The sequence below is a fragment of the Ambystoma mexicanum genome, chromosome 13 (genome assembly GCF_040938575.1).
Source record: "Ambystoma mexicanum isolate Mex_15411 chromosome 13, UKY_AmexF1_1, whole genome shotgun sequence".
NCBI classification, from domain to species: Eukaryota; Metazoa; Chordata; class Amphibia; order Caudata; family Ambystomatidae; genus Ambystoma; species Ambystoma mexicanum.
In genome coordinates this window covers 836,878,503-837,341,649 of record NC_090938.1, presented here as the reverse complement: position 1 = coordinate 837,341,649, position 463,147 = coordinate 836,878,503, and the positions used below count along the sequence as shown (strand labels likewise).

The window sequence follows — 463,147 nt, the reverse complement described above, 5'->3', positions numbered from 1 at the left end:
TAGTGACGTGTGTTGTACCCACAATCCCTCACGCGTCGAGGTCCCTCAGATTGTTTTTTTCCGCCCAGCTACTGGTCGCCTTTACGCGGAGCTCCTCGAGAGACATTGCAGATTTCATCTCCTCGACCTTTGGTCGTTTTTTTCTATATTAATATAGACATATCGATCCCCCCCTCGACGCTGTTGTGAAGCTGTCTCCGCCGAGCAAGATCTTCGACGGAGGGGGTGAGCGGAGGCGATCCTTCGGCGTTGCCGAACACGTGGCCTGGCCTCGCAGGCCAAATACAGTAGGGAGAGTGGGGGTCGTGGGACATCTCTAGTTCTTTTCTGAGAATGCCTTTCCTTTTCCCCTTCCTTTCCTTTGGGGTGGTTATCACGATTTATTGCCTCGGCTATGGAGAGGACACCCTTTAGGTTTTGCCCGCTTTGCAAGGGCAAGTTTACTTGGAAGGACAAGCATTCACGGTGTAACCGCTGCTTGCCCCTCGATCACAAAGAGGAAGGTTGCACGGCTTGTCGGCTTCTTAAGCCGAAAACTCTAAAAGACCGTAGGGTTAAGAGGTGGGCGGCCTACGCTATGTCGAAGGCCGACGCTCCACCCACCGTCGCTACCTCTGACAGTGACGAGGAACGTGATACCACGACCTCCGCTACGGAAGTCGAAAACCCCCCTAGAGAGCGCACACGCGCTTCGTCATCTGTCCCCGGCCCCGACGGGCTCGGCTCACGCCCTGCTTATGGGGATGAACACCCCGGCGACATGGACGCACACAAGACCACACATAAGCACACAACCCATGGCTCTTCTTCGTCGAAGGCGAAGAGAGCATCAGCGCCCAAGGAGACGCAGGTTTCACCGGCGGCCTTCTCGGACCGTTCGGGTTCGAAGCCCCTCTCGCAACCGCAGCCGCGACCAGCGACTGGGCTTTCGGCAAATAAGGGCGCCGCCCCCAAATCATCGGCCGGAGCGCATCAGCAGAAAGCGCATGCCGCCGTAGAGCGATCGACACCCATAACATCGAAACCACAGCCCTCCGCTGACAAACGAGTCGCTGAGAGCTTGGCAAGGATCGTGGTAGCCGACGCCCACAAGCGTACGCCGAAAGACTCGTCGAGCGCTACGCAAATGTCGAAAGACACGCCGAAAAGACAGGGACGATCTCCTTCAGTCGAAGGGATTCCCAACACACCTGAAGGCTTTTCGGAGGGCGACGGGACACTTTCCTCGACGTTGTGGGAGAGGTCGAGCCGTTTTCAGCTACAAGACACCAATTTTCCCCCGCTAGACCGCTCGGGAGTACCCCATGAAACCATGGAAAGGCTCCATCTCTGCATGGAAAGAATGGAGAGGTTTATGAATACCCAGAACCCTCCCACTCCCAAGAGAATAAGAGAAGGGCCTCAGGAGGACCCCAGGGGTAAAATTCCAAGACTAGTCAATCCCCACCAAGACACAGCCTCAGACTTCCATAGTGTGTATGACCTCACTGGGGAAGAACATTATTTTGAGGAAGAGGATGATTTTATAGACGAGGAAGAGGGACGGAACCAGGAGGAAGGTCTGGAAGACAGCCCAGACTTGGTAGGAGAAGGCTTCGGAGAAAATCCAGAAGGACCTTCTCACCCCTGGCAATCCCCATCAATATACTCCGACACTGATGTCCTGAACCTAAATCCTCCTGACAATTCATCTATTAGAAACACGTCTCCCATTGACGATCAGCCCACATTTAATGCCCTGTTGCGCAAAGCAGCAGCACACTTCGAACTGGACACTGGGGAGCTCTCCCCTGAATTAGACTTTGTGGAAAGAGTAATTAAGGAAAAACCCCCGGTCAGTCAGACCATTCCCCTCCTCGCTTCGGTGAAGAGAAGAATCATCCCTTCGCTGTCCACACCCGCACTAATCAGAGGGGTCAACCCTAGAATTGAAAAACTTTTCACTCCTTCACCCTCAGACCCGCTGTACATCAGGGGACATTCCATTCCGGATTCCCTGGTAGTAACCAACACAAGAAAGAGGGCAGGGGTACCACTTTCCACCAGTGAGGCACCACCTGACAAGGAGGGCAAGCGGTTATATGCCCTTGCAAAAAGAGTTACATCCTCGGCTGCCTTTTCGGAAAGAATTGCAAACAACAATTCTTTGCTCGCTAGCTATGCGGACGCGCAGTGGGCCAAACTGCGCAAAGATGCCGAAGAAACGCCGGAACCATTACGTACACGCCTGCTTACAACTATTGGCGAAGGAACCCAGGTCAACCAGAGTATTGTAAAGAGCTCTCTGGATGCGGCAGAAACTGCGGGACGTTCCCTAGTTCAGGAAATAATCCTAAAACGCCACGTATGGCTGCGCAACTCAGGGTTCAAACCGGAGACACAGGCGTCTTTAATAAATAAACCTGTTGAAGACTCAAACCTCTTCGGGAAAGCGGTGGATGAGGCTCTGGAGATGGCTAAAAAAGAGTTTGATACTATCAAAACTCTTGACCAAATCTCTAAGCCCTCTACCAGGCGCGGCTATGGCAACAAACGCTTTTTTCGTGGCCAACGCCAACAACAAAACCAGCAGCAACAGTACCCTGCCACCATTTTCCAGACCAATAGTGGCCAGTACAGCCAAAGAGGACAGCGCCGGGGCAAAGGAAGAGGGCGGGGGTCCACCCCCAGAGGCTCCCAAGCCCCTAACAACACCAAGTGACGCGAAGATTCGCGTCCCCTCCCATGCAACACCGGTCGGGGGCCGGATAACATCCTTTCTTCCAGCATGGGAGGGTATAACGTCAGACCGCTGGGTACTTTCCACCGTAGCCCACGGATACTGCATCGAATTCAACAGTTCCCCAACATACAAACCCTCGAGGGGACGACGCATGTCACCGGAACATCTTGCCATCCTTCTACAAGAAGTACAACAACTGCTGGAAAAAGGAGCCATAGAGGTCGTGCCTCTATCTCAGGTAACGGAAGGTATTTATTCAGTGTACTTCCTTGTACCCAAAAAGGATCTAACCATGCGCCCTGTATTAGATCTGCGCCCAGCGAACAAGTTCATCAAACCCCAAAAGTTTCGTATGGTGACCTTACAGGAAGTGATTCCACTGCTATCACAGGGAGATTACATGACAACATTGGACATGAAAGATGCATACTTTCATATTTTAATGTTGCCAGCGCACAGAAAATACCTCCGGTTCATTATAGAGGGCAAACACTACCAGTTCAGAGTGCTACCCTTCGGCATAGCATCAGCACCGAGGGTATTCACGAAGGTGCTGGCGGTGGCAGTGGCCCACCTGCGCAGGTTGTCCATCCCAGTTTACCCTTACCTCGACGACTGGCTCATAACAGGGGATTCTTACGAAACATGCTTCTCCAATACCCAAAAGACTGTAGACCTTCTGTTCCAGTTGGGCTTCTTCATCAACGAAAAGAAGTCCAGCCTAGACCCCAGCCAAATCAAACAATTCCTACGGGCTCTAATTCAAACAAAGGACGGCCTTGTCTTCCCCTCCAAAGAGAGGGTCCAAAACATGCTGTTTCAGATCCCTCAATATGTGACCGGTCGAGAGGTGACGGTACGCAAAGCAATGCGCTTGCTAGGCATGATGGCGTTGTGTATTTATTTGGTACCTCACGCGCGCCTGCGCATGCGCCCAATGCAAGAGTGGCTCAACAGCCAGTGGTGTCAGGCCAGCGGACTATGGGACGATCTAGTGGTGGTCTCGCAGGCCCTAGTTCTCTCGCTACGGTGGTGGACAAAGGAAAACCTGGAAAAAGGGAAACCCTTTGCCACACCCGCGGCGGAAGCCACTCTAACCACAGACGCATCCCTCACAGGATGGGGGGCTCACCTATCCCATCAGACTGCTCACGGAGAGTGGACTCCGAACGTAGCATCCAAACACATCAATCTTCTGGAGCTACTAGCGGTGTTCAAGGCGCTAAAAGCCTTCCAGGAACACCTACAAGGCAGGACAGTGATGGTCCTTACAGACAGCACCACAGCCATGTATTACATCAACAAGCAGGGGGGAACCCACTGTCCAAACTGGCCCAAAACATATGGAAGTGGGCTCTCAAACAGAATATGTTCCTTCTGTCACAACATGTACCAGGGGAACTCAATCTGCTGGCAGACAAACTCAGCAGGGATTTCCCCCTGCCCGAAGAGTACGAATGGCGACTGCACGAAGACATCGTCTTCGACGTCTTCACGCAATGGGGATTCCCAGAAATAGACCTGTTCGCAACCCTGGAGAACTCACAATGCCAAAGTTACGCCTCCAGGTACCCCCAGAACCAATCCAAGGGGAACGGTCTGTCGATTCAATGGTCAGGGAAATTTGTTTACGCTTTTCCCCCGACTCCCCTTCTCAACAAGGTGGTGCACAAGATGCACCAGGAACAAGTAACCATGATACTGGTGGCCCCAGTGTGGGCCCAACAGCCATGGTTCGCTCACTTGATGGAGATGTCTCTATCTCCCCCAGTGAAACTCCCCTGCCCGTACAACATGCTGTCACAAGACAGGGGCAGGACTCTGCATCCATGCCCCCAGAACATGAACTTAGCAGCCTGGCTCCTGAAATCATAGAATTTGGACATCTACAGCTCCCGCAGAGATGCATGGACATCCTCAGGGAAGCCAGAAAACCTAACACTCGCCACTGCTATTCTAGCAAATGGAAGAGATTTGTCATCTGGTGCAGAGGAAAGAGCATCAACCCAATTGACTGCTCTCCCACACATATTGTTCTATACCTGACCCATTTATTGGATTCAGGTCTAGTGTTCAATTCCATTAAAGTCCACCTAGCGGCACTTTCTGCATACACCACTTCCCAACTCAAAGTGTCGTGGTGGAAGATCCCTGTTATAAAAGCCTTCATGGAGGGAGTAAAGAGAATACACCCCCCGATAGATGACCCAGCTCCCGGATGGGACCTTAACGTGGTACTTACCAAACTCATGGGCTCACCATTTGAACCCATGCACAAAGCATCTCTTAAAGACCTCACTCTTAAGACTGCTTTTCTAATAGCTATCACCTCCATCAGGAGAGTAAGTGAACTACAGGCTCTTTCTGTTCTAGACCCCTTTGTTACAGTTCACAGAGATAAAGTGGTTCTACGCACTCACCCAAGGTTTGCTCCGAAATTCATCTCAAAATTCCACGTAAACCAGTCTATAGAACTACCAGCGTTCTTTCAAAATCCTTCCAACTTGGGAGAAAGGACTCTGCACACACTAGATGTCCGCAGAGCGGTCATGTTCTACATGGAAAGAACCAGACCACTGAGGAAGACTAATCAGTTCTTCGTCTCGGTGGCAGCAGGAAGAGAAGGGGATGCAGTTTCAAAGTCCACTATTTCTAGATGGATTGTTCAATGCATCACTCTCTGCTATACTCTTGCTAAGAGAGAACTGCCCTTTAGGCCAAGAGCACATTCTACTCGAGGCACGGGGGCGTCCATAGCATTCATTGCAAATGTTCCCCTTGAGTCCATCTGCAAAGCGGCTACCTGTAGTTCTGTGCACACCTTTACAAAACACTACTGTCTAGATGCACACTCTAGATCTGACTCCCAGGTGGGTCAGGCAGTATTAAGACATCTTTTCTCTACTGTTCCTTCTCATAACCCACCGCCAACTCCGGGTACTGCTCGCTAGTCTATGCACAGCATGTGATTCTAAGCAGATTAACAAACATCAGAAGACCATGCATTACTTACCGTAAAAGCATTTCTGATGGTTGTATCTGCTTAGATTCACATGCGCCCACCCTTCCTCCCTGCTTGGATGGAAGGAACATAGACATCCTTTTCTATATTTCTCTCTTTTCTGTACTCACTCACGTCTGGAAGGCTCCCTCAGGGCAGAAAAATACAAACGGAGGGACCTCGACGCGTGAGGGATTGTGGGTACAACACACGTCACTATAGGGATAGTGTTACAGACACGCCTTGTCGACGTCCCCTTTTCAACTACGAAAAACAAAATGCAATACTCTGCAGTGACCACTGGATGTCGGACCTATGCACAGCATGTGAATCTAAGCAGATACAACCATCAGAAATTCTTTTACGGTAAGTAATGCATTGTCATATATAATGAAAAGTCAATTTTTAGAAAAAAAAATGTCGAAAAAATATCAATTAGCACTATCAATAAATACATAAACAAGAAGAGTATCATTTACTAGGGGGGGTCCCCCGCACCACCCTCTCACCCCTCATACTCAACACATTTTAATTATATATATATTTATTTGTTTCGAAAAATTCGAAAAAATTCGACATTATTGGTTTTCGACATTGTTTTCAAATTTATTTTTTCGACATTTTGACTTTCGACATTATAGCATTCTACATTATGACTGACCACCTGCCTACCCTGGTGCCTGAGCCCTGCAGCCCTAGCAGTGAATTCATGGTCCCCGTGCCTACCCTGGTGCCTGAGCCCCTGGGCCCTGCAGCCCTAGCAGTGAATTAATGGTCCCCGTGCCTATCCTGGTGCCTGAGCCCTGCAGCCCTAGCAGTGAATTAATTGTCCCCGTGCCTACCCTGGTGCCTGAGCCCCTGGGCCCTGCAGCCCTAGCAGTGGAGTCATGTTTCCCTTTGCCTATCCTGGTGCCTGAGCCCTGCAGCCCTAGCAGTGGAGTCATGTTTCCCTTTGCCTATCCTGGTGCCTGAGCCCTGCAGCCCTAGCAGTGGAGTCATGTTTTCCTTTGCCTATCCTGCTGCCTGAACCCTGCAGCCCTAGCAGTAGAGTCATGTTTCCCTTTGCCTATCCTGGTGCCTGAGCCCTGCAGCCCTAGCAGTGGAGTCATGTTTCCCTTTGCCTATCCTGGTGCCTGAGCCCTGCAGCCCTAGCAGTGGAGTCATGTTTTCCTTTGCCTATCCTGCTGCCTGAACCCTGCAGCCCTAGCAGTGGAGTCATGTTTCCCTTTGCCTATCCTGGTGCCTGAGCCCTGCAGCCCTAGCAGTGGAGTCATGTTTCCCTTTGCTTATCCTGGTGTCCGAGCTCTGCAGCCCCAGCAGTGAATTAATGGTCCTGGTGCCTGAGCCCCTGGGCCCTGCAGCCCTAGCAGTGAATTAATGGTCCAGGTGCCTACCCTGGTGCCTGAGCCCCTGGGCCCTGCAGCCCTAGCAGTGAATTCATGTGTCCCTGTGATTGTGTAGGAACCCTGACCCTCAGGCCTAGTGATTGTGTAGGGAACTGTAATGAAAAGGGAATTTGCTCACCCAGGACCAGTCCTGATTGCAATAAAACACCCTATCACCCCCCCCCCCCCCATACAGGTCTGACTCTGCGCGACAGCCATGAACACGATGTTGGAGAGATGACACCTTCAGCATAAAACTTAGCATTTATTTGAAAGAAAGCACAATATAAAAGAACAGTAAATTTAGCAGCAATTTGGAAATAATAATATGCAAGTTAGAAAAATCACAAATACTCAGAACACAGCCTCACAGCCTCACGTTCCTTGTATCTATTAGCGCTGGAGGACCCTGGTCATCTTAAATGAACTGCCCCCATCCCCTGAGCCTCAGCCCTAGTGATTGTGTAGGGATCCCGGAGCCTCTACAGACCTAGTGATTGTGTAGGGAACCCTGAGCCTCAGTCCTAGTGATTGTGTAGGGATCCCGGAGCCTCTACAGACCTAGTGATTGTGTAGGGAACCCGGAGCCTCAGCCCTAGTGATTGTGTAGGGAACCCGGAGCCTCAGCCCTAGTGATTGTGTAGGGAACCCTGAGCCTCCACAGGCCTAGTGATTGTGTAGGGATCCCGGAGCCTCTACAGACCTAGTGATTGTGTAGGGAACCCGGAGCCTCAGCCCTAGTGATTGTGTAGGGATCCCGGAGCCTCCACAGACCTAGTGATTGTGTAGGGAACCCGGAGCCTCAGCCCTAGTGATTGTGTAGGGAACCCGGAGCCTCAGCCCTAGTGATTGTGTAGGGAACCCGGAGCATCAGCCCTAGTGATTGTGTAGGGAGCCCTGAGCCTCCACAGGCCTAGTGATTGTGTAGGGAGCCCTGAGCCTCCACAGGCCTAGTGATTGTGTAGGGATCCCGGAGCCTCTACAGACCTAGTGATTGTGTAGGGAACCCGGAGCCTCAGCCCTAGTGATTGTGTAGGGATCCCGGAGCCTCCACAGGCCTAGTGATTGTGTAGGGAGCCCTGAGCCTCCACAGGCCTAGTGATTGTGTAGGGAGCCCTAAGCCTCAGGCCTAGTGATTGTGCAGGGAACCCTAAGCCTGAGACCTAGTGATTGTATAGGGAACCCCGAGCCTCGGGTGTAATGTTTGTGTAGGGAACCCTGACCCTGAGGCCTGGTGATTGTGTTAGGAACCCTGAGCCTCCACAGGCCTAGTGATTGTACAGGGACTTTAAGGGGTTTGAAGGGTCCGAAATGAAAGCCGGACACAAAGTTGTCATGTTTTTGTTAAAGATTTTTATTAACATGAACTGGTTGGGAAAACGGCTCTCTGACTCTGCTGTAAGAGGAATGTCCCTGTCTGTGTCAGGATGTCGGAAATCAAAAACAGTCCTTGTGTCCAAACGTTCTATCCTGACCCTCTCACTATAAACAAAATAATAAAGTGAGAAGGGAAATGGATATCCTGGTGTTCGCAAAAAGTGTTCATAAATGAAATGTTGAATAGCTCCAACATAAAAGTACTCCAAGGTAAGAGATCCCTGGGTCCAGAAGGTGGCACCATTTGCCTGGATTCGTCAATGGGATGGCAGTGTCTCTTGGTCTAACAGTTCTGTGTGTCTTTTCTTGGCCCACAACAATCATGTTGGGTACAAAGCTGCTTAGTCTAATAATTCCTTCTTTGTTCAACAAACACATTTATCAAGAACAACAAGTCTTGGTTCCAGAGGCTTAGTCCCTTCCCCTGGATTCTTCTCCAGCATCAATGACTTGGTCTGACAGGTCTTTGCTCGCCAAACATGTTTCTTTCTCAGGACTGCCTATAGGCTGTACCACTGCCTGCTATACTGCTCTTAGTTTCACAATCTTTATTCAACAAACGCAGTCCTTTCTTTGGACTTTTTGTAGGTCTGCAATTTCCTGTAAAATGCGGCACTATTATACCAAAGACCAGAGGCCACGAGTTTAAAAGTCCAAATGTAAAAACATCGGACTTAGTGACAAGAGACTGACAATAAGGTGACGTATTTACATCTCACCCTCCAAGAGACCGACAATAAGGGGACGTATTTACATCTCACCCTCCAAGATTGGAGCAATTAATTCCCCAAACAATTAGTTGCCAACTCACAGTCCCCCGCCATGCAGAGATCAAGTGCTACATCAATTCTTCTGATACAAAACGGTTTAAAAAGCCTTATTTTTTTATTTTTTTTTTAAATTTGTTTTAATCAATAAGATTTTTACAAAAGAGGACATTTGGTTTTCAGTCTAACTGTGGCAGTATGAAGATAGAAGCCAAAAAGAAGACTGCAACAGGACGAGGGTAGGAGACTCAGCCGATGATGAATGGTAAATGGGAAAGACCCGGGAGCGTCGCGGGTCCTTTTGGGCACCATTAGACTGGCGTTGGCCTGCTAAGAAGTTCAGTGTTTATATAGTCCAACATTTTGTAGGTGGCCAGTTGCCACGAGGATCTATCACCGGCCATCAGTCTAGACGAACATACATCTTGGTCACTTAGTATGTGATCCGAAAAAGTTCTTGTCAGGTATACTGTTCTGATCCTGGCACTACTGGAGCATGTCAAAAGCAGGTGCCGGATTGTCTGTTACTTATGGTGCTTTGCAGAAGCGTCACTTGTTCGATGAAGAGAGCCCTCTGATTACCAAGATTTCATTTGTTCGAAGTAGGTTCAGTCGAGCTCTCATAATTAGGTCTCGGGCTTGTCTCGAAGGGAACTTTTTGATATATGGTTGTAACTCGTTGAATCTTCTAATGTTAGGCGGTAGGTGCTGTGTAAGTTTGTTCTTTGAGGCTGCCTCACTGGTTTGAATCCAGTCGATTTCTTTCAGTTTTTTTGGGATTTTTGTTGGGTTTTTGAAGAGTGTCTCTTCGTCACATTCTGTGGTCGCCAGTAGTGCCAGGTTTGCTTTTGTCCAGCGATTTAATATTTTGCTTTGGCCGTTGTCGCATTCATTCTTGATTAAGGTGAAGATGGAGACGTCTGACGCCATTCTGGACTTGCGATAGAGCATAAGCATGCTGGATTTCACTGCCCCCCCCAAGGGATAGGAGGCTAAGTTCTTTCCTTATTACGGTGATCAAGGTGGAGTTGGGCAGACCCAATGTCCCTCTCCAAAACAGTGCTTCCAAGCTCGGCCACAGAGTGATGGGTAGGTTCGGGAGTGCATCAGCACCGTGGGTCAAGGTGGGAATTACCTTTTTTTGTAGAAATCTAACACAGGAATAAGCGAAAAACGCCCACATTTCCTGTTAATAGCTTTGGCTTGAGCGGTCAGCTTTTTTGTTGTCGCTTTAAAATGAGCTTGCATTGCCAGGTCATTTCTGGAACAGTCAAGAATCACTCCAAGGTATTTGAATTCGGAGACTTTTTCGACCCGCTGCTTTCCCAGAAATAAAGCGGATTTTTCTAGCTTCTTTGATTTTGTGGACAAGATCATGAATTTGGTCTCTTTTTCATTAATCTCTAGTTTGTTGTCACTCATGTAGTCCGAAAGTTTCTGCATTTGACGGTGCAGACCCACAAGGGTGTGGTCCAGAAGAACCAGGTCGTCCGCATATAAGGTTCTGTTGACGTGAGTTTCCCAACTTCGGTGGGAAACAATGAACATCTTGAAACGTGGATTGCAAGTCTCCCAAGAAAGAGATGAATAGGGCCGGGGCAAGTGGACAACCCTGTTTCACCCCTCTGTCCGTAGGAATTGCTGGGGATAAGAGACCTTGTTGGTTGAGTCTCACTCGCATGGTAGTGCCATTGTACAGGGCTTTAATCGGTTCCAAAATCGGGGAGGGACATCCCCAGGCTTTGAGTTTTTGCCAGAGACGTGGACGCTCTACTTTGTCGAATGCCTGGGTTAGGTCGATGAAAGTAAGGTAGAGTCGAGGTCCACCCTCCAGCACCCTCCCTTTGAGCGCGCTCAGCAGCAGTATATTGGCTGCGGTGCCCAATCCTTTTTTGAAGCCTGTTTGGAGATAGTCGTGACAGCCTGCCGTTTTGACCCAGTTGTTAAATTCTCTCAACACGAGAGATCCAAACACTTTTCCAATACAATCGAGGAGGGCGATTGGCCTGTAGTTTTTTGGGTCTTCCTTATCGCCCTTCTTGTAAATTGGCACGACTATGGCCGTTTTCCAAGATGGTGGAATGGTATGCAAGTGGGCACATCTTTGGAAGATGTGACTGAGGAGAGGTGCCCACTCTTCCTTGCAGGACTTCAGGTAAACGTTCGTAATGCCATCTGGCCCTGGGGCTCGGGAATTTTTGAGTCTCAATTTGTTTTAAGATGTCCTCGATGTCATCCACTTTAACCCATGGGGCCGGTGCTTCTACCACTTTCTCGGTTTGCTCTTTTTCCAAATTTTGGAATAGGGAGCTGAAAAAGTTCACCCAGGTGGATTCGCCGATGTTTGAGATGAATGCAGGTTTCCCCTGAGCATTTGTTGAATTCGGGAGGCTCCAGAACTCACGGCTGTTATTGGTTATTGTTTTCAGGATTGCCTCCGAGTCCTGCTGGTATAAGGTCAGGCGGTAGTTTTTGAGCCAGTTTTTGTATTGTCGGCACCCCTCGACTGTCTCCGCTAGGGCTTCTTGGGTTCCTCTGACTTTCGCTTGCCGTTTGAGTCTTCTCATCTCCTTTCTTTTGGATGTCACAACCTTGTCGTATCTATGGTGCAAGCTGTTGTCGCAGACTCTGTTTTTGACCTTTACTTTGTATGTTGCCAGCAAGGGTAAGTAATCAATCTCCTCCCTTGTTCCCCGCTGTGTTTGGGCTTGGTATTTTGCTCCTAGCTCCTTTATGGATTTTGCCGATATTTTCAGTCTTGTTCGCTGGTTGTTCGGACTAAGGTGTGGCACGGCGTATTCCCTTTCCACCTGTGTTGTCGACCACACTGTCTCCAACAAGTTATGATCACTTGCTGGCGCGTTGATCACTTTGAAGGAACTTATCACGGACAGCAACGATGTAGACACAAATGTATAGTCTATAGTGGCGCTCGCTTCTCTCCTAGTCCATGTTGGCAGCCGTTTAGGGTCTACAAAGGCTGCGTCCAGATTATGAAGTTCGCAAGAGTTCATTAGTTTTAGCCACTCGGCTCCTCTCTTTGTACCTGGGGCATTCTTGGCCACTCTGCTGGTGAATTCGTCCGGTGAATGGCATGTGGCATTGATGTCTCCACAAATCAATAGGAAAGGAGTTGACTGGACCGCCAAAGCCTCGTCAATCGCTCTTTCCATTAGCTCCAGGTAAAATGTGTCGCTGATGCCTGCTGGGTTCCAGTAAGTATTTATAATTATCAGTGACTCTGATGGTTGGTTGGCTGGATGATCTTTGCACTTTGTCTGGACTACTTTAGTCATCAGGATTGATGGGCTGCTCACTAGCGTGGAGTCTAGTGAAAATCCGCAGCCTTGGCGGCATGCTGTCAGTATTCCTGAGGATGGCCGCCCGGTCTGACCTTTAGTTGCCGGGGCGAGGATGATTTCGTATCGCTCTAATGTCGGGGCCTCTGTAAGCCAGGTTTCCTGGAGGCAGAGAAAATCATAGTCTCTTAATGCAATGTTTCCTTGACGCATTAAATGGGAGTGTCCCCTGGTGTTCCATGAGCCTAGTCGAATGTTGGTTCTGTCAGCTTTCTTTGCGTTCGTTGAAGTTGGGCCAGGCTCATGCCGCTTGAATTGCTATTTCCTTGCTTCATTATGAAGTGCTTTTGATATCCACGACCCTGAGCCTGACGCAGGGTTGGTTCTAGCGTTGAACCTCTGGGCTTGAGTAGGGTCAACCCGGATCGTTTTTTTAAAAAGCCTTATTAGAAATCTTTTCCTAATATGAGAGTACTTGGGACAAAATAACATGCACTATACTTTCAATCTCATGTGGACAGAAAGGGCAAAATGCTGATGTACTCTTTTTCCAATAACCCGTGCATCCGTCCATTTTGGACCCATCACATAGCAATAGCTCATTCTCCTTTCCCCCTCAGAAATGTGTAGAATGAGTCTTGCTTTGTTTTTGGCATAAAAAGGCCGCAGATTTATTTTCCACAATATCATAAAAACCACACTGCACACATTAGTGGAAATAACTCGGAAGATAAGATGCGGCGACTGCTCCGTGTCCAAATCACCTGCTTCCCCCATCTTTCCGAAAGAGTCCAGCATAGGCCCAACTCTCCCAACACTTTGCGTCCGAGCCTCTCCTGCCCCTGCAGGTGTTCCTGGGTGGGGAGAGTGCCGTTTCCTTGGGGGAAGCTGAGCCCTTGTTCTCCCTCCCGCCCCCCAGACGCCCCTGCCGCTTAGGCTCCCAAGGGGCGCTGGTCTGAGAAGAGCGAAGACCCTTCCGGCTTTCTCCTGGCTCATCCGGAGTCTGTCTCTTGTGCTTGAAAGCCCAAACACCGCCACACCACAGGTGGGCTACCGCCCACCGTGGCTCCCCTCCTTACATTTCTAGGATTTTTGTGCATAGGTTCCAGTAAAACCGCTCCATCCCCATTGGTGACAAATGCACCCCATCCTTGAGAAAATACTCCGGGATTTTAAATTAATCAGGCCGTGCCTGATCTGCCCAAAGCCCCTGCAGAATCTTGCCATTGCACAATTTAGCTTTCGTCTGGAGCTCTCCACGGCTGCGTGATTATCCGCGCCCCTCCATTCTGGCCTTGGGATTATCTCTGACCATACGATTTCCGTTTCTCCGAGTTGACCTGCCAGCTCCTGTAATGAGAACATCATTTCCCGCGTTAGTGTCCCCTCCCAGACTTGTCAGGTCGTTCCCTCCCAGATGTATGAACAAGATGTCAGGTTTCTGCTGTTTCCCCAGCAATCTGCGCACCTGCCCCTGCAGCTGTGCCCATTTCATCCCTGGCACCCCGTGCCACCCAATTCGAAACTCGCCGGCCGTCAGTTCTTCCTGCTCCACCGTCCAGCTTGCCCCAGCCCTAGGCACAGATGAGTGTCCTATTACCTAGGTCGATCTCCTTTTCCTCCGGGCTAATGCTGGTGGGGAGAGAAGGTGGCATGTCAACTTTACATTTTTGCAGGCCTGATATACCTCTTAAAACACCCAGACCTCCATCTACCAATCTGCTTGATTGCTACTTCCCCCATGCCCCCGGCTGCGGCTGATGTGGTTGCCCCAATCCGAAATGAGTGTGTCCCGAACACTCCCTTTGTCTCCCCAATTTTCTCCAGAGCTAACTCCATAACCCTTCTGAATTGGAAGCGGCTCAGTGCTGACCCATCGTGGTGAATGAGCAGCGGAGCCTCCCCTCCCGAGGGAGGTCTCAGCCTGAGGAAGCTTGACACAGCTCTGACTGGACAGACCATGCTGCCTGTGATGGGTTGAAGAGTCACCATGCACCCTTTGCCTTCTTGATCAGTCTTTGATCTTTTTAACCACAAAGCCAGCTGTTCACCTGACCAATGCACATCTTGTAACTGTAGAAACCCCCTCCCTTTGGCCCCCTTGTTCTCTGGTACCAGTTCACTCACCCTGAATGCCCCAAAGAATGCCAGGGTGAAAGCTGCTTTGAACAGTGCTACTTCAAAACCCCCGTGGCACACTTCCTCCAAGCATGCTACTAGCTTTTGAAGCGTGACTATGTCTATGGGCCTTCTTTCGTCGCTCTTAGGTATTCCTTGCTTGGCCCAGCCCTTCATGGCCGTAACAATGTAGTGCTCCTTTGTAGGGTCACCTTTCCCTTCTAGTTTGTAATAATGAGCGATAGCGGCCAAGTGGTAGGCCATCCATGACCTGGTTTTCCCTTCATGCCAGCCCCAACCCACAAAGGCCCTCACAGGTAGCTCCTGCTGACGCCAATACCACCTGTTTGAAAGCCAAGTACCGCTCCCAGCATGCCTTATGCCTTGTATCTACTTGCCGTGCCTGGTGCTAGCGCCGTCTGGGGCAATCGGAGTTCCTTGATTCAATCATGTCCCACCACTGTGTTTCGAACGGGGACATCACCTTGTCTGCTCCCAGACAACTCCCTCGGAATTTTTCCCACTGCAAACGAGAGAGAGCATCAGCAGCCGTGTTTTGAACCCCAGGTATGTGTCTTGCTCTTACTTCGATATTGAGTTCTAGCATGCATCTGTTGAGCTTCCTTAGCAACCGCAAAACCTTTGTGTTGCTGGCAGAACCTTGATTTATGATCTTGACTACCGCTAGGTTGTCCGACCAGAGCATGACTTTGCTGTCCTTCAGCTGTTCCCCCCAGAGTTTAAAAGCTACCACAATGGGAAAGGGCTCCAACAGCGTGATATCCCTGGTGACCCCTTGCTGATGCCACGCCATGCCGCACCATTTGGTGTCCAAAATTGCCCCAAACCCCAGGGCCCCGGATGAATCTGAACAACCTGCACCTGTCCTTGGTGCTCCAGTCCCCTCTCCACATTAGTACCCCATTGAACTTGTCCAAGAATGTGTCCCACATGGCCAGGTCCTCCCGCACTTCCATCCCTAACCTGACATGCTGGCCTGCATGTTGCAACCCCACAGTTTTCAGCTCAACACTCCTTGCAAACACTTTACCCACTGGGATGACTTTTCCTGCGAAATTGAGGTTACCTGCAAGCGCTTGTAGCTCCCTCAAGGTTGCCTTATTCTTACCCCTTAAACCTTTGATGGTTTCCTTCAGTTTTCCTACCTTGTCCTGGGGGAGCCTGCAATCCCCCTTCACTGTGTCAATTTCAATCCCCAGGAAAGTCAGACCGGTCACTGGTCCTGCTGTTTTCTCCCCGGCTAGCGGGACCCCCATCACCTTCATCAACCTCTGAAATGTATCCATGAGGGCCTCGCACTCCTTGGACCCCTTTTTACTGATAAACAGAAAACCATCCAGGTAGTGTACTACCGCCCCCTCCTGACTTGTTTTACCGCAAACTCTAGAAAGATGCTAAAAACCTCAAAATATGCACAGGAGATGGCGCAACCCATCAGTAAACATTTAGCATAGTAGTACAGATCCTGCACCTTCAACACAAACAAATGTTGGCTTTCTTTGTGAATGGGCAACAACCGGAATGCAGACTCGATGTCTGCCTTCCCCATCAGGGCTCCCCTCCCGGCCGCCCTCACCACTTCCACTGCATCCTCAAAGGATGAATAATGCACTCTGCACAGTCCTTCGCTAATCCCATCGTTAACTGACTCCCCTTCGGGAAAGGGGAGGTGGTGAATCAGCCGGTACTGCCCCTCCTCTTTCTTAGGGACCAGCCCTAAAGGGGATACTGCCAGATTTGACATTGGTGGATTCTTGAATGGGCCTGCCACCCTGCCCAACTTGACCTCTTTGGCCACTTTCAATGCCACAACCCCCGGCATCCCTAGTGCTGACCGCAGGTTGAGCGCCTCTGTGCCCTTCTTTACCTTCGCACATGGGATTTTGAACCCCCACCTGAAACCCTCCCACAACAATCTAGCATCCCTACAGTTGTGATAAGTATTCAACCACGGAGTCATTGCTCGTAGTTTGACCGGGGTTGGCAGCCCAATTTTAATCACACTATTACACATCTGCTGTTGAGCTGAACTTGACATGTTGTTCTTAACCTCATTCCCTCTTGACCTTATCCTTTGCTTTGGGGCTGCCCCTATGTTTCCCTTTGCTGACTGAGGAGCTGCGGTCCCTGGACTCCCCCCCCCCCCCCCCGTGGGTGCTTGAAGCAGCATGTTTTGCCAAAGGGGCAACCCCCTTCTGAAATGACCCTCCAGCAGTCAGCTTGCTCCCCCTGGTAGCTGGCTCTGTTGTTCCAGGAGGAGTACCCATGAAAGGACGACCTTCCCCGCCTGGCGTACCCCCCCCCCCGCCCCTCCAGATCTGAGACTTCTCCCCTGGGGATTTCTCTCCCCCTTCTCCTGCCGGTACAAGTTTATCCAAAAAACCACCCACGTCCATTTCATCCCAAGACAAGGCTGGCCATACTTGCATTTTCAAACGGAAAACCCGATCATATTGCAACCATCCTTCACCCCCATGTTTCAAATATAGATCATGGATGTACTGTTCACACGCAATCATCGATAAAACATCCTGCGGGTACCTCTCTATCATTATCGACATGTACGCCTTGAAGGCCTTTAGCCAGTTATGTATGGATGCCTCGGTCTTGGGTTTCTCCCTGTCCCTCTTCTTCTCTTTCTCAGACAACTCCTTTATCCCATCTCCCAGAGGGTCCATCCCCACAAAATCTATGAATTCTTTCCTCCATACCCTCTCTTTGAGGGCCCCTGGTACGTGCCATGATAAGGAGTTCACTGCCACCCTGACTGGGCCAAACCCTGGCATTGCTCTCCCATAACGAGTCATCATAGGTCCCCACATCCCATCCTGCCCGACATTGGTATTGGGAACTGGGGCAAACCTGGTCCAGTAACCCCTTTCCCCCACCAAGAGGGTGCTTGTGCAGCCCCTGATGGTGCTACTCCCTCTTGGGTCGCTGGAATGGCCCCCTCATGGGGTTTGCATTGGCCACTGCAGTGGCCTGTTGTCCCTGGGAGAACTGTGCTGGGTCGACCCGGCCTACGGAGTTTACATTGGCCAATGTATTGGCCATTTGACCCTGGGCCAGCTGCGCCGCCCCTCCTGGAAATGCTGTTGAGCCATGCCCCCAGCCACTGGCTTACTTCTCCTGGCACCCCATTGCTGGTAGGTTTCCCCGCCTGGTAGCTCCCCCGAGCCCTGACCCCCTGGTCCCAGAGTCGCAACTCTCTCTGTTGCATTACTGCTGCCCCATTTCCCATTTGGTTAAAATCATTCACATTCCCACTCAGTACTTGCCCGTTACCCCCATTCCCCCATGCTTGCATACATTGCATTATCATACCTTTCACTGCCTCCAAGGACGCAGGCCCGTCTTCCCTCGCAGCCACCGGTCTGGTTGCAGGCGTGCTGGGTGAACCCTGGTTCCTTGGTGCCTCCGCAGGTGCCGGTACGGCTACAACCTCTTGTGTCCTTCCCTTATTCCTTGCCCCAGAATTCCTGGGTTTCTTGCCATTCGCAGCTTGTTCTTTGTTTGTCTTGGCCTTTTGCGTCATTGTTCTCTTCCTTTTTCCGGCAGGTTCCTCTTCTTCTTCCACCTGTTCTTCCTCCTCTTGCTCCTGATGTTCCTCATTGTCCGGGTACAGTAGTGGGGAGACCGGCCCCTGACTTTGTCCTGCCTGCTCCTCCCCAGGTTGAGGGATTAATGCCTCCATCCAGTTGGGCCCGTGTTTGGCCGCTGCCAACTTGGCCATCGCCATGAAGGCCTCCAAGTCCATTCTTGTGCCGCCGCTTGTTAGCAACCCCCTTTGTTCCTGCCGCTTCACGTGGCTTCCCCGGCTTCTGTTGCCAGAAGCTGTTGTATGATGCGAGGCCTGGGCTATGAGGGCCTTCCCCTGCCTTCAGGTGCCCACCCCGCATGAGGCGCGCTTTGCTCGCCCCGTGTCGGAGCCTTCCCCGCCCTTCCGCTACCTCCTCCGGGCCTTAGTTCTCCCGCTGTGCCCGCTCACTCCCACCTCTCGGAGCGCTTGGGCGGTGCGTCGGGCGGGGGACGAATGATCCGTCGGCCGTCTACCTCCGGCTTCTCCGGCCCCTTTGTTGCCTCCCCAGAGCGTTTCTGCAAAGTTTTTGTCCTGCTTTTTGAGGGAGCGCCAGTGCGGTGTGTGAGGCTGGGGGTGTTAGGGTCGTCAGCCGGCTCTCTCGGTTTGACCCCGTGAATTCTCACCAGCCTGCACCCCGTTGCCTGCTGCCCGCTCACCTGACGTACTCCTGAGCTCCGTGCCTCCGCGACGTCCGCACAGCTGTGCTACGCTTCCCTCTGCCGCCGCTGCACACCGCCGCAGAGATTCAGCTCCGATCCCTTTCCTGAAGTGGGTCCTGTAGCCGGCGTCTCCGCTGCTGTTCTCCGCTCCTCGTTGTCCGGTTCAACAGCTGCTGTCCCCGTTAGTCCTGCCTGTGCCTTCTTTGATCCGTGCTGCTGCCGCCACCTTCGGAGCCTCTCGCGCCAACTGTCCTCCTTTCCCCCACGGCTCCGACTTTCCTTCTGCGCACTTCTCCCCACAAACGAAGTCCGAAGTCCACCAAAACGAAGACCTCTTCCTGGTTGGCGGGCGGGTGTCCTACTGCCAAGGCTGGATGCTGCCTGCAGTGAGGAGCCCGCCCGTTAGAAAGGGGTAGCCCCTCCCCTTTCCATTGTTGCCCTTCGCGGGCTTTTCCTTACTTTCGCTGCGCTTTCTTGCCGGTGCCTCCCCTTCGCCCCGAGGAGGGGGGAGGACAGGAGGAGGACACCAACCGGGTTATCGGGGTGCCTCCTCCATTTTGTGTTGCTGTCATAGTCACTGGCATGATGCCTAACTTTAGCTAGGGGAAGAGTGCCAATGCACAGTTTCATATACAATGCTTTCATTGTGGGAGAGTTGGGCAGGAGTGGTCTGCTGTGGTCCCTGTGTGTCTGTGTGTGGTGTGTGGTGTGTGGTGTGTGGTGGAGGAGGAGAGCCCATTTCTATACTGACTGTCCAGAGTGGGATGCACCAAGTTTGTTAAATCCCTTACTAACAAGCAAAGTTCAGAGTGTGCGGCCGACACCCTCCCTCCCCGGGAAACCAAGATAAGTAGAGCAGAGCTGAGCATAACTAAACTCTTTGTGTGGCCCGAGTGAGGGAGAAGGACCCAGACCCTACAGGGAACCTGCAGTTTACTCATCCTGCCCCCACAAATAATACACAGCCACAGGGGAAACAGACCTGCAGTCCATATCGCTGTCGCAGCCAAACTCCTATGTGACCGGGAGGCTGTTTCTGGAAGCCACCACAAGCGCCTGACCCTTCTTGGCTCCCTCAAGCTTCTCCCATCACTGATCCGCCAGACGCCTGATATTGCCAGACTCTGCCTCTCCTATCACTGATCCGCCAGACGCCTGATATTGCCCGACGCTGCCTCTCCTATCACTGATCCGCCAGACGCCTGATATTGCCCGACGCTGCCTCTCCTATCACTGATCCGCCAGACGCCTGATATTGCCAGACGCTGCCTCTCCTATCACTGATCCGCCAGACGCCTGATATTGCCCGACGCTGCCTCTCCTATCACTGATCCGCCAGACGCCTGATATTGCCCGACGCTGCCTCTCCTATCACTGATCCGCCAGACGCCTGATATTGCCCGACGCTGCCTCTCCTATCACTGATCCGCCAGACGCCTGATATTGCCCGACGCTGCCTCTCCTATCACTGATCCGCCAGACGCCTGATATTGCCCGACGCTGCCTCTCCTATCATTGATCCGCCAGACACCTGATATTGCCCGACGCTGCCTCTCCTATCACTGATCCGCCAGACGCCTGATATTGCCAGACGCATCCGCCAGACGCCTGATATTGCCCGACGCTGCCTCTCCTATCACTGATCCGCCAGACGCCTGATATTGCCCGACGCTGCCTCAGTATATACTTTAGACTTGACTCTGCACAAGGATGCAGTGCGCGGCAGCACCTGGCACGCCGGTGGCTTTATACTTCTTGTATATTTCCTGGCCAGATATAAGTATTCGAGAACAAGCTGCCCAAAAATCTGTTAATCCTACAAACAGCTATTGTTCAGGGATGCCCACGTTCATCTGCTTCTTGGCATCTGGTTATTGAATTTTAAGGATTTGTAGGGTGGCCTGGGGGAGGGGGGAGAGACGGACTTTGGGTTTAGCTTTTCATTACACATAGTTTGTGCGAACAACCTATATACTACCCGCTCTGAAACCCAGAAGGGCATGACCTGCTGCACTGTAATCAGGAGCTCCCTAGTGCTCCCTTCACTGATGACAGCAAAGGGACTTCACCTTACATGCCTACACCCACCCTCCTGGGCTGTTCCTAAGTGGAGTTCAAAGAGCAGTTGATGCACTTTCTCCTCCTTCTTGGCGAACAACATTTTAAGTGTCTCTTTTTATCTTTCTTAAATGGTTTCATGCATATGTATTTTACGACTCGTCCACAAAGTTTTAGGAATTTTTTTATGAACTCACTGGCCAACTCTGTTGCAAGTTTTTATGAGTAACATTTTGTTAGTCCTTATTTATTTCCTTTCTGTTTATTTATCCTGAGTGTTTTTGTGTGTGTGTGGGGGAGTGCACATGAATGTAATTACATGGGAACGGGCCCACACATTTGAGTACCTCTATTTAGCATTTTAACACGCCCGCATTGTTTGGCAGGTATAGACTCCTCCCACTATGAGGTGGGCTCATATAACTGGCATATTTCTGTAAATATCCCTTATACATTGGTGCTGCCTACTAAAAATAGACTGACTTATGCTTGGGGAAAAAAGGAGGTACACTTTTTTGCACCTTTGCATAATTTGCACATCTGCATATTTTGCACGCTTTCATCATTTGCACACTTCCATTATTTGCACTCTTGCATTATTTGCACTCTTGCACTGTCTGCACTTTAGTGGATTTGGCTCACTCAGTGCTTCACCACGACCAAACTCAAAGCAAGAGACCTTCCCCAGCTGCAAACAAAACTAAAGAGTAAATCTATCCTGACAGGGCCTAAGTTGCTGGGAGCCCACATTTCCCATCAAAGCACTTTAAATGAATCCCTAAACCAAAGGGCAGGGAAAAACCGAGGAGCGGATCTTAAGCACAGAAAGGGCTATTGAAGTCGTATCCTCCCACACAAGGGAGCTGGAGGGTACATCACAACTGCCACCTTGCCCTAACACCAGCCAACTTAGCTCACACCGCGACCCAGCGGGGGTGACAACATCACACCGGCCGGATACGGCTGCGCTGGCCCTACTCTCCTCAATACAAAGTGTGTCAGAGGGGGGTATTGAGGGTGGAGACTCGCCCCAGCCATCTGTGGGACGGGGTGATGATTCTATGGACTCAGCATCCAGCGATTTCATAACCCCGGAAGAACTTCTGGATAAAACGTTAGCCCCCCGTCCTTCTCGGCATTGCATCATTGAAAGACTCTCTCAATGTCTCCCTGGCCATTTTGGATGGTTTAGTCGGGGGGATGAAGGAGGATGTCTGGTCGCTACCAATTGTGCAGTCACCATAGGGGATACAGCCCTGAACCCCAGCAATCGGAGCACATCTGACATCTCAGAATGAGGCCCGGAGGAATGGACATCCCGCACTCCCAACTATCCCTGTGTAAACCCACCGGAAAAGGATGGGAAGGAGCATGAGTGCCACGATAAGTGGCACAGGCCCAACGACAACTCCGCCCCCTAAACGTGCAACTCAACAGGGTGCCATGACACCGCAGCCGATCTTCTGCCCATAGTAGAAGGGGTGGCAGAAACTACGGTCTCCTTAATCAATAAAACATCCCAATGGATCAATACCCATTTACCCGGTATGAAGATCAACCCCAGGGCCCATACTGATGGCGAGAAGGGTCTCCTGGATAGGCAACCCCCCTAAACAGGGAGCGGGAGACTGTGTGACAGTCTCAGTAGTAGCTCTGGCTGTGCTGGACTACCTGCCCACCGCACTGAACCCTGCATGGCTGGACTACCTGCCCACCGCACTGAACCCTGCATGGCTGGACTACCTGCCCACCGCACTTAACCCTGCATGGCTGGACTATCTGCCCACCGCACTTAACCCTGCATGGCTGGACTATCTGCCCACCGCACTTAACCCTGCATGGCAGACTATGGAGAGTTCTGCTAATCCTAGCAGCTTCTTATCCACTGCACGCCGCTGGGTGGGAGGTGGTTAGGGGAAGGGGCAGGGCCAGTCCCCCACATAATGGGGGGCGCAGGAAGCAACAGGATGGGCAGTGGTGCAATTATCACCTCAAACTCCTTTAATGCCTTGGCGGGCTTTGAGGAATTGGACTGACTTCTGACTCCTGAGGCAGGGATTTTAAATCTCACAGGGTCGGAGGCAGGACTTTCAAGTCTGTCGGCATCTGGGGAGGCTAAGCCTCGCAGGACGACACAACCTGTGCACAGCCCAGACCATGTGGTCATCATTCTTAGCTGGAATATTGCAGGAGCAGCGGCAAAATGACGGAGAGGAGATATAGTCTCCTATATGGTGACATGCAATGTAGTATTTCTCCTGGACACCTGGGCCCCGGCTCCGGTCCCGGCTCCGGTGTGTCTGGACGGACATCTCATTTTCAAGCTCAGCGCGCAAGGCGCAAGACTAACAGGCCGCTGCTATGGGGGAATGGCAATCCTGATTAAATCCTCATTAAACTGCCATACTGAGGAAAGGGAACGGACTGTCTCCACCCTTCGATACGTTGTAGTGACACCTGAGCGGGGCTACAAACTACAGTTGGTTAATTTTTATAACAGTCCCCATGCCTCAGAAAAAAAACGGCTAAGGGTAATAAAAGATCTGTTTGATGTGGGAGAAGGTTTCACATATGGGATTGCTCGCCCGCAGATGTCTGATGATGGGATGTTTTCAAGGGGCTTGCAGTTAACCACGTGGCTCGTGGAGTGGGGATTCCGTTCCCTAAATGGCCGTGTACACTCGGATGTACCTGGTAAGAACACATTTGCAGGCACTCGGGGCACCTCTACTATCGATTATTTTTGCATGCACGTCCAACACTGCATCTAATTATGGAATCTGCGGTTGTGGATGAAATGGTTGGCGATAATTTCCCTCTGAAGCTGGTCTTAAGACATGAACACCCAGCTCTCTCCACTGTTGTCCACCCACACCTAGACTCGTGCAAAATAAACGTAGAGTAAGGTGGGCAAAGTGCGACCAGAAACTGGTCCAACACACTGCAGTGAATGAGTTTCGACTACAGTACAACTATCCTAGGTCATGATACTGAGCCAAACCAAATTATACTCTCTTCTGAAAAAGTTTGGAAGTCCCTGACAGATTTATTTCAGAGGGACTTCAAATCCAGCAAAGGAAACCTAGCCAGTGGGTTTGATGATAGATGCCGGGCCGCACAGAGCACACTGAAGGGAGTCTTACGCAATATGAATAGTACCAGGGTAGATATTTTCGGGGCAAGGGCAATTTACAAAAGGTCAGTAGAAAATAGGAAAATTCAGTTGGAGAATTCAGCATGGGAAGAATTTCTTCTGGCCGCCTCCAACAAGGACTCTAAGAAATTCTGCGACACAGACCACACGGATTTAATCGCCCACACACCAATATCCCAACAGCAGTTGATTGATGTGTACACCGAATTCATGTCGGAATTGAAGCCATCAGTGAACACTAGTAAATCAGCAGTGATGGCACGCTCCCGAAAGGGAGGCAACAAGATGAAAATGCACAATATGACAAGTAATCGAGCCATTATCCCACGGGTGACTGAATTTGACTACCGGGGCATTCGCTTTACTGAAAGTTGGCGGGGGCAATCTCACATACAGAAACAGAGTATGAAACTGAAACAAACTCTGGGGGGCATCTCGCGCTTTAGGTCAACCTGATCCTGGAAGTTAGCAAAGTCAAGCTGAAGCCGCGTCTAACTATGGAGCGGCACTTTGGGGCAATGAAAAAAATAACATGTATTGAGGTCACCGAGAATAACCTTTTTTTTTTTTTTTTTTTTTTTTAAACTATTGACCCTCCCTTGTTCTGCCCTGGATTACGCTGCACACGCAGAGTTGGGTATCACCCACATAGGGGATGACTGGTAAGTGCCACCGCTGCTGCATTGGCTAACATTATGGTCAAGCCCAAGAGCCAGCCTCTGCCATATTATCATTAAAGGTTTAATGAGGGGATCCTATTGGCGAAAAAAAACCATGGCTGAATTTTATTTCCAATTGCCTCTAACAGCTGAATGTTCCAAGTCTGCATTGCCCAGACTTAATGCTGTCCGCTGCTGAGTCTAACGAGCATAAGCAGGTGTTTCACACTTTAGTTCTTTCAAATCGGGAAACATCTGGGTTTCTGAACAATTCAAACAGAACACGCATGTTAATCACTCAACCAGATGTAGTTCAACCTTACGTATTGTCTAGCAACAAAGTGAAAGACTGGTGGGCACTGACCAGGGCACGTTTCAACCTTTTATGGCTCAGGGACAGTAGGAAGAATTGGCCGGGCCATGAGCGGGCTGCCAGGGCGGCAATGCAGATGGAGATCTGCTTCATTTTGTCTTATTGTGCCCATACTACCAAGATATTAGAAAGCAGACTATTGCCCCGTTACTGAGCGAAGTTAACTTCCATCGATGTCGACCTGCTCGGACTTTCTTGCTATGTGCTAATACAATCCCTGTTGCATCGGGGTGTCTGGAATTCTTAAGAAAGTCATGGAACAGAAGGAAACATCTGCTGCATGAATAATCTAACTTTTATTGCTTTTTATTGACGTCGCGGCTTATATAGTTTTAACACTTTGTTTTTATACATCTTGCTTGATACCATGTATTGTTTTATTATTTGTGATGTGGTTTATGGATTCTTTTAACCGAGTAAACTTTGATGGATGATGGTGATGATGATGTCATTCTGTCCAGATAATCTTCAAGGCCAGGATATTATTTCCTGGACAGATTAAGAGCCAGACTGGCCGACCTTGCAGGTTTTGCTCGGGTTTCACTCAACCATTTGCTTTCTACTAATATTTTAGAGTTCTCAGGAATTGTGTCCGGGCGAGACCAATAATTCTCCAGCCCCAAGGCGGTCAACTCTTTTTTGATGGCTGAGAACCACGGTAAATTAGCTCCACCTGGTTGAGACAAAACATATTTGACGGCATCTCTGTACTGGCTCCGGTTGTCGCTTGTCCAAAGTCTCGCCCAATAAGACACCGGCCTCGAGCAACATAAGAAGCCAATGCTTTGCAGGCCTAGCTCCCAGAACACTGGGGCATTGGGGTGTTTACCGGCAAGCCCAGGACAGCTTTAAAGAGTGTTTCCTCTATGACCCTGAGTGTGACTGAACTGTAGGCACCCCACAAAGCTCGGCCCCATAAAGGGCAGCCTGTCTGGCCTGGCACTTGTAAATCTGTCAAACAACACGGCCCGCATAAATCTAGACATAGCTCGGCTGTGCCTGGTCAGCTTCAATCCTGCCCTATTCACCTGATCCTTCCAAACACAGTTTGCAGTCAATCGAACCCCCAAATAATCGTACCTCGTAACCTGTTCTATTGCCCCGCTGTCCATGCTGATTGTTAACCTTGCGTTTTCATGGCTCTTTTTCAAATGAACACCATTATCCTGACATTTATTGAAAGACCTTTGCTTTCACAGAAGCTCTCGAATATGTTCAATTGCTTCTGCAGGCCTTTGGGCGTTAGAGCGAAAAGAACAGTATCATCGGCAAATAAAAGGATCGGGATGCGCTCAGCAGCCAACAATGCGGGCAATCGGCCATCTCGGCCAACAATAAATCAATAACCCCATTTATAAAAAGGCAAAACAGACTTGGTGCAAGGACGCAGCCCTGCCTGACTCCAACAACAATTTGGATTCCAGCAGTGGTTTGCCCCTTTCACCCATACCTGATTTTTGCCCCATTATTAAAATAGACAGATTGGATTGCTCTTAAAATGGCAAGCGGTACCCCCAGTCTAGTCAATACATTCCACAAGGTGCTTCTCGGCACACTGCCAAACACGGTTTGTGAATCAACGAAAACTGCATAGATGTTCGTGGCCCATAGTACAAACTATTTGTCCAGGATCACACGGAGCCTTAGCATTTGGTCCATGCCATATCATATATCATATCATATTATCATATCATGTACTCGGATATTGTTGGGGGTCGTGTTTGTACTCTGCCGTTTTGACTTGCAAACAATCTTCTTATTTTTTCTGTCTCTGCAGCTTTACAATGTTCAAACTATGTTTGGTGCGGTTGCTGAAACGCCCCGGGTGCCCACTTTGCTTGGACTCACTCACCAAGTCTGTGGCGTCCTTGGCCTCATTTGCGCTTACACGGCGTAGCTCTGTCGCCTGCTTTCCACTCTGCACTGCTCTGATGTGTCTCTGGCTTCTCTCGCGGCTCCCCTCCTGCCCGCCTACTTTCTTTCAGATCTCTGTGTGGGTAACGCAGCTTCCTCCGGCTGTCGAATGCCTAGGAATCTTCACATGGTTCCTGGTGTCTTCGCGGTACATCCTGCTTGCGCAACGTTACTTTACCTCTCTGATGACAAGCCTCTTTGCTCTGCCACAGTTACTCATGCCTCCAGCTTCCACACGCCTCCAAGGGAGATACGCCATCTATTCCTGAACAGCTGCCTACAATAGTTCGGTTTCCATCTTCAAATGTCCCGCTCACCAGTGCTTTCAGAAAACAACTAGCATGCTCATTGAGCTTGAGGCTCCTGCTCTGCATCGTTTCCTTCATCCTCCTCGTCCCAGTACTTAGGTGGTTGTGGCAGTTGGAGTCCATTGATGTCAACTGATGGACAGTACTTGGAAGATCTCTCTAAAATGTTCCATATGAAAAAACAGTTCTATATGAAGGAGAATTGGCACTGAAAAAGGTTTTCTTGGAGCTTTTACTTTTTAGACCAGGGACGGGAGTATGACCAAAAGGGTGTTGGGAAAAGGTTTCTCTATTTTCCTTAAAGGGTGGGAACAGATGCATGGGAATAGGCCACTAGGGTATTGAGTATTGGGGGTATTTTCCATGAGCAAATGGGGGATACCATGTCTCATCCAAGGAAGTCATGACATCTCCCCTGTAGTTGTTGGCTCCCATGTGATCCTCCCACATTCACCCGCCCCCAGGCTCAGGGTCAGGATCAGGTGCGGCTGCTGTCCCCTAGCCACATGGGAATAGGTCACCACCAGGCGATCAGTGATGACCCCATTGGATTCATCACAGGGGTCAAGAGTAAGATTGGGACCTAGTGGCATGTTAAGTTTTGGTTATAAACTTTTTTTATTGTCAAAATAATAAGAGGAGAATGGGGAAATCCTATCCATCCCTAACTCTGTGAGGGGTTTCCCAGCCTCAACAAAACGAAGGAACGTCTGTGTCAGGATGTTAAAGCGTCTTCAGTCATGTGTCCAAAGTCAAAGCAGACTCTTACACCCTGAACTACATACAAGGTGGCAATGGGGATTTCTCTGAGTCATAGACGTATTGCTTTCTCTTCAAATTTCAAACAGAAAGTGCTAAGGTGCAGAAAATAAATAGTGCCACTAGGAAAGGCGGCTCCCCCCCACCCTAGATTTCATCCAGTGGTTTTGATAATATTTATCACAGTTCCAAGTTTGTTCAAGGGGGGAAACTGTTCCCTTAAGCCTCCCAAAATGTTTACAATTCTCTTGAATCAAAGCACAGTTCTCTTGAGTCTTTAAAGGGCTATGAGTCTTCCCTTTTGACCCCTGTGTGTTCAGTCCTCATTCCTTTCCCTGGTATACTCTCCAGCAAGGGTGTTGTTCCTTGTTCCTGAAAAAGGGGTCTGAACCGTCCCTTTTTATCATTGATCTTCTTTCCCCTGGTTTGCTAGCCTACCATGGTACCGTCACTTTCTTGCTTGAGTGCGAGTCCCAGACTCACTGTCTGCCTGGTTCACTTACCTGCCAGGGCTTTTTCGTGCTCTGTTCAGTTTCTCTTTTATCTAGCTCACAACACTTCTCCAATATTGGGTCAGCGACCCTTATTTACTCCGCTGCCTTTGGCTAGGCTCTTTCTCTCAACATTGTTGGTATCAGTAATGATTTCACTGTCTTTACTTGGGCTCCCTCGCCTAGTATGCAGTGCACAGCATTCGCACAGAAGCCGCCCAGTAACCTGCTCACTATCCCTGGGCTTACCGGCTGTGTACAGCGTCTTCAGCGTTCCTCGTGTTTCACTGGCATCTGTGCTCCCGGTCCATTGGCTGGCAGTGCGCCTTGTGAGTTGTTTGCTTCCCACTTTGCCTTCCTCTCTTTGGCGGCTGTGCTTGCCCGAAACAGAGAAGCAGTGAACCTCTTCTGACCTGGCTCCTCTGCACACTGGCCCCCAGTTACGCTACTACATATATGGCATTTCTGGAGGTAGAATATATATTCAACAACGAACATTGGATGAGAAACCTTAAATGTTATTATCGTTCCATTGATGATATTTTTGGAATTTGGAGGGGAACGGTTGAAGAATTGGACGAATTCTATGAATCGGTAAACCAAATTACTCCAACAATTACATTTACTCAAAAACACAGACCTACTAGACTAGAATTCCTAGATGTTGAAGTGTATGTACAAAATGAAACAGTACAACCATCTTGCACATGAAAAGGTGATTACTTCCATATGTTCATTGACCAGGTGACCACTATTTTTTGCAATGTGATGTTCTGTTATTGTAACTTCTGTAGTGGATGAGCAGCTTCCATCGGAATCCACTCGTTTCTCACTACATCGGACCATATCCAATGGAATGTCGTCACGCTTGACTTTTCCTGTCATGCAGGCAACACACATCCACTTATGAACCGGAGAAGGTCTGGTATTGAATCCAACATTCTAAGTTGGACGCCAAATCAAAACCACTTGGCTGGTTTCCCTAGATGAGTCATGTGATCTCATGAATGTGAATGACATTTGAATGTCTTGTCGCTTAACTTTTTCTTTGCATTTATTAGCAGCATAACAGGCATCCATCCATTCACGAATCGTCGCGTTTTGAATTTTACATTTAAAGATGGGCGCCACATTAAAACCATTTGGCTCGTTGCCTTAATAATAATAATAATAATTTGCATTTATATAGCGCGACGAACCCTCGGGCATCTGACCGCTGCTTATTCCTACCCACGGTGTGTGGTGCTCATTTATCGACCTCTGAAGGATGAAAGGCTGAGTTTGGCCCCGCCGGGATTCGAACCTGCGTTAGCAGGCTCTGCACGCATGTCAAGGAGAGGGCGTGACCGGAGCGGCGCCTCGCATGCGTGCCGAGCACGTGCCCTGGTGAAACACACATATGGGTCGCCGCCTTCCGTCCCGCTCCAGCCCATCTGTTTGCAAAAAGCAGCTAAGCAGAAGAGTATTTAGCGTGTAATACCCAGTAGGCATGGAGTTAACTGACCTTGCCCTTGCATGCTACTAGTGCAGTATTATTCCGATCGCTCTGTTGGCGAGATAAAGCAGATAACATACCCACTGGAGTGCTTATACCGTTCGAATTGCCAGTTATTGATCTGGCACAATGAATGCAGGAACAGTGAGTCTTTGATCTTCTCAACATCTCTTGTTCTCATACCCGATTTGCTATTGTGATACAAGTTTTTTTAATCTAGCTGGTAACACCCCCCTTAGCTCTCCACTATATAGATTGCATACAGATGAGCACAGACAGCGCCTTTAGTGGTGTCACCAAACACGTACGTTTTAGACCTATTGAATTAATTAACTCTTTGCATTTCCATTGTTTCGGAACTCTTCGTTGAGCGTTACACTCATGAGTTCCTATCACGCGTTACACTCATGAGTTCCTATCACCCGAAGAAGGGAGTGATTCCCGAAACGCATAGTGTAAACAGGAAAACTCACCTACTACAGAATAACCAATAAGTTAGTCATTGTGCTAACTGTAGTGTTCACCCTGTAGGAACTTGTCCATGCGGACAATGTTGATTATTTCACTCCAAATATGGGCGTTGTGTACATTTTCTTTGAATTTCGGATAGTATGAATGAACTGGTTATGTTCAACTAATTATGTGTTACTTTAATGTTGCGTCAACATACACAGATGAGTGTTATGGATTCCTTTATCTAATACATTACTTTATGTTCATGAATTGTGACTGATTGTTCTCTTTGAATTAGGCTTTATTTACATTGGTGAAACATCAAATTGATCCAGGGAGATCGCCTATTGGAGTGCCTTGGTTCTTTCCTTGATTAGCATCGAGGAACCTTCTTTTGCCACTCCTCTGCACACCGTGCCCGTTGGCCTCTGCGCTGCGCTCTGCAGTCTGCTCGCCTTGGCATCCTCCACAGTGTCGGCATCCTTCAGGTGCCTCCCCATTCTGTCTCTCGTTCTGCTGAATTCGGTTCACCTGTGTCCTTTTTAAATGTCCCAGTCTTCCTCTGCAGTTTGCAATTACTAGAACGTGGCGTTGCCTTACCATATCCAATCATCCTCCTTACTCTGTCCTTCCTCGTCTCAGTACTAGAAATGTGGGGGAGAGGTGCGTAATCTTGTTGGCTAAGAAAGCCTGGGATTCAGCATCCACATTACAATACGCCATACAGGAGTGTGGTACAAGTCCTTGTGTGTTACGAGGTGTTAGGAAAGATTTCATAATTGTAGGTAATTTTCCTTCCATGTGGCAACCCCTACACTTTTTGCTGTTGTTTTTCACCTTGTTCTTGACTTTGCCAGAGAAGTGCAGCCTTCTGCCGCACTCCTCTGGGCTTTCGCTTCTTTTCTTACGGGGAAACTGACATGCCCTTAAAACAGTCAGTACCGGGGAACGCTGTTTCCCGTAGTTTCTTTTATCATGTTGCGGCTTTAGTGCAACATGACACAAGAGGGCACTGTAAGCTAAGTTACAGCTCTCTTGGGTCTCTAGCCTTCTACGGGCCCTAGATACTCGTTTAGGATTGTATTTGATCGGTGCAAGTCATTCAGGGATTGGAATGGTGGCAGCGATCGTTTTGTGTATTTTGAGCTCCTTTTGGCGTTCTGAGCGCATTTTTCGCGCTGAACCCAAAATGGTGGCCTGGCTCCCAAAATGGCCAGACCACGAGGCTCCTTTGTCCTGTCCACTGACCGTCTTGCTCCCTTCACCTTCCCCAGGCCGAGCGACCCGGGGCCTTCCTTATTTGTGCATGTACTTTCCCGCGAAACACGGATGCTTTCGCGGGCTTCTACATGTCTTTTGTGTGCCTCCAGGGTGTGGGCTGGGATGTCTGGTCCCAATACACATCCTGGGTGGCAGAGAGTCTAGGGTAGTGTGAATGCCTGGGACCACCGTGGTCTGTGATTGGTCCACGAATGGTGTGTGTGTTGATGAGCGGATCTCCCATTGGCTCCCCTCCGTTTTGGCACGAAGGGAACCGTGGATAAGAGGGGGCTGGAAACACCACTACCATGTCGATCTCCTGAGTTCTCACGAACGAAGGAATACAGGAGCCAAGTATCCTGCAACCAAGAGGCTGGACCGAGGAATCGCTGGTGACCCGCTGAAGGACTCCTCCTTTGCACTGCTGTCGTCCTGTGAAACCCTTTCCTCCTTTGATCGAACCAGAAGGCCTGTACTGGTGCTTCGACCTTGGGATTAGCAGGAACAGCTATTCTCGGCGACTTCATCATCTCCTGCCAGTAAGCCTTCGGAAGTGTCTCTGGGCCATCCAGTTGACTGACCAGCTTACAAGGGAGTCTTGCTCTGTAACCGCCGCCAGGTTGTGTTGTATTTCGAGTCCTTGTCACTCTCACACGCTTAGTACACTTGGCGTTCCCAAGTCTGAAGTGAGTAGTGTATATTTGGCTCAGATACACACGGCCGCTCCGTTGCCCTGCTGTGGTGACAAAACTGTGCAGGTTTCTTCGATTGGGACGTCTTTTTTTCTCTACACGACGACGAGGCATTCCCGGCTCTTCTGAACCTGCCAGCTGCTGAAACGGACGTGGAGAAGCCTGGGTCTGCTTGCATCGGGGACCGGTGAGTAGTATAGCTAGGATCTGGTCGCCTTCCTGCAGTAGCCCATTGCTTTTCCCCGCTGTGTAAAAACAGCACCCTTTTGTCCGTACTCGCGCTCTGCTTCTGTTCACTGTGGAGGCTGCGCTTGAGTCGCGGAACCTGTTCTTCTTCTATTGTGCACTACCCCGAACTGCCTGACTTCCTCCGAAGAGCTTCTCCTTTTGCCCGTTGGCACCAGCATGTGCAGCTACTTTTGAGCACAAGGCTCCACTCTTCGCAGGGCTCGGACTTCCATCTAGTTAGGTGCCTCTGAAGGCGAACTGAGTCTAAAGCGTTATCGCACTGCCTGTTTTCTTTCCCTTTCAGGTGGACTACACATTTCGTGCATATAACGCTTGCGACTGTCGTATTTGTATATATATTGTGTTGATATGGTATGTGTTGGCTTAATATTGTGATATTGTGATTTTCTCGCTACGGTCATTATTTTAAAGGCCTTAAAATAAATGTGTATATATTTTTGATATAACAACTGTTTGGAGTAGTTTGTAAGCGCTCTTGCTTTGTGTGCTCATTGCGGGCTTTCAGTCACCCTCACCCCTCTTGAGACCTAGTCTTGACCGCCGCGATCGCTACCTTGATTGGTCTGGCTCGTCCTGAGGTTACCCTGTTCCAAGTAATTAGGTTGGCCTTCTGAACTTCTGCGCCACCAGGACAGAGTTCAGAAATCCGTCTTAACACGAGGAGTTACCACTGAAGGGTTTTTTAAATGTAATATTCTCTTCTCTCCCTGGAGTTTGTCTTCCCCTACGTGGTCCTCCCACAGATAACCACCCCCATGGTAAGTGTCAAGCAGCTTCTGCCTTTCCCTGGCCATGCAGGAGAAGCTTCTCTCCAGAGAATCTGTGACGATGTTGCTATTGCGTGGGGAACCCTGAGCCTCCTCGGGTGTAGTGATTGTGTGGGTAACCCTGAGCCTCCTCGGGTGTAGTGGCTGTGTAGGGAACCCTGAGCCTCCTCGGGTGTAGTGATTGGGTAGGGAACCCTGAGCCTCCTCGGGTGTAGTGATTGTGTGGGGAACCCTAAGCCTCCTCGGGTGTAGTGATTGCGTGGGGAACCCTGAGCCTCCTCGGGTGTAGTGATTGCGTGGGGAACCCTGAGCCTCCTCGGGTGTAGTGATTGTGTGGGGAACCCTAAGCCTCCTCGGGTGTAGTGATTGCGTGGGGAACCCTGAGCCTCCTCGGGTGTAGTGATTGCGTGGGGAACCCTAAGCCTCCTCGGGTGTAGTGGCTGTGTGGGGAACCCTGAGCCTCCTCGGGTGTAGTGATTGCGTGGGGAACCCTGAGCCTCCTCGGGTGTAGTGGCTGTGTGGGGAACCCTGAGCCTCCTCGGGTGTAGTGATTGTGTGGGGAACCCTGAGCCTCCTCGGGTGTAGTGATTGCATGGGGAACCCTGAGCCTCCTCGGGTGTAGTGATTGCGTGGGGAACCCTGAGCCTCCTCGGGTGTAGTGATTGCGTGGGGAACCCTGAGCCTCCTCGGGTGTAGTGATTGTGTAGGGAACCCTGAGCCTCCTCGGGTGTAGTGATTGCGTGGGGAACCCTGAGCCTCCTCGGGTGTAGTGATTGCGTGGGGAACCCTGAGCCTCCTCGGGTGTAGTGATTGCGTGGGGAACCCTGAGCCTCCTCGGGTGTAGTGATTGTGTGGGGAACCCTAAGCCTCCTCGGGTGTAGTGATTGCGTGGGGAACCCTGAGCCTCCTCGGGTGTAGTGATTGCGTGGGGAACCCTGAGCCTCCTCGGGCGTAGTGGCTGGGTAGGGAACCCTGAGCCTCCTCGGGTGTAGTGATTGTGTGGGGAACCCTAAGCCTCCTCGGGTGTAGTGATTGCGTGGGGAACCCTGAGCCTCCTCGGGTGTAGTGATTGCGTGGGGAACCCTAAGCCTCCTCGGGTGTAGTGGCTGTGTGGGGAACCCTGAGCCTCCTCGGGTGTAGTGATTGCGTGGGGAACCCTGAGCCTCCTCGGGTGTAGTGGCTGTGTGGGGAACCCTGAGCCTCCTCGGGTGTAGTGATTGGGTAGGGAACCCTGAGCCTCCTCGGGTGTAGTGATTGCGTGGGGAACCCTGAGCCTCCTCGGGTGTAGTGATTGCGTGGGGAACCCTGAGCCTCCTCGGGTGTAGTGATTGTGTGGGGAACCCTGAGCCTCCTCGGGTGTAGTGATTGCGTGGGGAACCCTAAGCCTCCTCGGGTGTAGTGATTGCGTGGGGAACCCTGAGCCTCCTCGGGTGTAGTGATTGCGTGGGGAACCCTGAGCCTCCTCGGGTGTAGTGATTGCGTGGGGAACCCTGAGCCTCCTCGGGTGTAGTGATTGCGTGGGGAACCCTGAGCCTCCTCGGGTGTAGTGGCTGTGTGGGGAACCTTGAGCCTCCTCGGGTGTAGTGATTGCATGGGGAACCCTGAGCCTCCTCGGGTGTAGTGATTGCGTGGGGAACCCTGAGCCTCCTCGGGTGTAGTGATTGCGTGGGGAACCCTGAGCCTCCTCGGGTGTAGTGATTGTGTAGGGAACCCTGAGCCTCCTCGGGTGTAGTGATTGCGTGGGGAACCCTAAGCCTCCTCGGGTGTAGTGATTGCGTGGGGAACCCTGAGCCTCCTCGGGTGTAGTGATTGCGTGGGGAACCCTGAGCCTCCTCGGGTGTAGTGGCTGGGTAGGGAACCCTAAGCCTCCTCGGGTGTAGTGATTGCGTGGGGAACCCTGAGCCTCCTCGGGTGTAGTGATTGTGTAGGGAACCCTGAGCCTCCTCGGGTGTAGTGATTGCGTGGGGAACCCTGAGCCTCCTCGGGTGTAGTGATTGCGTGGGGAACCCTGAGCCTCCTCGGGTGTAGTGATTGCGTGGGGAACCCTGAGCCTCCTCGGGTGTAGTGATTGCGTGGGGAACCCTGAGCCTCCTCGGGTGTAGTGGCTGTGTGGGGAACCTTGAGCCTCCTCGGGTGTAGTGATTGCATGGGGAACCCTGAGCCTCCTCGGGTGTAGTGATTGCGTGGGGAACCCTGAGCCTCCTCGGGTGTAGTGATTGTGTGGGGAACCCTGAGCCTCCTCGGGTGTAGTGATTGCGTGGGGAACCCTGAGCCTCCTCGGGTGTAGTGATTGCGTGGGGAACCCTGAGCCTCATCGGGTGTAGTGATTGCGTGGGGAACCCTGAGCCTCCTCGGGTGTAGTGATTGCGTGGGGAACCCTGAGCCTCCTCGGGTGTAGTGATTGTGTAGGGAACCCTGAGCCTCCTCGGGTGTAGTGATTGCGTGGGGAACCCTAAGCCTCCTCGGGTGTAGTGATTGCGTGGGGAACCCTAAGCCTCCTCGGGTGTAGTGGCTGGGTAGGGAACCCTGAGCCTCCTCGGGTGTAGTGATTGTGTGGGGAACCCTGAGCCTCCTCGGGTGTAGTGATTGTGTGGGGAACCCTGAGCCTCCTCGGGTGTAGTGATTGCGTGGGGAACCCTGAGCCTCCTCGGGTGTAGTGATTGTGTGGGGAACCCTAAGCCTCCTCGGGTGTAGTGATTGCGTGGGGAACCCTGAGCCTCCTCGGGTGTAGTGATTGCGTGGGGAACCCTGAGCCTCCTCGGGTGTAGTGATTGCGTGGGGAACCCTGAGCCTCCTCGGGTGTAGTGATTGCGTGGGGAACCCTGAGCCTCCTCGGGTGTAGTGATTGTGTGGGGAACCCTGAGCCTCCTCGGGTGTAGTGATTGCGTGGGGAACCCTAAGCCTCCTCGGGTGTAGTGATTGCGTGGGGAACCCTGAGCCTCCTCGGGTGTAGTGATTGCGTGGGGAACCCTGAGCCTCCTCGGGCGTAGTGGCTGGGTAGGGAACCCTGAGCCTCCTCGGGTGTAGTGATTGCGTGGGGAACCCTGAGCCTCCTCGGGTGTAGTGATTGTGTAGGGAACCCTGAGCCTCCTCGGGTGTAGTGATTGCGTGGGGAACCCTGAGCCTCCTCGGGTGTAGTGATTGTGTGGGGAACCCTGAGCCTCCTCGGGTGTAGTGATTGCGTGGGGAACCCTGAGCCTCCTCGGGTGTAGTGATTGCGTGGGGAACCCTGAGCCTCCTCGGGCGTAGTGGCTGGGTAGGGAACCCTGAGCCTCCTCGGGTGTAGTGATTGCGTGGGGAACCCTGAGCCGCCTCTGGTGTAGTGGCTGGGTAGGGAACCCTGAGCCTCCTCGGGTGTAGTGATTGCGTGGGGAACCCTGAGCCTCCTCGGGTGTAGTGATTGCGTGGGGAACCCTGAGCCTCCTCGGGTGTAGTGATTGTGTAGGGAACCCTGAGCCTCCTCGGGTGTAGTGGCTGTGTGGGGAACCCTGAGCCTCCTCGGGTGTAGTGATTGCGTGGGGAACCCTAAGCCTCCTCGGGTGTAGTGATTGCGTGGGGAACCCTGAGCCTCCTCGGGTGTAGTGATTGCGTGGGGAACCCTGAGCCTCCTCGGGTGTAGTGATTGTGTAGGGAACCCTGAGCCTCCTCGGGTGTAGTGATTGTGTAGGGAACCCTGAGCCTCATCGGGTGTAGTGGCTGTGTGGGGAACCCTGAGCCTCCTCGGGTGTAGTGATTGTGTGGGGAACCCTGAGCCTCCTCTGGCGTAGTGGCTGGGTAGGGAACCCTGAGCCTCCTCTGGCGTAGTGGCTGGGTAGGGAACCCTGAGCCTCCTCGGGTGTAGTGATTGCGTGGGGAACCCTGAGCCGCCTCTGGTGTAGTGGCTGGGTAGGGAACCCTGAGCCTCCTCGGGTGTAGTGATTGCGTGGGGAACCCTGAGCCTCCTCGGGTGTAGTGATTGCGTGGGGAACCCTGAGCCTCCTCGGGTGTAGTGGCTGTGTGGGGAACCTTGAGCCTCCTCGGGTGTAGTGATTGCATGGGGAACCCTGAGCCTCCTCGGGTGTAGTGATTGCGTGGGGAACCCTGAGCCTCCTCGGGTGTAGTGGCTGTGTGGGGAACCCTGAGCCTCCTCGGGTGTAGTGATTGCGTGGGGAACCCTAAGCCTCCTCGGGTGTAGTGATTGCGTGGGGAACCCTAAGCCTCCTCGGGTGTAGTGGCTGGGTAGGGAACCCTGAGCCTCCTCGGGTGTAGTGATTGTGTAGGGAACCCTGAGCCTCCTCGGGTGTAGTGATTGTGTGGGGAACCCTGAGCCTCCTCGGGTGTAGTGATTGCGTGGGGAACCCTGAGCCTCCTCGGGTGTAGTGGCTGTGTGGGGAACCCTGAGCCTCCTCGGGTGTAGTGATTGCGTGGGGAACCCTGAGCCTCCTCGGGTGTAGTGATTGCGTGGGGAACCCTGAGCCTCCTCGGGTGTAGTGGCTGTGTGGGGAACCCTGAGCCTCCTCGGGTGTAGTGATTGCGTGGGGAACCCTGAGCCTCCTCGGGTGTAGTGATTGCGTGGGGAACCCTGAGCCTCCTCGGGTGTAGTGATTGTGTGGGGAACCCTGAGCCTCCTCGGGTGTAGTGATTGCGTGGGGAACCCTGAGCCTCCTCGGGTGTAGTGATTGCGTGGGGAACCCTGAGCCTCATCGGGTGTAGTGATTGCGTGGGGAACCCTGAGCCTCCTCGGGTGTAGTGATTGCGTGGGGAACCCTGAGCCTCCTCGGGTGTAGTGATTGTGTAGGGAACCCTGAGCCTCCTCGGGTGTAGTGGCTGTGTGGGGAACCCTGAGCCTCCTCGGGTGTAGTGATTGGGTAGGGAACCCTGAGCCTCCTCGGGTGTAGTGGCTGTGTGGGGAACCCTGAGCCTCCTCGGGTGTAGTGATTGGGTAGGGAACCCTGAGCCTCCTTGGGTGTAGTGATTGCGTGGGGAACCCTGAGCCTCCTCGGGTGTAGTGATTGGGTAGGGAACCCTGAGCCTCCTCGGGTGTAGTGATTGCGTGGGGAACCCTGAGCCTCCTCGGGTGTAGTGATTGCGTGGGGAACCCTGAGCCTCCTCGGGTGTAGTGATTGCGTGGGGAACCCTGAGCCTCCTCGGGTGTAGTGATTGCGTGGGGAACCCTGAGCCTCCTCGGGTGTAGTGATTGTGTGGGGAACCCTGAGCCTCCTCGGGTGTAGTGATTGCGTGGGGAACCCTGAGCCTCCTCGGGTGTAGTGATTGCGTGGGGAACCCTAAGCCTCCTCGGGTGTAGTGATTGCGTGGGGAACCCTAAGCCTCCTCGGGTGTAGTGATTGCGTGGGGAACCCTGAGCCTCCTCGGGTGTAGTGGCTGTGTGGGGAACCCTGAGCCGCCTCTGGTGTAGTGGCTGGGTAGGGAACCCTGAGCCTCCTCGGGTGTAGTGATTGCGTGGGGAACCCTGAGCCTCCTCGGGTGTAGTGATTGCGTGGGGAACCCTGAGCCTCCTCGGGTGTAGTGATTGCGTGGGGAACCCTAAGCCTCCTCGGGTGTAGTGATTGCGTGGGGAACCCTGAGCCTCCTCGGGTGTAGTGATTGCGTGGGGAACCCTGAGCCTCCTCGGGTGTAGTGATTGCGTGGGGAACCCTGAGCCTCCTCGGGTGTAGTGGCTGTGTGGGGAACCCTGAGCCGCCTCTGGTGTAGTGGCTGGGTAGGGAACCCCAAGCCTCTTCTGCCCTAATGAAGTTATGTGTTGTCTTGTATCTTGTCTGGAATAACTCAGTTTGGGGCAGATTGAGTTCGCTTACACCCTTCTTCACAACAGTAACTTTCCTTCTGGCTGTTTGAACTGCTATTGTGAAATCAGGGTAAATTGATCATTGAAAACCATGATTCTGATGTTTTGCCTTTCTCTCTGGAACTGCAAATAATTTGGTTGCGATCTCTTTAGTTTAACGGGCTTTCCGCTATTGGTGCCCAGGTTTTGGACAAGCAAGGGAGTAATGAGCTCTTTCTACAGAGAAATACGAGGAAAAGCGGAGTGCGTTATCGAAGATCTAATCCAGAAGGCCCACCACCCTATTGTTTTATTGATACCTTGCTTCTTACTCTTCACATCTGTTGCCATTGTATCCATTGTTATGTGAGCATCATTGCCTTGGTCTCATGGACCTCCTGAATGTCCGCTTGGTATGATACTGTCATGGTTTGATCCCACATATGAAAATCCAGTCTTGAGCTCCGCTGTAGGAGTCGCATCTGCCTGCGTTATCTCGCCTGGGTCTCGGCCTGTGGCAACCATACCTATGGTTTCAAGACCGCTGTCCTCAGTAGAATTTCTTTGTTGGACTGTGTGGGAAGAGTTGGAGCTTGTGGAAAACATTGGGTCTTCTGTCCTCTGCCCTGACTGTCTGCCAAACCCCTTGCCTGCCTCAATGGGCTGCTGGTGGGAGGTTTGCAGCATCTCTGCGCCTGTCAAAAAACATAATGACACAGGTGAATGGGTGACTGTGGACCTCCAGCTTCAAGCATCCCTTTCTCTGAACCAATGGGTCTTGCCTTCATAGCCCTTTGCAGGTAGCTCCTGGGTAATGTCTGGAGTTTACAGACGGCCCCTTTCCTTCATCTGCCAACTCTCAGATGCTTGTGTGATTGCTCATGCGATACAATGTATCTGTTTGTGATAGAGGAATTGCAAGGGAAAGCAAGACTCTCTAAATCAAGATTGACGGATCAAGACTCAAAATAATGTCGAGCAACTGAGTTCCCTCACAGTGGGACTAGAGCCAAAGGAAGAAGAAAGCATAATAAAATCGGAGCTGTGAGAAACCGTAAGGCGTCCTCACTTCTACTTACCTGGGTCCTCCAGTCAGGTGACCAGGGAAAGGCCATTGCTTTTGGATCCTGACCCTGGGGGTGGTGAAGCGAGGGAGGATCACCTGGGTAGAGGGTCCTTGGGGGGTGGGGGATGAGATGTTCTCAGGTGGGATGCGTTATCCCGCATTTCCAATTCAGGAGGAACCCTCTATCCCAGGTGCAGTTATGGGGTACTGCTAACCCTGTCCCACTGACCACGAAAATGGCAGGAGATATTACCACTCTAAAAGCACCAGAAAGAGGGTGAAGAAGAGAAGGTTAAAGGATGAGACAGGTGAGACATGGCATCCCCCTTCCGTCTGAGAACCAACCTAGCCCTCCCCTGGCCTTTATAGGCTACTGTAAAACCGCTCCCCTCAATTTTCCTCATTCAACCTACTACAGTACTGAGATGAGGAAGATGCGACTAGGAGTAGTGAACACCAGTAGATCATTTCACCACTCTAGTACTAAAACGAGGAAGATGCCTGCAGAGTACTATAAAAGTCGAGCATGTCACTGTCATTGTCGTCAGGCATTCTAATTGAAAACCCACACCTGCAACCTATCAAGTGGTTGCAGGTATATAGGAAGGGAGGAAACCAGCAACATTCAGACCAACAGGGAGGCCTCTGTTGGGAAAACCAACAGGGAGTCCTTTTTATGAGGAGGCAGCCGTGGTGGGCCCTGAAGGAAAGCAAGGATGGTGGCAGACGATCCAGAGGACCTGTGCAGCCCAGGGCAAGTTATCCCATTGGAATTCCACAGGTGTGGGAGCCTCCATGGTTGGAAACACACAGCTGGATCTGTGGCCAAAGGAGGACAGTCAGGGCCAGCATCTGGGAAAGGAAGTGGAGCTGCAGGCGTGCGTAGAGAAGCATCCGAAGTGCGAGCGGGGCTCGCTGTTACAGGCAAGCCAGCAGGCGGAGCAGAAGAGGGGTGACGCAGCTTCCCGAACAGAACGCTGAGGCCCGGTGAGTGAAGAAGAATGTCCCTCAAAGCCGGGGCGCCTCTGGGGGTTGCGTGGAAATGAGAAATGATGAGTGAGCCAAATGGAGCAAATAACATGTGCAGGTTAAAACCAACCTGAAGCCACGGGTTGAATGAGAATTTATTTTATGTTATTGGTCATTTGTAAGGCGCTTTATACAACAGAATTGTGTTTCAAAGCACCACAAGGCAAAGGGGAAGGGAGTAGGGGAAATGATGACAGTGGCAAGAAACAAAGGGCAACAGTGATGTATATACAGCCATGGGCCTACTAGGCCTTGTGACATTCAGTGATGCAAGTTCATTGATGAAAGGTGCAGGGGAGGGGGAAGGAAAGTGGAGCAGAGAAGTGGACAAGTGCTGGGGGAGGGCCCAAGAGGGAAGTGCTAGGGGAGCCAGGAGGAGAACCTCAGGTTAAGTGCTAGTACAGGTAGCTCTCAAGGGTGGTGTGTGGCGCCACCTGGCAGGCAATGCATTGGGAGGGTGGGTGGGTGCTCGTAATGACTGGCAGGAAGGGCTTGAGGGCCTGTGGTGGTTCATTAGGATTAGGCCACTAGTCTCAGCGGCTGTAGGGTGATTAGCAAGGAAAGGAGACAGGGAAAGAGGTAGAGAAGAGCAGAGTTTTGAGTAGTTTCCAGGACTTAAGGAGAACTGGCTCAAATCAGAGAGGGGCGGGGAGGCGGTTCCAAAGGGAGGCACCAGCCGTGGAGAAGGATCTGCCCCCCACTCTCTGCTTGGAGAAGCGTTTAACAGTCAGAGAGTTAGAATTAGAGGAGCATATGGCTTTGGCGAGGGTGTCTGAGTCGTTTTATGAGGATGGAATGGTAGACCGTGTCAAAGGCAGAGGAGAGATGGAGGAGAATGAGAACAGCAGGAGAGTTGAAGTCCGGATTTGCGAGCATGGTTTCACAGGTGTTCAGGAGAGTAGTTTCCGTGCCTCTTGATGCCCGGAATCCAGATTGGTGGTCGTGAAGGTAGCCAACAAGATCAGTGTGGCAGGTCAGTTGGGGGTGGGACAACTTTTCCAAGAGTTTACCCAGGAAGGACAATCATTAGCCGGGCAGGAGGGGTCCACAGATGGCTTTGTTAAGAGAGGGTGCACAAGGGAGTGCATGAGGGATAGAGGGGAAGGGCCAGAGTTCAAGGAGTGGTTACAGAAGTCTGCAAGGGCTCGGGCGAGAGGGGAGATGTTGTCCTTAATGGTTCTGGAGGATCATGGAACACCTGTTTGGAAGAGGCCTTCATAGAGCAGACCATTTTAGAGACTTTGTCCGATGTTATGGGCAGGAAGGAGGAGAGAGAAAGGGGTGGAAGAAGGGGGGCAGGGGAATAGGAGTGGGAGAGGAGATGGGGGCAGGGGGGGGTGGGGACAGGATGTCCTGAGTCTTGGATGTGAAGTGAGAGGCCAAGGCAGTGCAGAGGGCTTGAGAAGGAAGGAGATGGGCAAGTTACTTTCAGATTTTGAAAAGTTTGGCCGTGTTGTTAGAAGCTCCAGTGATGCGGGCTTGGATGTGGCCCCGCTTTTTGGAGTGGATAGAGAAGCGATATTGCTTTTGGAGCAGGCGGCAGGAAGTTTGCCAAAGGATGATGCCAAGGTCTGCCACTTAAGTTCAGAAACTCTACACTTGCGTTTCAGAGAGGCTAGCTCAGAGTCGTACCAGCTGTTCTTGGTGGCAGGTTTTAGACGGATCCTCATGGCAGGGGCAAGGAACTTGAGTGTTGGAGCTGGCAAGATGCATATTAGCAAGGACAGAGTCGGGGAGAGTCAGGAGTGAGGTTGGGAGGGGGTGGAAGGTGGAGGCATAAGCAGCAACTGACACTTGCTTTATAGGTTAAATGACGGTGAAGGAGGCTGGCAGTACAGGGGTGGCTGGGATGGAGGTCCAAGGGATCCAGGTAGGAGGAAAGGAGAGAGTTGTCCGACCAGGAGAGGGGACTGGTGACCGGATTAGAGATGGGGATGTCACCAGAGAGGAGTGAACCCGAGGGGCTCTTTAAGACGAGGTGGTGCTCTTATGGGAAGGATGGGGATGCAGAAATTACTCAAACATCAATATTAAGGTTGACTCAGGAAGTTGGCAAAAGGTACGCTGTTTTAATAACAATTATCTAAAACGGGGAGTACAACGGACATCTAGGGATGTCAACCGTATCAAGCTAAAATATTTTCATAAAAACAATTTTATACTAAAAACTCGTCATCATTGACGTCATGCTACGTGGAAAATTAAAAAAAACTTATGTGGGCCGGTGGTTGGGTAATGGGAAACATCTACGTGTATTTGGGGTTTCATGTCGTGATTGGGTCTCTATCATCAGGTGAGCAACTAAGCCCTCTAGTGCAAGTCATCTTGATCGTCACAACTTGGGCAAGGTTATGAATGTGAGTGGATGCCATGTGTGAAAGGGACTGAGAGTGTCGGACAGCCCCAGATCTGGACGGAGACGCAGAGATGCCCGCACACCTAACCTGGAAAGAATTTGTAAGTTTAGCGCTTTGCTTCCAGACAGCAATGCCAATTGACCAATCCACTAACAATTTCACCCCTCTGCATACACCTCTCAAACTCTATCCAAACACAACCACAAGCCTACAACACAACACTCCGCACAAACTTCACTACACTGCAACAACAAAACAAACAACACATAGACTCGCACAACAGCACACAACGACTACCAACCGTAAAACACCCCAAGCCCAGCCAACGGAGTTACCGGGCTGAGGCTGCCAACAGCACATCACTGCTCTCTTGCACTTTTCAAGCTTATTCCCACTAACTCACCCCCCCCTTCCCTTTTCAGAGCCACCAGAGCGCCAGGGGACCACTCCGGTGGTGATAGTGCGCAGTATAAATATCCTTTGATATTAACAAAATACACAGTGATCTATTGGTTAACAAACTATAGGGCTCTTTGCTACGTGATCCTCTATCATTGATTGGCACGCTTGTACCCTTCTGGAATATTCCACTCGCTAGCAGCGCACAAGCTGGTACTCCAGGTGCGGGTGGGTTGGTCTTGACCATACCTCACCACCCAATTAGCCCAACATCTATCATCGCTCAAACTGTCTGTCATAAAATTTACCTTTGAACTGGCTTCACAAACTCCTGCGAATAAAAAGGGAGTATGGGTATACTCGCATCTTCTCGCCTTGATGTCATCTGTTGACGTCTATTTCCATCTAGGTCACATGTCTGAAGACCACGATTCGAGCTTCAATTCAATATTAACGAATAAAACTTGGCACTCATTGTCTCTCAGCTGCATCTTGGCTGTGGCTTGGCTTGTCTCTTGTATTGATTGTATCCTTTGAATAGATAACCAGTTCTCGGCTGCACTGGCCTTCTTGACATTGGGCCAGACAAGCCTCCTTGATTCATTCTTGCTCGTCAACTAATATTTAACTGCAACACACTTCAGGCTTCTTGCTCATGAGATCCCAGTTTGCTAAAACACGATGTGGAATATCCAGATTTCGTATGCTTATATATATATATATACCTTGGCGGCACCGCCTGCAGTCTATTATACTACGTATAGATAGCTTCTATGATTACTTAGTCTACTTGCGTTGCTGGCTCTGTACATTTATAAAACGATTCTCATTTTCTTCTGTACTCTTCACACGTGCAATCTTAATTTTACATGTAACCAGTTACTAGATTCTTTACTTCGCCATCGGATTCTATATGTTCTCTTTACGTGCTTCACCATTCATTATCTCTTCTCAGTGCATCACGTTACATCATGTGACGTCACGAGTCTGCTCTTTCATTCATCTTCTCCTGCTTTTTTGGGATCTTCCCCAAGAGACTGTCAGCTCTTCGTGGATACATAAAGCATGGCTTTCTTAATGGGTACTTTGCTTCAAATGCTGCTTGTCATTGGCATCATTACTGGTGTCGTCTTTATCACTCTCTGGTTCCCAACATATAGGCAGGTTAGGGGCGGGACTTCTGGTAGAGGCTTTTGTCTCCTCCTTTACAAGAGCTTCAAGAGTGTGGCCGGCAGAGTGGGTCGGGCCAGAAGGGAGAATAGTGAGAGAGAGGGAGTTACAGAGGACCTGCAACAGAGAGGTGGAAGATTCAGGAGAATCGAGGTGGATGTTGACATCACCAAGAAGGAAGAGTTTGGAAGAAGAGGTTGAAAGAGATGAGGCAAGGTCGGCCCATTCAGAGAGTAAGAAGGAGATAGGGCCAGGGGGTCTATAGATAGTGGCGAGGGTGAGAGAGAAAGTGGGGGGTGACCCTCAGCCTACAGATGAGGAATTCAAAAGAGGGCAAGGATTGAGTAGGACTGATGGAAGCAGGAACCCACTCAGGGCAGATCAGGGCCACTCCACCTCCAGTCCTGTTGGGTCTGGGTTTGGAAAGCCTTTTGTAGCCCTCAGGAAGGAGAGAATCAAGAGCAGTGACAGAGCTGGCAGTGAACCACGTCACGGTAAGAGCAAGGACATCAAGGTCTTCGAGAAGGAGACAGATGTCGGAGGAGTGGTTGACAGCAGAGCAGGCATTCAGAGTAGCTACGTGAAGCTGGTTACCACCTTCAAAGGTTTTCTGAGGGGGTGTACAGGGGCGTGGTACTCCAATCGGTGGTGGTGGGGAGCTGAAGGGTGGGGAAACCAGGGTGGCAGAAGAAGGGAGAAAGTTTGATAGAAGGCAGGCTCCAGTCGATGAGAAGAGCAGGTTGACAGCCTTAGACCATAATAGTGCCATTTGAAACATTTAAAACATACCCCCACAGATAACAGCAGTATTAATATATTTGTGATCTATAGACCCCCTTCTCTATCCTCTGAATTCAATGAGGAAATTACACAACAACCTAACATCTTAAAAGGCACCAATACTGTCACCTTGGTGCTGGCGGACCTCAGTAGATGGCGAGGAAACTCCAAGGACAAGGAGGCTATCAACCTTGAAAAGGGGTTGAATAACATTGATTTCAAGGTCATGAACACAGAACCTATCATGGCAAATGGGAGCCAGCTAGACTGGGTTGTCACCCACAACCTGGAAACTAGCATGTATAAGCCTGCGCCGTGTATTTGGACAGATCACTTTAAAGTGTCTTTCACCATGTACATAAAATACCCCCCCGACAGAAAATGAGCAGAAGAGAATACAGAGCAGGAACTACAAGAAAATTGAGACTGCGCACTTAGAACAATGCATAAACACACTACTGAGTGAACACAAAGAGGATTATTCCTGGGACAAACTCATCTTAAATTACTTACCCCATGCACAAGAGCTGGTAGACCTGAGGGGGCCATTGGAGTCAAAACGTGTTAGACCAAACCGCAACCACCAAAAGTGGTTTAACTCCAAGTTAGTGGAACTGAAGAAAGGAAAAAGGAAGAGAGGGCAGATGGCAGAAGAAACCTTCACAGGAAAGCTGGAGAGAAATTGAGAAGACGTACAAGATGGGCATTTGCAAAGCTAAAGACAATTACTTTCATGATCAGATTAGGTCAGCCTCCAACTCCACAAGTAAGCTTTTTGAAATTCTCAAATCCATTGAAAAACCTGGAGCATTGTCCTGTTCACACCGTCTCAGGAAGACTGCGACAAGGTACAGGCCTATTTCTCAAATAAAATTAAAAAGGCAAGGGAACTGATAACAGACGCACAAACCACTCTTAAGGCCAAGATTGATCTGCCCACTACGACTAATCCACTGAACCGTCAGGAAAGCTTTAATTTCCACAAGATCACTATTGAGGACATGGTTAAAATGCTGTCCTCAATGAGACCAACATCCTGCGCCGAAAACGATCTCCCCCCTGAAAATTATTCTGGAGAACATAGATATCTTCGCCCTCTTGCTCGCTAAGATTGCCAATGCGTCATTCTTTGACAGTGTAGTGCCTATAAGCATTAAAACAGTAACCATCACTCCCATGGTGAAGAAACCAGGGCTAGACCAAAAGGAGCCGGGAAACTTGAGACCTATAACAAACTTCATTCTCAAGGTGATGGATAAGATTGCAACTGCTCAACTGCAATCTTATGTGGAAACAAATGACATCTTGCACAATCGACAGTCGGGTTTCCGTGCGGCTCATAGCACGGACACAGCAATGCTCGATTTGCAAACACATATGCTGAGCATCATAGATGAGGACAATGCGGGTCTACTCATACTCCTCGACCTAAATGCCGCTTTTGATTTGCTGGACCATGAACAGCTCCAATGGGCACTGGAGTAGGTGGCCAATTGCTCTAAAAAAGCCATCAGCTGGTTGGCATCTTTCTTAAAAGATAGGAAATCCAAGGTTCACTGGGGTGATACATTTTCCCAGGAGACCTCTATAGTCTGTGGTGTTCCTCAGGGTGCCAGTTTATCACCGCTCCTGTTCAATCTTTACTTCCGATTCCTCTGCGTAGTCTTGGATAACATCAGTGCGCATTTCACCAACTACGCAGATGATACCCAGCTGGTTATGGAGTTGAGTGGCAGCTACCCACAGGATGGCGCTAAAGTGACAGCACTATATAATACAATCGAGACATGGATGGATAACAACTGGTTGTGTCTTAATGGCAACAAAACGGAGCTGAAGGTCTTCGGCTCCCACCAAGCCCGGGCCAAGCTGGCAACTCAATATTTATTTTTATTTATTTGAATTTATAAAGTGTGCAGCGGCCCATAGACATTGGGCCTCATTACGAGGTTGCCGGTCCGGTAACAATGGTACCGGTAAGCTTGCCGGTACTGTTGTTACCAGAGTGGCAAACTGAGTTGTGCTCGCGGGTGCCTTTCGTTCCGCCAGGTCTGACCTGGCACAAAGGAATTCACCCACGAGCACAGCAAGCCTGTAGCACGGACACCCTTATGAACGGGGCCGGTGCTACAGGCATCCCCATTCCCATTGAGCCCTATGGGGCTGAAATGGGGATCTACTGGCACCCGCAAAAGGGCAATTACCGGGTCCGGCAAAGCCGGAATACCCCGGTAATTGGCCATTCGCGGGTGCCGGATTTTCATGCCAGTATGGAGGTAGCCTTGCCGGTAAAACCTTGTAATGAGGCCCATTGATTTCAGTGTTCAAGCAGTAATACAGCAGGAGTGTTCCATGGTTACAGGGGAACATCTTCAAGCACTGTTTAGTTGAAAAGCCTGTTTTTCAGAGCTTTTCTGAAGGCAGTGAGGGACGTTTCCTTTCTGAGTTTAAGCGGTAGTGAGTTCCAGTTTCTGGCTGCTAGTACCTGAAAGCCCGAGTCACCAGCTTTGACTCTTTTGAAGGTGGGGACCAGGAGTTGGTGAGAGTATTGGGGGCGTTTAGGTCTAAGTGCCGGTGCTTGATGGATTCATTCTGCCAGATAAGGAGGTGCAGACTGGAAGAGGTATCGGTGTGTGATGGTGAGGGCCTTGAAGAGTATGCGCTCTTTGACCGAGAGCCAGTGGAACTCTTGTCTAACCTGGGAAATATGCTCTCTTTTGGAGATACTTAGAGAGGCTCTGAGAGCATTGTTTTGCGTGACTTGCATTTTGTTCATGTTCTTGGCAGAAGTGTATAGGAGCAGGGCATTGCAGTAATCCAACTTGGCGCCAATGGTAGCTCGCTCTATGTTGAGGCAGTTTTCTAGCAGAGAAGTGGGGTTTTACTGCATTCATGATTTTGGTTGTGATAGCTGCAGACGATGAAATGGCACGGACTTGTCTTTTCATTGAGAGGGTGGAGTCAAGGTAGACAACCAGGGTTTTTACTGCGGCAGAGACTGTTATGACAGTATTCTCAATAGTGAAGGTGCTGTATTGGCTGTCTAGTTTATTGGGAATTTCTTTAGGGCCCACCAGTAGGATTTCGGTTTTGTCCCCATTGAGACAAAGGCCGTTGGCCACCATCCAAGCCTGGATGAGTACATCGGTCTCCTTGAGAGTGTTGAGGTCTTGCTTGTAGGAACCGGACAGTGGTAGGAGAATTTATGTATCATCAGGATAGTTGGTGAATGCTATGCCGTGTTCTTCTAGATCATTAAAGAGGGGTAGGGTGAAGAGATTGTGAGTTGTTTTGCATCAATGACTCTCCCATACAGGTGGTATGCAAAGTGAAAACATTGGGGAAATGTTTAGAAGCCTCTACGAGTGCATAAGCACAGGTTGAGTACGTGAGTAAAAACTGCTCGTACTACCTCCGACTCCTAAGAGCAATACAACCATTTCTGAGTGTGGAAAATTGTGCAATCATCGCCAGAGATACCATACTGTCCAGGCTGGACTATGCTAATGCGCTACTATTAGGGGCAAATAAGTGGTATATTGCAAAATGCCAAGTGATCCATAACAGTGCAGTTAGAATTGTGAAGAGGAAATCCAGGAAAGAACACATCAGTAATGACGAAGTAGCATTGGACTGGCTATCGGTGGAAGATAGGATCATGATTACATCCATGACTCTAGCCACAGACATCTGCACGGGAAAGCCCCAGCATATCTCAAGGAAAAGATAATCTGGTACGTTCCGGGGCAAACCTTGAGATCGGAAGCCCTGGGTCAGATCACTGTCACACCCCATAAGCGATCAAACGGCATGGGCAAAGCCTTCCCAGGAATGGCAGCAATCAAATGGAATAACTTGCCCCTCCAACTAAGACTTGAAGCAAAATACACGGTCTTTAGGAAAAACTTAAAACGTATCTTTTTCAGTGAAAGCCGTCATGATAGTATAGGTCATTTTAGGTAGTGCTTTTTCTATATTTTTGTCATGTGCACTGTCTATCCGTAAATTACCGTCTATGTCTCTGTGTTGGCACCCAGATGCCTGCAGGCTATCTGCGCGGTACAAGTAAATACATTTTTAAAAAAATAAAAAAAGAATTGTGATAGATATTAATTATGCACCTGGAGGATGAGAAGTATGCGAGGAGAGATTCCCACCTAGTGTCACCATTAATAGTTGAGAAGGAGAAAGAGTGGAGACCAGATTGGGGGGTTGATGGGTCCAGAGAGGGGACAGTGAAGAGGATATCCATGAAAGTCTGTCAAAGTAGCGTTGACGTTGGTGTCAGCGATGGGAAGGCCTTGCTTACAGTACAGGAGAGCTTTTTTCTTCCAGTCCTCGTGAGAGAGGTAGGACATGAGATAGCATAGCAGTTGGAAAAGATAGGAGAGATGGAGAGCGCCAGGAGAGTAGTGGGAGAAGAGAGAGGCAAGGGATCTGCACAGTGCACGCGAACTCACCAAGTAGCTTAACAGCCAGGCAGGCTCAGAGGAGGTGGTGTGCAAGGGAAGACAGCCAGTGCACAGATTGAAAAATCCTCGATTCGAATTTTCCCAAAAGGCACAAATACAGCACAAAATGAAGGATGCAACAATTTAAAAAGCCCACCTAGAATTGATTTTGCCAAAGAGCACTAATGCAACACAAAATGGAAGGTACAGGAGTGTAGGCGTCTTGTGGAGGAAATATGGATTTGGCACTAGTCAACAGCCAAAGTTAGGCTAACGGTGAGGGATACAGCAGAAGAAACAGGCTGAGTGGGAGGAGGATAGAGTTTACAATCAGGCTGTGAAACAAGGGAGGCAGGATTCAGCAGGCACCCAGATAGAGGGTTGTGGGCCAGGGGCGCGGGAGATCCGGCGTGCTTACCGGTGAAAAGTGGTGGTACATTTTCATCATTGTCCTGTTTGGTCTGTGGGTAGCATGGATTGATGAGGAGTTGCAGGGCTCCCTCCAGCTCCGGACAAGTCCAGACAGGTGCCTTTGTGTGAGCCTTTGTGATGGGGCCAGCTCTTTAACCTGCCTGCTTCCGGTAGGCCAGTTAGCAGCAGGGAAGGCCAATCATGAGGAATGTGACTTTGTTCCCATGGCAACCCTCTGAGGCAGCCATCATGTAGAATGAAAAAACAAAGTGAAGTTGGTGCTCCCGCCCTTTTGCAGTGAGAAAAAGTACAACATTGCAGCATGGTGGAAATTGAGATACAGCTGCAAATGTGTATGAACTTTCTAAAGGGGAAGCACCTCAACGTTTGATCCGATGTATCAAATGGCCCTAATTTAGGTAATGCGGTCTGGGCCGGCAAGAAAATTCAGGGCACACTGCTTGGTAGGAAAGGAGGAGGGGGAACCAAGCACCCTCGTGCTTCAGGTTGCATAAGAAATGGGCAGCGGCGGCAAAGTAAATAATCACGAATAATGAATACGAAGCTAGGATCTGATGAAAGATAAATGCGAAAGTGCCCATTTGAAAGCAACATACGAAATAAGAGAGCAAGTGTGTACTTTTTGAGGGCAAGGATAGGTTTTGGACACAGGCTTTTAAGTTGAAATTTCTGTCTCAAACTCTCCTTAGTTTTGTTCAGGTAGGGAAATTCCACCTTACCATAGGATAAGTTAGGCCTTCCACCATCCTGACATTTGAGCTAATAAACCATTTTATTTTGAACTATGAATTTGTTGTCTGTGTCTTGCTTCATGATGCCTTCACAGAGCACGGATTCAAAATGTATGTGCAAAACTATTTGATGAACAAGTTATTTGCAACAACAATAGTTAGAATGAAAAGAATTAACAGCCGCTGCATTGCTACTAACTCAGAGCTTGCAAAAAAATTGCAGTCGATCAAGGAACAAGCAAAGACAAAGCATGTGAAAGAACAATAAAGAACAAACACATGAATGTATCGGGAAACGATCTGCAGTGCATGTAGTTGGATAGAGAATTGTTTTACAAAACATAGTCCATATCAAAGGGACATTGCAAATGAACCAAGGACGATATTTAGACTTTAGACTGGCTGTGTGACCTCAACTGCGAAGTCAATATCTCAGTTATTTGCCCTTGCCCATGGTCTGACCACTTTGTAGTGATCTTCGCAATCACGATGCTCTAGGACAACCTGCAACCCTACGCCCCCCACATGGGCGAGAAGCTCATGTAAAATAACCAGAGATAGTAACTTGCCTCTCCTCATCAACCTCCAGCCTGACCACCTTGCTCAGTGGGCGAAGATCCAGTGGCGCTCGCAAACCACTTTGCTAAAACACTGGAAACTGCTGTGGACTTGGTCGCCCCACTGGGCCATCGCAAGGCAAAAGTAAGCACTCTCCCATGCCAACCCCTGATTTACGGAGAACCTCCAAAATCAAAGAGCCAAGAAACACCAGGCCAAAGCAGCATGGAAGAAACACCAAAATGATGCCCTCATGACCCTATTCAAATCCATTGCCAGATCCCACAAACCAGCCGTAACCAAGCTAAGGCCACTTCATACAATGACCGAATGGCAAATGCAAATTCGAATACAAGAGAGCTATCCTTCATACTTTAGGAACTGGAAGCCCCTACCCCACCCCCAGCCCTGACAGCCATCACCAAAGACGTAACATGGTGCTCAAACAAACAAGAGGCCTTCTTGAAGAAAATCAACAAACTACAAGACAACATTTCCGCAAAGCAATCCACCACCAAAATCCCGCTTCCAAAACCACCCCCAGCCGACCACGCTTAAGTCACCCCTTTCAACTTTCACCAAGTCTCAGAAAGGGAAGTAGCCTCCATCCTGGCCACCTTCAAACCATCCAGGTGCAAATGGGACGTCTGCCCCGCCCCTGTAATCAAAGAGTGCACAGAAGCCCCCACTCCATTCATCACCAGTTTCATCAATACCTCCTTCCACACTAGTACGGTCCCCACTGCACTGGAGGAATTGTGGATCCTCCCCTCCTAAAAAAGCCCTCCCTAGACCCAACCACACCCACCGACTATCGCCCCAGCATGACGGTCCCTTTCCCGCTCAAGATCCGTGATAGGGCTGCGCACATACAAATCCACCACTTTATAGAATCAAACCAAATCCTACGTCTCTGCCAATCAGCCTTCAGATGCAGTCACAGGGCCAAATCAGCCCTTCTTGACCTGAACAATCAACTGGACTCCTTCAGAGATGAAGGTAGGCCAGCCCTGCTACTCCTCCTGGACCTCTCTGCTGCATTTGACCTAGTGGACCATAACATTCTCGGAAGTCATCTAACCTCAGCAGCCAACTTCTCAGTGGAAGCCGCTGCCTGGCTAGCCTCTTTCCTAGCTGATAGATCTCTGAAGTCGCATCTGCCCCACCCTCCCCCCATCTCATGCGGAGTACCCCAAAGGTCCTGTGTCTCACCGACACTCTACAATATTTTTACCAAACCCCTCTTCGACCTACTGGACTCCATTGGCATTTCCTACACGAATTATGCCGATGAAATGCAAATTCTGCTACCCCCTCACCGGCACCTCAAAGACACCAACACTCTGAACACAACCTACCCCTTCATCCAAACCTGGATAGCAGCCAATGGCCTGTGCCTGAATGATGAAAAAACTGAGATCCTGCTGGTAGGGCCCCCTTCAGTGACAAAAAACCTCAGTCCCCAATATCTGAACTTTAACAGTGACAATCTGCAAATACCGGTCTCCACCTCGGTGAAGACTCCAGGCATCTACCTGGACTCTGCGCCCACTATGACACGCCAAGTAAACGCCATTGCGACATCAGCTGCCTACACCTCGAAGCTTATTAATGCTGCTAGACCATTCCTAGCCCCAGCCAACTGTCGCACAATCGCAAGAGCCATCATCGGAGCGAGACTGGATTATTGCAACCCCCTATTTGCGGGCCCTTCTGCATGTAACATTCACAGACTACAGGTGATCCAAAATAATGCCATTTGAGCGGCTCTCAACATTCCCAAAAGAGAGCACATCACTGAAGCGAGAAGACATGCCCATTGGCTCCCAATCAAGGAAAGGATCATTTTCAAAACACTCACAATCTCGCACTGATGCCTTTCTAACACCGCTCCCCCTACCTGTCTAAAAGCTTTGTGAAAGCTCAGTCCATCAGACCTACCAGGAGGGCTTATGCACATAGACTTGTCCTGCCCAAATCAAAGCGGCCCAAAAGTGGTGGCGTCAGCTCCCTCCACCCCCGTTGCCACCCGTCTTTGGAACGCACTCCCACCATATCTGAGGGAGGAACAATCGTACTTGGCATTCAGAAAGGCCTTGAAAACCTGCCTTTTTAACTAAGGACTTGAACTGAGACTACACTGTCTGCTTCTGTTCCCCTGACCTTTCTTCCCTTTGCAAGTTTAACTGGTTCTAACAGCGCCTTAATGCCTCAGGGTTTTGTGCACTTAACAAATGTAAAAATGAATAAATTATTCAATTTTCATGGCACTCTATATTCCAGTAAAGTTCATAAGGAGTTTGTCGACTCAAGCTACTTGAGTTTCACTTCCTGAATCACTGAAGATTAAAGGCACAGCCTTCATCAGAACAAGACATTTTTGAGGTAGCAACATATCTGGTGTTATCTGGTTTTCACATAAGGGTATATCAGAAAAAGGTGTTGTGTATGTGCTAATTCTTGAGTGTTTTTTCTTGGGGTTCGCACATAAAGGTACTTTAGGGCTCCCCAATAAGGGAATACGTGAAACAAAGGTTCCCATGTGTGGGTTGAGGCTGTTTGTGTCAAAGGTGTGGTTCTGGCCTTTACTCATTTCCTCGACACGGGGGAACCGTCAGCTGACAATAGGCCATTAAGGTCTTGGAGGTGAGCTGGTCTTCTTCATGGGGAAGGTGGGGTTACTGCGTCTTCTCCAATGGCGTCAAAACATCTCCCCGGTAGTTGTCCTCTCCCATATATCACCCCCAGGTTTAGGATCCGGTAGCGGCTGCCAACCCCCAGCCACATGGGAGAGGGTCACCACCGGGATCGCTGGCCTTTCACCCCCTGCAGTACCCTCTTTGCCCCTGACTGCGCAGTCATGCCCTGATGGCAGCCTGGGATGTGGATGTATGATGGGTTCGAGTCCAGTACTGCATTTGTCTTCTGTTGGTTAAACCTCAAGCCCCATCCCCCTCGCCTCCCCCCACCACTGCCCGGTCCCCTGTAGTCTTCCTACAACTCAAGCTGGGATGACTTGCCACTAGGCCCAACTCCATCCATCTTCAGTGGCACGAAGGTGATTTGGTGCCTGTGGCAATGCAGCCTATATGTAAATAGTCCTCACGCAAAGAGAGCCCAAGAAGGGTGCCTGTCCTGGTGTTCCAACCTGGTCTCGCCTCTACGAGGCGAGCAAAGCTGCCCCTTTAAAATGTAAAGCCGGGAAATCTATTTTGTTTCATTTTTGACTGATCCGATGTAACTACTTTAATTTAATGACAAACACACCCCCTTTGTAACATTTATTTAATATGTACATTGCTTAATTATATGATGGATTAGAAAACCACAAAAGAGAAGCAGCACACCCTTTTTCTTTCGATAAAAACTTTCCCATAGGTTTAAATCATTTTGAGCTATTAGCGGCTCGTCCGATCTTATCACTTTTTTACGGGTTCCGGGGAGAGAGAAAATGACTCTGGTATCAACAAGTCAACTATACACTGAAGAGAATGGAGTTCCTATTGATAATAGGAACTTCCGTCCCCTGCACACCTTTAGGTATTGGAATATATCCAAACAATGTTCTGTCAGTTTACTTAACTTGGCCCAACAAGGTTTCAAAGGTTAGTGTCTATGCACCATAATACTTCGTACTATTAATGTATTCATTTCCCAAATCCCAACCAAGAATGAAGGAAATTATAATTTCACAAGAAAAATTTAGTCAAAAAGAGAGAAATTTAACTCCAAAGAGATTTTTTATCGAAATTTATAAAAAAATATTTGCATAGCATACCGGAGTTATATTCACTCCTTATTCAACATATGCTTAATAGTAATACTTCACCATGAATGAAAACAAATTAATCAAATTATATATATGATGGCCCATCTGTTATGTTTTTATTTAGATTGTTTAATGACTGCCCCACTGGCATATTTCGCATGGGTCTGTGCGCCCTATTGGCTGCGTGAACACGGCGTGCCCACATGGGATCTGTGCAAAAGGAGCCATGCTGAAGCATTTTGCAATATGGTATGCAGTGTTTTGGCGCAGTGTTTTGCACGCCGGCCGTTTCGGCGCAGGTCCCTTTTAGGTGCGCCCTGTTGGCCGTCAGGGCGCAGGGACCTGCGCTCTGTGATGTTCCCGGTCCTCATGGGACATCGGTAGGAGTGGGCCTCACTCTTAATGAGGACGAGGACACAGGTTCGTCTGGTCCCGTCAGCTCTCTCACACTGGGGATCCTCCCGACCCCCTTCGTCACCTCATCTAGGCTCTGTCCTCATAATAAAGCTAATGGGCCACAACATGACACCCCCCCAGTTTCCAAATAATGAGTCCAACATTATCTCATCTCTTTGATCAGCCTTGGGGGGTTTTTGCTGGGTCCTTCGCGGACCCCCTCCCCGCCCCCCCAGTCCTCACCACCTGCCTGGTATGAATCTTCCGTCCTGTGTGCGCCCATCACTTGCTTGCAGGGTAGGCCCCTGCTGGCCCCTCTCTGCCTGGGCCTCTCCTGGCGTGGGATACACTTCATGGGGTTGTGCTTCGGGCCCTTGCCCTCTACTGGCAGGAGTCTTCTTTCCTATGCCCTGGTCGCACCCTCTATGCCTGCTTCTTTTGCCCCTCTGTGGGCATATGCCACCCTTTTCATCGTGTCTTGCTCTTCCCCACACTTCTTCCGGGCCTGCTGTTCCATGTCGCTCAGCTCTTTCCGTGCCCTCGCGATTATTCGACCAAACCAGAGGCCATCGTCCAGGTCTCCCATGGCTCCTATGGAAGCCTTGAAGTCGCGGATCCGTCTTCCCTTCGTGCTGCGAGGTTGCTGGTGTCTTTGAAGTAAAAATGCTGAGGGCAAGTGTGGAGAGAGTGCTGCCCCACTGGTGGTGGTCAAACTGCCCATGCACCTGTCGGCGGGCGGGCCCTGCCTGGTGCTGAGCTGTGGGGTCACCTGCTCGTCCTCACTAGTCTGATGCTCCCAATCCTCCCTAGCCTAGACATCCTTTGCCTCTTCTAGGCTCCGCCCTCATAAAACCGCCAAGAGGCCACAACATGACCTGCGCCAAGGTACTCATGGTTACTTAAATGTATTGTCGACCGAAGCGCGGGGGGGGGGAATGCAGGGCTTGGCTTCACAGTAAATTTAAGCAAACACAGTAACCCATCAGCACACGGAGCTGCCCTGTGAGTGCACACTCAGGTTGCGGTGTCCTGCGTGTTAGTCCCTGCAGGACACCGCAACCTTTTTCTGCATGGAGCGCGCACTCAGAGGTCAGCTCCACGGGCTGAGTGGCTCCTGTTTGCTTAAATTTACTGTGAAGCCAAGCCCTGCATTTTCCCGCGCTTTGGTCGACAATACATTTAATTGAGACGTGAAAATCTCTGGGCGTAGGTCCCTGTGACCTACTTCCCACGGTCAGCAGGGCGCGCCTAAAAGGGACCTGCGCCAAACGGGCGGCGCCCAAAGAGCTGCGCCAGAAGTTCCCTCTTCACTTGCTGTGTCATTGCTCTGATAATGTTTAGGGAGCAGCACCCTCTAGCGGCCACTCCTGGCTATTCCACGCTCATAAGCGTATATATAGGAAACAGAACTTCGACCCTGTGAAAGAAACCAGCCCCACTGTGACAAGACCACACAGCCCAAGCAGAACACAAACCCAGAGTACACCCTCAACCCGAGAGGATGGAGTAATGAGGCTGGAGCTTCGGCATCCAAAAATCACTGCTGATGGATAAACATCTATCAGGAAGAAGAAGAACACGCGCGCATTGGCCATGCCAGTGCTTTAGGCGTTTACCATTATTTGCATTTTGGATTCATAGGCCCCAGAGTACAAGGAGGGTGAGTGCAACGTTTTAAAAGTGGATGCAATAAGGGGTGCAGGTGTGCAGTGGAATGAGATGGTGTTAGGGGGAATTCTCCTTCTAGGGCTAATTTCCCTCACCTAGTGAGTCCCTCAGCAGCTTTGCTGGATTTTCTGGAGTTATCTTTTTCACTTGGTAAGAGTGTGAGCTTTTCCCCCACTCTTACCCATGGTTTGCCATGTGTATTTCATCTGTTTTTGTGATTGTGGACTCTGCAGTACACCACTTCAGTAGCCCCACTCTCTTGTGTGTTACACAGCACCTTCAGTGCAGTGACACAGGGTTGTCTTTTAGACTTCCCACCAACTCCATTTCTGGGGCTGACTACTGCCCCCCAGAAAAGGGTAAAGTTGCCATTAACTTTGCATAGTCATTTAACCACAGATCCACTACACCCCATCTTACATAGAGTACTGGAAAGGGTTAATTCTTAGCCCTTTTTATCTGCATCTCTTGGAGCATTGTTTCGCTCCCTTAACCTTAAGACTTGGCTGGTGGCAGTGGTATCTACCCTAATTTTCCTACCGCGATTATATTACATAACGTGGTTGTGTTTTAGGCTATTATAGTAGCCTCGAACTTTAAACCCGCTAGCCCAAATACTTTTTATTTTGGCTCCCAGTTGGGTTTAATCGCCATTTCTTTTTGTTAACCTCCTTCTTGGGGCTTTCTTTGCGTGGCAAACCAGGTTTGCCTCCTTTGTTCGCCGACCTTTGGCGAGCTTCTGACCAGAAGCCCTCCTTTGGCGTCTGGGTGGGCTGAATGTGAGGGAGGGGTGCAGTCACACCCTGCACAGGGTCTACTTGGAGACCCAAGTCACACTTTGTGTTGATTGGCTGAGGTGGTTGTCCGGGCTGGACAACCCCCCTGCTGAGTAATTGACAGCCAGGCTGTGTGAATGGGGGATTTTCGCATAAAAGGCAGGACTCTTGGGCTGGAAGTCAGTCATCACTGTTACTGCAAGAACTGAAGAGAAGTGTAGGAGAAGACGGCTGCTGCAACCCCGAGTCCCGGTGAAGCCCTGTTGCAGTCTTGAGCTATCTACCCTTCAACGACAAGAGAAGATCCAGTCTGGAGACTTCTTCCCCTGAGCCTGGTGGGATCAACCAGCTCGTCTTTTCTTCAGTCATAGAATCCTCTCCTGGGTCGAAATCACTGCTGTGGTGTAGTGGTCCGGATAGCCATCAGAAGAGCCCTCTCCTGATTTAAAGGAGCGCACCTTTTATTCATTGTTGTCTTTTTCACTGCTGCTGGTCACATCCCTGGGTAGTGCAGATTGCTCCAGATGTCCTCCTTCTTGTCCCCTCGATTGAAGCCGCAGGAACTGTGAGTCTGCAGGAACTACCAGGAACAACTGCCGTGGCACCAGCTTTTCACCAACGCAATAAGGTACTGTGCACATTTGGTCCGTCTTTTCGCCTGACCAGCCGGAATCGAGGTGAACCCTTTTCCTCCACGAAGATTTGTTCTTTCTTCCCTTCCTCTTAAAACTTTTCCTTCCATTTGACAGTCTTTTTGAACTCTTGGCATCTCGAATCTCGAACTGTTCAACGTGTGATCCTCGGCAACTGAGCATCTGCTCCATTGACATTGGCACAGGCCTATTGACTTTAATCTGTATCTTTGAATAAGTCCTCGAGTCTCCTTGCCTTGAAAAAGTATTGCCTATGATTTTTATCTACTTTTCCCTTGTTTGAAATTCTAAAGTACAAAGTGTGTTTTAACTTCGTGAGCATTTCTATTCGCGGGTACGCGTTAGCATCGTAACACCGGTCTGTCAAATCCTAATGTACTTACCTTGAATTTGCTGGAACAAGTGGAATTGGTTGCGTGTAGTGTATTTTACGTGTGGTTTCGAATATTTAGAAGTGAAGTGTTTTATAACAGATGGTTTAAAATAAATATACTTATATTTTTTTACCTGAAACCTTGAGCCAGTGTTTGCTTGAGTCACAGTAATTGTGGTCTTTTGTGTAATCTCTGCTACTGCTCATTTGCTCTTGAGATAAGTCTGGCTGTTCTGCTACTGCTACCACTTTAACAGTGTAGTACAGGCTTGCAGCAAAGGTGAACTTGTGGTAACACTTGTAGTCTTAACTGTGTGTAGTGGTCCCTAAGGCAGTGCACAGGATTCTGCCTAACAGACGGGGATAGAGCAACAGAGGAAGCCATTTATAGAGGGTGCCAATGATGAGCGGGAAAGGGTGAGAGAGTAAGAAAAAAGGTGAGTGTGAGAGAAAAGATGAGCGAAAAGGAGAGAGTTGGAGAGAGAAAGAGAGCACGATAGCATGCACGGAGAGAGGGAGTAACAGCACGCACGGAGAGGGAGAGAGTGACCGCGTGCACGGGGAGAGTGCGACAGCGCACACAGGGAAGAGAGATCGACAGCGCGCAGAGAGAGAAAGAGCGACAATGTGCAGCAAGAGCACAATTGTTATGAAAATAGGAGATGCCGCAGCAATAGAAGCCTTTGCGGCAGCAGCATCTAGGAGAGCGGCCTTCATTTTGACACTGAACGTAAACATGGGATAATGACAGGCTCTGAAAAGCAAAACATAGATTGCACCTCCCTAAATATCACCCCTTAACCCCAGACATCCCGACGTACAAGGCAGACATTTCCATAAGAGAAAAGGCAGCTATTGCTGGATGAATGGGAACCTACTTTTTGTTGTAGGGGAAGGCAGAAATAACAAACCCATCTACTGGGCTTAGACCATAGAAAACGCACACCTAAGAGCCAATACAATGGTAAGTGAGAAATCCATCACTGCTGGATGTGTACTTCGGCTTTAGTTAAGTGACTCAAATGAAATCAAATTAAGTGTGCAACGTTTGGGTGTGTGCTGCAGATCTGCTGGTAGGCGTAACTCACTTACATCTTTGAAGTAAGGGAACTTGTGGAGTAACATCGCAGGAAGTGACATCACAGGAAGTAAGGGTTACCTTTTTGTAAACTTAGTTCTTCATAATTGGAAAATTGGCTCAGTCTGTGCAGAGTTCGAAATTGAGGGGAGCTGGGAGCCATTTAGCTCCTGCTTAAGGCCTAAACTGGCCTGGTTAGCTTGGCACCAACAGCTTCCAGGATCTACTTTTGGCACCCCAGGCCAAGTGATGTCGAATAAACACAACTATGTGGATTGAACTATGTGCGTGGGATAATTCATAATTAGGACACATCTAAACGACATTCAAAGCATAAGAGGTCATACATAGTGATCTCCGTTTCCTCCTCCTGGCCCCCCGTCCACTCATTTCGCTGTTCTGTGTATTTGTTGCACCCTGATGCCTGTGGGCTTCATCGCATTGTAGCTAAATAAGTAAACGGGACAGACAAGAAGTTTAAGAACAGGACAACCCCCCTCCACTGCCATTTGTGCTATGCAAGGCCGCTGCAAAGATATTCAAAAGACACCCCCCCACTGCTCCACAACACTCCCTTTACTCACAAACACAAGCTACATAAGCTACTCCATGCACACTCCCTCTTTCGTTAAAAGGACAAGTACACCAGCCTGGCCCTGAATGGCAGGGGGCGTGGTGGCATGTGATGGCATTCACACACAGTCCCGTTGTACTTTAGAAGTCCACCTGGGTGACATGGCACCCCAAGAGTGTTACTCACCACTCCGGAATAGGCCGAAGATGCGGAGGAGTGACCTTGGAGATGATGGTGGTACAAGAATCGATTTTCAGCCTTCCATCCCAGCTCCCCTGAGTACAAGACTCAGGCTTCCTCAAAGAGGGGCTCTCTTCTACAATGTACCTCTCTGCTGTTTCAGTTGGGACAGACAGAGGTGTCAATTGAATAAAAGAGCGGGGAGAACACACACCGCCAATACCAATGCTGCAAAGGAATACCAAGATATTAAACAGTGTTGAGGTTAATGCAAATGATTAGAACAGTTGAATTAAATGGGCAACTACCTAGATAGGTATTGGAGTGGAGCTTCCCCGGGGTGGATCTACAAGGAACAATACACGAAATGAGTGGGAAAGGTTTAAAGAGCCTTTAAAGTATCAGTCCCAACTTATATATCGAATTGGAAAGAAACAACTAACCTGAATAAGGATAGTTTGAGGAAAGGAATCCAGGACACAGAAGACAACGAAAGGAGAAAATAACAAACAGGAATGTTAGTATAGGGAAGTAGCCCCGGACGGCACGAGGGTCGCACTAGTGCCGGGTTGGTGCAGTTTCAGCAGAGCGTTTATATGCACTTGAAGACAAGTTCACAGGATGGTCACTCAATGTCCCAGAATCCAACAGGAGACAAATATCCAAACAAGTCGTGGAGAAAACAGTAGTAGAAATGGGAATTTCCAATTAAGCATTGTTAGGCAGAAACCTGTGCAGTTCCCTTAGGGACCACTGCAAAAGATTTAAGACTACAGGTGCTGGCAGTAAACCCACTTGGTAGCAGTCTGTACCACCCAGATTTACCTGGTAGCTGTGGCTGAGCAGTCAGACTTCTCTCAAGAAGAGTTAGGCAGTATATAGAGTATACACAATAGGTACAGAGATACAGTAGCACAAGCAAACACTGACCAGAGCTTCTGTGTAAAAGTATATAATTATTTATTTAAAAACACACTGTTTGAAACACTCCAGCACTCTTATTGTAAAATCTTCTAAACACAGTTACTATTGTAATATATACACCCCTTTTTCCTTATCAGATAAGTCACAGTAAAACACCACTTATTTTCATGCAGAGGTGAACGCTTAACTAGATGGTACTCCAATAAGTTTGTGAGAAAGGGAGGGAAAAAGACAGAATATGGAAAGGTACACCACTCTAAGATTCAGGAATACTGTTAGCAAGGCAGAAGAGCAAAAGTCACTGGTGAGCCAAAGTCCAAAGGCTGGGCCCACTCTTAGAGAGAGTAGAGCACAAATGCGCCCAAGATCACACAGTTACACTAGGCTTTGAAAGTCTTGCAGAGGGTTCAAAAAGGAGTTTAGAGGGCTTAGGAAAGTTTAGCCAGGGTGTCCCAGGCTAACCCAGGTTCAAAAGCCGGGGGCTAAATCTACCCCGTACAGTCGGTGGCAAGGGAAGCCTGGCGGGACACGGTACCTTAAGTGGGAAGGACCCTCCAGCGGTGGCAGTTGTTCCTGGCAGTGGGTGCAAGTCACGTCGTCATCCAGGGGAAGAGAAGATCTCAACTTGGAGGAAAGATGAAGGTCGTTGCACTACCAGGGAAGAAACCAGCCGCAGAGTTTTCCGGTTAAAGGTGGTACCTTTGTTCGCGGTCGTGGTAAAACGTGGTATCCCGGTTGCCGGGGTGCTTGGCACAGGCAAGGCGGCCACGAGGTACGTCGGGAAGGTGAAAAGACGGTGAAACTTGTTATCCCCACCATTCGAAGGAAGAAGACTCTCCGGCGGGAGATCTCCTCTGTCGTTGGGAAAAGTGGTGAGACGGTCCAGCAGGGCTCTACCGGTGGTGGTGTCATGGCAGGTCAGCTCAGCTTCTCCCTCGTCGGATTCTTAGGTCCTGTGGCGACTTCTGCAGTTCCAGTTCCCAAAGCCCTGCTTTTATGCAGAAAACCCCCATTCACTCAGCCTAGCTGTCACTCAAACATGCTAAGTGGTGAGCCGGCCGGCTCACCACTTGGGCCAATCAGGACGGAGTGCGACATGAGTTGCCTAGGCAACTCAGTCCAGGGTGCCTAAATCCCCCTCCACCCCTCCTAAGTACCCCAGACAGAGTGGCACCACTTTGGAGGGCTTCTGTGGAGAAGCCCGCCAAAAAGTGGAACAAAGGGCTCGACTTGGGTTGGAGTCACAGAAGAGAACACAAATTTTAGAATCAAGTTTTGGCAAAAAATACCAACCGGAGAATTAATATTAATTAAATAAACCGGCGGTATGTTCGAGGCTACCGTAAATAATTAAATAAAGATAGTAGCCTAAAACAATGGGAAATCCCATAGGAAAATATTTGCGGTTGAATATAAAAAGTAGTATCCACTGCCACCAGCCAAAACTCGATCAGGTGGGACGGAGACGTGCCCCCTCGACTAACAGACCCTGGGGCAATCGAATTGCCCCAGCCAGTACGTCCACAATATGATGGTTTGTACTGGTTCTGTTCAGAATTTAAGACTAGTAAAGTCAATGGTGACTTTACATGCCCTGGGAGACAGTAGCCAGTCCCAGGGTATGGAGTCTATACTGGGGGGTCACTATGACACCCCTGTGTTACTGCACTGAGGGTGCTGTGTAACACACATCACAAAAACACATGAAGTCCTATGGGGTAAAAGACCCCATAGCCCATTAAACACATCTAGATTCAAAGAAACACACTCAAATCATGTCCAAGAGTGAGGGTAAAAGAGTCTCACTCTTGGCAGGAGAAGAAAATAAACCACAAAAATCCAGGAAAGCTGCTGGGGGACTCACTAGGTTAGGAAATTCAGCCTAAACAGAGAATTCTCCCTAACAAGCATGTACCTGAGCAAACATGTATCGAGAGTAGATGTAGAATAAGTTCTGGATAGTTGACAGCAAGTTCTCGGCTTTGGTTCCGTATGCAGAAGCGGCAACCTGGAATGAAGTACCGCAAGAGACAGAAGGGAGCCGGATCCAGTAACGTTCTGAGTCAAAAGCCAGACGAGCATGACAAGAATAAGGAGGAGACAAGCCAATCAAATAGTCAGGCAAGGGTCAAAACCAGGAGTTCAGATGAGGAATCGTGTGGGAAGACACGAAGAAGTAACGGACGTAACCGCAAGTAGCTTATAACGCTAATTAGCAGCAACGAGCCCCTTGGAAGACGGTGGTTTTATAGCCAGCTCTGGGTCAGTTGACGTCAGGGGGCGTGTCTAGCCGTACGTCTTCCACGTACAAGACGTGTCAGCTGACCCGGAGTCCGTCGTTGTTTGTACAAGCGTCATTGCAGCCTGTATCTGGTCCATAGAGGAGCTTGTAAAGAAGTCATATTCTGTAAGGAGGCCCGTGGGGAAGCCTGAAGTGTAACAAAGAGCATATCAAGGCCAAAACCTAAAAGCACCGATGGGAGGTGAAGTTAAGAGAGGACAGTTTTATAAAAAGGTAAGTATATGCCAGCCCTTGCTATCTAGGTCCAGTGCTAGGATTTTAGGGAAATGGGGGTTTTCGGAGTACCAGGGGTAGAGAGCCACGAAGACCCCAATCGGAGCTTTTATTAAAAACATGGCACATGGCTGAAATGGCTAAGTCCAATTTTGGAGCTGGGCGAGGGTACGACAGCAGAAAGCACCTAATGCCCCCTTCCCAAAGCCTAAGGGAGTGAGTTACTGCTGGACATACTTCACTGCTGCCTGGCCTCATTGAATAAGACCTGCAAGCCCACCCAAGCCCAGAGAATATCAGTCACAGAAGCCCCCAAAATATGGGCTCAACCGACCAAGGTTCGGGAACCCAGACAGACCCGCAAGACACAGGCAAGGGTCCTCACATGGACTGACGAGCTGGGAGTGTGCGGCTTCACCTCTGGAACTGATGCCACCTGAACCAAGACATTATCCAACTGTTTGTTCCTGTTGTTGCGAAAATAAAACCCCTTTTACTGCAATCCGACCTTGTGTCAGTCTCTTTGTGCATCCCACCTGGCTAACCTATCACATACTGCACATTGAACGGTGTGGCGCTGCACAATGAACGGTGTGGTGCTCCACAATGAACAGTGTGGTGCTGTACAATGAACAGTGTGGTGATGCACCGTGAACCGTGTGGTGCTGCACAATTGACAGTGTGGTGCTGCACATTGAACAGTGTGGTGCTGCACATTGAACAGTGTGGTGCTGTACAATGAACAGTATGTGGTGCTGCACATTGAACAGTGTGGTGCTGCACATTGAACAGTGTGGTGCTGTACAATGAACAGTATGTGGTGCTGCACAATGGACAGTGTGGTGCTTTACAATGAACCGTGTGGCGTTCATAAAAGTTGCCTTGCACAAATAAATGGTAAATTATGTTGTAAACCATCCAAAAATATTTTATATATAAACCAGAACATTTGCATGTCAGCCACGTGGAGATCCAGTTCTGTGCACAACAGGGCACCATTTTGTTACAGCTTTTATGTGGTCAGGATCATTTGCGGAGTAAACACGAAAGTAGGACACGTTCTCCCTGTTTTTGGAGTCCTTAAACCTCGCGGCCATCTTTTAATGGAAACATCATAAAGATATCTTGTACTTCATGTTTTTGATACTCCAGTCCCGCCCCCCCACCACCACCTGCAAATATTGTTTAGTGAATAGTGTGGTGCTGTACATTGGACAGCCGTGTGTCCTGCACACTGAACAGTGTGGTGTGTTGGGCCTGACTGAGAACGGATTACAGAAGCAGGGTGTGTGATGGGAGGGGGTGTTGGAAATGATCTAACGCTGCTTGGCCACTGGGGCATGAGCCCAATGATGGGCACTTCCAGCGTGGCAAGTGTGGAGTGTGTACGAATGCCCAAAAGACAACTGAGGTAGATTATGGGTATTTCTTTTTAACCTTTTATTTAATTTGCACAGCTTTACAACATCACACCTCTACATTGCTGGATAGTGCATGGTACAGGAGTCAATACAACAGCCCTCAGGCCTCAGCTGGGCAACCAAATTCAGAGAACGCTCACAGTACTACATTCCCGACACCTCTATTGGCCTGGTACTGGCGGAATCCTCCCCATATGTCTCTTGGTCGACTTGTGGGGGACAATAGACCGGAGCTCAACTCTTCCTTGTCGTTTGCCCAGGTCATATCACTTACCCATTGCTCAATCGTGGGGTGCTTTACTCTTCCACCGCATCAGTATAGCGTGCTTAGCCAACAGCAGTCCTGTATTTATGACTTTACGCTTCAATGGGTTCATTTTAAGCCCGGAGCCCAATATACACGACGTATGTTCCCACCTTACAGGCAGCTCCGCCGTTTCCTCTAGCGGATCACATACATCACATTTTCGGGATCTCCCCTCAGCTGTTATATACATTTTCTTAAGGCGGGCCGGGGTGAGGTGCACTCTATTCAGTATTTTGAAATGAATTAGCCTATAACGGGAGTTGAATGATATCTGTTTCGTCAGCCTGCACAATTGCAGCCAATGCACCCCTGTGAAAGTGATGCACAGGTCCTCCTCCCACTCCCCCTTGATGTCTGGTGTTTCGACCCTCCTTGTCGAGAGCCCCAATTTATATAACGCTGAAGCGGTTATCTTCGTCATGGCCGAGGAAGTGACGTAATTAAGACTTGGATGTGAGGGCGGTTCCTGCGGGAAGTCTAAAGTATTGCAGCTTCTATAGTGGGGTGTCTCCTACATACACCTTAATATCATTACAGGCCATAAATTGGCCATCCCGGTACAGGTCCCCGAAGTTCAGTATGCCCGCTCCCTGCCAGTGTTCTGCCAATGCTGCGTCTCTTGACGGGTCCAGATAGGGCGCGTCCCAGATCGGCATACCGGCGCTATTCATTATAGTATTCATGGGTTGTAGAACTAACCTTGACCGTGCCTGCTGTGTGACTATCTCTGGATCCAGCTGGTTACTGTTTCCTTGCCTTCTCATGACCACCCTATGCAGCAGAGTGGCCTTATTCTTCCCCTGCCTCTCCAGATCCATATATGATATATGTGACCAGTGTGTTGCATAGAATGCCTGAGCTGCCAGCTACTACAACTCATAATCCGGAGCCGTCAGGCCCCCGTACTGGTACGGTAGCGTGAGGTGCTTCCAGCTGGCCATCACATGCAGTGGTCGTAGTGTACGAAAAGAAGTAGTGGAACTATGTTCCCTGCTGGCCTTCTCTGCTCTCCACACACCCCATCGCTGCACCCCCTCCAACACACAATCCAAACCCCCAAACACACCCGCTATTTAAGGGAATGTTCAGTGCAGTGCACTGAAGTGCAAGCTTCAACTTCTTCCTACACTTTTATTTTAAAACTAAACCATTCCAGAACGATTTATTTCTAAAATAAAAGTATAGGAACGGTGAAACTTAAAAATAAAAAGTATAAGAGCACGGCTCCCAACCGGTCCCGCCCACTTCGACCTCTGATCACATGTCCCTTCCCCACGAACGTGGGGCACGCTCCTGTTATTTGGGTGAAAAAGGATCTTGCCAGCCACAGCGGAATAGTGCTAAAGAGATAAGAGCTAGGGCGGTATAATCATTTTCACTAGTGCCACTCGCCCCTTGAGTGAGATAGCGAGTTGGTTCCATCGTTCAGGTTTAGTGCACACTGCATTGAGCAATGTGTCGTAATTGAGAGAGCGAACCATTCTTGGCGAGCATGCCATTTCTACACCTAGATATTTCACCTGTTGGGGGGTCCATCTCAGACCGAGCAGGTTACTGGGCTCACCCGTTCTGTCAGTCTCTTCCTAAGTATCTTCCTTCTCGAGCCCTTTGCTCCTCCACATCCAACTCCATGCAGGTCAGACGCTTGTCCAAACAACGAGTTGGTTGTAGATCTCTTTCCTCTGCTGGGGCCTCCATCTGGAACAGCCTCCCTGCCTCTCTGAAACTTGAGGAGAACCATCTCCGGTTCCGGTATCACCTCAAAACCTTCCTCTTTGATTCTGCTTTCTCTCCTCTCCCCTGATGAATTCCTGGCTGATACTGAAGCTGCACTGGTCACCTGGCCACCTTCTGATCTCGGGCCCAGGTCCCCTCCCCTGCCAGTTGCACACCGGCCCTGCTTCCCTGGCAAACCCCGCACTTGCGGACTGTTTTCTGTATCCCTACAGTCCCCCTACCAGCACTTGACACCTGATGCCTGCACTTGCCCTTGCACTTGCCACCAGATGGCCATATTTTTTATTATTGTTTTATTTATTTCTATGTATCCTATGTACTTCACTGTCCCATCCCCCTTGCCTCCCGCACTTCTCCCCTTCCCCCTTCCCAAGCACTTGCGCAATCTGAATGACACCTGGCCTAGTAAGATCATTGTCTCTGTCTTCCATCTGTTCCCCTCCCTTGCGTCGTCGCGCCTTGAAACACTTGTGTATAGGCGCATTATAAATGCCATATCATATCATGGGAATGCTTTGGACTTGTTGCCATTCAACCGGAGGCCTGAGTATTTCCTGAATTCCTGAACCGCAGCTATTACCCTCTGCAGATATTCCCTGGGGTTCCTCACATACATCAAGATGTCGTCTGCGTATAGTGTAATCAATTCTACCCGCCCAGCTATAGTGATACCAGCCTGTGCGTAGCAAGCCCTCATAAGGTCTGCCAGAGGTTCTATCACCAACACGAATGGCAAAGGCGAAAGTGGGCATCCATGTCAGATGCCGCCCGCAAGTTTCAGTAACAAAGATAGCACCCCATTCACGGACACCCTGACGTACGGTTGCGTGTATAGAATTTGCACCCAGCGTATAAAGTTTGGGCCAAACTTCTGATTATGTAACACCCTGAACAAGAAAGGCCAATATATGTATCAAATGCTTTCTGCATGTCCAAGGATACTGCTACCCACTCAGTGTTCTGTGGTATCCTTGCCAATATATTATAGAACCTCTGTATATTTGATGCTGTCGATCTGCCCTGTATGAATCCCGCCTGATCTTCATGCACCATGTAGGCATTAGCGGATTAAGTCGGGTTGCCAATATCTTTGCGAATACCTTCACGTCCGTATTCATCAGAGACAGCGGTTGATGCAACCCACAGCCTTCTGGTGGCTTTCTGGGCTTCAATAGCAGAGTAATGACCGACTCCCGCATTGTCTCCGGCAGTATGCCAGATTCCAGTGCCTCCATCCACACTGACGGGAGATGAGGAGCCAGCATGTCCATGAATTCCCTGTAAACCGCTGCGCTCAACCCATCTGAACCTGGGGCTTTGCCTCTCGGTAAACTCTTAATCGCTTCCTTTATCTCACCCAGCGTAATTGGTATTTCCAATGCATTGCAAGCATCTGCCGACAGTGGGTATCTTGGCTAGGCATTCATCCATATGGCTGCTTGTAGCCACACTTTGAGGCAAATAGAGGCTCTCATAGAAACGGTAAAACACCTCACAGACCTCCTCCACCTTGTTAACCATCACTCCATCCTGTCTGGTTATACACGGATGTTCGAGTTACCGCTCTCATTGCGTACGGTCTGTGCTGTGCTAGAAGCTTCCCCAGCCTTTCCTGTTCCCCATATTTGGGAGCCGCCGCTGGCCTATTGAAATAACACTGCTCTCTGTCTGCTGCTTCTCGATATTCATCCAACTGTGTTTTAATTTCTCCGCTAATGTGTGGTGACGGGTTCCCTGCATATTCTGCTGGCAAGTTTCCTAGGGAACCCACTGACAAATTAAAAGTAAAGGCCTTCTGTGTCCCATGCAACGAGCACCACACATCCCTCAAGCCCAGATCTGTAGTGTGTGTGTTTGTGTATTGTGCGTGCCGCACTCATCAAGGGTCTGGGCGCAACAGAGGTGCAGTCTAGATCCGTGTTGAGTATAGTATTAAAGTCACCACCGCAGATCACCAACGCAGTGGGATATTTGGTACATTTTTTAAATACCCCCTCATAGAATTCTGAGTAATCTACATTGGGACCATATATGTTCATAAATAGAACTTCTGCGCTTCCTAGTTTCCCATGCACAATCACATATCTACCACATGCGTGAATGGCAGCGAGCTGTGGACTAGGATCATGACCCCGCGAGTTCTGGTTGAGTAAGAGGTGTAGTAGCAGTGTTCTCCCCATCCCGGGGTAACCCTGCGCGCCTGGTGTTCTAGTAGATGCGCCTCTTGTAAAAACAATATCTGAGCCCCTTGTCTGTTTACGTTATGCCATCACTTTGTGCATCTTCATAGGTATGACCAGGCCCCTCACATTCCAGTTTAGTAACTTCACCTCAGTCAGACCAGCTCTAGCCATCATCTCTCACTTGTCTCCGAGCAATCACCACAATCCTGGACCATCTCCCTCCTCGTCTGTAACATGTCGTAATCAACCTGTGCGTTTTTATAACTTTAACACCCCAACTTCCCCCGAGTTCCTCCTGCCCCTCCCTCATAGTACCCTGAACTTTGACTATGTTGTATACCATTCCCATTCCCACCCTCACCCTTCCTCCCCAACTCTAACAAAAATGTCCACTTGCATAGGGGACGACTGTTTCTGTGGTGACCTGAGTCCCCGTTATTACGTTATTTAAACCTTAGCTTGGCTTTCCCTCCACGAACATCCTAAACCAATGTTACCAGAACACATTATAAACTTACATTATATTGACAAGATTCAATACATTAGACATTTTGAGTACCCTTTCAGGAGTTCCACACAACTCATTATAGACATTGTACTCCCTCCAGACCAGGCATAGACCTCAATCTAACTTTTAAACAAACGTTTCCTAGAGCACATTCCAGATTGCGTATTCACTATCGTGAGGCTGGGCGCTCAGCGTGTTCAGTATCATCATAGGTCTACTATGCAAGCCTTCCTCAGTCACTGCCCTGCTTCCGGCGACTGCTTCTCCGGTAGGGGGCTATTGGCCTCAACAAATGATGCTGCCTCCTCTGGGGAAGTAAAAAAGTATGTTTTGTTATTATACTGCATGCGCAGCCTAGCTGGGTATAACATACCATAAGGTATTTGCGGCTCCTTCAGCAGTTATTTTACCCTGAAAAAAGTGTGTCTCTCCTGCTGTATGCTAGCATAAAGTCTTGGAAAATGCGAATCACGTTGGAGACCATCTTAAGTTCTTGCTTCTCCCGTGCGGCCTTCCAAACCTTGTCCCTGTCCCTGTTGTTCATTAGCCGTGCAATTATTGGCTGAGGGAACGCACCAGGTTTAGTCCTAGCTGGCAGTGTTCTGGGCACACTCTCTACTACAACCATTTGGGACCAACCCGGGTCCCCCAGCAGGTCTTTCAATAGTTCCTCCACAACTAACTCCATGGGGCCCTTGAAGGCGTCTTCTGGCACCCCTATGATGCAGACATTGTTCCGTCGCGATCTCACTTCTAGGTCCTCGCACTTTATCTTAATGCTGCCCAGGTCTTTTGCTTTGGTTGCCACTGTGCTTTGGAATGCCTCTATGGCGTTCTCAGCTGTGCCAATCCGTGTTTCTGTTTCAGTTATGTGCTGTGTAGCCTTTTCCAGCTGAGCCCGGATCGTGGTGACGTTGATGGTAATACCGTCACGCTTGTCGTTAATGGCAGCAAATCCTTGCTGCATGATGGTCATGACTCCCTGTAGATCAGCGGGAGGTGAGAGCAATGTTGCTGTTGACAATTCCTGAGCACTTGCCCCTTCGCTTTCTGTGTCCATTTGCTTAGCGGTTGGCTTAGCAAATTTGTCCATTGTTCTGCTCTTTTTAGGTGCTGCTCCTTTATGCATTATACTTTTCAGCTGGGCGCCTTCACTGTATTCAATACTATGTGCACTATGATGTACAATAGGCCTAGGTGAGCTTTCCTCTGTCTATCAGTAACCTTCCATTGCGGCCGGTAGACTCTCGTAAGAGGAGAGTGCCCTGGTCTGTCGGCGCAGATGTTCGATGAGCCCCATAGTGCCTCCACCATACCCTCCGCAAAAATGTCTCGCAAGTTGCTCAACTGTTCTCAAGTAGTGTGCTCAGCAGTCCGGCACAGCGAGTCAGTCCACTGTCTTCTTGCGGGTCAGAGAAGGGGCAGGGGTAAGAGCACAACCAACTGGGTCACCCAGTGCTCGAGCTGGTCCACATCATGAGGACCGGTTCACACATATGAAGAGCTGTACTTCCACCTTGAGAAGGGAAAGCTGTGCGACACTGACTCTAGGTGACAGTCTTCCAGCCTTTGTATAGACTGCAATGCCGCCAGCTCTCCGTACCGCAGTGTCACACCGCTTGACCTGCCTCAGAGATGCATCTGAAAGTGTTACTGGGTTTATCGTTTGTGGCTGCCCTCCTTCACCCAAGTCTGGAGAGAGTTCCCAGGTTGTTCCCTTTCTCTCCTGCCTGTGCCCACAGTCAAGGCTCAGGGCTGCTGAGTCAGATTTTGTGGTTATTTGTGGCAACTTGAAGGGGGGGGGCAAAGTATATATTATTGTACCGGCATGTTGGGTTTTTGGAAGTCAGCCGTTCTTCCTCGTTAATCTCGGGAGGGCTGTATGGCAGCCGGGCTCTTTGGCATCCACCTGCTGGCAAGCGCTGTGCGGGACCAGGCCTCAGCATTTGCTCTGTATGCTGTCTCCTCTGCAGCAATATAGTTGGGAGCCTCCACTCGCCCCCTCTCCACTGAGTCTCCCTGCATGCCGTGTTGTCCGCTTGTTATGTGTTTGCTGTGCTGGCAGACCGCTGCTGTCGGAGCAGCAGTATCTGTTTTCACGACTTGACCCGAGCTCCATGGGAATAGGGGCCGCCTTTTCCACGGATATCGGATACGCCCGTTGATGGCACGTTTTTGTCTCTCCCTATGCACTGCTTGGCACATAATGGGAGTCCGCGCTATCCAGGCACTGTCAGTGCGGTCCCTCACTCTGGCAAGATCCGGAATAATCTCAAGTGGATCCCCGCGCAAGGCCCAGGATATTGGATTCCAAGATGCTTCAAGTGGCAGAGTTCCGTCAGTATAACAGCCTGAGTTTTTGCCAGTGCTGTGATGTGTCTCTGTAAGCAAGGGCCGGCTTCAGCTACTTCTCCGGCCTCTGAAGTGCCCTCAGCGTGCAGGGTGCTGTGGGTGGCGGCCTCCTCCAGGAGTCGTCACGAACCGCGGTATATCCTCATCTGTGGCTTCTCTATTCTCGCGCTGTAGAGATGTCCTCTGTTCTTTTGCGGGTGGGGCCGCAGCCCTCTGTGTCCTCCTGCCTCGGCCTCGTTGCCGAAGGATCTAGCTATATCAGCTTGGTGAGAGCCAGTTCGCCGTTCCCCACAGCCGTGTTTGTTGTGTCACAGATGGTGTTTCATCAGCCCATGACGGGCTTGCAACCGCCTTCCTGAGTCTGGGATACTTGTGGGGTGGCGGGCACGGCCAATGGTCGCCGCTGTGTATTTGCTGCTGATGAGGCAGGCTTGTGATGCCCTCCACCTTGCTACTTTTACGGCATTATGCGGCACACTCTTGTGGTGCAAAGCCACAAACTCTTGATCTGGAGAACCCTGCAGGCGACTCTCCTGCCCAGTACTTGACGCCGCTGTTGCTTCCAGAGCACTTCGCAGCCCGGGGGAAAGCAGATGGTCCCTCCGCACAGTTGGAGTGATTGCCACTCATTGAGCATGAGCTCGGCTCACCACGGCGCTCCAGCTTCTCAGCGTCGCCTTATCGCTGTCACTCCATGGCGGTTCCCACTCACCGGATTCAATCTGCTTATCTTCTCCGGTAGTCTGCCGTGGATTCTTCTTTATCGGAGAAGGTCTCCGGTCGCCAAGCACTGTGATGCAGTGCTAGTCTGTTCCGTACAGGCCGTTGTGCTTCTCAGCCTCTTCCCTCAGCTGTCATGAAGGGAATCAGCTCACCACTTTAGTTTTATGTGCCCACACCTTTCCCATAGCTGCTTAAGGTGTTTCCATGTCAGTTCAGCCGTTGTTCCTGCTATATTTTTGCCGGGATCCTCGTAGCTCTCACGGAGCTCACACGGAGGCCGCCATCTTGCCGCTTGTGCAACAGCGCCTCCCCCTCCCCCCCTAGATTTGGGTTTCAACACTATGTGGAAATAGGTGTCACGCCAATTGTGAAAGCACTTATGTTATATACATGATCACTTGCCCATGGCATTGACATCATGGAACTCAAAAGTTGTTTAAAAAAACAGGATTGATAACGCCCCCATCGTCATACATATGCTAGAAAAGGATCACAAGTTCGACGACTCCAGTGGATCATATGAAATGAAATGAAATGAAATGATATTTTATTTATATCGCGATCGTACACAAGTGTTTCAGAGCGCGACCAGGCAGAAAGGGAGGGGAACAAACAAAAAACAGAAAACAGCGATCTTACTAGGCCCAGTGACATTTAAGAAAGCGCAAGTGCAAGGGAAAGGAAAATGGGGGAGAAATGCAGGGGATGGGGGGAGTGGAAAGTGCAAAGCAGAGGAGAGGAAACATAAATAAATATTAAATATAATACATAATAAATAAGGGCTTTAAACCATGCTAGTGCAGCCAGCAAGTGGCAGGTGAAAGTTAGTAAGAAAGGTATATCTGATAAGTGCAGAAGAAACGTGGGAGGGGGACTGTATGGGTACAGATACAGAACCCTAGTACAGATGGTGGCCTGGAGGCAGTGCAGGAGGGTGGCAGGGTGAGCAGATACCTGGGCCCGAAAGAACAGAGGGTGGCCAGGTGCACAATGCCATGAGAAGAAACAGATCAACAGGGGAGAAGGGGGGCAAAGAGGAAGGTCTTGAGAAGTTTCCGGAACCGAAGATGTTTTTCCTCAAGTTTCAAGGTGGCCGGGAGGCTGTTCCAAAGGGAGGCACCAGCTGAAGACAGAGATCTACCCCCAGCTCGTTTTTTTGCAAAACAACTAACCCTGAGGGAGTTTGAAGTAGAGAAGCAAAGGGCTTGAGAGGGGAGGTATTTCCGGAGGGATAGCTGAAGGTATTTTGGACCCAGGCCCCAGAAAGCCTTGTGGACAATGCAAAGGGTTTTAAATTTAATCCTTGCATCCACTGGGAGCCAATGAAGGGATTTCAAGGCTGGAGAGAGATAATCCCAGGGCTTGAGGCCAAGGACAAGTCTCGCAGTCCTGTTCTGGATTAGTTGTAGAGGGCAGAGAGTGGAGATAATCATTTCTAGATTGGATTTCAAAATGAAAAAGGAAATTAGCTAAATAGAAACTGATTTTCCTTACGCAAAGCCACACTGGGGGTCTTAACGAGACTATTGAATGAATTGTCCAAGGTTTCTAGGTCATTGTTTCACAAAGACAGTTTCAGCTCTTAGTAACGAGTTCCTAATAGGAGATGAGTTGCGTCTCTTTTGGTAACGCAAGATATGATACCGTGAGGGTGCATTGTCCTTGGTTTCCACCTCCACACATCTTCTGTGATAGTATTAATCAGTTAGTTTGTTTGCACTACTGTTGTGTTTACACTATCTTTAATTATTTGGACATACCATGAGTGGGTCCCCTTTTAATGAAGCCATACCAGTGCTATTTATTATAATCTAAATCTGGGACACGTTCATGGCTTCATTGCATTATGGTAATCCAAACGCCTCCTAGATAGCACACTGTTTAGTAAAGTATTATTAAACTATTATGCTTCCAAATCAAGAGGTGTGGGTATACTATTACGTAGGGGTCTGAACTTGATCCTAGAGAAAGTCGTTATGGATGAAGATGGGAGAGTGATTCTGATGGATGCTAAATATGATGGCAGAGTAATTACAATAAGATCCACCTACGGACCATGTGTGGGGGGGGGAACGGCTTCTTTACAAAGGTATTGTCACTTTTAACCGAAATGAATGGGGAATATACTATCCTGGGGGGAGATTTCAATTGTGTTTTTGATGGCAGGTTGGACCTCTCTGAGCGTTGTAGATACACGGCAGAGAATATGAGCAGAGCATTTAACGAGTTCCTACACAGCCTAGACTTGGTATACATATGGAGGTCTATGCATCCCGGTGAGAGAGAGTTTTCCTTCATCTCTTTTTTACATCCTAGGAGCAGGTGAGTGTGCAACCCCTTTCTGCTGCTTTTTTGTAATAGAAGTGCCCCCAGGCCCTGTGTCCACCGCGCTGCCCAGCCTCCCCTTCCTGGTCTGCCCTCGCCCTTCCGCCTCCCATCCAGCCCCCCATCCCTGATTGGCTGATTCCATTTGCGAGCGTTGGTGTATCGACCCGTTCGTTGCAACTGCTCCTATTTTACATCCTAGGAGCAGGTGAGTGATTGACCCCTTTCTGCTGCTTTTTTTGTAATAGAAGTGCCCCCAGGTTCCATGTCTTCAGCGCTGCCCAGCCTCCCCTTCCTGGTCTTCCCTCGCCCTCCCATCCCCCACCCCTGATTGGTCCCAACGAGAAGGACCCCCTCTCTTTGCTAGTCCACCCAGGGCAGCTATCTGCACGGCAGCCCATCGGCTAAGGACCAGAGGCAAAGGACGGCTCCTACAGAGACGGCACAAGATCGTATCTGCAGGTATCCGCAGGAGAAGCAAGAAGCCAACAATAAGTAAGTGTGGAAAGGGCGGGGCCAGAAGGAATTACTTTACGCCATAGTACCCCACCACTCATCTAACAAAGCATCACCACTGTAAATTCGTTATATCTGTAATATATTTGCATTTGGAAACTCTGTTCTATACGTGTGAAAGTTGAATTTAGAAGTGCGCCCAACAGCCTCTCTGTGAAAGCTGAATTTAGAAGTGCGCCCAATAGCTTTTATGTGAAAGTTGAATTTAGAAGTGCATTTAGAAGTTGAATTTAGAAGTGTGCCCAATAGCTTCTATGTGAAAGTCGAATTTAGAAGTGCATTTAGAAGTTAAATGTAGAAGTGTGCCCAATAGCTTCTATGTGAAAGTCGAATTTAGAAGTGGATTTAGAAGTAGAATTTAGAAGTGTGCCCAATAGCTTCTAGGTGAAAGTTGGATTTAGAAGTGCATTTAGAAGTTGAATTTAGAAGTGTGCCCAATAGCTTTTATGTGAAAGTTGGATTTAGAAGTGTGCCCAATAGCCGCTCATGGAAAGTTGAATCCAGAAATGTGCCAAATATCCCCTCTGTGAAAAGTTGAATCTAGAAATGCGCCCAATAGCCTCGTTGTGAAAAGTTGAATTTAGAAGTACATTTAGAAGTTGAAATTTAGAAGTTTGCCCAATAGCCTCTCTGTGAAAAGTTGAATTTAGAAGTCTGCGCAATAGACACTATGTGAAAGTTGAATTTAGAAGTGTGCCCAATAGCTTATATGTGAAAGTTGTATTTAGAAGTGTGCCCAATAGCCTCCTTGTGAAAGTTGAACTTAGAAGCGTGCCCAATAGCCTCCTTGTGAAAGTTGAATTTAGAAGCGTGCCCAATAGCCGCTCATGGAAAGTTGTATTTAAAAGTGTGCCCAATAGCCTCCTTGTGAAAGTTGAACTTAGAAGCGTGCCCAATAGCCTCTCTGCGAAAGTTGAATTTAGAAGTGTGCCCAATATCCTAATAGTCTAATACCATGCCTGGTTGAACCGACTAATCTCCCTAATAACCTCTCTGTGCAAAGTTGATTTTAGAATCATGCCTAATACCCTCCCTGTATAAAGTCGAATTGAGAGAGGTGTGCCTATTAGCGTGCCCGAATTGAACTGACTAGTGTCCAGAATAGTCTCTCTGCGCTTAGTTCAATTTAGAAGTGTACACAACAGCATTGAGGTTAGAAGCGTGCCTAAATATCCCTTCTGCGCAAAGTCTAAGTTAGAAGTATACCTAGTAGTATATCTGTGTAATGTAGAATCTAGAACTGTGCCTAATAGTCTAATATCCCCTCTATACAAAATTGAATCTAGAGGTAGACCTAACATCATCTCTGTGTACAGTTGAACTTGGAAGTGCGCCTAATAGTCTAATATCATCTCTGTGCAAATTGAACTTGGAAGTGTGCCTAATAGCGTGCCCCCACTGAATTTAGAACTACAATTAGAAAGCCCTCCTAAAATCCACCTAAAAGTCCAACTACAACCATACCTGGGGTGTTGCTACATTCAATTTCTCCTTAATAACTTACCTGTATTCCAGCTTACTAGAAGAAAGCCTACCCAACAGCGTAACTGTGCTGTAGCTACAACAAAATAGGCCGCCTAATTAGCATATCCTAAGGTCTAGCTACACTTCAAAACGGCCTAATATCTGCAAGCTAGTACAAATAGTACACTAAAGCCTAGAATAAGTGAATAATATCCCCGGCTTCGTGGAACCCTGAAATCAAGACTATTATCAGCCAGTGATATAGACGAACTTATAAAGTCCAATAAACTGTAAGTTGCACTTGAAACTACACCTAACAGCTTGTACCAAGCATGAGTGCACCCACTCCACCAGAGTTTGTCGGAAACAACCACCGTGGACTGCCCCCACTCCCCAAACTTCCTTCCCTCCCGTCCCCCCTTCCCAAATTATCACACCCTCCATTGCATTCCCTACCATTCCCTTCTCCAAACACCAAACCAGAGGGGCACGATGGCGAGCCAACCACCCTCAGACCACTCGTCCCCCGAACCCCACCACCGACCAGCCAATGTTAAACATGCCTGCTCCCCTCACGATCATAACTGGCACACCCCACCCTGCAATCATCTACCCCCCGCCTTGCCCACAAGCCCCCGCCACCTTCCCCCCCGACCGCACCCTTTCCCTTCCCTAAAAACTGCATGCCTAGCCCTAGCAAGAACCGAAGCCGCCTCCCTCTCCACCTCTGACCCCCCTACCCTCTCTCACACTCCAATCGCAACAAAGAAACTAAAGAGGAAACGTACCTGGTCCCCCTCAATCTCTCAGCACTCTTCGCCTCCCCTGTCTCGACCCACCACCTCATCCCCCCAATCACCTCCTTCTCCTGTGGCTTCACCCTTCCTGAAACCCCTACCCCTCGATTTCTCATCAACTGCAACTGAAACTCCTAACCGCTCACACCCCACCTTCAAATCCCCCAAGCCAAACCCGATCATCCTAACACACGCAGCCACCCAATCCCGCCCGAAGCCCACCAATTTTTCTGCTCGCCCACTATTCCCATCGATCATCACCCACCCTACCCCTCTCCCTCTACAGCTTCCACTCTCTCTGCCACCACCCCCTTCCGCTCCAGCTCCGAGACCCAACCTCGTCTGCCGATGTGAACTGCATCCTATTTAATGCCCAATCGTAGCAAAAAACAGACACTGCATCTTTGACCTCCTCACCTCTGACAAACCAGACCTGGTTTTCATCACCGAAACTTGGTTCTCTGACGACTTCGCCCCAATCGCTAATGAAGCTTTCCCCCCTGACTACTCCCTCATCCCACTGAACCGTCCCTCTAGAGGAGGGGGAGTAGCATTCGTCTTCAAGTCTCTCTTCCACGCCTCAATCATTGACAACCATTCCTTCCTGCAAATCTCTCCTCGTTAAACTATCCCTCTCCCCGTCGCTCTCACACAGCTTCCTAATAATCTACAGGCCCCCTGGCTACGATAGACAATTCGCAAACAACCTCTGCGACTCTATTGCCACCCTTCAACTAAACTATCCCAACCTCACCCTTCTTGGAGATTTCAACATATGGCTCGACATCCCCACCAACCCTATGACACACTCTCTGGTTGACGATTTAGACGCAATTAACCTCCAACCCCACATAAATGGCCTGACTCACTATAAAGGACACACTCTTGATGCCATCTTTAGCTCCAACACCCGGATTCATTTAAACCCCCCCACCCCTAACATCTGGTCCGATCACTTCATTCTTTCTTTCGCCATTCCTTCACCCGACCCCCTTCCCGTACTCGAATCTAAACCTCTGAATCTACACAAATACTGGAAAAAACTAATAATCATCCCAGACCTAGCCGACGTACTCCTCCAGTCTCCACCACCTACCTGTCAACTCAATAAACAACTAACCCGTGACGCCTTTGACTCATGGCTCAACGCATCTCTGATGCGGCTCACACCCCCTTGCAAACCATCAACCTGCCGTGGCCTCTTCCCCAGATGGTTCACTCCTGAGTTGAAGACCACTAAACAACTATATAAATACCTAGAACGCAAATGGCAGAAAGACAAAACCCAGGAGAGCAGGGCCACCTTGGCCCGACATCTTTATCAGTACAAGGCCGAAATCCGGAAAGCAAAACAAGCCCACTACAACTCCCGAATCCTAAACTGTAAAAATGCAAGCAAAGAACTCCACAAAATCATCTCCGAATTCACCAAACCGGCTTGCACCATGACCGTCCCGACCTCCTCACAATCACTGTGCGACTCACTCTCCCTCCACTTTTACACCACGGCTCTCGAAAGAACAAATACTCTAACCACCAAACTGGCTCTCTTACATCCACCAGGCAATACTCCCCCCATACCGGCCAGCCCACCAGCTGCGACCACTACGCTTCCAACGTTCGAATCCTTTAGTCCAATATCACCAGAGCAATTTCTCAAACTTCTATCTGCCCACAAACCATCTGGCTCTCCGTTGTCCCTTACCCAGCCACAACACTGAAAGAAATGTTCGCTTCCACCTGCGCAGGAGAACACGCAAGATCCATCATAAATGCCTCCTTATCCTCTGGTATCTTTCCTGACGCATTCAAAACGGTTCATGTCAAACCTCTAATTATAAAACCTTCCCTCGACCCTCTCGAGCCCAAAAACTACCGCCCCATCTCAAACACCAGGTTCCTTGCCAAACTCATTGACCGATCCGCCTACTCACAACTAAATGCCTTTTATCAAAGCCAACAATCTCCTAGACCCTGCACAATCAGGTTTTGGAGCCCGTCATGGAACTGAAACCACCCTAACCTCAATCTGGGATGACTTTAAAATGACGGCAGACTCCGCGGGATGCGGCGCACTAATCTTTCTTGACCTATCCGCCGCCTTTGACACAATCAATCACTCAATCCTCCTAGACCGCCTCCACTCCCTAGGAATTTGTGGAACCGCTCTTAAATGGATAGCTTAATTCCTCAAAGATAGGTAACAAACAACAACACTCTCCACCTATACCTCCCAAGCCCGACCAGTCGACACAGGAGTCCCACAAGGAGCATGCCTATCCGCTCTCCTGTTCAATCTCTACCTGATCACCCTCCCACCAGTAATTCGTTCACACAACATCCTGTGTTACAACTACGCCGACGACACTCAACTAATTCTAAAACTCCTGAACTCAAAACCCAATTCCCGACCTGACCTGGCCTCCTGCCTCCTTGACATAGAATTCTTGATGACCCAAAGCCACCTCTTGTTAAACCCCTCCAAAACGGAAATCATGGTATGTGGCAACTCCGAACTTCTTCCGCACCCACTACCCTGGCCATCCGCCATGGGCAACTCACCGACCCCCTCCAACTCAGTGAAAAATCTTGGATGCACCCTTGACTCTGACCTAACACTCTCGCGGCAAGTCAACAACGTCTCAAAGTCCTGCCACTACCACCTTAAAACCCTTAGGCGCATCTTTCCATATCTCTCCTTTCCCAACAGACTCTCCGCGGTCCAATCAATCGTTATATCAAGACTGGACTATGCAAACCCCCTATACCTCGGAGTCCACGCGTACCAACTGAATAAACTCCAAAGGGCACAAAACGCAACAGCCAAAATGCTACTTGTGCTCGGTCCAATAGACCACATCTCCCCAGCCCTTAAGATGCTGCACTGGCTTCCAGTAGCCCGAAGGGTGACTTTCAAAACCTTATGCATCTCCCATCGAGCTCTGCATAAAACCGGACCTCAATATCTTCAAGACAAGCTACCCCCCACGCACCCTAAGATCAAGCTCAGCCGGCTTCCTAGTCATACCTAAGACAAACTCAGTCAGGTTAGGCGGATCATCATTCTCAGCCTTGGCCCCCACGCTGTGGAACTCACTCCCACCCCACATCCGCCTAACTGAGGATTTAACGTCTTTCCGCAAACTGCTGAAAACCTGGCTCTTCCCCTAAAACCAACCCGTACCAAACTAACCCAAACAGACTAACAGCATCTCAATGACACCAATCCATCAAACCACCTGATACGAGAAACTGACAGCTAACAACCCCTAATATAAACTAGCAGGACAAACGGAATTAAACGAATAAAGTAGATCAAAGCAGTGAAGTGGTTAATAAGAATAAATCATATGGAAACAGTAAAGAGATTTAAACTCCTGAAATGGACATAATGCATGAGGAGTGAACAAAGTGAATGGCGTGGATGAAATAGTTAGAATGGATGAAGCGTGTGGAACAGATGAATGCGCTTAGTGGAGGAATGCATGAGTGGAAGAACAGATGACTATATAGTTCGAATGAGTGTATAGAATGGATGAACATGTTAAGCGGATGAGTGTGTAGAGCGGTTGGGTGTGTAGAGCGGACGAGCGTGTAGAATGGATGAGTGCGTAAATACAGAGAAGCGAATAGAACGCAGGAGTGCGTAGAACAGATGAATGTGCAGAACGGATGAGCGTAAACCAGGTGATTGTGTAGAACAGATGAGTATGTAGAGCGGATGAGTATGTAGAGCGCATGAGTGTGGATAGCGGATGAGTACGGAAGTGCGGAGAGTGTGTAGATCGCTGGAGCAGATGAATGTGCAGACCTGGCGAATGTATAGAGCGGATGAGTGCGCAGAGGGGATGAGTGCGCAGAGGGGATGAGTGCGCAGAGGGGATGAGTGCGCAGAGGGGATGAGTGCGCAGAGGGGATCAGTGCGCAAAACAGGTGAATGCATAGCAAATCGGGTGCCGTAGGTGGATGAATCGGGTGCCGTAGGTGGATGGATAGGGTGATGTAAGTGGATGAAAAGGATGAAGTATGAAGATGTTACGGGCAAAATATGTGGACGGAGTGCATAAAACAACTTAGAATACACGAAACAGATCGGAGTAAATAGAGCGCATTTGAGTGCGTGTGGCTGTCAGGAGTGCGTGTGGCTGTCAGGAGTGCGTGTGGCTGTCAGGAGTGCATGTGTGGGGCTGACAGGAGTGCATGCGTGGGGCTGACAGGAGTGCATGCGTGGGGCTGACAGGAGTGCATGCGTGGGGCTGACAGGAGTGCATGCGTGGGGCAGACAAGAGTGCATGCATGGGGCAGACTGGAGTACGCGGACTGGAGCATGCACGGCGGACTGGAGTGCATGAGTGCGTTGAGCAGACTGGTGTGCATGGAGTGGATAGGAGTGCATGGAATGGACTGGAGCGCATAGAATTGCGTGACGTATATAGTATGGTTTGGAATGCAGAGAATGTTTGAAAGAGCATATAACCCATCATATCACACCACCACACTTACTCTCTCCTTTACACCACCACTCAACTAGAACACAGAGATACTATGACACCATTCGGTATAACTGTTCTCATACCAACATCAAGTAAACACAAGTAAACACTGCTGGTTACACACCCTCCAGCCAGGCGTTCTCCTCAGGCCTAACGCAGCCACATTCGGTCTGGATAAATCCTGCCAGAACGAACACTTACTCCTGATCTCTCAAACACCACACCTACCGCTAAGAAGCAGCTATTACACGAATACCGCACCAGCTGCACACATACCCGGTGCTCACACGCTCCTTTGACTCTCTCTACTGATCTGAACTTCGGTTCCCAAGGGTGTTCAACCTACCAGCGCCTTCAGACCATACCAATGGTATATAAGGCGCTATATAAATGCAAAATAACATAACATAACATAATGTAACCACGTCACGTTGACGCTTCCGGGTGGAAAGACATAACTGTGTTGCGTGTGTATGCCTTCCACCATGGAAAGACTAATTCAATGGCATCTTGCAATGGGACTGCGACAGAGGCTGCTGTATTATTCGAAAGGAATGGATCAGAATTTAAGAAGAGTTCCTATCTTGAGGTACCTGTTGATTGTGTTTATTATTCAGTTGGGCGCATTCCCTGCATAGTGGTATAAACTATGAGTATAGTGCACTAATTTAGGATCATGAGTCTCATTTCGAGTTTGGCGGTGTGGGAAAAAAGTGGAGGTAATACAGTTTACCTCCATTTTTCCCGCACCGCCAACAAAATGTTTGATGGTATTACTTACGGCAGTATTACCAGATGGTAATACCAGTGTTTTTTTAATTAAGGTAACGTGGAGTTATCTACCACTGGAGGTAATACCAGCAAACATCTCCAATGGAGTGTTTTGGACTCCATTAAATTGGGATTTACACCGGCAAGCTGCCACTTGTAATCAGGGGCTGTTACCGCCGGAGGTAATACCGCTTGACCAAGTGGTGGTGTCAGTAATTCAACAAGTAATTTTGTTTGCCAGTATTCTGGTGGATTTACCACTGGAGTACTGGCAAACTCGTAACAAGCCTCAAAGTGTGGTCCTCATTTATCGAAGATGGCAGTATGTTGCCAACGATTTAAGGGCATTACAACAAGGAGTTTTGAAAACATTTAATCTTTAAGGGATTTTCTTGAAAATCACACTCAAGGTTTATTTTAATGTGTAATATATAGCTAAGAAGACAGCGTAGTTCCATGTCACAAAATATTTTAATACATATTTTCAGACAATCTGTTACCACACTGAATCCATAGTTTTATAAAGCCGCATCAGGAAGTGGTTGCCTTATTTGTCAGGAATATATGATGAAAGTTAATAACAACACTTTGATCCCTCTTTCAATCTTATTTATTGAATTTCGGATTTTTGTAGATTCTATGTATGAACATAACAATGACTTTGATAATCCCCTGAAGAAGGTCCAGCAGTCAATTGCCAATAAGACCGAAACATGCACATGTGGGGAAATAGGGGATCGCTGAATTCAGCGGCAGAACCCATCACACTGCGGAACACGCTTTTAATTACTTACTTTTGTACCTGACTGCTTCCATAGGTGTCACTTTACTATCCACACCAAATATGTTATCCCATATTAAGGCGCCCACTCATTGTATCCATCACGTTTCACCCACCTTGCATCACAGCCCTACTGTGCCTTTCTGAATGTAGCATTGATCGCTGCACATTTGAACTGTGTAATGCCTCTTGGTCGCTTTTCAGACCACATTTGAATTGTGTTGTGCCTTATGGTCGCTTTTCAGACCACACTTGAAATGTGTTGTGCCATATCGTCGCTTTTAGACCACATTTGAACTGTGTTGTGCTTTATGGTCGCTTTTCAGACCACACTTGAACTGTGTTGTGCCATATGGTCGCTTTTAGACCATATTTGAACTGTGTTGTGCCATATGGTCGCTTTTAGACCACTTTTCAATTGTGTTGTGCCATATGGTCGCTTTTAGACCACATTTGAACTGTGTTGTGCTTTATGGTCGCTTTTCAGACCACACTTGAATTGTGTTGTGCCATATGGTCGCTTTTAGACCACATTTGAATTGTGTTGTGCCTTATGGTCGCTTTTCAGACCACATTTGAACTGTGGTGTGCCATATGGTCGCTTTTAGACCACATTTGAATTGTATTGTACCTTATAGTCGCTCACTCCTGCCACCTCTGGCTAGGTCCACCCTACCTGACTGTGTCCTCCTCCTCACACAGCCCCGCCCAGCATACAATCATGCCCACAGTGTCCTGCAAGCCCACTGCTGCCACCACCACGCTGCTCTCTCCTCGCAACACTCACTGCTCCCCAACTCCATACTCCTACACATCCCCACATGCCCACAACACTAAGACCACTCCCCTACCCCATGCATCCTGCTACCCCGGATACCACACTAACCATGCCACCTCACACACCCTGTGTCACAATTATGCATAGACGAGAAAGGCTTAGAGCTCGCACACAAACCACAGAACTTAGCACACGACCCCTTCCCACAGAACACAGAAACTATAGACTGAGCTCCCGCACCACCTCCAAATGCTGCTCCCACATGGGATACCCACTCTCCCACAGTCCACCTCCCACTAACCTCGCCACACCTCACAATACCACCACACTCAACATATCAGCTACGACCACCCCTCACACTCCCACAAACAAACCAAACACACCGCACATCAAATGTGCCCTCCTCAATGTCCAATCACTCCCAGCTCATGCATCTGATATTCATGAACTCATAACCAACAATAACATTGACCTATTAGCCATCACAGAAACATAGTTACATGAAGCATCAGGCCCCGCCGCTGCACTTGCACTACCACCCGGCTTCACCATACTCAGACAAGACAGACCTGATCGTACAGGAGGCGGAGTAGCCCTCATCTATAAGGAGAGCCTCCAGCTCCGACCAGTCAGTCACTCCTCGACCAACAACTCTGATCTCTTATCGGCTAAACTCACACTGTCACCCAACAGCACAATCAACATTCACCTACTATACCGCCCCCCAGGCCTCACCCCAGACTCCCAGGATAACATCATTCACATCCTCAGCAATAACATCAAAAGCTCCACCAAAACCCTTCTACTAGGAGACCTCAATCTCGGATTCAACAATACTAAGGACAAATCTGCAGCCACTCTCTCCAAGGAACTTAGTGACCTGGGCTTCACCCAAAAAGTAGAAAATCCCACTCACATCAAAGGCCGTATCCTAGATTGGGTCGCAGACCATAATTGCCTCTCCACTATCACCTCGATCTCATCACTGCCATGGACCGACTACAACTGCATCGAATTCTCTATTCCCATCACCAAAAACCACAAAACTCTCACCCCGGCTATCGCTGCACAAGTCAGAAGCTCAAAAAAACTCAGAGGATAACCTGCGTCCTTACCTCAATACCCCCGAGCTAGCTCCCCCATTCGCTAATGATCCCAATGTTCTAGCAGACATCTACAAAGATGTCATCACCAAAGCTATCAATGAAATAGCACCACTTGAATGGAAAAAAGAAAAGAAATCTTTACACGCCTACTCTTGGTGTACTGAAGATCTGCAATCTTTGCGATCCGACAAAAGAGCAGCACTAAAAAACTGGCAATCTGACCCCTGCACCAGCACCAAAAACAATTTCAATCTAATCTCCCACCAATACAAGATAGCTATCACCAAGGCCAAAGCCAACGCTTTCAACACCCGAATCTCTAATGCCAAATCACACTCTAAAGAGATTTTTGCCATTTTTAATGAGCTTATCCCCCCCCCACCCCCAATACACCAGATGAAATAATCAAAGATGAAGCTTGGTGTTCTAGCATTCAAGCTGCCATGCTACACAAAATTGACCTCCTCCAAAAAAAAATCAAAGACCACTGCAAAGCACTTCCTCAACAGACAGAAACCAAACCTACCAACACCCCACCCACCTCGTCCAAGCCCACCATACCTGACTTCTCCTTCAGAGACGTCACTGTATCAGTAGTCCTCAACCTACTGAAAAATCTCAAACCTTCCCCGTGTAAAGGCGATATTTGCCCACCAAAACTGGTCAAAGACTGTGCAGACAGTTTTGCGCCGCTCTTCACGGCATTCATCAATGCGTCCTTTAAAACCGGCATCATCCCAGCTAACCTCAAAGAGGCCTGGGTCCGGCGCCTCCTAAAAAAACCTACTCTCGACCCCTTACAACCAAACCACTACAGACCAATAACCACAGTGCCATTCCTCCTGAAATTACTGGACAAAGCCGCACATTGCCAAATCCAACAATTCTTGGAAACCCACTCCATCCTCGGGACTAGGCAATCAGGCTTCCGAAAAGGACATGGCACAGAAACAGCCCTGGTGGATCTGAAGAGCCAGATCACCCAAATTATGGACACAGGCAAGCCTGCTCTTCTGCTCCTTCTAGATCTCTCAGCCGCTTTCGATGTGGTTGATCACAAGACTCTCACTTCACACCTCACACACTCAGCCAACTTCTCTAAAGAGTCAGCTCTCTGGATCACCTCCTTCCTAGAGGGAAGAGCCATGAAAGTCTCCTCGGATATCGCAAACCCACCCCTATGACAATCCACTGCAGGGTCCCTCAAGGATCATGCACTGCACCCACACTCTATAACTTATTCACCAAGCCCCTCTTTGACAAACTCGACTCTTACGGCATCACATACACGAACTACGCAGACGGCACACAAGTACTTCTACCTCTATCAGGATCATACAACAAAGACGCTAAGGCACTCCATACAATCTACTCCATCATCAAGGCATGGATGGCACTTAATGGCCTCTGCCTCAATGGAGACAAGACTGAAATCATGATATTAGGTCAACAGAACACCCTAGACAAACTTGACAAACTGTATGCCAACTTCTCCATAGACAACTCCATCATCCCCGTATCCACTACCGTAAAGACTCTGGGAGTATACCTTGACTCCTCACTATCTATGACTAGACAAGTCAGCGCAATCACTTCCTCATCTGCGCACACCAACAAACTCATAAATGCCATCAAGCCCTACCTCTCCAAACCCAACTGCCTCTCTATAGCGAGAGCAACCATTGGAGCCAAACTGGACTACTGTAATGCACTCCTAGCAGGCACATCAGCCAAAAACCTAAACAGACTACAAGTCACACAAAACAATGCTCTCCGGGCCACTCTCAGTATCCCAAGAAGAGAGCATATCACCCATGCCAGGCACTCAGTCCAATGGCTCCCGGTCAAAGAGCGGATCACTCTCAAAATCCTCACCCTCACTCACAAATGCCTCTCTCTCCGCCCCGTCCTATCTATCAGAAACCATCTTCAAACCATCCTCCTCCCGTCCCACCAGGACGCAATACTCCAACCTACTCTGCATCCCACGCATCAAAAAAGCCAAAGCCAGAGGTCTAAGCTTCCCCTATATCGCAGCCAAGACCTGGAATGCTTTTCCTGCAGACATTAGAGCGGAAAACTCACTCCCTGTTTTTCGCAGGAAACTGAAAACCTCATTCCTTGCAAAATAATAGGAAACTTTCAGGAATCCTTGTAAATATACTTCTCTGCTAATGTGTACATGTCTATTGTAAATATTGTAATTGTATGTAAATATTGTATCCTACGTAACTAAGACATTGTCTGTAACAAGCGCCACGATGCCCACGGGCTGACGTGCGCTCTACAAATCTGAATAAATAAATTAAAAAATAAACATACAATAGGGACATTTGTAGTCTTTGTATCGCTGTGTCATTGTGTTTGTACAATTTTGCACCTGGTCGAGTCTGTTTTTCGTATAGGTGTTTTGCTTCCTATTTATTATTGGATGTCCACTTTTCTGCATGGATTCAGTTTATTGCCATACATGTGTGCTATCACTTATCAGGGATCTTGTAGTTGCTGCTACATGCTTGCAATAAAATTAATATATTTGTGCATTTGGTGCACCACAGCTGTTTAGATGTGATATTTTATTTATATTGCGCCCATACACAAGTGTTTCAAGGCGAGATCTACATTGGTCTTTGTTAGGCAGATTCCTGTGCAGTTCCCTTAGGGAGCCCTACAGAAGATTAAGACTACAGGTGAGAGCAATAAATCCCCTTTGGTATCAGTCTGTACCACAAAGGTTTAGTTGGTAGCTGTGGCTGAGCAGTCAGACTTATCTCAGGAGGGAGATGAGCACTATTCAGGGTTTACACAATAGGGCTACAGCACTATGGCACAAGGAAACACTGACCAAAGCTTTGTATCAAAAAGAATATACATATTTATTTTACACACTTCTAGTTCAACACATTAATCACAGTTAATAAAGCAAGTTAAAATCGGTCAAGAAAAGTATACACAACTCCCCGGTTAAATTGTAGATAAGTTTGCGCAAGATTGAAAACTGAGCAAAACGGCACAGTGAAAACCAAACACAAATGAAACTCTATCAATTTCTCACAAGGGAGGGAAATAACAAGTTATACAGGAATATATTCTTAGGCACCCTAGCAACACTTCCCATATGTTTGTGAACAAGTTAGGCAAGGCAGTACTTTAGTATAGAGAATACCTAAATGAAAACCGAGCAAAATGGCACTTCACAAGTTTTAAAAGTGGGAAGGAAAGGGTGGTTATAAGAGTTAGGTGCACCAACATATTTCTAGTTGAGAAGCAATCTAGAGAAGGCAGTTGTAACAGATTTAGCCAGAGTCAGTAGGCCTGTGCCAGAGTCAGTTGTACAGGGCAAAGAGCCCAGGAGCAAAATGTTCTTGTAGCTGCAGTCAAGTCTTTGTTAAACGATTAAAAAAGGTGATTGCAGAAGGTGAAATACAATGTAAGACGATAGGTGCGGCCAACCCAACAGGTAGGTAAAGGATTTAAAACACCTTTAGAGCTACCACGCGAAAAGGGAGGCCTGGCGGAACAAAGTACCTTAATATGAAGAAGAGGCTCCTGCGGTGGCGGTTGTTTCTGGCAGTTCCTGCAGTTCGGGGGATCCGGCAGAGCAAGAGAGGCTCTTGTCGTGGAGGAAGGTCTGAGTTACTGCACTGCCCAGGGATGAAACCAGCCGCGGTGCTGCCAAACGAAAAAAAGGTATGCTCCTTTAAATCTCGGTCCGGGTGGACGGGTGCCTGGCTATCCGGTCTCCAAGGGTGGGGCACTGTCGATTCGACCAAGGCAGGTCCAGGAAGACGATTGGCAAACTGGTTGGCCCCACCAGCTCAAGGGAAGAAGGCTCTTGCAGATGAAGATCTTCTCTCGTCGTGTGGAGAAAAGTGGTGAGACGCTGCAGCAGGGCTTCACCGGTGGTTCAGTTGATGCAGATGTCTTTGGCTTCTCTCCCCTTCGGCTTCTTAGTTCCAGTGGCGACGTCTTGCTCTTCCAGTCCTCAGGACCCTGCTTTTATGCAAAAAGATCCCCATTCATACAGCCTAGCTGTCACTCACACAGTTGAGTGGTCATCCTGGCGCGAGACCTTCCAGCCTATCAGAGCAGAGTGCAACATGGTTTGCTGAGGCCTACTCCCCCTCCCACACAGTGGACCCACCCCAGACTCAAAGTCGCCGAAAGGAGGGCTTCTCGTCAGAAGCCCACCAAAAGGACGAACAAAGGACCCCCGACCTGGGTTAGGATCATAGAGAAAGACACGAGAAAGAATTTATATAAAAGCTCTGGCAAATAAAACCTACTGGAGTAAAGTTAATAAAAGAATAAATCGGCGGTATGTTAGAGGCTGTCAATAAATGTGGTAGCCTCGAACAATGGGAAAGTCCCATAGAGAAATATTTGCGGTCGAATATTTTTGGTAGTAACCACTGCCACCAGCCAGAAACTTTTGAGAGAGGGATTGTACTGTACCCTCTCGAAAATTAACATAAGGGAAAAACTATGAACCCTTGCCAGTACCTCCATAGATGGGTTGTACTGGTTTTGTTCATAAAGAGTGACTAGTAAAGTCATGGGGACTTTACATGCCCTGGGAGACAGTAGTCAGTCCTAGAGTATGGAGTCTATGTTTGGGGGTCGCTACGACACCCCTGTGTCACTGCACTGAGGGTGCTGTGTAACACATGTCAATAAAGATGGTTCCTATGGGTGAGAGAAAATCCCATAGGCATTAAACACAAAAATAGCCTAGAACACACATAGCAAAAATGCATAAGAGTGGGAAAAAGAGTCTCACTCTTAGCAGGTAAAAAGACACAAACCCTTCAAATCCAGCAAAGCTGCTGGGGAACTCTATAGGGAAGGGAAATTAGCCATAGAATGAGAATTCTCCCTAACAGTTTTGAAGTGATGTACTTTCTTTTCCTGCACTCCTTCTGGATTCCAGGGGAAGGTGAGACCCTGTATTCAGGACACACAGATGCTGGGCCGTAGATTAATGCACATCTGTGAAGAGAACATGGTTAAAATGTGACGCACGGGCACTTACAGTGATTTGCCCAGAATCACACAATGTGGATCCAAAGCCAAGCTTAGTCCCAGCCGTCGAGTTGTCAAGGTCCGCTACTTGCTGGTAAATATCTAATGACACAAATACACAATAAAACACATTAAAATCATAACAGAAATGTCAATCCCAAAACAAGCCAGGTCTTCTCATAAGCATAACAAGGATCCTACACACAAAAACCACACTCTACTTTCTGCTAATCCTTGCACCACATAAATCCAATTAATTGTCACCAGACACACTATCAGCAAAATGCCGCTCTCCGCCAGGTTGCCAAAGATGGTATCCTGCTTTGCCCCAGCCATGCACGCTTAAGCACAGTAACAGCCAACCTACGGTCAGAACCCACCTCTGCTAGTGTTCAGGGAGCTTACATGTTGATAGGTATGTGAAATATCCTCAAAGACATGCTTGTAGTGGACATTGTCCCAGGAGGCCAATGATTCTCGCTCAGAGACCCCCCTCTGCCACAAACATCCCAGAGAAGTCTTTCATTGCACGCTCTTCTCACGTGCATGGTATCTTGGGTGCAGAGCCTAGTGCCACACACAGGAGAATTGAGTGGTCATTGGTTAGCATAATAGTTGGACTCGCCGCCTGGCACCATGTGCATCTGCTGGTGGCATTGTCCACCTTCTCCAAATCGGGAAACCACACCCTTTCGCGAAGGCAGGCTTTGGTCTTGTTGGCCCCTTGACGGCTGACATGCGCCAGCATCAGGACCTGATCCTGTAGGCTGACAGGGATGACCAATTGAGTCCCACGCAGCAGGACTTGATCCTGACCAATGGACAGCTCATTCCTCACCTTCCAAAGCCCACGGAGGAACGCCTGTGCCTCCGGCATCTTGTGTTGAATTATGGACAGGAAACCTTCATATTGCTATGACTGCAGCTGATCCAGCCAATCCTGCATTCCTGTCTCCTGGCATGGCGCCTCAGCAATGGCGGCAACCAGGAAAGATCGGGGTACTGCAGCCTGAGTGACCATGGCCACCAACTCCTCCATATCATCCACTTCCAGAACATCCATGGGCCCTTCTGCCACAGGGTGGCGAGAGAGATAGTCCGCCGGATTGTTTGCGCCGGCTTTGATAACCAGGGTGATGCCGTACTCCTGCAGCTGCAGCAGCCACCTCTCGAGCTGAATCAGCAGACAGAGCGCTGAACCTCCCATGATGGGCACCAGCGGCTTGTGGTCTTGTGGTCTGTGACCACCGTGACCGGATTGCCATATGCGTAGATGTGAAAATGCTTGCACCCCCACAGGACCACCAGCGCCTCTCTCTTTATCTGGGAATACCGGCATTGGGTGGGGGTGAGCACCTTGCTGGCATAGGCCACGGGTCGTCATTCGCCGTGCTCTGAAACCTGCAGCAGGACCGCACCCAGGCCCACTGGGCTAGCATCAACCACAATTTCATTATCCTTCGTGGAGTTAAAGTATGCCATGGTGGTGTCTGCTCCAGTCCTGATCCATTTTAGTTATCAGACATAGAGGCTCCATCAGCATGCCACGGCTGGGGATGAATCATCCACAAAAATATACCATGCCCAAAAAGCTCCGAACCTCTGCTTGAGACGCTGGGGCCGGTGCATTCTTAATGTTGTCCTCCTTGCGTCCCCCCCTTCGTGGGTCCGGTGACAGTCCCCCATTGTGGAAAACAAATCTGGAAAAGTCAACTTTGGGTTCCATGAACCAGAATTTTTTCTGATTTAGAGTACACCCAAAACACTCTAGCACAGCTGCGAGCCTGGTCATGTGTTCCTTGGGTGATGGTGAACATACTAATACAGCATCACTCACATTGAGTACGCCAGGGAGGCCGACCAGCCAGCATAACCCTGATGGTGTGCTGGAACACCTCAGCCGCTGAGGACACACCAAAGCTCAGGCATTTACAACAGAACAGTTTGCCATGTGAGGAGGATGTGGTTCTTGCTCTGGACTTGACATGCAGGGGAATCTGGTGATTCCCTGCCTTGAGATCCATGGTGGAGAACAACTTGGCTCCCTGGAGGTTGGCCAGGATGTTGTCCAGGATAGGGGTTGGATGACGTTTCCATTGCATGGCCCTGTTGGGCAGCCTCATGTCAACGCAGATTCATACCTCCTCCAGGCCTTTGGCTTTGCTGGCCACCACTGGGGACGACACCCAAGGCGTAGGCCCATCCACACGCACAATGATGCCTGCGCTCTTGAGCTTGCAGGTCCTGTCCTCCACCTTTTTCCTCAAGTGGAAAGGTATTCTGCTGTGATGAAGACTCACGGGCTGGACAGAAGCGTCCACATGCAGACGGAATATGTGTCCCTTCAGGCACCCTATGCACTCGGACAGATTCTGAAACTCTGCTAAAAGTCAATGTCGTTTTGATACACCGGAAAAGCAAAATGTACTAGATCTTCTGCCGCAGAGCAGCTAAGCAGCGTGTCTTTTGCCACCGGGGTCACATAGAATGTCGCCTCTATCACTTCCCCTCATGGCGCCCCCTCATACTAAATGCCCATAGTTGCTATTAACCAATGGCCTGAAATACACCTGAAGTGCTCGCTTGGCTCCGCCATACGAGTCACCTTGGGGCTGCAACGTCTTCAAAATTTGACCTCACTGCACAAATCAGGAGCATGGCTTTCATGGCTCTGTCATCGGTTCCTTGGTGGTATCGAAAAACATTTCCAGTCTTTGGACCCACATGTCCCACCGGCGCCCCAAGGTTGCTGGTGAACCTGTGACCTCAAATTCCAGCACTGGGCACCCCATAAACCCTCACGCGATGGCCTGAGCATGCTTCTGCTCCTTCCCCCCTTCCCCACGGGTTGCGGACAGTGGGGTTGTTAGGGCTGCTGACGGCCACCCCATAATCATCAAGGTCCACGTCCACCATGTTGGCTGGGACCACCCGACACCCCTGGGCCTTTGGCACGAGGCTGCTGACATGCGCTTTCATTGTAAGCTCAGAATCCAGTATCAAACCCAATGTTTTGACTTTCGGGAGTGTTGTTAGGAGGCCGTCAGAGATTAAAAAGGTGGCATCCGCAGGATCAAATGTACACAGTTTGGAAGCGGTGCCTACCAACATAATCTCTGTCTTTCCATTGTTGAGAACCAGGCCATTAATATTCATCCATTGACGAATGCAATTGGAGCGATTAATAATGGCCTCTGAATCAAGCTCATGGTTGCCAGAGAGGAGAAAGAGACACTGAGTGTCATCCGGATAGTTGCATACCCAACGCCTTCCGCATCCAGGCAGCTGAAGAGAGGGAGAGTAAAAATGTTAGAGCGTTGGGGACGCACAGGAGCCTTGGGGCACCCCACGCTCCAGAACATAGCCCTCTGCCATAGAGTCTTCAAAAAAGACTCTCTCCATCCGATTGGAGAGAAAGGACAGGACCCCACTAGCTGCCTCGCTAGAGAAATGGGCAGTGTCTTGTAGCCTAGAGCCGGGAATGGTCTGATCAACAAGATCAAAGCCTGTGGTCAGATCTAATAGCATCAAAAGAGATGCTTTACCTTTGTCCGCATGCTGAAGAATGGACGTTTTCAGGTCTAGGACAGAGGTTTCTGTGCTGCGATTGCTTCTGAAACCATATTGGTTGAAGCCAAGGATGTTATGTAAATCTAGGCATTTATGAATTTCTTGATACGCCACGTTATCAAGAATTCTTTTAAAGAAAGTGTGAGTTAGTACTTGGGCGATAGTTGCTGGGTATGTTGGGATCCAGGCCTGTTTGAGGGAGCTTGGGACAGTATTTTCCCCAAAGGAGAGATTGATAGATTTTGTGTGATAAGAGGCCCCAACATCACTGCATATGATTTGACAATGGAAGCTGGACAGATGTCACCCTTGCAGATTGTAGGTTTAGTTTTCACCAGTAGTTCGAGGATGTTGGGTTCTGATATTTCACTGAACCTGAAGAGAGGTTGAGATGAGAGTGATTGTTCTGATCTGGCTATGGTGGGTGGATCATGGGTGACACAAGGCTCGATATTAGCAATCTTTTGCCTCAGGGAGTTCTGGAGATCACTGGCGAGATGACAGGGCATGGATCTTCCAGCTGGCTGAGAACTTTGAACAGCTCTTTGGAGCTTGACGCTGCGTCCGTGATTCTTCGTGCATAGAATCATTTCTTTGCCTCCTGAATTGCGGGTTTGTAGGATTTGGCTGCTTCAGAGTATCTAGCTTTATCCACCAGTGATGATGACGTTCTCCAGCTCTTGAGTGCAAGTTTTCTCTTGCACTTTAATGTTTGAATTTCTGGACTATACCACGGTTTTGAGGGCTGGGATTTAACCCGTCTTTTCTTTAATGGGGCTAGAGTGTTAACTGCCACTGTCATAATATCATCATAGACTGATACCAGCTCAGTGGACGACTCAAAGCTATCAAGGGCCTCGAGAATGGCTTCAAAGAAAGGATGCAAGGAGGCAGGGGGTAAGCATGTGCAGGTTACGGCACCTGGCTTTCTTGGGGGCCTCTCTACTTTTCTTCCCATGCAATGGTGGAGTTATTAGAAAATGTATGGATAGATTATATGACCATGGGCACGGTATGACCTCCACTTTCTCCGCTTGCATCCCATGCATAACTACCCAGTCCAGAATCCTGCCCGCATCATGTGTGGGCTTCAGAATGCTCTGAGTGAAGCCCAACCTTTGCATTGAAGTTTGGAAGGTTTTAGCATGTGGGTCAGACAGGTCATCAAAACCTAAGTTTAAGTCTCCTAGCAGAATACTCTTAGTACCTGGTTTCAAATCTAAAGACAGCCACTCACACAGCTGTGAGCAGAAATCTGGCATGTTATTGGGAGGACGATATATTAAGAATATGTTGCAGGTGTTATTGGGATCAATGTCCCACTTTACCTGCAGGAATTCAGTCAGAGATATTGTCAACATTCAAATGTCAAATATTGAGGAAGAAATGAAAAATTAGAGCAACCCCTCTACATTTGCAGCTAATATAGGAGGGCTTCCCGGGGCCAGGTCAGATGTGTATATAAGATGCTGAATGCGGCTTTCAGGCTTCATACCAGCGGAGTCAAGCAAAACAGTCGCCGTATGGCACAGAAAGATTAGTGAAAGTACACCGGGAGCTCTTATCAGCCTGACCCCTCACCCGCCGAGCCCGGACGGAAATGTCACTAGAAAGGGTAGAAATCTAGCTTCATAACAAACCAGGGAAAACAGATAACACAACACCTGGAAACTGGAGCTTGGGTATTCCTAATAGCAACCAACAACATCATTCTGTTACAATATGTGCACAATTTAAACATAAAAGGAGTGCTGCATGGGAGACTGGAGAACACAGAGGGCTCAACACGACACAAGAAACCTCTAAGAATGAGTGTCATGCTGAAAACAAGGAGCCTGAGAGCCAATGCATTGAACAGGGAACAGAGCCTGGATGCCAGAGCTTCCAGCTGAAAACAAGGAGCCTGCGAGCCAATGCATTGAACAGGGAACATAGCCTGTATGCCAGAGCTTCCAGCTGTAAAGAAGAAGCTTGCAAGCCAATGCATTGAACAAGGAACAGAGCCTGTATGTCACTGCTTACAGCTGTAAACAAGGAGCTTGCAAGCCAATGCATTGAACAGGGAACAGAGTCTGTATGCCAGAGCTTCCAGCTGTACACAAGGAGCCTGCAAGCCAATGCATTTAACAGGGAACAGAGCCTGTATGCCAGTGCTTCCAGCTGTAAACAAGGAGCTTGCAAGCCAATGCATTGAACAGGGAACAGAGTCTGTATGCCAGAGCTTCCAGCTGTACATAAGGAGCCTGCAAGCCAATGCATTCAACAGGGAACAGAGCCTGTATGCCAGTGCTTCCAGCTGTAAACAAGGAGCTTGCAAGCCAATGCATTGAACAGGGAACAGAGCCTGTATGCTAGAGCTTCCAGCTGTACACAAGGAGCCTGCAAGCCAATGCATTGAACAGGGAACATAGCCTGTATGCCAGAGCTTCCAGCTGTAAACAAGGAGCCTGCGAGCCAATGCATTGAACAGGGGACAGAGACTGTATGCCAGTGCTTCCAGCTGAAAACAAGGAGCCTGCGAGCCAATGCATTGAACAGGGAACAGAGCCTGGATGCCAGAGCTTCCAGCTGAAAACAAGGAGCCTGAGAGCCAATGCATTGAACAGGGAACAGAGCCTGGATGTCAGAGCTTCCAGCTGAAAACAAAGAGCCTGTGAGCCAATGCATTGAACAAGGAACATAGCCTATATGCCAGTGCTTACAGCTGTAAAGAAGAAGCTTGCAAGCCAATGCATTGAACAAGGAACAGAGCCTGTATGTCAGTGCTTACAGCTGTAAACAAGGAGCTTGCAAGCCAATGCATTGAACAGGGAACAGAGCCTGTATACCAGAGCTTCCAGCTGTACACAAGGAGCCTGCAAGCCAATGCATTGAACAGAGCCTGTATGCCAGTGGTTCCAGCTGTAGATTAAGGAGCTTGCAAGCAAATGCATTGAACAGGGAACTGTCATGATGCCTAACCCCGGGCATCCAGACCAAGTCCATCAGTCCCGGAAGCAAACATCCAGGTACCTAGTGAAATCCCAGCAACCCCGGCTAGGGGCTATCTGGGTACAGTTCTGGTGCCGTAGACGCCAGGCTCATATGCTTAAACTTACCTCATGCAGACCATGCTGCAAAGAATCCAAGCCAACGTGAGGCCTGGAAGGAACTACTTTACTTCAGGGACTATTTTTTACTCGGGTGTGGTTTGGGGGAACTTCTTACCTGGGACTACTTTGGAGGCTATTTAAACCACGCCCGAAAAGCAGCACACGCTTCGCGTTATTCTGCATCCTGCAGCGTAACGCTCACCGTGCCTGCAAGTCAGCATCCAGCCTTCTGCCACGCCCGCCTCGAGTCTGGAGCTCCTAGAAAGAAGGGAAAGAAGAAGGAAAGGTTAGAACAAGAACATTACCTTTACTCTTCACCTGTTCCCGGATCCATCGCGCCTTCGAACAAGGAAAAAGACGTTATTTTTATACACGTTGCATCGCCAGCTGCAGCGCCGCGCTATACTCACCAGTCTTCACAGCATCTCTACGATCCGGCGCAGTCTCCATCACTTCTTCGCCGAACTTCGGCACCTAAGGGGACAAAGAAACAACAAGGTGAGCCGAGAGAACCAACAAAGACAATCTCTTTTACCACCATAGACTTACCTGATTTTACCGCCGGAGGAATTATTCTTCAGCACACCACATCTTCTTACGCCGCACCTGTAAGAAGAGAGAAAGCAACAGGTTAAGCAGTGGCATCATTTTACCAGACAGTGTTGGGTAATACAGACTCTTACCTGAACGCTATCAGCTGCCACAAGACAATCTTCTCTTGGGTCAAAGCTGCAAGACAAGAAAGGAATCGGAAAGAGTGAATATCAGACATTTTGAACTCTTAAGAACTATATACTTACGGCTCCTCGCCAGGAACTTCGGAGTCAATATTCGTCTGGAACTCTCCCAAGTCCTTCAGACCAGTGAAGTAACTGCTTATCTACGCGCCCCTGCATTCCACGCAGGATGGAGAGCTCATCATTTAAAACTATAAGGTGAGACTAATGAAAGGGAATATCGGAGGTGATTAGTGGGAATGCAGTGAGGTGTTCTCACTCAAATCCACGGGTGGCTAATTCCCTTTCTCCACTTTTAGGAGAATACTTCTACGGGTCAAGCAGACGAAATTAGGTGGGCCAGTCCAGTCAGTCATCTCTGCACTATGCGTCACGTAGGTGGAGACCGCAGCTGTCCAGTTCCGTTTGACGCCCCTATGGGAGCCAGGTAAGCGTAACAGAACGCGAAACCTTCCTACAAATTCCCACCCGGCGTTATGGAGACCTCAGAAACTGACCAATTGGCCCAATTATTAGGGGAACTTAGGGCAGAAGTACATTCCGCCCGCCAAGAAACTAATGCCCTCAGGAGAGAACTGATTGTGTCCAAGGAACGCACTGATGACCTTGCTAGACAACTGCTGCAAAACCAAGCTGGGCAAACACCCTTACCTGGATTCGGGGGGAACCCAACTCCTGTTTCATCAAGCAACCCCGTGCAAGTAATTTTTCCAGGAACTATTCCTTTAGCTCCACCCGAACGCTTTGCTGGGGACCCAAAAAGGTTTGCCGTGTTTATGAACCAATGCCGCTTGCACTTTTTATGTAGACCTAGAGCCTTTCCAAATGATCAAGCCAAAGTAGCCTTTGTACTATCATATCTCGGTGGCAGCGCAGCTGATTGGTCAATTCCACTAGTCAACCAGGATGACCCTCTTCTTCGGGATTTTCAGGGTTTTCAAATGAGTATGGAAAGACTATTTGCCCGACATTCACAAGAACAGGCCCTGGATAACAAACTTTTGTCCCTACGATAGGGTAACCAGGATCTGCTTAACTACATTGCAACCTTCAATAGGTTGGTGGTGGAAACTGGATGGCCCGAGGTAAAACTAATTACGTTATTTCATCGTGGACTCTGAGGAGAACTCAAAGATGTTTTAGTTCAAGTGAACCCACATCAAGTGAACCCACATCAGGACTGCGCTGAATATATAGACTTGGTGGTCCAGTTAGATCACAGACTTCAGAATAGAAAGGCTGACCGAGCTAAGTTCGAGAATCGGGTATTGGTTAAACCCAACGTTACCCCCAAAGGAACAGATGCATCAGAGCCCATGCAGATCGGGGGGGTTAAAGGACCTTTGACTCAAAAGGAAAGAGAAAAGAGACGGCAAATGCAATTGTGTCTGTACTGTGGAACCTCGGGACATTTTCTACGGGATTGCCCTGTAAAACCACCCAGGAAGGTGGTAGGAGCTGCTGATAAAAGCCATATAGAGTCTGATTCGGGAAACGACCACGCCCGACAAGCATAGAGGTCCGCTTGCCGAGTTTAAAGAAGGGCACTCAGACCTCGCACCTAATCATACCAATGGTCCTTATTGACCCAAGCCAGACATCACGTATGCATGCAGTAAGAGCATACATTGATCGTGGGGCCGTAGGAAACTACATGGACCACGAATTGGCTTCAAGGATGAACCTACCTCTTTGCAAAAAGACCACAACAGATGTCATCATCACCGTCGATGGAACTGAAATTGCCTCTGGGCCTGTAACTCACTCCACTACAGAGGTGACGCTGTTGGGTCAAGATGGGCATCGAGAAAGCATTGTGTTTGACTTAATCAAGGCCCTGCAGTTCCAAATAATTCTGGGAATGCCATGCTTAGAAACACATAATCCTTGTATTGAATGGCGAGAGGAGAGAATGACCTTCCCGGATTGTGCACACACCTGTTAACCGGAAAAAACCTTGAATAAGGGCTTGGCCACAGTCATTAATCCAATCGCGCAGTTACCTCAGGAATATCAAGAATTTCAGGATGTTTTTCAGAAAGAACAGGCAAACACCTTACCACCTCACAGATCATATGATTGTCAGATTGATCTCTTACCCGGTGCACAACCTCCATGCAGTAGGATCTACGCCCTTACAGAGCCTGAAAAGCTTCATCTACGACAATACTTGGATCAATACCTTGCTAATGGCTTCATTCCTCCATCCAAGTCTCCAGCATCCTCAGCTTTATTCTTTGTGCCTAAAAAGGAAGGTGACCTTAGAACGTGCATAGATTACCATGCATTAAACCAAACTACGGTAAAAAAAACGATACCCCTTGCCTCTGATCCCCGAATTACTGGACCAAGTAAAGAATGCTTGTATCTACACTAAGTTAGACCTCCGAGGGGCGTATCATCTGGTACGTGTAAAGAAAGGCGATGAATGGAAGACTGCCTTTCGCACTAAGTATGGATTGTTCGAATATCAGGTGATGCCTTTCGGGTTGTGCAATGCACCGGCAGCCTTCCAGTATTTTATGAACGATGTCCTTCGTGAACTCATTGACGTCTGTGTTGTCGTATACATAGACGATATTCTAGTGTACTCCTCCGCAGAATCAGACCATGTTAAGCACGTTCGTGCAGTCCTTGAGAAACTACGCCAGCATAAGTTATATGCAAAACTGGAAAAATGTGTTTTTCACTCTACAGAAGTCGAATTCCTTGGATTTATTCTGACCCCAAAAGGAGTTCGAATGGACTCTCGAAAGGTGGACGCAATCCTCAAGTGGCCATCACCCAGTTCAGTTAAAGGAGTACAAAGCATGCTTGGATTTGCTAATTTCTAACGCAGATTTATTCCTGAATTCTCACATATTGTATACCCCATCACTGCACTCCTGCGAAAGAACAAATGCTTCCTGTGCACTGAAGAGGCTGAAAGGGCCTTCCAAGATCTAAAATTAAAATTCACGTCTGCACCTGTTTTAAAGCACCCACGCCCCGAACTTCCATACGTAGTTGAAACTGATGCATCCAGTTTAGCCATGGGAGCTGTTCTTTCCCAGAAGGATCCTGAAACCGGCCGACTTCATCCAGTAGCATTCTGGTCAAGAAACTTTTCGGCACCCGAACTAAACTATGCAGTTACCGATAAGGAGTTATGGGCCAACAAATCTGCCTCCAAGGCTTGGCGGCATTATCTTCTCGGTGCCAAGCATACCATCACTGTAATCACCGATCACAGGAATATGCAATATTTGAAGACAGCCAAGGCCAATCATCACGGTGGGCATTATTCTTTGCGGAATTCGATTTCGTGATCACTTATCGACCAGGTTGTAAAAATGGCAAAGCAGATGCCTTATCCCGTATAGGAATGGGAGAAACATATTCAAACCCAGAACCGGTGCCTATAATTTCGGAAAAAAGAATTCTTGGCATAACCACCCTACAAACTCTAGAAGACATTCATTTAAAAATCCAACAACTTTTCGATCCAGCAGTCCTGCAGGATTGGGTAAAGAAAGGCCAAGATTATTCAGTCATCAATGACCTACCTTACTATCAAGGTCGTCTATTTCTACCACACAAGGAACTACAAGAACTAGTTATCTCCAATTATCACAATGCTCTGATTGAAGGACACCCAGGAATCGCAAAGACAGAGGCTAAAATCAAAAGACAATTCTGGTGGCCCACCTGGCGAAAGGACGTAAAATCATTTGTGCTAGCTTGTGGTATCTGTGCCCAAAACAAAAGCCTGAAGAAGAAAACAGCTGGTCTTTTACAACCTTTGGATATTCCGCCTACACCATGGCACACTTTGTCCCTAGACTTCATTACTGATCTGCCCCCATGTAGTGGATTTAACACCATTCTAGTTATAGTGGATCTTTTTTCCAAAATGGCCCACTTTAGTCCTTTAAAGGGGTTACCTTCCGCTTTGACTTTGGCAAAGGAATTTCTTGAAAACATTGTTCGAATACATGGATTTCCTTCCGTATTGGTCTCTGACCGAGTCAGCCAGTTTATTTCACAGTTTTGGAGGAAATGCTGTCAATTGGCGCAAATCGACGTGAGGTTATCAACCAGTCATCATCCCCAGACCGATGGTCAGACGGAGAGGACCAACCAGACTCTTGAGCAATACCTACGTTGCATGTTACACCAAACCGAAGGCAATTGGAAGGATATTTTATGGATTTCCGAATACGCATACAACAACTCAGGAACCGGACAAAGCCCCTTTTATACCATATATGGGCATCATCCTCGAACCTCAGAACTCGACTCGCCCCAACACTTAGAAATGCCTGCAGTGAACCACCTGCACGCTACTATTACACAAGCCTTTAAGGAGGCAGCTGAACATTTGAAACAAGCGAAAGAAAAATACAAGACAAAATGCTGATCAACATAGAAGTGAGGCTCCACAATACCAGATTGGGGATCAAGTTTGGCTGGCTACAAAACACATACCTCTAAAAGGAACTCGGACCTTTAACCTTAGATATTTGGGACCTTACACTATTAAGGCCATTATCAACCCGGTGGCCGTCAAATTGGAATTACCTTCTAATATGCGAATTCACCCCGTCTTTCACATTTCACTTTTGAAGCCAGTTCAACCCGGAACAAGATTAACCAAACCACCTGACCCCATCCTTATAGACGGGGAACCCAAATTTGAAGTTAATAATATCTTGGACTCTAAGATGGTTAAATCAAGACTTTTTTATTTAATCGACTGGAAGGGTTACGGGCCACAAGAAAGGTCATGGGAGCATAGTGAGCACGTTCATGCACCTCGATTGGTGAAAAGATTCCATCGGAATTTCCCAGACAAACCAGGACCAAGGGGAAGAACGACTTTAGGAGGGGCCTTGGGGGGTGTGCTGTCATGATGCCTATCCCCGGGCATCCAGACCAAGTCCATCAGTCTCGGGAGCAGGCATCCAGGTACCTAATGAAAGCCCAGCAACCCCGGCTAGGGGCTATCTGGGTACAGTCCTTGGAGGAACTTCTTACCTGGGACTACTATGGAGGCTATTTAAACCACGCCCGAAGAGCAGCACCCGCTTTGCGTTATTCTGCATCCTGCAGCGTAACGCTCACCGTGCCTGCAAGTCAGCATCCCGCCTTCTGCCACGCCCGCCTCGAGTCCGGAGCTCCTAGAAAGAAGGGAAAGAAGAAGGAAAGGTTTGAACAAGAAGATTACCTTTACTCTTCGCCTGTTCCCGGATCCATTGCGCCTTCGAACAAGGAAAAAAGACGTTATTTTTATATGCGTCGCATCGCCAGCTGCAGCACCGCGCTATACTCACCAGTCTTCACAGCATCTCTATGATCCGGCGCAGTCTCCATCACTTCTTTGCCGAACTTCGGCACCTAAGGGGACAAAGAAACAACAAGGTGAGCCGAGAGAACCAACAAAGACAATCTCTTTTACCACCATAGACTTACCTGATTTTACCGCCGGAGGCATTATTCTTCAGCACGCCACATCTTCTTACGCCACACCTGTAAGAAGAGAGAAAGCAACAGGTTAAGCACTGTCATCATTTTACTGGACAGTGTTGGGTAATACAGACTCTTACCTGAACGCTATCAGCTGCCACAAGACCATCTTCTCTTGAGTCAAAGCTGCAAGACAAGAAAGGAATCGGACAAGAGTGAATATCAGACATTTTGAACTCTTAAGAACTATATACTTACGGCTCCTCGCCAGGAACTTCAGAGTCAATATTCATCTGGAACTCTCCCAATTCCTTCGGACCAGTGAAGTAACTAGTTATCTACGTGCCCCTGCATTCCACGCAGGATGGAGAGCTCATCATTTAAAACTATAAGGTGAGACTAATGAAAGGGAATATCGGAGGTGATTAGTGGGAATGCAGTGAGGTGTTATCACTCAAATCCACGGGTGGCTAATTCCCTTTCTCCACTTTTAGGAGAATACTTCTACGGGTCAAGCAGACGAAATTAGGCGGGCCAGTCCAGTCAGTCATCTCTGTACTACGCGTCACGTAGGTGGAGACCGCAGCTGTCTAGTTCCGTTCGACGACCCTGTGGGAGCCAGGTGAGCGTAACAGGAACAGAGCCTGTATGCCAGTGCTTCCATCTGTAAATAAGGAGCTTGCAAGCCAATGCATTGAACAATGAACAGAGCCTGTATGCCAGAGCTTCCAGCTGTACACAAGGAGATTGCAAGCCAATGCATTTAACAGGGAACAGAGCCTGTATGTCAGTGCTTCCAGCTGAAAACAAGGAGCCTGTGAGCCAAAACATTGAACAAGGGACGGAGCCTGTATGCCAGATATTCCAGCTGTAAATAAGGAGCTTGCAAGCCAATGCATTGAACAAGGAACAGAGCCTGTATGCCAGTGCTTCCATCTGTAAATAAGGAGCTTGCAAGCCCATGCATTGAACAGGGTACAGAGCCTGTATGCCAGGGCTTCCAGCTGTAAATAAGGAGCTTGCAAGCCAATGCATTGATCAGGTAACAGTGCCTGTATGCCAGTGCTTCCAGCTGTAAACAAGAAGCTTGCAACCCAACGCATTGAACAGGGAACAGTGCCTGTATGCCAGAGCTTCCAGCTGTACAAAAGGAGATTGCAAGCCAATGCATTTAACAGGGAACAGAGCCTGTATGCCAATGCTTCCAGCTGAAAACAAGGAGCATGTGAGTTAATGCGTCGAACAGGGGTCAGAGCCTGTATGCCAAAGCTTCGAGCTGTAAACAAGGAGCCTGCAAGCTAATTCATTGAACAGGGGACAGAGCATATATTCCAGAGCTTCCAGCTGTAAATAAGGAGCCTGCGAGCCAATGCATTGAACAGGGGGCAGAGCCTGTATTCCAGAGCTTCCAGCTGTTAATAAGGAGCCTGCGAGCCAATGCATTGAACAGGGGACAGAGCCTGTATGCCAAAGCTTCGAGCTGTAAACAAGGAGCTGCAAGACAATGCATTGAACAGGGAACAGAGCCTGTATGCCAGAGCTTCCAGCTGTAAATAAGGCGATTTCAAGCCAATGCTTTGGACAGGGAACACCGCCAGTATGCCAGTGCTTTCAGCTGTAAACAAAGAGCTTGCAAGCCAATGCATTGAACAGGGAACAGTGTCTGTATGCCAGGGCTTCTAGCTGTAAACAGGGAGTTTTCAAGCCAATGCATTGAACAGGGGACAGAGCATGTATGCCAGAGCTTCCAGCTGTAAACAAGGAGCTAGCTTGCAAGACAATGCTTTGGACAGGGAACAGCGCCTGTATGCCAGTGCTTCCAGCTGTAAACAAAGAACCTGCAAGCCAATGCATTGAACAGGGAACAGAGCCTGTATTCCAGAGCTTCCAGCTGTTAATAAGGAGCCTGCGAGTCAATGCATTGAACAGGGGACAGAGCCTGTATGCCAATGCTTCCAGCTGAAAACAAGGAGCATGTGAGTTAATGCATTGAACAGGGCACAGAGCCTATATGCCAGTGCTTCCAGCTGCTGTAAACAAGGAGCCTCCGAACCAATGCATTGAACAGGGGACAGAGCATGTATGCCAGAGCTTCCAGCTGTAAACAAAGAGCTTGCAAGCCAATGCATTGAGAAGGGAACAGAGCCTGTATTCCAGAGCTTCCCGCTGTAAATAAGGAGCCTGCAAGTCAATGCATTGAACAGGGGACAGAGCCTGTATGCCAAAGCTTCGAGCTGTAAACAAGGAGCCTGCAAGCTAATTCATTGAACAGGGGACAGAGCATATATTCCAGAGCTTCCAGCTGTAAATAAGGAGCCTGCGAGCCAATGCATTGAACAGGGGGCAGAGCCTGTATTCCAGAGCCTCCAGCTGTAAATAAGGAGCCTGCGAGCCAATGCATTGAACAGGGGACAGAGCCTGTATGCCAAAGCTTCGAGCTGTAAACAAGGAGCCTGCAAGCTAATGCATTGAACAGGGAACAGAGCATGTATGCCAGAGCTTCCAGCTGTAAACAAGGAGCTGCAAGACAATGCATTGAACAGGGAACAGAGCCTGTATGCCAGAGCTTCCAGCTGTAAACAAAGAGCTTGCAAGCCAATGCATTGAACAGGGAACAGTGTCTGTATGCCAGGGCTTCTAGCTGTAAACAAGGAGTTTGCAAGCCAATACATTGAACAGGGTACAGAGCATGTATGCCAAGGCTTCCAGCTGTAAATGAGGACCTTGCAAGCCAATGCATTGAACAGGGGACAGAGCCTGTATTCCAGAGCTTCTAGCTGAAAACAAGGAGCCTGCAATCCAAACGCATTGAACAGGGAACAGTGCCTGTATGCCAGTGCTTCCAGTGGTGAACAAGGAGATTGCAAGCCAATGCATTGAACAGGGAACAGAGACTGTATGCCAATGCTTCCAGAGTAAATAAGGAGCCCACGAGCCAATGCATTGAACAGGGGACAGAGCCTGGATGCCAAAGCTTCGAGCTGTAAACAAGGAGCCTGCAAGCTAATGCATTGAACAGGGTACATAGCATGTATTCCCGAGCTAGCTTGCAGCTGTAAATAAGGAGCTTGCCATCCAATGGATTGAACAGGGGACAGAGCCTTTATGCCAGGGCTTCTAGCTGTAAACAAGGAGCCTGCAAACCAGTGCATTGAACAGGGGACAGTGCCTGTATGCCAGAGCTTCCAGCTGTAAATAAGGAGTTTGCAAGCCAATGCATTGAACAGGGACAGAGACTGTATGCCAGAGCTTCCAGCTGTAAACAAGGAGCCTGCAAGCCAATGCATTTGACAGGGAACAGAGCCTGTATGCCAGAGCTTCCAGCTGTAAACAAGGAGCCTGCGAGCCAATGCATTGAACAGGGGACAGAGCCTGTATGCCAGAGCTTCCAGCTGTAAATAAAGACCTTGCAAGCCAATGCATTGAACAGGGGACAGAGCCTGTATTCCTGAGCTTCTAGCTGAAAACAAGGAGCCTGCGAGCCAATACATTGAACAGGGTACAGAGCATTTATGCCAGAGCTTCCAGCTGGAAACAAGGAGCTTGCTTGCAAGACAATGCTTTGGACAGGGAACAGCGCCTGTATGCCAGTGATTCCTGCTGTAAACAAAGAGCTTGCAAGCCAATGCATTGAACAGGGAACAGATCCTGTATTCCAGAGCTTCCAGCTGTAAATAAGGAGCCTACGAGCCAATGCATTGAACAGGGGACAGAGCCTGTATGCCAAAGCTTCGAGCTGTAACCAAGGAGCCTGCAAGCGAATGCATTGAACAGGGTACAGAGCATGTATTCCAGAGCTAGCTTCCAGCTGTGAATAAGGAACTTGCAAGCCAATGGGTTGAACAGGGGACAGAGCCTTTATGCCAGGGCTTCTAGCTGTAAACAAGGAGCCTGCAAACCAGTGCATTGAACAGGGGACAGTGCCTGTATGCCAGAGCTTCCAGCTGTAAATAAGGAGTTTGCAAGCCAATGCATTGAACAGGGGCAGAGACTGTATGCCAGAGCTTCCAGCTGTAAACAAGGAGCCTGCAAGCCAATGCATTTGACAGGGAACAGAGCCTGTATGCCAGAGCTTCCAGCTGTAAACAAGGAGCCTGCGAGCCAATGCATTGAACAGGGGACAGAGCCTGTATGCCAGAGCTTCCAGCTGTAAATAAAGACCTTGCAAGCCAATGCATTGAACAGGGGACAGAGCCTGTATTCCTGAGCTTCTAGCTGAAAACAAGGAGCCTGCGAGCCAATACATTGAACAGGGTACAGAGCATTTATGCCAGAGCTTCCAGCTGGAAACAAGGAGCTTGCTTGCAAGACAATGCTTTGGACAGGGAACAGCGCCTGTATGCCAGTGATTCCTGCTGTAAACAAAGAGCTTGCAAGCCAATGCATTGAACAGGGAACAGATCCTGTATTCCAGAGCTTCCAGCTGTAAATAAGGAGCCTACGAGCCAATGCATTGAACAGGGGACAGAGCCTGTATGCCAAAGCTTCGAGCTGTAACCAAGGAGCCTGCAAGCGAATGCATTGAACAGGGTACAGAGCATGTATTCCAGAGCTAGCTTCCAGCTGTGAATAAGGAACTTGCAAGCCAATGGGTTGAACAGGGGACAGAGCCTTTATGCCAGGGCTTCTAACTGTAAACAAGGAGCCTGTGAGACAATGCATTGAACAGGTCACAGAGCCTGTATGCCAAAGCTTCCAGCGGTAAACAAGGAACCTGCGAGCCAATGCATTGAACAGGGGGCAGAGCCTGTATGCCAAAGCTTTCAGCTGTAAATAAGGAGCCTGCGAGCTGATGCATTGAACAGGGAACTGAGCATGTATGCCAGTGCTTCCAGCTGTAAATAATGAGCCTGCGAGCCAATGCATTGAACAGGGGACAGAGCCTGTATGCCAGAGCTTCCATCTGTAACTAAGGAGCTTGCGAGCCAATGCATAGAACAGGGGACAGAGCCTGTATGCCAAAGCTTCCAGCTGTAAATAAGGAGTTTGCAAGCCAATGCATTGAACAGGGGACAGAGACTGTATGCCAGAGCTTCCAGCTGTAAACAAGGAGCCTGCATGCCAATGCATTGAACAGGGCACAGTGCCTGTATGCCAGAGCTTCCAGCTGTGAATAAGGAGTTTGCAAGCCAATGCATTGAACAGGGGACAGAGACTGTATGCCAGAGCTTCCAGCTGTAAACAAGGAGCCTGGAAGCCAAAGCATTGAACAGGGAACAGAGCCTGTATTCCAGAGCTTCCAGCTGTAAACAAGGAGCCTGCGAGCCAATGCATTGAACAGGGGACAGAGCCTGTATGCCAAAGCTTCCAGCTGTAAATAAGGAGTTTGCAAGCCCATGCATTGAACAGGAAACAGAGCCTGTATTCCAGAGCTTCCAGCTGTAAACAAGGAGCCTGCGAGCCAATGCATTCAACAGGGGACAGAGCCTGTATTCCAGAGCTTCCAGCTACAAACAAGGAGCCTGCGAGCTAATGCATTGAACAGGGGAAAGTGTCTGTATGCATGAGCTTCCAGCTGTAAATATGGAGTTTGCAAACCCATGCATTGAACAGGAATCAGAGCCTGCATGCCAGTGCTTCCAGCTGTAAGAAAGGAGCTTGCAAGCCAATGCACTGATCAGGGAACAGTGCCTGTATGCCAGTGCTTCCAGCGGTAAACAAGGAGATTGCAAGCCCATGCATTGAACAGGAAACAGAGCCTGTATTCCAGAGCTTGCAGCTGCAAACAAGGAGCCTGCGAGCCAATGCATTGAACAGGGGAAAGTGTCTGTATGCCAGTGCTTCCAGCGGTAAACAAGGAGATTGTGGAACCTACTTGGACAATATGTCTGTGCACAGCAATAACTGGTCGGAGCACTAAGAACATCTGTATACCATTGCCCGTGCCATCCGGCAAGCAGGCTTAAAGACTAATCCAAGAAAATGTCATTGAGCCCAATCGGCCGTCACATGTCTGTTTACTTTGTCAGAAATGGCCTTAACCAACACCAGGCCAGTAATTGGCCACCGCTATACATGTGCTCGAGCCGCTTCCCCATAGCCGGAGTGCACAGGGTTAATAAACCTCTGCCCTGATCTTGGCTCTCACTTCTCCTGTTCTGGGTATTTTTGGCCTCCAGTCCCAGCCTCCAGGCCCATGTCAAACCGGTTCCTCTTCCCTCCCAGATCTGTGGGCTAACCTTCCTCCAAAGGCACCAGGGCCAGAGCTCACACTCCTGCTTTCTGAGACTAAGCTCTGCACCTGCCCTACCAGGGGGGTCGAGTACGCGGGCACCCCCCAGGAAAATGAATCTACCTGCAGGTGTAAGCAGCTGTTCTGTGCCTAGAAGCAAGATGAGCTTCCATGGAGCACTTCTGCCAGCGAGGAGAGAGGGTGGGCTCTGCGCCGCTCACTCATTCCTCAGCCCTGGACCCCCAGCCCTGGCTGTGAGCCTCCCCCACAGGTGAGAGACCAACTCTTTACTAAAAATGAACATTTTATTTCCATTCTGAGTTATTATTCCAGAATAAAGTGTGCTTTAAAAGGGGCGATTCTCCCTGAGTCCCCCCACCCCCCCAGCCCCCCCAATCCCCAGGGGAATAGGAAGCAGGGGATGGGGGGTGGAGGCAGGGTGATAAATACCCCTTACAATTTTAAGCGGGGGCATACAATATGATTTACCCCCCAAACACACACACACACCTGCAGCAAGTGAACCTTGGAAAAAGTAAGGCACGTTTCTAAAAACATGGCCGTGCTCCCCAATTTGAGAAATAAACAGAGCATACTTTCCTTCCTTTGAATGGGCCATTAAGGTCATTGTCCTAGTAGAGTAAGGGCTGAGTGGGTGCAGTGCTGGATGCCGTTGCACCCCCTCCCACCTCCCTGGGCAGTATACACAAACATCACACTTTACAAAGAGAGTACCACTGGCTAAGACCACGAATACGTTACTCCCACCATCTCCCTAAACGCAAGAAAGCGGGGAAGCGGGCGAGGGGTCAGCAGTTACCCAGCACCGGGCCAAGATGCAAACGAGCCTCGCCGTGCAGAGCCTGCACGGAACATTCAGACCGCCAAGGTCCAAACCAGCTAACACACGGGGAGGGGGGTGCTGCCCATGCCAGGAACAGCAAGCACAGAAGGGGTACGTAATCCACACAACTTCCACCCCCACACACACACACCAAACAACCAGCTTTGCAATCCCTATCCAACCAGTCAATCCCAACAAGGGTAACAAACATATGCACCCTTTCATCAGACATCACCAACGGAAACATGTGCACCCTTTCATCAGACATCACCAGCGAAAACATGTGCACCCTTTCATCAGACATCACCAACGTAAACATGTGCAGCCTTTCATCAGACATCACCAGCGTAAACATGTGCAGCTTTTCATCGGACATCACCAGCGGAAACATGTGCACCCTTTCATCGGACATCACCAGCGGAAACATGTGCACCCTTTCATCAGACATCACCAGCGAAAACATGTGCACCCTTTCATCAGACATCACCAACGTAAACATGTGCAGCCTTTCATCAGACATCACCAGCGTAAACATGTGCAGCCTTTCATCGGACATCACCAGCGGAAACATGTGCACCCTTTCATCGGACATCACCAGCGGAAACATGTGCACCCTTTCATCAGACATCACCAACGTAAACATGTGCAGCCTTTCATCGGACATCACCAGCGGAAACGTGCACCCTTTCATCAGACATCACCAACGGATACATATACACCCTTTCATCAGACATCACCAACGGAAACATGTGCACCCTTTCATCAGACACCACCAGCGAAAACATGTGCACCCTTTCATCAGACATCACCAACGTAAACATGTGCAGCCTTTCATCAGACATCACCAGCGAAAACATGTGCACCCTTTCATCAGACATCACCAACGTAAACATGTGCAGCCTTTCATCAGACATCACCAGCGTAAACATGTGCAGCCTTTCATCGGACATCACCAGCGGAAACATGTGCACCCTTTCATCGGACATCACCAGCGGAAACATGTGCACCCTTTCATCAGACATCACCAACGTAAACATGTGCACCCTTTCATCAGACATCACCAACGGAAACATATACACCCTTTCATCAGACATCACCAACGGAAACATGTTCACCCTTTCATCAGACATCACCAACGTAAACATGTGCACCCTTTCATCAGACATCACCAACGTAAACATGTGCACCCTTTCATCAGACAACGGAAACATGTGCACCCTTTCATCGGGCATCACCAACGGAAACATGTGCACCCTTTCATCAGACATCACCAACGTAAACATGTGCACCCTTTCATCAGACATCACCAACGTAAACATGTGCACCCTTTCATCAGACATCACCAACGGAAACATGTGCACCCTTTCATCAGACATCACCAACGGAAACATATGCACCCTTTCATCAGACATCACCAGCAGAAACATGTGCACCCTTTCATCAGACAACGGAAACATGTGCACCCTTTCATCGGGCATCACCAACGGAAACATGTGCACCCTTTCATCAGACATCACCAGCAGAAACATGTGCACCCTTTCATCAGACAATGGAAACATGTGCACCCTTTCATCGGGCATCACCAACGGAAACATGTGCACCCTTTCATCAGACATCACCAACGGAAACATATACATCCTTTCATCAGACATCACCAACGGAAACATGTGCAGCCTTTCATCAGACATCACCAACGGAAACATGTGCAGCCTTTCATCAGACATCACCCTTTCATCAGACATCACCAACGGAAACATGTGCAGCCTTTCATCAGACATCACCAACGGAAACATGTGCAGCCTTTCATCAGACATCACCAGCGGAAACATGTGCACCCTTTCATCAGACATCACCAACGGAAACATGTGCACCCTTTCATCAGACATCACCAGCGAAAACATGTGCACCCTTTCATCAGACATCACCACCGTAAACATGTGCAGCCTTTCATCAGACATCACCAGCGAAAACATGTGCACCCTTTCATCAGACATCACCAACGTAAACATGTGCAGCCTTTCATCAGACATCACCAGCGTAAACATGTGCAGCCTTTCATCGGACATCACCAGCGGAAACATGTGCACCCTTTCATCGGACATCACCAGCGGAAACATGTGCACCCTTTCATCGGACATCACCAACGTAAACATGTGCAGCCTTTCATCGGACATCACCAGCGGAAACATGTGCACCCTTTCATCGGACATCACCAACGTAAACATGTGCAGCCTTTCATCGGACATCACCAGCGGAAACATGTGCACCCTTTCATCAGACATCACCAACGGAAATATATACACCCTTTCATCAGACATCACCAACGGAAACATGTGCACCCTTTCATCAGACATCACCAGCGAAAACAGTGCACCCTTTCATCAGACATCACCAACGTATACATGTGCAGCCTTTCATCAGACATCACCAGCGAAAACATGTGCACCCTTTCATCAGACATCACCAACGTAAACATGTGCAGCCTTTCATCAGACATCACCAGCGTAAACATGTGCAGCCTTTCATCAGACATCACCAACGTAAACATGTGCAGCCTTTCATCAGACATCACCAGCGTAAACATGTGCAGCCTTTCATCACACATCACCAGCGTAAACATGTGCAGCCTTTCATCGGACATCACCAGCGAAAACATGTGCACCCTTTCATCGGACATCACCAGCGGAAACATGTGCACCCTTTCATCAGACATCACCAACGTAAACATGTTCAGCCTTTCATCGGACATCACCAGCGGAAACATGTGCACCCTTTCATCAGACATCACCAACGGAAACATGTGCAGCCTTTCATCAGACATCACCAGCGAAAACATGTGCACCCTTTCATCAGACATCACCAGCGTAAACATGTGCAGCTTTTCATCAGACATCACCAGCGGAAACATGTGCACCCTTTCATCAGACATCACCAACGTAAACATGTGCAGCCTTTCATCAGACATCACCAGCGGAAACATGTGCACCCTTTCATCGGGCATGAACCAACGCACACAAATGCATTCATGTACACAACAATGCCACCCCCACATATACATTGGACAGGGGGTGCTCCGGCAGTACCACATTGGAACTAAATAGAGCACTAAGTCCTAAACGTTGTGGTCTACAGAGATAAACTATTGCCCAACATTAGTCACGTAGCTACATCGAGGATACAACACCTTAGATCCTCTAGTAACGGCCATTTTCTGTGCATCCATATACATTATTCATGGTGCGTAACATGTTCCCAATGGTCCTGTGATGCGCACGCTTACTACAACCTTTAAGCACTTCTTGTAACATTTCCTAACAGGACCCCCATTTCTTGGATGCTTTATACTTTATCCCTTCCTCCTACGAGGGATAATATTCACCCTTTTTCTATAACGCACCTCTACTTCCCAACTTGAGGACTCTACGAGGCTCTATCCCAATGCTCCAAAACTGGGCAGTCACCCCTTTTAGCTATCACCTGGTGCAATTCTCATCCCTGTGGAGTAACTCATCACCAGTAACTTCAACAGATGCATTTCCAAACAAGGAGGTGCTGGGTATCCGACGACGCCATGTCATCCAACATGTGTTATGTGAGCCAACATTTTCATGCAATCCACATTGTGCGGCCACAACATATAACGTCACATGACAAGACAACGGCCCAAAACACCGCGTAACATCATCCCTTAATACTACACATGAAATTCCTTACACAGTCATATGAAACATGACCCCAGGTCACATTCTGTGGACAGCGCTCAACTAACCGTTCACACACACATGGAGCCCAATTCAAATTCCGTATCATTTGTGTTACCCGCACTTCTGCCTAGCTTCCTCCGTTCGCAGGTCACCCGTCCTCTCACGCCCAGCGATCTCTCAGAGTTTGCCCAGTCCCTGCCCACCTCTTCATCCTTGCTTATTTCCCAGGGCTGACAGCCCTTAGGACATTGCTCAGTACTCCCAGGGCTCCCGCCCTGCTACACCATACCCAGTTACCCAAGCCCCCCAGCCTCTTACGCACGGCTAGGTTTCCTGTCTCTAGCCCTCTTACCTAAGTCACCAAGACTCCTGGGAATAACGAAAGAAGCACCTCTGGGTGCAAGTAGCCGGCCGGGGGCTGGATAACACCCCCCCCCCCCCACCCCACACAGTCAGAACAAAGCCCAGGGCCAGCCCCTGGGACCAGTATAAGGAGCTGCATTTGCAGTAGGAAAGCAGAATCCAGTTTGGGAACCTGCACAGGGACCCAAACAATGAGTACTTTGCTTACGCAGAATACTGTTTTTCTTTTCCCAAAACCCTCCCAACCGAGAAAAAAGGGAGAGGAGAAGGAAGAGAAGAGAGGGCACCGTACGGGCCCACACTGTCTGGGACAAGGCAGGTGGCATGGGCCAGAGGGCGCAGCCTCAGGACCCTGTGCCCAAAAGTGCACATTATGTTCGGGTTATTATGATTGTGACTGTTTGGTGTATTATCACATAACGATGTGCAATAGTAGCCCACAGCCTTTTTATTGCCAAACCCTCACCCAATGTCTCGTGTGATCCATTGGGGGGATTTTTGTTTCTTATCTGTCTGCCTCTGGGTCCACCGGTTGCTAGGCAGCCAGGCAAACCACCTCTCCAATATGCAAAACGCAAAAGGGAGGATCACATAAAACAAACCCTGCGCTACGTAGCACGGCTCCGGGACAAGAACAAAGCTTAACTAGCATTAAAGAATTAAACCCCCGCTACGTTATTTTATTTTTTGTTTTATTTTATTTTACATTTATAAAGCGCTCACACAGCCCGCAGGCATCGAGGCGCTGTTACAGGAATTGGTTGTTTTTCTTAGTTGCGTATTTTTTTGTCTTAGTTACGTATTTATAATGCGCTTAAACACCCAGAGGTTTCTAAGCGCGGGCCCGGGGATCGAACCTGTTGTTGCTTCGGGGATTGAACCTGTTGTTGCTTCGTGTCGTCCTGCTTCCAAGACGCGCACGCTGCCGCTGAGCTATCCTCCCGGGACGTTAACCGTCCAAGGCAGACATACAGCAAAGAAACCTCCCTACAAACCCGCAGGCGTTAGCGCTTGTTTTGGGCGATTTCAGTGTTTACATTCGCACACAACACTGCTTGGACACAACACATTGGTTTTGAGCAGCACACTTTCACCTGAAACACAGCAAACCATGAGTTTGTTGCTCTAGAATTCTGCCACATATAATGAACGCCTCGGACAGCAAACCGGCACAAACAACCCCCCACTCCACTATCGGGACATCAAAACTTTGCCCCCACCAGCAATATCAAACCTAACAACCAATATCACCAACTGACACTCCCCACCCTTTCCCAACAAAAATACATTTACTCCATATTGACCTCCAGAGATGGCACTGCTCCCACCTCCTCGAACAAAACTCCTTCCTCAAACAGCGGGATAGCCTTCCTTTCTTTTGACCTGTGGGGAGCAGGACCAAGAGAGCGCACCCTCCGCCTGTCTTCTTCTTGCTGATAGATTTTATCCATCAGCGGTGATTTTTGGATACCGAGGCTTGAGCCTCATTACTCCATCTTCTCGGGTTGAGGGTGTAGTCGTGGGTTTGTATTCTTCTTGGTCTGTGTGGTCTTGTCACAGTGGGGCTGGCTTCACAGGGTCTTCGCAGTGATGGGCCGCGGGTAGCGGTCAAAGGGGTTTGCAGTGGTGGCAGTGAGTCTTCTGATCAGAGGGACCGGGTTCCGATCCAGTCCTTGGCAGAAGATTTTACTCAGCTTTGCTAGATGTTGTCCAACATCTCAAGGTCCAGTTCTCTGTGAAGTTCTGCTATCCTTGTGAAGAGTGGACCTCCAGACGATATCTTCAGGGCCTTGTTCTGGACTATCGGAAGACACTTCCGGTGTCACCCATGGCAGGTCATCCATGCTGGGGAGGCATACATCAGGGTAGGTCTGATGATCGCCTTGTAGACATTAATCTTTGTCCAGAGGGGCATGGACTTGGTCTTCAGGAGTGGGTACAGTGCTGCCATCTTTCCTGTTGTCTTCTGCTGAGTATTCTCGATGTGGCTTTCCCAGGTGAGTTTGCTGTCCAGGTTCACACCGAGGCAGCAGCTGCTGCTCTCCCCCTTGATGGTCTCCCCGTTGAGGCTGATGTGCAGGTGCTCCTTGATCTTCTTTCTGGTGAACAGCATTGCAGTTGTCTTGCTGGTGTTGAGTTCTATCCGCCAGTCGCTGTACCACTTCGCAATGGTATCCAATGAAGCTTGCAGGTTCTTCGCCACTTCCTTCTCGCTGAATGACTGGGAGATGACTGTAACATCATCTGCATACCAGGTCGGTCTTGTGGAGATCTGTCGGGATGTCATTGGTGAAGAGGTTGAACAGGAAGGGTCCGAGGTTCGATCCCTGTGCCACGCCTGCTCGGATGGGATGGGATGAGGACATCTCAGACCGCATGGCGACATGGAAGGTGTGGCCTCCCAGGTAGCTTGCAATCGTCTTCACCAGGTAGTTCGGAAATCCCAGGCCAATCATCTTGTGCAGCAGTCCCTTGTGCCAGACTCGGTCGAATGCTTTGGCGACATCCAAGAAGACGATTCCCGTGGACTTGTTGATGTTCAATCCATGGCTGATGGTGTCCACCACTCTCAGCAGCTGATGGGTTGTTGCATGCTCCTTTCCAAATCCAAACTGTTCCTTTGCTAGTAGATTTCTTTCTCGAGGCGAAGTTGCTGAGTCGGGCGAGAAGGACCTTCTCCGGGAGCTTGGATAATATAGAGAGCAGGCTGATGGGGTGGTAGTTTGCAGGATCCCTCAGTGGTTTGCCGGCCTTTGGGAAAATGATGACCCTTGCTTCCTTTCAGGATCTCGGGAAGTGCTGGAGCTTCATGCATGCATTGAAGATCTCTGTGAGGTGTTCCATTGATGCCGGCTGGAGATTCTTAATTGCCAGGTTGGTTATTCCATCGCTCGGTGGTGTCTTGCTGTTCGCCAGCTTCAGCCTGCAAGTCCTGCTACCTCAGAGCTTGTGCACTCCTTGATATCTTCTGCTCTGATCCCAGTTCGGTCTTCTGCGAGATGCTTCTCAACTTCTTCCTCCACTCCGTCTGAGAGACTGCTTGCCTTGTTTGGGGTGAACAAAGCCTCCAGTGTCTCAGCGAGGACCTCTGCCTTGTCCTTGTTGCTGCATACAAGGTGGGTTCATCCCTGGATTGGTGGGCTTGGCTCCTTCTTCCCAGTCAGGCGACGAGTCATTTTCCATACTTAGTTGTCTGCCTCCTTCAGCTTGGCTGTTGCGGCCTCCCACTTCTCTCCACAGTGCTGTCCGATTTGCTCCCGCAGGAGTCTTGTGGGTGTGTTGTACTTCTGCAGGAGATCAGGGGTGCAGAACTTCTGCCACTGGTGTCGGGCCCGGATCTTGTCAGCGATTGACTGTTGGATGCCGCTTGTCACCCAAGGTGTCCTGCTGCCTTTTTAAGACAAAGTACACAGGATGTAGTGCAGCCAAGGGAAAATCTCCAAAAACACTTTGGCTTAGACTATCTCGCTCCCGAGCTTACAGGATGCAAAGTCAGTTACGTATGCAACACTGCATGCCGCGGTCTGGCGTAGGAATGTGCCTCAACGCTGCAAGTGACGCTAAGGTTAGCGGCAGGACACCTTACTTTGATTCCCTTTGGGCACTACCTGTCCCGTGGCGACCGACAGCAGATATGTGTAGTGGAGAGTTTTCCCGTACCGGTCTTGAGACGCTGTTTTGGCCTGCCCTCTACCTATATAGGCAGGACAGATTCATCCTCCTATTCCCACTTATCCATTGAAGTTGCGAGCCCCCACAAGTACCAGACAAGGTGCTATGAGACTGACCCAGATCAAGTCTGTGATTCTATAGGAACTAGGTTTTTCGTTGTAACTATTTTCTCCTGATGAATGTTCGTTATTTGTGTTTGTGAACAGAAACATGTCGAGACAGCTCTCTGGATTGAAAAAAGAGACGTGAGAATATGATATACTAATCCAAATGGAGTTTGGTACACAGCAGTTTGTCCTAGATGTACTCTGTTTTTTCTTGAATTTGTTTTAGCTAGCATTTAGTGCCTATTACGTATTCATATGTTTTTTTGAGAAGTTTTGTATTGTGGACCACTGAATTTAATCATGTTTTTTTTTAACTTTTCTGACCTATTATTAAAAATGATATTGTAATTTTTTAGATGTGTCTGGTCCCCCCTTCCTTTTAGATGTTTTGAGATTAGTACCTGTATCGCTAGCTCTATCTTCTATTATATTTTGATTGTGACTTGCTACACCTGGGTAGTGCATGGGCTCACAAAGGCCACACTAAGGCCTGTTGGGTGCCCGTGCCTCCGCACTCCAAATCATCTGCCCAGGGAAGAGGGCAGGAGCCCTCTCCCCCGCCCCGAAGCAGCCAGCAGCACAGACGAGGCCCACAGAGACCGCCTGACTAGGTCTGAGAGGCCTGCCTGACCTCTCCATGCCGGGCGCAGCGCGGCGCCAAAACGAGGCTGAGACCGCCTCTTAGCTCGAACGAGCATCCGCCAGCAGGCGGATTCGCCGGCCCTCACAAAGGCCACACTAAGGCCTGTTGGGTGCCCGTGCCTCCGCACTCCACATCATCTGCCCAGGGAAGAGGGCAGGAGCCCTCTCCCCCGCCCCGAAGCAGCCAGCAGCACAGACGAGGCCCACAGAGACCGCCTGACTAGGTCTGAGAGGCCTGCCTGACCTCTCCATGCCGGGCGCAGCGCGGCGCCAAAACGAGGCTGAGACCGCCTCTTAGCTCGAACGAGCATCCGCCGGCAGGCGGATTCGCCGGCCCTCACAAAGGCCACACTAAGGCCTGTTGGGTGCCTGTTCGGAGCCTAAGGAGCCAGGGACCAGGAACTCTGCCCCTACCACTCCAGAGCCACCATGAGCAGGAGCTCCTTCCATCTACTGCTGGAGCAGTAGCCAGCCCTGCCTGACACCAGGTATGTCACGAGTCCCTAGCCGCAGCACGAGCGTGCGTCTTGAAGGCAACACGCGGCGGATTATTTAATATTATCCGCGCCGCTCAAGCGTTGCCCAGTGTGGCCTTCTCCAGCCAGGATCTGCCCCATTATTGCACTCAGAGTGCATCCAGCCACCAATTGAAGCCCCTAGGTCCACACCATTTAAAGATGGCTGACCGTCGCATCTTCAGCCCTCCACCCGGCCCCGCAACCCTGCAAACATCGTGATTGGCCCCTCTCCTCTACTGGGAGCCAACCACAAGCCAGCAGGCTTCGAACCGGCCCACCTCGAAGGCACTGTACACTGTGCCTATCTCTAGCCTGTATACGCCATCGAGCATAGGGCTAGATCCCCTGCCCATCTCCTCTGGGGCAAGCATACTGCCCCTTACAGCAACCTTTTTTCCACTGCTCCAGCCAGCAACCTGAACTGCTTCAAGCCTTCACTGAACCCTGTTTTTGCAGTACGGTCTAACACAAACTACTTTCACATTGTGTTGTGCCTTATGGTCGCTTAGACCACTGTGACATTGTGTTGTGCCTTAGGGTCGCTTAGAGACCACTGTGACATTGTGTTGTGCCTTATGGTCGCTTAGAGACCACTGTGACATTGTGTTGTGCCTTAGGGTCGCTTAGAGACCACTGTGACATTGTGTTGTGCCTTAGGGTCGCTTAGAGACCACTGTGACATTGTGCTGTGCCTTATGGTCGCTTAGAGACCACTGTGACATTGTGTTGTGCCTTAGGGTCGCTTAGAGACCACTGTGACATTGTGTTGTGCCTCAGGGTCGCTTAGAGACCACTGTGACATAGTGTTATGCCTTAGGGTCGCTTAGAGACCACTGTGACATTGTGTTGTGCCTTATGGTCGCTTAGAGACCACTGTGACATAGTGTTGTGCCTTATGGTCGCTTAGAGACCACTGTGACATTGTGTAGTGCCTTATGGTCGCTTAGAGTACACTGTGTATTAGCACTGCGTATTAGCACTGTGTACTAGCATTTCTCTGATTCTCTGCGTTAGTACCCTCACTGCAGCACCATTGTGCACTAACATTGCGTACTAGCTTCTCTCTGATGATTTTGTGCGCCAGTTCCCTCTAAATTCAGATATGATAACCTGGACCTTCCTCATTATGTTCCCATTCTGCCTGATCCCCCATGACACCCCTTGTACAGGGCCACACTTTCGCTTACACCCCAATGGCCTCAGCAGACTAGCCTGCCCCAGACATTATCCCATACCCTGCCCCACCCCCTTCCTACCCAACATCAACCCCTTCCAGCCTACCTCCTCCATCGACTCTCATCGCACATCAGACACCTCCAGCCCCCAAGAAGCATCACAAACTACTCCCATCGGCCAATCCACTATCACGAACCTCACTACCAGCAAATCCTATCCCTGCTCAGGCTTATCGAGACTCACCCGACTCAGATCCAGAACACACACACCCGTATCCTTCCTCAATCTAGGCAACAAACAAAATATAACCTTAACCAAATCTGCCCCTCCCTGCACACGCCCTACACTTCCGTCAGACCAGATATCACACGGCCTGAACGCACCCTCCCCCCGCACCCACATCAAAAAATCATGCATCACCACCGAAACCATCAAAGGTGCACTCATCAATGCGAGATCTGTAGTCGCCCATGCCCTAGACATAGCCAACATTATTTCCTTCAATGATCTCGACTTCATAGCTATTACAGAGACCTGGCTCCACCCAGCGTCTGGCCCCTCTCTATCACTTGCTATACCCAATGACTATACCATCTACCGTGCAGACAGACAAACAGCTAAAGGTGGTGGAGTAGCCATTATTGCAAAAAGCTCCATCAACATAAGACACATACAAAACCAATCACTGCCATCAGCGGAACTACTCACCCTCAAACTATACACAACGCACACAAGCACTATCACCATCCACCTCATTTACAGACCGCCAGGCCCTATACTATCCTTTAATGACGACATAGCCCTTTTACTCTCTGACAATATCAAACCTAACTCTCGACTACTCATCCTAGGAGACTTTAATCTAGGTCTCAATGATGAGAAAGATGACAAAGCTCACACTGTCGCCAACACAATTTCAGAATTAGGACTCACCCACCATATCACACAACCCACACACAACAAAGGCCGCATCCTTGACTGGATAGCTGACCTCAACTGCAACACTACCATCCTTTCCAACACTCCATGCGCTTGGACTGATCACCACCTTATTACCTTCACCATCAACAAAGGCACTCAAACACCAGGGCCTTCCTCCAATGCCCCACCCACACTCACAAGAAACAACAAAAATATCACACTAGAGAAACTCCTCCCGTTACTCCAACCCATCATCGACTTCTCACCCACCATGACCAACCCTACTGAACTAGTAGAGTTATACAACACAACTATCCTTAAGGCCATAAACACCATAGCACCACTCAAGCTTCGGAAAGCCAAACCACGAGCACACCTCAATTCTTGGTTCACCCCCAAACTAAAAACACTCCGCAAATCCAAAAGACAAGCTGAATTAGCTTGGAAACAGTCACCATCCACTATTAATAAGACATCTTACGCACTGGCATCGAACATCTATAAATCAGCCATCATCCAGTCTAAAAAAAACATGTACAATGAAAGAATCAGCAACGCCAAATCTAATACCAAAGAGCTCTTCAATATCCTGAGAGAACTCGAATCACCCTCCCCCACTCCAGACACTTGTAACAAAGACATCCACTGGTGCACGAGCATCCAGGAAGCACTCCTAGGCAAAATTGCCACACTACAAGCCAAAATCCTGACAAAGAAAGAAAGCCTCACACTCACTGATAACATCACCCCCTCTACACACACCCACACCACCCCCCAAAATGATGACAATAACCTCTTTTGAGTTTTCCACCATAACCATTAAAGAGGTTGAAGAAATAATCTACTCTCTTAAACCGTCCAAATGCCAAGGCGATACTTGCCCAGCCCCAGTCATTAAAGATGCAGCCAAACAACTTGCTCCCTTCATCACTTCCCTCATCAACTCATCTTTCACCTCCAACATAGTGCCCAACAACCTCAAGGACTCCTGGGTTCTTCCTTTACTTAAGAAGCCCACCCTTGACCCTAATGTCCCCACCAACTACAGACCCATTACGACCGTACCCTTCCTACTAAAAATCCTCGACAGAGCTGCCTATCTTCAGATACAGAACCACCTTGAGAAAAATAACTTACTAGGACTCAGACAATCAGGATTCCGCCCCAAACACGGCACTGAGACCGCCCTGATTGACCTTAAGATACAGATGGACAACATTAAAGACAATGATAAACTAGCCATCCTTCTCCTTCTTGACTTATCGGCCGCCTTCGACCTGGTCAACCACGACATCCTCTGCAAACACCTATCCTCAGCAGCCAAATTTTCAGATAACGCCAATGCATGGATCCATTCCTTCCTTAACAACAGATCCATGAGAGTCTTCGCACCCACAGCCTCTGCCATCCCAGCCCCAGTCACTTGCGGTGTCCCCCAGGGCTCCTGCGTCTCCCCCACTCTATATAATGTGTTCACGAAACCCCTCTTTGACATATTGGACCGCTTGGGTGTCATCTACACCAACTACGCAGATGACACCCAAATACTGATCCCTTTAACAGGCGACTACTCCACCGACCTCACTGCTCTCAACAACATTTATTCCATTATCCAAGAATGGATGGCCAAGCATGGCCTATGCCTCAATGACAACAAGACCGAGCTTCTTCTCCTAGGTTCCCAACCCAGACTTAATAAACTCGACAAACGCTATCAAGCATTCACTATAGACGGCAATAACATCATCGTCTCTAACAGCGTCAAAACCCTAGGAATCTACCTCGACTCCTCCCTCACACTGACAAGACAGATCAATTCCATCTCATCAGCCACTGCTTACTCCTGTAAACTCATCAATGCCAGCAGACCTTACCTCTCACCATCCAACTGCATCACCTTAGCCAGAGCACTAGTCCTCTCCAAAGTTGACTACTGCAATGCGTTATATTTGGGAACCAGTCAGAAAAACATCAACAAACTACAAGTCATACAAAACAACGCCTTGCATGCAGCCCTGAACATACCCAAACATGAACACATTTCGGACGCCAGACGCACCTGCCATTGGCTATCCATACCACAAAGAATTGAATATAAAACCATCTCACTCACACACAAATGCCTAGCTAACCAAGCACCCAGATACCTATCCGACAATCTCAATCACCACACCCCAGCACGCCCTACCAGATCAGCTCAAACACATTGCTTAAATATCCCAAGATTTAAGCTCCAAAAAGCAGGTGGCTCCAGCTTCCCCGTGCTTGCCTCCAAACTTTGGAATTCACTTCCACTCGAGCTGAGATCAGAACCTTCCTTTCACAGATTTAGACACAACACCAAAACTTGGCTTCTATCCAAAGAAACGTAAACTGCCTAGCCCTACCTTACTAGCATGCACCAAGACTGTAAATTTGTAAATATGTAATCGGTTTGTATATCTCTGTTGTATTATTCTTGTTGTATTCATCGCAAGCGCCTGGATGCCCTAGGGCCAGGCGGCGCTATACATATACAAATAAACTAAACTCAGTCGGACCTGCAACAACAGTCATTGTTCCTGGAGTGAGCCAGCAGTGTCCGTCCCCTCTGGTTGGCAGGCCTAGAGCTCCAGCATCGATGTTTGGCATTGAAGTCTCCTCCGGTGATTGTCAGAACTGTTGAATCCAGCAAAGCATCCAGGTCTCCAAGGTCCAGCTTTGCTTTCGGAGGGCAGTAAGTTGCGATCAGCTGAAGTGGTCCTGTTGCAGTCTTGACTTGCACTCCGCTGGCTTCAATGCTTCTGAGGCGTGGGAGTGCAATCTCATGGTGGTCCATCGTTGTCTTCACTATCACTGCTGTCCCCCCTCCCTTGGCTGCTGCAGGTCATCGGTTCGGTACACTCTGTTAGGGAGAATTCTCATTCTATGGCTAATTTCCCTTACCTATAGAGTCCCCCAGCAGCTTTGCTGGATTTGAAGGGTTTGTTTCTTTTTACCTGCTAAGAGCGAGACTCTTTTTCCCACTCTTAGGCATTTTTGCTTTGTGTGTTCTAGGATATTTTTTGTGTTTAATGCCTGTGGGATTTTCTCTCACCCATAGGAACCATCTTTATGCACATGTGTTACACAGCACCCTCCGTGCCGTGACACAGGGGTGTCGTAGCGACCCCCAAACATAGACTCCATACCCTGGGACTGAATACTGTCTCCTAGGGCATGTAAAGTCCCCATTGACTTTACTAGTCAATCTCTATGAACTAAATCAGTACAACCCATCTTAATATGGAAGTACTGGAAGGGGTTAATAGTTTTTCCCCTATGTTTATTTTTGAGAGGGTACCTTAAAGTCCCCCTCTACAAAGTTTCTGGCTGGTGGCAGTGGTTACTACCTTAAATATTTGACCGCGAATATTTCCCTATGGGATTGTCCCATTGTTGGAGGCTACCACTTTTACTGACAGCCTCTAACATACCGCCGGTTTATTTTTTTAATTTACTTTACTCTGGTTCGGTTTATTTGCCAGAACTTTGATATAAATTCTTTCTCGTGTCTTACTCTAACTCCAACCCAGGTTGGGGATCCTTTGTTCGCTATTTTGGCGTGCTTCTGCCAAGAAGCCCTCCTTTCGGCGCCTCTGAGTCTGGGGTGGGTCTGTTGTTTGGTAGGGGGAGTAGAACCCTTGGACAGAGTTGCCGCAGCAACTCAGGTCGCACTCAAACCTGATAGGCTGGAGAGCCTCCGCCAAGAAGACCACTCCACTGTATGAGTGACAGCTAGGCTGTGTGAATGGGTCTCTTTCTGCATAAAAGCAGGGTCCTGAGGACTGGAAGAGCAAGACGTCGCCACTGGAACTACGGAACCAAAAGGGAGAGAAGCCACAGACATCTTCAGCATCTACACCACCGGTGAAGCCCTGCCGGATCGTCTCACCACTTTTCTTCCACACGACGAGAGGAGATCTTCAGAGAAAGAGTCTTCTTCCCTTGAGCTGGTGGGCATAACCAGTTCACCCATCCCATCCTCGGACCTGCCCTCGAATCGACAGTGCGCAGCACTTGGAGACCGGATAGCCAGGCAGCTATCGACCCAGACTGTGATTAAAAGGAGTGTACCTTTTAAACTTCGTTTGGCAGCACCACGGCTGGTTTCATCCCTGGGTAGTGCAGTCACTCGAACCTTCCTCCACGCCGAGAGCCTCTGTTCCTCTGCTGGACCCCTCGAACTGCAGGAACTACCAGGAACAACCGTCACCGCAGGAGCCTCTTCTTCACGTTTAAGGTACATTGTTCCGCCAGGCCTCCCTTTCTCCGTGATAGCCAATAAGGTGTTTTAAATCCTTTTGGCTACTGGCTGGGTTGGCCGCCCTCTCTTTTAACATTGTCTTTCGCCTTGCATCTACCTCTTCAATATTTTTCTACTAAAGACTTGACTGCAGCTACAAGACCATTTTTGCTCCTAAGCTCTTGGTCCTGTATCACTGACTCTGGCTCAGGCCTATTGACTTTGGCTGATTTGTTAGATCTGCTCTCACTAGATTGGTTTTCAATGAGAAATGTGTTGATGCACCTAAATCTTCTAAACCCCTCTTCCTTCCTACTATTTTAACCTTTGGAGTGCCATTTTGCTCAGTTTTCATTCACCTATCTTTTGGCTAAAGTGTCACTGTGCATTACTTGTCCACAAAACTTCAGGGAAGTGTTGCTGGGGGGTGTCTGAAGATATTTCTGTTTAACTTGTACTTTCCCTCCCTTTCGTTAAATTGATAGAGTGCCATTTGTAGTTGGTTTTCACTGTGCCGTTTTGCTCAGTTTTCACTTTATTGCAGACTTGTCTACAATTGAATATGGAGTTGTGTATATCTTTTTGTGGCTTTATTTAACTTACTTGACAACTGTGATACATGTGTTTTGACAAGAGGTGTATAAAATAAATATATATTTACTTTTGAAATACAAAGCTTTGGTCAGTGTTTCCTTGTTCCATAGCCTGGTCTGCCTAATGTGTAAACCCTGAATACTGCTCATCTCCCTCTTGAGATAAGTCTGACTGCTTAGCCAAATCTACCAACTAAATCTTTGTGGTACAGACTGATACCAAAGGGGATTTATTGCTCTCACCTGTAGCCCTAATCTGGTGTAGTGCTCCCTAAGGGAACTGCACAGGATTCTGCCTAACACTGGTGTACAGCGGTGAGGATAAAAGTATTGGATTTACATTTTAGAGTTTTGCTAGTTCTTGGTTCAACAACCACAAGGCTAACTATCACAACATGTTAATTTTAAACAAATCATGGAAAGTTACAGCCCGGAGACCCTCCTTACTAATACTGCTGATTATTTAAGGGATCTGTGCAGACAGAAAGGTCTTCCTGTCAAAGGCAAGAAACAAGAAATTATTGATAGACTGTTAGAGAAACAAAGTCTGGATAGTGGTGCTGTAGGGCCCACTACTCCAGCAAATGTAGCAAACAGTGAGGATGATAATGTTGATGATGTTATTGTTGAGACAGATGAGGAAGAGGAGGATAACAATGTCAACCCTCTGGTCCTCTGCCTGCTCAAAGGCCTCAACCTGTAGCTACTGGACCCTTACCAGGTCCCACATTAAGTCCTGAATGTATATACCTAGAAAAGATGAGACTTGAACTTGAATTTAAACGAATTAGTGCCCAAACTGAACAGAGACATTAGGAACTAAGGCTCAAGGAAATGGAGCTCAACCATGAGCTTGAGAAGAAGAAATTGTCTTTGGAAAATGCTTCTCTCCCCGAATCCTCTAGATCTTCCAGTCCCAAAAGACCCCGGATGCCTAAAGAGATTGTGGGTATGTATGAACCTAAGTTGGATGTGTTGGGCTGGTTGGCTATGTTTGAATATAATCATGGGCTCCAGGATATCACAGGGAATCCATTGCTCCCCTGGTTATTCTCTAGGCTCCCCCCTGTTGCATCTGATGTGGTAATGGTGTTGGGGGAGGTGGATAGGATGGATTATGAATGTGTGAAACTAGCTTTGATAGCTAGATTTGTGAAGGCCCCTTCCCAGTACCTTAAGAGGTTTAGGACCCTCAAAAGCACGATAGTACCCCTTGGGCTACCTGGGTGAATGAGTGTTTGAAAAACTTAGAGGGATGGATTAAGGGTTATAGGGTTAACACTTATGAAGGAATGAGAAATATTGTTATGATGGAGTCTATCTATGATGCCTGCTCTCCTGAGCTCAGAAAGCACTTAGCTGATTCAAAAGAATTAGATTCTAAGAAACTAGCTAAGGCTGCTGACTTGTGGGTTGCCAACAGGGCCACTCACAAGGATTCTGGGGTAACTCAGAAGAAGGAGGAGGGAAAGCAGCCAAAGAAAGACAACAAAGAGAATTCAACTCATTCCAATTTCAAAGAGGGCCACAAACAAAATTCTAAGGGTAAGCCCCAAGGGAAACCTAATCAGGCTAGTGTACCTTCTGGTCCCAGACCAGAAGGAGGTCAGAGTAAGCCACCATTCATAAAGACATTTGGAAAATGTTATGTTTGTGGCCCAACTGATCATGTGAACGGGGATCCCAGATGTAAGGGTAAACCTTCAGGGGTCCACACTGTCTCATTAGCCTTCGCTCCAGAGGAGGAAGTACATATGGCCAGTGGAAACTTTCAACTACTAGCTGATGATCCCATTGGTGTCTCAGCTAGTGAATCTTTAGTATCTCTTGGGTTATGGGAACAACAGAATTTAGATGTATATAATTCAATCCCTCCTAATACTAAAGAGTATTACAAGGACAGTGTCCTAGTCAATGGTCAGGAGACTCCTGCCATTAGGGACACTGGAGCCAGCATAACTGTGGTGGATAAATCTTTTTTTCAGGCTGAGGATGTTGCTAAGGCACCCAAACGCCTCACGAAGTTAGCTGGAGGGCCTGTGCAGATGCTTCCCCAATTACCAGCTCTCATCCAGTGCAATGCAATGACTCTCAGGATACCTGTATGTGTACAATCTGAAGTAGCAGGAAGGGTGCTGTTGGGCAATGATCTGAAAGACCTGGGAGTAGTGTCAAGTACTCCCAGACCTCCTAGTAAGAGATTACAAGAGCTTACCAGACCTGCAAGGGAGAGGGCCTCGAGGGGTTCTCCTGAGGAGATGATAGAAATCACTCCTACTCCACTGGAGTTACTAACTGCCATTTCCAAACAACCAGGAGCAAATGGGAAACCCAAAACTCCCAGAAAGAAGACAACAGAAAGCACTCCAGTGATGCCAACCAGGAAATCTCCTAGGTTAGCAAATATCACACCTGTGATCCCTCCTCCAGCTGAGGCTGAGAGTGAGGTACAACCCTGTGTGGTTGAACTAGAGCCTGAGGACTCAGATCTAGCATGAGGCTAGGAACTCATTGGAGATCTTGACCCTGTGGACCATCCTGAGCTGCAGTCTTTACTGGCAGAAGGTGGACCCCAAAGGGCAGACTTCAGTAAGGGACAAAGAGAAAGTCCAACTCTGGAAGGTCTTCGCCACCAGGCAGCTTCTCAGCTTGAAGGGCAAGAGCCTGGGAAGTATAGGTTACACTGGGAAGATGGCCTCTTCTACAGTGAACCAACAGAGTCAATCCCTGGGGACTACAAGAGACTTGTAGTGCCCCAAGAAAACAGATTCCAATTCTTGCAACTAGCCCATGAGATACCTTTGGCTGGTCACTTGAGCTTCAAGAAGACCAAGGAAAGGCTCTCTCTCAACTTTTATTGGCCTAAAATGGGGGCTGAGGTGGAGAAGTATTGCAAGAGTTGCCACACTTGCCAAACCTCTGGTAAAAGTGGGTCCAAGAACGTGGCACCTCTAGTGCCTCTCCCTGTGGTGGGAGTACCATTTGAGAGGGTCAGAATCGACATTGTTGGTCCCCTTGATCCTCCAACTTCTTCAGGCAACAGGTTTATACTTGTTGTAGTAGACCATGCTACTAGGTATCCTGAGGCAATTCCTATGAGAACTGTTACAGCTCCAGCTGTGGCTAAGGCCCTCCTTGGTATTTTTACCAGGGTTGGGTTTCCTAAGGAGGTAATATCCGAAAGGGGGGTCACATTTTATGTCCCATTACATGAAGACCATGTGGAAAAACTGTGGAGTTACCTACAAGCTCTCAACAGCACACCACCCTCAAACCAATCGGTTGTTAGAAAGGTTCAACAGAACCATGAAGAGCATGATAGGTGCTTTAGAAGACCCCCTTAAGAAAAAGTGGGATATTCTACTGCCATGCCTTCTCTTTGCATAAGGAGAAGTCCCTCAGGAGGGAGTAGGTTACAGTCCCTCTGAACTTCTCTATGGCCATCCGGTTAGAGGTCCATTGGCCCTGATCAAGGAGGGGTTGGAGAGTGCTCCTTCCCCCACACCAGTCAGAGTCACTGACTATGTGATAGGACTCTGAAGGAGAATGTCACACATGATGGCTGAGGCAAGTAATAACTTGAAAGCAGGTCAGGCTCTGGTCAAGCAGTGGCATGACCAGAAGGCCAACATGGTTGAGTTCACTCAAGACCAGCTAGTTCTTGTTATGGTCCCAACAAGGCAGACGGCCTTGCAGGACAAATGGATGGGTCCCTTCAAGGTTGTGGGAAAACTTGGAGAGGTAAACTATCTGCTGGACTTGGGCAACCCCAAGGAGGCTTCTAGAGTCTTTCACATCAACCGTCTAAAAGCTTATATCTCAAGACCAGAACTGAGAGCATTGCTTCTAGCTTCAGCTCAAGAGGAGGAGGAGAGTGAATCTCTACCTGACCTCCTCCGAGGTGTACCTTTAGATGAGAAAATAGGAGTCAATCTCTCTTCTAATCTGACACCTGAGCAACAGGAGGAGTGCAAAGTTTTGCTAAACCAATTTGCCCCTCTGTTCTCTCTGACACCAGGTTTGACCCCTTGGGGCCAACATGAGATTCAAACTGGTGACAGTTTACCTGTCAAAAGCAGGGGCTACAGGATGTCAGAAAATGTAAGAACCCACATCCAAGGAGAGGTCAACAAGATGCTTGATCTCGGGGTAATAGAGCCCTCTACTAGTCCATGGTCTAGCCCAGTTGTGTTAGTACCAAAGGCCGGATCCAAAGATTGGAGATTCTGTGTGGACTATAGAGCCCTAAATGCAGTCACTAGTACTGATGCCCACCCTTTACCAAGGACAGATGAACGTGTGGATAGACTTGGTTCAGCCAAGTTCCTCAGCACATTTCATCTCACGTCAGGCTATTGGCAAATAGCCCTGACTGACCATGCCAAGAAGAAAACTGCATTCTCCACCCCAGTTGGCCTATACCAGTTTAAGGTTATGCCTTTTGGATTAAAGAATGCACCTGCTACATTCCAAAGGATGGTTAATCAGGTTCTGAATAGAATGGAGTACTTCTGCATGGCATACTTGGATGACATTGCAGTGTTCAGCCCTACTTGGAAAGAACATGTTGACTACCTAGGATATGTTTTGCAGGCTCTTGAACAGGCCCATCTGACCATAAAGGCAAGTAAATGCCGAATTGGTCAGAGTAAAGTGGTCTACCTTGGACATGAGGTAGGAGGTGGTGAAATAAGGCCTTTGCTCAGCAAGATTGAAGCTGTGCAGAATTGGACAACCCCTTCTACTCAAACCCCAGTGAGAGCCTTCCTAGGCCTCACTGGGTATTACAGGAATTTCATTGAGAACTATGGGTCCATAGCTTCTCCACTGAATGTAATCTCCTCTCCTAAGTTCCCTAAAATGATCAGATGGAATGAGGAGTGCAATCAGGCCTTTGAAAGCCTGAAGAAAGCCCTTTGTCAAGCTCCAGTTCTCAGAGCTCCTGACTACCACCAACCCTTCATTGTACAGACAGATGCTTCCAATATAGGTATAGGTGCAGTCCTTAGTCAACTGGATGAGAAAGGTAGGGAGCACCCCATTTGCTTCATCAGTAGGAAACTGAAGGAACCAGAAACAAGGTGGGCAACTATTGAGAGAGAATGTTTTGCCATTGTGTGGTCTTTGAAGAAGTTTAGGCCATACTTGTATGGATCCACTTTCATCATTCAAACAGACCACCAACCCTTGAGATGGTTGATGAAAATGAAAGGGGAAAACCCAAAACTGTTAAGATGGTCAATCTACCTCCAAGGGTTTGATTTCACCATTGATCACAGGTCAGGATGTCACCACCAAAATGCTGATGGTCTCTCTAGGATGTTTATAACCGACTAGAGGTAAGAAACTCATCCAGGAGTGGATTAGATCCTCCTGTCCCTTAGTCTGGGGGGCGGGCGGAGAGTGTTAGGGAGAATTCTCATTTAATGGCTAATTTCCCTTATCTATAGAGTCCCCCAGCAGCTTTGCTGGATTTGAAGGGTTTGTTTCTTTTTTCCTGCTAAGAGTGAGACTCTTTTTCCCACTCTTAGGCATTTTTGCTATGTGTGTTCTAGGCTATTTTTGTGTTTAATGCCTATGGGATCTTTTCTCTCACCCATAGGAACCATCTTTATGCACATGTGTTACACAGCACCCTCCGTGCCGTGACACAGGGGTGTCGTAGCGACCCCCAAACATAGACTCCATACCCTGGGACTGACTACTGTCTCCCAGGGCATGTAAAGTCCCCATTGACTTTACTAGTCAAATCTTATGAACTTAACCAGTACAAACCATCTTAATATGGAAGTACTGGAAGGGGTTAATAGTTTTTCCCCTATGTTCATTTTTGAGAGGGTACCTTAAAGTCCCCCTCTACAAAGTTTCTGGCTGGTGGCAGTGGTTACTACTGTAAATATTCGACCGTGAATATTTCCCTATGGGATTTTCCCATTGTTCGAGGCTACCACTTTTACTGACAGCCTCTAACATACCGCCGGTTTATTTTTTTATTAACTTTACTCCAGTTCAGTTTATTTGCCAGAACTTTGATATAAATTCTTTCTCGTGTCTTACTCTAAACTCCTAACCCAGGTCTGGGATCCTTTGTTCGCTATTTTGGCGGGCTTCTGCCAAGAAGCCCTCCTTTCGGCGCCTCTGAGTCTGGGGTGGGTCTGTTGTTTGGGAGGGCAGTAGAACCCCTGGACAGAGTTGCCGCAGCAACTCAGGTCACCCTCTAACCTGGTAGGCTGGAGGGTCTCTCCCCAAGAAGACCACTCCACTGTATGAGCGACAGCTAGGCTGTGTGAATGGGTCTCTTTCTGCATAAAAGCAGGGTCCTGAGGACTGGAAGAGCAAGACGTCGCCACTGGAACTACGGAACTGAAGGGGAGAAAAGCCACAGACATCTTCAGCATCTACACCATCGGTGAAGCCCTGCCGGATCGTCTCACCACTTTTCTTCCACACAACGAGAGGAGATCTTCAGCGAAAGAGTCTTCTTCCCTTGAGCTGGTGGGCATAACCAGTTCACCCATCGCATCCTCGGACCTGCCTTGGTTGAATCGACAGTGCACAGCACTTGGAGACCGGATAGCCAGGCAGCTATCGACCCGGACCGCGATTAAAAGGAGCGTACCTTTTAAACTTCGTTTGGCAGCACCGCGGCTGGTTTCATCCATGAGTAGTGAAGTGACTCCAACCTTCCTCCACGTCGAGAGCCTCTCTTCCTCTGCTGGACCCCTCGAACTGCAGGAACTACCAGCAACAACCACCACCGCAGGAGCCTCTTCTTCACGTTTAAGGTACATTGTTCCGCCAGTCCTCCCTTTCTCTGTGGTAGCCCAAGGTGTTTTAAATCCTTTTGGCTACTGGCTGGGTTGGCCGCCCTCTCTTTTAACATTGTCTTTCGCCTTGCATCTACCTCTTCAATATTTTTCTACTAAAGACTTGACTGCAGCTACAAGAACATTTTTGCTCCTAAACTCTTGGTCCTGTACCACTGACTCTGGCTCTGGCCTATTGACTTTGGCTGATTTGTTAGATCTGCTCTCACTAGATTGGTTTTCAATGAGAAATGTGTTGATGCACCTAAATCTTCTGAACCCCTCTTCCTTCCTACTATTTTAACCTTTGGAGTGTCATTTTGCTCAGTTTTCATTCACTTATCTTTTGGTTAAAGTGCTACTGTGCATTACTTGTCCACAAAACTTCAGGGAAGTGTTGCTAGGGGGTGTCTGAGGATATTTTGGTTTAACTTGTACTTTCCCTCCCTTTTGTTAAATTGATAGAGTGCCATTTGTAGTTGGTTTTCACTGTGCCGTTTTGCTCAGTTTTCACTTTACTGCAGACTTGTCTACAATTGAATAGGGAGTTGTGTATGTCTTTTTGTGGCTTTATTTAACTTACTTGACAACTGTGATACGTGTGTTTTGACTAGAGGTGTATAAAATAAATATATATTTACTTTTGAAATACAAAGCTTTGGTCAGTGTTTCCTTGTTCCATAGCCTGGTCTGCCTAATGTGTAAACTCTGAATACTGCTCATCTCCCTCTTGAGATAAGTCTGACTGCTCAGCCACAGCTACCAACTAAATTTTTGTGGTGCAGACTGACACCAAAGGGGATTTATTGCTTTATTGCTCTCACCTGTAGTCCTAATCCTGTGTAGTGGTCCCTAAGGGAACTGCACGGGATTCTGCCTAACACACTCTGTGGTTCGCCAGGTCAGCTTCTGATTTCCTTGCAGGTGGGTCTCTGACAGCAAGGCAGCACTAATCTTTCTTGTTTCCATTAGGTGAAGCAGTTTGTCTGTCTTCTTCTGGATACCATTGACATTCCACATCACAATGCCGTATCTTGGTTTAGATGCCATGTTGGTTTGTTTCTTTGGCCGGGAATAGGCTCAGGATAAGCCTTGCCACCATCGTCATGGTGGGGACGATATTTAGCTCTACAACAAAAGCTGCGATCTTCACAATGATGGTTTTCCAGTTGAGGGAGCTCGCTGTTCCCTCATCCTGCGCTGGGGTGGCAGCCTGAGGCAGGTTGGGTGGTGGATTTAGGACTTCGGCAAAGGTCAGCCTGGATGTGGTGGGTGTTCTCTGGGTCTTTGCTGGGCCTTGGGTTGGTGGCAGGCAAGGTGGGTTGTTCCTCTGCGTGGCAGTTGTTTGTTTTGAGTCCTGGCGATGTGCAGTGCTTTGGTGTGGTCGGTGGTGTCCACTGCTCCTCTGCGAGTCATGTGTAGTGGTTGCTGGGTTATGTTATGTTATGTTCTCTATACTTGTAGAGCGCACGGTCACCAGGGGCATCATGGCGCTAGAGAGGAGAGCTGCTCAGAAAGGAGAAGAAGCCAAGGAAGTGGGAGACTAAAACAGAGTGGTCTTAAGTGCTCTTCTAAAACCAAGGTGGTTAGGAACAGTCCTTAATACCAAGGGGAGATTGTTCCAAAGTTTAGCAGCTGCTATTGAGAAGGCCCTGCCACCAATCCTCACACGATTAAATCTAGGAACAACGAGAAGATTAGCAGTGGAGGAGCGTAGATCACGTTCAGGGAGGTAGCAGGAGAATTTAGTCTGTAGACACTCGGCTCCTTGACCGTGAATTGCCCGATGGACAATGCATAGAGACTTGAAGTGGACACGCTGGCCCACCGGGAGCCAGTGAAGTTGGCGGAACACTGGAGAGATATGAGCTCCATAGGGAGTGCCTGTGGCTAGCCTAGCCGCCAGATTCTGCATGCGCTGAAGCCGCTATATTAAACCAATCGGTTGCGATAGATACAGAGAGTTGCAGTAGCCCAAACGAGAAAGAACTAATGCAGCCACTACAGGAGGGTGAATGGCTTCCGGTATCATGGGTAAGACCCTCTTCAAAACCCTGATCTGATGGTGGGCGCCTTGGCACACAGCTGTCACTTGATTAGACATAGAAAGAGAGGCGGAGAGAATAACACCCAGGTTTTTCACTTTGCTCACTGGACTGGGAAGGGGCCCTATAGAAATGGGCCAAAAAGCAGAGGTCCACAGTGAGGGATCCGGGGGACAACCCACCACCAACACCTCTGTTTTGTCACCATTAAGTTTAAGCCAGTTCTGATCCATCCAATCACCAACGGCCCTCAAACAGTCATGAAGGCATGACGACACATCGGCTTGATCTTGATGTAGCCGGATCAGAATTTGAGTGTCGTCAGCATAAGAATAACAGTTGAGGCCGTGGGAGCGGATGAGGCAGACCAGTGCCCAGATATAGATGTTAAACAGGATCGGGGAGAGGGAGGAGCACTGTGGGACACCACAGGTGAGAAAGCAGGGTGAAGAAAGAAAAGGGGGCAGGGTGTGTGTGCGGTCAGAGAGAAAAGAAGTAAACCATGCAAGGACCTGACCGGATATCCTGATCTGGGCCAGGCGTGACAACAGGATGGAGTGGTCAACCGTATCAAATGCGGCTGACAGATCTAACAGAATCAGGGCACCAACCCCACCTGAGTCAACAAGCCTGGACATGTCGTCCTGCATGGAAACCAGCACACTTTCAGTACCTCTCCCTGGTCTAAAGCCTGCCTGTGCAGGATTGAAGATTTTAGATGATTCCAGGAAAGAGGATAGAAGGGGAGTGATAAGAGATTCCAAATGTTTGGACAGAAAAGGAAGCAGAGAGATAGGGCGGAAATTGTCTGGGACCGTGGGGTCAAGTGAGGGCTTCTTAAGAAAGGGGATAACCATCGCAGATTTCAGCTCTGAGGGGACCAATCCTGATTGGCAGGAATTATTAATAGCCAAAGTGATATCTGCCAATAGATCTGGGGTGATCTTCTTCATAATAGTGGCGGGAATAGTATCCCCAGAAGAGGATGATTTAATTCTTAAGATAGCCGCTAGGACCTCTGTCTCAGTAAATAGAGGGAAAGTCGACCAATTGGCTGTGGGATCAATGGTGGATGCAGGTAATGGCTTGATGGCATCCAGAGTCATTATCGCTGGGGATTTTGTAATATTTGTGCTGATCACTTCGATTTTATTCATAAAAAACGAAGCAAGATCATTGCACACCTTTTGAGAGGGTTTGACCGTGGAAGTAAGGGTCTCAGAAGAGGCTAGCGAATTCACAATAGAAGACAGGCTTTTGGGCTGACATAGAGCAGTTTCGATTTTCTGAGAAATGAAAGTGACTTTAGCCATTTTGACACTGGCCAGGTAGGTGGAAAGACAGAGTTTATAAGAATCTCTAAGTTTAGGATCATAGTGTTTTCGCCATTTGCGTTCCGCTTGTGTAAGATTCAGGCGGGCGGCTTTAAGCTGTACCGCGAACCAAGGTTGAGGAGTTAGCCTGCAACCTTGAACCAGTTTTAGTGGGGCGCAGACATCAGCAGCGTCCACAAGAGATTGAGAGAGTGATTTTAGGGATAGAGGCCTCAGAGGGGCACAGTTGATAGCTATTTGGGCACTAAGTGCCTTAGTGTCAACCGAGCGCCAAGAGCGCAACAGTGTTTTCGAAGGGAGGGGCTTACAGGGCAGATTAGCCAGTGAAAATGTGCAAGATACCAGGTGGTGGTCCGACCATACCACTGGTTCAACAGGCCTCGGGCATAGCAGGGAGTCCTTAGATAATACTAAATCAAGGGTGTTCCCATGAATACGAGTGGGGCCTTGGATCAGTTGATGTAAGTGCAGGTCAGATAAGCTGTCAAAAAAGGAATTAATCTCATTTGATCTTGACAGATTGGAGTGGAGATTTAGATCACCTAGTACCACTAAGCTAGTGTACTGTAAACTCAGGTCAGCCACTAAGTCTACTAGACCTTTCCCGAAAGACCCTATGGGTCCGGGAGGGCAGTATTTAAGCAAGAGATGACTGATGCAGGAAGGTGCAACAACGCATCTGAATAATAGGGCTTCCATATTGAGCTTATGGCAGCATGATAGCTGAGTGATGGTATACTTGTCACTGAAAATGACAGCGACCACCCCCCCCACGCTTGGGGGGTAGGCAATTTGGTGAATAATATGGTAGGCAGGGGCGATGGCTTGAACCAATGCAGGGGCAGAGCTCGGCACCAGCCATGTTTCTGTTAGGCAAAGGAGAGCAGGTTGCCTGCTGGAAATAAGGTCCCATATTTCGCCAGTGTGAGCTGGGAGAGACCTGGTATTCAGTAGAAGTAGAGTAGGAGTTTCCATAACAGACTCCTTACTGTTAGAAATGGTAGCGGTAGCGAGGGCAATAGTAGGAGGATGGTGAATCCAGCCAGCTGGCCAGGATGTGTCTGATGGGGCGAGGGAGAGCAGAAGCAGAAGACTCCTATCAGGCAGTCCCTCCCATCCCCTCCCGGCACGGGTGGGCACAGACGGGCACAGACGGGCACAGACGGGCTTGCCTTAAGCGCGCCTTTGGCGGTCGATCCTGCACATATGTGCAAGGATCGGGCCGAAACTGTGGCAGGGGGCTAGAGCAATGGGCCTAGAAAGAGGACTGAAGATTAGTCCTGGCCCGATGCACACACACACCTCAGCTGCCGTGATCTGAATCTTCTTGGGTGGGAGGGACGTCTGTTCGTCCGCCGTGTTCCCAGATTCAGTGTTCGGTTGTTCATGCTCTAGAGCAGCATACCTGTCTCTGGTGCTCACGGCGGCAAAGGATGGTTTAGCAACTTCTTCATCTTTAGTGGCGATGCAGGTGGGGATGTGTTTCCACAAGTCTTCCGCTTGTGAGAGATTAGTTCCATACGTTGCATCTCTCCCTCCGTGTCCTGGACATGGAGAGTCTCAGACGTCTGGGCCGCCATGCTTGATCTAGGGAAAAAGAGAGAAAAGTGGAGAGAAGAGGGAGAGAAGTTGGAGAAGAGTGGAAAGTAGTAGAGGAGAGGGTTAGAAGACAGGAGAAAGAGGAAAAAGGTAGAGTGTTCTTTGTCGCCCTTTGTAGAGGCGAGTGCTTGCTCTTATCAGGGCAATTTGTTCTAGGTATAAGCAGCTCTTAAAGAGGACAGTTGGGAGGGGCACGCGTGCGCAGAAGGTTGCGGGCTCCGTTGCTGCTCAATGCGGGAAGCCGGCTGCAAGAGCGCCACTTGCGGCCACTAGATGGAGGCAGAGACCGCGGAACGGTCCTCGCACAGCCACCACTTTATGTAGCGTCCTGCAATCCAATGTCGCAATCAGTGTGTGGAGGAGGCCGCAAGCATGCACAGCTGCCCGCCATCCTGCACCCTCACCCACCAGCGGCAGCCTGGGCTGTGTGTGCATCAGACTGTGGAGTCTGGGCCTGGAATGGCCAATCAGGGAAGGGGAGGGTGGAGGGAGGAAAAGATCAGCAAGTGTCCGCGGGAGTGCAGAGAGCCTGCACCCTCGCCCCCACATCACTCGCAGATGCCCTGAGCCCCCGGGGGTGTGGGGGGGGGGGCACTTCGCTCGGGCCGCAGCCCTTTGCCTCATGGAGTTAGACACGCAGTTTGCTTTCCCGCAATAGTGCATCTGCACTTTCTGCACGTGCACACGTGCATGAAGACACCACACTATGCACGTGGCCCTCATATGCTCACATTCTCATAAGGCTATCGGCGCTCGCTTTAGAAGGGGGTCTCGCAGGCGGTGGCAGGGGGGCACCGCCCCCCATTAAAGTGATTAAGTAGTAATTATACCAGCAGGAAGGGGGCGCGCCCCATTTCACACCATTCTCTCTCAGGACACTGCACGCAGCTCGTTGGCTCCATGCACTTAGCGTAATGTGGGCCATTAGGGTGCTGGCGGGCGCTACAGGTGCGGCCAGTATTAACTGAGGAGAAAGTGAATACGCAGACATGATGGCACAAAAGAAACACCCCCTTCTCATATAACAGATAAAGTAAAGCGAGCACCCCCACGCACCCCACGGGAAACTGCTGACATCATTCATTTCCATGTGTTTTGTCCCCTGCAACCCCTCCAGCTCCCCGCTTCCTGGTCTCGGGTCTCCCGCCTCCCAACCCGCCCACCGTGCCCTGATTGGCCCCTTGACTACCCCACCGAGGCCATTAACAACCAACCTAGGGCAGCCCTCTGCCCGGGCAGCCCCACCGCTAAGGACCCCATTGCAAAGGACGACTCCAACGAGACAGCTCCAGATCGTATCTGCAGGAGGAGTAAGTCTGGCAAGGGCAGGGACTGAAGCAACTACTTCACGCCATACTACCCCACCACTCATACGCCGAAAGCTAAACCGTTGTAATCTCTCCCATCTGTAGTTTAACTGCATATAGAAGTGTGCCTGAAAGAGTTTCCCTAGATAGCCTCTCTGTGCACAGTTGAATCTAGAAGTGTGCCTAATAGCACGCCCTGGTTCAATTTACATTGTGCCTAAATATCCCCTCTCTGCATGGGTTGGTTCTGTCTCCTAATTGCATTGTATGATGTTTAGGTTGCACTGATAGGCCTCTCTCCCACTATACAGGTCTCTCAAATTTAGCAGGGGCTCTGTCTCCAAACTGCACTGTGTGGTGTTTAGATTACGCTGGTGGACATCTCTCCCCACTGTGCAGGTCTCTCAAACTTAGCAGGGGCTCTGTCCCCAAACTGCATTATATGAGGTTTAGATTGCACTGATAGGCCTCTTTCCCACTGTGCGGGCCTCTCATATTCAGCAGGGGTTCTGTCTCCTAATTGCATTGTTGATGTTTAGGTTGCACTGATAGGCCTCTTTCCCACTGTGCAGGTCTCTCAAACTTAGCAGGAGCCTTGTCTCCGAACGGCACTGTGTGATGCTTAGATTGCACTGACAGGACTCTCACTCACTATACAGATCCCCCAAATAATCTAACTGCACTTAGTTCAGTACTCTACCAATCCCGGAAACCCACCACTACCTAACCCAACTAAATCCCATACCAGCAGACTGTTAACACCCTAACCCCCCCCCCACCGACAGTGCACCCTTAGGAAATATACCCCACCCACCGACCGAAAACAACACTGAGCCAGAGAACACCCCAGCGTATCCAGAGAAAGAAAACCGAGGTCACTGCGACCGCACAGCACAGCATAGAGGACCAACTACCATACCATGCCTGCACCTAGACTGGAAAATGGCCCGTACCAGAAAAGGACGCCGAGAAAGAGAACAAGATCATGCAACAAGAGACGCGAACACAGAACACCGACAGAACCCACAAGAAACAGCCCCATTGGAAGAAAACACGCCTAAAATAGCCACAACCGGAACAAAATCCACAAGAGAAAAATCCCTATACCTCACACCTTACCTCGCAACGACTACGGTACACCGACACCCCAACACGGAAACCTCGAAACATGCAAAAAATGTCCTGATACATGCGGAAAAAAGATGGGGGCACTCAACAAGAGAGTGGGAGTGCTCCGACCCCGTTACCACTTACATTACAAGAACAGAGGGGCAACATCGATTTCCACTACATCCCGCACAATACGGCGAAGTACCAACAACCAGCAACGCCACCTCCCACCCAACAATCGGACCCAATGAAGAAACCACCGCTGATCTTCAGCCGAATAGCATCACAGCAGAAACACCAAGACTAATCAACCCTGTTATCAACTTACTAGACCGCTTCAATGAAGAAGCAGCTGTCGCCGTTCTTCATCCTACCGACATCAATGCGGAAACTCCCCGAACAGACAATTACAAACTCGAGCAACAAATAACCTCAAAACAAAATCTCACCCAGAGAATCCACTGTAATCTAATAAACGCAAGGTCAATGTCCAAACCCTCAACGGAAATATACAACCTCCTGTCAGAAGGAGGCATAGACATCCTATTTGTAACCGAAACATGGCTAGACGACAGCTACAAGATCACCCTCAACAACTGCCTGCCTGAAGACTTCAAATGCATCCAAACAAACAGAAAATCCAAAAGAGGGGGGGGGGACTAGCGATCATCCACAAGGAACAACTGGCCTACAAAATGGAAGAACCATTAAACATCGATAAATGCGAGTCCTTAATACTACGACTTTCAGTAAACCCCAAAACCAACCTGAAATTCATACTAATATACAGACCACCAACCTACAATGCGACTTTCGTAGACGCCTTCATGGAAGCAATCACTACCCTAGCCATCAAGTACAATCATCTGATCATCCTCGGAGATTTCAACATCTGGTTCGACGAAGAAACCACAACCACAGAAAAATCCTTAACCGCCCAACTAGCAGCCATGAACCTACAACAACTAGTCAAAGGAGCAACCCACTCAGCAGGGCACACACTTGACGCAATCTTCGCCAACAAGGATCTCATCACCATGGCACCCCCAATTCAAATACTTTGGAGCGACCACCTCATTATTCCGTTCGTAATCACAACGGCCGCTCCGACAAAAAAGCAACAAGAAAAGCAACCCATCATGATGAAAAGAAATAGGAGAACCATAAAAAATTCCAATCTAACCGAGATCCTAGAACTCAGCAAACCACAAGCATCAACCATGGAAGAAGCAGACCTAGACAAAAAAGTTGCCCTACTTCATACCTGGATCGCAACAACCCTTGACGACACCGCCAAAGAAAAGCCCTTCACCCCATCACGCAAGAAAACTACAGCAAAATGGTTCACCCCACTACTCAAAGCCATGAAAAGAAAAAAACAAAAACTAGAATCTGAATGGAGGAACAACAACAACACCGCAAACAAACTTAAATTCCTACAACAGATCCACGCATATAAAAAGGAAATACAAAAAGCGAAGAGGAAACATAACGACAACCGAATCTTCATAGCACCAAATGCTCAAAAAGAACTTTTCAAAATCATAAACAAAATAAAAAACCCACCGGCCTGCAACAACACGCCAATCCCATCGACGAAACTTTGCGAGGACCTCGGAGACGACTTCAAAAACAAAACAAACTCTATCCAACAGACCATACAAAACAGACCAAGCGTTCACAGCTCAAACCCCACCGACACAGACGAGGAACACGCAAACAAGCTACGAAATTTCCCAGAAATATCAGTTGAGGCTTTCGTCAAACTGGTAAACCAAAGCAACAAATCGGGCTCTCCTGAAGACCCTTGCCCCCGGACATATACAAAACAATTCTCAAGCAAGGAACCCCCATGGAATACCACAGGAACCTCCTCAACCTCTCAATCTCAACAGGTAAAGTACTGCAGGCCTTCAAATCGGCATACATCAAGCCGCTACTCAAAGACACAACAGGAAACGTAGAGGACTTATCCAACTACAGACCCATCTCCAACATACCCTACATAGCCAAACTGCTAGAAACGTACGTCTACCAAATAACCCAAGAATTCATAGAAGAGCAATGCCTACTAGACCAGGCACAAGTTGGCTTCAGACCTATGAGAGGAACAGAATCGGCTCTCCTCTCAATATGGGATGACCTAAAAACAAACGCAGACTCAGACAACAGCACCGCCCTGATTCTCCTTGATCTGTCTGCAGCCTTCGACACTGTCAACCATGCCATCCTCATAAAGAGATTAGAAGGACTAGGGATAACAGACACTGCCCTACTATGGATCAAATCCTTCCTAACTAACAGAACAGAAACAATATGGATGAAACCTTGTAAATCCAAACCCAGAGTCGCCACGTGTGGAGTACCACAAGGATCATCCTTCTCGCCGCTTCTATTCAACATCTACATGTACCTATTAATCAAACTCATCAAAAAACACGGCCTCACATGCTACAACTACGCCGACGATACTCAAATAATCTCCAACATACAAGACACCCGAGAAGAAAACACCCCACTAGAGAATTGCCTTTGTGAAATATTCAACTGGATGAACCTCAACCATCTCAAAATCAACCCAGGCAAAACAGAGATGATTGTTTCAAAAAAGGGAGGAGACATCAACTACATCCCCTGGCGAAGAGAGCTCGGCACCGCACCAGAGCCATCATCAACTGTAAAAAACCTAGGGGTCCTGATGGATAACAACCTCACTCTGGAGCCACAAGTAAACTCGGTAATCAAGAAATGTTTCTTCCTCCTGCGAGCAGCAAAAAGGATCCTACCGTTCCTGTAATTCGACAACAAAACACTTACCATCATCGCTCTGATCATGTCCAGAGTAGACTATGCCAATAGCCTATACCTGGGCATACCCGAACGACTTCTAAAAAAACTGCAGCCCATACAAAATGCAGCACCCAGACTCCTCCTCAAGCTACCCAGAAGAGAACACATCACACCCGCGCTAAAAATACTACACTGGCTACCAATGAAACAACGAATAAAGTTCAAGGCCATGTGCATCACGCACAGAGCAATACACAAACAAGGCGCAGAATTCCTAAGCGACAAACTACGCCTACACCAACCGACAAGAACACTAAGATCAAGCACCAACATACGCCTGGAACCAAAACCCTACAACAGAAAAAAACTTGGAGGATCGTCTTTCTCTCACCAGGCACCCAAAACCTGGAATGACCTACCTAAGAATATACGGAATACAACAAACCACCTAGCATTCAGGAAACTCCTCAAATCATGGCTCTTCAAAACGTAACCACAACAGAGACGCACTAGAATGCCCAGACATTAAAACAATGACGAAAATAACTCCAACCTCGACCGCTCTCAAATTGGACAAACACTCAAACCAAAGAACCAACCATTCGACAGAGCATAAGACATCATGGAAAATAGTCACAAAGGAAGGCTGCAGAGACTGACCACATACCTAGACCCAGACGAAAACCCCAAGTGACACGCCCACTCGTACGTACCGGACGAACATATCCAGACCGGCAGATGCATCTAGATAGACGTTGGCCCGCGTCGCACCTGGATAGGATCGATTGAAGGATAACAAGCCCGCGGCTAGGAAAAACGTGAATGCTAACATGTGACACACCTAAAGTTGTGAACACCAGCCTGCGTGGCGCTCAGATGGAGTTGTGAATGTTAGCATGCCCACACCTGGACGGGTCGCTAGACACTAGCCTGCGCTGCATCTGGATGGGGGTGTGAGGGTTGGCGTGGCCACACCTGGATGAAGTCCTAAACATTGGCCTGTGCCGCGTCTAGACGGGAATGTGAGGGCCAACAGGTGCCACACTCAGACAGAACCATGAATGCTAGCATGGTAAAGGTCAGGTAACCCACTAACCAATATAAGCTCAAACTCTGCATACTGATCTCACTCAAAAAACTCACACAACCATCTCTCGCACAACAAGCTGCACGCACTTCACAACACTGCAACAACGCATAAGCCGGAACAACAGCACACGTGTACTGACTCCGATCCGATACCCGCACCAAAGCTCGGCACCCGGTGTATACCGAGTTGAAGCTGCCAACAGAACACCACTCCTCTCACTATCCTACTCCCTTCTTCACCTTACTAACCCATCCCACCTTATCGTTTACAGATCCGCCTGAGCGCCTGGGGACCAATTCCGTTGGTGACGGTGCGCGGTACAAATACCTTTAACATTTAACCTGTGCATATCAATTATTTTAGCATTTTCCATGGGCTTTTTTAGTGTTTCTAAATCGCGGTCGCTCCAGAACAAATAAAAGACTTCCAGATCATGTCCTGCGCATCGTGGAGGCATTAACTGGTGCGACTGGCCCAGAACTTGCAGTGCTACGCGTTTCATGTGCATTTCCTAACAGTCCAAGGGCTCGCCTTTCAGTCCCAGGTTTAAAGATCTGAGGTGCAGCTCTGCGTTGCCCTCCTCTCACCTCAACACCGCACAGTCCCACTCCCACTCCCACCGCAGCTGCAGTACTAGTGGCGACAGGTGCAATCCGGGTTTACCCCTCCCCCCTTTCTCATGGGCCTTGGCTGCCAGCCCCCTAGTAAGAAGGGAGGGTGGGGGCTACGGGGTTATCCCTTATCATGGCTTTGTTAGCAATGTGTCTATGTGGAATGTTACTGTGCAAGGTCGGGGTGCCCCCTCCACATCAGTGCACCCCCCTGCGTCATGCAGCCCACACGCTTCTAATCATGCTGTACATTGATTGCCTCCTGAGAGATGCAGCAACATGCAATCAGCATTAGTGGCGCAAAGGCCATTGGACAGATCGGGCTTCAGCCCCCCCCCCCCTCCCACCTCGCCCCCACTGACCCAAAGAGCAGTCACTGGACAAAGACAAGGAACGTGGCCTGTGGCTGCAGAGTTAACACAAGCCACGCAACTACTAGTGGACAGTATGTCACTGTTAGCATGTTTCTGCTGGAGTGCTAGCACCTGCATGCCAGGGCAGGGGAGTGATTTACAGCAGTCTTAAGTGTGTGCTTTTAGATTTAAAGGAGAGCATTAACTACTTGCAACATTGGCACTTTCCCTGGCACTTCTCTTCCCTCCCCAGCGCACTTGCACGATATGAATAACACATGGTTTGTCTTGGCCTCTCTCGTTTCACCCTCCCTTGTCTTCTCGCGCCTAGAAACACTCGTGAACAAGCGCATTATAAATGACTTATCACATCATTGAAGCTGCACCAGAATAGCCCCATTGATGTATAAAGAAGTGAGATGCCCCACACAAGTAACTTTTCCCCTCCACCACAATCTGAAGTAAGCCCCTCTGCCAAAATGTGAAGGGTTAGCCCACCAGGCCCCACTCATAATAGTCTTGGTACACCGATGGACATCATCTGGGCCTTTCAACCTTTTCAATAAAAGGAGCCTTCAGCCTCATGGGGGGTCCTATCAACTGCCTCTATGCTGCCAGTCAGCAGTCTTATGACGCAGCAAAATATTTCGGTATATATTTCGTTCTGGGGCTTTACATGTCACGATGCGCTTTGCAGGCGCTTTGCAGCCGCTCGCCTTACAAGCTTCCTCTGGTGGAGCGCTTTAGGCACTCACTTCCCCCAGGGCCAGGGTCTGCAAAAGTGTTAGCCCCTCGGTGCACTTTTCAGCGGGCATTTCATGCTGTAGGGACCCTGCTGGCTGGCCGTCTCGTGTTATTCGGCGGTTATTAACCGTATCTTTCTGACTATTATAATATAGTCACCACCCGGGTGGGGGCCCCAGACTGTTCTCAGTCTAAGCAAGGGATGGGGAGTGGCAACTATCTATAGTGCCAGCTCTTCCCAATACAAGCTGCTGAAACACACCCCCACACTTGCACCCGTGAGAATAAAACACCGCCATTAATCCCTAAAACCTAATGCCTTTAAGGTCATGTTTGAATGGGTTTGGCAGTAAATTGCACATTTGGTGAGCTATTATTCCAAAATTTCGAGGGGGGGAAAACCCCCCAGCACCCTTCTTGACATGGTTCTCGCTCGTGCGCGCCCACTACATTTCCACCCCACCACCTTTCAAAGTCACCAGCCGCCACTGCTCGAGGGTGATGCAGGCGACAGGGCCCTGTGTTCAATATGTGTCTGGGTGACGGATGGAGGCTGGGGGCTGTCGCCCAGAGAATAAGCCTGGATGGGGATGCTATGGGAATCAGTGGGGGAATGGTGGGTGACATCTATGGGCTGCTCACCCCCCCAGCCCCCCCACAGCTCTCCTTACTTATTATCTGTTGCTGCTGTGCTTCTGTCTGCCACTTTCCTTTCCCAGGTTAGGTTATTTGGCATTTATATAGCGCTCTATCTATCATTGGTATGACCTCAAAGCGCTTGTGGGTTGAACGCCCTAGGGGACCATAGTCCAGGCCAGTCGAGAGAGTAGGGTAGCATAGGGTGCCTGGGTGCACTCAATATGTGAGCAGCTCCTGCGATCGCCTGATGGCGGCTGCATCCTGACCTTAGGTGCGGTGATGTTGCGAGATCAGGTGAATGTGTGCTGTCTGGTGGTTGGTCTCCCAGACTGCATTCTGGCTGCGTTAGGCCTGTGTAGGACCCCCTTATGTGTGCAGCTAGGCAGATTTCTTTTTGTGGGGTGTAGCTGCGTTCTAGCAGGATGTTGAGGTGCACATGGAGTATTGTTCGTATGTGAGCAGCTAGGAGGAAATTGATCGAGGGGTGTAGCTGCGCTCTATTGTGTGTGGGTGTAGAGTAGAGAGAGAGCATAGTGATGGGAGACGTGAGCGTCTGGGTGGATCTTTTATTCTTACGAGCCCACTGTTCCGGATTTCATTCACGCGTTTTGCGATAGCTGCACTCGAAGCGTCTAGTCCACAGTCATATCTAGCAGCTGCAGGACGCTAAGGTTGTCATGGTATCCATTTCTTAATTCTAACTTGGTGACTTATTATTTGCTTTCAGTGGTGTCTTTGCTCGCTATTTGTCCGCAGGCTGTAATTACTTTCCAGTGTAATGTCATTGAGGTCGTGGTCCGTGGTGTTGCAGGGAGTCAGCGGCCCTAGAAGGTCTTCATCAGGTTTTACGGAAAGAGCCAGGTTTTTAGAGCTTTGCAGAAGGTCATGTAGTCTTGGGTGTGTCGAATGTGTGGGGGGAGTGAGTTCCACAGGGTTGAAGCCAAGGTTGAGAAGGCAGATCCTCCAATCCTGGCTGAATTGGAGGTTGGAATCACTAGTAAGAGGGCAGTGCTTGATCTTAGGGTGCGTGATTGGAGGTAGGGTTTAATCTTTTCTTGTAGGTACGATGGGCCGGTCTTGTGCACTACTCTGTGGGTAATGCATAGGGTTTTGAAAGTGGCCCTTCGTCCCACAGGGAGCCAGTGAATGGTTCTGAGAGTGGGGGAGATGTGCTCTCTGTGTCCAAGGGCAAGAATGTGTCTGATGGCAGCGTTTTGGGCTCTTTGGAGTTTAAGTTGTTATGCCGCTGCTCCCAGGTATAAGGAGTTGGCATAGTCCAGTCTCGACATAACAATGGGCATAATAGCTGCGAGTCTGTTGGAGTATGCAAGGTGAGGAAAAGTGTGTTTTAGGAGTTTGAGGTGGTAGTGACAGGATTTTCATACATTATTGATCTGACGAGAGACTGTTTGGTCTGAGGGGGGGTGGTGCCAAGAGAGGGAGGCAATTGGAGTGGGTGCGGGAGAAGGGCAGTATTGCTGCACACCATGATCTCAGTTTTATCTGGGTTCAGAAGGAGGTGGTTTCTTGTCATCGATCGGTCAATGTCTCTGAGGCAGGATTCAAGGTCGGGACGTGGGTTGGAGCTTGTTTTGGGAATTCTTAGGATATTTTGGGTATCATCGGCGTAGTTGTAACAGGAGAGGTGCGGGAGGATGACTCCTGGTAGAGTGGATAGATAGAGGTTAAAAAGGAGAGCAGAGAGGCCCGCGCCTTGGGGTACCCCAGTGTTCACAGCGCAAGCAGTTGAGACAAAAGGAAAGGGGAAAGGAAAGCGATTGTTTCCTGTTGCTGAGGAAGGAGGCAATCCATTTGAGTTCTGAACCTCGAATTCCTAGTGAGTGGAGAAGGTTGAGGAGGATCGAATGGTTAACAGTGTCAAAGGCGGCTGACAGATCAAGCAGAACCAGCGCTGCACAACCTCTGAGTCTGCCGCAACCTTGAGATCATCCCAGATCGAGATCAGAGTGGTTTCTGTTCCATGGCACGGCTTGAAGCCTGATTGCGCGGGGTCGAGTAGGATGTTGGATTCTACGAAGCGGTTGAACTGGGATTATGCAGCACGGTCTTGTGAGTTTCGCGAGAAATCTGGTGTTGGAGATCGGCCTGTAATTCTTGGGGTCAAGGGGGTTGAGGGATGCCTTTTTTTAGAAGGGGTTTCACATGCGCTATTTGAAAGGCCTCTGGAAAGATGCCAGAGGTGAGGGAGTCGTCTACTATAGACCTTGCATGTTCTCCTGCACAGGTAGAGGAGAATATTTCTTTCAGAAGAGAGGCGGGACATGGGTCAAGGGGGGATCTGGAGGGTCTGCTGCTGGATAGCAGATCTAGGAACTCGTCTATCAAGATGGGTTGGAAAGAGTTGAAGGCTAGCCTTGCGGTCGTTGGCGCGACTGGATCGGGAGGGGTAGATGTGGGGTAGGGGGTGAGGGTGGAGTGTTTGGTATTAAGGGTTGCCGTCCTGTCAAGTGCTGTGTTGTAGAAATGTAGCGAGAGGGAGTCACAGAGCGTTTGCGTGGGCATGGTCTGGGCAGAGGTGTAGGTGGGTTCACAAATTCAGAGATGATCTTGTGGAGTTCTTTGCTGCTGCAGCTGCGACAGTTCAGGATTTGTTTATTGTAATAGGCCTTTTTGGTCTTTCAGATCTCGGATTTGTGATTAAGGTGGTTTGTAGGCGAACATACATCTGCTGAGTGGTTTTAGATGTTCACCATTTGCGCTCAAGCGTGTTATTTTGACTTTTGAAAGTTTTCAGGTGAGGCGTGAACCATTTGGGGGACGGTCCTTTGCGAGAAACTGCGGGGCGTCAGGGGGTGAGAGGATTTAGCGATTCTTTAAGCCAGGATTCAATGGTTTAGGGTCTATCAGAGGTCTGCGTCACTGGGAGACAGAGTAGCAGGGCTTTGGCTAGGTCGAGGAGCACCTTTACTTTGTTCCAGCATTGGTGATCGTATGCGAGGGCAGGAAGAGCCATTGGAGGAGAGGCTGGTGGGTGGATAGAGAAAGGGATGGCAGAGTAGTCTGTCCTGATGAGCGATTTGGGACTAGATACAAAGGTCATAGGAGGTGAAGATCTCATCAAGGGGGTGACCACCAGAGTGGGTTGGACCAGTGGTATGTCAGGAAAGGTTGAGAGCCCTTTAAGATTTTCGAATAGGGGTTGGGTCATGTGGTTGTTGGGCATATCGAACCAGATATTGAAATCTCCCAGTAGTGTGAGTGTTGGGTGGATTACCTGAATGGTAACTAGCGAGTCACAGAGCTTGTTGGCAAAATGTCTGTCATATCCAGGAGGTCTGTATATGAGTACAAGGCAGAAAATAAGCGGTATCGCATCACAATTTGCGATACCGCTGGTTTGCCTTTTAATTTAGTAATCATGTCGCAGCAACTGCAATACGATTTATGGCACTGAGCCCAGAGTTTAAAGGCACAGATTACTGTGCCTTTTTATTTAATCTCTGCGCTTGGTGCACTGACTGTGTTCAGGCAGCAGGCAGAAGCTCACAGGCTGGGCTAAATACATTGTATCAATGGATGAGTCCAGCCCGGGTGCGGCATCGAAGTCACGCGGAGAAGACTTCAGCAGGAGCCTCCAAGCTCCACTCACAAACCCAGCTTCAATCCAAGGTAAGGAGTCATGCTGGGGTGTCTACGAGAGGGTGGGGGGGTGCATGCCTTCTGCAAGCCCCTTGTCTGCGGGGCTGGGTGTTAGCAAGGGCCCACTGCTAGGAAGAAATATTTCTCCTGCCCGTTCGGGTGGGAGAAATATTAATTTCAGCCACTTGCCAGTACCCAGCCCCACAGTAATATTGCATGCTGGCAGAACGTCTTTACAATATTTGTTCCTTCTCATGATTCGCGAGACAGAAGGAATATTTAAAATGCCCTCTGCAAGCAGGCTATGTTATTACTGCAGGCCTGGGTACTTAGGCCCCACACTAATAACACAGGCTGCTACAAAAGGCCTTTTACATTTTCTTTCAGTCTCGTGATTAAAGGTATCACAAGCACTTTAATCACAAGACTGAAAGCCAGGGTTCCAGTGCACCCGGATCCATTTTGGAACGTCTTTGTATGGCAGATAACTGCAGTTTTAAAGGACACTTCTATCCATCTATATAAACTTATAGAAGACTGTGACATGCCAACATCTGGGACCAGTTTCAAAAATAGTAAGTAGCATATTATGACAGGAGATGTCACATCAATTTTACCCAATGAAATGACAAATAAATATTCTTGGGGTTAACAGCCGCCGATTATCACTAAACGGCCAGGAAGCTGAAACAATAATACCCACTGAAAAGCTATAAATCCTATATAAATCCTATGTCAGTAAGTGCTTGATGTGGAGGAACCCGTGTGAAAAGGCAACACGTTGATAACACTTCTGTATACCCCAAGGGAAGTGACGGCCGGAAGGGCTCCCGCAAATGCAGCTTTTAAAGACATTAAGCCCCAGAACAAAAGTATATACAGATAAATATATTGCAATGTTATTATATAACACTGCAAACTGGCAACATGGGGCAGTTACTGGGGACATCCCTGAGGCTCATGGCCCTTAGCAACTGAAAAGGTGGAAAGGCCCGGATGCTGTCCCTGATTGCAGAGCTCATTGTTAGCAAGTGGCTGGCAGTAATAATTCTCCTACCCTTTCCGGTGGGACAAATATTTCCAGCCACTTTAGCACATTGCTGTGGGTAATCAGTTGCTCTTTGTCTGTTTTGTAGACATTGGAATGTGTCTGTAGAGGAAGATAACAGCAAAGGAAGAGTTACCTGAGAGGTAAACCCATCTTTTTATACTCTTGTGTTTGGTGCCACGGGCATCGCTTTATGAGAGTGGAATAATATTTAAAAGGCCTTTTGCAAGCCGGTTGTGTTATAGGGCTGTAGCTTGTAGTCTTATATTCAGGGTGGTGCAAATACTCCCCCAAATGTGCTTGCTTCGAGTGATTTGTGGTTCTTGAAACACAAAACAAACATGTGTGCTAATTAGAGCTTGGAAGGTATGTGGTAAGTTGCTTAAATTGCTGGCAAATTCTGGCTTCACTGCTTAACCAAACAGTGTGATCCTGGGTAAATCATTTGACCAAACCCAGCCACACCAGTGTGCTGGCAAGAACAGAAAAGTGCATTATTTATCCTTGGGCAGTGTTGGTGGCCTGGTGGGCATTACATTGCACAATTTGCTGCTAGCTTGCCACTCAGTACTTCCCACAATGCTGTGGAGTCACAATGCGGTGCCTGTGTGCCATAGGTTTAGAGAAGAGATTTCCGACCTCTTGGGCACCCTGATGATATTTCTGTTGGCTTTTAGGTGTCTGCGACGGCACTCCCTCTTTAGATCATTTATATTATCTTTTAAATCATCTCAGGTTTTGCTGACTTGCAATAAGCCAGACCACAAATGGATGGTTACATTTTAACTTGCTGGGCCCATTTGTCTCGCAGATGAGACTTTACGGCACTAGTAACTGGTAGGTGCTGCATCAGGACCTCACTGACCTGGGCAGACCAAGAGACTGGCATCTGGGCATTTGGTTCTGCAGAATGAGATAACTAATGTCCCCAATTTGTCTCAAACTCCTTGTAGCTGTTGACTTCATCTTGGGCAGTTGCTTGTGACTTTTTATGCCAAACACTAGCTAAATGTGTCACGCACGGCGGTCGCTGGCAGCTGTGGAGACGCTGGCTTTGGAGCGGCCATTGACTGCAGCCGTCACGCCGCTGCACGTTCCTCTGCAGCGGTCCAGCCTTCCGCCTTCCGACCAGTGGCGTCCTTTTTACGTGCGCCAACCCGGAAGCCCGCGCGTTACAACCTATTTGCGTTAGGCTTCCGGGTTGGTACGCTTCAGTTCTTTCCTCCGCGGCCGTCGCCGCTCTCTTCCCTCTTCTTTCTCTTCCTTCTGTACTCGTCCCACCTCGCTCTGCGGATTCTTCCGCTCCTCTCTGGCTCTCTCTCTCTCTCTTGGGTTCTCCTGTTTGTTACCTCTCGGCTCGTTCTCTGTAGCATTGTGTTCCCTTGGAGCGGTCACCCAGCACTTTCTGAGGAGTTCCCTTATTGCTGGATTCTTCTATTCACACAGTCCTGCCTGGTATCCTGTCGCCATCTCCAACAAGGAGATGGCCCCCTTGGCCCCGAGTTAGAGGGGCAGGGTGGCTTCCTCTCAAGGCAGAACTCATCTGCACTCCAGAGAAGAGGCATTGAGGATAAGGAGATTTGGACTCCAATCAGACGAGGAGACCACAGGTGAGCAAGAGGGTATTTGGGGCACTTGGGGGAGTGGGGTGAAGTTGACTGAATCAAGGAGTGAGCGTGACAAAATGAAACTTGATAATAATAAAAATGACACACGCACAATTGCATCTTTATTGATGTCTTGTTGACAATTTGATGGACCCTGCACTATGCACCACTGACTGCTGCACAGAGCCTTGAACTGAAAAATGTTTTCAGAGCTTTTTTTTCAGATCTATTTATGTGGTCCATTCATGCAGTGAACCTTTACATTTTACAAACACTCATTGCACTAATGTATTACTTCAGAGGTACATAGAAATGCTGTATTCTTGCTAATTATATGTCTTGGGGTAAAACTAACTTCTCGTGACATTTAAAATAGGAGTACAAAATTGCTAATCAAATGAGTTTATTTGCTAATCAAACATATTTTAATTAGCAAATTCTGCTAATCAATTTTTGAAACTAATTTATGCCTTGCGAGTCTGAAGCTGTGAGTGAGTGTTGACGGTAGCGAGAGTTTTACTATAAGGGATTCACAGTTGGTGTTGCATGTCTGGGTTTCGGTGAGTGAGATGGAAAAATGAGGTTTGTAGAGGAATGCCACTCCGCCACCTCTGGAAGGTCTGTTGTGGGAGATAAGCGAGTAGCCAGGGGGGAAGGCCTTGTGTGCGACTAGTGCAAAATCATCTGAGAACCAAGTTTCAGAGATAAAAATGAGGTCAGGATTGCCAGAGAATAGGAGGTCAAAGATGCTGATTCTGTTTCTGGTTACGGAGCGGGCATTGAAAAGGATGCATGTGACTTCATGAGGCGAGGGGACTTTCTTGACGCTCGTTGCTGGGAGTGCTCGGTGGACGTGGCTGCTCTGTGAGATGGGAGGTGTGGTAGGATCAGGCTGGGTGGTTCAGACTGACTGAGGGGTGGTAGTGCGGGGCTTGGGCGCAGGTACTCTTTGAGGGGGGGTGAGTGGGATAGGTTGATGGGGAGTGGGAAGAGTAGGCGGATGGTGGTAGGTGTGTGAGAGATGTGGTGGGGAGGACCTGGGGGGGTGGTGAGTGTACACGTGTGGTGTGTTTGGTCAGGTGAGTTGTTTGTGGTTCAAGTCTGGAGGGCGCTAGGCGTTTAGGTGTGCTGGGTGAGAGGTCAAGATCAAGGGTTTTGAGACGGGGAGAGAGGGGAGTGGCTGATGGTAGGGGTGGGGAAGGATGGGAGGTTGGACCGATGGAGAAGTGGTTAGGTATGGAGAGTCGAGGGAGAGGGTCGGTCACCCTTTCTTCATTTTGTCGGTTTGGCTGTTAGAGGGGTGTGAGAGAGGGTAGGAGGGTCGGAGGGGAAGGACGATGAAGCAACTGTTTTAGTAAGGGCAAGACGTGCTACTTTGAGAGAGGGGAAAGGGTTTGAAGGGGGGTGGCTCTGGGCGGGGGTCGAGTAGGAGCTGAGGATAGGGGAGAGGGCAGTGTGGGAGGTAGGGTGAGAGGGTATCACAGGTGAGGAGGGGGCACCGAGGTGTGCAGAGTTTGTGGGGTGCGGTTGTCCTTGTGGGACCGCGCTGTCAAGGGGACGCTGGGTTTTCGAGGAAGAGGTGTTGGAGGTGAGGAAGTGTGGGATTGATGTGGGAGACGGATGGAGCACGCGTTGGTAGAGAGATGACGATGTTGGTGTGTCGTGGAGCTGTACAGGACTGGGTGGGAGCAATTGCGGGTGTAAGAGGGAGTTTAGCATGGGCCAGGAGGGCTGATGTGGGGGGAGTTAGTCTGGAGCGGGGGAGTTCCTGAGTGAGCGCACCGATGCGCGGTAGTGGCAGGGGACTCTTGATGTTTGGAGTGCCAGAGATCTCCTCTGGCTTGCGACTTGGAGATTGTGCGGGCGAATGGATGGGGAGTAGGGGGCTGTTCTTAGTAGATGCCAGGGGGCAGAGGGAAGGTGAGAGGACTGGAAGAGTTGAAGTGTGTGGGTTGAGGGTATGAGGCGCGTGGTGTTTGGCGCATCAGAGCGCTCCTCTGATCTTAGATTTAGAGGCAGAATGATGATTGGGGTGGGGAAGGGTGGTCAGAGGGTATCAGTGTTCGAGTGCATGGGTCAGAGGTGGCGACCTGATGTGGGATATAGGGGGCTTCTTGAAGGTAGGCACTAGTATAGAGGGCATGCGCTGGGTGGGGTGCATTAAGGAGGGTGAGTATGGTGTAGAAGGGATGGGGTGAGGGGGCAGAGAGACGGTCTTTGTTGATGTGCTATTTCCATCCGGGAGGGGAGGTCACTCATGGTTGTAGGATGGAGTGTTTCAGCAGCTGAGCGATGTCGGGGTCAGAGAGTGGCTGCGCGTCCAGAGGGCAAGGACGGGAGGTAACTGGGTCAAGGTACCTAAGAAAAAGATGGCAGGGAGTTTACTGAGTGCTAATGCAGTAGCAGCTCCTAGAATTTGAGTCACCTGGATAGAGGGAGAAGGGCCTAACATGGGACACAACAGTAGAGGTAATAGCAGCGCCTAGGTTTGGGACACCTGGATAGAGGGGGAGAAGACCAAACACGGGGCACAGCAGTGAATGCAATAACAGTAGATGTAATAGCGGTGCTGAGGTTTGGGACACCTGGACAGGTTGTCTGGGACAGTCAGGCTACATGTTGGAGGCCGCTATCTGGCACATGTGGCTGGAGTATAATCTACTGAAAGCAATGTTTGGCTTAGGGCCATCTGAGGACAATATATCTCTGGTTAAGATAGTCTATCTCAGAGTAGTATATGGCAGGTACAGTCTAACTAGAAGCAGAATATGGCTATTGGGGGCAAATTACTTAAAGGCAGTATTTGGTTAGGGGTTGCATCTGACAGCGATAAGACTCACCAGGAGGGGTTACTATGATTTTTGATGAGTTTGTACACTTTACCGAATAGCAGCATGTGAAGGTCTCCTACCTTGTCAGACGCTGCTGGTTGATGGTTGCAGGCACCACAGGCCAACACGGTCTGGAGCTGGCTCTTTGGAAACTGGTATCCTTTACCTCGGGTCCTTCACCATGGGGGCTGCACGGGCAGGGGCTGCCCTGGATGTGTGCTCGAAGTAGGTTTTCGAAGACCAATCAGGGAAGGAGGGCGGGATGGGAGGCAGGAGGAGGGAGGGAAACGAGGAAGGGAGTCAGGGAAGAGGGTCCGGACATAGAGAGCATGATTGGGGGGTGGGGGAGCTAAAAAATAAGCAGTGCAAACGGAGCCCAGGGGGGTCAACACTCACCTACAAATGCCTGGGTAAAAGTGGCGTGTAGGGAGGAAGCCGAGGCACAAGGCCAGGCAACGTCACAACAGGGATGCCCAATCAGGGAAGGGGATGGGAGGCAGGAGGAGGGAGGGAAACGAGGAAGGGAGGCAGGGAAGAGGGTCCGGGCAAGGGGAGCGTGATCAGGGGTTGGGAGGGATATAAAAAATATTAAGCGATGCAAACGGGGCCCAGGAGGGCCAACACTCACCTACAAATGCCTGGGTAAAAGTGGCGTGCAGGGAGGAAGCCAGGCACAAGGCCAGGCAACGTCACAACACAGATGCCCAATCAGGGAAGGGGATGGGAGTTGGGAGGAGGGAGGGGAACGAGGAAGCGAGTCGGGGAAGAGGGTCCAGGCAAGGAGAGCGCGATCGGGGGTTGGGGATCTAAAAAATATTAAGCCGTGCAAACGGGGCCCAGGAGGGTCAACACTTACCTTAATACAATAACCGCAGTTATGGGAACACAATTTTAAAATCATCTAATTATTTTAATTAACACAATAAAAGTGGAATCGTAACATTACAGTGAGGTGTGGTTTTTGACACATACATTTTATATGTCTCCACATTTCCTTTCCAATCGACCCTCCCAGGTCCAACTGGGGTCCTTCCTCTCTGACATCTTTTTCTCCACCTGTGGTGTCCCCCAGGGATCTAATCTCTCTCCCTGGCTGTTCAACCAGTATCTGGCACTCCTTGCCCACCGCATCGCCGCTCTCTGCCCCAACTTTCAGTGCTATGTGGACGATACCCAGCTCATTTTCAGGCTACCCTCGGCCTCCTCCTCTCCTTCTCTCATCTCTGACTGTCTGTCTGCTATCCAGGAATGGTGTGCCGCCAATGACCTCTGCCTTAATGCCAGTAAGACTGAGATTCTACTCATCGGCACACCCACTCCCTCCTTCCCTGCAGCTCTCTGGCCAGCCTCTCTTGGCCCTCTTCCTGCTCCTACCTGCAAGGCAAAAAACCTTGGGGTCATCTTCAACTCCACACTCTCCTTCTCTCCTCATATATCTGACGTCTCTAAGAAGTCACACTACCAACTGCACCTCCTCAGAGGTATTCTTCCCTTCCTCTCCTTCCCCCAGAAGCTCACTGTCTCCCGAGCTCTGGTTCTCTCAAAGCTGGACTACTGGAACAGCCTCTATCTTAATCTGCCTGCATCCACTCTACGCCCTCTGCAACTCATCCAGAACAGGACTGTGAGACTTGTCCTTGGCCTCAAGCCCAGGGACCGTATCTCTCCAGGACTGAAATCTTTACACTGGCTCCCAGTGGCTGCGAGGTTTAAGTTCAAAACCCTCTGCATTGTCCACAAGGCCTGCTGGGGCCTGGGGCCTGAATACCTTCAACTCTCTCTTCCTAAATATCTTCCTTCCTGAGCCCTTTGCTCATCCGTCTCCAACTCCCTCAGGGTCAGCCGCTTCTCGAAGCAACGAGCTGGGGGTAGATCTCTCTCTGCGGCAGGGGCCTCCCTCTGGAACAGCCTTCCTGCCTCCCTGAAACTTGAGGAGAACCATCTCCGGTTCCGGAAGCACCTCAAAACCTTCCTGTTTGCTTCTGTTTTCTCTATCCCCTGCTAAATTCTTCACTAAACTGCACTGAATCTGCAACTGGGCTACTCTCACCGACCTCGGTACTGGGCCCAGCCACTCTCCACTTGCACTGCCTCCCTGGCAACCCCTGCACTGCGGGACTGTCTCTGTATCCCTACAGCCCCCCTCCCAGCACTTGTCTGCACTTACCTTGCACTTGCCACCAGCTGGGCCATTTTATTTATTTTATACTACTTACCTTGTACTGCATTTCCCCCCTCCCCTTCCCCTTGCACTTTTTCCCTTCCCCTTACCCCTGCACTTGCGCGATCTAAATGACACCTGGCCTAGTAGGATCGTTGTCTGTCTCCCCTTGTTCCCCCCTCCCTGCCTCGTCGCGCCTTGAAACACTTGTGTATAGGCGCGTTACAAATGCGATACCATATCATATCATATCATTACATTGTATTGGTTGTATGTTATCAATGTCTCTTGGGAGATTTTATAGTCTTGGTGTTACATTCACCTTTTAGGGATTACTCTTGTTATTGGGGCTTCAGACATCTTAATATTATTCAGCTTCAAGGTCGGACAATTAATGTGAAGCACATAGCACTTTAACAATTGCATTGTTGCACATTCATCCTGGTGCACTCATGCGCATCATACAGCACCTTATAATATTGCAAATGTGCACATATATCTCATAGGCCCTTTCCAATTTTTCTTTTTGCATTATTGTCACCTTGCTGTTTTTATTGTGGTCCTAACATTTTAATTGCCATTTTACATTAGACTCTGCCTTGCAAGCACTTAGCACGTTATAAAGTTGCTGATAAAGTACATATGTAATATGTCTAACACTAAGCTTAGACTCATATGGTTTGCATACAGATTATGTATCATGATTTGGGACTTCTAGTTGACAATGAATATTAATTGAATAACATTTGCTATCATTATGCATAATTTATCGGACACGAATGGGATTTCCAGGCACTAATCACTTTATTCTGCTGCTGTTTTACATATTTTTCACATTGTAGTTATTGCTGTTTTGCACGTCATTAATTGTCTTCGACAGATGAACACAATTCTATGTCAAGACACGGAGGCTCGTATTATGCTTCTCTATTCCTTACTTAAACTCGAGCAGCATAAAACAAACAACTTTATAACATCAAAAAAAGTAAACACGTTCAAAACTACATTTCCCATAAGTCTGTGTATGTGAGTTTCATTCTTTTGATGTCCATGAAATAACTTAACTGGCTGCCCGAGCAGCAAAGAAAGAGGAAAGACTCGAGAGTGTTGAAGAGGATAAAGGACATTGTAGGTGATGATTAGTGGAAGGAATCACATGTTTTCTTATTTCATGGACATGAAAAGAATGAAACTCACATACAAAGACTTATGGGAAATGTAGTTTTGAATGTGTTTACTTTTTTGATATTATAAAGTTGTTTATTGTATGCTGCTCGAGTTTAAGTAAAGAATAGAGAAGCATAATTCTTTCGCCTCCGTGTCTTTAGTAGAATTATGACTTTCTGTAACAAATGTGTGGAAAATCTGAATTCTAGATTTAATTCTGTGTCTGTGTTAGGCAGAAACCTGTGCAGTTCCCTTAGGGACCACTGCAAAAAGTTTAATACTACAGATTTTGGCAGTAAACCCAATTGGTTGCAGTCTGCACCACACAGATTCACCTGGTAGCTCTGGCTGAGCAGTCAGACTTCTCTCAAGAAGAGTTAGGCAGTATACAGAGCATTCACAATAGGGCCAGAAATACAGTAGAACAAGCAAACACTGACCAGAGCTTTGGTATTAAAAGTATAGAGTTATTTATTTAAAACACACTTTGTAAAAATACACTGCACTAATATGGCAAGCAAGTTCAAACACAGTCACTATAAGTTATATACACCTCCCCGATTAATTATTCGACAAGTCTTAGAGAAAACACACCACTTATTATCAAAACAGAGGTGAGCGCTTAACTAAGATGGCACTCCAATAATTCGGTTAAAAAGGGAGAGAAAGATAGAAAAAGAAACTATCACAATACCAACACTTTTAGAAAACCACAACAAGTCAGAAATGGCAGGGTCTACTGTAGAGCCAAAAGTTCATAGGCCAGGCCCACTCTTGGAGAGAGCAAGGCGGAATGTGCCCAAGATCACACAGTGGAAATGCACTTAACAGTCTTTGTAGAACAGTCAAAAAGAGATTGGATCAAGTTAGAAAGGTAATGTTATCAGGTCCGAGGTCACCCCAGGATAGAGAGTCAAGGATTTACGGGACACCTTGGACAGTCTGTTGCAAGGGAGACCAGGCGGGATACAGTACCTGAAATGGTGAGAAAGCTCCAGCGGGGGCAGTTGTTCCTGCAGCGGGTGCAAGTCAGGGCTTCGTCCAGAGGAAGAGAGGATCTCGACATGGAGGAAAGCTGGAGGTCGTTACACTGCCAGGGAAGAAACCAGCCACAGAGTTTCCCGATTAAAAGGTATGATCCTTTTATTCGCGGTAGTGGTGAAGCGTGGCTATCCGGCCGCCGGGGTGCTTGGCACGGGCGATTTGGCCACGAGACGATCCAGGAAGGTGAAAAAGGCAAACTGGTTGGTCCCGCCAGCTCATAGGGAAGAAGACTCTCCGGGAAGAAGATCTCCTCTGTCGTCGGGGAAGTGGTGAGTTCGTACAGCAGGGCTCCACCGGTGGTGTCATTGTTGTAGATGGCTCAGCTTCTCCCCTCTTTGGATTCTTTAGGTCCTGTGGCGACTTCTGAAGTTCCAGTCCCCAAAACCCTGCTTTTATGCAGAAAATCCCCATTCATCAGTCCTAGCTGTCACTCAAACATGCTAAGTGGTGAGCTGAGCGGCTCACCACTGGGCCAATCACACAAGAGTGCGACTTGAGTTGCCGAGGCAACTCATTCCAGGGTGCCTAATCCCCCTCCCACACATCCTGTAGACCCCAGACAGAGTGGTACCATTTGGAGGGCTTCTGTGCAGAAGCCCGCCAAAAAAGTGGAACAAAGGGCTCAACTTGGGTTACAGCTACAGAGACACACAAACGCCATTTCAAAACCGAGTCCTGGCAAAAAGACCCAACTGTGAATTTAATATTAAATAAATAAAGCAGCGGTATCTTTAACATTGCACCAAAAAGTTGTGCGTTTAAAATCAATGGGAAAATCCCATAGTAAATATTCTTAAGGAATATTTTGCGTGGTAACCACTGCCACCAGCCAGAAACTCGACAAGGGGGGACTGCACAGTGCCCCCTCGAAAACAGACCCAGGGGCAATCGAATTACCCCTTACCAGTACTTCCACTATAGGATGGTTTGTACTGGTTCTGTTCACAATTTGGGACTAGTAAAGCCAATGGTGACTTTACATGCCCTGGGAGACAGTAGTCAGTCCAAAGGTATGGGGTCTATGTTTGGGGGTCACTATGACACCCCTGTGTTACTGCACTGAGGGTGCTGTGTAACACACATACCAAAAACACATGAAGCCCTATGGAGTAAAAGACCCCATAGCCCATAAAACACATACAACGTCAAAAGGACATCCTCAAATCATGTCTAAGAGTGGGAGAAAAACAATCACACTCTTAGCAGGAGAAAACAAATAAACCCCAAAAATCCAGCAAAGCTGATGGGGGACTCACTAGGTTTGGGAAATTAGCCTTAACAGAGAATTCTCCCTAACAGTCTGGCACAATCTATTGTATATCCCTAATGTATGGGGCTATATATTTATATGGGAAACTACTGCATGGAGCTCAGCTATAGAGATTGTCGGTAATGGCTTTGATTGTCGCTTTCTATATATACGGTCATCTCTTTTCGTGGTTGATTTTTTCCAACGGTGCGACTTTTCAAAACTTGCCACTAGCGCAGAATGAGCAAATAGTCTCTATCCCATTAGAGCTGCCTTAGCATTTAAATGGCCTGTAAACAAAAAAATACAATTGGCCGCTATATTTTGTACTAAAGTTGCCATTTACATAATCTCCAGCTGCAGGAACATGACAGTGTTTCCCATTCGACAGCTCATTGTGTGTGAAATGTAAACGTATAACTATGATTGTCTATTATACTCATTCAGACATTACAAGATGCCTGATCTTTGAGACTAAAATAGCCTTCCATTTACGAGGCGGTGCTTTTCTCCAGCCTGCAACCATAGAGATGATACACCAACTATAAGTCTTTTGTTTGTGTTTACATCCCTCAATGTGATGAAGCGGTTTGCTAACCGTGAAACGCGTCGTTGCTTGCAATATTCTCTCTCCACTGCACGAAAATAAAGGAAACTGTTGTTGTGGATCCCATGGTGACTTTCTTCTGCTGCTAGGTGATTTCTTCCTCGTACTTCTGTATGTTGGTTTTTCTCAAATATATATAGGTATGTAAGGCTGAGACAAGGGGGAAGAGGAGGTTGGAGGCATGAGGAAAGCTGTTTGGGGGACCCTCCTGTGCGTTTTCAATCCCATCCTCGTCGCCAATGTCGTAAATACCCTGGAGTGAAGATCAATGTCCACGCACAGACCAGCTGTCGAGCCATAGTAGTAAGTCCAGGTTGCTTTATTGTACATAGGTACATTTAGACCTATCCAGTTACTTGCAGGTACTTACATCCAGACACATGGCCAGGTAGATATAAGCATATATCAAGTAGCACAAGAGACACCCACCAGCCATCCACCAACTTTCCATTCGCATGCATTCATGGCCATTGAGACAGAACAGGACTAACTCCCAACATAACACCTCCATACCCCCTATAGCACCACATGTCGGAGTGTAAAAGGACAAACTAAATCACGCTAAGTAGGTTTTGCCGGCGCTGGTAAAGAAAATATCTTGGAACCACAAAGGGCTAAGATAGAGCGCACAGGGGATCCTTCTGCAGCCTTAGCTGCTAAGGGCGTAGGAAGGTTGACTGCGGTTGTGGGATTGTGTTCCCTGCACCTTTTACCCCACACGCCGGAAACCAATAGATGATATATGAGTATATGATAGGTTATTTATAACGCGCTTCATACCCAGAGGGTTCTAAGCGCGGACCCGGGGATCGAACCTGTGGTGCTCCGTCTCGTCTTGCTTCCAAGGCGAGCATGTTGCCGCTGAGCTATCCTCCTGATCACTCTTTGTGAGCATTCCAATGATGCTGATACTGTGCAGCTTCCAGTCTTTTCTGCCTGGCACTGTGTTCCATCTTCTGAACGTCTCTGCTGCACACTAAAAGGATTCTCTGGCTGTATCTTTGGGCAAACTGAGACTGCCAGTAAAAATGCATACAGGAAATGGGAGCAGACCCAAGACAAATGGAAACAAAACACAATGTCAAACCGGATATTAAATTATGCCTCTTATTACAAACGATTTGTATGTATATTGGCCTACGCCAAGTTGCTTAAAATTGTACGCGAATAACTCTCTACGGCAAGGTCTTGACCTTAGAAATTGATGTAAACCACCATCTTGAATCAAGCCTCCATTTTAAGTTAGAAACCGCCATTTTGGGGTTTTATACAAAGTCACCCTGTAATCCAAAATGGCCGTCTCGTGTGTCCTTGCTCTTGCCTTAACCTCTCCAACCTCTGTAGGGAAGTTAATGTCCAACCTGCCCTCTGGCTACATGTTAGGGTCATGTAGACCTTGTCCTTTGTTGACCTCGGGAGCAGGGGATTACTTGAATCAGCAATGTTAAACTACAAGTATACAAGAACAGTAATGCTATACGAATATAATATGCGAAACATTTGTTTGGTCTGTATTAAAACAATATGTACAGAGTGTAAATGTTAAATGAAAGAATAATGGAGTGTGTTAGTAAATGTATTGAAAAGTAAACCGCATGCACGAGATATGTAAATTAGGAAAGTGAACCTGGCGCGACCCTAGCCCAGTGTATGATTAACCTGTAAGGGGGCTGGACATCATTTTACAAATTGTATAAATGCGTCGATGTCCAGCTTGGAAATTCTGTCACTGCTCACATTGAACCCTGCTGGTGGTCTCTGTGATGTATTGACGGCCAAATAGCTATTTGTGTACTTTGTTGAATACTGTTCAGTTTTGTAATAAAGATTCTGGGAATCCTTATAAGCCCGTATCGGTGTATTTTCCTTTGCTCGGTGTAACAGCAGTAATATTGTATTTTTTCTGATTCCACAGATGGCGCCCGAATAGGGACCCTCCAAATTGACTTCGTCTCGTTGAAGGTTGGCTCAGCTATCGGACCGGGATCGGACGGTGCCAACAGAACGGGCCACTCTAAGACGAGAAGTGAATTCCTCGACGAAACTGCACGATCCGATCCCTGGACGGTGAGCTGTAGCCCGAGACGACGTCTTGACGAGGGTCCATATATTTGAGGTGGGTAAATTTGCCGAAAATCACCAGACACGTGGGTCCTTTGCATTGTCCTTAGTAACGCGATCAGGCCTCCCAGTCCTTTGGTCAGGTGAATCGTGTCCCGATTCTTAATTTAACCCTGACAAATTTGAATTTGGAGCATTGTACTCGCGAGCACAATTATTTAACCAGGTAACACCAGAACAGGGCATTTCAATTAGGCATTCAGAAAATCTACCCTTCAAAAGATTTTCATACATCAGACGAATTGATTAATAAACTTTTGCATGAACGAAGGCCCGATGGCTCCGCGCCACCTCCGTATGTCCCTCCTCCTGGCGCTTTGCCCCTTCCTGTTGGGGCTCCCCCTCCTATAGTTCCTCCGGTCCTCCCTGTTGTTCTTCCTGTTGTTTTTCCAGCCGTCACCCCTTTGCCTGCCCCCTTGCCTTCACCTGTTGTTATTCAGAATGTGCCTACTCTTTCTCTTCCAAGTGCTCCTGCATCGCTTGTAGTAGACCAGGGAACAAGACCAAGGGTTGTGACTCGTAATACTGTATCCCCAGACAAGAGGAGTGAATTGACTGCTTGGGCTAAACATTGTATGGAGAAGGGTGAACAAGCTGATGTTTTTTTCACAGTCGAAAATTTAAAAGATATTCCTGAGAAAAATGTTTTTATCGAAGGATTAGGGACTCATTTAAGTATAATGTGGAATAGACTAAATGATGTAGATTTCCCACAAGGGTAACGGGATTTGAACGCCTTAGCGTTGTCCAGAGATACTGCGCAGAAGGTATATGAGCATGTCGAGAGGATTTTTGAGTATAGGAAGGAGTTGGAAGAGTTACAGAACGAAGAAGTAGATGGTGATAGTTTAGGTATTATGTACTTACAGAAACGGTTTTGTCCTCGTCGAGAATTAAAAGGTGAGGAAGCACGAATTTGTACAAAGGACGCGATAAGATGGATTTCGGATATGTCGATAACTCCAGATATGACACATATAGTCAGTATACGTTAGAAATGCAAAAGAAAGTGATACAGGTGATGGTAGAGCACCTGCAGAATGAGTGTGTAAGAAGAAAGATTTGTTGTCCCGCAGAATTGTTGAGTGTTTATAAGAGAGCTTTTTCGATTGATATTTCTTCGACTGCCTTAGCGCTTGACTTGGCTCTGTTGCTTAGCAAGCGTTCGGAGCTGCCTACTTCTCAGTTGCCTATGAGAGAGGTCCCTCCGACATTTGTCCCGAAAGTTGAGATTGCGGCTGATGCTGCACGAGGTATATTAGCCGGAGAAATTCCTGCACATTACGTTTCACAGTTTGTTCATGTCCCGTTTTCAAGACAGGAAGTGAACACCATAAAGCAATCTATTCCTGATATAAGAAAAAATCCGACCGGATTCTATAAAGAAATAGAGTCGGTCTTACAGTCGTCGGTATTCACTTTAAGTGATATTGACCTATTATTTCCCGTACTCCTGCCAGTTGATTTGTGGAAGCAGATTAGGACTATAGATGACTGTAGAAATCAAGACCCGGACCAGGGTTGGGTTGATGAAATTATACTTTATTCTTGTGATTTTCTTTTAAACTAAATCAAATATAGTCCATGAACTCCTAGAGAGTTACTCCACTCTTAGGCAGCTTTCCAGGGACGTGACTTAAATCCTCCTAAGTCTCCTTGGTGTCCGGATAGGCCCACCAGTTGTTCCTTCTCTCCTCGTCCTCTTCGTATGACTAGGAAAATCAACAACCAACGCTGGATTAGTTCCCGGGCTTTTATGTGATGTGAGTGACTTGCTTCCCCCCCAATGGAAACCTCCCCTGTCAATCTGGCTTCTCATTGGCTGGTATTGCCATGTCCCGCCTCCTTTAAAGGCTGCCGTGGTTTCCCAAAGTGCCTGATTCTGCTGCCTGCCAGGAGAGTCCCGCTCCCAGGCAACTCCATCCCGTGAGTCCCCCCCCCCCTTGGAAGTCTCACTCTCTTGCCATGTGGGTTCACGCACACGGCCGCTCCAGAGCGGACCGCCCCGCCAAGCAAGCCGTCTCTCCCTCCTCTCCCTTCCTGGTGGGGAGAGACGCTTGGCGGGCCGCGTGGGCCGGCTCTCCGTGACCACCTGCGCTCCCCGCGGGCCCGCCGCCAGCAACCTGGATCCCGGGCTACAAGCCGCGGCGCCAACCCCGGCGGACTCAGGTAAGGCTGGGTGGGAGGGGACCGCACCTTTCGTATCGCGGCCCGCTGCCGGGATCCTGTAGAGTCCCGGGGATGACAGGAGGGATGGGGCCGCTACTCCTCCCGGCATCCCCTCCACTCCGGGTCCCACCTCACATCTCCCCATCACAAACCCTGGCCGATTGGGCAAGGGAGCATTCCGGGACAGATAGTCAGCCACCAGCTGGAAACCCGCAGGTCTGTGTAAGATAAGAAAATCGAACGGTTGCAGAGACAGGAACCATCTAAGCACCCGCTGGTTGGTATCCTTATGTCTTGCGAGCCACTGTAAGGGGGCATGGTCGGTATACAACGTAAAGCAGTGACCCAAGAGATAATACCTGAGGGTCTCTACTGCCCATTTGATGGCCAAACACTCCTTCTCAATAGTGGAATAGGCCTCCTCGTGAGGTACGAGCTTCCTGCTCACGAAACAGATGGGCTGAAGTTCGCCCTCTTGTTCTTGTGAAAGTACTGCTCCCAGCCCCTGATTCGATGCGTCCGTCTGAAGAAAAAACTGGCTATGAAAGTCGGGGCACCGAAGTACAGGATTAGAGGTGATCCTCTGCTTTAGGACATCGATAGCTTTCAAAGCAGCGGTGTTCTTGGTTAAATCGGGAGACCCCTTGTTCCTCAAAGCGTCAGTGAGTGGAGCTGCCACCGAGGAGAAATCTGGGATAAATCTACGGTAGTAGCCTATGAAACCCAAAAAGGCACGGATCTGTTTCTTCGTGGATGGAGTAGGAATCTCGTGAATGGCCTGGATTTTCGAGAATTGTGGTCGTATCGTGCCTCCGCCTACCAAGTGTCCCAGATATTTCGTCTCATGTGCCCCTATCACTGTTTTCTTCGGATTAATGTGTAGGCCGGCCTTAAACAACTCAGACACCACTTGTTCCAAGTGGTGTACATGGTCTGTCCAGGTCGTGCTATACACGACGATGTCGTCTAAGTAAGCCGCAGCATAACTCTCATGGGGACGTAGTATGACATCCATCAGTCTCCGGAAGGTGGCTGGTGCACCGTGTAACCCGAATGGCAAAACCTTGAATTGGTATAGACCTTGGGGAGTTGTAAAGGCAGTCTTTTCCCGGTCCGTGGATTTCAAGGGAATCTGCCAATAACCCTTAGTTAGGTCAAGCGTACTTAGGAAGTTGGCGGATCCTAGCCTTTCCAACAGCTCGTCCATTCGTGGCATAGGATACGCTTCGTACTTAGAAATCGTATTTAATTGTCGGTAGTCCATACAAAATCTAATTGTACCATCGGGTTTTGGTACCAACACTATCGGGGATGACCATGGGCTGGTTGATGGTTCAATTATATCCATACGGAGCATCTCTTCTACTTCGTTTCGGATAACCAGCCTTCGTGCTTCTGGAATACGATAGGGCCTTAGCCTAACTATCTGCCCGGGATCGGTTTTGATCTCATGTTCGATTAAATCGGTCCTCCCTGGTAAGGCCGAGAACGCTTCTCCAAAGGGTGACAGTCTGGTCAAAAGCTCTGACTTCATCGAAGGAGTCAAGATGGTTCCCCATTGTACGTCTTCTAGCTTGCCTTGTTCACGATTCACATTTTGTTCTGAGGTATCCTCACCGGTATCCATTGTGCCTACCAATACAGGCGCGTTCCATGCTTTTAGCAGGTTCACATGGTATACCTTGTCTGGTGTGGCACGATCGGGTTGGTGGATCCGATACGTCACAGGGCTGAGTACCTCCTTAACTTCATAAGGACCTCTCCATCTGGCCAATAGCTTGTTAGTACTGGTGGGTAGTAGGATCAGTACTTGGTCTCCTATTCGGAAGGTTCTCATCCGACTTCCTTTGTTATAGTTTTTCTCCTGGTTTGTCTGTGCGTGTCCCAGATTTGTCTCAGCCATCGAGCGGAGTGCTGTCAGATGTTCCTTCAACTCTTCGGTGTACTCTGTTAAAGAGATCTCATCCGAAGTCTCCCATTCTTCTTTTACAAGATCCAAGATGGTTTGGGGTTGTCTTCCGAAAAGGAGCTCGAATGGAGAAAAACCGGTAGATGACTGTGGGGTGTCGCGTAATACCATCAAGACCAAGGGCAATATGCGGTCCCAGTTCTTCCCATCTGACCCGGTCACTCTCCGTATCATTTTCTTGATCGTCTTGTTGTACCTTTCGACAAGGCCATCAGTCTGGGGATGGTATACCGAGGTGCGTAACTGATGTATCTGCAGTCTTTCGCATACCTGCCGAAGTATGGTGGACATAAAATTGGTCCCTTGGTCGGTGATAACTTCCGAGGGTAACCCCACTCTTGCGAAGAAGGGAATGAGCTGGTCGCATAGTTGCCGGGCTGATGTTCCCTTCAAGGGAAAGGCCTCTGGATACCGCATAGCATAGTCAACGATGACTAGTAGATACTTGTATTCATGGGATGCGGGTTCTATTGGTCCAACGATGTCCATGCCTATCCGCTGAAAAGGAACGTTAATAAGGGGCATCTTCTGCAAAGGGGCTTTTGCTGGTAAGGCGCCACTTGTTAGCTGGCAAGTGGGACACGCCTTACAGAACTGGGATACTTCACCGTCTCAGGATGTTCTGCTGCGTTTTCAGGGAGGCCATATGTCCGCCACAGGGGTGGTTGTGTGCCAGTTGCATTATGACCATTCTATGGGGTTTTGGTAATACCAATTGTTCCTTTACAGTCCCATCATCCTCCTTATATTTTCGGTACAATAGTCCGTGACGGAACAGAAAGCCGGGTCCCTTTGTTACGTCTGGATCTTTCTCATTGGCCGCTCTCTCACGGGCTACCCGAAGGGTGGGATCAGTTAGGGTTTCCCCCCTCAGGGAGTCTTCATGATCCTCGGGTTGCCAGTTAATGGGTCGGGTCATGTAACTGGCTTGGCACCACTCTAGTCTATTCCGTCTTTTATGTCCAGGAGGGTTTCTAGAGTCACCTATGTTCGTGGTTTTGTTATTCTTCGCTCTTTCTTCCTCTAGTGCTTTATCAAAGTGGGGCAGGTCTGTTCCCAGGACCACTGGGGTGGGTAGAGTAGGAAGGACGGCAGCCTTTAATTGAGTGGTTTCATGATTCACCTCTATCTGTACCTCTCTCATCGGGTATGTTTTAATTTCCCCATGTATACACTTTATCGGTATAGAAATGTTAGGTAAATTAGGGTTATTACTCACAGTGGGAGATATGGCTGTTTGTCGACTTCCGCTATCCAGCAGCGCCCGGGTCGGTTGTCCATCCACCCTTATATCCATGATGTATGGACCAGGGCTACGTACGTCCGGATGTGGCTTCATGTAGCCAATTTCCATAGGCTCTGTGGTCTTCCTTCTGGGGCAAAACCGGGCAATGTGACCCCATTCACCACACTCGAAGCACTGGGGTTGTCGAACTCCCGGGATTATGGGTGACTGTTTCTCCTCGTATCCAGTCTTCCTTTCTTCTGGTTTCCTGGAACCCTCCTCCAGTTGCCTCCATCTGGTGTGTGCCACTTTTGGGCCTTTTTGTATCAGATGTTCGAAGCTCGGCGACGTCATCCTTCCTGGTATACTTGTTGAGGGGAAGCGACTATACCCAGCCTTTTGGTAAGCCGACGCGATGTCCACGGCTTCCGCCAATGTAGGCCTGTGGTGTTGCCTAACCCATCTTTGCATAGGGCTCGGCAAGGCTTCTATGAACTGTTCCAGGATTATTTTATCTAGGAGGGGTTGGTTGGCTGGTGTGGGGGATTGCATCCACTTCTCCGTCAGATCTTTAATGCGGTAATATAACTGCCTGGGACTCTCTCCATTTCTTAACTTGGTGTCCCTTAGCTGAAGGCGATAGGCCTCCTCATCCAGGCCTAGACAGTCCAGTACAGCTGCTTTAATTTCTCCATATGGAGTGTTACCATTGGGGTTCACAGCCTGATATGCGCCCTGCATTACCCCAGATAATAAGGGAGCAACATACTGTCCACAACGTTCAGGCGGCCATTGCGCATTTCTTGCAATCCTCTCAAAACATGTGAAGAAAAAGGCTGGATCCTCTCCCTCCTTATACTTCTGGAGCAGGGTGGACGGCACCATGGGTTGGTTCCTCGTGCTGGTCACTGCATCAGTGAGCCTGATAATGTTCTCATGTTGTTTGTCCTGTGCCGTGGTCTGTAGGGTGCCGTGTAATTGGATGGCTTGCTGGAACGCCTGGCGGTCAGCCACTGCCTGTTGCGTTTGCAGCTGTATTAATTGCTGCAACTGCTGGTGGCCATCCGTCAGGGTTTTAATTAGGGTCTCCATCGCGTTGTCGCAAATCCCACCTTCGTTGCCAATGTAGAAATCAAGACCCGGACCAGGGTTGGGTTGATGAAATTATACTTTATTCTTGTGATTTTTTTTTTTTAAACTAAATCAAATATTCCTTCTCTTCTCGTCCTCTTCGTATGACTAGGAAAATCAACAACCAACGCTGGATTAGTTCCCGGGCTTTTATGTGATGTGAGTGACTTGCTTCACCCCCAATGGAAACCTCCCCTGTCAATCTGGCTTCTCATTGGCTGGTATTGCCATGTCCCGCCTCCTTTAAAGGCTGCCGTGGTTTCCCAAAGTGCCTGATTCTGCTGCCTGCCAGGAGAGTCCCGCTCCCAGGCAACTCCATCCCGTGAGTCCCTCCCCCCCTTGGAAGTCTCACTCTCTTGCCATGTGGGTTCGCGCACACGGCCGCTCCAGAGCGGACCGCCCCGCCGAGCAAGCCGTCTCTCCCTCCTCTCCCTTCCTGGTGGGGAGAGACGCTCGGCGGGCCACGTGGGCCGGCTCTCCGTGACCACCTGCGCTCCCTGCGGGCCCGCCGCCAGCAACCCGGATCCCGGGCTACAAGCCGCGGCGCCAACCCCGGCGGACTCAGGTAAGGCTGGGTGGGAGGGGACCGCACCTTTCGTATCGTGGCCCGCTGCCGTGATCCTGTAGAGTCCCGTGGAGGATGGGAGGGATGGGGCTGCGTTTTCTGTCTCGCGGCCCGTTGCCGCGATCCCGCGGAGTCCCGCTACTCCTCCCGGCATCCCCTCCACTCCGGGTCCCACCTCACAATGACATACCTGGGTTGGGAGATACATGGGATAACATGACTAGGCTGTACAGAGAAAGACCAGCTGGCGAACGACCACCTCAAGTGATATTAACCTTGCCTGATAGAATTATTGTAAAATTGAAAACTATGGTTCCAGAAAAAAGAATAATTTGGGACAAGCTTACGGCCTGTGTCCAAGGAAAGTCTGAGGGTGCTACCGATTTTATCAATCGGTTCGAGCAGGTATTCACGGATTTCAGTGGACAAGACTTGGGCACAGAGTAAGGGAAAAGGTTGTTTGTCGAAAAATTTGTACGTGGATTGCTGCCTGACATCCAGTTACAGATTATGTCCTCTGAAAGCGCTTGGCAGGCGAAGTCCCAATCAGAAGTATTGCATATGGCTCAGTATTATGAAAATCGTGTAAATACTGAAAAAGAGAAACTTGAGAAAAAAAAGGGTGACTTGAAAACTAAAGTTTTATTGCAGCAGATTGTTAGAAGCCCTAGAGGGGGAAATCAATTTAGAGTTCAATACATTTCACAGGGAAGTGCGCCCTTGGCTCCGGTAACCATTAACCAGTGTGCTTATTGCCGGCAGGAAGGCCACTGGCACGCACAATGTCCGACCTTACAGCAAAGGTCATTTGGGAACATGGGTAGACGATCCAGAGGTCACCCAGGTGCAGGGGGCCCTGGCAGAGGTCAGTTTACACCAGAATCACAGCAACCTCCTTCACAAGATAAGCAAGTTTCGAATGTGGATAATAGAAACATTTTTGATCACCCTTCTGCCGCGTACCTCTCCGAAGAGCTTCCTTTTGATAATATTCTGTTCCCCTAGGATGCCCAAGGCAGGATTTGGAACCTATGACTATTCCCGTTCATCAGAAAGGCCCCTACGTTGAAATGGCGGTGGGAAATAGGAAGCATCTATTTTTAGTAGATACGGGAGCACAGAAATGTTCCATTGATCATTCGCGGGTTCCAAATATTCCCCTGTCAGGGCAATCCAACGTTTCCGTAGGGTTTTCAGGCACACCTGTAGTTTGTCCGGTCTCTTTGCCGGTACCGATAACACTGGGTCCCTTCACGGAAGAGTGTCCATTTCTACTTACCACAAACTGTGGGGAGAACTTGATGGGGCTAAATTTGTTGAAGGCATTACACGCAGTAATTCATTGTTCTCCGGATGGAATTCAGCAAACAATCTCACCTCAGCAATCACTCGCCTCTCAGTTTGTGACTCGACCTTTACCGCCAGAATTTAGTAATGTTCCAGAATGCTTATGGGCAATTGATGATAATGATGTGGGCATTCTCCAAATTGAACCTGTTCAAATTATTTTGAAACATGGAGTAAAATTGCCTTGCATCCCGCAGTATAAGATCTCAGTTGAAGGCGAACAGGCTTTGAAATGTATAGTTTCTGATTTTGTACATCGTGGAGTAATTGAGGAGATTACGGGTAGCATATGTAACAGCCCTATTTTGCCAGTAAACAAAAAAGGTGATCATGCGATTCCCTTTCGTTTTATAATTGATTTATGCGCTATTAACAAAATTGTGGCTCCTCAATTTCCTATTGTGCCTGATGTTACAACAATATTAACCATGATTCTGGCTTCTGCCACTCATTTTAGCGTTGTTGATCTTAAAAACGCGTTTTTTAGTATTCCCATACACAAGGATAGCAGGTATTTGTTTGCGTTTACCCTAGGTGGACGCTCATTTACATTCACTCGTGCACCACAAGGGTACACTGAGAGTCCAAGTATTTATAGTAGGGCATTGAAAGAGCAGCTTGATACCCTCGAGTTGCCTACTACTTGCACGTTACTGCAGTACGTAGATGACCTTCTCTTGGCTGCTGATTCTGAGAGTGCCTGTAAAGAAGGCACCGTGTTGTTGCTTTGTCATCTAGCAAAACATGGCCACAAAGCTTCACTTAAGAAATTCCAATATTGTTGCCAGGAGGTCGCCTATTTAGGCTATCTCCTGTCAAAGGAGGGAAGACGGTTGACAACTGAACGAATAAAGACCATTTCTGGTATGCCTGTCCCAAATACGCAAAAGTAAGTTAGAGCCTTCATAGGTATGGCTTCTTATTGTAGATTGTGGATCCCGAATTTTTTGTTAACGATTAAACCAATGCTGGCTTTGACAAAGAAGGGCATTTCTTTGCCATTGCCATGGACCTTGGAACACCAGACAGCATTCGATTTGCTCAAATCTGCGCTGTGCTCAGCGCCGGTTTTAGGTACTCCGAATTATGATAAGGCCTTTGTATTGTTTGTGCATGAACGTGATGGATGTGCTTTGGCCGTGTTAACGCAGGAACATGGAGGGAAGAATAGGTTGTGCAGCCACTATTCCTCCGCCCTTGATCCTGTAGCATGCGATTTGCCAAGATGTTTGCGCGCTGTTGCTGCTGCTGCTGCGTCTGTAAAACAGAGTGAGGGAATGGTCCTGGGTCATGCGTTAACCCTAATGCTACCTCACTCTGTAGATCTTCTATTGAATAGAACTCAAACGCAACACCTCACTTCTGCACGATTGACAAGATATGAACTGATCTTGTTTGCCCCCCACATTCAAATTCAGAGGTGTTGCGTATTAAATCCGGCTGAACTTTTACCTGTCTCACAAAATACTGTTGATGATGACGATACGTCACACGATTGTCTTTATATGACAGAACAAGAGAATAAAGGCAGAATCGATTTGAAAGACATGCCTTTGAATAGCCCTCAAGGAGAGCTATTTTGTGATGGCTCTTGTTTTAAACTTCCAGACGGTACATCCACGACTGCTTATGCTGTCACTACTTTAAGCACGGTTGTGGAAACTAAAAGAATTATGCATAACTCTGCGCAGGCCGCAGAAATTAGAGCGTTAACTCGAGCTTGTGAGCTTTCTGAAGTGCGTACAGTGAATATATATAATGACAGTCAATATGCTTTTGGGGTGGCCCACAATTTCGGTAGACTTTGGAAAGAATGAGGTTTCTTGACCTCGCACGGAACAAAAATCCAGCACGGCACTTTAATAGTGCGATTGCTTTCAGCACTTGCACTCCCTGTTCAGTTAGCTATCATAAAATGTTCAGCACATCAAAAAGTTACAGATGATGTAGGAAAAGGGAATGCCTTTGCCGATCAGATAGCTAAACAGACTGCCACTGATTTCAGTTCAGAAATGTACGCTGTAAAAGAAATTGTAAATGTTTGCACTTTGGGAGAAAGTATTGATGCCGTAAAAGATATTCAAGCAAATGCTACCATAGAGGAAACTAACAGATGGATCGAGGGTGCAGGGAGATTGGATGATGATGGGTGTTGGGTAGACAATGTTGAAGGGAAATGGTTACTCCCTGACGCCTACATTACGATGATGGTTATTATGGCTCATGGTCCGACACATGCGTGTGCGCGGAAATTAACAAAAATGCTGCACAGTGTATGGGCCAATTTTTAAGATTTTCAAAACTGCGGAGCGTTTTGTCCAGAACTGCATGGTTTGCTTGCAGCACAATGTAGGAAAAGGTACCTCGACTCCTAGAGGAAGTTTCGCTCCACCTTCTGTCACGTTTGAGGTTATTCACTTTGATTTTATTGAATTGGAACGGTGTAACAATCTTAAATATGTATTGGTTGTTATTTGCACCTTTAGTAAGTGGGTTGAGGCCTTCCCGGTTAGAGATGCAATGGCCATAACCACGGCAAAAACTCTGTTGAAAGAGTTTTTTCCTAGGTTCGGGCTGCCGAGAGTCATCTGGTCTGATAATGGGCCACACTTTATTGCCACTGTAATCCTGCAAATTTGCAAAGGATTACAGATTGACAAGCGGTTCCATTCAGCTAGACATGCCCAGAGTGCCGGATTAGTGGAAAGGCACAACAGCATTATTAAGAACAAACTCGCTAAGACGTGTGCTGGCACCAAGCTAAAGCTTACCGATCGTGTTACTATCGATGAGAACGACCCCTGAATCTAAGGCTGGGCTCTCTCCCTTTGAGGTGGTAATGGGGAGACCTGCTACTATTTGGGGTATGCCAAAAGCCGCTCACTACGGGATATATAAAATGTGCTTCTTTCAGACTACTGTAACCAGTTGACTAAAAATCTGTTTTCAATTTATCACCAGGTGCGAGAGGCATTACCTGTGTATTACGAGGGTCCCGGTCACAGCCTACGACCGGGGGACTGGATCCTCACGAAGGTTTTTGAGAGGTCGTCTTGCCTTGCACCTCGATGGAGGGGTCCCTACCAAGTCCTGCTGGTCACTCAGACTGCCGTGTGGGTAGCGGGTCATAAACACTGGATCCATGCGATGCACACCAAACGGATCCCACAGCCCGTGCCTTACGATACAGAAGACACAGAATCCCTTCCCACTGCTGTAACTAGCGTGCCTGAAACAGCAACAACCAACAAGGGAGAATAGGAGACCGTTTCAGAATCCGCAGGGCCGGACAAAACGGCCATCTTGTCTCCACACTCCCCAACAGTGGAACTTCCGGATCAATCCTTTCTTGATCCCATTTCCATCCGTTCACCACTTCCAGGAGGAAGTGACGACACTTTGTTCCCACCAGAAACTGCAAAATATAATTTGCGCCCAAGGAAGTAAATGTACAGCATAGTCTGACTGTGCGCTGAGAAAATCATTTGAGGGCTTGTCTTTTTGGCCTGATTGTACGGAAAGATTCTGTTGGCTAAGGGTTGTGGGAAAGACATTAAGAAGACGCGCGACTGGAGTCGCCAGCAAACGGACAATTGGTGTTTTTTCGATTGAAGATTACGATGCCTGCACCCGCTACCGCTCGTACTGAACTTTTAGATAAAAATGTGACTAGCAGAGACAATGATCAAGTATGTAAGGGGACCCCCAAAGTGTATTGTTGCCTTCTCGTACTAATTACTGGATTTGTAATGACTTTTGGGTTTGGGTTATGGTATCTGGAAGAAGCATATCCTTAAGAGGTCTTTTTACCTATTGAAAATGTATCTGTGATTCCCACTCCTTCTGTGCAATTGCATACTTTTTCGCCTAGAGATTCTTTGCATAGACGAAATTATCAGAATAATACCCTTTTGTTAATAATGAATGCCACTCATGCAATTTTTAATAAGACCAATTGCTGGATCTGTACACATCTACCGCAACATGGGGATAAGAGGCTAGGTTGGTATATTTACCCTTTGCCTCTGACAACTGCCTGTTACGCTTCTCTTAGAGCACTATTTTTTGGTCGATGGAATGACAGCATCTCAGGGAACTTTGATGGTACAAATTTAAATAGTTTTGAAAAGAATGTTTTGATGCACCTGGGATGCTCGCTTTTTGCAAATAGAAGTAAGCCAAACGTTGCTTCTGTTAGGCCCTCTGATAGATTGTCTCGTCCTTTTCAGTCTTTAATCTCTTTCAAAATGGCTCCTATAGGCAATAAGGATGCCATGCCTCCATTTTATTCTGTTAATCATAGCCCCGATTCAGTATCCTTCTGCATACAGAGGAATGGAACACGGTCAATGGGTAATTTTAGAAAGTGCGCCAATGTTGCGAATTTGACTAGTGAAAACAGACCTCTGTATGTAGGCGAACCTGTCTATTTTGTTTGCGGTAATGTGGCATTTCCGTGGTTGCCCAGGGATTGGCAAGGAACCTGTTATTTAGGGATTCTATTACCTGGGGTATTTATTGCCAGTACTACAGAAATTTCAAAGACTCGTCCACGACGAGGTGTAAAAGGGGATACTCCAGCGCAAACTCTAGGAGATATTATGAAATCTTTTGTGCCATTTTTTGGGCAAATTATGAATTCAGAAGATATTAGGGGACTAGAGAGAGTATTGGAGAGAACCATCAATCGGACCACTGACATACTCTATAATATGACGTTAGAGCCGAGAGCGATAAGATTAGTGGCTCTTCAGAAATGGATGGCATTAGATGTCATCCTGGCAGAGCGAGGAGGAGTATGTAAATTAGTGGGGTCCGCTTGCTGCGTTTACGTTCCAGACTCCTCTCCAACGATCTTTAGGGCGATCCAAAATCTACATGTTCTTAGTTCAGAAGTACATGTTCCTGAGGGAAATTGAGAACTTGGTACATGGTTTTGGGGCCTCCTACGGTCATGGGGATAGAAGTTGTTCTCGGCCCTACTGATTATCTTGGGACGTTTTTTGTTTCTTTGTTGTTGTATACAGTGTCTCCCTGGTATATGCTCAGTATTAGGGGGATGTTGCACACGAGCAACAAGTGTATTAGGAAATAAAATATACGCCACAAAGGAGCTCTCCAAAGAGTATGTGTTGAAAGAAACTCTGGTATCAGACCTAATGGCAATAGATATGTCCGACAATGATTCGGGGTGTATTGACGATGACGTATGGAGTTACTTGCAAGCAAATCAGAAGTAGTATTAGCACTTGGTATAGGCCAAAAGGAGTGTTTGTCAAACCGGATATTAAATTATGCCTCTTATTACAAACGATTTGTATGTATATTGGCCTACGCCAAGTTGCTTAAAATTGTACGCGAATAACTCTCTACGGCAAGGTCTTGACCTTAGAAATTGATGTAAGCCGCCATCTTGAATCAAGCCTCCATTTTAGGTTAGAAACCGCCATTTTGGGGTTTTATACAAAGTCACCCTGTAATCTAAAATGGCTGTCTCGTGTGTCCTTATTCTTGCCTTAACCTCTCCAACCTCTGTAGGGGAGTTAATGTCCAACCTGCCCTCAGGCTATATGTTAGGGTCATGTAGACCTTGTCCTTTGTTGACCTCGGGAGCAGGGGATTACTTGAATCAGCAATGTTTAACTACAAGTATACAAGAACAGTAATGCTATTACTTGAATCTGGAACCAGGAAAAGAAAATAAACGCATTTTATTTTCCAAAAAGTATTTTTCGAGCCGCAGCCGCCATCATGGTACACGAGGGACCAAGCTCCTCTAAGATGGCCGACCGCCTGCTGCCTACAACCCGTTCCACCTAACCAGGCCCTCTGATGCCAGCTGATTGGCTACCAGGCCTATATTGCACCCCATTGCTCGCCGACAGGCGAAGCCGGCCCACTCCTTTCAAGGCCCACGGGAGGCAAGACTGGCTCCTGTTTTGAGCCTGCCAGCAGTCCCTACCACCCACCTGAGGAGCTGGAGCTCCAGGTCATGTCCCTGCAGGAGCAGTGGACCCACGGAGGACACCAGATGCCTAGCCCTGCCTACCATGAATTATGGTAAGCACTGACGCCCTCTGCACAACTTTATGAAAATCGGGTGCACAGCGCTCATTTTACTGGAGCAGTGCACGTTTTGAATCCGGAACCAGGAAAAGAAAATAAACGCATTTTATTTTCCAAAAAGTATTTTTCGAGCCGCAGCCGCCATCATGGTACACGAGGTACCAAGCTCCTCTAAGATGGCCGACCGCCTGCTGCCTACAACCTTTTCCACCTAACCAGGCCCTCTGATGCCAGCTGATTGGCTACCAGGCCTATATTGCACCCCATTGGTCGTCGACAGGCGAAGCCGGCCCACTCCCTTCAAGGACCACGGGAGGCAAGGCTGGCTCCTGTTTTGAGCCTGTTTTGCCGGGGTTGCCATCTGCCAGCTCCCCTGAATCTCATACTGGACCATTGCCCACCTCCACGTGTCTAGGGTACTGCCTGGCCAACAACGACCTCCTGCCGACAAAACCGTAAGACTCTGCACGCTCTTTGATCCGTCTGTACACAGCATTACACCCACCTATCCATTTACTATGTTTGGATGTTCCCCTGATTCCTGGACACAGCATCAGTTGCGTGTATCACGGTGTTTAATGATCCATTTTGCCAGGAGCCTTTCACTGCACAACTTAGTTTAGCCCTATTGTGAGAGCGGAATCACTGTCTCTTAACTGCTATCCTGCTAAACATTGCCGCTCGCTACCAATTGCAATCATCCTGCCCCGTGGCGTAAACGCACTGTCCTCTCTCGGATTAGCCGTCCTGCTCACTGTGCTTCACTCTCAGCCATCTGCTTTTAAATCCTCACTCACTTCTATACCTATTATTCTGCCTCTTTATCCACCCTGACCTACTCATAAGTCGTGTCCTGCCAATCTGTTCATCTGGCTTTTGCATAAGCCTCCTCATGTGTTTCACGCCCTGTCGGTCTGTTGATTTACTTGCTCGCAGCCGCTCCACGTGTGTTTAACTTACTGTATTGTTGATTCTATTTGCACACAGCCTTCTCACAGAGCCTTGCCACTTTTGTTCTATTCTGCTTGCCCTCCACGCGTGCTTATGCCTACTGCATGGTTGGTTCTACTTCTATGCAGCCCTCTCATGTGTACCCTTGCCCAATGCATTGCTGCTTTCACTGCTCTAGGTAGCCTCTAGAACCCAGTTAGCCCGTAGAACCTAACCTCACCCTTCATCAGCCACATCCTGTGTGCCCACTCTACGTGTTAAACCACCCTTGCCTACCATCAGCGGTTACCCATGTTTAGCCCAGTATGATTTTGATTCTGTGTGATTTAGAATTTAGGTGAACTGTATCTCTGCTATATTGCATCTGTTTTGCACATGTCATTTTTAGCCTAGTGTGATTTTTGCATTTAGGTGAACCTTTTACTGCTCTATTGCACCTGTTTTGCACATGTCATTTTTAGCCTAGTGTGATTTTTGCATTTAGGTGAACCTTTTACTGCTCTATTGCACCTGTTTTGCACATGTCATTTTTAGCCTAGTGTGATTTTTGCATTTAGGTGTACCTTTTACTGCTCTATTGCACCTGTTTTTCACTAGCAGACCACATTTGATTGCGTTATGCCTTATGGTCACTAGCAGACCACATATGATTGTGTTATGCCTTATGGTCACTAGCAGACCACATTTGATTGCGTTATGCCTTATGGTCACTAGCAGACCACATTTGACTGCGTTATGCCTTATGGTCACTAGCAGACCACATATGATTGTGTTATGCCTTATGGTCACTAGCAGACCACATTTGATTGCGTTATGCCTTATGGTCACTAGCAGACCACATTTGACTGCGTTATGCCTTATGGTCACTAGCAGACCACATTTGACTGCGTTATGCCTTATGGTCACTAGCAGACCACATATGATTGTGTTATGCCTTATGGTCACTAGCAGACCACATTTGATTGTGTTATGCCTTATGGTCACTAGCAGACCACATTTGATTGTGTTATGCCTTATGGTCACTAGTAGACCACATTTGATTGTGTTATGCCTTATGGTCACTAGCAGACCACATATGATTGTGTTGTGCCTTATGGTCGTTAGCTAGCTGCTACTCTAAACCTACCTACTAGTCGTACCATTCACAAACTACCTGTAAGCGTGCTTCAATCCCTAATCTAGCGTTACCTCAAACTAGCCTGTCTGCCCATTGGAAGTTGTAGGCTACGCTAATGCTTATAGGCCCATCATCCCTCTAGTATCCCGCCCCGATCCTATATCTGAACCATGCCAGCCTGGCTAGTACTCATCATGCTACCCTTCTGCATTTTGCCCGATTGCACACCATGCAGCAGAAACAGCTATATCCCATTTAACAATGGACTCGCCAAGCTTGGCTGTCCAAGACACCACCCCATTCCCTGCCCCACACCTTTCCTGCCCTCCCAACCTCCTTTTCCCCACATTGCTCCAACAGACCAAAGCACTAAAATCAACATTACCCTAGGTAACCCTCCACCTAACCTCGTCACAGAAAACCACTCCGACAATACCCCGAACGCACGTAATTTGCTCGAACTTCGCCCTACAGCCCAACCTAACCTTATGACTCGCAACAATAGACTAGGCTGGAGACTCCCTACCTTACTTAACAAAATGACCAACAATCTTACATCTAAAGCCACTAACAAAAACATCATTGCAAACACTATGCCACTCAAAGGAGCCTTACTCAATGTCAGATCCCTTGTGGCCCACCCTACGGAAATCGCCGACATCTTCCATTCAGCAAATTTGGATTTCCTCGCTGTCACAGAAACCTGGCTTCATGCCACAGCAGGTCCCTCCCTAAACCTCGGGGTTCCAGACAACTACTCCATCCTTAGGGCCGACAGACCTAATGCCCATGGAGGATGCGTAGCACTTATATTCAAATCCTCGTTGGATATTAGATCTGTGACCTCCCTTCCTCTAAACCTCTGTGAACACCTATCCATTAAATTTCAAACTACCCCTAAAAATACCATCACCCTAGAATTAATATACAGACCTCTCGGTCCCATAGGTTCCTTCGAGGAAGATATAACGTCCCTCATAGCTGAAAAATCCAAACCCGCATCACAGAACATTATTCTAGGTGACTTTAACTTGGGATATAACGATCCCCACGACACTCCAGCATCCGCCATTGCCAATGCACCTGGCGAACAGAACTACATTCAACTTAACACCCTACCCACACATCGGAAAGGCAGAACCTTAGACTGGCTCGCTGCCCATAACTGCAACATTATCTGTAAGGACCCCCAACCACTCATATGGACCGACCATTTCCTACTCTCATTTGACATTAGCACTAATAATCCACACCATATACCGTGCCCACCTGCACCAGCATGCCTGACGAGAAATAAGTGGAACATCACCGCTGAAGCCCTCATTCCACTGGTTCTACCCACTCTAAATATGATCCCCAACTCAGCGGACCTTAACCTACTAGTAGACACCTACAATAACGCCATGACCAAAGCTATCGACCTTGTCGCCCCTCTAAAACTACGTAAAGGTAAACGTAAAGCACATCTCAACTCCTGGTACACACCTGAACTTAAAATACTAAGAAATAAAAAGTCCAAACTGGAAGCCCTTTGGAAAATGAACCCATCAGAGGAACATAAAATCAATCTCACTAATGCATCCTCCCTTTATAAAAGAGAAATAATTCGCACAAAAAAGGAAGCCTATAATATAAGAATAAGTAAAGCTAGTTCCAGTACCAAAGAACTATTCACCATCCTGAAGGAGTTAGAAAACCCTAATCCACCCACGGACACGTCCGTGAAGATCCAACTCTGGTGCACTAGTATCCAAGATGCCCTTGCGAACAAAATCACTGGCCTACAAACAAAAATTGAAAAGAAAAGACTACAACTCTCTAATAGCAGCCCCACCCCTAGCCCCCTATCCCCAGCTCACCCACCACCCTTAACACTATCCCTAACACTATCCCTAGCCCACCCACCACCCCTAACACTAACCATGGACTGTTCTAGAAGTGCAAAAAATCATAACCTCCCTCAAACCGTCAAACTGCAAAGGTGACAGTTGCCCTGCACAGATTATAAAAGACGCAGCAAGAGATCTCGCCCCCTTTATCTCCAAGCTCATAAACTTGTCTTTCTCCACTAACTCGGTACCCAATAATTTGAAACAGTCATGGGTCCTCCCGCTACTAAAAAAACAGACCTTGGACCCAGCCATCCCTACTAACTACAGGCCTATCACAACCGTTCCCTTCCTGTTAAACATTCTTGACAGAGTTGCTTATTTGCAAATTCAGCATTACCTAGAGTCTAACCAATTACTTGGATTGCGTCAGTCTGGCTTCCGGCCTCAGCATGGAACAGAAACGGCCCTTGTTGATCTTAAAAGCCAGATTGACGAAATTAAAGATAAGGGCAAGGCTGCCATCCTACTCCTTTTAGATCCCTCAGCCGCCTTCAACCTGGTTGACCATAAGATTCTCTGCAATCACCTCTCCTCTGCCGCCCACTTCTCCCCCTCTGCTGTCAGGTGGATACAGTCCTTCCTGGCCAATAGAACCATGAGTCTTCTCTCCGGTGGCATCAGCAGATCTTATTCCCATTACTTGCGGCGTCCCACAAGGTTCATGTGTTTCACCGACCTTATATAACATTTTCACAAAGCCCCTCTTTGATAAACTGGACCGTCTGGGTGTCACCTACACAAACTACGCGGATGACACCCAGATACTCCTCACTATCTCGGGCAACTACATAACTGATGTAACCAGGATCAATGAAATCTTCTCCGCCATTCAGGCATGGATGGCCACACATGGCCTCTCCCTGAATGACGAGAAGACTGAACTGCTCATTGTTGGTTCACCCAACAACTTACAAAAACTAAGTCCCAACTATTCCAACATCATAATCGATGGTAATACTATCCCGGTTGCCAAAAATGTAAAAACACTTGGCTTTTACCTCGATGCTAATACCAACCTCGCCAAACAAGTCAACTCGACCGCTTCAGCCACTGCCTATACAGGAAAACTAATTAGAGCTTGTAGACCATTTCTTTCCTCTAACAGTTGCCTCACACTAGCTAGAGCTCTTATACAATCTAAGTTAGACTACTGTAATAGCCTGTACCTAGGTGCCAATCAAGCGATAATTAGCAAACTCCAAGTCCTTCAAAATCATGCGCTACGGGCAGCTCTAAACATTCCCAGATGTGAGCACATCTCTGCCACTAGAACCTCATGCAAATGGCTCACCATCCAACATAAAATCGATCTAAAAACCCTCTGCCTTACCTACAAAGCCCTCAACCAGCTATCCCCTCCCTACCTTACTAACAAATTCACTCTGAAATCTTCCCCTAGAACTACGAGATCTTCCAATACCCTATGTCTCACAGTACCTAGATTTACCTCTAAAAGAGCCGGAGGTTCGAGCTTCACTGTCCTCGCCTCCCAACTCTGGAACATCCTGCCACTGAATATTAAGTCGTCCAAATCCTTCCAATCGTTCAGGAAGCTTGCCATTGGGTGGCTTCCGACAAAAAGTCAACTTTCAAGTTAGACCTCAGCTATAAATTGTACATATTGCACATGTCTCATCTCTGTCATTATTGGTTGCTATTACCTCTACTGTCTGTATATTCTGTATATATATATATATATATATATATGTATATGTATATATATGTATATTTACTATGTATATTTGTTGATCTACTACTACTACTGTTTATTACCATGTACTGTGCCTTGTAACTTGTACTAAGCGCCCTTATACTCCCGGGTCCGGAGCGCTATAGAAATATAATAAACAAACAAACAAAGCTATCCGAATATAATATGCAAAACATTTGTTTGGTCTGTATTAAAACAATATGTAAAGAGTGTAAATGTTAAATTAAAGAATAATGGAGTGTGTTAGTAAATGTATTCAAAAGTAAACCGCATGCACGAGATATGTAAATTAGGAAAGTGAACCTGGCGCGACCCTAGCCCAGTGTATGATTAACCTGTAAGAGGGCTGGACATCATTTTACAAATTGTATAAATGCGTCGATGTCCAGCTAGGAAATTCCCTCACTGCTCATATTGAACCCTGCTGGTGGTCTCTGTGATGTATTGACGGCCAAATAGCTATTTGTGTACTTTGTTGAATAATGTTCAGTTTTGTAATAAAGATTCTGGGAATCTTTGTAAGCCCCTGTCGGTGTATTTTCCGTTGCTCGGTGTAACAGCCGTAATATTGTATTTTTTCTGATTCCACTGCAAGTGCCTGTTAATACGCAATCTGCTAGTCCGGAACACGAAGTGGCTCCGGACCAGCGATAAGCGGAGCCCATCAATGGGTTAATAACGTCTTTTGTTCCTATTGCCCAACACGAAGTACATGCTCGGGTCCATGCACAGTCTGAGACAGTTTGTCAGTGAGACGGTGGAGCCGAATGTAAGTTCAAATTTAAGTGATCTTGATAATGGTTCGTTCTAGCCCTTTTATATTCGCTAGCAGGCAGTGTGGCGGCTATTGAGAAATTACAAGGGAATCCAGCTGATTCATCATCGCCACATAAGAATGTGTCCCAAATAGAAATGAACATCCCTGTAAGGTTATCAGCCTCCCCATATAAGTGCCCGCCCCTTGATTCTACTCACTCACTTTCTAGTTCTACCCATTCTGAAACTATGGATCAGTTTTACAGACATACAATCCTCCTTGTCCACTCTGCAGTTTGCTATGAAGATTCTGCTTAAATTGTGCGGACGGATAAATGAGAACTTAAGTGGAGCGCATGTGGACAATGTGATCTCTGACCCCTCTGTTGTACATGTCACGCCCACTAGCCCAAACCTAGAACGTTCAAAATCTGACACTAAAGTGGTGGCTTCTCTGCAAATCACAAATAAAAATACTGATAAAACAGATAAGGTATTGATACCACCAGGAGACCAAAATGAAGACGCTGTTAAACGTTCACCTGTGCCATACCAGTTACATAAGGAAAAACGTCAATTACGGAAAATCAATTCCAAGCAGAAATCTTCATCAAACCAGAATGCCGTCACTTCAGCCAATTCAAATAATCAGGGGAAGAAATCAAAGGGGGCACGAAAGAAGATTGTGGGATGGAAAAAAGGCAGGTACTCTAAGAAGCCAGAGCATAGACAAATCGATAGATACTAACAGCTCTGATGTGCAGCTTGTTGCGGGGGCGGAAAATCTGGAACGGCAGGAACCAAATGAGAACAGGCAAAATACCTGTTCCACTCCTGGAAGGGAGAGACCAAAAAGGTTGGTTCCGAAATGAGCAAGAACATAAAGTAACTCTGTTACCTAAAATCTCCGACACGGGGTCCACAAATCCTACGATAAAAAGTATGCACCAGAAGCAGAGAAACAGATGCTGAGACAGAATTACCCTGTGGGGTTGGGAGATAAAGGGGCTGTGTCCCAGACTCACGCCCTTGTCCCCAGGAGGAGAGTCCCTCCCCATGAGATCCTCCTGCACTTAACCACCCCCAGGGGGACTATTGGTTAGCGGCAGCACCCCCATAGCCTCATGGAAAGGGGCTCTCCTCTGGGGAGAAGTGACGCCATCTGAAGGATCGTTGCAATGAATATGTGTATCTGCCTGAGTCAGGTGTTGTGCTGGGCACTGTGTGAATGATTCAATCGCGCAGCCACCAACAGAACACTTAATTCACGCAGATATAGACATTCACACAAGCAGCCACGCCCCCATACAGCTTCCCCACATCAGTGGATGTTTTAGGGAAGTTGTATGGGGGTTTGTGACGGCTTGTGTGAATGTAAATATGAATGTGTATATCTGCCTGAGTCAGGTGTTGTGCTGGGCACTGTATGAATGATTCAATCACGCAGCCACCAACAGAACACTTAATTCACGCAGATATAGACATTCACACAAGCAGCCACGCCCCCATACAGCTTCCCCACATCAGTGGATGTTTTAGGGAAGTTGTATGGGGGTTTGTGACGGCTTGTGTGAATGTAAATATGAATGTGTATATCTGCCTGAGTCAGGTGTTGTGCTGGGCACTGTATGAATGATTCAATCACGCAGCCACCAACAGAACACTTAATTCACGCAGATATAGACATTCACACAAGCAGCCACGCCCCCATACAGCTTCCCCACATCAGTGGATGTTTTAGGGAAGTTGTATGGGGGTTTGTGACGGCTTGTGTGAATGTAAATATGAATGTGTATATTTGCCTGAGTCAGGTGTTGTGCTGGGCACTGTGTGAATGATTCAATCGCGCAGCCACCAACAGAACACTTCAATCACACAGATACACACATTCATTACACGGCCTGCGGTAGCGCCCATGTAGTTATGGTTATGTTGCTAAACTCATAGGAAGAACACTTTTTCGGTGGCTTATAACTTCGCTCCCGCTGGAGGAATCCTCACCAAATTTTGCAAAAAAAGTATATGGCCGGCTCTCTCTCACCAAGTTGGGTGAGGTTTCGTGCAGGGGGGGCAAAGTTATAGGGGGGGTCCCAAAAAATGTGTTTTCCCATAGACTGAATGGGGAAAAACTTTGCCCACGGCTACAGCCCAAACGGCTGGATGGATGTTCACCAAATTTGCGGCAGGAGCGTGGGCTTGGGCCAGAAAGCATGCTTTTGTGTGTTTGGTGGAAATCGAACCAGTACTTTTGTTGGAAAGAAGTGAAATGTATGTCCCAAAAAATTAGTGATATCTGGGTCCGCTCTGCAGACCCATTTCCCTTTTTGTTCTGTGGACATAAGTGTCATTGGCTGGCGGTACGGCGTGCTGCCGGAGAACTTTGAACGCAGCCAGTGGTTGGCTGGAGGAAAGCGCGGTGTGCGTCAACATTTTTGGGGAAAGCTGCCATGTTGTATCGGAGGACAGTGCGGCGGCGGAAGGGTGTGCAAAATGTACCGAAAAGAATGTGTTGGCGGCAATAAGGGAGGGAACGGGTGGGGGAGTGAGAAGTGGTTCATGTGACATATGTAGGCAAGTACTTTGTGTGCTGTTTGGAGGCAGCTGTCGTAACGGCGCAATAGCTTCTGCTGCAACCTGTTTGGGGCAACCTCTTTTCGTGGTGAGTGGTGGCAGGGCAATTGCAGAAGGGGAGTGAATGGCACATGACATAGGTTGGTTGGGAGCACGGGTGGGTGTGCGCTGCGGATGGAATGCGGTAGGTGGGCACATGGTAGCATGCATGGGTCAATGAAGGTGCCGTGGGTCTGTGGAAGGATTACACTATTGCGTGCATGGCCGAAGGCCGTACATAGTAGAGTGTAGGGCATGCACTGCAGAGCGTAGGGTTGCAGCATAGCCACTGCAGGAACCCATGTTGGACTGTGAATTCGGTAGAGGGTGCTGCTTGCATAGTGTGGTGTGTGAAGATTGGTTTCAGTAAGGCCAGTGTTGCGAACAGAATGTGGGTAGGTTGCCAGTGACACAGTACTTTGGGAATGGAAGTGGGGACAGCAATAGTATGTGAATGAAAGTGCACAGGGGTGCAGGAGAGAGTGTTTTGTTAGTACATTATGTTAACAGTTGCAATTTGTTGCTACATAGCTGCATGGCGGTGCGCAGTTTGGGAAGGAGTGCTGGTGGCAGTGGTGTGTGTGTGGATTGTCGTAGTTGGTGACATGGTGATATGGATGGTACTAAAGTTCTGCTGTGGGTGTGTTGAAGGCCTATGCTGTGTGCAGATTTGTTGAAGTAGTGTCGCTACCTACGTATGTTACGTTTGTGCCTAATGTTAGCAGCCCACATGGGCGTTATTTTAACTGTTGCAAGTTGTTGCTGCATAGCGCCATGTCAGTGTACCGGTTGGGTAGGAATGCTGGTGGCAGTGGTGTGCATGTGGATTGCCGTACTTACTGACATGGTGACGTGCATGGTGGCAGTACGTTGCTGTGGGTGTGTTGAAGGCCTAGACTATTGTGTGCATGGCCGACGGCCGTAGGCCACTGTAAGAACATAAGAGAAGGGTGCCATATGCAAATGTAGAACCTTTTGAATTGTTTGTTCCTGACTGTTAGTGAAGTAAAACACGTGACATGGAGCCACACATGTGATTTCATCAGTGATGTCATGAATGAGATTTGTGATGGCATCTTTGATGCCATGGATGTTAGTCCTTGCAGTGCACACTGATGACACGAGTTATGGTTGCTTAGCTTACCATAACTGTCGATTTTTCTTTTTTTCCTCGGTTTTACCTGTAACAGTAACGTCCCTGTAACAACGTTTTTCCATAGAATTTTATAGGTTTTTGCTAGTGCAACATAACCATAACGTCCCTTTAACAATGTTTTTGTTAGTGATATAGACACATGAACACAAGCAGTAATGGACCCATACAGCCTCTCTCTCGAACATACACATTACACACACCAGAACATATACTCACATGTGCGGCCTGATTGCAAGCTCCACGTAAAATAAGAAAAGTGTCATTCCATCACGGAATTATACTTTTTCTAGTTTACATGGAGCTCAGAAAATCAGCCCTCATAGACACATTCACAGCATTCACACAAGCAATCACACACTCCTACAGCGTCCTTCAATCATTCACAAGGTACCCACCTGAACACTCAGTAACACAGACACACAGAGTCACAGCATTCACACAAGCAGTCACACACTCATACAGCTTCCTTCAATCATTCACAAGATACCCACTAGAAAACTCACTACGCAGACACACAGATTCACAGCATTCACACAAGCAACCACACACTCCTTCACAAGGTACCCACGAGAACACTCATTAACACAGACTCACAGCATTCACACAAGCAATCACACACTCCTACAGCATCCTTCAATCATTCACAAGGTCCCCACCAGAACACTCACTAAAACAGACTCACATCATTCACACAAGCAGTCACACAGTCTTACAGCTTCCTTCAATTATTCACAGGGTACCCACCAGAACACTCACTAACACAGTCACACAGAGTCACAGCATGCACACAAGCAGTCACACACTCCTACAGCTTTGTTCCATCATTCACAAGGTACCCACTAGAACACTCACTACACAGACACACAGATTCACAGCATTCACACAAGCACCACACACCCCTTCACAAGGTACCCACCAGAACACTCACTAACACAGACTCACAGCATTCACACAAGCAATCACACACTCCTACAGCATCCTTCAATCATTCACAAGGTACCCACCAGAACACTCACTAACACAGACACACAGAGTCACAACATTCACACAAGCAGTCACACACTCATACAGCTTCCTTCAATCATTCACAAGGTACCCACTAGAACACTCACTACACAGACACACAGATTCACAGCATTCACACAAGCAACCACGCACTCCTTCACAAGGTACCCACCAGAACACTCACTAACACAGACTCACAGCATTCACACAAGCAGTCACACACTCTTACAGCTTCCTTCAATCATTCACAAGGTACCCACCAGAACACTCACTAACACAGGCACACAGAGGTACAGCATTCACACAAGCAGTCACACATTCCTACAGTTTCTTTCAATCATTCACAAGGTACCCACCAGAACACTCACTAACACAGACACACAGATTCAGAGCATTCACACAAGCAGTGACACACTCCTACAGCTTCCTTCAATCATTCACATGGTACCCACCAGAACACTCACTAACACAGACACACAGATTCACAGCATTCACACAAGCAACCACGCACTCCTTCACAAGGTACCCACCAGAACACTCACTAACACAGACTCACAGCATTCACACAAGCAATCACACACTCCTACAGCGTCCTTCAATCATTCACAAGGTACCCACCAGAACACTCACTACACAGACACACAGATTCAGAGCATTCACACAAGCAGTCACACACTCCTACAGTTTCTTTCAATCATTCACAAGGTACCCACCAGAACACTTACTAACACAGACACACAGATTCAGAGCATTCACACAAGCAGTCACACACTCCTACAGCTTCTTTCAATCATTCACAAGGTACCCACCAGAACACTTACTAACACAGACACACAGATTCAGAGCATTCACACAAGCAGTCACACACTCCTACAGTTTCTTTCAATCATTCACAAGGTGCCCACCAGAACACTCACGAACACAGACACACAGATTCAGAGCATTCACACAAGCAGTGACACACAGCTTCTTTCAATCATTCACAAGGTACCCACCAGAACACTCACTACACAGACACACGGATTCACAGCATTCACACAAGCAGTCACACACTCCTACAGCTTCTTTCAATCATTCACAAGGTACCCACCAGAACACTTACTAACACAGACACACAGATTCAGAGCATTCACACAAGCAGTCACACACTCCTACAGTTTCTTTCAATCATTCACAAGGTACCCACCAGAACACTCACGAACACAGACACACAGATTCAGAGCATTCACACAAGCAGTGACACACAGCTTCTTTCAATCATTCACAAGGTACCCACCAGAACACTCACTAATAGACACACAGAGTCACAGCATTTACACAAGCAGTCACACACTCCTACAGCTTCTTTCAATCATTCACAAGGTACCCACCAGACCACTCACTAACACAGACACACAGCATTCACACAAGCAATCACACACTCCTACAGCATCCTTCAATCATTCAAAAGGTGCCCACTAGAACATTCACTAACACAGACACACAGAGTCACAGCATTCACACAAGCAGTCACACACTCCTACAGCTTTGTTCAATCATTCACAAGGTACCCACCAGAACACTCACTAACACAGACTCACAGCATTCACACACGCAATCACACACTCCTACAGCTACCTTAAATCATTCACAAGGTACCCACTAGAACACTAACTAACACAGACACACAGAGTCACAGCATTCGCGCAAGCAGTCACACACTCATACAGCTTCATTCAATCATTCACAAGGTACCCACCAGAACACTCACTAACACAGACTCACAGCATTCACACAAGCAATCACACACTCCTACAGCTACCTTAAATGATTCACAAGGTACCCACCAGAACACTAACTAACACAGACACACAGAGTCACAACATTCACGCAAGCAGTCACACACTCATACAGCCTCTTTCAATCATTCGCAAGGTACCCACCAGAACACTCACTAACACAGACTCACAGCATTCACACAAGCAATCACACACTCCTACAGCTACTTTAAATCCTTCACAAGGTACCCACTAGAACACTAACTAACACAGACACACAGAGTCACAGCCTTCACGCAAGCAGTCACACACTCATTCAGCCTCTTACAATCATTCACAAGGTACCCACTAGAACACTCACTAACACAGACACACAGAGTCACAGCATTCACACAAGCAGACACACACTCCTACAGCTACCTTAAATCATTCACAAGGTACCCACCAGAGCACTCACTCACACAGACGCACAGATTCACACATGCAGTCATGCACTTTATACAGCATGTCTCTCAATCATACACATGACATCCACCAGAACACTTATACAGACACACACCTTCAGGTCCTGATTGCAAGCTCCACGTATAATGTTATGTTATACAATCTTGCATTTGTTTAGCGCCTCCTGCCGTAATTCATTGCTTCGAAGTGCTTTGCTTGTCTGAGAGGCAAAGGAGTATGATAGAACATTCAGTAGTGGTAGAGAGGAGCAAAGTCAGGTACATAGTTAAGATGAGGGCGAGGGATAGATACGATGTTCGGGAAGGCACGAGAAAGAAAAGGTGGAGGAGCTATATGTACAATTGCACCAAATTTATCATGGGACCCAACTGTATTCTATGGGGCTTAGCGCCTAGAGGAGAGATAGCTGGAGAGGAGGTGTTCTCTGCGCAGGGTGCTTATGTCTGGAAATTACTCCCTGCATGGTGAGCGTGGGCATGCTGAAGACATGCCCAAGAAAACACATGTGGCAAAGCCCTTGTGCTTACTTCCCTAGGCCCCCAACAACATTTGGAAGGGGCTGTATGTCAAAAGTCTGAATTTGCCAAGTTTGCAATAGCTCTCTTAAAACCGATCAAAACTCCCTCACATTTTTGGGTTTCCTCATTTATGGTTACTCTAGGCTTGTGCGCGAAGTGCTTATGGGCAGACTTGGACCCTATCACAATTCGCTCCCTTCATTCTCGTTCCCACCACTTGGGGGCATAATGTGGAGTTTATTTCCTACTGGACTTTCCTTCTGAACCTTATGCTACAGTGCTGTGGTGAATTGGGAGCCCTAAATCCTTATATTCCATGCTACTTCCCTTCTGGATCCCTTCCAGGTTTTTGGCAGCCAGCATGCTGCTTTAATCAAAAGACTATGTTTCCCAGAATTCCTGGCCCACTGCTTCATCCCCACCCTTGCAGGAAAAGGCTGGGTGGAGGATTAGCAATAACTGTGGCTGGCAGGTGCAGCAAGCAGCACACCTGAGGCTTCTAAAGCCTCAGTTTGCTCCAGTCCAGTGCTGGCCATTGATGCAGTGTTCCTGTTTGTGACTGTTCCCTTGTTTCTGGTTCTTAGCGTAGATTCTAGTTCCTTGTTTCTCATTTCTTGTTCACTTTTCCCTGGATTTCAAATCTAGTGTCCTTATTAGTAATTTCTGCTTCCTGGATTCCCTATCTGTCTTCCTCTGTTTTGCAGGCAGCAATTCCCACTGCTTTCCCTTTTCTGTGCAGCCCAGTTTGCCTGTGTTCTATATTTCTTTGACTTTGCGCTATTCTGCTGTGAAACCTGATCCTTTAGTCTCTCCTTGTTTATAGATTTAGCATTTTGCCTCTCCTTCCCTTGATGGGGAGGGGGAGGTTTTACCTTTGTCATTTTTCCCAGCTCCTGTTCCTTTACTTTCTCTTGGAATCTATTCCAGGTTTTCCCTTGCACTTCTGCATTTATTTCTCATTGATTATTAGGTGTCGTGTGCTGTTGTAGCTAGCTCCTGTGTGAATGCCTATGTTTTCCTCACTATTCTGTAATCACTATTCCTACTTGCCCCTTGTCTTGAGTCTTATGTATTTAGTTATCCTCCTATTGCTGTTACAGCCTGTCTGGGTCCCCGTTTGATCAACAGTGTTCGCGGGCTTGCTAACATTGAAGAGGTATTTCTCGTCCTCGTGAGTACTCTTTTTAAGTTTCCTTATTCAATACCATCAAGGGTGTTAGCTCACATATCCTGTCGTTGCTTGCCCTCTACGTGGGCTTAGCGCTGTCAGTATCTGTAATAGCATAGTGGGTAAGGAGCTTGGCGACTTTCCTTGCAGTCATAAGGAGCATCTAAGTGCCTACCCCACATCCATTTTCATATATTTGTATTGTTGTCACACTCTGTTTGCACTCCTGGGTTTTAGTATACATGAGTCTTGGTTCGTGTGTGCACGTTGTTTGACTCGCTTGTTAGAACTGATATAATATTGTTTTGTCCTAATTGTATATGTTGGCCTATGCCCAGTCGCCTTGCGAGCAAACCCGTATTACAAGGTCATGACCTCAAGATAATCGAGCCTCCATTTTAGGTTAGAACCGCCATTTTAGTTTATTGTACAAAGTCACCCTCTAGTCTAAAATGGCCGTCTTATGTGCTCTTGTTCTTGCCTTAACCTCTTCGACCTCTGTAGGAGGGTTAATGTCCAACCTACCTTCAGGCTACATGTTCGGGTCATGTAGACCTTGTCCTTTGTTGACCTCGGGATCAGGGGATTACTTGAATTAGCAAATGTTAAACTACAAGAACAGTAATGCTACCCAAATACGATATGCGAAACATTTGTTTGATCTGTATTAAAACGATACGTAAAGAGTGTAATGTTAAATTAAAGAATAATAGAGTGTGTTAGTAAATGTATTCAAAAGTAAACCGCATGCACGAGATATGTAAATTAGGAAAGTGAACCTGGCGCGGCCCTAGCCCAATGTATTATTAACTTGTAAGAGGCTGGACATCATTTTTACAAATTGTATAAATGCGTCGATGTCCAGCTAGGAAATTCTGTTCACTGCTCACATTGAACCCTGCTGGTGGTCTCTGTGATGTATTGACAGCCAAATAGCTATTTGTGTACTTTGTTGACTGCTGTTCAGTTTTGTAATAAAGATTCTGGGAATCTTTACAAGCCCGTTTCGGTGTATTTTCCTTTGCTTGGTGTAACAGCCGTAATATTGTATTTTTTCTGATTCCACAGATGGCGCCCGAATAGGGACCCTCAAGATTGCCTTTGTCTCGTAGAAGGTTGGCTCGGCTATTGGACCGGGATCGGACGGTGCCAACAGAAACGGCCACTCTAGATGAGAAGCGAATTCCTCGATGAAACTGCACAATCCGATCCCTGAACGGTGAGCTGTAGCCCGAGACGACGTCTTGTCGAGGTTCCATGTATCGAGGTGGGTAAATTTGCCGAAAATCACCGGACACGTGGGTCCTTAGCATTGTCCTTAGTAACCCGATCGGGCGTCCCAGTCCTTTGGTCAGGTGAATCGTGTCCCGATTCTTAATCTAACCCTGACAATTTGAATTTGGAGCATTGTACTCGCGAGCACAATTATTTAACCAGGTAACACCAGAACTTTGATATGCCTGGGAAATTGTCTGCCTGCTTTAGGGCATTATTCCGCAGCGACAGACAATCTCTGGAAGATAGCCGTCCCGCACCACAGGAGGGGTCGCCGGCATGTACTATGTACTGTAAGAAAGGCTTTGGTAGTATAGCATTTAATGACATTTGGCACAGACAGACCAGACATAAATCTAATCTTCAGTGGCCAACCAATGGTAGTTTTGAAATCCCTCGTATAGAATATTTAAGAGTCTGTATTAGTAAAGAAAAAGGCTAGACCTGCAGCATTTGACGCGTTACATAGTTGGAAAACAAAAGCTTTGCAGCAACAGAAGAGTAGAGAGAAACATATGCGTAGGCATATGACAAGTGTCGAAAAGGCATGGTTATATGAACAAAATAAACAATTGGAGTCAGTTAGGAACACGGACAGGGCGTTTCAATTAGGCATTCAGAAAATCTACCCTTCAAAAGATTTTCATACGTCAGATGAATTGATTAATAAACTTTTGCATGAACGAAGGCCCGTTGCCTCCGCGCCACCTCCGTACGTCCCTCCTCCTGGCACTTTGCCCCTTCCCGTTGTTGTTCCCCCTCCTACAGTTCCTCCTGTCCTCCCTGCTGTTCTTCATGTTGTTCTTCCAGCCGTTACTCCTTTGCCTGCCCCCTTGCCTCCACCTGTTGATATTCCGAATGTGCCTACTCTTCTTCTTCCAAGTGATTCTGCATCGCTTGTAGTAGACCAGGGAGCAAGACCAAGGGTTGTGACTAGTAATACTGTGTCCCCAGAAAAAAAGAGTGAATTGATTGCTTGGGCTAAACATTGTATGGAGAAGGGTGAACAAGCCAATGTTTTTTGTACACTCGAAAATTTAAAAGGCATTCCCGAGAAAAATGTTTTTATTGAAGGATTAGGGACTCATTTGAGTATCATGTGGAATAGATTAAATGATGTAGATTTCCAACAAGGGTTACGGGATTTGAACGCTTTAGCGCTGTCGAGAGATACTGCGGAGAGGTATATGAGCATGTTGAGAGGATTTTTGAGTATAGGAAGGAGTTGGAAGAGTTACAGAATGAGGAAGCAGATGGTGGTAGTTTAGGTATTATGTACTTCCAGAAACGGTTTTCTCCTCGCCGTGAATTAAAAGGTGAGGAAGCGCGAATTTGTATAAAGCATGCGATAAGATGGATTTCGGAAATGTCGATAACTCCAGATGAAGTATATGACACATATAGTCAGTATACGTTAGAAATGCAAAAGAAAGTGATACAGGTGATGGTAGATCACCTGCAGAATGAGTGTGCAAAAATAAAGATTTGTTGTCCCGCAGAATTGTTGAGTGTTTATAAGAGAGCTTTTTCGATTGATACTTCTTTGACTGCCCTAGCGCTTGATTTGGCTCTGTTGCTTAGTAAGCGTTTGGAGCTGCCTACTTCTCAGTTGCCTATGAGAGAGGTCCCTCCGACATTTGTCCAGAAAGTTGAGATTGCGGCCGATGCTGGACGAGGAATTCCTGCACATTACGTATCACAGTTTGTTCACGTTCCGTTTTCAAGACAGGAAGTGAACACCATAAAACAATCCATTCCTGATATAAGAAAGAATCCGACCGGGTTCTATAAAGAAATAGAGTCGGTCTTACAGTCGTCGGTATTCACCTTAAGTGATATTGACCTATTATTTCCCGTACTCCTGCCAGTCGATTTGTGGAAACAGATTAGGACTATAGATGACATACCTGGGTTGGGAGATACATAGGATAGCATGGTTAGGCTAGATAGAGAAAGACCAGCTGGCGAACGACCGCCTCAAGTGATATTAACCTTGCCTGATAGAATTATTGTAAAATTGAAAACTATGGTTCCTGAAAAAAGAATCATTTGGGACAAGTTTACAGCCTGTGTCCAAGGAAAGTCTGAGGGTGCTATCGATTTCTTCAATCGGTTCGAGCAGGTATTCTCAGATTTCCGTGGCCAAGAATTAGGCACAGAGTCAGGGAAAAGGCTGTTTGTTGACAAATTTGTACGTGGATTGCTGCCTGACATCCAGTTACAGATTATGGGGGTAATTCATAGAATTCAGCGCACAAGTGGCGCACGCGGCTGGCACACATTGTGCGCGTGCGAATCCCTGCGCCAGCCGCGTGCGCTAAAATCCATTTCCGCGCACAGCGTATTCATGGATTCCAGCCACCAAAACCAGCCGTGGCGCACAGTGGCGCAGCGACCCTGTAGCAGCGCCAGTTACGCCCCCAAGAACGCCTCTCGCGCAGGGAAAAGCCATCAATATACCCAATCCAGCGCAAAGGGCTGCGCTAACCCTGTACCAGCACGGCAAGCGGGCTACGTGTATCACTGGGGTGCGCGGGAAGTACCTCACGCGATTGCCCCTGTGCGAGCAGGGTACGCGTATTTCAGGGGTGCGCGGGAAGTTCCACACGCGATTTCCGCAGGGTACGTGTATTTCAGGGGTGCGCGGGAAGTTCCACACGCGATTTCAGCAGGGTACGTGTATTTCGGGGCGCGGGGGAAGTTCCACACATGATTTCAGCATGGTACGTGCATTTCAGGGGTACGCGGGAATTTCCACACGCAATTGGGCCCGTGCGAGCAGGGTACGCGTATCTCAGGGGTGCGCGGGAAGTGCCACACGCGATTTCAGCAGGGTACATGTATTTCGGGGTGCGGGGCAAGTTTCACACGCGATTTCAGCAGGGTACGTGTATTTCAGGGGTGCGCGGGAATTTCCACACGCGATTGGGCCCGTGCGAGCACGGTATGCGTATCTCAGGGGTGCGCGGGAAGTGCCCCACGCGATTGCAGCAGGGTACGTGTATTTCAGGGGTGCGCGGGAATTTCCACACGCAATTTCATCATGGTACGTGCATTTCGGGGTGCGGGGGAAGTTTCACACGCGACATCAGCAGGGCACGTGTATTTCAGGGGTGCGCGGGAAGTTCCACACGCGATTTCATCATGGTACGTGTATTTCGTGGTGCGGGGGAAGTTTCACACGCTACATCAGCAGGGTACGTGTATTCCAGGGGTGCGCGGGAAGTTCCACACGCGATTCCATCAGGGTACGTGTATTTCAGGGGTGCGCGGGAATTTCCACACGCGATTGGGCCCGTGCGAGCAGGGTACGCGTATTTCAGCGGTGCGCGGGAAGTTCCACACGCGATTCCATCAGGGTACGTGTATTACAGGGGTGCGCGGGGAGCACCACACGTGAATTGCACGTGTGGGTCCTCCCAGGTGTTCCCTCTACACCCTCCACGGCCCCTGCAGGTGGCTCACACCACAGGGGCCTACCCTTCACATGTCCTGCAGGCACCCCATCCACCATGGCCATGCCCCCCAGCCAACCGACATGTCAACTTGCACTACTGCCCACCAACGCATGTCCCCCTGCACCCCCAGCCACCAGGGGCACCCTCCACCAGGCCCCCACCCATGTCTCCCACCACCCCCCAGCAGTGCAGGGGCAGCCTCCACCAGGCCCCCACCCATGTCTCCCACAACACCCCAGCAGTGCAGGGGCACCTCCACCAGGCCCCCACCCATGTCTCCCACCACCCCCACCCCCCAGCACTGTGGGGCACCTGCCAGCAGGTACCCACCCATGTCTCCCACCACCCCCACCCCCCAGCAGTGCAGGGGCACCCTCCACCAGGCCCCCACCCATGTCTCCCACCCCCCCACCCCCCAGCACTGTGGGGCACCTGCCAGCAGGCCCCCACCCATGTCCAACTCATGTCTCCCACCACCCCCACCCCCCAGCAGTGCGGGTCACCCTCCAACAGGCCCCCACCCATGTCTCCCACCCCCCCACCCCCCAGCACTGTGGGGCACTGCCAGCAGGCCCCCACCCATGTCCAACTCATGTCACCCACCACCCCCACCCCCCAGCAGTGCGGGTCACCCTCCACCAGGCCCCCACCCATGTCTCCCACCACCCCCACCCCCCAGCACTGTGGGGCACCTGCCAGCAGGCCCCCACCCATGTCCAACTCATGTCTCCCACCACCCCCACCCCCCAGCAGTGCGGGTCACCCTCCACCAGGCCCCCACCCATGTCTCCCACCCCCCACCCCCCAGCACTGTGGGGCACCTGCCAGCAGGTCCCCACCCATGTCGAACTCATGTTCCCCAGCACCCCCACCCCCTAGCACTGTGGGGCACCTGCCAGCAGGCCCCCACCCATGTCTCCCACCACCCCCACCCCCCAGCAGTGCAGGGGCACCCCCCACCAGGCCCCCACCCATGTCTGCCACCTCCCCCACCCCACAGCACTGTGGGGCACCTGCCAGCAGGCCCCCACCCATGTCCAACTCATGTTCCCCAGCACCCCCACCCCCCAGCACTGTGGGGCACCTGCCAGCAGGCCCCCACCCATGTCTCCCACAACCCCCACCCCCCAGCAGTGCAGGGGCACCCTCCACCAGGCCCCCACCCATGTCTCCCACCACCCCCACCCCCCAGCAGTGCAGGGGCACCCTCCACCAGGCCCCCACCCATGTCTCCCACCCCCCACTACCCCCTAGCACTGTGGGGCACCTGCCAGCAGGCCCCCACCCATGTCCAACTCATGTTCCCCACCACCCCCACCCCCCAGCACTGTGGGGCACCTGCCAGCAGGCCCCCACCCATGTCCAACTCAAGTCTCCCACCACCCCCACCCCCCAGCAGTGTGGGTCACCCTCCACCAGGCCCCCACCCATGTCTCCCACCCCCCCACACCCCCCAGCACTGTGGGGCACCTGCCAGCAGGCCACCACCCATGTCCAACTCATGTCCCCCACCACCCCCACCCCCCAACAGTGCAGGGGCACCCACCATCAGGCCCCCACCCATGTCTCCCAGCACCCCCACCCCACAGCAGTGCAGGGGCACCCTCCACCAGGCTCCCACCCATGTCTCCCACCCCCCCCCCACCCCCCAGCACTGTGGGGCACCTGCCAGCAGGCCCCCACCCATGTCCAACTCATGTTACCCAGCACCCCCACCCCCCAGCACTGTGGGGCACCTGCCAGCAGGCCCCCACCCATGTCTCCCACCACCCCCACCCCCCAGCAGTGCAGGGGCACCCTCCACCAGGCCCCCACCCATGTCTCCCACCACCCCACCCCTCAGCAGTGCAGGGGCACCCTCCACCAGGCCCCCACCCATGTCGCCCACCCCCCCACCCCCCAGCACTGTTGGGCACCTGCCAGCAGGCCCCCATCCATGTCCAACTCATGTCTCCCACCACCCCCACCCCCCAGCATTGTGGGGCACCTGCCAGTAGGCCCCCACCCATGTCCAACTCATGTTCCCCACCCCCCCACCCCCCAGCACTGTGGGGCACCTGCCAGCAGGCCCCCACCCATGTCCAACTCATGTCTCCCACCACCTCCACCCCCCAGCAGTGCGGGCCACCCTCCACCAGGCCCCCACCCATGTCCCCCCCCCCACCACCCAGCACTGTGGGGCACCTGCCAGCAGGCCCCCAGCCATGTCCAACTCATGTTCCCCAGCACCCCCACCCCCCAGCACTGTGGGGCACCTGCCAGCAGGACCCCACCCATGTCTCCCACCACCCCCACCCCACAGCAGTGCAGGGGCACCCTCCACCAGGACCCACCCATGTCTCCCACCACCCCCACCCCCCAGCAGTGCAGGGGCACCCTCCACCAGGCCCCCACCCATGTCTCCCACCACCCCCACCCCCCAGCAGTGCAGGGGCACCCTCCACCAGGCCCCCACCCATGTCTCCCACCCCCCCAACCCCCAGCACTGTGGGGCACCTGCCAGCAGGCCCCCACCCATGTCCAACTCATGTCTCCCACCACCCCCACCCCCCAGCACTGTGGGGCACCTGCCAGCAGGCCCCCACCCATGTCCAACTCATGTTCCCCACCGCCCCCACCCCCCAGCACTGTGGGGCACCTGCCAGCAGGCCCCCCACCCATGTCGTCCCACCCCCCCACCCCCCAGAATTGTGGGGCACCTGCCAGCAGGCCCCCACCCATGTCCAACTCATGTCTCCCACCACCCCCACCCCCCAGCACTGTGGGGCACCTGCCAGCAGGCCCCCACCGATGTCCAACTCATGTCTCCCACCACCCCCACCCCCCAGCACTGTGGGGCACCTGCCAGCAGGTCCCCACCCATGTCCAACTCATGTCTCCCACCACCCCCACCCCCCAGCACTGTGGGGCACCTGCCAGCAGGCCCCCACCCATGTCCAACTCATATCTCCCACCACCCCCCAGCACTGTGGGGCACCTGCCAGCAGGCCCCCACCCATGTCCAACTCATGTTCCCCACCACCCCCACCCCCCATCAGTGCAGGGGCACCCTCCACCAGGCCCCCACCCATGTCTCCCAGCACCCCCACCCCCCAGCACTGTGGGGCACCTGCCAGCAGGCCCCCACTCAATTCTCCCACCGCCCCCACCCCCCAGCAGTGCGGGGGCACCCTCCACCAGGCCCCCACCCATGTCTCCCACCCCCTCCACCCTCCAGCACTGTGGGGCACCTGCCAGCAGGCCCCCACCCATGTCCAACTCATGTTCCCCAGCCAACATGTCATCACAATCTAGATCCCTGGTCCCTATGGTCAGCCCCCAAATGCAAAACACCCACCCGAGTATTGCATCCACCCACTCATAATTGGCAATTACATCACAGAACACCAATTGCAAGTTCCGAAACAAACACATTTCCCTCACATACACCCAATGGGTGTCAGTGAATCTCAAAACCCATATCATGAAATGCATGAAACCAATGAGATGATACTACACATCGAAGTATGATAAAAAAAATGTATTAAAGCAAACATAAATAGAATCAAATATAAAGAAACAAAAATGTGAATGTACAAAAATCAAAAGAAGCATGTCCGTGAAAAAAAGCAAAACCAAAAATCATATCCCAAAGTAATGGTGTCCAAAGTCACTGTCCACAAAACAAAATCCAATGGGAAATAAAAAAGAAAGCCATTGCTCCTTTGTTAAAATGTGAAAGAAAAATACAATCCAACAGTAAACTATGTACATGGGAACAAGCCAGGGTCCATTATCCCAACAAAAGAAAGGAAACCTATCTAACTACACTAACTAATAAAATAAACTATATACAAAAATGTGGCCAATGTCCGAAAGGTCCAAATAAAATCCAAACAAAAATGAAACCTAACACTACCTACATAACTATGTACAAGGGCAGCGGGCTAGTTTGACGGCTCACTTGTGGATGTCCCGGGCCAGGGCATCATCGAACTCCTGCTCAATGTCCCGGAGGCGGTCCTCCTCCATGGCTCCGAGGGTCCGCAGGGCCGTCGACGTGTCCACCTCCAAACCCCTGCGGATTGCCTCGAGGCACTCGGCCCGCCTCAGGGCCCTCCGCATGGAGTTCTCCGTCCTGACCATTGTGAGCCGTGCCTCTTCCGCCCGCTGCCGCTCCGCATCTATGGCGTGGCCCAACCGCTGCCACACGGAAGACACTCTCTGTCCTGGGTCCTCCTGCCCTCCGGCCGATGCCTGCCCCTCCGATGGTTGAAAGCCCCGAGCCTTCATGGCTCCCACCACGTTGCTGCTGCTGCTGTGCCTCTGCCCGTGCACTGCCTCCTGCTGCCTGCACATCCTCCGCCGGCTGGGGTGCAGTCGTTGATGTGGCCACCCCTGCTGGACGTCCGACTCCCGACTGTGGCAGGGATGCCTCCTCCACCAGCCTGGCTGCACCGTCAGAGGCAGCTCCACAGGGCACTCAGGTGACTGATGGGTGGGAAGATGGCACGGAGGACGACTGGCGCGTAGGGGGTTCAGTTGAGGAGGGGGTCGTAGCAAGCCCCAGCAAACGGAGGAATCCGGCCTGGGTGACCTGTCCCAGCAGGCTGACGTGGTCAACGAACCATTCGAGATGACGTGCAGTCTCCTCATGAAAAGACTGCAGGTCACCTCGCATGGCCCGTTGACGCAACGCCACACCAGTCAGACAGGCTCAACCCGGACCAGGATAGCCACGTCCGCAGGCAGAGGAAGGCCAGTTGACGTGAGCTCATCCCCTGCCTGAAAACGGGTCTGGACGTAGGCATCCCTGCTGGTGCAAGATGATGCAGGGACAGGATCAGGGACAGGATTGCACACAGGCACCTCCGCGGCGGCCTGTGCTGCCTCCTGTCCCTGGTCCTGCACTGCACCACTAGCACCAGTGGGATCCCCACCTCCAGACCCCGTCTCTGGTGCTTGCACGGCCTCCTCCTCCACCAAACCCCCCACCAACCTGGATGACTCCGTGGCATCTTCCCCTGTTGGGCCCTGTGGGGTCCCAGCTGCCCCTTCTGCTGCCGAGGAGTCCAACTCCAACCTCCGCCTCTTGGACCTCCCCCCGGCAGCGGCGGCCTGGGATGCGGCACCGGACTCCTCCCTCCCCGACGAGATCACAACATGGGAGGGGAGCCGGGCCTTGCGTCTCCGGCTGGCGGTGGGATCCCCGCCGCTGTGCTCCACAGCACCTTCTCCGCCCTCTTCATCAGTTGACGCTGCAGACAGGGAGAAATAAAACACAGGCATCAGGGCACTGTACAATGGACACATACACACATGACAGTTGTACATGAGTGGCATTGGCAAACCTCAGACATGTCATCACAATCCCCAACACACATGTCATTTCAACTCGCACACATGAGCCATACCACAGCCATATCGTAACTGCCAGCACCATCCATACACATACAACAGCATGAGCAGGCAAAGGTGAGCCAGACATCACATGCAACACAGGAAGTGCACCACACATGTACACACACCACCACACTTGCATGCATGTGTACACCTCTGCCAAGTGTCGCAGTGTTCAGATGGGCATCCATGTCACATCTGCCAATCAGGCTTCCACATACCGCTGTCACATGCATCCATGTTGCATCACTGTTGCACCCTTGTCAAATACACACACATGCACACAGTGCTGATACATGCAGCCGAAAACAACATACATGCGTGACATCACGGACATGTCTACTTACATACACATTCATCCAAACATGTGTGCCCACACAACTGCATTTGGCATGCAAGCCTACACACACAAGCACCATCCATGTCTCACACATTCCAGCCCTCGCATGTGTTAGTCCACGGCCCTGTACACCCCCACCCATACTCGACCCCATACAAACAGATGTGCAACCTGCACACTACTGAAAAATCACCACACGCACTGCTCACAATCAGGATGCATGTACACTTACCGCTGGACTCCAGACGGGTCTGCCTCTCAAGGACCTGGACGTGGAGCGCTGGGGATATGCGTTCCAGGACCCTCATCTGTTCTTCCGACAAGTGGCCCCGGCGCCCCTTGGCATCCGCTACCTTCAAGAGGCGCCGGGCCTTGTTCAGGGTCCTGGACCTGAAGTCCTCCCAGCGCTTCTTGACATGTTGTAAGTCGCGGACTGCCACCCCCTCTGCGTTGATGGCAGTCACGATGTCAGTCCAGATCCGAGTCCGTCCTTCCTTGTCGGCGCGGGAACTTCCAAAGAGGGCATCATACTGCCCCAGGACTTGCTCCACCAGGACACCAACTTCGGTGGCACTGAAGCTGGTGCCCCTCTGCCTCTCTGGCCGGGGGTTGTCAGTGGTGTCAGATGGTGTTTGCCCCGACATGACAACCCCAGAGGCAGGAGTGGGTGGGCAACTGGGTCCTGGGGCTGGTCTGTGGAGCGATGGAATCCCAGTCGGGAGTCTTCGGTTCCAGCAGGGGTGGTCACAGCAACAGCACCCCTGGCTGATGTGCAGGCAGCAAATGGCAGGGCACGTGGGCAGCAGGCAGTCAGGCAGCAGCAGATGGCAGGTGGGAGCGTGCTCGGGGCTCTGGGGGGCAGTAGTTCGGCCTTCTGGGCAGGAGCGTGGTCTTCCGTGTGCTTATGCGTGGCCAGCTTGATACGGAGTGATTTGGCACGTGAAAAATCTGCACGTCAGCATGTAATTCGAGGAAAGGCCCTTAGCGCGTAAGCGCGTCTGCACGCATACGCATTTTCATTGGACAGAAGGCCCCTCAAGCGCCCCTGTGACGTGACGCGTACAGACGTGCATGGGCATTTCAGCGCACGTGAAAAACTGCACGTCCGCGTGTAATACGAGGAAAGGGCCCATGCGCGTAAGCACCCGTGAAAAACTGCACGTCCGCGTGTAATACGAGGAAAGGGCCCATGCGCGTAAGCGCGCGTGGAAAACTGCACGTCCGCGTGTAATACGAGGAAAGGGCCCATGCACGTAAGCGCGCGTGGAAAACTGCACATCCGCGTGTAATACGAGGAAAGGGCCCATGCGCGTAAGTGACGTGACGCGCGCGTGCGTTCCCCTCAGCACGGGTTAAAGGTGAGCGCGCCCAGCAGTTCGCTGTACGTGCCTTTTGTGGAGACCGACGTGTGTTGCTGCTTCCTGTTGTTTCACGCGCCATCACAACTTCACAGCTATCAAGGACGTATCTCTTCTTTTGGCGGGGGTATTGGCTACGCGTGTTTTTCTGCATCGCGCTAGTCAGACGGTGAGTCGCACACGCTCTTTTTCCCACTGCGGGTGCCCCTGTGTATCGCACCCATTTTCGATGTCATAGTAGCCTGCGTGTCCCACGCGTACGCGTTATTCGTGTTACTGGGTGCCACCGCGTACTGCGGGAGGTTGAATCCACGCACGTAGGCTGCAGGGTTGCGTGCACGGTTTTACTGCAGTTTTGGGGTGCCTGAGCGTTGCGTGACCCGTCACCACATCACCAGGGTCACATACAGCCTTGCAGGTGCAGGGGGGCTGTTAACATCTTGCTTCCCACCCCCTTCACCCCAATTGCCCAGGTCAATTGTTGTGTACACCTCCCATTGGCACCACTCCATCTGTGCCAGCACTACTACATCTGTGCCATGGTTGGGAGGCCACCAAAGGTGAGGGGCGCCTCAGCTGGGCGTCCTCCTCGTGGCGGGCGTGGTCGGGGACGTGGCCGTGGTGACCAGGGAGTAGGGAGACTCCAGGGTGTCCAGGGCAGCCACAGAGGGGGAAGAGGCAGGGGTGCGCCACTTGAGCACAATGTTGTGCCATGTTTCGGTGCAGCCATGCCACCACCCCCTGTGGTTCCGGGGGATGCAGCTCCTGCATCTGGCACTGGCACCCGTACGACTCGGCAGTCCGTTCCATCGACTGCCACGGGCCCAAGGGTAGTGGTAGCTGCAGGTGCAGCTGTGGACACCGCCACCCAGGCTCAGGATCTGCCAGCGCAGGCTGCGTTGGCACTTGAAGAGCCCTTGGTAGATCTCCAACAGGCCAGGGGGGAAACCATAGGGGCACGCCGGACTGCTCAGACCAAGACACGTGTCCCTGGGGCAGTCATGTCATCTGCTGCCCCGATCAGCCGGGTGTTGGCAAGTGCAGGGGCAGATGCACCCAACAGCACCCCGGTTGTGAGTCTGCCAACCAGGACCGTTGCGGTCAATGACCCTGCCACAGCTGATGTTGCTGCGCAGGGTCCATTAGTGGGCACCCAGCTGCCACTGACACAAGTCAGGCCTTTGGTCATCCCTCCACCTGCCACTCCCTTGGCTCAATCCACTGAACCCACTGGCCATACTGGTCAGGGCGGCATTAGCCAGCCAGGGTCTGCGCCACGGTCCAAGAGGAGGAAGGTTGCACCTGCAGCACAGGCTGGGACCCCACACACAGCCACGACCTCCTGCACGTCGAGGAAGAAGCCTTTCTGTAAGCAGGAACTGGACTTCCTCGTGGACTACGTGCGGGGCCACAGCCGTGACATGCTAGTGAGTGCCAATAGTCAGACTACGGCTGCCCAACGTGACACCCACTGGAAGCATGTTGCGGAACATGTCAGTTCATTCGGCCATGAGGTGCGCACGGCGCAGGAGTGCAAAAAGCGTTGGAATGACATCAAGCGCAGCACTAAGGCTAAGCGTGCCTCTAATTACAACTTGACTCTGGTGACTGGCGGTGGGCCTGCACCAGAGGAGGAAGAACTCACTCCGCATGAGGCTCTCGTTGCGGAGTTCATACCACCTGAATTGGTCGAAGGAGTGGGAGAGATGCTGGACTTTGATGCCCAGTCCAGTGAGTGTTGATGCGTGTTTGTTGAGGACGTGTGTGTTTCACTTGTGGGATGTGTTGTGCATGATTGCTGCTACATGTGACGTGTACATGGCTCTGATGTGTAAGTAATGCAATGCTTCCGTCATGCATGTCTCCTCTGCCTGCATGCGGGACTCCATGTGGGCATGCTCCCTTGCCCCTCCTCCGCCACTCTGCACCCCAGTTCCACCTTTGCACTGGTCTGCTTCAATCTTGCCAATGTGTAGTTTCATGTTCATGTGTCCTGTGTAGATGCTAACTTCCAGCGTAGAAACTGCCAGACACATGCCGTGTGGTACAGCCTTAGTACTCGATGCAGGGTATCTCACTTGTGTACTGTGCATGGGTCGGATGCCCCGCAGGGACATGAGTGCCCATTCATGCTCCATGTGCATTGCATGCATGCCCCTATGTGTCCTTGACTGGATGATCACTGTAATATGAGTCCTTGGTTACATACATTGCCTGCCATCTCATCAGCCTCCCCATGTCAACTGTGGCTCAGTCCTGCGTTGCACACATGTTTAGGCTCTGACAATCTGTGTGGCTCACAGGCCTCAGCCTGTTCAATGGCCAATGACTCTGTCCAACTCTTGTTGTGTCTTCTTCACACGTGGGCGGCCTCCGGAGTTTTCATCATGTGTCCTGCCTACTGTCCCAGCATCATTTGCAGTGTTGTAATTTGAATCACATTAAGCTGTTGATGCCAGTCAACACTGCCTGTCAATACACAGGTGTATGGTCAGCCTTTTGATACCATGCTAGGCATCCCTGCTTTGGTACTGGGGTGGAGGGGTGCTTGGCTTCTAGACATGGTACACATTGAATGCACAATGCATGTGATGTGTGAATTTGACATTGCACTGCCTTCACATTTCCTGGCACACACCATGGAGTGCTTGTACATGTAGGTAGTGAGTGGCGTACACATTTTCTGCACTGCATAGACCCACTTCCATGGAAACTGCCACCTTTCAACAGGTCTGATCACAGAAGCTATTCAAAGTAGACCCAGCATGCATGCCAGGTCATATGTTGTGTGTCACATGTCTGCCGGATGCCTTTGCTGTCGGTGTGTGTGTGTGTCGTGTGCTTCTGACATGTGTAGTGACCTTTTTTCTCTCTATTTTTCGGGTGATGACGCAATGGAGGCAGAGGATGGTGTTGTCATGCCAGACACAGGGTTGGTACCACATCAACCCGGCACTAGTGGGGGTCGTGGGGTTGTAGGCCACGAAAACCCCCAAGTGCTGCAGTCCATCTTGTCTCTGGCTGCCTATGAGTCCAGCCTTGATGACGACTCTGACGTCCATGTTGAGTTGGATGAGCATCAAGTCCATGTGTCAGGGGTGAGTGATTCTGATGTGGACACTCCTCTGTCTGCGACACCTGCACTGAGGGTTCAGACAGTCTTGGTTCCTTCGCCCGTGGTGGATCGGGACGCAGGGTCACCCTCCACACCAGTCACTGATGTGCCTGGGACATCACGTCGACAGGGGCATGTAGTCGTGCAGCGGTAGGCGGTGCCAACACAGCAAGGACCCCTGATCCTTGGGTCCCGCAGGGGTCAAGCCCGGCGATGCGGTCGCCGCGCGCAATCGCTGTATACTGAGTGGGAGCAAGACATGACTGCCAATTCCGAACGGCAGGGGGCAGCAATGGAGAACATCGCTGAGAGCATGGAGCGTGTGGCCCGATCTGTGCTACCCCCTGCTAGGCAGGTTCTTCTCCAGCAGCAGGCGGCACGGTCCACGGCCCGCTCGCTCAGGCTGGGCATGGCGGCCTCAGACAGGGCACGCCAGGCTGAAATGTCGTCTCTGCGTCAAGCAATTGCTGCTCACGCAGAGGCGCACATGGATGCCCTGAGGGAGGAGTATGCTTCCCTCAGATCCACTCTGGGTGTCCTTATGATGTCCCAGAGGCAGCAGGCAGAGGAGAGGTTTGCACAGCTTGAGCGTACCATCTCGGCTGAGCTACAGGCTTGCCGGGAGGGGCAGCGGTTGTCCAGCCATGCCTTGCAGGAGGAACTCCGTGTTACACGTGCTACCTTGCAAGAGGAAGCACGTGTATCACATGAGGTTCTGCATGCAGACCTATGTCACATCGCCACACAGAACCAGGCTCACCCGTCTGGCAGACTTGCTGCCGACGAGGGGCAAGCTGCGGCTTGGCATGGCCAGGCTACTGTGCCACGTCCTCCTTTACAGGATGAGCCAGACTCGGATGACCATCTATCTCCCACATAGGTCGGGCTGTGCAGGCGTTGAGCCCATGGAGGTTTTTTTTTTTTGGCTCCGCATCATCGCATGTGGATGTTGAGCAGCACCCTGTACCTCCCCCCTCCTGGGTGCCTCCCCTCCCGCCCGGGTCGTATGTGGCCATTTTTGATTTTTCTTTTAGTTTAGTTAGTTAAGTTTCTGTTTGATAGTTAGTTTCAATAGGTAATGTAGGTTTTCCATTGTTAGTGTAATTAGTTAATAGTTGATTTAGTTTAAAATTGCTAGTCTATTGTGCTTTCATGTGACGGTGCAGTGCTTTGTGGCTTTTGAAGGCATCCACTGTCTGTTCCAGCTGGGCCCTTCATGGTTATCTTGTGTATGTGTTTGCTGCTTGGGGTCCTTGACTCACATGTGCCACTCCTGCCTCCCTTATCCATGGGCTCGCAAGGATGGTTCAGTGTTACAGAATATTACACAAGGGCTTTGGACTGTCGTATCTGTGGCATGTCTGGTGCTGTGTGACTTGTGTTGACACCCCTAGTGGGGATGATTTTGGTGTCATTGTCCACTGTTCGGCTTTTGCTAGATGGGGTGTGTCATGATTAATGTGTACATTGATTGCTATGCATTGTGTAGTATGTTTCATATCTTTCCTGTATACGTGCTTGTTGCAATTCATGCTGTAGATAGTGTACCACACTTTGGATGTGAAAGACGGACTGATGGTGTGATTTGTGATGTAACTCTCTGACATGGTCAAGTAATGAGATGCCTGATGAGACACACACAGATGACTTTGAAGCATTAATCATGTGTTTCATGCCCTTTCTGCAGGGGGATGAGCCTCCAGAGCACCTTTGCCAACAGACATGGCCCATTGGACGATGGAATTCTGGACCCGTTTGTTGGTGCCCACATGCACATGTGTGCACAAGCAGAGGCACAGTGATTGCAGACCCACATCCTAGAACTGCTGACATGTTCCAAGGAACTCTAGGCAAGGTGAGCATCACAGGGGGGCCACGACACAGCAAAGCTTGCACCACGCGAGTTGCACATGCAGGCTTAGTCACAGCACTGAGGGTGAGCTTAGACGAATATTGGTGTTGAAGCACACAATGCAGCTCAGATGTGTTTGTGGACTGATGGCTGTTGATAGTAGGGTTGTCTGGGACACATGCAGGGGCAACTTGCTCTGAAGTCATGGCTTGCTACATGGGTCTGTCTGCTTACCCAGGGAACATTGCATGTTGTGTGAATTGTGACACATTGGTGTTCCATTTGCCACGCACCCACCGGCGGCTGACTTACTGCATTGACTGTGTATGACCCGTCACAGGGGTAATGTTATATATGGGTACGAAGCATCTACACCAGATTGTCTGTTTGTAGAGTAGTTTGTTGCTATGGGGCATGTTTGGTGGTGTGTTTTTGTGTAATTGGCACGTACAGGTTGTTGACTGTGGCTCTCTTTGCAGCATTGCAGTGCTCCTGTAACCGGACCTGAGAGTGCGCAGGCAGGAGGCCAGCACTCAAAACCAGAGCTAAGTGTCTTGTTGTTTTTCTTTCAAACTGCTCTGCATAGGCTTGCTGGGGAGTGTACTAATGCATGGATGTATGTGTGATTCAATTTGGTATGTTTTTTTCCCCCTAATCACCCGGAATCCTATGCAATTTTGAACCCTGTACCCTCTACCCAGTGTTCCTGCTTCCCGTACCTATCCACGCAATGTTCCCTAACCCTCTTTCCCCGCTGGGGTTGCTGATGCCTGTGTAAACCCCGAACTTGCAGGCGCCAAAACCCTAGAGGGGGTGGTTGGTTCGTGCCACTCCTAAGCCTGGACTACAGAAGGCCATGACAATGATGTCCAAGTTTGTTTGGATTGTGTGTGTTCATGCAGGTAGTACATTTTTGTGCATTCCCTACTTTCATGTGTCATTCCTCCTGCCCTCTCCTGCCACTCATTCCAGTTATCCAGTGTGCCAACACCTGTCCCGACTGCATAATCCCTGACCCTCCTTCCCCACCAGGGTCTCAGAGGCCTGTGTGAGTTTGACCTTGCAGGCACCCGGGACACGGTGGGGGTGGTTGTTTCGTGACACTCCCGCGCCTGTACACGGGACCTGTGACAATACACATCCGTTCATGATGCATCATCCTATGTTATGTACCACACATGGTTCACATCCTGTTGTGACATTGTTTTACTGTGCTACCTTGGTTGTTGCATCATTGTGGAAGTACTTGGCCTTTGTGAGGTACTGCTACGTCAAGTCATCTACTGGAGGGTGTTCGGGTTCGTTTTTATGCCTTGGATTTTGTTATTTTGGAAATGAGGGTGGACTCTGAGGGTGCAGGCACCTTTTTACACACAAGGTGGGATATGGTGACGAAGGGTAAAGGTGATCCTGTGGCCAGGTGGAATTGAGGGTTGAAGGCTCCATGACCCAGGTGCAGTTGTTCAGTGGGTCATGGTCATTTGTGAGGGGGGGGGTTGTTGTTGATAGTTGCCTTGCCCTGCAGTGTGATGGGAACTCTGACATAGTAATGGTGGTATCCTATGTACATGTTGTGTTCTGCTGATCAATGCCTGTTCATGTGTTGTGTTTTCCTTTCAGGTGCGAGGGGATAGTTGTGGTTTGACATGCTGGGGTGTACACATGGTGGATGTTCACATGTGATGTGTAGGGAACACTGATGGTCACTTGAGTGCACATGCATATGTGGAGTGCATGTCCTTGCAGACCCACACACTTGCACTCTGATGCACTACATGTACTTCCACGCTTGCATATCCACGTGTACACTGTTTGCCTTCTGGTGCCCACTGCTTCCCTGCAGCACATGTTCTGTGACCGATTATGGATCCAGTACATGCCTAATTTGATGTTTGATGTGGTCTGTCATTTAGATGTGATGCTCAGGGTGTGCATCACACACAATGGCTGTTCACTGTGCTGTGCGCTGAGCAGTGTATTGCAGGAGTAGGACACTGCACACATGAGCTGCAGTGTTGATTTTGCAATGCATAATGTGCATGTAGACAGGCATTCATTGTTATGTTACGTCTACGACTGTTGTAATGCATTTGGAAATGACTTATTTTGGGTGGGAGATTTTGTTGGTCTGTCATTTCATCTGATTCCGGGTCAGGCATCATTGTCTGATGCCACTGTACATTTAGGACATGGCAATGTGTACCTTATCGTTACTGTGTTGGTGTATGGGTATTGCTTGCCATGTCATGTTGTGGTTTGGGAGGGTTTGAGTGACATGACAGTGATGGCCATGGCCTGTTTTGCAGGTGTGTGTGATGCACACCTTGCATGTCAGGGTCATCCGCTTCTCAGAGCAACTAGCTGGGGGTAGATTTCTCTCTGCGGCAGGGCCCTCCCCCTGGAACAGACTTTCTGCCTGACTTGAACTTGAGGGGAACCATCTCCAGTTCTGGAAGCACCTCAAGACCTTCCTCTTTGCTTCTGCTTACTCTCTGCCTCTTCCTTGCAGAATTCTTCACTGGAACTGCACAGGAGCTGCAATTGGGCCACTCTCACCGACCTCGGTCCCTGGCCCAGCCACTCTCCACTTGCACTGGCTCCCTGGCAACCACTGCACTGCGGTACTGTCTCTCTATCCCTACAGCCCCCCCTTCCCAGCACTTGTCTGCACTTACCTTTGCAGTTGCCACCAGCCAACCTATGTATTATTTTTTTGGGCTACTTCCCCTGTACTGGACTCCCCCCACCTTTCCCCTTGCACTTTTCCCTTCCCCCTACCCCTGCACTTGCACGATCTCAATGACACCTGGCCTAGTAGTACCGTTGTCTGTCTTCCCTTGTTCCCCCCTCCCTGCCTCATCGCGCCTTGAAATACTTGTGTATGGGCCATATCATGTCATATGTCATGTGTGCCTTTTGGTCACACAGGATAGCTTGTGTTTAAGTAGCTAGGGATGCAGACGATGTGGCACTACCATGGCAACTATCTCAGGGTGGTAGGGTTGTGACAGTTGACTGTCTCTTTGTCATCATCGATTGTCACCTGGTATGTGCCAGGCCTGTGTGCACTCCGCAGGGGTGGGAGTTTAGGTGAAAAATGTGGCCACAAGCTGGGTCCGGGCTTCCTTGCCACGTGCCCTGTCCCCTCCCATGGGCAGCGCCTGTGCCTGTGGTTGGGGATGTGGGGGCACCACCATGTCCACCGGGAGCCCCTGCCGTGTTGCAACATTGTGCAGGACACATGCTGCCACAATGATCCTGCACACTAATGGTGGTGCATAGAGTAGTTGCCCACCAGAGCGGTCAAGGGAGCGGAAGGGTGACTTCAGCACTCCGAATGTGCGCTCCACTATGCCCCTGGTTGCAATATGGGCGGCATTGTATCTTACCTGGGGTGGTGTGGTGGGGTTCCGGATTGGCGTCATCATGTGGTTGCTCAGAGGGTAGGCACTGTCCCCTGGGGAGGTGATAATAGTTGAGATTATTAGGGTTTGGATATTTGTCTGTGTGTGACTTGCATGCATGTGCAAGGGCATTTGTACTGATCTAGGAGCCATGTGTCGCCATGCTGCCCAGCTTCCAGGGCCCGGCTCAGGGCGGACATTCTGTATATGAAACTGTCATGGGTGGAGCCAGGGTAGTTTGCATAGACAGAGGTGATGATTCCCTTTGCATCGCATACCACCTGTACATTGATGGAATGCCAGTGCTTGCGGTTTCGGTAGATGTGCTCAGTGGCCCTAGGTGGACGTAGGGCCACATGGGTGCAATCTATGGCACCGAGCACTTTGGGGAAGTGTGCCACCCTGAAAAAATCCAGGACAACGGCCTGCCTTTCTGCAGGTGTTCTGGGCATGTATATGTGCCTGCGGACTGAGGGGCGCGCTGTCATGATTGCCAGTACCTGGTGTAGGCAGCGTGACTGCGTGGCCTGTGAGACCCCCCCCACTATGGCAGTGGTCCGCTGAAATGACCCAGTGGCCAAAAAATGCAGGACATTGAGCAGCTTCTCCAAGGGGCTCAATGCTTGGGAGCAAAGGGTGGGGGATGTAAGGTCATCTTCCCACTCCCTGACCAGGTCTAGGATGATATGAGGTGGAAACCTATACCTGCCGTAGACCTGGTCGTCGGGCATCCCAAAAAGGCTTGTCCGTGGTGCGAAAATGCGTGCCTTGCTATTCTCCTCCTCCTGCGGTGTCCCACGATCAGTGCAGCGACAAATGGGGCATTCATCGTAGCTGTATATACGCGTTTGTTGTTTGCGTGCACTTTTATGCTGTGCGCGGGGACGCGTCCGCCTGCCTTCGTGTGGGCGGACGCATTGACGCCTGTGCACGTCTTTTGCCGTGCGCGGGTTTCCCGTATTCGGATAAGTGGTATGACTGTACGTCCGAGTGTCATCGCGTGTGATCGGAGGGGAGTGAGCGGACACGCGATTGGCCTGGGTACGTGTGTTTCGGGGTGCGCGGGAAGTTCCACACACGATTAGCCTGGGTACGTGTGTTCTGGGGTGCGCGGGAACTTTCACACGCGATTGGTGGAAATCCACGTGTGTTCTGTCATCACGTGCAATGAGGGAAACACCCGCGCGCGTCACGTCACAGACGCGCTCACGCGCTAAGGGCCTTTGGTCCAATGAAATCGCATATGCGTGCTGCCGTGCATACGCGCTAAGGGCCTTTCCTTGAATTACAAGCTGCCGTGCAGATTTTTCACGTGCCAAATCACTCCGTATCAAGCTGGCCACGCGTAAGCACACGGAAGACCACGCTCCTGCCCAGAAGGCTGAGCTACTGCCCCCCAGAGCCCTGAGCACACTCCCACCTGCCATCTGCTGCTGCCTGACTGCCTGCTGCCCACGTGCCCTGCCATTTGCTGCCTGCACATCAGCCAGGGGTGCTGTTGCTGTGACCACCCCTGCTGGAACTGAAGACTCCCGACTGGGATTCCATCGCTCCACAGCCCAGCCCCAGGACCCAGTTGCCCACCGACTCCTGCCTCTGGGGTTGTCATGTCGGGGCAAACACCATCTGAGACCACTGACAACCCCCGGCCAGAGAGGCAGAGGGGCACCAGCTTCAGTGCCACCGAAGTTGGTGTCCTGGTGGAGCAAGTCCTGGGGCAGTATGATGCCCTCTTCGGAAGTTCCCGCGCCGACAAGGAAGGACGGACTCGGATCTGGACTGACATTGTGACTGCTATCAACGCGGAGGGGGTGGCAGTCTGCGACTTACAACATGTCAAGAAACGCTGGGAGGACTTCAGGTCCAGGACCCTGAACAAGGCCCGGCGCCTCTTGAAGGCAGCGGATGCCAAGGGGCGCTGGGGCCACTTGTCGGAAGAACAGATGAGGGTCCTGGAACGCATATCCCCAGCGCTCCACATCCAGGTCCTTGAGAGGCAGACCCGTCTGGAGTCGAGCGGTAAGTGTATATGCATCCTGATTGTGAGCAGTGCGTGTGGTGATTTTTCAGTAGTGCGCAGGTTGCACATCTGTTTGTATGGGGTCGAGTATGGGTGGGGGTGTACAGGGCCGTGGGCTAACACATGCGAGGGCTGGAATGTGTGAGACATGGGTGGTGCTTGTGTGTGTAGGCTTGCATGCCAAATGCAGTTGTGTGGGCACACATGTTTGGATGAATGTGTATGTAAGTAGACATGTCCGTGATGTCACGCATGTATGTTGTTTTCGGCTGCATGTATCAGCACTGTGTGCATGTGTGTGTATTTGACAAGGGTGCAACAGTGATGCAACATGGATGCATGTGACAGCGGTATGTGGAAGCCTGATTGGCAGATGTGACATGGATGCCCATCTGAACACTGCGACACTTGGCAGAGGTGTACACATGCATGCAAGTGTGGTGGTGTGTGTACATGTGTGGTGCACTTCCTGTGTTGCATGTGATGTCTGGCTCACCTTTGCCTGCTCATGCTGTTGTATGTGTATGGATGGTGCTGGCAGTTGCGATATAGCTGTGGTATGGCTCATGTGTGCGAGTTGAAATGACATGTGTGTTGGGGATTGTGATGACATGTCTGAGGTTTGCCAATGCCACTCATGTACAACTGTCATGTGTGTATGTGTCCATTGTACAGTGCCCTGATGCCTGTGTTTTATTTCTCCCTGTCTGCAGCGTCAACTGATGAAGAGGGCGGAGAAGGTGCTGTGGAGCACAGCGGCGGGGATCCCACCGCCAGCCGGAGACGCAAGGCCCGGCTCCCCTCCCATGTTGTGATCTCGTCGGGGAGTGAGGAGTCCGGTGCCGCGTCCCAGGCCGCAGCTGCCGGGGGGAGGTCCAAGAGGCGGAGGTTGGAGTTGGACTCCTCGGCAGCAGAAGGGGCAGCTGGGACCCACAGGGCCCAACAGGGGAAGATGCCACGGAGTCATCCAGGTTGGTGGGGGGTTTGGTGGAGGAGGAGGCCGTACAAGCACCAGAGACGGGGTCTGGAGGTGGGGATCCCACTGGTGCTAGTGGTGCAGTGCAGGACCAGGGACAGGAGGCAGCACAGGCCGCCGCGGAGGTGCCTGTGTGCAATCCTGTCCCTGATCCTGTCCCTGCATCATCTTGCACCAGCAGGGATGCCTACGTCCAGACCCGTTTTCAGGCAGGGGATGAGCTCACGTCAACTGGCCTTCCTCTGCCTGCGGACGTGGCTATCCGGGTCCGGGTTGAGCCTGTCTGACTGGTGTGGCGTTGCGTCAACGGGCCATGCGAGGTGACCTGCAGTCTTTTCATGAGGAGACTGCACGTCATCTCGAATGGCTCGTTGACCACGTCAGCCTGCTGGAACAGGTCACCCAGGCCGGATTCCTCCGTTTGCTGGGGCTTGCTACGACCCCCTCTTCAACTGAACCCCCTACGCGCCAGTCATCCTCCGTGCCATCTTCCCACCCATCAGTCACCTGCGTGCCCTGTGGAGCTGCCTCTGACGGTGCGGCCAGGCTGGTGGAGGAGGCATCCCTGCCACAGTCGGGAGTCGGACGTCCAGCAGGGGTGGCCACATCAACGACTGCACCCCAGCCGGCGGAGGATGTGCAGGCAGCAGGAGGCGGTGCACGGGCAGAGGCACAGCAGCAGCAGCAACGTGGTGGGAGCTATGAAGGCTCAGGGCCTTCAACATCGGAGGGGCAGGCATCGGCCGGAGGGCAGGAGGACCCAGGACAGAGAGTGTCTTCCGTGTGGCAGCGGTTGGGCCACGCCATAGATGCGGAGCAGCAGCGGGCAGAAGAGGCACGGCTCACAATGGTCAGGGCGGAGAACTCCATGCGGAGGGCCCTGAGGCGGACCGAGTGCCTCGAGGCAATCCGCAGGGGTTTGGAAGTGGACACGTCGACGGCCCTGCGGACCCTCGGGGCCATGGAGGAGGACCACCTCCGGGACATTGAGCAGGAGTTCGATGATGCCCTGGCCCGGGACATCCACAAGTGAGCCGTCAAACTAGCCCGCTGCCCTTGTACATAGTTATGTAGGTAGTGTTAGGTTTCATTTTTGTTTGGATTTTATTTGGACCTTTCGCACATTGGCCACATTTTTGTATATAGTTTATTTTATTAGTTAGTGTAGTTAGATAGGTTTCCTTTCTTTTCTTGGGATAATGGACCCTGGCTTGTTCCCATGTACATAGTTTACTGTTGGATTGTATTTTTCTTTCACATTTTAACAAAGGAGCAATGCCCTTCTTTTTTATTTCCCATTGGATTTTGTTTTGTGGACAGTGACTTTGGACACCATTACTTTGGGATATGATTTTTGGTTTTGCTTTTTTTCACGGACATGCTTCATTTGATTTTTGTACATTCACATTTTTGTTTCTTTATTTTTGATTCTATTTATGTTTCCTTTAATACATATTTTTTGTCATACTTCGATGTGTAGTATCATCTCATTGTGTTCATGCATTTCATGATATGGGTTTTGAGATTCACTGACACCCATTGGGTGTATGTGAGGGAAATGTGTTTGTTTCGGAACTTGCAATTGGTGTTCTGTGATGTAATTGCCAATTATGAGTGGGTGGATGCAATACTCGGGTGGGTGTTTTGCATTTGGGGGCTGACCATAGGGACCAGGGATCTAGATTGTGATGACATGTTGGCTGGGGAACATGAGTTGCACATGGGTAGGGGCCTGCTGGCAGGTGCCCCACAGTGCTGGGGGGTGGGGGGGTGGGAGACATGGGTGGGGGCCTGGTGGAGGGTGCCCCCGCACTGCTGGGGGGTGGGGGTGGTGGGAGACATGGGTGGGGTCCTGCTGGCAGGTGCCCCACAGTGCTGGGGGGTGGGGGTCGTGGGAGACATGAGTTGAACATGGGTGGGGGCCTGCTGGCAGGTGCCCCACAATGCTGGGGAGTGGGGGGGTGGGAGACATGGGTGGGGGCCTGGTGGAGGGTGACCCGCACTGCTGGGGGGTGGGGGTGGTGGGAGACATGAGTTGGACATGGGTGGGGGCCTGCTGGCAGGTGCTCCACAGTGCTGGGGGGTGGGGGGGTGGGAGACATGGGTGGGGGCCTGGTGGAGGGTGACCCGCACTGTTGGGGGGTGGGGGTGGTGGGAGACATGAGTTGGACATGGGTGGGGGCCTGCTGACAGGTGCCCCACAGTGCTGGGGGGTGGGGGGGTGGGAGACATGGGTGGGGGCCTGGTGGAGGGTGCCCCTGCACTGCTGGGGGGTGGGGGTGGTGGGAGACATGGGTGGGGGCCTGGTGGAGGGTGCCCCTGCACTGCTGGGGGGTGGTGGGAGACATGGGTGGGGGCCTGGTGGAGCGTGCCCCTGCACTGCTGGGGGGTGGGGGTGATGGGAGACATGGGTGGGGGCCGGCTGGCAGGTGCCCCACAGTGCTGGGGGGTGGGGGTGCTGGGGAACATGAGTTGGACATGGGTGGGGGCCTGCTGGCAGATGCCCCACAGTGCTGGGGGGTGGGGGTGGTGGTGAACATGAGTTGGACATGGGTGGGGGCCTACTGGCAGGTGCCCCACAGTGCTGGGGGGTGGGGGTAGTGGGAGACATGAGTTGGACATGGGTGGGGGCCTGCTGGCAGGTGCCCCACAGTGATGGGGGGCGGGGGGGGTGGGAGACATGGGTGGGGGCCTGGTGGAGGGTGCCCCTGCACTGCTGGGGGGTGGGGGTGGTGGGAGACATGGGTGGGGGCCTGGTGGAGGGTGCCCCTGGTGGCTGGGGGTGCAGGGGGACATGCGTTGGTGGGCAGTAGTGCAAGTTGACATGTGGGTTGGCTGGGGGGCATGGCCATGGTGGATGGGGTGCCTGCAGGACATGTGCAGGGTAGGCCCCTGTGGTGTGAGCCACCTGCAGGGGCCGTGGAGGGTGTAGAGGGAACACCTGGGAGGACCCACACGTGCAATTCACGTGTGGTGCTCCCCGCATACCCCTGTAATACACGTACCCTGATGAGATTGCGTGTGGAACTTCCCGCGCACCCCTGTAATACACGTACCCTGATGGAATTGCATGTGGAACTTCCCGCGCACCCCTGGAATACACGTACCCTGCTGATGTTGCATGTGATGGTGTCACGCCGCGCGCTCGCTCGCGGGCGTCACTTACCTTTCCTGGGGTCCCTGGTCCACGGCCGCAGCGGTCTCCTCCTTCATGGAGACTGTACCCGCGGTGGCGTCTCTCCTCACGCCGACCCGCGGTCCGGATGGGCTCCGTGGACGCCGCCATCTTGCGAGGATCTGCGCATGCGCGGATCGTCAGTATTCGAAGTCCCGCGCATGCGCAGCATCGGAACATGCGTTCCAAGCCTCGCTTTCACCCCGGACCTTAAAAAGGCACCGCATACGCAGGGACAACGCGTCTCAACGCGGTTGTTACTGTGTATGCGCTGCTGGAGTCCTGGCGCTCGAGTCCCAGCCCTCCAGTTCCCTGTTCTGCCTTATTCTGCCTAGCCCTGCCTCATCTCCTTATTCCCTTCTTGCTCCTTGGTCCTCCTACCCTTTCTTCCCTGTATTGCTGGTCCCTTGCCTGTCCCTGGTTTAGGATAGGGGAGGTCCTGTCTGGGTTCCCAGTTCCTTCTTATCTGCTAGGAAGTGGGGATTCCCCTGTCTGTACTGCTTTTCCTTGCAGTCTGTTCTCCTTTGCCTGTCTTGTGCCTTGCCGGTACCTGTGCCTTACTGCCTTCTTGGAAGTTCCTGTGTTCAGCTCCGTTATCATCGGTGTCTTCATCAAGCCTTCTCAGCCAGTGGAAACACTGTCCCGACGTCACGCAAATTCTGAGAAGTGCCACCCGTGGCGTTGGGAGTTGGTTCAGTGCCGTCCTGTCTTATATCGTCAGGAGGGGATTGGGCTAGTTTCTCGCGCTACCCATTCATCGGCTATAGATACATCGACATACTGGCAACTTCAACTCCACAGTCTACAGGAAGAAAAGGTAACCCACGGTCTCGTGAAGACTCGTTTAACAGATTGAGACGCCTCTCCCCCAGTCTCGACATGGACGACATGCAGGAACTACGTGAAGAAATGCGTGCCATGCGTCTTGAAATGACCACCCTCCGCCAGGAGAACAACACCCTCAGACAAGCATTGGACCGGTGTTTGGCTAATCCCGCACAACCAGCTACACCGCCTGAGAACTCCATGGCTTACAGTACTCCGATGAAGTATGATGGTGATCCGCGTCGAGTGGCAGAGTTCTGTACCCACTGCCGGATCCATTTCCAGTTCAGGTCAACTCATTTTGCTCAAGACAAGGCTAAGATCGGGTATATCCTTGGAAACCTAACCGGCAATGCACTTGCTTGGGCCGCACCTTTGGTCTCTACCAACAGTCCTCTGTTGGGTGATTTCGCTGCCTTCGAGAAAGCCTTTTTGGACGTCTTTAAACCGCACAATTTGGCAGCCATGGCCCAGAATCAATTAATGGAGATCAAGCAAGGGTCAGGTGACATAATCCACTACATCAGTCGGTTTCGACAATTAGCAACCGATTCACAATGGCCCGAAATCACTCAAAAAACCTTGTTTCGTCGGGGACTACGAGAAGAGTACAAAGACGAATTACTGCACATTCCGGAGCCAGAAACGTTGCCTGCATTGGTGGAACAAGTCTTACGCATTGATCACAGGTTAACCGAACGACGGAGTGAACGTCGCAGATTTGACAGGTATCAACCAGTTCTTCCAGTACAGAACCCCGGACCGGCTGTTTCTACCGATGTGGGCCCAGAACCCATGCAGTTGGGTGCCATCCGAGGCCCGTTGTCCGAGACCGAAAAGAAAAGAAGACGACAGAAAAGCTTGTGCATGTATTGCGGTGGTTCTGACCATTTTCTAGGCACCTGTCCGCTACGCCCTATGAAGAAACAGGAAAACTAACAGGCCCGTTGTTTGAGGCGAAGGCAGCAGCGGGCCGCCTTTCTGAATTTGACCTTCCTCCCATGAACTCGGTAGCCTTGTTGATCCTGAAAATCGGTGTTGCCTGGTTAGGGAAGTGTATGAAAACCTGGGCCCTTCTGGATTGCGGAGCATCCGGCAACTACATCAATGCCTCGTTCGCGATTGCCAATGGGATCCGTTTACATAACAAGGAACGACCAACAGTGGTCGAGGTGATCGATGGTTCTACTTTGTCTTCTGGTCCGGTTTTCCAACAGTCCGATCCCTTGTGGCTCTCTGTGGAAGGGCATCTCGAACGAATCTCATTGGACGTCATCAAGTCTCCCTCATTTCCGGTGGTGCTGGGTTTACCATGGCTATTATATCACAATCCTCAGGTCGACTGGACCGCTCGTTCCCTGGTGTTCTCTTCGACACGTTGTCCTCGCGACTGTGTACTTCACGAAACCTTTCCTGCAATTTTGGAGTCCCTCAATCCTGCTGACGTATCTGCCCGTTTATGTGCCACTCAATCGGTTCCTCAAGAATATGTTGGATACCACAAGGCGTTCTCCAAGCCTGAGGACATACCATTACCACCCCATCGGCACTTTGATTGTTCCATTGACGTCCTGCCTGGTGCGGTCATTCCCCACGGCAAGATCTATTCGTTGACTCAACTCGAGAAAGGCGTCCTACAGGAGTACATTACGGATTGCCTCAACAAGGGCTACATTGTGCCGTCCAAGCCCCCGCAGGATTCCCGTTATTCTTCGTCAAGAAGAAAGAGGGCACTTTGCGCCCTTGTATCGACTACCGTCAACTAAATGAGATCACGAGGAAAGACAGGTACCCCTTACCACTCATCCGGGACATCATTGAATCCCTGAAATCCGCACAAATCTTCACCAAGCTGGATCTAAGAGGGGCCTATCACCTGGTGCGGATTAAGAAGGGAGATCAGTGGAAGACAGCCTTCAAAACACCTATTGGTCACTTCGAGCACAAGGTGATGCCGTTTGGACTCTGCAACGCCCCGGCCGTCTTCCAGCGGTTCATGGACGATGTCTTTTCGGACCTTATTGGAATATCTGTATGGGTATACCTTGATGACATTCTGTTTTTTTCTGACACTCGTATTACACACGTTGCGCATGTTCAGGAAGTTCTCCGTAGACTAATAGACAACGGCTTGTATGCCAAAATAGAAAAATGCCAATTTCATAGGGAAAGCATGGAATTTCTGGGCTATGTGATCAGCAACACAGGAGTACAGATGGATCCCGCAAAACTGCAAGCCATACGGGAATGGAAACCACCACATGGCGTGAAGTCGCTTCAAAGGTTCTTGGGCTTCGCCAACTTTTACCGACGCTTCATTCCACGCTTTTCTCAACTGTCCAACAGCCTGACCCGCCTGACCAGTACCAAGGTGCCGTTTCTCTGGGACACGCAGGCCGAGGAGGCATTTCTGGGATTGAAAAGATCTTTCATGTCGGCTCCTGTTCTTAGACATCCAGATGATGAAAAGCCATTTGTGGTTGAAACAGACGCTTCGAATTACGCAATTGGTGCGGTCTTGCTACAGCAAGATGCAATCACAGGAACAGAGCACCCGGTGGCTTACTACTCAAGGAAATTGTCAGTGAGCGAGAGAAACTATGCGGTAATAGAAAAGGAATTACTAGCGATAAAGGCTGCTTTCGAGGAGTGGCGACATCACTTGCTGGGTGGGAGGTACCCGGTGGTGGTTCGTACTGATCACCGTAATCTACAGTTCCTGCGCTCTTTGCAATGCAGAACCTCCCGTCATGCTCGTTGGGCCTTTTTCTTTTCGCAGTTTGATTTCACCGTCACGTACATTCCTTGTTCCCAGAACACTAAGGCTGATGCCCTGTCTCGGTCTCTGGAAGACAACGTTGAAGGTGCCAAGGAACCGGAACCTCTGATAGCGTCAAAACATTTTTTATCGATGGTGACTCCCCAACTCCAACAATTGATAGAGGCCACACGTACGGATCCCTTAAAATCACAGATACTACAACGCGCTGACATCAGAGAACGTGATGGCTTGTTGTTCTTCAAGGACCGTCTGTAGGTTCCCACCTTGGAACTCCAGAAAAGCGTTCTACAGAATTGCCATGATTCCGTCGTTTGTGGTCACCGTGGAGTCCGCACAACACAAGAACTGGTTGCACGGCAGTACTGGTGGCCAGGATGGGCCACTCTGGTAAAACACTACGTGGACTCCTGCCCTGTATGTGCCCAGACCAAGATTCCTCGCAAAAGGCCCATTGGTCTCATGAAACCCACACCTATGCCTCCGTACCCTTGGCATACCATCGCCACGGATTTCATCGTTAACCTGCCCCTGTCTGGTGGTTTCACGTGTATAATGGTGGTGGTGGTGGACTGTTTCACCAAGACTGCTCATTTCTTGCCCTTTCCTAAGCTGCCCACTGCCTCCCAGATGGCACAACGTTTTCTACACGAGGTGTATCGTCTTCATGGTCTTCCGGAGAAGATTCTATCAGACCGGGGGTCTCAATACATCTCTTCCTTTTGGGACCAACTGTGTCGGCATTTGGACATTCAGCGAGCCCTGAGTTCCGGCTATCATCCGCAGACTAATGGACAGACGGAACGCACCAATCAGACCCTTGAGCAATACCTGCGTTGTTATGCCAATGCTACCCAAGACAACTGGTCGGAATGGTTGGACACCGCGGAAGCAGCTTACAACAATGCTGTTCATTCCGCTACCGGACTCAGCCCCTTTTTCTGCTCCACTGGTCTTCATCCCAGACTGCTGCCAGTTCATCCTACATCTTCCAGTGCCGTACCATCTGCAGATGCCCTGGTGTCCCTGATCCGCGATCAACATCGTCTGGCGGCCGGTACCTTGGCAGTGGCACAAGCACATATGAAGGAGCGGGCTGACAAGAGACGGAGCCCTGAGCCTGTTCTTCATGTTGGGGACACAGGGTATGGCTATCCTCCAAGAATCTACCGGTACGCAACCTGCCTGTGAAACTAGCTCCCCGCTTTTTTGGTCCCTTTCGCATCATTGGGCGTATTTCGTCTGTTGCCTTTCGTTTGTCTCTGCCTCGTTCTTGGAGGGTCCATCCTGTCTTTCACGTCTCCCTTTTGAAGCCCTATGTGCCCGATGTTATGGGTCGTACCTGTTCCCGTCCTGCCCCGGTTTTGGTTCGGGGGGTTCCTGAATTTGAGGTGCAGGAGATATGTGATTCACGCATTTGGCGGGGTGCTCTGCAGCTCCTGGTCAGCTGGAAGGGTTATCCTGCTTGTGACCGCACTTGGGAACCACGCTCCTTCGTGCATGCACCGCGCCTGGTTCGGGACTTCTATCTCCGCTACCCTTGGAAATCCGGTGCTCTGGGGTTGTCCGGGAGGGGGTATGGTGTCACGCCGCGCGCTCGCGGGCGTCACTTACCTTTCCTGGGGTCCCTGGTCCACGGCCGCAGTGGTCTCCTCCTTCATGGAGACTGTACCCGCGGTGGCGTCTCTCCTCACGCCGACCCGCGGTCCGGATGGGCTCCGTGGACGCTGCCATCTTGCGAGGATCTGCGCATGCGCGGATCGTCAGTATTCGACGTCCCGCGCATGCGCAGCATCGGAACATGCGTTCCAAGCCTCGCTTTCACCCCGGACCTTAAAAAGGCACCGCATACGCAGGGACAACGCGTCTCAACGCGGTTGTTACTGTGTATGCGCTGCTGGAGTCCTGGCGCTCGAGTCCCAGCCCTCCAGTTCCCTGTTCTGCCTTATTCTGCCTAGCCCTGCCTCATCTCCTTATTCCCTTCTTGCTCCTTGGTCCTCCTACCCTTTCTTCCCTGTATTGCTGGTCCCTTGCCTGTCCCTGGTTTAGGATAGGGGAGGTCCTGTCTGGGTTCCTAGTTCCTTCTTATCTGCTAGGAAGTGAGGATTCCCCTGTCTGTACTGCTTTTCCTTGCAGTCTGTTCTCCTTTGCCTGTCTTGTGCCCTGCCGGTACCTGTGCCTTACTGCCTTCTTGGAAGTTCGTGTGTTAAGCTCCGTTAGCATCGGTGTCTTCATCAAGCCTTCTCAGCCAGTGGAAACACTGTCCCGACGTCACGCAAATTCTGAGAAGTGCCACCCGTGGCGTTGGGAGTTGGTTCAGTGCCGTCCTGTCTTATATCGTCAGGAGGGGATTGGGCTAGTTTCTCACGCTACCCATTCATCGGCTATAGATACATCGACATACTGGCAACTTCAACTCCACGGTCTACAGGAAGAAAAGGTAACCCACGGTCTCGTGAAGACTCATTTAACAGATACTTCCCCCGCACCCTGAAATACACGTACCCTGAGGAGATCGCGTGTGTAACTTCCCGCGCACCCCCGAAATACACGTACCCTGATGAGATTGCGTGTGTAACTTCCCGCGCACCCCCGAAATACACATACCCCGCTCAATCGCGTGTGTAATTTCCCGTGCACCCCCGAAATACACGTACCCCACTCAAGCGCGTGTGTAACTTCCCGCGCACCCCTGAAATACACATACCCCGCTCAATCGCGTGTGTAACTTCCCACGCACCCCCGAAATACACGTACCCCGCTCAATCGCGTGTGTAACTTCCCGCGCACCCCCAAAATACACGTACCCCGCTCAATCGCGTGTGTAACTTCCCGCGCACCCCCGAAATACACGTACCCCACTCAATCGCGTGTGTAACTTCCCGCGCACCCCCAAAATACACGTACCCCGCTCAATCGCGTGTGTAACTTCCCGCGCACCCCTGAAATACACATACCCCGCTCAATCGCGTGTGTAACTTCCCACGCACCCCCGAAATACACGTACCCCGCTCAATCGCGTGTGTAACTTCCCGCGCACCCCCAAAATACACGTACCCCGCTCAATCGCGTGTGTAACTTCCCACGCACCCCCGAAATACACGTACCCCGCTCAATCGCGTGTGTAACTTCCCGCGCACCCCCAAAATACACGTACCCCGCTCAATCGCGTGTGTAACTTCCCGCGCACCCCCGAAATACACATACCCCGCTCAATCGCGTGTGTAACTTCCCGCGCACCCCCGCAATACACGTGCCCCACTCGCACAGGCCCAATTGCTGTATGTTGCCACTTTTGTAATGCGCAGGGACTCTACCGCCTGCCTTCGTGTGGCGGACGTGTTTCAGCTTGTGCGTGTCTTTGGCTGTGCGTGGCTTTGCCCTATTCGATTCCATGAATACGTGTGGTTCGAGTGCGTGTGGGCGTTCCGTCTGCTTCCCTGCAGTACATCCCCAGTTACGCCCTTATTTTCGCGCGTTGTTGCCCATTCCGCGCGTTACGCCCCGTGTCCCGCCCACTTTCTGGTGTATGCGCCGAGGTTGTGCACTTTCACTGTGCGCGTTGCGCACGCCTTTCGGGATGTTGCAGTGACTTGTGCGCCATGCACGGGTTTGGTGCACATCCCGAGGTAAACACGCGCAGGGACTTCCATGAATGGCACACGTGCGCCTGTTTTTTTGCGCTTGCGCCTGCTTGCGCCTGCTTGCGCCAAGATTTTCAGCGCACGTTTGTTCCATGAATCGGCCCCTATGTCTTCTGTAAGCGCTTGGCAGGCGAAATCTCAATCAGAAGTACTGCATATGGCTCAGTACTATGAAAATCGTGTAAATACTGAAAAGGAAAAACTTGAGAAAAAAAAAGGGTGACCTGAAAACAAAAGTTTTATTAAAACAGATTGTTAGAAGCCCTAGAGGGAGTAAACAATTTAGAGGTCAGTACATTCCACAGGGAAGTGCGCCCTTGGCTCCGGTAACCATTAACCAGTATGCCTATTGCCGGCAGGAAGGCCACTGGTGTGCACAATGTCTGACCTTGCAGCAGAGGTCATTTAGGAACATGGATAGACGATCCAGAGGTCGCCCAGGTGCAGGGGGCACTGGCAGAGGTCAGTTTGTACCAGAATCACAGCAACCTCCTTCACAAGATAAGCAAGTTTCGAATGTGTATAATAGAAACATTTTTGATCACCCTTCTGCCGCGTAGATAATATTCTGTTTCGCTAGGATTGGCCGAAGCAGGATTTGGAACCCACGCCTATTCCCGTTCATCAGAAAGGCCCCTATGTTGGGAAATAGGAAGCATCTATTTTTAGTAGATACGGGAGCACAGAAATGTTCCATTGATCATTCACGGGTTCCAAATATTCCCCTGTCAGGGGAGTCCAACGTTTCCATAGGGTTTTCAGGCACACCTGTAGTTTGTCTCTTTGCCGGTACCGATAACACTGGGTCCCTTCACGGAACAGTGTCCATTTCTACTTACCACAAACTGTGGGGAGAACTTGCTGGGGCTAAATTTGTTGAAGGAATTGCATGCAGTAACACATTGTTCTCCGGACGGAGTTCGGTTAACAATTTCACCTCAGCAATCACTCGCCTCTCAGTTTTTGACTCAACCTTTACCGCCAGAATTTAGTAACGTTCCAGAATGCCTGTGGGCAATTGACGATAATGATGTGGGCATTCTTCAAATTGAAGCTGTTAAAATTATTTTGAAACATGGAGTAAGCCTCGCATCCCGCAATATAAGATCTCAGTTGAAGGCGAACAGGCTTTGAAATGTATAGTTTCTGATTTTGTACATCGTGGAGTAATTGAGGAAATTACGGGTAGTCTATGTAACAGCCCCATTTTGCCAGTATACAAAAAAGGTGATAATGCGATTCCCTTTCGTTTTATAATTGATTTACGTGCTATTAACAAAATTGTGGCTCCTCAATTTCCTATTGTACCTGATGTTACAACAATACTAACCATGATTCCGGCTTCTGCCACACATTTTAGCGTTTTTGATCTTAAAAACTCGTTTTTCAGTATTCCCATACACAAGGATAGCAGGTATTTGTTCGCGTTTATTCTAGGTGGACGCTCGTTTACATTCACTCGTGCACTACAAGGGTACACTGAGAGTCCAAGTATTTATAGTAGGGCATTGAAAGAGCAACTCGATACTCTCGAGTTGCCTACTACTTGCACATTACTACAGTATGTAGATGACCTCCTCTTGGCTGCTGATTCTGAGAGCGCCTGTAAAGAAGGCACTGTGCTGTTGCTTTGTCATCTAGCGAACCATGGCCACAAAGCTTCACCTAAAAAATTCCAATATTGTTGTCAGGAGGTCGCCTATTTAGGCTACCTACTGTCAAAGGAGGGAAGACGGTTGACACCTGAACGAATAAAGACTATTTCTGGCATGTCTGTCCCAAATACGCAGAAGGAAGTTTGAGCCCTGATAGGTATGGCTTCTTATTGTAGATTGTGGATCCCTAAATTTTCGTTAACGATTAAACCAATGCTGGCTTTGACAAAGAAGGGCATTTCTTTGCCATTGCCATGGACTTTAGAACACCAGACAGCATTTGATTTGCTCAAATCCGCGCTGTGTTCAGCGCCGGTTTTAGGAACTCCGAATTATGACAAGGCCTTTGAATTGTTTGTGCATGAACGTGATGGATGTGCTTTGGCTGTATTAACGCAGGAGCATGGAGGGAAAAAACGGCTGTGCGGTTACTATTCCTCCGCCCTTGATCCTGTAGCATGCGCTTTGCCAAGATGTTTGCGCACTGTTGCTGCTGCTGCTGCATCTGTAAAACAGAGTGGGGGAATGGTCCTGGGTCATGCGTTAACCCTAATGGTACTTCACTCTGTAGATATTTTATGGAATAGAACTCAAACGCAACACCTCACTTCTGCACGATTGACAAAATATGAACTAATCTTGTTTGCCCCCCACATTCAAATTCAGAGGTGTTGTGTATTAAATCCAGCTGAACTTTTACCTGTCTCGCAAGATACTGTTGATGGTGACGATACGTCACACGATTGCCTTTATATGACAGAACAGGAGACTAAAGGCAGAATCGATCTGAAAGACACGCCTTTGAATAGCCCACAAGGAGAGCTATTTTGTGATGGCTCTTGTTTTAAACTTCCAGACGGTACATCGACGGCTGCTTATGCCGTCACTACTTTAAGCACGATTGTGGAAACTAAAAGAATTATGCATAATTCCGCGCAGGCCGCAGAAATTATAGCGTTAACTCGAGCTTGTGAACTTTCTGAAGGGCTTACTGTAAATATATATACCGATAGTCAGTATGCTTTTGGGGTGGCCCACACAAGGGTTCTTGACCTCGCACGGAACGAAAATCCACCATGGCACTTTAATAGTGCGATTACTTTCAGCACTCGCACTCCCTGTTCAGTTAGCTATCATAAAATGTTCAGTACATCAAAAGGTTACAGATGATGTAGGAAAAGGGAATGCTTTCGCCGATCAGATAGCTAAACAAACTGCCACTGATTTCAGGTCAGAAATGTATGCTGTAAAAGAAATTGTAAACGTTTGCACTTTGGGTGAAAGTATCGATGCTGTAAAAGATATTCAAGCAGATGCTACCATAGAGGAAACTAAGAGATGGATTGAAGGTGCAAGGAGATTGGATGACGATTGGTGTTGGGTAGACAATATTGTAGGAAAATGGTTACTCCCTGACGCCTACATTACAATGATGGTTATTATGGCTCATGGTCTGACACATGTTTGTGCGCGTAAATTGACTAAAATGCTATACAGTGTACGGGCCAATGATAAGATTTTCAAAACGGCAGAGCGTTTTGTCCAAAGCTGCATGGTCTGCTTGCAGCACAATGTAGGAAAAGGTACCTCAACTCCTAGAGGAAGTTTCGCTCCACCTTCTATCCCGTTTGAGGTTATTCACTTTGATTTTATTGAGATGGAACGTTGTAACAGTCTTAAATATGTATTGGTTGTCATTTGTGCCTTTAGTTAGTGGGTTGAGGCTTTCCCGGTTAGAGATACAACGGCCATAACCACGGCAAAAACTCTTTTGAAAGAGTTTTTTCCTAGGTTCGGGCTGCCGAGAGTCATCTGGTCAGATAATGGGCCACACTTTATCTGCAAAGGATTACAGATTGACAAACGGTTCCACTCGGCCAGACATGCCCAAAGTGCCGGATTAGTGGAAAGGCATAACAGAATTATAAAGAACAAGCTCGCTAAGGCTAAGTGCTGGCACCACGCTAAAATGGCCGGACGCCTTACCAATCGTGTTGCTATCGATGAGAACAACCCCTCAAACTAAGACTGGGCTCTCTCCCTTTGACGTGGTAATGGGGAGACCTGCCAATATTTGGGGTTTGCCAAAAAGCCGCTCACTACGGGACATAGAAAATGTGCTTCTTTCAGATTACTGTAACCAGTTGACTAAAAATATGTTTTCAATTTATCACCAGGTGCGAGAGGCATTACCTGTACGCTACGAAGGTCCTGGTCACAGTCTACGACCGGGGGACTGGATCCTCACAAAGGTTTTTGAGAGGTCGTCTTGCCTTGCACCTCAGTGGAGGGGTCCCTGCCAAGTCCTGCTAGTCACTCAGACTGCTGTGCGGGTAGCGGGTCGTAAGAACTGGATTCGTGCGACGCACACCAAACGGATCCCACAGCCCGTGCCATTCGATACAGAAGATACAGAATCCCTTCCCACTGCTGTAACTAGCGTGCCTGAAACAGCAACAACCAACAAGGGAGAATCGGAGACCGCTTCAGAATCCGCAAGGCCAGACAAAACAACCATCTTGTCTCCGCACTCCCCAACAGTGGAACTTCTGGATCAATCCTTTTCTGATCCCATTTCCGTTCATTCGCCACTTCCAGGAGGAAGTGACGACACTTTGTCCTCACCAGAAACTGCAAAATATAACTTGCATCCTAGAAAGTAAATGTACAGCATGGTTTGACTGTGCGATTGAGAAAAATCATTTGAGGGCTTGCCTTTTGGCCCGACTGTACGGGAAGATTCTGTTGGCTAAGGGGAAAGACATTAAGAAGACGCGCGACTGGAGTCGCCAGCAAACGAACAATTGGTGTTTTTTCGGTTGAAGATTACAATGCTTGCACCCGCTACTGCTCGTACCGAACTTTTAGATAAACATGTGACTGGCAGAGACAATGATCAAGCATGTAAGGGGACCCCCAAAGTGTATTGTTGCCTTTTTGTGATAATTACTGGATTTTTAGTAACGGTTGGTTTTGGGTTATGGTATCTGGAGGAAGCATATCCGTTAGAGGACTTTTTTCCTATTGAAAATGTATCTGTTATCCCCACTCCTTCCGTGCAATTGCATACTTTGTCGCCTAGAGATTCTTTGCATAGACGGAACTATCAGAATAATACCCTTTTGTTAATCATGAATGCCACTCATGCAGTTTTTAATAAAACCAATTGTTGGATCTGTTTGCATTTACCGCAACATGGGGATAAGGGACTAGGTTGCTATATTCATCCTTTACCTTTGACAACTGCCTGTTAAGCTTCTCTTAGAGCACTATTTTTTGGTCGATGGAATGACAGCATCTCAGGGAACTTTGATGGTACAAATTCAAATAACTTTGAAAAGCATGTTTTGATGCCCCTGGGTTGCTCTCTTTTTGCACATAGAAGTAAGCCAAACGTTGCTTCTGTTAGGCCCTCTGATAGATTGTCTCGTCCTTTTCAGTCTTTAATCACTTTCAAAATGGCTCCTATAGGCAATAAGGATGCCTCCCCTCCATCTTATTCTGTTAATCATAGCCCCGATTCAATATCCTTCTGCATACAGAGGAATGGAACACAGTCAATGTGTAATTTTAGAAAGTGCGCCAACGTTGCGAATTTGACTAGTGAAAACAGACCTCTGTACGTAGGCGAACCTGTCTATTTTGTGTGCGGTAATGTGGCATTTCCATGGTTGCCCAGGGATTGGCAAGGAACCTGTTATTTAGGGATTATACTACCTGGGGTATTTATTGCTAGTACTGCTGATGTTTCGAAAACTCGTCCACGACGAGGTGTGAAAGGGGATACTCCAGCACAAACTATAGGAGATATCATGAAATCCTTTGTGCCATGTTTTGGGCAAATTACGAATTCACAAGATATCAGGGGACTAGCGAGAGTATTGGAGAGAACCATCAATCGGACCCCTGACATACTCTATAATATGACGTTAGAACAGAAAGCGATAAGATTCGTGGCCCTTCAGAACCGGATGGCATTAGATGTCATTCTGGCTGAGCGTGGAGGAGTATGTAAATTAGTGGGGTCCGCTTGCTGCGTTTACTTACCAGACTCCTCTCCAGCGATCTTTAGGGCTATCCAAAATCTACATGTTCTTAGTTCAGACGTACATGTTCCTGAGGGAAACTGGGAACTTAGTGCATGGTTTTTGGGACCTCCTACGGTCATGGGGATGGAAGTTGCTTTCGGCCCTGCTGATTATCTTGGGAAGTTTTCTGTTTCTTTGCTGCTGTATACAGTGTCTCCCTGGTATATGCTCAGTATTAGGGGGATGTTGCGCGCAAGCAACAAGTGTACTAGGGCATAAAATATACGCCCCAGAGAAGGTTTCCAAAGAGTATGTGTTAAAAGAAACTTTGGTGTCAGATCTAATGGCAATAGATATGTCAGACAATGATTCGGGATGTATAGATGTTGAAATGTGGAGTTAGTTGCAGAGTGATTGAAGGTAGTTTAGCGCTTGGCATAGGCCAAAAGGAGGGTTTGTTAGAACTGATATAATATTGTTTCGTCCTCATTGTATATGTTGGCCTATGCCCAGTCGCCTTGCGAGGAAACACGTATTATAAGGTCATGACCTCAAGTGAATCGAGGCTCCATTTTAGGTTAGAACCGCCATTTTAGTTTATTGTACAAAGTCACCCTGTAGTCCAAAATGGCCGTCTTATGTGCTCTTGTTCTTGCCTTAACCTCTTCGACCTCTGTAGGAGGGTTAATGTCCAACCTGCCTTCAGGCTACATGTTCGGGTCATGTAGACCTTGTCCTTTGTTGGCCTCGGGATCAGGGGATTACTTGAATTAGCAAATGTTAAACTACAAGAACAGTAATGCTATCCAAATACGATATGCGAAACATTTGTTTGATCTGTAGTAAAACGATACGTAAAGAGTGTGTTAGTGTCAAGACTGCTAACGGCTAGGTCTCTCTCCCATGACCCCTCCTCACCTGAGGTTTCTGAGGTAGTGTTCAAAGTTCTTGAGGACCTTCTGCTTCCTCTAGTAGTGGTCGTCTGAGTCTTCTTTCCTTGGCCCTTGACCTTCTTATCGTGGAGGTAGGGGCAAGCTCCACTGGAGGCCACCTTGGCAATTGAGGAACTCCCGGCCAAGTGGGACCCCGAGTAAGCCCGTCCAAGTAATCAGGGAAAAAGCTTCTACGGCACCAAAACCCTGAAGCACACAGGCTGAACTTGGAGCTTGATCTTTCCGGTGGTGAAATTCCAGAGAAAGGTAATGGTATATAGAGAAATGCAGAAGGAAGAGGAAAACAGAACAGAGCGCCAAGGGCAGCTTTAGAGTGTGCAGGGGCACAGAAAAGTAAAGGAATAAAGCGACCCGATTCGAGTTGGTACTGGGAGTCGGAGTCAGGAGGAAGGAGTACAATATACCGAAAGTCGGAAGAGAGAGAGTGGGAGCGAGGAAAGATGGAAACTAACAAATCCGGGCGGAAAGGAGCAGAGCGAGGAAGGACAGAAGCTGGGGCAACTCCCGCAGATAGGAACAGGAACCAGAGCGACCAGAAGGCGAAACGAACCAGAGTAACAAAGTCAAAAAAAGGAAGTGGAAGCGATACAACGCACTGAACGTAGGTCTCAGTGCGTTGTTATAGCAACACTGACTGGGGGTGGCCATCTTGGAAGAAGACTAGACCGTGCGAAACAGTTCTAGTCGTAGATTGCTCACCTAAGTCGGGAAAGGGACCATCTTTGCCAAACCTTCCATGGCCGGAACATAACAGTATGACCTCTTCTCCTCGGGGTTCCCCCCGGTTTGCCAGGGTGTTTCCTGTGGAACATTCGCAACAGACGAGGTGCATGGATGTGATGACAGGGTTCCCAGGTACATTCCGCCACTGAGTATCCCTTCCAATGGATCAGATATTGTAGGGACCCCCTGTAATATCTGGAGTCCACCACTTGAGACACTTCATATTCCTCAGGCTCAGATACAGGAGGTATCCTTGGTTGGATTCTGGGTCTTTGGTAGGGATCCGGCACATAAGGCTTTAACAGGGAAGTATGAAACACTGTATGAATTCTCTTCATCTTCTGGGGGAGTCGGAGACGGTATGCTACTGGGTTGACCTGTTTGATGATTGAGTAGGGACCCAGGTATTTTGGAGCAAATTTGCCAAGGTGTAACCATCTAGGTAAGTATTTGGTCGAAAGCCAAACCAGTGTTCCAGGTGTCCATTCCGGGTTACCTCGTCTATGTTGATCTTCCCGCTCTTTTGTCTTCTTGCGGCTGTCCTCCAATGCCTTCAGGGCCATCTTTTGGGTGGATCGAATTGCTTCCAATAAACTGTCCACAGTGGGAGAGTCTGAACAGTTTTTCCGAAGGCCTGGTACGTGGGAAGGGTGGTATCCATAGGTGCACAAAAACAGACTCATCTTTATGGCAGAATGATATGTGTTATTATACGAAAATTCTGCCAAGGGTAACAAGGAAGACCAGTTGTCTTGCTCCCTGTTACAGAAACTTCTGACGTATTGTTCGAGGGTGGCATTAAGTCTCTCAGTCTGGCCATTACTTTGTGGATGAAATCCCGATGATAATGCTCTCTGTATTCCTAATTGTTTACACAAGGAAGCCCAGAATCGTGATGTAAACTGCGACCCTCGGTCGGAAAGAACTGTTTTGGGTAACCCATGCAGTCGAACTATTTCACGAAGGAATACTGTTGCCATTTCTGGAGCTGTTGGGAGTCCTGCAAGTGCAATAAAGTGGGCCATCTTACTAAAGGAATCCACGGTGACCATAATGGTTCTAAGACCTTCCGAGGGTGGCAAATCCACTATAAAGTCAATAGACACGTGTTCCCAGGGCTGAGATGGTACCTCCGGTTGTTGCAACAGACCCAAGGGTCTACCAGTTTGGGGTTTGTTCGCAGCACATACCGGACACGAGAACACGTATTGTTTGACGTCTTGAGACAAGGTAGACCACCAGAAAAGTCTCCTCACCAATTCCGTCGTATTCCTCAGACCCTTATGTCCTGCCAGGGGAGACTCATGGCACCACCTCAGCACCTGCGTCCTCAGATTCTGTGTTGGGATGAATAGAGCTGAGTCGTGAAATAATAGTCCGTCTTTGAGAAGGAGATTGGGGTCTACACGATTGCTGCGCTGAATTTCCTCTTGTATTGCCTGCAGAAAACTAGAAACCACTGAGATAAATTTCTTGTTGGCAAGTAGCAGCTCGTTGCTAGACTGTGTCTCAGAAGAAACGTCCCAACTTCTAGACAGGGCGTCTGCCAAGATGTTTTGAGAACCTGGTAGATATGTAAGGTGGAAATCGAATTGAGAAAAATAATATGCCCACCTAGCATGTCTAGCGTTGGTGCACTCCATCTGTTGTAGCACCCGCAAATTACGATGGTCAGTTCTTATGACAAAGGGCTCCAGGGATCCTTGTAAGAGGTGCCTCCATTCCTCACAGGCTTTCTTCATTGCCAGGAGCTCCTTCTCCAGTACCAAGTAATTTCTTTCACTCGGACTCAAGGTCTTGGAAAAATAAGCTATCGGATGTTCAGCTCTGTCCTCAGATTTCTGGAGCAGGGCCGCTCCAATGGCATTCTCCGATGCATCTGTCTCCAAAACAAAGGGACGTGTCTGGTCAGGTTGAACTAGAATGGGAGCAGAAGTAAACAAACTCTTGAGATACTGAAAAGACTGTATTGCGTCAGAGTCCATCTGAAACCTAACCCCTTGTTTCAATAGTGCTGTGAGTGGTAGAACAATCTTAGAGAAGTGAGGAATGAATCGACGATAAAAATTCGCCAGACCTAGAAACCTTTGAATCTCCTTAACACACCTGGGTTCTGGCCATCGTAATATGGCCTCGATCTTTCCTGGGTCCATCTTGATACCTTTATTGGATAGGATGAAACCTAAATAGGGGATAGAGTCAGCATGAAATTGACATTTTTCGAGCTTAACCAAGAGCTGATTCTCCTGAAGACGTCTCAGAACTTCCTTTACCACCTGAATGTGTTCGTTCAGATGTACAGAAAATATAAGGATGTCGTCAAGATAAACAACTACAGATCGGTATAGTAAATCCGAGAATAGACGATCCATAAATCTTTGGAATATTGCAGGGGCATTGACCAGACCAAAAGGCATCACCCTGTATTCGAAATGGCCTAGGGGAGTCCTAAAAGCAGTCTTCCATTCATCTCCTTCCTTAATCCTAAGGAGATGATAGGCCCCCCTAAGGTCCAACTTGGTGAATAGATGTGACCCCTGCACCGCCTCCAGAATATCTCTTATCAGCGGCATTGGATATCGATCTCTACAGGTGATCCTATTGAGACCTCTGAAGTCAATGCAGGGCCTTAGTTCTGTAGTTCCCCTCTTGGGTATAAAGAACAGGGAGGCCCCACCAGGAGATCGTGACTCCTGGATCAGTCCATTCTCCAGATTCTCCTCCAGATATTCCTTAAGGGCCTTCCTTTCTGGGAGAGATAGGGGGAACATTCTTCCAAAGGGCACCACTGCACCCTCCTCTAACTCGATAGAGCAGTCTTCTGGTCCGTGGGGTGGCAACAGACGTGGAACCTTGTCTTCAAACACTTCAGAATAACCTTGGTAGACCAGCGGAACGCTCGAGACAACCCTAGTCTGTAGAGTGTTACCTCGCCCCTCCTGTCTCTCTGGTACCTGCTTACTAAGGCAGTTCTTATGACAGAACTCAGAGTCAAATCTTAGTGTGTTGAGGGACCAATCGATGTAGGGATTATGCTTTCTGAGCCCAGGGATCCCCAGTATAATGGGGAAATGAGCCGCTCTTATCACATCGAAACTGATCTTTTCTTGGTGATCACCCATCTGTATCCATAAAGGTTCGGTCTCGGAAACTATGGGTCCAGAAACGAGAGGTGTGCCATCAACTCCTTCGACAGGTATAGCTCGGTGTTTAGTCTGACAGAGAACTCCTTGATCCGTAGCCCAGACCCCATCCACAAAGTTCCCTGCCGCGCCGCTATCCAACATCGCCAAAACCTCCACAGACTTCTCAGTAGACAACTGTAATCGAACCTGGAAAACCATCAAGCGAGAATCCTCAGCTACACCTGAGGCTTGGGTGTGATCGCAGGGCTTGCGATGGTGTCCCCCGAAGTCGCCCCTGCACAGACTCGGGGGGTAGCGTTTCCCTTCTTCCGGGGAGGCACATCGGGACAATTCCGGAGTAAATGTTTAGATGACCCACAATACATAAATAGACCCAATTCACGTCTTCTTCGTCTTTCTTCAGGTGTCAGCGGGCCCCTGGCTGAACCAATCTGCATAGGTTCTTCAAATTCAGACTCTGGTTTAGGTACCAGCTTGGTTGCTGGAGGAGGGTCATTCCAGGGAGAGTAACCTCGTTGCCGTCTCTTCTCAATGCGTCTTTCATTAAGCCGATATTCGATCTGTAGAGTTAAGGTAACCAGTTCTTGGAACGAGCCTGGCCGTGAAACCCGTGCTAGTTCATCTTTGAGTTCTTCATGTAAACCCCTCCTAAATATGGTTTGTTGTGCCGAATCAGGCCATCCAGCCTCGGAAGCCAGCTTCAGAAATTTGGAAACATAAGTTTGGACGTCTGCACCACCCTGCCTGACGTCCAACATAGCCTCATATGAAGCAAAGACCACCTCAGGGCGATCAAATCTTGCTTGAAACTGTTGCGAAAATTGGTCAAAATTCTGTAAGACCGGATCATTATTAGTCACTAGTGGAGTGGCCCATGCCAGCGCGTTCCCCACCAAGCTTGAGATTAAGAAACCCACCTTCGCCTTATCTGTCTCGAAGGTCTTTGGTCTAAACATGAAGTACACTTTACAGGCATCCATAAATTCCTTCCAAGCCCTGGGATTTCCATCATATTTGCCAAACGATAGAGGCATCGGGGGGAGGTCTCCTCTATCCTCATTGCGGGTGCCCACTTGTTGTCTCAAGGAGTTGTTCTCTGCCTGCATGTTTTGCATTTGTACTGTGAGTCCCTGGATGGCGGCTACCAACTCCTGATATTGTTCCAGGGTAGCCATAGGTGTTTTCTGGAGTTGTATACTGTCAAGACTGCTAACGGCTAGGTCTCTCTCCCGTGACCCCTCCTCACCTGAGGTTTCTGAGGTAGTGTTCAAAGTTCTTGAGGACCCTCTGCTTCCTCTAGTAGTGGTCGTCTGAGTCTTCTTTCCTTGGCCCTTGACCTTCTTATCGTGGAGGTAGGGACGAGCTCCACTGGAGGCCACCTTGGCAATTGAGGAACTCCCCGCCAAGTGGGACCCCCAGTAAGCCCGTCCAAGTAATCAGGGAAAAAGCTTCTACGGCACCAAAACCCTGAAGCACATAGGCTGAACTTGGAGCTTGATCTTTCCGGTGGTGAAATTGCAGAGAAAGGAAATGGTATATAGAGAAAGGCAGAAGGAAGAGGAAAACAGAACAGAGCGCCAAGGGCAGCTTTAGAGTGTGCAGGGGCACAGAAAAGTAAAGGAATAAAGCGACCCGATTCGAGTTGCTACTGGGAGTCGGAGTCAGGAGGAAGGAGTACAATATACCGAAAGTCGGAAGAGAGAGAGTGGGAGCGAGGAAAGATGGAAACTAACAAATCCGGGCGGAAAGGAGCAGAGCGAGGAAGGACGGAAGCTGGGGCAACTCCCGCAGATAGGAACAGGAACCAGAGCGACCAGAAGGCGAAACGAGCCAGAGTAACAAAGTCAAAAACAGGAAGTGGAAGCGATACAACGCACTGAACGTAGGTCTCAGTGCGTTGTTATAGCAACACTGACTGGGGGTGGCCATCTTGGAAGAAGACTAGACCGTGCGAAACGGTTCTAGTCGTAGATTGCTCACCTAAGTCGGGAAAGGGACCATCGTTGCCAAACCTTCCATGGCCGGAACATAACAGTTAGTAAATGTATTCAAAAGTAAACCGCATGCACGAGATATGTAAATTAGGAAAGTGAACCTGGCGCGACCCTAGCCCAATGTATTATTAACTTGTAAGAGGTTGGACATCATTATAACAAACTTTATAAATACGCTGATGTCCAGCTAGCAAATTCTGCTCACTGCTCACATTGAACCCTGCTGGTGGTCTCTGCGATGTATTGACAGCCAAATAGCTATTTGTGTACTTTGTTGACTACTGTTCAGTTTTGTAATAAAGGTTCTGGGAATCTTTACAAGCCTGTGTCGGTGTATTTTCCTTTGCTTGGTGTAACAGCCGTAATATTGTATTTTTTATGATTCCACAGATGGCGCCCGAATAGGGACCCTCAAGATTGACTTTGTCTCGTTGAAGGTTGGCTCGGCTATCGGACCGGGATCAGACGGTGCCAACAAAAACAGCCACTCTAGACAAGAAGCGAATTCCTCAACGAAACTGCATGATTCAATCCCTGAACGGTGAGCTGTAGCCCGAGACGACGTCTTGTCGAGGTTCCATGTATCGAGGTGGGTAAATTTGCCGAAAATCACCGGACACGTGGGTCCTTAGCATTGTCCTTAGTAACCCTATCGGGCCTCCCAGTCCTTTGGTCAGGTGAATCATGTCCCAATTCTTAATCTAACCCTGACAATTTGAATTTGGAGCATTGTACTCGCGAGCACAATTATTTAACCAGGTAACACCAGAACTTTGATATGCCTGGGAAATTGTCTGCCTGCTTCAGGGCATTATTCCGCAGCGACAGATAATCTCTGGAAGATAGCCATCCCGCACCACAGGAGGGGTTGCCGCATGTACTATGTACTGTAAGAAAGGCTTTGGTAGTATAGCATTTAATGACATTTGGCACAGACAGACCAGACATAATTCTAATCTTCGGTGGCCAACCAATGGTAGTTTTGAAATCCCTTGTGTAGAATATTTAGAGTCTGTATTAGTAAAGAAAAAGGCTAGACCTGCAGCATTTGATGCATTACATAGTTGGAAAACAGAAGCTTTGCAGCAACAGAAGAGTAGAGAGAAACATATGCATAGGCATATGACAAGTGTAGAAAAGGCACGGTTATATGACCAAAATAAACAAATGGAGTCAGTTAGGAACACGGACAGGGCGTTTCAATTAGGCATTCAGAAAATCTACCCTTCAAAAGATTTTCATACGTCAGATGAATTGATTAATAAACTTTTGCATGAACGAAGGCCCGATGCCTTAGCGCCACCTCCGTATGTCCCTCCTCCTGGCGCTTTGCCCCTTTGCGTTGTTGTTCCCCCTCCTACAGTTCCTCCGGTCCTCTCTGCTGTTCTTCCTGTTGTTCTTCCGGCCGTCACTCCTTTGCCTGCCCCCTTGCCTCCACCTGTTGATATTCAGAATGTGCCTACTCTTCTTCTTCCAAGTGATTCTGCAACGCTTGTAGTAGACCAGGGAGTGAGACCAAGGATTGTGACTCGTGATACTGTGTCCCCAGCCAAAAAGAGTGAATTGATTGCTTGGGCTAAACATTGTATGGAGAAGGGTGAACAAGCCGAAGTTTTTTCCACACTCGAAAATTTAAAAGGCATTCCCGAGAAAAATGTTTTTATTGAAGGATTAGGGACTCATTTGAGTGTCATGTGGAATAGATTAAATGATGTAGATTTCCCACAAGGGTTACGGGATTTGAACGCTTTAGCGCTGTCTAGAGATACTGCAGAGAAGGTATATGAGCATGTTGAGAGGATTTTTGAGTATAGGAAGGAGTTGGAAGAGTTACAGAATGAGGAAGCAGATGGTGGTAGGTTAGGTATTATGTACTTACAGAAACGGTTTTCTCCTCGCCGTGAATTAAAAGGTGAGCAAGCGCGAATTTGTATAAAGGATGCGATAAGATGGATTTCAGATATATTGATAACTCCAGATGAAGTATATGACACATATAGTCAGTATACGTTAGAAATGCAAAAGAAAGTGATACAGGTGATGCTAGAGCACCTGCAGAATGAGTGTGTAAAAAAGATTTGTTGTCCCGCAGAATTGTTGAGTGTTTATAAGAGAGCTTTTTCGATTGATACTTCTTCGACTGCCCTAGCGCTTGATTTGGCTCTGTTGCTTAGTAAGCGTTCAGAGCTGCCCACTTCTCAGCTGCCTATGAGAGAGGTCCCTCTGACATTTGTCCCGAAAGTTGAGATTGCGGCCGATGCTGGATGAGGAATAGTCGCCGGAGAAATTCCTGCACATTACGTATCACAGTTTGTTCACGTCCCATTTTCAAGACAGGAAGGGAACACCATAAAACAATCCATTCCTGATATAAGAAAGAATCCGACTGGGTTCTATAAAGAAATAGAGTCGGTTTTACAGTCGTCGGTATTCACCTTAAGTGATATTGACCTATTATTTCCCGTACTCCTGCCAGTCGATTTGTGGAAACAGATTAGGACTATAGATGACATACCTGGGTTGGGAGATACATGGGATAACATGGTTAGGCTAGATAGAGAAAGACCAGCTGGCAAACGACCGCCTCAAGTGATATTAAGCTTGCCTGATAGAATTATTGTAAAATTGAAAACTATGGTTCCTGAAAAATGAATCATTTGGGACAAGCTTAATGCCTGTGTCCAAATAAAGTCTGAGGGTGCTACCGATTTTTTCAATCGGTTCGAGCAGGTATTCTCAGGTTTCAGTGGACAAGACTTAGGCACAGAGTCAGGGAAAAGGCTGTTTGTCGACAAATTTGTACGTGGATTGCTGCCTGACATCCAGTTACAGATTATGTCTTCTGAAAGCGCTTGGCAGGCGAAGTCTCAATCAGAAGTACTGCATATGGCTCAGTACTAAGAAAATTGTGTAAATACTGAAAAGGAAAAACTTGAAAAAAAAAGGGTGACCTGAAAACAAACGTTTTACTACAACAGATTTTTAGAAGCCCTCGAGGAAGTAATCAATTTAGAGGTCAGTACATTCCACAGGGAAGTGCGCCCTTGGCTCCGGTAACCATTAACCAGTGTGTTACACTCACCAAGCGCTGGTCCCTTTGGTCTAGAAGCCGGCTCTGCGGCTCCATTCGGAATGGTACCTTCAAGATGGTGGATCGCAGTACGAACGGTTCCGCTATCACCGTTCCAGTCCTCTCACGTTCGCCAGAGGTACGGCGTACCGCTCACGTGACTCTTCATAGGACAAGGAGACTTCCAGCTCTTCGCGTCGCTACTGTTCTAGCAGATGCTCCATTCTCTATTCAGCATTCTTGGCAGACACAATTCCCCCGGATTCATCTTGCGTCTCATTCTGAAACGCTGCCTTTGAGTTCTCGAGTTACTGCATTCTGGGTAATAATAAAAACTCCCGTCCAAATCCCTTTCTGAATCTTTCTTCGAGTATTGTAGGTTTTGATTCTACGGGCTTACTCACCTTTACTTCCTTCTGACAGACTTGTGTTCCAGTCGCCCTCTCTGTGTCCCATATTCTCGGCTTCTCTCCTGGTATTTCCAATCCGGCTGGTTAAGAGGTCAGGGGAATTAGTCTCTTTCCTGTTTTCCCCATTTCCCTTCCTGTACTTCTGCTATTCATCACTTCACTTCTCATTTCTTCCCTCTCCAGAAGCAGTCTTCCGATACTCAACGCCACGATCGAATTGGCGTCATCAGCCTGCGAACCACACTCCAATCTTCGGATCCTGCGCTCGACCAGGGTTTTCTTCCCCAGAGGGTTTCCCTGACTGGCGCGTACCTCTCACTCGGGGTTTCCCTACCGGTTAAGAGGCTGACGCGTTGGTCGGGGAGATTCTTGAGTTCAGCATTTGCTTCCCGGTAAGATCCATTGAACCTAGTCTAAGGATCTAGTATTCTGTAACAGTTAGCGACGCCAAAACAAAAAAAAGGGCTACGGCAGACTGAAATTCAATGGAACAGCAAATGCAACAACTTATTGCCGCCATGCAATCAATGTCCCTAGAGATGCAGGCTCTCAAACAGGATAATGCTCAATTACGACAACAGGTTACTCGTGCCTTCTCAGACTCTCCCCCAGTAAGTTTGAACACAGGCAAGTTTGACGGAGATCCACACAAACTTAAGGAGTTTCTTGATAGCTGCACTGTGCAGTTTACCTTTAAGTCCCGCTTCTTTCCCACGGACAAAGATAAGGTTGGCTTTGTGATTTCACATTTGGCCGGACCTGCTTTGGCCTGGGCTACACCTTTAGTGACCTCTAATAATGTGATCTTGGACTCTTATTCTGCTTTCACCAACAGTTTGAAATCAATGTTCAGTAGACAAGAGATCTCAGTGTCCACGCAAGAAAGACTGTTAGATCTTAGACAAGGTAACAAAGACCTACTTACCTATATTACTCTCTTCAAACAGCTTTCTTCTGAGTTAGGATGGCCAGACGATGGGTTGCTCACCTTATTCCGACGAGGACTTTCAGACGAACTAAAGGATATGGTAGCTAAGGTTCCGCGTCCGGCAAATCTAGCGGATATGATAACACTCATCATGCAAATCAATTACCGCTTACATGAACGTTCTTCTGAAAAGAAGAAGACTAGAGGCATACGATCCCAACTTGATTATCCCTCCGTAACAAATAAACCTATAGCTTCTGATGAGCCTATGCAAATAGGAACAGTGAGAGGACCCCTATCGGCAGCAGAGAAAGAGAGAAGGAAGAGTTTGGGACTATGCATGTATTGCGGAGCCTCATCTCATAAGTTACGAGATTGTCCTTTAGTTCCTCCCCGACGCACTCCAGCTAAGGGGTCGGGAAACTTCAAAGCCCTACCGCAGGGGGAACAACGGTAGGGGCGCAAGATTCTGATTCCCCAAAGAGATTCCCTGTAAATCTGGACTCAGTAGCAACCACTCAAAATATGGTTATTATTTCTGTTACTCTTGTTTTTCACGCTCAGATGGTACAGAACGTACCTGCTCTGATAGACTGCGGAGCTGCAGGGAATTTCATTGATGATCAATGGGCCAATAAACAAGGAATTAACTGTATACCCAAAGCGATGGTCACTCCTATCCAAGGAGTGGACGGACATCTACTAAGTTCCGGTCCTATCCGAGAACAGACAGAACCTGTTGTCTGTCAAATTGCCTCTCATAAAGAGACCATAACTTTCGATCTAATCAAGGCAGCCCATTTCCCCATTATATTGGGTCTCCCCTGGTTACGGAGGCATAACCCCTTTATAAATTGGACAGCAGGTACTCTCTTCCTCGGCTCGGAATACTGTGTCAGCCATTGTTTAGCCAAGGAATCAGTTGGCATCTACATTCCGACTGAAAACTCGGTCCCTTCACCAGTATCCTCAATAAACAACTTGGAGATTGTTCCGGAATGCTATTCTAAGTATCAGTCTGTCTTCTCCAATCCCCAGTTCCCTACTCTACCACCTCATAGAAGAGATGACTGTCACATTGAACTTCTTCCTGACAAACCCATCCCGTTTGGGAGAATGTACGTCCTTTCCCAACAAGAAAAGGTAGTCCTTAAAGAATATCTCCAAACCAATTTAAGGAACGGGCTCATTACCGAGTCGGTTTCCCTGGCCGGAGCCTCTCTCTTCTTCATCCCAAAGAAGGAGTCTAATGAACTTCGACCTTGTATCGACTACAGGGGTCTTAACAAGATCACAGTGGCAGACAAATATCCTATGCCATTAATCCCTGACATCCTGGAGGCAGTTCGAGGAGCTTCCTTTTATACTAAGCTGGACCTTCGCAGAGCTTACCATCTCATCCGTATTGCCCCTGGAGATGAATGGAAGACAGCATTTCGAACCCCATTTGGGCATTTTGAATATCACGTCATGCCTTTTGGATTGGTGAACGCACCTGCCGTGTTCCAGCGTTTCATGGACCATCTATTCGCAGATATTCTATTCCATTTTGTAATCATCTACTTAGACGACATCTTAGTATACTCCTACTCTCAAGAAGAAAACCTGATACATATAAAAACTGTACTCAAACGACTGCAGTCAAATCAGCTTTACTGTAAAGCATCTAAATGCGAATTTCACCAAAGACAGGTAACCTATCTCGGGTTTGTGATGTCAGCCCAAGGCATTTCCATGGATCCAAAAAAGATCTCCGCGGTGGTTGAATGGCCTATACCTTCTAACGTTAAGGAGATCCAACGTTTTTTAGGTTTTGCTAATTTTTACAGGAAATTCATCCCTAACTTTTCGGATATTATTCTGCCCCTTACTCGACTGTTAAAGGGAATTCCGTTTTTATGGGATAAATCCACCGAATTCGCATTTCAGACTCTTAAATCCTTGTTCACTTCTGCATCCTGTTTGATAACCCCCGACCAGAATAAACAGTTTTTTGTGGAAACTGATGCATCTCATCATGCTCTAGGCGCGGTCTTACTTCAACAAACCGAACAAGGAGATGAAAGACCAGTTGCATATCTTTCTAAAACCTTCAGTGCCTCGGAACAAAACTATTCAGTGCTCGAAAAAGAATTGCTGGCTATAAAAAGGGCGTTTGAAGAGTGGAGACACTTGTTACTTGGTTCACCCTTTCCTGTAGTGGTACGAACAGATCATCAAAATCTCAGGGTCCTACAGAATGCACATACAACCAACAGTCGACAAGCACGTTGGGCGTATTTCTTCCTTCCATTCCGGATCGAATTCACCATACTTCCAGGAAAACAAAACCAGAGGGCGGATGCTCTCTCTCGTAAGGACGTTCCTGTCTCCCAATTCAGCTCTGAACAATTGTTCCCCAAAGCAAGATTCATCGCTGTCATCGCCGACTTCTTAAGTGAATTGAGGACTGCATCGGTCTCTGACCTAGACGCCTGCAAAAAGACAGCCAGTACTTACCATCTTACCCAGAACGATTTTTTTTTCTTTCACAAATCACAAGTTTTTATCCCTACTTCAGAGCTGCAGCATGAAGTATTACGAATGTGCCACGACTCTCGGGCCGCTGGGCATCGAGGTGTTCAAGGCACTTTAGACCTAGTGCTAAGATATTTCTGGTGGCCAGAAGTCCGCAAGGATGTACAGGATTATGTAGCAGCCTGCATCGTTTGTTCCCAATCCAAGAATCCCAGGACCCCACCTTTGGGACTGCTCACCCGGATGCCTATTCCAGAGAAACCTTGGCAAGTGATCTCTACCGACTTTATAGTAGATCTTCCTCCCTCACACAACAAGACTGCCATAATGGTCACCATAGATTATCTTACGAAGTTGGCACATTTTACTCCCTTGAACAAGCTGCCAGGGGCTGGGGAAATGTCTAAGATTTTTCTTTCGGAAATCTTCTCCAGACATGGCCTGCCGGACACAGTGGTCTCCGATAGGGGCCCTCAATACACCTCCAAGTTTTGGGAAAGGGTTTGCCAAGTCTTGGGAATCAAGCGGGCTCTCAGCTCGGGGTACCACCCACAGACGAACGGACAGACGGAACGCCTTAACCAAACCTTGGAGACCTATCTACGGTGTTTCGCATCAGCAGCCCAAGACAATTGGTTGGACTTGTTGCCCTTAGCCGAATTTGCATACAACAATGCCCTTCATACAGCCCTTCATACTAGCCCTTTCCATTGTACTTATGGATTTCATCCGTCCTTTGTCCCTTCTGTCACTTTACCCCTTCTAACTGTCCAGGAGTTGATGGCCTCATTTCCGAAATACAAGAAGAACATAAATTGGCTAAAGTCTCTTTACGAACGGCTCAAGATAGGGCCAAACGGACTTCTGATAAACATCGCCAAGACCTCCCACCATTAAGCCCGGGAGATACTGTTTGGTTGGCTTCTCGCTTTCTTCCCCGGCATTTGGTCCCTTCTAAGCTATCCCTAGGTTCTTCAGTCCCTTCAAGATCCTATCGCTGGTCGGTTCTGCGGCAGTCAAGCTCGATTTGCCCTCGTCATGGTCCCGGATCCATCCTGTTTTTCACCTCTCCCAGATCCGGTTGACAGTACCGTACCGATTTCACCGGTCAGACTGTACCCCTCCTCCTCCTATCTCTACCGATGCTGGCCCAGAATATGAAGTCGCCCGTATCTGTGACTCCCGTTATCGGAGGGGGAAACTACAGTTCTTGGTGGACTGGAAGGGGTACTCCCCTGCAGAAAGAACTTGGGAGCCAGCCTCAGGAGTTCATGCTCCACGTCTGGTCCGACGTTTCTTTAAGTTACATCCTGGGAAGCCAGGGTCGCCTCCCAGGAGAAGGGGGCATACTGTTACACTCACGAAGCGCTGGTCCCTTTGGTCTAGAAGCCGGCTCTGCGGCTCCATTCGGAATGGTACCTTCAAGATGGTGGATCGAAGTACGAACGGTTCCGCTATCACCGTTCCAGTCCTCTCACGTTCGCCAGAGGTACGGCGTACCGCTCACGTGACTCTTCATAGGACACGGAGACTTCCAGCTCTTCGCGTCGCTACTGTTCTAGCAGATGCTCCATTCTCTATTCAGCATTCTTGGCAGACACAATTCCCCCGGATTCATCTTGCGTCTCATTCTGAAACGCTGCCTTTGAGTTCTCGAGTTACTGCATTCTGGGTAATAATAAAAACTCCTGTCCAAATCCCTTTCTGAATCTTTCTTCGAGTATTGTAGGTTTTGATTCTACGGGCTTACTCACCTTTACTTCCTTCTGACAGACTTGTGTTCCAGTCGCCCTCTCTGTGTCCCGTATTCTCGGCTTCTCTCCTGGTATTTCCAATCCGGCTGGTTAAGAGGTCAGGGGAATTAGTCTCTTTCCTGTTTTCCCCATTTCCCTTCCTGTACTTCTGCTATTCATCACTTCGCTTCTCATTTCTTCCCTCTCCAGAAGCAGTCTTCCGATACTCAACGCCACGATCAAATTGGCGTCATCAGCCTGCGAACCACACTCCAATCTTCGGATCCTGCGCTCGACCAGGGTTTTCTTCCCCAGAGGGTTTCCCTGACTGGCGCGTACCTCTCACTCGGGGTTTCCCTACCGGTTAAGAGGCTAACGCGTTGGTCGGGGAGATTCTTTTTTTTTTTTTTTAAACTTCTTTTTATTAACTTGACAGCACAACAAAGAAAAACAGAGGGAGCCACATGGCACCAGTGCAGAAAGCACGCAATGAGAATTTTTAGGCAATACAATTCGTATCAAAAAGTGACATTTTAGGAGAATAGAGAGTACAGGTTATTAACACATACATTTTAACATGACATCCACTATGTGGGACCGCCTGGGGAGGCAGTGGCGGAAGTTGATGGTGAGGCCAGGGCAGCAATATAGTCTCGAAATTTCGGCCAGACATCCCTCGGCCTGGAGCGGGAACACTGCGTCGCACTCCAGGACTGCTCGGTGTCGTGAGCCCATGTGACCGAACCGAGCCATTGTGTATAGGTAGGCGCTCTAGGGCGGAGCCAACATAATAATATACAGCGAACTGCCAGCAGCATACAGAGACCTGCCAGTTTCTTAGAGTCTCGAGGAAACTGAGGGAAATCATGGAAAAACAATGCAGTGGGGTAGGGGTTATTGGGTGTTCCAGAATGTCAGATAATGTAGAGCAAATATCTAGCCAAAATTGGGATAACCGGGGCAGAGCCACAGCATGTGCATGTAAGACGCTTGGTCTGCGCCACACCTGGGACAGGAGGGGGGGTTAGCATCGGGGATACGATGAAGTCTCATAGGTGTATAATGATACCTGTGCAGGATTTTGAACTGGATGAGTTTGAATTTAGTGTTGTAGGAAACCTCGTGGGTGCGGGCGCACATACGAGCCCACCTCTCATCAGTGATCTCCGAGCCAAGATCCCCCTCCCATTTGCGACGAAGCTCGGTGAAGTGAGGGGCCGCTCTGGACTGAAGTAAGGCGTAGAGCCTCGACACTTTGCCTTTGAAGGAAAGATAGGAGCAGAGCTCCTCTATCGGTTCATCAGGAGGCAAGGCGGGGAAGTCTGAGTATCTGGCTTTAAGGTGTCCGCGGAGTGACGAGTACTGTAGCCACACCGAGGGTCGGCGCCTGAGTAAGGGGGGAAGGTCAGACCATTCTATAAAGTTCCCCTGCTCAAAGGCATCGCGCAGAGTCAGGAAGCCTGCAGTAGCCCAGCGGGTGACCACTGAGAGTGGAACGTGCGGGACACCGGGCAGGAAGTTCCACAGCGGGAGGTCCCCGTGGAACGGGCTGGGAGTGTCAACCATGGACCAGAATTTGGAAAGGGCCAGGGATGTGCTGGTCACTGGATTCGCAGAGTTCGGATCAGGGATGATCGGTTGGAGGATCAGGGAACCTATCACCCGGTCACAGACAGACAGCTTCTCAAGGCGAACATGTGGGGGGGGGGGGTCGACAGTATTGAACCAAAATGCCGAAAACTGTGATTGGGCCACCACCCAGTATCTGACAAAATCGGGAGCGCTGAAACCACCTAACGCCTTAGGGGCGGATAGTGTGGAGAATTTGAGGCGGACAGCTCCGGAGTGCCACAGGAAGGTGTTACATATGCTGCGAAGCATTCGAAAAAAGTTATCCCCTGGCCAAAGAGGTAGATTAGTAAATCGGTACAGTAATTGGGGTAATACAATCATTTTGAGTATACCAATCCTGCCCGCAAGCGAGAGGTGAAGTTTAGTCCAGCTGGCGGCCTTAGCCTGCAGGGTAGTTAGATAGGTGTGGAAGTTGTCATCGCGCAGCTGGGGTGTGTGCCGGGAGACCACCACACCTAAGTAGGTGAAGCTATTGGGACACCAGTTGAACCCATGCAGCTCGGGGGGAGCCTGTGTGAAGTCTGTGAGCGGAAACAATACAGATTTAGAACAGTTAATCCTCAGACCGGATATGTCACCGAAACGGGACACATCCCTCAGTATGGGCAGAAGGTTGACTACAGGGGATCGAACATACAGCAGGGTATCGTCAGCGTAGAGGGAGATTATGTCTGTCTGGCCAGATGTGCGCAACCCTCTGTGCGAGTGCGACTGTCTAATCATGTCAGCAAAGGGCTCCATGGCAATAGCAAAGATAAGCGGGGAGAAGGGGCATCCCTGGCGTGTTCCTCTAAAAATCTGGAGGGAGAGGAGCACCTATCTTCTGTGCGGACTTTGGCGGACGGGGCGGTGTAAAGGAGCTTTATCCAGGTGCAGAAGTTAGGACAGAAGTTACATTTCTCAAGAACACACCATAGGTATCTCCATGAGACTGAATCAACAGCTTTTTGCATGTCCAATGCAGCCGCCACTGCCTGGGTGGCAGGGTCGATCCTAGTGATCACATTGAAAAGTCTCCTCAGGTTTAGGGAGGTGGACCTGCCGGGGACGAAGCCGGCCTGATCTGGATGGATAATGTGGGACATGTACGGGGCTAAGCGGTTAGCAAGTAGCTTGGCAAATATCTTAATGTCACTATTGATCAGAGAGAGGGGACGGTATGAGCTGCACTGCGTAGGGTCTTTTCCTGATTTAAGGAGCACCGTAATCAATGCCTCCCGGAGGGACGGTGGGAGAATGCCCCTGTCGCACGATTCTTCCCAGAACATTAGTAGGTGCGGCGCCAATTGGGTCTTGAATAGCTTATAGAAGTCCATCGGGATCCCATCAGGGCCGGGGGCTTTACCGGATGCCAGTGACTCAATGGCCTCCACAATTTCCTCTAAGGCGAAAGGCCTCTCGAGGGAGGCGCTAGTGTCGTCCGACAAGACTGACAGAGGAAGACTCTCCAGAAAGGAGTTGATATCGGAGACCTGGGAACTGTCTACCTCCGAGTACAGGGACCTGTAGAATGTGAGGAACTCAGAATTGATGTCCTGAGGGGAGGTGGCAAGTGTGCAATCTGGTCTGGAAATGGCAGTGATATGGGGGGGCCCCGAACTCGCGGCGCAATAGTCTAGCCAGCATTCTGCCGGGTCGTTCACCCTCGCCGTATTTTCTCGCTGATTGGGGGGAATCTAGGAACCTGACCTCGCGCTCAGCAAGGCCACGAAACCTGTCCAACTCAGAGCCCAGGAGCGCTAGTGTGGCCGGGGAGTGGTCCTCAGCGTATTGGGATTCATAGACAGAGAGGGCCGATTCGCTGACAGCGATATCGGCACGGATGTCCCTAAGTATGCCACTGCCCTTGGAGATGGCAACCCCTCTAGTGTGTGCTTTAAAGGCCTCCCAAAGCACCGCGTGTGTTGGGACAGAATGTAAGTTAAACTCGAAATATTCCTCGATAGAGGTCTCAAGCTCAGACACGAAAACTTGGTCAAGAAGCGAGTGGGGGCTCAGCCTCCACTGTCTAGTTTTGTTGGCATCTAATCCCCAGTTCAAAGAGATTAGTACAGGTGAATGGTCCGATAGCGTCCTGGGGAGTATGGCTAAGTGGGTGATGCATCTAACGAGTATATCTGTGACGAGCCACCTATCTATCCTGGAGTGGGAGTCATGCACTGAGGAGTAGAAGGAGTATGTACGGTCATCGGGATACATCAGGCGCCAGGCGTCTACCAATGCCAAGCGGGGGAGCGAGGTGAGGATAGAATATGCTGCCCTAGAAAGTTGGCGGGGGCGAGAACCCGATCTATCCAGGTTGACATCTAGTATCGTGTTGAAGTCACCGCCCCATAGAATGGGAATTAGGGGGTAGCTCTCGAGTAGAGTGGCCAGGTGAAGGTAGAAGTCAGGGTCGTCAATGTTGGGACCATATATGTTCAGAATGGCTATTTCCTGTTGCTGTAATATACCGGTGATGAGCACAAACCTACCGAGTGGGTCTATGTGGGAATGCTGACACGTATACTTCAGGCTTTTATGTATTAGGGTGAGGGTGCCCCGGCTCTGGGTGGAGTAATTAGTATAATACCTCTGGGGGCCCCATTGCTTGGCAAAACGCTCAGTGTTCCGAGCGAGCGTGGGTTTCCTGCAGGCACAGGATCTTCACTCCGTGGCGCTCGGCGTGGAGCTGAATCTGTCGCATCTTTTTATGGTTGCCCAGTCCCCTGACGTTCCAACTCATAAAGGCCAGAGTTGTATCAGCCATATTTGAAGGGGTGATGGTGGAATAGATAAGAGTGGATTCCAGTAAGGTGAACGGTGTGTACCCATGGAGTATGCGGCCCTCCGACCATATGTGTGAATTGATTGCACGTGGTGCCCGTGGTGCCTCTGAAGGCTGTCAAGAGTTTTACAAACCATAACATTCCCAAATTACCCCCCACCCACATCCCTCCCCCAATCAGAGGGACGAGACCCAAACACAACCACAACAAACGTAAACTTTTAGGCATCAACGCCTGGGAGTCTGCTTGCGGCCGGGCAATGGCGCGCCGGACCGGGAGAGCGTAAGGAGAGTTATGCTACGTAGTAGGATTAGGCAGGGCATTTAGAGTGTATGCGAGTTACCTCGGGTCCAAATCTGTGAAAGAGTGGGCCCAGCGGAGATTGGGATGTCGCCGTGTGATAGGACGCGGTAACCACATAGTTGGGTGTGTATTTAGCTAGAAGGGACATGGGTCCCGCGGTCACAGCGAGCAAAGTGACTGGGATGAAATGTCGGGTGACTCCGGGAAGGGACCCCTGAGAAATGGTCATTACAGTGAGCGGGACAGAAGCAGGGTGCGAAATACACCGAGACAGATAGGAGATGAAGCGACATCAGCAACATGAACTACAATAAAGTACGATGAATAGGGGCAATCGCGGGGGGGGAGCGCCGTGGCGGCCCCACCCCGTGGGCCAATTACAACAGCAATCATTGAGAAACCATACAACCCATATCAACATTGTCTACATCAACCCGGAAAGTGTTCATCTATAAATTTCGAGGCTTCTTCGGGGATAGTGAAAAAGTGTGTTTGCTTAGAGTGTACAACCGTCAGTGTGGCGGGAAAGAGCATGGAGTACTTGACCCCTAGGTCCCGGAGTCTCTTTTTCACTGCAAGGAAGGTCTTACGTTCCTGCTGCACAGCCACAGAGTAATCCGGGTACAAGTGTATCCTTGCCGCCCCAAGATGAAGCTCACCCTTGGCCCATGCCGCACGGAGCAGGGCGTCGCGGTCACGGAAATTGAGGATTCTGGCAATGATAGGGCGGGGTGGGGCACCCGGCCTGGGTCTCGGGGCCAGAGAGCGGTGAGCTCGCTCCACTGCGAATTGTGCCGAAAGGTTGGGGCTATCCAGGAGGGTCAAAAGGGTGCGCTCCACATAGTCCTCCATGGGCTCCCCGATATCGTCCTCGGGAATGCCAACAATGCGGAGGTTATTCCGCCTGGAGCGGGATTCAAGGTCGTCATTTTTCTTTTCGACCATAGAGACCCGGCTGGTCAGGGTGGTCACAGCTGTGCGAAGGGAGACCAGGTCGTCCTCTGCGGTGCCGACCCTAGTCTCGATCTCAGCGACCCTGCTGTCTGTTTTTTCGATATGGGCCTTTATGGATGAGATGGTCCCGTTCATATCGTCCAGCTTAGTGTGGAGCGCGGTAAAACCCTCTCGCATGTATTCCATAATTTTCTGCGAGTCCTCGGAGGTAGAGGGTGTTGCGATGACTGGCGACTCCTCGGTTAGCGGCTTGGAGGGAGTTTTGGCAAACATATTTAGTGAGGCCTGCCTCTTGTTAGAACCGGCTCCTTTGGTCATGGTGATAGGACGCGTCCGGTGTCCAGGATCAGGTGCAGGTATGGCAGGAGGCCTTCCGATCGACGACCCGTAGGACGCCCAGGTGGGGAGGAGGGAAGGTATGGAGAGCAGCTGACGAGTCTGGGGGAGAACCAGGGGTCCCCAACAGAGTACAGCGGGCGAGACCGCCGGGCCCAGGAACAGTGGGGTAGGTCAGAAGTGAGGTTGCCAGTGGTGTGTAGGGGGAGCTCAGTAATTGTAGGGGGTGAGGACCCCTCCTCCAGGAGTGCTCTGGGGTTATTGGCGGCCGCCAGCAGAAGCCTGGGAGCGCTGGAGAGCCCACAGAGTTGGTTAGTAGTGGGTTGGCTGGTGAGGAGAGCCAATTGTCCGTGGGCTAAAAGTGGAGCTGAGAGGGGTATTACTCGAGGGTTGCCCAGCGAGGGGACCAGATCCAGAGTTGGGGGGGAGGGGGAGCAGGCGAGATGGAGGCCAGAGAGAGCTGTGGTGTCCCAGAACAAGTGTCCGCTGGGGCTCAGGGACCAAGGTCGATGCAGGCCGAGACCACAGGAGCGGGCAGGGGGCAGCACCGTGGTTAGCGCGGCCCGTAGGCTCAGCAGCAGCTCAGGACCGTAGTAGACGGGAGCAAAACCAATCGGCCCCCCTCCCCCGAACCTCCCTACCTTGTCGTGGATCAGAGGGGCCGCGCCCCGCCGGAGGGGGGGCGCCGCAGGTAAGCAGATCGGAGAAGCAGGTGTCCGCGGTGAGGGGTCCGCTCCCCGCGGCTTGAGACAGGGAGCCAGGCAGTACGGCGTCACGGGCGCCGCGGGTAGGAGGGGGCGCCGCAGGTAGGCAGAGCGGAGAAGCGGGCGTCCGCGGTGAGGGGTCTGCTCCCCGCGGCTCGAGACAGGGAACCAGGCAGTACGGTGTCACGGGCGCCGCGGGAGCCGGACGATACAGGCTGCCACAGGTCCAGGCAGGGTGCGTGGGATCCACAAAAGGAGCGATGAGGCCGTCGATGGAGCACGGGAGCTGGCCAGCCCAGGCCGGCGAGGAGGGCTCTGGCGCCCCTCCCCCACAGCGGCCCGCAGCGCCGCCTCCTGAAGTGGATGGGAGAGCCACAGCCGGTGGAGCCGCGGGCGGGCGGCCAGGTGTAATCAGACCCCGGCGGAGTAGAGGGCAGCAGTACGGTCCACAGGGGGGGCCGCAGGGGCCAGAAATCCGCAGTAGTGCAGCGGATGCGTTGAGGAGGAAGCACCACCCGCACACTGGAGGATAGCCGCAGCAGAAGAGTCCTTTTCAAGGAATCGTACGCTCTCCCGGCTCGGAGCTCCGCAGTTAGGCGGCCATCTTACTTCGGCGCAACAGCGCCCCCGTCGGGGAGATTCTTGAGTTCAGCATTTGCTTCCCGTTGAACATATCAGTCTGCTCAGGTAAGATCCATTGAACCTAGTCTAAGGATCTAGTATTCTGTAACACAGTGTGCCTTTTGCCGGCAGGAAGGCCACTGGCGCGCACAATGTCTGACCTTGCAGCAGAGGTCATTTGGGAACATGGGTAGACGATCCAGAGGTCGCCCAGGTGCAGGGGGCCCTGGCAGAGGTCAGTTTGTACCAGAATCACAGCAACCTCCTTCACAAGGTAAGCAAGTTTTGAATGTGGATAATAGAAACATTTTTGATCACCCTTCTGCCGCGTACCTCTTTGAAGAGCTTCCTTTTGATAATATTCTGTTTCGCTAGGATTGCCCGAAGCAGGATTTGGAACCTACGCCTATTCCTGTTCATCAGAAAGGCCCCTAGGTTGAGATTGCGGTGGGAAATAGGAGGCATCTATTTTTAGTAGATACGGGAGCACAGAAATGTTCCATTGATCATTCACGGGTTCCAAATATTCCCCTGTCAGGGCAGCCCAACGTTTCCGTAGGGTTTTCAGGCACACCTGTAGTTTGTCTCTTTGCCGGTACCGGTAACACTGGGTCCCTTCATGGAACAGTGTCCATTTCTACATACCACAAACTGTGGGGAGAACTTGCTGGGGTTAAATTTGTTGAAAGCATAGTAATACATTGGTCTCCGGACGGAGTTCGGTTAACAATTTCACCTCAGCAATCACTCGCCTCTCAGTATTTGACTCGACCTTTACCGCCAGAATTTAGTAATGTTCCAGAAGGCCTGTGGGCAATTGACGATAATGATGTGGGCATTCTTCAAATTGAACCTGTTAAAATTATTTTGAAACATGGAGTAAAATTGCCTCGCATCCCGCAATATAAGATCTCAGTTGAAGGCGACCAGGCTTTGAAATGTATAGCTTCTGATTTTGTACATCGTGGAGTAATTGAGGAAATTACGGGTAGCCTATGTAACAGCCCCATTTTGCCAGTATACAAAAAAGGTGATAATGCGATTCCCTTTTGTTTTTATAATTGATTTACGTGCTATTAACAAAATTGTGGCTCCTCAATTTCCTATTGTACCTGATGTTACAACGATACTAACCATGATTCTGGCTTCTGCCACTCATTTTAGCGTTGTTGATCTTAAAAACACGTTTTTCAGTATTCCCATACACAAGGATAGCAGGTATTTGTTCGCGTTTACCCTAGGTGGACGCTCGTTTACATTCACTCGTGCACCACAAGGGTACACTGAGAGTCCAAGTATTTATAGTAGGGCATTGAAAGAGCAGCTCGATACTCTCGAGTTGCCTACTACTTGCACATTACTACAGTATGTAGATGACCTCCTCTTGGCTGCTGATTCTGAGAGCGCCTGGAAAGAAGGTGCCGTGTTGTTGCTTTGTCATCTATCGAAACATGGCCATAAAGCTTCACTTAAATAATTCCAATATTGTTGTCAGGAGGTCGCCTATTTAGGCTATCTCCTGTCAAAGGAGGGAAGACGGTTGACACCTGAATGAATAAAGACCATTTCTGGCATCTCTGTCCCAAATACACAGAAGGAAGTTTGAGCGATGATAGGTATGGCTTCTTATTGTAGATTGTGGATCCCTAACTTTTCAATAACGATTAAACCAATGCTGGCTTTGACAAAGAAGGGCATTTCTTTGCCATTGCCATGGACTTTGGAACACCAGACAGCCTTTGATTTGCTCAAATCCGCGCTGTGTTCAGCGCCGGTTTTAGGAACTCTGAATTATGACAAGGCCTTTGTATTGTTTGTGCATGAACGTGATGGATGTGCTTTGGCTGTATTAAAGCAGGAGCATGGAGGAAAGAATAGGCTGTGTGGTTACTATTCCTCCGCCCTTGATCCTGTAGCATGCGCTTTGCCAAGATGTTTGCGCGCTGTTGCTACTGCTGCTGCGTCTGTAAAACAGAGTGCGGGAATGGTCCTGGGTCATGCGTTAACCCTAATGGTACCTCACTCTGTAGATATTTTATTGAATAGAACTCAAACGCAACACCTCACTTCTGCACGATTGACAAGATATGAACTAATCTTGTTTGCCCCACACATTCAAATTCAGAGGTGTTGTGTATTAAATCCGGCTGAACTTTTACCTGTCTCGCAAGATACTGTTGATGGTGACGATACGTCACACGATTGCCTTTATATGACAGAACAGGAGACTAAAGGCAGAATCGATCTGAAAGACACGCCTTTGAATAGCCCACAAGGAGAGCTATTTTGTGATGGCTCTTGTTTTAAACTTCCAGACGGTGCATCCACGGCTGCTTATGTCGTCACTACTTTAAGCACGATTGTGGAAACTGAAAGAATTATGCATAATTCCGCTCAGGCCGCAGAAATTAAAGCGTTAACTCAAGCTTGTGAACTTACTGAAGGGCTTACAGTAAATATATATACCGATAGTCCGTATGCTTTTGGGGTGGCCCACAATTTCAGTAGACTTTGGAAAGAACGAGGGTTCTTGACCTTGCACGGAACGAAAATCCAGCACGGCACTTTAATAGTGCAATTGCTTTCAGCACTTGTACTCCCTGTTCAGTTAGCTATCATAAAATGTTCAGCACATCAAAAGGTTACAGATGATGTAGGAAAAGGGAATGCTTTCGCCGATCAGATAGCTAAACAAACTGCCACTGATTTCAGGTCAGAAATGTATGCTGTAAAATAAATTGTAAACGTTTGCAATTTGGGTGAAAGTATTGATGCTGTAAAAGATATTCAAGCAGATGCTACTTAGAGGAAACTAAGAGATGGATTGAGGGTGCAGGGAAATTGGATGACAATGGGTGTTGGGTAGACAATATTGAAGGAAAATGGTTACTCCCTGACGCCTACATTACAATGATGGTTATTATGGCTCATGGTCCGACACATGTTTGTGCGCGTAAATTGACTAAAATGCTACACAGTGTATGGGCCAATGATAAGATTTTCAAAACTGCAGAGCGTTTTGTCCAAAGCTGCATGGTCTGCTTGCAGCACAATGTAGGAAAAGGTACCTCGACTCCTAGAGGAAGTTTCGCTCCACCTTCTGTCCCGTTTGAGGTTATTCACTTTGATTTTATTGAGATGGAACGTTGTAACAGTCTTAAATATGTATTTGTTGTCATTTGTGCCTTTAGTAAGTTGGTTGAGGCTTTCCCTGTTAGAGATGCAACGGCCATAACCACAGCAAAAACTCTGTTGAAAGAGTTTTTTCCTAGGTTCGGGCTGCCGAGAGTCACCTGGTCAGAAGATGGGCCACACTTTATCGCGACTGTAATCCTACAAATTTGCAAAGGATTACAGATTGACAAAGGGTTCCACTCGGCCAGACATGCCCAAAGTGCCGGATTAGTGGAAAGGCATAACGGCATTATAAAGAACAAGCTCGCTAAGGCGTGTGCTGGTACCAAGCTAAAATGGCCGGACGCCTTACCGATCATGTTGCTATCGATGAGAACAACCCCTCAAACTAAGACTGGGCTCTCTCCCTTTGAGGTGGTAATGGGGAGACCTGCCAATATTTGGGGTTTGCCAAAAAGCCGCTCACTACGGGACATAGAAAATGTGCTTCTTTCATATTACTGTAACCAGTTGACTAAAAATCTGTTTTCAATTTATCACCAGGTGCGAGAGGCATTGCCTGTACGCTACGAGGGTCCTGGTCACAGTCTATGACCGGGGGACTGGATCCTCAAGAAGGTTTTTGATAGGTCGTCTTGCCTTGCACCTCGGTGGAGGGGTCCCTACCAAGTCCTACTAGTCACTCAGACTGCTGTGGGGGTAGCGGGTCGTAAGAACTGGATTCATTCAACGTACACCAAACGGATCCCACAGCCCTTGCCATACGATACAGAAGATACAGAATCCCTTCCCACTGCTGTAACTAGCGTGCCTGAAACAGCAACAACCAACAAGGGAGAATCGGAGACCGCTTCAGAATCCGTGAGGCCAGACAAAACGGCCATCTTGTCTCCGCACTCCCCAACAGTGGAACTTCCGGATCAATCCTTTTCTGATCCCATTTCCGTTCATTCACCACTTCCATGAGCAAGTGACGACAGTTTGTCCTCACCAGAAACTGCAAAATATAACTTGCGTCCATGGAAGTAAATGTACAGCATGGTTTGACTGTGCCATTGAGAAAAATCATTTGAGGGCTTGCCTTTTGGCCCGACTGTACCGGAAGATTCTGTTGGCTAAGGGTTGTGGGAAAGACATTAAGAAGACGCACGACTGGAGTCGCCAGCAAACGATCAAATGGTGTTTTTTCGGTTGAAGATTACAATGCCTGCACCCGCTACCGCTCGTACCGAACTTTTAGATAAACATGTGACTAGCAGAGACAATGATCAAGCATGTAAGGGGACCCCCAAAGTGTATTGTTGCCTTTTTGTGATAATTACTGGATTTTTAGTAACTGTTGGTTTTGGGTTATGGTATCTGGAGGAAGCATATCCGTTAGAGGACTTTTTTCCTATTGAAAATGTATCTGTTATCCCTACTCCTTCCGTGCAATTGCATACTTTGTCACCTAGAGATTCTTTGCATAGACGGAACTATCAGAATAATACCCTTTTGTTAATCATGAATGCCACTCATGCAATTTTTAACAAAACCAATTGTTGGATCTGTTTGCATTTACCGCAACATGGGGATAAGGGGCTAGGTTGGTATATTCATCCTTTACCTTTGACAACTGCCTGTTACGCTTCTCTTAGAGCACTATTTTTTGGTCGATGGAATGACAGCATCTTAGGGAACTTTGATGGTACAAATTTAAATAACTTTGAAAAGCATGTTTTGATTCCCCTGTGTTGCTCGCTTTTTGCAAATAGATGTAAGCCAAACGTTGCTTCTGTTAGGCCCTCTGATAGATTGTCTCGTCCTTTTCAGTCTTTAATCTCTTTCAAAATGGCTTCTATAGGCAATAAGGATGCCACGCCTCCATCTTATTCTGTTAATCATAGCCCCGATTCAGTATCCTTCTGCATACAGAGGAATGGAACACGGTCAATGGGCCTCATTACGACCCAGGCGGTAAGTTACCGCCTGGGTCGTACCCTTACCACCATGGTGTAAACTATGTTTACACCATGGTGGATGGCGGATTTACCGCCCCATTCCAAGGGGAGTGGGGCGATAAATCCCCATTTCCCATTTTACCCTTCTCCATTCCCATTTTTGCCCCATAGGGCATAATGGGAGTGGGGAAGGCGCTAATTACGCCACCCTAAATTACAGTGGCGTAATTAGCACCATGGTCCCTTAGCGCCATGGATTTTAACGCCTGCAAAATGCAGGCGTTAAAATCACCATGGCGCTAAGCGACCTTGTAATCAGGCGTTAAGGGTCGGCGCCGTTTACGGCGCCATTAACCCCTTAACTCCTGACTCGTAATGAGGCCCAATGGGTAATTTTAGAAAGTGCGCCAACGTTGCGAATTTGACTAGTGAAAACAGACCTCTGTACGTAGGCGAACCTGTCTATTTTGTGTGCGGTAATGTGTCATTTCCGTGGTTGCCCAGGGATTGGCAAGGAGCCTGCTATTTAGGGATTCTACTACCTGGTGTATTTATTGCTAGTACTGCAGATGTTTCGAAAACTCGTCCACGACGAGGTGTGAAAGGGAATATTCCAGCGCAAACTCTAGGAGATATCATGAAATCCTTTGTGCCATTTTTTGGGCAAATTACGAATTCAGAAGATATCAGGGGACTAGCGAGAGTATTGGAGAGAACCATCAATCGGACCATTGACATACTGTATAATATGACGTTAGAACAGAAAGCGATAAGATTAGTGGCCCTTCAGAACCGGATGGCATTAGAGGAGGAGTATGTAAATTAGTGGGGTCCGCTTGCTGCGTTTACGTTCCAGACTCCTCTCCAACGATCTTTAGGGCTATCCAAAATCTACATGTTCTTAGTTCAGAAGTACATGTTTCTGAGGGAAACTCGGAACTTAGTTCAAGGTTTTTGGGACCTCCTACGGTCATGGGGATGGAAATTGTTTTCGGCCCTGCTGATTATCTTGGGAAGTTTTCTGTTTCTTTGCTGCTATATACAGTGTCTCCCTGGTATATGCTCAGTATTAGGGGGATGTTGCATGCAAGCAACAAGTTTACTAGGGCATAAAATATACGCCCCAGAGAAGGTTTCCAAAGAGTATGTGTTAAAAGAAACTTTGGTGTCAGATCTAATGGCAATAGATATGTCAGGCAATGATTCGGGATGTATAGATGTTGAAATGTGGAGTTAGTCGCAGAGTGATTGAAGGTAGTTTAGCGCGTGGCATTGGCCAAAAGGAGGGTTTGTTAGAACTGATATAATATTGTTTCATCCTCATTGTATATGTTGGCCTATGCCCAGTCGCCTTGCGATGAAACCCGTATTACAAGGTCATGACCGCAAGTGAATCGAGCCTCCATTTTAGGTTAGAACCGCCATTTTAGTTTATTGTACAAAGTCACCCTGTAGTCCAAAATGGCAGTCTTATGTGCTCTTGTTCTTGCCTTAACCTCTTCGACCTCTGTAGGAGGGTTAATGTCCGACCTGCCTTCTGGCTACATGTTCGGGTCATGTAGACCTTGTCCTTTGTTGACCTTGGGATCAGGGGATTACTTGAATTAGCAAATGTTAAACTACAAGAACAGTAATGCTATCCAAATATGATATGCAAAACATTTGTTTGATCTGTATTAAAACGATACGTAAAGAGTGTAATGTTAAATTAAACAGTAATAGAGTGTGTTAGTAAATGTATTCAAAAGTAAACCGCATGCACGAGATATGTAAATTAGGAAAGTGAACCTGGCGCGACCGTAGCCCAATGTATCATTAACTTGTAAGAGGCTGGACATCATTATAATAAACGGTATAAATACGCCGATGTCCAGCTAGCAAATTCTGCTCACTGCTCACATTGAACCCTGCTGGTGGTCTCTGTGATGCATTGACAGCCAAATAGCTATTTGTGTACTTTGTTGACTACTGTTCAGTTTTGTAATAAAGATTCTGGGAATCTTTACAAGCCTGTGTCGGTGTATTTTCCTTTGCTTGGTGTAACAGCGTAGTAATGAATTTTTTCTGATTCCACACGCTGTGTGATCTTTTGCACATTTCCTTTGTCATATTCACTGCCTTTGTCCTCTATTGGCAGAGCCTTACACAGTGTCATGGTGAGACAAGGCATGTAGAAATTCATGCCCAAGAAAAAGCTGCGTGCATAGCCCCTCTCATTCCATCGCGGAATGACACTTTTCTTATTTTACACAAAGCTCAGAATCTGCCCTCATATACACACAGCAATCGCACAAGAAGTCACACACCAGCACAGCCGCTCAATCATACACACAGCACTCACCAGCACTCTGTCACTCACGCATGCACATTATAAAAATACAATATCTCTCTCATACACACACACATGCAAACATCCAGAACATTTTGTTTTATTTTCAAAACGTACCTGAGTGGCCTCGGCGGTGATATTCTCTTGGACTTTCTTCCTCGAACGTCATTACATTGGTGGAAGAGGGTCAGGTTCAGGAGATGCTGTTCTCGTCCTGCCTATTCCTGTATCAGGCAGAGAGCAGTGTCTGCATTCTGACCCCACCCCCAGCCTGATACAGACAGGGAGAGGGAGGGGTGAAGAGACCTTCAGGATGCCTCCTGCACAGGGTTACCCTGAAGGGATCTTCAAGGGCGTGACATCACCCTTGGTCCCCCTAACGCCTTTCACAAAGCCTTACAGGTGTGAGTGAATGGGCGTTTTATTTGCTGGCCTTCACCCGTGTAAAGTGCTGTGCAAGTGAAGAGGAAGTGCCAAGCACCATCCACACTCCACCCCGATCCCTTCGAAGTACCAGGTACGTTCACGCCAAAATATGTGATGCATGCAGAACAGAAAAACCAGCAGAGAGCCGCAGTCAGGCTCTGTCCAGTGCCTATCAGAATAACAGAACCTTTTGAAGTGCCGACACCTAAGAAAACGTGGACAGTAAGGTACCCATTGAGAAAACCATATCTACAGGCTAGACATAATGACGGTTGTCAGAATGTAATACCCGAAGAAGCCAAGAAGATGCTAAAGGAAGACGAATGGTGACGTCATGAGAAATCGGACTGATGCACGTATAGAAGAGATAATGACGTAAGAATACTGACAAAGAGACGCAATACCATGGATAAGTGACATCTTGAGCCTAAGGTGAAACAGTGGATGCCAAGATGTAGAAACTTATGCCATATGCAAGATGAAGATATTCAGTTAGTTTAAACGTGTACAGATGCAGGAAACCGCAAGAAGCAAAGAAATCGTGAAGCTTGCTTATGCTTAGTAGTAAAATATATTGCAGCAAGCGCCAACTATACATATATATACCTCAAAGGCACATTATAGATGAGTGAAAATCCACTACGCACCTGAGCAGAATTGAACAGCGGTTACTAAAGGTCTCAAGAGGAGAGTGTTGCAGCAAACAAATCGAGAATTAAGACGGATAGAAACCCAGCTCAAGGTAACCATGCCAAGAAGTCATGGTCATATCGGACCGGAAAAGGCCAACAGTGGATACAATTAAAGAGAAAAGAGCAGAGTATCCTGTTCAGAAAGGTCAAGATAAGCCACAGATGGTAGAAGACTGACAGAATTAAATCAAATACATGAAATTGCATGAGGAAGAGGTCGATTTCACGGTGTCCTAATCACGTGACAAGGCAAGCAGGAAGGGATGAGACTTTCACACCTACGCATGGATCCCTGCCATACCCATACTCCTTGACTTTCTCAGACCAAGAAGCAGACTCGAGGCCAAACTACAAAGAAGTAATTGACACATGACCACTGAGGTGATGATTGATTGTAACATAATTGAAGGGAGGCTGGGGTGCAGACAAACTCCCTGCACCTGGCTGGTTGTTTTGCATGCTGCTGGGCGTGAGTGGAAAAGTAGGAGTGGGGTTGATGACAACCCAATCATAGTGGACCGTGTAATCTAGGGTCCTATAGTTAGTAGAACCAATGAGACGTTGTACTTTTAGTGACATTTACAGTGGCCATTTTGAACGAAGGGCTTAGTTACCCCACCTGACATTGATTATCCAATCCCCTCTCCCCGTAACCACATACAGTTATAGTACCTATGTGAAAGTTACCTTCCTATAACCAATCACGTTGCATGTTAGGTTTTTAAGACTTAAGATTGATCAGTGATAACAAGGTTTTGATATAAATACTGTGTTTTTTCTGAAATTAAGTGGAGATTAAGCGAGAAGGAAGATCGAGTGGCTGCTGGTGTTCATTGTACTCCCTGTTTTTTGTACTTGTCATTAAAACAGACTTATTATTTGGTGCAAGAGTACGAATCTGCAGCCCCATCCATCTCGAGGGTGCTGCTGCTCATCTTAAAGTGCTGTTTGGAAACCACCAGTCCAATGGGCCGGCTGGGGTCCATCTAGTTCACAGGGCATTAGGCCTACCACCAGTCTTTGCTTTTGCAATGCATTTATATGTTTTTAGATTCATTGCAAATGCAAATAGTACATTGCATTATTATGTAGTGAGTTAAAATGACTCACTCCATAATGCAAATGCATTTATTTGTTTATCTGGGTTTCTTTCTTCAGGGGGACCTGGTGGAGGGTCCCAAAAATTAAAGGGGGAGGCAGGGGTGCTGTCTACATGTCCCCTATGGGCAAACCCCCCTGCTGTACACACAAGTAACCCTTACCACCACACACATTGTCCCCAGCACTGCATTGTACTGTACATAGACACACTAATCCCAGCACTGTGCACACACATACTGCCCCGACATTGCATGCCCAGCATTCCAGCACTGCTTCCACATGGCCTCAGCACTAACCTGCATGCACGCACACCACCCCAGCACTTCAGAGGCACCCACACTATAGACAGTACTGCACACTCACCACCCTGAGGCACTGTGCACACACCGTCCTCAGAACTGCACTGCAAACAAACACCGTTCCACCACTGCACTGCACGCATATCACCCTGTGGTGTACACTGTGCCACTTCACTTCACAACCCCACTGCCCCCAGCCAGCACCACACATATACATCCCATTGCACTGCACACATAAACACACACATACAGCCCCCTACAGAATATGCCTGTGCAGGACATACTGACATCTGACCTCACTGTGCCGGAGGTCATGTTATGGTCTTGCTTTACTATGATGACTAAAAATAATGGAAATGGCCTCAATGTGCTAACTCGGCATATTTGAATCCGCCATTGCTTATGAAAACTTGGTATATTGCTATCTGGCCTTTCTGTGATAATTGGGCATAATGGGACCAGTCATTGATGTCCAAATTGGGCAAAATGGACTCTTGCTATGCTAACTAGACATTATGGAATCTGGCACTGTCTCCTAATTGGGCATCGTGGAGACTGGCACTGCTATACTAATTTTGCATAGCCTTGACAATGGAGTGAGTACCTGGGAATTGAATGCAAGTGGTGCAAGAACCTGATCTATTGAAGGCAATTGTTGTTAATTGTAAGAGTAGCCTGGGTTTTAATAAGGAAACCTTGAAATGGTGAGTACCATTTTATGTCATTATCTGGTACAGGTAGCATGATATGGTACATGGTGTGAGTACCAGAGCACGTCATGCCAATACCTGAGAAAATGTGGTACTCTCTGGACTCATGATGGATGGAAAAACCTGATAATTAGCAACAGTGCATTGGAGTTATGGTGACAATGGGCCTCATTACACGTCGTGCGCTAAAAATCTCAAATTACCGGCATGGCGCTCTTAACGTGTCCGCCCTCGCAAGAGGGCGCTAATAGCGTACCATTTCGAGAACGCGGACACGAGCATAGCGCCATGCCGGTAAGGACCCTACCGCTATGCCGCTAAAGACCCCAAAAAGTCTCTTACCGCCTTCGACGAAAGTGCAGATAGCACCTCCGCCCTCACGCTGCATGCAAATAGCAGTCACCACTATTAGCGGTGACCGTTAAATTGCGGTACCGGAAATAGCGTCATCGCACAGGAACGGGAAAGAGCACGGCGGCCATCTTTAAAAACACAATCCATTGCCATCCTCTGCCCCCTGGACCTGTTTGGAGTAGCTTGCAGTTGGAAATCATCAGGGACACCCTCAACATGCCCAAGGCATTGAATAAACCACCGACCGGCAGCGGAAAGAAAAATTTACCTCAGAGGAGCTAATCATGCTGACCCAGACCCTAGCTGACAATGCCGCCGTGGTCTTTGCCAGCGACATGCGGTGGGAGACTCATGAAAAAAAAGGCAATCTGGGCTGAGGTTGCATTAAAAGTCAGGGCTGTGGGCACCACCACCCGCAATGTGCGTGAGTGCCGAAAGAGGTGGGATGACCTGAGACTCCGGGTGAGAAGCATCCTTGCCGAAAACCACCAAATTGCCACAGCAGGTGGATTTGGGTCACCCATAAAACTTAAAGCATGGTAGGAGACATGCACCAACCTCATTGGAGTGGAATGCATAGAGGGAGTCGGCACGATGGAGCATGGTGTGGCAACCACTTCAGATGGAGATGAGTGTACACATGAAAGCATGCAATGTGAATCTACTGGTCCCCCCAAATGTGAGCCCAGAATCACCTCATGGATGGCCAAACATCCACACATGCATCACACCCTGGCAATGTCAGTGTCAGACCCAAACACACACACACACACACACACATGCACACATCACCAGAGACAAGTGCCACACACAACCATGCATGGATGAGCCACTGAACTGACAACTGCATCCTTTACAATGTAGTCAAAATGGCCACAACTGCATCATTGATGTATACTGCATTAAGTACATAGAACTGTAACCAATGACATCCACCTTCTTGTCCCCGACAGGCTCACATACAGACAGTGAGGATGCTGGCAATGCATCACAGGCACCCCCTGCGGATAAGAAACAAAGGGCTTTTGACACAGAGGACACCCCCACAACATCAAGGGGCAAAGGCAGAAGGGTCCAGATGCAGAGTGCGAAACATCGGTGGAGCACCACTTCCAAGACACAAGTTGCCACACCACCAACAACTGCCCCACCTCCGGAGGTTAACCCACCACCACCGATCCCAGCCACAGAGGGCCCACCCTCAGCTCCAGCTAGTTCTGCAGGAGAGGCGGCAGCCACTGCCCCACTATCAGATGTGGAGGACCCCACCGACCTCCACATGGAGATGCCCACCCCAACCCCCCCTGGAACCCCCAAGCCATCACCACAGCACACATCAGGGTCCAATGTCACTGGCGATGAGAACATGGGAGCTTTTAGTAGCCCCCCAGTGGCTTCATCTGTTGACCTGGTACCATCACAGGCCACAGCAGCCATACCACCATAACCAAACACTGCCCTCGACCTGGCCAGCATCAGCCAGCGGCAACAAGAAATAACTGTGCTGGTTGGACAGCATGTGGAGGAGGCTGCCCGTCTCAGGGCAGAGATTACAGAGACAGCAAGTTACTCCAGGGAGGGGATGGAGGCATGTACAGATAGGCTGTGTGGGGAGATCATCCGAGTCAGGGAGGTCCTCACACGGATAGCGGATGCATTGGACCGCCAATTCCCACCACCACCACCAGGGCAGTCTGCCACATCCTCATCCGCCAGTTCGAGGCAGACAAACCCCCTCCGCCACTCCTCACGCACCACCAGGCGCACCTCTAGTCAGCCTCCCAATGCTGGTGTTGGCAATGGCCAATAGGGAGTGCATGGTGAAGCCTCCGCGTGCATGGCTGGAGGGAAACATTGTGCAAGACACATGTGGAACTGTTGTGGGGGGTGGTTTGAAGGGTGTTATGTGACTGTTGTGGGGGTTGGGGGGAAGGGTGTTATGGGACTGTTGTGGGGGTGGAGAGGAAGGGTGTTATGGGACTGTTGTGGGGGGTGGGGGGAAGGGTGTTATGGGACTGTTGTGGGGGTTGGGGGGAAGGGTGTTATGGGACTGTTGTGGGGGTGGAGAGGAAGGGTGTTATGGGACAGTTGTGGGGGGTGGGGGAAAGGGTGTTATGGGGCTGTTGTGGGGGGAAGGGAAGGGTGTTATGGGACTGTTGTGGGGGGTGGGATGTTTGGGGACATGCACATTTTCTTCTTTACGTTCCTTAATACACTGGTGTTTGAACAAAACACGGGCTTGGACTTCTTCATTGTGTATGTGTACTTTATTGACGCCATGGTCCATTGTGCGCTTCCAAACAGACACCAGTGCATTACTACCCATATCCATGTGACAGTACGAAACCACGTAACTCAGAATATTTGGTTGACCAGATGCTGTCTCACAGCACATCCCACCTGGTCATCCCCTCTTGCATGTCCTGCATCCCCTTCACCTCCGTCCTCATCACCATCATCATCCTCATCAGGTGCTTCTATTTCAACGTCAGGGGCAGTGGCACATTACGTCTGATACACATATTGTGCAGCATGGCACATGCCATGGTGATCTTGGCCACCTTCTCATGGCCATACAGGAGAGCGCCACCAGACCTGCTAATGCACCTAAACCGTGATTTCAAAAGGCCAAAAGTGTGTTCGATCATGATGCGGGTACGGGTATGTGCACGATTGTATTCCTCCTCGTGCCTGTTCTGTGGGTTCCGTACAGGGGTGAGGAGCCACCTCTTCAGGGGATAGCCGGCATCACCTGTATGGGGGGACAAATGGGGTCCTGTTACTGTTCAACTCAAGAGCGGCTTGTTCATATCACACAAATGGACTTTGCATTGTGATTGAAGTACACAATTAACAGCATGCATGCAGATGATCTGTGTGACTGCAATGTGCAAAGGTGAGCTCGACCATGCAAGTAGACATGCCCCATTAATGCCTCCAGCAGTAATTGACATGTCCTGGGTGAGGCCAGGTTTTAGCTGTCCCGGGGCCCAGGCAGATTTGGTACCACACTGCTGGTGTTATGCCATTCCAACATTGATGTTGCCATGCTGAGAGGCATCACTTCAGTGGTGCTATAGGTGCGTGGTGCAATGCTATGGCTAGGGGTGATCCCTTTGCATGCTTTCAAGGGCACATTGCATTATTGTTGTTGTGCTGAACTAATTCTGTATGATTATCTTGACGGCATGCATGACATTTGTGTATTTTGTGGCGTGAAATGTTGTGCAATGTGGATGTGGATGGATGTATAAGGTTTCTAGACCTGGATTGTCATCTATGTTGTGTAGTTTATACTTGCATGTCCGCTGATCTCAAGTACATTGCGGGCTTCCCAGATGGACATTGGCGTACATCTGTATGTGCATTTGTCCGACGGACGACAAGCTACAACCATTTCGAGTATGTATCTCTCCTCCCCCAACACACCCAGTTGGAGTATGTATCCCCCCCCCATCACACAGACATGTGCTTGCCGTGCAACTCACCAAGTAGCCACGAACGTTGTCCGGCTTGTCGCTCCATGTAGCGTGGGCTAGTTGAGTTCCGCAGGACCATGGAATCATGGGTTGATCCGGGGAAACGGGCACAACAATGTGTGATGACCTTGTTGGCGTCACATACCATTTGGACATTGATGGAGTGGAATTGCTTCCTGTTTCGGTAGACTACTTCATTGTGATGTGGTACAACCAATTCCACATGGGTACAGTAGATGGCCCCGATGCAACTTGGGATGCCTGCCAGTGAATAGAAGCCAACTTTGGTGTTTGCAATCTTCTGGGCAGTCCGTGGCATGAATATGTGTTCAGGTGCATGCTTCAGGAGGGCATCGAGTACCTGGTTCAGCGTGCGTCAGAATACTGGTTGTGAGATGCCATGCATCTGGCCCACTGTATGCTGGTAGGTGCCTGTGGCCAGGAAGTGGAGCACAGTCACCACCTTGAGTAGAGGGGGGATGGCAGTTCGGATGTCTATGAGGCTCACAATGTCGTTGTGAATCATGTCCACGATGCTGGTGATGGTATCCCGGTTCAGACGGTACAGGGTGTGTATCTGCTCTGGGGTTAGATTAAATGGACTGGCTCTGATCCTGGGGATTGGTGGGTGCCTCTGTGGTATGATTAGGTGCCGTGGTGGTGCTTGCTGTGCCTGTCTTGCCCTCCTCCTCCTCCTCCGTCTCCTCTGTGCTGCCTGTTGTTGTTGCTGCTGCGCTGCAATCATGTCCTCCAGCCCATGTAATACTGCAAGTAGTGGAACCATCTTGGTGTGGGAAGGGGTGTGGTGTGCTCCTTTTGTGCTGCCACAGTCTCCATTGCCTCCACCTGTGCTGATTGTGTCCACTTGTGGCAGGTGGGAACACTGCTCAGTTCTCTTAATGGGTGGTTTGCGATGGCGGTATTAGCGCCACGGCGGTAAGGGGTTTTGGGGGCTTTACCATGCCTCTATTGGCATGTCCGCTCGCCTTGTGATGCTGTGCTATTAGCGGCATGGCGTTATTTACGGGATGGAGGGTCGCGCGCACGCGGACTGCCCGCTATTAGTGGCACTGTACTTAGCGGTGCCGCTAATAGCGGTGAGCTGGGTCGTAATTAGCATGGGGATTTAACGTTACCGGTATTCCATTACCGGTAATGTTAAATCCCTACCGCCTACCGTGTAATGAGGCCCAATGCCTATAAAGCGCTTATAGATGAGCCAAAACTGTTGGCTTCATCAGTGCTTGTTCTAAGTGGAGTCTAAAGTGTTACAGCAGGTGTGGTAATAGACGAATGAATAACTGGATCTGGCGACCTTTATTGCACTCATTATCTGCGCATATATGCCCTCCTCCCCTCTCAAATGGTCCTCCACTCAGATCATTTTCTTTTACCACCAATCTCACTCTAACTTGTTACCAACTCTTCTCCTATCCACGCCCTTCTTTCACTCTCACCCCAACCCTTCCACCAAACATACATAGATCTGGAAGCAGTACAAACAATAGCAACTTAATGTGTCATGCATACTGAACAACACAAAAAACAGAAATTAACACATTGTCATGATCATCACTGACTATGAAATAATTGCCCCACTTACTCCGTGGCTCTTCCTTCAATGGGGGATGGTGAAGGACAAGGAAACAGCGGTGCAGACAAGGAAGGGGGATGGGCCTGATCTGTCAACAGGGAATTTCATGTTTTTCTCTTTTTCCCCTTCCTCCTTTCCTCCCCACGCCCCCTTGCCTCCCTTGGGTTCTTTTGCACCCCTCCCACCCTCTCCACCTCCTCTGAATAAAGAGCACTCTCTCCATAAGTCCCCAACTCCTACATTCACACCCCCTCCTCTCGCCACTTTAACTGAGACTGGGTGACCCGCTCCTCTCATTTCCTCCAATGGTTGCTTCTATATCTCTTGCCACCAAATTGCCTGGCCTCCCCCTCCCTGTTAGCACCCTGCTCCCTTGAATCTCTGCTTCCCTCATCATGTCATCCCCCCTATGAGTGTAAAGCACTTGATTGCTTCCCGAAGCTACTTCCATGCTAAATAAATACCCTACTCATAATAACAGTTCCCGCATTACCTCCTCAATCTCGCTCTTCTTCCAGCTCAATGATCTTTTCTTCAACCTCCTCCTTGTGTTCCGCAACCTCCTCAATATTTCCTGTATGCCCCTCTGCGTCACTCCTCTCTTTGACTTCCTCAATATTTCTGTCAACCGCCTCCTGATTACTCTCTTCCAGTCTCCTTGATTTCTTCTGTCCTTTCCTGTATCTCTCCCCCAACCACCCTTTCCATCAAATTCCAAATCCTCTCCTCCTGAGTTCCCCGAACCTCCTTAGATGACTCTCTGACCGCCCTCTACAACAAACCTCCAGTCCTCTGCGTTTTACCTTTTACGGCTGACCTCCTGACACACCGCAGCCTGTTCCTACGATTCTCATGACACCTCTACTTGATAGTTTGCCCTGTCCGCTCCAATCTCACCAATACTCTAGATTTGTTACCAAATGCCCCAATGTCGCGTTTACCTCCACCTCCTTACTCTCATCAATAGCCACCATGGCGGTCCCCCCTCTGGCCTTCCAGCCCCCCTCTCCCGCCTCCTTCTCCACCTCCATCCGTTGTCACGAATGGCACAAGAACTACTCCAAGCCTCAGATGGTTTAAGAGTTTTAAATTGATTTTCAATGGGACCTGGGGCCGTCTCTCTCTCTCTCCTTTTATAAAGAACCTCCTCCCTAACCCATGTGTCCCTCGCTCCAGGTCAATAGATACATATTGTTGTTGACCCCCTACTGTCTAAGATCTGGCTTAGACTGGATGTGAGAACATAAAGGCAAGGTGCCCTCACTCTCTAACCTCCCTCAGGGACTTCCTAAGATTGTCCCTACTCTAAAGGGGATGTAAAAGACGTGCAGTTATCCTGCTTAAGTCAATCTTTCCCCTTCTTCATGCTCTCCTCTACCCTGTCTCCCTTGTCTTCTCTCCTTCCCCAACTCCTACCACCTCTATTCGCTCTTCCCATCACTCTTCTGTCTCTTGTGCCTCACACTCCTTTTGGGCCTCGCCTCCACCCGTAGATGTTACTACTGACTCTCCAATCTTACCACTTCCTCTAACATTCTATCACACCCTCCCTTGCACTACCCCCCTCCTTCACACTACAACTACTCAGTCACCATCCTTCTGCTCAGTACCATAGCCTTCAGTCACTCTTTACAATATATCTCCTAAACTCACTCGCCACACTAGCATGCACACTCACACTGCAGTACAACTTGCACTGACTACCCAATACCTCACCTTCTCCAGAATTTGCCTCCAGAATCCGCTTCTGACAAACGATGCAGTTCACAATGCACTGTACAACGTGCTCCAAATGATTAGGCGTGAACCAGTCTTCTGCAAATGTGGCAGCAAGACCTTCTCTAGGTATATGCGCAGGGTGATGGAGTTTCTCAAGCGCGATCTTTAATAGCGTCAGAGGCATCACTGGCTGTCCAGTACTATCCTGCCTCCAGATCACATCGGTGGGGGATAAATAACACCCCTTCCTTTTCCACAATCCTGTTCTTCCTGTGAAGCTCTACCTTGTATCTCTATTAGCTGGGCCATGGACAACATATTAAAGCCTTCTCTCACCAACAGGCTTCTGTCTGACCATTTTTAAACACCTTCAGTTTCAAAGCTGGAAATCTTAGAAGAGTATGCTATGCTTTTGGCTTCCAAGTCTGCGGCTTCGTTCCGCGAGAAATAAAATCTGCCCTCATATGCGCAGCTCATTTAACAACCACTACGGCCATTGGGGGCTTCAGTGCCTTAATGAGCCTGTCCAATAGGGATGCATGTTGCACAGGGGTGCCATCTGCTCGGAGGTATCCCCTCCTTTTCCACCATGACAACCCTGCGCGTACGGTTGACGTCACATAGGCAGAGTCACTGTACACAGTTACTTCCTGATCTTTGTTTCTCAAGTGTGGCAATAAGCGATCCCCTTCTGTTTTGCTGTCTTTCACCTCGTGTTAAACTGCCATCTTGGAACTGCTGTTTCTTCGTGTGCTTTGCCTTGCTCAGAGTGTGCTCTCGTGCTCCGCCTTTTATCCATGTGGGGAAGTGTAATGGAAGTCAGGTGTGTGATGGTCAGTAATTGCCTGACCCTGCCTGACTATCGCATTGGGACATGTCAAGTACACGGCTTGGGTGTTAGTCAGTTTTCTCTCATAACGAGCTGTCCATGAGAAAGTGTTCATGTTGTGATGGGGGAGGGGTTGAGTTCCTAAGTATCCTACCTGGTAGGATGGGATACAGGTGTTACAGGGAAGGGGATACTGCATCTTGCCATCTGGTGTCCCACTCCCCGAAGACCCCTCACCCAGGTGATCCTCCTGCACTGGTGCACCCCCAGGAATTGGATCCAAAAGCGATGGCCGTGTCCTGGCCACCTGGATGACAGATCCCTGGGGACTAGAGGGTGAGACACCTTCTGGTTTCTCACAGGTCAGATAGGTTAGATTTAGATAATGGACAGGTTTGTTTTGGACATTTACACTGAATGACAAGCACCTTAGATAGTAAAAATAGGTAGGGAACACCTTATAGTCATAGAGGAAGAAGGGCCTTATTTTACTTTAAATAAACCTCACAGTAACAATGTCTTTTCGGCGTCTGCGTCCATCTGATCCACCTCAATATGTAATGACTATTAAAGGACACGGCAGTGGTCGAGAATAGAGGGGAGAAAATACAAGGATATTTTTACATCAATAATGGGCAAGTTACCACATCCATATTGTGGGAGGGGTATACAGCCACAATCTGGTGCAAATCAATTAAATAATGCACATCCAAAAAGTCTGAAAGAACTGCCTCAAAGAATGGATTAAAGAGTTGCAACCCTCTAGAGACTGGGAGGAAAGGGAACGAGCACCGAGGATGAAAGAGCTGAAGGCTTGTAAATCAGAATTTACAGCTCTGGGTGCACACGAAACGGAGTGGGAGTTGAGGTTTCTTAAAGAAAAATAAGGGGGAAATGGCGGATAGACGTTTAGCTTCTAGATGAAGGAGTCAGCAACAGTGCCATGTTAGGGTCCTTTACACCTTGGCGTTGAAGGGATCTGGGCACAGCACACAGTGTTACTTAGATAAGATGGACCTTCCAAAGAGGGGTGTAGAGTCTGCTCAGGTGTTAGATGCACCCAGAACCCCTGGAGAGATGCTAGCAATGACAACTGGAAAAGCACTGGGGAGGGCGGTTACACAGGAAGGTTTTCTAAAAGAGATTGGTCTCCCTGGCCCTACTTTTAGTCAAATGATCTAATGAGGTGGGGGAGGGACAATACCTCCTGAGATGAATGATGTGTGCGTTGATCTTGGTCATTTCCAATGAGGCCAAGGATCTAACAGCGCGGTTCCTATAGGTCCATCTCTTTATTAAACAGACATTAAAATGTCGGCAAAACCTTTGAGAAATAGGCTGGACAGGGTGTTGCCTTCACTGATCCAAGGGGATCAGGTAGGATTCATGCAAAAGAGACAAGCGGCAGACAATAGTAGGAAGACGCTTAACCTGGGTCACCTGACACAGAGGATGAACGCCATATTTCTCTGGATACCGAATAAAGGTGTTTGATCGAGTGGCATGGCAATTTATGGAGGTGGTCCTGGAAATAACAGGAAGGAGCAGTCATTTCAAATCTTGGATAGCGCCATTTTGACTCTGCGATGGCATAGGGGCAGGTCAGTGGTGTCCCTCAGGGGAATTACAGCGATTTAGAAATACCAGGCAGGGGGGCTCACTCTCCCGCTCCCTCCTGTATGCCCTGGAGATGGAGCCACTGGCTAGTCCATTCTGGCAGCATAGAGCTAAAGGCGTTGAAGTGCGAGGGGCTTGAATTTAAGATGTCATGTCTTGCGTATGATTTACTCCTGTATGTGACAGAGCCAGAGATTTCACTGGAAGCGATGATGGGTGAAATGAAGGAGTATAGGTCCTGATATGGATTTAAAATAAATGATGCTGAAATTATTTGTTTTCCCAACAGGAAGATGTGGGGGGGAATTGAGTGGATTTATGGAAACACATGGGAATGCGCGGAGAGAAACAATGTATAATATTTAGGAATAAGGATATCCAGGGAACTGGACACGTTGTATCCTTTGAACTGGGGAGCTTACTTTGTCATGGCTTGGGTTGATGATCACAGTGATGATTACCAAGTCCCATCTTCCTTCTCCTGCCAGATAACCTTTATTAAAGAGAATAATCATGAGATATGTTAATTGCTCTGGCGGGGGTAAAGGGCAAGGATCGGGAGGAAAAGGGTTTCAGATACCCTTTCCTTGGTATTACAATGTTGCCCTGTTAAAGGTTTTCTTGGAACACATGAGGGATGACTTCAGGACGTATCGGACATATCTGGAAGATTGCAGAACACACTCAAAAAAAGTGGGAGAACTGATTTGGTCCCTAAGTAGGTATTGTGGGGAATCCTGTGGATTCCTCACTAAACCCTAGCCTAAAGTCTCCTCCCAGGTGGCCTGGGGAGGGCAGATGCTACCTGATCCCAACACTGGGGGTGGTGTACTGCGGGAGGATCACTTGAGTGGAGGCAAGGACCAGGTTAGTGGGGAGATTCTATGGGATATGAGACTATTTTTCCTCTGAGAGAGATACTCTTGCCACTAGGTCAGAGGAGGTTTTGGTTTATTGCCATTTTAATATTTACCAAGCTCCTAGTGAGACTGAGAGGGTAAGTCTTAAGGTTGTACCTCGTCAACCCATTTTGTCAACAGAACAGGTCCTACATATCCCTGAAAATAAACAGTGTCCTCCGTACCAAGATTACGCTACTAGGAATGGGGAAAGGGTTGATTTATCTCTACCATTTGTCTATAATAAGGTTAAACTCCACAATCCCGCTTTTAAAAATTTGAAAGGAATCACAACCACCCTTAAAAGTGTTAAAGAATGGGAAAAAAACATTTCCTTAAATTGAACTACGTGTCCCAGAATCCCTTATGGACTGTGATGAAGATGAGGGCTGAGGAGGCATGCAGAAGGAAGGAACAGACAGGTAGGCCGAACAGCCTTTGACAGAGTCAGGTAATTAGCAAAAAGGGCCTGCACTTGAAGCCAATTGCCTCACCTGAGGAGCATAAAAGGCTGCAGCAGGAAGGAGCAGTAGAAAGAAGCTGGAGCAGAAGCTGGAAGGCTGGCAGTAGTAGCAATAGGAGAAGAGCATGAAACTGGCAGTTCAAAGGAAGTGTGACCACGTTAGGGACGCCGGAACGACAGAGGAGCAGATTTCACCTGCAGGTTTTGAGTTGGTCCTGTGCTCACAAATCTTGCCTGGCTATAGCTGCACTGGAAGAGACAGTGAGAAGTTAATGGTTTCCCCGGGTGCACCTGATAGCTGTGACTGCAGAGCTGCAGATACCCGAGGCCTGTGTGCAGAAGCAAGCCAAGGGAAGCAGGAGAGGAGACTCTCAGAGATTGAGGCCGGATGAAGGACACCTGTTCTGCAGATGGTGTGGGTCCCAAGAGTGCCTGAAAGAAGTAGTTGCAGGAAGAAAAGTCGGCAATTGGAAGTCGCCCGCAACCGCAGTGTTTTGGAGCCAGTGAGTGAAGCTATGTACTCCAATTCAGTAAGAACTCCTTGCCGGTAACTGTAACCAGCTCTAATTGAACTCGCATAGCAGTAGAAGTGAGTAAACATTGTTTGTTGCCGTGGGAAGTCGTTATAACAAAGGAAATGGATCATGTGCACGTTTAACACCAGTCAAAGTGCTCATGTGTAAAACAAACATTTTATTTTACATTGTCACATTAAAGAAGTGTACCAGGGTGGCCACGTGACTCCAATTAAGAGGGAGAACGTTGTTGGTAATCACCCGAATGGTAGTAGCTGACTTTTCCGAATTGTTACAAGATCATTACATCAAAGAAATGTTCCGCATGAATGGTTGTGATTCCTATCAACGTTAAAGCAGCATTCTACGCGAATAAAAAGGAACGCAAGTTTTAACGTCCTTTGGAGTGGAATTCTCCATGAAAGAGTAGTTGGCTGTACCTAATTCTGTTTTCCCTAAGAAGCCTGAATCTTGTAACATCTAGAACAGAGTACTTTGTAATTGTAGAAGTTGCTGAAGTAGCAAGAAGAATAAGCATTTCAAAAGCCTGTAGGGAGAATCCTTTCTAACGTGAAATCAGCCGTATTAAGATCCAACCCCCTATATTTTGAAGTTGTCAAAGTTGTTACAAATCCAGAGTCCTCTGATACAAGTGTGACAAGACTATGCAAGGCAGCTTTGGGGTAACTGCTGTAAGCAAGAAAATGTACATAAAGCTGTGGAAGGAAGCCGGGTGATTGTTAAAAGAACTAATCAACTATATGCAGAGCTGAGACTGTTGAAGCTGAGAGAAAGAAGCAGTCTAGAAGCCAAGGCAGATTCTAGGTGTAGGAAAGATTTCCATTTATGTGTAGTTTTCCCTCCAGTTGTGAACACCCCCATCCTTTTGCTTTTGTCTGACCATCCTACTCTGACTTTACCAGTGGAGCACAGCCCATGTTTCGCATCGATCACCGAGCCCCTTCGGAAGTGTTCCTGGGCCGCCCAGTGAACTAACCAGCTTGTATGTGACCTTTGCTTTGAAATCGCAGCTGTCTCAAATTTTGACTTGATACTTTGACAACCGTAAACTCTTGGTAGAAGGTACACACCCACAGAGTTTTGTACACCTAGCATTCCTAGGTCTGGAATTAGGAGAGTCCGCCTGAACCCGAGCCTACGCAGTACCCCTGTTGCCCTGCTGTGGTGACAAGCTTTGTGGGTGCCTTATTGCTGTGCCCCCCGTGCCCTAAGATTAGCTGCAGTGTAACCGGCCCAATCCCCAGAAGTGGAGAAGATGCCACTGTCCTGCCACGGAATGAGGTCCCAGAACGCAGCCACTGAAAGCTGGAGAGATGCGCAACTGCTGGACTCGAACCTGCAAGCAAACTGGACTTGACTGGTGAAGTTTGGTCCGGAATGCGTTGATGGTCGGTGAGTACCTGCAACCCTTACCGGTAGTCCCTGGCACATCCATACACTTTTACGCATGACTGTCTCCCAAGGGCAACTCACCTTTGTAAGGATAGTCTGAACTACCATCATAGACCAGCTTCCTGGAAATAGCTCTGCGCCCTTGTGGAGACCCTCCTCGAATAGTGGAACTCTGTTCTTAATTGCCTTACCCCCCTTCCTGAGACAGTACTGCCCCTTGAAGAGACCCGTTTTGTACTTTAACGCATGATCAAGTGCTCCTGCGCTCAACGTACTTTTGAGCAGAAGGCTCCACATTTCGTAGGGATTGGACTGCCTATTAGTTAGGGTTGAGACTCTTGAAGAATCGCCTAAAGTATATCTGCACTGTCTGCCCCTCTTCTGTTACAGGTTGTGGACCCGTACTTGCTAAACATTGCTTTAGGACAACAGTTAATGTATATATGTTCACTAGTATATGGCTGTGTTAGTATTGTTAATATTGCTGTGGTTTCATCTTGTGTTTGATTTAAATGGCCTTTAATATATGCATATGTATTTTTGATATTATACACCTGAATGAGAGCAATATGTGGTGTTGTTTACTGTATATGCTCGTTGTGGACTTTCGATCACCCTCCCTCACCCCTCCTGAGACCTAGTCTTGACCTCCGCCAATGCTACCTTGATTGGTCTGGCTTGTCCAGAAGGTTACTCTGTTCCAGGAAACTAGGCTGGCCTTCTGAACCTCTGCCCTCCAGGTCAGAGTTCAGAAATCCATTTTACCACTAGTGGCAGCTGTAGGTCAGACCGAAGAGGCAAAGAGGCTGCCCCTTTTTTATGCCTAGGAAGGAAGAGTGCCTTGCCTACCTGTGGAGGTCGAAGAGTTTTGTCTTTAAGCTGCCTAATACATTCTTGAAGTACCAAATTAAAGCAGAATTCACAGAACTGTGGTTGTCTATGAAATTGTCAGAGAACATGATATTGAAGGTGGTGGAAGCAGTAGGACACTGTGAAGCAAGGGTGTCTGCTTTCACAGTACCAGTAGCAGACGGGAGTTGGCACGAGGAAAGCAACCCCCTTACAAGAAGCATCCTGGCAAGTTATAGCAAAGACGCTGCAGAGAACAGTTGTTGAGGCAGAAGTGGTATTTTCATTTGAACTTTGTCCAACTTTTCCTGCAAGGAGGTTATCCAGGACTACCATTGGTGCTGTTTTCTTTGTGGAAATTGGAAAGGGAACTTTCCAACAAACGGAGAAAGAACTGTTACCAGTGGATTTTTGTTTGGGTGAACATTTGTTTTCTTTTGTAACTTCCAAGAACTGGTTCAAGACTTTTAATTTCTTTGGGAGAAATTCACTTTGGACATTCCTGGGACAGGATCTACCCAGGTCAAGTGGAGGTTATCCAAGTCACTAGTTATTTGGTAATCATTTATTTATGATTTGTGTTGAATGTTTTGTTGTTTAGTGTGAGGGCCAGTTTTGTGTATGCTTGGAGATTGTCATTTAGAACGTACACTAGGTGGGGAACCGCCTGGTAGAGTGGGCTTTGTTAGCTTTTCTTTGCATTTTCTTTTTTTAATAAAATGTTGAAAACTGAGAAAACTACAAGTAGTTGTCTGCCTTGCATTACTGACCCCTCACATTATGTACCCAAAGAATTCATTCACAACCTGTTTTAGGGGTGATCTGGAAATTATGGGAGGATAACATTTCTAATGACTACCTTTCCACGTGGCCATCCGCTGGGAGTTCAGTATGGGGCCATCCTTTGGTTCAGGGAAATGAGGTGATGTAATGACCCAGAGTGGGTCTGATGCAGGTCTTGAAAGGGTTGGGGGTCGGGAGGGGGCAAATTCTTGTCAGGAGAAGGTTTCAAAGCATATGAAAAAGTGCAGGAAATATTGGGAGTAGCTGCATTTGGGGTTTTTCAATATCTGAGTCTTGAAGGAACAATAGTGAGAGCTTGCGCCACTGGAGAAGGTGTATAACTCTGCCCAGAGCAGAAAAGGTTCCAATACCCAAGCTACATGAGGCAACCTCGATCAGTGGATAGGAGGACAAAGCCAAGTGTATGGCTTTCCGGGCATGGGCCTTGATACGGGGACTTCTGAAGGACATATGGTATAGCATATGTATGTTAACTGGTCTTGTACCGTGCAATGCTGCCACTTGCATGGTCTCTTGGCACTCTGGTGGATCTAATACGGAAAGAGGGCTGCAGGGGGGCTTGTTAATGGGATATAGAGGGAAAAGTGCAAGAGCTTTGATGTGCTGTTAGTAGCTTCAGTTCGCAGAAACTGGCCACTGTGTGCGGGTTTGTGGTCTTTGTGGTCATTAGATGGTAGTTATCTTGTGGTTGGTGTGGGCGTGTGTGTCGTTTGTGTTTTAGTTTTTGTTAAAGAATGTTCGCAGTTCATTGTAGTTTGTGATGATCGAGTGTTTTGTTGCGTTAGATGTGTGTTGTACATGGTTTGTGTTGTAGGGTGAGTAAGCAGAGTAATTGACGATTGTTAGTAGTTCATGGGTAGTTGTATCACGTTCTTCAAGTTTCTGAACTTTGGTTGCTCTGAAGTGCATCTCCTTCCAGGTATTGCTATCTCTGAGACGCATCCACGCTTGGCCCCCTGGCCAACAAAATGTCCACCCACAAGAGTTATCTAAGTGCAACACAATGCCCACCCCAAAATCCATCCAAGTGCAACACATTCCCACCCCCAAGATCTGTCTAAGTGCAACACATTCACACCCCCAAAAGCCATCCAAGTGCAAGACAATGCCCACCCCCAGAATCCATCCAAGTGCAAGCCATTCCCACCCCCGAAATCCATCCATGTGCAAGACAATGCCCACCCCCAATATCCATTTAAGTGCAACACATTGCCCGCCCCCAAAAACAATCCAAGTGCAGGACAATGCCCACCCCCAAGATCCATCCAAGTGCAACACATTCCCAACCCCAAGATCTGCCTAAGTGCAACACATTCCCACCCCAAAAGCCATCCAAGTGCAAGACAATGCCCACCCCAAAGATCCATCCAAGTGCAACACATGGCCCACCCCAGACCGATCTAAGTGAAACACATTGCCCACCCCCAAAATCCATCCAAGTGCAACACAATGCCCACCCCCAGAATCCATCCAAGTGCAACACATTCCCACCCCAAGATCCATCCAAGTGCAACACATTCCCACCCCAAGATCCGTCTAAGTGCAAGACAATGCCCAACCCCAGAATCCATCCAAGTGCAACACACTCCCACCCCCAAGATCTGCCTAAGTGCAACACATTCCCACCCCCAAAAGCCATCCAAGTGCAAGACAATGCCCACCCCCAAGATCCATCCAAGTGCAACACATGGCCCACCCCAGACCGATCTAAGTGAAACACATTGCCCACCCCCAAAATCCATCCAAGTGCAACACAATGCCCACCCCCAGAATCCATCCAAGTGCAACACACTCCCACCCCCAAGATCTGCCTAAGTGCAACACATTCCCACCCCCAAAATCCATCCAAGTGCAACACACTCCCACCCCCAAGATCCATCTAAGTGCAACACATTCCCACCCCCAAGATCCGTCTAAGTGCTACACATTCCCACCCCAAGATCCGTCTAAGTGCTACACATTCCCGCCCCCAAGATCTGTCTAAGTGCAACACAATGCCCACCCCAAGATCTGTCTAAATGCAACACATTCCCGCCCCCAAGATCCGTCTAAGTGCAATACAATGCGCACCCCCAAGATCCATCTAAGTGCAACACATTCCCGCCCCCAAGATCCGTTTAAGTGCAATACAATTCCCACCCCCAAGATCCATCTAAGTGTAACACATTCCCACCCCCAAGATCCGTCTAAGTGCAGCACAATGCCCACCCCCAGAATCCATCCAAGTGCAACCCATTCCCACCCCCAAAATCCATCCATGTGCAACACATTGCCCACCCCCAAAAGCCATCCAAGTGCAAGACAATGCCCACCCCCAGAATCCATCCAAGTAAAAGCCATTCCCACCCCCAAAATCCATCCATGTGCAACACATTTCCCACCCCCAAAAGCCATCCAAGTGCAACACAATGCCCACTCCAAAGATCCGTCCAAGTGCAACACATTCCCACCCCCAAGATCCATCCAAGTGCAAGACATTGCCCACCCCCAAGATCCATCTAAGTGCAAGACAATGCCCACCCCTAGAAACCATCCAAGTGCAAGCCATTCCCACCCCCAAAATCCATCCATGTGCAACACATTGCCCACCCCCAAAAGCCATCCAAGTGCAAGACAATGCCCACCCCCAGAATCCATCCAAGTGCAAGCCATTCCCACCCCCAAAATCCATCCATGTGCAAGACAATGCCCACCCCCAATATCCATTTAAGTGCAACACATTGCCCGCCCCCAAAAACAATCCAAGTGCAGGACAATGCCCACCCCCAAGATCCATCCAAGTACAACACATTCCCAACCCCAAGATCTGCCTAAGTGCAATACATTCCCACCCCAAAAGCCATCCAAGTGCAAGACAATGCCCACCCCAAAGATCCATCCAAGTGCAACACATGGCCCACCCCAGACCGATCTAAGTGAAACACATTGCCCACCCCCAAAATCCATCCAAGTGCAACACAATGCCCACCCCCAGAATCCATCCAAGTGCAACACATTCCCACCCCAAGATCCATCCAAGTGCAACACATTCCCACCCCAAGATCCGTCTAAGTGCAAGACAATGCCCACCCCCAGAATCCATCCAAGCGCAACACACTCCCACCCCCAAGATCTGCCTAAGTGCAACACATTCCCACCCCCAAAAGCCATCCAAGTGCAAGACAATGCCCACCCCCAAGATCCATCCAAGTGCAACACATGGCCCACCCCAGACCGATCTAAGTGAAACACATTGCCCACCCCCAAAATCCATCCAAGTGCAACACAATGCCCACCCCCAGAATCCATCCAAGTGCAACACATTCCCACCCCAAGATCCATCCAAGTGCAACACATTCCCACCCCAAGATCCGTCTAAGTGCAAGACAATGCCCACCCCCAGAATCCATCCAAGTGCAACACACTCCCACCCCCAAGATCTGCCTAAGTGCAACACATTCCCACCCCCAAAATCCATCCAAGTGCAAGACAATGCCCACCCCCAGAATCCATCCAAGTGCAACACATTCCCACCCCCAAGATCCGTCTAATTGCAACACATTGCCCACCCCCAAAAGCCATCCAAATGCAAGACAATGCCTACCCCAATATCCATCCAAGTGCAACACATTCCCACCCCCAATATCCGTCTAAGTGCAAGACAATGCCCACCCCCAAGATCCGTCTAAGTGCTACACATTCCCGCCCTCAAGATCCGTCTAAGTGCTACACATTCCCGCCCCCAAGATCCATTTAAGTGCTACACATTCCCGCCCCCAAGATCCGTCTAAGTGCAACACAATGCCCACCCCAAGATCTGTCTAAATGCAACACATTCCCGCCCCCAAGATCCGTCTAAGTGCAATACAATGCGCACCCCCAAGATCCATCTAAGTGCAACACATTCCCACCCCCAAGATCCGTCTAAGTGCAATACAATGCCCACCCCAAGATCCGTCTAAGTGCAACACATTCCCGCCCCCAAGATCCGTCGAAGTGCAACACATTCCCGCCCCCAAGATCCGTTTAAGTGCAATACAATGCCCACCCCCAAGATCCATCTAAGTGTAACACTTTCCCACCCCCAAGATCCGTCTAAGTGCAACACAATGCCCACCCCCAGAATCCATCCAAGTGCAACCCATTCCCACCCCCAAAATCCATCCATGTGCAACACATTGCCCACCCCCAAAAGCCATCCAAGTGCAAGACAATGCCCACCCCCAGAATCCATCCAAGTAAAAGCCATTCCCACCCCCAAAATCCATCCATGTGCAACACATTTCCCACCCCCAAAAGCCATCCAAGTGCAACACAATGCCCACTCCAAAGATCCGTCCAAGTGCAACACATTCCCACCCCCAAGATCCATCCAAGTGCAAGACATTGCCCACCCCCAAGATCCATCTAAGTGCAAGACAATGCCCACCCCCAGAATCCATCCAAGTGCAAGCCATTCCCACACCCAAAATCCATCCATGTGCAACACATTGCCCACCCCCAAAAGCCATCCAAGTGCAAGACAATGCCCACCCCCAGAATCCATCCAAGTGCAAGCCATTCCCACCCCCAAAATCCATCCATGTGCAAGACAATGCCCACCCCCAATATCCATTTAAGTGCAACACATTGCCCGCCCCCAAAAACAATCCAAGTGCAGGACAATGCCCACCCCCAAGATCCATCCAAGTGCAACACATTCCCAACCCCAAGATCTGCCTAAGTGCAACACATTCCCACCCCAAAAGCCATCCAAGTGCAAGACAATGCCCACCCCAAAGATCCATCCAAGTGCAACACATGGCCCACCCCAGACCGATCTAAGTGAAACACATTGCCCACCCCCAAAATCCATCCAAGTGCAACACATTCCCACCCCAAGATCCATCCAAGTGCAACACATTCCCACCCCAAGATCCGTCTAAGTGCAAGACAATGCCCACCCCCAGAATCCATCCAAGTGCAACACACTCCCACCCCCAAGATCTGCCTAAGTGCAACACATTCCCACCCCCAAAAGCCATCCAAGTGCAAGACAATGCCCACCCCCAAGATCCATCCAAGTGCAACACATGGCCCACCCCAGACCGATCTAAGTGAAACACATTGCCCACCCCCAAAATCCATCCAAGTGCAACACAATGCCCACCCCCAGAATCCATCCAAGTGCAACACATTCCCACCCCAAGATCCATCCAAGTGCAACACATTCCCACCCCAAGATCCGTCTAAGTGCAAGACAATGCCCACCCCCAGAATCCATCCAAGTGCAACACACTCCCATCCCCAAGATCTGCCTAAGTGCAACACATTCCCACCCCCAAAATCCATGCAAGTGCAAGACAATGCCCACCCCCAGTATCCAACCAAGTCCAACACATTCCCACCCCCAAGATCCGTCTAATTGCAAGACAATGCCCATCCCCAAAGTCCATCCGAGTGCAACACATTGCCCACCCCCAAAAGCCATCCAAGTGCAAGACAATGCCCACCCCCAAGATCCATCTAAGTGCAACACATTCCCGCCCCCAAGATCCGTCTAAGTGCTACACATTCCCGCCCCCAAGATCCATCTAAGTGCTACACATTCCCGCCCCCATGATCCGTCCAAGTGCAACACAATGCCCACCCCAAGATCTGTCTAAATGCAACACATTCCCGCCCCCAAGATCCGTCTAAGTGCAATACAATGCGCACCCCCAAGATCCATCTAAGTGCAACACATTCCCACCCCCAAGATCCGTCTAAGTGCAATACAATGCCCACCCCAAGATCCGTCTAAGTGCAACACATTCCGGCCCCCAAGATCCGTCGAGTGCAACACATTCCCGCCCCCAAGATCCGTTTAAGTGCAATACAATGCCCACCCCCAAGATCCATCTAAGTGTAACACATTCCCACCCCCAAGATCCGTCTAAGTGCAACACAATGCCCACCCCCAGAATCCATCCAAGTGCAACCCATTCCCACCCCCAAAATCCATCCATGTGCAACACATTGCCCACCCCCAAAAGCCATCCAAGTGCAAGACAATGCCCACCCCCAGAATCCATCCAAGTAAAAGCCATTCCCACCCCCAAAATCCATCCATGTGCAACACATTTCCCACCCCCAAAAGCCATCCAAGTGCAACACAATGCCCACTCCATAGATCCGTCCAAGTGCAACACATTCCCACCCCCAAGATCCATCCAAGTGCAAGACATTGCCCACCCCCAAGATCCATCTAAGTGCAAGACAATGCCCACCCCCAGAATCCATCCAAGTGCAAGCCATTCCCACCCCCAAAATCCATCCATGTGCAACACATTGCCCACCCCCAAAAGCCATCCAAGTGCAAGACAATACCCACCCCCAATGTCCATTTAAGTGCAACACATTGCCCACCCCCAAAAACAATCCAAGTGCAGGACAATGCCCACCCCCAAGATCCATCCAAGTGCAACACATTCCCACCCCCAAAAGCCATCCAAGTGCAAGACAAGGCCCACCCCCAAGATCCATCCAAGTGCAACACATTCCCACCCCCAAAAGCCATCCAAGTGCAAGACAATGCCCACCCCCAAGATCCGTCTAAGTGCAAAACGATGCCCACCCCAAGATCTGTCTAAATGCAACACATTCCCGCCCCCAAGATCCGTCTAAGTGCAATACAATGCACACCCCCAAGATCCATCTAAGTGCAACACATTCCCACCCCCAAGATCCGTCTAAGTGCAATACAATGCCCACCCCAAGATCCGTCTAAGTGCAACACATTCCCGCCCCCAAGATCTGTCGAAGTGCAACACATTCCCGCCCCCAAGATCCGTTTAAGTGCAATACAATGCCCACCCCCAAGATCCATCTAAGTGCAACACATTCCCACCCCCAAGATCCATCTAAGTGCAACACATTCCCGCCCCCAAGATCCGTTTAAGTGCAATACAATGCCCACCCCCAAGATCCATCTAAGTGCAACACATTCCCACCCCCAAGATCCATCTAAGTGCAACACAATGCCCACCCCCAGAATCCATCCAAGTGCAACCCATTCCCACCCCCAAAATCCATCCATGTGCAACACATTGCCCACCCCCAAAAGCCATCCAAGTGCAAGACAATGCCCACCCCCAGAATCCATCCAAGTAAAAACCATTCCACCCCCAAAATCCATCCATGTGCAACCCATTCCCACCCCCAAAATCCATCCATGTGCAACACATTGCCCACCCCCAAAAGCCATCCAAGTGCAAGACAATGCCCACCCCAGAATCCATCCAAGTAAAAACCATTCCCACCCCAAAAATCCATCCATGTGCAACACATTGCCCACCCCCAAAAGCCATCCAAGTGCAACACAATGCCCACTCCAAAGATCCGTCCAAGTGCAACACATTCCCACCCCCAAGATCCATTCAAGTGCAAGACATTGCCCACCCCCAAGATCCATCTAAGTGCAAGACAAAAATCCATCCATGTGCAACACATTGCCCACCCCCAAAAGCCATCCAAGTGCAAGGCAATGCCCACCCCCAAGATCCATCCAAGTGCAACACACATTCCCACCCCCAAGATCTGCCTAAGTGCAACACATTCACACCCCCAAAAGCCATCCAAGTGCAAGACAATGCCCACCCACAAGATCCATCCAAGTGCAACACATGGCCCACCCCAGACCAATCTAAGTGAAACACATTGCCCCCCCCCCCAAATCCATCCAAGTGCAAGACAATGCCCACCCCCAAAATCCATCCAAGTGCAACACAATGCCCACCCCCAGAATCCATCCAAGTGCAATACATTCCCACCCCAAGATCCATCCAAGTGCAACACATTCCCACCCCAAGATCCGTCTAAGTGCAAGACAATGCCCACCCCCAGAATCCATCCAAGTGCAACACATTCCCACCCCAAGATCCATCCAAGTGCAACACATTCCCACCCCAAGATCCGTCTAAGTGCAAGACAATGCCCACCCCCAGAATCCATCCAAGTGCAACACATTCCCACCCCCAAAAGCTATCCAAGTGCAAGACAATGCCCACCCACAAGATCCATCCAAGTGCAACACATGGCCCACCCCAGACCGATCTAAGTGAAACACATTGCCCCCCCCAAAATCCATGCAAGTGCAACACAATGCCCACCCCCAGAATCCATCCAAGTGCAACACAATGCCCACACCCAAGATCCATCTAAGTGCAACACATTCCCACCCCCCAAGATCCGTCTAAGTGCAACACAATGCCCACCCCAAGATCCATCTAAGTGCAACACAATGCCCACCCCAAGATTCATCTAAGTGCAACACATTCCCACCCCCAAGATCCTTCTAAGTGCAACACATTCCCGCCCCCAAGATCCCTCTAAGTGCAACACATTCCCGCCCCCAAGATCCCTCTAAGTGCAACACATTCCCGCCCCGAAGATCCTTCTAAGTGCAACACATTCCCGCCCCCAAGATCCGTCTAAGTGCAATACAATGCCCACCCCCAAGATCCGTCTAAGTGCAACACATTCCGACCCCCAAGATCCATCTAAGTGCAACACAATGCCCACCCCAAGAACCGTCTAAGTGCAACACATTCCCGCCCCCAAGATCCGTCTAAGTGCAACACATTCCCGCCTCCAAGATCCGTCTAAGTGCTACATATTCCCACCCCCAAGATCCGTCTAAGTGCAACACATTCCCGCCCCCAAGATCCCTCTAAGTGCACTAAGTGCAACACATTCCCGCCCCCAAGATCCCTCTAAGTGCAACACATTCCCGCCCCCAAGATCCCTCTAAGTGCAACACATTCCCGCCCCCAAGATCCTTCTAAGTGCAACACATTCCGCCCCCAAGATCCGTCTAAGTGCAATACAATGCCCACCCCCAAGATCCGTCTAAGTGCAACACATTCCCGCCCCCAAGATCCCTCTAAGTGCAACACATTCCCGCCCCCAAGATCCCTCTAAGTGCAACACGTTTCCTGCCCCCAAAATCTGTCTATATGATAACATTAACTGTAAGCTACTTGATCTGTATAACTTCTGTGTGGCCAAACAGTGGTCCTCCGATCCGCAGGCCCCTACTTGAATCTGGGTTGATTCTTGATCCATCTCCTGTAATCTGCTCCGGGAATCCAAGCTGCTGCTCTGTTTGCTCAGGATCACGGGACTGTCTGCAGTTGCAGGCGCCAGGAAAGAGTCCAGCTCCAGTCACTCTACCAGCAAATGTAGCAGGAATTGCATGCAGCGCTGGACATCATTCTGCCCTTCATTTCAGTTTGCAGTCTGTTATCATGGATTAATGCATGGCCTTCCTTCCCAGCCTTCAGCGCTGAAGTCAATAATGACTCTGTTGTGTTATCTAAGCAGTGGTCTTTCTAGGGGACAGCCTCCAGTGTGGCAACGTCACGTGGCTTTGGATTTGAACAGTGTGCGGCCTTTCTGGGGCATGAGCCATTCAATGGCTCCTATTGAGCTGAGGCTGGTCATGGGAGACTGCTTTCCCGGTGCCTGGATTTCTGGTTTGCCTGGAAGCTGTGGGGTCTCTGGTCAGAGGGTTGCGCCAAACACTGGACCGTCTTTGCCCATTAAGCAGAAAGATGATGCATTTCATGTGAGGGGGCCTGGGGGGGTGGACGGGGTGCTACATTATTGTAAAAGCTCGCCATGGGCCTCTTGGACCTGGAATGCTGGTCGTCTAACTCGCCTTTTCTTTCCTTGCATTACTTTCAGTCTTGATATTATAGTAAGCAGTGGGGGGCAGAGGGGGGGATATAGGTACACTACTTTTCCATACACTTTGACCCCTACTGGGACCTACTATTACTGGGGGGCAAAGAGGGTAAGTGGGCCTAGGAGAAGCTGGAGCAGAGGCCGGCACTGTTCAGGAAGTGGGTTTATACCTCGGCGCCTTCCTTGGTTATTGAGCCGGAGCAGGACGTTTCGACGTGACCGTCTCGGCGCAGGACGTTATGGCGCGGCCCTTTGGCCGCAGCCAGTAAGGCACAGAGACCACTTGGCGGGGAAGTTTTGGCGCGACCTCATGATCCACCTGCAACTTGAATGACTTACAGGTGCAGGCTCGTGCTCTTTTATTCGGAGAGGACAATAATTGGGAGCAGCAGCTGAGTCCTCGGCTGCTTTATCTATATTTTTAACTCCACACAAGGTATAGAGGGCGAACGGCTATATACATGAGGATTACAGTGTGAACCTCATTTTACGGACACTACCACCCGCAGTGGTCTCTGTGCTGGGCTCTGCTTTTCCCAAAATTGCTCTCACGTTTCCATGAGAGATCTCGGGGTCCCCGTGGTTCCCGTGGTTAAGACCGATGAAAGGAGGTTCAGCGTGGCCATTTTGCATTTCATCAAATAATCCAGGAATAGCCTGGAACTCGGGCCCTTGTTTTACAGGAAGCTACGGTCTATTTCATGCACTTGCTCTTTTCGGGGCCTTTATTCGCAGCAAGCAAAGGGGACCCCATTAGCACAACCCGACCACCCCCATAGTCTGCAGCTGAACTGGCATAGGTCATTTACACACACATTTTATCTTTTTGATCATTCCGAGGCTGTTAGCATGATTTGCATTAAATGAGGTAATTATAAAAAACGGTTACTCATGTTCCTACAAAACACCAACAACTCCAGTGAAAAGTGCTCTGTACATTCGTCTTGTTCAGTTCCTCCATTACACACCCAGGGCCCTGGCTCTGTTGCTCCTTGCCTCTGCAGCAGCACTGACCTATTTGGCGACAGTCGTATGTCCATCTATAGGCCGGTGTCCAGGGTCGGATTGGCCCCTCGGCCGAAATCGTCCCTGGGGAGTGGGAGCTGGTTTCTGGCCAAGCCTGGGCCACTTTGGAAGAAAAAAAATTGGGGAAAAAAAGATGTCTTTTTTTTTCAATTTTTTGTTTTTCTTTTACAAAAAGCTTTTCATCCTTCTGAGGTCGATAAATGAGTACCACCACAGGTTGGCGAGATATTGGATGCATATTTGTTTTATAAAAAAGAGCTTCAGCGTAAGTGCTATACAATAACATATTATAACTTGGCCTTGGACGTCTGCTTGGATTCACAGTCATTTAGTGTACTTAGGCACAATACTATTTGATGCCACTTCCTGTTTTGTCAAGGGGTGAAAGGTCGTGTTTCATCGCTTCCCGGGATGTTACTTTGGGGTGGGGTCAAATGACATCACTTCTGGTGATGTCATTAGAGCTCAAGGGTCGTGAGGCGAGGGGTGGGCCACTTTTTTTTGGGTGACCGGGCCTATTTCTTGTCCCAGTCCGACCTTGCCGGTGTCCTGCTCCAAGTGGATACTAGTGACCCAGGTCCAAACATCCCTCGGGGCAAATGGGCGGCGCCAGAAATCTCTGCGCCGAAACGTCGGCTGCAGCGAAAGAGCAGCGCCGGAACGGGGTCTATCGTTCTTGAGCCTGAAATCATTTTCTACGCGGTCTTCAGTCGCCATCATGTGGTGAAAACTTGAAGTGCACCTTGCTTTGTTAACAATGGAAAACAAAACTAAGCCGCAATACACATGTTTTCCCCATGATGGCGACAAAAGACTGCACACAGTGATTTAGGCGCAGCTGCTGACAAGGACGACGTTTAGGCGCAGCCATTCAGAGTGTCTCGGGGGGGGGGCTGCGACTCTGGGAAACAGGCTGCAGCCAGGGGCGCAGCCTGTGTGTTTCAGGGGGGCTGTGACTCTGGGAAACAGGGTGCAGCCAGGGGTGCAGCCTGTGTGTCGGGGGGGGGGGGGGCTGTGACTCTGGGACACAGGCTGTGTGTCTCAGGGGGGCTGTGACTGGGGAAACAGGCTGCAGCCAGGGGCACAGCTTGTGTGTCAGGGGGGCTGCGACTCTGGGAAATAGGCTGCAGCCAGGGGCGCATCCGGTGTGTCGGGGGGCTGCGACTCTGGGAAACAGGCTGCAGCCAGGGGCGCATCCTGTGTGTCGGGGGGCTGCGACTCTGGGAAACAGGCTGCAGCCAGGGGCGCATCCTGTGTGTCAGGGGGGCTATGACTCGGGGAAACGGTCAGTGCTTGATCATCCGACCCAAGCAGATAGTAGATTTTTCTCGGATGAAGCAAAATCTGCCCAGAAGCAAGTTCCTGATCATTTGAACTGTTAAAGGGCATAGAGGCCCCACCCCCTCAGCTAACATTTTGGGGGGGGGGGGCTTCAGGCTGGTCAACTCAATGAAATTGCACGCCTGTCCAGAGATGTGCCTGGTGCGAGGGGAATTGCAAGGTGTTTGATTTTCATATGTGGGTAGCTCTGGCAAGGTGTCCAAGTAGGGCCCAGCTTTTTGACATTATGCCAATGAGACCAAGCTATTCCTCACTGATGAGGCCCAACCAGGCAGAAACATGTTTGGGGATGCTTGTGGTCTTGTGCAGAAGGGATGTGACCTAGCAGTTCGGGCTGGACTGCCCCTTTTGGGGTGGGGCCAAGTCTGATTTGCATATGGTCTTTCCCCTTCTGTAATGGCTTGGCAGACGAAGAACGATGGTCTGGAGGGTTGCCCAGAGGAATGCCAGTGGTTAAGATTAATTCTAAACCTTCCAGCCATCACCTCTTTGTTTTTGCTTTTTAACGAGATAACGGGTACATTGGAGAAACAAGCCTTAAAAACACGTCAACCTCACATTAAAAGGCTGTTCTGCATGCATATATATTCTGCTGTGTTGCTTCAACACACATCAGTGAATCCCAAGGAATTGTGCCGGCATTTTCATTTGAGTAACAAAAGGGTTTAATAAGACAATGGCCCTCATTACGACCCTGGCGGAAATCGGAAAACGATGGCGGAGATGCAATACCGCCATCGAATAGCGCTCGGTGCGACTATGACCCGCCACCGCAAAGTACGAAGCCATTAGCGACACCGTAGTGAACGCCAACGCTAACTGCACCAAGTACGCGCGCGCGCGCCATGCCAAACCGTAAATACCACCATGGCGCAAGGGTACGCGAATTCCGACCCTAGCGGACATGTACCTAACGCCATCAAGCATGGCGGAAAGCACCATTCCGCCATGGTGAGAAGTACGGCATCGCGAATCAACCGTAAACGGCCCCACTGAGTGCCTGTACACCGCTCCCTGCCCACAAAGTACAAGTCCCCGTAGGTGCAATGAAGTCACAATGCAACCAGTGAAATGTACAAGTCACCCATGCATGCCAACGAACAAAAGATTCACAAGAGGGGCCAATGGGAGCTGCAGGGCACAGATGGCACGAATACAGAAGCCATTCCAATGGACATGACCACAGTCCCCCCCCCCCGAAACGCACGCAAACACAGGCACCTGTGACCAGCAATATTCCGAAAATCACAACATTCCACCAGTCCACCTGGCTGACCGGCGTCTGTTACACAAAACCCAATCCCCCGCCCCTGAGCATGACAACATTCAAACAGTCATATTGGCAGCCCCCATCCCTGACCTCACTGGGCTCCGTAGGCAAACGCGCCCAGCACAGTACCACGCGACTATACTCCGAAACCGGAACCCAATGCAGATCTCCTCACAACACATCGCTCCCCAAATAGGAATATGCCACATCACTCGCAAAGAAGAACGCTACACGTCCCATATCAGAATAGAAATTTAATGCACAACTAAATCACCAAGCTCATACAGCCATTAGTCCATGAACTACAAAACACATATCACCATCGTGGGCTGCATCCGCAAGGAATGACCAGCTACTACTTGTGTGACGCCCTGTTCCATCATGGTACACAGAGCCACATTCACGTACGAAAAGGCAACATGGAAGCGCACAGAACCGCAGGCCCGTCCCAATGGGGAGGCACTAGTCCAACTGAAAGGCCGAAATGTTGCTCCGAGCCACTAGTACTGCGTAAGGGCATGTGGCCCATTGGCGATCGTCCCATAAGATCGTAATGCTGCTCCACTGATGAACACGAAGCAGCAGGTGTCGTGAGTAAACGCCATCTGCAGGAGTGGCATACAGATGGCAGTGGCAAAAGGGGAGGAGATACCTGTCAACCAAAAGAAAAGAAAAAGAACAGAATGGCCATCAGAACTACATTCGAACAACTCACTCCAATGACCACACTAAATCCACAGCCATATGCATGCTAGCCCACTCCAAAGGATCATCACCACACCAAAACCACTTGCGACTCATAACTATCTATATCGAGGTGTAAACACCATCCCAAACGAGTGTACCTGTGCATGCGTCTGTCAAAACAGATTCCATCACATGGGAATGTTAACGTGCATGGACACAAGTGTCTGAAGGCGCGTCGAGACAGGGAGGGCTCAACAAGGCCAGATAGACGATGGTCCCACTATGCCAGCCCTGCATCACATAGCGCAGGGGAGGCGGATAGATCCCAAGAAGCCCTGCACATGGCAAACCCTGTATCAAATCACCTGCCCATGCATCCATTCATCATTCCCTCATCCTGTTATAAAAACGCCTGAATATTTACTCACAAAACATTCGGAATTTCCATTGAGTCTGTGCGTCATGCAGCCTGCAAAATCCACAGTGTCCCAGCCCGTAATTTCAGTGATGTGAAGTTACATGAATTTGGGAACGTCCGGCCTCATCGCCCACGTCACAATTGCGCATCCCAAACTATTCATATCAATCATTGCTTCCTCGCCCTGGCCTCTGTCTCAAGGACATCGAACAATAGAACGTTATATCTGCAGTCAGACCTGTGGGCATCTCCCCGGCCCTAGCTGAAAACCGAAAGCGCCGGCCTTCGAATTCCTCATTTGCAACATCACGTCGAAAAGGCATCTGTGGCCGTTTGAAATCACAAATTAATCCATCTAGTGCAGCTGTGTGTGAAAATGTCAACTGCCATCACCCAGTAATGGGACGCCCCGCCCGTCGTTGCAACTCGGTACACTGATGCATGAGGGCCCACCGTTACTCGAGTACTACGTTCCACTAACCCATCACAAGTCTGTTCGCGACTGCAAAGATTGTATGTGAAACAATGGGACCATAGCCGATTGTACATATCAACAAATGTTACACGGCCATCGGGTACAAATACATGATTGCAATAGCAAGATGCCGTTCCTCGATTAGCAGCGTTGTGTGCGGGACGTGCTCGCCCAAAGGGGAGAGCAGCTTGCACAGGTGGAATGAATCACCACAGGTGGAGGCCATACAGCCTGAAAACACATAAAGTGCACACCCAGTCTCCTCCCACAACCACACCCACTCCGAAATGCTACCGGCAGGACTCGCGATGTTGGCCCTGGGGGACCTGATAGCACTGCAAGTACTCCAACTCCAAGAAGAAGACGAACACCAACTACAACCGGCCGCACGGAGGAGACGCAGGAGGAGGAGGAGGCCAAGGCAGGGCCCGCAAGGGCCGCCAGCTCAGCCACTACCACCACGCAGGCAGCCCGCAATCCCACGCCTCCGAGCACATCCGTTCAACCTCACTGATGAGCAGATCCACACCCTCTACCGTTTGGACCGGGACACCATAGCCGCAATAGTGGACATGACACAGGCTGACCTTGTCAGCATGATAGACAGCCCAACCGCCATCCCACCCCTACTGAAGGTGGTGTCTGTACTCCACTTCCTGGCCACGGGGACCTACCAGCACACAGTCGGACAGTTGCATGGCATTTCTCAGCCACTGTTCTCACGGACACTATTGCAAGTGCTCGATGCCCTCCTGAAGCACGCAGACGACTACATCTCTCTACCACGCTCGGAGCAGGACATTACCAACACAAAAGTGGGATTCCATGCACTTGCCGGCATACCGGGTTGCATTGGTGCCATCGACTGCACCCATGTGGAATTGGTCGTCCCACATGCCATGGAGGCCCAGTACCGCAACCGAAAACAATATCATTCCCTGAATGTACAGATGGTGTGTGACTCCAACAGGATCATTACACATTGTTGTGCCAGATTCCCTGGATCAACCCATGATTCTATGGTCTTGAGGAACTCTACTATACCACGCTACATGGAGCGACACGCAGGGAACAGATCCTGGCTACTCGGTGAGTCTCTTTTCATGCATGATGATGCGGGGTATGTGATGCGGCAATGACCTGGCAGGAAGGGGGTGGGGGTGTGCGTACGTAGCAATGGCATTCCACATCATACGTTTATCGTCCACATACAGGTGATGCTGGGTATCCACTGAAGAGATGGCTCCTCACACCAGTTCGGAACCCACGGAACCAACAAGAGCAGGACTACAACCATGCCCACTCACGTACCCGTGTAGTCATTGAACAGGCATTCGGCCTACTGAAGACTCGTTTCCGCTGCCTCAGCAGGTCTGGCGGGGCACTCCTGTACCGCCATGAGAAGGTTGCAAAGATGGTGATGGCATGTGTCATGCTCCACAACATGTGCGTACGTAGAAATGTGCCCATGCCCCCTGACGCAGAACTGCAAGCACCTGATGATGGTCATGATGAGGGTGGGGATGTGGCAGCACCTCAAGGAGTCTGCGAGGCACCGGAGGGCCGTGACATTCGTCAGCATCTCATTGATGCATGCTTCTAGCACTCACGCCTGGTGGCTGATACATGGACACGGGACTCGTGGCACTGTGTGTGTCTGGTACATGCACAATATGCACTATACGCCTAGGATGGCCTAGTACATTATGATCATTGTCGACACATCTCATTGGTTGATCACGGACTGGTTTATGGCATATGTGATATCATGTTGAACACACTATCGACCCGCCACCCAAGTGAGCCCAACACACCCCCTCCACCCTCCTACCTCCCCCCCGAACACCAATGTCCAAAGATGCTCATTGTCAGTGGGCTGTCGCTATTGCAAGCCCCCTCTGCGGGTGTCAGGGGCACCCCTGCCTGTGGAGCGCAGGTTCCTCCCAGATCTACGTTGGGGGCTGCCCTGGACGGAACTTGCAACGGATGATGTCTCTGCCTGCTCACGTCCATGCATGTCCCTAAGGGTTTGTGAGAGCTCCGTGAGCACACGGCGCACTGCGGCAAGTTCGGCACATACGTCTTTGGACGTCGCATGCAGTTCCCCCCTCAGGCTCTCGGTGCTTCTCTCCATTTGTGCCCTTAGTGTCTCTGTGCCTCTCTCCATTTCTGCCCTGAGTGTCTCAGTTGATGTTTCTATGTCTGCCTTAGTGCGCCCACATTCATCGGCATGGTCCTTGAGGAGCGTGGCCAGTTGCTGCTGTTGCCCAATTAACTGGTCGAGGGACTGTTGCCTCTGCTGGGCCATGGCCATTTGCGGGGGTGTCACAGAGGGGCTGTAGACCTCATGTTGCCTTGCCACAGGGCTTGGGGGGGATGGCCAGTCGTCGTCTTGTGGGTGCCCCTGCGTGGTATTCTCATGTTGTACGGGATGGGACAGACAGGGGGATTGGGACAGGTCATGGATGGATCTGACTTCGACATCCCCGTCTTCTGTGTCGGAGCATGCTGCCATCAATGGGGTGTCACCTATGGTGCTGCTGCCACCAGAGCCAGTGCCTTCTGTGGCATCCGTTGGGGGGAGCTGTGGTGGTGGTGTTGTGGGCATGCTGGCTGCTGGGGTGCCTGTTGATGTTCCCTCCTCTGTGCTGCCACCTGATTTGTGCTGCTGCCGTGTCTTGATGCGTGCAGCTGAGGTGGAGGGTCTTTGGCCGTTGGTCTTGGCCCTCTTTGCAGGTGTGCTGGTAGGGGTGTTCTGTTGCTCGTCGTTTGGATCGGACCCTGTGGTGGAGTAAAGGAGGGCGAGGGTTATTATTGGGTCTGTGGGTATTGGAATGGCATTGTATCACATGCTTTGGGGTGGTAAATGAGGGTGATTTGGGTCGGGGCCTTGGAGGTGCTTTCATTTGTGTGTGGGGTGAGGGTGCAGTTGTTTGGCAGCCTGCAGTTAGGGTGTGCCTGCTGGAAGTGTGGTGGGTGTTTTAGGGGTTTTTATTTATTTATGTATTTATTGTGGTTTTAAAGTGCGCTATGAGGGCGATGTGTGTGGACGTTCTCCTGGACATGTGTTTCTGTTGCACTATGTGGACACATGGTACTTCACATGATTGGACATTGTGGATTTAGCATTGTTTTATCTGGCCCACCTACCTGATTCTTCTGATGTCTGCACTCCTTTCTCCATCCCTCCGACTGCCTCAATGCTCTCCATTCCGATGGTGGAGGCACAGATTTCTTCCCAGGGGGTCAACTTGATGGGTGACTCAGGACCTCCCCCGGTGGCTGTGGCAATGTTGCGGTTGGCAGAGAGTATGCTGCGGACGCGTATCCGCAGGTCGTCCCACCGCTTTCTGCATTGCTGTGGGGTGCGGGGTGCGGTCCCCACCGCGCTTACCCGCTGTGCCACCAGAGCCCATATGGCCTTCTTGTTCGCAAGTGCCGTCCTGGTCATTTGCGTGGAGAAGACGACGGCAGCATTCTCCTGGAGGGTCTCTGTTAGCACGGTGAGTTCCTCACGGGAGAATTGGACCTGCCGCTTGCGGTCGCACGCTTTCTTCGCTACTTTTCCCATTTTTCTTGGTTTCGCTAGGGTGGATGACGGGTTGGGGTGTGTCTCAGGGTAGTGTTTTTAGTGGTTGTGTGGTTTTAGTGGTTTTATAGGTGTACGGCGGGATGTTTCCCGTTCCGGGGCCATGTATTTGCTTCCGTTTCCGTATATTTCCGGTCACCGTACTTTCCGGTAGGCGCACTCTGCGGTTTCCACTGTGATGGGTGGCGGTATTGCACCTAGGGCGCCGTACGGCGGCGGTGTGGGCCGTTTTGGGGTCATTTCCGCCATCGCGGACTTTGCACTTCCGCCATGGCGTGGTGCTCGTGCCCGATGGGTCGGAATGGACCGCTCTTTGCTCCTTCGTGCAATGGCGGAAACGCTATTTACGCTGTTGCGGTCCGGTCAGTCACTTTCCGCCAGGGTCGTAATGAGGGCCAATGTCAGATTCACCCGCCACAAAAATAAATGCACGTGATCCTCTTCCATTAACTGTACAGCAGCCGCACCTAAATGCCCCTCGCGCCAAATGGCCGGCGCCGAGTGGGCTGCCGTGCCTTTGCTCTGTGGCCCCTGAAAGGGGATCTGAAGCCCCAGAGGTGCTGCAAAAGGTGGCTTAGCGGCTGCTGATTTTCAGCAGCTGCGCCTAGATCTCCTTTGCGCTAAATGGGCACAATCCTGCCATATGATAAACAATGCAACTGCACTCAGTGGCAGATGAACCCGGGTCGCAGGCCTTCAAGGGCGACCACTTGACTACAAGACCAAACCGGGCTCACAGTTTAAAGCCCAACCTTTTTACTTACCTGCAATTAAATATATATTATATTCAGTGAAAAAACTTTGTTAAAGGGACGTTATGGTTCCAAGTAAAACCGAAAAACCCTTGAAATTCGCCAGTTATGGTAAGATAGGCAACCATAACTCGCGCCACCACCGTGCACTGCTAAGACTAACACCCAGGACATCAAAGATGACATCACAAATTTAGTAGCGCAACTTAACCATAACGTCCCTTTAACAAAGTTTTTTCATTGAATTTCATAGTTTTTTATTAGTGCAACTTAACCATAACGTCCCTTTAACACATTTTTCTCATTGAATTTCATAGTTTTTTATTAGTGCAACGTAACCATAATGTCCTTTTTAATGGACGAAGACCACTAGCATCCTAGGTTCTCAAAGTGGGAACCCGGGGTGGTAAAAAAAGATTTTTCTCCCCAAACCGGAACGCCTGCGGCGTCCCGGTGTAGGAAGGAAAATCTTTTACCAAGATGGACACCATGGAAAGGGAAGGCGGGGTGTGACCGGGGGGCGGGGGGGCAACATGAGAGAGACACAGGGCATGAGAGGGGGGGTGGGGGTATCAGGAGAGAGACAAGGGGCATGAGAGGGGGTGGGGGGAAACAGCAGGGAGACACGGGGCATGATCGGGGTGGGGGGCAACAGGAGAGAGACATGGGGCATGAGAAGGGGGGTGGGGGGCAACAGGATAGAGACACGGGGAATGAGCAGGGGGTGGGGGCAACAGCAGGGAGACACAGGGCATGAGCGGGGGTGGGGGGTAACAGGAGGGAGACACGCGGCATGAGAGGGGGTGAGGGGTAACAGGAGGGAGACACGCGGCATGAGAGGGGGGTGAGGGGTAACAGGAGAGAGACACGGGGCATGAGCGGGGGGTGGGGGCAAAAGCAGGGAGACACGGGGCATGAGCAGGGGGTAACAGGAGAGAGACACGGGGCATGAGCGGGGGTGGGGGGTAACAGGAGGGAGACACGCGGCATGAGAGGGGGGTGAGGGGTAACAGGAGAGAGACACGGGGCATGAGCGGGGGGTGGGGGCAAAAGCAGGGAGACACGGGGCATGAGCAGGGGGTAACAGGAGAGAGACACGGGGCATGAGCGGGGGTGGGGGGTAACAGGAGGGAGACACGCGGCATGAGAGGGGGGTGAGGGGTAACAGGAGAGAGACACGGGGCATGAGCGGGGGGTGGGGGCAAAAGCAGGGAGACACGGGGCATGAGCAGGGGGTAACAGGAGAGAGACATGGGGCATGAGCGGGGGTGGGGGGTAACAGGAGGGAGACACGTGGCATGAGAGGGGGTGAGGGGTAACAGGAGAGAGACACGGGGCATGAGCGGGGGTGGGGGGTAACAGGAGGGAGACACGCGGCATGAGCGGGGGGTGGGGGCAACAGCAGGGAGACATGGGGCATGAGCGGGGGGTGGGGGCAAAAGCAGGGAGACACGGGGCATGAGCAGGGGGTAACAGGAGGGAGACACGCGGCATGAGAGGGGGGTGAGGGGTAACAGGAGGGAGACACGCGGCATGAGAGGGGGGTGAGGGGTAACAGGAGAGAGACACGGGGCATGAGCGGGGGGTGGGGGCAAAAGCAGGGAGACACGGGGCATGAGCAGGGGGTAACAGGAGAGAGACACGGGGCATGAGCGGGGGTGGGGGGTAACAGGAGGGAGACACGCGGCATGAGAGGGGGGTGAGGGGTAACAGGAGAGAGACACGGGGCATGAGCGGGGGGTGGGGGCAAAAGCAGGGAGACACGGGGCATGAGCAGGGGGTAACAGGAGAGAGACACGGGGCATGAGCGGGGGTGGGGGGTAACAGGAGGGAGACACGCGGCATGAGAGGGGGGTGAGGGGTAACAGGAGAGAGACACGGGGCATGAGCGGGGGGTGGGGGCAAAAGCAGGGAGACACGGGGCATGAGCAGGGGGTAACAGGAGAGAGACATGGGGCATGAGCGGGGGTGGGGGGTAACAGGAGGGAGACACGCGGCATGAGAGGGGGGTGAGGGGTAACAGGAGAGAGACACGGGGCATGAGCGGGGGTGGGGGGTAACAGGAGGGAGACACGCGGCATGAGCGGGGGGTGGGGGCAACAGCAGGGAGACATGGGGCATGAGCGGGGGGTGGGGGCAAAAGCAGGGAGACACGGGGCATGAGCATGGGGTAACAGGAGAGAGACACGGGGCATGAGCGGGGGTGGGGGCCAACAGAAGGGAGACACGGGGCATGACCGGGGGGTGGGGGGGAACACGAGGGAGACACCGGGCATGAGCGGGGGGTGGGGGCAACAGGAGAGAGACACGGGGCATGAGCGGGGGTGGGGGCCAACAGCAGGGAGACACCGGGCATGAGCGGGGGGTGGGGGCAACAGGAGAGAGACACGGGGCATGAGCGGGGGTGGGGGCCAACAGCAGGGAGACACAGGGCATGACCGGGGGGTGGGGGGGAACACGAGGGAGACAAGGGGCATGAGAGGGGGGTGAGGGGTAACAGGAGAGAGACACAGGGCATGAGAGGGGGTTGGGGGTAACAGGAGAGAGACACGGGGTATGAGCAGGGGGTGGGGGTAACAGGTGAGAGACACAGGGCATGAGCAGGGGGTGGGGGGCAACAGCAGGGAGACACGGGCCATGATCAGAGGGTGGGGGGCAACAGGAGAGTGACACGGGGCGTGAGAGGGGGGTAACAGGAGAGAGACACGGGGCATGAGAGGGGGTAGGGGTAACAGGAGAGAGACACAGGGAATGAGCAGGGGGTGGGGGGCAACAGCAGGGAAACACGGGGCATGAGTGGGGGGTGGGGGGCAACAGCAGGAGACATGGGCATGACTGGGGGGTGGGGGCAACAGCAGGGAGACACGGGGCATGAGCGGGGGATGGGGGCAACATGAGAGAGACACGGGGCATGAGAGGGGGTGGGGGTAACAACAGGGAGACACGGGGCATGAGCGGGGGTTGGGGAACATGAGGGTGACACACGGGGCATGGGCGGGGGGTGGGGGTAACAGGAGAGAGACACGGGCATGAGCAGGGGGTGGGAGGCAACAGCAAGGAGACACAGGGCATGATAATGGGGGTGGGGGGCAACAGCAGGGAGACATGGGGCATGAGCAGTAGGTGGGGGGCAATAGCAGGGAGACACGGGGGATGAGCGGGGGATGGGGGGAACAGGAGAGAGACACGGGGCATGAGCGGGGGTAGGGGGTAACCGGAGGGAGACACGCGGCATGAGAGGGGGGTGAGGGGTAACAGGAGAGAGACACGGGGCATGAGCGGGGGGTGGGGGCAAAAGCAGGGAGACACGGGGCATGAGCAGGGGGTAACAGGACAGAGACACGGGGCATGAGCGGGGGTGGGGGCCAACAGCAGGGAGACACGGGGCATGACCGGGGGGTGGGGGGAACACGAGGGAGACATGGGGCATGAGCGGGGGGTGGGTGGTAACAGGAGAGAGACACGGGGCATGAGCGGGGGTGGGGGGTAACAGGAGGGAGACACGCGGCATGAGAGGGGGGTGAGGGGTAACAGGAGAGAGACACGGGGCATGAGCGGGGGTGGGGGGTAACAGGAGGGAGACACGCGGCATGAGCGGGGGGTGGGGGCAACAGCAGGGAGACATGGGGCATGAGCGGGGGGTGGGGGCAAAAGCAGGGAGACACGGGGCATGAGCAGGGGGTAACAGGAGAGAGACACGGGGCATGAGCGGGGGTGGGGGCCAACAGCAGGGAGACACGGGGCATGACTGGGGGGTGGGGGGGAACACGAGGGAGACACGGGGCATGAGCGGGGGGTGGGGGCAACAGGAGAGAGACACGGGGCATGAGCGGGGGTGGGGGCCAACAGCAGGGAGACACAGGGCATGACCGGGGGGTGGGGGGGGAACACGAGGGAGACAAGGGGCATGAGAGGGGGGTGAGGGGTAACAGGAGAGAGACACAGGGCATGAGAGGGGGTTGGGGGTAACAGGAGAGAGACACGGGGTATGAGCAGGGGGTGGGGGTAACAGGTGAGAGACACAGGGCATGAGCAGGGGGTGGGGGGCAACAGCAGGGAGACACGGGCCATGATCAGAGGGTGGGGGGCAACAGGAGAGAGACACGGGGCGTGAGAGGGGGTAACAGGAGAGAGACACGGGGCATGAGAGGGGGGTGGGGGTAACAGGAGAGAGACACAGGGGGTGGGGGGGCAACAGCAGGGAAACACGGGGCATGAGTGGGGGGTGGGGGGCAACAGCAGGAGACATGGGCATGACTGGGGGGTGGGGGCAACAGCAGGGAGACACGGGGCATGAGCGGGGGATGGGGGCAACATGAGAGAGACACGGGGCATGAGAGGGGGTGGGGGTAACAACAGGGAGACACGGGGCATGAGCGGGGGTTGGGGAACATGAGGGTGACACACGGGGCATGAGCGGGGGGTGGGGGTAACAGGAGAGAGACACGGGCATGAGCAGGGGGTGGGAGGCAACAGCAGGGAGACACAGGGCATGATAATGGGGGTGGGGGGCAACAGCAGGGAGACATGGGGCATGAGCAGTAGGTGGGGGGCAACAGCAGGGAGACACGGGGCATGAGCGGGGGGTGGGGGGGAACACGAGGGAGACACGGGGCCTGAGCAGGGGGTGGGGGGTAACAGGAGAGAGACACGGGGCATGAGCGGGGGGCAACAGCAGGGAGACACGGGGCATGAGCGCGGGTGGGGGGTAACAGGAGACAGTCACGGGGCATGAGCGCGGGTGGGGGGTAACAGGAGACAGTCACGGGGCATGTGCAGGGGGTGGGGGCAACAGCAGGGAGACACGGGGCAGGAGAGGGGGGGAAGGGGGCAACAGCAGGGAGACACGGGGCATGAGCGGGGGGTGGGGGAACAGGAGGGAGACACGGAGCATGAGAGGGGGGTGGGGGGTAACAGGAGAGAGACACGGGGCATGACCGGGGGGTGGGGGCAACATGAGAGAGACACGGGGCATGAGAGGGGAGTGGGGGGTAACAGGAGAGAGACACATGGCATGAGTGGAGGGTAGGGGGTAACAGCAGGGAGACACGGGGCATGACCGGGGGGTGGGGGTGCAACAGGAGAGAGACACAGGGCATGAGAGGGGGGTGGGGGGTAACAGGAGAGAGACACGTGGCATGAGCAGGGGGTGGGGGGCAACAGCAGGGAAACACGGGGCATGAGCGGGGGGTGGGGGGAACAAGAGGGAAACACGGCGCATGAGCGGGGGGTGGGAGGCAACAAGAGGGAGACACGGGGCATGAGCGGGGGGTGGGGGTAACAGGAGAGAGACACGGGTATGAGCGGTGGGGTGGGGGGACACGAGGGAGAAACGGGGCATGAGCGGGGGATGGGGCAACAGCAGGGAGACACGGGGTATGAGCGGGGGGTGGGGGGAAGACGAGCAAGACACGGGGCATGAGCGGGGGGTGGGGGGTAACAGGAGAGAGACACGGGGCATGACCGCGGGGTGGGGGGCAACAGGAGGGAGACACGCAGCATGAGCGGGGGGTGGGGGGCAACAGCACAGAGACACGGGGCATGAGCGGGGGTGGGGGAACACGAGGGAGACACGGGGCATGAGAGGGGGTGGGGGGTAACAGGAGAGAGACACGGGGCATGAGCAGGGGGCGGGGGGCAACAGCAGGGAGACACGGGGCATGACCGGGGGTGGAGGGCAACATCAGGGAGACACGGGGCATGACCGGGGGTGGGGGGGCAACAGGAGAGACACACGGGGCATGAGCGGGGGGTGGGGGGCAACAGCAGGGAGACACGGGGCATGAGGGGCAACAAGAGGGAGACACGGGGCATGAACGGGTGGTGGGGGTAACAGGAGAGAGACACAGGGCATGAGCGGGGGGGACGACAGGAGGGAGACACAGGGCATGAGCGGGGGTGGGAGAGACACAGGGCATGAGCAGGGGGTGGGGGGCAACAAGAGGGAGACACGGGGCATGAGCGGGGGTGGGGGGTAACAGGAGAGAGACACGGGCATGAGCGGGGGCTGGGGGGCAACAGGAGGGAGACACGGGGCATGAGCGGGGGTGGAGGGAACAGGAGGGAGACACGGGGCATGAGCGGGGGGTGGAGGGGAACAGGAGGGAGACACGGGGCATGAGCAGGGGGTGGGGGGGAACAGGAGGGAGGCACGGATAATGCGCGGGGGTGGGGGAAACGGGATATCTGCTCCTCGGTCCTCCGCAGGCCACCATGTACCGATGGCTGGCGTGTCTCCTGCAAGTCTGCAGCAGCCTGGGATGTTCAGGAAGTGTAATCCGCATGAACCTCACACAGCCCCATTGGAGGCCCCTGTCCTCTGATCTTATCGCATCGGAATTTTCTCTTGTTACATTGTGATAATCACTTGTGAAGTCTGAAGTCTCCGCAGAGCTTACCACAGATGCCAATATACGAACAATAAACTAAGATGGCGGGCGTCTCTGAAAATAAGACGCACTGCACGCTTTACTGCAGCCAATGGGAGAGCACGTCAGATGTCCGCGGACATCACGCAAGTCGCTTGCCCAATCCCCGTCCTGTCTGCGGAGTGAACAGGGAAGTGCGTCCACGAAGTGGACACAGATATCACACATTTTCTTCACTTACATTTTTGTCTTTTATTTAAAAACTACTGGACGGATTTACACCAAATAAAAAAAAGCACGCTTTTGGGACCAAGCCGCAGCTCCTGCTGCAAATTTGGTGTAAATCCGTCCTGCGGTTATGGCTGTAGGCGTAAGCAAAGTTTTTTCCCATTATGTCTATGGAAGAAAAAAAAGGTTTTGGGACCCCCCCCTATAACTTTTCCGTCCCTGGACCAAACCTCACCAAACTTTGCAAAGAAATTCAGAGTGGGCCATATACTTTTTCTGCAAAGTCTGATGAGGATTTGTCCAGGGGGAGCGAAGTTATAAACTGCCGAAAAAGTGCTCTTCCTATGGAAACAGCAACTTAACCATAACTACATGGCCACTACTGTGGCCATGTAATGATATGGCATTTATAACGCGCCTGTACACAAGTGTTCCTAGGCGCAACGAGGCAAGGGAAGGGGAACAGAGGGAACACAACGATCCTATTAGGCCAGGTGACACTGAGATCGCACAAGTGCAGGGAAGTAAAAGGGGAGAAGTACGAGGGGGTGGGAGAAGTGCAGGTAAGTCAAAAGTATAGCCATCGTGTGGCTAAGTGCAAGTAACTCAAAAAGTGCAGCCAAAGGGTGGCTCATACGTGCAGGGAGAAGGGACTGTAGGGTTGACGATACAGACCACAAGTGCTGGGGGAGCCAGGAGGCAGTGCGAGGTGTAACTGGACAGGCAGGAGTCTGGTACCGAGTTCAGAGTGTAGCCAGGTGACCAGTGCATGGAGCAGTCGGGACATCAGCAGGGTAGAGGAAGAGAGAAAGCAGAAGCGAAGAGGAAGGTTTTGAGTTGCTTCTGGAACCAGAGGTGGTTCTGCTGAAGTTTAAGAGAGGCAGGGAGGCTGTTCCAGAGGGAGGCCCCAGCCGAGGAGATAGATCTGCCCCCAACTCTCTGCTTGGAAAAGCCACTGACCCTCAGAGTTGGAGGTGGATGAGCGGAGAGCTCGAGAAGGAAGATGTTTTGTAAGAGAACGTTGGAGATAGAGTGGTCCCAGGCCCCAGAAAGCCTTGTGGACAATGTAGAGGGTCTTGAACTTGCCGCCACAGGGAGCCAATAAAGAGATTTCAGAGCTGGAGAAATGCAATCCCTGGGCTTGAGGCCAAGGACAAGTCTCACAGTCCTGTTCTGGATAAGTTGTAGAGGCTGGAGAGTAGAGGCAGGAGGATTTAGAAAGAGGCTGTTGCAGTAGTCCAGCCTAGAGAGAACCAGTGCTCTGGAGACGTTGAGCTTCTGGGGGAAGGTGAGGAAAGGAAGAATACCTCTGAGGAGGTGCAGCTGGTAGTGTGACTTCTTACAGACGTCAAAGATGTGAGGAGAGAAGGGGAGGGTGGAGTCGAAGATGACATCAAGTTTCTTTGCCTCAGAGGTAGGAGCAGGAAGAGGGCCAAGAGTGGGTGGCCAGAGAGAGAGAGGAAATTAGGGAGCTGGTATTCCGATGAGGAGGTTCTCAGTCTTACTGGCATTAAGGCAGAGAGATCATTGGCAGCACACCACTCCTGAATTGTGTACTCTGTCTATGAGAGAAGCAGCAGAGGTGGCTGAGGGGAGCCTGAAGGAGAGTTGAGTGTCATCCGCATAACATTGAAAATTGGAGCAGAAAGCAGCCATGCCGTGGGTGAGAGGTGCCAGGTATTGGTTAAACAGCCAGGGAGAGAGGTTAGATCTCTGGGGAACACCACAGGTAGAGAGAAAGATAGAAGAGAGGAAGGACCTCAGTTGGACCTGAGAGGGTCCATCATTGAGAAAGGAGGTCAGCAAGGGCCTAATCAGTGATACCCAGGTTATCACTGAGGCATTTGAGCACGATGGTGTGGTTGACCATGTCGAAAGCAGAAGAAAGATCAAGGATAATGAGGATAGAAGGAAGGTTAGAATCCAGGTTAGAGAGCAGGTCTTAACGGGTGTTCAGGAGAGCAGTTTCCACGCTTTTGGCATCTCTGAAGCCAGACTGGTAGTCATGGAGACAACCAGCAGATTCAGTATGTAGAATATGCTAGGGGATGTCCAGCTTTTCCAGGAGTTTGCCCAGGAAAAGAGCGATGGAGACCGGGTGGTAGTTTGCCGGAGAGAAAGGATCGGCAGAAGGCTTCTTTAGCAGGGTGCGCACAGGGAGTGTTCATGGAGGTTGGGGAAGGTTTCAGTGACAAAGGAGTGATTGCAGAAATCGGCCAAGGCTGGAGCAAGGGTGTCAATGTGGTCCTTGATGGTTCTGGATGAACAGGGGAGAACCTGTTTTGACGAGACGTTCATAGATCGGACTTGTCTGGAAACATCGTCTTCTGGGGTGAACAAAGAAAAGGAAGAGAAAGGAGGCGGAGAGATGGCCACGGGTGGGCCAGGAGTCAAAGAGGAGGAGGAGGAGGATTGCAAGGTATGTATAGAAGCTGTAAAGAGGAGTGCATGGTGAACACATCTGTGGTTTTCATATACTTACCCTTCAGTGGGGTGGCATATAGACTTCACAAGCACCCACTTAACCTAAACTCCAATACTTAAATTTGGAGATGTCATTCTCCAAAATTAACACCTTAACAGACAAATCAGCTACACCCTTGGCATTTAGCGAGGAAGAAGCTAACCGAATCTTGGGACTAATTAAAGACACCGACAAAGAAAGCACCTAAGACAATAATCCAGAAAGACTCATTTTCAAAATGGAAAAATTGATCCGAAGAGAAATTTTGCAGAAACTCCATGCTTCAACTCTTGCACAATATTACAAAAGTAAACGCATATGTAGAGGCCTACGGGTCTATTTAAGACCGACACTGTGTAAGGAAAATCAATCATTCGTCAAAAGATGGGAACAGATATTAAATAAATGTTCACTAGACCTTGTCCTACTGACTATTGAGGAGTTGTCCAAATCATTATCAACAATAAATCAAGAAATTGAAGAAGTCACACTGCAACTGTCGAAATTAAAAACAGGCGACCAATTAAGAACCATACTGGAAGATACAAACAACAAATTAGACTCCTACAAGAGGGACATAGAACAACGAAAGATAAGAAAATTCCGCAGAGACACCCTTGACTACGCAAGGGACATAGGGCCTCGTTACACGGTAGGCGGTAGGGATTTAACGTTACCGGTAATGGAATACCGGTAACCTTAAATCCCCATCCAAATTACGACCTGGCTCACCGCTATTTGCGGCACCACTAAGTACGGTGCCACTAATAGCGGCCAGTCCGTGGGCGCGTGACCCTTGAGTCCATAATTTACGCCATGCCGCTATTAGCACATCATCACAAGCCAGGCGGACGTGCCAATAGCGGCATGGAAAACCACCCAAAACCCCTTACCGCCATGGCGCTAATACCGCCATCGCGAACCACCCGTTAAGAGAACTGAGCAGTGTTCCCACCTGCCACAGGTGGACACAATCAGCACAGGTGGAGGCAATGGAGACTCAGGCAGCACAAAAGGAGCACACCACACCCCTTCCCACACCAAGATGGTTCCAATACTAGCAGCATTACATGGGCTGGAGGACATGATCGCAGCGCAGCAGCAGCAGGCAGCACAGAGGAGACGCAGGAGGAGGAGGAGGAGGGCAAGACAGGCACAGCAAGCACCACCACGGCACTGTTGGGTATTTTGTATAGATTTGGAGCCTAGCGGTATTTTCTTACCGCCAAAATGAAAATAATTCAGCAATAATCACTCTTTGCATTCAGATTAGATTTGGTATATAGTACTACAGTATACATACATTATTTCAGCACACTGATACATTTAGTGGTATACATTATGTTGGTATGCGTTATTGGTGGTATTTCTGGTGAGCATAATTCCTTTGTTTTATATGTGGTCCCAATATCCAGAACCCCTTATTTTTGTTTAGTTTGTTCGTGTGATCACCAGAGAGGCCTCAGGCTTACATTTCAGGAACACCACATTTTCATTTGGAGTGCCACCATGGTCTGTCCTCACTGACTTATCTACGACAGCGAGCTAACATGTGGTATTCATCACCAACTTATCTACATCAGTGAACTATGTCCAGGGCCTCTCTTTCTGCTGACTCATGTACCTCCAGCAGGCTATAACACACACAGTTATTTATAATTGCTCATACTGAATGAAATCGTGCACACAGCTGCAGCCAAGTCTTATTTTTAGCTACCTTAAAAATGACAATTGCACTGTCTAAACATCTCCCCATATCATCAGCACTGTATTGGTAAATGCACAAAGGAAAGAGAAAATAAAACACACTACCCGTCTGCTTTCAGATATTTTTGTATATTGTAAAAGTTGCATTTAAACACGATCTCACTCTTTTTACAGAAATAAATGAAATAGCACAGTCAACATTATCTGTAACAAAATGAGAAGAGGGCGACGAGAACAGTCGCAACATTAAACCTGATGATAAAACACTGCAATTCTTTCTTTTACACTGACTGAATAGTTTCACACTCATGCACACTGCCCCCGTACTTTGCAATGTTTAATTACCTAATCTGTTCAGCATGTGAAATTCTTCAGCTGGTCGCCTTCTGGATGTGGCAATTCCCTCTTCAAGCACCCCCAGTGAGAGCAGGCATCTGCCGTTACTCAAACCGGGGATTATTGTCTGGGATCCCCAGTCTCTGCAGCAGTGCAGCTGGGATCTGCTTTTTCAATCAGGAACTCCACAGCTACCGGTCAGGTCTTTCTCCGAGCTGTCTAAAATGTATTCTCCCTCTCTCCTTCCCCCAGATTCTACAAGAAAACTTGGTTACAGCCTCTAATATGATGCTTGTCCAATAAGAATCCCTCATGTTCTCTCCTCCTCCTGCACACAATAGAAATATTTTACAGTAAGCAACTGTAACAAAACTGATTTCCTGCTATTCGAGTCTTTGCTTCCTGCAAATACTGTGGACAGAGCAGCACAGAGCAGCAAAAAGAAAAAAAAATCGATGCGCGTTTAAAATGACTTTCAGAGCCTGTTTTTTCCATCCATTTTGCACTGGAGAACACATTATATTATTAATGAGTTAGCATGTTAGTTTTTTGTTAATGAGGTTAGTTCATTAATCCTCAAATGTGTCTCCTGCAACAGAGGAATTTCAGGTAAAAAAAATATATGCTTTTAACTGTGAAAAAAATTATTTGCATTTTATGGTTTATAGTCAAAATACCGAAAACAAAATCTCGAACTACCAAAATCTCGAAAAAAAAATATCGAAATTTAAAATATCGAAAATGTATACATGTCATTAAAAGGGTCAATATCTCGAATACTTAAATGTCGAAAAAAAAAAAACCGAACATGCATAAATAGAAATAAACAAAGTGACGAAATTAGCGTTTTATGATAGGGGGGGGGAGCCCCCCCCCAAACCCCCCCCCCTGTCGACCACCCCCTTACCCGGCAGCCCGCTACCCCCATTCCCCCCCCCACCCACAGTGTTGTCAACAAACGTATTAGAATCACGAGTGTAGCATTGGTTAAAATGATAGGTGAAAAACAAGAGTAAAGAACCTTGTTCAGGAACCAGGATTGGAATAACGGTAATGCCAAACCGTCATTACCTGACAGGACGACATTTGATGCTGTACTGCGGGAAAACACTTGCGTTTACTTCGGAAAACAACAGGTAATATTTATAAAACATTGAAGTGGAATATCAGTAAAAAAAAACATTTTACGAAGACATATATGACAGGAAACATTTCTTCTTTTTTTTTTAGAGTACGAAATGGAATTTATAACAAGCCAAAAGGGAGGAAAACAGCTAACACTGAATGGATACGTTTATCATAAGGAATATGAGAAGAATGAGCGTATATACTGGAAATGTGCCGAATATAAAAGAAATACATGCCCGGCTCGCGCAATAACTGAGGGAACAAATGTGCGCAGTAAAAACGAACATAATCATCTACCGGACCAGTCTAATATAATTATAAAAAAAACCCTCTCGGAGCTGAAAAGAAGGGCAGAAGAAAATCTCGGGGAAACAAGTGGTTCGGTTGTGTCAAAAGTATGTGACCATTTACCAGTCCATATCGCTGGACAATTACCAGGTGAAAAGTTAATGCAACGGACAATAAACAGAGCGAGAAAACAAAAAGAAAATATGCCGCCTGTACCAAGGCTTTTTGAGGACATTACAATCCCTGATGTATTTAAAACAAATAAAAATGGAGACATATTTGACCAAGCAACAATTGATTTACACCAAGAAAAAATATTAATATTCGCAACTGCAAGTAATTTCCACCATCTGACGAACAGTGAAAAGTGGCAGAGTGACGCAACTTTTAAAATATGCCCGCAACCATTCTACCAGTTTTATACTATTCATGGAACAATAAACGGCAAGACAATTCCACTTGTATATACATTGATGCCGAAAAAGACTGAAGAGGCGTACAAAATCGTTTTTGACAAAATAAAACAAACGATCCCTGAGGCAAACCCAAATACTATAATCATGGATTACGAGACGGCGCAAATCAACGGATTTAAATCAATTTTCGAAAATACACGGATTCAGGGATGTTTTTTCCACTTCACACAAAGTATATGGCGAAAAATGCAGAAATTAGGCCTGAACACAAAATACACTGAGGACAGTTGCTACCAGATTAATATTAAAAAACTTTTTGCATTAGCTTTCGTACCAATAGATTATGTGACTGAATTCTATGAACATTTAATTGACAGTACATTTTACAAGAATCATGAAGAAGAATTTAGTGATCTATTAGACTATTTTGAAAAATCATGGATTGGACAATTGACAAGAAGTGGCACAAGAAGACGACCTAAATACCCATTAAATTATTGGAATTGTTATCAGGCAACCCTAGAAAAAACACCTAGAACTAATAACGCCCTGGAGGGATGGCACAGCAGGTTAAACAAGCATTTTAACATCAACAACCCCACTTTGTGGCAATTTCTACGCGACTTGCAAGAAGAAGAACAACACCAACAGTTTAAATTGGCACAAACCATATCCTTAACTAACCAGACACAAACGAGAAAAATATACAGAGACTATGAAGGAAGACTAATACAATTAATAGAAGCTTTTGACCCCCAAAACCAAGAAACCTTCTTAGAATCTATAGCGTTCAACTTAAAATGTTAAAAATTGTAACTCACGTTTCGGATGAAGTTGCAGTCCACTGTGCCATGAAACCCAAAATAAATCCAAATAAAGCAAAATAGCCAGCCAGGAAAAAATAACCAGGAAAATCCATGGAAAAAACCAAGAAAGTCCTCATGAAAACAAAAAACCGATGCAAATCCAGTAACAAAAAAAGACGTTGTAGCCATGATCCAGAATCCAGCGACTGCAAGTGAATCCACTGTAAACCCATATTTCACCAAATCCGGCCAATCCTGTAGAAATCCACAGTCCATGTAATACGAATAAATCCAGTGAAAAAAAAGCCATCCATGGAAAAATAAAATCGAAATCCACGAAAAACCAGGAACAGCATCCAGGAACAGCCTGCCGGAGAAGCGAAAACCAGGAACAGCATCCAGGAACAGCATGCCGGAGATGCGAAGTCCAACGAAACCAGGAAATGTAACCCGAAAAAATCCAGTGGAAAAAAACCCATTCGAATTTAAAAAAGAAAAAAATCCACGAAAATCCAGGAGCATCTTGCAGGAGACGCGACCGCAGCAGAAACCAGTTGAATATGAACTTTAAAAATGGCGCTTACGTTTTACGTAGAAACACGTAACGTGAATTTAAATAAGTAAACAAAGACAAACTTACAATACATACAACTGTTATTATTGATACAATAGCACCATCAAGAGGAAAAGGGATGTATTACATGTTAACATTTTTAATAAGTTTAACATAGACTATATGTAGGTTTATAATACATATAAAAATATATTAAATACAGTTAAATTAGAATGCTTTTCGTCTAATATATAAACAAAATTACAGTTAAAGTTGATACTAAAATAAAAAGAAAACAAAGTGTAATTTTGACTTACCTTTGTCAAAAATATGATGTTTACTCATGTTAATAAATTCGAGATTACTTGAAAAAATTAGAGATTTTGTCTTTCGAGATTTTTTATTTTCGGTATAATAAATTCGAGATTTTATTTTTCGATATTTTAGAATTCGAGATTTTGACTGACCACCGCATTTTATATGTAGAAATCGTTTTTGACTGCATAGCCTGTTTTCATTGACACTTCCATAGGTTGCACTGGCAACACATGCCTTGCTGTACCACCTTATAGCAATGCACCAAACCCATGCAGTGGTGCGGCACTTCAAAAAACATGCTATACATTGATCCTGTGCAGTGGTGCTGTGCTCTGTGCTCCCAAAACACGCTAAACAATCCTACAGCACCAAATCATACCACAGAGGCACCCACCAATCCCCAGGATCAGAGCCAGTCCATTTAACCTCACACCTGAGCAGATACACACCCTGTACCGTCTGGACCGGGACACCATCACCAGCATCGTGGACATGATCCACAACGACATTGCGAGCCTCATAAACATCAGAACTGCCATCCCCCCGCTACTGAAGGTGGTGAGTGTGCACCACTTCCTGGCCACAGGCACCTATCAGCATTGCGGGACAGATGCATGGCATCTCACAACCAGTATCCTCACGCACGCTGACCCAGGTACTCGATGCCCTCCTGAAGCATGCACCTGAACACATATTCATGCCACGGACTGCCCAGGAGATCGCAAACACCAAAGTTGGCTTCTATGCACTGGCAGGCATCCCAAGTTGCATCGGGGCAATTGATTGTACCCATGTGGAATTGGTGGTCCCACATCACAATGAAGTAGTGTACCGAAACAGGAAGCAATTCCACTCCATCAATGTCCAAATGGTATGTGACGCCAACAAGATAATCACTCATTGCTGTGCCCGATTTCCTGGATCAACTCATGATTCCATGGTCCTGCGGAACTCAACTATCCCACGCTACATGGAGCAACAAGCCGGACAACGTTCGTGGCTACTTGGTGAGTAGCAGAGCAAGCACATGGCAGTGTGATTGAGGGGGGAGAGATACATACTCCGATTGGGTGTAGCTTGTTGTCCGTTGGACAAATGCACATACAGATGTACGCCAACATCCATCTGGGTAGGCCCAAAACGTACCAGAGATGAATGGACATGCAAGTGTGAGCTACATAACATAGATGACAATCAAGGTCTAGAAAAATCAAACATCCATCCACATCCACATTGCACAACATTCCACACCTCAAAATACACAAATCTCATACATGCCACCAACATAGTCATACAAAATGAGTGCAGCACAACAGCAATAATGCATTGTGGCCTTGAATGCATGCGGAGGGATCACCCCTAGCCATAGCATTACACCACACACTTATAGCACAACTCAAGTGATGCCTCTCAGCATGGCAACAGCAATGTTGGAATGGCAGTACACCAGCAGTGTGATACCAAATCTGCCTAGGACCAAGGAACCCCTAACACACGGCTTCAGCCAGGACATGTGCATTACCGTTGTAGGCATTGACGGGGCATGTGTACTTGCAGGGTCGCCCTTACCTTTGCACATTCCAGTCACACAGACAGTCTGGCATGTATGCTGTTAATTGTGCACTTCAATCACAATGCAAATGTAAAAAGCCTGAAATGAACTGGCCGCACTTGAGCTGAACAGTAACAGGTCCCCATTCGTCCCCCCATACAGGTGATGCCGGCTATCCCCTGAAGAGGTGGCTCCTTACCCCTGTACGGAACCCACAGAACAGGCACGAGGAGGGCTACAATCATGCACATACCCGTACACGCAACGTGATTGAGCAGACTTTTGGCCTTTTGAAGACACGGTTTAGGTGCATTAGCAGGTCTGGTGGCGCTCTCCTGTATGGCCATGAGAAGGTGGCCAAGATCACCATGGCATGTGTCATGCTGCACAATATGTGTATCAGACGGAATGTGTCACTGCCCCCTGACGTAGAAATGGAAGCACCTGATGAGGATGATGATGGTGATGAGGACGGAGGTGAAGGGGATGCAGGTCATGCAAGAGGGGATGGCCAGGAGGGACGTGCTGTAAGACAGCATCTGATCAACCAAATATTCTGAGTAACATGTTTTTTTACTGTCACATGGATATGGGTAAGAATGCACTGGTGTATGTTTGGAAGCACGCAATGGATAACACCCTTCCACCCACCCCCCACAACAGACCCATAACACCCATTCTCTCACTCCCCACAACAGACCCATAACACCCTTTCTCTCACTCCCCACAACAGACCCATAACACCCTTTCTCTCACTCCCCACAACAGACCCATAACACCCTTTCTCTCACTCCCCACAACAGACCCATGACACCCTTCCACCCACCCCCCACAACAGTTCCTCATGTGTCTGCCATGTTTGCGTTGGCCCATGCATGCAGAAGAATCGCCATTAACCACCTATTGGCCATTGTCTGCAGCAGCATTTGGAGGATGGCCAGACATGCGCCTGGTGGTGCGTGTTGAGCGGCGGAGGGGGCTTGTCTGCGTTGAACCGGCGGATGACGACGTGGCTGACTGTCCTGGTGGTGTGAAGTGGCGGTCCATTGTGTCCGCTATTCGAGTGAGGACCTCCCTAAATCTGCCTATCTCCTCACACAGCCTGTCTGTACAGGCCTCCTTCCCCTCCCTGGAGTGCCTTGCCGTCTCCACAATCTCCTCCCTGAGATGGGCAGCCTCCTCCACATGCTGGCCAACCAGCACGTTAGTTCCTGTTGCCGCTGGCTGATGGTGGCCAGGTCGAGGGCAGTGCTGGGTGCTGGTGGAGTGGCTGCTGTGCCCTCAGATGCATCCATGTCAGCAGGTGAAGCCACCATGGGGGACATTGAGCCTAGGATGTTGTCTTCGCCAGTGGCATCAGACCCAGGTGTCTGGAGTGGTGATGGCTCAGGGGTTCCAGGGGGGTTGGGGTGTGCATCTCCATTGTGACATCTGTTGTGTCCTCAACATCAGATAGTGGGGCAGCGGCTGCTGCCTCTCCTGCGGAGCTTGGCGCAGCTGATGGTGGGCCCTCCGTTGCTGGGATTGGTGGTTGTGGGTTCACTCCGGTGGTGGGGCTGTAGTTAGTGGTGTGGCTACTTCTATCCTGGCAGTGGCACTCCTCCGATGCTTGACACTCATCATGTGGAACCTTCCCCCTTGCCCCTTGATGTCGTGGGGGTGTCCTCAGAGTCCTGTGCCCTTGTTCTCTTACTTGCAGGGGGTGCCTGGGATGCATTTCCAGCATCCTCACTGTCTGTATGTGAGTCTGTCACGGACAAGAAGGGGGATGGCATTGGTTACGTTTCTATGTACTTTATGCAGAATACATCAATAATGCAGTTGTGGCCATTGCGACTTCATTGTTGGGGATGCAGGTGATGTGGCAGTTCAGTGCCTCATCCATAAATGGTTGTGTTTGTCACTGGTCTCTGGTGATGTGTGTGTGTTTGGGTCTGACACTGACATGGGCAGGGATGGATGCATGTGTGGATGTTTGTCCATCCATGAGATGATTCTGGGCTCACTTTTGGGGTGACCAGTACATTCACATAGCATCCTGTCATGTGTACACTCAACTCCATCTGAAGTGGTTGCCACGCCATGCTCCATAGTGCCGACTCCCTCAATGGATTCCACTCCGATTAGGTTTGCACCGGTCTCCTCCCATTCCTTTAGTTTGATGGGTGAACCGGATCCACCTGCAGTGGCTATTTTGTGGTGCTTCTCACCCGGAGTCTGAGGTCGTCCCACCTTTTCCTGCACTCACGCACATTGCGGGTGGTGGACTGCACTAACTTTCACCGCAACATCAGCCCAGATTGCCTTTTTTTAAATTTAATAAGTGTTTCCCGCTGCATGTCGGTGGCAAAGACAACGGCGGCATTGTCAGCTAGGGTCTGGGTCAGCATGATTAGGTTCTCTGAGGTGAATTTTTCTTTCCACTGCTGGTCAGTGGTTTTTTCAATGCCTTGGGCATGTTGAGGGTGTCCCTGATGATTTGCAACTGCAAGCTACTCCAAACAGGTCCAGGGGGCAGAGGATGGCAATGGATTGTGTTTTTAAAGATGGCCGCCGTGCTCTTTCCCGTTCCTGTGCGATGACACTATTTCCGGTTCCACAATTTAAGGGTCACCGCTAATAGCGGTGACCGCTATTTGCATGCAGCGTGAGGGCGGAGGTGCTATGTGCACTTTCGTCGAGGGCGGTAAGTGACTTTTTGGGGTCTTTAGTGGCATGGCGGTAGGGTCATTACCGGCATGGCGCTATGCTCGTGTCCGCATACTCGTAATGGTACGCTATTACGAGTATGTGGACACGTTAAGAGCGCCATGCCAGTAATTTGAGATTTTTACCGCACAACGTGTAATGAGGCCCATAGTCTATTCCTGGCAAGAATTTTACCAAAATACCAGGCCAAACCCCACCAGACCAGCAAGACCACAGGGACCAACTAACAGCACTTACAGCAGTGAAGCTACCAGCGGTGAAAGGGACAATACTGAAAGAAATCCACCAACAAGCCCTAAAAGACCCGACATACCGGAAAGAACAGTACCAACACCACCAGGCCCATCAACCACCCCGATACCAGACTCACCTTTTTTAGGAGGAGACCAACCCGCAGAGGGAAAAAGAAAACAAAGACAAAGGAACAAATAACAGATTCTATAATTCTGAATATCTCCAACAAAATTCTCACTAAGAGCCAGGTGGACACATTGAATTTAGGGATCTCATTTATTCCTACTAACAATACCAGTGTCTTTGAGGAAGAAGTCAATCTCTTCGAATTGATCAGAAAGATGGAGCTCAAAGTATTCTTTAATGGTTTACCAGACCTGGGAGGAAAGAAACCTAAATCTGACTACTTGGAGGTGAAAAACAAGAGTACATTCCACCCTCAGGTTAATCATCCTGTCATTAACCTGTTCAATTTAAAAACTACTAAAGACATCAAACGACTAAAATACAGCAATACTAAGAAAATGAATATAAGGAGTCACCAACTTAAACTCATCAAAGAATTATCAGAGGATATCACTGTTACACTTAAACCAGCTGATAACACAGCTGATGCACACAAGCTTTTACAATGAAGGCTGCCTCAGACTTCTACAAGATCAACATACATACGTCGTCTTGGATAATGATTCTATCATGTCTTTTAGCACCATGATTAAGGAAACAATTGACAAAGCATACGACGAAGATTGGATAACTGAACCTACAAGAGATTTTCTCATAAAATAATTCCTGATCACGCCGGTGTTCTACGCACTCCCTAAGGTGCATACAAATCTCAGACAGCTGCCCTTTCGACCAATAGTAGCAGGTACCGAAAGTATCTTTCATCCACTTGCAATCTATTTAGACAAGGCTCTTCAACCACTGGTACAAAAAACCACTACTTACCTTAAAGACACTGCAAACTTTTTACGGTTACTAAGGGAGATACGGACTGATGAAACAAATCTATTACTATTCACACTGGATGTGAATAGTTTATACACATCAATACCCCACCAAGCAGGAATAGAAGTCCTGGAATGGTTTCTTCTCAGGCAAAATACAACACTCATCAACAAAGTCTTTGCAATAGAACTGATTAGGATCATCCTGTACAACAATTACTTCAGATTTAACAGCAAATACTATCTCCAAATATCAGGTACATCAATGGGCTCCTCGGCAACCCCATCCTATGCCAATATCTTTATGTTTCACTTTGAACACCACCACATTTTGGATAAAGAACCATGGAAAAGCAAAATCAAATTCTGGAAACGTTTCATAGACGACATCTTCGGCATCTGGCAAGGTACGACTGAAGAATTACAAGAATTCCTTTCCTACATAAACAACTGCCATGAGAACATCACCTTCACATTAGAACTTGGAAAACCTGGAGTACACTTTCTGGACGTACAAGTTGAGAGAAGAAATACAGAATTCTATACGAGATTCTACAGAAAGCCAACGGATGTTAATAGTGTCCTACATTTTGGAAGCTTCCACCCACTTCATCTGAAAGACAATCTGCCCTTTTCTCAATTTCTCCGGTTGAAAAAAATCACATCTGAACCCACAGAATTACAAACAGAACAGGAAATTATGAAAGACAGATTTAAGAAACAAGGATTTCCAACAGAAATAATTGACAAAGCATTAGTACGTACTAACGCTATAACCAGAGAAGATTTACTACAGGATAAACCCAAGAAAGACACCACGAGACTCATCCATACCTTAAAATATTCCAGCCAAAGTTTTCAAGTTAAAAGAATAATCAACAAAAACTGTGATCTGATAAAATCAGACCCAAATCTGAACAGACTATTCCCTGACCCGCCAATGCTGGCCTATAAGAGGGGCAAAAACTTTAAAGACAGCTTAATCAGGGCAGAGAGAATGAAGAAACCAACCCAAACCACATTCAGAAAACAGAAACGGGAACACATGCCTGCCTCAATTGCCAACACTGCTCCAACCTCATCAAGGACAACCACATAAAACACCCTAACAGCGGCAAGAAAATAATGCTAAAAGACTTTGCCACTTGTGAAAGTAAAAATGTGATCTATGGACTAAAGTGTCCATGTGGAAAGTATTACGTGGGTAAGACCATTCGCAAAGCACGTGAGAGATGGACTGAACATAAATCCAACATACGAACGGGCAACATTAAATCCCCAGTCGCCAGACATTTTAAAGAAAATGGACATAACATATCTCAATTAAGACTGGTTGTACTTGAGGTGATTCGAGCAGCCCCGAGAGTTGGAGACTTAGCCAAACAATTGGCACAAAGAGAACTATACTGGATCCATAAATTGGATGCCATGACCCCATTAGGCCTAAACGAAGACTTTTACTTGGGTCCATTCTTATGAAATGTTCCATGTTTTGATGTAGTTAAGTCCAATACACACATCTACCATTGCAATCTCTGTATGTAAGTTACCTACCAAAAAACCTAATTACGCAATTGATCCATGTGACATAAGGGGACCTATTACTGGTTATACTGTAAGTCTCCTAGCATTGAGACAGACTTTAAATGTGAAACATTATATGCAATGACATAAGTACCAACCAGATATTATCTGTTCTAAAGAGCTCTTAACGATAAGCCCTTAATTGAATACATGTCTCGAGGAATTGTTTAAATATGTATAGGAGTTCTCCCCTTTATTTTAAAAAGCCAGTGCCTAAAAGAATGTAAGCCTTATTGACAGGGGAGTTGACTCACAAATTGTGTGTTCAGATGGGCTTTTAAGGTATACACCCACATTAATCAGAACTTCCTCACAGAACCACATGAAGGGTAATTACACAACTTTTAATCCCACTACCGTTTTCAGTATTTACCCATTGACCCACACTACCCTTACCTTATTCCCGTCTAGAACTTTTTTCCTTAAATTCAAACCAGGGATCACAAACGGGCACCATTTCCGCCCACGAGAAGCGTAAGCTTTATAGTGTCCTTCTTCTCAAAATTCATACTAAGGTTAAGGTCTCTTCGCTGTAACAGCAATTTTTTACTTTACCGCGATCAATAGCTATATATAATTTTTCAATTTTTTGTACATGTTGGATAGTTCATCCAATGGCGTCTGTTATCCATGACGTCATATTTACGCTCTAGAATATTATTTATCGGACCTTCGTAAGTTCTGTTGAACCCGCAACACATGCACATAACATTTCCCCATTTGTTTACATTAGTGATGTCACCATACGCCACTGCGTGGTGACGTCATTGTTAAGCGCCACTATTTTTACGGCCACCCGTTACACTGATCACGAGCACAGGAGCGGACTTGTCATTCTCTTTGGCCGGACTCAGAAGGTAAGCACATCTAACTATGCTCCTACTTTATTACTTTTTTACTCCACTTATTCCTTATCTAAAGCACACTCTATTTATACTTTCCCAACACTAGAGTACGTCACGACCCAGGCTACTGAGATGATTTTTCAGCTCGTGTTCTTCCCGATCCTCCGGGTTGAAATTATGACCATTCACCTTCATGGTGACCACTTTTCAAACCACAAGGGTAAACTCAAACTTTTGAGATGAATATTCTTATGTAGAGGTGTAGCCATTCCCCAATGAATATACAGTCCTTTTTTTAAATCACTACTTGTCACAAATTGATGAACCACATGGCCATTTGCAATCTACTGACAACCATTATGATGTCACCGCCTAGAACGCCTCCATTAGGCTGACACATGTTTGAATTCTTTAATTGTTTGCATAGTACGGTGTTTAATTTGAACACAGCAGTATAGACAATACTGACCACTTGAAATCCGAATTTGTTGAATTTATTGTTGGACACACTTGATTATCTATGGAAGAATAGACCAAACAACTACATAGTTGAATAACTGAGTGAATATTTTTTCATTGATGAAATATACCAAAGTAACCGAAATATTGGTTGATCTCTATTAGAGAATATATGTGAATGTTATATATTGAATCATGAATGACTTGGAGAATAGGTTACCATATAGGAAATATATGTTTTTTTTTAATTTCGCTTTAGATGTGATACATTTTGTTGAATATGCCCCTGAAGAAGAGATGAATTTGTTGAAACGTGTTGGGTCATCTATGAATTATTGAAAATTAAAGAAACTGAAAATACCTTCAATTGATGTGTTGAGGTTCTTCATTGAATACCAAACAATGTTCTTGTGTTTTATACAAATTAATAAGTATTGTAAAGTCTCTATACACTCTTACGGTGTATCTAAGTCACATTAACAATTTGGCTCATTCTGAGCTTGTGAAAGTGTTCAGGGGGCGGGAGTTCCTCTATTAGGAATTTACTTTGCTTTCGTATATTTCACAACCCATATGCCAGGGTTGAATGTTATCTCCCCTGCACCTTAAATTTTCTAAAAGCATTTTTGTACTATTTAAGATCTATCAAATTTTACAAATAACTTAAAGAGGAGTGCATGGTGAACACATCTGTGGTTTTTAGAAGCTGTGCATAACCAAACTATGAGCTCCTTTACTGAAATGTGTTCAAGGTTCCTGGAGGCGGGTCTCCTCCCCTAGTAGAGGGGCCCCATGGTGGGCAGGGAGAGAGGCTCCAAGAAGATCGGGGTAAATGGGCGGCTGCAGTAGCAGCCGCCAGAAACGAACTGAGGGTGTGGTGACAGGCCCTCAGCCAGAAACAATTGGGAGAGCCACAGGGGCCTCAGCAACGGCACCGAAAGGCACCATTAAAAAGGGCTGGGGGAGTGTGAAAAGAGCCTCGCCATCGTGACTCTGTCGAGCGCCCTGTGGATCTCCTGGACCTTCTTCTACCTTGCCTGCCGCTGTCGCCTGGGGAACCTCTGCCGCACTCTTCTGCAATTTTTGTGCCAGTTTGCTGGCCCAGCCGTCATCCGCCGTGGGAAAGTGCTGCCGGGAAAGGGCCTGCCTACTCTGCGCCTGGGACTCCTGCGGGCCGTGGGCTTCTCATCTGGACTTCCAGCAGGTTGCTCTTCCTGGGCCCGGGCTCATTGGACCTCTCGAGTGCAGGTAAGGAGGTTGGTGTTGCTGGGCGGGCTCTCTCTGGGTATTGTTGCGGACTTGTGGGTGCAGGCGGTGGGCTTGAAGGGCTAGACGGGTGAGAGTGAGCGCGGCAAGTGTTTCCTTGGAACACAGTAGGTGGGAGAGGTGGGAGTGGAGGAGGGGACAGGGATCAGGTGCCTGTTGGGGATACTAGTGCAAGTGGGGGACTGTTGGGTGTGTGTAGTTGTAAAGGCTGTGTAAATGCAAATGAGCGGGCCACCTGGGTGAAATGTGTATCTAAAGATTGTACAGACCCATATAGTGGGCCGCCTGGGTGATTTAGGTGTTAAGAACTTACACGTTGCTAAAGTAAAAGGCGCACATATCATAGCCCGCCTGGTTGAAATAGTTGCACTGTGTGGAAGAAAGGGCGCGCATGTTAGACAGAATCACCTGCAGTGCCCTTTGGGAGCACTACAGGCAATTAGGACTACAAGTGTAAGCACAATTTCACCTTTGGAACAAGCATGTACTAAACAGTAAAGTGGTAGCGATGGCTGAGCAGCCAGACTTGTCTCAAGAGTTTAAGTGAGCAGTAGAACAAGTTACACAAAGGACCAACCAATACAGTGATTCAAATAAACACGTTCTCAAGGATTCTTGGTAAAAGAATATACATTTATTTACTCAGTCAGTTAGAAAACATTATACTAGCAAGAGCAGCTCAATATCACACACTAATTAACTACAAATACACATTCGGCAAGTAAATGAACAAGTTTAGCTCCACTGAAGTGGGAGCAAAATGCCACTTCATATACTTTTAAAAGGGGTAAAAAGACAAGGTTATGCGAATCAACAGCACAAATGCATTCATAGGCAGGGCAAAGGGTTTCAGTTAACTACAACCAGCAATTGTTTGTTTGTTTATTGATTTGTAGGGGGCACCAAACCCTTAGGTAACTGGGCACACAGCATGACAAGAATACTTACAGCTTAGTTACAGGTACATAAAGGTACAGAGAATACTAAGAAGCTTGGTTCAAATGTTGAGAGGTACAGGTAGGAAGCTTACACGTAAACATACAACTGCGCTTATTAGTCTTAATGGTCGTTAAGGCGTAACCAGGGGAGAGTACTGCGTCTGAAGCTGTAGTAAGACTGATCCCTTCTGAGCTCAACTGGTAGTGCATTCCAATGCTGGGCCGCTTTTACTGGGAAACTGTTGCCTCCTGCGTTTTTTAGTCTGAATCTGTCATGATGTCTGCTTCCAAAAGGTCAGGGTTTTCCCAACTCCCTTGGAAGTAGATCCATAACCCAGGTTCCGAGTGCCAACCAGTCCCAATTGGGACCTTTTGGACCCAGTCCTGGCGCCAGTGGCACCAGGCTCATAACTATGCCCAGTCCCAGCGCTGGAAGCGCCGGGCTCATAATGCTTGGGTGGACTTACCTGCAGCAGACCATGCTGCTTACTTGCCTGCCAGTTGAGCCTCTGATCCTCTTCTGTTTGGAACTACTTTTCCTGTTGGGTGGGGCAGGAGCCACTCCCTAGATTCAGAACACTGGAACTCTTCTGGAAAGCAGGAACTCTTTTCTTACCTAGGCGTGGCTGTGGAAGGAGACACCTAAGCACTACAGGAGGCTATTTAAACCACACCCGATGGATGAATCTTGCTTTGCGTTATTCTGCATCCTCTGCAGCAGAACGCTCATTGTGTCTTCTGCATCTGATCCTGGGCCTAAGGAAAAAGGCTTACCATCCTGAATCCAGTCTTCAGCAACACCTATAAAGACAAGAAAGAACAGGTTAGCATTACGGTCTTCACTGACAGCTCTTCACTTACCTGGTCCATCGGCTGTCACCAACGCCTCGCGCTGCATTCCGGCATCTGAAAGGCAAAGGCTTACCTACTCTTCGTGCGCTCCGGAGTTCTTCACACTGCATTCCGGCATCTGAAAGACAAAAGCTTACCAACTCTTTGCACGCTCCGGAGGCCTTCGGCGCTGCATCCCGCATCTGAAAGACAAAACAAGGTGCGTTTAAAGACATTGGGGAACTTTAATACTCACGTGCCATTACTCCTTTCCACATCTAACCCAGTGAGTATTCCGGCACCCTGCAGCCGCTCCGAACTTGTACCTGCAAAATAAAAAGACAGTTAGAGCGCATCGTGAAGCAGGCAACAAGCGCTTACTTACGTGCTTCCAGGCGCTTCTATTCATCACACGGGCTCCATCTTCAACTCACTTCAGCCCGTCATCCGCCATCGCCGGAACCCTGCAAAACAAGAAACATCATTACTAAAGACTTTAAAGACATTAGAATTACTCGAAACTTACCGTTCGTGCAGTAAACGACGGACAGCAGTCCTCTGAAGTCAAGAGGCCTGCTCCCCTTACCCAGTGAAGAAACTGGTTACAGCACCCTGCCGCGAGGCAGATGGAGAGCACGGCGTTCACTTACCTAAGACATCTTACCCTTCGACTCAGACATACAGTGCACAGAGGTCCAGCCCAAAGAGCCAGCCGTGTGTTACACATCACCTTTGAAGATACGGTATACGCCCAGTCAAGACCGGCGCCTCTACGGGAATCAGGTGAGCGTTACAGAATCTAGGTATTTGAAGGCAGTAGGAATTGGATGTCCTAGAAGGTCCTACAGAAGTTTTTCTAATTATTCTTTCCTGCAGGGATGGAGGGGCTGCGTTATTAAGGCATTTGAAGGTTAATGGCACAGTTTTAAAGAGGATCCTATTGCTAATTTTCAACCAGTGATGGTTTCTCCTAGTATTGGATATGTGCTCTCTAGTGGGGAGGTTCAGGGCGGTTCTGAGTGCATTATTTTGCAGTGTCTGTAGTTTGTTGATGATGTATTTGTTAGCTTCTAGATACAGTGCATTACAGCAGTCCAATTTTGATAGAATGAGAGCATTAGCTAAGATAATGCAGCTTGCTAGTGAGAGGAAGGGTCTGCATGCTCTAATGAGTTTGCCAGTGTAGGCAGTGGATGAGGCCAAGGAGTTTACCTGTTTTTTTAGAGTTAGCGTGGAGTCCAGATAGAAGCCAAGTGTCTTCACTTCTTTGGTGATTGTAATTATATTGCCATCAATGTTGAAGGCGCTATAGTTGGTGTCAAGTTTTTTTAGGTTATTAGCTGAGCAAAGGATCAGGATCTCTGTTTTATCATCATTCAGGCAGAGGCCATGAGTTGCCATCCATGCCTGAATGAGGATGTATATTTCGTTTACTAAGGCTGTATCTGAGGTGAAATTGCCTGAAAAGGGAATGAGGATCTGGGTGTCATCAGCGTAATTTGTGTAGGTGACAGTCTATCCAATCACTGGGGCACCCTTGAACGGCATTAATATGCAGGCCAATGAGGGACAAACACATGTCATAAGTATAATCCCCACCTCTGGAACACCACCAATCACCGGGGCACCCTTCAACAGCATTAATATGCAGGCCAATGAGGGGTAAACACATGCTATAAGTATAATCCCCACCTCTGGAACACCAACAATCACTGGGGCACCCTTGAACGGCATTAACATGCAGGCCAATGAGAGATAAACACATGTTATAGGTATAATCCCCACCTCTGGAACACAACCAATCACTGGGGCACTCTTTAACAGTATTAATATGCAGGACAAGGAGGGATTAACGCATGGTATAAATATAATCCCCACCTCTGGAAAACCACCAATCACTGGGGCACCCTTGGACGGCATTAATATGCCGGCCAATGAGGGACAAACACATGTCATAAGTATAATCCCCACCTCTGGAACACCACCAATCACCGGGGCACCCTTCAACAGCATTAATATGCAGGCCAATGAGGGGTAAACACATGCTATAAGTATAATCCCCACCTCTGGAACACCACCAATCACTGGGGCACCCTTGAACGACATTAATATGCAGGCCAATGAGCGATAAACACGTAATAAGTATATTCACCACCTCTGGAACACCACCAATCACCGTGGCACCCTTGAACGGCATTGATATGCAGGCCAATGAGGGATAAACACATGTTATAAGTATAATCCCCACCTCTGGAACACCACCAACCACTGGGGAACCCTTGAAGAGCATTAATATGCAGGTCAATAAGCGATAAAGACATGTCATAAGTATAATCACCATCTCTGGAACACCACCAACCACCGGGGCACCCTGGAACGGCCTTAATATGCAGGCCAATGAGAGATAAACACATGCAATAGGTATAATCCCCACCTTTGGAACACCACCAATCACCGGGGCACCCTTGAACAGCATTAATATGCAGGCCAATGAGGGATAAACACATGATATAAGTATAATCCCCACCTCTGGAACACCACCAATCACCGGGCCACCCTTCAACAGCATTAATATGCAGACCAATGAGGGGTAAACACATGCTATAAATATAATCCCCACCTCTGGAACACCACCAATCACTGGGGCACCCTTGAACGGCTTTACTATGCAGGCCAAGGAGGGATAAACACATGTTTTAAGGATAATCCTCACCTCTGGAACACCACCAACCAATGGGGCACCCTTGAACGGCCTTAATATGCAGGCCAATGAGCAATAAACACATGTCATAAGTATAATCACCACCTCTGGAACACCACCAATCACCGGGGCACCCTTGAACAGCATTAATATGCAGGCCAATGAGCGATAAACACATGCTATAAGTATAATCCCCACCTCTGGAACACCAACAATCATCGGAGCACCCTTCAACAGCATTAATATGCAGGCCAATGAGGGGTAAATACATGCTATAAGTATAATCCCCCCCTATGGAACACCACCAATCACTGGGGCACCCTTGAACGACATTAATATGCAGGCCAATGAGCGATAAACACATGTCATAAGTATAATCGCCAACTCTGGAACACCACCAATCACTGGGGCACCCTTGAACGGCATTAATATGCAGGCCAATGAGGGATAAACACATGTTATAAGTATAATACCCAACTCTGGAACACCTCCAATCCCTGGGGCACCCTTGAACGGCATTAATATGCAGGCCAATGAGGGACACACACATGTCATAAGCATAATCCCCACCTCTGGAACAGCACCAATTACTGGGGCACCCTTGAACGGCATTAATATGCAGGTCAATGAGGGATAAACACATGTTATAAGTATAATCCCCACCTCTGGAACACCACCAACCACTGGGGAACCCTTGAACAGCATAAATATGCAGGCCAATGAGGGATAAACACGTGTCATAAGTATAATCACCACCTCTGGAACACCAATCACTGGGGCACCCTTGAACGGCATTCATATGCAGGCAAATGAGCGATAAACACATGTCATAATTATAATCCCCACCTCTGGAACACCACCAATCACCAGGGCACCCTTGAACAGCATTAATATGCAGGTCAAGGAGGGATTAGCACATGGTATAAGTATAATCCCCACCTCTGGAACACCACCAATCACTGGGGCACCCTTGAATGGCATTAATATGCAGGCCAATGAGGGACAACACATATCATAAGTATAATCACCACCTCTGGAACACCACCAATCACTGGGGCACCCTTGAACGGCATTAATATGCAGGTCAATGAGGGATAAGAACATGTCATAAGTATAATCCCCACCTCTGGAACACCACCAATCACTGGGGCACCCTTGAACAGCATTAATATGCATGCCAATGAATCTGTTTTTACATACTGCCTGCTCCTGCTGCATGTTATGTTATGTTGTAGTTTTTCGTACCTAGGTAAAGTGCAATCACCACCAAAAAGGCAACCTGGCGCTATGACTGAAAACACAGGTATTGCAGAAGCGGGGAAAGTCGAAGAGTAGAGTTTTCAAAGCTTATCTGAAATGTATAAGAATCGAACAAGCACGAAGGGCAACCTGAAGGGCGTTCCACAACATGGCCGCTCTGACCGAGAAAGAACAGCCTCCAAATCTAGCACGCCGGACTCTAGGGACAGCCAAAAGGGAGCGGTCCACGTAGCGCAGTGCACAGGCAGGAATATAGGGTCGAAATTTCGACTGCAGAAACTTCGGACCCACAGCATAGAAAGCCCTATGCACCAAATAAAGGGACTTGAAAACCACCCGCTTAGCCACTGGGAGCCAATGAAGAGACCTGAGAACAGGGGAGATATGCTCCCAATAAGGAGTATCAGCGACAAGGCGAGCAGAAGAATTTTGAAGCACCTGTAAACAATGTACGTAATCAGGCTGTGCCAAGTACAAGGAGTTGCAATAGTCAATTCTGCTGAGAACCAGAGCAGACACCACTGGGGCGCGCAGATGAAGTGGAATAAAAGGCAGGACCTTCTTGAGTATTTTCAGTTGAAAATGTGGAGCCTGACAGACCAAGCCGATCTGAGAGGCCATAGAAAGAGAGGCTGATATTTTAACAACTAGATTTTTAACTGTCAAGACCGCCGAAGGAAAAGTACCCAACGCAGACGGCCAGAGAGAAGGGACAGTGTCAGCGCCCACCACCATAACCTCAGTCTTATCTCCATTTAGTTTCAGCCAATTTTTGCTCATCCACCATCCCACAGCTGATAAGCAATGTCGCAGCTGAGCGGCATTGGCAGGATAAAGTAAATCAAGCCGAACCAAGATCTGAGTATCGTCAGCGTACGCGTAGCATCTAAAGCCATGGGAGCGGATCAGAGTGATCAGAGGCTGAATATAGATATTGAACAATGTGGGAGACAAGGCCGAGCCCTGCAGAACCCCAGACAGCAGGGCTGCAACTTCAGAGAGAAAAGGTTAAAGTAGCAACTGCTGAGACGATCAGATAAAAAACAGCGAAACCACGAAAGAACAGAACCTGACACACCAGCAGCTGACAGATGACTGATCAGGATGGCGTGATCAATGGTATCAAATGAGGGCGACAGGTTCAAAAGGATCAATGCTGCCACTCCACCCTGATCCGCAATAAGCGTCAGATCATCAAGCACCAAGACCAAAACATTCTCAGTGCCCCGGCAGGGTCTAAAGCCGGACTGGAAAACGTCACACAGCCATGGACTCGCAGAGCTTCACCAATAGAGGAGACACCAACGGATCTAGCAACTTCATAAAGAATGATCAAAGAGGGATAGATCGAGAATTAGCAGGAAGGAGTGGGTCAAGAGCCAGCCTCTTCCAAAGAGGAATCACTGTGACACACTTCAGAGCAGAAGGAATGATCCCGGATGAGCATGAAAGGTTGACCACGGCAGTAATCTGCGGCAGGAGCAGAGGGAAGATGTCTTTCACCACAAACAGCGGAAAAGCGTCAGAAGGAGAGGCTGACTTCATACCTGCAACTGCTAAGGTCAGATCTGCCGCCATAAACAACGGGAAAGATTCCCAGCAGGCATCAAAAGATGGCATAATCCCTGGAGCTAAGGAAGAGGAGGGACCCGACAGGACCCTAGAGGGATCATGATCCAGCAAAATATGCTCACAAATATTAACAATTTTATGAATAAAAAACGTAGCCAGAGAGTCACAGTGCTCTTGGAAAGGTGGCATAGAGTGGAGTCCCTGGCAGAAAGAGAGTGAACTACCCTAAAAAGTTCTTTAGGCTGGGAAATGGAGTTTTCAATTTGAGAAGTAAAGTAGTTTCGCTTGACAAGCTTAATAGCCGGATGATAAAGGGAGGTAGCAGCACAAAAGGCGGTCCGCTCCTCCACCATATAGGAGGAAGGCCATTTGCGTTCCGCTTGCCTACATTTGAGGCACAGGGACTTAAAGTCCTCATTAAACCAAGGCTCAGATGGCCGCCTATGGACCAGAATCCCAGCCAATGGCACAAACAAAACAAATCAGCAGTGATAGAAAGATTTCAGATAGGGCACCAGAATCAGCAGAGGGTGCTGTACTGCAGCCGGTAATAATGTGTGCGGGAAGCGAGGAAGTATCAACCGCCTGACAGTTCCGCTTCTTAACCCTCTGTTTAGTAGAGGCTAGGGGAGGGTCAGAACAGTCAAGTACAAAAGGTATAACGAAGTGATCAGACCACGTTATATGAAAAGGGGAAGCTACCGTAAGAAGATCGTGCTTAGCAAATACCAGATCTAGCTGATTACCCAAGTTGTGGGTTGGTTCAGTAACAGACGGCCACAGAGAGAGGTCATCCATGGCAGCAATCAGTGTAGCAGCCATTTTGTCAGAAGGATCGTTACACTTGTAGTTAAAATCGCCAACAACAATCAAGTTGGAGTACTGTAGTTGTAATGATGCAACAAAATGAATAAAGATATCAACAAACGTTGAGTCATAGCCAGGGGGGCGATAGACAATAAAGACATGAACAGTCTTAGGAGCCGATAGAGGCACACGCTCGAAAGGTGCCTCAAACCTAGAGAAAAAGGCCAAGGGAATAACACTAGATGCAAGTCTAGATTTTCTAATGAAGGCAACACCCCCCCCCCCCGCATGGCTGGATACTCAGTCTGATCTCAAGATGCTACCACTGCTGGTCCAGAGGACTCAGAAAGCCAAGTTTCACAGACAAATAGGCAATCAGGTTGATAATCAGATAGTAGGTCGTAGCAATCTGCAGTGTGGGCGACCAAAGACCTGGCATTACATAATAGACAATTCAGGTAATGTGAATTAGACCCAGTCTTTTCAGCGTCAACAGCAGGTTTACCTACGAAGCCCATGCGTGCATCCCCTTCTTAATAAATGTATGATATACACAGCCTATAAGCTAGCTAGACTGGTAATATTGCTGTGGAGAGGATGAATACACTTGCTACAGTAATCTGCATGTGAGCAGGAGTAGGTAACATTTACATTTTATTTCAAATATTTTCACGGTGAAACATTCTAATGAGGCCTCACAGCGTTGAAAACATTGACAGCTTCCACGGCCGCGAGGTTGATGAAATAGGAACTGTTCCATTTTCTAAGAGTATCATCTGGTATGGCCGACTTTGCTAAACCAGGGGATTACACCAAGAACTGCACTAGAAGCAGCTAAGGTTGCAATATTCCGATTGGACCATCAGATTGCATTCCCAGGTGCAGTCACTTCCACAGAACCCATCAGTCTAAAAGATTGTCTGATCATCAGTAAGGAAAATTCAGCCCTCAGAATTGAGTGGTCGCTAAAGTTATTATGTTGTACCTTAAAACGCACATATGCACTAGTTAGGACCAGGTCCACAAATATATAGTCAAGCGTGGAATGGTGGGTCCCTCGGCTCCAGGTTGGTAACACCTTCCCTCCTACAGCCGTCATTGTGTTTATAAGACTCAGACCGAGTTCCTCCATCATTGGCCACCACCTCAATCCATTTTGTATTTTTGGGTCATTAGGCAGATTTTCACCAATAACCTCTCAGTTGTCCTCCACTTGATCTGGAATAATACATTTCAAGTTTAGGTCCCCACCCACGAGAATCCTATCATCCGGGAACTGGGATGCCCAAGTAGGGATCGGCTCAGAGATCACCAGAAGAAAATCCTGGAGATCGGCCACTCCATTATGCCAATAGATGTTCATAATCAGCAAATAAAATCGGGCGTCCAAAGAAGACAGTGACGTAGCCATGACCCCAAAAGGGAGGTTAGGGAGCAGAGTCGCCCTCAAGCCCATTGCAGAACTCACTGCGATGATCAAACCCTCCACAGCCCTGCCCCCATTACCCGGGCGTGCACTCTGTGTAAAGACCTGGTAACCATCCAATACCGAGGATTGTAACAGCCATGACTCCTGGATTATAATTACATTCCCCCACCTCAGTATATGCTTTGCTTCCAGGTTACTGTATAAATTAGAGCTACCACATGAATTCCAGGAAACAACTCTCCGATTAAACTGGTCACCATTCTGCACACTAAGTTTGGGCGTGCTACGGATTAGACTTTTTCCACAGAGCGGATGTAACTCGTACACAGTTTAAATCCTCCGCATCGGCATATAAATCAGTCTAGTTATTGACAGTTAAACCTCTAGGCCCCATATTTAGGGACATGCTGCGGGGCCCATCACCCTGTTGCTTGGCAGGCAACTGATCTTCCCCGCCTTCTGTATGAAGATTAAAGCCCAATTCCTTAAAGTTCGTCGCTTCTGCTAGAACCAATTCTTTGACCACTCTGGAAGTAAAATAGAGGTGGCAGCAGTTGGCGTCTGCACGGTTGGCAAAAGCGACCCGACCAATGTCAGTAGAAGAAACAACAATTTAAGATTCGTGATTTCAGCAAAAATGGTCAACACATTGCCCCTATTCAAACATACTTGGGTAGCCTGCCCCAGAATGCTGGACATGCAAAGTTTGTGTAGCCCGTTCATAGGTCCCTCCTCCTCCTTAGACAGGACCCCAATGTTAACCCCCGACCCATCCCCGGGATCCAAACTTCGAAATGTACCGTCAGCATCCTTAGCATTTCTACGTATGCTGTAGGCTTTGGAGCCTTGTACCGGCAACCTCTTTACCTCATTGTTATGGGGGTACACTTATATAGCTTATCCAGTAATTGCCCAACTCCCGAATGCAGCCTTGGGTATAAGCTCTCTGGTAAATTTTGACTACACAATTGTCTTCCACTCCTCCCAGTTCATATTATTGAACCCCTGACTGAGCACTCCCACTTAGGTTAACAATACAAGAGTTAGAGGGGATATGGGCATCAACAATCCGGCGTTGAGTTTGCTCTCTTTCCCGTAAGTCCACCCCCACCTTCTTACTGGATAGATTAAAAAATGTACAGGTCGCTCCCTTTATTCCCACCACTTGTCGAGGTTTCCCGGGCTCGCTTTTACTAGCGTCAGCAATTAAGACCGACTCATTACGAGTGTAACAGTTCACACAAGGCCCTAAGCCTGTCAACTCGAAGGTCCTGGGGAGGGAACTAGAATTCCCCAAACGATCATCTAAGATCCTGCCCAACTTCATGTGGGAATCAGACACCCCCTCTGTACTTACAACCACTTCAACAATGTGATTAATGACCCTCCCAATCGCATTAGGACCTTGTCTAACCACCTCAGGTAATAACCTAGGGGGGGAAAGGGTGCACATTTAGACTTGCCCGATCCCTTTCCAACACCTTCTCCAACCCCCGGCAGTGTATAAGTAGCACTTCATTTTCTTTTTACCACATAAAAGTACGCATTTACACTTGCCCAGACCATTTCCCGCCCCTTCAGCGACCCCTGGCAGTGTCTGCGTAGAACTTAATTTTCTTTGATCACAGTGAGTTAACCTAGGTGTATCTGCCTTGACCTCCACTTTGTCTGCCCTACCAAGCATTCCTAAATTATTTTTATTTTGATCCTTCTTCTTAAGCGGTTTTGTAGCTTTGAAAATGAAGGGAGCTCAATCTATTACATCCCTCCTCGTTAACAAACCCTGCTTTTGCTGCCCCCTTAAAATTTGCAGAAATGAACCCACTTCCAAAGGTTTACAAAATGGAGCCACCCCCGCCTCCCATTCCCGGGCTTTAGGGTTTATGGAACCTTTAAACATTTTGACCATTGGCACTACTTTGGACCAACCGAAGTATTATGATTATCGGAGTCATCGCTAATAACTATTGGATCCGGGTTCACCAAACACTTAGGTGGAAGCAATGTTTCCTACCTTGAAATAAGCGGGGAATCCTCCCTGGGGATAAATAGGGGGTTCGCCCCAATCGGGAAAGGATCGATCACTTTTCACATTTTTTTTTTTCTATAAATGTTTGGTTTACATTCAAACCTCTCATCTTGCTTCTCTTGGATTGATTACTCAAGTTACGCAGAGTTGATAATTTTTACTTCAGCTTCTTGTTTTCTTTCATCGTAGAGATGCTTTATCCTGCTTGTCTGTTGTTAATGATGTTGTTCCAGAATGATATTAAAGCAAACACCAATTTTCTTGTATTCCCAGCAATCATCCTCGCCCAGCGATCTTCAGGTGTTAGGACAATTTCAGTTTTCATAAACCATTCTCTGGATTGCTGTCTTTTTTCATTCAGTGCCAGGCATATCATGATTATGTGATGTAAGCTGTCAGTCATCTTGAAGTTCTTGCAAAAACTGCAATATTTTTTGCTTTCGGGGATTTGTTTCCTAGCTGCCATTATTTCTCGAGTTGGAAGGATGTTCAACTCGTAGTCTCATGAATGTGTCTCTTGTTTTTGAGGATGGAAATATTTGCAAGTACGAAGGTAGTTGGTTAATTCTTCTGTTATCAGATGTACTATGTATGTTATGCCGGTATGTAGCTTTCTCTTGATTAGTCTTCATCCAGTCATTCTCTTTTAGTTTGATTTTCGTTTTTTGTGGTTGTTCTATTAACATTTCCATTGATATGTCTTGTTCTACTCTTTTTGCTTCTATCGCTGTTTTCCAGATTTCTAAGGCGTGTTCTGTTATGAATTTACCCAGTTCTAAATATTTCAAGAGGAGGAGTCTTGGATTTTGTCATGATTTTCCTGTAGAGATCGAGTTGTTTCCACAGGACAATGGATTTGAGCGATTGGAGTGCAAGTTCTGCTCGGATTCGTGTGGTAGGCAGTGATATTGGCAGGTTTAACACTTTCTTCCAAAAACTCCCTTCTAATTTGTCCCAGATGTTGCTGTTGATGTTTATCATTGATTCTGCCCCATATGTTAGTATAGCCGTTACTTTTTGTTTATAGAACGTAACTACTGGGGTCCGGGAGAATTTTCCATACTTTCGATGAATTACTTTCGCCTGTCGAGCTAAGGACAGGGTTTTCTCTTTGAGATGTAGAGTCCATTCTTCTTCTGTTGGCGATTGAGAGATCCATATTCCCAAATATTTTATGGTTTCCACTTTTTCCATTCTTTCCTTTCCTATACAAAAGGAGGGGAGCTGTCGATTGATCTTGTTTTCTTTCTTTAGTGACATGATTTTAGTTTTCTGCGTATTTACTTTTAGTTTGTTCTTTATCATGTATTCTTCTAGTTTTCCTAGTGCAATCTGTAATCCTCTCAGTGTTTTTGCCAGGAGCACTATATCATCAGCATACATAATGCAGGGTATCGCTGTGTTATTTATTTTGGGAGGGTTTATTTGAGGAGTATAGATATTTATTTCAAGGTCTGCCATGTAGAGGTGGAATAGAGTGGCTGCCAATGGGCATCCTTGTTTCAGGCCATTCCATGTTCTTATTTGTTCCGTGAGTGAGCCATCTCTCGATAATCTAACTTTTATACTGGTGTCGTCGTATAAGAGTTTAATCGGTTCGATGATATTGGTTGGGCACTTCCATGCATTCAGTTTTTCCCATAGATTGTCTCTACTCACAGAGTCGAAAGCCAGCCGTAAATCAACAAAGGCAGAATATATTTGCGTTTTTGTTCTTATGGCTTCATGTTTCAGAATGTTTAGTAGAAATAGATTGATATTGGTGCCTAGTGTTTTGATGAATCCAGTTTGTCTTGTTGCATATTTCTTTTCTTTGTTTGCCCATCTGTCCAGTTTTGCTAGTAGTAGTTTTGCGAAGAACTTCCCTAAGGGATCGAGTAGAGCCAAAGGTCGGTAGTTTCGCTGTTCTTTTGTGGAACCATGTTTAAATATGGGTATTATTATGGCTTGTTTCCATGTGTTTGGGATCTTTTTTGTATTTTGTATCATCTTAAAGATGCTCTCGCATATCGCTACCCACACTGCCTGATTCTGCTTGATTACCATATTAGATAGGCCATCAGGGCCTGGGGCTCTGGAGATGTTTAGAGTACATATTCCCTTTTGTATATCTTCATGGTCCCATTCCCATTGCCATATTGTTTGTTGTATTTTGTGGATTTTTTCTTTCGATGAATTATTATTTCCATAAATCTCTGTGAAGTATTCCGTCCATCTTGCTTCTGGTACGTCAGTGATCAAACTGTTTTGCATTTGAGTTTGGTCATGTAGTAACGCCCATAGTTGTCTCATGCTTCTATTTTGTAGTGTTTGAAGCATCTTCTCTGCGTCATCCTGCATTATCATAGCTTTGTTGTTCTTTGTCCATTTTCTGTATTGTTGTTTTGCTGTTTTGATTTCCTTATATTTTTCTGGGAGATTTTGTTTCGTTATCTGTTTTATTTTTGTTCTCAATTCTCTTTTCTTTATTATTATTTTCCCATTGTATGCATGAATATGTTTCTTTGTTAGTTGCTTACCATTAGATGTATTCTGGCATCTATAGGGTAAAAGCAACCATCCATAATTGAGTTTTTCGAATTCATCTAGTGTTGAGTTGTTCATTATTTTTGGCAGTTCTTCCATTGTTTTTTTTCCAATTCTTAATCTGTTTTTTCCGTTGTTTACTTCAATTTTTGTTGGATCCATTTTATTACTGGGCATTTTTTCAGTGTTCCACGATCTTTTCATTATGTAATGGTCGCTCACTTCTGTTTTGATGTTTAAGGATTCACTCAGTTCTTCATGTATATTTTTGGTCATGTATATATAATCGATTATGGCAGTGGAGTTGCCCCTTTCCCAGGTTTCTTTTTGACTTCTGGTTGTTATGTCGAGGCAATCCGATCTCCTCAGATTCCTGCATCTTAATTCCTTGGTCCAGCATTTGGCTCGAGGGCGAGAGATGAGATTCTTTTAGTTCTTCTCCTTTTTTTGTTAAATATGTGGATATTTAAGTCTCCACATATTATAAATTCTATCTCATTGTATTTTTCTTTGGTGTTATTTATTGCTGTTGATACCATGTCTATGAATTTCTCATCCGTTATACTTGCTGGGTTCCAGTATAGGTTTATTAGTGCCCATATGAGGTCCTTCTTATGATTCATGGATGGAAATTCTTTGTCCTTATTTTCTGTTTTGTACTTAAGTATTGTGATTTGAATCCACGGATTTAGATTATCATATTCTAGTATGTCGATGTTTCGCCCATTTTTAATTATGGTTAGAGGTCCAGAGGATGGTCTGCCCTTTTGTTTTTGGATTGCTGGGTTCATTATTATTGTATAGCCATCAGATATAGGTTGTTGTGTTATCCATGATTCTTGGATGCAGATTATGTCAGCCATTATGAGGGTTGGATTTGTTCTATTAAATAGGTGGCTATGTCCCCTGGTGTTCCATGAGCATAATGTGGTGTTGTACATATTGTCTTCTTTTGATTGTTATCTTCTTTGGTTATAAATTTCTTCTGTAACTGTTGTTGGTTCTTCTTGTTGTCTCCATATTCCATATTTTTTGTACAGCTCGTGTCGGTTTTGATATTCTTTATTGTCGTTTGTTTTTGTCTCGCGTTTATGCTCTTCGTTTCCATGCTCAGGTGGTTTGCTCTCGTATTCATCGCCTATTTCATGCGTACTTTCATTAGTACCTGAATGTCTCCAGTTTGCTGTTTGTTTTTTCCTCCATGTGTTTGGCAATTCTTCAATCAGAGTTAGTTCGAAACCTAGCTGATTGAAGATTGCTTTATTAGCTATCATTCTGTTCAGTGTTTTTTCGGACTCAAAGTTGATCTTCACTTGGTCTGTTGTTATGTCATCGCAGAATTCTACTGTTAATATATCTTTCGTTATGATTTCTTTCATATTTGGGATGGCTTGTATCAATCTTAGAACATTGGTGCGGTTCATTATTAGGTTGTCACTTTTTGTTATTATTCTTTTTTGTTTTATTTTCTTATCAGCTTTTTTCCATTTGTTGATTTTGTGGGTGGGCAAAGGTAGGTCATTTTATTACTTTTTCTGTTTGGCCAGGGCTTGTTTCGTTCTTATCGTTGTTATTTTGATGTTCCCTTGTCGGTGTTAATTGATTATTAAAGCCTGATGTTAATTCGTTATCATCTTCCCATTCGATTTTTGATATCTCATCAAGTGTCATTTCATATCTTGATCTTTCTTGGGTTTGATCTTCTTCTAATTGCTCTTCTTCATATTCGTCCAGCTTAATCAAGGATGCCTCTGCAATTTCAATTTGGGCTTCTTCTAATTGATCAATTTCATCTTCCATATATGTTGATAGATTGATTAGTTTGTCTAATTCTGTGTCCTCAACTTTGTGGTCTGCAATTTTCATTTTCTCTTTGAGTTCGATGTTGTCTTGTTTATTGTGCTGTAATAATTTTTTGTTCTGCTGTGTTTTATTATTCGTTTTTGGTTGAGGTTCTTTTGAGGGGTTTGTTAAGTTTCTTAGAAAGGCGCGCAAGCCTCTTTGCTTTCTTTTTTTGGGGGTAATTCCTTTTTTATCCTGCTCTCTGTTCGGTTGTATCTTGTTTCCTTTTACAAAGATTTTGTATGTTTCTATTTCTATTTCGGTTCAAGTATGAGTCTCTTATCATCGATTGGCTTGCTCTTTTTTTCTTTGTCTCTGTCTATGTGGTTGTTTGTCTTCATCTCTTTAAGAGATTCCCCGGTTAGATCAATTAAATTTGTTTCTTCGGGGGGATCTTTCTTTTTACTTCTTGCCTTTCAGCTGCCTTTATAAATTCTCTGTTCTCTGCCGTTTCTTGTTGTGTCGTCACTTTGCTTGTAATATGATGATTTGGTTGAGACATCTCTATTGGTTTTTCTCTGTTTGCTGTTGTCATCATTGTGATTAATGCATGAGTCAAGTCTGTTTTTTCGGCTCTATCGCTGCGTGCGATGTCAAATAACCTTGTTTGCCATAGATGGCTATTTTTTGCTTCGATATCAAGTCTCTCCAGAATTGTATTCATGCATTGTTCTAGATAACTTTCTTTAGAATGTATCAATGCAGTAAGTGTTGTTTGATCTTTTATTGTGTCTACTAAGGACTCTTGTAGTTTCATGTATGGCAATAATGATTGTGTTGTAGTTGTTATCAACATATTTTGTAGGTCTAGCATTGAAGTTGGTATAGACGCTATTTCTTGCTCATTATGGTGATAGCATCTGCATTTATCTAGTGTTTCTTGGTTTGGCTTTTGTGTTTCTTCAAAGTCGGCTTGCCAGTCGTTGTTGTTTTGCACGCTTCCATCTCTGTCTTTATTTTCTTGTTCTTTTGGTGTTAAATCATTTCTTTTTTGTTGCTTTCGAATCAAGGTGTCTGTCTCTTTTTCCCTTGCGAATGATGATGTACTGCCAAAGACCTCTTTTCTTCTTTCATGATTCCTCATTAGGTTTTCAATTTCGGTTATATCAAGAGATAGTCTTGCGGTTTTGGGATTTGTCTGCTCATTTTTCTTTGTGTCGAGTTGTTGAGAATGTCTGCGGCTTTCATACAGAGCCTGCCATCTCTTTTGCACTTTGGCTGCTTTTTGTTCCTGGGTTATGTGTTTTCTTTCTTTTTCATCCTTTCCTTCTTGGGAGGCCGGCGGCTTATGTGCCTTCTCAGCTTCATTTATCTCTTTCTCCTTTCTTGCTTGCATTTTATTTTCTTGATCCGAAGTTGTTATGCTGTTTCGTTCATCATTCAGGGTCTCTTTCAGTATGGATCTTGGACCTCTTGTAGCGATCTCCTCATTTTCTCTTTTAGTTTCAGTCTTCTCTTGTGGTTCTGAGGTGCTATGTGTCTGTTCGTTTGGTGTATATTCATTTGTGTCTTTCGTGATTGGGGATGACGATCCGCTGGTGTCTCTCTCGCATTCATTTGTGGGTGCAGTTGGTTGACTTATGTCTGTTGCTGTGTTTATTTTATTGTCGCTTTCCATACCTCTGGGTACGTCTTTGGTGTTAGATTCTCTAGGGGTTGTATTTTTATTGCTTCCGTATGATTTGGTATGTGTTTGTTGTAGTTCTGGCATCTCCATTGTCTTTCTTCTAAGATTCATATGCGGGGGGGTAAGTTCAGCGGGTTTCCCACGCTTTATTGTGTGTGTCATTTTTTTTTATAATATATTTTTGCTGGTTGCTTTATAGCATGTGTAATTTGCCCTGAACGTTGACTTCCTTTCAAGATACTATGTCATAGGGTGGCAGTTCCAGGGTCTCTTGCCTGTATGTGCCTCCCAATGTGTTGTTTCTTATGGTGGATCAAAGGGTAGTTGCCCACAGTCTCCACTAGTGTTGCGGCGCAGTCAGCTCGATGTTGATTTCAGCATCTTGCCCTTGCACCAAAGCTGCCAAACAGCCGCAAGGGTGGTTTAGCCGTCAGTAAATGCAGCTACAAGATCACGTGATCAGTCACGTGAGGGCTGCAGTCTCCGCCTCCTCCAGGAAGTGAAATACAGATCAGCAAGAGCTTCGCTGGGCTCGCAGTGCTGTGCAGGTAAAATACTCTCAGGGTGAGTTTCTCCTTGTCTCACTTGAGCGGTCCTTCAATAATGATCACACACGCCACTCGGGCGGTTTAGCCGGCAGTAAATGCAGCTACAGGATCACGTCATCGGTCACCTGAGGGCCGCAGTCTCCGCCTACTCCAGGAAGCGAAAAACAGATCAGCAAGAGCTTTGCAGGGGTCGTAGTGCTGTCCAGGTAAAATACTCTCAGGGCGAGTTTCTCTTTGTCTCACTTGAGCGGTCCTTCAATAATGATCACAATTTAATTCTAGTCAAGTTTTCAATCTTCTCACCCAACTGAACCAATAACAAACTATGCTCCTTTAATTCATGCCAAATATGGTCGTAGAGGTTGACGAGCAAGCTCAACGCCATGTTCAGAGCCGAAACAGTTAAACAAATTCGCTCGTCAACCTCCCTCAAAGTATGATGCATCCCACCCTCACCCAATGAACCTGAGGCATTGGTCCTAGGGGGATGGGATGGACTTTCTGACATAGCATCGCCTTTCTCAATCAGATCAGTTAGAGGTGTGGGGGAATTGGGCATTGAACCGTGGGTGTTAGGCATTGAAGCATCACATGTCTGCTGAATCACGCTCGTTGGGATGCTGCCAGACCCCCCGTCCAACGTTCCCTCCATCGCCAAATCTGCAAATTCAATAATCCTAAGGTCATGGGTCTCTCCAAAATCAGCCTTGTCGTTCACAGGATTCATAAGTGAATGATGAATAAAAGCCATGGCTTTAGTGGGGGCAATTGTTTTGATTTCGGTACCAGTTCCCACCTTTTTACCAAAATAGGAATCAATTATACGCTGGCCTGCAATAGGGGACTGCGTCAAGGTTTGGGTCACCAGAATTCCCTTCTGGCTACAATGATGGTTTGGAGTTTTCAAACCCATTAGATTCCCACTCGACCTCATCAAAGGTTGATTCTCTGCTAAATTCACCCCGTCTTCAGCTGTGACTTCCAAATGACAGCAGGTAATCCTGGTTGCAAGGGGTGGGTCTAACAAGGGGCCGGCCAGAACCGTCTCGACTTTTAGAGTTTGGCGGCTTCCTAGAGACATTTGTGCTTTACCCCCTCTGCTTCCCCCAGAAGCCGGTCCCGGCTTCCCGGGCAACTCCTGAGGGTTCACAGTCAAGGGAGCAACGGTGATGAACTAGCTCCTCAAACCGTTGCGCATTATGTTTCTTCAACAGAGAATCAACTTTACAAAAACTCCATTAACCCCACAATATGGAATATGCAGGTCTATAAGGAACTGAGATAGAAACCTAATTCCTATAGGGGAAAAAATCCAGGACAACAAAAACAGCGATGGGGCTGCAGATTACGGTAAAACTCAAAACTCTAATCCTAGTTCTCAGACTGTTGTTTGCCCGACGTAAGAAAGGAGAGCAGCAGTAACTGGCCACCTCCGCACAATGAACCGCTGTCGCGCAAATATACCGCACAGTACCGCTACTACGCGCAAAAATATGCTAATGTATAAATATGCAGATAGATACAAAGCGCAGGGCGGCCCACACAGACCCATGCGTGCAAAAATGCCAAGGTGCAAGGATGTAAATGTAGAAATATGTAGTGGTGTAAAAACGAAAAAATGCCAAAATGCAATTGTGCACAAATGTTTCGAAAACGGCCGCCAACTGACACATCCCTAACTACCTAAGTACAACTTCAACAAACAGTGATTTGCAGAGCAAGGCAGTGCAGAATGTACAGTTTGGCAAAAGGAACCAAGCATTGCAATCGCAGCGGGAGGTGGCAGTGCAATTCATCCGGAGACTTGGGGAGTCGCAGACTCTGCCTCACGCGCTCCCCCCAAACCCGCAAAAAACTCCCGCAGCTCTCCGCGAAAGTGTGCGGGTGAAATGTTGGCCATCCACCGAAAACTCCCCAAATCACTTTATGCCCCCCTACTCCGTGGAACCCCAATAGCGGCCCCCAACTCCCTCCTTGGCCGTGTAGTGCAGCTGGTTCCCAAGGGGCAGCAGGGGAGTGTGTGAGGGAGAGACTCCCCGGAGTGAGCAAGAAGTTTCGAAAATAGTTCCCAGTATAGCGCCCTCCTGCGAAATAAGGAACCAGTAAATTCAATATTTAATATCCCTTCCCCAAAGATAGTTTTTACACAATTAGTGCAACTCCCTCAAATCTGTTAAAATATAAAACCATTTAATTGACTATATAGCAGCATATAGAATCTTGCTCCGATTATTGAAACTCAGAGGGGAAAACACTCTCAATAAGACTCACCCAACAAATACACAGCCCTCCCTTTGCCAAAGAAGCTTCTAATATCGAAAACGGAGCCCCAAAACGAATAAAAAGGTAAAAAGCACCTGATGCCGTGTAATGCTTAACAATGCTGCGCTCTAAGCATCTGTGAGGGCCTACACCTAAAAACATTGCACCCAGCAATAGCGCCTTGAGAAGATGGCGGGGTCTTCGTCTAGTGTCCAGGCTCCACTGCTTTCTCAGAACGACAGTCACCCCAGCTTCCGCACGGCCCCCCCGCGGAGTTGCCGCTGCTTAATAAAAGCACTAGACATGCCGCTGTTCCAGTGTAATGTCTCGGGAGGATAGTTCAGGGGCAACGCGCTCATCTTGGAAGCAAAATGACGTAGATCAACACAGGTCGTAGAAATCTCTGGGTATTAAGCGCGTTATAAATAACCTATTAAAATATTACAGCGAAATTGGCATTAAACCTACCAGGCTGCCTCTTGCGCGGTGAAAGGTAGGTAGAACGAGAGTATACCATGGAGGGGTAAGGGGAAAAGGACAGCTCAGCCCCCTTCTCGGTGCTTATTCGGTCAAATGCATTGTGCGGCAGCGCCCCCCGCCCCCCTGCACAGCACTCAGGCTCATGGGCTCCCAGGTTCTCGGGGTCCCTGAACCCACTTCGCTGCACCTTCAAAAGTCTCTGGGTGCGGCGCGGCTGAAGTGCGCTTCGCTCTCAAGGCGCCAAGCGCCGAGAAGCCGCCAGAGGAAAGGGTGCACCAACAGCCGCTTCCCACACGCCCTGTAGTCCTTTTGCACCACAATGTTTCTTGCCACTTGGCGCACTTATGGCGAGTTATTGTAAAGTCGCTTCCGTGTGGCCCCCAAGTGTCGGAGACTGATGCTTGCGATGTCCTTTCCTGTGACGTCACTTTTGTTGGTGGAACTTATATGCACATTAGGAGGTGTGCATGGGCAGAACCTTTTATAGAGGAGTTCCCGCATCTCTAATGATCCGGCACTTTTATTTTGTTGTTGTGATAAAATGCCATCGGCCACTAATGTTACCAAGAAAGTAGATGGGGTCGTGGGTGGGAGTAAAGTAGAGGAGTTTTATCGTCCCCCCCATGCACGTGACCTGGGGTGTCTCTTTGCAACTTGGCCTCCAGAAAGCAGGGCGGACCCCTCACTGCCGGCAGGTGACGGGGCAAGGAGCCCGGGCAGCAGCTATTCAAAGAAGGAAGGCGATCGGGCACATGACTGCAGCTGTAGCGCTGCGAAGCCGCCCAGGTGAGTGCAGGCGCCCCCGCAATACTTTCTTTTCTTTTAAATTCAGGGCGGGGCGCCTTTAGCCCCCTCCACGCCAGCTGGGCGGGGGCAGGGGGGTCTTGCAGGGGCTCCCAGAGCTGGCGTGGTGGGAGAAGGCGCGGCGGGCGCGGGGCGCCTCTTGCTATTCCAAACATTAGCAGGAGGTAAAAAAAAAAAGTGGGTGCATCTCCACCCTTCACTGACACGAAGCCTAGTTTCTGGATGTGTTCACCCCACCTCGCCCCCACAGGCTGTCATTGCCCCCATCCTGCCAGCAGCGTTCTACTGTAGGCAATCGGATGGAGGCGGGGGCGGAGCCACAGCAAGTTTGTGAGGGGCCGGGTCCCGCGTCCCCCCACCCCCTCCGTCTGCCCCTCACCCTGGTAGTGGCTGGTCACTACAACAGAACAGCCACTGCCTGATATGATATTATAAGGCATTTGTAACGCGCCTATACACAAGTGTTTCAAGGCGCGACGAGGCAGGGAGGGGGGAACAAGGGGAGACAAAACAAACGATCCTATTAGGCCAGGTGTCATTCAGACCGCGCAAGTGCAGGGGTAGGGCGAAGGGAAAAAGTGCAAGGGGAAGGGGAGGGTGGGGGCCGTGCAGTACAAAGTAAGTAGAATAAAAAAACATAGGGCCAGCTGGTGGCAAGTGCAAGGTAAGTGCAGGCAAGTGCTGGGAAGGGGGGGCTGTAGGGATACAGAGACAGTCTCGCAGTGCAGGGGTTGCCAGGGAGGCAGTGCAAGTGGAGAGTGGCTGGGCCCAGGACCGAGGTCGCTGAGAGTGGCCCAGTTGCAGATTCAGTGCAGTTTCAGCGAAGAATTTAGCAGGGGAGAGGGAGAGAGAAAGCAGAAGCAAAGAGGAAGGTTTTGAGGTGCTTCCGGAACCGGAGATGGTTCTCCTCAAGTTTCAGGGGGGCAGGAAGGCTGTTCCAGAGGGAGGCCCCTGCCGCGGAGAGAGAGCTACCCCCTGCTCGTTGCTTCGAGAAGCGTCTGACCCTGAGGGAGTTGGAGACGGATGAGCGAAGGGCTCGGGAAGGAAGATATTTAGGAACAGAGAGTTGAAGGTATTTAGGCCCCAGGCCCCAGAAGGCCTTGTGGACAATGCAGAGGGTTTTGAACTTTATCCTCGCAGCCACTGGGAGCCAGTGTAGAGATTTCAGTCCTGGAGAGATATGGTCCCTGGGCTTGAGGCCAAGGACAAGTCTCACAGTCCGCTTCTGGATAAGTTGCAGAGGGCGTAGAGTAGAAGCAGGCAGATTTAGAAAGAGGCTGTTGCAATAGCCCAGCTTAGAGAGACAGTGAGCTTCTGGGTGAAGGAGAGGAAAGGAAGAATACCTCTGAGGAGGTGCAGCTGGTAGTGTGACTTCTTAGATACGTCGGATATGTGAGGAGAGAAGGAGAGTGTGGAGTCGAAGATGACCCCAAGTTTTTTTGCCTTGCAGGTAGGAGCAGGAAGAGGGCCCAGAGAGGCCGGCCAGAGAGCAGCAGGGAAGGAGGGAGTGGGTGTGCCGATGAGTAGAATCTCGGTCTTACTTGCATTAAGGCAGAGGTCGTTGGCGGCACACCATTCCTGGATAGCAGAAAGACAGTCAGAGATGAGGGAAGGAGAAGAGGAGGCCGAGGGTAGCCTGAAAATGAGCTGGGTATCGTCCGCATAGCACTGAAAGTTGGGGCAGAGAGCGGCGATGCGGTGGGCGAAGAGTGCCAGATACTGGTTGAACAGCCAGGGAGAGAGATTAGATCCCTGGGGGACACCACAGGTGGAGAAAAAGATGTCAGAGAGGAAGGACCCCAGTTGGACCTGGGAGGGTCGATTGGAGAGGAAAGAGGACAGCCACGCCAGAGCCTGACCAGTGATACCCAGGTTATCACGGAGACGGTTGAGCAGGATGGTATGGTTGACAGTGTCAAAGGCAGAAGAGAGATTGAGCAGAATGAGAACACACAGAGTATTGGAGTCGAGGTTCAAGAGCAGGTCCTCACAGATGTTCAGGAGAGCAGTTTCCGTGCTTCTGGCAGCTCTGAAGCCAGATTGATGGTCATGAAGGCTACCAACAGATTCAGCATGGAGGTTAAGCTGGGAGATGGCCAGTTTCTCCAGGAGCTTGCCCAGGAAGGGAGTGATGAAGATTGGGCGATAGTTAGCCGGGCAGGAGCGGTCAGAAGAGAGTTTAAGAAGAGGGTGCACAGGGGAGTGCTTAAGGGGGGATGGGAAGACTCCAGAGGCAAAGGAGTGGTTGCAAAAGTCAGCCAGGGCAGGAGCCAGGGAGTCAATGTGGTCCTTGATAGTTTTGGAGGAACAGGGGAGAACCTATTTAGACTAGACTTTCATAGATCGGACTTGTCTGGAAATCTCGTCAGCAGAAAAAAGGGGAAAGGCAGAGAAGGAGGGAGGAGGGGTGGCTGCAGAAGGGCCAGAGGAAGAGCCGGGCAGAGAGGGAGGGAGGTGGTAGGAGGAGAGTAAGGATAGGATGTCCTGCGTTTTAGAGATGAAGTGAGAGGCCAATGCAGTGCAGAGGGCTTGGGAGGGGACAGGAGAGGTAGAGACTGCAGCAGGGTTGGTCAGCTCCTTGCAGATTTTAAAGAGTTTGGCCGAGTTGTTAGATGCAGCAGAGATGCGGGCTTGGATAAGGGCTCTCTTCTTAGTGAGAACGGAGAGCCGGTATTGCCTTTGGAGCAGGCGGCAGGCCAGTTTGTCAGAGGATGAACATGAAGCACGACATTTCCTCTCTGCCACCCTGCACTTGCGTTTTAGGGTGACAAGATACGAGTCATAACAGGAGTTACATTTGGCTTTGGGCTTTAGGCGGATTCTCATGACAGGGGCAAGGATATCAAGACTATCAGATATAGCAGAGTGGAGCGTGGAGAGGGCTGTGTCAGGGTGGGAGTCAGCTGAAGGGGCAGGGGGGGGGCGAGAAGGTGGCAGCAAAAGCCTCAACTGACACGCGCTTCATGGCTCAGATGACCAAGAAGGAAGGTGGCAGTGATGGGGGTGGCTTTGCCTGTGGGGTAGGGAGGGTGAGATGGGAGGATAGGAGAAAGTGATCATTCCAGGAGAGAGGAGTGGAGAGAGGGACGGAGAGGGGAAGGTCAGAAGAGATCAGAGCATCATGAGTGTGCCCTGCAGAATGAGTAGGCCCAGACGGGAGAATAGAGAGTGAGAGAGAGTCGCAGAGATCACGAAAAAGTCCCGTGGGGGGACAGGAGGCATCCAAGTGGATGTTGAAGTCACCAAGAAAGAGGAGTTGAGTGGTAGAGGACAGGAGTGAGGAGGAGAGGTCAGCCCACTCAGAGAGGAAGGAGGAAATTTGACCAGGTGGCCGATAGATAGTAGCCATGGTAAGGGAATGGCTAGGAGAGAGTGAGAGACGGCAGACAAGGCATTCAAAAGAGGAGTAGGTCTGCATAGGAGTGACAGAGGCAGAAATCCACTCAGGGAAGATAAGGACCACACCCCCACCTGCATGGTTGGGCCTGGGCACCGAGAGGATCTTGTAACCGTCAGGTAGGAGTGTGTCAAAGCTGGTGACAGAGCTGGCTGTGAACCATGTCTCAGTGAGACCGAGGACGTCAAGGTCCAGTTCCTCAAGAAGGTGACAGATATCAGAAGAATGCTTGATTGCAGAGCGAGAGTTAAGAGTGGCAATGTGGAGAAGGTTGCCATCCTTGAAGGACTTCCGGGGAGGGGTACAGATCAGGGGTACGCCCTGCGGAGGTGAAGAAGAAGAAGGAGGTGAAGAAGCAGCATGGGAGGGGGCATGGAGGGAGGGTAGAGGCAAGGTAGCCGAGGACAGAGGAGGGGGGACAGCAGGGGAGGAAAGGAAGTTGATGAGGCGTGGGAAGCGTCTATCAAAGAGGAGAAGGTTGGCCTGAGGGCCTTGGACCAAGATGGTCCCATTAGCGTAGACATTAATGATGGCCTTAGAGGAGAGGAAGGGGGCCAAGAGGACATCCCAACGGGTGCCACCATTAATGGGAGAAGATGAGAAAGGAGAGAGAACAGAGACCATATGAAGGGTCCATAGGTCAGGTGAAGGGACGAAAAAGAGGATGTCAGTGAGAGTTTCCTTAGAGCAGGCACTAGTGTAGGTGTCAGCGATAGGGAGGCCTGGGTTGGAGACCAGGATGTCCTTTTTAAACTTTTTCATACCAGATTTAGTGAGGAGGGGAGAATAGTCAATAGAGAAGCAGTTAGAGAAGATAGGCGAGATAGAGAGCACCATGGGGTAGGAGGGAGTGGGGCGGGGGGAGACAGACGATACGAGAGCATGCAGAGCACACAGACAGGAAGTAAGCGGCAAGCCCAAGTTTACCACATTTCAGAACGGTGAGTGCGTATTAGGTACAGAGGTCACCTAAGTTTGAGAATCCTGCGAGGAGAGAAAAACCCTAGTTTACAACATTCCTGTCATGTTGTTGCAGCTGCTGCTGAGGCGGTGTGCTGGCCCACTGCCACGTGGCTTTAGTGGCAAATGGGGTTGGCTGCACTCACCTGCTTCTCAGAAGTAAAATCATCATTGTTTTTTTATTCTGTTGTTCCCTTTCCTTTGCACTGTGGGCGCCGCTTTGAAACACAATTTCTTGATGTATAAACGCTTTACAAATTCCAAATAAATTAAATAAAGAAATACAAATTCGGTGCTCCTTTTTCTGTTAACCTTGAAGTGTGTAACGGATCCCTCCCTGCCGTATGTCCTGTAGATTTGGGAATTCACCCCGACTTTGTTTCAGTTCAGTTTATTTGCAGTTGTAGTGAAGTCTGTCTGTACAGTGGGTGAGCCCCATCGACTGCTGATCGCTCTTATGGCAGACAAACTCTTTGTAAATCCCCACAAACCTTTCCACAAGCGTTTGAAATGGAGCGCATAGCACACAGTACATTACACAAAGCGGGTATCAGACAGGGGTGGGGGGCAGAGCAGTGGGCGGTACTTGCGCTGTTTCCCGTGCCTCCTGTGCCCTCCAGCATCAGTGATTGACAGTCGTGAGTGACAGCAGCTCTCAGAGCCCAAACACAGCTCCCACAGTGACAGCAGGTGCAGAGCCCGAGGCCCTCAGGGAGCTGCTTCCAAACCTCTCCCTGTTCACAGGCACTCGGACAGTCTAGAGCTCGCATTGCTGTGTAGGAAAATGAAGACACACACTAAACACCTCAAAACCTACTTGCAGTATTCTCTGCTTATAGCACACATGATATTCAAAAGCTGAAGCTCAGACAGATGATGTTTGGGGACTCTCCGACACTTGCAACGGGGCATTGCTGGGAGCAAAGTACTCACCAGGTGGCGGGTGTGCTTGAGCTGCACTGGGTAGAACTGTTTCATTAGATGCCCACTGTTACTCTGGCGGGCGCCGCCCCTTAGAGGGGGTTGCCCACCAGCCTCCTCCACCTGCTGGAGAAGTAGGGAGGGTCCGGCTCCCGAAAATGGGAGGAACCAACCCCGCAAGGAGAGCTTAGGTAGGGCCTATAAAGGCCCGCTGGCGGAAGTCTTTCTCTTTTAGTCTCTTGTGTTCCGGAGACGGTGAAGCCATCATCGGAATGCAGGTGGTGTTGGGTGAGGAGAATGTTCCAGCCAAGCAGGTTTTCCAGCGAAGGAGCGACATGGCAGGAAGAAATATGCGATCGAAGGTAAGCGTGGGGGATGGGGGGCACGGGGATGTTACACGAAGCCGGGTGATGATTCAATGGGCAATGATCTGGGGGACACAAATCTTTCTTGTTCGATCACATTGTCCCAGATACCAGTGGCCTTACCACTAGGCACAGTACCAGACGAGGGTGTAAACCTTGAATAGGTCCAAGTACAAGGGGGGGGGGGGGGGAATCAGTCTTGCCAGTTAAGCGGCAGACAGGCTAGGCTGTCAGATTTTCCTACCCTGTCACTTTTTCCTACCCCTGCGTGGGTTGCCCAATGCCTGCTCTCGGTAGCATTTTCTGACGGGTAGGAAAAAATGACAGGTCAAGCTGTCAGATTTTCCTACCCTGTCACTTTTCCTACCCCTGCGTGGGTTGCCCAATTCCTGCTCTCGGTAGGATTTTCTGACAGGTAGCAAAAAGTGACGTTACACCGGTCACCCATGGCAATGTCACGGCATGGTAGAGTTCTGGTTGGAGGGGCTAAAAAATGGATGGGAGAGGCCTGGGGCTGTCCCCGTATGCGCACGGCAGAGGTCGGGAGTTTGTATGGGTTTTTATGAGGTAGGGAGGGATCTGTTGGGTGGGGGGGCATGGCGTCCTTAGTTCGTGGTACATTGCGAGGAGGGCAAGCAGTTACCACACCGCAATTCGACAGTACCCAATAATGCGTCAGTGATGGGCGGGAGGCTACTGTGCAGCAATAGGTCTGGGGGCGAGCGAGAGGCTGTCACGCGGTGAATGGCGGCGCGGCCGACGGGTCCAAGGCAGGGTCGTGGCAGAGAAGCCAAGCATTGGTATGGGCGTAGGCAATGGCGGCGAGCGTTATGGGAGTGGGAGATTGGGCTAGAGGGTTCATGGGAGAGATGCCGGTGTTCCCTCTGCGTTAGGTCTTGTACAGGCTGGGGTATGGAAAACTGCACCTTATCTCATCTGAAGGCTCTTCAGCTACGTGTTGGGGTTTTGGATGGGACCCTCATTCTGCCCCCCACTTCGGGAGTTCCCATCACCTGCCAGGAAGGTTTCTGTTTTTCATGACAGTGCACATTGTTGTGGGAATGGTACTTTCTGTGGAAGTTTCCTGTGGGCTGCCCTCCCCCAATAGCACTGAGCTGCTCCCTCTCCGCATCCGTGTGTTGTAGTACAGCATTTCCTCCTAATTAGGGGCGTGACATGTACATCGCGTAGATGTGTGATGCGCATGGCATAAAATGCGCGTGACCCCCTGAACCCTGACTCACTTGGTTCTTTCCTTTCTGAATTCTCGGGTCGACGTGAGGCCTCAGATTGGGTCGTGACCAAAGTCTGGCTCTCTTTGTTCTTTTCATGGGTGGGGAACGCCCATTACCGACCCGCCGTAAGGGGGCCGCCAGCTTTTCACATGCAAGACAGTGATAGGAAGGAGCAGGGGACATTGCTGATGGTGAGATTGTACCCATGGTGGAGGTTTGTGGTGGAATGTGTCCGGATGTGAAGCACTGACGGGGCACTAATGTACTTGCATAATCGAGGGAATTCAATATCCTGATGCAAAGTGACCCTGTTTGGACCGTTGACGGGCATGTAGAGCTAGTGGGAGTTGGTGGTACACCTTCACCGATTAAACTTACATATAGGCTGTGTAGTGTGGGCTTCTCCTTGCTCTTATTTCCTACCTCCTATACTATGGAATGATTTACAGACAGATTTGTTGTGGAAAAATGATTGGCCGTAGGCATTTATTTTCTACAGAAAATAACACAAACAAGAATCATGATAACAACATGTGTCTGTGCTTTTGGGCACACCGTGTCCAGGGTTAGCGATGCCAGCCTTCTCCTTGGTCAGTCTCGGTTACCCTCGGGCATCCTTTCCTGGACACGTGCCGCCACACCTGAGTGGGCGTTGCCTCGGCCGCTCAGGTTCCCCCCAAAAGTACCCATGACTATGTCCCCTCTCCTCTAATGCCCTGAAATTAGTGTCTGCAAAATGCCCCATCCTATGTTCTATGTGGTATTATTGTTGACATGAAAATCTCTGTTTCCCTCAGCCTGAGATCCCTTTAGATCCCCCGTAAACCTTCCCTCTTTCCAGGCCATCCCCTGTTACAGTATCCCTGTCTACTGGCTCCCTTATTCTGCAGGCCTTTTAATATGCTATTGCATCTTTTTTATCTGCCCCTTCAACCTAGCCCCAACCTTTCAATTCATACTTTATTAGTGGGCTGACTGTTGGGTCTATTACCCCTGCTATTTCCGTGGTGTGTGTAGCTGCGTCTAGGTGTGCTGCCTCCAATTTTTTCCCTTTGGCAACAAAGTCCCTTCCAAGGATTCACATTTTTTGTTGTTGACCCTTCCCTTCATTTTTTACACCCGTCTAAAAAATGTACATTCTGCACATGCTTTCTGCGTTGCTTACCTGTTTCGTAACTTTTTTGGGCGTTCCTGCCCTGTTTCCTTTGCCTTGCCCTGTTTCCTTTGCCTCGCCCTGTTTCCTTTGCCTCGCCCTGTTTCCTTTGCCTCGCCCTGTTTCCTTTGCCTCGCCCTGTTTCCTTTGCCTCGCCCCGTTTCCTTTGCCTCGCCCTGTTTCCTTTGCCTCGCCCTGTTTCCTTTGCCTCGCCCTGTTTCCTTTGCCTCGCCCTGTTTCCTTTGCCTCGCCCTGTTTCCTTTAGCTTTACTTATTCCTCGGATATCTTGTTGCCAACCTTCCCTTCTCCTCCAGTGGAACCCATGCCTTTACCGGTGTGGGTGTTTATTTTCCTGTCATACCTGTGGCCATAAACTCCTTTTTCAGTCAACCTTATGGCTAACCTCTTCCTTCATTCCGGTGCTTATTCGTGGAACCCATGATTTTCCTGGTATGGGCGTTTATTTTCCTGCCATACACGTGGCCATATTTTCTTTTCCAATCCGCCTTTCTGGTTGACCTTTTCATTCTTTCCGGTGCTTCTACGTGGAACCCATGCCTTTCCCGGTATGGGCGTTCTTTCCCTCTGCCATACGCATGGCCATGTTTTCCTTTCCCAGCAGCCTTTCTGGTTGACCTTTTCATTCTTTCCGGTGCTTCTACGTGGAACCCATGCCTTTCCAGGTATGGGCGTTATTTTCCTCTGCCATATGCGTGGCCATATTTTCCTTCCCCTAGTCAGCCTTAATGGCTTACCTTTTCATTATTTCCGGTGCTTACTCATGGAACCCATGCCTTCCCTGGTGTGGGCGTTCTCTGCCGTACGGTTGCCTGCTGTTGCCTGTTGCCCCAGCGCCATCCTTTTCTTCCTGGTTGATAGGTGATTGCCATATGACTGTTCTTATTGAACATCTTGGAATTCCCCCTTTTCTGCCCTTCTGCTTATGCTCCATGCTCCCAGCTATGTTTTTCCGATATTTCCCCTGCCACTCCCTTGTGCCGTTGGTAGGTTACTTTGCTATTCTGCCGTCCTCTCTGTGTCTCCTCTGGACTGCCCCACAGGTTCTGTTCCCCTGACCTCAAATGGTTCCTAGTCGTTGTTCACGTATCCCCTGTTGTTGTCCCTGTCTTTGCTTCTGTCATTATTTTCCCATTCTTCCTGTTGCCCTCCTGAACTGTGGACCCTGTGGTCCCCTTTATCTTTTAATCCGTTAAACATGTACCGATTAAAGCTCTCCTCGTCCCACCCTCTGCCCGGGTAACCTATCATTTCCTTCTCATTCCCTCTCGTATTGCTTTCATGCATCCCCCTCCCAATGCTTTGTATACCTTCCAGACCCTTGTTGCTATGTTTGCAATGCCACCCCATCCTCTGGGTATTGGAGCTGTGTCCCGGATCCCCTGGGTCACCTCGTGGAAATGGACCTGCCCCTGCACTCTTGCCTGCCCGTTCTACGCCAGAGCCCTTAACTCTCTCCTTAACTATTACTCCTTTCCGTTTTACCCATGCTTCCCGGGGATCCCACTGTTCCCCCCTGCTGTTCTCTACTTTGGTTGTGCAATTGGACCTGCCCCTGCACTCTTGGCTGCCGCTTCTGTTTGCGATTTGCTTCCAATCTTTCTTCCATCCTGGTGGCAGTGCCCTCACCTGCCGCTGTCCTCCTCACTCAGCAAAGGCGACATTTTCCCTTGCCCTGTCCTCCTTCCGCAGGATGTCCAGTACCCCTTTCGCCCCAACCTTTTTCTGCCCCTTCTGCCCTGGTCTTCTTTCAAGTGCTCCCTTTCCCCATCCTCGCTACTCTCATCCTCGTCGGATGTTACTGCCGTTTGCTCGGCCCTGTGGTTTTTCCCTCCTGAGTTCTGGGCGACTTACCCTGAACCGTGATGCATTCTTTCAACATTTTAACAATTTTTTCCCCAATGTTATTATCATTTTTTTTCATTACCTTTTCTGTTGGTTTTCTTTGCCTCTTCTTAGGCTCCTCCGGCTGTTCTTGTGGCCCACCTGCCACCTCTCTGGCCCCCTTCTGGCCTTGCGGTATAGTTGCCTCCTCTTCGCTGCTGCTGGACTCCTCTAGTAGCAAAGGCGACATTGCCCTTGCCTTCTCCTCCTTCTGCATCAGCTCTAGCACCCACAGTGCTCCATATTCCTTTTCTGTTTTTTTAGCCCATGCACTAAATTCCTGCGCTCTTCTTTCCCTTTCTTCAGCCATTGTTTAAAGAATTTCGTCCTGAGATCTTCTTCGCTATATGGTTCTTCCTGGTGCTGCCTGTGTCCCCGGGCTGCTGTTCAATATGCTATTTGCCCTTTTGCCCTGTACCTCAGGCTCCCAGCGTGCCTAACCAATTAGCTGCTTTTCTTCTAGCTGTCCGGGTGTCTGCACTTTATAAAAAAGTTCCCAGCACAGAATGTGTGCTCCGCCGGGCTTTTCACCTCCCTTGTAGGCCCCTCGTAAATCGTGCCTCGTGCCTGTCTCTTTAAATAATCTGTAGCCAATATGACCCTGACGTGATTTGCGCACGCAGCCTTCTGATCTGGAGTCAAACGGAGGTCCTTGCAGCCTCTTTCCAGTGTTGCTTACAAGCTTCTCAAGTTGGTTCGTGTCAGATGCACTAGCGCGTGTCCTGGCTTTTACCCTCGGATTGCATGCTGAATGCAAAGAGGATCATCGGGGACCTTGAAGAGTGACCTAAAATCAGCTGCATGCCGCACCCGCCTCCTGAAAGGTTTGTATCGTCTGGGCAAGCCAGCTCTGGCCTAAGCCGCATGTCCCCCGGTTAGACCTCGCGCAACACTTAGTCTTTTCCTCATTGAACAATTGCTATCATCCCGCTTATGCCCCAGCTACCAGAAAGGGAAGGTGCACACACTGCCTGGCGGTGTAGGGCGCAGCCCAGAGGCCCTCATGCCACAGCTACCAGAAAGGGAAGGCGCACACCCTGCCTGATGGTGTAGGGCGCAGCCCAGAGGCCCTCATGCCACAGCTACCAGAAAGGGAAGGCGCACACCCTGCCTGATGGTGTAGGGCGCAGCCCAGAGGCCCTCATGCCACAGCTACCAGAAAGGGAAGGCGCACACACTGCCTGATGGTGTAGGGCGCAGCCCAGAGGCCCTCATGCCACAGCTACCAGAAAGGGAAGGCGCACACACTGCCTGATGGTGTAGGGCGCAGCCCAGAGGCCCTCATGCCACAGCTACCAGAAAGGGAAGGCGCACACACCCTGCCTGGCGGTGTAGGGCGCATCCCCAGGGCCCTCATGCCCCAGATACCAGAAAGGGAAGGTGCACACACTGCCTGATGGTGTAGGGCGCAGCCCAGAGGCCCTCATGCCACAGCTACCAGAAAGGGAAGGCGCACACCCTGCCTGATGGTGTAGGGCGCAGCCCAGAGGCCCTCATGCCACAGCTACCAGAAAGGGAAGGCGCACACACTGCCTGATGGTGTAGGGCGCAGCCCAGAGGCCCTCATGCCACAGCTACCAGAAAGGGAAGGCGCACACACTGCCTGATGGTGTAGGGCGCAGCCCAGAGGCCCTCATGCCACAGCTACCAGAAAGGGAAGGCGCACACACCCTGCCTGGCGGTGTAGGGCGCATCCCCAGGGCCCTCATGCCCCAGATACCAGAAAGGGAAGGTGCACACACTGCCTGACGGTGTAGGGCACAGCCCAGAGGCCCTCATGCCACAGCTACCAGAAAGGGAAGGCGCACACACACCCTGCCTGACGGTGTAGGGCACAGCCCAGAGGCCCTCATGCCACAGCTACCAGAAAGGGAAGGCACACACACCCTGCCTGGCGGTGTAGGGCGCAGCCCAGAGGCCCTCATACCACAGCTACCAGGAGGGGAAAGCGCACGCACACTGCCTGGCAGTGTAGGGCGCATCCCGAGGGCCCTCATGCCCCAGCTACCAGAAAGGGAAGGCGCACACACTGCCTGGCGGTGCAGGGCGCAGCCCAGAGGCCCTCATACCACAGCTACCAGGAGGGGAAAGCGCACGCACACTGCCTGGCAGTGTAGGGCGCATCCCCAGGGCCCTCATGCCCCAGCTACCAGAAAGGGAAGGCGCACACACTGCCTGACGGTGTAGGGCACAGCCCAGAGGCCCTCATGCCACAGCTACCAGAAAGGGAAGGCACACACCATGCCTGGCGGTTTAGGGCGCAGCCCAGAGGCCCTCACACCACAGCTACCAGAAGGGGAAGGCGCAAACACACTGCCTGGAGGTGTAGGGCACAGCCCCACTGCCCTCATGCCTCAGCTACCGGAAGGGGAAGGTGCACACACTGCCTGGCGGTGTAGGGTGCAGCCCAGAGGCCCTCACACCACAGCTACCAGGAGGGGAAGGCTCACACACACTGTCTGGGGCTGTAGGGCGCAGCCCCACGGCCCTCATGCCACAGCTACCAGAAGGGAAGGCGCACACACTGCCTGGTGGTGTAGGCTGCAGCCCAGAGGCCCTAATGCCACAGCTACCAGAAGGGGAAGGCCACACACACTGCCTGGCGGTGTAGGGCACAGCCCCACGGCCCTCATGCCTCAGCTACCGGAAGGGGAAGGTGCACACACTGCCTGGCGGTGTAGGGTGCAGCCCAGAGGCCCTCACACCACAGCTACCAGGAGGGGAAGGCTCACACACACTGTGTGGCGGTGTAGGGCGCAGCCCCACGGCCCTCATGCCACAGCTACCAGAAGGGAAGGCGCACACACTGCCTGGTGGTGTAGGCTGCAGCCCAGAGGCCCTAATGCCACAGCTACCAGAAGGGGAAGGCCACACACACTGCCTGGCGGTGTAGGGCACAGCCCCACGGCCCTCATGCCTCAGCTACCGGAAGGGGAAGGTGCACACACTGCCTGGCGGTGTAGGGTGCAGCCCAGAGGCCCTCACACCACAGCTACCAGGAGGGGAAGGCTCACACACACTGTGTGGCGGTGTAGGGCGCAGCCCCACGGCCCTCATGCCACAGCTACCAGAAGGGAAGGCGCACACACTGCCTGGTGGTGTAGGCTGCAGCCCAGAGGCCCTAATGCCACAGCTACCAGAAGGGGAAGGCCACACACACTGCCTGGCGGTGTAGGGCGCCGCCCAAAGGCCCTCATGCCACACCTACGTGTCCCCATTACCAAATCATTCCCCTCTGCGTGTTAATTTTTCTTAACACTTTTTAAAATCGTTTTACACGTTTGGAGTTTGCATTTGCCGATAGCAATACTGCCACTAATTGGACACATATTTCAGATTCCATGCATGCTCTCCCTCACAGCCAAGTTGCGTGCCGCTGCAGTCCTCCACACTCATGCGCCACGGGCTGGAGAGAGCTGTGGGTGCACGTTTCGCACTTCCTAACCCGAGCAGGCCACTGACTACAAAATAAGCTATTTTAGGGAACAGATTGTGACGCCTGCCCAAAACATTACCAACTGCCATGATTCAATGGAGCCAAGGCCTGCAACCTGTGGCTCTCCAGTCATTTTGTACTACGCCCTTTCCTCATAGAAACCATTCCGCCTCTTTCTTTTCTTCTCTCCTACCTTTTATCCGTCTCGCGTTGGTACTTGCCCTCACCCCTCTCCCTTCCGGCTGGCCGTTCCCTCCTCTTCTTTCTCCCCTCCGTCCTCCGACGCGTCTCGTCTTGCTGCACGCCTGCTGCTCCCACTCTCCGCACCTCTTCGGCCGCTGCCGCCGGCTTCTGCTACGGCTGGTGTTCCCTCGCTGAATCGGCTCCTGGGAAACCCGCGGCTATTGGGAAACTCCGCACGGCTCCAACGACGCGCCGCTGTCCCCTCCTGTCAGTCTTCTCCACGCGGCTCCGGCGATGCTCTGCTGTCCGCTTGTGCTCAGGCGGTGTCAGCTGGAGTGCAACTGCAGAGGGGAGAACCAGAAACCCTGAAAAGCCCGTAGAGGCAAGTCAAAACGCTTCCTTCTCCTTTGCCCAGGTCCCAAGACGCCTACCCGTACGAGGTGAGCGTCTTGCCTGGTTTGTTTTTCTCCCTTGTCCTTTGGCCATACTTATACCCCCTCTGTGCTTTGGTATTCTCCTGGGGGACGGGCCCTGCCCAGCCCCCCTGCAGGTTTCCCCTCACACCTTGCCTGTTGTTGGGGGCTGTTGCCTGGCAACGCTGGGGCAGTGGCGCCAACTGGCTGCCCCTCCCCATGTTTCTTCACGCCATCTCACCCCCACCCCGCGCCTAACCCCCCAGGCCCTCTATCGGCCGTACTTTGCACGGCCCGGGGCCTGGGGCATAGTTTCAGTACCAGCAATGCCCACCCATAACATTCCTGAGAGGTCGGTTACTTGGGAGCACAGCTATTCCTTTCTCACTTCATCTCTTTCATGCGGGTCACTGACTTAGAGGTGCGAATCGCTTCAAGGAAGCCTCAGCATGCATAGTAGCCATGCGCGCAGCAAAGGGGCCAAGCGCGCAGGGGCAAAGGGAGGTATTGATTAACTGGTGACATACAGTAGAGTTAGGGGGGAAAAAGAGAGTTCGGATAGCACACGGTTTTGTTTAAACGTGCTTCTCATAGCGCTACGAACCATCAGGCAGCTGACCTGCAAAGTGCAGCGCACTGCTGCTAAATTAGGGCGAGCTATGGAGGGGATTCCTAATTGACTGCCTAGTGCAGGACGGGGTGCTCCCGTTACTTGCGGTGTGATGTGGTGCACACCCTTTAGCGTTTTCAAAAACACCATTAGAAGAAAATATCCTCGCTTGGTTTTGTGTGTGTTATGAAAGGCGAATTCCATTCTTCCTGGGCAAATTGGGTGGTTATGCAAAGCCAAGGTAATGAAACGACCTTTCTCAATTTGATGTGATACAACATTAATTACATATGGGTGCACAAACGTAGTTGTTAAGTAAGGAATTTATATACAGGAGGAACAAAGGCCCCTTTGCTCACAACAGAGCACACAATAGACAAGTGATCCGATTTGATGGGAAGCAGTGAGCTCCATAGAGTTTGGGGTGTGTTTGAGGGACAGAGGACGCACTCTAATTGAGAATATGGTGGGGCTTGACCGCTCGGTGGAGCACAGCGCATGAAGAGGGTCGTCTCTTGAAAGGGGGTTGGTGCTGTGCATTGCGGCAGGAGGCTAATGAAGAGGGCGAACCCGCCAACAGTCAGCCATTGGGCCAGAGATTATAAGGATGTTTTGGCCACTCTCCACCATTGCTTAATGTCACTATTCACATATCCAAAAACACGCAACTGGGTTGCTGGCTCGCCCGTTTGATCAGGGTCTTAGCGCCAACACCCTCAGCGGGGTGGCCCGGCGGCAGCCATCTTGTGCTTAATTGCCCCCCCCACCCCCAGTCACCCATTCATACTCACACACTCCTTCATGTCTAACCTCCTCCCACGGAGCCCCCTTCCTTACGTCCCAAATGAGAGGCATGACAGTTGAATGAGTGGGAGTTAGCTTACAGGTGTTCCGTTTTAACTCAGGATTCTGCGCTGAGACAATGCAGCTTACCCCCCCCCCCCGCCCCTTCGGGTCCTTTAAGGACCCGACCCAGGCGCCCAGCCCCTTCCTCAGCAGTCCCTCTCTACCCTTTGGCCATTTCACATTACACATTTTTACTTTCCATTTCACTTTCCCCCTCACCATTTACGTGCAATTTTCCCTTTCATGTCTTACATTAATTTTTTTTTTTTTTTTCTCCCCTGACCTGCCGGGGAGCCCCCCTCCCTTCTGTACCTGGCCCGTTGGTGCCTGCTTCTCCTGAAACCTCCCATTAGACCCCCTTGTTACACCAGCCTCTTGCCTTTAACCCACACCCCCTTTCCTTTTAACCACCTGTCAGGGTGCTGTCATCTGCCCCTGTTACAACCCCCCCCTCCCTTCGCCCCTCATACCCACGCCCGCCGGAGCACCCCTCTCCTGCAAGCGAGAGAGGGGGATCAGGCTTGCTCACCCTACCTTACGCCATGGTTTGCCCGCGCTCTAGGCCATTGCGCTACCGAAGTGTGGTTGCTGCACCTTACCGCGGTCGTCTACAAAGTGGTACGTGCTAGAGCCCAGCAGTTTCTATTAGGGCCCCTGGATTACTCCTGCGTTGCTAGTGTCGTTATGCTTCTGCGGAGGGCCTGTGGCCCCTGGACTCACCATCGCCACTTGAGCGAACCAGTTAGGCCAGGCTCGGCAAACCCGAAGTGCCTCCTTCCGCCCCACCATGGGTATCATTACCTACCTTACCTAAAACCCACCTCGCCGCCAACCCCAAGCCCACCAATGGTGTTACAAAACTTGGAAACGAGCCCAGCACCCTCTCTGACTCCCTTGCCATTAGTGGCAGCAAAATGAATTAACGCCACCCAGGACCGTGCGGGCACGCACTTATATCCCGTGCTATTCCCCTTTTAGTCTGCCAATTAGCGCGCGGTGCTACAATTTGGCACACCCATAGAAGGGTTGCAGTGATAAGTCCCTCAGTCCTTTACTAATGAGGGGTGCCAGCCCTAGGAAACCCCTTGCTCCCCAATCGGAAAACCTGATTAAAATACTAGATATTCGTGGCTTTAGATCTGCAATCCTAGCTCACGCCACACCTCCCTTAGCATGGTGCACCCTATAAACATAGTTTAACGCTCCGCACCCCCAGACTCGTCCTGTTTTAGTTTTGGCAATTACGTGAACAGTGGTGCATATAGAACAGTCATTGGTATTTAGATCTGTGAATTTTCCAAGTATGTGTTGTAATTGAAATATTCGAATTAGATTATTGTTTATTTTAAGATCCTGTCCTTCTGCCAGGCAAACATTCCATAAGTGATAGTGTACAAGACACTGAGGCACCGGGTGACATCTCCATTCTTACTACCCTACCTGCGCAATCAGAGTATAAATACCTTTGCTTGTCTAAAGCAAGCACGTTCCATACTAGCAACCTATAACACGTGGCACGGCGGCCGATCCAATCAAAGAAAACGTGGAAACATCGGAATACTTCATGTATTTTACATTGTGTCCCTCTGGCATCCCACAGTGGGCACGAGCACCCAATCTTCCAGGTACAAACCACGTGCAGTACCCGATTGTGCCACAATGACTGGTTATAATGACTATGCGAGGCACGGCGGCCGTCCCATTAGAGAAAACATGCTGGTGATACCTGCAATAATCTATTGTTGCGCGCCGGCCCTTAAAACAGAGCAAACGTGCTGTGTTTTAAACTAGAGCGTTGGTGCTGCCTTAAGGTTGAATGCTTTCAAAGTAACATCGCATCAGACTATTTGAGATCAGCCAGAAACCCAGTGGAGAACGTATCCCTGTGGTCCATCTCGCCTGCTGCCGCTCCCGCCATTCTTTTGTTTTTAGCCAATGAATCTCCCGTGGAAATAAGGACTTGTAGGCTTCTTTACCCCATTCCAGCACTGGCTAACAAGCCTGAATTAGATAAGGGTGACACAGCTGGCACCCTTTCCCCCCGAATTGGTTTGTGACCATGTATCGTAGAGTGCCATGCGCTAATGTTACCGCACATCTGCATTCTTCGATTCAGTTTTAATCATCCCAGTGGTAATGTGCTCGAAGCAGCTTGGAATTTGTCGCTACCATCGATTTGAGAAAAACATGTTGCCTACAAAAACCGGCCGAACTGTCGCTTCAGACGACCTTTTTTTTTTTTTTACAAAAACAAACGCATGCCGCGGCGACCTTTACAACTTCCTCCATCGACAAGCCCCGGCGCTTTCCGCCCCCAGATCATGCTTGATAAACTCCTCGAAATACACGGCACATGTTTAGGGTCGGGCGAGACTCGAACCTGCGTTAGCAGGCTCTGTTTTACTGTAACGGCGCCACATGACCGGCCAGGACTAGAGCCACAATTCCCTAAGCCTCAGCTCTCGGGCCTCGGCAACCTAACAACCAAATGATGCCCGTAAACGGCTACCAAAGCTTTCCCACGTGACTGCCTCATAATAACGACAAACGCATGCACGGCGGACATGAATACAAACCACACGTAAACATTCATCGTGTACGCGCTCATGGGAATCATGGACCAAATAAAGGGGAGGCATACTTCAACATCTGGCAAAACGTGGGGGGGCAGGCACAATGTGACGTTCAAAATCCATCATTGTCTCCGGTAACTACCTTGAACCCGCAGGCTCCCATACTCTAGATGGAGGCGCAATCATTACTCCGATGCAATCCCCCTTGCCCGTTGCGTATCCTACTGGCCCTCGCAGCGGCCAAAGGGAAACATAAGGAAACCATGATATTGGGATGGAACGATAGATCGCCTGCACCGCCCGAGACCCTTAGTCCCCCACAAGCTTAGGCCCGACCGTGCGGCGCCCCACCCCCCACCCTCACAATACAAATTCTTGCGTCTCCCTCAGCCCCTACCTACTGTCTCTCCCTTCTGCTGCCGACCGTCCTTCGAACTGGAAATGCCAAACCCCCGACACAGGAACCACCGGACTGTACACCGCAATCCTGAACGACGCTGGAAACCTCTTAGCCTCACAACGCAGCAACGCAATTTCAGCTGATGGTAGCCACGGAAAAGGCCCAACTGGGTTTCCCGGGCTTTTTTGTAGCGCCCAGGCTGCGACGCGCGGACCCGCGCGCTAGAGTGGCGTCATTGCCCCGCCCCCCCCCGAGGTGGGGGATGCTTCCTTCACGCCGCCTCCCCCACCCCCTCGACTCCCCTTCCCGCCGGGCCGCCTGAGGGAATCGTCACTAAGGGGGGCCCCCGCCAAGGGGCCCTCCGTTGTAGGGCGCGGGAGCCCGTCAATGGAGGGCTCCAAGGCCACACGGAACACCACACAATCACTGGATCCCCCTCTCCCTGAGCAAAGAGGTGCAGGGGAGTGGGGCGCTCCGGCGGGTGCAACGAGGGCACGCCTAGGGATAAAGGGTTGGGTCATGGGCGCACAGAGCTCTGGTTGAGCTATCAAAGGTTAGTTGATGGGGGGGGGGGCAGATTAGTAGGGTCTGGGGCACATGAACAGCCAACAGCATTATACGGGCGCCAATACCTTTTCTTACCCTTCAGCCCTGAGCCGACACATTGTCCGGCCACAGAACCAGCGTTACTTTCACAATTACAAATAAATACAGTAATGCAAGGGCGAGGGGTTGGACATCAACAAGGCAGAAGGGATTTAATCGTTACGCATGTACACTAATATATTGAATTTCTAAAGATGCTTTAGCAATTGGCTTTTGTCCAGCAACTGATAGTGTGCAGGGGACGGGAGGATGCCTATGCTGAGTCCTCACTACTCTCCTGGTTCTTTACAGGGGTTTTTGTGCCATGACCCCTGTCCCTCTCCGGCACCTGAAATTCATAAATAAATGAAACACATAAATAGTATCCAAGCCAACACTTGAATTACTGATAAATGGAGGGGCACATTGCGCCATGGAGCGATAGAGGTAGCAAGAAGGATGGCAAACTCAAGAATGGGGGGTTTCTTAAAAAGCAGAGGGATGGGATGGGTCCGTCACCCACTCATCACCCTGAAGTACCTGGCTATTTGGGGGCGATAGGACCCATCTGTCTCACCTAGGCACTGCTTATGACAATAGAGTGGAGGGACGCATTGACTAATTCAGGGTGCACGTGAGGTTGCAAGTGGGCAAAAGCAAGGTGGCACGAAAAAGCCAGGAGGAGGGGGAGGTAGCGGGGGGGTAAACATTTAGACAGGTGAGGAGGGGGGGAGGTCGTGGGGGGTGAACATTTTGACAGGTCGGGAGGGGTGGGGGGATGTGGGGTATGTACCCTCTACCCCCACCCCCCTTTTAAGAGTGAATGAGGGAATGCGAGCAAGGCACAGCAGAATGGCCGGCTAAGGAGTGACCTGTACTCCGGGCAGGGGGGAACTCTCTGCTGCCGGCAACCAGCAGATAGTCTTGGAGGAGTCACATGTTGATCCCTTTAGCAAAGCATTGGCAGGCCCATAGGGGACTGCTTAGCCAACAGCTTAGATCCTACGGCGCCCAGGAGTAACAGACTCAGGATAATACAGAAGGGGAAGTGGGGGGATGGAAAAAGGGCTCGAGGGGTGACAAGAGGGGGGCACAAGGTCCAAGTGGGTGAAGGGGGGGCCAAGCGCAAGGCTGGGGGCGAAGAGACAGGTGTACTTGGGAAAACAGAGAACACCACATCGAGGTCAGCGGGAGTATGGGGCAGCATGGATCACAGGGAACTGTATGTGGTGGACGTAAGAGAAGTGAACCAGAAGGTAGAGGAGTAGCGAGCCGCGGGAATGGAGGGGAAGATCTAGGGATATACAGAGCAAGGGGTGGGGACACCATGGATAAGATCACTGAGGAGGGCCTAGTGTGGGGGAACCGGGAGGAAGGAAACGTAAGCGAAGCGCAGCCCTCTGAGTACTTTGCGCAGAAGCAGATGGTAGAAGGGGTAGGGTAAGGGATACTTAACGCCCTCAGAGTTAGCCCAAAAGGGGACAGGAGCACAGAGCAGAGTAGAAATGTGTAATGTGAATAATGACACGGAAAAAGTGTCTGGGGAAGGTGGACCGAGAACAAGAGCAATAGGAAAGTGTCGGGGAAAAGTGCAATACAAGCAACGAATGGCCATGGGTAGAGAGAAACTGGTAGTGAGGGCCGGGCTCAACCGGAAGCGTCCACCGGACGTGGATGGCTGGAGGGTAGGAGGTATACCTAAGAAGCCCCACTCGGCGTAGAAGGACCTGTGGTGTGGTGGATGCACAGATCGCCTGTAAAATAACTCCTTGACTTTATGCAAAAAAAAAGCTGGTGTGGTATTATGATTTCCAACTTAAAAATTGTTTGGGTTGTTGTTCCAGGGAATGTATCACTGCGGGTGGGGGGGCACGAATGTGGCAGGCAGAAAAGGGGTAAGGAGGGGGCGGCGTGGCAATGGGATGCCCCCGCTAAGACTTACTTTTTCTTGCCCTTGTAAACGAGGCACCGCTGAGACTGCCATCGTTTTTTTTTGGTTTTTTTTGTAACAATTTTTATTAATTTTAATCAAACAAAACAACAATACAACCAAACACACAGTGCATTTTGCAACAAAATAATTATATTAATTCTTTAACATTGGTCACTGCTTCCCCCCCTCCCGCCCCCCTTTATCAGCCTGTCTGTTCATCGTTCTCTGTATCCGCCGCACGCGGCGGGGTCTCGCTTCCTATAGATTCTGTCCAATCTTGTATTGCTCCAAACAATTCCGCTATTAATGATTTCCATGCCATCAGGGTCCCTGTCTCTTCCTCCCCCCTACAGTGTTCGACTCTTGCCATTCCATCGTTTCTGCCTCTGCCCATTTCTGTAACTCCTTCCACCACACCTCCACCCGTGGCCTGTGGCAAGTCTTCCATCCCATGGCGATCCTTCATTTAGCCAGCACATATGCCAGATCTTTCAGTTTACCGACATGCTTAAGTTTTGATGATCTGGGGAACACTCCCAGCAAGCAGGCCCACGCTGTATCTATGGGTAGCGTGACCCCCTTCTTGGCTAGCGTTTGTGCCACTTCTCCCCAGAAACGCTCAATTACTGGGCATGACCAAAACATATGTGTCATATCAGCTTTCTCCTCGTCACATTTGGGACACGCTTGTCGCCCAGCGTTCTCGAACTTGGATAGCCTCATAGGCGTCATATATGCTCTGTGCGTAATGTATAGTTGTATTTGTTTTAGTCTGGCATTCCTTGACACCTTCTTATGGTGTCCCAGTGCCTGTTCCCACATCCCATCCTCTAGCGGGGTTCCCACTTCCGCTTCCCAATCTAGTCTTAATTGCGTCAAGTCCTTCCCAACCTTAGACATAACCATCTCATACAGTCTACAAATCTCATGCCCCCCATCCGATATATCATATATTGCCTCCATAGTGAAATCGGATTCTTCTTCTAATATAGTTCCAGGCCACGTTTCCCGAATTCTCTGCACAATTCTGTGGTATGTGATGTACTGGCCCGCATGCAATCCTGTTTCCTCCCCAAGTGCCTCAAAGTCCAAAATGGTCCCCTCTTGCCAGACGTCTCCTAACGTTACTAGCCCCACCGATTCCCAATGGGTCCTGATTATCGCCCTTAACTGCGTATCTTCCCCTGCCAACGCGACTAGCGGTACCTGCGGGGAGCATGGAAATGGGTTCACCATCATCCGGCACACCCCACGCCACATCTGCCACCCAAGCATCATCATCCTAGGGCGCTCTCTCATTTCGGACTTGGGCAGCCAGATCATCTCTCTTAAGTGAAATGGGGCACAATCATGTCCAAATAACCTAAATTCAGGGGTCGCCTCGTCTGAAAGCCACTGAGCCACATATTGCAGCTGACTTGCTACTTAATACACCTCAAAATTGGGCAGTTTTATCCCCCCTTTTTCATAAAAGTTCTGCAGCTTCCACAGCGCCACTCTGTTCCGGGTGCCATGCCACAAGAAATCCCTACACATACTGTTAAGTCTAGCAAAAAACTTCTTCGGTATCATGTATGGAATATTGCTAAAATAATGCAGAATCCTAGGCAGGACCACCATTTTTAGCATTGCACCCCGTCCCATCATTGCTAAGGGCAACTTAACCCAAAATTGAATAAACGTCTCGATTTTCTTGAGTGCCACCTCGGTGTTATGCTTGTGTTCCTCCTCCACCGTATGGTACACGTCTATCCCAAGATACCGGAAAGAACTAACCTCCCATGGTATTTGTAACACCGGTAACCGTCTCTTAGGGGTTCCCTTATAGTCGCCTAGCGGGAACATACTAGATTTTTGGGGATTCAGCACTATCCCGGACAGCCGTGCATTCCTCGCCATCACCTCAAGTATATACTGGAGATTTTCTTCTGGATACCTTAAGTATAGCAACAAGTCATCTGCATATAAGGAGATCCGGTGTCGTTCCCCCACCCACCTCAATACCTATCATGTCATATTGCTGTCTGAGGTATATTGCTAGGGGCTCCAAGGCTAATATATAAAGCATCGGGAACCAAGGGCACCCCTGCCTAGTGCCTCTACTAAGTTGCCACCTCTCAGATATTACTGATCCCGTTCTAACTCTGGCCAGTGGCTCACTATATAGCATCTTCACCCACCTCATATAACCGGGCCCCATACCATACTTCTCCAAGGCCGCCATCAGCCACGGCCACTTGACCGAGTCGAAAGCTTTGACCGCATCTAAGGACACGATCGCCATTTCGCCCTCAGCCGTACTACCCCATTCAACAACCCGTCAGAGTCGCCTGTGATTATGAGTTATATTCCTATTCGGGACATAGCCCGTCTGGTCAGGGTGTATTAACTTGCTAATCACTCTCTGCAATCTGTTTGCCAGGACAGCCGTCAATATCTTGCTGTCCGTTCAACATCGAGAGAGGTCTGTAAGAGCCACAGCTCTGCTCAGGTTTATTAGGCTTGGGAAGCGGTATTATGACCGCCTCTCTAAGTGATTTCAGCAACCGTCCCACCTCAAATGCTTCATTGAGCATTTCTTACATCGGGGGGAGCACCTCATCCCTGTATGTCTTATAGAATTCACTCGGGAGCCCATCCGCCCCTGGGGTCTTACAGGTAGGTAACTGCCTCACCACTTCTAACTCCTCCAGGGTGATTGGTGCATCTAGCTCCTCCCTTCCCTCACTTATCATGGGTAGTCCTATATCTTCTAACGTTTCCATTATTTCCTCTCGGCTGACCCCCATCTCATCTGCATTAAGCACTTTATAATATTCTGCAAACTCCTCGTTGACACCCTCTTGGGTGTCCGCTACGTTGCCATCTTCCCTCATTATCGTTCTAATCGGGGGTCTGGGAGCCTCGCTCTTGTATAGCCACGCGAACAACCGTCCTGTTTTATCCCCTCCCGCATGCTGTCTCTCAATGTACTTTTTATAGTTAAGGTTGCAGAGCCTCTCCCAGTGTTCCGCACATTTCTGCTGCAGCCCAAGTACCCGCTCCATATCTTCGCATCCGCCCTTTAATACTCCCTCCAGTTCCTCTTCCGTCCATCGTAGGTCAGCTAGAACCCCGCCCTGCAGGCCCTTTGATTTTGCTATGGCAACCCCTCGCATCACTACCTTAAAGGCCTCCCATAATGTACTTGCCGAGTCAACACTACCCGTATTCTCCTCAAAGTAATTGGCAATCTCCTCCCTTATATCTTCTCTAAAGACTGGATCCTTGAGCGCCTCAGCACGAAGGCGCCACGTCGGGATCACTGACCTCGGGGGGCGGTACTGCCACCCCAGAACCAATGGCGAGTGATCTGAGAGGACCCTCGCCTTATATTCCACCTGAGTAACCTCTGCTATCACATCCGACGTGGCAAAGACGTAGTCCAGCCTCGTATGTAGCTGTTGAGGGGCATAGTAATGCCAGTATTGCCTTTCTTGGGGGTATCTCGTTCTCCACACATCCGCCAGACGAAAGTCATCTAGCAGTGTCTGGAGTGCTTTCGCCGCTGGGGAAGGTCTATCAATCTTGCCATCCGATCTGTCTACGTTGGGGTTCAGTACAGTTAAAATCACCACATCAAATCACTGTGCTACCCATACATATGCTGAGGTTGGCACACAGAGTCCTGAAATATGCTGCTGTGTCCCGATTGGGGGCATATGTATTTACAATGCTTATGTCCTTATTCTCCACCAACCCTCTCAGCATGACCATCCTCCCATCCGTCTGCGCCACCTCCTGCAATGGTTGGAATGGAACATGTGGCGCCACCCAGATTAGTACTCCCCTGGCATACGCAGAGTATGTCGAGCCCACCACCACCCCTTTCCATTTCTTAACAATCAGCTCCATCTTCTCCCGTGTCAGATGCGTTTCCTGCAACAACGAGATATCTATCCTTTGCCTTCTCAGATATAGCATGACCTTGTTCCTTTTCAAGTAGCTGTTAAGTCCCCTGACATTCCACGTGATTATTTTAAGATCCCCCATAGCTCATTACCGTCCCCCTTATCTACCTCCAGCAGATCCCACCCTCCTGCGCGACACAGATTCAACCATCCAATTCTACTATATAGGCTCATGTTCAAACTAAAACTCCCCATAACTATCAACAATTCCCCCCCTCCCTGTTCCCCAACTACACACCACCACCACTGCACACAATCCCTTCCCCAACCTCAACAAATGCCCAGCTCCATCCCTGGATCTCAGGCTCCCCCGCGTTTGGGCCTACCCTGGATCCCCAGGCTAAGACCCCAGCAGGGTGTCACCGCACTATCGGCGACCTAACTAAACACTAAATGGGGGTACGAAGATTGGCCCTGCAAGGTTCCCTAACAAAGCAATAATCACAGTGCTCACGGATCATATTTCTCCCTGCCTGGCAATAACAGCCAACGTGCTACTTCAGTTACTACAATCAAGTCACATAGTCTTAAGTCCTGATACCCCCCAGTGTCCCCTCTGCTCGTTACTTATCTTCTCCTCCTTCTTCTCCCTTCTGCGTGTACGACTCCTGGGGCAACCCTGCGTATCAAGCCAGCCAATAGCATCTTCCGGAGTTTCAAAAAAGAAGGTCCTGTTCTTATGGAAGACTTTCAGCTTCGCCGGGTATAACAACATGCACTTGTGGCCTGCCTCTCGTAGTCCCCTCTTGACCGTTCCAAAGTTCATACGGCTCTTCTGCACCATCAGGGTATAATCCGGGTATGCAGTTATTTTCGCTGTTCCTCTTTGTATCGTTCCACCCTTACGGAAATGTTCCAGGATTCTTTCCCGATCCCGATAGTTAAGGATCTTAGCAATCACCGGTCTGGGTGGGTTGCCCGGCGGCGGCTTCCTCGTTAACGCCCTCCAGCTATCTCCTGCAAGCAGCATAGATTCGATAAACTCCGTGGGGTTGTGACCCTCCGCTCCCTCCGGCAAGCCAACGATGCGGATATTGTTCCTCCGGGCACGTCCTTCCGCCTCCTCCTCCCTGTTCTCTAGGTTGCCGACACGCTGCACCAGGGCGTGAAGCTCCGATTCGTGTGCAACACAGTCCGCTGTGTTCGGGCCCACTTCCTTCTCCAGGCTCTCAGTGCGCTCCGCCAGAGACCTAACATCTTGTCGGAGAAGATTCAAGTCCTCTTGCACCGCCCCGACTTGGAGCTCCATCGCCCTCTTAAGTTCTGTCACAGCCAGTTCAAGCTTGGTTTCCCAGGCTATCTTCAGGTCCGTGATCGCAGCGAGGACCTCCTGGTTCGTGCTCGTGGCGGCCACGCTCCCAGCAGGGGCCCTCTCCTTACTCCTGGCTCCTTCCTGGCCGGGGGGTGTCCTGGCATACTCATCTAGCGTGGGCTGCTTGCCCTTCAGCCTTGGAGGTTTGTTTGACATGGCTCCGCAACCAGGATTCGTAGGCTGGCCCCAACTCTTGTGGCTTCCGACCCCAACGGGGGCAAGCTTCTGCTATTGCACAGGCCCAGGGGGGCCGCCCAGGAGCGCCCCAAAGCTACCCCCTGGGTGCAAGAATGGATTGTGTCCACCCAGGTAACCACTCGAATCTCTCCTGCATGCTTCCTCACAAACTGAATGGGCACTTCGCTTATTTGTCAGGCACAGCCGCTTCTTTTGGTGCCCAAGCAATGGGGTACTATTCGTTCAGTGTCCGGTCCAATCCCTTCCTTGTACCAACAGAGGCTGTCTGCCGTAGCCTGCCAGTCCGCTTTCTCCCTCCTTCTACTAGGGCAGTGTTTAGATGCCTGCAATGCCTCAGCACACGGGTCTGGGCTGTTTATTCCATGGGTGATGAGTGGAGGGGGTTGTAACACTGTAATGTTAGTGTTTTATGCATCTGAATCATCCAGCTTCCAATTGCGGGTTGTAGCCCTTTACACCTCGCCTCTGGGCCGCTTTTCACTGCGAGGTCCGCCTCACTCACCAGCACGGCCAGGCCCTAGTGCCGGCCGCCTACCCTCACAGGCTGTTCTCTGAGCCCGCACAAGACAACGGAGACTACCGGAGACACAGCATGGGCTGCAATGTATCCCAGTGGTGAGCGGATGCACACACGGCCTGTTCCACGGCTGTCCGCATCAGTCACAGCTGTGCGACCGTCTTCACCATACAGTGTACCTCCAGCTCATCTGAGCCTGCAGGGGCCCGGAGGGTGATTCCTCTCTTCTCGCGTCTTACAGGCTATGTGTTTGCCCCTTAGCCGTGGCGTGATCCTCCCGTGCCCCCGGCCCCTTCCGTTGTTCCGGATCTCCCAGTCTGTGTGTGTGCGGGCCCAATATTGCCCTAGCTTGCACCGAGGCCACCTTTGTTCGTGTCTTGCCCAATTGTTGTGTGATTACGCTTTGGGGGCTAGCTCCAGCTCCCTGCTGCTCAGCTTACTGCCGTATGCTTCAGGGCTCCTGTGTCATCCGTGGCTTGCGAATTCGTTCTTGCCTGCTGTAACCTCTTGTTTCCGCTGCCGCCGCAGTATTGGTTCCCCTCGAGGTGGTCTCGGTCACCATCCTCCGGTCCGCAGCCTGTTAGTGTCTGCCTCCTTCGCCCCGTCTCTTCCGATTTCACCCACGGCATGCGCACACCATAGGCTTCGGTTCCCCTGTTAATCCTCACACCCAAGCCTGCAACAGTGTGTCTTCTATCGGCCAACTTCCTTGGAGGCCGCTACTGTTGCCAGTGGTTCGCTCCTCTGCGGTGTTTGCAGCCGAAGCCACAGTTCGTTCTGTGCCTTGCCGCAGGGGGCTAGCGAGACCCGCATCTCCTCTCTGCGGGCTGGGGGCTGTGCTTCGCTCCTGCGATCCCACGCCAGGCGTCTTCCAGTAGGGAACTGTTCCTCCTCACCTGGGAGCCTCGCGCCACCAGTTCCTTATCCGAATGTCTCATGCCAGTGTTCCCTTATGCATTTGGCTGGCCTCAGGTGCCCCTGGTTCCTTCCTTTGTTACGGGGCCCGCCATTTTGGATCCACGCAGCTCCGACTACTTATGACCTCCAATGCTCACAGTCTGCGTTCTGTAGCGTTGTGCGAGTGCTCAGGCCCTCTTCTCGGTGCTCTGGGGTTTCATGTACCCAATCCTCGTTCCTCAGCTGTGTAGTTCCAGTGTAGATGCACTTTTATTGTGGATTATTGTCGGATGAACAGGAGCTCCTCCAGGAGCACTTCTTCCTCACATGGCTTCCTAGCCACGCCCCCTTAGACTGCCATAGTTGTTCACAACTTTTCTCTTTAAAAAGTTGGGCTCCTGGGATCGATTGGATGTTACAATGGTTTTAACCAATGGTTCAAGCCACGACTAATCTTTTATATGTCTTGCTAGTGAGAAGAGCTGAGAGATGGTACCTTTAACCGTGGTTCGGTCGCTGGACCCAGCTATGGTTTGATTATCCTTTGCATGTACTTGAATAGGTTGAGTTTGTACAAACTCGGTTGCTTCTTGTGTGGTTTTAAAAAACTGGATGGATAAGCCTAGGTGAATTTATGTTGTCATAATATTTTGGAAATAATGGTGGAATGAACCTGGCAGATCATCCGACAGTTGTTAAGCTGAGACACACTGATCAAATCGAAATCCCATGACACTAGAATTCTTAATGAGGGAATTTGATTTTAAGATATCTAGTAAAAAAAAAAAGAACTGTTTATTCTGGCTCACCAAGAATTTTAGGGTCGCTTTCCCAGCCTATGATATTCAAAGTTTGATGAGACATTTCAAAGGTATCGGAATCCAAAACTGGAATCCAAAACTGGAGGGTTCATAGACTGTAAGTTTGGATTATTGCAAAAACGGGAAGGTAAAACCTTTGAGAATTCAGGTACATTGTTGCACACTGTAGAATGTTGAGGGTTTGGCACTACCAGCAAGTTAGTGGACTTTGAGACAGGGGTGGGATTTACCAAAGGCATAGCAGGGTCTATATTTTGTGGTGCGACATCGGTGTGGGAGGATGGCAAATTCAGTACAACTGGTGAAGTGCTGCGCTCTGTAATAGGAATATTAGTTGTGGAGGGGGGAAGCAGCATTGACAAGACCACTGGCTCAATGATACAGAGCTTCCCAGGTTACTGTTCATTGTTGGTAACTTTTTAAGGGGAAGCGTGTTACGAGACCGTAGCTCTTGGCAAAGAGCCCTGGAAGGTATCACAATCAGCCAGTGCCCGGACAGCATTGGCATAAGAAAGTGACTTGCTACTGGCGTCGGGAATTATTGGCAACGCTGAAGGATTGTTAATGGGTAGCTACGAGGGATGACAGCTGTCAGGAATTAATTGAGTTCTTCCAGAAGTATTAATGATACCAGTAATTGGAAAGAAGCTTGGCATAAAAGCTTGTTTTTTATTACTTGTTTCATCCAGTTCAGAGGACGAGAGCTTTATCTCTTCTGTGTTTTTCGTAGAAAGATGTATTTCTGTGTTCTGGATAGGGATAACTCGTTTCTCTACACCTCTGCTTTTATTAATGTAGGCCTTAATAGGGGCGTGCACACCTGCCGCTACCCCTATTTTGTGACAACCTTTCCGCTGTAGATGTTGTTTGCTTTCGTCACTAAGTTGTTGCAGATCTATGAATTCTTCTTCACTGGAAATAGCGCACAGCCCTTTGTTAGAATTGTGCCTATTGATTTTAATTGAAGGTAAATTCTTGGATTTTATTTAGCTTGGATCTCATTCAAGTTTTGTCTGTAGGCTCTACGTTTAGCTGCTCTAAGATGGAGCCGTTTGTTCCTACGAGACAAACAAGAGGAATCATTGACGCTAACATTTTATTCGAAACTCCTAGCCAACCGCCTTTCAGCCATCCTACCAGAAATAATCCACCCGGACCAATCTGGCTTTATTGTCAATAGGTCTTTGGGAAACAATGTCTGCAGAGCCCTGAACTTGATTGATCTTACAACCCGGAAATCGCAGAAACTAGTGCTGATGGCCCTGGACGCTGTTAAAGCGTTCGACAGGGTGGACTGGGCCTTTTTTGGCCAAACTATGGAAGCCTTCCACATCAGACCCATGTTCCAGAAGATGGTTTTAGCGAACTACCAAGCTCTCAAAATCCTCAACGGTGCCCTTTCCGCCCCGATATCGCTTGGCTGTGGGACCAGGCAGGGATGCCCGCTATCTCCATTACTCTTTTCCATGGTGATGGAGCCATTCGCCCAGAGGATCAGAGCCAACCCCAACATCAAAGGCCCTCAGATTGGCCTCACTCAACACAGAATAGCCCTGTAGGCAGACTATGTCCTGCTCACTCTCACGGAACCCGCTCGCTCTCTGCGCCATGCCCTCTCGGAAATAGACAATTATGGGAAAGTCACAGGCTTCTCCATTAACTATCACAAGTCAGTAAGTAGCTTTGGGGTCTGGCCTGTCGTGGGGTGACCGAGAGGCCCTCTCTTCACTATGCCCCGTACAATGGAGAGAAAATGCTATCCACTACCTGGGAGTCCAGATCCGAGAGAACCCTAAAGAGGTTTATCAAGCAAACTTTCCCCCCACTCTTTCGTGAATTAGAAAAAGACCTGAAGAGGTCGGCGACGCAGGAATCTCCCTGATGGGGCGCATCACAGCGAGCTAGATGAATCTCCTTCCCAAATTCCTGTATGCATGCTCTGCTCTCCCCGTAACGATTCCGCCGCCCACCCTCCAGGGGCTCCAGAGGAAACTGCTCCAATTCATCTGGAAAGGCAAAAAGGCCTGAATCACCCTAAGTACAATGCTGGGAAACGCACGCATGGGAGGACCAGGAGTACCCGACCTTCAGAATTGCCAAATAGCGGCCCAGCTAGCCCACATCCACGCCTGGCTAATGACTTTGGGGCGCCCCCGATGGGTGGAGATAGAACAATCCCTGCTGCCTCTTCCTCTGCGTTTTCTCCCACACACTCCACCTCACCTCCGACAAAGCAGAGACGAACTACTACTTTCCACCAAACACGTTAAAAGCATGGGACTGGTCGCGGCAGCGACAAAAGATCACAAGGGGCTTAAGCCCCTTTTCCCCAGTCTTTATGAACCTCTCTTTCGCCCCCGGGACCAATCCCCACAACTTCAAGAACTGGATAAGGGGAGGCTTAGAGTCACTGGGCCAACTTTTCAAGGAAGGGTCGCCCATGAACATTTGAACAATGCAAAGAGATCGTTCAGCTGAAAGAAACACAGGTCTACCTATATTCAACTTCGGCATTGGTGCTCCCACCCGCAAACCCGGCAAGCAGCAACGCGCATATCCTCACCCCTCAAACTCGCGTTGCAAGAGCTCCCGACTCAGGGAAGGCTCTCGGCCCTATATAAACGCTTTTCGGGAGACTTCCTATGCTCCAAAACCCAACCAATGCCCCAATGGGAGGCAGACCTAGGGCACCCGCTAACTGACCAGAACTGGGTGGATATTTGGTCATGAACTCACTGAGCGTCCTCCTGCATCACAAACCGAGAATGTGCATACAAACTCCTACTACGGTGGTACTACCCCCCCCTCCCTCTCTAAGGTTTCATCACATAAATCAGGCCTTGAGCCACGCCTGCAGGAAACTATGTGGACAGCCAGGTTCCTTTTACCACATGTGGTGGTCGTGCCCGAAGGTTCTTTTTGGCCCAGTGCATGACCATATTCGCAGACATCACCCAGAAGGCAATCCCACTCGCACCTGAAACTATCCTTCTGGGGGCCCCTGTACTGGGATGCTACCCAAGATCAGGCAGAAAGGCCACACTCTTGACTCAATGCCTCCGGGCAGCGGGGATTGTGGTGGCCCGCACTTGGAAGACTGCTGAGGGTCCACAGATGGTGCTGTGGTGGGGGAAAATGTGGGACATTCTGATCGCAGAAAAGAGAATAGCGGCTAGAGCCGGGACTCTGCACTGCTTTCGAGACATTTGGGCCCTATTCCTAGACTATAACCGGAAGTTCCCGGCCATAACCAACCTACCCTGGAACACCGTGAGAATTCTGGAAGGGACAAACTAACCATGCGGAAGAAGCACAGGGGGGAGGGGTTGGGGGCTGACTGCCATGCACTGATTTTGCTTGTAATGTAGTCACTCTGCTTGGACTGTAAATTTAGTTCAAGTACAGTGATTTTGGCCGTGTGCGAGTTAACATGTTGCCAAAGTTTCAAAGAATCATTGGTGTCGGAGGCTTGACACTGTGTTTCATTCACAGATTCCTGGTCCACGACATTGCTACTGGATCTTAGGCGTGTCCTCACAAGTTTGACCTGATTTGTGTCGACCCACTTGAAAGTTGGTTGTGAATGTACTGATTTAACAAGGCCGTTTTGAGCAGAAGTATCAACATGTAGTGCATGATACAATTCCCACGCAATCGTAAAACCCTCCAGCCGATTCAGTTTTATCAAAATTTCAGAGTTTTTAATGTTCCTGACTTCTAAATTTGTAAGTTCATGACCTTTGTCGAGGAGATTTAGCATACGTGTGATGGCAGGAACGACTGTAGCTCAAAAGTATCAGCAGAGACGTTTTTATGGGAGGGCAAAAGGAGCACTTGCCCACGGCCCCCACCTTGGAGGGGGGCCCCCACAAGGCTAGCTGATCAGAAGAAGATTCCTTTGTTCACCAGTTTTAAAATAGAACACGGCAGACTATTTTATGGGGTGCTGCTGAGGCTCTAAAGCCATTGCCTTTCTGTTTTGGCATGTGCATTCTGCCCTGATCAATTCATCATGTATTGCTTTCTGTGTTCACTCTGATATACATAGTGTGTGTGTTCCTTGCGGCACAACTCTCTAGCATTCTTTCTTGCCTGTGGGAATTATGTTGATTATGTGCAATAGGCAACGGTGAAATGTATATTGATAAATTGAGTGCCACAATGGTTCAGAAGTTAGCTCAGAGTGTGAAGCACTCATTGCAGAGATATGCGTTCATATGCAAACATGGAATATCCCATTCCAGCAAGGCTGGCTAAGCCTTTCCTATGTCTGAAGTTTATAAACCTGCCTGCATATGTACTTGGTTTTGCAAAACATCTGCTATTATCAGCAACGTACCTGTACCAGATAGGGGTTGATATAAAAACTAACATATCATCCGTATGGTGAAGGTCTAGAAATTGGTTTGTTCAGATGGGGTGTTATAAAACCTAGGCAATCGCCTGCAACGATGAGCATAAACTGTTAGACCAATGTATTTCTTTATTTCTTTATTTACATTTAAATAGCGCGCAAGCAGCCCAGGGGCATTGAGGCGCTGTTACTTGCAATAAACTTAGTTACATGGTACAGACAGGATAGTGATTGTTGACATATTGTGAATGTTACAGTGAAGCATAATGTTGTTACAGATATTGCTTTTGGTCATATAGTACGGTGTACACGAAGGTGACCGTGCTGGTGTGTCAGGTCTTATGTGAAGAGGGCAGTCTTCAGCGTTTTGCGGAAGGTGGTGAGGGAGGCCTCACCTCGGATAGTGGGTGGTGGGGCATTCCAGTGAGTGGGAGCGAGATAAGGGAAGCTGGATCCGCCCACTTTTACTCTTTTTACTAGTGGCACAGAGAGCATGTTGGTGTACGGTGATCTAGTTGGCCTGGTAGTGGAGACGGGGAGGATCCTTTGAGAGAGGTATGCTGGAGCAGTGAGGTGAATGCACTTGTGGGTCAGTGTCAGAGCTTTGAATACGATCCTTTCCTTTATTGGGAGCCAGTGGGCTAGTTTTCTGGCCTCAGAGATGTGTTCTCTTTTAGCAATGCCTCGGGCTGCCCGGAGAGCATTGTTCTGTATGACTTGTAGTCTCCCTAAGTTTTTGTTGGAGCTTCCTAGAAGGAGTACATTGCAATAGTCTAGCCTAGAGCCGGTGATGGCTCTGGCTATGTTGGTGCAGTTCTCTTTGGAGAGAAAGGGTCTGACAGCGTTGATAAGTTTGGCATGATAGGTAGCTGCAGAGGCTATTGCGTTGACCTGTCTATCCATGGGTAGGCTGGAATCCAGGTAGACTCCCAGAGTTTTGACAGAGTCGGAAACTGGAATTTTGATGGAGTCAATGGTGAAGTGACTGAATTGGGCGTCTAGATTTTTTAGGGTGTCGGGAGAACCTACCAGGAGGAGTTCCGTCTTGTCAGAGTTGAGGCATAGTCCGTTGTCTGCCATCCAGGCTTGGATGGTGTTGTAGAGGTTGTTGAGGGTCAGGGAGTCAGTGGTGTAGTTACCTGTGAGAGTGAGGAGGATCTGAGTGTCATCTGCGTAGTTGGTGTAGGAGATGCCCATGGCGTCGAGGATGAGGAAGAGGGGTCGTGTGAAGATGTTGTATAGGGTGGGGGAGAGGCAGGAGCCTTGGGGCACACCACAGAGTATGATGGTTGGTGAGGAGGAGGCTAGGTCAGAGAATACTTGCATGGTTCTGTCTTGTAGGAAGGAGGTGATCCATGCTGTGGCCTCTGGGGAGAATTTGGCAGTAGAGGAGAGGTGGTGGCATAGGACGTCATGGTCAACGAGGTCGAAAGCCGCGGATAGGTCAAGAAGTAAGAGAAGTGCTGGTTTACCCAAGTCTTTCGCATCGTCCATCTGGTTTTTCAGGTCAAGAAGGGCTGTTTCGGTTCTGTGTCTGGGGTGGAAGCCAGATTGGCGGAGTCCAAGGAGTTTGTTCTCTTCAATGAAGTGTTGGACCTGCAAGTAGGCTGCTTTGTCCAGTATTTTAAGGAGGAAGGGGACAGTGGTGATGGGTCTGTAGTTGTTGGGGCAGGTGGGATCGAGCGATGGCTTTTTTAGAAGAGGGCGGTCCCAGGCATCCTTGAGGGAGGCAGGGACTTTTCCTGTGGTAAAGGAGGCATTCACAAAGGCTGTAAGGAAGGGAGCTAGCGCTTCCGCGCAGTCTTTGATAATGGAGGCTGGGCATGCATCACCTTTGCAGTTAGAGGGTTTGATGTTCCTCATTATGTTGATGATGTCTTTTTTCCTGAATGGGTTTGAAGGAGAAGGGTAGGGGGGATCAGGGGCGGGCGGTGGGACTGGGATGTGTTTGTTCGGTAGGGCTTGTTTAGTGGCTAGTATTTTACTTTTGAGGAGACTTAGTTTGGATTGCATGGCCTTTTGTATTTCGTCACACCAGTCTGTCTTTGGTGAAATTCTGGGGGGCAGGAGTGGGCGTCTCTAGCTCCCTGAAGATGGCAAAGATTTCTTTAGTGCTAGATTGGGCCTCCGAGATTCTGGATTCAAAGGATTTAGCCTTTACTTGGGTGATAGCCTTTTTGTATTTGGTGGAGAGGGCTTTAAAGATCATCTTATCTTTTTCGGAGTGGGACTTTTGCCACTGTGTGAGTGTGACTTTTTTCTCGTTGCGGATTGCTAAGAGGTCTGGTGTGAACCAAGATTTGGAGTGGGTAGTGGGTTTGGATTTACGAGGTTTGAGAGGGGCAATGGCGTTGATAGCTGCTTCGATGGCAGCATCATAGGTTGATGCAATTGTTTCGGGGTCTGAGGAGAAAGGTGGTCTGAAGGCTGGGCCTTGGAGGAAGGGCAGTAGTCGCTCCTTAGTGAGCTGGCGGGAGCTTGTGGTGAGGCAGGGTGGGAGCGGTTGAGGTGAGGGGGCAGCAGGGGAGCTGGTGGTGAGGATGCTAAAGGTGATGATGTGGAGGTCAGACCATGGGGTGGGAGCGTTTCCTGCGATGATGAGTGGGCAGTTATGCTGCGTGATCCAGTCAAGCGTTCTGGCCTGGGTGTGAGTTGGGCTAAGGATGGTGTTCTTGTAGCCTAGAGCCTTAAGGGCAGAGTCAAGGGATTTTGCTGCTACGTCCTTACTGTGCCGGAGCCCTAGGTTGACATCCCCAAGGAGAATGACAACCTTAAAAAACAGTCCAAAGCCAGAGAGGAGGTGAATGAGAGAGGCTTGGAAGTCTCCTGTTGGGCCTGGTGGGCGGTAGATAGTGTGCACCGTAATGGTGTCACGCCGCGCGCTCGCTCGCGTGCGCCACTTACCTGCTACGGGGATCCGGGTCCTTGGCCTCGGCAGTCTCCTCCTTCATGGAGACTCTACCCGCGGTGGCGTCTTTTCCCACGCCATTCCGCGGTCCGTGGGCGCAGCCATCTTGCGTGTTCTGCGCATGCGCGGATCGTCAGTGTTCGACGTTCGCGCATGCGCAGTAGCCCGAACTTGCGTTCCGAGCCTCGCTTTGGCCCCGGACCTTAAAAGGGCTTCGCATACACGGAGACAACGCATCTCAACGCGGTTGTTGCCGTGTATGCGCTGCTGGAGCCTGGTTCCTGTGTTACAGCTTCTCCAGTTACTCTTGCTAGTTTTGCCCTGCCTTGTCCTGCCCTCCTACCTTCCTCTTTCCAGCCCCTGGTACCTTCAGTTCCTGGTTCCCCTGCCCGGTCCTGTACTTTCTGGTTTTGGGGTTTGGAGGGGTCTTCTCTGGGTTGCCTGTCTAGCCTTCTCCCTTCCTTGTCTCCTGTCCTGTGGGATTCCATGATCAGTCCTTCCTGTCCTTGCTGCCTGGACTTTTCCCTTCCTCCGCCTTGTGCCCTGCCAGTACCCGTGCCTTACTGCCTTCCTGGAAGTCCCTAAGAACAGCTCATCCATCTACTGGTGATTCAAGGAGTCATTCGCCTTCTCTGCCAGTGGAAACACTGTCCCGATGTCACGTTAATGCAGAGAAGTGCCACCCGTGGCGTTGGGAGTTGGTTCAGTGCTATCCTGCCATTTATTGTCAGGAGGGTGTTGGGTTAATTTTCCGCGTTACTGCTTCATCGGCATCGTCGCTCCGACAGACTGGCTGCCTCGACTCCACGAATCCCGGGAAGAAAAGGTAACCAGCGATCCCGTGAAACCTCATTTAACAAATGGGGCAGTGGGGAGAGAGGGTTATTTTGACTTGGAGGTAGTCGCCGTTATTGTTGGTCAGGGATTTCTCTACCTTTCTGATAGAGAGGCAGTCTCTGAGGTGAATAAGTATCCAAATTCAAGACTATGGAACAACAGCGTCCATGTTTGTAGCCTCGGTTTGCCAACCGACGATATAGTGATCCTAGTCAAACCATCTAATCTATTTTGCATTACTGTGCTGTCTTCTGTGAGGTTTGCCTTCTTGCATGCTGCTGGTATCGTCAGCCCATTACTTGATCTTTCTTCTTATGTAGGCCATTTGGGTGGAAGGGTTGGTAGACAGAAGAGAGCGGACCAGATGTTGCAGGCCTCGGGCAAGCATAGTTTAAGGTCTGCTTGTTTGACACAAAAAACAGTTTGGTTTTTGGTAAAAGGTTTTTATGCACGTTTATAAATGAAAATGTCACAAGTCATTGTTTTGAAAGTATTTAAAGCTTTAAAATACAACAGACAACCCAGATTAAATGTCACATCGATTGGTATGCTGGTTGTTATATACTTCCCTTGATGATGGAGAGAATGAAGCTAGAATCATTCCCATTTTGCATAACACGCTTCTATAATATTGTGTTTAAAAATGGTCATGTTTGGTAATGTGATTTGTGTACTTTATAAGTCTGTTTTTTTAAATAAAATTAGATTGTTTTAGTTCATGGTAAGAACTGGAAAAGAAAGTGTTCACATGTAGAAATTGCAGAGTTGGCACAAATACCACTTTCACCCCTTCACACCGTAACCAATGTGTGATCCTGGGCATCTCATTTAATCTTGTATTGCCTAACCTCTCACTAGTGCCACTCCCTAAACCTTTCAAAATTGTCAACTCTTCCGAGAGATTTCCTTATCATGGTATGATCTTCATAAAATCCTTATTCAATGTGTTAATAGTGAGCATATTCATATCGCACACCACAGGCATTTGTTCCTTTGATATGTAATGGCAACACTACTTGAAACCCATATCCCACTTCTAATCTCAGTCTGTCTGGATAAAGACACCTTCCTGGTAGCTGCTAATCTGCCTCCACTATCCATGCTATGGTATGTGTAGCTTTCTCCTTCCTTCCAATTGGTTTCCTATGCCCATGTATGAGCACTGGTGCATTCTGTGAGGCAGCTAATGTGAGTTCTCTGTCTATTCCGGGTTACATGTACCTTTTACATACGGTCCTGCATCTACCTTCCTGGATGCTATTGATAAAAAGTATCCTGTATGCACTAGAACAGTAAACCTGTTGTGGGCTGCTAATGTTGGTCTTCAAATGCTACTTGTTTATCATTTTGATTAGAGCAATGAAGAGGGCAAGGGGACTTAAAGGGAGTTAACATGCTTGTTATGCTGCGAGACAGCATGTCAACCTATAGGATCTGAGCGCAACGGGTGGGGGCGCAACCAGTATTCTAGATCCCTTAATTCCTTTGGTTTGGTGGAGGGGCAAAGCTGTCCGTGCCCAGGGCCCCAAAAGTGCTTAAAATGGCTCTGAGTATCGGAAGTTAGATCGTTATGCAGAAAGAAACACTAGTGAACACGCTTTCAGCCACACACAGAGCCGTGGGCTAGAGCTACGAGATGACGATCATCACCAGTTTTACTTGAATGGCAGAGTGGTTTCACAAACAAATTCATTCAACACAACCTCATATGCAGATAATGTGAGTATTACTGGGGGCGGGGCACAATCCGGCGCACTTTGCACGGGCCCTGCCTCTTTATTTCGGGGAACCCTGGGGGGTCTTGGCAGTGTGGGGGAGGGTAGGAGGCTACAACCATGGGAGGTGCAGTTGTGGGATGTCCCGAGAGTCGATGAGCCAGCTGCTTGTTGTGGGTAGGGCCGGTGCCGGGAGGTCTGGGCGCGGGGGTGCTGGGGCCGGGGCTGTTGAGAGGTGTTGCGCGGATGCGTTTGGAAGTGGTGAGTAGTTGGCGGAGCTGGGGACAGGGTGTGAGTTGGTGGGGGGCGTTTGTTTGTGGTAGGGTAGCTGTTGGTGTGGATTGGTGGGGTGTGGTTGTTTGCGGTTGGGTGGCTGGTGGTGTTGAATTGGGGTAGTGGTTGTTTGTGGTTTGGTGGCTGGAGGTTCGTGTGGAAGTGTGGGTGTCGCTCGGGTTGGTCGCGGTGGGTGGGCGGCGGCGCACGGTGCCTCGCCTGAAGCGCATGTGTAGGCCTACGGGCTGGGGTCTTGCGGGTCTGCGCGCTGATCTCCGGGGCACGTTGGGTGGTGTTTTGAGTGGTGGGGGTGTGTGTTTGTGGTGGGGTGGCTGGTGGTGTTGGATTGGGGAGTGTGGTTGTTTGTGGTTAGGTAGCTGGTGGTGTTGAATTGGGGGTAGTGGTTGTTTGTGGTTTGGTGGCTGGAGGTTCATGTGGAAGTGTGGGTGTCGCTCGGGCTGGTCGTGGTGGGTGGGCGGCGGCGCGCAGTGCTGCGCATGTGTAGGCGTACGGGCCGGGGTCTCGTGGGTCTGCGCGCCGGTCTCCGGGGCTCGCTGGGTGGTGTTTTGAGTGGTGGGGGTGTGTGTTTGCGGTGGGGTGGCTGGTGGTGTTGAATTGGGGGTAGTGGTTGTTTGTGGTTTGGTGGCTGGAGGTTCGTGTGGAAGTGTGGGTGTCGCTCGGGTTGGTCGCGGTGGGTGGGCGGCGGCGCACGGTGCCTTGCCTGAAGCGCATGTGTAGGCGTACGGGCCGGGGTCTTGCGGGTCTGCGCGCCGGTCTCTGGGGCACGCTGGGTGGTGTTTTGAGTGGTGGGTAGCTGGTGGTTTGTGTGGAAGTGTGGCCTGTGTGTTGATTGGTGGGTCTGGTGCACATCATCCTTTAGGATGGGGAAGCTCTGCGTGGGTCCGCCCGCGCCTCCGATAATTAAGAAGAAGGCTGTCCCGAGTAAGGCCTCCCTCTGCAAGTTTCTTCGCACTTCCTGTGGTGGAGCTTGTGCTGCTGCCTTTGGACGTTTTCCTGTGCCCCTCCCTGTGTGTGCTAATAAGAGGCACTGCCTCGGCGCCGCATGGGCGGCAGAGGGTATACCGGCCAGGATGATGTGCGGCAGCGCCGAGACCCTGCTCATCCTCATCCTCATCCTCCCCTCCCTCTGCAGCAGCTGCGCCCGGGGCGGTCCGCGAGACCCCCGCCTCCCAGGTGAGTTCCGCCGCCCCCGCGGGTACTTGCCCCCAGAAACTTGCCAGTACTGTAATGGGGGAAGGCGGGTGTCGCAGATAGTCGTCGAAGTGGGGGGGTACGGTGCTCCTCCACTTTTTTTTTAAAAAAGTTACAATAATTTTATTTTAAAAACAAACCGTTCCGGAATGGTTGTGTTTTAAAATAAAAGTGTAAGAAGTTGAAACTTGCATTGTCAGTACACTGCACTGAACGTTCCCCTCAAATAGCAGGTGCATGTGATTGAGGGAGGGGGGGAGGGGGGGGAGGGGGTTTGTATTGGGCGTGTGATGGCGTTTGTGGGGAGTATGTAAAAGGCCAGTCGAAACATAGTTCCACCACTTGTTTCTGGCAGGTGGGGTCACTTAGTGATGTTTAACCATAGCCCCCTTGTTTCTGGCAGGTGGGGTCACTTAGTGATGTTTAACCATAGCCTGTGTGGTCACTTAGTGATGTTTAACCATAGCCCCCTTGTTTCTGGCAGGTGGGGTCGCTCAGTGATGTTTAACCATACCCCCCCTTCTTTCTGGCAGGTGGGGTCGCCTAGTGATATTTAACCTTACCCCCCTTCTTTCTGGCAGGTGGGCTCGCTTAGTGATGTTTAACCATACCCCCCCCTTCTTTCTGGCAGGTGGGGTCGCCTAGTGATATTTAACCATACCCCCCCTTCTTTCTGGCAGGTGGGGTTGCCTAGTGATATTTAACCTTACCCCCCTTCTTTCTGGCAGGTGGGCTCGCTTAGTGATGTTTAACCTTACCCCCCTTCTTCCTGGCTGGTGGGGGAGCTTACTGGTGTTTAACCATACCCCCTCCCTTCTTTCTGGCAGGTGGGGTCGCTTAGTGATGTTTAACCATAGCCCCCTTGTTTCTGGCAGGTGGGGTCACTTAGTGATGTTTAACCATAGCCTGTGGGGTCACTTAGTGATGTTTAACCATAGCCCCCTTGTTTCTGGCAGGTGGGGTCGCTCAGTGATGTTTAACCATACCCCCCCTTCTTTCTGGCAGGTGGGGTCGCCTAGTGATATTTAACCTTACCCCCCTTCTTTCTGGCAGGTGGGCTCGCTTAGTGATATTTAACCCTAACCCCCCCTTCTCTCTGGCAGGTGGGGCACCTGTGCCCGTGGTCCTCCCCGAGGGCTCCCGTCTCTGTCTCGCCGCCTCCGCCGCTGCCCAGGTCTTCATCAATGGCTCAAGATCACACGCGTCCATCGGTGTCCTGAGAGGCGCCGTGACCTGCTACGACTCCCGGCTCACGGGCCGCGTCCCGCCGCGGCTCTGCCACGGATCCATCGTGATCACCGCCCTCGCCCGCAGCGACGCCGGCACCTACGAGGTGGAGGAGGAATCTAGGGGTGCCATCATCTCCGCCATCCAGCTGACGGTCACCCCAGGTGAGTCTCAGCGCCTCCTGGCCCCCTACCCGCTTCCTAGCGCTGCGAGCTTTATGCGCCTAAAAAGGGTGAAGATGGCCTGCGGGGGCAAGGAGTTACCCGAGCATTCAGGGGTCGCAACCAGAACCACAATCCATAGAGCAAACCCCCCCCCCCTTTTCCAGGGACGTACTTTTAGGAAAATGCCCGGGGTAATGGAAATAGCTTCACATGACCTGTGAGACCCTTCGCCCCCCCCCACTCCTCTCTTCCCGCATGACATCACTAGAAATGATGTAATTTCATCCCACCCCAAGTGACATGACAAGAAATTCAGGTTAGTCAAACTTTAATACTCGGTAGCCCCTACAAGGCATCATCTATATCCCCCCCCCTCCTTATTCTGCTCTCCACTTCCTCCTTCCACCTCTTACCTCTTCTCTCCCTCAGACCATCTCCCACTCCACCACTCTAGTAGCACAGACGGCAGAAGCTGTAGAAAGTCGCCTGCACACTCCAGCAGTGCATGATGGTCCTGGTAGTTCTGCAAAAAAGAAAAGCCAACTTGGGCCAGAATTTAGAGCGTTCAGTGATTGAACATGGAACCAATCTTTCCCTTCACGGCACGTTCGGGGGTGCGGGGTGGTGGGGGAGGGGGTCTGCGATGTAAGCACTTACCCCCCCCCCCCCCTCACCTCTGGGGTATAACTGGCTCTACCATATGCCCAGGTCTCCTACCCAGGGGGTGGGGGTGGTTCCCCATCCCACTGACAGTATCAAGTTCCTGGCCCCGTCATACAGCCTAGGCAGAGAAGCCTTTACACATACATGTTACTACCGTCTCCCTGTTTTGCTGCATTTCACTTCAAAGATCAGCTGTGAGAGAACGCTCGCACACGGACTCAACTGGTGCCTGAAGTGGTGCCTTTACCTTTAATTAGACTCCGGTCCCGCCTCCTGGAAGAAGGAGGAAGGAGGAAGGAGGAAGTGCCTAGAAAAAGGGGACCCAGCAGCCCTTGCGGCGAAAAGGGCTGCCGTCTGTTTTGCTGTTTGGCTGGATGCTGGACCTCGGCTGAGGTATTAAGATCCAGGAACACATAAAGACGCTGATACTGGGGAACTCATACTGGGGAACTCAAGTAAGTCCCCCTCAATGTAAACGTCTGTCTGTAACGAGTGACAATAATCAGTCTATTTTGATACACGATTTATTTGGGCAACAGAGGCAAAGATCCACTTATATTAGCATATACCTGGAAAACAAGCACTGCAAGAACAAAGGCGGAACGGGAGACTGTGGAGGCTTTGACCTCTTTGATCCCGTCAGACGGACGTGACCCGATACAAAATAGCAACTGAGGAATTATTATGTCAACAAGATATAATCTGAGAAGCGGCCCGGGGGCGGACGACCATAAGGAGCAGGAGGGGGAGAGCCCCAGAAATGACTGCGCTCCAATCCAACATAATACCTTGCAGGAGTTGCAAATGAGTATTCCAGCAGGGCAGCCCGTGCTAACCTATGCACAAATACATAACTCTACTCAGTTACATCAGAGTAGAAGGATAGACCCGGGACATATAGCTGCCTCATTGATTTCAACGCTTAAACGGGGAAAGGATTATACAATAACAACCTCAAATATTAAAGGAACTATAGATCTCTATTTTCAGAGAGAAGGGCAGAGAAAGTGTATAGAAGGAGAGGGTGTGGGTGTAACAACTCCTATGATTTGCAATATAAACCTGGTGGCTGAAAGGAGTAATACTTCTTTGCAAATGGCAAGCCTCGACTTCTCGGATGGCAGCAATTTGTCTGTAATTCCACCAGGGACTCGGTTAGACGCTGATCCCCCATCAAATGAAATAATAAATAACAAAACTGGCCTAGGGGCCCATCTGACAATGAATTCGCCAACGAATACACATGAACATATTCCTCTAGAAAGTCCGTCAACTAAGGAGCACAGCGCTAACCAGATTACTTTAACAGCTCTACATTTTGTCCTCCATTCCTTGGTAGGGGTCTTGGAGGCAACCAAAAGTGACACTCAAGCCCACACTGGGATTTTGTTAGAAATATCTAAAGATTTCGATGTATTTGAGTCCTCAATAGTTGGCCTTACTACAGCCATAAACAGTACAATTCTTCCTTCAATAACATCATTGACTGGAGCTCTGACATCCCAAAATATGGAGATGGCTAACATTAATAAAATGCTTCAAAGCATAAGTCTAGATGGAAAAGAAATCAAAACAATGCTGTATAACTTGTCTCCGATCCAAGGAAATAAGGGGCAAGAACTAGTTCGCTCAGCAGAGCCCGCGAAAGAACAATCTTCAGTGATTTGGGACGACACGCCATTATCCTCATCAGTGATGGAAGAGTTCTGTCGCCTAGCCCACCTGGCGGAAGCTATTCCACAAGTAGAGGTGATCTGCATAGAGGAAGAGTCTCCCCCAAAACTAAATGACTTGGAGAAGGAAGAGGGTGATGGAGAAGACCAAGAAGAACAAATCACACAAAAAAAGAGGGGGAGAAGAAGGAAACAAAAAAATGCAAGGCATAAATCACAGCAAGTGTCTAGGCAAGAAAAGAAATAAAAAAACATGAAGGGAAAGAAGGCGAGCAATTCTGATACAAACAAATTCATTCAGAATATAGTGAGCTTACCTAATAAGCAGAATAAGAAAAAGAAGAATAAAGAGGAGAAATTGCTCCTTGGATTTGAGATAGAATCTTCTGGGGTGATCGGGTGTGAAATCAATCAAAAGAAGACAAGGACAAAATGGAACCCCGATACTAAGGAACCAGCTAAGAGAACAGTAGGAATACAAACAGAACAAATTGGCAGTAAAAACTTGCAAAACTCAATTGGCCCAGCTGCGGGTATACTGCCATTGGAGATTGCAAAGAAATCAATAAAGTGGGCCCCTATTTTTTTGCCTAGGGTTAAACGGGCGCCCACAACTTCTCCACAGTTAAGGGCTCTGGTATTGAAAATAGCTCCGATATTTTTGCAAGGGCAAAAAAGGACCAATAAGGCATCTGAACAAGTGGAAAAAGGAGAGGAAAGAGCAAGAGAAAACCTTCTACCAATAGTGACCCAAGGGGAGTTATCATCACCATTAACCTCAGAAGAAGGGGCAATAAACAATGCCTCGTCAGAGCAATTAAAAGACAGTCAAACTGAATGTCGAAAAGAGGGAGAGTTAGAAGGAAGAGTTGAAAGAGAATTAGCTTTGACAAAAATAAATCCGTTTGCTGTACCTCAGCTCTGGTTCCGAGGTCAGAAAGATAAGATGAATTGTAAATATCTAAATAGAGGGTCACTTTTGATATTGTTTAAAAAGATACCAGAACTTTACCTATTTTCATCAAGCGATATTGAGTACATTAAATTTCCTGACAGTCAAGCAACCCATTTTGTGGAAGTGGGATTTACATCTAAGGTAGGAGCAAGGGCAGTGCTGGACGCAGCAGATCTCTTGCAGAGTCGAGGTATAATTGTATACGAAGCCATCCCACTAGATTTGGGGGTAGAGGAAGAAAGGGAAAAGGGAGGGAGTGAAGGAGGAATAATACAAAATGATCAAGTAAAAAGAACACCAGTGGCTACCCGTGAGAAATCGGAAGAGGATAAACGGGCAATGTGGGTACTATTACCAGAGATTTTAACACAGGTTTGCCAGAAATTAGGCATGGGTGATACCTGCCTTTAGTTGGGAGAGAATGAGGGTAGTGAGCTGGAACACGCCAGGCTCCAGTTAGTTTAGAAATCTCAATATGAGAGCGGAGATATTTGGTTTAAACGACCTGGTTATCCTACAGGAGACTTGGCTGGTTAATGAGCCAGAATTGGAGGGGTTCAGAATTATCACCCAACCAGCAACAACCAGTGGGAAAGGAAGGCCAAAGGGAGGCCTGCTACTTGCCTGTAAATCCACTCTCTTTAAAAAAGTAAAAATAATCTCAGATGAATGAGACGGGATTTTGGCAGTAATTTGTGAGGCCTATACATCAAATGGGTCAAAACAAATAGTAGTAGTAAATTTATATTGGAATCCCGCGTGCTCGAAGCTTACTATTTTTCTGGACGGTCTGTCGGGTGTGCTGACAGGAATAAAAATGGCTTATCCCAATGCATACGTTTTGGTGGCAGGAGATCTAAATTCCCAATGTGTGGAGGGTGGTAAAGGGAGAGGTATAACAACCCACAAAGCCATTTCTGCAAATGGAAAAGTGTGGAGATCCTTTTTTAAAGAATGGGATCCGAAAATGGGGAAAGGATCCCTGGTGGGGGACATTGCAGCAGCAAGTACCTGGTCCCGGGGAGGTTCAGAGTCTATATTGGACTATATGTTTATGTCAGCAGGTATGTTTGCTCAATGTGAAAACATGAGAGTAAGGGAAGGAGGCACAAGCGACCACAAACGTCTGGAAATGTCGGTAAAATGGAAGAATGTTAGGAAGGTAAAGATGCAGATGGACTGCACAGTAGTAAATAATCCGAAAAATCGGCTAGTTAAATATAAAAGGGAGGGAGAGGAGTTGAACAGAGCATTGGATAAGTGCAAACAAGAGCTAAGTGAAAGAAAATGGAAAGATATGTGCAATCCTTATGTTTCCCATGACTTCTTGTGGTCGGTTGAAGCCCCAAACTGTGTGACGGGGAAAATGAGAAAAAACCATAAACATACATTTGATAAACAAACTTGGGAAAAGAAACGTGAGATGCGGTGGGCAATAAGTGCCATTAGAAGGGAAGAACATGTCATAGCAATCAGAGAAGTTAAAATAAAGGGAATCAGAAGTAAGTATAAACAATGGTCGAAACAGCAGCAAATGCTCCGGGCCCAGGAGGACGGGGAAACTATGCTTAAGGCAATTCTAAATAAGAACTCACAACATTTTTGGTCATTATTTAACCAACAATCGATGGACCAAGCCGGTGCTCAGGCTAATATGGTCACAGAGTTGGAGTGGGTAAACTTTCTGTCAAAGAAATATACTAAGCCAAGGGGGGGTTTATTCTTCCCTATTTCCGGAGTACAATGGAATCTGGATATAACGGAAGAGGTCTTCCATGCCCTTATAATTAAGTCTTCAGCCTCAAGGGCGGCTGGTCCAGGTGGAAAGTAATTTGTTTTCCAGCCTCGTGTTAAGAGAACTGGAATATTGCGCTGAGTTAAATAACATTCTTCCAAAACAACAGACGGAATTTCGAAAGGGTCATTCGACATCCTTAAATGGCATAGTGCTTTCCACGATGTGTAACATCAAGGAGGGGGGAAAAACACCACGATTATATGGCGCATTTATAGATCTATCTAGCGCGTTTGACTTGGTAAATCGGGACAGATTATGGTTTAAATTAAGAGACAGGGGAGCTCCACCCCAACTTATTGATATTTTGGTCTCACTCCACGAAGGAAATTCAGTCCAAGTAAAATTAAACGCAGAGGAGTTCTTATCAGCACTTATCCCTGTGAAGAGGGGGGTGAGGCAGGGGTGTATGGTGACTCCCTTCTTGTTTAGTTTTTACTTGGCCGATTTTGGACAGGAGGTCTATGGGGCAGCATTGGGCAGTGCCAAGTTAGGCACAAATTCAATAAAGTGGCTCATGTATGCAGATGATATCGTCCTCCTGGACAGAACGCCAGTGGAACTGCAGAGGTTGCTAAATGCCTTGGATCAATATATGACAGAAAATGATCTTAAGGTTAATCCAGAGAAATCCAAAATAGTGATTTTTGGGAAGAAAGGGGGTAGAGGAGAGAAATGTGGGTGGTCTATGGGGGATATACGAATTCCGGTAACGGAGGAGGTGATTTACTTGGGATATACTTTGTATGCAACACCTAAAGTGGGCACAGTCTGGGCAGAGATGCTACAAAAATGCAGACAATTGGTGGCCCAACTGCAGAAAATAATCAAGCAGTATTGTAAATTCTCCCTTCTTCCCGCGATTCCCTTTTATCGAGCAAAGACTGTTCCAATTCTTCTATATGGATTAGAGGCAAAACCCCTGGTTTGGAATATAGACTGGCGGATTTTAGAGGGCAAGATTTGGAAAAAGGCATTACATCTTCCAAATATTCTACCAATGGCTAGCCTGCGATTGGAGCTAGGTCTGTCTTCACTGGGGGCGCTTGCCGATTGGAAGCTCTTATCACTCTACAATCTGATAATAAATCCTAGACGAAACACACTATACGAAGATCTTCAAGTCCATTTGAGCCGAGAATCGGCAGGGATTTTACAGGCCTTAAACAATGTTTCTCAAGGAATCCTTATTAGATGTAATAGTGGGATAGATACTTTAATTACAAACCCCATGAAGATTAAGAAGGAACTTTTATCATGCGATTGGAAAGTCAATTGACCACACACGATCCTCAATCGTGGCACCCTCGCTCTCACCGACGGATAAGAAACTTAATGCTGTAGCAAATTACTTGATGAAGTTCCCGGATACAATAGGGAGGCAAATCTTTCTCAGACTTCGATTGGGGGTGACTTCGATTGGGGGTGATCCACACAGGAGAGGTTCTAGCTCGTTGGGGCCAGGGTGAAAGAAGTAGGCACCTATGCCCACAATGTCAAAATCCCAAAAATCAGTCACTGGAGCATCTGTTAAGATTCTGTGAAGGCACATGGGCGGCCCGAAAGAAATATCTGGAACATTTTGTTTGCTCAAGTGACTGGCTGACATCTGATGAGTTTTGGGTACGAATGACTTCGGGCCATGAAACGGCCCTGACCATAAATGTAGTTAGAGTTCTACAACAGATAGGTTTCACTTAATATTAATATGTCTTCTTTCTTGTCTGTTATCGGTAGTGAAGCTGTGACGATAAGAACATTTTGAAAAATATATTTTTTATATGACTGTAATTATGTTAGTTTAATATCACAATAAATAATAATTAAAAAAAAACTACTGTCTCCTTTCTAGTTGAGGGTCTGTATTACCCCCTCATACAGCCTATACAGAGGAGACTTTACATATGCCTGTTACTACATTCTCCTTTCTAGTTGGGGGGGGGGGGGTCTCTATTACCCTGTCACACAGCCTAGCTAGAAGAACCTTTACATATGCCTGTTACTACCTTCTCCTTTCTAGTTGGGGGGGGGGGGAGGCTCTATTACCCTGTCACACAGCCTAGCTAGAAGAACCTTTACATATACCTGTTACTACATTCTCCTTTCTAGTTGGGGGGGGGGGGTCTCTATTACCCTGTCACACAGCCTAGCTAGAAGAACCTTTACATATACCTGTTACTACATTCTCCTTTCTAGTTGGGGGGGGGGGGGGTCTCTATTACCCTGTCACACAGCCTAGCTAGAAGAACCTTTACATATACCTGTTACTACATTCTCCTTTCTAGTTGGGGGGGGGGTCTCTATTACCCTGTCACACAGCCTAGCTAGAAGAACCTTTACATATACCTGTTACTACATTCTCCTTTCTAGTTGGGGGGGGGGGGGGCGGTCTCTATTACCCTGTCACACAGCCTAGCTAGAAGAGCCTTTACATATACCTGTTACTACATTCTCCTTTCTAGTTGGCGGGGGGGGGGCTCTATTACCCTGTCACACAGCCTAGCTAGAAGAACCTTTACATATACCTGTTACTACATTCTCCTTTCTAGTTGGGGGGGGGGGGGCTCTATTACCCTGTCACACAGCCTAGCTAGAAGAGCCTTTACATAGACCTGTTACTACATTCTCCTTTCTAGTTGGGGGGGGGGGGGGGCTCTATTACCCTGTCACACAGCCTAGATAGAAGAACCTTTACATATACCTGTTACCACATTCTCCTTTCTAGTTGGGGGGGGGGGTCTCTATTACCCTGTCACACAGCCTAGCTAGAAGAGCCTTTACATAGACCTGTTACTACATTCTCCTTTCTAGTTGGGGGGGGGGGGGGGGGTCTCGATAAGGGCATTCGCTGAGGAGTCATGCAATCATCCACCACCTGGAACAGTAGCCTCAGGAGATTTCTAAAACTCTCCCTGTGAGACTACATATTCTGAAATGGAAACCCCCACGCCCCACTTCACTGAATTTGGCCCTTCTATAAACGTGCATAGTCCAATAGTCCCATCCATTCCAGATCTTGGATTTGGGCCACACCAGTCAGTGAGATACTTTAGTAAGTTGGGCTCCTACCCAAAAGCCGGACACACCCTTTTCATGCTACCTAGAACCAACTCAACCTTTCATCCTTTTAATGTGCATAAAGTATAGTGTTATTCATTTGGGCCAGTTGCGCACCACTAAGAATCTGTTCTGCTGTTCTGCTGTATGGTGTAGTAGCATCTGTTCTGCTGTATGGTTCAGTAGAATCTGTTCTGCTGTATATGATGATATGATAGGTTATTTATAATGCGCTTAATACCCAGAGGTTTCTAAGCGCGGACCCAGGGATCGAACCTGTGGTGCTCTGTATCGTCTTGTTTCCCAGGCGAGCACGTTGCCTACTGAGCTATCCTGCCGAGAGATTCAGTATGGTCTACTGTATGGTGTAGTAGAATCTGTGTTCTGCTGTATGGTGTAGTAGAATCTGTGTTCTGTTGTATGGTGTAGTAGAATCTGTTATGCTGTATGGTTTTAGTAATTCTTTGTAACCTCCTTTCTAGCGGCAGCAACAGTTGCACCTGGAAGTAGTGGCGCAGCAGTGCAAGCCTCGCCTTCACACGGAACTGGTACAGCATGAGTGGTGTGAAGCATGAGAAGTAGTGTTATGTTTCCCTGCTAGGATGCACAGACTTCAACTGGGGTCCTTCCTATCATCGATCTTCTTCTCTACCTGTGGGGTTCCCCAGGGGTCTAACCTCTCACCCTGGCTCTTCAACCAATACCTGGCAACTCTTGCCCACTGCATTGCCATTTTCTGCTCAGATTTCAAGTGCTACGTTGATGACACTCATTTTTTTCGGCTGCCCTCGGCCACCTCCTCTCCCTCTCTCATCTCTGATTGCCTAACTGCCAGTGTGCCGCCAATGATCTTTGTCTGAATGCCAGCAACACTGAGATCCTACTCATCGGCACATCATCTCCATCCTTTTCCCCTCACTCTCTGGCTGGCCTCCCTTGGCCCTCCTCCTACCCCTACCTGCGAGTCTAAGAACCTCTGGGTCATCTTTGACTCCACACTTTATATCTCTGAGGTCTCTAAAAAGTCAATCTTTCCTACTGCTCCTCCTCAGAGGTACTCTGCCTTTCCTCTCCTTCCCTCAGAAACTCATGGTTGCCCAAGCTCTGGTTCTCTCTAGGTTGGACTATTGTAACAGCCTCTTTCTAAATCTACCTGCCTCTACTCTCCGCCCTCTGCAACTCATCCAGAACAGGACTGCGAGACTTGTTCTTGTCCTCAAGCCCTGGGATCGTATCTCTTCAGCCCTGAAATCTCTCCATTGGCTCCCAGTGGATGCAAGGATTGCGTTCAAAACCCTCTGCATTGTCTACAAGGCTTTCTGGGGCCTGGGTCCAAAATACCTTCAGCTATCCCTCCGCAAATACCTCCCCTCTCGAGCTCTTTGCTCCTCTAACTCCCTCCGGGTTAATCGTTTTTCAAAGAAATGAGCTGGGGTAGATCTGTCTTCGACTGGGGCCTCCCTCTGGAACAGCCTCCCTGCCACTCTAAAACTTGAGGAGAACCATCTCCGGTTTTGGAAGAACCTCAAGACCTTCCTCTTTTCTTCTGCCTTTGCTCCCCCTCTCCCCTGCAGATCTGCTCTCTTGGCACTGTGCACCTGGCCACCCTCTGTCCCCTGGGCCCAGGTACCTGCTATCCCTGCCACCCTCCTGCACTGCCTCCTGGCCACCCCTTGCACCCGGGACTGTATCTGTACCCATACAACCCCCCCCTGTTTTTCTTCTTTTTCTGCACTTATCAGACCTACCCTGTCTGCTGCCTTAAACACAGGACTTGCCACTTTCTGGCTGCACTACCACTGTTTATTGCCTCAATTTTCTCTATATTTTTATTATTTATCTGCTCTCCTCTGCTCCACACTTTCCACTCTCCCCCTTTCATGCACTTTTCCCCTCCCCCTCTCCCATGCACTTGCACGTTCTCAATGTCATTGGGCCTAATAAGATCGTTTTATGTTGTGCTGTGTTCTCCCTTGTTCCCCTCCCTTGCCTAGTCACGCTCTGAAACACTTGTGTACGAGCGCGATACAAATAAAATATCATATATTCATAGCATGGCCTAGCAAATAAACACGCCACTTTCCATTCCTGCACTCACTTGAGGACCCCCAAACTGCACTGAAGTAATACCATTGTTGGTACTTGTCACTTCTCCCTCTTATTTGTAAATAGACTTCCTGCCAGATGGCTGTGGCGGTGATACCTGGCCTCCTTGAATCCTACCCCATTCTCAGCATCAGCTGCACACTCACGCAGGTATTACTATGGAGGGTCTCGGGGGGTCAGATCCGGCTGTACTCTGTCCTAGATAGAATCACACAGCTGGCCCGTCTGCTGTCCGGGCTTTGTTTCTGGAGCCTGTTAAGCAGAAAAAAACACACATTTTACCACCAGTGGTAGCCCCCTGCTCTGCCTTAAATCTTTATTCTATGTTTATTCATTCATATACAGGAGGAACAATGCTCCTTTGATCACAAAAGAACATACAATAGATAAGAAATCAGCTTTGACCGGAAGCAATAAGCCTCTTTCAATGGGGCGAGTTTCCGGGACATTCTGACCAGAGGAGTAAATGGAACAGTCACCAAGGACAATGCATAAGTAGCTGGTCCGATAGCACAGCGAGTAGAGCACTCGTTTTGACATCTGTGCAGATCCTGCTGACGCAGGTTCGAATCCCGGCAGGGCCAAACTCAGCCGTGGGTAATAATAAGCAGCGCTCAGACGCCTGAGGGTTCGTAGCGCTATATAAATGCTAAATTATTATTATTTTATTATACTTAGATTAAGGACAATGAATGTTGTGCATTTTTAAGTGCAGGTCGGCGGTACGGCCAGCTGTGCTCTGGATGTGACCGTGATGGGTGAAGTGCTAGAGTGGAGGCAGAGGAAGTGAGAGACAGAGGCAGGGTAGAGGCGAAGGAGACATGTTAGCTAGCAGGCAGGTGAGAGGTAGGCTTTTATTTTGGTTTTGAACAAATCTGTGTGGACTGTTTCTCGGATGTCCGGGGGATGATGATTCCATGTAAGTGCAGCAAGAAGAGAGAAGGAGCGAGAGGAAGCACAGTGCGGACGAGTAGCCACAAGGATGGTCTAGGAGGCAGAGCGCAGATTACAAGAAGGCTTGTAGAGTTGGATAGAAACAGTGATTCCTTACCCCGGCTAGATGCAGTGGTGCCTTGCTGTGGCTGGATGCAGTGGTGCCTTACTGTGGCTGGATGCAGTGGTGCCTTGCTGTGGATGGATGCAGTGGTGCCTTGCGGTGGATAGATACAGCAGTGCCTTACCATGGATAGATGCAGTGGTGCCTTACCCTGGATAGATCCCTGGATAGATGCAATGGTGCCTTACCCTGGCTGGATGCAGTGGTGCCTTACCCTGGCTGGATGCAGTGGTGCTTTACCCTGGATAGATGCAGTGGTGCCTTACCCTGGATAGATGCAGTGGTGCCTTACCCTGGATAGATCCCTGGCTGGATGCAGTGGTGCCTTACCCTGGCTAGATGCAGTGGTGCCTTACCCTGGCTAGATGCAGTCGTGCCTTGCTGTGGCTGGATGCAGTGGTGCCTTGCTGTGGCTGGATGCAGCGGTGCCTTACCGTGGATAGATTTGTGAACCAGGCAAAGAAATGTAAATCTGGCCCTGTTTTGCGGCCCTGTTTTGTATCGTCAGCCATCCAGCCTGCTGACGGTGCGAGGAAGTAGGTGTGAAGTGAGGGAGTTCAGAGAGAGTCCTGGTAGCCAAGTTAATAATCTTGTCGAGAGGACAAACGGCATAGTTGGGGAGACCAAAGAGGATGCTGGCAAAGTAGTCCAGTTTAGAGCGGACCAGAGTGGTTAAGAGATGCTTGGGGGTGTTGAAGGGAGGAGGTGCCTATTTTCCTAAAATGTAGGCGGTTGAGGCGAGCTGCTGCTCCATTTTTGGAGATGTTTGGAGATGATAGTAGAGGAGTTGTGAGAAGGGTCATAGAAAATGGAGATTTCTAACTGAAGAACAGAAGGGGAGAGTGTCAGGTGGGAACTGGATGGGCAGAGGAAGAGATGTGAGAGAGCTTTTGGCAGGGAAGAAGAGCACCTCTGTTTTAGTAGAGTTTAACATCAGAGAGTGGAAAGCCATCCAATATTTAATGGCAGAGAGACAGTTTAAAATTTTGATCTATCAGAGGAGAGTTCAGGAAAAGAAAAGAAGATTGGGTGTTGTCTGTGAAGAGTTGGGTAAAGGGCGTAAGTGCAGTGGCTAGAGTGGGCCTGTAACTGGAGCAGCATGGTCGCCTCAGCTGCAGTGTATCTCTTTAACTTTCTTATTTCCTCCTTTCCAGAGCAATCTCTCGCTGTGAAATCCATCGACCTGAGTGCACTGAAGGTGAGCGTAAACTTCAGTAAACTATCTTTGAGCAATTGTAAGAATAAAGGATTGTGGAAATTGACACTTGCAAGGGTGCAGCTCCGTCTGTTTGTTAAAAGGAAATGTCCTTATACGAGTGCGTGGACTTCCCTGATGGTAAACCCTCCTCCACGTCACTACATTCTAGTCATGCACCAAAGGACTAAGCTACGGACCTGCCCACCCGCCTTCAGAGTGAGGCCTCTCCAAGCACCCTACATACTTTAGTTATGTCATGTTGTCAAAACAAACCTTTTTATTCTGACACTGCCACGTGCAGACCTGAATTTTAAAAAGTTGGTTGCTGAGGTATTTGTTAAGCCCCCAAACATTATGAATGTTCGAATCACTTGAAATGGCTCCATAAGGTTTTCTGTTAGGACAGTGTTTCTAAAGTCCAACTAAAGGCTTTATAAAACTATACATCTTAGACAGTACAAGACTCCACTCTTAATATAAGGCTGTACCACCTGAGTATTTGGTAGCGTAGAAGGAGCAGCCAGGCTTATTTTAGGAGGGAGAGAGGGCTGTAGCTTGCAACAAAGAAATTGTTGCATACATATGGTCCATAGAAACGCTATGTATTGTAACACATAAAGGGTTTATTAAATACAAGTAGGCCCAGATAAATCTTGGGGAAGTACTATAACATATTATAAACACAATTATAAAAAACAACTTCATATAATATTTAAGGGATACAACCCAAAGTATAACCTCATTAAGAATAGCACTCAGCAGTTCATGGTGAGTCAAACCTATTACACGTTCAGAATGCAATCGGCTATTCCTGGGTAGTAACACCAGGATGGATATACTTTGAGAATACAGTCGGTACTTCAAGGGTAGTAGACCCTGTCAGTCATGCAGTGACACTCCGTTAAGAAATCACTTAAACCAAGTATACTCCTTGCAACATTACTTTTTAGAACTCTGTTCAGAGTTATTAAAACAACTCGTATACATTCTGGAGAGGCCTTAACCGCGTAACTGCTGAGCTTTAATCAAGTCTAAACAAAAATGACAAGCATACCCATCCATGGCACTTAAGGGGTTAAGCTACTCAATGACAAGTATTAACATACAATAACTATTTCTGAATGCACTGAGCAATTCAAGGAAAGTCGAACCTAATTACACTTTACGAAGACGCCATGGATGTCAAGGTAAGTAATGGACCTTATGACTATTTTGGAAATCTCTAAGCAGATTCAGGGGAGGTATAACCCAGTGTTACAAGTTTAGAAGAGCAGCAGCTGTTCAAGATAATTAAGGAACCATATACTTGAGGGGCTTCAAGCAACTCCAGACCAGTATTAACCCAAGGACTGTGGTAGGTCTGTGTAAAGCAGATCCGGTAAAGTAACGCCCTATGGGACACTTAAGAAGAACACAATGTTATTCAAGGCAGGTAAACCCTATTGGTAAGCGTTTGCACTCATTCAGTCAAGCAACGATAAAACAGTACCAACACATTACTTTTCAGAAGGGGGAAACGCCACTCAAAGTACAGTAACTTGTATACCTTTTAGAGGGTAGACTGCAACACAAAGGTAAGTATGACTTAAGAACACTTTGTAACTTCTTCTTTCAGAGATCATTACCACACTAATTCTTTCAGCAAGTAAGTACATGTACACATGTTATACTCTTCAAGACAGACGCCTTTCCTTATCCCGTCCTTCCCTGGTCTATTGCATGAGTTCTCTCAGAGGAGGAAGAGGGACCCTATTGGTTTAGGAGCCAGCTGTATAGGTTTCAGTGGCAGAAAAGTCAAAGTGCCATAGGAAATCTTCTTAAACAAGTAAGTATTCACTTTTAGAGTTAGTTGGTGTTCAGGGACTTCAGAGAAGTCTCCCTATATGCATTACAGCATTAGGCCTGGGCAAGTGGTATGGGCAAACTCCCAACCACACAAATCACCCACTCGGCCTCACAGGATGCACACCAGACCTAAGGTAAGTATTACCCAAGCCCACACAATACCTTTGGAGAAAAGAAGAACTTTGGAGTGGATGCCTTCAAGATGCAGCAGCACAGGACCAGTCCCTGGATTCTTGGCCTGGAGATGAAAGAACTGGACACTGGATGCGAACTTGCATCAGTCTTCTGAGGAGACTTCCATTAAAGGTTTCTTCATGGATACACGGCTGCCCTAGCACACATCCATATAGATTCACAAAGGTACCCCATAATGCAATGGGTACTGTGGAGGCATCATGAAGCAAGACACAAACAACATATTCACTTTCTTATCGAAAAGGACTTAATGTCAGAATGAATCAAGGCTTTACTTGCCCTATGCTAAGGTGGGATTTCCCTACCTAAAGAAACTAAGGAAACGCTAGTCTGTGTCAGTAAGTTCAACTTAAAAGTCTGTGTCCAAAACCTATTCTTGCCCTCACAACTGGGAGGCAGTGCAGCACCAAAAGAAACTGTGTTCAAATTAAAGTTCTGAGCTTCTTCCAGCTCAGGCTGGTTTCAGCTTCCCTTCCCCAAGTTCAGATAGTTCCACAAAAGGGACTTGGGGTTCCCTTGCTCAAGTGTAACCCAATTCCAGGATATCTCGGGGTGGGGGTGGGGGAAGGTTCCCTTCTTGAGGCTCAACACAGTTTTCAAGTCTCTTGATCTGTCACCGATATTGTCAGCTTGACTTTCTATTCCTTTGACTCGTTTCAATTCAAACAGCCTTTGGGCTTCTCTTGTTGAGTTACTCAGTCTCGGTGCAGTTGTTGGACCACAAAGTCCACCCATTACAGGTCACGCTGTACAAATAAATCAAACAAACACTCACTGCTGAACCCAACATCCCTATACACCAATCACAGAACTGATGCCAGCAGCATTCGCAGCGGCTCACCTAGACAAACTGTTGCCCCATGCACAACAACACTCCCAGCCTATAAATTCTATACTGCATGAAAGCCAGCAGCATTCGCTGAGGCACTCCACAATAAACCTTACATCTCCTCCAATTACAACACAAACAACAACTGCATTGGCTCAACTGACAAACTATCTCCCCCACGCGCAACACCACCCCTACCGGTCAAATACACCAGTGAGGCCAATAGCATTCGCTGTGGCACACTGCAATAAACCTCACCCACCATCAATGCTCAGACGTTCGCACCAGTGAGATTGCGAATAATGAGAACACGCCGTCCACAGTGGACAAAGGACGCTGCAGCCAAACTACATCAAAGCATACGTATACCTTTTAAGCATGTCTCTGGACACAAGCCGCAGGCACGGCCAAACACACATGCACCCTAGAATGCAGCTATGCCTATCCGGTCTAGCAGCGCACATAGATGCCCACACTGAAACATCTGACGTACCTCAACACCTCTGCAACTAGCATACAGCGACTACCAACAAAAAGAAAATTCAGTATTGCTGGGCACACATCGAATGTTCAACAATAGCAGTTTATCACAATCACCAACATCGCCCACCCACGTGCCTGCCCTTTGGGTTGCTTAGTGGAGCCTAGCCCTCCACCTAAGTCCTAAGCCGGCGAAAATGCACACAAGCATTTCTTAATCTTAAACTCTTAGAACGTCCATCACATTGACTACGGTCGCTGAGCGTTCCAACCACAAAGCGCATGGAGGCCATACAAATGGGGAAAGAGCGCTATATATGTATTTTCCCCAAATACTTAACTTGTTCATGATTTCTTCATTCGGGTTCCAAACCCCCATTTTTATAAGCTTTACATTCATTCTCAAACATGAACGGTCCAAGATTCCCCCCTCCCACCACTCCCCGTACGAGTATTCTTCCACTGGCAACACACAACGTCCTCTCTGCCGGTCCTGCTCCTCGCCACACAGCTGGGACCTTTCTCCAGGAAGGTTATCCCTGCTTTCCTGAGCACCTGTAGCCTTGCAATAGGTTGCAGGTGTGAGTAGTTTGCCTGGCCCTCATTACACCAATTAACTGGACATGCCTGATCCTCCATAGGCATTTTCCTCGTCTCAGCACCACAGTGGTGAAACTGACCAGAAGTGTGCATTGCTCCTAGACTCCTCTTCCCAGTCTTAAAGGTATATGATTGAGGGTCATAGTGTGTGTGGAAGAGATAGGGACTGCCAAAACCCTATGAAGGAAGGGGGAGGGTAGGATTCATTCTCATAGAAAAAAGGCGATGTCTCACCCGCAGACAGCCTCTCCCCACACCCCAAGGTCCCTTCACCCAGGTGATCCTTCCTCGCATATCCACCCCCAGGATCAGGATCCAAAAGCGATGGCCTTTTTCTGGCCCCCTGAGAGGAAGATCCTGGCACACCTAAGAGGAAGATCCTGGCCCCCTGAGAGGAAGATCCAATGGGAGTAGATGGGAGGATGCCCTCAGGTTTCTCACATACCCTTCCCCTAATGCGGGCTGGACCTAGGGTTTTCACATGGATAACGGTAGAGGAAGTTGACATTGCCTTGATCTCGACCCTTCCTGTGTTCCACTGTGAAATAAGGTTGTAGGTCTAGGAACCACTGCATGACCCTTGGGTTGGATTCCTTCCGTGGACTTATCCAAACTAACAGGGAATGGTCTATAATCGATCTGAACTTACGGCCTAGCAAATAGTGCTTGATAGCTTATGCCTCCAGCTCGATGACTGAATCATTATTTTCCACAGGGAAACTCTTTCGGCTGATGTACAAAATGGGATGCTCTAAACCATCAGGGTTTTGTGATGAGAAAGCCCCTAAACAACTTTGACTCTCTGGCTCCAGCCTTGGCCAACCTCTGCAATCTCTCCTTCGCCACTGGAGATTTCCCTACTGCTCTTAAGCACTCTCTTGTGCACCTTCTACTCAAAAAACCTTCTGCTGACCCTTCCATTCCGGCAAACTATCGCCCAACCTTTATCACTTCTTTCCTGTGCAAACTCCTCGATAAGTTGGCTATTTCTCAGCTTACCCTCCACACTGAATCTGTTGGTTGCTTCCATGACCACCAATCTGGCTTTAGAGCATACAAAGACACGGAAACAGCTCTTCTGAACACCCGTGAAGATCTGCTCTCAAATCTTGATTCCATCTCTCTCTGTCCTCATCTTACTCAATGTCTCCTCTGCCTTCGATACAGTGAACCACAAGACCCTGATCGCACGTCTCTGTGACACCCTGGGCATCACTGATCCAGCCCTGGCGTGGCTAACCTTCTTTCTCTCTGACCACCCATCCCAGGTGGAATTGGGGTCCTTTCTCTCGCCTATCACTCTCTCTACATGCAGTGTCCCCCATGGATCTAACCTAGCCCCTGGTTTTTCAATGGCTACATGGGGACCCCCCCCCCCCCCCCGGCCCGTATGATAGCCACCTTCACCGCCAACTTTCAGTGTTACAAAGATGACCAGCAGCTCTCCTTCAGGCTACCCTCGGCCTCTTCCTCCTCCTCACTCATACCTGACTGTCTGTCCACAAGATTGTCCTCATCGGACCCCTGCTCCCACCTTCCCTCTTTCCCACTGGCCGGCCTCCCTTGGCCCTGCGCCCTCACCTGAGGCAATAAATATGGGGGTCATCTTCGAGTCCACTCTCTCCTTCTCATCACACATGAGATAGCCTCTCTGAAAAAAGTTGCATTTAGAAGTTGTGCCCAATAGCCTCTATGTATTTAGAAGTGTACCCAATAGCCTCTCTGGGAAAAGTTGCATTAAGAAGTGTACCCAATAGCCTATGTGTATTTAGAAGTGTGGCTGGTTCCAGTATGGTCTGGAATGCAGGGAACGTTTGGAAGAGCATGTAAACCCACCATATCGCACCCCACGCTTACTCTCTCCTCTACATCACCACTCAAATAGAACACAGAGATACTATGACACCATTCGGTATAACTGTTCTCATACCAACACTTCTCGCTCACTCCCCATCACTCTAAGTAAACACCGCTGGTTACACACCCCCCAGCCAGGCGTTCTCCTCAGGCCTAACGCAGCCACAGTTGGTCTGGATAAATCCTGCCAGAACTAACACATACCCCTGATATCAACCACCACACCTACCGCTAAGAAGCAGCTATTTCACGAATAACGCACCAGCTGCACACATACCCGGTGCGCACACGCGCCGTTTGACCCTCCCCACTCTCTCTACTGACTTGAACTTCGGTTCCCAAGGGCGTTCAACCTACCAGCGCCTTCAGACCATACCAATGGTATATAAGGCGCTATATAAGTGCAAAATAACAATAACAATAACATCCCGGACATCTCTAAAAAGTCCCACTACCAACCACACCGGGTAATGCTACTGGCTGGACCCTCCAGGTGCTAAATCTTGGATAATTGTTCTTTGGGAGGGAGGGTAGAAATAGGAATCCTCCTCCCCGTTTCACCAAAGGTCGTCTTTGGCCCGACTTCCTCGATCTCCACAACTGCTCCTTTGGAAAGATTGCAAAAGTCCTCCTGCAATAGCTGCCCAAATCCCCATAACTGGCTGCTTTTTTGGCCTCTTTGCTACCTAGATGGGAAGAGCGTTGCCCGCAACTGCATTTTCTCCTCTCTGGAACATTCTCTGAGGCTGGGGAGAAGGTTTAGTTAGTTGGTAAGTAAAGGTTTAATTTTTCCCCCTTTTTGTCCTTAGAAAAGAATGGAAGAGTCCGTGAGATGCTGGCTTGTGGACAATGTTTTGGGCACAGAAAGGTCCCGACTTTGCAAGAAGGACAGTAGGTGCAGTTTCAATTTTCTGGCCGATCAAAAGGATGGCTGAGCCTTCGATCTGAAGAGGATCTCCAGACGAGGATCATTCTGAAGCCCTGCTGTAACGCCAGGGAGAAGGAAGAGGACCTCCACATGAGGATAATTCTGAAGCCCTGCTGTAACGCCAGGGTGAAGAAAGAGGACCCCAAGAAGGGGATTATTCTGAAGCCCTCCTGTAACGCCAGGGAGAAGGAAGAGGACCTCCAGATGAGGATCATTCTGAGGCCCTGCTGTAACGCCAGCGTGAAGGAAGAGGACCCCCAGATGAGGATCATTCTGAGGCCCTGCTGTAATGCCAGGGTGAAGGAAGAGGAATCCCAGACTAGGATCATTCTGAAGCCCTGCTGTAATTCCAGGTGAAGGAAGAGGACCTCCAGATGAGGGTCATTATGAAGCCCTGCTGTAATGCCAGGGTGAAGGAAGATAACCTCCAGATGAGGATCATTCTGAAATCCTACTGTAACGCCAGGGTGAAGGAAGAGGACCTCCTGGTGAGGATCATTCTGAAGCCCTGCTGTAACGCCAGGTGAAGAAAGAGGACCCCAAGAAGGGGATTATTCTGAAGCCCTCCTGTAACGCCAGGGAGAAGGAAGATGACCTCCAGATGAGGATCATTCTGAGGCCCTGCTGTAACGCCAGCGTGAAGGAAGAGGACCCCCAGATGAGGATCATTCTGAAGCCCTGCTGTAATGCCAGGGTGAAGGAAGAGGAATCCCAGACTAGGATCATTCTGAAGCCCTGCTGTAATTCCAGGTGAAGGAAGAGGACCTCCAGATGAGGATCATTCTGAAGCCCTGCTGTAACGCCAGGTGAAGGAAGAGGACCTCCAGATGAGGGTCATTATGAAGCCCTGCTGTAATGCCAGGGTGAAGGAAGATAACCTCCAGATGAGGATCATTCTGAAATCCTGCTGTAACGCCAGGGTGAAGGAAGAGGACCCCCAGATGAGGATCATTCTGAAGCCCTGCTGTAATGCCAGGGTGAAGGAAGAGGAATCCCAGACTAGGATCATTCTGAAGCCCTGCTGTAATTCCAGGTGAAGGAAGAGGACCTCCAGATGAGGATCATTCTGAAGCCCTGCTGTAACGCCAGGTGAAGGAAGAGGACCTCCAGATGAGGGTCATTATGAAGCCCTGCTGTAATGCCAGGGTGAAGGAAGATAACCTCCAGATGAGGATCATTCTGAAATCCTGCTGTAACGCCAGGGTGAAGGAAGAGGACCTCTAGATGAGGAACATTCTGAAGCCCTGCTGTAATGCCAGGTGAAGGAAGAGCACCTCCAGGTGAGGGCCATTATGAAGCCCTGCTGTAATGCCAGGGTGAAGGAAGAGGGTCTCCAGATGAGGATCATTCTGAAGCCCTGCTGTAACGCCAGGGTGAAGGAAGAGGACCTCCAGATGAGGATCATTCTGAAGCCCTGCTGTAATGCCAGGGTGAAGGAAGAGGGTCTCCAGATGAGGATCATTCTGAAGCCCTGCTGTAACGCCAGGTGAAGGAAGAGGACCTCCAGATGAGGCTCATTCTGAAACCCTGCTGTAACGCCAGAGTGAAGGGTGATGAATCCCAGAGTGCAATAGAAAGTCCCAGAGCTGTTGCAGTGGATGTTTCCAGAGACCCTCACCCTGAAGGCATCAGCACCTGTACAGAAAGCACCAGCAGACCTCTAGGATGATAGATTATTAAAGATTCTCGGGCAACTCTGTCCTGGTTCTGTGCCAGGGTTTTTGGTCTGTGTCCGGTTGTCAGACTACGGTCAATGCTCATATTCTTTCTAGACTGTGATCTACAGATGCCTGGTGGCACGCACACAGACCTCCCTGCCCCCGCCCTCCGCACGCTTCCATTTTGGGTTACCTGGGAATGGTCCACCTTTTTGGATGCTGTAAAGGAGTTGCAGGTAAGTAGCTTCACACCTGTTGCTTCATTATGCAGCATTGCTGATGCTTTCGGTCATTGTGTCAAGGTAGCAGCCATGGTGTGTAGAGTGCTATGTTATTGGGTTTTACACAGCACACCTCTGCCACATTAATGGGTACCTTGGCACTTGAATGTACAAAAACACTGGTTTGATTCTTCTGAGCAGAAATAACAGTGTAGGTGGTTTGCTGTTGTGTTGATGTATGCAGACGTAAGCACCCAGGCTCTGTGTGCTGGGAGAGCTTATGGGGGCGGGGGGGCTGGTGGGCATGTGCATCTAGAAGGGAGGTCCAGGTGTCAGTATCCTGCTTTGTTTTGTCCCCTTAGGGTCTACCCTGACTGTGAAGTTGGTTGAGGTTGCTGGAGGGTGGTGTGGGAGAGCTGCAGAGGTGGGACAGTGTAAGTGTGTGCAGAGAGCGGTACTAGCTAGCGGCACCCGCAGTGTGTACATGATCTTTATAGTATATGGTGGGGAGCAGGCTAGTGAGGGGTGCAGACAATGAAGATGCCACGTAAACCCACACGCCTGCCTCCTCCACACACTCCTGCCACTGGCCATCACATCTCTTCTGTGTATTTCAGGGTCTTGCTGCTGTTACTCGGCTCCTAAGGTAATTACCCACTTTGTGTCATTTCAGCTGTTGATTCCTCTGCCGCTGCTGTTGCTTTTGCTGTTTATCAGAAGAGAAATGTATGCCCTCTGAGGAGGCATGCCTCCTGGCCTTCCCCCACGAGGAAGATGATGCTGACCTGCTTCCGGGGCAAAGTAACAGACCTGTGGAACCTCCTGCCCCAAACCCTATTTTGAAACCTTTGGGATTTTTCCTTCAAGAAGATGGTAGCACTTTGAATTGTTATACTGCGTGTGCAGACCTGGCGGGGAGAAGGTGGTCCACAAACCCCATAGCCATGCCCACACCCATGCACAATACAAAACCCCAAACACATGCACCTGTTACTTTGCTCTGCTGAACTGGAGAAAGCTAATCTTGAGAATTTTGGAACTTTCTTGTACTCGGGGAAGGGGAGCTGAAAAGGAAGCTAAGGGCTGGAATAAGCTCAGAACTTTACGTTGATCGCCATTTCTTTCATTATTGACATCCCTAGACGTGGTTTAGCTTCAGCTGTGAGGGCAAGGATAGGTTTTGGACACACAGACTTTTAAGTGAAACTCTTTGACTCAGACTTTCCTTAGTTACGTTCAGGTGGGGAATCGGGCAAGGTAGGCCTTCTATCACCCTGACATTTACTTTAATAAATCCGTTTGTTTTGAACGTTGAATTTGTTGTCTGTGTCTTGCTTCATGAGGCCTTCAGTGTGCGGTTTACTTCTGGCTAGTCGGCTGGTTTTACCTGTTCACACCACAGATCCCAAATAAATGGTCACATTTACACTCCGGGTACCTTGTGCAAGTATGAGAACCAAGAACTATTGACATTTTATATTCTGCTTACAATATGTGGAGACTCTAAATAGTGACGAATCTGCAATTGGCCAAGGAAGACACAGCCATGTTCCTTCTCCAGTCTGCAAATCTCTTGCAACTTCACTTTACTTTTCTAAAAGGTAGACTTGTTTCATGTAGTGTCTCTCCAACTCCGGAACATGTAACCTGGCTGTTTGAACTGCTTGTGACCTCACTGTGTCAGGGACATCTGGGGGTGAAGCCGTTAGTTTGGGGGTGGGGGGGTGGAAATGTAGTTGCGCTATGTATCAGAATATTTTATGTGAATTCTGCTAATGGGATCTGTTGAGACCAATCTTCTTGAGACTGGGTCGCGTGATGCTATAAACACTGCTCTAGATTGGGATTCACAGTCCCTCTTTCTCCATCCAGAGTTTCAAAGACCACTTCAAATGAACTGGAACCTCCATCTGTTACAAAGTTTTCTGGTAATGCATGCATGCAGGTTTCTGGTAATGCATGCATGCAGGTTTCTGGTAATGCATGCATGCATGCAGGTTTTGGGTAATGTATGCCGGTTTCGGGTAATATTTGCATGCATGTTTCGGGTAATGTGTGCAGTCTTCTGTGAACATTCTCGCCAGTGCAGGTGCTGTTGGTTGTTTAATATTTGAAAATGAGCCATTGGGTGAATACACTACTACCAATAGCCTGTTGAACCTTCTCTCTATGGTATTTCAACCACAAACTCAATGTATATCCTTTGCCATGATATGGGTAATGGAGGCAACTTGCCCGATGTGTTCACCCTACTAATTTCGCTCGTGCACACCCCACACGTGACCTTGCATAAACTGTTACAGCTCCTCGTCTCTGCCCACTAAAAGGCGCCTGTTGTGAAAACTAGCAGTTTTCTCATGCTTGGGCACCCTGCCAGTGGGTTATCATGACAGAACTGCAGGTTTTCTCATGCTTGGACACCCTGCCAGCAGGTGGTTATGACAGAACTGCAGGTTTTCCATGCTTGGACACCCTGCCAGCGGGTTATCATGACAGAACTGCAGGTTTTCTCATGCTTGGACACCCTGCCAGCAGGTTATCATGACAGAACTGCAGGTTTTCTCATGCTTGGACACCCTGCCAGCAGGTTATCATGACAGAACTGCAGGTGTTCTATGCTTGGACACCCTGCCAGCAGGTTATCATGACAGAACTGCAGGTTTTCCATGCTTGGACACCCTGCCAGCAGGTTATCATGACAGAACTGCAGGTTTTCCATGCTTGGACACCCTGCCAGCAGGTTATCATGACAGAACTGCAGGTTTTCTCATGCTTGGACACCCTGCCAGCCGGTTATCATGACAGAACTGCAGGTTTTCCATGCTTGGACACCCTGCCAGCAGGTTATCATGACAGAACTGCAGGTTTTCCATGCTTGGACACCCTGCCAGCTGGTTATCATGACAGAACTGCAGGTTTTCTCATGCTTGGACACCCTGCCAGCAGGTTATCATGACAGAACTGCAGGTTTTCTCATGCTTGGACACCCTGCCAGCAGGTTATCATGACAGAACTGCAGGTTTTCTCATGCTTGGACACCCTGCCAGCAGGTTATCATGACAGAACTGCAGGTTTTCTCATGCTTGGACACCCTGCCAGCAGGTTATCATGACAGAACTGCAGGTTTTCTCATGCTTGGACACCCTGCCAGCAGGTTATCATGACAGAACTGCAGGTTTTCTCATGCTTGGACACCCTGCCAGCAGGTTATCATGACAGAACTGCAGGTTTTCCATGCTTGGACACCCTGCCAGCCGGTTATCATGACAGAACTGCAATAGCAGTGCTTTTGACTTTGTCCTTAGCAAAAATAATTGCTTGAATTCACATGAAAAGACTCTCCTATGTGCAGGGCCTCTCAGTAGTTTGCAATTCTCTTTCTTAGGGTGCTCGCAGATTGTTCTATTTTAACAGCACTGAAACCCTTAAGCTACCTGGCAATATAGTGGGTTCTATTGATGGTTTATCGACTCCTGCTTCTGCTATTCCTTATAATGCCTGCATGCCACCACAAATTGAAATATGGACAAACAAAATCCATATGGGCATCTGGCACACTTCCTGTGCCTCAGAAATCCCAGCCAGATGTGTGTGGTCTGTCCATGCCAACACCTACTGCCCCTCAAAGCAACAACACAATTCTGCTTTAAGCCCCAGCATCCCCCGATCATGCATTGTACATGGTCCTTGACGCCAGATGCCCTGTAAAATAATAAGGCATCGGTTGTAGCTCCTCTATCTCCTCGTGAGAGAGACAAACTGTGCTCCCGAAGTCTTACCGGTACCTGCTGTACTTTGTTTCAATGTGATGGTGAAAATAACCCCAATGTCAAGATGTCGCCCCAATGTGCCTAGTAAGTTCGAACAATGTCATCCCAATGTGCCCAGTGAGTTCTGAATGATGTCAGTAAATGGATGCTGGATGGTAACGGGCACGGCATGAGCCAAATGACATCACATATAATCAAAGTAGCCATATCTGGTGTTAAATGGTGTCTTCATTCACCACCCTCCTGGATTCTTACCAAATTGCATGCCCCTCTGAAATCAAGTTTAATGAACTCTTTACCCTTTCATAAATGATCCATTGATACAGAGACCAGTGGTAACTGATACCTCTAAGATTTGACTCGTCGTAATGCGCTATGGACGGCGGCCATTTTTCCTCCCGAGATGGCCGGCTCAAACCTGTGCAGAACGCAGAGCCACGGTCTAGTTGCTGCAGCTACTCCAGGTGCAGTTACTTGTGCGCCAGAGGACCCTGTCACTTTGCGTCTCAATGCTCGGTTGCCCTTACCGTCTTCTGGTTTGTGCATTCCTGGCTCAGTGCACCTTTCGACCTTGTTCCCCCTCTGTCCTCCTTGCCTCTCCTCCTCTCTCCTGGCTGCTTGCTGTCCATCGGAGTTCTGGGTCCCCCGTTTCCTTTCCCAGATTGTGTTCTCTGATCCTGGACCTCACCTTGTTTTGGACGCTTAACTCCTTGCTGCCAACTACATTTGCCAACATCATCTACAGGTGTTTTCCCCTCTTTTGGGTTTTTTCCTGTTTTGGGCAGCGTCCCCGGTGTCAGCCTTCTTGGGCTATTTAACACTAAGCAGGGTGGCGTCAGAGGAAGCTTGTCCCTTTCTCCACGAGAAACACACATCAAAGAAGAAAACCAAGTCGCCTTCCAAGAAGAAGTCTTCCTCGAAGTCCACTCAGGTGAGCCCTGGCTCTTTGACTACAAAATCTGACAGTTTGAGACGCCAACATACCCTTACATCTGAAGACATGGATCCTTCGCTCCAGGACCTGCAGCAGGGTATGCAGGAATTGTCTACCGAGGTACAGAACCTAAAGGCTGAGAATTCAGCCTTAAGACAATTGGTACTATCCAGGGAGTCCGTGTTGCCGGAAAGGGCATCATTAGGGGGAGTCGTGGAAAAATATGACGGGGCACCCAAAACCTTAGGTTCCTTTCTGGATTCCTGCTTGGTGCATTTCACCTTTAAGCCCTACTCCTATTCTAACAATTGGGCTAAGGTGGAGTTTATCATTTCCCACCTTGTAGGCAATTCCCTTACTTGGGCCACCCCTATGGTTGCCTCTGGGGACCCGATATTGGATACCTACGACGGATGAATTCCGTCATTTAAGGCTATGTTCGACCTACCCGACTTGGTCTTTTCTGCATAAGAAAAAAGTTGCTCGAGTTCCAGTAAGGTAAGCAGGATATGCTTACCTACGTCACTAGGTTTAGGCAACTGGCTAAAGAGGCAGATTGGTCAGCCAAAGCTTGTTTACCCTGTTCAGAAAAGGCTTAAACAAAGAAATAAAGGATGAACTGGTGCATGCTGCCCACCCAAGCTCTACTTGACATGGCCTTACAAATTGACTACGGTCTTCAGGAGCGGAAGGCTGAAAAGAGGAAGAACCGTTCCCACTCTCAGAAGCCCATACCCATCTACCCGAGTCCTCGGGAGGCTGCGCAAACCCTTCAGTGAGAACCAGATCCCATGCAGATGGGTGCCTTGTGAGGGCCTCTCACCCCTGAGGAAAGGAACCTACGAATATACGGCCTATGCCTCTATTGTGCTTCATCAAAACAAATGGTTCGTAACTGCCCCATTGTTCCTCCTAGGCGTTCGTGAAATGCCAGCTCCCGATCCTGAATGGAGCCCAGCTTCGGGAGGTTGATACCTGCTCCTTTTTCTCTGCTTTGTTGGGACCTGCCCTTCGCTCTTTTTTGGTGGTTCCTCAGGTTTCCTTATCCTCAGGGGTACTCCATTCAGCCCTGGCCTTGGTCGATTGTGATGCCATGGGAATCTTTCTAGACGACGATTGGGCCTAACACCACCAGATCACCCAGAGAGGAGAAAGAACAAGCGGTGGAAGGCATTGATGTACAACCTTTGTCCTCCGAACCCATCACTCAACAGACCAAGGGACTCTCATTGTCCATAAATATTCATCGGGAATACCACAGCTTTGACATTATCAAGGCAGGACATTACCCTGTGGTTCTGGGAATGCCCTGGCTCTATCACCACAATCCTTTCATCAACTGGGCTGCAGATCTCTGTTCTTGGGTTCAGAATACTGACTCTCATTGTTTATCTGGAGGACCTGAGACCGAGAATATATCCATACCAGCCCACTTCAGGAATCTGCATGTTTCTGTGTCAAACATCGATCAAGTACCTCTATCATATCAGCAGTTTGCAGATGTCTTTTCCAGTGCCATTGTTCATGACTGTGCTATCGATACTGCAGAGTACGCCATCATTCCGTTTGGAAGGATGTTTATATTATCCACACCAGTAAAGAAGGCACTCGGGGCTTACCTGGCTACCAACTTGGAGAACGGTACCATCCAATCACCAAAGTCTCCAACCGGGGCATCCTTGTTTTTTGTGCCCAAGAAAGAATCTAAGGAATTGCGTCCGTGCCTTGACTACACAGGACTCAATCAAGTTACTCAGAAGGACCGGTACCCCCTGCCTCTCATATCCAACATTATGGAGGCACTTCAAGGAGCAGTTCTCTTTCCTAAACTGGATCTTGGGGGGGGGGGGGGCACCTATCACCTTATTCGGGCTGGTGACGAATGGAAAACTGCCTTCCGGACCCCTTTTGGCCATTATGAGTATTTGGTTATGCCATTTGGGTTGTCCAGTGCACCCGCTATTTTCCGGCGATTCATGGATCTGGTTTTCTCCGACATGTTGTCCCTCTTCATGATAGTTTATTTTGACATTTTGATTTTCTCTAAGGACCCTGCCTTGCATCATGAACATGTTACAAGGGTGTTACGACTTTGTGAGAACAGCTTGTTGGCTAAACCAGAGAAGTGCCAGTTTCACGTTACCACTGTAAGGTACCTAGGGTTTGTACTCGGCCCTTAGGGCATCTCAATGGATCCCTCTAAAACATCCGCTAACATGTCTTGGCCAGCACCCGCTACAGTGAAACAAGTGCAGTCTTTTCTTGGGTTGGCTAACTTTTATAGGAAATTCATTCCTAATTTTTCCTCAGTAGTACAACTGATTACATCTCTCCTCCAAAAAAACACGCCTTTTGTCTGGAACTCCTCCCAAGAAACCATCTTTATGCTACTAAAAAGGTGGTTCACGGGAGGGCCAGTGCTTTGTCAAACCGATGTGTCTAAACCATTTCTGGTCGCAACCGATGCCTCTGAGTACACCATTGGGGCCATGCTGAAACAAAAGCAGGAAGATAACTGAACACCCAATAGCCTACCTTTCCAGGACACTCTCGAGCAGTGAAACACATCAGTCAGTCCTGGAGAAAGAGCTACTCGGTGTCCATCACGGTTTCGTGGAATGGTGTCATCTTCTGTTGGGCGCGGTATTTCCAGTACAGGTACGAACCGATCACCGTAATCTTCAGGTCCTACAGTCCTTGGAATGCAGGAGCAGCAGACAGGCATGTTGGGCATACTACTTTGCTCAATATCCGTTCCAAATTTCCTATCTTCCAGGATCCTCCAATGTTCTCGCCGACGTACTTTTGCGGCGTCCGCATTACTCCAATGACCAGCCTGCCTTGTTGCCCAAAATGTTTCCAGAATCTGTGTTTATTGGTCATATTGATGACTTCCTTGACAAAGTACAAGAGACACAAGTTAGTGATCAATGGAACAGTCTCCTCCACAGTAACCCGTGGGGTCTTGTGGCCAAAGTTGGTAAACTCTTCAAGGGCACTGCTCTGTAAATACCTTCTCAGGAATTAAAGGAAAGGGTCTTAAGCCTTTGTCATGTTTCTACTTTCTCCGGTCATCGAAGAGTCAGTCACCTTGCAGACCCTTAAGAGACATTTCTGGTGGCCAGAGATGTCTGGGGATGTCTGGACCTATATTCGGGCCTGTTCCACCTGTGCTCATGACTATAGACAACCATCAGGACTACTGCATCAGCCAGCCCTTCATTCTCATCCCTGGCAAGTCATTGCCACAGACTTTATCGTGGATTTACCACCTTCCAAAGGATGTACTGTTATAATGTTGACCATAGACCTATTCTCTCACATGGCTCATTTCACTCTGTTACCCAAACTACCTTCTGCCAGTGAAATGGTATGTTTTTCTTTGAGATATTTCGCCTTCACAGGCTTCCGTCTACTATCATCTTAGATTGAGGGACCCAAAACACGTCCCGATTTTGGTCTCAATTGTGCCATCTACTTGGTGTTGAACGAGCCTCATCTTCTGGTCATCACCCCCAGAGTAATGGAATAACTGACAGGGTAATGGAATAACTGACAGGGTAAACCAAACCTTGGAACAATATCTACGTTGTTTCTCTTCTTAAAAACAGGACGAATGGGTCACCTTGCTTTCTGTGGCTGAATTCGCGTATAACCATTCCGATCACTCCTTCATGAAATTCAGCCCTATTTTCTGCAATCACGGATTTCATCCCTCCGTCTTGCCTGTGGACTTTACCAAGACCAGTCCTGTACCCTCAGTGGATGCCTGGATCAGCGACCTTGTTACTAGCCATAGGCGGGTCAGAGAGAATATGGTGGTAGCCAGGGAGAATACCAAAAAATATGCTGATTTAAGGCGCCGTCCTTCACCATTGTATAATGTCGGAAAGAAGGTCTGGTTATCTTCCAAGTACCTCTGCAGACCTCTCAGACCAAACACGTGGTCTCTATGGTATTATGGTCCTTTTTCTATAGTCAAGGTGATTAACCCTGTGGCCTTCCAACTTCACTTACCAGCCACTTGGAAGAGGATTCATCCAGTCTTTCATACATCACTCCTCAAACCATACCACTCATCAACCAGGACTGCTGCACGTCCTCCACCAATTATCGCAGCCGACCACCAAGTGGAGTTTGAAGTTTTCAGGATATGTGACTCCAGATACAGGCGAGGGCGGCTACAGTATCTTGTGGACTGGAAAGGTTATCCTCCCAGTGAACGCTCTTGGGAGCCGGTCTCCAGCTTGCATGCCCCTCGTCTAGTCCAGCGCTTTTACCTCCTTTACCTGGGTAAACCCAGTGGGCGGCTTATTCTGAGGGGGCATAACGCTGCACTATGCACGGCCGTTCTGGGCTGCTTGGAGGGGTCATCGTGGCAGCCATTTTCCTGCCAAGATGGCCGGCGCGAGCCTGTGCAGAACGCAGTCGCGGTCTAGTTGCTGCAGCTACACCGGCTGCAGTTACTTGTGCGCTGGAGTAGCCGGCGACTTTGCGTCTCAATGCTCGGTTGCTCTTACTGTCTGGTTTGTGCATTCCTGGCTCAGCGCACCTTTAGACCTTGTTCCCTGTTCCCCCTCTGTCCTCCTTGCCTCTCCTCCTCTCTCCTGGCTGCTTGCTGTCTGTCAGAGTTCTTGGTCCCCTGTTCCTCTCCTGTTTCCTTTCCCGGATTGTGCTCTCTGATCCTGGTCCTTACCTTGTTTTGGACGCTTAACTCCACGCTACCAACTACATTTGCCAAAATCATCTACAGGTTTTTCCCCCTCTTTTGTTTTTTTTCCTGTTTTGGTCAGTGTCCCTGGTGTCAGCCTGCTTGGGCGATTTAGCACTAAGCAGCATGCCATCAGAGGACGCTCGCCCCTTTCTCCATGAGACCCATACAGCAAAGAAGAAAACCAAGTAGCCTTTCAAGAAGAAATCTTCCTCAGGTGATCCCTGGCTCTTTGACTACAAAATCTGACACTTGTGGTAATTCACATATGGGGCCTCATCACGACTTTGGCGGTAACCCTTAAATGCAGCGGTAACGCTATTGCTGCTGCATTTAAGGGTCCACCAAATCACGGGCTTGGTGGATTTTCCCCCAGCTCTGAGCTGGGGGCTGTACTAGAGAGACCCCAGGCTGGCCCATAGAGTCGGGGTTTGCTCCGCAGTACTTTAAGATGAGATAGCTGCACCTTTGAGATGGATGGGGGTGCAGGTATATTACTCCAACACCAATCAATAAGGACAACTCAATGGTTTGGCAAAGGGGAGTCCGTTTAATGACAAGTACAAATAATGGGGAAACATGGAAATCAACAGTGAAGTGATAGTCAGTCTCGCTTCAACTCCCTCGAACTTCATACAAACAGTAACATTTATACCCAAAACTCGTCATTGTTGACGTGTAATGCTCAAAAGTTAACATGCAATTCTATTGGTTAGGAAAAGGTAACTTTACTGTAGGTACTATATCTGTATATGGTAACGGAGTGAGGGGATTGGATAAACACTATCAGGTGGGCGTCTATGCCCTTCCAATTAACATTACTATTGTAGACGTCACTAAGAGTACGACGTCCCATTGGTTCTACTATCTATAGGACCCTAGATTATTTGGTCCATTGTGATTGGGTTGGGTTCATCCCCATGCATAAATCTCCACTTTACTTAGCAGCACGCAGAATGCTCAGCCAGGTGCATGATGCCTCAAGATTCACCCGGCCTCCCTTCAATCAATTATTACTTTAGTGGCTATGTGTCAATTAGTTGGCTGTGTTTGGCCTCGATATCTTCTTGTCAGAAAAAATTATCATTTCTGTCTGGGCGACAAGCAGGCGTAGGTGTGAACCCGTGCTGCTTCTTGCTCGGGTGGTCACGTGCTGCTCACACCGTGAATCTGCCTAGTTTCCTTCAATTTGTGCATTTCATTCTTATTCGGCTTGCCACCTGCCTGAGCTTCCTTATCTCAGCCTTCCTGAGATAGGCTGTTCTGTTAAGTTTCGATTCTGCAAAGCTACTGTTCGCTCCTTCTATTGGTCTGACCTTGGCTCTTTCTGTCTCACGTTGCCTCTGCTGAGTTTCGATTCAGCCATCTCGTCTCATTTTAGCTGGAATATGAATCCTGTCCCGTTTGACCTCTAGTAACCTGAGTTAATTCTGCTTTTGTATAAAGTGGACTCGCACTTGTATATTGTGCTTCGTTGAGGTAGATATGTATAGGTGGCGCTTGCTGCGGTCTATCTTCTACTAAGCATAGCAAGCCGCACTGTTTCCTTAGCTTTCTTACGGTTTCAAACATATGTACAGGAGTTAGCTGGTTTTGAATGACTTCTTTATATTTGGTTTTGAATGACGTCTTTATATTTGAACATCATCTCTCCTAGGTTACGATATCCTTATTCATGATGTTTCGTCTGTGTGTCATTTTTGGGCTGTTTTATCTTCTATCTGTAAGTCTGTCCGGGTCTTCGTGACGTCACCATTTGTCTTCAATTACGGCCTTTTGAGTTTCTTCCGGGACAGTGTTTAGGCTATCTTCATTTTCTCTTGTTTGCTGGTAGTGTTTTCTCAATGGATACCTTACTGTCCATGGTTTTCTAGGTATCGCTACTTCAACAGGTGTTGTTCTCCTGATAGGCACTGGGCAGAGCCCTACTGCAGCTCTCTGCTGATTTATTTGCTCATCATACGTCACATATCTCGGTGTGAACGTTCCTGGCACTTCAAAATGGGCGGCTGGAGTGCAGGCTTTATTTGGGACCTCCTCTACTCTTCCCCCCTCTGGTCGATTCATCGACCACTTCCATTTCCCCCTTTGGATTCATCTTACTTGGTTCTTCTGTATTTATTTATTCTTCATCTTCTGGGTTTGTACATGATGGTTTGAAGAAGTGTCTCTTTGGAGTCCATGTTTGTATCACTCCTCTCAGGTTTCCTGATGTCCTTCCATGTTCGTCTTTGTTCCATGTCATCAGCTGACATTGTCCATTTGGACTGCAGTAAATCCATTTTCCTTCATAATTTCTGCATTTCCTGGGGTAAAGAAACTTTATACCTTCTGGCGCATGCTCGCTGGCCTTCACAAAGTCTCTTATTTCATCATCTGTTAGATCTCTAGGCCTCCATCCTGGCTTGACATCAATCATGATCTTCATCCCTATGGCTTTCTTCACAGTTTTCTGGCATTGCGAAATTATTATCTTGATGACACAAAATCCTAGTAATATCATCACTAGCAGGGCTCCCAGAAACTTGAATGCGTCTGCCATCCATTATGGAACCCACGAGAATAGTGATCCCAACCAGCTGTCATCGTCAACTTCATCGGTTTCATTAATCATCTGATTCTGTAGCTTCGTCAGCATACCTATGGCTTCTGTTAAAGTTCCATTTTCCTCATTGTGAGAAGGTATAAATGTTTAACATGATTCTCTGATTTTTGCACAAACTCCTCCATCCATAGCTGTGATCATGTCAAGCACATATCTGTTCTGGAGAGTCGGATGGCTCTTAACTCTTCCTTAATCGCATTCAATCCGTTTATGGTCATGTTGATGGTCTGCATTAACTCCCATCTGGTTATCTGCAACCATTTAGTGTTTACTCCAACTTGGATTCTTGGCACGAAGATCGTTGTGAACACTGATGAGGTGAGGCTGAACAGCCTGTGTTCATATAGGAATGCATGAAATGCTTCTTCTGATTTGGCAGAGAAGTAATTCTCTCTCTTCATTCGGGTTATCAGTTCCACAGATCTCTTCTTCCTCAGGTGAGCATCTGCTTTTGGGAAACTGTCAATATTCATGTCACTTTTCAGGATCACCAATGCTGGAACATGGACATTCACTATTGTGCATATACCTCCCCAGTTCTTCGGCAGTCTGATGTATGCTTTGGATCCGCATGCCCAATAATGATCCATAATTACTGCAGTCCCATGAGTCATTCCTGGAGCCTCAAAAATGTGTCCGCAGTTCTGATTCTCTCCCATCTTCCTCGTGCCATTGTTCCTGAAGCACAATTTCGGGCTTTCGAGCGGCACTATCTGCAAGGGTCATCCTCTGTCTTCGACCCATGTTAGTAATTTTGTAAGTTTAGGCCATAGTGGTTTGCACAGTCTTTGTGAGTTTTCGATGGCTTCCTTGCAGGCTCAGAGGACCATACATGCTCTGCAGATCACTACTCCTTTTTCCCATCTGTCTGGTGAAAGCACTGTTCCCCAAATCTGCATTTGGCCTCTGTTTTTCCAATTTTGAGCCTCTTCTGGAGTTTTTCCTTGGACATTTAGTCTCGGGTTTACTTCCCATCTTATTCCTGCGCCTTTAACTTCAGGTTTCTCGTACCTGATCACGTGATTCCTAGTATGAGCTCTGTTTCTTGTCTTAATGTCCTGAACATAATCATCTTCATTGGGATAAGCTGTCTCAGTTGCCCATATCAATGAGGCATCACTTCCCATGAACTGGCCTCTGGTCTTGCACATTGTTATGTGTGAAAGACAGTGTGCTGTCGGGAGATTGATTTCTACAGCTACGAAGATCTTGGACTTCCCCATGCTGTACGGTAGAAGTGCACAAAGCATTCTCCTTCTGAATTTCGTCTTCCAACTTCTTGCATGTGCTGATACCAAATGTTGTTTCCCAGATGTGCTGTGCTGTCCAGGTAGTCGTGTCATCTTCATGCATGCTTCTCTTGATTCTTAAGGTTTTCCTATAGTTCGCTATAACTACATCTCTGAATGCCTCTATATGGCTTTTTCTTGCTGGAGGATCCTCAGGTATCCTGGTCCATGGTGCACGTCTCTTCATCTGCGCCATCTGAGTGGATGGGAGTCTGGCAGCTCTTTCCTGGTCCTCGTGCATATTTTCTCTGCTGCGTGCAAATGCCCATGCCAACCAGCCTAACACTGGTCCGGTTTATGGCTGTATTGTAGACCTGGTGCTTGTCCCTTGTGTTAGAACATGTGTGCTTGTTGATACAGTCTCTGCCGTCTTGTTCTTCATTTCCTCTTGTAGTTTCCTCACTCTGGCTATGTGCGGAAATAATAAGTCTCCTATCATTTGTGTCCGTGCAGAGTTTTTCTGAGTTGGCTTTTGTTTTCTCAAGAGTTTCTGATATGACTGATTCTGTTGGTCTTTCTCTTAATTCTTCTTGTTTTCTCGTACTATCTTCTGTGAAGGTTTTATGGCAGGCAGTCTCATCTTCTCTTCTGCTTTCATTTGTGGTTCTGCTGTCATTGATACTAGGCCTGTTTTGTGTGCATTCAGTGTGTGTGCGTGTAGTTGTCAGTGCTTTTTCTTCATTCATTTCATGCCGACTCTGTCTCGAGCTTTCCTTCTCATTCGTTACCATAAGTGTGTGTGTATCACTATTAATCACATTCATTTCAAGTTAATTTACTCTACCATCAGATTTTCTAGGCACTGGAATGACTATATAAGGTCTGGGTGCTTTTGTGGGTTTCATGCGTGTATCATCAGGTGGGTGCACTGAAATTGGAATGCTTCGTGCACCAATAAAGAATGCAGTTCTGATTGTTAGTGACAATAAAATAATAATGAATATAATGCATAGGTACATTATGCCCTTATAAGTCAGGCGGCAGCATTTTCTTCCAGAGAAGTGGGGATGCCTCTTTGCTTGTGGGAGGACCAGGTTGCTGCTCTGGACCCCCATCTCGATCATTTGCCAAATGTCAATGTTATTATTCCCTCATCCAATATCGTCTTTCGAGTTCTGTGTTTAGGAGTGTCAGGTACTCCTCAAGTGTCCCCCCTCGTGTGAGTGACAATTGTCTTTTATTTCAGGCCACAGTTCCTTTGCTAGCCTATGGAGAAAAAAAAATCAAAGAAACTAATACTTCAGTAAGTCCCTTTACTGTGCATGTTCAAAGTAGGTAAGCTCCCAGTCCACCCCTCGAATCTGCTTCAGTCCTGAGGACATATTGGGCACTGATCAATAAGAAGAAATAGGTGAAAAATGACAACAAATATAACAAATGAAGTTCTTGACTCTGCTCCTTCGATCTGTCCCTCGGCAGAAAGCTTTCTCAGGATCTCCTCAGATAATCTCTGATGGTTGGAAAGTTCCACTTGGAGTATGATTCCATGCAGGAGAATTCCCATCTGTGCGACATTAGCTGGATCGCTGATGAAGGTGAGGACGTCAACCTCGATGGGTCTCCCCACCAACTCTGGAAAGTCAGTGACTAGGCAAAAAAGGACATTGTACGCCAATCTGCTGTCCTCTGGTGACAGGGACATCTGTCTTGTTGGGATCAGGATTACATGTTTTTTCCTTGACGTAAACAATGTCTACACTGTCCGGTCGCGTGGAGTGCGACTAAAATGATGATCTTATTTAAAAGATGGCTTAAATGTTCAGTGTTTGCTGGGTCCTGAAGAAACGTGAGTGTGTCTGTCATTTTTCCAGTAAGAGTTGGACAGTCTCCGATTATGCGAAAGAACAGTGTGTTGACAAGCTCATTTATTTCTGCCTGCGTTGAGAACATTTGATTCTTTCTCACTGTACTCGGGGAGTAGGATGAGTTGTTCTGCAATGACAGTGAGGAGTTGTCTTATTGTCTTTTCGTTCTCAGGATCTTGTAAAAAGTCTGCGACACAGGTGAGCCTCCCTACCAGTGACGGGTATGACTTTAGTACTATGTTGAAATAGGTGACTAGGTCCTTTGTGATGTCTCTACTGTGGGGCACCATAAGTGATTCCAAATAGGGTCTCGGTACTGAATGAATCGGGATACTGTATTTGTTTCTAATGTAAATATCCTCGGTCAAAATTTGTCATGGTCTTTTTCTCATCAAGGATTAAGTGTGCCTCAGTTCAAAGTTCAAATCAAAAGAATATGTTGTGGCTTATACGCGCAATTGTCTTCACCCTGCAACTAGGATGCACAGAGTGTCCGTTTCGTTGTCCTTTTCCCCTTTTTTGCTTGGAGGAAGTGTCCAAGTTGAGCCACAATCTTGCAAAAAGTTCCTTGTTTTTGTTTTGCTGGTCATCCGTCCTTCTTCCTCATCATGGATCTTGTCTGCACGTACTGTGGTTCTTCCCCGTGGCTCATCGATCCCTCTCGTTGGGGTGCAGGCAGGGGGCCTTCTCTGATGTAGTCTTTGATATCACTGAGAAAAATCCATGCTCTCCTTCCCTGTAGCAGAGGATTGCAGTCCTCTACGGTAAAAGGACCATTGAATCTTGGCTCGTCCCACCTTTTCCTTGTATGGTTTTTCACAAAGACGGCGTCTCCAGGGAAGACGAGTGGAACACGTAGACCTTGAACTGGGGCTGTTGCAGTTTCCCTTTCTGTGTCCCGTGCTGCGCTGCAGCTGGTCTGAAATTACACTAAGGCAAGATGTCATGCAGTTCAGATAGGTTTGCATTTCAGACCCTAAAACCTCTCCTGTTGACTGGGCATCACCTCTATCTCAGGGGCTTTAGGGGAGTTCTCATTCTTCTTCCTGTGGCTATCTCGTGTGGCGTAAGATGATGGTCGGAGCCTGGTTGGTTCCGGAAGTGCATACAGTGCCAGTGGAAGGCAGTGCAACCATCCCCTCTTTAGAGTAAGCTTCAACTTGGCTATTCTCTCCTTCAACAAGCCGTTGAGCTTTTCACAGATCCCATTACCTTGTGGATGATAAGCCGACGAGAACTTGTGCTTTATACCAAGCAGCAAGTTAATCTGCTCAAATACTGTATTAACAAAGTGGGCCCAATTATCTGATCTCATGACTTCACATACCCCCCACCATGGGAACAGTTCCCTCACTAAAAATGATGCTGCACAGGTAGAGTTTGGGTGTGTACATGGCCCTGCCTCTATCCATCTAGAGAATGGACACACCACAACAATTAAGTATCTGTACCCGTTGCATACTTGAATCATGTCGACGTAATCGACATGCAAGTGCTGAAAAGGCCCATTTAGCCTGGGGATGACTCCTCTCATAACTTTTAATGTGTGCCCAGCGGTGAATTGCTGGCAGATTATGCAGTTCACCATAAAGAATGCAACATGCTCAGCTAAATTCGGTATGAACCAGTCTTCCATGAGAGTTGCTGTTAGAATCTCCTTTGTCATATGCGCCGGGTAATGTAACTGCTCCAGCGCTATTTTTAGTAGGGCTACAGGCATTACTGGTTTACCAGTGCTGTCTTGTCGCCACAAGCTGTCGGAGGGGTTTAAAGAACACCCTTGACGTCTCCACAGGTTTTTCTCTTCCTGTGGTGCCTCCCCTTGGAGTTCCATTAGCTGCGTTTGCCCAAGATTGTTATAGGCTTCGGATGTTGTTCGTGCAACCATCATTCTTTCATTAGTGCAGGCGACTTCCACTTCCATAATAGTCTCACTTTTGGATGCCATACCCTTGGCTTCCGTGTCCGTGTCTGCTGCTTGGTTTCTGCGTGAGACAAAATCTGTCCCCTTGGTGTGGGCGGCGCATTTCACAACTGCTATGCCCACTGGGAGCTGTAGTACCTGTCCAATAAGGCTGTGTGCTGCACTGGTGTGCCGTCTGCCCAGAGGTAGCCCCTCCTTTTCCAGCGCGCTAAGCCTGCGTGCACTGTTGACCTCACATAGGTGGAGTCACTGTACTCTGTTACTTGCTGGTCCGCGTGATTCTCAATGGCGAGTATCAGCGCCAATAATTCTGCAGTCTGTGCTGAGTAATGAGATGTTATTCGCGCACTAACAAGTACTCGAAATTCTCCATTTGCTATGTGTTTCACCACAGCGACGCCTGTGTATCTTTGCCTATCACTTTGGTCGATTCTAGAAGACCTGTCAATAAAGACGCTCTCCTCCTGCCAAGGCATTTTCTTTCACCCTGGGGATTTCATCATGGAATTCTTCGTAATTTGCACAGTCATGTATCGGTTCTCCTTCAGTGACTAGCTCTGCTATAAACGTGGCTGGGTTCACTATCTTACATCGGACTATTTTAATCGATGGGTTTGATATGATCACTTCATAAGCTGAAGCTCTCTGAGATGTAAATCTGCCCTTTGGTTTCTCTAGAATGGCAAATGAGTGCTCGACGTACAATGTCATTGAGCATCCCATTACAATGGTTGTCGCTTTCTCTATGGCGAACACTGCGGCAGCTAAACTTTGTTCGCAAGGGAAGTGGCCTCTCATTACTGGGTCCAGATTCCCACTGTAATATGCCAGGGGCTTGTACCCCAACGAGATTCTTTGCGCGAGCACTGCCGTCATGACACTGCCATTTGTGTGAAACAGGTAGAATTCCTCTGTATAATTGGGGATCCCTAGAACTGGAGCTGTGCAAATAGCTCTTTTGAGTTCGGCAAACCCTTTCTCCATGGCCTCAGACCATTCGATCTTTTCTTTTGTCACTTGGGCCTTCTTTAGGGCCTGAAGTAAAGGCTTAGTGTAAGAGCTGTAGTCGAAGACCCATGCCCTGACATAGTTGCATAGGCCTAAAAAGCTCTGCATCTGCTTTACCGTGTGCGGCCTAGCCGTGTTCAATATGGCTTCAGCCCTTTCTGGGGTCACTTTCTTACCTTCATGTGAGATCAGCTGGCCTATGTACAGCACTTCCTGCTGACAATATTGTAATTTTTCCATGTCAACCTTCTATCCTTTCTCAGCCAGTATAGTAATAGTTGAATAGAATCATGCCTGCATTGCTCTTCTGTTGTGCTGCAGATTAGGATGTCATCCACATACTGCAGGATGACACTTTTTAATTATTGCTTAAGTCCATCTGCAGGACTCTGTTGAAAATAGAAGGGGACTCACAGTACCCCTGTGGCAGCCTCGTGCTTTTCAGACGCATTTGTCTGAACGTAAATGACGTCAGATCTTGTGAGTCACGGTGCAACGGGATTGAGAAAAATGCATTCTTCAAGTCAATCACCGTGAAATAATTTGCCTCAATGGGTATATTGCATAATATTGTAGCCGGGTTAGGGACTAAGGGGAACTCTGCCTCAACAATATCATTTATTGGGCGTAAATCCTGAATTAAACGCCAAGACCCTCTCTTTGATTTTTTGACAGGATACACTGATGTATTACATGGTGACTCTGACGTCACGAAGATGCCCTGGTCCATCATGGCAGAAATTGTCTTAGAAATCCCTTCATCTGCCTCTCTGGACATGGGGATATTGTCTGGCTCTTGATAGAATTGCTCCTGGTTTCAGTTTAATCCTCACTTCTCCAACCCCGTTCAAGAGACCCACGTCATAGGATCCAGTAGTCCACACTGAGACAGGCACTTCAGCTATATCGTCATCAAAATATTCAGGACATTTTAGTGCCAACCTCATTCTCTGAAGTACTTCTCTTTTAATCATCTTTACCCAAAAGGTGAGACTTACTTCCACCATTGTCTCTCCTGTTTCTGTTTGTTCTTCAAACAGTTCGTCATCGGTGACGTCAGTCACTCGATATCCTTCCTCAATAGCAATTATTGCACACCATTGTCTGCCTTCATCATCGTAACCGTCAACCAAGACCACTTTCCCTCATACTGCAGTTTGTGTATCATCAAGGGAAATACTTGTCCCTCCTCCTCATGCATAGGTATTCTTGGTCTGAATAAAAACTCATCAGGGGTTCTCAAGATCGTGTCTGCAAGGCCTGGCAATCCCGCCATAAGCACTCGCATGCCAGATGCGAAGATTTCTGGCTCTAATGGTATGGCCCTCATGGCTGTGTGTCCTGAGTATGCTCTAACCATTTGACATAAATTTGAATAGTGCATTCCTGTAGTGGAGCATACTATGCCCTCCTCCATGAATGAAATTGTCATGTTCAACTTTGTCATTAAGTCTCAACCCAAAATGTTTACTGGGGTCTGACGTGAATATAATAAAGGTACATTCATTTTGCACTCTCCTATGGAGACTGGGAGTGCGTCTGTAAAGGGAACTCGACTATGAGCTCCTTTACTTTATTACATTTATATTGCGCAGCCATAGACCCGTGGGTGTGAGGGCACAGACAAGACAGATGTAACATGGAACAAACCGGGGAAAAAAATCCCGAAGTATCTCTAGACAGGGAAGAAGAGGTGCTAAGAGATTTGTAGCATACTAGATACAAAGGAAGGTTTTGAGACCCTTCTTGAAGTTACTCAGAGCTACGGAGCTTCTCAGATGATCTGGCAGGGCGTTCCAAAGTGCGTCTTGGAAATTCTGTATATAAATCAACGGATCTTCCAACTCCTTCATTTTTCGAGTCATTATAGCTCCCATATCGGAAGTATCTGGATAAAGTACTCATATCGCTTTCCATACTCTGGCTGTACAATTGTTAAATGGAGCTCCGTCATGTGAAGTATTAATTGTGGTTACACCAGGGTAGCCTGTTCGTGCCCACACATTGTCTGCTCTCTCACCAAGTATGGCGATCAGGAGACCTTTGATGTCCCCTATAGCTAGCGTGTTGCCTCCTGTCATTTTTTCTAACTCATGTATCCATTTTACGGCTCCCGATGTCAGCATTGGAAGCTTGTTTTTCAAATTTTCTCGATCCATGTGTGGCCATGGAATATATTGTGGTCTTACTTCCCCCTTCTCTAGTAGCGGAAATTGGAATGCATAGCCCTCTTTCTCTTCTCTCATTGTTTTTCTGTCTATTGCAGGGGTAATATTCCTGCATCGCCGTCTACCTGGCAATGTCCTTAGTCTATCTGGATAAGGTGGCGAAGACACCCCCTCTGACTGTGAGATACTTCTTCATATCGGTCAGGCCACATGGCGGACTCTGACGCTCTTGGTGCAGACTCACTAGTGTCTAACCATCTTATTTCCTTTTCCCTTGGGAGTCGCCTTTCACTTCGCCTCCCTTCCTCGTTTTCCTCGCGCTCTTCCCTTTCGGAGTCGGACATTGTCTGTCCCCAATTCACGCAACTTCTCGTATCCTCCTTGTTCCTGCTTATTTCTAATCTATCCAGGGATAGCTCTCTATTCCCATTACTTCGAGTGAGCTCCACAGTGTCATACAGCTGAGTGCTTTCCAGGCACTCGTCTTCCCCCTCCCCATTTGTTCTAGCCCCATTTCATCATATATTCTATCGATCGTTTCTCGGATGCTTCAAGTGTCGAAGTCATCATCAATGTTTGCCCTAGCCGTGCCTGGTACTGAATCGTACACAGGAAAGAACTCTCCGATGTCTTCCCAATCTACTACTGGAGCAGGTTTTTTAACCTCTCTCCCCAGATATTCAAGACCGCGTGCTCCCTGTCTTCTATTACGTTCTACGTCGTCATCAAATTCTTTGCGCTTCCTCGCCTCTTCTCTGATCCTATCTTCTTCCTTTCTTTTAATTTCTACGTTCATCTGCCTTTTGAATTTCCTCATCTCTTTGTCTCCTTATTCTTTTCTCACGTATCCTTTGCTCTTCTAACCTTTGCTGTTTCTGTCTGTCTTGATCGTAGGCCGCTCTTGGGTGACACATGTTTACAGACAACTGTGGACCACAGCAGAAAACCTAAGGAGTTTCCTTTAAGAAAGGCAGCCTCGCCCTTTGAGATCCAATATCTGGATCATGTAGGCCCACTACCAGCAGTAAATAAGTACAAGTGCACTCCTGCACCAGGTTCACCTGGATGATTCCTCAAAAGAAGACAGGCTGCAAATCTGTCATACAGGCACTTAGGGGTGTAGTAACGACGACAGCAACTCAAATGCTCCATGCTGACAATGGTCCTGCTTTTTGGAGGCGGGCTCTGAAGAAGGCATTAGAGGCATGGGGAACAGAGTTGCACTTCTCGAATCCTTTCCGAGCTGAAACAAACAGAACTGTGGGAAGAGCCAATCAGTTCATTAAAGTAAGCCTGACTAAATGCATTCTGTCACTGGGGGGTAATTGGTTAGACCATGTGCCCTTAGTGATCAGGAGTTTAAATAATTTACCACGCCAGTCTCTATGCAACGGTAAAACTCCATTTGAACTCTTGTTTGGGAGAAAGATGTTTATGCCTGACCTGCACACTCTCCCCAGGCCCCTCTGTAGGCAAGAAAAACTGCTGGCGACAACGCTGCTGAGGGAATCCCTCGAGGTGGAAGCTGCTGAGGCCGGTCCTGAGATCACTCTCAAAGCAGGAAATGGGCCCTGGAGAAGATCCATGATAAGACTCTGTTTGACCCGACCTACAGACCAGCAGTGCAAGTAATCGGAGTGAAAGGTTCCAGAACTGCTGTCCTGCCCGCATTACCACCCAAGAGAGGTACCAGGCAAGTTTCTGTGGATCACCTGAAACACGCTCCAGATGGTCACCATAATGTTTCCACGTAATCTTCCTCTTCCAGATGAGGAGCCCGTAGAAGAAGAAGAGATGGAGATCTGACACATGATGATGATAGGTGTGCAAGATGGGGAAGAATACGCCAATCTTGACTACACGTCCACCATTCAGGAAAGGACTGCAGGGCTGCCAATGTGGAAACAGAAAGCCTTTCTAGTTGCTAAAGTAATGAAAGAATAATGTTGAACAGACTCTCTGAAACAGTGTTATATAATGCTGGCAGTGTACGTACTTTGACTGTGGCTGAGCCTCACTGTGTTTCTCATCTCACTGACTTCCGCGCACTTTCTGAGCAAGGTTTCCACTCCACCTGCAAGCAAAGAAGTTGTTCTAAAGCCTTTAAATTCTTCACACATGTTAGAGAAAAGAGAGCTCCAAGAGGCAAGAACTCCAGCCGTGATACACATGTTTCCTCTAACTATGGGTTATGTGTGGATGCCATCGTTTAAGACATTTAATGGCCCAGCCAAGCAGCTGCAAATTCACACCTTTTCTGTGATTGATGAATCCAGACTGTTTGCACCCAGTAATCCTGTGTCCAGAACATAAAAAGAACTGCTAAGAACTATGCTTCAGACATTTGCGCAATATGCATTATTTGATGTGGAGGATCTCCATGAAATGGGGCCCCATGTGTATTATCTGCGATATTACAAGGCCATTTTACTTGTCAAACGTGAGCCCATCCTGTGGCCCAAATACACATTCTGGGAACACTGTGCAGTGCCATTTCAAACAGGCAGCCCTGAATTCAAAGCACAGTTCCCATATATTTCACTGAGACCATAACAAGCAGGGGATTACATGTTTGAAAATCAGTACAAATTCCCTCCAGGGCCACATAATGCACAACACATGTATGTTGCAGATTCAGTCATCTTTGACAGAGAATACTTTGCAAACATGACTGAACAAGCATGGCGGGGAACCGTCCCTCTATGGTCTACTTGGGGTCAACAGATACGGCAAATTAAAGGGGTTCACATGTTAGAAATGGCATGTAAAGTCCCACATTTGATGTATTTAATTTAATCATACGCAGTTCCAGACCACTTGCAGTAATAGGAACCTGAGCTTCTACCCTGAGTGGGAGAAGGCAGAAGGTGAGGTCTGGAGTGCGTCCTATAGAGAAGCAAAGGAACGCAATGGCACCAAGCATATTACTTCTGCATCAGGGGGACCTGTCTTATGGGCGGTTCAAGCAAATGAATGCAATAAAAGAAAAGCAGGACTCAGTGTGGGCCCATATAGGGCTTGGAACTCCCATAGCACCTCCCTGACACAAGCTATATCCATAGGTGAGCTGTGCCAAGGAATGCTTTCACAATATCACCTGAGTGAGGTGATACAATCTCTAGATAACCTCATAAAAGAAGAGAATTGGACGGCTATCACGCAGTCAGCTACTAGTCTGAGGTGCACCCAAAGTGGGCGTGTCAGGAGAGCAGCTACCTGCACCACCTCTGACCCTAGTGTACCGTGTGAGGTGGGACACGCGTCCATAACAGGTAGAACTTGCACTTGGTCACAAGCAATACTGCTAATCCTGCAAACTGAAAGTGAGGCAGTGCAGCTAGGATTTCCTGCTGCAGATTCTAAAGATCAAGTGCTACAGCAGGGCTTCTATGTGCTACGAGATGTCATTACAGATGTAGTGGGATTAATTCAAAATGACTCATCTATGATTAGAAGTGACTAAGACTCAGCAGTAAGTCTTTCTATGGTAACAGATTTTCTGGACACTCCCAGCAGAGGGGTCCCAGATTGGAATGTAATTTCATGGTCAGATCAAATACACGCACCTAACTTGTCCAAGGTTGTAACATGCCAGGCGATGTCTGGCTCCACTTTCTTGTTGCTTAGTGTACTTGCAAAGAGTGTGGCAACAGCATCTGCTTGGTCGCCAGGCTCAACAAATTGGATCGTGCACGGGGTGCTAAACATTCCCATTCAAACAACTCCTTCCATGACATGTCAGGAACTACATTAATGGGGTAATCGGCATTGGGTAAATGACACGTGGGTCAAAGGAGATTATTTTGTACTGTATTCACATGCATGTGTTTCACTATCAAGTCTTGAAATAACATTGTACTCATTACGTAAATGGAGAGGCTCTACATGAATGGTGTGTGCACATGCTGAACATGTGACAGCAACTCTAAATGCACACTGCATGTTGCACCAATTGCGTCTTTTCACAGTCAAGTGCATAGCCTACCTAATGGTTAACATCTGGTACATTTCAATCAATCTTGTTGTCTTGTCACAGTGGGAATGACAACTCTGATCACTGTAAATGCACAAATTACATGTTGTGGGTTCATTATGAATCCGCCTAGATTATTTCAATTGAAATCATTGCACTGGCCTAGCTTCATGTTAAGGCATTTAGAATACACGCAATTGAGCTTACACATAGCACGGCTGCAAAAATACGTTTGGAGGTGCGAAGCACTGAAGATACATATCTCCAAGCACACTTTGCTGTGGTCAAACAGATTGCATCTTTGCTAGCCTCCAAAAGGTACAATGCAAGAGGCCATGCACTCGTTGGTTGACAGTTCACAGTTCAGGGGGTTCAATACTGGTCTTTCTGTGGTGGCAGCAGCGGCCACAAGTGCACTACATAAAGGGTTAATTGCCTTGGACTCAGTCATTAGAACACTGACTTTGTCGAGTGTGTGGGGCTGCTGGCTGTCGAGAATACCTGGAATTTCTCTTATGTTGCTGCAGACACTGAAATCATGACAAGTCGCAATATGAAGGGCCTTGAAGCAACTCGTTTCCGGTTCAGAGCAGATCTTTGCAGACGTCTTGGATACGAGCAGTATGCTCAATTTCAAAAACATTTCATTTTGTCATTGATCAGGAAAAAATCTACGGTGTCAGCCATTGCCAGATGCAGAGTGTGTGCCGAAGAATCACTTCTTGCCAAGAACGTGGGAGTCAAAGTCTCACCGTCCAGGCTTGCGCTGTGGCACAGCAGACTTGCCAAAACATTGTCTGTGCATAGAGACATTTGATGAATCCATATGTTCTTCTCGCAAGTATTCTACTGGGACTTCATTGAAATACCCCTGAAACCACGCCTTGCCATGGGAACATACCAGAGAAAGATAAACTGCTCAGGAAATGATAAAAGCGACCCAGACTATTGCCAAATGCATCTGGTGCAACCAACGCCACAGCCAAGGAAGCAGCTGGACCCTCTGTCGCAAAGCCTGACTCAAGCCAGCGACAAGATGATCAATGCCTACTCGCAAACCCTGAACCAGCAGGGCCTTCAAACAAGTGAGACAAGCGATGGATTTCTCTGGTTCCAGGAGTACATTGCACTAGGAAACGGTGCCCAGGACGGTACAGAATGACGACATGCACATCCTGTTTTTGTCCCCACTGTGTTTCTTAACACATGTCAGAAGAAGGCTTGCAGCTAATCCTGCATTCAGAAAGCCTGAAATTCTACACAATTCGCCCAGCCTGGCATCACAGGCAGGGGTCAAAGAACTGAAAATATATCACATTATACCTCAAGATGCAAGTATGTGTGCAAAGCAAATGTACAAATTGGATGACCTCCACGTGCGAATCATTGTGGGTAACAAAGGCACTCACATATTGGATTATTTTCAAGGACACCGATTCAGACTATTGACAATTTACTCATGTCAGAATGTGCTCAAGAGCACACAGTCGAAAACGCATTGGGTCAAGAAGCCAGGAGCTACGCTATGCTGGTTAATTGCTAATGGATTCACAAATAATCCTTTGTCTTATCTTGAAACTAATTTCACCATACTAAAGTGCAGGCTTCTCGCACCCCCCTCCTGTACTTTCATGATAATGAAGTGCAGGCTTCCCTCACCACCCTACTGTACTTTCACCATAACGAGGTGCAGGTTTCACCCCCACTGTACTTTCACGATAATGAATTGCAGGTTTCTCCCTCACCCTACTGTACTTTCACCATAACTAAGTGCGGGCTTCCCCTGCCACCCTGCTGTAGTTTCTCCATAATGAAGTGCAGGCTTCACCCACCACCATACTGTACTTTCACCATACTGAAGTGCAGGCTTCAACCACCCTCTACTGTACCTTCTCCATAATGAAGTGCAGGCATCATCTGCCACGCTACTGTACTTTCTCCATAATGAAGTGCAGGCTTCACCCGCCACCATACTGTACTTTCACCATACGGAAGTGCAGGCTTCAACCACCCTGTACTGTACTTTCACCATAATGAAATACATGCTTCCCCCACCCCCTACTGTACTTTCTCCATAATGAAGTGCAGGCATCACCCGCCACGCTACTGTACTTTCACCATAATGAAGTGCAGCATTCCCCCACAACCCTACGGTACTTTCTCCATAATGAAGTGCAGGCTTCACCCGCCACCATACTGTACTTTCACCATACGGAAGTGCAGGCTTCAACCACCCTGTACTGTACTTTCACCATAATGAAATACATGCTTCTACCACCCCCTACTGTACTTTCACCATAATGAAGTGCAGCCTTCCCCCACAACCCTACGGTACTTTCTCCATAATGAAGTGCGGGCTTCCCCTCCCACCCTGCTGTACTTTCACCAACCTGATTTGATTTTTGCATTTATAACACGCACATAACAGACTAAACCATATAGCAGCACTGAAGTGCAGGCATCACCCGCCACGCTACTGTACTTTCACCATAATGAAGTGCAGGCTTCCCCCACAACACTACTGTACTTTCTCCATAATGAAGTGCAGGCATCACCCGCCACGCTACTGTACTTTCACCATAATGAAGTGCAGGTTTCCCCCACAACCCTACTGTACTTTCTCCATACTGAAGTGCAGGCTTCAACCACCCTCTACTGTACTTTCACCATAATTTAAAATCCACATGGAGCTTGGCCTGCGTAGTAGTCTCCAGCCCCCTGCCTGCTTCCTCCTCCGGCCACATCCCCACCTCCCAGCCCACCCCTGCATCCTGATTGGCCCTTTTCCCACATATAAGTCAGCACTGCGGGCTGCCCGGCAGCCCCTGCGGCTAAGGGCCCCAAGGGAAAGGGCGGCTCCTACAGGGAGGGCTCCATACTATATCTGCAGGTGTCAGTAGGGGAGGCCAGTGGCCAGCCAACACCCAGCAGCAACCATCAAGGTAGGTGTGGCCTGGGTGGGGAGTAGAGCAATCACTGTACTCCGGAAGCCCTGCCACTCTACCTACCCTCAGAACATAGCACACCAAACTGTTAGTAATAACTAGCTTTGCAACTAGTGAGGATTGTGAATGTTACCTTGAATCACATCTAGAGAGGACTGTGCCCATTAGCCTGTGCTACATTAAGATAGAACTGTGAATAGTGGCTTACTCGCCAACTAGAGAGGATTGCGAATATTTCCCTGAGTCACACTAAGACCGAACTGTGAATGTCACCTTGAGTCACATCTAGAGAGGACTGTAATTATTAGCCGGTGCCACATTAACGATAGAACTGTGAATTATTTGTTAACCTGCATCACATCTAGAGAGGACTGTGATCACCACCTTGTGCCACATTAAGATAGAACGGTGAACATTAGCCTACGCCACATCTAGAGAGGACTGTAAATAATAGCCTGCTTGCCATCTAGAGAGGATCGTGACTTAATAACCTGTGCAACATAAAAGTAGAACTGTGAACATTAGCCTGCCTCAGATCCAGAGAAGACTGTGAATAATAAACTGCTCCGCAACTAGAGAGCACTGCGAACATTAGTCAGCGCCACATCTAGAGAGGACCGGGAATAATGACCTGCATCCTGTCTAGAGAGGTCTGTGGATTGTGAATCCCTCTGCCTCACATCCAGATAGGACTACAAATATTAGCCGACGTAACATCAAGAGATAATTGTGATTACAGACCTGGGAATCCTCAGAGCCTCACATCCAAATAACTTTGTAAATATAAGCATACGTAACTTCTAGAGAGGATTGAGATTACAAACGTGCACAGCAACTAAGAAAGAATTGTGAACGCCAGCCTGTCCCACATCCAGAGAGGACTGTGAATAATAACCTGCTTCCCACCAAGAGAGGATTCTGACATTTTCTGAAGATTAGCCTGCGTCACATCTGGAGAGGACACTGAATATCAGCGTGCATCACTTCTAGAGAGGATTATGCATTTTGCTCACATAAAAAGCTAGAGAGTTTACCCTAGCTATATATCCCTGCAACTAGATCATCCCACAGTCACTAACTACTCACAGTTTGTTTCTGTTAGCCATATATAGAACCAGATACACAGTATCAACCCGCCAGCTTGTACCAGACAAACCGGCCTCACCTCAGACTAACCACGTGAGACAGCAGACTAAGCACGAAAGACTGACTGTACGCGATGACAGCACCACACCCATAATCATACACACAAGGAAGCAAAGAATCAAACTAGACCAATCAGCAAAAGCACCTACATTCATACAATCATTAAAAAAAAACACTGATACCAAGGGAACCGGGAAAAGCACTGCACATGCGCTACTGCCCCTGCAACCTCAAAGAAAACTCAAAGGAAACATAAACCGAATAATTGCAGGGAACCCGACTCTGACCACCCAAATAAAAACAAAAAAATAAATACTCCCACATCAACTCATCAAACTACTGCCAAGTAACTAAAAAAATGCCACGAAAACCAATTCCTTAACAACAGAACCATGAAAGTCTTCTCCCCTTCTGACTCAGCAGATCCTATCTCCATAACCTGCTGTGTTCTTCAAGGCTCATGTGTTTCTCCTACTATGTACGATATCTTCACAAAGCCACTGTTTGACAAATTGGACAATCTGGGTGCCACCTACACGAAGTATGCAGATGACACCCAGATCCTCATACCCCTCTCGGGCAATTACTCTTCTGACATGGCTCTTGTGAACAAAATCTACCTCCTCATTCAGGCATGGATGGCCACACATGGCCTCTGCCTGAATGACGACAAGACAGAACTTCTAATACTAGGCACCCCGGCCAACCTGAAAAAACTTAACGAATACTCCTCCTTCAATATTGAAGGTAACTCTATCAAGGTTGTAAAGGAAGTAAAAACGCTTGGATTCTACCTTGACTCCACCCTAACCATGAGCAAACAAGTGAACTCGCTAGCGTCCACATCAACATACACATGCAAATTAATTACGGCCTGCAGACCCAATCTATCCCCTACCAGTTGCATGACCCTTGCTAATGCCCTCATACTTTCAAGACTGGACTATTGTAACGCCCTCTACTTGGGGGCTAACAAGTACATCTTAAACAAAATTCAACGTTACAAAATAACGCCTTAAAAACTGCACTAAATATCCCAAACAAAGATCACATATCAGGGATTAGAAGACAGAACCACTGGTTATCAATTAAAGACCCACAAATGCCTAGATAATGCGGCACCTCGGTACCTGTCCGACTGGATAGCCAAAAAGACGACTATTCGCCTGACTAGGTCTTCCAACTCATGCTACCTCAGCATACCATGCTTCAATTTAGCCAAATCTGGCAGTAGAAGCTTCCCAGTTATGGCAGCACAAACATGGAACTCACTCCCCTACTCACTCCGGGCTGATCAAACATACCCTAGTTTCAGACGTAACATACAGAAATGGATTAGAACCAATGACAATCACACTACAACTCAGCGCTAAATAACCCATTAAGCGAGTATCCACCATTTTACAAGCCAGTAATTGAATTACACCTAGATTGCTTCTTTGTAATGTAACTGTATATATTTTCTGTAATGTAACTGTATATGTTGTACAGTAACTGTTTATATCTTCATCTGTACTGTAATGTTATGTATCACCAAGCTTAAAGTCTCCTTGTACTGCATGCGCCCAGTTACCCTCGGGTTTTGGTGCGCCATACAAAAACAATAAACAAACAAACAATAGGACCACGAGAAAGACGAATGGGAGAGGGAACAAACCCAACTGAATGCCACCACAGATCGACAACTACGGAACCCGCCCCAACAAACAAGATGGAAAACAGAACTACCGCCAGCAGAAGAGAAAAGTCTCTATACCTAAAACCATACATCGCAGTCAACCACTCACCGGAACAAACCAACTCAACGAAAGAATCGAGAAAGACCGACAACAGAACACAGCCACACAGAAGAACGGACAAGGCCAGAGGGAACAAGAAGACAATCAACGTCCTAACCCCATATACCACAATAACACGAGGACCCACCCTTCAACAGCTACAAAATTTAGAAGAGGAACATGAAGAAAACAAAAACCCAATACTTGACCTGGAAGAGCAATTCGACGACGACACAAACACAAATGTACCACCACCACAACTGGAGAACTACATGGAAGAAAACCAAAACACCAGTCAGAAGACAACACCAACAATAAAACACAAACCAAATCATACCATAAAAATCCACTCTAACCTAATCAATGCAAGATCGACGTCAAAACACACAACTGAGATCTTCGACCTGCTGTGTGACAACGGTATCGACATCCTATTCATCACAGAAACATGGCTGGATGACAACTACAAAATCACACTGCAAAGCTGTCGCCCCATCAACTTCAAATGCCTACAGTTAAACAGAAAAGGAAAAAAAGGACGAGGCCTCACAATAGCATTCAAAGGACACCTGAAAAAAAGAAAAACAGATGAACCTCTAAATATCAAGAACTGCGAATTCATGGTCCTGCACCTATCAGCAAACCCAAAAACAAACATTACATTCATACTGGTTTACAGACCACCGACATACTGTGCAACCTTCTTCGCCAACTTCATAGAAGCTATCACCAACATAGCCATCCAACATGAACATCTGATAATCCTGGGGGATTTCAACATATGGTTTGAAGAAAAACACGCCAACTCACAAATGTCACTAATCAGGCAACTAGCAACCATGAAACTACAACAACTGGTCAAAGGAGCAACACACAAGGCAAGACACACACTTGACACAATTTTTGCCAACAAAAAACGTATCACCACTGCACACAGGATCCAGATACTCTGGAGCGACCATCTTATCATCCCATTTGTGATCACGCTACCAACTAAAGCAACCAACCAGCACCTCAAACTCCCAACCACCACAAAAAGAAACTGGAAAGCCATCAAAGCGAGCAACCTAACAGAACAACTTGACCTCACAAAACCATCCGCAAATGAACTGGACAAGGCAGACCTAGACGGAAAAACAGACCTACTACTTAAATCGATCGCTGTTCCAATCGACAGCATCTCCCCGGAAAAAACGTTCACCCCATTAAGAAAAAGAGCCATGGCAAAATGGTTCACCCCACTACTAAGCACCATAAAAAAGAACAACAAGTAGCTGGAAATAGAATGGAGGAAAGAATATGACCAAGGTAAGAAAACTTAGTTCCAGAGGCAAATCCGATCGTACAAGAAGGAAATTCAAAAAGTAAAGAAAAGGCACTATGACAACAGAATCACCAAAGCAACCAACACACAAAAAGAAAAGTTCAACATCATAAACGGAATGAAGAACCCACCAGGTTGCAACAACACTCGGATACCTTCACCGAAACTATGCAACAGAAACTATGCAACAACCTAGCAGACCATTTCAAAAATAAAATCAACAACATCCGACAAATGAGAAAAAACAGACCGATCAATCCTAACACACAAACAACCAGATCCAACGAGGAGCCAGAACACAAACTCCAAAACGTCCCGCAAATATCAATAGAGACATTCATCAAGCTGGTAAAAGATAGCAAGAAAGCCGGCTTACCCATGGACCCCTGCCCCCAGGCATCTAAAAATTCAATCCTCACACAAGGAATGCCATTAGAATACTACAGAAATCTCTTGAACCTGTCACTCGCAACAGGGACTGTACCGCGATCCTTCAAATCAGCGTATATTAAACCACTCCTTAAGAGCACAAGTGGCGACGTAGAAGATCTCTCCAACTACAGACCTATTTCAAGCATCCCCTAACCGGCAAAACTAGAAACCTACGTATACAAACTAACTCAAGAGCACGTAGAAAAAGACCAGTTGCTGGACGAAGCACAAGTCGGCTTCAGACCCACGAGAGGAACAGAATCGGCACTCCTATCCATCTGAGATGACCTAAAGACAAACACTAACTCCAACACAATCTCAGCCCCGATTCTACTGGACCTCTCGCAGCATTTGACAGAGTAAGCCATGACACCCTCATCAAGAGATTAGAAGAAATAGGTATAACAGACTTAGCACTACTCTGGATAAAATCATTCCTAGCAAACAGAACAGAGACTGTCTGGATAAAGCCCTTCAAATCTGCTCCATGAGTGAACGACTTCGGAGTATCACAAGGATCCTCACTATCACCGCTGTACTTCAACATCTACCAGACTCCGCTCATCAAGATTTTAAAAAAATACAATCTTACGTGCTAAAACTACGCAGACTGCACTAAAAACAGCTACAAAATCAAAGATGCACAAGAAGAAAACACAACTCTAAGCGAATGTCTCAAATAAATCTACGTCTGGATGAACCCCAACAACCTACAAATGAACCTAGGAAAGACCAAAATCATGATAATATCCAAAAACCAACAGAAAAACACCTTTATCCCGTGTCCGACAGAATTGCGAACGGCACCCATACCATAAAATGTAGGCAGAAATCTGGGAGTCCTAATGCACAACGCACTAACTTTAGAACCACAAGTAAACGCAATAATTAAGAAATGCTTTTTCCTCCTTCACTCAACAAAATGAATCCTACCATTGCTGTCCTTCACCCACAAAACATTGACAATCGTCGCCCTCATCATGTCAAGAATCGACTACGCCAACAGCCTATACCACGGAATGCCTGCTGAAGAAACTGCAACGCATCCAAAACGCAGTGGCAAGACTTCTGCTAAAACTATCTAGAACAGACTACATCACACCAGCACTAGCTACACTGGCTTCCAATCAAACAACGTATCACTTTCAAAACAATGTGCATAACACACAGAGCAATCAGCGGCCAGGGAGCAGAATTCCTACAAAAGAAAATAACCATCTATAAGCCGACGAGACTCCTTAGATCAAGCAATGAAATCCACCTGTAACCAAAGCCATACGCAAGGAAAACACTTGGGGGCTCCTCTTTCTCCCACATGGCGGCAAAAACCTGGAACAACCTCCCGAAAGAAATAAGAAATGCAAAAGACCACCTAAAATTCAGAAAACTGCTCAAAACCTGGCTCTTCAATACCTAAAAACCAGACGGAACCAACTGAAACAATAAAACCAAAAATGCAAAGAGAGCCAATTAACAACTAACCCACTACCCAGCATCCCCCCTGCCAGACATGACAACATAACATCATGTGTAAACCGCCAATCCAACACAACCGTTCATCCTTGCATCCACACTACTACTGTACTTTCTCCATAATATTGTGCAGGCTTCCACAAACACCATACTGTACTTTTTCCACACTTAAGTGCAGGCTTCAGCCACCACCATTTTTCAAAAAAGGTAGCAGGCGCCTCTCTCCAGAAAGAACATGGCATGATAACCTGTTCTGTGTTTTTTTCCCACTTTGAGATTCCGCAGACATCGCTTTTTGTTCACTGTAACGTACCCTTCTGAACAAGAGTACCAACAGCAACCCCATACACATGTTTCAGCTGTGTTGGGCCTCATTAGTGAGGTGGAGCTGTGCCTCTCTGTTGGTACTCTTGTTCAGAAGGGAATTGCCATAGCATTTCGGTGCTGGACTGCCCAGGTGGGCGGGACAAAGCCTGATATGCAAATGGATATTTCCCATCTGTGAAAGGTACAGTGAGCAAAAAGCGATGGCTGCTGACTCTCAAAGTGGGAAATAACCACAGAACAGGTTATCATGCCATGTTCTTTCTAGAGAGGGGCGCCTGCTACCTTTTTTGAAGCCATTTACCAATGGCCTGCAGTGAGGTCAAATGTGCTGAGGTATTTGGAGGCACCCAAAGTATCCACCAGCTCATCTGTTCTAGGCAAGGGGTGTGCATCTGTCTTTGTGACAGCATTTAGAGCCCTGTAATCCACACAGAACCTCAGCTCAGAGGTACCTGCCTTTGGAACAAAAACCACTGGGCTGGACCAAGGACTACTAGAGGGTTCAATCACCCCAAGATCCAACATTTTGTTAACCTCTGTCTTAATGTAAGACCTTACTTTGTCTGACATCCTGCATCCCCTACTTTTGGTAGGGTCAATAGCTCCTGTGCCAATGTCATGTTTGCACCAAGGTGTCAAACCAGGGGATTGTGAGAACAAGGGGGAAAACTGCATCAGCAAACTTTTCACCTCCTCTTGTGGATCATAAGTCAGGTGAGAGGCCACTTTGAAACCCTCAGTGGAGCTGTCTGAAGGACTGCCCTGGAGCAGGTCAGGAAGAGATTCTCACTCCACCTCCTCAACATCTGAGGCCAGCAGCAGTGCAGCGATTTCAACTCTTGGGATGGAAGCCTTCAGTCTATTCACATGTAACACTTTTGGAGCCTGTCCAGCCCTTCCAAGGTCCACCAAATAGTTGACCTCACCCAGTGACTCCACCACTGTGTAATTGTCTGACCATTTGTCCTGTAAAGCCCTAGGCCTTATGGGATTCATGATCAGGACTTACTGACCTGGTGTGAAATTGATGAGAGCAGCTTTCTGGTCATACCAATGTTTCACCAGTGGTTGCCCTGCCTTCGGTTTCTCACTAGCCAGACCCATCAGGAGTACCATCCTCTTTCTGAGCCCTAGCACATAGTCTACTACATTGGTAGTGATGGAGGGCATCTCCCATCCCTGCTTCACTATCGCCAAGGTTCCCCTCACAGGGTGACCAAACAGAAGATCGAAGGGGCTGAAGCCAACACCCTCCTGAGGTATCTCTCTGTAGGCAAACAGTAAGCATGGTAGCAGAAGATGCCAGTTTCTTCTTTGGGGTTCTTGCAGAGCCCCAATCATGCTCTTTAAGGTCATGTTAAACCTTTCCACAAGACCATTGGTTTGTGTGTGATATGCGGTTAAAAACTTATAGGTGATACCACATTCCTTCCACATGGCCTGCATATAGTTTGACATAAAGTTGCTGCTCTATCAGACACAACTTCTTTAGGGAAGCCAATCCTAGTAAATATGCCAAGTAAAGCTTTTGCAACTGACTTGGCAGTCACAGTCTTCAATGGGATGGCCTCAGGAGACCTGGTGGCATGGTCGACCAGCACCAGGATAAACCTATTGCCTGAGTATGGTTGGGAGTCAAGGGGACCAACAATGTCAATTCCTACCCTTTCAAATGGTACCCCCACAAGTCGGAGTGGTACCAATCGAGCCTGGATTGTTGTGCCACTGTTCCCAGATAACTGGCATGTGGCACAACTCCTGCAGTGACTTTCTACTTGCACCCCCATCTTGGGCCAGTAGAAATACATGGATAACCTTTGATTGGTTCTCTTGAGGCCAAGGTGACCAGCAAGGGGCACTTCATGCGCCAACTGCAAGAGGAAGGGTCTTACAGCAAGGGGAACCACCAATCTCCTAGGGTCTCCTTCTGTAGACTCTGTAGGCTCACTGTAGAGGAGCTCACCTTCCCAATAAATCCTATGCTTCCCAGGAGATTCACCCTCAAGCTGGGAGCAGGCCGGTCTCCTTAAGCCTTCCAGAGATGGGCACTCACGTTGGTCCTTACTGAACTGAACCCTGTCAGGACCACCTTCTACTAACAAACCTTGTAGTTCAAGATGGTCATTGGGAGCAAATATTTCAGGTAACACCTCTTCCTCGTCAGGTTCAGGTGTGTGACCAACTACCTCCACCTGAGTGGTGAGTTAGGGGGAAGATTTTCTTTCCCTCTTTTGTCCTTCTTGGTTCCTTTGGCCTTGGGTTTCCCATTTGGTTTGGGCATTGTATTGGACTTGGCCAGTGCTGCCCTTGTTTGAGACCTTGTCCAGGGTCTTTCTGCTGTGTCTCCCATAAGCCCTAACACTGTGAGATCATTCCCCAGCAAGACCTTTCCTTGGACATCTCTCTGAATGCTCAATGGAATCCTGACCGCTGTAACATTTCTAGTAAGATTTACAGGCATAACTGGGAACTTGAGAGGTGGGCCATTAGCCAACTTAGTGGGTAACAGAGGAGCTCTGGCAACTTCCTCTGGGTCTACCAAGGTAGAATCCACTACAGTTCGACTAAACCCACTATCCCTAAGAGCTGGAGTATCTACTCCATTGATCAGCACACTGTCCTTAAAGTAGTGCTTGTTATTGTCTGGAATCCTAGCATAAGCCTCTGAGACTTTAGGCTTCCAGGAACCCAGGAAAACTAAAACTACCTCCGAATCTATCCCACTGGTGAAGGAGTCTGAGGAGAAGGATGCCCCTGTAACCTCTTCTTCCAGAGTGGACCCCCAGGGTTTTAACCTTACATCTGGGGTCCCACTTCACATGGTCACTTGCTCCACGAGCAAAACAAGATCCACTCGGTCTTGGGACATAGGGAGGCTTACTGTAACCAGAGTTCTGTTTTGGAGGATAACCTCCACTACCCTGTGTATTCTTGTGTGACTTACCCTTAAATATCTTTTTGTGGCTCTTGTGGGAGGACATTTGATCAGATCCCCCACCCTCCTTTTCTTTGGACTGTTTCTCCTCCTCCTGCTTACCAGGATAAGTCTTGTCCTTGTGGGACACTCTATGTGACACCCACAAATCTGCTGCTATGGCCAGCTTCTTAGGATCTAACTCCTTTGAATCTGCCAAATGCTGCTTAAGCTCAGAGGAAGAAGATGCAAAAATATGTTCAAGCATGACAAGACATATCATACCCTCAAAGGTGGAGACCTTATATCCTTCAACCCAGCCAGTCATGTTCTTTAAAGAATCAGTCACATATGACACCCAAGTACTTCCTTCATTCTTTTTATACTCTCTGAACCTTTTAAGGTATTGGGCAGTAGTCTTCCCAAATTTCAGAATGAGAGTTTGCTTCAACATTGCAAAATCAACTCTTTCAGCTTTTGACATTTCCATAAAAGCATTGCAGCCAGAATGGGTAGTCCGCTGAGCAACCATGCAATCTTATCAGCATTTACAAGCTCTTGAACTTCACATGCATACTCAAATGCATTCCACCAGTCCATAATGCATACTTCTCATCCTACACACAGAGCAGATCTTTAGGAAACCTTGGATGAGAGGAGGACCCAGACCCATGTCCAGATCCCTGGGATCCCTGTGACACTTTGAAGCTTGGCCAGTTCCAACCGGTGATCCCTGTCTTTCTGTTTTTCTGCCTGCTCTACTTTCAGCTTAGCCATGTGGAATTCAAGCTCCTTCTGCCTGAACAGCAGCCCTTGCTTCTTGAATTCCAGCATGGCCTCAGCATCAGAGCTTGCAGAGGAAACAGTGGACATTACTTCATCCAGATCCTCAGGGCCACCATGTATGAGGGCAGCGTCAGAACTGTCAGTTCTGCCAGTGGGAGCAGCCCCACCTCCTTCTGCACTCTCATCTGATGTTGTGGCACTGATTTGCAACTCTTGCCATTCCATGATTCTCTGAATCATTTCCAATTTTGTACTTTGAGCAAGTAACCCTCTCTCAGTACACATCTTTCTCAATGTTTCTGAGCTAGAAGCATTTAACGTTTAAAGGTACTTGTTCCCATTATATTAGATAGGTCTACGGCCTTTACAGTTATCACTACAAAGTCACTATGTGTCCTGGTAGGAATAACTTGAAATGCCTTCACTAGTGTGCAACAATGGATACCTTCAGTCCTATCCCACCGCTGTACACCAATTTGTTAAGACGGATTTCTGAACTCTGACCTGGTGGGCAGAGGTTCAGAAGGCCAGCCTAGTTTCTTGGAACAGGGTAACCTTCTGGACAAGCCAGACCAATCAAGGTAGCATTGGCGGCGGTTAAGACTAGGGCCCTTATTATGACCCTGGTGCTAATGGGTTAACGGCGCAGTAAAAAGCTGCGGCGCCGTTAACCCATTAGCGCCTGATTATGAGGTCCCTTTGCGGGACCCGACCTTAACGGCTAGTTTTACCAGCTGTTAAAGTAGGGACCGGCAAAGGGACCTTGGTGCTAAGTACGGTACCGCAATTTGCGGTACCGTACTTAGCGCCTTCCCCATTCCCATTGAGCCCTATGGGGCAAAAATGAGAATGGGGAAGGGCCATGGAGGAAGGGGGAATTACCGCCCCGCCAACCTTGTAATGGGGTGGTAATTCCCCCTTTCTCCATGGCGGAGTCGGTAAGTTACCGGCATGAACCATGGTGCTCTTAGCACCATGGTTTTCCGCCTGGGTCGTAATGAGACCCTAGGTCTCAGGAGGGGTGAGGGTGAATGAAAGACAAATGAACACACAGAGTAAAAGACACTTACAAATCACTCCCAGTCAGGTGTAGATATATTAAAAATACAAATACATTTATTTCAAGACATTTGAAGTTTCAACACGCGATGATAATCACAGTGATACTTTTAGATCAATACAATCCTATGTACATACATATATACAAGACCAAGTGGCCTAAAGGGTTAATGCACGAAATGGGTCCACAACCTAAAAGGGAAGGAAGCAGGCAGTGCAAAGAGTCTTTAGTCCCTTCTGCATCAAATACAATCCTGAAGTAACTACAAAGTGGAGTTGAAAGGCAACTGCCTCCCGTTTATACCTCAGTATTGTAACACACCAATAACAGAAGGCTAATTAATTACACAGTTATTCCTAACGCTGTATCCCTAGCACAAAGTTAAATGACCCTAACTGTAAAAAATCTCGTATCGAATGATACATAGCCCTAGTGAGTGCTGCTGAGCCGACTACAAGGGGATGTCGAGATCCTGACCCTAAACTCTCTAAAACACTTTCCTAGTGTCTACAAGTGCACACAACCTGGGGGTCGGTATTTTGTATTTTAATCTTTCCGCCCCCACAGCGTGTGTCTTATCGTTAAAACAACAAATTGACTCTCTGACGAAATTGGTCAATAAAGGTATTTTAAAACAATCTGTTTTCTCACCACAATAGTGTAATGGGGAGAAAATATGTGATGATAACTATATCAATTACATTAATCCAACCCTCTTCTTTATTTATAAGGATATTGGGGTCTGCGTTATCAGCCAGGCCTCCTAACAAACAGTCAACCGGTTTCAGCAGGATTCTTGGGTAGCCGCTTTCTTCAGGACGAATACACTATTAAATTCAGGTATTCTTAAGGTATCTTCCAAGCTGTCTTCCATGGTCCAGAGAGGGTATAATGGCATGATCCCTGATCCTATAAGGACAAAGACAAGAAAGACAGGTGGGACTGTTGTCAGTCTCAAGTACTATTAAAACCCTTAAAAAGACATGTATTCGAAAGGTGCTGCAACCTTGTATATTGGTTCCCTTACCTCCATATATCAAGGTGCTAGGTCATATAGTCCATTATATGCTGCAGGTCTCCTGGCCTCAGCTGTATGCAAGGTAATGCCTTTGCCGTTCAAGGGAGATGTATGGCTTTTTCTTCTCTCTTGAGTTGCATTCACTGTAATAGGGAGGAGTATTAGCTTGTAATATACATTCTTTTATGGGCATTCCAAAGTGTCTACACTTAGATGTTCTATTTGTTCAATGCCTCTAAATCACTATAATATGACTGGCTTGGTGTTCTATATCGAATGTTTCTTAACTCTATTGCACTCAATGATTAATAATATCTAAGTGACATCCATCTGATACTTTGGATGTTTTCTGTGATTCATTTATCCTGTGGTGGTGGAGCATTTTAGTAAACAGTGTGGCCGCGGTTTTTAATGCTTGCAACCGCGTTTAAAAGGTGCTTCCCTATGGTGCTGCCCTCAATCCGTGTGCCACGCTGCCATTGGAGTAGTACGCTTGTCGTATTTCGTGTTTTAAGTAAGGGGGGAGAGATTGCAGGCTCAAACTCTACCATCTAGACGGAGCATCTAAATACAGAAAGTGGGGTCGCCGCCAAGCAAGCTTACCTCTGTTTCGGTATCTGGCCGCCTTTCGTTGTACGATCCGGAATGGTGCCAACTAAGGCGATGTTTACATTTATCGCCACGTCACGGGCCCGTGATCACTGCGTCACGTACATGTGATCGCGTATGAACTACAAAGATGGCGCAGGTTTACCTGGGAGTTATAGTTTGTCATTCCAGTGTCATGTTCGCATAAAGCATAATGCAATTCAAAACTGCGCCATCTCGGACTGTGTTCACATCAGTTGCCGCATCATGTGCTCCACAAATATGTTACTAAAATGCCATGTTTGCAACATATACCTAATGAGTCCCTTTACAGCGGAATACAGACAGTAATTTGCTGTTATATATGTGAGGATGGTAGTCTCACTATTCGGTTATAGAGACCATAGTCAAAGGGTCAGAGGGTGACGGAAAGTTCCTTTTCGCTGTGTTTCTCTTTAGCCAACAAGTTTATAGGACCGCAAGGGTTTGCCAACAGATCTCCTCATTTAAGCCTACCAGGTGGCTGCGAGTCCTGTATATCCATTGTTGTTCTCTTTTTAATAAGAGGGCTGTGATGTTTCCACCTCTTTTGGGTATTCTGACTTTCTCTAGTACGGTCCATATAAGGTAATTTTCTGTGTGTTGTTTCTCAATGTAGTGCTCTACCAGAGGGGCAGTTCTTTTTTGGGTTCTGATGTTGGATCGATGCTCCCCTATACGTATCTTTATGGCTCTTGTCGTCATGCCAATATATCTCTTGTTACATGGGCACTGTATTAGATACACTACATTTGTCGTGTTACAATTAGTCAGACTCCTCTGTTCCCAAGGGTACTTCCAGCCTATATCTATAGTTGTGGTACGTTGTGTGTATTTGCATACAGAACCGGTCCCACATAGTGTATGGCGCTGGGGTCTGGATGTGTTCCAGAGTGTATTTGAGTTGGTGTTAGAGGTTGTTTCTTTATAAGTGTCATGATACCTGCCACCGGAGCACCAGGACCGGCCCAGCACCCCCGGAAGCAGGCATCATGCCCTCGGGAGGAGTCTCAGCAGCCCCAAGTAGGGGCCCTGTGGACTCAGTCCTGGCGCCTTTGGCGCCAGGCTCATATTGGACAACAGTCCTGGCGCCGAAGGCGCCAGGCTCATAAAAGATGACTTTGTGTTTAAAGGTGCTTGGTGTAAACTTACCTGATGCAGACCATGCTGCAACAGCCGGGCCATCTTGAGGCCAGAACTACTTTTCCTGTGGGACTCTTTTACCACCGGGTGTGGTCGGGGAAGGATACATACCTGATTGGAGGAAGGACACATTCCAGGAACTTCTTCCAAGGCTATTTAAACCACACCCGATCAGCCACACGTGCTTCGCGTTGTTCTGCATCTAGCAGCTGGACGCTCACCGTGTCTGCTCCTGCATCTTGACTTCTTCCACGCCTGCCAGCATCCTGATCACCTGCAGAGGAATAGAACAAGAGAACAGAAGAAGGAAAAGACCTTACCTGTTAAATCTGCAACCTGGAGACATTTCGCCAACGATCCTGAAAAGGAAGACATTTATTTTAAAAACTCATCGCATTGACTGCTGCAGCGCTGCATTTACTCACCTTTCCAGGGCGCCTCCATCAGCAGCGACCATCCGGATCCACAGTCGCTCCCCAGCACCTAGGGAGAAAAAGACAAGAACAAAGGTGAGAGAAAGAAGGGAGAAGGGAAGCTAAGACTCCATGTTAAGGCTTACCTGTTGGGTCATTCCCTTTTCATTTCGGGTCCGCGCCGCATCCAGGCAGTTCCAGACCCCGGCCCCTAAGGGGAAAAAGACATCAGCGTTAATGGGCAAATGAAAAGACATTATCAAAACGCTCATTAAAGACTTACCTGATTTCCACAAGGATTTCACCTTTCATCTCGGGTCGGTGCCTGTTCCCCGGCATTCCGTACCCCGGCCCCTATGGGGAAAAAGACATTAGCGTTAGAACATTAACGCATGGACACAAGGGGAACCATTAATCAAAAAACTTACCTGGAAGCCAAGCAAGTTTGCTTCTCACCAATCCGAAAATCCAGTGAAGCAACTGGATATCTACGCGCCCCTGCATCAGAGGCAGGATGGAGAGCTCGCCCTTCCAGACCCTAAGGTGAGCTGTTGCGCTGAATCACAGAGGGGTGTCAAGGAGAGTGAGAGGGGAAAGAGGGAGACCGATTACTTACCCCGCACACCATTAATCCCCTATTTTCGCCTACAGAAGGGTACTTCAGCGAGCCAGGCAAGCAAGAGTTGGGGGGCCTGGTCCAGTCCATCTTCCGAGTCCTGCGCACCACCCTGGAAGAGGCCACCGCAGCGCAAACCAGGCCGGCGCCTCCGTGGGAGTCAGGTGAGCGTTACAGAACGCGAAGCCTTCCTACAAAATCCCACCCAGGCGCTATGGACATGTCTGAGACTGATCAGTTGGCCCAATTACTGGGGGAATTACGGGCCGAAGTACATGCCTCTCGGCAGGAGACTAATGCCCTCAGAAGGGAACTAATAGTATCAAAAGAAAGAACTGATGACCTGGCCAGACAGCTTTTGCAGAGTCAAGCTGGACAGACTCCTCTACCCGGTTCCGGAGGGAACCCCGCTCCTGTGGTTTCCAGTAATCCTGTGCAGATAAACCTACCTGGAAACATGCCGCTGGCCCCACCCGAACGCTTTGCTGGGGACCCTAAACGATTCGCCGTATTCATGAATCAGTGTCGTTTGCACTTCCTGTGCAAACCTGGGGCCTTCCCTAATGATCAGACCAAGGTAGCCTTTGTTTTGTCATATCTCAGCGGCTGCGCTGCCGACTGGTCAGTTCCACTGGTTACTCGAGATGACCCAATTCTCCGTGATTTTCAGGGATTTCAAGCAAGCATGGAAAGGTTATTTGCTCGACACTTACAGGGGCAGGCCCTGGATGACGAACTTCTCTCCTTGCGACAGGGCAATCAGGACCTCCTATCCTATATTGCAACCTTTAATAGACTGATTGTGGAATCGGGATGGCCTGAGGATAAAAGAATCACGTTATTTTATCGAGGTCTACGTGGAGAACTTAAAGATGTCTTGGCCCAAGTTGTAAATCCGCCTCAAGAGTGCACAGAGTATATAGACTTAGTGGTCCAATTGGATCACAGACTTCAAAACAGGAAAGCAGATCGGTCCAGGTTAGAAAACCGGGTGTTGGTCAAGACCCACGCTAACCCCAAGGGTGTTGATGTCTCTGAGCCTATGCAAATTGGAGGGGTTAAAGGACCTTTAACTCAAAAGGAACGTGAAAGGAGGCGACAGTTAAAATTATGTCTTTATTGTGGGAACTCAGAACACTTCCTACGAGACTGCCCGGCAAAACCGCCCAGAAAGGCGGTGGGAGCCGCTGATAAAAACCTCGAAGACTCTGTTTCGGGAAACGCCTCTGCCCGACAAGCGTAGGGGTCCGCTTGCCGAGCTTGAAAACTTACTCTCAGACCTCGCATTTCATCGTGCCAATGGTCCTCGTAGATCCGGAACAGCCTAAGCGCATGTATGCAATTAAGGCATACATCGATAGCGGGGCTATTGGAAACTATGTGGATCGAGAATTGGTCTCTAGGATAAACCTCCCACTCCGTCCTAAAACCAGCAAAGATGTCATCACCACAGTCGATGGAACTGAAATTGCCTCTGGACCGGTAACTCACTCCACTACTGAGGTGACTCTTATTGGTCCTGACGGCCATCGGGAGGCAGTTGTGTTTGATGTAATCAAGGCTCCACAGTTTCAGGTTATTCTTGGAATCCCTTGGTTAGAGACACATAATCCTCAAATTGATTGGCGAGCTAAGAGAATAACTTTCCCGGAGTGTGCACAAACCTGTTACCCAGAAAACCCGAAGATTCATTTAGCATCTATAACCTCTGCCTCCATGCAATTACCTCCGGAATACCAGGACTTTCAGGACGTCTTCCAAAAGGAACAGGCAAATACTTTACCTCCTCACCGATCGTACGATTGCCAAATCGATCTGGTGCCAGGTGCACAGCCCCCTTGTAGCAGGATTTATGCCCTTACCGAACCTGAGAACCTGCATTTGAGACAATATTTGGATCAATACCTAGCCAATGGTTTTATTCGCCCGTCAAAGTCCCCGGCATCCTCGTCTTTGTTCTTCGTGCCGAAAAAAGAAGGCGACCTTAGAACTTGCATCGACTACCGCGCATTAAACCAGATAACGGTCAAAAACCGTTACCCTTTGCCTCTGATCCCTGAACTCCTTGACCAAGTGAAGGACGCCTGCATATACTCCAAGTTAGATCTCCGGGGGGCTTACCATCTGGTACGAGTAAAGGAAGGCGACGAATGGAAAACCGCCTTCCGCACAAAATACGGACTATTCGAATACCAGGTGATGCCTTTCGGGTTGTGCAACGCGCCTGCAGCTTTCCAGTTCTTCATGAACGATGTCCTCCGGGAACTCATCGATGTTTGTGTTGTCGTATATATCGATGACATTCTGGTGTACTCCTCTTCGGAATCTGATCACAAAAAGCATGTCCGGGCCGTCCTTGAGAAATTACGCCAGCATAAACTGTTTGCTAAGCTGGAAAAGTGTGTTTTCCATACCACCGAGGTTGAGTTTCTCGGATTCATCCTGACGCCAAAAGGGGTCCAAATGGACTCAAGAAAGGTGGAGGCCATCCTTAAATGGCCATCTCCTAGTTCGGTGAAAGGGGTCCAAAGCATGCTTGGTTTTGCCAATTTTTATCGCAGATTTATCCCGGAATTTTCGCGTGTGGTACAACCCATCACAACACTCTTACGGAAAAATAAACGTTTCGAATGGACCAAGGAAGCGGAACAGGCCTTCCAGGAATTAAAAGCAAAATTCACCTCTGCACCTATTTTGAAGCACCCGCGTCCCGATCTCCCATACATAGTGGAAACTGATGCATCCAGTTTAGCCATGGGAGCTGTACTGTCTCAGAGAGACCCTGAAACCAACCAACTACATCCTGTAGCATTCTGGTCCAGAAAGTTCTCACCGCCTGAGGTAAATTATGCAATTACCGATAAGGAATTATTGGCCATTAAGTCCGCCTTTAAGGCTTGGCGGCATTATCTTCTTGGCGCCAGGCACACCATCACTGTGATCACTGATCACCGGAACTTACAATACTTGAAGACTGCCAAAGCACAATCGTCACGTCAGCTCCGATGGGCGTTGTTCTTTGCTGAGTTTGATTTCGTAATCACTTACCGTCCCGGCAGTAAGAATGGCAAAGCGGATGCTCTATCTCGAATTGGAATGGGAGAATTGGACACTACTTCAGAACCTGTACCAATCATTCCCGAGCAAAGAATTTTGGGATTAACCTCACTACAAACCTACGAGGACATTCAAGCACGTGTAAAAGAACTCATGGACGCTACCGCAGTACAGGATTGGATCCAAAAGGGGTCTTACTTTTCGGTCAACGATGGCCTACCTTATTTCCAAGGACGTTTATTTCTACCAGAAAAAGAATTGCAAGACCTCGTTATTTCCCGTCACCATGATCCCCTGATGGAAGGACACCCTGGCATTGCCAAGACGGAGGAAAAAATTAAACGACAATTTTGGTGGCCTTCCTGGCGCAAGGATATTAAGTCTTTTGTGATGTCCTGTGGAGTTTGTGCCCAAAACAAAGGCCAAAAGACAAAACCCGCCGGCCTTCTTCAGCCTTTAGACATTCCACCAGCGCCTTGGCACACTTTATCACTAGATTTTATCACGGACCTGCCCCCTTGTAACGGATACAATACCATTCTGGTTGTGGTGGACCTATTTTCAAAAATGGCTCATTTTATCCCGTTGAGAGGGTTACCTTCAGCTGCGGTCCTTGCCAAAGAATTCCTCGAAAATGTTATCCGTTTGCATGGATTCCCGTCCATATTAGTCTCCGACCGGGGAAGCCAGTTTATTTCCCATTTTTGGAAAAAGTGTTGTCAACTAGCACAAATCGACGTGAGACTCTCAACCAGCCACCACCCACAGACCGATGGTCAAACGGAGAGAACGAACCAGACCCTTGAACAATACCTACGGTGTATGTTGCACCAATCAGAGGGTAACTGGAAGGATTTGTTATGGGTGGCTGAATATGCGTACAATAACTCGGTGCACTCTGGAACTGGGCAAAGCCCCTTTTACACACTATATGGACACCACCCTCGTACTTCAGACCTGGACTCTCCTTCGAGTCTTGAAATGCCTGCAGTAGACTACTTGCATTCTACTATAACTCAAGCCTTCAAGAATGCAACTGCTCATTTGCAACACGCAAAAGAGAAATACAAGAAAAATGCAGATCTGCATCGAAAAGAGGCGCCTTCATACCAAATTGGAGATCAGGTATGGTTGGCCACAAAACATTTATCGCTAAAGGGACCTCGAACTTTTAATCCAAGATACCTAGGCCCTTATTTGATCAAAGCTATCATTAATCCAGTGGCAGTCAAGCTCGAGTTACCAGCTAACATGCGGATTCATCCTGTTTTTCATGTGTCACTTTTGAAACCAGTGCAACCAGGAACCAGATTAATAAAGCCACCAGAACCAATTCAGGTAGATGGGGAGCCTGAATTCGAGATAAAGAACATTTTGGACTCCAAAATCTCTAAGTCAAAACTTTTCTATCTAATAGACTGGAAAGGGTATGGGCCTCAGGAAAGGTCTTGGGAACCCAGCAACCACGTTCATGCACCTCGGCTGGTGAAAAGGTTTCATCGGAATTTCCCAAATAAACCTAAGCCTCCAGAAAGAACAACCTTGGGAGGGGCCTTGGGGGGGAGTGCTGTCATGATACCTGCCACCGGAGCACCAGGACCGGCCCAGCACCCCCGGAAGCAGGCATCATGCCCTCGGGAGGAGTCTCAGCAGCCCCAAGTAGGGGCCCTGTGGACTCAGTCCTGGCGCCTTTGGCGCCAGGCTCATATTGGACAACAGTCCTGGCGCCGAAGGCGCCAGGCTCATAAAAGATGACTTTGTGTTTAAAGGTGCTTGGTGTAAACTTACCTGATGCAGACCATGCTGCAACAGCCGGGCCATCTTGAGGCCAGAACTACTTTTCCTGTGGGACTCTTTTACCACCGGGTGTGGTCGGGGAAGGATACATACCTGATTGGAGGAAGGACACATTCCAGGAACTTCTTCCAAGGCTATTTAAACCACACCCGATCAGCCACACGTGCTTCGCGTTGTTCTGCATCTAGCAGCTGGACGCTCACCGTGTCTGCTCCTGCATCTTGACTTCTTCCACGCCTGCCAGCATCCTGATCACCTGCAGAGGAATAGAACAAGAGAACAGAAGAAGGAAAAGACCTTACCTGTTAAATCTGCAACCTGGAGACATTTCGCCAACGATCCTGAAAAGGAAGACATTTATTTTAAAAACTCATCGCATTGACTGCTGCAGCGCTGCATTTACTCACCTTTACAGGGCGCCTCCATCAGCAGCGACCATCCGGATCCACAGTCGCTCCCCAGCACCTAGGGAGAAAAAGACAAGAACAAAGGTGAGAGAAAGAAGGGAGAAGGGAAGCTAAGACTCCATGTTAAGGCTTACCTGTTGGGTCATTCCCTTTTCATTTCGGGTCCGCGCCGCATCCAGGCAGTTCCAGACCCCGGCCCCTAAGGGGAAAAAGACATCAGCGTTAATGGGCAAATGAAAAGACATTATCAAAACGCTCATTAAAGACTTACCTGATTTCCACAAGGATTTCACCTTTCATCTCGGGTCGGTGCCTGTTCCCCGGCATTCCGTACCCCGGCCCCTATGGGGAAAAAGACATTAGCGTTAGAACATTAACGCATGGACACAAGGGGAACCATTAATCAAAAAACTTACCTGGAAGCCAAGCAAGTTTGCTTCTCACCAATCCGAAAATCCAGTGAAGCAACTGGATATCTACGCGCCCCTGCATCAGAGGCAGGATGGAGAGCTCGCCCTTCCAGACCCTAAGGTGAGCTGTTGCGCTGAATCACAGAGGGGTGTCAAGGAGAGTGAGAGGGGAAAGAGGGAGACCGATTACTTACCCCGCACACCATTAATCCCCTATTTTCGCCTACAGAAGGGTACTTCAGCGAGCCAGGCAAGCAAGAGTTGGGGGGCCTGGTCCAGTCCATCTTCCGAGTCCTGCGCACCACCCTGGAAGAGGCCACCGCAGCGCAAACCAGGCCGGCGCCTCCGTGGGAGTCAGGTGAGCGTTACAATAAGTCTGCACCAACAAATCTCTGAGGTTCTTTCTCCTTCTTATAGCGAACTGTGGTTCAACTGTTGTAATCCAATAAGGAGTTTCTATCAGTTGGTTTCTGGAAAACCGTGGTCTCGAATGTCTGACCTGTCCTGGGGATTTTCAAATCGAGGAACATAGCTGTCGTCTTACTTGCCTCAGAGGTAAATTTGAGGAAAGGGTTTAGTCCATTGATCCAGCCCATGAAGTTGTTCAGGGTGGCATTGTCTCCATCAAACAGTAGGAATACATCGTCAATATATCGACGCCAACTCACAATGTTGGTGGAAAAAGGGTTAGTCTCTGGATATATGTGATTTTCCTCAAAGTTGGCAACATATAAATTCGCTAGAGTAGGTGTGAATGTTGCGCCCATAGCTGTTCCGGCTATTTGTCCATAATAGCTATCTCCATTCAGGAAGTAGTTCTTTGTCAGGGCTATTTCTGCTAATTGCATTATCAATGCCACGGGCATGTCCAATGTTTTAGTTTGCAACACGCTTTCAATTACCCTCAAGGTTTCTCCCTGGGGTATTTTTGAATATAGTGACTCTATGTCCATGGTCACTATATAAATGTCTCAACTTTCAAGGACAAGATTGTTTAGGTATATCAAGATAGCTGTGGTATCTTTCGTATAGGAACGCATTATGCTCACCTCTTCTCTTAGGAAAAGTCTGTGAACTGAGAAAGCGGTTCTAAGATAGAAACAATTCCAGATACAATGGGGCGTCCAGGTGTAGGGAGGACGCCCTTGTGAATTTTAGGTAATGCTTAAAAAGCGGGTCGTCTAGGGTATTGTGGAGTCAAGAAAGCTGCTTCTTTAGTGCTGATGTGCCCTTCCGCTTCCGCTTCTTCAATGATCGGGTTGATCAGACCCCTGAGTCGTTCAGTGGGGTCACCTCCAATTTTTCTATATGTGGTCTGGTCATCTATCAAAGTCTTAACCATCCCATCATAGTCTGTTCTATTCATGATGACGATGGCTCCCCCTTTATCAGCGGGTTTTATGATTATGTCTTCATTTGTTTTTCGTTCCTTTAAGGCTATACATTCCATCTTGGTCATGTTGTGGAACGCTCCCGAGTTGTCTTCTGCCTCGATTTCATCAAGTTTTTTGAGAATCAGTTTTTCAAAAGTCTGGGATTCCACACTTATAGTGTGTGGTGGAGGATAGTACGTAGATTTATTGTGTAACCCGGTCACATCTGTTGGTCCTGTGTGGGTGTTCTTAGCAAAGAATTGTTTTAGCCGTATTTTCCTCATCAGTTGAGTGATCTCAATTCTTGTCTGGGACGGATCATGTGGAGATGTAAGTACAAACGAAAGACCCTTTTGTAATACATTCAATTGTGTACTGGAAGGGGTGAAGGTAGATAGATTGACCACTAGGGATTCTACTCCAGGTATTAGGGGTCGTATTGTGGGATGGCATTCTGTTGGTACCATCCTTTCCCCTGTTCCTAGTGACCCTGGGTGATTGGTTCGGCCACCAACCTCTGGCTCTGCCGCGACCTCTTGGGGCCTGAAAACCCCAGGTGTTTCCACCTCTACTCTGTTGGTTATCAAATCTGACGTTACCACAAGTTCTTCCTGAATCCCCGTCGGAGCTACCGCTAGAGAAATTCCAGTTACCGGGTCTCGGTCTATTCCTTTGTTGTCTGCCCCTCATGGGTCCTGTATTAGGTATATTAGCATTCCTCTCTTGTTCCTCATAGTATGCATCAGTAGTATACGGGTACTTTTTTTCGTGAGCGAATGCCACAATGTCCTTCTTGAGTTTAATCACCTTTTTGTTTAGGTTCAAATCTTTGAACTCTTTTATTGTTGCGTCTAGGGCTGCCATACTTTTAAGGTAGTCTCCCACAATCATTTTGGTTGTTATTGCATCCTGTTTTGTGATGATCTCAATCATTAACCTCTCTGACACCGTTTTTGCTGTATTAATAATTAGTATGATCTAATCCCTTGTGCATTTATTCGAGATGAAACTCCAATCCTTCCTAAATTTAAGTTCTTCAAGGAAGATTCTAGGTTCGATCCTAGTAATCAGTCCATTAGGGGCTATGTGTGCCCGTAGGTATTCCGTCATGATTGCCCCGTGGAGTTTGGTTCTGATTAACTTTTTACGTAATACCTCCAATTCATTCAATCGTCACATTTTGTAGCTATGGCGGCCTGTTGTTCTACACCAAGTATAGACGGGTTGGCAAGAATTCCCTCAGCGAATGCCAGGTACGTTGCTTCTGCCATCTCCTGTCTGTAGTGTTAATTTAAAAAGTACTTGAGTCTATAGCCCACATCTCTTCTTATCAGATATTTATATCTTTTTAAGTGCCCTATTGGTGCACTAACTCACGGTTTGTGACGCCGCCAGAGGATGAAGTAACTACAAAGTGGAGTTGAAAGGCAACTGCCTCCCATTTATACCTCAGTATTGTAACACACCAATAACTGAAGGCTAATTAATTACATAGTTATTCCTAACGCTGTATCCCTAGCACAAAGTTAAATGACCCTAACTGTAAAAAATCTCGTATCGAATGATAGATAGCCCTAGTGAGTGCTGCTGAGCCGACTACAAGGGGATGTCGAGATCCTGACCGTAAACTCTCTAAAACACTTTCCTAGTGTCTACAAGTGCACACAACCTGGGGGTTGGTATTTTGTATTTTAATCTTTCCGCCCCCACAGTGTGTCTCTTATCGTTAAAACAACAAAATGACTCTCTGATGAAATTGGTGAATAGAGGTATTTTTAAAACAATCTGTTTTATCAACACTATAGTGTAATGGGGAGAAAATATGTGATAATAACTATATCAATTACATTAATCAAACCCTCTTCTTTATTTATAAGGGTATTGGGGTCTGGGTTATCAGCCAGGCCTCCTAAAAAACAGTCAACCGGTTTCAGTGGGATTCTTGGGTAGCTGCTTTCTTCAGGACGAATACACTATTAAATTCAGGTATTCTTAAGGTATCTTCCAAACTATAAAGTGTTATGTGAACATGACACTGGAATGACAAACTATAACTCCCAGGTAAACCTGCGCCATCTTTGTAGTTCATGCGCGATCACGGGCATGGGACGTGGCGATAAATGTAAACATCGCCTTAGTTGGCGCCATTCTGGATCGTACAACAAAAGGCGGCCAGATACCGAAACAGAGGTAAGCTTGCTTGGCAGCGACCCCACTTTCTGTGTTTAGATTCTCCGTCTAGATGGTAGAGTTTGAGCCTGCAATCTCTCCCCCCTTACTTAAAACACGCAATACGACAAGCAAACTACTCCAACGCAGCGGGGCACACGGATTGAGGGCAGCACCATAGGGAAGCACCTTTTAAACGTGGTTGCAAGCATTAAAAACCGCGGCCGCACTGTTTACTAAAATGCTCCACCACCACAGGATAAATGAATCACAGAAAACATCCAAAGTATCAGATGGATGTCACTTAGATATTATTAATCATTGAGTGCAATAGAGTTAAGAAACATTCGATATAGAACACCAAGCCAGTCAAATTATAGTGATTTAGAGGCATTGAACAAATAGAAGATCTAAGTGTAGACACTTTAGAATGCCCATAAAAGAATGTATATTACAAGCTAATACTCCTCCCTATTACAGTGAATGCAACTCAAGAGAGAAGAAAAAGCCATACATCTCCCTTGAACGGCAAAGGCATTACCTTGCATACAGCTGAGGCCAGGAGACCTGCAGCATATAATGGACTATATGACCTAGCACCTTGATATATGGAGGTAAGGGAACCAATATACAAGGTTGCAGCACCTTTCGAATACATGTCTTTTTAAGGGTTTTAATAGTACTTGAGACTGACAACAGTCCCACTTGTCTTTCTTGTCTTTGTCCTTATAGGATCAGGGATCATCCCATTATACCCACTCTGGACCATGGAAGACATCCTATAAAACTTTATAGCTTGGAAGATACCTTAGGAATACCTGAATTTAATAGTGTATTCGTCCTGAAGAAAGCGGCTACCCAAGAATCCTGCTGAAACCGGTTGACTGTTTGTTAGGAGGCCTGGCTGATAACCCAGACCCCAATATCCTTATAAATAAAGAAGAGGGTTGGATTAATGTAATTGATATAGTTATCACATATTTTCTCCCCATTACACTATTGTGGTGAGAAAACAGATTGTTTTAAAATACCTTTATTGACCAATTTCGTCGGAGAGTCAATTTGTTGTTTTAACGATAAGACACACGCCGTGGGGGCGGAAAGATTAAAATACAAAATACCGACCCCCAGGTTGTGTGCACTTGTAGACACTAGGAAAGTGTTTTAGAGAGTTTAGGGTCAGGATCTCGACATCCCCTTGTAGTCGGCTCAGCAGCACTCACTAGGGCT

At 48.9% G+C, this 463,147-nt stretch overlaps 1 protein-coding gene across 8 annotated transcripts; it reads left to right on the top strand.

Moving 5' to 3' along the window:
• Positions 1-111,517: 111,517 nt before the first annotated feature.
• On the top strand, positions 111,518-411,831 carry LOC138522091 (uncharacterized). 8 transcript variants are annotated; one of them, XR_011283237.1, is made up of 7 exons: positions 111,518-111,775; positions 387,949-387,989; positions 389,111-389,398; positions 398,027-398,089; positions 399,714-399,797; positions 401,859-401,902; positions 411,189-411,831. XR_011283237.1 is itself a non-coding variant. In XM_069635342.1 (6 exons), the coding sequence occupies exons 1-6, from the start codon at positions 111,618-111,620 to the stop codon at positions 411,252-411,254; spliced, it is 660 nt and encodes a 219-aa protein (XP_069491443.1). In that variant the 5' UTR covers positions 111,518-111,617; the 3' UTR covers positions 411,255-411,831. The 8 variants fall into 8 exon arrangements, 6 of the variants coding, with proteins under 6 accessions (XP_069491443.1, XP_069491444.1, XP_069491442.1 ...); XR_011283236.1 differs by having other exon boundaries at positions 398,024-398,089; XM_069635342.1 differs by lacking the exon at positions 399,714-399,797.
• Positions 411,832-463,147: the final 51,316 nt, after the last annotated feature.

Bases quoted from the DNA above. Each gene is read 5' to 3' on its own strand.
- LOC138522091 (XM_069635340.1), top strand. From the start codon at position 111,618: ATGAATCTACCTGCAGGTGTAAGCAGCTGTTCTGTGCCTAGAAGCAAG. The intron at 387,990-389,110 runs GTGAGTTCCGCC...TCTCTCTGGCAG, and splicing joins GCGAGACCCCCGCCTCCCAG to GTGGGGCACCTGTGCCCGTG. The intron at 401,903-411,188 runs GTGAGCGTAAAC...GTGTCATTTCAG, and splicing joins TCGACCTGAGTGCACTGAAG to CTGTTGATTCCTCTGCCGCT.